Source organism: Bos grunniens, chromosome 12, assembly GCF_055505025.1.
Source record: "Bos grunniens cultivar Pamir isolate PY7600 chromosome 12, Bosgru_T2T1.0, whole genome shotgun sequence".
Taxonomy (NCBI): domain Eukaryota; kingdom Metazoa; phylum Chordata; class Mammalia; order Artiodactyla; family Bovidae; genus Bos; species Bos grunniens.
In genome coordinates, this window is record NC_141176.1 from 31,745,842 (window position 1) to 32,310,464 (window position 564,623).

The 564,623-nt window shown below is 43.3% G+C and overlaps 4 protein-coding genes, 3 long non-coding RNA genes and 1 pseudogene across 53 annotated transcripts; 5 read left to right on the forward strand and 3 right to left on the reverse strand.

Moving 5' to 3' along the window:
* Positions 1–97,322: 97,322 nt before the first annotated feature.
* On the reverse strand, positions 97,323–99,920 carry LOC147361615 (uncharacterized). The gene is made up of 3 exons (XR_015138150.1): positions 99,760–99,920; positions 98,179–98,283; positions 97,323–98,028 (listed from the first exon to the last, which is right to left on the reverse strand). It is a non-coding gene; the product is annotated as an uncharacterized LOC147361615 (long non-coding RNA).
* Positions 99,921–105,265: 5,345 nt separating this feature from the next.
* Positions 105,266–310,953, forward strand: FLT1 (fms related receptor tyrosine kinase 1). Of its 5 annotated transcripts, XM_086329568.1 has the most exons (31): positions 105,266–105,565; positions 105,689–106,038; positions 138,420–138,516; positions 139,159–139,388; positions 168,421–168,545; positions 172,384–172,546; positions 172,651–172,787; positions 176,009–176,183; positions 177,811–177,928; positions 180,212–180,381; positions 180,997–181,156; positions 205,521–205,635; positions 214,816–214,924; positions 222,731–223,039; positions 227,978–228,124; positions 249,974–250,105; positions 265,273–265,379; positions 270,409–270,541; positions 276,723–276,827; positions 280,518–280,631; positions 282,270–282,358; positions 286,518–286,674; positions 287,121–287,218; positions 288,371–288,493; positions 290,202–290,313; positions 292,039–292,138; positions 296,221–296,326; positions 296,812–296,954; positions 301,252–301,336; positions 304,420–304,508; positions 308,211–310,953. In XM_086329568.1, the coding sequence occupies exons 2-31, from the start codon at positions 105,975–105,977 to the stop codon at positions 308,410–308,412; spliced, it is 4,014 nt and encodes a 1,337-aa protein (XP_086185694.1). In that variant the 5' UTR covers positions 105,266–105,565; positions 105,689–105,974; the 3' UTR covers positions 308,413–310,953. The 5 variants fall into 5 exon arrangements, with proteins under 5 accessions (XP_086185694.1, XP_086185693.1, XP_086185697.1 ...); XM_086329567.1 differs by lacking the exon at positions 105,266–105,565 and having other exon boundaries at positions 105,572–106,038; XM_086329571.1 differs by lacking the exons at positions 105,266–105,565; positions 265,273–265,379; positions 270,409–270,541; ... (11 more) ...; positions 304,420–304,508; positions 308,211–310,953 and adding an exon at positions 256,080–256,639.
* Positions 297,558–307,448, reverse strand: LOC147361617 (uncharacterized). Its single transcript, XR_015138160.1, has 3 exons — positions 307,317–307,448; positions 298,096–298,161; positions 297,558–297,676 (listed from the first exon to the last, which is right to left on the reverse strand). It is a non-coding gene; the product is annotated as an uncharacterized LOC147361617 (long non-coding RNA).
* Positions 310,954–316,173: 5,220 nt separating the features above from the next.
* On the reverse strand, positions 316,174–439,671 carry PAN3 (poly(A) specific ribonuclease subunit PAN3). Of its 41 annotated transcripts, none has more exons than XM_086329573.1 (21): positions 438,785–439,671; positions 422,056–422,177; positions 421,259–421,325; positions 419,347–419,417; positions 394,760–394,921; positions 376,793–376,940; positions 347,796–348,043; positions 346,512–346,568; positions 345,196–345,300; positions 344,372–344,429; positions 341,113–341,274; positions 340,259–340,375; positions 340,070–340,171; positions 336,504–336,669; positions 335,017–335,107; positions 330,428–330,567; positions 327,808–327,937; positions 327,061–327,125; positions 321,547–321,685; positions 318,998–319,127; positions 316,174–317,673 (listed from the first exon to the last, which is right to left on the reverse strand). In XM_086329573.1, exons 1-21 carry the CDS (start codon positions 439,230–439,232, stop codon positions 317,537–317,539), a joined length of 2,865 nt encoding a protein of 954 aa, XP_086185699.1. In that variant the 5' UTR covers positions 439,233–439,671; the 3' UTR covers positions 316,174–317,536. The 41 variants fall into 41 exon arrangements, 32 of the variants coding, with proteins under 32 accessions (XP_086185699.1, XP_086185711.1, XP_086185701.1 ...); XM_086329585.1 differs by lacking the exon at positions 438,785–439,671 and adding an exon at positions 436,267–436,630; XR_015138151.1 differs by lacking the exons at positions 316,174–317,673; positions 318,998–319,127 and adding exons at positions 319,194–319,497; positions 329,537–329,617.
* Positions 400,215–408,668, forward strand: LOC147361619 (centromere-associated protein E-like; annotated as a pseudogene).
* A 1,183-nt stretch (positions 439,672–440,854) lies between the features above and the next one.
* LOC147361620 (uncharacterized) lies at positions 440,855–466,668 on the forward strand. Its single transcript, XR_015138161.1, has 2 exons — positions 440,855–441,071; positions 465,897–466,668. It is a non-coding gene; the product is annotated as an uncharacterized LOC147361620 (long non-coding RNA).
* Positions 466,669–471,791: 5,123 nt separating this feature from the next.
* Positions 471,792–541,470, forward strand: FLT3 (fms related receptor tyrosine kinase 3). Of its 3 annotated transcripts, none has more exons than XM_086328492.1 (24): positions 471,792–471,930; positions 488,453–488,571; positions 494,039–494,241; positions 497,900–498,015; positions 502,933–503,062; positions 506,172–506,299; positions 506,984–507,123; positions 507,221–507,374; positions 508,631–508,799; positions 518,655–518,758; positions 519,731–519,839; positions 520,102–520,280; positions 521,775–521,881; positions 521,976–522,108; positions 522,191–522,295; positions 526,644–526,754; positions 528,457–528,610; positions 530,380–530,462; positions 532,043–532,170; positions 535,377–535,499; positions 538,120–538,231; positions 538,541–538,640; positions 539,067–539,172; positions 540,908–541,470. In XM_086328492.1, the coding sequence occupies exons 2-24, from the start codon at positions 488,467–488,469 to the stop codon at positions 541,028–541,030; spliced, it is 2,922 nt and encodes a 973-aa protein (XP_086184618.1). In that variant the 5' UTR covers positions 471,792–471,930; positions 488,453–488,466; the 3' UTR covers positions 541,031–541,470. The 3 variants fall into 3 exon arrangements, with proteins under 3 accessions (XP_086184618.1, XP_086184617.1, XP_086184619.1); XM_086328491.1 differs by lacking the exon at positions 471,792–471,930 and adding an exon at positions 472,627–472,917; XM_086328493.1 differs by lacking the exons at positions 471,792–471,930; positions 532,043–532,170; positions 535,377–535,499; ... (2 more) ...; positions 539,067–539,172; positions 540,908–541,470 and adding exons at positions 472,762–472,917; positions 531,069–531,260.
* Positions 541,471–548,137: 6,667 nt separating this feature from the next.
* URAD (ureidoimidazoline (2-oxo-4-hydroxy-4-carboxy-5-) decarboxylase) lies at positions 548,138–557,378 on the forward strand. Its single transcript, XM_086328494.1, has 2 exons — positions 548,138–548,362; positions 556,666–557,378. Exons 1-2 carry the CDS (start codon positions 548,188–548,190, stop codon positions 557,001–557,003), a joined length of 513 nt encoding a protein of 170 aa, XP_086184620.1. The 5' UTR covers positions 548,138–548,187; the 3' UTR covers positions 557,004–557,378.
* Positions 557,379–564,623: the final 7,245 nt, after the last annotated feature.

The following is a 564,623-nucleotide window of genomic DNA, read 5'->3' on the forward strand; positions in this document are numbered from 1 at the left end:
GAGATTGGATGACATGTTCTCTCCATTTCACAGATGTACAAACTGATGTTCAGTGCAGTCAAGTAGCTGGCTCAAGGTTACATAACTAATGGCAGAGACAAGCTGTGAACCCAGGCGGTAGGGTTCTGAAGTCTTTGCCCCTAACACTGTAAAGGCCCCTCCTCCTGGTCCGTCATGGCAGCAGCTCAGTGTAGGCACAGACTGAAACTTTGACCCCAAGTCCAAGTATTTTCAAATCAGATGACAGCAATGGCCCCTTGTTTTTCTTCTGGCTTGGCATCAATGCAGAAATGAGTGTTTAAGGACCAACTAGAGTGGGAGGAAAGTCTTTTCAAGGAATTCATGTCCCATGAGGCTCCAAAGTGACTGAGTGTGGTGTGCCTCGCTTGGAGGGAGTCTGGGGATGAAAGGAAGTTGTGTCTAATGAGGGAGCGTCTGGAATTTTTCATGAAAAATGGCTGCACAGCCCTGGAAAAACTGTGTCATGCTCTATCTCTCCAAAACACAGATGGGATGCGTGGTACTCCCCCAGGACAAGCTCCGACAGGAATTCTGGTGGCAGGAAGGACAGCAGCACCCACCACAGGGATCAAGAGAGGCCTCCAAAAACAACAGGTAGTGATTCATCTGCTTGCAACGTGAAGGACACTTGAGGATGTTTTGGCTGTTGATGCCTGGCCTCACCATCCAGGACATCCACGGAAACTCATGGGATTGCTGTATGTGGCCTCTCATGCTACTGCAAACCCTCTTCCGAGGACCCATGGAACTTGTTATGATGACCCCTCAAGCCCTGTGAAGGGTGGCATGTTCCCCGAGAAGACCCTTAAAAGGAGCACCATAGACTTTCCCATCTCTCTCTCCTCTCCTCTTAGATTGTCCAAAGAAGAAATCAAAGAGACGGAAGGCAGGAAGTGGCCCTTATCCTATGATCTCACGGCATCCCACTTGGAGCTCGGTGCCCCAAAGGGAGACCTCTTCTCTGAAGTGATAAGATGAGATGCTTTCTGTGAGATCTGAGAGGCCGTTGGGGCTTAGGGCAGTCTTGTCAGCAGGATGCTGGCTGCTTGATCAGGGGCTTAAATCATAATCTCCAGGAGACTCCTGTGGCTAAAACTCTCAAGAGCTGACGTGAGGGCCAAACAATTGAGGAATTCATGCCCCAGATTGGAGGGAAATGAGCTGATGCCTGGAAGATTCTGGGGCCAGTTCACTTACAGCGTCATGAAAGACTTCGACACCAGATTAGATATCCTTCCTGCTCTGTAAGTTATGTTCTGGGTTTTCTGTGAGAACACAGACCTCCTTATCAGGAAAGAGGGATGCAGGAGCACCAGTCCCTCAGAGAAAAGAGAGCCCAGGAAAATACGTCAGGATTAGAACAGCAGGACAAGCATCGTGGTGAAAACAGGAGCAGAGGAGGTTAATTTCATCTGGGCAGGGTGCTTAATAGGCACATAGGGAGGGCGTGCTGGGTGGTTGTTCAGTCTCAGTTGTGTCTGACTCTCTGAGACCCCATGGACTGCAGCATCCAGGCTCCCCTGCCTTTCACTATCTCCTGGAGTTTGCCCAAACTCATGTCTGTTGAGTCAATGATAACATCTAACCATCTCATCTTCTGTCGCCCCCTTCTCCTCCTGCCCTCGATCTTTCCCAGCATCAGGGTTTTTTCCAATGAGTCAGCTCTTTGAATCAGGTAGCTAAAGTATTGGAGCTTCAGCTTCAGCATCAGTCCTTCCAATGAATATTCAGGGTTGTTTTCCTTTAGGATTGACTGGTTTGATCTCCTTGCTGTCCAAGGGACTCTCAAGAATCTTCTACAACACCACAGTTCAAAAGTATTCTTGGTGGAGGAGACAGCATTTCTAAAAACCCTGCAATGAGATACTGCCTCACACCCCGTAGGATGCCTGTTGTCAAAAAGTAGCTGGTGGGGATGTGGAAAAATTGGAACCCTTGTACACTGTTAGTGGGAATGTAAAATGGTGCAGCTGCTATGGAAAACAGTATGGAGGTTCTTCAAAAAAAATTAAAACTAGAACTACCATGTGATACAACAGTACCACTTCTGGGTATATACCTGAAAGAATTAAAAGGAGGAACCAAATGGATATTTGTACATCTTGTTAGTAGTAGCCTTATTCATAATAGTTGAAAGGTGGAAACAACCTAAGCAACCACTGATGGATGAATGGATAAACCAATGTGATCTAGTCATACAATAAAATTTCATCCATTCCCCCAAAGGAAGGAAATCCTCACATATTCCTACAACATGAATAAATCTTGAGGACATTCAGTTCAGTTCAGTCGCTCAGTCGTGTCCGACTCTTTGCAACCCCATGAATTGCAGCACGCCAGGCCTCCCTGGCCATCACCAACTCCCAGAGTTCACCCAGACTCACATCCATCGAGTCAGTGATGCCATCCAGCCATCTCATCCTCTGTCGTCCCCTTCTCCTCCTGCCCCCAATCCCTCCCAGCATCAGAGTCTTTTCCAATGAGTCAACTCTTCGCATGAGGTGGCCAAAGTACTGGAGTTTCAGCTTTAGCATCATTCCTTCCAAAGAAATCCCAGGGCTGGTCTCCTGCAGAATGGACTGGTTGGATCTCCTTGCAGTCCAAGGGACTCTCAAGAGTCTACTCCAACACCACAGTTCAAAAGCATCAATTCTTCGGCACTCAGCCTTCACAGTCCAACTCTCACATCCATACATGACCACTGGAAAAACCATAGTCTTGACTAGACGAACCTTTGTTGGCAAAGTAATGTCTCTGCTTTTGAATATGCTATCTAGGTTGGTCATAACTTTTCTTCCAAGGAGTAAGCGTCTTTTAATTTCATGGCTGCAATCACCATCTGCAATGATTTTGGAGCCCCAAAAAATAAAGTCTGACACTGTTTCCACTGTTTCCCCATCTATTTGCCATGAAGTGATGGGACCAGATGCCATGATCTTCGTCTTCTGAACGCTGAGCTTTAAGCCAACTTTTTCACTCTCCTCTTTCACTTTCATCAACAGGCTTTTGAGTTCCTCTTCACTTTCTGTCATAAGGGTGGTGTCATCTGCATATCTGAGGTTATTGATATTTCTCCCGGCAATCTTGATTCCAGCTTGTGTTTCTTCCAGTCCAGCATTTCTCATGATGTACTCTGCATATAAGTTAAATAAGCAGGGTGACAATATACAGCCTTGACATACTCCTTTTCCTATTTGGAACCAGTCTGTTGTTCCATGTCCAGTTCTAACTGTTGCTTCCTGACCTGCATACAAATTTCTCAAGAGGTAGATCAGGTGGTCTGGTATTCCCATCTCTTTCAGAATTTTCCACAGTTATGCTAAGTGAAAAAGCCAATCACATAAGGACAGATTCTGTATGATTTGACTTATATGAACGAGATCCTTAGACTGGTAAGATTCATAGACACAGAAAGTAGGGTAGTAGTTGTCAGAGGCTTGGGGGGCAAGAACGGAGAGTTTTTGTTTCATGGACACAGAGTTTCAATTTCACAAGATATAAAATAGTTCGTGGTAGACAGTGGTGGCAGTTGCACAACCATATGAGTATACTTAGTGCCACTGAACCATGTGCCTAAAAACTGTTACGATAAGTTTTATGTTATGTGTATTTCACCACCAAAAAAAAAAAAAAAAAACAGGCCCCAAAACTAAAAAAACAAGAGGCAGAGTGAATTTTAAAGGAAAGACAAGTCTGTGAGCAGAGGCCTTAGGAGATGGATCAGCAGATAAAAGCAAGCTAGGTCTGAGCCAGACTAAACCAAATGTCTTGCTTCACGTTGTGTGACAAGGAGAAGGGAGAGGATGGGAAGAAGAAATTCAAAATAAGTGATCTATGGGGAGAAATAGCTATGTCTTGAAAATTACACAATAAACATGTTCATGTTTAGCATAAATAAATTTTATGCTCTTTTGCTGTAAAATATGGTATTTGGAACTCTCCCAAAGTCATTCCTATTATGAAGTTGGAGAGAAACAAAAAGATTCCAAGTTAGAAAGTTCCCATAAAGGCTATGCCCCTTACGCATCACCCAGGCAATCATCTTTCTATTTGTATCAGGTGGGCATCCCAAGAAGCACGTGTGAATTAGGATAATTAGAGGAGGGCTGCATGAAGGGACCCTTTACAAAGATGTGGGCAGGCAATCACAAAGGATGTGACAGTATTCTAAAGCAGTGCTCCCCAGTCTTTTTTGGCACCAGGGAGCAGTCTCTTGAAAGACAATTTTTCCACAGTCTGAGGTGGTGGGGGATGGTTTTGGGATAATTCAAGTGCATTACATTTACTGTGCACTTTATTTCTATTATTGTTACACCAGCTGCACCTCAGATCATCAGGCATTCATTGCCAGAGGTTCTAGAGTAGCAGGAGGAATTGTTATCATCTCTAGACCTGTAGGGTCAGGGGAGTGGGTAGTTACTGGATCAAGAAGGAGTGAGTCGCATGGCTCTGAGGCTGCCTCCTTGAGGTACAGTGACCTTTGGTGCACAGACGAAGCCAGCCCTAGACAATCCCACCAAAAAGGAACCTGAGGGAAAAAATTACCCTTAACTCACTCCTCCTCGTGCCTGGGTCGTCGGGCCAGGGTTTCCCCTAGCCCAGCCCAGCTGGAAGCCAGAGGTTAAGGATCCCATCCAAGGTGACTCTCTAACCTTACGGAACATCAGCATCCCCTGGAAGGCTTGGCAAAACACAGATGGCTGACCCCACCCCAAAGCTTCTGGTCCCCGAAGCAGTAGGTCTAAGGTGGGAGCTGAGATTCTGCATGTTTATTAAGTTCTCAGGTGAAACCAAGGATGTTCATCTAGGGACCACGTTGCTGGTGAGTCCTCACGAGGGGACCTCCCGTAACAATGGAAGGAAGACGGGTAGAGAGTGGATCTGAGAAGACAAACAGCGTGTTGAACGTAAAGGTGTTGCTGGACGTCATGTTAGGTCTGCCAGCTTTGAGGCCTTCATTTTCTGTCCTATGAAGCGAGCGAGGTCTGTGGCCTCCCTTCCAGCGCATTCTGTGACACCCACCCTGGACACCGGGCTGCAGAATCTAATGCCCTGTTCCCCGGGTGACCACAGAGGCTTCATTACAGATGAAGCGGTTCCTCTCGCTGTGGACTATCCAGTGGTGGAGAGTGGCTTGCTGAGGGTGGGGTGAGTTGTCTGGGGGAGTCTTACATATGTTTTCTCATTGTTTTTCCTGTTGGATGTGACACTGTTTGGGAAAGGACATAAACATTTTAACTTTTCCACGTTATTTCCTTGTAGATGAAGAGTTGTTTACCCCATCAGATAAACTGTCTTCCAAAGTCAGGAGGCCCCATTTGATTTGTGTAAAATCAGGCATCATGGTGATCGTTTTAAATATATCAGGAGAATGCACGGAGTGAGCAAAAGTCCATTCGGTTTATACTGATTTTGCCTTTGAAATCACTGTTAGCTGTTTTGCCTGCAAAATACCTTTTTCAAGAGCTCATTTGTTAAAACCAAAAGACACCGATTGTCCCCCTGGTCATTGGTGGTCCTGCATGCGTGAGACACGTATGTGCTCTGAAGATTTACGCGTCTCCTCGAGGGTGTTTGAGTCCAGGATGTTTGCAGTCAGGCAGATGATAGACAGGCATGGCTGGAAGGGGCTGGAACATTCCCATCTGTCCCTCATTCCCCCTTTTGTCTTCATTTGATTTTTCAAAAGACATTTCTTAAATTCTCATGCAATGGCTGGTTAAAAATAGACTGCTTCTCAGCAGTTAAAAACTGCCACGTCCAGGAATCTTCAAACAGCTTTTGAACAATCATTTTGCTTTCTCTTCAGGGTATCTCTGACCCAGAAGTTTAAGTCATTCTGAAATTACCGATTGACATATCGATTCACTCATTTGCATGTGGCTAGAACTTGATCCGTTTGTAAGTCCTGGGGGAAGATGCAGTTGGGAAACTTGTGTCCCAATTCTGACAAATTGAAGTTTCAGGTTTCTTCAGGGTAGATTTTTCACTGGGAGCGTTCAGAGACATGGCCCAGATCTGTCTCTACTGACCCGTATCATTCATTTAACAAATTGTATTGAGCACCTACAGGGTCTGGAAGGCTGGGCTGTTTGGGCTCTTCATGAAACAGACATAGATGTGTCTAAGGTACTTATATAAGGTGAGTTCTCTCCCTGGACTCGAAGGTTCCTGAAGACAGGGACTGAGTTGCTCATTTTATGATTATATCCCCAGTTGCCTAGCACATACTGAGTGCTCAAGAAATATTTGCTGACTGGGTGCAGTAATAGAAAAATAAACCAAGAGCTGTGGAAGCACAGAGAAGGTATTGCTTAGGAGTCCAGGACAAATCCTAGCTCATCAGGAAAAGGGAACAGGGAACCCTCACCCCTGACTTCCTAGGAGACCAGTGAACAGCCATACACTATCTTTTTTTTTTTTTAATTATAACAGATTTTTAATTAAAAATTGATAATCCAATTCTAAAATTTATACAAATATGCAAGTCTAGAATATATGAAACAACCTTTAAATAAAGAACAAATTATTGAACATAGTCTGTGATTTCAAGGCTTAGCATACAAGGATCAAGACAGTGTGATGTTGGTATAAGAAGAAATAAGTAGATCAGTGGAACAGAAGAGAGACAAGAAATAGACCTAAATAAGTTCATTTGTATCATTTTTTTAGATTCCATATACACTATCTTTAAAGGTGCTATTTGTTTTTATGTATCCATGAGTCTGTTTGTGTTTTGTTATACACATTTGTTTGTATTATTTTTCAGCTTCCGTATATAAGTAATATCATATACTGGTTGTCTTTCTCTGACTGTTTCACAAAGCATAATATTCTCTAGGTCCATCCACATTGGTCCAAATGGCACAATTTCATTCTTTTAATGGCCGAGTAATATTCCATTGTGTGTATGTGTGTATATGTACACACACTGAACATTCTGTATCCAGTTGTATATTGACAGACACTTGAGTTGATTCCATATCTTGGTTGTTGTAAGTAAAATAATGCTGCTGTGAACATTGGGGTGTATGTATCTTTTCAAATTAGTGTTTTAATATTCTTTGGATATAAACCCAATAGTGGAATCGTCTGGTAGTTCTGTTTTTAGTTTCCTGAGGAACCTCCATACTGTTTTCCATAGTGACTGCACCAATTTCCATTCCCCCCAACAGAAAAGAAGGGTTCCTTTTTCTTCACATCCTCACCAATGTTTGTTATTTGTGATGATAGCCATTCTGCCAGGAGTAAGGTGGTATCTCTCTGTAGTTTTGATTTTCATTTCTCTGATGATTAGCAATGCTGAGCATCTTTTCATGCACCTGTTGGCCATCTGTATGTCTTCTTTGGACAAATGTCTGTTCAGGCCTTCTGCCCATTTTTTGATTGGGTTGCTTGGTTTTTCATTGTTGAGTTGTAGGAGCTGTTTATTTTAGATGTTAACCCCATATTGGTCATTTCATTTGCAAATGTTTCCTCCCAGTCCCATGGCTATCTTTTTGTTTTTTCATGGTTTCCTTTGCTGTGTAAAAGCTTTAAGTTTAATTCAGTCATTTGTTTATTTTAGCTTTTATGTTTTTTGCCTTAGGAGACAGATCCAAAAAACTATTACTACAATTTATGTCAAACAGTGTTCTGCTTATGTCCTTTTCTAAGAGTTTTATGGCTTCAAGCCTTACGTTTATGTCTTTAATCCATTTTGAGTTTATTTTTGTATATGGTGTGAGGAAATGATCTAATCTCATTCTTTTACACGTAGCTGTCCAGTTTTCCCAGCACCACTTATTGAAGAGACTGTCTTGTCTCCGTTGCGTATTCTTGCCTCCTTTGTTGGAGATTAATTGACTATTGACTGTAGTTGGGTGAGTTTATTTCTGGTCTCTCTAGTTTGTTTCACTGATCTATGTGTCTGTTTTTGTGGAATCTAAAAATAAAGCAAACGATATATATAGCAAAACAAAAACAGACTCACAGATATAAAAACAAGCTAGTGGTTACCAATGGGGAGAGGGAGGTGGGAGGGGCGGGATGGGGTATAGGATTAAGAGATTAAAAACTGCTGTGGATAAACTAGATAAACAACAGGATCTACTGTACAGCACAGAAAACTACAGCCACTACTTTGTAATAATTTTAATGGAGTATAAGCTATACAAATACAGAATCACTATATTGTACACCTGAAATTATTGTAAGTCAACTATTATTTCTTAAAAAAAAAAAAGGTTCTATTTGTTTTGACAAACCAAAGAGACAAAACAAGCAACTTTATTGAGATATAAGTTAAATTCCATACAATTCACCCATTTCAAACGTGCAGGTCAATGTTTTTTGTTTTTTGTTTTTTTTTTAACATATCAGACTTGTGCAGCCATCACCATAATCAATTTTTGAACATGTTGGTCACTCTCAGTGCCCATTAAAGCCAGTTCCATTTCCCCCCAGTCTTCTCTTTCCCATCCTAGCAATAAGCAGCCATCAATTAATTCCCTTTCTTCCTCTATAGATTTATCTGGGCATTTCAAATAAATGACATGTAGGTGGGCTTTTGAGACTGTTTTTTTTGTCCATAACGGTGCTTTCAAGGTTTATCCAAGTAGTACCATGTATCAGTACTTCAGCTCTTTTTATTGCTGGATAATATTTAATTGTGTGGATATACATTTATCCTTTCTTCAGTTGATGGCTAGTTGGGCTATTTCCACTTTTTAGCTCTGAATGCTGCTATGAACACTCATGTACAAGATGTTTTGTGGACATAAGCGTTCCTTTGTCTTGGGTGTATACATGCCTAGAATTGGAATTGCTCAGTTGTTGGATAACTACATTTAACAATTTGAGAAACTGTCGATCTGTTTTCTAAAGAGGCTGCTCTGTTTTGCGTTCTCAGTAGTAATGTATGAGCATTCCACTTTCTCCACATCCTCCCTAACACATCACTGTCTTTTTATTTCAGCCATCCTAGTGGATGTGAAACAGTATCTTATTGTGGTTTTGATTTGCATTTCCCTAATGACTAATGATTTTGAGCATCTTTTGTTGCTCATCTGCCATTTGTGTATCTTCTTTGGAGAAATTTCCATTCATACTTTTTGCCCATTTTAAATAAAATTCTTTTTACTATTGAGTTGTAAGATTTCTGGATTCATGGGACATGTGATTTGCAAGTATTTTCTCCTATCATGCGTGTTGTATTTCTGCTTTCTTGATGTCCTTTTGAATAACAAAAGTTTTAAAATTTTGATGAAGTCCAATTTATTTTTTGTTTTGTTGTTGCACTTTTTATGTTATTACTAAGAAGTTTTGCCTAACTCAGCTCCATAAAGTGTTACCCCTATGTTCCCTTCTAATAAGAGTTTTATAGTTTTAACTCTTACATTTAGATCTCTGATACATTTGGAGTCAAATTTTGTGTGCAGTATAACAAACAGGTCCATCTTCATTATTTTGCATGTGAATGTCCGGTTGTCCTAGCATCATTTGTTGAAAATAATATTCTTTCTGTGTTGAACCCTCTTGGCATGGAATAGATTTTTAGGTATCCTACATTTTCACTCAGTGTTACCCCAATTCCTTTAAACATCTGTTTATTTTCAATAATTTCTGGCCCCATAGCTCAGCACCATGGCCAGACCCTCCCACAAGTGATCCTCTGTAACGTGTACACTAATGTATCTATAACCCAAAGAGAAGCCACTCCTAATCTCCATGTATGTTAGTCAGGGTAGACCACACGGTGTTACCAACATCTCCCTGCATCTCAGTGGCCCAACACGGTAAATGTTTCCTTCCCTCTCTCATCACAGCCAGTGTGAGTTGGTTGGAGGGGAGGGGTCCACACAGTCACTCAGGACCCAGGCTCTTTCCATCTTATGCCTCTGTGCCCCTGTGACCTCTTAATCCTTTTCCAGGTCGGAGGAGCTCGTGGGAATTTTTAAAGGGCTAGGCCTGGAAGTGGCACACATCACTCCTGCCCACTTGCCATTCCCCAAAACTCAGCCACATCACCCAAGGGGCTGCAAGGGAAACTGAGAAATCAGACTTACTGTTTGCTGGGAGGAAAAGGAGACAGACTTCGGTGAATACACACACAGCAGTCTCTTCCATACCGTCTATTTTAAGAATTGTGTGTGCCTCTGTGTTTACTTCTAACTTCTGCTCAGAACCCTTCACTTCCACCCTCCTTCTTCCACATTCCTTGATAGAGGAATGCCTCTCCTCTCTGGAGGCTCACGCTCAAGTCTTTGAGCCCACTGGAGGGAAGTTGTCTGGTTGAAGAAAGACGAAGGTCTCTGTGAGCGGAAATGGGGAGCAGGAATGATGCAGCAGCAGTAGGACCTGCGAATGAAGAGGGTGGAAGCCGATTTCCTAAAACATGAGCTAAAGGAGATCTGAAGCTTACGTGAAGGTAGAGCCTTGGGCACTGGGCGTGCTAAGGTTACATTCTGCCTTTGTGAACTTGGCTCTCGCAAATGTCCATTGATAGACTGTCATAAACTGAGGGATTGCGAACAAATGTAGCATGATGATTCTGCCACTTCAGAGAGAACTCCTGGGAGTTAAATTTTATAGCCCTCTGATCAAACTGTCCTTTGTCTTAATCCTGTGAATCACAGCTTTTTCCTTATCTCGATTGTATTCTGCTGAAACTCAAAACCTTTCTGTGACTTTGCCATTAATGGGAATGGAGAAGAGGCAGTCACACTGCCCCCAAGGGAGTTGTTTAAAGAATGAAGAGAATTTAGGTCTTTCCTAAGCCATCTGCTGTCCACATTATGAGTCCCAACCTCTTTGACTTTGGAATGGCTCCAGGTTCCCTGCCACTCACTCTAAGTTGGGGCCCTAAACTGAACCAGTCCCCATGGAGACATTTTTGTGCTTCTGTAAAGGCTGACACTGTAAAGGCAGTGTCAGCTACCAACTCTCCAGGAGCCTCACCCACGGATGCCACCTGTCTCTTTTTATGGGTCAGTGGTTGATTTTGACTAATGTTGGCTGTGGTTGGGTGTCTCCTTCCCTCTACAGCAAGATCCTCTCTGTCCTTTGAACTCTTTCTCAGGACACACCCTTAACCTGAAACACCCCTTTGTGTCTAGCTCGAAACCCCCCACCTACCACTATTCAAATAATCCCCAAATCAGACTTCTCTCCCAAAGCCTTTCCCAATCAGCCGGACCAAGGAGGTGACTTCCTACGCCACCCCACCCCCTCCAAAACCCATCTTGTCTGGACTTGCCATGTACACAATCACACCGAAAACTCTTGCACCATTTCCTTATTAATCCCATTTCACTAATTAACACATTTGTTATTTATCTTGGGCTGGTTGGCCCAGTCGTAGCTGTTAGTCTGAACCAGTGAGTTCTGTCTGACACTGGAAGATTTACTAGAGATCATTTCATCCTTGATTACAACTGTTAATAATCATGTTCTGCTTTCAGGTCAATAATACTTGATTCAGGTCAAAGATACTTGGTTTGGGTTCAGGTCAAATTCACAAAACATCAGAACTCAAGTGATGCCTTTAGCTCCGAAGTTAACTAAAGGAAGGAAAAGGAAAGTTGAGTGACCCCAACATTTATTTTTATGTCCCCTGCCCTGTGTTTGGTAGTTTAAACATAGCGTCTTAGGGATTTTCACCTGAACCCCATAGGAAATATATCATTGTCCTCATTCTTTAGATGAGGCTCAGAGAGGCTAAGGGCTTCCCAGGAAGCACAGTGTAAAGAATCTACCTACCACTGCAGGAGACACCAGAGACACGGGTTCGATCCCCGTGTCCAGAAGATCCCCTGGAATAGGGGAGGATATAGCAACTCTCCAATATTCTTGCCTGGAGAATCCCATTGACAGAGGAACCTGGCAGGCTACAGTCCATGGTGTCGCAAAGAGTTGGACACGACTGAGCATGCACACGTGCATGAAGAGAGGCTAAACAGTACATCTAAAATCAAACCATACACCCATGGCTGATTCATGTCAATGTATGGCAAAAAGCACTACAATATTGTAAAGTAATTAGCCTCCAATTAAAATTAATTAATTTTTAAAAAACTAAAAAAAATAAAATCAAGCCATAAGTTCTGGAATCAATATGCAAATCCATGTCTGTTTTCTTTTTTAAATTAATTTATTTTGGGCTGCACTGTGTCTTTGTTACTGCACATGGGCTTTCTCTAGTTGTGGCAAGCAGGGGTTACTCTCTAGTTGCAGTGGGTGGTCCATGTCTGTTTGAATTTCTTGGTTCTTATGGCTGCCCTAAGCATCTAGAGCAGGTGTTATTACTCGCCTTACTTACTTAGAAAACATAGCCTCAGACCTCCCTCTAAATGTATATGCTGATCACAGGGGAGAGAGAGAGGGTGGCAGTGAAAATCCATCTCTTATACTAGAAAATTAATTTCAAATAGATAACCTTCTGATGATGAGTGTTATAGTTTTATATAGGTACAAGAAAGATAGCGGGTATAATGAAACATGTATAGACATTGTACTTTTTTTCTATATGATGGTTCAAAGTAGTATTTTCATGGAAAGAAGTCATATGGATCATAAGAACATAATTAGGGCTCAGTTCTTTTCTTTATGATCGCAAGAATGGATTGCTCTGGGGAGAGACATGGGGTATTATGTGTGGACTAGGAAGCCTTTAAAGAGTCCTATCTCTGCACACCACTGGGCTTGACATGTTGTTTTGCAGCCTATAGCAGTGGACCCAGGGAGAGTCCAGGTGTGTGAAAAGAGTTTTAGGAAAGATTCTGTTAAGGCCACAATGCAACGACTTCTGCTTCCTGATTAGCAACTGAGAACACTGTCAGGACATGTATATGGAGTGTATTTTATTTCTGGTGAGGCTATTTCTATCATCCATCATGTCTCTTCCTCCTGCCTCCACTTGCCTCTCAAGCACCTCTTGGGAAAGTGGAGAGATGAGGGGCAGGAGGACATTGAGGGGGAGCAGTAACAACTCTTTTGACCTCTCCTGATGGTTTCACCTTTGGATTTTCAAATTCTTGAAGGTCTAAATTCATTCATGCTGCATGTAAAATTTAATGATCACTTACATATTTTAGCTCATTTTCACTTTAAAATAGCAAATAGATTTGAGAGATAGAGACCCTGAGCAAGAACCACCAGTGAAGCCTTTCCCAAATTCCTGACCGACAACAAGTATGAGATAATAAATGTTCTTTGCTGTTTTAAGTCACTGAACTTGGGATCATTTGCAATACAGCAGTAGGTAACTAATACAATTACCTACTAGACAGTAAAGGATTTGCCTGCAATACTAGAGACTTGGGTTTGATCCCTGGGTCAGGAATATCCCCTGGAGGAAGGCATGGCAACCCAGTCCACTATTCTTGCCTGGAGAATCCTACGGATAGAGGAGCCTGGAGGGCTACAGTCCATGGGGTCTCAAAGAGTTGGACACAACTTAGTGACTAACACTAGTTTTATCTAGAAAAGAGATAAAAAGTCTGAATTCATCTCCATGATATTTTGATTACATAAAATATTTAAATGTATTTGTCTTAGATACCAAATCTATTTTCTTTCCTAAAAGGTGAAATATAATTTGCCTTTTACATAAAGGATAATTGAAATAAAGAATAATCAATTTTTACATCTTGTGTGAAACGTGTCTAGCATCATGAAATGTATGTTCCCTCTAACAAATGAAAGTAACAAATCTTTGGTTTTTATGCAACAAATATTTATTTTTAAAATGTTTTAGAAATTATAGGGAGCTAAGGCATTTAGCTGAACAATGTGTCGATAGGGACTTCTAAATTTTCTTCAAGCAAATCCTGGATATAAATATGGCTGGTGGAGATTCCCCTGGGAATCCCCCTACATCCTACTGTACTTCTTGGTACATGCTGTGCTCTCAGTAAATAGCGTTGTGTCACCGGGGATTGAGGCAGCACAGTGCGGCACTGCTTTCCCTTCCACCTGCCTCTACCCTCTTTTACAGTGTCAGGAGATGCATATACATATATGCAAATGGCCTTCAGAATCATAGCATTACCTAGATATTAAAAACTTTGACTTTCAAATACGCCTCAATTTCCAAATAGTTTCATCTTCTTTACCTGCAACAAGATTCATCTAAGTCATCTGAACTCTTCAAGTACTGTCATAGTTATTAAAACATAGTCTCACCTTGGAGGGCATGTCAATTGCCAACAATAGACTTATTTTGATAGACTTCGTTTGATCGTGTTGTTAATGGTACAACCTCTACCCCTCTTTTATGTTCCTCTGTTTTTAAAAATACTTATTAATTTGTTTGGCTGTGCTGGGTCTTAGTTGTGACATGCTGGATTGTTTAGTTACTTAAACTCTTAGCTGCAGCATGTGTGGGATCTAGTTCCCTGCCCAGGGATCGAACCCAGGCCCCCTGCATTGGGAGCCTGGAGTCGTAGCCCCTGAACTATCAGGGAAGTCCTTCTTTCTTTCTTTTTTTTCTTATGCTTCTTTTTTACTTTTGAGAGAAATCTGCCTTTCATACCTCCAGTATCCTTTTTCCTCTTTTGTAGAGACTTCTAAATCTTGAGAAATTAAAAATCCAGTTAAGATTTTTGTTGCTCAGTAATGGATGAAATGTAACCTTATTTGTCTAATCCCAACTTTAAAGTAGCCATACCTGTGTTTTCTTTGGAAGTTTCTAAAGCTTCATTTTAAGTTTTTTTTTTTTTTTTTTTTCCTGAGCCCTTTGCTTTTGACCTGAAGATACATTTTGCATCTTCAGAGCTGTTTCTCTTTCTCTTTCCCCTGACTTCAGAGAACCTGGGTACTTCAGCTTTGTCCTGTTTTCTTTTGGGGGTGCTTTCTGAGGTTCAGCCATCTCCAGGTCAGAGCCCCAGGGGCTTGTTTTACAAAGCTCTGGATACTTCCTTATTGGATTCTTTGGCTCTGACATAGAACTTTTCTTTTCTTCTGTAACAGAGCTCCCATCCATCCTATTTCACTGGAGAAAGAAATGGCAACCCACTCCAGCATTCTTTCCTGGGAAATCCCATGGACAGAGGAGCCTGGCAGGCTACAGTCCATGGGGTTGCAAAGAATCAGACATGACTTAGTGACTAAACAACAACAATGTCTACTTAAATAGTAAGTAAATAACTCACCAGCTACTCTTAGGACAGGAATGGGCTTCTTGTCACTGTCTAAGGGAATATACCAGGTTTTCTTCTGCTTCCTCAGGTGTTTTGTTAAGAAACTAAAATGGTTCCCAAAAACTTGTTACTATTTATAACACTGGCTAATTTTTTTGTTTTTTGTTTTTCTTTTTAGGATCTAGGCTTACCTAAATAATTTGCTGCTTGTTCTATTGTTTCAAATTCCATAAAAGCAAATCCCACAGGGATCTCCAGTAGACTTATATAAACAACATTGTGACGTTTCCCAAATACTCTTCAATTCAGCTGGGATTCACATATTTTTGGAAAGCAACTCCTTGGATAGATTAGAAGCAGTGTTAAATATGTAAGGACTTAGTGGTCAACTATACTCCTATAAAACTTTTTTTTTAAAGCATGTAAAGAGTAACTTGTAGACTAAGCTTTTCACCAATCCTGTATCTTAGAAGGGCAATAAATTTTAACTTGAATATTAATATATATAATCTACATCTATGCTTATATCTATCTTTATCATATATATACATGCATATCTATACCATAGGCATATACATTCTCCTAACCTGACAAATACTTTTAGTATTTTATTATAAGTTGCAAATGGAGATTAAGAACTCAACTTTTAGAGTCAAATGGAGCTGGAGTTGAATCCTGGTTCCTTCATTTACTAAGGTAACTTCTCTGAGCTCTGGTTGCCTCTCTGTGGAGACAATAATGCAGAGCCTATGAGATTGTTATGGGGATTACGTGTGATAACATCTACAAAGTACTTACCTTTGAAAGTGAAAATGTCAGTCGCTCAGTCGTGTCCAACTCTTTGAGACCCCATGGACAGAGGAGCCCAGTGGGCTTCAGTCCATGGGGATTCTCCAGGCAAGAATACTGGAGTGGGTTGCCATTTCCTTCTCCAGGGGATCTTCCCAACTCAGGGATCGAAACTGGGTCTCCTAAAAAAAAAAAAAAGAAAGAAAAAAAAAAAAGGAACTGGGTCTCCTGCATCACAGGCAGATTCTTCACCTTCTGAGCCACCAGGGAAGCCTTGTACCTATGCTAACCAGTGGTATTGGCTGTTCTCTTCTTTGCTGGTTATTAGGTTTTTTGACTCTTCCACGTGCACTTGTTTTCTGCTAGGAAAGATGCTTTCATAGTAAGAAATATATTTAAGTATTACTCTGATGATTGACTATGTCAAAGCCTTTGACTGTGTGGATCACAATAAACTGTGGAAAATTCTGAAAGAGATGGGAATACCAGACCACCTGACCTGCCTCTTGAGAAATCTGTATGCAGGTCAGGAAGCAACAGTTAGAACTGGACATGGAACAACAAACTGGTTCCAAATAGGAAAAGGAGTATGTCAAGGCTGTATATTGTCACCCTGCTTATTTAACTTCTATGCAGAGTACATCATGAGAAACGTTGGGCTGGAAGAAGCATAAGCTGGAATCAAGATTGTTGGGAGAATTATCAATAACCTCAGATATGCAGATGACACCACCCTTATGACAGAAAGTGAAGAACTTGAAGAGCCCCTTGATGAAAGTGAAAGAGGAGAGTGAAAAAGTTGGCTTAAAGCTCAGCGTTCAGAAGACGAAGATCATGGCATCTGGTCCCATCACTTCATGAGAAATAGATGGGGAAACAGTGGAAACAGTGTCAGACTTTATTTTTTTGGGCTCCAAAATCACTGCAGATAGTGATTGCAGCCATAAAATTAAAAGACGCTTACTCCTTGGAAGGAAAGTTATGACCAACCTAGACAACATGTTAAAAAGCAGACACATTACTTTGTCAACAAAGATCTGCCTAGTTAAGGCTGTGGTTTTTTCAGTAGTCATGTATGGATGTGAGAGTTGGACTGTGAAGAAAGCTGAGTGCCGAAGAATTGATGCTTTTGAACTGTGGTGTTGGAGAAGACTCTTTTTTTTTGTTGTTGTTGTTGTTGTTGTTTGTCCTAAGTTCTGTTATCTTACCTAATTCTAACTTATACTGCTTTTTCATCTTTTATTTTTTTTTCTTTTTTTTTTTTTTGTTTTTTTTTGCTTTTTAAATTTTTTTTTCCACCACAGGTATACATGTGTTCCCCATCCTGAACCCTCCTCCCTCCTCCCTCCCCATACCGTCCCTCTGGGTCGTCCCAGTGCACCAGCCCCAAGCATCCAGCATCGTGCATTGAACCTGGACTGGCATCTCGTTTCATACATGACATTTCACATGTTTCAATGCCATTCTCCCAAATCTTCCCACCCTCTCCCTCTCCCACAGAGTCCATAAGCCTGTTCTATACATCAGTGTCTCTTTTGCTGTCTCGTATACAGGGTTATCGTTACCATCTTTCTAAATTCCATATATATGCGTTAGTATACTGTATTGGTGTTTTTCCTTCTGGCTTACTTCACTCTGTATAATAGGCTCCAGTTTCATCCACGTCATTAGAACTGATTCAAATGTATTCTTTTTAATGGCTGAGTAATACTCCATTGTGTATAGGTACCACAGCTTTCTTATCCATTCATCTGCTGATGGACATCTAGGTTGCTTCCATGTCCTGGCTATTATAAACAGTGCTGCGATGAACACTGGGGTACACGTGTCTCTTTCCCTTCTGGTTTCCTCAGTGTGTATGCCCAGCAGTGGGATTGCTGGATCATAAGGCAGTTCTTTTTTTTTTTTTCTTTTTTTAAATTCTAAGCGGGCGGGCGTCTAGGCCCCCGACCTTCTCCACGCGGGCCGATCGCAGCAACCCCCAGCAAGCACCAGCGGCGTCTCCAGCTCGCAGCTCCATAAGGCAGTTCTATTTCCAGTTTTTTAAGGAATCTCCACACTGTTCTCCATAGTGGCTGTACTAGTTTGCATTCCCACCAACAGTGTAAGAGGGTTCCCTTTTCTCCACACCCTCTCCAGCATTTATTATTTGTAGACTTTTGGATCGCAGCCATTCTGACTGGTGTGAAATGATATCTCATAGTGGTTTTGATTTGCATTTCTCTGATAATGAGTGATGTTGAGCATCTTTTCATGTGTTTGTTAGCCATCTGTATGTCTTCTTTGGAGAAATGTCTATTTAGATCTTTGGCCCATTTTTCGATTGGGTCATTTATTTTTCTGGAGTTGAGCTGTAGGAGTTGCTTGTATATTTTTGAGATTAGTTGTTTGTCGGTTGCTTCAGGCTCTACTACAAAGCCACAGTTATCAAGACAGTATGGTACTGGCACAAAGACAGAAATATAGATCAATGGAACAAAATAGAAAGCCCAGAGATAAATCCACGCACATATGGACACCTTATCTTTGACAAAGGAGGCAAAAATATACAATGGATTAAAGACAATCTCTTTAACAAGTGGTGCTGGGAAATCTGGTCAACCACTTGTAAAAGAATGAAACTAGAACACTTTCTAACACCATGTATAAAAATAAACTCAAAATGGATTAAAGATCTCAACGTAAGACCAGAAACTATAAAACTCCTAGAGGAGAACATAGGCAAAACACTCTCTGACATACATCACAGCAGGATCCTCTATGACCCACCTCCCAGAATATTGGAAATAAAAGCAAAAATAAACAAATGGGACCTAATTAAACTTAAAAGCTTCTGCACATCAAAGGAAACTATTAGTAAGGTGAAAAGACAGCCTTCAGAATGGAGAAGACTCTTGAGAGTCCCTTGGACTGCAAGGAGATCCAACCAGTCCATTCTAAAGGAGATCAGCCCTGGGTATTCATTGGAAGGACTGATGTTGAAGTTGAAACTCCAATACTTTGGCCACCTCATGCGAAGAGCTGACTCATTTGAAAAGACCCTGATGCTGGGAAAGATATGAGGAGAAGAGGACGACAGAGTATGAGATGGTTGGATGGCATCACCGACTCAATGGACATGGGTTTGGGTGGACTCTGGGAGTTGGTGATGGAAGGAAAGCCTGGCGTGCTGTGGTTCATGAGGTCGCAAAGAGTCAGACACAACTGAGCAACTGAACTGAACTGAAGTGATGATCTGATACTAACTTCATGCTCCTGGGTGCTATTACAGCTCTTCATACCTGTAAAATATGCCTCCCACATTGAAATATTTAAGAATTAGAGATTCTTTCATAGAACATAGTCATTAAAAAAATAATCAAGTTTATTCCAGTTGCCAGCTTTACACATCACATGAAATCCAGACTACTTGGAATCCTTGGGCTGGTGGAACTTAATTGCAGACTCAATTTGGCCATATCTTACACGGAGCTTTTTATCATGTGTTCATTCATTCAGGAAACAAAGGAGAGGAACGTCAAGGTAATAAATGGCAAAGAGTGGATATGCCCAACCTGACCCCAGCCCCCATTCTGTCTTCTGTCTACAGGTTTCCCAGATGTTGTCTGATGCCATCTGGATATGGAGAAAATAGCAGGAGAGATGGCCAGGAGTGGTTGTGCCACTTGGGCAGCTGTGTTTACTCCATTTGATATAGAAAGGACCCTGGATTACATGGGTATGTAGGCAGTTCAGTAGCTGTCTGAACATAAGCTTTCTTTAGGAATCTCACCCAGGGTTGCTGTGGTGGAGACTGTGGCTGGGGAGAAGACACGCTTAAGCTGGAGCCTGACCTGCCTGCTGGGGAAGGGCCAGCTGAAGGCTCGTCTGGAGAACCCACGGATGTGTTCCAGGAGGCCTGGCGGGCGGCCCCTGCCACACAAATGGCCAGGCTGTGTGGGAGGGGGCTGCCCTGTCCAGCATGCTCCACCCCTGCCTGGACCCAGCAGGCCAGGTGCAGGGGAGAGGGAGAGGAGGGAGAGTTTGCAGACCATGTCCCATCCCCTTCATTGTACTGCTGCAGGTCGAGGAGGAACACTTTGAGAAGACTATAAGTTACCGTTTTTATTGTTTTAAATTTATTAAATTTTTTTTTGGCCATACCATGAAGCATGTGGGATCTTAGTTCCCCAACCAGAGACTGAACCTCTCCCCTCTCGGTGGAGGCAGAGAATCGTAACCACTGGACTGCAAGGGAAGTCCAAAGGTTAGTATTTGTGTGTGTGTGTCTGGAAAATGTCAGATATAAAGGTAGAACAGAATAGAATAGAGTAGTATCTCCTGTCAACCAGCTTCAATAGCTATAAACTCATAGCCAATCTTATTTCTTCTATACCCTCCAACATCCCCTCCCCAATTATTTTGAAGCAAGCCCCAGCTATTATACTCTGTCACCCAAGAATATTTTAGTATCTATCTCCAGAAGATAAGGGCTTCAAAATAACCACTAGATTCCTGAATGTTCACAAACATTCCCTGATTGTCTCATACATTTTTATGGTTTATGTGAATTGACATCCGAATAACTCCATGCATTGCTGTTGGGTTTTGTCTTTTAAGACTCTTTTAATCTATGGTTTCCTCCTCCTACTACTTTTTCTTTCTCTGTAATTTATTTATTGAAGAAACCATTGTTTTTCCTGTAGAGTTTCCCACAGTCTGGATTTTGCTGATTGCTTCCATGTGACACTGTTTAATATATTCCTGTATTCTCTGTAAACTGAGAGTTAAATCCAGAGGGTTGATTGGATTTAAATTGATTTGATTTTCTGGCAAGACTATTTCATAGGTAATGGTATATTCCTCCTCAGGAGTGGAGTGAAAGTCTCTCAGTCATGTCCGACTCTTTGCAACCCCATGGACTCTAGCCCTCCAGGCTCCTCTGTCCATGGCATTCTCCAGGTCAGAATACTGGAGTGGGTAGCTGTTCCCTTCTCCAGGGGATCTTCCCAACCCAGGGACCTAGCCCAAGTCTCCCGCATTGCAGGCAGATTCTTTATCGTCTGAGCCACCAGGGAAGCCCTCCTCCTCAGGAGGAATGTAATATCCAATTGTCTTTCACTTTTTAAAATTGTGGTTTTAAAAAAAATAAAAGTTGCCATCCTAACCATCTTAAAGTGTACAGTTTAGGAGTGTTAAGTGCATTCACACTGGTGTGCAGCCAATCTGAACCTCATGCAAGCAAAACTGAACCTCATGCTCATTAAATACCAGCCCTCCACCTCCCTCTGCACCCGCCCCTGGCAACCAGCATTCCACTTCCTATCTCTATGAATTCGATTTCTCTAGACACCACATTTTCTTCTTTTAAAAGGCGGAACTCAGATTCCAGAGAGAGATATGTGTGAAGGGTCCTACGGAAGACCAGCTAGGCTGCATGGAAGACATGTGAGCACAGACCGGCAAGACCTAGAGGAGGAGACGTCCAGCTAACCTAGAGCAGCATTTTGGGAATCCAGGGATAAAGCAGAGACCACCGAGTAAACAGGATGCTCTCCGCTTACAGCTGCTGCAACAGTGAGACAGGGAAAGCCAAGGGAGGACTGGGAGAGGAGTAAGAGTCCAGTGCCCCACGCAGAGAAGCACAGGCCAGTGGCTCCTGGGACACCCTTAAGGAGCAGAGAGATGCAGGATGGCTTCGGCAGTGGCTGTAAAAGGCTCAACCGAGAGGGCTCTGTCTCTCCCTTCACAAAGGCCCAGTGATGAAAGAGCAGGTCCAAGTCCAAGACGAATGTGTCTCCCCGTCCTGACTCAGAACGGGATGCGTTGCTGGGGCCTGATGGCCGGGCTCGAGGCAGTCCCTTTGGTTTGGAATATGTGCCCAGTCCTGCTACAGCTGGTGCCCAAGAAGGCGGGGCTGGGTGGCCCTTCCAGAAGAGAGGCTGCATCCAGCTCACTTGGGCCAGTCTTTCAAAGGTTGACGATCTGAAGAGCAGGCGCCAGTTGCTGCAACCAGAGTCTCAGGTTTTGTAGTTCTGGTGCAGTCCCCTGGGAGGCACAGGCTGAGCCCCTTGGTTCCTTCCTTAAGAGCCTGTTGTAGGGGGAGGTGTGAGAGGAGAGTGCGTTTGTTCATTCATTGTACTCATATGGGAATACTAACATATGAATGTTCGCCACCGTGCCAAATGACTAACATTCAGTGTTGCAGACTGGTTTTTCCCTTTTTATTGAAGGATGTTTCCACACAGTATCATCTTGGTACATCATTGTTGTTCGGTCACTCAGTTGTGTCCAACTCTTTGTGGCCCTGTGGACGGTAGCACTCCAGGCTTTCCTGTCCTTCATTATCTCCTGGAGCTTGCTCAAACTCATGTCCATTGAGTCGTTGATGCCATCCAACCATCTCATCCTCTGTTGCCCCTTCTCCTCCTGCCTTCAATCTTTCCCAGCATCAGGGTCTTTTCTAATGAGTTGGCTCTTTGCATCAGGTAGCCACAGTATTGGAGCTTCAGCTTCAGTCCTTCCAGTCAATATTTAGGATTGATTTCCTTTAGGATTAACTGGTGTGATTCAATATTTATATACATTTCAAAATCATCACCATACAGAGTTATTACAATTTTACTACGTTCCCTATGCTACATGTTACATCTCTGTGACTTATGTATTTTACAAGGCTGTTTTTTATTTTCATTTCTAGAGATTTACCCAGTTTCTCATTCTCGTCATGCCACCTACTAGCCACATGGCCATGGATGAGTCACTCGCTGTCTATAAGGAAAGTAAACAATACCTGCACCATAGAATTGTTTTATTAAATGAAATTTTATGTGTGAAGTTAATTTATCCACAATGTATAACCAAAAGTTTAAATTTTATATTTATCATTAAAAAATAAATTTTATCAGATTATCAACAAAGTCCTCCAATGACTGTCCATTGCCTGAGAATAACATTTAACTCCTCACCTGACCTAAGAGTATATGCAATTTGGCCCCCACCTGAGTCTCTGGCCTCGTTCCTTAGCACCCTTTTGCTCACTTTCATACACAGACTCTCACCACTGAACTGATAATCAACTTCTGCTCCTCAGTCATTCCAGAATTGTTCCCACCCCAGGGCCTTTGCATGTGCTCTGCCTCCAGGCTGGAATGCTTCTCCCCTGGCTCAAGCCTTCTCTTGAGTCTGCTCTCAGCTCAAATATAATTTCATCATATATAGCATGACCTGTTGACAGTCTCTGTCACAGTCAACTATTCTATTTTCTTTTTGAAATGATCACTCTCTTATTGAATGATGATTTCATAAGTATATTTTACTTATCATTTATGTTCCCTGCCAAAAGGGACATAAAGACTAGAATTTTGTCTTCTGTATCTCTCATCTAGGGTAATGCCTGGCTCAGAGGAGGATAAGCTAATTATTGTTGAGGAAATTGTTAGACTTTTCAGTAGTCTCATTCTTGGAAGCAAAATACATTTCAAACTTAATAATTTTATATCCCAAAGAATATGATTCTTCAGGCCTATATATGTTTTTTTAATTAAAAACTATATTTGTGCTGAGCAGGTCAATTTGTAATCTGCTTTTTTTTTTAAATCAATGACACTTAAATGTTTCTTTTATAGCATCATTTTTCATGATGATGTGGATATACGATAGTTTATTTAACCAATTCCCTGTGGTACACATATTGAGAAATTCTGGGTTAAAGGGCCATTGATAAATATCTCAAATTTCCCTCCAGAAAGACTGTGGCAATTTACATTTCTACAAATGGTATAAAAGAGATCCATTTATTCTGAACAGTTTCCAATACCAAATTTATCATTAATAAAATAAACAAAATGCTCATTTGATCAGTGAAAACGTATCCCATTGTTGCTTTAGTTTGCATTTATTTAGTTACTGGTGAGTTTAAACTGGTTTCCTTTGCTTTTTATCATGTTATATTTCTTCCCTGATGAATTGTTGCCCTATTTGTGTGTGTGCTGGGAGGGCGGAGTTCATTGCTTTTATTGATTTTCTACTGTGGTGTTCATCTTTTATTGATTTACAAGAGTCATTTTTTTTGACCTGGGAGATTTTTGCAGAAACTATCTCCTGTGGTCAGTGATTTTTATTTTGGCCAGCTAAAAATTATTTCTGTTATTTTACTAACACTCTGCAGGTTATTGCATCCAACAGGTATGCCTGATACACCTGTGAAGTCTTCTCCAGCACTGTGCTTCATTTTCGATTTCTATATCAGAATCAATCACTAAGGTTGGTCTAATATTTACATCATCTGAATCAATTATCTTCTGAAGGACTAACATCTTCTAGTGTGTGTGTGTGTGTGTGTGTGTGTGTGTGTTTAACTCAGACAATCAGAGAAAGTATCTGCACAAAATTTACCAAAAATTTCTTCTTCACTCAAAATTTTTTGATACATCATTTTTGAAAATTTTATGGTAATAAACTTGCGTTTATAATGTATACAAAGTTGGAACAAAAACCTAATGGAGCAAAATGCGAATGATAGCGGCAATCATAAGTTGCATAATAAATCCTTGATCAATTTTAAGCTCTAACAACTTCACATGATGATGTTAATTGTATTACTCTCTAAAAACGCATTGATACTTCTCCAGTGAAAAATGTGTTAAGGCAATTAACCTTTGTCACAAATTGCAAATATTTCCTCGATCTATTGCTTGCCTTCTAGTTTTCATTTTGTTCCTGAGGCCATATAAATCTCTAGTTAGGCTTATGTCCCAGAACCTCAGCCAGCCAGAAGGGAATGTTTACCTCGGTGACACTTAAGTCCCAGTCTAGGAGGCCTGGCTCCCTGGACAACACCAGGTCGGGCCAGGGCATCTGAAGCATCAAAATAATTCAGAACTAAAGTTTCCCAGAACAGGGCTTTGCTGGTGGTCCAAGTAGTTAAGAATCTGCCAGCAAATGCAGGAGACACAGGTTCCATCCTTCCCCCAGTAAGACCCCACATGCCACAGGGCAACTAAGCCCGTGTACCGCAACTACTAAGCCCTTGCTCTGCAGGTACCAAAGCCCACAGGCCTGGAGCCCGGGCTCCATGAAAGAGGCCACAGTGATGAGAATCCTGCAACGCAGAGGAGCCCCTCTGTCCGCAACTAGAGAAAGCCCGGGTGCAGCAACGAAGACCCAGCACAACCAGAAAAAAATTAATTAGTTGATATCTTTTAAAAAAGATTCCCAGGACAATCTAAAAGAACAGGCTCTGTTTACTTACTGACAGGCTTAGGGACTACCCTCTGCCACTGACCCAAGATATTTAAAATTTAAAATAGTAACTCTTAAAGATCCCAAGGAATGAAGGGATAATGATGAAATAACATGCAGTCGAATTTTATTTCAAAAATTATTATTAACTATTTTATCTACTGTTTTCCATAAAGCCATCTTCCTTTGGGTTTTCATAAGGCCAGTGTGCAATAGTGGCCAGATCTATGGAGAGAGGTTCCTGGTGAGGGATGTTCTGGTTTGTGTGTGTGTGTGTGTGTGAGACGGGATAGGAGAGGACATCACCCTCCATCTCCAAATGCTAATTTTTGACAAAATGCTTCTCCAATAAATACAACAGACATGAACGTCCTCACCCTGGTGAGACAGCCTCCCTGTGTAGGATGATTTCTGAAACCCTTTGCCCATCTCTTGTCAAAACCTCCGGCAAGACAGGTAAACCTTTTCTTGGCCCAGTCTAACTCCTCCCAGGATATAAATCTCTCTCTCATCCCCCCGCCGTGGACAGCCCTCCCACTGCCCTGTTTTGAGTCCCCCCTGAGCCATCCCTCTTCTGGACCAAATGACCTTGACCTCCCCCACCTAGCCCAGGGCTTACATCCCAAACCTCTCCCTGGCCTGCTTCCTTTGTAACCTGTATTCATGTTTTCTGGTTCTGCTCTGTGTCTAGAGTGTCACAGAAGAGGCAAAGAGATGAGTTAGAAGGTGCCAGGCGGGAGGAACTCAAGGAAACGAGCTGCCCCGGCCCAGGAGAGAAGCTTTCTGGTAGGATTCTGATGTCCCCAGCTCCCCAAGCTCTCACCAGTGTCTCAGGGAACCCCTGGGCGCTCAGCGGGGGCCTTTCCAGGGCAGAAAACCTGGTGGCATCGGCAAGGTGGGACCTTGTGTGCCGAGGGACTGTGGCCTTTCCAGCTGCGTGAGAACACCTCGGGGGCAGCATCTCAGGCTAAACGTGGTTCCCTTCAGGAGGCATGGAGCAAGAGTCGTCAGTGCTTCATAAACAGGGCGACACGAATGCTCGACATGAATGTTTTATTAAGAACGTGTGCCGTGACGAGGCTGAGGTCTAACACGTGCCAAGAATGGCAGCATGCCTGCATAAATCCTTGTCCTCGCTATGCTGTTAACACGCCTACTACAGCCAGCTATTTTAGGCTTGTTGTCAGATTTGCTGGGGTGCGTCTGCAAAGCAGGACCAGAGCTCCAGAATGCTAGACTTGTCATTAAACGATCTTTCCTCAACCACAAGAGTCATTTAAAAACACAGATAGTACTCACCCTCCACCATCCGTCCCCTCCTCTTACTTGTCATTTCCTATAGAATCCAGCCCATCAGCCCCTGTTTATTAGGTGTAAATGTGTTTCCATCCATGGCCCAATAAAAACCCAATTCCAACACTTCATTGGTATTTGCTGTTTTAGCATCTGTCACTTGTGCCCTGGGGCATAGTGGCTTTTTTTTTTTTTAAAGGTAAAATGAGCTATGCTTTGTCTGCTCATATTTCTCTTTTAGCAGACACGTAGCTGGACATCTGGAAGAGAGACACAGGGACCTGATGGAGTCCCTCCATCACAAAGCTCTTCAGGGACTTCACTTCCCTAGCAGTCCAGAGGCTAAGACTCCGTGTTCCCAATGCAGAGGGGCCTGGGTTCAATCTCTAGTCAGGGAACTTGATCTCGTATGCCACAACTGAAGATCTTGCATGCCACAGTGAGGATGAAAGATCCCGTGTGCTGCAACTAAGACCCAGAGCAGCCAAATAAATATATATATATATATATATATATATATATATTTTTTTTTTTTTAAAGAAACGGCAAAGTTGTTCAGATCCCATGGAGCTGAAGATTTCAGAACCATCTTGAAAGTGAAACTAACCTTGCCCTCAAATGTACAAAATACCATGTCCCATGGCAGGAATCAAACTGAAGCCACCAGCCAGCACACACAAAATCAGTGAAGTCAAAAGTCTTTTATTGAGAAACTACTGTGTGCCGATCATTAGTTGAAATTTCGATTAGCAGAAATTTGGCAAGAAAAGACAACCCTTTTCCATTATTCATCCTTTGTATACGCAGGTCCTACCTTTTTCAAATTCTTTAGAATAAGAAATACCTGATATGGGCTTCCCTGGTGGCTCAGTTGGTAAAGACTCGGGTTCGATCCCTGGGTTGGGAAGATCCCCTGGAGAAGGAAGTGGCAACTCATTCTGGTATTCTTGCTGGAAAAATCCCTTGGACAGAGGAGCCTGGTGGGCTACAGTCCAGGAGGTCGCAAAGAGTCAGACATGACTTAACAACTAAGTCACCACCACCTAAGGGATAGTCCACGAATGTTTCCCCAGCCAGCCTGCCCTGCTTTCCGGATTTCTCAGCAGACTCTCTCATCTTCAGGGTCTGTCCAAACCGGGGGAAAGAAATACTAAGAAGAAGAAGAAACTCAGGCTCCAAATAGCACACTGTGCTGACCAAACCCCATCTGATGCCCCACTTTGCCTATTCTGTCCTCATTTCCTCTGTCCATTTTCCCTTAATCTCTAGCATGTTTTCCTCCTCGCGGCACTTCTAACAATTCCACCCCTCTTCCCTGCCAACAGCGTACTCGGTGTTTACAAGGTTGGCTGGTAATGCCACAAGGAAAATGAAATTATAAGAGTGTCTATCTTGACAAACCAAGAGATTTTGAAACCCTAGCCAACCAGACTGTCATATTAGAAGTAATCTTTGTTATTATGTATTTTATGATCTCTCAGAGTTCACAGGGTTGGGATTTGACTTGTGATTGTCCTGGAATGCGGCATCAGGTTCTGTTTTATATCGTAAATTCCAGAAAATAAGAGACCACAAGATGTGGTTTTGGTGGCCTGCTTTCAAGAGTGACACAGACACTCAGGTGCTAAACGCATGCCGTTTGAGGATTACGGTCCATGGGAAACTGGCTCAGATAGTTTCCAAAGACATCACTTTCCTAACAGATATCTGTACAGTCAAGGCTATGGTTTTTCCAGTAGTGATGCATGATGAGAGAATTGGATCATAAAGAAGGCTGAGCACAAAAGAATTGATGCTTTTGAATCCGAGTGCTAGAGAAGACTCTTGAGAGTCCCTTGGACTGCAAGGAGATCAAACCAGTCAATCCTAAAGGAAATCCATCCTGAATATTCACTGGAAGTACTGATGCTCAAGCTGAAACTCCAATACTTGGACCTCCTGATGCAATGAGCTGACTCATTGGAAAAGTGACTCCTGATGCTAGGAAAGATTGAAGGCATGAGGAGAAGGGGACAACAGAGGATAAGATGGTTGGATGGCATCGCTGACTCAATGGACGTGAGTTTGAGTAAACTCCAGGAGTTGGTGGTGGACAGGGAGGCCTGGCGTGCTGCAGTCCATGGGGTCGCAAGGAGTTGAACGCAACTTAGCGACTGAACAACAACAGCAACAAACCTTTACTCATCCTACTCTTGGTGGGTTAGTATAAGGAACTGTGTAAGGAAAAGTATTTCCATTCATTTCTGAACACATTTAACACGAGCAGGGTTTCATAGTGACATTTAGCACAGAGCAAGCCCTTCAGAGGCTGGGCTGTCCGCTGGGTGTCGACTGACCGGGAGCCTCAGTCCTGTGCCTGAGTGAGGATGGACTCGGGGCCAGGACACCAAGGTGGCAGGCAGAATGTAAACGACAGCAGCAGGAGAGGCCCCGTAAGCTGATTGGGGAGGACCAGTTCTGCGGACGTGGAGGCAGGTCCCGAGCAGCGGGCTGTGAGGAGGTGAACAGAGGAGGCCCAGCGCCACGGAGGCCGAGCCTCGCACTGGAGGCTGGAGGGAGGCCTGTGAGATGACCAGGGACAGGAGCACAGATGGGAGGGCTGACCCAGGACTTGTCTGGGGACCCAATGCAGAACGAGAAGACCAAGGAGACAGCAGGACTCGCTGAACTCAGCTCTCAGGAATAAAAACCATTGCAAGGACCCTTTATTGAATCTTTGATGCACACCAGGCACTTCACCTTCCATACATCAAGTCTACACAAATCGTCCTGCAGCCCCAGGTGCAGGACGCTGAGGCCCCAGCCTCCCTGCTACAACACGTGCAAGCTAGGACTGAGTCCGCCAGGTCTGCCCCAGATTGTGTCTTCCTCACCACCTCCCATTGCCGAGGGACCGTCCACGTGGCAATTTCTGAGCGACGCTGCGCCTATGTTACAGCTGTTTATTCACACGTCCATTCCGTTCATCCTTTTAGGAATTCTCCCCAGCGATTTGGTTTCTGCGATGTTGCTGAGTCTCAGTGTCCCGTTCCTGCAGGTTGCCTGGTGGGCAATCTGAGCCCAGGGCTGCTGCCCCCACGCTGAATCCATGCCGAAGTGAAATGAAAGTGTTAGTCACTCTTTATGACCCCATGGGGTTATAGCCCACCAGGCTCCTCTGTCCATGGGATTCTCCAGGCAAGAACACTGGAGCGGTTTGCCTCGCCCTCCTCCAGGGGATCTTCCCGACCCAGGTATCGAACCCAAATCTCCTGTATTGGCAGGTGGATTCTTTACCATCTGAACCACCAAGAAGTCCACGCTGCTGTTCTCTTAACTGAGAATCCTTGCAGAGCATCAGCCCACACAACACGCTTTCTATCTTTTCCCAAATGAGCTGGGAGGTCTTTCAGTGCCAGGATTCTGCATCGTGGTTCCCACGTCCGCTGAGCTGAGCGCAGGGCATCGGTGAGGCTAGAGCTCTGGCAGCAGGGCCCTGACGAAGGCTCTCTACTGTCCCTTCCGGCTCCCCTTTCTGTCTGCAGAGTGGACAGCCCTCCCAGGGATTCCCGATGGAGCCCCCGCTCAGGCAGGCCTTCTGACGTGGCCAGGCCCTTGCAGCTTGGGCGATGCACGTTTCCTCGGGCCTGGATGGCTCTTCCTCTGTCCTCAGGCAGCGCCTGGCCGACTGCATCTCCTGGACACTGGGATGTACCCCCATCCTTCTATAATCCGGCTCCCCCCAGCACAGGAGCTCCTTAAGGGTTGAACTGTTTCTAATTTAGTTGAAAACCCCAGTCCTGGCACAGGCTTTGGCACTTAGCAGCATTCCGGGTATATTTGCTGGCAAAACAAGCATGGAGTGTTAGGTGAGGTGAGGGGACATACTTGCAGGCTATTTGGATCTGGGCCATGGAACCTTTGGAGGGAGCTCAGGCCCAGGGATGGAGCTTTGCAAACACAAATATTGAGAGAACATCTGAACCGCTGACGGGAAAGCGGGAGAGAAAACAAGACCCAGGACATCCCAGGATGGTACAGAGAGGGGAGCGGACACATAAACATTTCTGATGTTTTAGATTCAGAGGATTCCAAGGAGAGGACAACTTCAGGCCAAGGAGAGGTACTTTTTTTTTTTCCTAGTGAAATTCAGTGAATGTCACACTAGACACATTTGCTAGAGACCTGGAAATACAAAACGAGTTGGAATCCATGTGAGTCAGTGCTGGGGTGAAGGGGAAGTTTTTAAGTTCTTATTTCACCCCCTGACTCTTCCTGTGTCTCCTCATGTCCTCACCCTAACTGGGTGGAGGGACTGGGGGAGGTGACTCTATCATTCTCCTGTTCAAGACAAACAAATTTAGCCTCCAAGAAATTGAACGATTACCCAGCATCATCGAACGTGAAGTCTGGACTTCAAACAGCTCCATCCTCCGCATGTTAATCTCCCATCCGCTTGCTGTCTGCCCATCCCTTTGAGTTGCTGGAGAAATTCCAGCTCCTTTCAGCCCCGGAAAGAGACAGGACTTCAAAGTCCCCTGGGGACATTTCTCCCCTGCTCTTAGGTCAAATGCGTTCTTCCCATTATCAAAGCGATGTCAACTTCTGAGTCCATTTTTTCAGCCCCAGCTGATGACTCTGTCTGATCACAGAGGGTCTGTCCCTGTATTTTCCGGGCTCCATGGGACTCTCAGTTTGCATATCCTGCTTCTTATCTTGTGCTCTGTAACGAGTGGCCTCTTGACCTTTCTCCAGTTCTCTTGCTTCTTGAGGGTGAAGCCATCCAAAAAAAAAAAAAAAAGGCTTACTAATTTGAGGCCATATAAAAACGTCTTAGAGTAAAGTAGGTGCCTTTGATGAGTAGTCATATATTAAAAAGGAATTAATTTTATGGGATAGTAATTGCTGACAAGCTGACCTGGGGGTAACATAAAAATCAGGCCCACACGCCCAAACCACGAGGCTCCGTGGAGAGGGGCAGAAAGCCTGTGGTATCGCAGTCCTGCTCACAGTGTGTAACAGTTTGTCACTAACCAGGGAAGCTCACAGCAGTCTTGGTGTCCTGGGTTCTCACTAGGGGTCAGTCACTTTGACACTTTTGTTACCCGGGTCTTTGGTGTCATCACCAAGAAATCATTGCCAAAACCCATTGTCTAGTAGATTTTTTTTTTTTTTCATTATTTTTGGCTGCACTGCATCTTCGTCTTTGTTAATGAGACCAGGCTTTCTCTAGTTGTGGTTCCCGGGCTTCTCATTGCACTGGCTTCTCTTGTTGTGGAGCACGGGCTTTAGGGTACGTGGTCTTCAGTAATTTTGGCTCCTGGGCTCCAGAGCGCAGGCTTGGTAGTTGGGGCGCTCAGGCTTAGTTGCCTTGAGGCATGTGGGTCTTCCCAGATTAGGGATCAAACCTGTGTCCCCTGAGTTGGCAGGGGGATTGCCACCAGGGAAGTCTGAGAAGCTTTTGATCTGTTTTCCTCTATGAGTTTTAGGTCCTTGATTTGTCTTGAGTTATTGTTTTTTCACCTTGAGTTAATTTTATATATTGAGTTAGAGAAGGCTTCAATTTCATTCTTTTGTATATGGACATCCAGTTCTCCCAGCACCATTTGTTGAAAAGACTGTCCTTTCACCATGAAATGGTCTTGACACCTTGTCCAAAATCATTTGACTATAAATGTGAGAGTTTATATATCAGCTGTCCCTGATTTTTATTTTTGCCTCTACGGATATGGAAATACACCATACTATGTCTAGTTCTTGAGTGGTTCTTGACCTTGAATGTGCACCGTATGTCCAAGAAACCTTCCCAACATACACGATGGGCTCCTTGCCCAGAGTTTCCGACTTAGCAGTTTTGTGGGGGGAGGGACCTGAGAATGTGCATTTGTAATAAAGTTTCCAAATCATGCTGAAGATGCTTTCCCTTCACAGACCCTTGTTTCAGGGCATAGATTTGTTAACCCTGGGGACTCGGGATACCTCTTGAGTTTCTGATGAAAACTCTTAAGCATCTCCCTCCCCAAACTACACTTACCCATACAATTTTACATTCAATTTTGAGACTTTGTAGTCCTTCCACTCCGGAGAAGGCAATGGCACCCCCTCCAGTACTCTTGCCTGGAAAATCCCATGGACAGAGGAGCCTGGTGGGCTGCAGTCCATGGGGTCGCTAAGAGTCGGACACGACTGAGTGACTTCACTTTCACTTTTCACTTTCATGCATTGGAGAAGGAAATGGCAACCCACTCCAGTGTTCTTGCCTGGAGAATCCCAGGGACGGGAAAGCCTGGTGGGCTGCCGTCTAGGGGATCACACAGAGTTAGACTCGACTGAAGTGACTTAGCAGCAGCAGTCCTTTCACTCAACCTAATCCATGGATATCTTGGAATTCTGGTGGACCTCCAGTTAAGATCCTCTCCTTTGGAGGCTGGTTGCATTATCAGGGGAAATGCTGGTATTAAGATGCATGCTCTGCACTCTTAGAATGTTGTGAATAGAGCATGCAACTCTGTCCATTCATTGATTGATGTCAACCCATTCATTCATTGATATAGTCAGTAAATATTTCCTGAGCACTTAGCATGTAGCAAGTACCATGTTAGGCAATGAGGGTAAATCCCAGCCACCACAGTGGGCACACAGGCAGCGAGTAGCAGAAATGTGTGCCCATAGGCAATCACACCCCCTCGTGATCAGTGCAGCCTCAGGAGAGGGACAGGTTAATAAAGGCAGGGTCACAAATGCCTCAAACCCGGGCCCCACAAAGTCCGGGCCACCCATTAAGGGGGATGGCTGATGATCCAGTGCCCAGGCTGTGTGCTCACTGCAGCCCTCATTCTGGGTGGGGTCTTGTGGCTGGCCTTTCTGTGTGAGATTCCTTCTCTGTTTGATCGTGATGTCATGGGGTCAGATAAATAAGGTGCTGGAACAAGAGCCTCATGAGGGACTTCCCTGGCATCCAGGGACTAAGACTCCACGATTCCAATACAGGGGGTGTGGGTTCAATCCCTGGTTGGGGAACTAGCATCCCACATAGCATATGACACAGCCAACAACATAATTAAAAACAAAAAATAAACAACCAAACAAACAAAAAACCAAGTGAGTCGTGGAAAGTTTGTGGCAGAATGGGTAACCAAGACCCCATTGATGAGAATAGTTAAGCCAAGGGACGCGGGGAGGGGGTGAATGTGCTCTGCTCAGTGTGAATGGTGTGTCTGAAGGCCTGTGGGTAAAAGCCAGGCGAAAACATTTGGGTGTTTTTTATTTTTCCCCTAAAGAAATGATGGGAGCCCCTGAAGGATTTTAAGGAGGGGAAGGAAGAGGCACAGCTGAAATCACAGACAGGTGTGCTCAGGACGGATGCACAGGTATGTACTTGGAGGGTTGAGTTTTAATGCTCTGCAGTGACTGCCTGGTAGGCTGCAGTCCATGGGGTCGCTGGGAGTCGGACACGACTGAGTGGCTTTACTTTCACTTTTCACTTTCATGCATTGGAGAAGGAAATGGCAACCTACTCCGTTGTTCTTGCCTGGAGAATCCCAGGGACAGGGGAGCCTCGTGGGCTTCCGTCTATGGGGTCGCACAGAGTCGGCCACGACTGAAGCTACTTAGCAGCATCAGTGACTGTCTGGACATCCTTAAGAACTTTGTCTTTGAATTGGTGTTCTGTGAGTGAGTGAAAGTTGCTCAGTCGTGTTCGACTCTTTGCGACCCCGTGGACTATAGAGTCCATGGAATTCTCCAGGCCAGAATACTGGAGTGAGTAGCCTTTCCCTTCTCCAGGGGATCTTCCCAACCCAGGGATCAAACCCAGGTCTCCCACATTGCAGGCAGATTCTTTACCAGCTGAGCCACCAGTGAAGCCCATTCTATAAGTAAAGTTGAAGGAACTCTGGGTCTGAAGTCTGTGGCTGGTGAATTCCTGCCCTGCCATTTTGTCACAGGCAGAGGTCCTAATGGTGCCTCCGACTGCCTCAGCCTCCCCAAGTCTGACCAAGTTTGCATTGACTGCAGGCACCTGAATGTGACTGCAGGCACCCGAATGTCCTCTGTTGGCCAGATCAAGGATTTCGATTCCCAAAACTGAGTCACGGAGCCTTCTGCAAAGGCTCATGGAAATCATTCCTTTGATCATTTGCTCTCTGGGGCCAGTATCCTGTTCTTTTCCATACTGAGTGCCCTCAGGGTGCACTATTGGGGATGGCAGAATTTTTCCCATTTATTCTCAATTAACATGATTATTCTCAACCCTTGCTTAAGGCCCATATGGTAGAGGCTGTGCTGTGCTCAGATGCCCAGTCATGTCTGTCTCTTTGCAACCCCATGGACTGTGGCCCGCCAGGCTCCTCTCTCTGTGGGACTCTCTAAACAAGAATCCTGGAGTGGGTTGCCATTTCCTCCTCCATGGGATCTTCCCCATCTAGGGGTTGACCCTGCATCTCCGGCCCTGGCAGGGGGATTCTTTTCCACCGCACCACCTGGGAAGTCCTTCGGCTCCCCGCCGCCCTTCCTTACTCTCAGTCCCTCTTCTGAATGTTCCAAACAGGAAATATTTTGTTGGGCCTTATCTCCCATGCATTCAGATCGTTGAGAGCGTGCCCGTGCTGCCTGTGCTTTGAGAGCCACTCTGCCTCCCCCAGATCCATGCCTGTGCCTCCTGGATAGGACGCAGCATCCCTGGTAGGAAGCAGGCCGGGCAACAGGGCATGTGCCGCCATGTCCCCTGCGGGGTTTAATCTGTAGAAGAACCATCAAAAACTTCCTGTTCCCAGGGGAAAGGATTTCACCCAACCTTCTCAATCAAACCTAGTAAGTAGAGGCATGAGTCACGTCATGGAGCACTCTGAAGAAACGGGCAATGAATAGCGAAGCTTTTGTGAGTCATGTGGCCAGATGACAATCACCAAAAAGCAATTTCCACAAAGGCAATCCGGGAGATGCGCCCAGCACTTCCTCTTCCTCTAGAACATGTGTCAGAGGAAGTTCATGGCCCTGGTGTGTGCGACGCGGTGGGGGAACCCTTGTTCCCGGCCCCACTGGGGCACCTTCATCCTGTGGTTCCCTTCACTGTGTGGTCCAGGAGCACACTGGAGCATCCTTTCATTCCTGGATTCTCTCTCGGCCCTGCAATGAGGCCCAGACTTACCCCTGCCACCTCCCCACCCGTGCTTGACACACTGGGGCTTGGTCATTAAATCTGGTTTGGCACCAAAGAGAGGAACCTCGTCATAACAGGGAAGTTTTTTTAAATTAATTTTTATTGGAGTATAGTTGCTTTATAATGTTGTCTTAGTTTCTGCTGTATGGCAAAGTGAATCAGCTCTACATATATTGTTTAGATTTCCTTCCCATTTAGGTTACTGCAGAGCCTGAGGAGAGTTCCCTTGCTATACAATAGGTTCTCACAGTTATCTATTTCACACCTCGTATCAGTAGTGTAGACATGTCAATCCCAGTCTCCCAATTCCTTCCACTACCCCTTCCCCCCAACCCTTTGGTGTCCATATATTTGTCCTCTACATCTGTGTCTATATTTCTGTTTTGCCAATAAGATCATCTGTACCATTTTTCTAGATTCCAAATACGTGTGTTAATATACAATATGTTTTTATCTTTCTGACTTACTTCACTCTGTACAACAGTCCAAAACATGTGTTTTTTTTTTTCTTTCTGATTTAATGTCACTCTGTACCATAGTCTCTACAAATGACCCAGTTTCATTCCTTTTTATGGCTGAGTAGTATTCCATTGTATGTATGTGCCACATCTGCTTTTCCATTCCTCTGGTGATGAGCCTTTAGGTTGCTTCCGTGTCCTGGCTATTTGTAAATAGTACTGCAGTGAACATGGGGGTACATGTGTCTTTTTGAATTACGGCTTAGGGTATATGCCCAGGAGCAGGATTGTTGGGTAATGGGGGAGATTTGAAAGACACATATATATCTGAGGCTAGAACAGCCTTGGATTTGAATCTAGAGAGTGGCTAGGCCACATCTAGAAGGATGAAAATGCTGGAGTCAGAAAGAAAGAGAGCCTGAGAGAGAGGGGCTAAGAGAAGGACATGGCTCAAACAGAAGATGCCAAGGCGAATGGAGCCAGAGCCCAGGAAAGAGCAGCAGCGCTGCAGAGCTGAGGGCGTGGAGTTAGGAGGAGAACGTGGCCAGTGCCTCTCCAAGGTGCGTCTCTATCCGGGTAGGGGCACGGCTGGCTTCATAGGCAAGCGAATTCATTTGCCCCGAGTCCCGCACTTCCAAGGGCCTGCACTTGATTCCATGCTCTGCTGTCATCTCCTTGCAATTTGGAAACAGGGGCCTGTCATGTTTATTTTGCACCAGGTCCCCCAAACAACAGTCAGTCCTGGGTAGGGGCCCTGAGGGTTTTGTCTGTGCAGGGGCAGAACAAGGCACCCTGACTTTCAAAGGGTGAGCTCCCCACCTGTCTGGTGAGCCAGGAAAGGGGAACCCCTCAGTGGTCACCATTCAAGCGCGTCCTGAGGCAACATTTAATTGGTGAAAAGATGCTTAAAAAAGACACCACTTAAAGTGTTACACCATATCAAGGACCTTCTGGGAGTAAAGGATGTCTGTGTTGATGATAGAATCGATCTTCAGTCTAGATTAGAATGAGCTCATTTTTAAGAATTCCAAGGACTTCCCTGGCATCCCAGTGGTTAAGGCTCCGAGCTCCCAGTGCACGGAGCATGGGTTCCAACCCTGGTTGGGGAACTAAGATTCCACGTGCCAACGGCAACTAAGCCAGTGTGCCTCCACTAGAGAGAAAGCCCGTGTGCCACAAGGGAAGATCCCGCTTGCCTCAACTAAGACCCAGTGCAGCCATAAATAAATAAAAACAAGCATTGCTCCTCTTTGGAATAAAATAACTGTATTCTCATAGGAAGTGCCAAATCTTTTCTTCCTTTTTACCTGCCCCAAACGAACTCAATGTAGTAGATTGCAAAAGACAGACAGAGAAAGAGACAGAAAGAGACACAGAGAAAAAGAAGGAGACACAGAGAGGAGTACAGGAAACTGGTGACTGATTTGACTGGAAAATCACATCTGACTTTCACACCCTCAGCAGTGGCTCTGTTCTCTTTTCAAAGGAGGACATGGCCAGGCCTTCATGAATCAAGGAATCAAGGCCGGGAGTGGGGTGGGGGGCCCTCATGGCTGTTTGACCATGCGGTTGGACCCTTGGGCCCAGTCCAGCACATTCCACCCCACCTCAATGGGCTCTGACAGTTGGACCTACATTTTAAATCAGTCTCTGGCTTGTCTTTTATCCTCAAGGTATAAGCTGCCAAGACAAGTCATCCTCTTGGTTTTGAAGGAAATGGCCAGGCCCAGCTGGCAGTCGACCAACCAAGCAGTATTTATGGAACCCTTCTGACATCCAAGGTCTCCCCGTGCAGGGTCAGGGAGGGACACAGATAGAAAGAAGAGGAGCTGGCAACCCGTGGGGCATCACGACGCAGGTAAACCCGGAGCAGGGGGACTGACTAGGAGGAACAGAGTCAGAGGCTCTAGCCTCTGTTGGGGAGGGGCCTATCTTTAGAGACTCATTATCTTTAGAAAGCAGTAAAATTTACTGTGCTGAAGCCCCCATAAAGAAATGGTTCCAGATTTCCACTCGTTCTCGGCTCGGATTTTGCATTTTATCTCAGGAAGTGTCACAGGGTTACTTTCAAATTATCCAAACAAGTAAATGACTTTAATACACAATGTGCGCATGCTAAGTCACTTCAGTCACTTAGACTCTTTGTGACCCCATGGACTATAGCCCACCAGACTCCTGTGTCCATGGGATTCTCCAGGCAAGAATACTGGAATGGATTGCTGTGCCCTCCTCCAGGGGATCTTCCTGACTGGGGATCAAACCTGCACCTCCTATGTCTCCTGCACTGGCAGGCAGATTCTTTACCATTAGTGCTGCCTGGGAAGCCCAATACACAATATGACATGTGTGCATATTTAGTATGTGTGTGTTTACTTTCAAATTATCCCAGCAAGTGAATTACTCTAATACACACTACAACATATACATATACTTTCTGTGTGTGTGTGTGTGTGTGTGTGTGTATGCGCGCGCACGCACCCGTGAGGAAATACCTCTTTACCCCCAACAAGAATATTTTTCTTTGGTTGACATTGTCTCTTAAGACATTAAGAATCTTTACTTTGCAGTTGTTGAACTTTATAATGCATATGTTTATCCACATTTCTCTTGAACGCATACATATGTGTGTGTATGCATAGTGCAGAGCAATCATTACTCAGTCAAGGTATCGGTCATTATTATTATTTTACATTTCATTATTTTAGATTTTCAACCTTTCCACCAGAAGGGGAATGAGTCCTCTTGGGAAAAGGTAATCACTGCCTTATAATCATTGCAGGGGCATTCATGTAGAGTTTAAATGTTATCGCTCTATTTTCTTTCTTTTTGTTTTTTCCATTTCCATCCCTCCCCTCTCCCTGTTCTCAGGTCCTGGACTTTTATCTATCTCATATGGTTCTCTCTCAATTTTCTGTTTAGACCCTTAATGTGAGATGAGAACAGGATGCTGAGAGTATGTGTGTGGAGGGTGGGGTGAGAGGGGGTCTGGGAGGAGGGGACGCCGGGAAAGCTGAACCCTGACTCTGGCCTTGGGAACCTGGCCAGGGGAGCCCAGTGGCTGCTCCAACACTAGCCTCATTGCTGTTCGGTCACTCAGTCGTGTCTCTTTGCAACCCTATGGACTGCAGCATGCCAGGCTTTCTTGTTCTTCACCATCTCCCAGAGCTTGCTTGAACTCATGTCCATTGAGTCGGTGATCCCATCCAACCATCTCATCCTCTGTCGTCCCCTTCTCCTCCTGCCTTCAATCTTTCCCAGCATCAGGGTCTTTTCAAATGAGTTGGCTCTTCGCATCAGGTGGCCAAAGTATTGGAGCTTCAGCTTCATCATCATTTCTTCCAATGAATATTCAGAACTGATTTCCTTTAGGATTGACTGGTTTGATCACCTTTCAGTCCAAGGGACTCTCAAGAGTCTTCTCCAACACCACGGTTCAAAAGCATCAATTCTTTAGCACTCAGCCTTCTTTATGGTCCAACTCTCACATTCATACATGACTACGGGAAGAACCATAGCTTTGACTAGATGGACCTGTGTCAGCAAAATAATGTCTCTGGTTTTTAATACACTGTCTAGGTTGGTCATAGCTTTTCTTCCAAGGAGCAAGTGTCTTTTAATTTCATGGCTACAGTCACCATCTGCAGTGATTTTGGAGCCCAAGAAAGTAAAGTCTGTCACTGTTTCCATTGTTTCTCCATTTATTTGCCATGAAGTGATGGGACCAGATACCATGATCTTTGTTTTTTGAATGTTGAGTTTTAAGCCAGCTTTTTCACTCTCCTCTTTCACTAAAGAGGAACTAAAATGCTCTTTGTTTCCTCTTTGGCTTCTGCCATAAGGGTGGTGTCATCTGTGTATCTGAGGTTATTGATATTTCTCCGGCTATCTTGATTCCATCTTGTGCTTCATCCTCCCCAGCATTTCTCATGATGTGCTCTGCATAGAAGTTAAATAAGCACTGGCCTTAGGGCTCATTTAAGCTCATCTAACCTTCAGTTTTCTTAAGATCACGAGGCATCTTAAGAGCATTACCTGACCATTGAACGGGAGTTTTGATTCATAAAACTCAGAGATACAAAATCTGTATGTATAACTTAAATTTTTTAGACTGCATTTACTTTTGTTTTTGAACCCCTATTCTATGGGTGGCAAAAATATCATCACTCCAGAGTAAGCTGAATCAGGATTTCCTTGACTGATTCAGTTTCCCCCCACCTGCCCATGGACCTGGGATTAGGTCTGAGTGCTAGGGTGCCAATGCCACCCCCTCAAGGAGTCAGACCCTGGTGATCTTCATCTCCCATCCTGGCATCTGCCAAGATGCTCCCTCTTCTTCCAGGTCCCTGGTTGCTGTCATCTCCCAAGGTTGACTTTAGCTAAGATGATCATATTTCTTCTGGTCTGTTGGTCCATATGGGTCATGCTTAGCCCTCACCTGCAGGTTTACTGACTCTTTCAATTATCTCCTCATGCCTCCAGGAAGGAGAGATGGCAAATATTTGGATGCTACATACTGGGGACAGAGGAGGACTCTTGGTGGGGCTGTCTTAAGTCTTCTCCATGCATGTTGGCCAGGCTGCCAGTTTTACCTGAGTTGTATCTCATGCCATCAGCATGAGAGAAGTGAAGTGAAAGTCGCTCAGTCATGTCTGACTCTTTTCGACCCCATGGACTATAGAGTCCCTGGAATTCTCCAGGCCAGAATACTGGAGTGGGTAGCCTTTCCCTTCTCCAGGGGATCTTCCCAACCCAGGGATCAAACCAGGGTCTCCTGCATTGCAGCCAGATTTTTTACCAGCTGAGTCACAGAGGAAGCCCAAGAATGCTGGAGTGGGTAGCCTTTCCCTTCTCCAGTTACTGCATTGCAGGCAGATTCTTTACCAACTGAGCTACCAGGGAAGCAAGAGAGAGCTTCACCCTAAACCTGATATCCTTGATATGGTAGCATATCTGTGTCCACAGTCACCTGACATTCCTAGCAATTCTTTCATCCCCCCTCCCCTCCCCATGATGACGTCTCCCTTGCCCTCCCTGATTGGTCTGCCTGACTCCTGTGGAGTGCAAAAACCCATTCTTATCTGCTCACTCATTCACCTGTGTCACTTAGGGCACAAATGCTATATGCCTAAATCCTTCAAGACCTCGCTCTTTTGAGACTCAAAGAACTTTTATCTCTGCTGTGAGACTCAAGATCTATTTTGAAATCCAAAAGCTGAGTATGGTTTTCTTTGTTCTCTCTATATTTCTGCTTTAACCCCATTGAGTCCAAGGACAGTAAGAACAGAGCCTCTTACTATTGTCTGATCGGATTGGGGGGTGGTCACAGAAAATACCAGAGGAATAAAAGCACAAACAAACCCATTCAACAAAATGACCCCCTTCACACCGTGATGATGTTGAAAGCTGCCTGTTGATGAACGCCTGTTGTTGTTGTTGATGTTCAGTTGCTGAGTTGTGTCCGACTCTTTGTGACCCCAGCAGACCAGGCTTCCCTGGCCTTCACCGTCTCCCAGAGTTTGCTCAGACTCGTTAATCAAAAGGAAACATTTAAATTAGTATATGAAAGATGACCAGTACTTTGAAGCAACCTTTACAGAAAATTCTAGTTTTACTGCTTTGTACTGAATGCTAGGGTTTCCACGTGTGTTTGTTCATTTAATCTCCTTTGATTTCTTTTTTTAAGCTAATATTTTTAGATGAGGAAACTGAAGCCCAAAGAAGTTAAGCGGCCGGCCAGAGGGACCCTGTGATAAGTGACAGAATAAGAACAAGGACCCAGGTGTGGTTTGGCACAGAGCAGCAGAAAACAGAAGTGATATGACATAATCATGTAGTTTAAAGGCTCTCTCATAGCACAAAGTATCTACTTCAAATCTGCATTGTTTTGTTCCACTGTTTTCTCTGGGTTGTATGCATTTCATTCCTTCACACACATCATTTTTATGCATGTTATCTAAAGCATTTTGAGAAATCTGATACATTTTATCTGGTTGGGAAAGTTTATTTTTATTTCGGCTTTTTCGATACAGATATAATTCAACCAAAAAGGACTTTTTTTCACTAGATTGATTTGGTTCAGAAAAAAAAAAAAGGCAAAATCTGGAAATGAGGATAGCTCAGATGTATCTACCAAATTGTGAGTACTTAAAATCATTATTTAAAAAAAAAAAAAAACAGGGACCCAGGAAATGTCCTGGTTCCTATTCTGGAACCCCTCCATGACATGGACAGAGGAGCCAGGTGGGCTACATATAGTCCTTGGGGTCACAAAAAGTCGGACACGACTGAGTGACTTTCACTTTCCCATGAGGTCACACACCCAGAGTGTGTGAAAGAAAAGAGGGATTGAAGTTGAAAGTTATTACTCTGGGGCAGCTTGGCCTCATCAGAGCAGTAGTGAGGATAGAGTGATGTTTTGCATTTTGGCAGTAGGACCACTTGCCTTCACCTGGGTTGTGTGTGACAGCTTTCGTGTAACAATTCCATTTCATGTGCAGAGCTCTGTCTGTAACTGAGCCATGCGTGTGGGTGCTAAGTGCTTCCATCGTGTCCAACTCTTTGTGACCCTATGGACTGTAGCCCGCCAGGCTCCTCTGTGATGCCAAAATGAAGCCTCCTGGATGGAAATGTAGGAGGTTAGAGAAGACAGCGCTGGGAAGCCAGACGCCCAGGAGACAGTCCTGAGGCTGTGACGCCCTCCAGGCGGGCCCTGCTGAAGTCAATCAACCGCATTTGGAAGGCAGGTCCCCTGAGCTGCACGGTTCAGAGGGAAATTCAAGACTTAGTGCAGTCCTGAACTTAACTTCTCTATTGTCTACTAAAATTAGCTGCTTCTGTGATCTTCAGATGAACCCAGAATCCATCCATCTTCTCCCAAGCTCAGCCCAGTCCCAGAGGGTAGTGAGGGGAATGGACAAACCAGATGACTCTTTCTTGGTCAAAGCTGGGTCTGGGCCGAGGCACTGGGGAGATTCTTGGTGTTGCTCTAACTCCACGTTGGTGAAACCCCAAGCCCTTCTGCTGACCCCAGGTTAGCCCTGTGTGCTTAGTTGCTAAATTGTGTCTGCCTTGTGACCCCATGGACTGTAGCCCACCAGGCTTCTCTGTCCATTGGATTCTTCAGGCAAGAATACTGGAGTGGGTAGCCATTCCCTTCTCCAGGGGATCTTCCTGACCTGGGGATTGAACCTGGGTCTCCTGCATTTGCAGGCAGATTCTTTACTGTCGGAGCCGATAGCAGGATGGTGGCTTCTTGGCTAGGATGGGGTGGTTTGTAGGAGGAAGGGAAGGACTTGTTTGTATTTGCCCTGAGGCCAAGGGATTTGATCAAGAAAGCTTTCACCAGGCATGGAGGAAGGAAAAATGCTCTGGAAAACCGGTAGAACCAGTTACTGCAGAGGTGGCAGGAAGGAGGACCCTGCTCCCTAAGGCAGAGGGAGAGTGAGTGTCACCGGGCGGGGGTGGGGGGCGCTCTGGTGTCTCCTGGGGACGAGAACCACACCTGGAACCATAGGGAGGCTCTAACCAATGCCCACAACAAGCAGAAGAAGATGTTTCCAGTCCAGAAGACAGGACAGCAACCACAGTCTCACAGGTATCTAGGGTAGTTGTGGGAGAATCTGGTGGCATGCTGGCAGAATTGCATCCAGTGAAGTGACCCATGGGAGTGGCCAACCACAGAGCATGGCTCCCAGCTCCCATCCTGGGCACCTTAGAACCCACCTGGGCTTCCCTAGTGGCTCAGATGGTAAAGAATATGCCTGCAATGCAGGAGATGCAGGTTCGATCCCAAGGTCAGGAAGATCCCCTGGAGTAGGAAATGGCAACCCACTCCAGTACTCTTGCCTAGAAAACCCCATGGAAAGAGGAGCCTGGCAGGCTACAGCCCATGGGGTTGCAAAGAGTCTGATACAACTGACTACCCTACACTTGTACTTTCTAGAATGCACCTGGCTGCAGTTGACTGCCATCTTCTTCCCGATCTCCTTGGATTCTCTGTCTTGAGGATTGTACCTGCATACCCTCAGTCTCTAAGTCTCCTTTCCCCCAGATCTCCATAGCTGATCAGTCATGACGACCCATGGGCACCTCTTTGAATCTCCATCTGCGTCCTCACAGCCATCTCCCTCCTTTCCAGACCTCATCATTTTTGGCCAGGGCATTGTTCCAGCCTCCCAGCAGGTCCAGTGCTGGGAGCAGCTCGCCACACTCTTGCTGGAGCCATCTTTTCCAAATGTCGAAGGGATCATTTCACTTCCTGCTTCAAACCCTCTGCAAGCCTCCTCTCTGCCTTCAGGGTAAAATACACAAGGTGAAGAAGGAATTCACAGGGCCTGGGCTCCATCTTAGGCCTGTTCATACTGATCATGCTCGGCCACCTTTCCAGTGGACTCTGAACTCTGTGTTTAGTGCCTATGAAAACAACAACAGAAGCATAAGACCCCCTCAAGACAGGGGAACCTTGAAGATCGTATCTAGGTTACTCATCGCCTAAGAGAAAACATACACTAATCACCCCTTCCTCCAGACAGGCCATAAATTGTTCTGTGTCTATCAGAGTGTAACCTCGGGTTTTTTGATTATTGGCTAATTGTTTGACTGTTTGAGCACATGAGCACATAGCACGTGAATGATGGGGTTATTGGGATTGTATTTTCCTTGGTTTATGTAAGTCTCAAGGAATTTGGAGTGGTGGGTTCAGACGCATACACATGGGGTATAAAAGATTTTCACAAATGCTGGTCGGGGTCCTTGGCTAAGAGGAGACTCTGCCTTGGGCCCGCCGGTGTAATAAACTGCACTCCACTATCTGCATTCTCCTTCTGAGTGAGTTTGTTTCCTGGAACGTGTGGCTACAACATTTGGTGCATTGGCTGGGAAACTCCTCACTTTGAGGAGACAGGTCTCATTTGAGGCCACCCCGCGGCTTTGTGGTTTGAATCTCCTAGAGGGGGGAAAGCACCTTGCCCCTCTGGAAGAATTCAGCCTTTTAATGCCCAGTTTCTTCGCTTTGGCAGGTAGCGAGCGGCAGCAAGGGAACCGAGCACTCAGGTGAGGAGGAACCCACCCGGTAGGGTGGAAGAGGGGGCCTGATCACCCCCCTGGGAGGGATTAGAAGGGGCATGGACCCACGGGGGCCTGGAATAGGCAGGCAGCAGCGATTGCTTGGTATACAGGTCGACAAGCGTGCTACGGTTTAGGAAGGAAATTTGTGAAGGTCATTTAGGAGGTGTGTCCACGCCGTCTCAGGGAAAATTATTACCAGCGATCACCAGGGGATTTTTAGGATAGGAAACTGGTCCTTGTATGCTCATATTCTGCCCTCCCCCAGGAGGTGTCCCGTCTGCTGTGAAATTCTTGACTCCCTCGGAATTGCTGGGCTAGAAGGAAGGGGATACATAAGTGAGTATGAATTGGCTTTCCCAGAGATGGCCTGGGACATGGGATATTTAACCCATCTGTGTTTTCATCCGCACCTGATCAAGCCCAGAACGGACTTTAAGGGAGAAACTGCACCTTAAAGTCCGAGAAACAGTCTTGGACCACGTGGTTTCTGGTTTGGCTGTGCTGACCGGCAGGTGAACGCACGCCCATCCCCCTTCTCCCTCTGGGATCTGTCAGGTAAGGCTCTTCTCATCCCAGTTGGGAAGGAGGCAGAATGGCAGTTTAAGTGTCATTGAGTGGAAATATCAGAAGTACATAGGGTACTGAGAACTTTGTAGACAGAACGAAAAGGAAAAGTAGAAGAAGGTCCGAGAAGGTAAGCGAGATGGGAGGAAGTTAATCTAAGGCAACTGTATTGGAGTGCATGATTAAAAATTTTAAGAAGGGATTCAGAGGAGACTATGGGGTGAAGATGAAGCCTAACCGCCTCCACACACTCTGTGAGGTCGAATGGCCCCTCTGGGAGTAGGATGGCCACCAGAAAACACCATGAGCTTACAAATAGTGGAAGCAGTCTATACAGTAGGAGAGCCGGGACACCTGGATCAATATCCATATATGGACTCATGGCTAGGGTTAGCTCAAGACCCTCCTACTTGGACAAGGTTCTGTATCCAGAAGGGAAAGGGGAAAATATTAATGGCACAAAAAGTGACTGTTGATAAAAAAGGAAATTCTACAGGATTTGGACGGGGATGACCTGACTCCTCCCCCATACTGGATAATGATGCTTCTGCCTCCCAATGCTCCACCAGGACCGGAGGCCACCTTAATGCCCAATCCAGGGCTAGGTGAAGTCCTGCAGCAGCCGCTGCTCCTCCACCAGCTCTCCCCAGGGTCGTAGAGCCGCCACCTCGGCAGGCTCCGATCCCGGTGACAGAAGCCTCTGGCTAACACTTCCAGGATCCGGCTCCAGCCGAACTACCCAAGCTATACCCGCCTCTCCTGGTGAGTACTGACAAGAAAGGGAGGGAGACGTGGGAATTAAGCAGAAACTGTGCTCTGCCAGAGAGCCAGAGGGAACGAAAGAGAACAAAGAGATTTGCAATGCTAGCTGCTGCTCTGAGAAAGTCCATCTCGGGCCCTCCTGAAAACCTCCTCTGCCCCACTGACAGGACAGTCCTTCAGCAGGTCCCAACAGAGGCCTCAGGCCCCGTTACAGCCAAACCAGTGTGCCTGGTGCCGAGCTTTTGGCCACTGGAAGAATGAATGCCCTAAGGCAAGGAAGGAAGGGGAAGCTCCCGCAGTTGTGGGGCTTGCTGACCTGGAAATTAAATAGGGCTGCCGGGGCTCAGAGATATCAGGTCCCCGAGAGCCCATGGTAACCTTAAAAGTGGGGGACCAAAACACTGACTTCATGGTGGATACAGGAACAGAACTGTCGGTAGTAAAACCTGTGGCACCACTGTCCAAAAAGACTACCGCTGTAACTGGGGTATCGGGAGAAGAGATGATTAAATCGTTTTGCCAGCCCAGAAAATGTCAGATGGGGGAGCACCAAGTGATTCATGAATTCCTCTACATTCCGGAGTGCCTAGTACCCCTGTTGGGAAGAGACTTGCTCTCCAAACTAGGAGCACAAGTGACTTTCTCCCGATGAGAGGCCCACCTTCCAGGTGGACACTGTGACTTATTTGCTCTCTCTCTCAAGAACCCCCCAAGATGAGTGGAGGTTGCATGAGCCTCCGAAGGCAGAACCGGGTGGGCCGGAAGAGCATGAGAGAGAGCGAACTCAATTATTCCCTGAGCTCTGGGCAGAAGACACCCCCACTCCCCACAGGCTGGCTAAACATCAAGCCACAGTGATACTAGTACTCAAACCAGCACCATCCCGGTTAGAAAGCTCCAGTACCCGCTGCCGATAGAGGCCTGGGCCGGCATACTGCCCCACATCAATAGATTGAAACAAGTGGGCATTCTAGTAGAGTGTCAGTCGGCTTGGAATACGCCGATCCTATCAGTCAGAAAGGAAGGAGGACAGGACTGTAGGCCTGTACAGGATCTCAGGCTAGTCAACCAGGCTACTGTGACTTTACACCCCACTGTTCCAAACCCCTATACCTTCCTTAGCCTCCTCCGGCCAAGGACTAAAGTTTATACTCGCCTAGATCTCAAGGATACCTTCTTATGTGTATGCCTCGCCCCAGAGTCACAGCCCATCTTTGCCTTTGAATGGGAAGATCCATTCGGGGGCACCAAGCAACAGCTCATCTGGACTCCCCTACAAGGGTTTAAGAACTCCCTAGCCATCTTTGGGGAAGCCTTGGCTTCTGACCTGAACTCATTCCATCCGGAAGAGTATGGATGTTGGCTCCTACAATATGGGGATGACCTGCTGCTGGCCGCTGAGACCAAGGAAAAATGCTGAGAAGGGACAAAAGCACTGCTCCAGCTGCTGATGGAAGCAGGTTACCGGGTGTCAAAGAAGAAGGCACAGATCTGCAAGGAGGACGTAAGGTATCTGGGGTTTGTTTTAAAGGACACAAGGTTCCAGACCCTAGTTGGGTCCTATATACTGATGGCACTAGCCTGATAAAACAGGGCAATGGCTGTCAGGTTAGCCAAAGCGGAAGGGGCCATCAAGACTGAAAAGGGATGGTGGGAATTGCCAAGTGGCAAATTATTGGTACCCGAACAGCTGGCACACAATCTGGTAAGCCTAACACACCAAGCGATCCACCTAGGTCATGCTGCCTGCCCACAGGTTAATGCTGCCTCTCGGTGTTCAGACAAAAACCTCTGCGTATTTAGCTGAAAGGCACGCTGCCCTTTGAACATCTGGGAGTGGACTTCACTGAAATGAAACCTCACCGACACTACCATTACCTGCTGGTCATGGTATGTACGTTCTCGGGATGGGTAGAAGCTTTTCCTACCTGGACTGAAAGAGCATCAGAAGTAGCCCGGTGCCTGCTTAGGGAAATAGTTCCCAGATTTGGACTTCCTACCAGCATTGGTTCAGACAATGACCCGGCTTTTGTAGCTGATTTAGTACAACAAGTAAGCAAAACTTTAAACATCAAATGGAAACTGCACAGTGCATATAGGCCCAGAGTTCTGAGATGGTGGAATGAACCAACCGGACATTAAAGAGACTCTCCAAGTGGATCATAGAGACTGACTGCTCCTGGGTGGACTTGCTTCCGACGGCTCTGCTCAGACTCAGGATGACCCCACAGTCCCAAGGCTATTCTCCATATGAAATTGTGTATGGGAGGCCCCCTCCCATAATAAAACAGGTGTCAACAAATTTGCCTCAGGTGAGGGGGAATAGTATTTCACAGCAGATGGAACTGGGTAAGGTAATAAATCGGGTAACTAAGTTTGTACAAGAAAGGGTGCCATTCACCCTTGGGGAACAGATTCATGAGTTTACCCTTGGTGACCAAGTATGGGTCAAAGATTGGAAACATGATTTGCTAGCCCCTTGGTGAAAGGGCCCTTACGTTATTCTAACTACCCCTACTGCAGTTAAAGTTGCAGGTATTGTCCCTTGGATCCATCATACGAGGGTGAAGAGAACATACCACGCAGACCCAAAAAACGCTGAGTGGACTGCACAGAGGGACCTCGCTGACTCTCGAGAGACTAAGACCATCCTTAAGAAGAAGGAAAAGAAGATCCTGGACGAGCCCCTTCAGGATGAAGCCGCACAATCAACTCCTGCTGCTTGGCCTCATCAACGTGATTTTGAATCTAACTTCCGTTTCAACTCAGGACAATGTTTTCATCTCATGGGCACATTCCTACGCAGACTTCCACAACACTTCCAACTGCTGGGTATGTAGGGCTATGCCTCTGTCAGTGATGGATGGACTTCCTTGGTGGGTGTCACCACTCTGCCAAGGAGATTTTAAACCACTCTGCTCTTTTCTGGGATGACAAAAAGAGACTTTCCTCTCTCTTGCCAATCATAACCTCTCCTTGCTCTCTTGGTGTAAGACCTACAGTCAATGGACTCGGGTCATGGGGTTACATTTGATATAAATGCCAGTGTAACAAAAGCCTAACCTACTTGTAAATCTACCCCGGCAGCCCCGGTAAATCTACCTTATTTACATGCTAGGTGGGCAAGATCCGTGTTTCAGTGATATGAGTATACTGCTGCCTTATTCGTATCCTCTATAGAGACAACGGATATCATGATTAAAGTAGAGGCCTTGACTAATTTCACAAAACAGGCCCTCCTAGATAGAACAAAAGCCATCCAAGCCTTAAATGAAGAGCAAATCCAAATAAGAAAAGCGGTAATTCATAATAGAATGGCTTTGGACATACTCACAGCTGCTCAAGGAGGGACCTGTGCCATAATTAAGGTTGAATGTTGTGTATACATTCCTGACTTATCTGGCAATGTATCGACTGCTTTAGATGACATGAAAAACTGGGTAAAAGCAATGTCAAATGAAAACATTCCTTTCTGGACTTCGGTCCTATCTTGGGTGAAGGGCAATTGGTGGAAAACTATATTTACCACTATTATAGTTGCCTTGATAGTTTGGCTTTGTGGACCCTGAATTTTACAATGTATTATGAACTTAGTCACCCGACTTTAATTCTCTTGCCTGGAAAACCCCATGGATGGCGGAGCCTGGTAGGCTGCAGTCCATGGGGTCGCTAAGAGTCAGACATGACTGAGAGACTTCCCCTTCACTTTCCACTTTCATGCACTGGAGAAGGAAATGGCAACCCACTCCAGGGTTCTTGCCTGGAGAATCCCAGGGACGGGGGAGCCTGGTGGGCTTCCTCTATGGGGTCACACAGAGTCGGACATGACTGAAGCAACTTAGCAGCAGCATGAACTTAGTAACCTGAAGGTTGATGTCATTCTCCCAAATTGGTGGTCGGAGAGCCAGGGTGCAATATATCCCTATGAATGATGCTCATAATATGAGTTAAGAGCATCAAGAGGGGGGAATGAAGAAGGAATTCATAGGGCCTGGACTCCATCTTAGGCCTGTTCATGCTGATCATGCTCAGCCACCTTTCCAATGGACTCTGAACTCTGTGTTTAGTGCCTATGAAAACAACAACAGAAGGATAAGACCCCCTCAAGACAGGGGAACCTTGAAGATCATATCTACGTTACTCATCACCTAAGAGAAAACATACACTAATCACCCCTTCCTCCAGACAGGCCATAAATTTTTCTGTATCTATCAGAGTGTAACCTCAGGTTTATTGATTATTGGCTAATTGTTTGACTGTTTGAGCACATGAGCACATAGCACGTGAATGATGGGGTTATTGGGATTGTATTTTCCTTGGTTTATGTAAGTCTCAAGGAATTTGGAGTGGTGGGTTCAGACACATACACATGGGGTATAAAAGATTTTACAAATGCTGGTTGGGATCCTTGGCTAAGAGGAGACTCTGCCTTGGGCCCGCCGGTGTAATAAACTGCACTCCACTATCTGCATTGTCCTTCTGAGTGAGTTTGTTTCCTGGAACGCGTGGCTACAACAAAGGCACTTCCAGATGTTCCAGGCTTTGCAACAATCTGTCCCTGCCTCCCCGTCCAGGCTCACCCCCTACCTCTCTGCTGTGAATGCTCTGTGCTCTGCTCATTCTGGATGGTCTTCCATCCTCTCCTGCCTCTGCATTGGCTCTCACCCTGTGTGGCGTGTCCTACCACCCCCACCCCGCTGCTCAAAGTCTAAAACGCCTGTGGTCCCTCAGTACTCAGCTCATGCACCCTATCCTGCAGTCTAGGTTGGGAACCCCTGCTCCAGGCTCCCCAGCCTCCTGGTTTACTTTTCCAGGTACTCACGTGTTACACGTGAGATTCCTGGCCTTTGGCAATCCTGTGGGTGTGAGGATCTTGGCACTGACGCCTGGTCCTGTGTTTTCAGTGCAGACCCCCAGTACCAACTAAGTTCTACTTGATGACCATCCAGGGAGACAGACCCTTAATCACCCCCAGGTATTACCGTCAGTGCCCACAAGCCCAGCTGTGGCAGAGACCAGGGATGGGGCCAGGCTCCCCGGGAGCCGAGAGGCCACTCAGGCTTCCAGGAGGCCAGTGACTGAGTCAGATTGCCCCTTCGAACAATGCAGACCTTGCCCTCTCTGGGAGGAGAGCTTGGCCTGGAAAATCCACTGCTTGCCCAACCAGGTTTCTCCTTCCAAATCACCGACAATCTAGTTAACCACAAGTTAACTCCTTCCCAGCAATGAGGAGGGGAATGGAGAGAAGTCAAATGGGCCTCTTTCTTCATCTCCTCCCTGGAAAGTGGAGGGCGAAGGCCCTCCCTTCCAGCAAAATGTGAAGAACAGCACTAAGTGTGTCTCCAACCCAGCTGTGGCCCAAACCCTAAAAAATTTGCCGGCCATTTCAGGATCCCTCGGTTTGATCCCTGGGCCAGTAAGGTCCCCTGGAGAAGGAAATGGCAACCCACACAGGTGTTCTTGCCTGGGGAACCCCATGAACAGAGGAGCCTGGCAGGCCACAGCCCATGGGGTTGCAAAGAGTCTGACACAACTGATTACCCAACACTTGCACTTTCTAGATAGAATCTGGGTGCAGTTGACTGCCATTCTCTTCCTGATGTCCTTGGATTCCCTGTCTTGAGGATTGTACCTGCATACCCTCAGTCTCTAAGTCTCCTTTCCCCCAGATCTCCATAGCTGATCAGTCATGATGACCCATGGCACCTCTTTGAATCTCCGTCTGCATCCTCATAGCCATCTCCCTTCTTTCCAGATCTCATAATTTTTTTCCCGGGGTTTGTTCCAGCCTCCCAGCAGGTCCAGTCCTGGAAGCAGCTCACCACACTCTTGCTGGAGCCATCTTGTCCAAATGTCAAAGGGATCATTTCACTTCCTGCTTCAAACCCTCTGCAAGCCTCCTCTCTGCCTTCAGGGTGAAAAACACAAGGCGCTTCCAAGCGTTGCATGACTCTGTCCCTGCCTCCCCGTCCAGGCTCACCCCCTACCTCTCTGCTGTGAATGCTCTGTGCTCTGCTCATTCTGGATGGTCTTCCATCCTCTCCTGCCTGTGCATTGGCTCTCACCCTGTGTGGCATGTCCTACCACCCCTACCCCGCTGCTCAAAGTCTAAAACGCCTATGGTCCTTCAGGACTCAGCTCATGCACCCTATCCCCCAGTTTAGGTTGGGAACCTCTGCTCCGGGCTCCCCAGCCTCCTGGTTTGCCTTTCCAGGTACTCACGTGTTACACACGAGATTCCTGGCAACCCTTGTGGGTATGAGGATGTTGGCACCGATGCCTGGTCCTGTGTTTTCAGTGCAGACCCCCAGTACCAACTAAGTTCTACTTGATGACCATCTAGGGAGACGGACCCTTAATCACCACCAGGTGTTGCTGCCAGTGCCCGAAAGCCCAGCTGCAACAGAGACCAGGCATGGGGCCAGGCTCCCCAGAAGCCGAGAGGCCACTCGGGCTTGCAGGATGGCAGTGACTGAGTCAGATTGCCCCTTGGAACAATGTGGACCTTGCCCTTTCTGGGAGGAGAGCCTGGCCTGGGAAACCCGCTGCTTGCCCAACCAGGTTTCTCCTTCCAAATCACCTGCTGCTGCTGCTGCTAAGTCGCGTCAGTCATGTCCGACTCTGTGTGACCCCATAGATGGCAGCCCACCAGGCTCCCCTATCCCTGGGATTCTCCAGGCAAGAACACTGGAGTGGGTTGCCATTTCCTTCTCCAATGCATGAAAGTGAAAAGTGGAAGTTAAGTCACAAGGTCATGTCCGACTTCACAACCCCATGGACTGTAGCATACCAGGCTCCTCCATCCATGGGATTCTCCAGGCAAGAGTACTGGAGTGGGGTGCTATCGCCTTCTCCATCCAAATCACCTACAATTTGGTAAACTACCTCATGCCACTCCTTCTGAGCAATGGGTAGGGGGATGGAGAGAAGTCAAACAGGCCTCTTCCTTCATCTCCTCCCTGGAAAGTGGAGGGAGAAGGCCCTCCCTTCCGGTGAAATGTGAAGAACAGAACTAAGTGTGTCCTCAACACACCTGTGGCCTGACGGTAAAGAATATTTCAGCCAGTGCAGGAGACCTGGGTTTGATCCCTGGGCCAGTAAGTTCCCATTTAAGGAAATGGCAACCCATGCCAATATTCTTGCCTGGAGAACCCCATGGACAGAGGAGCCTGGCAGGCTACAGCCCATGGGGTTGCAAAGAGTGACACAACTGAGCACCCAACACTTGCACTTTCTAGAATGCACTTGGCTGCAGATGACTTCCACCCTCTTCCCGATGTCCTTGGATTCCCCGTCTTGAGGATTGTACCTGCATACCCTCAGTCTCTAAGTCTCCTTTCCCCCAGATCTCCATAGCTGATCAGTCATGACGACCCATGGGCACCTCTTTGAATCTCCATCTGCGTCCTCACAGCCATCTCCCTTCTTTCCAGACCTCATCATTTTTGGCCAGGGCATTGTTCCAGCCTCCCAGCAGGTCCAGTGCTGGGAGCAGCTCGCCACACTCTTGCTGGAGCCATCTTTTCCAAATGTCGAAGGGATCATTTCACTTCCTGCTTCAAACCCTCTGCAAGCCTCCTCTCTGCCTTCAGGCTGAAAGACACAAGGCACTTCCAGGCGTTCCAGGCTTTGCACGACTCTGTCCCTGCCTCCCCGTCCAGGCTCACTCCCTACCTCTCTGCTGTGAATGCTCTGTGCTCTGGTCATTCTGGATGGTCTTCCATCCTCTCCTGCCTGTGCATTGGCTCTCACCCTGTGTGGCGTGTCCTACCACCCCCACCCCGCTGCTCAAAGTCTAAAACGCCTGTGGTCCTTCAGGACTCAGCTCATGCACCCTATCCCCCAGTCTAGGTTCGGAACCCTGCTTGGGCTCCCCAGCCTCCTGGTTTACCTTTCCAGGTACTCACGTGTTACACACGAGATTTCTGGCCTTTGGCAACCCTTGGGGGTGTGAGGATGTTGGCACTGATGCCTGGTCCTGAAATTTCAGTGCAGATCCTCTAATACAAACTAAGTTCTACTTGATGACCATCCAGGGAGATAGAACCTTAATCACCCCGAGATGTTCTTTCCAGTGCCCAGAAGCCCAGCTGCGGTTGAGATCAGGCATGGGGCCAGGTTCCCCAGGAGCCGAGGGGCCACTCGGGCTTCCAGGAGGGTAGTGACTGAGTCAGATTGCCCCTTTGAACAATGCGGACCTTGCCCTCTCTGGGAGGAGAGCCTGGCCTGGAAAACCCGCTGCTTGCCCAACCAGGTTTCTCCTTCCAAATCACCGACAATCTGATAAACCACCTCCAGCCACTCCTTCCCTGCAATGGGTAGGGGGATGGAGAGAAGTCAAACAGGCCTCTTCCTTCATCTCCTTCCTGGAAAGTGTAGGGGGAAGCCCCTCCCTTCTGGGTAAATGTGAAGAACAGAAATAAGTGTGTCCCCAACACACCTGTGGCCCGACCGTAAAGAATCTGCCGGCCAATGCAGGACACCTGGGTTTGATCCCTGGGCCAGTAAGGTCCCCTGGAGAAGGAAATGGCAACCCACTCCAGTATTCTTGCCTGGAGAACCCCATGGACAGAGGAGCCTGGCAGGCTACAGCCCATGGGGTTGCAAAGAGTCTGGCACGACTGAGCACAGTACATCTGCACACCTAGGTACCAAGCACCTAGATTTTAATCCTCCCCTTATTCTCTGTATACCTGGAAGTCCTCATGGTGCCAAGCATGTAGTCGTTGCTTAATAAATGTTTGCCTGATAGTACAATACACGAAGAGACAGCAACGTGTGGAGTAAAGTGATTGAGAACGTGGAGCTCTGAAATCTGAGTACCTGAGTTCAGAGTCAGACTCCATCACTTACTGTGCAACCCAGAGCAAATTGCTTCACCTGATATGATGACTTTCTTACCTGAAAAATGAATTTAAGAACAGTGCCTATTGTTTTAGGGTGGTGAGAATGAAATTATTTAATACGTGTAAACCAAGTAGACCAGGGCTTGGTGTGTAGTACATACGCACGTGGTGTCAGCTTCCTGTAGATGTGTTGCACACAGGACCTGAGCTGATACCCAAGCCCGGCATTCAGAGAACTCCTCTTAACTCTTCTCAGTTCCTTAGTGAGAATTCTTAGTGAAACTCTTCTCACCTGTGTGGTGAAATCTACATGTAAACATACACACATAAGCAGATATATAGGTATGTGTGTATGTATACACATGTAATCAGATTTTTAATACTCTGATGTTAATGTCCTTTCTACTTTTTTTTTTTTTAATTTGACAGAGTCAGGTCTTAGTTGTGGCACTCAGGATCTTTGTTGAGTCACGAGGAATCTTTTGTGGTGGCTCAAGGGCTTAGTTTCTCTGAGGCACCTTAGTTCCCCAACCAGGGATCAAACCCATTTCCCTGCACTGCAAGGCAGATTGTTTACCACTGGACCACCGGGGAAGTCCCCTCCTGTCTGCTATTTTGATATTAAAATGTCCCATGTTTCAGTAAATGACTCTGATAAGCAATGATCATTGTTGTTTTTACTATCTCGAAAAACCAAACTATACTTGGCTGCCCCAAGTGCACTTTGAGATGTTACTCCTGGTCTGTGAGTACAAAAGCCTGGGAAATACTTTGTCACTGGGGCGAGGGGGTGGGGTGGGGGGGGAGGGGGGGATGGTGGGTGCGGTTTCTCTCCCTCCTGATGTTGCAGACTTGATGACAGTGGTTCCCAACCTTGGCTGCACAATTAGCATCACACTGATCCCTCGGTCTGGCCCCCAGGGTTTCTAACAAAATAGGTCTAGATGCCAGGACTTTACAAGTTGGCCACGGACCGCCAGGTAAGTGAGCTTGGACCAAGAGCCAAACAGTGACCATTTATTTCCTTTTGTTGTTCTCTAATCAAATACCCAAATACTTCAATACTTTGGCTGCCTTATGTGAAGAGTTGATTCATTGGAAAAGACCCTGATGCTGGGAAAGATTGAGGGCAGGAGGAGAAGGGGGTGGCAGAGGATGAGATGGTTGGATGGCATCACCAGCTAACAACTTTTCACTTTAAAAAAGTGAAACAACATGAAAAAGCAAACCTCTCAAAATATTGCCAAAGTGTCTTTGGTATTCCTCTTCATGCCATGATTCTGACATCATACATTTGGGCACCCAGAAATGTCCTTCCTCTCGGCTTTCAAAATGCCTTATATACTAAGATACATTTCTAATTATGTTTCAAATAAGAACCATATGTTTTAAACACTGTACATTGAAATCTCTTCCTGAATCTTGTTTAAAAACTCTTAGGAGTGGGTGGCATTTTTGGCTCACCCTTCCCTCACTCTTTCTGTATATTTCCCAAAGATTTTAACATCCTCAAATATTTTTCCTGGGAATTTGAAAATTTGCCTCTAACAGAAAAGCGTTGACATTAGTTGACTTTTCACAAGGCTGAACTGTGAGCATGAAGAAAAGAAAGCATTAATTTCTCCTTTTGCCACCAAGGTCCGTATAGTCAAAGCTATGGTTTTTCCAGTATTCATGTACAGATGTGAGAGTTGGACAATAAAGAACTTAAGGTTTCAAACTGTGGTGCTGGAGAAGACTCTTGAGAATACCTTGGACAGCAGAGAAATCAAGCCAGTAAATCCTAAAGGAAATCAACCCTGAATATTCATTAACAGGACTGATGCTGAAGCTGAAGCTCCGATACTTTAGCCACCTGATGTGAAGAGCCAGTTCACTGGAAAAGACCCTGATGCTGGGAAAGATTGAGGAGAAGGGGGTGACAGAGGATGAGATGGTTGGATGACATCATTGACTCAATGGACTTGAGTTTGAGCAAACTCTGGGAGATAGTAGAAGACAAGGAAGCCTGGCATGCTGCAGTCCATGAGGTCGCAAAGAGCCAACTTAGCCAATGAACAACAACAAATTTCTCAGGGAGCAGCATCACTAGGGTTCACCCTTCTCAGAACCAGAAAATAGCTTGATGACCGATCCCCCACCTTTCTGCTCTGCAGACCTTGGCTTTCATCTTTCTTGTAAATGGCAGAGGCCGGCTTTGTTTTAACAGTCTCTCTAACTCAGCCTTATCCTGCCTCAAGCATGCACTAGGCTGATGTCACAGGGAAGTGCAAAATAATATGGGAACAATTAGCCTCAGCTTAGAATATGAGTTTCTTTCTCTCTTGGGATCTGGCCAAAACCCTACTGGCTGGAGATCATGTGTTGGTCTAGATCAAGTTCCCATGTCGTGAACTATGTTGAGGCAGAGTGTCTAACCTGCCTGGGTGGCAATGGCTGGGGTCTGAGCATGAAGGGAGCCCAGCTATGGAGAGAAGAATAGAAACAGAGGCTTCAGGTGTTTTCAGAGATCAAGGCCACTGCTGTGTTTCTTAGTTCCAACTGAGGTTGCTGCAGAGGAGACAAGATCAGGCAAAGGGGTGGAGACTGATGGCCCTGACCTCTCTGGTCAGTTACTCTGCCAGAGGCGGCTACTCTGGGAGGCAGTCTGAAGAAGATGCTTTCATGTGGTCTTTTCCTTTATCCATGGGAGCGGCCTACTTAGAAAGGGTTCTGAAGATACACCATTATTCACTCCTCTGACTGGTGTGCAGAGTCAGGGAGGGTTGGGGGCACTGGTCAAGTTCAGCAGTAATTTTCTCCCAGCTGGACCGGTACCAAGTGAAGTATGGCCCTAAGGATATTTTCCATTTTCGTCTTCTGCCTGACTCCCTCTTCTCCCATGTCTTGTCATGGCTGGGATGTTCTGTGATTTCCACCCCAGCACTGGTTCCCAAGGAAATCTAGGGTGACAAGGGAGTTCTGCTCTCATGAGTTGTGATTCTCTGTGTCTGCTTGTGTATCTTTCCACTTTGGGGAGGTTAGCAGTTTCCCTGAGTTCTCACTTCTCCTTCAGATTTAAGAAGAGTGCTTGATTTTTCAGTGTGTTTGGTTTTGTACTTGTTAGGATAGAGTAGGTCTTCTAAGGTTACATGCTGGTGTGATGTTTAGTTGCTAAATCTTGTCTGACTCTTTGTGACCCCGTGGACTGTAGCCCACTAGACTTCCCTGTCCTTCTCTATCTCCTGCAGTTTGCTCAAACCCATGTCCACTGAGTCACTGATGCCATCCCACCATCTCATTCTCAGCCACCCCCTTTTCCTCCTGCCCTCAATCTTTCCCAGCATCAGGGTCTTTTTCCATGAGTCAACTCTGTATCAGGTGGCCAAAATGATGGAGCTTCAACTTCAGCATCAGTCCCTCTAATGAATATTCAGGGTTGATTTCCTTTAGGATTGACTGGTTTGATCTCCTTGCAGTCCAAGAGACTCTTAAGAGTCTTCTCCAGCACTTGGATTCAAAAGCATCAGTTCTTTGGTGCTCAGCCTTCTTTATGGTTCAGCTCTCACATCCATACATGACTACTGGAAAAGCCATAGCTTTGACTATATGGACCTTTGTCAGCAAAGATGTCTCTGCTTTTGAATATGTTGTCTAGGTCTGTCATAGCTTTCCTTCCAAGAAGCAAGCGTCTTTTAATTCACAGCTTCAGTCACCGTTCACAGTCATTCTGGAGCCCAAGAAAATAAAGTCTGTTACTCATTACAGGAGAGCATGCTAAGTCACTTCAGTTGTGTCCAACTCTGCGACCCTGTGGACTGTAGCCCACCAGGCTGCTCTGTCCAGGGCGTTCTCCAGGCAAGAATACTGGAGTGGGTTGCCATGCCCTCCAATTGTCTCCAGTGGAGTTTTCTCCTGCCTATTGTAGCTGCAATTCAGCCTCTGTACCCAGGTACCTAACTGAATCTCAGAGACAGAGTTTGGGGTGAAGTAGAAAAGAATAGCTTAATTGCTTCACCAGGCAAAGGGGGCCACAGTGGGCTAATTCCTTCAAAACTTTTTGTCCCGACAGGAAGAGGGGGTAGTGAAGAATTTTACAGTCCTGGTTTTGAAGAGCAGAGCATGATCAGCTTGTGGATATTCTTCTGGCTGTTTGGTGGTGGGGTAATGGGAGTCACTGGAGAAGCCCCGTTGTCTATGAAGCCTCTTTTGCAAGATGGTGTCTCCTCTTTTCTTTGAACAGGTAAAGTAGACAGAAAACCTAATTGTGGAGAGCTCAACTATTTTTATTCTTGGTTTTCCATTGCCTTCCTTCTGCAAGTATATTAGAGAACCACTGGAGAGAGAAAACTATGAAGCGCTGCTTTTTAGAAATGACTATGAAAGCTTTTATCACTGCTATAACCTTGAGAGCCTAAGCTCTATGCTTTTTGAAATTTTAGGGAAAGTGAGCCTGTGCAGGAAGGGGGACCCCTTCCAGAGCCCAAAACTGGGCTCTTGTCTAACACTCAGAAATAAATTGTCCGAGGAGACACATGTGCTGACAAAGCAAGAGATTTTATTGGGCAAGGGTGCCCGGGTGGAGAGTAGTAGATAACAGCTCTGCCACAAGTCTCAGGTTTTATGGTGATGGGATTAGTTTCTGGATTGTCTTTAGCCAATCATTCTCACTCAGAGTCCTTCCTGGTGGTACATGCCTTGTTCAGACAATATGGATGCCAGCAAGAAGGATTCTGGAAGGTGTTCAGACATGTGGTATCTCCTTTTGACCTTTGCCAAAATCTTCTCGTTGGTGGTGGCCTATTAGTCCCGTGTTCCTTACCAGGACCTCCTGTCATAAAACAGCTCATGCAAATGGTTACTATGGTGCCTGGCCAGGGTGGGCAGTTGCAGTCAGTGTGCTTCCCCTAACAAGCCTGTAATTTCAAGATACGTTAAATAGGAAAATTTGAACCACGTCTTCCAAGTGCCCTTCTTCGTAAATCTATTTGGAACCAAGCTTTAAAATCACCACCAGCAAATCATTTTCATAGCCTATATGGCAACTGAACTTTCTTCTATTTAATTTTTCAGCACTGCTTTATTATAAGACATCGGTTGCAAAACAATAATAAGTTATTTGTATTGTAAGCTGAAAAGAATGAGAATCATAGAGTAGATGTGCAGCAATCTCTTCTGAGGATGGCAAGAAAAATAGGCATTTCAACTGCGCCTTTAGAGTCACAGTCAGGTTGATGGAAACAAATAGCCCCAGGTCATTCACCTTAAAACCTAAATAAAGAAACAAACAATCTGCCCACCAGAGGTATAGAATTTAAAGACTCAAGAGATACTTTTTTATAACAAGTTAACCTGGGGTATCCTCTAATGCACATTGATGAAGTCTCCTTTATGTATCATTGGGAAGGTCCCTTGGAGGAGGAAATAGGTATTTTTGCTTAGAGAATCCCATGGACAGAGGAGCCTGGCGGGCTACAGGCTCAAAAAACTGGACATGACTGAGTGTCTAATACTACTACTAGTGGGAGTAGGCGTCATCAACCTGGTTCCAGCCTGTCTGGGGTCTGCGTGCTTGTGGGCAGCACGCAGTTAACCTTCTTTCACCTCGAGGGAGTTTTAGTATCTGTAAAGCAGCTCAAAGATATTGTTATGTCTATCCCTTGAGGGGGAACCAGGACCCTACCCAAAGGCTACACTATTGTCTTTTGATTGCTCCTCAAAGCCCCTCCCTCCCCTGATTAGCAACTGTTTGAACCCGCCCTTTGGAACCCAGGGAAGGTCACAGAGGTGGAATGAAGCCTATTTCCTGCAATCAAAAAAATTGTGTGGGGGGTGGAGCGCTCTGGGCACAGAAAGACTTTTGTGCCCAGGAGCACTCCAAGGTCCTGCTCAGTTTCCCTACCCACAAAGCACTCTGAATAGATCCGAGAATTTGAATAACTGAAACTTGGTAGTTCACTTCAGATAGTCTTTCTGATCTTCAAGGTTCAGAAGAACTTTCTAGAAAAAGTTAATTGCATGTTTGAAAAGGGACTGAGTCCTCTAGGGGTTTGGGTAGAGATGAGGTCTCAGACAGGGGTGTGGGAAGGCTTACTGGTGGTTGAACCTTCCACTTACACTGACTCATATCCTAATTCCCACTTGGTGTGAGGAGGACACCAATTTGAGAAACTAAGATGTTCCCTTCTATGCCCTAGGCCCTCAAATCCCAAATTCAAGTTCTTCTGGTTTGCCTTTGTTTTTTGGCAACAGCAGCTGTGAGAGTCTCTGAATTTCTTCAAGCTCCACTTTCTTATAGAGTTCAACCTAGAAAATTCCTTCTAGGGTATCTGAGCTTTTAAGAAGTTTTTTTTTTTTTTTTTTTTTTTAATGTACTGGGTTTTTAAAAAAATGCATTGATCTGTAAGATCACATGGAAAAAACCCTAAAGAACTTTTTTGGCCAACCCAATACTTGACTCAGCAGTTTTAGCTGTTATCCATGGTGTTATCCATAGCCTAACCAACCCTGTTCCCGAAAGGGAAGGATATTCTTGGCTATGTCCAGTCTTCATCAAGCCACAGGGGATTCTCTCTAGTGTGTCAAGCAAGCTCCAGAGCACGTGGCCTCAGTAGTTGCCTTCATGGGCTTAGCTGCACCCCTCCCTTCCCCCTGAATTTTGTTGTTCAGTCACTCAGTTGGGTCCGACTCTTTGCAACCCCATGGACTGCAGCACACCAAGCTTCCCTGTCCTTCACTGTCTCCCGGAGTTTGCTCAAACTCATGTCCATTGAGTTGGTGATGCCATCCAACTCTCTCATCCTCTGTCGCCCTCTTCTCTCTCAATCTTTCCCAGCATCAGTCTTTTCCAATGATATGGGATCTTAATTCCCTGACCAAGGCTCGAACCCATGTCCCCTGCATTGGAAGGCAGATTTTTAACCACTGGATCACCAGGGAAGTCCTTTGATTTTCATAGTACAATTTATTCATATGAAAATCTCCCTCCTCACTCTTGCTTATTATCTGATGACTCCAATGAGATTATCCACTCTCTTACATTCTGTCTTGACCCTCAAGGTTTGACAAGTGTTCCTGGCACATGTGGGCATATAATAAATGACTGTGAAAGATGATGATAATGATATTAATAATTACAGTGAAATAACAATAGAAAAGATCTTACACATGAGACACATGCCGTGTCAGCTGACGGCCCTGCACCACTTCAGACCATCTGACACACACTGGGGGATTTGACCTCTGAGAGCATCGTATACCTTCAACTTAAAACTGGTCCGCATCGCCTTTCTCACAGAGACCATATTGCTTAGCCTGGTATCCACACGAGTCTGGCTGTAAACTAGTCTTTATTCTTTCTGCATCCCGTGTTCTTCCCAAGGCAAATCTACTTGGTGTTTCCCAAACATGCCACACATCTTTGTTTTCACTAATTCCTCTGCCTTCGCTGCTCTTCCCACCACCTTTTTGGAGACTGTCACATATATATTGCTATATTTCAAATAGCTAACTGAGACTTCCCTGGTGGTCTAGCGGTTAATGCAGGGAGTGCAGATTTGATCCCTGCTTGGGGATTTAAGATCCCACATGCCCTGGGGCCAAGAAACCAAAAAATAAAACAGAAGCAATATGGTAACAAATTCAATAAGGACTCTAAAAATGATCCACATCAAAAAAGCTTTTAAAAAAATAAAATAGATAACAAGGACTCAGTGTATAGCACAGGGAACTCTGCGCAACACAGTGTAATAACCTAAATGAGAAAAGAATTTGAAAAAGAATAGATAGATGTATGGGGAGCTTCCTGGGTGGTGCTAGTGGTAAAGAGAACCCACCTGCCAAGGCAGGAGGCATAAGAGACACGGGTTCGATCTCTGAGTCAGGAAGACCCCCTGGAGGAGGGCACAGCAACCCTCTCCAGTATTCTTGCCTGGAAAAGCCAGAAGAGCCTGGCAGGTTGCAGTCAATCGGGTTGCAAAGAGTCAGACACGACTGCCTGACTGGGCACGCATGCCTAGATACATGTATATGTATAACTGAATCACTTGGCTGTACCTCTGAAACTAACACCACATTGTTACACTCCAATATCAAACAAAAGTGCTCCTTTCTGTAACTCCCCACACTGTTTGGGGTCTTCCTTATATCTTATCACATGCATCTTGCATTCAGTTCAGTTCAGTTCAGTTCAGTTGCTCAGTCGTGTCCAACTCTTTGTGAGCCCATGAATCGCGGCACGCCGGGCCTCCCAGTCCATCACCAACTCCTGGAGTTCGCTCAGACTCAGGTCCATAGAGTCAGTGATGCCATCCAGCCATCTCATCCTCCGTCGTCCCCTTCTCCTCCTGCACCCAATCCCTCCCAGCATCAGAGTCTTTTCCAATGAGTCAACTCTTCGCATGAGGTGGCCAAAAGTACTGGAGTTTCAGCTTTAGCATCATTCCCTCCAAAGAAATCCCAGGGCTGATCTCCTTCAGAATTAACTGGTTGGATCTCCTTGCAGTCCAAGGGACCCTCAAGAGTCTTCTCCAATACCACAGTTCAAAAGTATCAACTCTTCGGCGCTCAGCCCTCTTCACAGTCCAACTCTCACAACAATACATGACCACTGGAAAAACCATAGCCTTGACTAGATGGACCTTTGCAACTACTTATAATTTATTTACATGGATTCCCCTAAAACATTGATGGTGTAGACAATAAATATAAACAGCAAAATGGATCATCAAAACAAGCTTAGGGACTTCCCTGGTGGTCCAGTGGTTAAGACTGTAGGCTCCCAATGCAGAGGGACTGGGTTCAATCCTTGGTCAGGGAACTAGATCCCATATGCTGCAACTAAGACCCAGTGCAGCCAAAAAAATAATTAAAAACAAAAACAAAAACAGGCTTAGGTTGTAGACCTCAAACACTATCAAAACAAAGGAATCAGTCTACTCCAGACAGAAATACTTTATCTCTCAGGCTGAGATTTCTGAATATGGTCAAGTGGGGTCAGGAAGTCGCTTTATTTAAAATGATTATTCTCTGATGGTTGGACACCTTCTACAGAATGGTTGGGGAACCTGGTTTCCTTTTTTAAAAAAACAAATTCGAAAGCACATGGAGAATTTCATCAGAGGACACTCTGTGGTGAAGGAATGTAAAACTAGAAGTTAATGCTGGTGACACCCACATGAATTGACTCTGACTCAGCAGTTTCTTTCTATCAGCAGTTCCTGTAACTTTCTATTAGCAGTTCCTGTAACCTTGTTGAATTTCTCATTTATACTGTTACTCCACTGAATGCCGTCACCCTGGAAAACAGGAACCCAACATAGCATTTCTCTTGTTTCTCGAGGCTGGGTTTTAAGATGGAAAATTCCAGGTTATAAAATTGAGTGTTTGAAATGCTATCTTCGTCACAATGTGATACTTTTCCCTCTGAAATAGGAGTTGGCAGCTGTGTTACCAATTACACTAGTGCAACAAACAGATTGCATTATCATATTTGGTTGACTACTAAGGGTCTTCGAAGTCCTAGAATTCCCTGGCGGTCTGGTGGTTAAGACTCAGTGCTCTCACAGCTGAAGGCCTGGGTTCAATCCCTGGTCAGGGAACGATACCACAAGCTGCATGGTGCCACCAAAATAACAAAACAAAACTTCTAGGTCCTAGAAAAATACTTGTGATGGATGAATTCCCTCTGGTACTCTTTTAAAGGACATATAGAAACAGCAGGACTACTGCTGTATATATCCCTAATAATACCAGTACGTGATTTTATTCTATTTTATATTTAATTTTATTTTTGGATTTTGGGTTTAATTTACTTTTAATCTATAGTTTAATTTTATTCTAGAGTTTATTTAAAAATGTTGTGTTACTTTCAGGTGTATAGCAAAGTGATTCAGTTATACATGTCAGTTCAGTTCAATTCAGTCGCTCAGTCGTGTCCGACTCTTTGCAACCCCATGAATTGCAGCACGCCAGGCCTCCCCGTCCATCACCAACTCCCGGAGTTCATCCAAACTCATGTGCATCGAGTTGGTGATGCCATCCAGCCAAATCATCCTCTGTTGTCCCCTTCTCCTCCTGCCCCCAATCCTTCCCAGCATCAGAGTCTTTTCCAATGAGTCAACTCTTCACATGAGATGGCCAAAATACTGGAGTTTCAGCTTTAGCATCATTCCTTCCAAAGAACACCCAGATCTCCTTTAGAATGGACTGGTTGGATCTCCTTGCAGTCCAAGGGACTCTCAAGAGTCTTCTCCAACACCACAGTTCAAAAGCATCAATTCTTCGGCGCTCAGCTTTCTTCACAGTCCAACTCTCACATCCATACATGACTACTGGAAAAACCATAGCCTTGACTAGATGGACCTTCGTTGGCAAAGTAATGTCTCTGCTTTTGAATATGCTATCTAGGTTGGTCATAACTTTCCTTCCAAGGAGTAAATGTCTTTTAATTTCATGGCTGCAATCACCATCTGCAGTGATTCTGGAGCCCAAAAAAATAAAGTCTGACGCTGTTTCCCCCTCTATTTCCCATGAAGTGATGGGACCAGATGCCATGATCTTAGTTTTCTGAATGTTGAGTTTTAAGCCAACTTTTTCACTCTCCTCTTTCACCTTCATCAAGAGGCTTTTTAGTTCCTCTTCACTTTCTGCCATAAGGGTGGTATCATCTGCATATCTGAGGTTATTGATATTTCTCCCGGCAATCTTGATTCCAGCTTGTGCTTCTTCCAGCCCAGCATTTCTCATGATGTACTCTGCATAGAAGTTAAATAAACAGGGTGACAATATACAGCCTTGATGTACTCCTTTTCCTATTTGGAACCAGTACATCTATCTATTCTTTTTCAGATTCTTTTGCTATTTAGGTTATTACAGAATACTGAGTATAGTTCCCTGTGCTATCCAGTAGCCCCTTGTTGATTATCTATTTTGTATGCAGCAGTGCGTGTGTGTTCATCCCAATTTCCTAATTTATTCTACCCCCCCCCACTTCCCCTTTGGTAACTGTAGTTTGTTTTCTATGTCTGTGAGTCTATTTCTCTGTTGTAAATAAGTGCATTCGTATCACTTGTCTTTTTAGTGTATTTTTAGAGTCCGCATGTAAGTGATGTCATATGATACTTGTCTCTATCTGACTTACTGTGGTAATCTCTAGGTCCATCTATGCTGCTGCAATTGGCATTATATTGTTCTTTATAGGGCTGAGTACTATTCCATCGTGTATGTGAATCACATTTTTCTTATCCATTCCTCTGTTGATGGACATTTAGGTTGTCTCCATGTCTCAGCTATTGTAAATAGTGTTGCCATGAACATTAGGGTTCATGTATCTTTTCAAATTATGTCTTCCTTTAGATATATGCCCAGGAGCAGGACTGTTAGATCATATGGTAGTTCTATTTTCGTTTTTTTTAAAGGAAACTCCATTACTGTTCTCCCTAGTGATTGTACACATTTACATTCTCACCAACAGTGTAGGAAGGTTCCATCTGGTTATTGTTTTTAAACCTCCCTTTTGTTCAAAAGAACAGTTTGAGGAATCAAACAAAATCCCCTTGGAAGAAGTATGATTTGAGTTAATCTGTCAACTGAGAGAAAAGGAATCCCATCAGAGAAACAGTTTTAACACATCACAAATGGATAGGGTTAGCAGAAGAACACTAAAGAGGAACACAAAAGATATTTGAAGTTAAATTTCAGAAGGAAAAACTCTCTAAGGCAGGAGTGCTGGGCCAAGAAATCTAAACTGTATGCCAGAAACCTGGGCAAGAGCCCCGGAGGTCCAAAGTGAAGGAATTAAGCGCTCCATGAGTGGGGGATGCTGAATGATGCTTGAGAGCCTGTCAGCCTGCTTAGAGGTTAAATCAGGCAACGTCTCAGGGGATCTCAAGTCTGGCATCTTGTTGATGATGTTGGAGGCATACTGGTGTGGAATTTGTTGTACTCAAATGAGGGCACATGTCTCAAATTCATTCTTAACACAGCCACTGCCAGAAACCCAAGGCTCTGCTCACCCAGAAGCACACCCCTGACTGCTCTGTGCCACCCTAGTCAGACCCAATCCCAGCCCCACCTCCCCTCCATCCTTCTACCCCTTCCCCCACTCCAAGGACACTCCACTTTGCCATCGGCAAACCCCGCAGTCCTATCCCATTCCTTCAGGAGCACCCAGCTCACCCCAAGAATGTTCCATGGCTGTCCTGGAAATGGGGGCTGTTTTGCTGTCTCACCTCTGGGAGCTCAGGACAACAAGCCAAAGCTGGGTTTTCCTGGGTCACCATGGCCACGCGCAGACCACATCTCTCCCTCTCTATTGCACAAACCCCCTCCTCCTCCTCCTCCTCCTCCTTCTCCTCCTCCTCCTCCTCCTCCTCCCCGGCTGATGGCGGTCATGTACAGACTTCCAGAGAACCACCCCACCACCCACCACATACACTCACACATTTGCCTCACATCCTGAAGGCTTTAGCTGCCCACTGCTGACATGCTTGGTCACTCAACTCGTGTACCATTTTTGGCCTCTTTCAATGTCAGTGGAGATGACACATTTGCCTCGCTGGCCTCTCAGACTCTGATTCCTCAACATTCTGGGGGGCAGCCGCTCACTCCTGGACCGGATCACCCTGTCCACCCCGGACTGTAACCCCACACCCCTGTCTCCCACTAGCCCTCCCTGCTGCAGCTGTTCCAACACCACTTCTGTTCTGCCAGCACCAGCATCCCCGGGCGTGCGCTTACTTGGCAAGGACTCCATCCTGATGGGAACCTTGTCCCCACTCCCCCACCCCCTATTCTCCCACCCCCATTTCACCTCCCTCGGTTATGCTTCCTTTGTCCTGAAACAACACTCTGTCTCTCTCCTTAGGAGATGGGTTGCCCTGGCTCCTCAGAGCCAGTTATTAAATTTTCAGGTATTTTCAATCGTGTTGACATCACGATTGCATCTTTGACATCGTGTTGGTGGCTTGGAATTGGTCACACACAGAGTATTGTGTCTGTGTGCTCAGTCACTCAGTCGTCACCAGCTCTTTCGCAACGCCATGGACTGCAGCCCGCCAGGCTCCTCTGTCCGTGGGATTCTCCAGGCAAGAATGCTGGACTGGGTTACCATGCCCTCCTCCAGGGGATCTTCCCGATTCGGGGATCAAACCCTTGTCTCAGGCATCTCCTGCACTGGCAGGCAGGTTCTTTACCACTAGCACCACCTGGGAAGCCCAGATAGGGTATTTATACCGAGTGAAGATTTTGGTTTCCAAAGGTGGGGGTTGTTAAGCACTTCCCAGCTCATCACTGGCTTCCCCAGCACCCTCCTACCACCAGTGACATGAGATTCTCTGTTCTCCTCCGGCTTCTGCTCTCCTTTGAGCAAAACTTCTCAAGAAGTACCTCTCACTCACTCACTCCTCACACCCACTCCAACCTCACTTCTGTCCTTGTCAGAGTTGCCGGACTCCTCTTGACTCCCAATCCAGCTGACACTCTCTCTGTTCTCGTCTCACTTTGTCTGTGCATCCATCTTCCCGACCCACATCCTCATCTTCAAGCAGGCTCTTCTCCCAGTTCCTCTGAGGCTGCACTTTCCCGTTTTTCTCCTGCTTCTCTGGCAGTTCTTTTGCAGAATCTATTACAGGCTTCTCCCTCCCCGCTTAGACTCATACACGACTTCTAAAGGTTGGCTTCCAGTGCTGTCCTAGGCTCTGCCCTCTCCTCTGTCCTTTCTCTCCATGTGACCTCCTCTTGTCTTGTGACTTACATACTCTATTGTTGTTGTTCAGCTGCAAAGTCATGTCCGACTCTTTGCGACCCCGTGGACTGCAGGACACCAGGCCTTCCTGTCCCTCACCATCTCCTGGAGTTTGCCCAAGTTCCTGTCCATTAAATTGGTGATGCCATCCAACCGTCTCATCCTCTGTTGTCCCCTTCTCCTCCTGCCCTCAATCTTTCCCAGCATCAGGGTCTTTTCCAAGGAGTCAGCTCTTCACATCAAGTGGCCAAAATATTATATCTTCAGCATCAGTCCTTCCAATGAATGTTCGGGGCTGATTTCCTTTAGGACTGACTGATTTGATCTTGCAGTCCAAGGGACTCTCAAGAGTTTTCTTCAGCAACACGGTTTGAAAGCATTAATTCTTCAGTGCTCTGCCTTCTTTATGGTCCAGCTCTCACATCTGTACATGACTACTGGAAAGACCATAGACTTGACTATATGGATCTTTGTCGACAAGATGATAGTATCTTTGCTTTTTTTAATACACTGTCTAGGTTTGTCCTTCAAACCTCTCCAGCTTCCTGACTCCTCCATCGCCCTGCCTACTTGAGGACCCTGATTGGATGGAGGCTCTGTTTTAAAGGTGACATGTTGTAGGGCAGCTCTGGATTCCTTTGCCCTGGCAAACCAGTGCCTCTCCCAGTTTCCCCATCTTGGTACCTGGTGGTACTGTTTAGCTATCTGCTCAAGCCAGAAACATGGCCACCATCCAGGATTCCCTCATCTCAGCCCCTGCCTCTCTCCGTAACATGTTCTGAGCCACCCCCAAGTCTCGCCTGTATGTGCCCAGTGACCTTCTTACTGGTCTCATTTCCACTGCCACCTGTGCTTAAAATATTCTCCACAGAACAGCCAGAGTAAGACTTGTAAGAAAGAAAATGCTGGTGATTAAAATGCCTTTTAACAGCTTTAGGGATACATGGAAAAACAATTATTTCACTATTGAAACTGTCAGTTGCAAAAAGATTATGGCAAATAAGTTACCCATACAACATTTTCAATTGCAGAGAAATGAACGAGTTTAAATAAGATTTCAAGAAGGAAAGTATAACAGAAAACTTTGATGGAAATTAGTTTGATGGAAATTACTCATCTTTTAAATGGATAGAATTTGCATAGTCACCCTTTTATCTTTCATTTAAAGAATGATTTCTGTTATATTCATTTAGGCTTTGAAATAGTAGCTGTCATTTTAAAAACGGCAATACATGCAAGCAGAATTTCCAAATTCAAAGCTTAATGGTATTTTTGCCAAAGATCACCGAAGCCTTTTGCATATTATCTATCAAAATAAGCCTCCTGAATGTTAAGATCTGCCTGAAATTCTCTAATCAAATAAACATTGTTCAACTAATGTTCGTCTTTCGCCTAGAGTACAAAGAGAAAATTGAAATCTTCGAATGGCTTCATATATCTATGGACTTGGATCAGTTTACTTTTAAAATCAGACCAGCTACTCTCCTTAGCCCTTCCTGTACTAGCCTGGAAATTTAAATAGTTTTTTAAACAAAAATCTAATATTCATTTATTTGGCTGCATCGGGTCTTAGATGTGGCCCAAGATCTTAATTGTGTCACACAGGATTTTTCATTGCAGCATGGGCTTAGTTGTTAGTCCCAGCCAGGGACTGAATCCACATCCCCTGTATTGCAAGGCAGATTCTCAACCACTGGACCACCAGTGTGTGTGTGTGTGTGTGTGTGTGTGTGCGCGCGCGCGCGCGCGCTGAATCACTCAGTCCTGTTTGACTCTTTGTGACCTCATGGACTGTAGCCCACCAAGGAAGTACCTAAATAGGTTTAACAATGTCAAAGATACATGGAAAAGTGCATCTCTTACCCTTGCAGTTGTCAATCATTTTTCTTTTGAACTTGCAGAAGCTTCCCTATTAACACAAGAAATCCCGGAATCAAATAACCTTATAAAAATGGAAAACAGATTGTGTTATCATGATCCCTAAAACCTTCACATTACATCTCAGATAAGATCCATATGCCTTTCCAACGAGGCCCTGTGTGATCTGGGCTTTACTTTCCTCTCAGCTTTACCCCATCCTCCTTTATCTGGGACTCCACAAGCACCAAGCACACTGGCTTCCCTGGGTCTCCGAGGCACTCTGCTTTTCTGGTTAGTGTTGGATGCTTGGGGGGGTTTAGTTTTGCCTCAGGGCCCTTGAACAGTCTCTCTCCTCTGTCCAGGGACAAGTTCTTGTCCATCTTCTGCTGACTGCATCTCATCTTTCAGGGCTTATCCCTGACACACACACCTCTCGTCCTAAAAGAGCCCCGCAAGAAGAGGGTCTAATAGAGTAACATGGGTTGACAGGCAAACAGTCAGCAAATCGTCTCTCTTTAAAAGTAAATCAGGGACCTCCCTGGCAGTCCAGTGGTTAAGACTTCGTCTTCCAATGCAGAGGGTGCAGGTTCGATCCTTAGTCCAGGAGCTAAGACCCCCATATGCCTCTCGGCCAAAAAACCAAGACATAAAACAGACAGTATTGCAATTAATTCAAAAAAGACTTTTAAAATGGTCCATGCCAAAAAAAAAAAAATCTTAAAAAAAAAGGTTAAGCAATATCTTGCATTTCCTGTCTGGTTGATAAAGTAACATTTCTATACTGTCTCTTCATTGATCTCTTGCGAAATGGCTTTGGTTGAGCACCCTGGGGACAGTGGTCATTGGCAGAGACTCTCTGTGCAGACAGCTCACGTTCTTTCAGGGGCCAGGGTCTCGCTGGTGTGTGGGCGGTCTTTCCAAGCTTTCTCCCCTTCACAAGTATCAGTTAAGCCTGAAGTTGTGGGTCTGCTATCTGCAAGCAGAGCTGAGATGGGCATTCTGGTATAAGTGCTGTCTTGGGGGAAGACCCTGGGCAGGGGGAGGTTTAGGGGTGAGGGAAGAGGGGAGGCTAAGAAAAGCTGTGCTTTCAGCTGAAGTCCCCCTCAGCCTCACCCCACTAATGCTCTGAAACTAGAATGCCAGCACAGAATTGTCCTCTTTGAAGCAGGGTAGGTCCAGTCTCCTTTTAAAATGAGATGAATAAAACACAGAACATTAAAAATCATATATCTAATAAGGGGTTAATATCCAGAATGTGGTGCTAGAGAAGACTCTTGAGAGTCCTTTGGACAGCAAGGAGATCAAACCAGTCAATCTTAAAGGAAATCAACCCTGAATATTCACCGGAAGGACTAATGCTGAAGCTGAAGCTCCGATACTTTGGCCAACCGATGTGAAGAACTGACTCACTGGAAAAGACCCTGATCTAAGGAAGATTGAGGGCAGGAGAAGGGGACAACAGAGGATGAGATGGTTGGATGGCATCACCTACTCAATGAGCAAACTCTGGGAGATAGCAAAGGACAGAGAAGCCTGGCATGCTGCACTCCATGGGGTTGCAAAGAGTCGGGCACAACTGAGTGACTGAACACCACCACCCAGAATATATAAAAAACATCTACAAACTCAACAACAAAAACAACCTGATTTAAAAGTGAGCAGAGTGGACTTACCTGGTGGTCCAGTGGTTGTTCTTTAGTGGCTAAGTTGTGTCCAGCTCTTTTGCAACACTATGGACTGTAGCCCACCTCTGTTCATGGGATTTTCCAGGCAAGAATACTGGAGTGGGTTGCCATTTCCTTCTCCAGGTCCGGTGCTTAAGACTTCACAACTAAGATTCAAGATTCTGTGTGCCGCTAGGACCTAGTATAGCCAAGTAAATAAATAAATAAATATTTTTTCTGAAAAAGGATGGACAGGGAAGCTTGGTGTGCTGCAGTCCATGAGGTTGCAAAGATTTGGACACCACTGAGCGACTGAACTGAACTGATGATATTTGTAGAGAAAGTTCAGTTCAGTTCAGTTGCTCAGTCGTGTCCGACTCTTTGCAACCCCATGAATCGCAGCACTCCAGGCCTCCCTGTCCATCATCAACTCTCGGAGTTCACCCAGACTCACGTCCATTGAGTCAGTGATGCCATCCAGCCATCTCATCCTCTGTCGTCCCCTTCTCCTCCTGCCCCCACTCCCAGCATCAGAGTCTTTTCCAATGAGTCAACTCTTCACATGAGGTGGCCAAAGTGCTGGAGTTTCAGCTTTAGCATCATTCCTTCCAAAGAAATCCCAGGGCTGATCTCCTTCAGAATGGACTGGTTGGATCTCCTTGCAGTCCAAGGGACTCTCAAAAGTCTTCTCCAACACCACAGTTCAAAAGCATCAATTCTTCGGCGCTCAGCCTTCTTCACAGTCCAACTCTCACATCCATACATGACCACAGGAAAAACCATAGCCTTGACTAGATGGACCTTTGTTGGCAAAGTAATGTCTCTGCTTTTGAATATGCTATCTAGGTTGGTCATAACTTTCCTTCCAAGGAGTGAGCATCTTTTAATTTCATGGCTGCAGTGACCGTCTGCAGTGATTTTGGAGCCCAAAAAAATAAAGTCTGACACTGTTTCCCCCTCTATTTCCCATGAAGTGATGGGACCAGATGCCATGATCTTCGTCTTCTGAATGTTGAGCTTTAAGCCAAAAAAGGGCTACAAAGTAACTGGTCTAGAAATACAAATGGGCATATTCTCCTATTTTCCTAAAGTCAGCTGTACCCGCACAGTACTTAGTAGTAGTATATTATTAATATTTAAATTAAGGGTTGTTTTATTACCTATTCTGTAATAAATTTTGAAAGACAGTTGCTAGATTAGAAACGTAGAAGGAAATCTCGATCCTTGGGGGTGACACTCGCATTTTTAGAATCCTCTCCTGCCCTGCAATGGGAAGTTCTCCTGTGTGGGGCATGCCCAGCGCAGCCTTGTACACTCGGATCCTCCAAACAACATCTGCTTATTTCAGTACTGGGTGTTTGCCAGATGAATGTTCCAACTCCAGACGAGTAAGACTTCCTCGGAAAGCTGACTTCATCCTCCGGGCACTGCTTCCTCCAGAGGGTTGCAGAGCAGGCAGGTTCCTCAGGCAGAGAGCAGGGCACCAGAGGGAACCAGAGCACCTACTCTTTTCTACTTTCATTTCTGTACAATATACAGTGTAAAACGAAAGTCACTCAGTCGTGTCCGATTCTTTATGACCCCATGGACTATACAGTCCATGGAATTCTCCAGGCCAGAATATTGGAGTGGGTAGCCATGCCCTTCTCCAGGGGATCTTCCCAACCCAGGGATCGAACCCAGGTCTCCTGCATTGCGGGCAGATTCTTTACCAGCTGAGCCACAAGGGAACTGTACAATATAACTTCATCAAAAGGCAGAACTTCCATAGAGACTCATTCATTCATTCAACAAATGTCTACTGAATGCCATCTCCCTGCACTAGCCCCTGCTCATGGCTTAGATGGTGAAGAATCTGCCTGCAATGCAGGAGAACTGGGTTCGTTCCCTGGGTTAGGAAGATCTGCTAGAGAAGGAAATGGCAACCCACTCCAGTATTCTTGCCTGGAAAATCCCATGGACAGAGGAGCCTGGTGGGCTACCATCCATGGAGTCACAAAGAGTTGGATACAAATGAGCCACTAACACTTTTCACACTTTTACTTTCTTTTATCTCCCTGCAAGTCACTTGAAAATAAGTATTAAAAATGAGGACAGAGCTTTTTCTGAGCCCATTTTATTGAGGTATAATTTATATACAATAAAATTTACCTTTCCAGGCGTACAGTTCTATGAGTTGACAAATGTATATTGCATAATCACCACAATCAAGATCCAGGATATTTCTATCATCTCAAAGAGTTGTCTTGTGCCCCTTTGTAGAAAAACCCTCCCCTCACCACCAGGACCTGGCAACCATTAATCTGAATTTTGTCCCTATTTTGTTGTTGTTCATTTGCTAAATTGTGTCTGATTCTTGGTGACCCAGTAGACTGTGGTGCACCAGACTTCCCTGTCCTTCACTAATTCCTGGAGCCTGCACAAATTCATGTTCATTGAGTTGGTGATGCCATTTAACCATCTCATCCTCTGTCGCCCCCTTCTCCTCCTGTCCTCAATCTTTCCCAGCATCAGGTTCTTTTCCAATCAGTTGGCTCTTCACATCAGGTGGCCAAAGTATTGGAGCTTCTGCTTCAGCATCAGTCCTTCCAATGAATAGTCAGGGTTGATTTCCTTTAGGATTGACTGGTTTGATCTCCTTGCTGTCCAAGGGACTCTCGAGAGTCTTCTCCAGCACCACAATTCAAAAGCATCAATTCTTCCATGTTCAGCCTTCTTTATGATCCAACTCCCAGTCCCTTAGTTCAGTTCAGTTCAGTTCAGTCGCTCAGTCGTGTCCAACTCTTTGCGACCCCATGAATCGCAGCACGCCAGGCCTCCCTGTCCATCACCAACTCCCGGAGTCCACTCAGACTCACGTCCATCGAGTCGGTGATGCCATCCAGCCATCTCATCCTCTGTTGTCCCCTTCTCCTCCTGCCCCCAATCCCTCCCAGCATCAGAGTCTTTTCCAATGAGTCAACTCTAGGCACTGCCCAAATTGTATTACATGAGATTTACTACTTTGGAATAAGGACTAGACCTAAAATCCAATTTCAGCTTATAGAGTGAGAAGTTTAAGATATAGTCACACATTACTAATGATATAATGATCGTGAATGTAACAGGTTTGAAGTAATTAAGATGTTGCTATCTGTGAAAAGCTTTATCTGGCCAGCAGGGGCGCAGAACAACTCAAACCTGTGTATATTGCTGGTAGGAATGCAAACAGGTACAGCATTTCAGAAAACAGTGGGGCAGTTTCTTGTTAATTGCTGGTCTCCAAAGGAAATGACAACCCACTCCAGTGTTCTTGCCTGGAGAATCCCAGGGACGGGGGAGCCTGGTGGGCTGCCGTCTATGGGGTCACACAGAGTCGGACTCGACTGAAGCGACTTAGCAGCAGCAGCAGCAGCAGCAAATGACAATCCCACTCCTAAGTATTAATCCAAGAGAAATGAAAATTTATGCCCATACGAAGACCCATATGCAAATGTTTGTAGCAGTTTTTTTTCATAATGCTGAAAGCTGGAACCCACCCAAATGTCCATCACCTAGTGAATGGGTAAATAAGCTGTGATACTTCCAGAAATGGAATACTACTCAGTAATAAAAAGGAATGAATTGCTAAAAAGGGCAACAATATGGATGAATTTCAAAAGCGTTTGCTAAATGAAAGAAGCCAGACACAAAAGCCTCATACTGTGTGATTTACTTGACATTTGGAAAAGGCAGAACGATAGGGTCTTCAATATAAGGACTGATGCTGAATCTGAACCTCCAACACTTTGGCCACCTGATGTGAAGAGCTAACTCATTGGAAAAGATCCCCATACTGTGAAAGATTGAGGGCAGGAAGAGAAGGGGGCAATGGAGGATGAGATGGTTGGATGGCATCACTGACTCTGGACATGAATCTGAGCAAACTCCAGGAGATAGTGGAGGACAGGGAGGCCTGGCATGCTGCAGTCCGTGGGGCTGCAAAGAGTTCGACTTGACTGAACAACAACAAAGAGAATGATGGAAATATGGGTCTGGGGCTGGACTTAAGAGGTTCTGCTTGGGCTGTGGAGACTGGCTATCTAGGTGCTACCTGAGTTTTTGCAGCAAGAAGCCCAGAAGAGGCCCAGTGCCTTAGCACTGACTTTCAGAGGCCCGGACCTGGCTCCCTCACAGAGGACAATAGACTGTTTTGGGTACTCAAATTCCAGGTGGGAGAATGGTAAACCCTTTAGGTGTGTGTTTAAAAAAAAAAAAAAAACTTATTGAATTATTTATTTTATTCTGTCAGAGTAGAGTTGATTTACAATGTTGTATTAGTTTCAGGGGTACAGCAAAGGGCTTCAGTTACATACACATTCAGTTACAATGCATATATATTCACTCTTTTTCAGACTCTTGACCCATATAGATTATTACAGAGTATTGAGGAGAGTTCCCTGTACTGTACAGTAGGCCCTTGTTGGTTACCTGTTTTCATATAGTAGTGTGCATATGCTAATCCCAAGCTCCTAATTTATCCCTTCACCTTTGGTAACTGTAAGTTTGTTTTCCACGTCTGTGAATCTGTCTCTCTTTTGTAAATAAGTTCATTTTTTCATATTTTTAGATTACACATATAAGTGATATTATATGATGTTTGTCTTTCTCTGACTTACTTCACTTAGTATGATAATCTCTCAGTTCAGTTCAGTTCAGTTCAGTCGCTCAGTCATGTCCAACTCTTTGTGAGCCCATGGACTGCAGAACGCCAGGCCTCCCTGTCCATCACCAACTCATGGAGCTTGCTCAGACTCATGTGTATCCAGTCAGTGATGCCATCCAACCATCTCATTCTCTGTCGTCCCCTTCTCCTGCTGCCTTCAATCTTGCCCAGCATCAGGGTCTTTTCAAATGAGTAAGTCCTTCACATCAGGTGGCCAAAGTATTGGAGTTTCAGCTTCAGCATCAGTCCTTCCAATGAATATTCAGGACTGATTTCCTTTGGGATGGATTGGCTGGATCTCCCTGCAATCCAAGGGGCTCTCAAGAGTCTTCTCCAACACCACAGTTCAAAGGCATCAATTCCTTGGTGCTCAGCTTCCTTTATAGTCCAACGCTCACATCCATACATGACTACTGGAAAAACTATAGCCTTGACTAGATGGACATTTGTTGGCAAAGTAATGTCTCTGCTCTTTAATATGGTGTCTAGGTTGGTCATAACTTTTCTTCCAAGGAGCAACTGTCTTTTAATTTCATGGTTGAGGTCACCATTTGCAGTGATTTTGGAGCCCAAAAAAATAAAGTCTGTTACTGTTTCCATTGTTTCCCCATCTAGTTAACATGAAGTGATGGGACCAGATGCCATGATCTTAGTTTTCTGAATGTTGAATTTTAACCCAACTTTTTCACTCTCCTCTTTCACTTTCATCAGGAGGCTCTTTAGTTCTTCTTTGCTTTCTGCCCTAAGGGTGGTGTCATCTGCATATCTGAGGTTATTGATATTTCTTGCAGCAATCTTGATTCCAGCTTGTGCTTCATCCAGTCAGGCATTTCTCATGATGTACTCTGCATATAAGTTAAATAAGCAGGGTGACAATATACAGCCCTGATGTACTCCTTTTCCTATTTGGAACCAGTCTGTCGTTCCAAGTCCAGTTCTAACTGTTGCTTCTTGACCTACATACAGATTTCTCAGGAGGCAGATCAGGTGGTCTGGTATTCCCATCTCTTGAAGAATTTTCCAGTTTGTTGTGATCCACAAGGTTAAAGGCTTTGGCCTAGTCAGTAAAGCAGAAGTAGATGTTTTTCTGGAACTCTCTTGCTTTTTCGATGATCCAACGGATGTTGGCAATTGATCTCTGGTCCCTCTGCCTTTTCTAAATCCAGCTTGAACATCTGGAAGTTCACAGTTCACATACTGTTGAAGCCTGGCTTGGAGAATTCTGAGCATTACTTTGCTAGTGTGTGAGATGAGTGCGATTGTGTGGAAGTTTGAGCATTCTTTGGCATTGCATTTCTTTGGAATTGGAATGAAAATTGACCTTTTCCAGTCCTGTGGCCACTGCTGAGTTTTCCAAACTTGCTGGCATATTGAGTGCAGCACTTTCACAGCATCATCTTTTAGGATTTGAAATAGCTCAACTGGAATTCCATCACCTCCACTAGCTTTGTTCGTAGTGATGCTTTCTAAGGCCCACTTGACTTCACATTCCAGGATGTCTGGCTCTAGGTGAGCAATCACACTGTCGTGGTTATCTGGGTCATGAAGATCTTTTCTGTATAGTTCTGTGTATTCTTGTCACCTCTTCTTAAAATCTTCTGCTTCTGTTAGGTCCATACACTTTCTGTCCTTTATTGTGCCCATCTTTGCATAAAATGTTCCGTTGGTATCTCTAATTTTCTTGAAGAGATCTCTAGTCTTTTCCATTCTATTGTTTTCCTCTATTCCTGTGCACTGATCACTGAGGAAGGCTTTCTTATCTCTCCTTGCTATTCTTTGAAACTCTGCATTCAATGGGTATATCTCTCCTTTTCTCCTGTGCTTTTCACGTCTTTTCTCAGCTATTTGTAAGGCCTCCTCAGACAACTATTTTGCCTTTTCCATTTCTTTTTCTTGGGGATTGTCTTGATCATTGCCTCTTGTACAATGTTACGAACCTGTATCCATAGTTCTTCAGGCACTCTATCAGATCTAATCCCTTGAATCTATTTGTCACTTCCACTGTATAATCGTAAGGGATTTGATTTAGGTCATACTGAATGGTCTAATGGTTTTGCCTACTTTCTTCAATTTAAGTCTGAATTTGGCAATAAGGAGTTCATGATCTGAACCATAGTCAGCTCCTGGTCTTGTTTTTGCTGACTGTGTAGAGCTTCTCCATCTTTGGCTGCAAAGAGTATAATCAGTCTGATTTCAGTATTGATCATCTGGTGATGTCCAGATGATGGTGTAGAGTCTTCTCTTGTGTTGTTGGAAGAGGGTGTTTGCTATGAGCAGTACATTCTCTTGGCAAAACCCTGTTAGCCTTTGACCTGCTTCATTTTAATACTCCAAGACCAAATATGCCTGTTACTCTAATCTCTAGGCCTATCCATGTTGCTGCAAATGGCGTTGTTTCATTCTTTTCATGGCTGAGAAGTATTCCATTGTATATATGTACCACATGTTCTTTATTCACTCGTGTGTTAATAGATATCTAGGTTGCCTCCTTGTCTTGGCATTTGTCAATAGTGCTGCTGTAAACATAGAGCTGCATGTATCTTTCCAGACCATGTTTTTTTCTGGATATATGCCCAGAAGTGCTTTGCAGGTGGTGCAGTGGTAAAGAATACCCCTGCCAATGCGGAGATGCAGGTTGGGAAGATCCCCTGGAGAAGGAAATGGCAACCCACTCCAGTATTCTTGCCTGAAAAATCCCAAGGACAGAGGAGGCTGGCGGGCTACAGTCCACGGAGTCGTAAAGAGTCGGACACCACTGAGCACTCAGGCATACAGGCATATCCAGGAGTGGGATTGCTATAGGTGTGCATTTTTAACAGCCATTTAATTGTACCCACTGAGCGTTTATAATTCTCTGGCCTGGATTTTGTCTCCATGTCAATTTTCCCCCTGTCATATCCTCACCTCTGATTCGGCAAACTGTTTACAAAAAATCAAGATGGAGCCACAGATGCGAGGATGGTTTTGTAGCTGACAGCTCCAATCCTGAGGAGCAAACCTTGGGGAAAAAAAGTCGTTTCCTCAGGAAATTCTTCTTTGGCCTCCTCCTCTAGAAAACCGAGGACATCTCAACCCCTGCTCTAGAAAGATTTCTTACTGTGCCCAGGAAACAGGCTCCTTACCCAGAAAGTGACAATTGCCAATCGGTTTAAAGGACAAAGTGCACCGTGTAGGGTTTATTTTGTTTCCCCCGCCCCACCCCCAGAAGAAACCCCCATCAGGGAGTGCAGGGGGAAGGGCAGTGCATCTGATTCCTCTGTGGCCAAAGCTGGGGGAAACTCTTTTCGTTCTGTTGTTTACTTACTTCTCCCAGAGTTTTTATTCGGCCCCGGGAAGCTGCGACGCGGCTCCTCAGATGTTATTTATCTTTTCCTGAGAGGGACTTGTGACAGTCCAGGGTGTTGTGTATCCTGTGAGATTGTTTATCGCCCAGCCCATGCGGTGGCCGGAGCCGCCTCCTCGCCAGCACTTCACGTCCCCAAACCCCGGGCTACGTGAGCGGGCGAAGGGCGGGGAGGTTACATTTGGGCGCTGGGATGAACCCGCGTCCTTTTGGAGCCTGTAGCAACGTGTCCTCAGGCAGAGGCTCTGACCCCGGGGCGCCCAGGTGAAACTAACCAGACAGTGCGGGCGTCTTCAAGTCACCGCCGCGCCCTCCAGCCGGGGGGGGTGGGGGCCGAGCGGGGGCCACCCAGAGGCGCAGCGCCTGGGGCGCGCCCGGAGCCCGCTGCCAGCGGGTCAGCGCTGCCCAGGGGCTCGGCTCTCCAGGGACATCTTACGTGAGAGTCTGCCCCTCGGCCTGGCCGCCCCCGCTTCGCTCTGCGTGGGATCATCCTAAGCTCAGTTGGCGGGAGGAGCGCGCTTGGCCTGGGGTGGAATTGAGTTGGGAGTTTCGGGTCTGCCTTTGACCCAGGCCTTGGAGGGTTTGAGATGAGCCTGTAGGGTGAGTTTGGGGTGAATCTTGCCTTTTTCCTTCTCCTTTCCTTTCTATCGTTTTTTTCTCTTTTTTTGTGCCCTGGGTGCTTTGGGGGGCTAGGTCTCTCTTGGCATCGTTGGAGACGAAGATAGGACGGAAAAGCGCAGGGCCCATCTCTACCAACCTAAGTATCTTTCTACTGCGCGCGCGCACACACACGCTCTCACACTCGCACTTACAGGGGAAGATCAAACGCGCACGGCGGCCCGAGGTCTGTTTTCTCAGGCGTCCTCCCCCCATCACTACATTGTTAGCGGGACAATGGGCTCCTGTGTCAGTCTTGTTGGCACCAGTTTTGTACGATGCAGGAAACAGCATTTCCTCTCGGCGCTGGAAAATTAACTTGGATCGTGCTTTTCCCTTTTTATTGAGAATCCGCACACACCCCGGGAAACCCGAGCTCCCGGAGAGGGGAAGGAGCGGCCGCAATAGACACCCCACACTCCCGCCCGGTCCGTCCCCTTCCCGCTCGGCTCCCGGCTCGGCTCCGGGCCTCTGCCCAAGGAGGAAACTCCGGCGCGGAACAATGAGATGGGGCTGGATGTCTCAGCAGTGACCCTCCCGCTGGGGCTATCAGGACCCCGAGTGCCAGCTGTTGGCCCTCCTGCTCCCCTTCTGTCTGGAAGGGGCACCTGGAAGAATTCGGTTTGTTTTCCGAGTACCCCGACTCCCTAAGCTCCTAAGCCTGGGCAGTGGGATGCGTCGCCAGGTGGTCTCCAAATGTACAAATCTGAACAGTTGTTAGGCCCACAGAAAGTCTAGTATGCCTCACCCACTCAATACTTCTATTTGGGGGTAGTCCTCTCCCTCTGTACTGAATTGTGCTTCCCAGGTGGCACTAGTGGTAAAGAACCTGTGCAGGAGATGTAAGAGACATGGGTTCGATCCCTGGGTTGGGAAGCTCCCCTGGAGTAAGAAATGGCAACCCACTCCAGTATTCTTGCCTGGAGAATCCCATGGACAGAGGAGCCTGGTGGGCTACAGTAAAAGTGGTGGCATAAGAATTGGACACCACTGATAGGAAAAGGAGTACGTCAAGGCTGTATATTGTCACCCAGCTTATTTAACTTATAAGCAGAGTACATCATGAGAAACGATAGGCTTTAAGAAGCACAAGCTGGAATCAAGATTGCTGGAAGAAATCAATAACCTCAGATATGCAGATGACACCACCCTTATGGCAGAAAGTGAAGAGGAACTCAAAGGCCTCTTGATGAAAGTGAAAGAGGAGAGTGAAAAAGTTGGCTTAAAGCTCAGCATTCAGAAGACGAAGATCATGGCATCTGGTCCCATCACTTCATGGGAAATAGATGGGGAAACAGTGGAAAGTGTCAGACTTTATTATTTTGGGTTCCAAAATCACTGCAGATGGTGACTGCAGCCATGAAATTAAAAGACGCTTACTCCTTGGAAGGAAAGTTATGACCAACGTAGATAGCATATTAAAAAGCATTACTTTGCCAACAAAGGTCATGGTGGCTCAGACGGTAAAGCGTCTGTCTATGATGCGGGAGACTTGGGTTCGATCCCTGGGTCAGGAAGATCCGCTGGCGAAGGAAATGGCAACCCACTCCCGTACTATTGCCTGGAAAATCCCATGGACAGAGGAGCCTGGTAGGCTACAGTCCATGGGGCTGCAAAGAGTCGGACATGACTCACTTGGTTTTTCCAGGGGTCATGTATGGATGTGAGAATTGGACTGTGAAGAAAGCTGAGCACCGAAGAATTGATGCTTTTGAACTGCAGTGTTGGAGAAGACTCTTGAGAGTCCCTTGAACTGCAAGGAGATCCAACCAGTCCATCCTAAAGGAGACCAGTCCTGGACGTTCATTGGAAGGACTGATGCTGAGGCTGAAACTCCAATACTTTGGCCACCTCATGCGAAGAGTTGACTCATTGGAAAAGACCCTGAAGCTGGGAGGGATTAGGGGCAGGCGGAGAAGGGGATTACAGAGGATGAGTTGGCTGGATGGCATCACCAACTCGATGCACATGAGTTTGGGTGGACTCCGGGAGTTGGTGATGAACAGGGAGGCCTGGCGTTCTGCGATTCATGGGGTGGCAAAGAGTCAGACATGACTGAGTGACTGAACTGAACCGAATTTAACTGGCTACCCCTGCTACCGTGTCCCACTGTTTGTAGCCTGGGAATACTAACAGCTGACTATGAATGTACAAATAATTTGCACATACAGGTAATTTACATGCTATTTTATACACATTACACTGTGTACTGCAACACGCATTTAGTAACTGTAGTGCTCTTACCATTCAGCTCTCCACTACCCTCCCTTTGATGACCATCTGTAGAGAAGGAAATGGAAACTCCATTTCAAACCCATGAGAGGTACACCTCTGCCTCTCATTAACCTTCTGCAACAAACTCTTCAAACATTTGATGGGGTTTTTGAAAATGTTATTCCTCGTCAAAATTTAAACTCTCACTTTTCTAAAATAGACTATTTTTAAAATCAGTTTTAGCTTCACAGCAAAACTGAGCAGATGTACAAGATTTCTGGGACTCCTCCGCACCCCCGCCTGGTAACAACAACCCCACCAGCGTGGTACCTTTGTTATGATCAGTGAGCTTACATGGTTGATCATCAACACTAAGGTCCAGAGTTTCCATTAAGGTTCACTCATGGTGCTGTACATTTTACAAGTCTGGTTGAATGTACAATGGCATGTATCTACCACGATAGTATCATTCAGAGTAGCTTGAGTGCCCTAAAAATCCTCTATGGTACCTCTACTCATCCCTTGAACTGCTCAGTTTTTGAATTTATCATCATGCCTTATTGATGTTAAGATTAAAATAGAGAATGTCTGTTTTGTGCTTTGAGGACTTTCTATCCTACATGAGCAGGATATGAATAAGAGTTATTGGACTTATTGATCTACTGTTGGCCCTGCCTTCTAATCCTCCAGGCTTGAATCTGCTCTTTTCCTGACCACCATCCCTTCTTCCTCCTCCAGTTGCAAGAGTTAACGGTCTGTAAAACAGTACTTAAATATTTAAATCCCCTAGGGAAGCACTAAAAGGAGCCCCTGGGACTCTGTAAAGTGAAAATCATCCTCTAATTGCTTTGCTCCTAGTTATTTCAGTTCTTACTGTCCTCTGAGGTGAGCCAGGGCTGAAAGCCAAGGCTGCTTTATGCTTCCTGAATTAACGAATGATGGATCATATATTCTATTCTATTTTTCGTTTACATGTTATTCTATTTATAGGCTTAGAAAAGAGATTTGTAGCTTGTGGTGTCTAGGAATAAATTTAGGGAGAAATAGATGGAGTGATCCCTGAAATGGGTGCTTCCAAATTGCTCAACAGTCTGTAATAATGAAGAAGTTGGCCTGTTCCTATGGCTAGCCAAGATGATGGAGTCCACTTCTTAGTAGGGTCCTCATGGGGGTCCGCGTGGCTTTCCCAAAATGCTCACTGCCCGCTCCCCCTGCCCCCCCGCCGAGAACCATGTTGCTGGGGCTTTTTGACAGTGTGTGCCACTCCGATTTGACCCTACCATAGTGGGGCTTCCCAGGCGGTGCTCGTGGTAAAGCACCCACCTGTCAATGCAGGAGACATCAGAGACTCTGGGTCAGGAAGATCCCCTGGAGGAAGGCATGGCAACCCACTCCAGCATTCTTGCCTGGAGAATCCTATGAACAGAGGAGCCTGGTGGGCTACAGTCCATGGGGTCACAAAGAGTCAGACACGACTGAGCGACTAGGCACAGCAGCAGTTGTTACTTACCTTTATATAGGTGTGTTCCCATTAGACTGAGAGCTTCTTAAAGGATCATCCTGAATCTACAGATCTATTTCTGTTCTCTGCACATGGACACAGATGAATAAATGTCTGACCATGACAATGAGAACAAGATAGTGACTCGAGTGAATCAAATGCAGAGGTCAAAAGTCATTGTGTAGCAAATTAAATGATGTCTAATGCCCTCCAGTGGCAGATGTCCAGTGGCATTCCATGGATGTGCTTCAAGGGACCAGGGAGAAGGAAAGTATCGAGGGACACTTCCTCTAGAGTGCTTTTATATTTGAAGGCCTGCTGCTCAGGACAGTTTTGCCAACATCCCCCTTAGAATGACAGCAGCAGGTAAAAGCAGAACGCCACCCCAAACCTATGAATGGAGGAAATATTTAAGACTGAACTTTCCCCATCACCAACCAAAAGTCCAAAAAAACATGATATTTTTGGATTATGTGCCTCTATATTCTACGAACTAGAAAGAAAAATTTTCAGAAAAGAAATGCTCCAAACTTGGAGAGAGTGAAGAAAGTTTTAATCCTCTATTCTCTTTGATAGAAATAGTTGCTGGCTCTCAGCAGCTCTGATTTACTAGGCTGCACTGATCCCCATGCTATTGGACTGGTGGTGTTCCCACCTCACTTTTTTGCTGTCAGCAGAGAGGCAGGGGGCTCCCCCATCCTCCCTGTGCATCTCATAAAAGAATTAGCCTGAATTTAAACTGAACAAGTCAGGGGCTTCCTGAGTTGTGTGTCATCTTTGATAACCTCCAGTTGGGAGAATTTCAGGGCTCCTTGGCAGCTGGCAGATGCAGATGGTCACATCTCTTTCAATGGGCTGTTCATGGTGGCTTAACTTGTGGAAGTGACTAGAGATGGATCATTTATTTTCTTCATGGATTGCTTAAACAGCCGAGCTGCTCCTTGGCTCCACTAAACGGAGTCTATCTGAAAGAAATTCGTTCAGGTTGCTAACACGAGCCCTCTGGCACTAGTGGTAAAGAATCCACCTGCCAATGCAGGATAAGAGATGTGAACTGGATCCCTGGGTTGGGAAAGATCCTCTGGAGAAGGGCGTGGCAACCCACTCCAGTATTCTTGCCTGGAGAATCCCATGAATAGAGGAACCTGGTGGGCCACAGTCCAAAGAGGGGTCGCAAAGAGCTGGACAGACACAACTGAAGCGACTAAGCACACAGCACTCTCTGGCTCGTTCCAGGACTTCTGATCTGGTCCTTCCTACCCTGGGGTCCCGCCTGTGACCGTCTTCTTCTAGGACGGTTGCCAGTTCCCTTTACCCCAACTTGGGTCCCAATGCTGGGACCTGGCTGAGAGCCCCTTGCCCACTGCTTCCTATGAAATAGGTCCACCCTGACTTCCCCCTGTGGTCCTCTGCTCACATATTCAGGCATTCTTTCCCTTCATCCTAGGCTTCCTCCCTCATTGCTGGCTAATTTCCTGGACTTGGACCAAAGATTACAATAACCTGTGGATGCCCCTCTCATGTGAGCATCCACGGCAGGTCAGCTCTCCTGGCCTCTGTTCCATCCCTTAGAGTGGGGCCTTCCTCCTCTTCACTTACTTCAGTTTATTGCAAACATCTCGCCATTTCTGCACTGGACCCAATGACAGCTCAAAATCTTTCTGAAAGGAGGCAGGTGTAAATTTTTTAATTTTTTTTTATTTTGAGAAAGATCTTTATTTGCTTTACACAGCAATAAAAATTATGTATTGCACATGTGCATAGTCATTGTGTCTGACTCTGTGACCCCATGTAGCCCCACCAAGCTCTTCTGTCCATGCAATTTTCCAGGCAAGAATGCTGGAGTAGGTTACCATTTCCTACTCCATAAAATAATTTTAAAAATGTCTTTACCTATTTATTTTATTTGGATGTGCTGGCTATTAGTTCCAGCATGTGGGATCTAGTTCCCTAACCAGGGATAGAACCTGGCCTGCCTGTATTGAGAGTACAGAGTCTTAACCACTGGACCACCAGGGGAAGTCCCTGTACATTTTTAAAAAATTAATAGAGGGTCAGTGTTATGACACCCGAAAAAACAAGCAATATGAACCGCAACAAGACTTAAAAATACCCATGATGTTTGCAGTCACCTTGCAGGTTTCAGTCTGCAAGCCTGGGTCCCCAGTGTGATGATTTTTCCCCTGGAAATTCTGCCTGCGTCATCAGCAAGCTGCCACCTGGTGAGCAGTGATGACTTCGATTTTCACATGGTTAGATTAGCCCACATTACAGTCAGTGAATCCACAGGAAATGTGGGCTTGACCAAGTCATGCGTATAAAAGAAGATACCTTTAATACGGAAATTCTTAGTGTAGTAAACATTCTTTGAAAATCATAAAGAACAATATATTGACCTCCTAGGCTTCCCAGCTGGTACAGTGGTAAAGAATCAGTCTGCCAATGCCAGAGATGCAAGAGACTCAGGTTTAATCCCTGGGTCAGGAGAATCCCCGAGAGGAGGGAATGCCAACCCACTTCAGTATTCTTGCCTGGAATCCCATGGACAGAGGAGCCTGGTGGGCCACAGTCCATGAGGTGGTAAAGGAGTCGGACACAACTGAGTGACTGAGCACATAGCACACACGTAGGAAATAAGCTTTCGTTTCCAAATGGCTCTACCCTGTCCTAAATAGTTGGGGATCTAGAAGTTAATTTAAACTTATTGTATTACTTTCAGCATGATTTAATTAAATAAAACATCTAGATAAAAGATGGAAATAAATAAAATTCAGTAACTCTGACATCGGTCTTCAGCTGTGTTCAGACCCTGGTCTTATGTATCTCTCTCTCTCAAAGTCGCTTGGTTGTGTCCAACTCTTTGTGATCCCATGGACAGTAGCCCACCAGGCTCCTCCGACTACGGAGTTCTCTTGGTAATAATACTGGAGTGGGTTGCCATCTCCTCCAGGTGATCCTCCCGACTCAGGGATGGAACTCATGTCTCCTACATTGGCAGGCAGATTCTTTACCACTGAGCCACTATACTTTATGTATATGTGAAAAGTGAAAGTGAAGTCACTCAGTTGTGTCCAACTCTTTGTGACCCCCATGGACTGTAGTTTACCAGGCTTCTCTGTCCATAGGATTTTCCAGGCAAGAGTACCGGAGTGGGTTGCCTTTGCCTTCTCCAGGGGATCTTCCTGACCCAGGGATCAAACCCAGTTCTTCTGCATTGCAGGCAGATGCTTTACCCTCTGAGCCACCAGGGAAGCCTCAGCTGAGAACACCTTTTATCTCACCTGAAACCTTTCAGCCCTGTACCTACCTTCCTACCAGCCTCTTCCCTGTGTTCACTCTGGGTTCTAATAACAGCAACGCTGTCCTTCCCCGAGGAAGATTGAACGTTTTATGTAAATGCCTCCTCCCTCTTTGTTTTCCTCTCAAAACCTCTGAATGAAGTAGCAGAAAGGATGAAATGGTACATGCAGGCCAACAGTGTGGATACCATGGTCCTCGTCTTTCTAATCAGAAAAAAAATTTATACAGGGAACTATATTCAGTATCTTGTGATAAACCATAATGGAAAAGAATATAAAAAATAATATATGTCTGTATAACTGAGTCACTTTGCCGTACAGCAGAAATCAACACAACATTGTAAATCAACTAATTTCAATTACAATTTTTTTAAAAAAGAAGAAGAGTTTACATTTTGGCTACATTTCTTAACTAGGCTCTTTGCCACTGGAAGTCTGAGTTCACGCTCAGGCATCAAATATGCCAGTGCACACCTCTGCTCAATGGGCTCAGAGGTCCAGACACACACGCTCGCACACAAGCATGCACACCTGTCCCCTGGCCCAGGGTAAAACCAATCTGCAGGCTTGACTGAGCCAGCAAGACACAAGCTTGACAGTCTAGATCGTGCAGAGATGCAGGCAGAGAAGATCCACACATGAGTCATTTCATCGGGGAAGCCCCGCTGAGCGCGGTCCAGGAGGCTGAATCTGGCATAAAGCATCTCGTTGCCTCTTCGGTGCTAGGGCCTCAGGAGGCAGGCAGTCTCATCCCTGTCTTACAAACGAGGAAACGGGTTCAGAGCAGTTCTGTCATTTGCCAGGATCATGCTGCTGGCCGCTTCAGAGATGACCAGCTTCCTCCATCCCTGGTTGGGCAAGAGAGCAAGAGCCACGCTCCGTTTTCTGAAGCAGACCGTTCAGCGTTTCTTGGACCCTGGAGCTCTCTAGTTCCTGCCACCCTCACTTCCTCCACCTCCCTTTTTTGTTTTAACCTGGTAAGTCATTTTGGTCTCAAAAGCATCTGAAGCCTACTTCACATCTCAGGAACAAAAAAGTATTCTTTTACATTCTCCTAAATTTTACAAAGAAAAACATTAAGCAAATTTAGGAAAGGAGCTGAATGAAAGGAAGGAGGTTCAGAAAATTCCCAAGATGAATGCAAAGGTGAGTAACTGTTCCAAACACAATGGAATTGGTATGAAAAAGAGCATGAATCAGGATTACTTCCGGGTCGCAGTGCGTGTGCTCTGCGCACAGAGCAGCTGTGTCTGTGGTGGGGTTGTCTTCCTCAAGTTGCCAAATTCATCACCACTTTCAGGTTAATGTTTTTCTCTTTTCGTTTGTGTGACTTCCCACGTATGCCCTCTAATTTTTTCCTTTTTTACACGTAATGGCATTTCATGACTTTTAATTATACAACAATAATACCTAGTCGAACCTCTTTGTCAGACACCGGGAAATCTTGAGCAAAATTAGGCCTCAGATTTCTATGAATGCCAAAAATAGTGGAAACTCAATTTTGCAGTACTCACCAATTAGTGAAGCAAGAAGACGAAAATTCACTTTTCAAAAATAAGTTTAAAAACTTTAATAGGGTAAAAACTTTTAATAGGTTTACATTTTTGAACAGGCTTTATTTATTATTTATTTATTTTTAATGGGAAGATAATTGCTTTACAATATTGAGTTGGTTTTTGCCATATATCAACATGTATCAGCCACAGGTATACATAGGTCCCCTCCCTCCTCCCACCTCCCACTCCATCCCACCCCTCTAGGTTGTCATAGAGTGCAGGGTTGAGTCCCCTGCATCATAAGGCAAATTCCCACTGGCTATCTATTTTATGTGGTGGTGTATATGTTTCAATGCTACGCTCTCAATTCATACCACCCTCTCTTTCCCTCCCACTGTGTCCACAAATCTGTTCTCTGTCTGCCTCTCTACTGCTACCCTGAAAATAGTTTAATCAGTACCATCTTTCTAGATTCCACTTATACATATGTTAATATATGATATTTGTTTGTCTCCGACTTACTTCACTCTGTATAATAGGCTCTAGTTTCATCTAGCTCATTAGAACTGACTCAAATGTGTTCCTTTTTATGACTGAGTAATATTCCATTGTGGGCTTCCCTAGTGGCTCAGACGGTAAAGCATCTGCCTGCACTGTGGGAGACCCGGGTTCGATCCCTGGGTTGGAAAGATCCCCTGGAGAAGGAAATGGCAACCCACTCCAGCACTCTTGCCTGGAGAATCCCATGGATGGATATGTACCACAGCTTTTTTATCCATTCGTTTGTTGATGAACATCTAGGTTGCTTCCATGTCCTAGCTATCGTAAAAGGTGCTGCAATGAACATTAATGGGCTTTACTTTTTTTACGAGAAGTTTTAGGTTCACAGCAGAATTGGGTAGAAATTGTAGTGCTCCCACTACCCTGAGCCCCCACTGTGAGCATCCCCCACCAGCAGTACTGCTGTTACAACAGGTGAACCTGTACCAACACATCACCATCACCCGAAGTGCCCGGGTTACATCAGAGTTCATTCTTGATGGGTTCAGACCAATGGGTGATGCCGTGTAGCCACCACTGCAGTGCAGCACCAAGTAGTTCATTGCCCCAGACACCTCCGTCCCCCACTCTTCACCCCTCCCTCCCCAACACCTGGCAACCACGATCTCTTTACCGACTCTATAGCTTGCCTTTTCCAGTATAGCATACAGTTGGAGCCATATGTACGTAGCCTTTGCAGATTGGCTTCTTTCACTTAGTCAAGGTTGACTGTTTTAAAGCAGCAAAGGAGTTTCTTCAAGTCAAGCTTTTTCTCAAAAGTTATGAATAGAATTAAAAACAAGGTATTAGATATACTGTGTCTTTAAAATTACATTAAAAAAATTTTAGGCAGTGTCAATGGACCCCCTGCCGTAAGAGTATCTTACTTCCTGATGCTTTTCTTCCCCTCCTGACTTTTGCTTCCATTCACAACATTTACATCCTACTAAGGAGTGTAATTCTCAGAGTTATGTGAGTGTATGTATACAAATACATGTGTGTGCTCAGTTGTGCCTGGCTCTTTGCGACCCCACAGACTATAGCCCACCAAGTTCCTCTGAATTTTCCAGGCAAGAATACTGGAGTGGGTTGCCATTTCCTTCTCTGGGGGATTGTCCTGACCCAGGGATCGAAACTGAGTCTCCTGTGTCTGCCACATTGGCTGGTGGATTCTTTACCAGCGTGAGAAACGCGTGTGTGTGTACATATGCCTTCAAGTGGCTTTACTGTTTACTTTACATCTTTTTACCATGGTTTCTTCATTCCCAAGTTCTTATATTTGGTTAATTTTTTGATTGGTTGGATTTATTGTCAAGTCATGTGGCTTTCCCATGCAGAGTCATGGCTTTGTGTCCTCCGGATTCTTTCATGTCTGAGAGATGCCTGTCTCTGCCTCCCAACCTCAGCAACGTCCTGGCCTGGCCTAGGATCCTTTCCTTTGAAACTCACTCGTCTTCTCTCACTGAGGGAGAAATGTGTGGCCAGTCTAATTTCTCTCCCTTGCAAGCAATTTGCTTTGCTGCCTGAAAGTGAAAGTGAAGTCGCTCAGTCGTGTCCGACTCTTTCTGCCTGAACACCTGACAAATTCTTTCTTTATCCTTAAAGTTGCATAGTTTAATTAGAAGATATCTCCTCAGTATCATACTGTGTTAAGTTTTCCTGGTATACAATTTGTTCTCTTGATCTGCACAGTCAGGTCTTTCACAGAATTTTTCTTTCATATTTTAATAAATACTCTCTTTAATTTTTAGATTCTTTACTTCAGGGACATCAATCATCTTAAGTTGGAATAACTTAATCTTTTTTCCATTTCTATTAGTATCTCGTTAGTTGTTTTCATATCTTTGTCTTTTTCAGGTATGTTATATCTCAAGACTTTCCTTTATGTCAGTAGTTAGATTCTCAGTGGTATCTGCCTGTTCTTTCTGCTCCTAATTAAAGTGTTCATTATATAATGATGTTGTTTGGAAGTTCCATTAGTTTCCTTATGTCTGCAAACTCTTTAAATTTCATTTTGTTGTTTCAATATATTAGGATGGGCTAGGTTTTGCTATCAGGCTTCCCTGGTGGCTCAGACGGTAAAGCGTCCACCTGCAATGCGGGAGAACTGGGTTCATTCCCTGGGTCAGGGAGATCCCCTGGAGAAGGAAATGGCAACCCACGCCAGTACTTTTGACTAGAAAATCCCACGGGTGGAGGAGCCTGGTAGGTTACAAAGACTCCGACAGGACTGAGCAACTTCACTGGGGAGGTCTAGTACTGGGGAAATTTTGCTACAGTAATTAGTTAATTACAAATTCCCAGTGGATTTTCACATATGGGTTTATTATTTCTTTTCTCATGCAGTGTCAGTTGAGGGCTCACTGAGAATTTCTAGGGTAATTTCTTTCCAAGAGATAATTCAGAGCCCAAGATATTTGCATCTTCTTTTTCCCTCCAGTTATATTGCGATATAATTGACATACAGCACTTCACAAGTTTAAGATGTATGGCGTAATGATCTGACTTAGACACACTGAGAAATGATGGCCACAATAAGTTCAGTGAGCGACCATGCATCGTTTCCTAAAGATACACAGCATTAAAGAAATAGAAAAAATATATTTTTTTGCTTGTGATGAAAACTCAGGGTTCATTCTCCAAGATACTCGCATTTTAAAGATCTACCACAGGCTTCTAAGTTGCCGTGGCAGGAGGAAATGACACTGTAACAAACGCATACCTGCTGACCTGAAATTTTCTGGAACTGGCCAGCAATTGTCACACACTGCTAACATTTATTACTAGAATGTCCACTTTTTGCCCAGAAGTAGTCAGATGGTTAGTATTAATCACAAGGAAGGCAAAGAAATGCAAAATGGCTATATGGGCAGCAACACAAGATTTGTCTTTATTGTTTAATTCACTTTTAGTCAAGTATGTGCTCAGTCAGCAAGTCGTGTCTGACTCATTGTGACCCCATGGACTGTAGCCTACCAGGCTCCTCTGTCCATGGGATTTTACAGACAAGAATACTGGAGTGGGTTGCCATGCTCTCCTCCAGGGGATCTTCCCAACCCAAGGATCGAACCTGCATCTCCTGAGTCTCCTGCATTGTCAGGCATATTTTTTTTTTATCACTGAGCCACCTGGGAAGCCCAAGTATGCTGTTGCTTGCAATCCAAAGTGTGCCTAATTGGCATATTCATTATTTTTGCTTTTCAAACAAGCACTTAAATGCCTAAAAACATCTTTTCAGTTCTCTATAGCATCTAAGGAGAAGGCAATGGCAACCCACTCCAGTACTCTTGCTTGGAAAATCCCATGGACAGAGGAGCCTGGTAGGCTGCAGTCCATGGGGTTGCTAAGAGTCAGATATGACTGAGCGTTTTCACTTTCACTTTTCCCTTTCATGCATTGGAGAAGGAAATGGCAACCCACTCCAGTGTTCTTGCCTGGAGAGTCCCAGGGACGGGGGAGCCTCATGGGCTCCCGTCTATGGGGTCACACAGAGTCGGACACGACTGAAGCGACTTAGCAGCAAAAGCAGCACAGCATCTAAGCAAGAAAGTACAAGAGAAAAATGCAGAACTGTACATTCTTTTGGTGAGCAGGGGAGAGAGGGCTGGCTGACTGGCATGCTTAGGGAGTCTTCAGAGCACCTGTGGCACTTGGACCAGGACGTGCATAGTAGGTGAGAGCTGAACAGGCAGAGGAAGGTGTCAGGTCCCTCTCGGACAGGTGGAAGGTCCCAGCAGGAATGAACGATGCCAAGTCCTTCACGTGCCTTACGGAACAGGATTGCAGCCTGCATTTAAACTCCTACCACTGCTGGGCATACACACCCAGGAAACCAGAATTGAAAGTGACATGTGTGTCCCAGTGTTCACTGCAGCACTGTTTACAATAGCTAGGACATGGAAGCAACCTAGATGTCCACTGGGGGACGAATGGATAGGGAAATTGTGGTACATATACGTGGTGGAATATTACTCAGCTACAAAAAGGAACACATTTGGGTCAGTTCTACTGAGGAGGATGAAACTGGAGCCTATTATACTGAGTGAAGTAAGTCAGAAAGTGAAACACCAATACAGTATATTAACACATACATATGGAATTTAGAAAGACAGTAACGATGATCCTATATGCAAGGTAGCAAAAGAGACACAGATGTAAAGAACAAACTTTTGAACTCTGGGAGAAAGCAAGGGTGGGATGATTTGAGAGAATAGCACTGAAACATGTATATTATCATATGTAAAATAGATGACCAGTGCAAGTTCAATGCATGAAGCACTCAAAGCCGGTGCTCTGAGACAACCCAGAGGGATGGGGTGGGGAGGGAGGTGGGAGGGGCATTCAGGATGGGGGGACATGTGTACCCATGACTGATTCATAACCATCACAATATTGTAAAGTAATTTTTCTCTAATTAAAATAAATTAATTAAAAAAAAGAAAAACTCCTGCCAGAATGTGGCCTGTTCCCCTGATCCCATGGAAAGTCATGCTCTCCATCTTCCAGGAAGCCCTATGGATGGTGGGTAATACATGGATGGTGGGTGATAGATGGATGGTGGATGTTGGATGCTGGATGCTGGATGGTGGTTGGTGGATGGTGGATGGTGGATGGTGGAGCCAGCCCAGGGAGAGGTTTGAGGCTCTGCCATGGAGAAGCACCAAAATAGTTCTTGTTCACACCAACTCTAGGCTTTGAGATGTGGCTTTGCTCTTCACTGGGATCCCTGTCTTCCTACTATATCTTCCTCCTGAGACTGAGATCTTTATCTCCTTTCTTAATTTTGTGTATTCTTTTTTTTAATTTAGTTCTTTTTGGTCCTGCCACATGGCTAGTGGGATCTTAGTTTCCAGAATCGAACTGGAACCAAGCCCGCGCCCCCTGCAGTGGAAGTGCCGAGTCCTAACTACTGGACAGCCAGGGAATTCCATGTCATTAAAAAAAAAATGAATGTATTTTTAAAATTAATTTACGTTTTATTTTATTTTTGGCTGCCTTGGGTCTTCGTTGCTGCTCGATGGCTCCCTCTAGCTGCAGAGAGCAGGGGTCACTCTCTAGTTTTGGCATGTGGGCCTCTCACAGCGGCCGCCTCTCTTGCTACACAGCACTGCTAGGGTGCCCCGGGCTCAGCACTTGTGGGGCAGGGGCCCAGGCGCCCTGTGGCATGTGGGGTGTTCCCGAGCCAGGGACCAAATCAGTGTCCCCCAAATCGTGAGGGGAACTCCCAGCCACTGGACCACCAGGGAAGTCTCTCCCTGGCCATTCTTAATTTTGGTATCAGGGGACCAGGCTGAGGGTCAGGAGATTTTCTTCATAGTCCTAGAGAGTCTCTTAAGCTAATGGCACTCCTGTTGTCCTGTCGTGAATGTCTCAGTTTCCAGGTGTGGTCAGGGTCCTCAAATCACCTAACTCTATCAATGACGGCAGATAACACACACGACAAAACATAAAACCATGTTTGCAGGCATCTGCGAGGCCTGACACCGTGGCTGTGGATGGAAACCCTGACTCTTTCTCTTGTACGCCTGTCCTAGGCTGAGTCCTGTGGCCTTAGCTGGATGCATCACTTAAAACTTTGAGTTTCATTTTCTTCATTTGTACGGACTGAGTCACTGGGGCTTTCCTAAACTGAGTTCATATTTGAAGGGCTTGTTAATTATAACTGATGTTCTTTCTAGATACTGAAATCACCGGATTCCCCCTTTATCCTCCTCTTTACCATTTTTAAAGGGGGATTTACCATTTTTAAGCCTAGAGACCAAATGTGAAAAAAAAAATTATCACTCAATCGTGTCTGAGTCTTTGCAACCCCATGGACTGTAGCCCACCAGGCTCCTCTGTCCAGGCAAGAATACTGGAGTGGGTTGCTATGTCCTTCTCCAGCAGATCTTCCCGACCCAGGGATCAAACCCAGCTCTCCTGCATTGCAGGCAGATTCTTTACTGTCTGAGCCATCAGGGAAGCCCATAGGCAAAGGCAAAAGCAAGCTGCAGTTTGCCCAGTCGAGCAGAAGGAACGGTGGTCACTGGAGGGCCAGGCAGGCCAGCAGCTTTTTTCTAAGTCCCTTCCCTATGATTCTTCCTTGTCCTTGAGCTCAGCCAGGTCACATGGAATATCAGCATGGACAGGAGAACATCCTGTGGGGGGCTCGGGAGGGGGCCACCTCTGCCATCATCTTATCCGATCCCTTCGTGGGGTCCCAATAACACTGACAGCCATTTTCAGCTCAGCTCATGGCAGGTAAGGGACGCTTTTCTCCACACGTGTGGGACACTGCAGGGCACTGTGGGCCCCCAAAGACCAGCTCCATAGTGGTAGTGGAGATTAATGGGAAATTCAGGAAAGGAGATCTTGGGATGAAAGGAGGAAGGAGAAGCTTCACCAAGATGTCTCCCATCACTGCTGACCTTCATGGACCAAGATTTTTGCCTATTAAAGGAGAGGTTTTCTTATATGAAGTTTAGGGTTTTATGCCAAACTTCTGTAGCAGAGGCCCATGGAGAGAGGGGATGGGCAGGCCAACCAGGGCAGGGTGGAGAGGAAAGAAAGCAGTGGAATGTGGTGATATGAGCTGGGCCTAGGAATGGCTATGAAAGGTACCACTTACTCAGTAGGGGACTTTCCTGGCAGTTCAGTGGTTAAGACTCAGCACTTCCAATGCAGGGGGTGTGGGTTCAATCCCTGGTCGGGGAAACTAGGATGCCACAAGCCGAACAGCATGGTAAAAAAAAAAAAAAAACAAGTTTTTTAATTATAAAAAAACAAAACAGCTATCAGCAGACAGGCATATGAGAATCAGGCCAGCAACTTGAGGCCATCAGCATCAGAGGACACTTGAAATCAGACAGGAGACAAGGTCTCAAATGATCCCCTAGGGTCAGACGAAGCAGGTTTGCCCGTTGGGACAAGCCTTGGACGTGTGGCCAGTGTGGTGGACCATTCAAGGCCCAATCCCGTGGGAGACCTGGAACTTAGCAGATGTGTAGTCCACCCCCCGGGGATACGTAGTAGAGGACTAGGGAGAGTGCAGGGGGCATGCCAAACAAACTTTACCCATGTCATAAGAGCTAGCACTTAGTGTTTATTTTGGTCCAGGAACTATTATAAATGCTTAGAAGGATTTCTCTTTTAGTCATCATGACAACCCCATTATATCATCAGCCCTGCTGACATCCCAGGATAAGGGACTGGGGCACAAGGAGGTTAAGTGGTTTTGCTCAAGGTCACGGGCCCAGCCAGAGGCAGAGCACCCCTGGCAGGCTTGCCCAGGAGCTGCCCATTGCCCTGACTAGCAGAAGTGCTGGGCTCTCTGTTTAAGATTGCTTTCTGAGTGCAGGTGACCATCTGCCCAAAGGTGGTGACGCTGACCTGACAGATCCGAGCTGACCTGCAGGCAGGTCCTTCCTAGCATCAGCTGATTCATCAGATCATCTCATGCTCATCCAGGGGATGGAGCAGTGGGTCTTTAGGGACCAGCACTCACCTTCCATCTAATAGACTTGGTATTAAGAGACCAGAAGGGCTGGGGACTGGAGAAGGAGGCGAGGGTGGAGTCTAATCCATAAGCCCAAGGAGGTCCTGCAGATTCAGGTTCACTGTAGGCAAAGCTCATCACCTCTCTGCCTGTTTCCTTAAAGAGAGATCAAGTGTGTGGACATGATCTTCTCTGAGATTCATTTGTACTTTAAAATTTTATGATTCCATGTTTTATCTTCTTCAGTCTTCTGGAATCTTTCTTTTTCCAACCTTTGCAGCTTCTTCACACGTTCTAGAAAAAAATCGGCCAATTGTCTTACAGTATCGTCTTTCTGTTCCTAAATTGCCTAGGATGCTTGCCAAGAAAGCCTGTTTTGTTTTGCATCTGATGCCAGCTTTGCCAGATTTTGTATCTTTGGAAGTTCTAGGGCCATGCTCCTACCTTCTAGCTGACTTCTGGTTCAGATGGTCCCACCGTCCAGGGTAGAGAGTGACTCCTTGACTTCTGCTGCTGCTGACACGCATGAGAAGGACATCTGGGAGGAGTCTGGAAGAGATGCAGGAAGGAAAGGGATGGTCTTCCACGGAAGTGGCCAGCAGACCTGCCCAGAGTCTGTGTCTGGGGAAGGGGAACTTTGGAAGACGTAAGGGCTGAAGGAGGAGAGCTCTGCTGATCACCCAGATGTGGGAATCCAACTCATGGCTTTTAGTAAACTTCCTAGTTACAGCCTGGCCATTGCATAAAACTCAGACATTCTGAGTAAATAAGATTTTGGTCCAGCATTAGGATACAGCAATCGGATGATGAATTTCTACTTCCTTAAAATGTCTGGACCTGAGCCACTGGATCATTTTAAACCCTGTCTTGGCTCAGGCAGGAAAATAAAGTAGGCTGCTTTCAATTGCCCACTCACTTCAACCTGATGGAAACTAACAAGTCTGTCCCTGCTTTTCCCACCCCCGTCCCCGCCCCCATCGCAACAGCTTCCCCTTCCCGGCAATGTTCAGAGATCTTGGAGTCCTCCTTGGAAACTTGGGGTTCTCTAGGCTCCTCTTGGGCTCCTCTGTCCTCCTCACCTCAACCTCGGTGTTAATTTCTCTCTCCATCCCGTCCCTGATCTACTCACCAGAGCCACCTGTCCTCTTGGTTTGTCCTTCCCGTAACTGTTACAGTTCTATCCTATTGTTTCTTTTTAAACTTTATTTTAAATTGAAAGATAATTGCTTTACAATATTGTATTGGTTTCTGCCATATTCCAGTATGCGTCAGTCATAAGTATACATATGGCCCTTCTCTCTTGAATCTCCCTCCCACCTCCTACCCCCTCCCACCCGTCTAGGTTGTCACAGAGCCCCGGCTTGAAAGATGGTACCGATGAACCCATTTGCAGGGCAGCAACGGAGACACAGACATACGGAACAGATCTGTGGACACAGAGGGAAAAGGAGATGGGGAGACGAATTGAGAGTAACATGGAAACATACTCACTGCCTTATGTCAAACAGATAGCCAGTGGGAATTTGCTGTGTGATTCAGGGAACTATTGCCTCTTAATAGCTTGTTTCTTCATAGGTTTATTTAATAGTTTATTCAGTTCATTTCAGTTTTATTTCCCTTTAATCCCCTATATGCTAGTCTAACCATCCTAAACCATCCCTTCCTAGGACTGGCAGGATGGGACACATTTAAATTTACCTATACAACTGACCCGGAGAAGGCAATGGCACCCCACTTCAGTACTCTTGCCGGGCAAATCCCATGGATGGAGGAGCCTGGTAGGCTGCAGTCCATGGGGTCGCTAGGAGTCAGACACAACTGAGCGACTTCACTTTCACTTTTCACTTTCATGCATTGGAGAAGGACATGGCAACCCACTCCAGTGTTCTTGCCTGGAGAATCCCAGGGATGGGAAGCCTAGTGGGCTGCCGTCTATTGGGTCGCACAGAGTCGGACACGACTGAAGCGACTTAGCAGCATACAACTGACCACACACACCGGGTGGTCCAGGTCCCTCAGCCTTACCTGCTGGAGCTTGTCTCCCCATTCCCTGGTCCTCTCCCTCCTCCACTGGCCACCCCTGCCCCACACAGTCCCCCCATCGGAGTTGGGTTTCTTCCCTTTTCTCCTTGTCAGGACGCCTTCCCATCTCTGCCAACACAAATCTGATACTACCATCAAAACCGTTTCCCAGTCCAGTGATCAGTAATTCCTTTTGTGCTCACAACTGTATCTTGTTCTTGCTGTAGAATTGCTTTAATTGCAGTAAATTGTTTCCTAATGTTTCATGAAATCTGGCTGTCTCAAACTGTAAGGCCTTTGAGGGCACTCGTTAAATCTTCTACGCTACTGTTTTCAACAAGACTGGCCCGGGATTGTGTATGGGTGCAAAAAAAAATTTTTTTTTTCTCATTACTGAATGAGAAAATACATTTTCTGGATTATGCACCACAACACAAAACTTTTCCTTCTGATCGGTTGCCAGATCACTGTTGGACTAAGCTGATGCAAGCCTTAGTGAGGCGAGAATATTAACTTGTGTGTGTGTGTGTGTGTGACTGTGTGTGTGTTTGTATATGAAAGCAGCTCGTAGGGAGGAGAGGAATGGATACGGAGTGTCTGTATGTGCTTAACTGACTAAAAAACATTCCAGTGTCAAATTCATTTTGGAATTATTTATAATGGTGAAAGTGAAGTGTCCAGCGGAAGGATAGTATTTCATAGCTATTAAATATAATAATTATGAAGGCTCTATAGAAACACAGAAAAATGCACTCTCTGAGAAAAGATTAACATGAAATATAGCAAGACATCACAGTAGGTTTGCTGAGATGATGGGGTTATGATTCATCCCCCAGCCCTCTCATCTTTGCATTTGTCTAAAATGTTTTATAACTAAGAGTATATTAAAAGTGAAAATCAGTTGTGTCCGACTCTTTGCGACCCCATGGACCATAAAGTCCATGGAATTCTCCAGGCCAGAATACTGGAGTGGGTAGCCTTTCCCTTCTCCAGGGGACCTTCCTAACCCAGGGATCGAACTCATGTCTCCTGCATTCCAGGTGGATTCTTTACCAGCTGAGCCACCAGGGAAGCCCAAGAAAAGTACAGTGGGTAACCTATCCCTTCTCCAGTGGATCTTCCCCACCCAGGAATCAAACCAGGGTCTCCTGCACTGCATGTGGATTCTTTAGCAACTGAGCTATCAGGGAAGCCCTATATTAAAAGTAATGTCATTAAAAAAAATAAGTAAAAATCAGTAGCCGAAAGTTATAAACGGAGATAAAACTAATCTTTGGCAAAAGTTGTTCAATCTACTGAATAGATAACCATTATGCAGGCTTCCTTAGCCAGCTGCTTTTCCTTTAGGTATTTGTTCTTTTTCTGTTTTGCCTTTTCTCCTGCCCCAGTCTTCTCTGATTATATCCTTCTGAGCTTTTTTTTTTTTTTTAACTTTCCTAAAATACCTTGAATAAAACGCACCTGTTTTATTACCTCTTGCAAGGACCATTCCTGAATAATAACATGGTAAATGGTTAAAAGCTAACACACAGCCTCCCATGGTGAAGATGCAGCTGGAGATGCCTGCATGAGTGCTCAGTCTTGTCTGACTCTGCGATCCCATGGACTGCAGCCCACCAGGCTCCTCTGAATTTTCCAGGCAAGAATACTGGAGTGGATTGCCATTTCCTTCTCCAGAAGATCTACCCGATCCAGGATCTCCTGCATTAGCCAGTGGATTCTTTACCATGTGCCACCTGGGAAGCTCACAGCTAGAGAAAATGACACAGAATACTTTGGTTTACTTAACTTCTGCAGACTCTTCCCTCTCTTCATTCATTGAACTTTGCCTCAGGCAGTGATTTTAATGATGAGACAGAAGGCACATTTATCCTATTTTTTGGATAATGTGAAGCAGGACATATAGAAAATGCGCTGAATGGCGGAATTGGAGATCAGAAAGATTTCAACAGGCCAGAAAGATAGACTAAATGAAACAAGAACATTTAAAAAACTGTGTCAAAGTGTCTGCAATATGGGTCATCAAACACTATGACTGGCCCAGTATAACGAGACCACACGGCTCCCGATGAAAAAGCCTCGGGTCTTTTAACCAAGAGCATGTCCTGCAAGCCTCCAGGGTACAAAGTGGCTGACAGAAAGGGCTCGTTTGATCTTAGGCTGCAGTAACAAAAGTATAGTGAGCTGGGAGACACAGGCTCTAAAAGAAGCTGAATGCCTGAATCAGTCAAAATGAGATAAACAGCAGCAGCACCAACCTAGGTGAGGAACAGGTGCGCAGGGATGGAGTGAAGCAGGTGGAGCCAAAAGAAGAGTGGTGGGTAAGTGGAGGTTCCCTAAGAAACTCCATCAGAACTTATCAGCATTGGAGCAGTACCTGCCTGGTGAATTCAGCAGTTTCCCTAAGGAAGATTGTGAGCATGTGCTACTCAGATCTCAGAGGCTGAGCTGTGAAGCAGAGATGTGCTGGGAGATGGGTTTGTTTTTGTGTTTTTTTTTTCATATAACACAGAAGGGTTTTAAAAAGTCATTTGGTTCTTGTAACCAACCACACATAAGTATGCTACGCAGTGTGTAGTGTGGAGCAGTTTTTCTTTGCTCTGAAACCACCTAACCTACGAGGGGATGAAGTCCTGACTGAGCCTTTGTGACTAGAAGCTGATCGGCTCCACACTTGGTCCACTGAAGGAGGACGAGGCCCTGGGTCCCCTCCTGCCTCTCACATGATGCTCCCATATCATTGTTCGGTCTTGAATATTAAAGCTGTTGGTTTTACTAACAGTCTGCCTCTGAATAGGAATCCTCAAGAGAATGTTTGTAGCTGATAACAAGAGAGTGTCTGGTTTTGCAGGAGATGAAATGTTCTTTTGTATCTGAGCAGGAAGCAAGCAGATAGTGTATTTCAATAGCTTTTTATACCCACCAGGCACATTGAAATTGATCTTTTCCATCACTATTATCTATAAAACCCCTTTCCTTCGTGATTTAGTTGGAAGAGCGCTGCAGCCTATTCTCATCCAAAAGTATTATCTGTTTTCAGTGGGGAGGGCTGTGAGCCATACCTTTATTTTCCATCATTTTAGCTTAGCTATTTGTTTTTCTCAATGCTAAAATTTATGAGCTAGAGTGAAATGAGAACAAAACCTTGTGACAACTTGTAGCATCTTGAGTTCTCTGTGAGGAGGCTAATACAAGTAACAAAATAAGAAATAGTAAATAAATTGCTGACTACAATTAATTAAGTCGCTCAGTCGTGTCCAACTCTTTGGGACCCCATGGACTGTAGCCCACCAGGCTCCTCCGTCCATGGGATTCTCCAGGCAAGAATACTGGAGTGGGTTGCTATTTCCTTCTCCAGGGGATCTTCCCTACCCAGGGATGGAACCCAGGTCTCCCGCATTGCAGGCAGACGCTTTAACCTCTGAGCCACCAGGTGGCCATCGACTATAATTAAAAGCCTGCAATTATCAAAAGGATAGTTGGGAAATTTGTGTGAGATAATTCAATGCAGAATGTTTTTGGTATAAATTAAGTTAGAGTCCACTGGGACTCTTTAACCTTAAATCGCTGAGCAATATTCCAGGCTTATATGGGCTTTCAGGTGGCTTATGGGCTTCCAAGGTGGCTCAGTGGTAAAGAATCTGCCTGCCAATCAACTCAGGAGATGGAGGAGATGCTGATTCCATCCCTGGGTGGCGAAGATCCTCTGGAAGAGGGCACAGCAACCCACTCCAGTATTCTTGCCTGGAGAATCCCATGGACAGAGGAGCCTGGCGGGCTACAGTCCATGGATTTGCAGAGTGGGAACACGACTGAGCGACAGAGCATGTACAATATACTAGTATTGTTGATGGACGTCTGAGGTTATGAAATTGTTTCAGCTGTCCATCAAATAACCCTTCTGGCTTCACAAATAAACTCGATGTAGATTCATTTCTGGCAGCAGGCATGTGGAGGGTTGTGTCTCAAATAGCATTTGAAGGGTTGTAATAAACTGTTATAGATTGTCCTATGGACTGCCCCCCCCCCCCCACCCCGCCGCCACCAACACACACAACCCCACCCCGGAGTCAGCTAAGTGTCTTTCCTAAGAAACATTCCTGAGCTCTTGGAAAGACCGCCTCATCTCTGTGCCCATCTTGGACTCAAGCTCCCTCCAGCACTGGCATCCTCGAACTGTCATGTCGTATACTCTTGACGCATCAATCTCCTCTCCAGAACTAAGCCCCTGGGAAGACATCTTCCCATCTCAGCGTTTGGGGCCCTAACACGATGCTCGGCTCCAAGAGGCGCTGTAGAAGGGCGATGCGGAGCCTCTTCTGGGGATAGAGCATGGGACGGACAAGCAGCTCTGAAGTGAGGCAAGGGGGACACCTTGGCTCTGCGGGTGTGTCCCAGACTGTGACCGAGGGTGGAGGGATCAGTCGCAAGAAAGATCAGTTATCAGCCTCTAACCCTGCGATTCGTAATTAACGAAGTGTTCGCGGAATGATACTGCGGTTTTGAAGAAGTCAAGCTTGAGGGAGGAGAAAGAGCCAGGGAGAGGGGAGAGGAGCCCCGGAAAAGCAGCAGAAGTGGAGAAGCCGATAGGCGCGCCCAGGTTCCGCGTGGTCTTTCTCTCCTCGGAGCCGCGTGGGGCTCCGACTCCCGCGCCCCAGCGCTCGGTGCGCTGTTGCCGCGTGGAGCGCCCGCGGCGGGGACCTCTCCTTGCACTGCCATCTTCAGGTGTGGCAACTCCAGGTCTGCCTAACCTTGCCAGGCGGGAGGCCGTCCAGTCCTTCAGGAAGAGTCGCTGGCCCCGGGTTTAGGAGCCTTCACACTCCTTTTATCGTGACTATCTGGCAGTTCCAATAGAAGTATTTTTCAAACCAGCGGTATTTACAGGGGCAAGACTGGGCTGCTCCGTGGAGCCTGGGACCGTATCAGCCTATGAGGTAATGGAGACATAATTGGGGAACAAGGTGGAATTAGTGTCATCCCAAATGATTTAGTGCCTCATGTTAATTTCACTGGGTTTTGTCCGAAGAGCAGTGGAGTCACTCGCCTTGCGGAGCAAGCTGCCGTCAGAAAAGATTCTTTTCGAGCATTTAATCAAGTTCAAGCGCTCGGCCCTTGAACGTTGCAGGAGCAGCTTCACGTTTCGGCCTTTGAAAAGGTATCGTAATGTTATTGCTTGTTTTGCTTCTAGAAGCGGCGGGTTTAGGAAATGACTTGGGCGGGTTCATCTGTGAGGCCGAAGACACTGACGCGCTCCCCAGGGACCCCGGCGGCTTCGCGGTCATCTCGAAGGTGCCAGCCAAGCGTCGGGTCCCGCGGGCGTTCCTGGCGCGGACCCCTGTGCCCAGGGTGTCCGGCGCCGTCCTAGATGTCTGGGGACAGTCGGAGGAGTCGCGGGGGCGGAGGGGGCGGGCGGCGGGACGGCGCGGTAAGAGCATGGAAACGGGGAGGGAGCCTGCCTGCGCCTCGCCCCTCCGTGCCAAGGACACCGTCTCGGAGGCGCGGCTCGCTTCCCAGGGTCGGACTTTCCGCCCCCGGAGCCGGGCAGTGGAGGGCCAGCCCCGTCCCCTTCCCAGCTTCGGGCGGCCCCCAGGGCTGAGTAAGCCGGGCGGAGGGAGACAGCAAGGATTTCCTGAGAGCGAAGGGGAGGAGGAGGGGAGAGGGGCAGGAGCCCGGAGCCAGGACCCTGAACCTGCAGGTCGGTGCCCCCGGGGCGCCGCCGCCCGCGCCTCCCCACGCGCGCTCCCGCCCCCGCCCGCCGCGGCCCCCGCCCACTCCCGAGCCGTAGGGAGTCAGGTCCCGGAGGAAGAGGGTAGGTGGGGAGGCGGATGAGGGGTGGGGGACCCCTTGACGTCACTGGAAGGAGGTGCCGGGGTAGGAAGTGGGCAGGGGAAAGGTTAAAAATCGCCCCCGCCCTCGGCTCCTCTTCATCGAGGTCCGGTGGAGGCTCGGAGCGCGCCGGAGCGACACTCCTCCTGGCTCCTCCCAGGCGGCGGCGGCGGCGGCGGCGGCTCGGAACCGGCCCCGGGGCTGGAACTCAACGGCCAGAGAACGCCGGGCTCCGAGGATTACCGGGGGAAGTGGCTGTCTCTTGCTGGGGCTGCGGAGAGGGGCGCCCGGGGAGCAGGGCCGGCGGCGGCGGCGGAGCGAGAAGGAACCGGCTGCGGTGGGCGCCAGCTAGGAGCGCGGGCACCGGGCGAGCAGGCCGCGTCGCGCTCACCATGGTCAGCTGCTGGGACACCGGGGTCCTGCTGTGCGCGCTGCTTGGCGGTCTGCTGCTCACAGGTGAGGCGCGGCCGGGCACCCCCCGGGCGGGTTGGGGACAGGGCTCCGAGGGGATCGGGACACTAGTTGCGGTTTAGCCGCCTGGGGCCGTAACGTCCTTTCTCCTCCGGCGGGCCGTCGGGGTGGGCGCCCCCGGAGAGCCGCAAATATTTGGGGTCCGCGAGCATCGCCGCGCTCGGCTCCGCGCTGAGGCGGCCCCTTGGCGCCTGGAGACCTCCCGCAAGCCAACTGACCCCCACCCCGGTTCTGGGCTCAGGGAGTGCCGTGAGCTCGGACCTGCCAGACATCCAGAGCCTGTTCCCAGAGGGCCTGGCCGGGTCCGCCGGGGTCCCCCCGGAACAGCGGCTCCGAGGATGCCTGCGAGGCTGCCCGGGGGCTGGGCGATGTTGGGCACTGACGGCGACGTAGCGTCTCCCGAGGGAAGGAGGTGAGCCCTTGGGGAGGGGATCGCGTGCCCGGCGGGAGCACACAGATCCCAGGAGATGGCGACAGCTGGTACCCTTCGAGCCACTCAGGGCTCCCGAGCCCGCGCGTCTCGGGGAACGTTCCCCGGCGTCGACTGTTCGCCGCCGCTCGTTACTCGCGGCGCCTGAGCGCGCTGCGCGCAGCCAACCGGAGTGGAAACTCGGCCAGGGGTCTACTCGCCCAGGTCGCTGACCTGAGTGACCTTGACCGCCGACGGCAGTTGAGGACCCAAATCCAGTTAAGTTTCAGAATTGCAAGTCTAGTTTTTTAAGTTCTGAAAGGAAACGATTTGGAACAAAAGATGCGATTTGAGGAATCGGTGAGGTCCGCGCCTTTGCCCGGTGTTGGGGAAACTGGCGGCGGGACCAGAAGTTTGCCCCCGGGTTAGTGTGGAGGTAGCCCTCAGCGGGGCGCCAAAACTCTAGGGCATTTAGGGGCTCGAACTCGCCGTTTCGGCTCAGTGGCCAAGATCCCTAGTTCAGCCTCGGTGGGCGCAGGGAGCCAGGTTTTGGAGCGCCTGGCTTTTAATCGTCCTGGGGCAAAGATACAGTGTGAACTAAAATGCAGTAACATAAAATAAGTTATTGCAAAGATTCTTGAGAAGGAAAGCGAGAGGGCTGGCATATATATTTTTTAATGTTTGTTAAACTCAAAAGGTAGTAACAGTTAAATATTCTTTCTCAGTGGGAAGACTAGTAATCCTTCAGTTTCTAAATAACAAGTAATGCTTCCAGTTAGATGGATGAAACTGTTAAACCGAGAGGCAAAACGGATTCGTAATTGGAGAGAACGCGCTCTAAACTGGAAGTGTTGCTAAAACAACTATATTGAGTGGAGTACTGCTTTTTTACCTCAAAAATACATTTGGGGGTTTGCAAAGTCACGATATTTTGAAATATAATTGCTTGGAGCGTTTTAATTACATGAAGTCCATCTGTCTATTATGTAAAAGTAAATCTAGGTAAATTACTGTGAATCCAAAACATGGAGGAAAATGTATATGGTTTATTGGATTTTCTGCTTCACACAGATTTATTTTGTTTCAAAAACTAGCAAAGGATAGCTCTGTTCGTGGTTAAAAGCAGCTTAGATCCGTGGAAGCTTTTCTGAACCGCAAGTGAGATTCTCTTATGATTCCTCTTCATTTTACTTAAATGAGGCAGAAATCTTGGAACTCTTTTGTGAATTAAAAAAAACACATTTTTATACATATGTGTTATAGGGAGAAAGCGGGAGAGAAACATTGGCATGGTGAGAATGTCTTCACCTGCGTGTATAGGAAACGTTCTATCAGCTGCTCGGGTTTCTAATTGCTAATGGGGACTTTGCAAACCACACAGGCTTCTCCCCAGGGTGCACAGCTGTCTCCCTGTAAGATAATCAGCTACCTAATTTCTAAACTTCATCAGGGCTTTCAGACTGAGGAAGGGGCTCCTGTCTAGGGAACGGTGTCTAGATAGGGGCCAAGTTTCTGTTCTGTGGATTTTTCAGGTTCCAGCTCTGCTCACTGTTGGGTGCTATGTAATTTTATGAGGTATTAATAGTGTGTGGGTGTGCACTGAGATATAAAATAATCAGAGGTTCTTTAATACAGAAGAGAACGGCCTTCCCCTGCAAAAAATATATTTACCTTCTTCCAGATATCCTGGGAAATAAAAACATATCAATAATTCAGATACTTCCAGGTCCTCTTTATTGCAAATTCTTCCTCTAAAAAGGATACTAGTCTTCATTTCTCCAGCTCACAATCTCATTTTCATATTTTAAGGCACCACACCTTTGCGAAAGCCACAGACCCTTTTGGTCAACTCCCCATTTTTCTTGCATTTTTGAGCAGCTAACATGTACAACTTGCTACAACTAATTGGAAATACCTCACTCGCAAATTTCCTGAGGGGAGCTAATGATATAAAATCAAAATGTACATGACAAAAATTCTCATTTCCAAAATGAATGTAACCTTTCAAAAGCCAACTAATTTGCATAGCAATTTTTCTTGTTTTCACCAAAGTTTATGAAGCCACACTCTCTTGGTTTTGTTTTCCCAGAATTGCACGTTTGGAATGTTAATTACAGAGTACCTTTGGTGTTCCAAATGATGGATCACATTGCAGATAAATTGTAGGTGGTCGCCTACTCTAGTTCCTGAATACTTTGCCCTTGTTCATTTACTATTTTAAGTTTTTTCTTTCCCTATTAAATTCTGTGATAGGCTATCCAGTTGCTTTTCCACTGTCAACTACAAATTGGCACTTGCCCTGGGTGCTCAACACCTACCTCCACAAGGATTAAATCATGTGCTAATGCAGCTGCTGACCTTCAACATCCCCTGGAGGAGCTCAGGGTGGGAGAGCATGAGTGAGGCACCCTGTGCTGGGGGAGAGACCAGCAGGACAGGTCTTCAGGTAGTTAGATATTCTCAGGAGCCGATTTTATGAGCCCAATTCTTGTATCTCTCCATATCTAGGCAATTACTAAAATCCTGCATGCTGATGACTGTTCCTCGTGACCAGCAACAGCTTCGTGAGACTAGTCGAAACCTTCTGGAAGAATATGTGGCTGGTTTCATGTACTCCCCTGTCACCAAAATTTCATATATACTGACCTTCCGCCCTGCTTCTTGGGAGCAGTTTCTCAGAGCTGTCTGAGGTGCTTGCTGTCTCCCGGGCTGCAGTCCTCACTTTGTCCCAAGTTAAACTGGCAACTCGCATGTTGTGCATTTTTTAAGTCGACATTGGCAATAAGTCAGTTTTGTGTTTTCCTATGTAAAATTCAGATGTTAGGATAGGTGATTACTTCTAGGGAAACTTCGCCAACTCTCAAAAATCAATGAATGATTCCAGGAAATAGACCGAACAGTGTTTCTTTTTCTCCCTCCCTTAACTGCATTGCCTGTAGAATGGGTGATAAGCCCTGCAATGCCAGAGCTGGGGCTGAAAGGACGATCGGACTTTACCCTGCTGTTAGTAATCATGTTGGATTTGCTTAGTCACTAGTGAAACACACCTGATTCCAGCCGATTAGCTTTCTCTTTGCTGCTGCTGCTGCTGCTGCTGCTAAGTCGCTTCAGTCGTGTCCGACTCTGTGCGACCCCATAGACGGCAGCCCATCAGGCTCCCCCGTCCCTGGGATTTTCCAGGCAAGAGTACTGGAGTGGGGTGCCATTGCCTTCTCCGAGCTTTCTCTTTATCAGGATTCAAAGAACTGAGCTGTTTAGAGGATGCCCAAGGCCAGTACTGATCATGATCTTGGGTTTTTGTTTTTTTTCGACACTAACAGAATCTTAATGAAATAGAGTCTGATTCATAAGTGTAGTTCCATGATCTCTTCTAAGGAGACCAGTCATTTAAAAACCCATATATGTTTCTTGGCTTTTTAATTAATCCTATTTGCTCCCCAAATAACTTAAAAAGAGTTTCTGATTTTAACAAGGATGCTAAACTTATTTAAGCGTGAACCTATTTTATATGACTTTTTAGAACAGACCAAAGAATCGCTTGGTTTTTAATCAAGGAGATAGTCTAAATCTCCTTTGAATGTATACAGTATAGAAATTCAAAATGATATTGCCCCCAAAACAGTTTTATATCAACAAATGGTGTCCTTGAGGAAGGCTACCCAGTTGATCACAAAGTTTTAACCGATGATTACTCTGGCTTGGGAATCCTGCACAGCAAGAACAAATAACAGTGTAAGTAGCTTCTGTAGAGCTTTAAATTGAGATGTACATGCGAGTGAGTGTGAGAATAGAATGAAGGAAACTGTCTTGGCACCTGGGTGTTAAATGCAGAGCTGGCTGGCATTAGTCTGGTCTTGGTTCAATTGCACAGTCAGGAGTTGGATATCAGGTAAATATCATGATTTTTCATTGTGGCTAGGGGAAGAAGAACATTTGAAATAACACCGGGCTTAATTTTTGTTAAGTAAAAATGTGTCATCAGGAATGGTTAAAAACATCTGTTGGGGTTGGTTTAAAGGACCTCGTGGAACAGTCCATTCTGTTCTGTTGGCCTCAGTCTTCTGGGGCGGCTTGCAAGGAATGACAAGATCTCCTGCCAGATGCTTTCCAGGTTCATTGTTGATTCCTCACACACTTGGGTGCCTTGGAAATTGCATGCTGCTGATGAAAGGACTGGATTTTTATACCAGATTGAGAGAGGGGAAGGAAATGGGAGGAATGGGGTGATGGAGGGAGGGCTTGAAAAGAAAGCCTCTGGCTTAGTATCTGGGACTGCAGGGGGGTTTCATTAAGGAAATGGTCCCATTGAGTCTGCTGAAGATAGTGGACTAGATTTCCTGCATTGCTGCTGGGCGGATGTGGGGGGATGTCAAGAATTCCTGGGGATTTCCCATCAGTCTTGGTAAAGCTGGCTGCCGGAGAGCCATGTCTGATTATTGCTCCTTCGCTTGATTTTGAGCTCCTTGAGACATCTGCTCTCACTTCACAAATGCATGCACTGTGAGTGCTCGGTGGGACCTCACGGGTCCATATACTCTTTCAGAGATGAGCAGTTTAATGGGTTTTTTTCCAAGGTCAACAGCTGGCTGGTGGTACACCCAGGAATAGAACCTGGTGTTCAACTGACATATAACATTTCTTCATTTTTGTATTTCCTCTACCCCAAACAAAGTAGAGATGTTCAAATATGTGTGTGCTAAGATTTCTTTTTAAACGTTGGCATCTTTTTTAAAAACCTTATTTTTTTCTCATTTTATCAAATGTGTTTAAGTCTTCTTTCCTATCATCAATACATGAATACATATTTTTACTCACATAAAATTAGGATCATATGAACATATTGTAGTGGTAGATGTGTGTTTATATGCTCCCCAGTGGGGAAAAAAATCTATTTAAATTGCCTTTTAAACTTAAAACATCATTCATATTTTAGCGCATCACCATTAATACTTTACAGTAGTAGTTTTAATGACTGTAGCGTTTCATGGTATGGCTGTGCTGTAATTTATTAAACTAAGCTAGCATCTTTTTTTTAATATGAGAAAACTTTAAAGTCCCTAAGGAGTTTAATTAAGAATATCAACATGATGGCTGCTTATAGTAAACTGAAATATTTGGTGAGAAGACTAATGTTTCTTGTGAGCAGTTGGAATCCCCCTTTTGAACTGCTGCGGCTTGAATAATTGTGGCTATGGCACTGGCTTCATCTCTTACCACTTCCCTCCACACACCCCGTGCCCCAGCCACACAAACTACCCTCATCAAAGAACTAACTCACCGTTCTTTAGATGGGCTTTCCACTTTTCGTGCTGTTTGCCTGCAAGACCCTTTTTTCTCTCTGCATCTTTTCTTCCCCTGCCTTCAAAATTCAGCTGAGAAATTCCTGGCCCAATGAGCTCCTTCCTGTAGCCCCAGACTGAAGAACTGGTTTCTTCTACTGTGTGTGGTCTCTTCTTATAGCCCCTGTGTAAGCCCCTCCTCCTGTTCTCATCTTGCTTGGTTAGAGTTCTGTTCATGTGTCTGCCCTCGCTCTTTGGAGTGGAGAGCCCATGTCCTAGCTCTCCTTAGATCCCTGGTGCCTAGTTTCATGCCTGGCATGGATGTGCTTAGTAAATGTTGGAAAAAAGGAATGAATGATGTAGCCACAATATCATTTCAAAGAAGAAATTTCTCTGGCCAGCTATGAATTTATTCCGGGTCATCAGTACCCCTGCCTTTCGTGGAGCTCAGTTAACAGTGGATTCCTTGAAGAAGTTGTTTCTCAATAGACAATATTTGTCTTCTGTTGTGAGTAGCTAAGATCTGGGAAATGAGTTGGGATGTTGAACTCTGAGATGCCTGTGTCCTGTGAGCTCACCGGTTCGGTCACGATGCTTCCCTGAGGCTTCTGGGCCAGCAAGGCTGGGTGGGGGGGTCCGTGCAGCCCTTCTGTCCCAGCCTCTACGAGAGGCCAAGCCCTCCTTTGTCTTTACCCCACAGTGCTCTATGCCGTTTTTACTGTACTATAAGCCACAACTATTTATTGCTTTAACTTACTTGTTCTTGGATAGACTCAAACCTGAGTCACTGGGTGCTGCACCCTGTTGCAGATCTGAATGACAAAGACACACTCAGAATCAAGCCTCTGTTTGGAAGGAGCCTCGATGCTAGTTGCCTAGCTTCCTCTTTGCTTAGAATAGGTCTTCCTCAACCATTGACGCACATGGGTTCCTGGCAGGATCAGCCTACTAGGCGTGAAACGTGTTCTGAAAAAATCCGGAATGCCCTGATCCAGCCTTAAGCTGGTGCCTCCCTTCCCCAGCTCCCATTCCCAACTCCATCCTCTGCACATGCCCACAACATGCTTCTCAGAGTGTGGTCCATGGCCCAGCATCCCCTAGGAACCTAGTGAATCAGAGCCTGCGTGTTAATAAGGTCCCCAGATGTGGTTTTGCACATTAGAAATGGAGAAACACTGATTTTAGCAAAGGGTTCTTAGCTCTGATGTCAGAGTCTCACTCTTCTTCACCAACATCTTAGTGATGACCTTGACCTGTGTGACCAAGGGACGAGACCCGGGCCTACCAGGAGCCTCTTCCAGGTCCCATGCCGTTCTTGGGCCCTGTCTTCTGTTGGGACACCTGTGACCTACTTCAAGACTTCCCTCCCGCCACAAACTCTTAGATTTAGCTTAGACCTGTCATCAGAGCAAACAGGAATACCTTCACCAGACCCTGGGTCTTAGAAAGTAAGGGCCTGGTGAAAAATACTATATAATACAATTTTTAAAAGGCATTAAATAGCTTTTGACCACAAATAAAAGTTTTACAAGGCCTTTGCTTCTGAAACAAAGTCACTCGGTATAAAAAGCTGGGACGGTGGGCATCGCTCTCTGTAAGCTGTTGTCAAGGGCACGTCACCAGCTCATCATGCTGTCCTGCAGAAGATAATACACCTGTGTGCGTCCTACTGGCTTGAAATGCCAGACACTTGCCTCCTTCCTCGGCTCATTTATTGCAGATCTTGGCAAATGCTTTTGCCTTCTCACAGGTTACCACTGTTGCTTACAGGTCCTTTTCTTAGCCAGGCTGTCTGTCCTTCTATTTAACCAGTGTGAATGTGTTTCCTTTCAAACCACAGACCAACCACCCATGTGGTCAACACAAGCAAAGTGTAACAGTGATCAGGTCCTTTTGTGAAAAAGAGGCCTGAAGTGAACCTTGTACAAATGAAAAGCCTTGGCTTCCATTATATGCAGATGTGAAATCCCTTGAACTCAAGGCCTCCTTTGGCAGGCCTTGATCAGTAATTAGGCTTCTAGCAGAGTTTTGTGGAAACCCTTTTCTCTAGGGTCCTCAGCCTAGACTCAACATTAGAATCATATGGGGAGCTTAATTTTTAGAATCCTCTCGTCGTGGCTGCGCTTCTGACCAATCCAGTTGATCACGAGTTTTTGAGTGGGACCCAGGCATCAGTCATGGCAAAGCTCCCAGGTGATTCCAGTGGGCGGCGAGGTTAAGGGCATCGTACTATCATGATTCAAATCACCTGGAGAGCTCGAAGGGCAGTGCTGGGCCCAGATTCAGTAGGTCGGGGTGGGGCCCAGTATCTGCACTTCTAACTAGATCCCCGGTGGTGCTGAGGCCTGAGGCAGAGACCATGCTTTGAAAGTCTGTCTTTTCTGATCAACTTGACTCTATAACAGGCTGTAGGTTCATCCGCCTCACTGCAACTGAATATAGCCGATATTAACATGTGATTGTGGAATCTAGAAAAATGGTATTAACCTATTTGCAGGGAAGGAATGGAGACACAGATGTAGAGAGCAGACTTGTGGACGCAGAGAGGGAAGAAGAGAGTGGGACGAATTGAGAGAGTAGCGATGACATATATACACTCCCATGTGTGAAATAGCTAGCTTGTAGGAAGCTGCCTGTACAGTACAGGGAGCCCAGCCTGGTGCTCACTGATGACCTAGAGGGGTGGGAGGGGAGGAAAGCTCAAGAGGGAGGAGACATATATATATGTATATATATATATATGTATAATGACAGATTTGCATTGTTGTACAGCAGAAACCAACACAACATTGTAAAGCAATTTTCCTCCAATTAAAAATTTAAAAACTACCCCCCCCTAGGGGTCAGGTGAGAGGCCTGGCCACCTTGGAGGTACCTGCTCCAGGGCCAGTCTGGAAAAGGCACTAAATTAAATCATTACTGGACATCTAGCAGGGCTTCCCAGGTGACGCAGTGGTAAAGAATCCACCTGTCAATACAGGAGATACAAGAGATAGATGCAGGTTCGATCCCTAGGTGGGGAAGATCCCCTGGAGGAGGAAAGAGCAACCCACTCCAGTATTCTTGCCCGGAGAATCCCATGGACGGAGGAGCCTGGGGGGCTACAGTCCATAGGGGACTCACAAGAGTCAGACACAACTATTACTAGACACCTAACACAAGGTGAGGAAACTGTATCTATGAGGGAGAGTACATGTTAGCAGAGGAATTCTGGAATAAAGTGCTTGGAGTGAGCAGGTCTGTTTTGCAGAGCATCGTATGTGAGTTAGGAGCTAGGACTGAATTGCTGGTCTAGACAGTGAGGTTACCATAGTCTTCCTTCTCTGACTCACACCATGGGACACTCAGCCTGTCCTCCACAGAAATGTGGGTGCATGCCTACAGAGTTCTTGGAAAGATACCATGCTATTGACCTGACCTCCACCCACACGCCGTGGTCCAGCCCTGCTTCCCTCTAAGAAACCCTGCACGAGATTGGCAGAAGCCTGGCAATGCTTTGTGTGTCTGACCGAGCCCCTGTGTCTGAATTCCTCTGCTGGGACCAGCGTCCCCCTTTGGGTGGCTGAATGGTTCCCTGTTGGAGCAGTATGCTCTGCTGACTTTGGGACATGCCAGGGGTCTGTTCCCAGGGGTGAGCAAAGTCGCTGCCCTGTTGCAGACAGAGCTGCCCTCATGCCAGGCAGAACCATGGGTGCAGGGACCCTTCTTGTGAAACTCAAGAGGGTAAGCTGCTGCTCCTCCCCCAGGGCATCTCGGGCCACCTATAGGGCATTTATAACCCAGTGTTGTGTGAACTCTGGACACTTTTGGATACGGAAAGAGCATACCCCTTCCCCGTGGGTGAATCACTGCTTCTCGGGCTTGAGTCATGATAGCATTTGTATCTGTCATGTCTTGCCACATAGCAAGCTGCCCCCAAACATTACAGTGGGCTACAACAAGAATCCGTTGTCTCATGAGTGCGTGGGTTAGAAATCTGGGTGTGGCTCAGCTGGGTCATTCATGCAGTCATGGTCCCCTGGCTTTGCAGCTGGCCCCAAGGCCCTGGCTGTCATGGGGCCTCCTTCCTGCACGCAGCCTTTGCTACCCAGTCATCTAGCCCGGCCTCCTTCCTGGGGGTGGAAGCCATCTGAACTGGTGACACAGCCTTGGAACCCCTACGGTGCCATTCCTGCCACACTGGGATGGTCAGAGCCGTCCTAGGTCAGAGGGGTGGGGAATTTGATTCTCTCTGGACGGGAGTTGGTGCTGAGGCTGTGGGCGCAGTCCTCAAGGAGACAAAGGACAAGAAGCTGCTGCTCTACTTCAGGCGACTGATGAATGAAAATGTGGATTAAGCAAGAACTGTTTAAACAGTGTAAATTTGGAAACCTTCTTTGTAGGTTGGAAAAATCTCAAGTATATCCTGTATCCCTCCTTACAGTGAGGTCTCATGTCCACATCTTCCCAAGCCCGTGAAATATTTTTATATCTTTCATAAATCTAGTTCATTAACTTAAGGTATATAGAACCTGAAATGATGATAACTTGGATTGAAAGATTAGTTATGTGCCTGGAGTTGATAAAATTATATCAATGAAGAAGGGGAAAGTGCTGTTTAGTGCTTAGCCCTTCTTTTCAGTCTGCTAAGTCGCTTCAGTTGTCTCCAACTCTTTGTGACCCCATGGACTGTAGCCTGCCAGGCTCTCCTGTCCATGAGATTTCCCGGGCAAGAATACTGGAGTGGGTTGCCATTTCCAATGAGAAAACTGAGGCTTAGGTAAATTAAGTACTTTTCCTAAGATCACAGAGTGCCTAAGAATTAATACTTAAATAAAGTAAAGATGGGCCTCCCTGGTGACTCGGTGGTAAAGAATCCACCTGCGAGTGCAGGAGCTGCAGGAGACATGGGTTCGCTCCCTGCGGTCGGGAAGATCCCCTGAAAAAGGAAAGGACAACCCACTCCAGTATTCTTGCCTGGAGAATCCCATGGACTGAGGAGCCTGGCAGGCTACAGCCCATGGGGTCACAAAGAGTCAAGCATGACTTAGTGAAATTAAATACTTCCCCTGAATTGGAATCATTTCAGTCTGGTTCTGTCAGACCCCAAACCCCCCTCCTCTTAGCATGCCTTACAGCCTAAAGAAAAGGGGAGAAGGGAAAGAGCATGGCTGAGACTGTGCTAGTCTTTCTCCTCCTTCCAAACCATTCTCTCCTTGGAGCTTTGCCAGCTCCAAAGAATGTGAGACTCCACTGCGACTGTGGCCTGTGGTGGCCCTGGGAGGTTCTACTGCTGTGTGCAGCAGACTCCATTAAAGGCTCCTTTAAGACAGAATTTCCGTCATCTGGGTTTTCTTATCATGGGCTATTCAAGGCCCTTCCAAAAAATTCAAGTCGGAGAAGGATCTCCAAAGCCATTAAGAACATGACTGTCCATAGGCTCCCAAAGTCCTCCCACATGGAGCTCTAAGTGACCTGAGCCTGCACAGGGGGATGGCTGAGGCCGGCGGTGCTTTGATTCCTTCGCATCAGGTTGGTCCCCGGACAGGCCGGGCTGCCCTCTGCCGGGTTGTTTCTGGGAATGTCTGCTTTTTGCATTTTAGATCCCAGAAACCACAGAGACCTAGAGCTTTTTCTTAATGAAGCTGCAGTCAAGGGGAGGACCCTGATGCTTCATGAGCTGGGGCTGGGGAGAAGTCTATCTTTGGGGGCGGAATGTGCATGTCACCATGAATCTCTTGAGAAACGTCCATCCGTTTGCACACTTTTAACTTTGTTTTATGAATGGAAACCACGGATGTTACATTCAGATGGAGTGTCCGGGCCAGGAAACCTAGATCTTTCTGATTTTGAAATCAGTACTCTCACCACCAGCAATTATCTGGAAGATCTTGAATGATGAAATCTAGGAATTAAGGAAAAGCAAGGAGTTTGGTTTTCAGTGTTTAGAATAAAAAGTTATTGTTTCCCTGTGGCTCTGTCAGTAAAGAATCCACCAGCAATGCCGGACACCTGGGTTCTATCCCTGGGTCGGGAATATCCTTTGGAGAAGGAAATGGTTACCCACTCTGGTATTCTTGGTGTTCTGTGTTAAGATTAAAAAGCTGTTATGGGGCTTCCTTTGTGGCTCTGCTGGTAAAGAATCCACCTGCAATGCGGGAGACCTGGGTTTATCCCTGGGTCAGGAGGATGCCCTGGAGAAGGAAATGGCTACCCATTCCAGTATTTTTGGTGTTCACCATTAAGAGTAAAAAAAATTGTTATGGCCCGTGAGAAAAAGACCACTGTCCAAGGGCATTGTGCTAGAGCGAGCACCCATTAGTCTGGGATGGCCATGACCGCAGCTCTGCAGTCCCTGTTTGATTGACAGTCCTTGTCCGGTTAGCAAAATGGTAGTGTTTAAGGCCTGAGTCTCTTCCTTAGATCATTTCTTTCAGACATTCAGACCTGCAAGAAGGTAAGGAAAAGAAAAGCACATTTTACTTCTTTTTGATCTTTACTTAGGGATACTGACACGACTGAGCAACTGATCTGATCTGATCTGATACTTGATTTACAACGTTGTGTTAATTTCTGCTGTAGAACAAAATGATTCAGTTATACATATGTGTACATTCTTTTTCATATTCTTTTCCACTATGGCTTATCCCAGGATATTGAATATAGTTCCCTATGCTATACAATAGGGCCTTGTTGTTTATCTATCCTATATATATAATAGTTTGCTTCTGCTAACTCCAAACTCTGATCCTTTTCTCCCTCCAACCCACTCCCCTTTGGCAGCCACAAATCTGTTCTCTCTGTCTGTAAGTTGGTTTCTGTTTTTTTTAGATAAGTTCATTTGTAGCATATTTTAGATTCCACATATAAGTAATATTTCTCTTCCTGACTTAACTTCACTTAGTGTGATAATCTCTAGTTCCATCCATGTTGCTGCAAGTGGCTTTTTTTCTTTTAATGCTGAGTAGTATTCCATTGTGTATGTGTACCACATCTTCTTTTTCTATTCATCTGTTGATGGCCATTTAGATTATTTCTGTGTCTTGACTATTGTAGATAGTGCTGCTATGAACATAAGGGTGTGTGTATAATAATAATTAAGTGAAAGTGTTAGTTACTCGGTCATGTCTGACTCTTTGCGACCCCATGGACTATAGCCCACCAGGCTCCTCTGTCCATGGAATTCTCCAGGCAAGAATACTGGAGTGGCTAGCTATTCCCTTCTCCAGGGGATCTTCCTGACCCAGGGATCAAACCCAGGTCTCTTGCATGGCAGGCAGATTCTTTACTGTCTGAGTCACTACAGTGCTGCATTGAACATAGAGGCACATATCTTTTCAAATGATAGTTTTCTCTGAATATGTGCCCAGGAGTGGGATTGTTGGGTCATATGGCAACTCTGTTTTTAGTTTTTGAGGAACCCCGACACTGTTTTCCTCAGTGGCTGTACCAACTCACCTTCCCACCAAGTAGTTAGGAGAATTCCCTTTCTCCACACTGAGAGGGATATATTTTGATACCAGAATATGAGCATGTTTACTCGAATCTGAGGGAAAAAAAAAAAAATCCCATTCTGCCACCTAGAGAGAAGTTTTATCTGTTGTTCCAAGGAGACAGTAGAAAGTGTGATCAAAAGACTGCATGGCTTGGATGAAAGTTGTAAGGAGGGGGACTTATATACTGTTGGATTTTTAAGATGGTTTTCTTTTTCTAAGTTGGCATTAGAGAAACTGAAAATACATGTAAACAGGCAGAGAGGCAGCCATATATTGGAGGGGATTGCAAACCATCTTAAAAGGCAATGTAAACCTGTGTTACAGCATTTCATCTGTGCTTAATGGTATTGTTTTCTTTCTGGAAAACTCCAACTCTCTTTTCCACTTATGGTCTCCTGCTGGATCAGATTTTTGTTCTCTGTTGTTATTTGGAAAGTTTTATAGCTTTGAAATCTTCTCCATAGGGAATTCTGCTAGAACTAGAGAAGGGGAGGGGGGAAGTATAGGAGTTGAGTAATTGTATCGCCCTAGAATGGAATTTGTGTACCTACAACTTTTTGCAGTGAAGGAATATTTGACACATATTGTTGGTGTATAGATTAGACCTGGTTCTACCACTCACTTCCCTACCCCATTTCCTGTTCTCAAAGCTGGTAAGTGAAAAATACATTAAGTCCAGCATTTGCCACACAAAGCCACTTTGAAATACAGGAAACTCCTATGCAAGCTAGTTTTCAAGAATTTCTACTTTAGTCCTTTTGGCCTGGATGTTAAATGTAGTGGTTCTATATCCATGTAGAGAGGAGTAGTAAAATTCTAACGAGTAGAAACAGAGTTGTTGATTTTTAGTGTGCTTTATGGCAAGCAGATGGCACGGGATCGCTTAGCTGGACTAATTCACTCACCATTTTGGAAGAGTAAGTCCAAACTTGGGAGGGAAAATTTCTTTAAAGAAACATGTTTTCTGACAGTGTCTTGGAACACTATCTCTTCTGCTCTAGTTTCACAAGGGAAAGCACGGACCATATTGAATTGAATTCTCCTGATGTCTGTTTCACCGCCAGTCATCATCTGAGGTCCATGTCAACCTCCAGCGTGAATTTGGCGTGCGTGGAGGACTCTTTTATTTTAGAGCACTTTTAACATACTCACTTAAAATCTGCCCAAGCGACTATCGTCGACTAACCCATCACGTTTTATTTGAAGATGGGAACATGGTTGTATTTATTGTGCTGTGTGTTGGCCCTTGAGTAAGTGTGTCATTTTGTGATGTGAACTGAATTTTGCTGAAATGACTCACTTGTGTTAGTGAAGAATTCGTGACTGTCTGTACTCAAAACATGTCCTTTAAAAACAAAGGGCACCTAGCTTTGAGATGATCTCTTTGTTGACTTAGGTAATCTTGAACACGTGGTGGTGTTCACCTAATCCATTTCTCAGTGACTCATGTCCTAAGGGGCCACTCAGCGCTGAAAGCCCTTCAAGAAGAACAGCTGGTTTCTGCTTCATCTTCACAGCTGTGAATCTTAGCTGGTCAGGCTTCCCAAATAGCACAGAAGACAGTTGATCGGGAACCTTAATTTGTAGGTACATCAGATCAGATCAGTCGCTCAGTCGTGTCCGACTCTTTGCGACCCCATGAATCGCAGCACGCCAGGCCTCCCTGTCCATCACCAACTCCTGGAGTTCACTCAGACTCACGTCCATCAAGTCAGTGATGCCATCCAGCCATCTCATCCTCTGTCGTCCCCTTCTTCTCCTGCCCCCAATCCCTCCCAGCATCAGAGTCTTTTCCAATGAGTCAACTCTTCGCATGAGGTGGCCAAAGTATTGGAGTTTCAGCTTTAGCATCACTCCTTCCAAAGAAATCCCAGGGCTGATCTCCTTCAGAATGGACTGGTTGGATCTCCTTGCAGTCCAAGGGACTCTCAGGAGTCTTCTCCAACACCACAGTTCAAAAGCATCAATTCTTTGGCGCTCAGCTTTCTTCACAGTCCAACTCTCACATCCATACATGACCACAGGAAAACCCATAGCCTTGACTAGATGAACCTTTGTTGGCAAAGTAATGTCTCTGCTTTTGAATATGCCATCTAACTTTCCTTCCAAGGAGTAAGCGTCTTTTAATTTCCTGGCTGCAGTCACATCAGTGCAGTGTAAACATAAAGGTGATGCTATGATTGCTGCCGTTGTTTTCGCCATCTTGGATAAGAACATTTATGTTGAAAACCATTTCCCCATGGCTCTGGATCATCCATGGTGTAGGCTAGGAAAAGAGATGAGGAGGGACGAGTTAAGTCCTGGCCAAACTGATCCAGGAGGAGAAGCGGGTGGCAGAGGATGAGATGGTTGGATGGCATCACTGATTCAATGGATGTGAGTCTGAGCAGACTCCTGGAGATAGTGAAGGACAGGGAAGCCTGACGTGCTGCAGGCTGTGGAGTCACAGAGTTAGACACGACTGAGCAACTGAACAACAACAAACTGGCCCTATCCAGTCATTTTCTTTTATTCCCCTTGTTGAGCGTCCATCCCATGTCTCTTCCATGATTCCAAAACGCACAGTGTGACCTAGGCATGTCTTCCAGTGAGTGTCCACTTGTGCCTTTCTTTCCGCAGTAGCGAATGAAGTCAAGTAGACCCCAGACTTTAAAAAAAAAAGCCTAAACCAGGGCATTGGGAAGAGACAATAGGGTTCTCTCTTCTCAGCAAAGAGGTCAAGGAAAGCAGAGCTTTAGAAGCAAGAGAATTAAGAGTGGTTGATAAAAGAGAACAATTGTATGCAAAGTAAAGATGGGTTTCAGAGGGTTTGCAGATTGGGAGGAGAGAGACCCTGGTGTTTCCTTCAGCAAATACACACTAATTCTTCTGGTCTTAGCTTCAACATCATTCTTCTGAGAGAGTCCTTCACTCCCAGGACTCGATGCCTTCCCCTGACTCTGGTACACTTCCCTCTAATCATCCACTAAGATAATGTAATTTTACATTTGTAAAAAGCTGTAAGTACAAAATTTTATGCATCCATATATACTTAGTTATCTGTTATCCATCCTAAGTTATAAACCCTTTAAAGAAGTGATCTTGTTCTTATTTTTTATTGTATCCTTCTCTTAGGGTATGTTGCTGTTGTTCAGTCTCTCAGTTGTGTCTGACTCTTTGCAACCCCATGGACTACAGCATGCCAGGCTTCCCTGTCCTTCACTATCTCCCAGAGCTTGCTCAAACTCATGTGCATTGAGCTGGTGATCCCATCCAACCATCTCGTCCTCTGTCATCCCCTTCTTCTCCTGCCTTCGATCTTTCTCAGCATCAGGGTCTTTTCTAATAAGTCGGCTTTTTGCATCAAGTGGCCAAAGTATTGAAGCTTCAACTTCAGCATTAGTCCTCCCAATGAATATTCAGGGTTAACTTCCTTTAGGATTGACTGGTTTGATCTCCTTGTTGTCCAAGGGACTCTCAAGAGTCTTCTCCAACACCAGTTTGTAAGCATCAATTCTTCAGTGCTCAGCCTTCTTTATGGTTCAAATCTCATACCCATACATGACTGCTGGAAAAACCATAACTTTGACTATACAGATCTTTGATGACAAAGTAATGTCTCTGCTTTTTAACTTGCTAGGTTTGCCATAGCTTTTCTTCCAAGGAGCAAGCGTCTTTTAATTTCGTGGCAGCAGTCACTGTCTGCAGTGATTTTGGAGCCCAGGAAAATTAAAGTCTGCCACTGTTTCCATTGTTTCCTCATCCATTTGCCATGAAGTGATGGGACCAGATGCCATGATCTTAGTTTTTTGAATGTTGAATTCTATGAAGATGTATAAGACCTTCTAGAACTAAATTCAAAAAAGATGCCTTTTCATCATAGGGGACTGGAGTGCAAGTAGAATATGTGAGAAATATTCAATGGAAGAATAAACGCTGAGGTGGTAGAGCAGAGAGAGCCTCAAGCTGCTGGGGTGAGAGGAAGGGGGTGTTTGGGGATAGAAGTAGGGGGAAAAAACAAGGTTGGCTGACTGTAAAAGGGATGAGAAGAGGACATGAATGAGGGTGATGCATCGCCAGCTTCCTGGAATCGTGGATGGGAGTCTGACCCTTAACTTGCTCAATCAGTTTCATGTCCCAGCCGGTGGTTTCACTTTGTGGGGGCAGCTCCAGTTTTGGGGACCTTACTCCCTCTCTTCAGAGTTCTCCCCCTGGTTTCATGTAACTTCTGCTTCTTGGTTTTGGTCTTGTCCTTCAGAATGAGCTGATTCATAAGTTATTGTAAAGCCTGTTGGCACAGTGGCAAAGAACCCACCTGCCAATGCAGGAGACGCAAGAGATGAGGGTTCAGTCCCTGGGTTGGGAAGATCCCCTGGAGGAGGGCATGGCAACCCGCTCCAGTATTCTTGCCTGGAGAATGTCATGGACAGAGGAGCCTGGTGGGCTCCAGTTCATGAGATTGCAGAGAGCTGGACACACTGAGCACCAACGCATATGCACTTAAAGCCTGTTAGGCCAATGGCCAACGGATGATAGAAATTGGTGTTTGGTTTTATTTTTTTCCTCCATCAGGTGTGTGATATCTTGGATGATCGTAAAGATGCAGATTCTATACCAACTAGTGCAATTGTATGAGTGAAAATGCCCCAGGAATGAAAACCAATTTTCTTCAGGTTTTGGATGCAAATGACTTTAAAATCTTTCATGGATATTTGTAAGGAAGACTCTAATATCACATATTGGAGTGAAAAGCCTTCAGTCAATTATTTCTTTTAAAATCGAGATACTTCCAGTGGCAGCATACTGCTTTTAATTGGTTCCTTTTCCTTCCAGAAGCTTGGCTATCAGCAAAACTTGTATAACACTAATTCCATCTGAGATAAAGAATTTTTTTGAAGTTTGTAAAATCTTAGGAAGGCCAGCTGTTACCTATACTTACTACGTAAATTGAGTCATAAGAAAACATGAAAATTAAAGCAAAGCAGAATTGAAAAGAACTGTTCAGTCAATGCACCCATCACATTGTCTACGTAGGATTAATCTTCAAAATATGTGTAATGAAAGGCAATTGTATTCCAAATTGTTTAATTTAGAAGGAAACTGATTTTGACAACAAACACAATGGTCAAGGACAGTGTTTAATGAGCCTTAGAAAGTATGCTAACAGCTTTCCAAACCTCCATTCCCCTGTGATGGATAACTTTATTGCACACTCTTGGCCATTTAAATCTCAAGGGTCAGAGGGTTTGTATATGTTATTGGTAACAAAGACAGAGATCTCTCAACTTTTCTCTTAGTGAATTTATAAAACACCTCCTTTATAGACAGTCCAAAGAACTCCAGAAAAAAATGTGTTTTGTGTAGTTTAGACTTGAGAAATAATCAGAATAAGCTTGAAATTAACATCAAGACTTTATCACACTCAGCCTTCCAATCTCATTTTATTTCTCCCCTGTTTTTATATGAAAAACAAGTGGTGGTGTGTCATTATTTGTAAGAAAGTAGAAAGTCAGTGTATAAAAAGCATGGACCAAACTTTGAGTTAGGGATAACAGCATTTTCTGCTTTTTCAGCTCGAGTTTAAGGTGTACACTTGCCTGCCTTCCTTCATTTTATGATGTAGTTTTTTAAAAATTATTCGGCTGCACCAGGTCTTGGTTGGGGTTCACAGGGTCTTTGTTGTAGCACGTGGGCTCTTTCAGTTACCACACTCCCATTCCTAGTTGTGGGATGTGAGGTCTAGTTCCCTGACCAGGGGTCAAGCCCAGGCCCCCTGCACTGGGACACAGAGTCTCAGCCTCTGGACCACCAGGGGAGTCCGTGTGACACAAAAATGTTAAGGCATCATTTTGGATTTGAAATTAAAACTTCAGCATGGTATATATATTTTTTATAGTTAGTAGCATTCTTGGGCTTCCCTGGTAGCTCAGCTGGTAAAGAATCCACCTGCCATGTGGGAGACTCCGGTTCAGTTCCTGGATTTGGAAGATCCCCTGGAGAAGGGATAGGCTACCGACTCCAGTATTCTTAGACTTCCCCGGTGACTCAGCTGGTAAAGAATCCGCCCGCAATGTGGGAGACCTGGGACCAATCCCCGGGTCGAGAAGATCCCCTAGAGGAGGGCATGACAACCCACTCCAGTATTCTGGCCTGGAGAATCCCCATGGACAGAGGAGCCTGGCAGGCTGCAGTCCATGGGGTCGCAAAGAGTCAGACACGACTGAGTGACTAAGCAGCAGCAGCATTCCGTGATATGTTCTATTTTTTCCAGAAAGACCTGTGTATGAACCTGAGGATTATAGTGTTACATAATAGGTTATACACAGTGGCTCAACTAAAATTTAAAGTTCTAATTCCTGTCCTTAAACTTTAGCCATTCTATGGCAAACTCCTGCATTGAATCAGTAAAACATTTCCCAGATCTTCTCTGTGATGCTTTCCTTTCTAAAGGAACCCAGAGGGATCCATGTAAATAATATGCCCTTGAATTCAGGGACCCTGCGGCCATTGCCTCCATAGATGCCCGGAACTTTGGCTCCAGACAGTAATGCACACAGAGTATTTGGTAAAACGTTTGGTGGTAGACCAAAGCATAGTCCTAATTCCACATGGAATAGGGAAGACTCTAGATCTTACATTGTGGGTTGCGTGCATATTGTCCCGTGCTCCCAGACTAGTAATCTTTTGTTTAAAAAGAATAATATGGAGGATACCTTTAGCTGGCCTGAAACTTGTAATCCTAAGCCATTCAGAGGTTAGAAGGCTAATATTAGGGCCTTTTATTAAAATGATAGCTATGCCTAATGATGCAACTTGCTCCCTGTGCTCCAGGATCCACCAACTGATGAAAGATAAACAACAACAGGAAAATCTTGGTTGTTTCCAGTAAGCCAAGTATTTGTACATTACATGAATGTTTATTGAATTATGGTCCATATATAATGGAATATTACTCAGCCATAAAGAAGAACACATTTGAGTCAGTTTGAATGAGGTGGATGAACCTAGAGCGTATTGTACACAGTAGAGTAAGTCAGAGAAAAACAAATACCATGTATTAACACGTGTGTATGGAATCTAGAAAGATGGTGCTGATGAACCCCGTTTGCAGGGCAGCAGTGGAGATGCAGTGGAGATGCAGACAGAACAGACTTGTGGACACAGAGGGGAAGGAGAGGGCGGGATGAATGGAGAGAGTAGCGTGGAAACATATGCACCGTATGCAAAACAGCCGATGAGAATATGCTGTATGACAGTTCAGACAGGTGCTCTGTGACAACCTAGATGGGTGGGATGGGATGGGAGGGAGGTTCAAAAGGCAGAGGACATATGTATACCTATGGCTGATTCATGTTGATGAATGGCAGAAACCAACTCAATATGGTAAAGCAGTTATCCTCCAATTAAAAATTAATACATCAAAAAAAAAAAAGAAATTGCACCTCTACTGAGCCTTCTGTTTTTCAGGTGTTTATAACCTGAAAATTGATATAGTCTGGCCTGAAATAACTTGTAAATCGACATGAATGATAGCATAATATGACTGGTGCTTGTAAGCACCTTTTGTGAGATGTATCATCGCCAGTTTTCCCACAGTCTCTGAACAGCGACATTGGGTAAGAGCAGAGGCTGCCAGGCTGTCTGCTTTACATGCGTTTCCAGCTGCTGGTAGAGCGACAGCTGTGCTGAGCCCTCCCCCTAAACCTTCCTCTCTGCATGTTCAGGGTGTTAAGAGCATTGGTTCTGTTCGTCTCCTTCTGTGTAAGCAGAGGAAAGCCCACCATCTTCCCTGAGTGCTTTGCGAGCTGTGTCTTGTGCCCGGTCCACCAGATCTTGACCCTTGCTCCAGGCCTCTCAGATAACTCCCATGACATCGAATGGTAACTGAAAGTGACATCTCGTTAGATAACCCTGGGGAGGCAGTGTGTGGGCTCCCTTGATGAAAGGACATCAGTGTGGGAGAGCGTTTCAGGGGAAGAAAGGTAACTCCTCGGCCGGCAGGAGATTTCTCACTAACCAACCTTCATTAACTCTGATGTCACATGAAAAGGAGCTTGGCCTGGGTACAGGTCACGGGGAGGGTAGACTCCTGATGGTAGCCGGTGACAGGCCCTATGATAAATGAACGCGCCCTGTTAAACCATGACCCTCCGAGAAGCCAGTGTCAAGTAAAAAGCTCAGAGAGGTACCCCCAAAGACGTGCCCCTCGTAAATGCTGACGGTAGGAATGTCCATGTCAGTAGAGGACTTTGGGTAAACGTCTAAAACCAGGCAGAATTTTTTTCTTTTCAGTAACGTGTATAGAGTTTAAGGAAAATGAGTAAAGTCCATCAGCTGTGCGTGGATGGAATGAAGACCTTGGCTACCCCAGGGGCTAATACTATGGGGTGCTTTGTGCCTTGGGCTGGAAGGCTATTTATGGGTTTTGTTGACTGACAATTAAAAACCTAAATTGTAAGACAGCTTTAAAACAAATTATTCAAATAAACATCTGTATAAGGTTGTGTCAGTGGTCACTACTGAAATGAAATTATTTTTTTCACTTGTCTTTTTTTTACACTTGAATTCAAGACGTATAACCTCAGATACGCAGATGACACCACCCTTATGGCAGAAAGTGAAGAGGAACTAAAAAGCCTCTTGATGAAAGTGAAAGTGGAGAGTGAAAAAGTTGGCTTAAAGCTCAGCATTCAGAAAACAAAGATCATGGCATCCAGTCCCATCACTTCATGGGAAATAGATGGGGAAACAGTGTCAGACTTTATTTTTGGAGGCTCCAAAATCATTGCAGATGGTGGCTGCAGCCATGAAATTAAAAGACGCTTACTCCTTGGAAGAAAAGTTATGACCAACCTAGATAGCATATTCAAAAGCAGAGACATTACTTTGCCAACAAAGGTCTGTCTAGTCAAGGCTATGGTTTTTCCATTGGTCATGTATGGATGTGAGAGTTGGACTGTGAAGAAAGCTGAGTGCTGAAGAATTGATGCTTTTGAACTGTGGTGTTGGAGAAGACTCTTGAGAGTCCCTTGGACTGCAAGGAGATCCAACCAGTCCATTCTGAAGGAAATCAGCCCTGGGATTTCTTTGGAAGGACTGATGCTAAAGCTGAAACTCCAGTACTTTGGCCACCTCATGCGAAGAGTTGACTCATTGGAAAAGACTCTGATGCTGGGAGGGCTTGGGGGCAGGAGGAGAAGGGGACGACAGAGGATGAGATGGCTGGATGGCATCACTGACTGGATGGACGTGAGTCTGAGTGAATTCCAGGAGTTGGTGATAGACAGGGAGGCCTGGAGTGCTGCGATTCATGGGGTCGCAAAGAGTCGGATACGACTGAGCAACTGAACTGAACTGAATGCTATAGAAATGACTCTTAGATTTTCTATTAAGGCATGGAGATCAGATCATTTGTATTTCAAATCTGATGATCTAGGGATAACATTGGGTAGCAGAAACTCTAAAGCAAGAAGCCAGTGATTTCTTTTTTGTGGGTCTCTGTGATAAAATAGTTTCATGTAAAGATGAAAAAGAAAATAATCTCTGGGATTACCAACTTTCTACAAATTAGGTGTATCATTGCTGGAAGCAGCTCCCTAACCCAGAAGATCAATAACGCAGTTACTGTAATCTAAAATATCCTGTATTTGTCCATCTAAAAGTCACAGTCTTATCTCTGCCAGGGGTTAGTCAGCAGTGAGTCAGAGCTTTGGCTGTTGCTGAGCACATGTCGGTTTCTGACTCCTGGCATGAAAGGAGTTCTATGTGCCTAAGACTGAAGGTTCAGTAGCTACACACACCATGACCCCTCTCATTTTTACACTAACCTCCCACCGCACCTAACACAAACTTCCCAGAGAGAGACGCGTGTGCATATGCGCAGATGGCTCTGTGTGTGTGCACACACTTTCATAAACATCCTTTCATTTCTTTAGATCCTTCCTTGATTTAAGGCCAGTTGATTTGGGGAGAAAAATAACATTTAAGAAACCAATATTGCTTCTCACTGTGGGACTCACTTGAGTTATGCTGCTGTTGTACAAATTCCCATGCCATTCCCATTTTGATATAGTCTCTAGGTAGATAGAACAGAAGCCCTCTGGTCTTTCCCCATCATGCTAGAGGTGACAGAAAGTGTACTTTATGATGGCCTCCGGTAGCGTGTGTGCCTGTCTGCTACCCCGGTGGTGTAATCTTTAAGAGTCATTCTAACTAGTGTGATCAGTTATAAAGGAGTCCTCATATTATCTGGCAAATACTTTAATAGAGGCAAGACACAGAAATTAAGACCAAGAGTTAACTTTTTTAATAATTATTAGAGCCCTGTAGGCATTAGCATCTCAAACAAAAGTTTTGGAAGTTTCTGGAAATTTTGGTTCATTTGCAACTGCATTCTTCACCTTTTTCCCACCCCTGCCACCAACCAAAAAGATTCTGAGATTTAGTCTATGAGACTTAAGCTTTTAATAAGCTACATCTTGAGGAAAGAAAGTCTTCTTTTACTATGAATTATGTTTAATTAACCTCATACAACCTTGGTAAAGGCTCATGATCTTAACATCAAATTTTAGAAACATGATACTTGGGCATTCATATTTAGATAAAGAGGTCATTTATCATGTAGGATTATGTACTATTGAAAACATGGTATGCAGAATCAAAGACAGATGCATCTCATTTGAAATGAACTTGATATACGAAGCTTTGCATTAAAAACAAATACATTAGAAATCAGTCATTTTACTATAAAAGGAAATACCAGTAGATTTCTTCCAAGAGCTCTAGCGACATAATTTTCTGTGTGACTCAATTTGTTAAAATTACAGTTTAAATAGTTAAAATTCCATATGCAATCTGAAGCAATTTTAAACTAAAGAATTGCAATTTGGGGAAACAATGTTTTTTGCTGTATGTTTGTAAATCTTCTAATACATAAGTAATGATGTTACTGAACAAGAAGGAAAATTGTTTTTCTAAAATTAGCCTTCTGAAGCTATAAATTGGAGAAACAAAAGTTCAAAATTTAACACTGATGAGGTTATATGTAGCAAAAATTTTCAGAATAGCGCAATGGTCAGCATAACTCTGATTATTTCAGTCATAAGTTTTTTTTGTTGTTGTTGTTGTCATTTATTTGCTGTCATGTCTGCCTCTTTGTGACCCCATGAACTGCAGCATGCCAGGCTTCCCTGTCCTTCACTGTCTTCTGGAGTTTGCTTAGATTCGTGTCCACTGAATCAGTGGTGCTAACCATCTCATCCTCTGCTCCTCTCTTCTTTTGCCTTCAGTCTTTCCCAGCATCAGGGTCTTTTCCAGTGAGTCGGGTCTTCACATCAGGTGGCCAAAGTATTGGAGCTTCATCTTCAGCATCAGTCCTTCCAATGAACATTCAGGGTTGATTTCCTTTAGGATTGACTCGTTTGATCTTGCAGTCCAAGAGACTCTCAAGAGTCTTCTCTAGCACCACAGTTATTCCAAAGCAGCTTTAGTGAGATAAAATTCACATACCATAAAACAAACCATTGTACATTGTAAGTCAGTGATTTTTAATATATTCACAGAGTTGAACGACCATTACCACTATCTAATATTAGAATGTTTTCACCCCAAAAAGAAGTTCCCATATTAGTCACTCCTGTTCCCTTCTCCCCCAGCCCGACACCTGCCTTCTGTCTTTATGGATTTGCCTGTTCTGGACATGTGATGTACATGGAGTCAAACAATATATGGGCATTCATAACGGGCTTCTTTTACTTGGTATAGTGGTTTTGGTTTTTAAACAAGAGGATTGATTTTCTCATGGTTCTGGAAGCTGGAAGTCTAACCTCAAGGTGTCATCAGTTTTGGTTTCTCCTGAGACCTCTCTGCATGCCTTGTAGATGGCCGCCTTCTCACTGCGTCCCCACCAGGCCTTTGCTCTGTGTGAACCAGCTCCGCGTTTTCTAGGGTCATGTATGTTGTAGCATGTCTCTGTACTTTATTTCTTTTTATTGCCAAATAAGGTTTCGTTGTATGGATTGACTGCATTTTGTTTATCTATCCATCATTGGGGTTGTTTCCACTTTTTTGGATATTAGAAGTAATGCTGCTATGGACATCTGTTTACAAGTTTTTATGTGGACATATGTTTTTAGTTCTTGGGTAGATACCTAAGAGTGGAATTGCTGGGTCATAGGTTTAACTTATGTTTAACCTTTTAAGGAACTGCTGTCTGTTTTCCAACATGATTGCATCACTTTATAATTCTACCAGCAATATACAAGGGCTCTTATTCCTCCATATCTTGATCAACACTTCTTACTATTTTTTTTTTTCTAATTGAAGCATCCAAGTGGGTGTGAAATTGGTACTTCACTGTGGTTTTGATTTGCATTTTCCTCATGGATTCCAGCATCTTTTCATCTGCTAACTGGTACATGACATGTCTATTCAGATCCTTAATCTATTTTTAAAATGGGTTATTTGTTTTTCCAGAGGTTATGTTTTAAAATGTGGTTTCTAACTTGTACATTGCTATTAATTACTGTGGATATAAAAATCACTGGCTTTTTAGGCCGGAAGGGGCTGTCAGAATCGTAACTCCAGCCTCCTCTGTGAGCTGATGAAGAATCTGAGGCTTAAGGTGACTTGCTCTTGGCCGCAACAGAGCTAGCTAGTAGTAGAGCTGGGGGGATTCATGTTCTCAATCAATAATGGAAAAACATAGCTGTTTCATGATTCCTGTTTGAAAAAGGCCCCTTTCTTACAGAGAACAACCCTTTGATTTCAGTATAGTAGGGGTAAGGGGGTGTCTGGAAGGAAGAGGGGCTAAAGAGCTTGTCTAGAAGTTGCATTTAACCCATCAGAGTACTGTTATTACTTAGATAAATAAAAAGAGTGGTGTTCTAAAGATACTTTTCGGCCACTTTTTATGTAAGAACCGTCTCCCAGTCTTAACAGTGATGGGCAAGGCTGTCTGGTTCATGATGACCCGAGGTCGCTGTTCCCTCTTTCAGTGTCCATCATGGTAACTTTGAAGAGTTTTGAAGAAAGAGTCTCCGTCATCTGGGCTTTGATTTGGTTGCAAAATAAAGCCTTTTTATTTACTTGGAATTTTATTCACTCTTCCCACTGAGATCAAAGAAAGCATCCCGTCTTGCCAGTGAAGTACAGGTGGGAAAGAGGCAGCATCCTAGGACCGTCCATGCATGGGCTTCCTCCCAGAGGTCATCGTGTGGGGAACGAAGGGGTGTTCGTTTAAGGGCCATAAAGGTCTCTTCTCTTTCTGTCTACCCAATAACACAGAACAGACGAACAATGAGGGAAACTATTCAAACAAGGACAATACAAAGTGTCAGTGGTCACATAAGAGCATATATACATATCAGCTTTTTAATGCTATTTGCCCACTCTGCTTGACCTTACTAGTTTTTCCTGATAATGAAGCCTGTGACAAAAGTCCATTTCCACAGTCTGCATTTAGTTTGTTTTTGTTTTGATTTTTTTTTGGATTCCACATGTGAGATCATACCATATTTGTCTTTCTCTGACTTATTTCATTTAGCGTAATGGCCTCAAGGTCCATCCGCATGGAATCAAATGACAAGATTGCATTCTTTTTATGGCTGAGTAGTATTCCAAAGAGTATATAGACCCATCCATCTTCTTTTTTCATCCATCAGTGGATGCTCAGGTTGCTTCCATGCCTTGGCTATTATAAATAATGCTGCAGTTAACATGTGAATGCATGTCTTTCCGTGTTTTCATTTCCTTCAGATAAATATTTAGAAGTGGAATTGCTGGACCATATGATAGCTCGCACCCCACTCCAGTACTCTTGCCTGGAAAATCCCATGGACGGAGGAGCCTGATAGGCTGCAGTCCATGGGGTCGCTAAGAGTCGGACATGACTGAGCGACTTCACTTTCATTTTTCACTTCCATGCATTGAAGAAGGAAATGGCAACCCACTCCAGTGTTCTTGCCTGGAGAATCCCAGGGAGGGGGAAGCCTTGTGGGCTGCTGTCTCTGGGGTCGCACAGAGTCAGACATGACTGAAGCGACTTAGCAGCAGCAGCAGCATGAGAGTTCTATTTTTAACTTTTTGAGAAAAATTCTTTCTGTTCTCTGTAGTGGCTGCACAGTTTACATTCCCATCAACAGTGCACAAGGGTTCCCTTTTCTCCACCCTCTCAGCAATTCTTACTATTTCGTGTCCTTTTGATAATAGTCATTCTGTGTGTGAGGTGAGATCTCACTGTGGTTTTGATTTGCATTTCCCTGATGATCCATGATGTTGAGCATCTTTGTGTGTTGATCATCTGTCTTTGGGGAAAATATTCAGATCCTCTGCAATGGCACCCCACTCTAGTACTCTTGCCTGGAAAATCCCACGGACAGAGGAGCCTGGTAGGCTGCAGTCCATGGGGTCACTAAGAGTCGGACACAACTGAGCGACTTCACTTTCCCTTTTCACTTTCATGCATTGGAGAAGAGAATGGCAACCCACTCCATTGTTCTTGCCTGGAGAATCCCAGGAACGGGGGAGCCTGGTAGGCTGCCGTCTTTGGGGTCGCACAGAGTCAGACACGACTAAAGTGACTTAGCAGCAGCAGCAGCTGCCCATTTGTAAAATTGGTTTGGTTTTCTCCTATTGAGTTGTGTGTGGGTTTTTTAAATATACATTTTGGATATTAACCCCTTAGCAGATATATGATTTGCAAATGTTTTCCCCCAGTCAGCAGAGTGCCTTTTCATGTTGTTGACTGCATTTTTTGTTTGAGTTTTCTGTTTGGTTTTATTTAAATAGTTATTTTCCTGATATAAGGAGATCCCTCGGACCCCCATGATTCTACTGTCGTTAACTTTGATGAAAACAATAGTTCACAGACCACCTAGTTCTCTGAGGGGACAATAACTTTTAAACCAGGCTTCTAGGCTACCTTGGCAAACAGTGAAAAGTCCTGATCCCCATCTGAGCCTCACAGTGGGGGACCATTGTAAAGTCATAGCACTCCACCCTTTGAAATGAAGTATCCTGTCGATTTATTTCTAAATGAACAATGTGACTCTGACCTACTCATGAGCAGAGCAAACAGAGTCGTCCTTGGTGGGATGATGTGGGATCTTGGAATATATGCATATTCACGTCCTTATACACATCACGATCGAGTTGGGAAAAATGTCTGACGTGCCAGAGATACTCAGAAAACATTAGTTAAATATTTCATTACACAAGTAGGTGTAAGGGCATTAAACTGCTTCAAAGAAATGTTTTAAAGCCTATTGAAATTTCAGAACAGTTGAGGAATAAGTGTCTCACTTTTCCCTTGTCGGTTTCCCTTTTGAACTGTAGTTTTGGCATCTCTGTTCATCTTTATGAGATTCTAGTTTCCTATTAACTGAAGAATGTGATGTCCCAAAGTGTCCAGTTACTTCAAAATACCATTTCCTTATACCTCTCCTTTCCTTTCTTTCAATCACCTACTTTTTTCTAGCTTCCTCGTTCCAAGTACAAAATTCATTATGTCGGTGGAAACAAATTCTATAGCAAAATATTTCTATCAACATTTCTCTCCCCACAAACTTTCCCCTAATGCTGTTTTTCTCTCAGTGTCTTAGCTAATCACTCAGGTTGGTTGTTTTGTGTTGTTTTTTGGTTGGAGGCTGAAGTGGGAGAAGCAGAGAGGGACGTGCAGAGGGCATATTTTTTAAGGGATCTTCTCTGCGTGATGCTTCTCTCTGCTGGAATTTGGGTGGTTCTTTAAGGCTTACGGCTCTCTCTGACAAGGGTCAGGAGTGCTGGTGTTCTAGGCGCTCACAGAGCAAAGAGTCACACAATTTGGAAACCAAAATAGCAACTGAAAAAAAAGGAAGGCTCACCTCCTGCCAGGAGAAGGAAGGCATCTTCCCCTTGGCTGCTCCTGGATGGGAAAGCTTACTATGTGCACACAAACCACAGAGACACCTACCACTTATTGCCCAGAATTTTCCACAGGAAGCTTGGGTGGACCTGCTGCAACCCACGAACAATTGCTCAATGAAACCCTCAACATTCCATGCCCTGGCCTGGGTGTTTTTCAGGGCAGGCATTATCAGTTGCTGGCTGTGGCTTTAGAAAGACCTAGTGTTCTTCTGGGTCACAGATTTTGAGCTACTTGTTGCCTCAGGAAACTCAAAGGTGAGGAAAGGACAAAATTTTTCTTTAGGTACCTGAATCCGTTGGCCTGTTCTGTGAGGTTATTTAATAGACCAATTGGATCTCAATGGTACAGTCATTTGAACTTAAGTCTAGTCAATGGCACCCCACTCCAGTACTCTTGCCTGGAAGATCCCATGGACGGAGGAGCCTTGTAGGCTGCAGTCCATGGGGTCGCCGAGTCGGACACGACTGAGTGACTTGACTTTCCCTTTTCACTTTCATGCATTGGAGAAGGAAATGGCAACCCACTCCAGTATTCTTGCCTGGAGAATCCCAGGGACAGAGGAGCCTAGTGGGCTGCCGTCTATGGGGTCGCACAGAGTCAGACACGACTGAAGTGACTTAGCAGCAGCAGTAGCAGCTAGTCAGTACTGAACCATTTGTTCCCGTTGTAATTCGATACCAGGGCCTGTTGTATATAAAAGTGACTTTGGGGACTTCTGTAGAGGTCCAGTAGTTAAGACTTCGCCTTCCAATGCAGGGGGTACAGGTTCAATCCCTGGTCAGGGAGCTAAGATTCCACATGCCTCTATGCCAAAAAACCAAAACACAAAATAGAAGCAATATTGTAACAAATAAAGACTGAAAAATGGTCCACACCAAAAAATAATCTTTTTTTAAAAAGTGACTTTAAAAATATTTAATAAAGCAGCAACACCAGGAAAGCAGATAATGTTAACATCTTTGTTGGAGTTACATACCCAGCAAAACATTCTCTGATGGGAGTGGGGCAGGGGCGTGATTCTGCCAGGTATCAGTGACAAGGGTATCTATCTGTCACATGCCAGGCAGCATGCCTGCCACTCAGGTGACAGAGAACCAAGTCCCCAGGCTGTGCCTGGCAGCTTTCCGATTCACTCGTGAGGATACCAAGAAACGGCCTGCTCAGGACTGCCGAGGGCGTGCCTTCAGGACATGGCGACGTGAGGCTTCCCGTGCAGGTGTGCCACCGAGTCTCGTTTTCTTTGCACTATTAGAACCTGAGAGCAACACCAGGGAGCATTGCTAGAGTTCCCCGTGGAACCTGACGTGTGCAGGTCTGTGGTCCAAGATCCCATTTTCTGCTTTGGAGTCCACTTCAGAAGCCTTTTTTTTTTTTGCATTATTTATTTTATTGTTTTGATTTATTTTTTAGTTGGAGGAAAATTGCTTTACAATGTTGTGTTGGTTTCTGTCATACAACATTGCACATCAGCCATAATTGTACATATATCACCTCCTGCCTGAGCCTCCCTCGCCTCCCCCATCCCACCCCTTTAGGTCATCACAGAGCTCCAAGCTGAGCTCCCTGTGTTTTAGAGCTGGAAACTGATTTTTTATGTGAAAATATTCCCTAAGATCAGCTCCACATATGTAACTTGGCTCCCTCTGAGTTTATCTTTTCTCCTTCCCCCGACCATTTTTTTAAAATTAATTTTTTTGAAGTAAAGTGACTTTACAGTGTTGTTTTGGTTTCTACTGCACAGCAAAGTGGATCGGTTCTGTGTATACATATATCCCTTCTTTTCTGGATTTCCTTCCCATCTAAGTCACCACAGAGCACTGAGTAGAGTTCCCTGTGCTATACAGCAGGACCTTATTAGTTTATCTATTTTATACACAGCATCAATAGTGTATATTTGTTAGTCTCAATCTCCCAATTCGTTCGTCACCTTCCTTTCCCCCTCTTGGTGTCCATATGTATGTTCTCTACATCTGTATCTCTATTTCCATTTTGCAAATAAGATCATCTATACCATTTTTCTAGATTCTACCTACCCTCCCCCAACCTTTATCCCTGCTAATCCTGAGCCCCAAACTCCTGCTTTTACCAGGAAAAAGCTGGTAAAAAAAAAAAGGGCGAAGAGGAGGGAGAGAATAGGGGAGGAGGCGAGAGCTCTTGATTGAGGTGTCTCCTGATAAATCAACAAGAGCTTCAGCAGAATTTCAACTTCTATGGCACCAGTGGCTCAAAGAATCCTGGCTCTGGGGATGGCGGAAATGGACAGAGACCCAGAGTCATCCAGTCCAGTCTCCTGCCTTTCAGATAAGAGAACTGAGATCTGGAGAGAAGTGACTTGGCCAGGGTCTCACAGCAGATCCCATGGATGGATATTGTGTTGTATAGAGATGTTGTGTTGTAAAGGGACATCATGTTGTGAAGGGATATTGTGTTGTATGGGGATACCGTGTTGTATGGAGATGTTGACTTCAATGCACTTTTTCATAGCTGATCTCATGGTCTCACAACGATTCCCACAAAATATACTTGTCAAGTGTCACGTAGGAATGGACAGTTCCCTCTTCTCTGTTCCACTAAAGAGGAAACTTGGAGATTATGTAAGATAAACAAAGTGGCTTCTAAAACTGATTTTGATTCTATAATTAGTTTTCCACATGAGGAAACCGGTTCAGAAAGAGAAATGACTTGCCCAAAATACCATGACTCAATTAATGAGTGAACTATGTCTAGAATCCAGGAAAAGTATTCAGAAAAAAGATCAGACAGGCCTGTATAACCAAATGACTCATGTTGGTTCAATATTAGAAATATACTTTGGATGACATTGATATTTAATCCTGAATATTTTAATAAGTTACGATATAGTCTTAATATGGTTGTTTTTTGAACCATAAATTGAACTTATTAATGTTCTAAGTTAATGGGATTTTGAATATTTTTAGGTCATTTGGCATAGTAGGATATATAATACTTGTTAGCAAGTCTTAGATTACAAAAATTTTGTGAAATAAAATATATTTGTATTAGATGTACTTTTTTGCATATGGAATTTATAGCTTTCCATAAAAGGAATTTAAAGGAATTAACTTAAAAGAGAAAAAAGAAAAAGACGAGAGGGCAGTTTTCAAAAAACACATTTCAAGGGACTTCCCTGGTGGGCCAGTGGCTAAGACTTCATGATGTAAATTTAGGAGACCTGGGTTCAGTCCCTTGTCAGGGAACTAGATCCCACAAGTTGAAACTCTAGAGTTCACAACTAAGACCTGGAACAGTCAAATGTTTTTTTGAAAAATAAATAATACACTTCAACTTTTATTTTCCAGGATCTAGTTCAGGTTCAATATTAAGACATCCTGAACTGAGTTTAAAAGGCACCCGGCACGTGATGCAAGCTGGCCAGATGCTGAATCTCAAATGCAGGTGAGTGACTGTATTGGTTTGGGGACCATCTGCTTGTCCTTCCTAAGGCAAAACCCTTCCCCAGGGGAGTAGAAAGGTGGCCTCCCAGAGCAGACAGGTAGATGGCCATGGTTTCCTGCCATCTGCTGAGTGCAAACCACATGCATCCAGCCTCCCATGGAGGGTGATTCATTCGTCTACAGGAGAGATGAATTACTCACTCACAAGGAATCAGAGGAAGGGATGCCCTGAACATTTTGAGTTGTTTAAAAGTTTTTCTAAATGTGTTACTTTTCTGTAAAGCAGATGACTGGACTTAGACCTCTCTCTCTCTCTGTCTCTCTCTCTCTATATATATATATATATAGTATTTATATAAAAATCAGATGTCTCCAACTCTTTGTGATCCCATGGACTGTAGCCCACCAGCCTCCTCTGTCCATGAGATTCTCCAGGCAAGAATACTGGAGTGGGTTTTCCTTCGCCAGGGGATCTTCCCAATCCAGGGATTGAACCCAGGTCTCCTGCATTGCAGGCGGATTCTTTTACCGTCTGAGCCGCTAGGGAAGCCCAAGACCTCAGGATAGTGCTTTGTAATGAAATGAATGCTTTGGCACTGGCCCTAACCCTGACGGTGTTTTGTTTTCTCCTCTATGATTGCAGAGGAGGAGCTGCCCATGCCTGGTATCTGCCTGAAGCTGTGAACAGGGAAAACCAAAGCGGGAAGCTTAACATCACTAAGTCTGCCTGTGGAAAGAACCTCAAGAAATTCTGCAGCACTTTGACCTTGAACGCGGCTCAGGCCAACCACACTGGCTTCTATAGCTGCAGATATCTCTCTGCACCTGCTTCCAAGAACAAAGCAGAATCTACCATCTACATATTTATTAATGGTAAGAGCTTCATTTTCCACATTGTCTTTTCTGTAGCTGTGCAGCAGGTCATCAATCCACCTGGTCCATAGAAAGGGCGCTTTTCTCATGAGTATGAATGAAATGGGCCAGGAAGGAGCTTCTACCTAGCTGTCAAAACTTGTGGAGTGCATTTTAATATGTTTCTTGAGTGTCAGTTTCAACCAGAATTTTCAAGGACCAGTTGGTCAACTGCATGCTCCATGACGGGAGTGACTCTTGTCTGTTTTGTTCACCACTGTATCTGTGTCTCCTAGAATACTGTCTGGCACATCACGGTATGAATAAGTGAATGGCAAGATTTTAGTTCTATTTCTTAATTGAGAAGCCCAAAGTAGAATACAAGATATTTTGTCCTTTCACACAACTGTGTTCTCTGATATGCTAGCAACTTGTAAAACATTGTTCGTTACTAAATTCGTAAGTATAGTGTTGCTAATGTTGCTTGAAGGTTACAAAATTAATTCCATTCATGATACAGTATTATTTCACGTTCACAAACGAGTATTGTAATGATATAAGAGCTGGCACATGTCACTGCAAAGGGCAAAAGACAAAATTGAATCATTTTCTGGTTATGATTTTTGTAGTATTTTTTTAAGCTTGTCCCTCCTTGGCGAATGAAGAAATGAAACAATGTTCAGAGGGAAGAAATGTAAAATCCTCAAAGAAATATAAAGTGACAGGAGAAATGGATCCCTGGAAAGAATCAGGAAGATGACTTGTCCCTTTGTTCTTACTTGTTTCATTCCAGCCAGTTTCCAAAACTTGTACAAGACTCTAGCCTTCGAGCGAGAGCTCTAAGAGTGCATAAGTCAAAATTAGTAGGCACTTCAAGACACACACGCGGGTTAAAAAAGGAAACAACCAATTGTCAGTGTCAATAGCATCGTGGATCTTCCTCCTAGTGAGTTAAAGAACTGCATCTTTGCATTGAAGGCAGCACCTACATAGACTTAGGCTTTGGTGGGAATCTTCTTTTTAAAATAAGGCAACTAGACAGTGTTTTACTGGAGCCTAGTGTGTAATTTTCCAGAGGCAGGGTTACTCTTACAGACAGTAGAACAGTAAGTAGTATGATATTAGCAGTAGTATCTTTGCTCTCATCAGCTTGATTTTTTTTTTTTTTTGAAGATTAATTGCTTTACAATGTTGTGTTAGTTTCTGCTGTACAACAGAAGTGAATCAGCCATGTGTATACATATACCCCCCTTTGACTGAGCCACTCTTCTGTTCTGCTCCACCAAACTCACTGTTTGTACATTTTGCACTTTTCTGGGTGGATGGAGAACTGGAGGAGACACCAGCTTCCTAGCTAATCCCCACCATAGGAATGCAACCAGCCCACTTAAAAATAAGAGGAGGAAGGAGGCCAGAGAGCTCTGCTTGGGGAAGGCAGAACCACCTTCCCCAGGATGGAAGAGAGGATGGTGGGCGGGACAGGAGGGCAGGATTAGGAGAAGACACACGAAGTGTGCCAGCGGCAGTGGACCGTGTCACGTGCTCAGCCATCTGATCGCTTTTCCTAGCTCCACATAGTAGGTTATGTATGTTCTTTCTGCCCCTTGCAGAGGAAAGAAAACACTTCTGTTCCTGTCTCTCTAGTGGAAGTGGAGGCAAAATTCATTCATTCTAAAATTCTCATGAACCTTTCTCCTGTGGCTTTATTGGATCCACAGTAGAAATGGATCCCTGGAAGGAATAAGGAAGATGACTTGTCACTTTGTTCTTCCTCATAAAACATGACTTGTAAATCAAATACTTAAAATGAGTGAAAGAAGACCATCTCTTTTTTTTCCCCCTAAGAAATAACACTCAGTTATTACCCAGCTGCTACATTCCTTGGTAGATCTCATGATTTATGGAGCCAGTAGATAGGGGTGCAGAAACTGTCAGCTTCGATCCCCTTTGAAAATAGAAGAGACACTTAGCTGTTTAGAACTATCTCCACTTCCACTGTACAACAGAGCAGATCTGGCAAATAACCATCACTCTGAGTGTCAAATCAGTTGTCAGTGTGAGCCCTGTGAGGGCAAAGCCCATGTCTGCCTTAATTACTTGTATCCACAATCTGCCTCCCAGGTACAGTGCCCGGCTCGTAGCAAGAGCCCAGTAATATTTGTCAAATGAATACACACAGCAGTTAACAGGGCTGTGTGGAATACTCTGTTGAAATTGACATTGAAGATGAATTCTAGGCCAAGTAGGAAAGAGCACCATCACTAACTGGTGTGAGGCTGGGGGTGTGAGTACTGGTTGTCATTTTATGTGTGTATTACGTCTGCTTTCTGGTAGAAGTCCACAAATATTAGCATAAAGTTACAAGTCCCAGGATCTCAAAGCTCCCACACAGTTTGGTTGGACAGAAGGAAATTCTCTATCCCAAAGACCATATTCTTGGATAGGGACGGGCTGCAAAATGTACTGTTTGTGTTTCACAGGACATTACTCTGGAATATCACGAGTATTTTGTGTGTTCATTGGGAAAATCTTGGAGTCATTATTTTTAAATAACACTAGTAAGAAAAATTATATTTGAGTCAATAGTAGTAACCATAGGAGAGCCTCTGAATCTTTGTTTGTTAATCAATTTGATGAGCAGATATTTAGGAAACACTTGCTGGGTGTCTGTAACTACACCACTCTGAATAGTAACATGGATTTTGTTGTCTGTTTCCTGGTAGAACAATTTTGGTCTCACTTTACTAAAATCCAAGTTAGTGAAGTGAAGTGAGTTAAAATCACTCAGTTGTATCCAACTCTTTGCAATCCCGTGGACTATATAGTCCATGAAATTCTCCAGGCCTGTCCCTTCTCCTCGGAGAAGGCAGTGGCACCCCACTCCAGTACTCTTGCCTGGAAAATCCCATGGACAGAGGAGCCTGGTAGGCTGCAGTCCATGGGGTCACTAAGAGTCGGACACGACTGAGCGACTTCACTTCCATGCATTGAAGAAGGAAATGGCAACCCACTCCAGTGTTCTTGCGTGGAGAATCCCAGGGACAGGGAAGCCTTGTGGGCTGCTGTCTATAGGGTCGCACAGAGTCGGACACGACTAAAGTGACTTAGCAGCATGCCTTCTCCAGTGGATCTTCCTGACCCAGGGATCAAACTGGGTTCTCCCTCATTGCAGGCAGATTCTTTACCAACTGAGCTATCAGGGAAGCACAAACCCAAGTTAGCTGTTATGTAATTCATTAAGCAGTTGTAACTTTTCCAAGTACCCTAACATTTTATGCATTTCCTACTTGCATTCTCTTACTCATTTTATTTCTGAGAAAATTTGGCCTTAGGCTTCCATTTTTATTGATATTTACAACATTACAGGTTTAATTTTGTTCAGGGGCACAAAACTTGTCTCTGGAGACTCAGGATTGTCCCTGGGACTAGTAACTCAAATTGGTTCCTAACACACAACTGTGATTACTTACTAGATATCAATGGGTTATAACTTATTTGTTGTTGAATATTTATTCTAGAACATGTGATTGCACGATTTTTGCCCCCGGTAAGCATCTGCAGATGTGTTAGCATTTTGTTTTGGTTTTCTATAACGATGAGAAACACTATTGGACACATCTTTTGAAAAGGTATAGATTTGTGGTCTAATAGAGTTCTGTGAGAGGAAAAATCAGGACTGCATAGCTTTTTCTACATAATGTCAAGTGCCATATATGTATTATAAGCAAAACTATTATTTAGATGCTTCCCACTTAAGCACTGATTTGGCCATAACATCTGATATTGTATGTGTAATGTGAGGAAAATCAATATCACCACTTTAACATTATAGCTTGTATAAATCCATCATACCTCTGATATAATGCATTAAAATCAACTTAATTACTTGAGTAATTTTAGTTAGCTAATTTATTAATTACTGATAAATTTAAATTCCCCTTAATATATCTTCTTGGAGGAAAAGTTATGACCAACCCAGATAGCATATTCAAAAGCAGAGACATTACTTTGCCAACAAAGGTGCATCTAGTCAAGGCTATGGTTTTTCCTGTGGTCATGTATGGATGTGAGAGTTGGACTGTGAGGAAAGCTGAGCGGTGAAGAATTGATGCTTTTGAACTGTGGTGTTGGAGAAGACTCTTGAGAGTCCCTTGGACTGCAAGGAGATCCAACCAGTCCATTCTGAAGGAGATCAGCCCTGGGATTTCTTTGGAAGGACTGATGCTGAGGCTGAAACTCCAATACTTTGGCCACCTCATGCGAAGAGTTGACTCATTGGAAAAGACTCTGATGCTGGGAGGGATTGGGGGCAGGAGGAGAAGGGGACGACAAAGGATGAGATGGCTGGATGGCATCACTGACTCGATGGACGTGAGTCTGAGTGAGCTCCGGGAGTTGGTGATGGACAGGGAGGCCTGGCGGGCTGCGATTCATGGGGTCGCAAAGAGTCGGACATGACTGAGCGACTGAACTGAACTAATATATCTTCTTACATTTGTGGTTTCACTTTATTTAAACAGATGGTTTTATTTCCATTATACTGTCTAATTCTTACAATAATCCTATGAGGTTTTCTTATCGTGATTTTATTATACAAGCAAAGGGCCTAAAATCCACTTCACGTGAGGCTACATGGGGAGTGATGGAAAAGTGTTAGCAGCAGAGTAAGGTGGTCAGGTTCTCAGTGGTAGGAGGAGATCAGAGAGGGCAACATAAGATAGGAACAGCAGGCAGGGGCTGGGGCCAAGGTCACTGTCATCATACTGTGGGAAAGGATAGAATGTGATGGACTGGGGGGATTCAGTCCACCTTGGTGAGCTGGTGGGTTGTGGTGGAAGGGAGGAGAGATGGTGACCCTTGAAATCTGTAGAGGCACTGGGGCAAGTGGCCCTGGTCCCACAGCCAAGGAGAGCTTTTTCTCACTACTTTACACTGATGCTAATTGACATCCTCTCCCGTTACACCCTTGGGTTGATCCTAACAGATGACTATTGAATGAGAGTAGCTGAAAAATGCTATATATGTATTTTCAAAAAATTGCTTTTGAGAAAATGAATGGAACCCCCCAGCAATTATAGCTACAAAAATCTGGGTCATAAAGAAAATCTAAAGTACTCCTCACTGTTTTGCTGAAAAAAAAAAAAAAAAAAGATGTTAGCTGAATGGTCATGCCAGGATTGGGCTTCCCAAGTGGCTTAGTGGTGAAAAAAAAAAAAATCTGTCTGCCAGTGCAGGAGACACAGGTTCGATCCCTGGGTCAGAAGATCCCCCTGGAGAAGGAAATGGCAACCCACTCCAGTATTCTTGCCTGGAGAATCCCATGGACGGGGGAGCCTGGTGAGCTACAGTGTGTGGGGTCACAAAGAGTCAGATATGACTGAGCATGCACACGTGTGTGTGCATACACATACACACACATATGCTAGAATTACTTGTACATGCATGCACGTGCACACATACACATACAGCAGGGCTACTTAGGTGGTTGGTGGTCATCCCCCTGGTAGAGAAAAACGAACATATTTGCATTTCTTTTATAACTCTGGTACGCACAAGAAATTGGCTCCAGATCAGCCTTTTCTACGTTCAAGGATTTCATTGCAATTAGTATTGGAATATATGAGTTGTGACTGTAAAATAAGGAAACTGACCAGAAGAGATTTTAATGGCATCTCCAAAGTATTTAATACTTCGTCAGTGTCTCCAATTTGGTTAGAAAACCTTGAACTTAGCATATTGAGTTCCCCATGCTTTGAAATCAGCCTGAACCCCTCCCCTCTCCAGGCATAAGATTTTCAGGGCTCTTGAAGTATATCATCTTCTCTTGAAGAATTATAGTTGAAAAGGCAAAGAGGAATGGGGACCCATGTGCTGTGGTTGAGTGGATATCTTCTCGTTCTTCCCTGTAAAAGAAACTCACCTCTTTCTTCTGCTTCTCTCCACTTGATTGTTTTTCTCTCTGTGTCTAGTAAAGCAAATGGTTTGGAGCATTTTCACAACAGATTTTCCTGTCTTTGGTTCTTCTTTATGTATCAAATGAATGAGATTTACATAGCAGCTTCATTTCAGGTGGAAAAATGATCAGATGCACTGGGTATACAACTGAAAGGTGGTCAGTTCAGTTGCTCAGTCGTGTCCAACTCTTTGCGACCCCATGAACCATAGTGCACCAGGCCTCCCTGTCCATCACCAACTCCCAGAATCCACCCAAACCCATGTCCGTTGAATCAGTGATCTGTCGTCCCCTTCTCCTCCTGCACTCAATCTTTCCCAGCATCAGGGTCTTTTCAGATGAGTCAGCTCTTTGCATCAGGTGACCAAAGTGTTGGAGTTTCAGCTTCAACATCAGTCCTTCCAATGAACACGCAGGACTGATCTCCTTTAGGATGGACTGGTTGGATCTCCTTGCAGTCCAAGGGACTCTCAAGAATCTTCTCCAACACCACAGTTCAAAAGCATCAATTCTTTGGCACTCAGCTTTCTTTATAGTCTAACTCTCACATCCATACATGACCACTGGAAAAACCATAGCCTTGACTAGATGGACCTTTGTTGACAAAGTAATGTCTCTGCTTTTGAATATACTATCTAGGTTGGTCATAACTTTCCTTCCAAGGAGTAAACGTCTTTTAATTTCTTGGCTGCAGTCACCATCTGCAGTGATTTTGGAGCCCAGAAAAAGAAAGTTAGCCACTGTTTCTACTGTTTCCCCATCTATTTGCCATGAAGTGATGGAACTCTAATTCCCAAGTATCCAGGGGGAAAATGATCGATGTGCCTTCACATAAATGTATTTAGTGGGAAAAAGCTCTGCATGGCTATGGACCCTCAAACAAATATGAATATTCAACACTAAAGGTACAGACACTCTAAGACAGATTCAACGTAATCGCTTATACAGCACTTCCAGTTTCCCTTAAGAGCTTTTGCATAACTCTGAGATAAATCACATTGGTGTTATTCTTCCATTTTATGTATGAGAAAACAGCTGCTGTGATCCGCTCAAGACGGAGGGAATGAAATGACTAGCCAGGAAGAGGATCTAGGTCAGACCCCAAGGTTAAGGCTGTTTCCACTACACTGGGAGATTCAGTTATCGACTTCAAACTGTAGACCAGCGGTTGCTTTGTCTTTGGGAATAGAGATTATACAGTTACTACGTTCTATTAAATTTCAAAGTCAGTGTTTTTCCCTTGAGGAATGATAGGTTACACTGGTTTCAGGCTGTTTTTCTGAGTGATTGGCCTTAGAGAACCAGACCCCAGTCTCGGAGAGCTTTGGGTTGTTACCTGATGGAGTCAGAACCTGTGGTCACTGTCCACACACACAGTCACCACTGCATTCCAGCTCACACCACAAGGTGAAGAGACGTTTCTATGTACTAAGATGAGCAGGGCTCTTAAAAACCCCAACTGTTAATGGGCTGTGGAATCAAATTAATGGGTTGTGGGACTTCCCTGGCAGTCCAGTGGTTAAGCCTCCACACTTCCACTGCAGGGAGCGTGGGTTCGCTTCCTGGTCAGGGAACTAAGATCCTGCATGCTATGCAGCATGGCAAAAAAAAAAAAAGTGAGTTGTTATCAGCATTTAAAAAAATAAAGCAGAGTAAATGGAAACTATCTAAGTTTATTGCAAAAAGCAAGGGTAAGTATGATTTAGTGAAACTTTCTAAAAAATAGAACTTGTTTCCCAAACACACGCACACATATACACAATACCACATAAATGTAAAATACGTGTGAGTGTGTGTGGTTTTGGGGTCTAATGTGGAAAGTGCTTCTTATTGTGGAACTCAGCACAATAATTTTAAAAGTTTCAGTCTGATTAAGGTAAACTTATTAAAATTTTCACAGGTGTGGAAGGGTCCTTTCTATGCTTTGTATTTGAGAAAACAACTCCCATTTTGAGCACCGTGGTGGTTTTGGCTCATCACTCCTGAGCCAGAGAACGTGGTGATGAAAATAACACCTCTCCTCTAGTTAACGTGGCTCCCACCCTGGTGGGTGCCTGTGTGCAACACACACTCATCACGTTCCTGAGATAAAGCGGATGTGACCCAGGAGGTGCGGTCAGCAGGTGGCGTTCGTCTGTGGACGTGGATCACACACCTGCAAGACCCTGTTCGTTCTGGGGGAGGCACGAGCAAAGTTCTGGCATCTTAGGGTTTTGGAGGCCCCTGGTCCCTCTCTAGGACTACGACTTCTATACATTAGTGAGGCTTTTAAAATGCACGGGTTTAACTTTGTGAGATAATGGCTGTTGTCCAAAAACGAGGCTTTCCAGGGAGTGAAGAGGATGCCTCCAAGAGTCCTGACTGAGCCTCCCACCCCCGGTAGAACTTACTGAAGTTCTGTGGATGGTTCTGCCCCGACACCGTCTCCCCTGGACTCCTGCCTGGTCTGGCGCACTGCGAAGCACGCACAGGGTGCCAGGGCGACACTGCGTAGCCGGAGGACGGCTGAGCACTGGGAGTTTGTTGCCCAGCTGGCCATAGTGCATGGCGATTCCAGGCAGCATGACCGTGAAACAAGCGGGAAAAAAACCAAGCAGGGATGTTAGTGAAAGAGTAGCAGTCTGCAGACTTACTCAGAGTCTGCTTCCACTTTCTTTTCTAGATTTACTCAGAGTTCACTTCACTTTTCTCCAGATTTATTCCACTTCCACTTTTTCCTGGCTGGTGATGACATTTCTAAACTGGGGGTGCAGCAGGGGTGTCAGCCCTCCAGCCCACACCAGAAGATCCCTCACAGTGCTTAAAATAGTTGACATCTTGTAGCAAGAAAAAAAAAATTTAAGAAATCAACTTACAAAAAAAAAAAAAAAAAACACTTAACTACAGGTCAGCTGAGTTCTCTAGGTCTGGATTGCTTTACCAAATTTATGACGTTATCTGTTATTGCTTGGTTACTGTCCAGGGTCTTGTCTGGTTTTCACAGTCAGTTTTCAGCAGGTACACATCACCCCTCCTGCTGCCTGCCCAAAGAGCCGCTCGTGTCGTCCCCCTTACTCACTCCATGTCTGTCCTCACTCAATGAATGGCTTCTTCCACTTACTTTCCGAAACCTCTGTCTATTCTAGCATGAATGCTCCCATAAGAAGTTCCCAAAGCTTCCGTCTCGGGGGCTAAGACTGATGGTGCTTGAGCCCACAGGTATTGAGAAGAAAGTGTACCAGACACCTTGTGCCCCAGGAAGCAGCCAGTGCAAACAGCTCAGGTGATGGCTCGTGTTTGCCATCCTTCTCACATCGTTGCCTGATGTATTTGCCCAGGAGATGGAGGAATATGTTGGGGTGAACAGAGTTCGGACTCAGCCTCTGGATTACTCATCTGGAAACCCCCAGCAGGTTTCCTAAAATGGCAGCAGCCTGAGGCTGACCTGCGTTAGCAGAATTCTACTCCAAACTATCCTCTGTACAGAATTCCTAGAGGGAACTTCCCTGGCAGTCCAGGGGTTAGGACTTCTCCTTCCAATGCAGGGGATGCAGGTTCGATCCCTGGCTGGGGAGCTAAGATCCCATATGCCTCACAGCTGAAAAAAAAAAAAAAAAACACATAAAAAGCAGAAGCAATACTGTAACAAATTCAATAAAAAGTCCACATTAAAAAAAAAAATCTTAAAAAAAATTCTTAGGTATTTCCTGGCTTGCCTTTGCATATAGCTTCACCAAAAATCTAGAACAAGGTCAGGTTTTCCTGGATTTTTTTTTTTTCCCGCTCATTTTGATGAAGTGGTGAAAAAGAAGAAACAGACCAGGCTAGGATTTTAAATAGACTCTGATGACATTGCTGGTTGGAGTTTTCCCTGGGGACCAGACCCCTGTCTCTACAGCCTGGCGCTGGGCTCCCTGTAAGGCTGAGGCTTGAAGGAGATTATCTGTTCGATCCATCACAGGGGACAGCTGATTAGGACCACATGGTGAGAGTTTAGAGTAACTTAACTCTTATCCACTCTCCTTCCAGCTACGTGAAAAGTTGATGGAAGACATTCTTGATCTCATTAAGTCCTGCCATTTCACATTTCCCTTCTAGAGACACTTGTTATTAGATGCCACGGGGCTTTGACTCGGGGAAACACTGACAAACGGTTGGGACAGAAGCCACTTGTGGATTTGTTGGAAGTCAGGGGTGTCACATCTTCTTTCCGGAGCCCTTGCCCTGAGCCCTGTGTTCATCCAGCATGTTCCTAGGAATTTCATTTTTAGCTCTTGGTACGTGTGTGCTCGGTCATGTCTGACTTTTTGCGACCCTTTGAACTGTAGCCCACCAGTTCATGTCCATGGAATTCTCCATGCAGGAATACTGGAGTGGGTGGCCATTCCCTACTCCAGGGGACCTTCCCGACCTGGGTCACCTGCATTGGCAGGCAGACTCTTTACTGCTGAGCCACCAGAGAAGGCCTAGCTCTTGGTGGTATCTGTCAATTAAAAGTTTGGTCCTTCCTTCAGAGGAAGAGCATTTCCTGACACTCGCTAGGCTCCACACCAGAAAAATGGGGCAGGCCAGGTCTTAGGAAGCACATAGCTAATCTTTGCTCACAATAACCATTGTGTGTCACCAGGCATTGAGTAGAACTACATAAATGCTTAAAAGTAATCAGAATGAGCATTCTCTTGACTGAGCCACTTGGAAAAATTAGTGATTGAGGTGGAATTATGAAATCTCAAGATGGCAGTGAAGTCTAAATGAAAATCCCATAAAATTGACCATATCCTCTCATGTGTCCCCTACAAACAAGAAGGGTGGAAAACAGTCCATCAAAACCTTAAGGTTTTGAAGGATTTGAAAAATGTCCATCATGTAATTTCATTAAGAAAAGTGAGCAAGGGACTTTCCAAGAGAAATCCCCTCAAGCTGAAAAGGCTTTAAGTTTCTGAGATTTCATAACTTTCTTTAACAATGGCAATGAAATGCCACCCCACCTGGAGACAAGGAGGTACCCTGTTATGATCTTGGTGGTCCTTGCAGTTCAGACACTACTCAGTTTTCCTTTACTGTTTGAAATATCCATTTTTTTGTCGTCTGAGGCATTTGGGCCGGGTTGCGTTGGCGGTTGTCATGGCTGACTGTGCTGTTACTAATGCAATCAGTGCACTGTCCTTCCTTCCTTCATCAAATACCAATTAACATACTGTATTCATTTTTTATCTTATTTGATATTGGAGCATAGTTGATTTACAATGTTCATTTCAGGTGTACAGATGAATGATTCATTCATACATATTCATATATTTTTTCTTAAAAAAATTTTTATTGATGTGCAGTTGATTTACAATGTTGTGCCCATCTCTCCTGTACAGCAGAGTGACTCAGTTATACACATACCTATATATTTTTTAAAATATTATTTTCTATTATGGTTTATTCCAGGAGACTGGATATAGTTCCTGCACTATGCAGGAGGACTTTGTTGTTCATCCATTCTAAACGTAATAGTTTGCATCTACCAACCCCAAACTTGCAGTCCATCCCTCTCCCTTCCCCTCTCACCCTTGGCAACCACCAGTCAGTCCTCTATGTCTGAAGTCTCTTTCTGTTTTGTAGATAGGTTCATTTGTGCTCTGCATTACATTTTGCATATAAGTGCTGTCACTTATATAGCACAAATACCAGTATTTGTCTTTCTATTTCTGACTTACTTCACTTAGTATGATAATCTCTAGTTGCATCCACGTTGCTGCAAATTTTATTTTATTTTATTCTTTTTTATGGATGAGCAGTAAGTCCGTTGTATGTATGTACCATGTCTTCTTTATCCATTCACCTGTTGATGGACATGTAGGTTGCTTCCATGTCTTGGCTATTGTGAATAGTGCTGCGATGGACATGGGGGTGCGTGTATCTTTTTGAATTAGGGTTTTATATGGGTATATGCCTAGGAATAGGATTGAGGTGTGTGCGGGCTCAGTCACCTAGGTGTGTCCGACTCTTTGTGACCCCAAGGATTGCTGTATCACTTGGTAATTGTATTTTTAGTTTTCTGAGGAACTATTTTTTTTTCCAAATTCTTTTCCCATTTAGATTATTACAGAATATTTAGTAGAGTTCCTTGTGCTATACAGTTGATTCTTGTTGATTGTCTATTTTAGAGTGAAAGATTATCTATAGAGTGAAAGTGAAAAAAAGTGAAAGTGAATGTCGCCGAGTCATGTCCAACTCTTTGCGACCCCATGGACTATACAGTCCATGGGATTCTCCAGGCCAGAATACTGGAGTGGGTAGTTGTTCCCTTCTCCAGGGCATCTTCCCAACCCAGGGATCAAACCCAGGTCTCCTGCATTGCAGGCGGATTCTTTACCAACTGAGCCACCAGGGAAGCCCTTATATAGAGTATTATATATATGAGGCTTCCCAGGTAGCACTAGAGGTAAAGAAAGTGAGAGTGTTAGCCACTCAGTCATGTCCGACTCTTTGCAACCCCGTGAACTGTAGCCCACCATGCTCTTCTGTCCATGGGGATTCTCCAGGCAAGAATACTGGAGTGGGTTGCCATGCCCTCCTCCAAGGGATCTTCCTGACCCCGGGATTAAACCTGGGTCTACTGCATTGCAGGAAGTTTCTTATCACCTGAGCCACCAGGTACAGAACCCTCCTGCCAGAGTAGGAGATGCAAGAGACCCAGGTTCAATCCCTGGGTAGGGAAGATCCCCTGGAGTAGTGTATATCTAAATTATATTTGAAACATGATCCAGGGTTCAAACTGGATTCAGTCCCCACTCTGATATGTGCAAAGTCTCTGTGCAGATTCCTTAATAAGAATAGCGGTTCATACTTAGGTCTCACCGTGTTTTGGACGCCACTCTAGGCACCTGTATTGGTTAGGGATTTCATTCTCATAACTTCCTAATCCTAGGAAGCAGCGCTATCATTTTCACCTTCTCTTCAAGGGAAGGTTAAGTAACTGCCCATATAACTAATCTGCAGTGGAGAAGGCAGCACGGTTCTTGTCCTTAATCCTTGCTCCCATCAGGAGTTCACACACATAAAATGCTTAGTTTTAGGGTCTGGTGTATAGTACACACTTCTCATGTGTTTGCTGTTAACTGCTGCTACTGTTACGTCTTCCCAGCCTTGGTTTCCTTTTCTGTAAAATGGGAAGAGTTAGCACTTTGTGTGGCTGTTGGGAGATTCAGTGGGAGGCTGTACACAAACTCTGTGCCTACACTTAGGAGGACTGTGCTGTGCTTAGTTGGCCAGGTGTGTCTGACTTTGTGACCCCATGGACTGCAGCCCACCAGGCTCCTCTGTCCATTGGATTCTCCAGGCAAGAATACTGGAATGGGTTCCCATGCCCTCTTCCAGGGGATCTTCCCAACCCAGGGATTGAAACCAGGTCTCCTGCATTGCCAGTGGATTCTTTACCATCTGAGCCATAATCAGTTGTAATTGCTGTGGTGAAAGGCAGTGAGCTGGGCAGAATAGAAACTACAAAGATAATCCCCTCAGTTTTCAAGGGCAGCAATTAGTGATGCAAATAAAACAGGTTACAACCAAGCCTATTGCAAAGCCCTATGGGAAGAGAGCAATAAGAGGGGTGTGGAGGAGCGATGCTCCACCAGAGATGGAACCAGTCTTCTTGTACTCATCTTTTAGGTCTCCAGTTCAACATCACCCATCCTGGGAAGCTCCCCAGGCTCCCCCAAACTAGGTTTGCCCTCCCCTCACGTAGGACTCATCTCACCAGCTCAGTGAGGACCAGGAGTGACTGTCTTGCTCACTCTGATGGCTCCAGCCGGGGTGTGCCAGGGAGGAGGTACTCAGAGATGTTTGCTAAATGAAAGAAACATGGAGTTTTAAAATTGATATTGGTCTCACTGGTCCTCCTGGGCATTGATGAGGAAATTCAGGGCATACAGAACAAAAGAGCCACAATGAGGGCAAAAACACACACGTCACATGACAGAATCACCATCCCCAAAATATCCAACTGACCAAACTGTGACGTGGGATTAACCAAATGAGATCTGACAGGAATAAGTGTAAAGGACTGTATTTGGCTGGCAAAGCCAGCTGACCGCCCTAGGACTATGGGGAAGAAAGCAGCTGAGACAGCATATGTGAGAAAGATTCAGGCTTTTAGTTAACTCTGTTTAGCCAAGAACCCAACCTTGAACACCATTAACAGGTGGATGGGGTTCGGGATGCAGGTGGTGCCAAGTCTTGTTCAATCACTCAGTTGTGTCCAACTCTTTGCGACCTCATGGACTGCAGCACGCCAGGCTCCCCTGTCCTTCACCATCTCCGGAGTTTGCTCAAACTCATGCTCGTTGAGTTGGTGATACCATCCAGTCATCTCATCCTCTGTTGCCCCCTTCTCCTTCTGCCTTCAGTCTTTTCCAGCATCATCATCTTTTCTGGCTCTTTGCATCAGGTGGCCAAAGTATTGGAGCTTCAGCATCAGTCCTTCCAGCGAATGTTCAGGACTGATTTCCTTTAGGATTCTCTGGTTTGGTCTCCTTGCTGCCCAAGGGACTCTCAAGAGTCTTCTCCAACACCACAATTCAAGCATCAGTTCTTTGGCGCTCAGCCTTTTTTATGGTCCAACTCTCACATCTGTACATGACTACTGGAAAAACCATGGTGGTGGTGATTTAGTCGCTAAGTGTGTCCAACTCCTGCAACCCCATGGACTGTGTAGCCTACCAGGCTCCTCTGTCCATGGGATTCTCCAGGCAAGAACACTGGAGTGGGTTGCTATTTCCTTCTCCAGGGTATTTCCCAACCCAGGGATCAAACCTGGGTCTCTTGCATTGCAGGCAGATTCTTTACTAACTGAGCCAGAAGGGAAGCCCATGGCAATATTTAGGGCATAGTTATACTTAAAGAGTTTTATTTATACTTATTTGTTGTTTATCTAAAATTCAAATTTGAAGGAATGTCATGCTTTTATGGGCTTCCAAGGTGGCGCTAGTGGTAAAGAATCTGTATGGATGTACTGGAAAAACCATGACTTTGACTATACGGCCCTTTGTTGGCAAAGTGATCTCTCTGCTTTTTAATACCTTCTCTAGGTTTGTCAAACGTTTGCCAGGTCTTACCATTTAATTTACATTTCAAGAGGAACAGGAATTACAAGTACATTCTATGATCCTGCCCCCATACTTCATTTTCCTCATCTGTCAAATGGGTACCTGCCCCACCGGGTTGTGAGCATTAAGTAATCTGACGGTTTTGTTATTGTTCACTGGCAAAGAACAACAAAAGGAACATAAATGTTTTGAAAAGTAAAGAACTGGGTGGAAAAATATCTCCTTCAAAGTTTTTCTCTGAGGCAAAGAGATCAAACTTCATCTTTATAACCCCTGACAGTACAGCTACTATTTAAGAATGAAAGAAGTCAAGACAGGAAGATTTCATCTTGATATAAGCAAACACTCTGTAACATCTAAAGCTCTCTGGCAGTGGAATGACCTGTCTTGGGAGGTGGTGAGTTCCCTGTGTGTCCAGGTATTCAAACACAGCACAGGTGCTCATTTGGTGGGGCTGGACAAGACGCCCCGGCGCCTTCCTACTGTTGACACCTGAGCAGTACCGAGTGTGCCTTTCTATCCTTTATTGATATCTGGCTGAGGTTCATTACCATAAATCATATTTCATCCTTGAAATCCAATGGGATGAATTCCATTGTCAGTCTCCTTGGACAGGAAAGTTGGAGAAATTTAATACTGTGTTGAGGGTCACATACTGCATGTAAGTCCCAAGTCAAACTTGGGACCCAGATCTGATAGACTCAAGGCCCTGCTCTTGCCAGTATGTTCTTGCTGGGCTTCCCCTCAATCCCCTTGGAGGTTTGTGTGCAGGACAGAACAGAGTGGGGTGGGGGCTGGGGGGCAGTACAAACTTGCAGGCCAGGAAGTGTTCGGGCCAAATGCCGCTGATATACGTTTTGACTGGCAGGCGCAGTGCTTTTGGCTGCCAATGTTTAATAATTGGAGGAGTTCACATAAAAATCTGATTTCCTACTTATCTGGAAAAACGAACTCTAGCTGTGCTGGCCTGTATTCCCACTTGACAACAATGGCTGCAGTGACCAAGGACTGGCCTGCTCCAGACCTGGCCCCATGCTCTCAACTGCCACCACCCCTGTGGCCTTGCATCCGGTTCCCTCCTCCTCACCCAGCAACCCCCTAGGAGGTGTCAGGGTGCTACTCCCTGCGTGAACATTTCACATGCATGCATAACACGTCATAGGTTTGGGGACAGGAAAATGCCTGTCATATATTCTAGAGGGAACTAAGCCTCAGAGAGTCACAGGGCAGCTGTGCCCGACCTAAGCAGGACCCTGGCCTCCAATGCCAACAGTACAAGACCCTGGAGGGGACATTCTCCTGAGAGGGTAGCTGCCCTCAGGGAGGACCCATGTCCCAGAGACCAAACATCCCTTGCACTGGAGGATGACTGTCCCCTGGAAGGACTTTGATCTTTAGGCTCCATAAGATAGAGCTTTATCTGGTTGGACAGCTCTTGGCCCTGAGGTGGTAATGACAGAGACCCCAAAACGTCCCCAGCATCTTATAGCAGAGAGAGCTAAGCAGGGGGTCCATTGACTCGAGCTTGATGTTCACAGTAAGAATTTCTTATCAGTCTATCCTTTCATATTTCTGATCTCCTGCCAGAAGACCCCATGTCCCTGGGCCGTCTTTCCTTCCCTCCACCCTTCCTTCCTTCCGTCCCATCTGTGGGGTATTTGAAGGTGTAATTGTCACCCCTAAGTCATTCTGAGAGTCTGGGCTAGATTTTGGTTGATGCAGAGAGGATGGTCTAGGACCAGGATGCCTGGATTCAGGTCTGGCTCAACCATTTGTGCCATTCCTGTGCCTGTGGGAAGGTCTTTCCTCATCTCTGGGACTCAGCTTCTGCTTCTGTAACGTGAGAGGCTGTGTTAGGGTATCACACAAGTCGCCTAACAGTTTTATAATCTTCCGATTCAGAGGCAGAGCTGGGAATAGTAGGATTTGGGACACGGCCCCAAATCTTGGCAGTAGAAGAAGGAATGGTTGTTGCCCATCAGAGCTGCTTGCTTCCTTCTTCCCTTTCTCCTTTATTCCTGTTTCATTCCTTTCCTTCCTTCCATCTTTCCTTTCATCATCCATCTGTCATCCCTCTATATGTCTGTCCGTCCTTCTCCCCCCACTTCCTTCTTAGCTTTTCTCTTTTTCTTTCTTTTCTTTTGAGATGTTTTAACTGATCAAGATGAAGATCTGACTTTGTGAACATAGAAATCAACTAAGCATCTTGTGTGAACACCCAGTGAGCAAGGTCCTAGGCAGCCCGAGAAACTGCGCCCTTGTCTGCCTTTCTGGTCTAGTCAGGTGTACCATCCCCCTGGCACTCCACTCTTACTTAGATCTTCAGCTAACTTACTTAGGTCTTAGCTGTAAATTAAAGAGAAATTATTCTCCTTCAAGGCAGAATTTAGTATCTACTTTTTCCTCTAATCAAAAGGAAAGTTTCTGAGCCGGGGGGAGAGGTATGTGTGAGGTCCATACAGCTAGAACTGGAGTCCATGGAGCTGCTGTGTGCACAGGACCATAATGCGTCCTGATTTCACCTTGTTTCTTGCTTCATCTGGTATCTTCTCAATAAACATCAGTTGGCCATGCACCATGTGCCCAGCCTCTGCTGGACACTGGGTTGAAATGATTGATTACCCCAATTGCCTGGCTGCTAGATATGCACATTTCAAGGAGCAAATTCACAGAAGATGCAGGAAGAAGGCGAGGGGCTGAACCACTCTTCCTGTCCTCCTCTCTCCTAAGTCTTGGTCTTTTGTCTTCTCCTAATTCATGGGGTCGCAGAGAGTCGGACACGACTGAGTGACTGAACTGAACTGAATGTCCAACTTGCCGTTATAAGTGAACAAATGGGACTTCCAAATGAGATAAGGCAAAACTGTGTGCTTCTCTTTTGAAGGAAGGTAGGCAGTCAGGAAAGAGCTTTTTTGATTTTGTATCACACAAATAATATATTCATGTTTAATTTTAGGATAGCATCTTGAGTCTGAAATACGGTGCCCTCTCTCTGCTTACCTTGCTGTAATAGAAACATTTGTGTACGGTCTCATGTAGATGGCAGAGCCTGGCACTGATATTCCTAGGTCAGCCATAGAGGGGATTATCTCACTTCTGAATCTGGGTGGGTAGCGAATTATAGCTGAGGTTTTACTTGTTCACTTGGATAACCAGCATGACTCACTAAGAAATACTGTGTAGACTTGGATAGATACATCGGTCAAGGAACCTCCCGGCTGAAGGAAGACAGAGATGTCTCACTATGTTCCCCACAGACCTGGGACTGCTAAGTGGGAACTAAACTAGGTATTTACAATCAGGATGGTTTTGTCATGGGAGAAAATTTTTTGTGAGTGGCTTCCTCAAATGCAAAGAGGAGTGGGAGAGAAAGGTTGGAGGGACTCTATAAGATAAGGTAGTCGGCACTGAATGATCTTCAGTTACAATTCCAGCTTAGGAAACAGGGGGTCACCATTCCTGAGATAGACCCCAGAGTTCTGTTCTCTTTCAAAATAAGTGTTTTGAGATATTCATATACTGTATAATTCACCCATTTAAATTGTATAATTTAATGGAAAAGATGCTGATGCTGAGAAAGATTGAGAGCAGGAGGAGAAAGGGGCAACACAGGATGAGATGGTTGGATGGCATCAGTGACTCCATGGACATGAGTTTGAGCAAGCTCTGGGAGATAATGAAGGACAGCGAAGCCTGGCATGCTGCAGTCCATGGGGATTGCAAAGAGCAGGACATGATGGAGCAACTGAACAACAAAAATGGTCTTTCGCACATAGGCAGACATATGCAACCATCACTACAGACAATTTCAGAACCCTTCATTATCTCAGAAAGAACCTCTGTACCTTTTAGCTGTCACCCTTTACTCTTCTATACCTCCCCGCCCTAAGCAAACACTAATCTACTTTCAGTCCCTGTAGATTTGCTTATTCTGAGTATTTCATATAAACAGAATAATAAAATATGTGGCATTTTATTATTAAATATATAAGTATGTGCTGTCTTCTTGCACTCAGCATAATATGTCAGGATTCATTCATGTTGTACTAAGTATAAGCACTTCATTTCTTTTTATTGCCAAATAATATTCCATTGTATTGTATGGGTCTCCCACGTTTTAGCCATCCATTTGCCAGTAGATGGACATAATGCTGCAGTGAACAGTCATATGCTAGTTCTTTTGCGGAACAAGTTTTCATCCTCTAGGGTACATACCTAAGGGAGGAAGTACCAGGTCATATGTAAGCATAACTATATGTTTTAACCATTTGAAGAACTGCCAGACTATGTCCCAAAGTGGCTATCTTATGTTCCCATGAGCAGCATATGAGAGTTTCAGTTTCTCCAAGTTCTTGCCAGTCCTTGTTACCCTGTCTTTTCATCACTGTCCCAGTGGATTTGAGGCAGTATCTCATTGTGGATTTGGTGTGCATTTCTCTGATGGCTCATGATGCTGAGCATCTTTGCATGTGCTTATTGATTATTTGTACCTCTTCTTTGAAGAAATGTCTTTTTAGATCTCTTTTCCATTTTTAAATTGGATTATTTGTTACCAAGTTGTAAGAGTTCTTCAATTTTTTAATTAGATTATATATTAATATATTTTATGTAGTTACATATTCTAAATATGTATTATAAAAATATTTTTATGTTCTAGACATAAAATTTAGAGGTATCAATATTAAGATGTGCTGTGCTTAATTGCTTAGTCCTGTCTGACTCTTTGCTACTCATTGGACTATAGCAACCTAGGCTCCTTTGTCCATGTGATTCTTCAGGCAAGAATACTAGAATGGGTGTCATTTCCTTCCATAGGGGATCTTCCACACTCAGGGATCAAACTTGAGTCTCCTGTGTCTCCTGCATCGCAGGCAGCTTCTGTATATCTAGATTTTAACATATTCTAGATATATCAATATTTCTGTATTCTAGATACAAATCCTTTATCAGATAAATACTTTGCGGATATTTTCTCTCATTCTGTGCATTCTTTTTTCACTTGCTTGATAGTATTCTTTGAAGCACAAAAGTTTTAACTTTTGAGGAAGTCCAGTTGATCTACTTTTTTCTTTTGTTGCTGATATCATGTATAAGAATCCAGTGTCAAATCTGAGATCATGCAGATTTACCTCTCTGTTTTCTTCTAAAAGTTGTATAGTTTTTGCTCTTAAATTTAGGCCTTTGATACATTTTGAGTTCATATTTATGTATGGTTTGATGTAAAGGTCCTCTATTCTTTTGTGTGTAGAGTTGTTCCAGCATTTGTTGAAAAGACTGATCTTTCCCCATTGAATGGTCTTGGCAGCCCGGTTGAAAACCAACAGACCATGGACTCAAGGGCTTATTTATGAACTCTTAGTTCTACTTCACCGATCTGCTTGTCTGTCCTTATGCCAGTACTACACTGTCTTAATCATGGTTGTTTACAGTTTTAGTAGTAACTTTTGAAATTGAAAAGTGTGAGTCCTCTTTCTCAAGGTTGTTTTGGCTCTTCTGGGTCCCATTCAATTGTAAATTTTAGCATCAGCCTGTCAGTTTCTACTAAGAAGTTATCCAGCATTCTGATAGGGATTGCAATGAATCCATAGATCAATTTGAGGAGCACTGCTATCTTAACAATATTAAGTCTTCCAATTCATGAACATAGGTAGTATTACCATTTATTTACTTCATTTCTTTCCACAGTATTTTTGCGGTTTGCAAAATATAAGCTTCACACTTCTTTTGTTAAATATATTCCTGAGTGTTTTATTCTGTTTTGATGCTGTTATAAATAAAACTTTTATTTCATTTTCAGATTGTTCATTGAAAGTACATAGAAGTATATAATACTTTTGCATATTGATCTTGAATCCTGAAATCTTGCTGAACTCATTTACTAGTTCCAATTAATAGGTTTTTTTTTTGTTTTTTTTTTTAGTGGACTCCTTAGGATTTTCTATATACAAGATCATGTCATTTGAAAACAGAGAAAATTTCTTCCTTTGAAATCTGGATGCCTTTTATTTCTTTTTCTTGCTGAATTGCTCTAGCTGGAATGTTTATTGTAACATTATTCATAATAACCATTGAAGCCCTAGTACAGTGCTGAACAGAAGTGGTAAGACTGGACAACCTTGTCTTGTTCCTAATCTTAGGGGGAAAGCATCCAGCATTTTACTATTAACAGTGTTGTTAGCTGTTATGTTTTTTTTGTATATCAGAATGAGGAAATGCCCTTCTGTTCCTAGTTTTTTGAGAGAGTGTGTGTGTGTGTGTGTGTGTGTTTTGTTGTGAAAGGGGTTTGGATTTTTTTAATTTATTTTTTTTAATTAAAAGGTAATTGCTTTACAGAATTTTTTTTCCTGTCAAGCCTCAACATGAATCAGCCACAGCTATGCATATGTCCTCTCCCTCTTGAACCTCCCTCCCATCTCCCTCCCCATCCCACCCCTCTAGGTTGGTACAAAGACCCTGTTTGAGTTCCCTGAGACATATAGCAAATTCCCATTGGCCATCTATTTTCCATATGGTGATGTAAGTTTCCATGTTACTCTTTCCACATATCGCACCATCTCCTTCCTTCTCCCCATGTCCAAAAGTCTATTCTCTATGTCTGTTTCTCCATTGCTGCCCTGCAAATAAAATAAATTATTTGGTACTATCTTTCTAGATTCCATATATATATGCATTCGTATACGATATTTATCTTTCTCTTTTTGACTTACTTTACTCTGTATAATGGCTCTAGGTTCATCTACCTCTTTAGAACGGACTCAAATGTGTTCCCTTTTATGGCTGAGTAATAGTCCATTGTGTATATGTACCACAGCTTCTTTATCCATTCATCTATCAATGGACATCTAGGTTGCTTCCATGTTGTAGATATTGTAAATAGTGCTGCAATGAACACTGGGGTACACGTGTCTTTTTCACTTATGGTTTCCTCAGGCTATATGCCTAGGAGTGGGATTGCTGGGTCATATGGTGGTTTTATTCCTAGCTTTTTAAGGAATCTCCATACCGTCTTCCATAAGGATTTGGATTTTGTCAAATGCTTTTCCTGTACCTAATGAAAGGATCATGAGATTTTTGTTTCTTATTCCATTTATATTGTATATTAATGACATTGACTGGTTGTTGGATGTTAAAGCGATCTTGCATTCCTGGAACACCCACTCTGGCAGGTGCATACTTCTTTTATAGGTATTGGGTTTGCTGGAAATTGAGCTCTTTTTGCATCCACATTCATAAAAAGTATTGACCTGTTTTCCCTTTGTGATGTCTTTGGTTTTGGTATCCGGGTAGCACTGGCTTCATAGAATGAATTGGAAAGTTTTGCCTTTTGTTCTTTTAGAAAAATTTGTGAAGAATTGGTGTTCATTCTCTAGATATCTGATAGAATTCCCTTGTCTTCTGGGCCTGAGTTTCTCTTTGTGGGCAGTATTTTGGTGACTGATTCAATCTCTTTTCTTATAGGTGTATTCAGTTTGTCTGTTTCTTTTGAGTTACTTTCAGTAGTTTATGTCTTTCTAGGAACCTATTTATTTCATCTGTTATCTAATTTATTGGCATACAGTTATATTATTCCTTTACAATTCTTTTTATTTTAGTAGTGTCAATAGTAATATCTACTGTTTCTCTTCTGGTCATATTAATTTGTCTTTCCTCTTTTCTTGGCTTGTCTGTCAAAAGGTTTGTCCGTTGTGTTTATTTTTTCAAAGAACTAGCTTTTGGATTCATGAATTTTTTTCTACTGGTTTTTTGGACATGACTTAGTGACTGAACAACAAGTTTCCTTCACTTACTGGTTTCTAATTTCATTCCACTGTGGTCAAAGAACATACTTTGTCTTATTTCTATCCTTTTAATTTAATTGAAGTTTGTTTTATGGCCTAGTGTATAGTTTATCCTGGGGAATGTTCTATGTGCATTTGAGAAGAGTGTGTATTCTGCTGTGATGGATTCTGTTTATGTCTGTTAAGTCCTGTTGGCTATCTGCATTGTTCAAGTTCTTTATTTCCTTTTTAGCCATCTCTCTCGTTATGTCCATTATTGAAAGTAAGGTATTGAAATCTTCGTCTATTATTGTTGAATTTTCTATTCTTCAGTCCTGTCAGTTTTTCCTTCCTGTATTTTGGTGCTCTGTTGCTAGTTGCCTACATATTTATAATTATTATATCTTCCTGCTAAACACTATCATTATTACAAAACACCCTCTTTATCTCTAGTAATGTTTTTTGTTTTAGTCTATTTTATCTAATATTTAGCAACCGAACAACAATAGCTATTTATCTAATATTACTATAGCTATTTCAGCTTTCTTGTGGTTGCTCCAAAGCTCTGTTTTGAATTCTCAAAAGCTTTGGTGGGCAACTAAAGTCAAAAGTGCGATGTGAAAACTCTCATTTCTAGATAGGATCCTTTTCATGGTGTTGGTTAATTACCTTCTTATCCTCTTCACTTCATCCTCAGTAAATTAAAATCACATCCTCCTTAAAAATAATTAGGAGTCCTCATGACCAGGACTTAAGAGTTAAGGTAAATGAAATTAAAGGAAAAGGAAATCAAGAAAAAGTTTATGAAAATCACGGGGATGAACAAGTACTCGGAAATAAGATATTTACTATTGAACTCTTCTTCAGTCTGAAAAACCCCCTAAAATCCTTGGGCCATTCACTTGCTCCACACTCCATAGAAGAGTTCCTAGGTGATGCCCTTGGGAAATAGAGTGGCATGAAGCCTGCCATGCTGGGACCTCTATGTCTGTGTGCCCTGATATGCCAGAGTGATTACAGATTTCAAAAGGAAAAAACACATTGAAAAAGTAGATATAATACCACTCTGAGCAAGGGTCCCTGTTCGATCTTCCCCTGCGCCCAAGTCTGCCCGCTGTCCTGAAGGATGACAGCCCAGCTACTCCTGCTGGATGAGAAAACCTCATTCTGTGCCAGCTTCCTGTCGCTGCTTTGAGTTCTAAGAGTCCAGAGAGGGGAGGTGGTGTGACCTCCCTGCCTCTGGGTGTGGCCTGAGTCCCTGGTGACAGAGTGTCTGCACCATGGGTACACCGGCGGTCTCCGGAGCAGCTCTTCCTCACTCTTTCAACAGCCAGCCACTTCGGTCTCAGGAAATCACTTCACGGCGCTGGCTGTGTTTAGAAGTCGTTTTTAATTTTGTGACGAAGACAAATGCGTCCTATGGGAATAGTAAGTGGTTTTACTGGTGATATTAATGGAACCGTGACCTCTTCTGTATCTGTGGTCATACAAAACAAAAAATGTTTGTATTATAATATGTCAGGCAAGTTCATTCTTAGCCCTTCCTTGAAGCAAATTGCAGAGGAAATATACTATTAATAAGCCTGGAGAATAGAGTGTGTGTATCTGTAGGCATAAGTTCATTTGTAAACATAGTGGATTTATAATGCCACTATTAACTGTGCTACAAATGGTGTGTTTTGAATTATGCTGGGACGGACACCAATCACTGAAATTCTGATATTTTTTGAACAGTGGGCCCAGTGCTAAAATTGGCATTGACTTATGAAATTCAAGTGTTGGAAGGATCCAGAATGAACAAGGGCTAGATGAAGTTCAAAGGCATGTCGCATTAGCTGCTTTTGTTTTCTTTTGGGACTGGCATTCCTTAGACTAAAAATGACTACACCAAGGTTTACTGTTTCCTCAGGAACATTTTATGCCAGTGTCCTTTGTTGAAAATGGTTGCTTAAGGAGACAGTAAATTAAATGTGAAGGATTTACAATTTAGTTACATGAATTAAACCATTTCCTGGTGTTTGTGTTTACCTTGGGACTCACAAAGGAGATAAAAATATAGACTCACAGGAGGAAGGAAAGGAATTGATCGAATCCCAGTAGTCCTGCCTGGATGTCCAGCTCAGCAGTTTTATTCAGGGGAGGAATTTTGTGCTGATAAGTGAATCTTTGTCTCCGTATAATTAACTCTTCCTCTCTACAGATGCTACTACACTCACTGAGCCTTCCTAATAGACATACAACTATTAATGTGATAGTTAATGTCTCCTAGTATACTGGACAAAACTGATGTAAATCACATGAAATTTATAGTTTTCCTCAAGTAAAAATGGTTTAGACATTGAGACTTACATGCAATGATTTAAAATGTTATTGTAAAATCATACATGCTTATTCTAGAAAATCTCACAAAAACAGAAGGGCTTTTCTGGTGACTCAATGGTAAAGAATCTGCCTGCAATGCAGGAAACACAGGAGACTCGGATTCGATCCCTGGGTTGGGAAGATCCCCTGGAGGTGGAAATGGCAACCCACTCCAGTATTCTTGCCTGGGAAACCCCATGGACAGAGGAGCCTGGCAGGCTACAGTCCATGGGGTCACAAAGAAAATAATAACAACTCATAATACTCAAAGGGAATCATGGCTAACATTTTAGTGTATTTGTTTTGTCTTTTTTTATGCCATTATATGAATATAAATTTGTACTTTCTGTAGTTTAGATCTTGAGTATAATTTATGATTTTCATATAGCCTAACCCCCCTTTCTCAAGTTCAAATTTCTCATAATGAGAAAATTAATAGCTAACACGTACACATCTACCAGGTACCATTCTAAACATTTTATATGTGTGAATTATGTCACCCTTGAGATAAGTATTACAGATGAGGGATGGAATTGGCGAAATGCTTTGGCTACATGGCTCAGATGGTAAAGCATCTGTCTACAATGTGAGAGACCTGGGTTTGATCCCTGGGTTGGGGAGATTCCCTGGAGAAGGAAATGGCAACCCACTCCAGTACTCTTGCCTTGAAAATCCCACGGACGGAGGAGCTGGGTGTAGGCTACTATCCATGGGGTTGCAAAGAGTCAGGTATGACTGAGCATCTTCACTTTCTTCACTTTCTTTCACTGCTAGTAAGGGGCAGAGCTAGGATTTGAACCCTGGTTGTGAAGTGCATGCTTTTTTTTTTTGTGGTCATGCTGCTCATCTTTCCTGGACCAGGATTTGAACTTACGCCCTCAGCAGCAATGAAAGTACGAGTCCTAACCACTTAAGGGAAGTGAAAGTCACTCAGTCGTGTCTGACTCTTTGAGACCCCATGGACTGTCCAGTCCATGTAATTCTCCAGGCCGGAATACTGGATTGGGTAGCTGTTCCCTTCTCCAGTGGATCTTCCCAACCCAGGGATCAAACCCAGGTCTCCTGCATTGCAGGCAGATTCTTTACCAGCTGAGTCACAAGGGAAGCCCAAGAATGCTGGAGTGGGTCACTGGTCAGCCCTAAATTCTCCTAACATGTACGGTCTTAACCACAATCTGTTGTCCCCCTCACTCCCCCAGCTCTGAGCCTTGTCCTGAGGCTGTCCCAAAGGCACCTCCACCCTTCCCTGCCCCTCAGTGAGCATCCTCGTCTGGGAATTCCTCCAACACTAGACCGTGTGACATCGCACACACTTGCCCCAGAGAACTGTGACAATCAGCCTGTCTCTGAAAAACAATTGCCAACAACAGGGCTTCCTATGACGAGGGAGCGAGCTCTGATGAGGGGAGGTGGGGCAGGGAAGGATCCTTGGACTGGAGCTCAGGAGAAGAAACTGACCTCTGGGGTTTCTGTTCACAGCAAGACAACTCTCTGCACCTGTTCACGCCTCTCTCTCCTCATCTGTAAAATGACAGGGTTGGAGAGTAGTTCATTCACTGGCTCATTCATTCATTTCATATGAGGCAGAGATGAATACCGTCTGTCTCCTCTCCTAAGAAGTCATCATCCCACGTGTACCCAGGGAAGTTGTGCGTTAGGTGCTATAACAGGAGAGTTCTGGGGCTGCTGGCAAAGCCCCTGAGGTGGGCTGGGATGGGAAGCAGGAAGGGCTGGCCCAGGAAGGCTTCCCAGGAGACCAGGAGGAATCATTCAAGGGTTTCTGATCATCCAAGATGGGCTGTATTAATTGGGTCCCTCTAGGGCCTCCTCTGGTGTATGTCACACACCGCCACCTTCAGCAGGCTACAGCAAGGTCCCTTTTTTCGTGGTGGTGGAGTGGTTGTGTGTATGTGTATGTGTGTATGTTAAAAACTACAGAACTTTATCATTTCACATTCTAGACACTCGAGGTGGCAGCAGGGCCGTGCCCCACTGAAGCCTGTAGGGAGCCCCTGTTTGCCTCTCCTTACCTTCTGAGGGGGGCTGGCGACCCTCGGTGGCCCTGACCTCCAACTGCATTGCTCCATCTCTGCTTTGTCTCCATATGTGTTCTCCCTGGATGTCTCTCCTCACATGGCCATCATCTTATATGGACGCCAGGCCTATTGGACTAGGGCCCCACCCTACTTGACTGAAGTAACTCTATTGGCAGTGACTCTATTTGACCCTAGTGAGGTCACACTCTGCAGTGCTGGGGTTAGAACATATCATTTGTGTGGGGGAGGGGCAGGGGGAGACACAGTTCATAACAATGTCTGCAGCCCCCAGTCAGTCCGGGCAGCCATGGCCCCCATCATGCCCATGTTTTTTCTCCCTTTATTCTCTGTTTGGCATCCAGGATTATTCTGAACGGCGAGCAGGTGAGGGCCCAGGGGAGAGTCTGCACAGGGCTTCTTTCCATCTGGGCAGGGAGGGTTGGGTCCAAGGGGAGAAGTTAAGAGCAGTGTTTCCTGAAGAGATCACTGTCAGGGGATTCCAAAGGCGAGGTGGACTACGAGAGTGTTTCTGAAAGAATGTTCAGTCCTGTCCCTACAGGAACTGCAGGGAAGCCCAGCAAGTGGTTTGAGTCCTTCTGACCTCTGAGGTGGACAAAATGCTGTCGACTGGGGAAAAAAAAAATCATAATGTGAGAGTTGTGAGTTAAGTTTTATTGGGGGCGAAATAAGGACTATAGCTTGGAAGACAGCATCTCAGATATCTCTGAGAAACTGCTCCAAAGAGGCAGGAGGGGGGTGGGGAAGGTCAACATATATGTGATTTTGATGAACGGTAAGTATGTGCAATCAAGCATGTATTATTTTTTTGCAGAAGATTTCTGCTTGTCTTGAGGAGCAGATGTCACCAGGAGGGATTTTAGTGCTTTTTTAGATATGAGGAGATGCAAGAATTGGGCTCATATAATCATCTCCTGAGACTATCTAACTAGCTGAAGACTGACTGCCCATTTTCCCCAGAGCGCCTCATTCCTGCTGTCCACCCTGAACTCCCTCCAGAGGGTGTTGAGGGTCAGCCCTGCAGAGGCACCTGATTTAATCCTCATAGAGGTAAAAGGCAAGGCCAATTTGTAGCTGACAGTGCCATGCTTTTAAAGGTGATCTCTTGGTGATTAGGCAAAGCCCTTTCCAGGTCTCTTCGCGTACACTCGCGCGTGCTTTACTGTTCGTAGTCGTGCAGTGCGGGCTAAAGAACTGGACACACGTGCTTGTGAAATAAATGCCGTGTTCACCGTGCTTCTCCTGCCTTCACCCTACCCCCTCTCCTGAAGTAGTTCAGACCGTCTCGTTTTACTTGTCGGCCTTTAAGCTGCAGAAAGCGGTGGAGGCGTGTTTCTGTCATTCAAATGGAAATACTCTCTCCAGCCTGACACCTTGGTCCCCACTCTCCGCTCTCGTTGGTGCTCCTAAGACTGTGGACCTGTGCACCCACCTCCTCTGACTTCTGACAAAGGCTCAGGAGGGCGCTTCCTGAGGCCCTTTGCAAAGCTGTGGGAAGGTGTTTATGCAGAATATTCACCTTACTCTCACTCTGCACTTTTATGGCTTTTTCTCTGAATGATCTAAACACTCCTCATCCCATCCCCCAGGTCACAATTTGCAAAGTAGGGACTGGGCCCCGGGGTCTGCTGATTGAAGGCCGAGACCTGAATAAGGAATTTGGTTTCCTTAGAGAAGCTTTCTGTATCTGGGCAGAAACACGGAAGGCCGGGTGAGAGAGAAGAATACGGATGTATGGGGGTCACATGAATGGGAAGGTGTATGGTGGCCCCACGTTGCCGCGCCAGCTTCAGTGTCTGGGTGTTCATCGTACAGTCATTTATGTTTGTGTGTTTTCATTTTCTTCTCATTCAGATACAGGTAGACCTTTCGTAGACATGCGCAGTGAAATCCCTAAGGTTATAAATATGACCGAAGGGAAGAAGGTGGTCATCCCCTGCCGGGTCTCGTCTCCCAGCATCAGTGTTACTTTAAAAAAGGTAAAACTTCTCTCACCTGCTCTTCACCGCAAGTGAGCAGAATGTATTGTTATTTTCTGTCTCTGGAATAGTTTGCTTACATACTTTTCTATAATAGCTTTTTACTCAGAAGTCTGAGTGCTAGATGTTATACCCATGTGTGTATTTAAATGGAATAAGAGGATAATGTTCTGGGCATAAATCTATGTGAATCACAGAAGAACCAAAATCATGAAAATTTTTATGCATTGCCATAAATTCAAACATCTGTAAATGTCAGAAAAACCAATTCTATGGGGTATACAAATTAATTATCCAGATTTTGGCTGAAGGCAGAACTGCCAGGCAGGATACCTGACTCTCCAGGCATCTGAGAACTGTTGCTTTGGTCTGAGTTGGGAATTCCCTGATAACAAAAGGCTTATCTTTTGCCGAGCATCTAAACTTAACCTCATAGGGGAAATAAAAAACTATAAGTGAGGGTTTTCTTCATATTATGTTGTAAATTGTGCATGAAGAGAAGGAAAATGATTTCAAGTAAAATCTAATAAAGACAAAATCCCTAAAATGTGCCAAGCCAGGTATTTCAGCTGGTTACTTTAGGGGTAGTGCTAAGTCTGAGAATTAGATAAAAACTCCCCAAATGGAAAACTGCAGTAAATCCTGGGTGCTTAGAGCTTAGGAGAAATGAACACTGTCTAAAGCATCTCCTGGCACTGCCCATCACATAGAAGTTGGGACTCAGGTGGTGACGGTAGTCAAATTGGAAGAATCCAGAGTGATTTTCAGTATCACCGATTGACCCTGAATCCTGAAATGTGATGAGGTATCTCCCTGTCTTCATACCTTGCATTCAGTCCCCTACATTGTGGAGTTACATCTTCAGTATCACACTGGGTACCATTGCCAGGAAATATAAAATCGTGGTAGACGAGGTAGAAACCCCAGAGGAGTCAAACTCAGTTGGTAGAAGAAAAAACTGAGGTTTCCAGGGAGTGAGGGGCTTTGGGGGCCACACGGAACATTTTAGCCCACGTTCTGTCTTCTGCTCCCGTGCTCCTTCATCCTTTGCTGATGGTTTTGTTTGCACAGGAGGAGGACCAGAGTGGTTCAGAGCAGAGGCTGGGATCATACAGCCTGGGTTCTTCCTCCCCTCACTGTCCACTTACCTGCCAGAGAGATGGGCAAGTTGTGAGACCTCCCTCCACAACAGTGTCCTCACTGGAGAGATGGGAGAGTTACAGGAGTACCCCTTCACCTGTCAGGAAGGCTACGCGAGGTGCTTGGAAGACACTTAGGACCTCGCCTGGCATAGGCAAGCCCATTCACAGCTTACTATCCATGTTACATACCTAACAGTTTAATGCCCAGTAATCAATGTATTATCAAGCGATGTTTTCAAGAGCCTGGCATTACTCCACTTAGTCCAAGACGATAATTGCTCTGTGATGAATATGGAGCAAACCATGGGGATATGAAACTTCTTGTTTCATGTAAGCCCCTTGCCTTCTGGCCCTAATGCAGGTTGCTTGTCTGTCTGAGGAATTTTCCCAAATTCTCACCTGCAAGCATTTTGGGAAGGAAAGCTTATTTTCTCTGTTTTCCCACCCAGCTCTATGATACAAAAGAAAAGCAAGTGAGAGAAGCATAAAATTCTAACAAGGATTTTGGTATATCATATATATGTTTCGAAAATGTTCTAACCTATTACATATATATGCTGACATGACATTATCATGAGGTCTTTCCCTTCCTCTTCTCTTCCCATCCCTCTTTTCCTAACTTGCTGCCCCTTCCCTCTCCTTTTTCCCCTGCCTACTTCAGTAGAACCCTGGTCAGCTGGTGACAGCTCCCTGGGGCCTACTCTCTTGCAAGGCTGCCCATCTTCCTGCCTCTTTAGGACACATACAGCGATTGCCACAGCTGATGAGCTTTGTAGCCTTTTGCTGTTTTAGCTCTTGTCAGCTAGACATAAAGTGGCTTTGTCAGTGGACTACAACTACTGGCAGTCGTGGATAGACGAGAGTAAGAGACACACTTCAGAGGAAAACTGAATGTGTTTTTTGGTGGCGCAGAGAAAGTCCATCAGCCAACCTTTCCCTTAGATTCAGCACATACTTGTTTTCTTGTGTTTTTAAAGCATTTCTCATGTTTTCAAGCATTGACAGATTTCAATCCCAGTTATAAATTTTTCTGAGACCTTCCTTTTAATAGTTTGCACCAAGTTAGAAAAGAAGGTTCTTTCTCCTCCCCACCCTCCCAACCCCCCTGCCAGGGAATGCAGAGCATTCCCAAGTTTACAAGTAGCCTCCTAATGTACTAAAGCATGAAATGCATCCTTTAATTGCTTTCAGTTCTTCATAAACAGGATGCAGTTCATCTCAAACCCACGTAAGGCTCTGGGGACGTGCACCAGGGTGGACATACACTCACTGGGAGAGGCAGCTAGTGCTTTTGAAACAGAAATCTCTGCCATCAGGTCACACATCCCAGTCCGATTCGCTCCTTCCACAAGCAGTATACTTGTGGATCGACAGATAGAGCGGTGGAAGGTGGTGTGTACTTTTAAAAAGAAGACAGAGAAGACTTGAGCTTCTTTATGGCAGTTAATGCTATGAATCTTTATAATCTGTTGTGAGAAGGTGATCTGATCCCCCCCCCCAACCTTTTCCAACTGGGGATAAATAATAGTAGTCATCAGACCATTGCCTCTGAAATTGGCTGACAATCTGGCATCAGGGAATTTGGCTCTGCTGCTCTGTGGAGCTGGAGAAGGAAGGCAATGGCACCCCACTCCAGTACTCTTGCCTGAAAACCCCATGGACGGAGGAGCCTGGTAGGCTGCAGTCCGTGGGGTCTCTAGGAGTAGAACACGACTGAGCTACTTCACTTTCACTTTTTACTTTCATGCATTGGAGAAGGAAATGGCAACCCACTCCAGTATTCTTGCCTGGAGAGTCCCAGGGATGGGGAAGCCTGGTGGGCTGCCGTCTATGGGGTCACACAGAGTCAGACATGACCGAAGCGACTTAGCAGCAGCAGCAGCTCTGTGAAACAGTGACCCTTTACTCAAAGTAGAGGCTTTAGATTAACTCTCTGGTGTGCAGGAAAAGGCATTAGGGGAGAATCAAATGGTGGGTTCTTTTCTTCCGTTTGGACTCGCTGTTTAGCAGTACTTCTAGGAATTCGCAAGCACATCATTCCTGACTGTCTTTGGCCTCACATCCTTTTTCAGATCTCTTTGCTCTCAGGAGCTGCAGCATCTGAGAGTTGCCCTCCCTGGTGCAGAGTCAGTACCATCAGTTTCCCCAGAGTGATAATAACCCCAGTGAGTGCCAAGTTAATGCTGTGAATCCTGGCGGACCACCAATGATGCACAGTCCTTTTAAGATAGCCAACTCCTTAACGAATCACGCAAAATGAGATGACAAGGTTTGGCTTGTTAAGAGCTCCCGGTGATGAGACCAAGAAGATAACCAGGCAGCCCTAGTGGAAAAAAATTCCTAATTCATTTTCCTATTGAGCATCAGGCCAGTTTGTTACAGAGACTCCCAGAAGCTTGAAGAGACACAGGGTCCTGCTAGAATTCTGACAAACGACAACTAGGTATGCCCTAGGTGGGTGCAGCTTGCTGCTAAGACTAATAACAAATTATGTTGTTGACAATAATTTATCATGGTTAACGTATCATGTGTTACATGCAAAGAAAACTAAAGAACCAATTATGACAACCTGGAGTTTCTACCTGCACTATTCTCATTTGAGATAAAATTTGTATTTCAACAATTACAAACTATGAGTGAAGCTCTCACCATAGCACTAATATGATTTTGTGAACACACATTTCTTCCTTTTCCAGTTTCCATCTGGTACTCTGATCCCCAATGGAAAAAGAATAATCTGGGACAGTAGGAGGGGTTTTATAATACATAAAGCATCCTACAGAGAAGTGGGGCTTTTGACCTGCGAGACAACAGTCAACGGACATTTGTACAAGTCAAACTATCTCATAATTCGGCAAAGTAAGTGATGTTCCGGAAGCGTGAACGTACGCCGGGGCGCTCAAGGGTTAATCTACTTAATGAAACGTTGATTTTTTTTTTAACGTGACTCCTTATGCTTACAGCCAACACAATCACAGACGTCTGGATAAGCACACCAGGCCCAGTCAGACAACTGAGAGGCCATACTCTCACCCTCAACTGCACGGCTACCACCCCATTGAACACAAGAGTTGAGATGACCTGGAGTTACCCTGGAGGAGTGAGTGACCTCCTTTTCTATTTCTTCTATAGGACAGTATTTAGTTTTTGCAAGTGAGATGCTAAACTGAGTTTTTGAAGTAAGGGAGAAAAAGCAGAATATTCTGATGCCGCTGGCAGAGTCAATAAAGGAGCTTTGGGTTTGGTTCGGGTGCTTCTCTTCCCTGACGTGTTGTGAGTATGATCTGCAGAGATACCGTCTTTTGATGTCTGGAGGTTTTGTTTGGAAGTGTATAGCTGGTATTTCTATTGCATGATTCTGGGTGGAAAAGGGGATTGTTTTATCCTTGGAAACGAGTCTCTAGGATTTAGAGATGAGAAAGAAAGTTATCACAACATGCCAGGCAGGGGCTATCTTTTGTAACAACAACAGCAAAAAGTTGTTGTCGGTGCATTAATTGAAGAGACCGGCAGACAGGCAGGCACCTGATTGGAGCATGTTTGGGAAAGATAGTACAACCCAGCCACCGAATATTCTGTTTGTTAAGGGACAAAGGAGTGATTCTGTCTTTCAGAAAAATGGAAAGAATGAAGCCTGAGTTGGGTTCCCTTGTTCAAATTAAACATCCTCGCAAACAATCTTTGTTTTAAATATGTATACAGGGGGAATCTCTGATAAACTGTTGAGAATCGTCCGACAGTGAGTCCAGCGCCGTTTCTTATGTGTCTGTATGATTTATGGTTCAGATCCCAGGTAAAACATTGGTTACATCATTCAGGTGGCCCAGTCACAAAGTTAGCTTATGATTAAATTATGTATACATTACATAGCATGTATTAGATGGCATATGTAGAATTAGGATGAGTGCCGCAGTCCCCAGCCACTGTTTTATTTAATTGAAGTACAACTGAGTTACAATGTTAGTTTAGCTTCAGGTATGCAACATAGTGATACAGACTTTTTACAGATTATGCTCTCTTGACAGTTATTACAAAATACTGGGCTATATTCCCTGTGCTGTACAGTATACATACTTCTTGCTAGGAAAACAGAATAAACTGGCAACAAAAGGTATCACAAAGACCCCATAGGGACATATTAAAGACTCATCAGTCATAAGGTATTTTCTAGAAAATGGTTGAAATAAGATTGCTACAACTTGTGGCAATATGTTCTGGGTTTTGCTAGAAGCCATATATTCTTAATACATGGAAGGAGGGAAGAAATTTTTATCCTTTTAGTGTTGCTGCTGTGAGAGTATGGTGATACATCTGTTGAATGTCCATAACTTTGAAAGTGGCCCTGTTCAATAGACCTTTCTGTGATGGAAGTGGTCTAGTACATTACACGTCACAACATATGCCTAACAGCCTGGGGAATGCGGTCTGTGGGACTAAAGATCTAAGTTGTTAACTGGGTTTCATTTTGACTTAGATAGCCTGTGGCTGCTGACAAGACTGTTGTAAAACCCAGAGGCAGTTTTAGGATACCAAGGCAGAAACAATGAAGATGTTACCAAACTGGGGAAGAAGAGCAGCAACAAGCACAAAATTTCTGATCTAGCATCGTATCCTGCCATTTGGATGTCCTATCTCTTTAGTCTTCTTTTAATCTGGACTAGTCCCTCAGTGTTTTTATCTCTCTTGTTGTGTTGATTTTAACAGACCCCTTCCCTCTCTTCCTCTCTTCCTGGAAGTGAAGTTGCTCAGTCGTATCTGACTCTTTGTGACCCCGTGGACTGTAGTCCACCAGGCTCCTCTGTCCTTGGGATTTTCCAGGCAAGAATATTAGAGTGGGTTGCCATTTCCTTCTCCAGGGGATCTTCCTGACCCAGGGATCAAACCTGAGTTTCTTGCACTGCAGGCAGACTCTTTACCATCTGAGCCACCAGGAAAGCCCTCCCTTGAAATACAGCAGTTATTTTGTAGAATACCTGTTATGTTTGGGTTTTCTGGTCTTTCTTCTAATTATTAGACTCAGGCCATGCACTTTGGGCAGGTGCGCGATAGAAGTGCTGTTGTGTCCTTCTCAATGTCATATCTGGAGGTACATGATGCTATCTTGGTCCCATGGTTAAGGTGGTATTTGCCATATTTCTTCATGGTAAAGTAGGAAAATTTTTTGAGACTGTAAAAACATCCCATTTTTAATCATATTTTTACCACCCATTGATGCTAAAGGGAGAAGGGAGAAGTAATATCAACACAAATAGAATTGCTGAAGTTCCCCCAGTCTGGCATGTAGGGACCAATTCTCTTATTTTTGATGGCAATGACTGACATCTTCTTTGTGGTTGCTGTCAAGAAGGGAGAAAATTGTTTAACACATCTGTGCCAACAGGTAGGTAGAATTTATCCAACATGGCACAGAGGGAGAGCTAAGGTCAAGACCCAGAGACTAGTCTGGCCAACTTCCAGAGTCTTTTTCCATGCCTCCTCATGGGGACAAAACGAGAGGAGGAAATAACATATTATGTGTTATAAAATGTAATGCTTGAAAAAAAAAGTAAGAAAAAGAAAGGAGCGAACAATGAAAGGAAAAGACACTGTGACCTCATCTTCGCAAAACCAGGAGTGGATCATTGTGGCCAGGGTACAGTGCTGAGCCTGAGGCCTGCAAACATGGGATCAACCCCAGCCCTAGATTGTTGGCTAAAACTTGCCAAGGGCTTTGCAGGTCCCCAGGCCCATTTCGTGAGGTTTAGCAGAAATTGGCAAGCCTTGTTCAAATAGTGAAATAATGAAACATGGATCATTAAACCCTAATAGGTGTAGCCAGGATTCATCATCTTTCATTTCTAGAAGGAAGCAAAAAAAAAACCCAAAAAACTCACATGGGGATTTATTAGGAGAAAGCCTGCCATGAATCCACATACTGAAGACAGTCCTTGCCTGAGTTTGTGTCTGATATTGCTGCCTTGAGAACAGGTTACTGCTTAGAGAGGGGCTAGAGGGAAGAATCAGATTTGTACTCAGAAGACCCAAGTTCCCAGGCTACTCTGGTCAGTGTTTTGATGCTTTGATTTCTTCATCCACAAAAAGGCAATTAGCCCACCAATCTCACTGGCTTGTTGCGAGGAACTGTTAAAATAGTGTACATGTGACAGTCCATCTGAAGAACCTGAAGTGCTGAATCAGGGCGCTATGGCACATGTTGGAAACATGTCCAGACAGAGCTGTGGTTCTGGGCAGCTTGCTCTGAGTGGGTTTGCCTCTTAGCAGAAAATTACAGATTGTAGGAATCATTTTAGAAATGCTATAACTCATACATTTTCTTTCTAGGTAAATAAGAGAGCCAGTATAAGGCAACGCATTGACCAACGCAATCCCCACAATAATGTATTCTACAGTATCCTTGTTATTGACAAAGTGCAGAAGGAAGACCAAGGGCTTTACACTTGTCATGTGAAAAGCGGGCAAACGCTCAAGTCTGTTAACACCTCGGTGCATATATATGGTGAGCAACCCTTCCCTGCTTTCCAGTCACTGCAGATTTGGGGCGGGGGGGAGGTGGTGCAGTTCTATAAATCATGTAAATTTTCTTTGGGACAGGAGTTAGCCTGTCATGAAAAAAAATTTGTCTCCCTTCACCCCCTGCCCAAGTGCAAATCACATTAAGTGTTCTTCAACTGTAATACTTTTGCACTGAGTCAAGTATCTTTCCCTTACAAATTTATTGTGGATAATAAGTCAGTTAGATCATATTAGAATCTATACAAAGTTATTTGTTTAGTGTTGCATTGGGCTTCCCTGGTGGCTCAGGCAGTAAAGAATCTGCCTGCAATGCAGGAGACCCAAGTTCAATCCCTGGGTCAGGAAGATCACCTGGAGAAGGGAATAGCAACCCTTTCCAGTATTCTTGCCTGGAGAATCCCATGGAAAGAGAAGCCTGGCGGGCTGCAGTCCATGTATTGCAGTCCATGGGGTTGCAAAGAGCTGGACACAACTGAGCAACTTTCACTTCAGTTTACATGAACAAAACAGAAATATACAGTTTTACCTTTAACTTCTAGAAGACATTTCTGAGATCATACTGATTTAGAGAAAGATATGCTGTGATAAATTACTTAGAATTGATGTTCTTTTATCCCTGATTTTATTCCCATGAAATCCTAATATTACTGTTTAATTCCAATAGGCAAATTCTGTCAAGAAAATACTTTAACCTTTTCAGAAGTCTTAAAAACCTAATTTTATTGCTGCCGTTGAAAAGATAACCTTGTAAGGAGCAGAAACTGGAGGACAGTTCTACCAATGCCTTTGATATTCTTTTGACTTGCTCCAGTTGATGTTTTATATCAAATTAGTTGTTTTAGAGCACATGGAACAACTTTCTCCCACGGCACGCATATTGGCCAGGTTGTTTTTTTTTTTTTTAGAAGATTCTTTATATGTTTTTGTTATAATATAGATGTTTAAGGTGTTTCTGTTGCCCTGCCACTGGGCTTTTATGTCCCAGGGACCATTTGATTTTGCAAATATTTCACTTGTTTGGGTACTTCTAAATGGTTTTATTCACTGATCAGTACTTGAGCATGTGTGTTAGTTGCTCAGTCGTGTCTGACTCTTTGTGACCCCATGGACTGTAGCCCACCAGGCTCCTCTGTCCATGGGATTTCCCAGGCAAGAATACTGGAGTAGTTTGCCATTTCTTTCTCCAGAGATCTTCCCAATTCAGGGATCAAACCCAGGTCTCCCACATAGTAGGCAGATTCTTTACCATCTGCTGCTGCTGAGTCGCTTCAGTTGTGTCCAACTCTGTGCGACCCCATAGACGGCAGCCCACCAGGCTCCCCCATCCCTGGGATTCTCCAGGCAAGAACACTGGAGTGGGTTGCCATTTCCTCCTCTAAATGCATGAAAGTGAAAAGTGAAAGTGAAGTCGCTCAGTCGTGTCCGACTCTTCGAGACCCCATGGACTGCATCCTACCAGGCTTCTCCGTCCATGGGATTTTCCAGGCAAGAGTACAGCCCCCAGTAATTCAGTTCCATTTACTCCCTGGCTGCACCCTCCTTGAATGGGGTTTTGGTTCGGTTTTGTTTACATGTAATCTTTTCTAATGGATTTCTCCCTTCTTTCGTAGACAAGGGATTCATCACTATGAGGCCTCAACAGCAGCAGGCGTTTGAGGCTGTAGCTGGCAAGCGGTCTTACCGGCTCTCCATGAGAGTGAAGGCGTTCCCCACTCCAGAAGTTGTCTGGTAGGATCACAGTCATGTACCTTGCAGCTTAAGACATGCTTTGTCAGTAGGAAGATGCAGGAGCCTTGAGAGACTTGAATTCCTGAAAAGAAACAATATACGTTTCCCAGACAACAGTGGGAGACTAGGGTCTGGGCTGATTTCTAGGCTCGGAGCGGAGTGAGTGGGAAGGGCTGAGAGGGAGGACAAGTAACGACACAGGACCGAGCAAGGGTTAGGGTGTTTTGAGTGCTCATGCGGTTTAGTCATTCACTCCCTGCGACTAAATTTCTGCCTCTCTAAACCTTCCTATGATGTCAACTTCCTCTGAATGGAGTATGTTGAGCAACGATTAGGAAGCATCTTGAGTATGTAACATGCTCTATTAACCCTGAAGAAGTGGGCCCTTGTGATGAGGATAATAATTCTCTTATAATCGGAAAATAATTCTTTTAGGTACAGCTGGGCTGAAAGTTCCAGTCTTCTTTTAAAAATAAACATTAATAGAGACCAGACTGATTTGGTGGCAGGGGTGCACCCATGGCCCGACTTGAACTAATTACAAGGTTTTCTGGCTGGAAGTTTGCATATTCAGAAACGCTTTAAGCAACTGTTTTTTTATTTTAATGCAAGCCCAACACCTGATGTAAAACAATGTAATCTGTTGATAATCTGCAATCATTTTGTGAAATCATTTCTAAATGCCAGGATCTTTGGCCCAAGCCATTGCATTCCAAAGAGTATACTACACAACTGATTAGGAAAACAACCCACACAATATAGAATCTCAACCAGAGCTTGTTTTGCTTTCGATATTAAATGGGTGTAGCATTTTAGTTTTCCTCTAAATCATTAATAGGGCATTAAAGAGAAAATGAGACTTTGTGCTCTGTCCCTTCTTGTCCTTGCAGTAGAAGAGAGGTTTTGTTTCATAATATCTAAAAAGTTTAATAGTAAATTTCCTATGAATGTATGTTATTCCAATAGAAATATACACTCCACTCTAGGAAGTACATAGCCCTCTGTTCAACACTGCTAATTTCTCCAGTAGCTAAGTAGCAAAGACCTAAAACAAACAAAAAAAACCCAATTTTGAAAGTAATGACTTGTTCATAAGAAATAATTTAAAGTAATACTAAAATGGGATTTATAATCACAGCAAAATGCGTGGTTTAAAATCACACATTTTGCTGCTTTGGAGATGAGACCTACTAGGAATTAGAATTTGTTTGCTTGCCTATGAACTAATGCCATTGCTAACATTACAGCTTTATGCAGAACACAATAAATTCCTACTTGTTTAGTCGCTCAGTCATATCTGACTCTGTGACCCCATGGAATGTAGCCCACCAGCTTCCTCTGTCCATGGGATTCCCCAGGCAAGAATACTGGAGTGGGTTGCTATTTCCTTCTCCAGGGGATCTTCCCGACCCAGGGATCAAACCTGCATCTCCTGCACTGACAGGCAGATTCTTTACCCCTGAGCCACCAGGGAAGCCTATGAAAAATGCCTGTTGAAAGAACTGTGCCATTTAATGAAATCACAGAGTTTTACAGTTAAGAGATCTTTGAGAAACTTGGAGAAACTGAGAAATCAATGACTTAGTCAAGTTCACGGCATACAGTGGCAGAGCCAGGGTGAGCCTTCTCGCCTGACTCTTGGTTCTGTATGTAATTGAGTGATATCTAGGCGTTGAGTCTGTCTCTAAAGTTTAAAAAAAATTATTTTTAAGTTTATACCTTTTGTTTGTGAGTTTTGTGCCTTAATCTTTCCCAGAGGAAAGAACCTTGATAATCTTGATTTCACTATAGCTTATGAAAGGGACAACTGGTGTGACCATTTATATAACTAATAAGAACTCCACATGAGGCCACAATGGGAAAGTCTATTTTTGTTTTTATCTGGAGAAGTGATCTAGTTGATCTGACTTACAATGACCCTTGTATTGCGATGGAGCCTCATGGAGAACTCTGAAAAAACATCTCAGATGGAATCAGCCCGTGCTTCTGGGTTAATACTTAAGTCACAGTAGCAAGCAGCATCCATGTGGGTACATTAAATCATCACTTGTCTTCCTTCCCTCAGCTTGCTTCTTCCTCTTTGCCGATCAACAAAGCAGTGTTTCCCAATCTAAAATTCCCCCACTGGGCTTTACTAAGTCAGTGTCTAAATGTTTTAAGTGGCTGTTGAGGAATCCAGGGCTCTAGATGTCTAAACTGGAGCACACATCCGTACGTGGCAATGTTAACGTGTTATCTAAGAGGTGATATGAAATAACTTACTAATCATGCACTTAACCACAGGTTAAAAGACGGGTCACTGGCCACTGAGAAGTCTGCCCGCTATCTGATTCGTGGCTATTCATTGATTATCAAAGATGTGACTCCCGAAGATGCAGGGGACTACACAGTCTTGCTGGGCATAAAGCAGGCAAATGTGTTCAAAAACTTCACTGTCACTCTGATTGTCAATGGTGAGTTCACCGTTCAGACTTTTCAAACGTTCTTTTGGTTCTGGTGGAGGTGACATTAGTGACCATTTGTGTCAAAAGCCAGTAAATAAAATAGATAATGGATGAGAACCTGCTGTCTGTAATAGGGAACCCTATTTGGTGCTCTGTGCTGACCTAAATGGGCAGGAAATCCAGAAAAGGGGGGATATATATATACCTATAGCTGATTCACTTTGCTGTACAGTAAAAACTAACACAACATTGTAAAGCAACTGTACTGTAATAAAAATTGATTTTTAAAGTCAGTATAACAAAGAAAATTAAAATTTTTTCAATTGTTTTAAAAACCATTATGCCCCCATCCCAACTATTTCATGGTTGCTTCTTATCTCCCATAGCAATGTGATTTTTTTTTTTATCATTGTGATCAGAACGTACGTACCATGGAATCAAGTTTTTACATGCTCTCAAAACATACCTATTGCTTTTCAATTGACATTATGATGACAGTTACACAGGTTTGGTTTTCATCCACGTTTGTCTCCTTGACATCAGAACCAGTGAGAATGTGGTCCTTGGTGTTGTGGTCCAGTCATTGGACCAGTTCTCAACCTCTGTCCTGTTCTCTCCTTTCAGTGAAACCCCAGATTTACGAAAGGGCTGTATCATCATTCCCGGATCCGATCTTGTACCCACTGGGCAGCAGACAGATCCTGACCTGCACCATTTATGGAGTCCCCACACCTGCTATCACGTGGTTCTGGCACCCCTGTAACCATAATCACTCCAATGCAAGGTAGGCACAGTTTGTTTCTCAAATAACTTTCGAATGCTCTTCAACATCTGGACTCCAGGGTCTTTCACGGCCACAGATGGGAGTTGGCACTTGGGACGTGTGGTCCACAGCAGGCGAGGCTTCCCCTGCCCTGGGAAAAGGTAGGCAGTCTACCTACACTTCTTCCTTACCATGGCTAACCTTGTCATAATTCCAATAGTTCTAGACTAGGAGCACAGGGACAGAATGAGGGTCCCCCTCTGAGCCACTCTTTGGAACTCGGGTTGGAACTCCCGTCTCTTGTTTTCCAGCCGGGCACCCCCAGACTTCGGCTCCATTACTACATCAGTTACTGGTCCCCCCATTTAGCACTCCAAAAGCATTGAGCATGACATCAGATCTTCCCACCACTGGTGATCATTGCCTTGCCTGCGCTCTGTGTGTGCTCTTACACTCGTTGGACATGACCTTCCACATGCTTTCTCCCCCCTAAGAGGTCCATCTTTATCTTCCCAAGCTCATCAGTGGGGTTACCTTCTCCACGAACCTTCCTGACTTTCTCAGACTCTCTTCTCCCTCCTCAGCATGAACAGCCCTTTGCTGACAGCTCTGTCGCATCACAAGGTGTGGGTACACTCGTCTTCTCTGAGCTATGAGCTGATTCAGCATCCTGTCTGAATACACAGATGCTCGGGGTGTATTTGCCCTCTCTCAGCCGTGCAGTGTTTCCTTGCTTCCTGTTGATGACCGAGCCCTGTTTGCTGTTTTCCATTACTGTTTAGTCTGGAGGATTGACACATGATCGTTCATAGGAGCGAGTTTGAAGGTACACAGATAGAATTGATGGGTGCAGTAGTCAAGATAGTAGTGAGACTGCGCAACAATTAGCTTAAGGCCAGAATGTTTTCTTTATTGCTTTTCGTCCCACTTGTAGAGTGCTTGGGAGAGTTGCTATTATTTTTTTTAATTAGCTTGATAAAAAAATAAACACAGTATAATTCTAGCATGAAAAGAAGAGGCTACTTGGTTTTCTATATACTTCCTGCAATTTCAGCCTGTCTTCATCTCGTGTTTTAATCTTTTAAGGCATATTATCCTGATTGTGAAAGTTCCTGGGTGACTGTGTAATTCCTGAGAAGTGACTGTTTTCACACATCTGATTTCTCATATGAGTGAATCCTTTGCTAAGAATAGAAATATGAGAACTCACAGATCTGGAATACCTTCTCTACCACTGTGATTATTCAACCCCAAAGAAAGTAAAATATACTGAGATTTTATTATTTTGCTGATTTGGAAATAGACATCCATATTTATGGACTCTTTAAGGCCTGGATGTTTGTGCTAACCTAAATTACAACTGGGGCTTCCCAGGTAGCTTAGTAGTAAAGAATCCGCCTGCCGGTGCAGATGTCTCAGGTTTGATCCCTGGGTCGGGAAGATCCCCTGGAGAAGGAAATGGCAACCCACTCAGGTATTTTTACCTGGGAAATCCCATGCACAGAGGAGCCTGGGGGGCTACAGTCCATAGAATTGCCAAGAGTTGGACACAACTTAGCAACTAAACAATAATTACTTGCAAATGCATTTAGAATAACTAACTTAAGCTTTTAGGTTTGGATAAAGGTATAGAGTTGAATTTTTATAGAATAACATAGCCTTTTAAGAATATTCTTATTGTGATTTGGCAATAGAGAATCTAAAATTTCATTTCTATTCAGGATTAGAGCTAATGGCTATGTTAGAAAATAAGAATTGAGTGACAGAACACAGTATTATAAAGTTAAGTTTGAATAATGCTAATAAAATGTGGTTTGGGGAATTAGGTCAGCTGAAGTGAAACTTTATAAACATTACCTTTTTTCCTGATTTCTCTGTGGTAAGGAGGATCCTTCTCCCATTTTACGAAGTATGCTTGCCAAGGCCTAGAAAGATATCTTATTCCTCTTGGAACTCTCTCAAAGATTGAGAGAAGTACCTTAAATCTTCTGTAAATGTTTGTTGGCCGTCTGACGTATTCTCTTAATGCTAAAGGCTTTCTTTTGTTTCTTTGTTCCTATCACAAGACAGATCACAAATGAAAGTTTTCACTCTTTCAGTGATGATTCACTTACAAATAAATTGTTGCTTGAAATGCAGAAGATGTGTGTGTCCTTAAGAGTTTCTCATTTTTTAAGTCAGTAGACTGAGTAGCTTACCTGTGTCAGGTCCAACTTTGATGCTTGATGGTTGAATCAGTACATTTAATGTAGAGATATTTCAGAAAGATACATGGGACCTTTGTACACTAGAGAGCAAATAGAAAAACTTGATTTCACCCTGCAGAGAGATCAGAGCTCACACTGACAGACAAGCCCTCTTTTACTACTAAAATTTTTCAAATATGACTTTCTATGAACTATTTTTATATACTTAGATTCACTGGCAGGCAGGAATTTTAGATAGTGACGTTTGAATAATGGATGTTCTAGTGCATGGATTGTAAAAATCTTACTTATTCTGGGTTACACAGTACATATTTGCAGAATGTTGTCTGTGCATCTTTGTCAAAAGAGGTTACGTGATTAATATATACATATTACTCTTGAATATGTAGAATAATTCTTGGTATTTAATTTTTAGGTTCTAGTTAAGAGATATATCTATCTATGGACCACACCAAAGCATTAGTTTTGAGGTTAGAATGTGTTTAAGTAGCTCAAAACTATTCATTGGTTTAAAGTGGCCAACTGGTTAATGAGTCTAAAGTAAAGAGATTCAGACTTACTGTATAGTTTCCTGGAGTCCAATAAATATATTTTTAAAAATGATCAGAACTGTTCAAGTAGTTCATCTTTGTGAATACTAAGAGCCTTAAATAAATTTAACAAAAATTGCCTCCTTTAAAAACAATGTGCTAAGCTGCTAAGCTATGCTCAAACTGAATGACATTGTGGTTGTTGATTCACCTAGAATTTGTCCTAAGACATTAAGGATAGGGGAAAGGTAGTTACTTTTAAGCTCACATACATAATGAGCTGAGGGAAAATACAGTAGAATCTTCCCCACCTTTTAATTCTCTGCATATCTTGATAGTAAAGTAGTAGAAGCAGCAGACTGTTTTGAATTTTTAAAAACATTGTTGTTATTGTGTGTGTGTTTAGTCGCTAAATTGTGTCTGACTCTTTGCAACCCAGTGGACTGTAATCCCCAGGCTCCCTGGTCCATGGAATTTTCCAGGCAAGAATACTAGAGTGGTTAGCCATTTCCTTCTCCAGGGGATCTTCCCAACCCAGGGATCGAACCCATGGCTCAGGCCACATCTCCTTCATTGCAGGCAGATTTTTCTACTATAATATCAAATGAGGTGGAATGTGGGATTTCTTTCACCTCCAGCAACTGGCAGAGACTTCTAAATCAATTGTCCTAACTTGCCCCATGTCGGCCTAAGCATTAACCAGGGAGCACACAGAAGGGTGGTGAGCTTATAGTGCTTTTCACATGTGTAGTTTACAGCTTCTGTTCGTATGAAATAGGGGTGATTACATACACTTCATAGGGAGTATATAAGGCTCAGATAAGGCAGTGTGTTTGAGAAAGGTACAGAGTGCCATGGAATCTTGCAAGGTTGTAATTATTGCTTACATTAGGGTAAATGTCTCCATGTAAGGCTCCAAAACTTTCAAGGAACTTGGAAAACATTGTTCTCCCCACTGCAAAGCTAGTTTCACAACTGTGAGAACTTTTACCTAATATTTCTGAGAAACGAGCGCTAAGACTATGGAAAGTAAAATGTCATTTTGCCGTGCTTTAGAAATGGAGATCTAGTAGGGCTGGGTTGTGGAATCAAGGAAAACAGAATTTATGATTTTTCAGAAGCAGGGAAGAAGAAGAAGGCAAGATAGATGAGCTAGGCAAAAGTAAGAATGAACGCAAGTGTATAACGGGGGAGCTGGGGCCAGCCCCATTCATTGTTTCCAGTCATGGGAGGAAGTGGTTCTGACTTGCACGTTGGCTGAAGCTGGGGTGGGGTACACTGGAATGTAAGAGAGCTGACTCCTGCCAGATTTTTAGAACTTCACCCCCACACACACCCTCCAACCTGGGTTGTGAAGAACTAAGTAGAACTATGAACTACCCACGAGGTGAGCTGGTTGCAATCTCATGGTCCTTGGTGAGCTCTGTCACAGTGCTGGTCCAGTCTCATAGAAAAATTGCTCAGGTAAGGTCGCCTGCTCCATGGAGGATGCTCTGTAAAGGAACAATATGGGGCTGTTTGGAAGGGGCCCCTCTTTGGGGAATGGGGAGGATGAATTTGAGGAAGCCAGGAGAAATTGGGGAAGGGCAATCTGGTTCTTTTCAGTCTTGGGTGTTCATTGGAAGGACTGATGCTGAAACTCCAATACCTGGGCCACCTCATGCGAAGAGTTGACTCATTGGAAAAGACTCTGATGCTGGGAAGGATCGCGGGCAGGAGGAGAAGGGGACGACAGAGGATGGGATGGCTGGATGGCATCACCGACTCGATGGACGTGAGTTTGAGTAAACTCTTGGAGTCGGTGATGGACAGGGAGGCCTGGCGTGCTGTGATTCATGGGATCGCAGAGTCAGACACGACTGAGCGACTGAACTGAATCTGGTTCTTTAATGTAAGGAGGTTCAAGGCTAGCAGCCTTTAAGGATGGCGGTTTGGGTTTTAGAACACACATTCTTTAGACAAGAGGCTACTGTAATTCTCCCCTTCTCAGCATCACAAATTATCATCAACAACACTAATAGATTACAACAGAGTTGCAACACATCTGTGTCATCATGCTTTGATGGAAAATGTTAGGTATATTGGGTTCTTGCGAAAGTCTCGTTTCCTTCACCAGCTATCTGTGACCCATAAAAATCTGTAGAGAGAAATCTGATACACTGTGTTGACATTGCCTATATCTTACAATACATTGTGCACATGGTCCGTATTCAGCCTAAATAGCCTTACTGCATCTACTGATTGAGCAAAACAAAGATACATACATTTTGTGTTTAGAATTTAATGATGTAAAGTCAAACCCACTGGGTGAGTATGTATCCTCTCTATATACGTACCTGCAGCATCTCTTTTCCACAGTCTTGGGCATGGAGACCTGGGAATGAAGGAAGTGGGTTCTATTCTTGGCCCTGTCCCTGACTTCTGTGTGACCTTGGCCAGTTATTTAATCTGGGCTCCAGTTTCCCCTTCTGTGAATGGTAACTGTCCTGCTTCCCCTTTCCTATAATACCCAGTGAGTTAACGAGTGAAATGAGACAACCACTTAAAATGACGTTTTCTTCTTTCTGAAGAGCTTGAAATAATTTCCTAGTGGTTGCACACTATTTCCCTTCCACTTCTTACAAATTATAAAGCCCCTGGACCTCAGGATTAACTCTGAAGGTCAGGGCCAAATGAACAACAACAACAACAAAAAAAAAAAACATAGGAATGCAGAGCGGTTGTTAAGAGAAGTCTTACATGTAATGGTGTATGCTGTGGTGCAGAACTGACTTTAATTATAATGTCGATAATCACTCATTAAGGAAGAAAATGTAGCAGCTCCTCCACTGCTGCTGTTTTCCCCTGCAGCCCCGTCCAGCCCATTCAGACCGGCATTCTTTGCCCGGTTAGTCCTAAAACCGTGCTTGCTCCGTGTGGTCTTCTGCCAGCGCAGTCTTTCAGAACACATGCAGTGTAACTGGATTCTCACCTCGTGGAAGGTGATATGGGTGGAGTACTCTTTATTGCTTTCTTAGTTAAAATGATGGATTTGCTAAGAAAACCTAATAGACATCCATGGAATCTCAAGGAACTACTTCCAAAGGTTTAAAGCAAATCAGATTTGGAGTCTCAAATAATTCTGTGTTTAGGTGTTTGATAGAAAATATTGGGTTGGCCAAAAAGTTTGCTTGGGTCTTCCATAAGATATTATGGAAAAATCTAAACTTTTAAAAAATTTATTTTAAAATTGGAGGATAATTACTTTACAATACTGTGCTGGTTTCCACCATACGTGAGTATGAATCAACCATAGGTATATATGTGTCCCCACCATCCTGAATCCCCCTCCCACCTCCCTCCCCACCCTACCCATCCAGGTCCAAACAAACATTTTGCCCAGCCTAAAAATGTTCCCTGTAACACAGCATTGTTCAGATGGCAAAGAATCTGCCTGAAATGAGGGAGCCCCGGGTTTGATCCCTGGGTTGGGAAGATCCCCTGAAGAAGGGCATGGCAACCCACTCCAATATTCTTGCCTGGAAAATCCTATGGACAGAGGAGCCTGGTGGGCTACAGTCCATGGGGGTCGCAAAGTGTTGGACACAACTGAACAATTGACACACACGACATTGTAAATCAACTCTACTTGAATTTTTCAAAAAAGAAAGGGAATTATATTCCCTGCTACACGGTTTGACATTCCATTTCTGAAACACTCTTGCAGGGACAGTGGGGGGGAGTGTTTTGTGGGGGAGGGGAGACGGGGTTGGCCTACAAAATACGGAGGCAGAGGCCTCTAGGAACTCTGAGAAGTTGCCTAATTGCATTTCTCTATTGTTTACATCACCAAATTGGCAGAGAAAGGAAGGCCTGAATCATTAAGGATGTCTTAGGTCTAGATCATTTGGGAGAAGCAGTTTTGTGCACCAGTGGGGTATGTAAAATTAACAGGGCAAAAACAAAACAATCATTAATGGTAGTTAATGAGAAATATATTCAAGGACCCAAATTTAATTGACTACCAGCATGGCTGTCTATTCTTTTTATGCTGAAACAATTTTATGTCCCGTATCTGATTTTTCTAGCTAGAAAATACAAGTTTTACCAGTTTAAGCACTGCAAAAGCCAACCTCTCCTACGGCTAGATGTAGGTCAATGTCAGAGAGAAGCTGTAATTTAAGATGACCTCGTCTTTTGGAAATTTGATCACATACTTCACGCTTTAATATTTATCACACTGCTTCTAAGTATACAATTTGTACCCACGTCTCTTGTGGGTATACCTAGGCAGACTCAAATCAGACAGGCTCCAGAGAATTTTAACTTGGCACACGCAAAACCTCAAATGAATACAAAGACTTAAAAGATGACCACTTCACCCAAGCCCACCTGAATAGGACTTTGAGCTTTAACAACAGCAGCGTAAATCTGGCCGCCCCCAAGAAGCTTTCATCACAAACCAGAAGTGGCTGCTCACTTGGGAAACGTCTTGCTTCTGTTATATAATGATGGGATAAGGAAGTCCTCGCCGCCTGTGTGAGTCTTCCAACAACAGCCCTTATTAATATTTCATGCAGAGATCTCAACAGAGCGAGCTCATTCGCCAATGCCTTTTTGCCGCTTTCCTACGCTTTGTGAGATTTTCCTCATTCCCCACTCTTCCTAGGAATACGGGGAGTCCAATGAATAATTGTTGCTAATGAATTAACTGTCTCCTGTAATTCCTATCAAACGTTCCATTGTGTGTTTAAATTGAACCAAAAGGCTGAGTCACAGGAAGTCTTGCTGGGTGATTTTGAGAGGGATCTTTTGAGCAAAGTTCAATGTTAGCTTCCCTGGAGTAGGAAGACCAAAAGGTGGCAACCTGCAATTTGGGGAGATTCCTCCAGAACGTTGGCAGAACCGCCCAATTGTCTTTAGCCCATGTTCACAGTTGTTTTTTTTTAATTGAATGGGCATTTTCATGACCAAATCTAGAAACTCCTATCCTGACACAAGATCCTGAGATAACATGTAAACAAATCCCTTGTAAAACATACACCTTTCCTTGGAAAGGCACATCTTAGTTATGTATCCATGGGCTGGAGAGACTGTATCTTGAAACATGGGCCTTGGTCTGCGGTTCTCATGTATTGGGTTAGGCCAATACATCTTTCCATAAGATATTATGGAAAAAGCCTGATGAACCTTTTGGCCAACCTGATAAACTTCACTGCCCTTTTAAGTGAAAAAGCAGAACCTGGTGGCCTGGACTAGAAGGAAGCGTGTGATCGATTTAGACTGGGGTCCAGGTGGTACTTCCTAATGAGCTTCAATAGTCACTTCATACCGTCTCTAGAATACTCATGGGATGTTTTGTCACCTTGAATGCAGTTGACTACTTCATGATGATAGCTGTAAGAGACTGAACCAATGATCCTTTCTAGGGCCAAAGTTGTGTGCGTTCCATTCCATACACTACCCCTAATCTGTGCAACAATTCTACATGATGGCCACAATTTCCCCATAAGGAAACTGAAGCTCAGAATTTTCTCTCTCAGGTGTTTTCAGATCTGGGATAGAAGAGGCTACGTAGGTTGGCATTTCAGAAGGTTACTGTTAGTGAGCCACGGTGGATCACTGTGGGTTCCTAGAGGAAGGAGCAGAAGTCCTCGAGGGGACAGGTTTGGGAGAGCATTGGCCTCACTTTTTGGGTTTACTCTTGTCACCAGCGATCTCAGATTCCACTGGTTGGGTTAAAGTTGAACTGGGGTTGGGGAGGAAAGAAGAAAGAACTTAGCAGCTGTTGGGGGAATCTGACTCCAATCTCACAATCTCTTTGGGAACCAAGGATGATGTGAATGAAGCTGGTTCAGGCCCCAAACCTGCAGAGGGAGTAGATAGACCCTTTGAGGGGGTAGAGACCCCACGGGGACAAGCGAGCCTGTATAGGACCAACCTCAGGAGGACAGTGAATCAAACAGTGGACTGATGCTCCACGAATAGTGCTGCCATCTCTGTGGCTTTCCCACCACGCAGGCCTGTTTCCTCTCCTACAGGGAAGTCCCATTCCCTCCCATTCGTGGTTCGGGATTCATTTTCTGGGTCAGGATTCAGCAAACACTCAACCCTCAGCCCGCCTCACGAAGCTCATGGAAGATTGATAAAAGGAGATGAAGGAGAATGCATAAGGGTTTACAGCTGATGGAAGGGGACATGGAGGTGCGGGCCTCAGCCTCGACACGCCTGGGTCTAGTCACTGTGAGTGATTCATTCACGTAGAATTTAAGACATTCTAAATATCATATGATATTGTGGACTCTTAAAAAATGGTATAAATGAACTTATTTACAAAACAGAAATAGAGTCACAGATGTAGAAAACAAACCTATGGTTACCAGTGGGGAAAGGACAGAGGAGGGATAAATTGGGAGATTGAGACTTACGTATAAACATTAGTGTATATAAAATAGATAATGACCTGCTGTATAGCACAGGGAACTCTACTCAATACTCTAATGAACTATGTGGGAAAAGAATCTAAAAAAGAGTGGATATGTGTATATGTATAGCCGATTCACTTTGCTGTACAGCAGAAACTAACACACTGTAAATCAACTATCCTTCAAAAAAAATTTTAAGAACTTAAGATATTTTAGAGATTAAAGAGAGCTTGTTTTATAGATGAGAAACTGAAGCTCACAGATAATTATTCTTCCCCTCATAGCTAGATGATGGCAAGCCCAGGACTAGACCCAAGTCTCAAATTTCTGTCTGCTTGTTATTCCGGTTTATTCTTTTTTAGATTATGAAAGTATGGTAGCACATTTACAGGAGACTTGGAAAATACAGAACAAAGTTAAATACATTACGATTATTTTTTAGGTAGATAAGATTGTAGTTTCAATATCAGACTCTCAAAAATTAATAGACAGAAAAGCAAAGGATACAGTAGACCTGAGAAGCACTATGAACCAATTCAACATAATTAAGATTTATATAATTTTAACACAACAGCAGGATACAAGTTCTATTCAAGTTCCCATAGGTATAAAACAGGAGACACTGGTGCATATTCAGGGACATAAATCAAGGTGCAGAAATGTCATGGTCTGAAGGTATTGAAATCATACAGAGTCTGTTCTCTTATCCCTGTGGAATTGTTAGAAATCACTATCAAAAGATGTTTGAAAGTAACCCACGTATTTTCAAGTGCAATGTGACATTTACCAAGAGAGATTCTTTGACTTAGCCATTGAAAGCCTCGATAAAATTAAAAGACTGAAAAAAACACTGCAGGTGATTGCAGAAAAGAAAGCATTTAAATGAGAAATTAATATCAAAGATACTTCAAAAACCCCATGTATTTGGAAATGAACTGTCCACTTTTAAATGATGAGTGTATCTAAGAAGCCATAACAAGGAAAATTAGAAAGTATTTGCAATTCCTGTTATTCTTATTTTCACTACAACATTGTATTGCATCCTGCTGAAAGGTGTTTATCATGCCCAGTCGTGTCTGACTCTGTGTGACCCCATGGACTGTAGCCCGCCATGCTCCTCTGTCCATGGGATTTCCCAGGCAGAAATCCTGGAGTGAGGTGCCATTTCCTCCTCCAGGGAGGTGCTTCCACTCTGGTTGACTAAACAAACCCACGTGGTTTCAATGGACGGCAGTTAAGAGGGAGCACCATGGTGAGGCAGGGGAGGAGATCTGGGTCCTAAGGTGATGGGAAGTCCTGGGGAGATCAGATGGGAAGGGAGAGGACAGATCTGATAGAGGGACTCAGGGGAATGACAGGGAGGGGTTGAAGAGGAGATGCTTAGAGAGTCATTGGCTGGCTTACCAGGACGAGGTAAAATGAAAACCAAATCTGGGAAGGGAGGTTTGGACCCAACCTAGGACTTCTTGAATGGAGGCTAAAAACTTTGCCAGCCAGTCATTCTGCTCCAGCTCGCCTTCCCTGGCCACCACCCAGGCGTCCTGCTCTCTGGTTACCCCCCACCCCCATGGCACTTACAGAATGATGGGCTTGTACAGACTCAGTGTGGGGGTGGGAGGGTGTCTTACTCCCGTCCTTAGCCCATGTTATGCGCGTTATGGCTCCAAAGCTCGCCTTCCATGTCTGAAGATCAAAGTCTTAGGTTTGCACTCAGGCCTTTTAAAAAGTTGTGTGGCTGCTTATTATCCCTTTTTCTTAGGCCTTTCATGTTCTACATGCCTTGTCCTCTTCACTGAAAACATGTGAGATAATCAGAGATTGTTACCTCATTGAGAAATCCTCTTTTTGTGAGTGTGAAAAAGTTACTGGATAAGTGAGGTGAGGAAAAGAGAAATGGTATTTAGACTCTACTTACAGCCAAATGAAAGATTATGGCCAGTAGACTGTATGGCCTGGGTTTGTTTTTTTTTTTTTCCTTATTATTGAAACTTATTAAGCACCTAACTTTGGCCACCTGATGTGAAGAGCTGACTCATTGGAAAAGACCCTGATGCTGGGAAAGATTGAGGACAGGAGGAGAAGGGAGCAGCAGAGGATGAGATGGTTGGATGGCGTCACCGAGTCAATGGACATGAATCTGAGCAAGCTCCAGGAGATAGTGAAGGACAGGGAGGCCTGGCGTGCTGCAGTCCATAGGGTCGCAAAGAGTCAGACACAACTTAGCAACTGAAAAGCAAAGGATAAGTGCTTTATATGTACTGGCTCTCATTTAACTTTTACAGAACTTCTATGAGACAAGGACTGTAGTTACTACCATTTCAGAGATGAGGCCCAGAGTGTTCCACGGATCTCGTTGGGAAGCCAGTCCTGGCTGATATGCCAGAGACTGCAGACGAGTGGCCTTCTAGCACATCACCATCCATGCACTTCATCTGTCATTATGCACAACCATGTAGACATTAAATATTTTTTGCTCAAAAACTCATGATCCAGAAAGCAAGTATGTTTTGAAAAGCCTGTGTTATGACATCAGGAACAACCTTAAAAGGCATGAGAAGGCAGAAAGGCAGTGTAGCCCAGAGGTGAAGGTCATGGGCTCTGGAGTCTACATCCTGGCTCCTATTACCTGCTGGCTGTGTGATTCTGGGCGAAGTAAACCACCTCTCTGGGTCCAAGTTTCCTGACATCCTAAGGTTGTTTAGGGGGATTAAATGAGATAAAATGCATAAAAGTACTTAGCCCAGTAGTGGGGCTTCCCAGGTGGCGCTAGTGGTAAAGAACCTGCCTGCCGATGAAGGAGATGTAAGAGATACAGGTTTGATCCCTGGGTCGGGAAGATCCCCTGGACAACCCACTCCAGTATTCTTGCCTGGAGAATCCCATGGACAGAGGAGCCAGGCAGGCTATGGTCCATAGGGTCGCAAAGAGTTGGACATGACTGAAGCAATTTAGCATGCATGCACAGTCCAGTAGTACTTAGCCCAAATACTTAGCTCAAATCTGTTTGCTTATAGTTGTTTTTGGTTGCTCTGGGGCCGCCCACTGCAAAGCTACTTCCCTAACATCAGATACACACAAATGTCCAGTGAATGCTGACAATCTGACAAAACAGTCCCTGACGTTGGGTTCATGTCCCCCCCCAAAACATGCTTGCACCTTTGGACAGGTCTTCTAACCATGGTGATTTACTCCAAAGAAATTAATTTGTAAGATGCTCGGTGCAATGCCTGGTACACAGCAGACAGGTCGTTCATGTTAGCGGTGATTATCTGACCAGACTGAGGGCTACTTAAGAGCAGGGACTAGGTCTTACTCATCATCATAACCTCAGGGCTTAGCCCAGCTACCTGGGGACCAGCAGAAGAGCACAGTGTCTCTCACTGAGTGATGGCCCAACAAGAAGAGCCAGTCTTCTTGGCCCACCAAGAACAGCGGACTAGACATGGACTCAATCTCACATGGGTGCCAACTCAGCCATCCATCACTCACCTCACACATATTGAGAAAGGGGCACTGCTGACCCTCCAGTGACCTCACACGTCCCCCTCAACCCAGTGCCGTGTTACCACCATCAGGGCTGTCCACTCCCAAGGAGGAGCATTAATGACCCAGGATGGACTCATCATGTTGGGATCCACATCTGACAAGTAAATAGTATCGGAGAATTTCTACCCAAGCAATGGTGCTGACATGTGCAGAAGCACCTTCTAGGCTAATAGAAAATAACTTAACCAGCAGCTAATAACTACTAGCACCATTTGATTCAATAAAAACTAATTTGTTCACACATACTCCATTTAAGGCAATGGCACCCCACTCCAGTACTCTTGCCTGGAAAGTCCCATGGACGGAGGAGCCTGGTGGGCTGCAGTCCATGGGGGCACTAGGAGTCAGATGTGACTGAGCAGCTTCACTTTCACTTTTCACTTTCATGCATTGGAGAAGGAAATGGCACCCCACTCCAGTGTTCTTGCCTGGAGAATCCCAGGGATGGGGGAGCCTGGTGGGCTGCCGTCTATGGGGTCACACAGAGTCGACACGACTGAAGTGACTTAGCAGCAGCAGCAGTCCATTTAAGAAGTAGAATCATGTCCTCCGAAAGAAGTACAAGATTTAGTTCCTTCTGTTATTAAGGATATGGTTATTGAAAAGTCAAACACGTGGAAAAGTATCAGAAGACAACTGAACACAAGCCAGTAAATGTCCAGAGCCCACGTGCCATGGTAGGCTGGACAGGATGTGGGGCAATGAGGGTTTGAAGAGCTGAGGCAGAATTCACCAGTGCAGCCAGGTCTAGCATATTACAACTCCTCTAGTCAGTTCAGTCACTCAGTCGTGTCTAACTCTTTGCAACCCCATGGACTGTATCAAGCCAAGCTTCCCTGTCCACCACCAACTCTTGTAGCTTGCTCAAATCCATGTCCATCCAACCATCTCATTCTCTGTTGCCCCCTTCTCTTCCTAACTTCAATCTTTCCCAGCATCAGGGGCTTTTCTAATGAGTCAGTTCTTTGCATCAGATGGCCAAAGTATTGGAGTTTCAGCTTCATCATCAGTCCTTCCAATGAATATTCTGCACTAATTTCCTTTAGGATGGACTGGGTTGATCTCCTTGCAGTCCAAGGGACTCTCAAGAGTCTTCTCCAACATCACAGTTAAGAAGCATCAATTCTTCAGCACTCAGCTTTCTTTATAGTCCAACTCTCACATCCATACATGACCACTAGAAAAACCATAGCTTTGACTAGACAGACCTTTGTCAGCAAAATAATGTCTCTGCTTTTTAATATGCTGTCTATGTTGGTCATAGCTTTTCTTCCAAGGAGCAAGTGAAAATCACTGCATCCAAAATCACTGCAGATGGTGACTGCAGCCATGAAATTAAAAGACACAAGGCACTTGCTCCTTGGAAGCAAAGCTATGACCAACCTAGACAACAACTCTAACTTCCTGAATAATCTGAAGATTTTACCATTTTCCACCCCATCTTAACATTGCCAACAAAGGAAGCAGCCCCATGTTACCATGTCTTAGTAGTTTTCTTACAGGGATTAAAAAACAGAAAGGAAATAATTCAGAGAAGGTCCGTTTGCGTTGGCAGACATGAGGGTGATACTGAGTTAAGAACACATCCATGCCCAAAGAATTCGAGGTGGTTCGTGAAGAGTGCAATTCATTATTTAGCAAATCTGGATGAAGATGGGGTAAGACAGAGATATGGCCCACATGCTTTACTTGCTAGCTGTCAAAGAAAGACATAAAATAGACATTTGCAAGAAGAAGGGGCCCATGAGATAAAGGCAAAACAAGAGAAATACAATTTTTCAGGGAACTGAGATCTGAGAAAAGTGATTTCTTTTCTCCTCCTCTGTGGGCTGTAGGCAACGAATTCCTCAACCACATTTCCACTCCAGACAGTGAGTGACACAGTGCTGGTCATTACCACTTCCTCCGTGGTCACTGGTGGCATGACACCAATCCCGAATTTATTAAGAGTAATTCCTTGGGCTGACGTGACCCAGCGATTTCAAAAGTACTCAAGGAATTAGAAAGACCAGTCAAGGCCTCTGATCCATTTCCTATGACATGATTCTCCCCACCTTGTCATCCTGCCTCCCATGACCAGAAGGTTGCAAAACCATGATCCAGACTCAGGTCTGACTTGGTCTAGAATTTCTACTTAATGTGATTCCCCACCATTTAGCCCTGAAGGCCACCTGGATGTTTCCATGTTGACTGTGATATAGTAATCTGCTCTCCTTATGCAAACGATACATAGCCATAGCTTGACATATGCTTCCTTGAGCAACTGGAGTCAATACCTTAAGACTCCTTGAATCTTCTGGAATTAAAGGAGGTTATTGTAGTCACTCCTGCTGTTGCTGCTGCTAAGTTGCTTCAGTTGTGTCTGACTCTTTGCAGTCCCATGGACTATAACCCGCCAGGCTCCTCTGTCCATGGGATTCTCCAGGCACAAATACTGGAATGGGGTACCATTTCCTTCTCCAGGGGATCGTCCCAACCCAGGGATCGAACCTCCGTCTCTTATGTCTTCTGCATTGGCATGCGAGTTCTTTACTACCCCAAACATTTCCCTAAAGACTTTTTAAATAAAATTTCTCCAATACCCTTCCTCCACTGACCAGCCTTTTACTAGGAAGAAAAGTGAATGAAGAAAACGGATGACTTCTCTAAGGCTCCTATCGGGGTGTAGCTGAGGAGGTGACCCCCTCCCAGCTCCATGGTCACCCCAATGTAGGGCTGTCAGTCAGGACACCCTGGCCCCTATTCCCTAAAAGAGAGAGAGAGTGAGACCCAGAGTCGGGGGGGGCGGGGGCGGATCCCAGGGGCCCCTCGGTGGAGGCGAGCTGGGGTGAGAGGAGGAAGGAAGACAGAGGCTGGGAGGACAGGCCTTGCTCCGAGTGTGAATGGACTGTGGGGCCTCGAGAGCAGGAAGCGCCACGGGCCAAGACGCTCACGGAAAAGCTCTTATCTCAGCAGAGCTGGCCAGCCCCCTGGACGCCCCCTGCCATTGTCCCTGGCGCTGACCGCAGCCTCCAGTCCTCAAAAATCCTTCTCCACTCCCCTCCCTGCGCCGTTCAGACAAGAAGTAGTTTTCACTGTGGGCTCCAAGGCGGTACGAGGTCCTCTGGCCGTGTCAGAAAGGCTCCCCGACGCCCGCCCCCGCCCCAGAATCCCCCCAGCCTGACCCTGTGACCAGCACGGAGGCCCAGGCCCTTTTCCTGGAGCAGAAGGAGCAGGAACCGTTCTGTCTAAACACTCCTGCCTGCGGTCCGCCGCCCGCCTTCTGCCGGCATCCTCTCCTCTGTATTGTTTTATTTGTTTTAAGAGAATGTGAGAGAAGGGGAAAAGATAGTGTTTGCAGATTCTGTTAATCTGATGGCTCAGACACACGCGCACCAGCATTTGACACGACACCCGCAGCAGCGCAGGGAAGTTTACACGAGGCCCTTCTGCAGGAGGGCGGGCGGCGATGGGGAGCCGCCCCTGGTCCTGTCCTTTGGCAGGGATCCAGGTGGTCCTTTTTTTTTTTTTTTCTTCCCCTTTCCACTTTTTAAAAAGACATTTTATAGCCTCGATTGCTCTTTACTACTGCCCTCCTCCTTTGTTTCCTCACTTGAAATGGTTCACTGTTCTTCACAAACAGATTCTAATCACAGTGAGCATGGGCAGTCAGACCCCAAACAAAGACACAGACTTTGCACAAGAAGCCCTCAGCTTCCATCATCCGGAAGAGATTAAAAGGGAGGGAGATTAACCTGCATCTTGGGGCTCTGTAGAGCTTTTAGAGCCTTCTCACCCCAAAATGAAAGGTGCTTTCATTGTACATTAATATATACCATCTTCCTAAGCGTGGCTCAGGCTCAAATAAGGCAGCCACTGGATGTTGGGGTGCTCAGCTCACCGCCGTGTATCCCCCAGCCCACCCCAGAGGTCCCTTCTAAATCAGTTGCCTGCCATAAGTGTACTGGTGTTCCTAATAAAAGACTAGCTTCATCCCAGAACGTATTTAGGACTCGTGCAGACAACAGTTTTAAGTTACCAAGGGGAAAAAAAAGATTGCCATGAAAGTGGGGTCTTTCTTTTGCTGCAAGATTTTTTTCTAATGATGAACTTCATCAGCCAGCAGAAGGCCAAGATTTCCTATAATTTTAGCATTTTAGTGATGAAAACTAACCAACTAAAAACTGTAATTATAAACTATTCCTCTGCTCCTTCCCCACCCCTCACCAAAGGACTCGGGGCTAATATCTCCCTTCTGAAAGCTAAGATTTCGCTTCTCCCTGTGTCTGACTTTGTACCAGTTGGCCTCAGAGGACCCCCAGAGTTTCCTAACATGACTCTGAAGCATGGTGGTAAAGTTTGGGGTGGGGGGGGATTCCCTTGGGAGCAGAATTCATCTCGTGGGATGGACTGAGTTCTGGTGTGGTGGAAAGAGTTAGGAATATCTGGGTTCTAACTCCAGATTTGTCTGCCACTTTCTCTATGAATCTGAGCAAGACATTGGATTTTCCTGAGTCTCAGTTGTCTTATTTACTGGTAAAAGGAATCGTGAAGTGGAGATCGTAACACCCACTTCACTGGTGACCGCTAGAGTTAGTTCAGCTTAAATGTGTGCAAGGGCTGCCTCAGACCTGGTGCAATAACAGCAGCCCACTAGAAACTGGTTCCCTTCAGCCCAATCAAGAGCCCGACTTAGCAGAACAGAGATTTTTAAAAGAAAGGTCAGCTTAATGTCATTTATCACAGGATGAAAGGGGATCCTAAAAAGACAACAACGAAAACCAACTATCTTAAGAAAGATTCAGGCTGTAGAGCAGACCTTCTAGTATTGGGCTGGTGATTAAGTTTGCTAGAAATCATTTACAAAATGAGACTGCTTAGGTAACTATAGGAGTCTTAGGTACCATTACAGGCACTAAAACGAGCAGTTTCTCAAAGGGCTAAATCACCTCACCTGGTTCTTCAGAGAGTCGAAAACACAGACACTAACCCTCATTGGGCTAAAGCTCATCTCTCCCCTCTGATTCCACCAGTTGCAACAACCATCCTTTAGAGAAAGAGCCAGCTCTGCATTTGGGGTGGCGGGGGAGGGGAGAGAAAGGCAGGAGGACTGCAGAAAGTCTGACAATCAGGACTGTTCAAAGCCAGCTCCTTAGGGAAAGCACAGGCAAGCATAAGCAGGCGCACACACTGCACTGAATTTCCTGTGATGGATCTGTAAAGGTGAACAGACCTGAGAGCAGAAATCAGGGGATGCCTAACGGAATGTAGACTGTCATTGCAGACCACGTGCACGGTGGGCACGCAGTACATTTCGGTTGTGTATCACGAGAGCTGTTTGTCAAATCTTGGGAAAAGCAGTTGACTGAGTTATTAATACCAAAAGGGCTGAAAAAAAAAAAAAAGACATCCAGTCCCCAACACAGTAATGGTGTATGTGTAGTGATTATTTGAGAAGTCTTTTCCTCCCGGGATACAAAGAAACACTAAAGTATAACAGTTTCTTTTTAGATGATGATAGAACATGGACATGTTACATGTAGCACACAGGTTAAATGCATTGATTCTGGAGTAAGAACCGATTACAAAGTCCGCCTCTGCCGCTTACCAGCTCTTTGTGCATGCATGCTAAGTTGCTTCAGTCTTGTCTGACTCTTTGCGACCCTATGGACTGTACCCACCAGGCTCCTCCGTCCATGGGATTCTCCAGGCAAGAATACTGGAGTGGGTTGCCATGCCCTTCTCCAGGGGATCTTCCCAGCCCAGGGATAGAACCTGAATCTTATGTCTCCTGCATTGGCAGGCTGATTCTTTACCACTAGCGCCACCTGGGAAGCCCTACTAGCTCTTTAGTAGGTAATTTAGTGGGTAATTTACTTAACCTCTTTAATCCTCAATTTCTTCATCCATTCAACGGGGGGATAAGAGTTCCTACTTTTCAGGATGTTGTGGAGATCAGTGCAATAGTGTATATGAATCACTTAGCACAGTAGAAATTACTTAGCATGTAGAAAATATAATCCTTATTAGAGTAGACTATGATACTGCATAGGATCTATGGTAATTATAACAGCCCATAGTGTGCCTGTAGGGACCAGCAGTCAAAATTGCCAGTGTTGCAGGTTGGATCCCAGCATTGGCTTTGCCTTTCTCTGTGAGAAAGGTGGCTTCTGTCTTTGGTCACAAAGGAGCCAAATGCTTCTGAGTGTGCAGGAAGAATCTGTCAGCACCACAGGAACAAACCCAGAGCATGTAGGTCAGTAAGGTCATCTGCGTAGGTGTAGGTGGTGTTTCCCTACTCTGCGTCAAGCAAAGCCGCCTGCTCACTTGGACCAGACCAGAGAGCCCTACAGGCCTCTCCTCCTTGGGAGGCAAAGAGACAGACGTGCCCCATGGAAGGTCCCTGCTCCATGTGTTGGATCCATAATTGGCTGCTTTCTTTTAATTTATTTACATCAGTCTCTAGTCCAAAACTAATTTGTTTCAGCTCCAGGGCAATCGACATGGAGTACACTCTTACCCCGGAAATTTTTTTTTTCCTGTGGATGGTTATAAATACCTCCACGCTATTGTACTTGGCATGCTGTATGCAAATAGAGGTCGGAGTCCTGAAGCTCATTAGGAAAGGGACAAGGGGCTTGGGGCTCGGGGAGGACAGCGTGGAGCTGGAGCTGATAACGGTGGCCTTGTCCAGAATGTGCCTGGGAGCTTTCTTATCTCCCTTTGGCAGGAGGTGCGGAGGGCTTCCTGTGCGAAATCAGGAGCGAACGCCGCTTTCCTCTTGTTGTTCGGCTTCCTCCCCCCTCAAGACGGTTCCCAGCACAGCAATTATCTTTGCATCTTCAAACATGGCACAATCTACTTCCTTAAGAGCTTGATGTATTCTTAAGGCTCAGGCAGACCCCCCCCTCCCCCCGACCTCTCGTTTCAAGTGCTGTGTTACACAGTCAGCCTCAGAAAGACATTCTATTTTTAAGGTTCCAGTGACAAAGAGGAAAAAAATCACAGTCCCCAGTATGGAAAATAGCCACAGAATCTGCCCTTTTTTCATCTGGAGACCTTGCAGCAAGTCTAGCCTGTCATTTCCATGCCAGGGCTGTGCTGACGGGCACTGTCCTAGAGGAGTGGGGTGGGTGGGGTGGAGGGAGGGTGGGTGGGTGGGGAGGAGCCAGGCAGCCCCAGTGAGCCCCTGAGGCCAATTGTGCTTCCCTTGGGGAAATGCCTCCTCTTGCTTTACCCTAATGTATTTCTTTACATTTCCCGACGATCGACTGAGAGTATGAAATTAAGACCTCTAAGGCCTCCTTTATCTTTTTTACTTCTTTGAGGAGAAAAGAATGAAATCATAGGTTTCTCTCTCAGATGCAAGAAAACTTCAGCTCTTCAATGTCACAGCATCAAGTACATACACACGTGTCTAATACAGGCATACATATGACAACCCCCCATATCCATGTTACATACACACACACATTATATAAACCCGTATATGTACCCTGTGTTTGTGAAAGATCTGAGAGCAAACAGTAGTTCAAGGTAGCTGCTGCTGCTAAGTCGCTTCAGTCGTGTCCGACTCTGTGCGACCCCATAGACAGCAGCCCACCAGGCTCCCCCATCCCTGGGATTCTCCAGGCAAGAATACCGGAGGGGGTTGCCATTTCCTTCTCCAATGCATGAAAGTGAAAAGTCAAAGTGAAGTCGCTTAGTCGTGTCCACCTCTTAGCGACTCCAGGGACTGCAGCCTACTAGGCTCCTCCGTCCATGGGATTTTCCAGGCAAGAGTACTGGAGTGGGGTGCCACTGCCTTCTCCAGTTCAAGGTAAACATGTTATAAAAAATAGGGCAAAATGATACATGGCTTTGAAACTTTATCATTAGCATATGTCAAGTAAAGGAGAAGGTATAAAATTTTCAGTTTCCTCCGCTAGTCAATAAGTTAAAATGTTCACTTATTTTACCTGATAATAAGGAACAGTTAGTCAAAAATCACAGAAATGATACAAATGAATGTATTTACAAAACAGATACAGAGTCACAGACTTAGAGAACAAACTTATGATTGCTGGGGGGAAGGATGAGGGAAGGGATAATTAGGGAGTTTGGGATGGGCATGTACACACAGCTATATTTAAAATGGATAAGCAGCAAGGACCTAGTGTATAGCACATGGAATTCTGCTCAATGTTATGTGGGAGCCTGGATGGGAGTGGAGTTTAGGGGAGAATGGGTGTGACTGAGTCCCTTCCCTATCCACCTGAAATGGTCACAACATTGTTAATCAGCTATACTCCAAAACAAAACATATTTTAAAATCGCAGAAGTTCCTTAAGGAATAGTCAGTCCTTATGAATTCTTTTTTATTTTAAATCTTATACTCTAACTATAAAAAACAGTCATTTGAAAAACATTTGGAGAAATCTGATACTTGGGCCTGGTACAAACAACACCATGGAATTACTAATTCTATTAGACAGGATCACCGTGTTGTTGTTATATTGGGAAAGGTGCATAATTTTTAGACAGGCACTAAAAAGTGTGGGGCTCACATGACATGCTGTCTGGGATTCACTCTACAATATCTCTCAAAAGGAAAAATAAAAAGAAATAAGGGGACAAATGAGACAACTGTGGCAAACTTGGATAATCATTAAGTGTGGGTGATGGGTGTATGGGGGGTTATTATATTGACACTATGGCTCTACTCATCTATATGATTGGAGATAATAAACACTTAAAACCAACAAGAACTCTTACTACAAGCCACACATCAGTGCCTCATGCCAAATGTTTACAGAGGCTTGTGGGGTGCCAGTTACATGCGTGGCCCTGGTGTAACTATGGAGACAGGGCAATCACACCGAGGTGGTCCGTGTCCCTTGCAGCTGCCCGAAGCACTGAATGCACACTTGGAAAGTGATGGGTGCTTTTGGGGATGGGCGGGGGAGAGAACATTAAGGGGCAGCATGCCCCCCAGGAGGGGAGACCACCCTGGAAAACGCACCAGTTTCACATACTAGAGTTCTTTCTCAGCTCCAGCACCAGAGAGAAATAATTACAGAACTTTTTCATCACAATTCCTTCTCTCTCACCCTTTCTCTCACTGGTTTCATCCTCTTTCTTCTCACATAAGTAGCCAAGGGCAGCAATGACTTAAAACCAACCATTCATTCTTTCTGGAAATGGGGCTTTACACTCCCTCCTGGTTTGAGAATCTCCTGAATCTGCCCAATCCATGAACAGAGTGTGCTCACCACAGATTCGAAGCCAGAAGGAAGGAATATGACATGTTTCCCTGGAAAGTTCACAGTGCAAGTAATCATAACAATAACCACTTCCTTGCCTCACTCATTAGGCTGGGAGATAGGAGGAAAGACTGCATTCAGGAGAGGGATGAAGAAATGAACAGCTTCAATTCATAAGGCCACCAGGAAGCAGCCGAGGTGGCGCGGGGGCTGCAGGCACGCATGCCAGTTCCTACCCACACTCGACTCCTAAGCTCCCCAGGCTGGCAGAGAAACACACCTCAGGAGCCGACAGATTATTTATTTATTTTGAGGCACAGAAAATACCTCTTTGTATATTTGCATCATGTCCCCAATAAAATCCATATTTAAATCTCAAAAGGCTACTATAAAGGAGATGGTGTTCATTTTGTCATAAGTGGTAGAAAGCAGGTCACCTGCAGTGTCCACTTAGCACCTACACTCATCAGACGGGGCAGTGCCATGCTGGGCTCTGGGCAGGACGTGCAGATAGAAGTCACAGCACAAAGTAAGGTGGTCCATCCTCAGGCTCACCCAGGGGTTCTGGTCGCGAGTGCCCATGGAGGTCAGAAACAGCCGCTTGGAGGAGATCGGGTTGTGGGTGGTGAGGGGGCGTCGAGGCCCTGGTAACTGGTGAGTGAAGATGAAGGAGTCAGGCGTGTACACCCCGAGACAGGAAGATTAGTTCCCAGGTTTTCTAGGTGGCTTTCATTGACAAAACCTCCCCAAGTAATTTAAGTCATTTAACGTTTGTATGATCCCATGAGATTAATGGGGCAGATATAATTGTATTCTTATTTTTCAGTAGGAGAAAACGGTCGTAGAGCTAGGGGAAGTTAGGGCAAGTAGAGGACTCAGGTGTTCTTTGAAGGAGCTGAACCAAACCGTGGTTTGCCCGGGAGGAGGGGGTCTGCAGGGGTAAGGTCAGAAAGGCAGGTAGGGAGTGGACTTTGGGTGGCCTTGGTTGTCAATTATAGAAACCTGGGCTTTCTGCAGTACAGCTGTTGAAGCTTTTGAAGCAACGAAGATCCCACTAAAACCCAAAGTGCTCAGGGGTCTGGTCTGGCAGCGACTCTGTGGGTGTTGGCTTGGGGACAGGCAGGTTGAAACGCTGCTGCACTGCCTGGGTCAGAGTGGACATAAGGGTCTTTTTTGGTTGTTTGGATTTTTTTATTCATGGAGAACCTACAATACATGAAACATACTAAATGATCCAAGTGACAACGAAAACACCATGGTCCAAAAGCAGTGGGATGGAGCAAAAGCAGCTCTAAGAGGAGAGTTTATAGCAATACAATCTTAGCTCAGGAAAACAAGAAAAATCGCAAACAACCTAACCTTACTCTTAAAGCAACTAGAGAAAGAAAAACAAACAAAACCTTAAATTAGTAGAAGAGACATCACAGAGATCATGAAATAGAGACAAAGAAACATAATGAATAATTAGTAGATATTTACACTGATGATTTGGATAGTAAACTGATAGAAGCCTACTGATAATAAGGTGTTTGAAAGAACATGCTTACTTTCAGGTGAAGGTTGGAATCTCATCAAACTACCTGGTACTCTACTAGCTGGGCTTCCCATGTGGCACAGTGGGAAAGAATCCGCCTGCCAATGCAGAAGACTCGAGATGTGGGTTGGATCCCTGGGTCAGGAAGATCCCCTGGAGAAGGAAATGGCAACTCACTCCAATATTATTGCCTGGACAATCCCATGGACAAGGAGCCTGGTGGGCTACAGTCCACAGGGTCGCAAAGAGTGGGACACGACTGAGAGATTGAGCATATACTCCACCAGCTAGTTTAAGTATTAAGAGAGAGATTTCATGCACTTTTAGAAGCCAAAAAGATCTTAAAAATCTTTAACACACGTATTTTATAATTAAACACTTGAGGCCTGAGAGGTTCAAGAACTTGCCATGATACTCCCAAACTTGAAAAGACATAGACTGAAATTAATAACTGCTCCATGATGTGTGTTTCCATATACACTTAATTAGCCCTGGAAAAAATTAGCTGTGTAACAGAATATTCTCATTAAATGCCAGCCTTTTATAGATGTGAAATACTGTTATTTCCTTAAGGTTTCCATTCATTAACATAACTTTTTTCTCCTGTGTTTGCAAGTTTTCTCCACTAGGAACTAATTAAAATCTAGATATTAGATTGTTGAACTTACGCATTTTTATTTAGTATTTAACATTTAGAACAGGAAGTATGTATGAAGACACATTGGTGGTCTTTTTTTTTTTTTTAGAGATAAGGCAAAATCTATCTGCTATTTTAAGTTTTGAGGATGGATGCTGGTGGGGATGGGGGGTGGAATCTAAGGAAAGTAAGAAAATGTGTGATTTTATTATCTGAGGGCTTAATGGTTTTCACATCACCAGCCACCATGGGCTGGACCAGGTTGCAAAGCAATATAGTGATGACTTCCTTTTTTTTTAAAAACAGGTATAACTCTTGCTCCACTAATGAAGAGGCCTTTATCCTGGATCCTGACAGCACTGTAGGAAACAGAATTGAGAGCCTCACTCAGCGCACGGCAATCATAGAAGGAAAGAATAAGGTACTGTTTATCAGAATAAGCGTGGGGATATTTATTCTAAAAGCTCACACTCATTTCCTAGTTATGGGTTTATTAGAGTCAGAAGGAATTCAAATGCTCACGCAAAACTTCTGAGAGAAGAAAGGCATATGTCTTCATGGAGAGATGCACTGAGGTGACTCAAACTGCTGCATCCGCCCAAACGACCACCAGTCCCAAGGGAACAAGTCCTTGTCCTGATGCCTCTTGAACAGGAGACTGGCCCCCATCCATGGTTCTGGACCCTGGGTGCATAGTAGTCTATTATTACACTATATAATATACATAGTATATATTATCCTGCTCCACCAATTACTATTCCATGTGAATCTTCAGCATGGAGCCCAGGATGCACAAAAGTTCCCGGAGAGATGCTAGCTTAACCAACATGGAGAGTCTCTGACATAACTGGAGTGGGATGTCAGTAAGCAAAAGCCAGTACCAAACTTAGGCTAAGATGGAATGTTTCCCTTTCACAAAATATCTTGTTTTTCCCCTCCATTTCTGCACTAGCTAAGCCTCAGTTGGGATATACAAACCCACAGTCAATCAGATATCCTGACCTAAGAAATGCAAGTCAAAACCACTGTGAGATATTTATCACCTCACACCTGTCAGAAAGGCTGTTGTCAAAAGATTAGAAATATATGAAACTGTAAAGCAATTATACGCCAATAAAAAATAAATAAAATCACACATAGAATAAAAAAAAACAAGAAATAAAAAATGTTGGTGAGGCTGTTCAGAACCCCTTATGCATTGCTGGTGGGACTACAATTGGTACAGCCGCTATGGAAAGCAGTCTTGGGGTTCCTTAAAAAATTAAAAATATAACTACCCTATGATCTAGCAATTCCGGTTCTGGGTACTTGTCTAAAGAAGACAAAAACACTAACTCAAAAGATATGTGTAGCCACACATTCACTACAGCGTTATTTACAGTAGCTAAGACACTGAAGCAACCTAAATGTCCATCGACAGATGAATGGATAAAGATAATGCAGTACACATACACAGTGGGATATGACTTGGTCATAAAAAGAAGAATGAAATCTTGCCATTTGTGACAACATGGCCAGACTTTGAGGGCATATGCTAGATGAAGTAAGTAAGAGAAAGACAAATACCATATAATCTCACATGTGAACAAATAAAAAAAAAAAGCTCATAAATCGGAATTGTGTACCTTTTGATTCCTTTTATCCATTTGCCCACACCCTACCTCCTGCCTCTGGCAACCACCAATTTGTAAAATAAATAAATAGCCACTGGGCTATCACGTACAGATAGCACTGTGACAGTAGTTAATACTACTGAATTGTATACTTAAAAGTTGCTGAGAGAATACCTCTCAAAATTTCTCAGCTCAAGAAAAACAACTTTTTACCTGTGCATTTGATAGATGTTAACTAGACTTAATGTAGTGATGATTTTGCAATATATACAGATATTGAATTGTTACGTCATACACATGGAGCTAGTATTTTGTCAATATACTTCCATTAAAAAAGAAGTTTCTCTAACCCAGTCAGGCTCTATAAACCATCTTTTCTGCTCTTGCACATGCGTTCTTCATTCTTCTAAACTCCGTTAGCCTGAGAACTAGCTGACACCTCGTGAACTAGGCAAAACTCAGTGCATCTCAAGCCTGGTGACTTTTTTCTCCTGAATTAGTGAACAATACACTTAAAAATCCACTATTCTTGGGCACAGAGGTAGTGATGCTTTACAAAGAGAGGAAAACATATCACATCACCCTTTGCTGGAATATCTACTCCTACATGCATATTCAGAGTGTCTGTTAACACGGATGTCATCTGCTCACATGCTACTGCTGTCTGTCCAGCTATATTCTTTGCATTTCAAAGCAGCAAAGTAGATGGCATCATCGTCCCTGCAGGACTTCAAAATAACAAATAACGTCTGAATTCTTCATTATGGAAAACTTTTTGACATACGCTCATGTCAACATCACTCTTTGGCAGGTCCAAGTGGTTATCTCCATTTTGAAGATAAGAAAAACTGAGGCGATACGATGATTAACTCAAAGTCGCAGCATAATAGTAGCTTATGAGAAACTCAAACCGAAGTCTTCCTTTGCCAAGACCCAGGGCTCTGACAATTAAACCAATACAGAAATTTGTTAAGATGCTGATGGCTTGCACAATAACATCTGCAGTCACTTGTCAAGGACTCAGGAAGAGTTGTTCTAACCACTGCAGTAGCTGTAGGTGGTTTACACGTCTTTTTCTTGAATACAAATGAACTATAGTTTAAAACATTCCATGATGTGTAGCGATTGATGACAGAGCCATTTAATGAAATACTTAGAAGAAAGGAAATTCTTTGAACTGGAAAATTTAACTCAAGTGACACTACTTTTTTTAAACAGGAAATTGCCTCAGAATGGAAAGCAAGTTAGTTGTCACAAAGTACTAGAAAATTCCAAGATGCCATTGAGGGTGTTGAATCATTTTGCCTCTTCTTGACCCTATCAGGTGCTTGTACTGTGAACCACTGGTTATTAAAGCACGAATTACGATCTTAATTTCAAAGGAACTTCTAGTCTGGTTTTGGTGTTCTATCCACAAAATACATGTGATAGAAAATGAAAAAGCCAGGTCAGGTTTCTGATTAGGCTGAAACCATGAAGTATCCACCTGCCTCCATACAGAATGCCTGTGAAAAAGGATGGAGGTGGAGGAGCAAAATCTGGGTGAGATAGTCTTCCCTGATTTCTTCCATGTGTGCTCTAAACAAATGCATTGTCTTATAATTCTGTAGTTATCAGTTCAGTTCAGTTGCACAGTTGTGTCTGACTCTTTGCGGCCCCATGGACTGCAGCACGCCAGGCTTCTCTGTCCATCACCAGCTCCCGTAGCTTGCTCAAACTCATGTCCATCAAGTCGGTGATGCCATCGAACCATCTTATCCTCTGTCACCCCCTTCTCCTCCTGCCTTCAATCTTTCATCAGGGTCTTTTCCAGTGAGACAGCTCTTTGCATCCGGTGGCCAAAGTATTGGAGTTTCAGCTTCAGCAGCAGACCTTCCAATGAATATTCAGGACTGATTTCCTTTAGGATTGACTGGTTTCATCTCCTTGCAGTCCAAGCGAGTATAGTTATACTGAGGCTTTAAATAGAGACCACCAGACACAGTTAGCTCTGGAGTCATCCAACCTGGGGGCAGGATTCATGGTTAAGCTCTGCTCTTTCTATTATATATAACCAACTGCAAATCAGTTCACCTCTCTGAACCTGAGTTCTCCCCACCAGGAAAAAACAGAGCTCCTAACATCTGGCCTATCTCATTTGGCCATTATCAAAACGATTGTCATATGTGCCCTAGTGCAATCCCCCAGATACTGAACATATGCTATCAAGACTATTGGGCTTCTCAGGTGGCTCATCAGTAAGGAACCCACCTGCCATTGCAGGAGATCCTGGTTCAATCCCTGGGTCAGGAAGATCCCCAGAGGAGGAAATGGCCGAACATGACTTAGCAACTAAACAACAACAGCAAATGAAGCCTGCTGCTGCTGCTAAGTTGCTCAGTCGTGTCCAACTCTGTGCAACCCCGTGGACTGTAGCCCACCAGGCCCCTCTGTCCATGGGATTCTCCAGACAAGAATACTGGAGTGGGTTACCATGCCCTCCTCTAGGGGGTCTTCCTGACCCAGGGATTGAACCCGTGTCTCTCACGTCTCCTGCATTGTCAGGTGGGTTCTTTACCACTAGCGCCACCTGGGAAGCCCAGATGAAGACTATTTGTTAAAACAGTTTGCATTGAAAACAAATTTTATACTCCTTCTTAACAAAGTATACACACACACAAAACCCACACACATCCTATTAGTAACAGTAACACATTAGATTTTAAGGGAGTTATTAATTTCACATCTTACCTTTAGAAGAATTTCCTAATTTGGCTTTTAGCATCTATTGATGTATCCTTGTGTGTCTGTGAAAAACATCAACCTTTCAGATGACAGATGGAAGTTTTGCTGTCTCAGAATTCTTTGCAGTCTTTCTTTTACAATTAAAACTGCCTTTCTTTTCTGTACATGTTAAGAAAGCAAATGAAAGTCCCAGCTTAGAACATACCAATACGTTTCCCCACAGTCATGTAGTCAGCATGTCCAGGACCCCACTTGAGCCATCAGTGAATGAGGTCCTATTCGAGCACCTGCCGGATTTCAAGGACTTGCTTTTTTCCCCTTTCTGTTGTGTTTTTTGTTTTGTTTAACCCAAGGAAGGGTGCACAAGACAATAAAATTCAGTTTCCTTATGGCCGAGTTTTGGCCCAGATTTATGAAAAGTGAGTCATCAATTGGAGTTGCTAATGGCACACGAGGAGCTTTGGTATTGTTTCCCCAGAGTTGCCAGACTGTTGGTTTGTAGAGTTGGAGCAGGAAGTAGAAGGAACCTGGTGTTAGGGAACAACAGACAGGAAATGCGTTTTACAGCATTGATTCTCTGAGGCTGGAGGATTGTGACAACTTGTCTTAGCAACATTTCCATTGAAATCATTTTGAGATTTCATTGAGAAATGTGTGTGCCATATGAGACACATCCATGACGGAAGCCCGAATGCCTCATCTCAGAATCACAGTGTGGGCTCCACCCCCTGCACACTCCCCAGCTTTGTCTAATTATCACATTCTATTTTCCCATCAGTTGGCTCAGATGTGCCACCCTAGGATAATTTTAGATTCTTCCCTGACCTTTACATATCTCCTTTTATTTCTCTCTGAAACACTTTAAAGGAAACTGTATTAGAAACATCCCGAGATTAAAATCACTGTTCCATATATAGATTTTTTTTTTTTTATAAAGCAAGTGCTGGAAATTAGACTGATTTACACATTGTCCCTTCCATTCTGTTCCGTGAGGTTCAAACGCATTGAAGTAGTGAATCACTAATGCTTAGTGGAAGGGAAGGAAGGAAGGAGTATGAATAAATTCCAAATTGACAGAGCCTGACGACAATCCTCAGCAGTGTTCCTGGGTCACACAGAAGAATCCAGAGAATGGACTTTAAGAGCATGTTTCAAATATCTTAATCCTATGGTCCTCCAAGAGCAAATAGAGGCAAAGTGTGGGTTCAGAGCTCAAAAAGCTGTGACAAATGGAAACTAATTCTAGAACAAAGGGAAGCAGACAGCCTTGAGAATTTCTTTTGGTGTACCTTATGTAATATGATCATTTCAAATAGATGCTACGACTCAAATTCTTGAGTTTGAAATACTTCCTCTTTTTAACTACAAAGTTGATATTTGCTAATGTATAACTTAAAAATATACTCTAGAAAAATAGGTCCTCTAGAAATCAGATAATTTTGAATAAAGTTACTCACATGATATAAGTTGTATCTTATTTTAAAATTTTCTTCTAAGGACTCCTCTGGTGGTCCAGTGGCTAAGATGCCAGGCTCCCAATACAGGGGGCCCAGGTTTGATCCCTGGTCAGGGAAACTAGATCCTTTGTAACTAAGATCCCATGTGCCGCAACTAAGACCCAGTGCAGCCGAATAAGTAAATATTTTTAAATAAATAAGTAAATTTTTCTTATAATTTGTCCATTATAAATCATATTTTCAAACCATATAACGCTTTATCCATTGGAAAAATAGCTTGCAACTTGTATAAAATGCTAAAAGAAACTGGTATTTCTGTACCGAGTAGTATTGAGCTTGTGCTGCTGCTGCTGCTAAGTCACTTCAGTCGTGTCCGACTCTGTGTGACCCCATAGACGGCAGCCCACCAGGCTCTCCGTCCCTGGGATTCTCCAGGCAAGAACACTAGAGTGGGTTGCCATTTCCTTCTCCAGTGCATGAAAGTGAAAAGTGAAAGTGAAGTCGCTCAGTCGTGTCCGACTCTAGCGACCCCATGGACTGCAGCCTACCAGGCTCCTCCGTCCATGGGATTTTCCAGGCAAAAGTACTGGAGTGGGGTGCCATTGCCTTCTCCAGTTGAGCTTGTAGGGACCCATATTTGCTTATTAAAGGAGGTATTTTCCAGGGGAAACCCAATTCAAAGAGTAGACAACTCTACCACCAGATCTGTGCTGTGAAATTTAAAGAGTTTTAGTCCAGGAAGCGGTTTTGTGTAGATTAAGAGCTTAGGCACTGGAGTCTGACAAACCTGGGCATAACTTGAGCAAATCGCTTAACCTCTGTAAGCTCAGTTGCCCCTTCTATAGATCAGGTAATACACCCATGTCCTTGAGCTACAGGGAGGGTTAAATAAGATAAATGCCTCCCACACTGTCTGGCACACAGCAAGGGCTACATAAAGCTACCCAGAAACAAAGAAATAATGTAAACTCCATCGATGTCATTTTCTAGATCAATTTTCATAGGCACTTGGGAGAGGTGAGTTCTGGGACAGGCTTGACTGTGGGTGAGGAGTCTGTTTTGGAAGAGGTTATTTAGGCAAAATGAGAGGCTCAAATGGACCCCTTATCTCCAGGGTACTTGGTGTGACCTGAATTCATTCATTTCCCATCTATGGACCTCAGTTTTACGCTCTGGTTATACAGAAGTTCTGAGCTACTGGGAGTCTTGTAAAATAGCCACAGCTATCCCAGGTTCCCACCCAGGCCTTAAACAGGGCAGGTGCACACATCTGAACTGACATGCCCTTGCCATGTACCCCAGGTTCTCAGCTGGCCTGAGTTCAGAGAAATCAGAGTAATTTTAATAGAAACCCAAATGCAACTCTCAGATTCAGGTAATCGCTGTTTATAATTTCAAAGCTTCCAGCCAAACAGCAATGAGGTGTTCACTTATTTATGGACCAGCAATACATTTGAGAATCCAAACAAGATTGTATTGAGGCTCATTCGGATCAACACTGGAGCCCTAACTTCACCAGGAAGGCTGTGCTTGGGCCTAGAGACAAACAGCAGAGGGGCTGTGAGGGCTCTGAGCCTATTCTTCATCTGCCTCTGCCCCAAGCACGTGAGCGCGTCTCCTAAGAAGATTACGGCAATCAGACTCTTACTCAGTGCTCTCTCTGGTCCTTCTACCTGTCATCTACAAGCTCCTCTTCCAGCTGCTTTTTCCTCTGTGACTCTGAAGTGGTGGGTGCAACAACTATAAAGAAATCGCTATCCAGAATTTTATGTCCCACCTCTTAGAATGATAATCAAATAGAGAAAGAGACATTTGAGCTCTCATTCTCTCTCCACTGGTTATTTGCCTTCATGCGAGTGTTTCTCTATGAAAGAGAGAATAGTATAATATATATACTTGATCTTCAAGTAGGGACATTCTTCTCTATTACCTTCAAGTAGTCCTTCAAGTTAAGAATAAGGGTCATGTTCTTTTTCCCCTCTGTCTCCCTTACAACATTTGGGCAGTGCCTTAAATAATCAGTTATCAGGAAGATCCCCTGGAGGAGCGCATGGCAACCTACTCCAGTATTCTCGCCTGCAGAATCCCACAGACAGAGGAGCCTGGCAGACTGCAGTCTATAAGGTTGCAGAGTTGGACATGGCTGAGTGACTTAACACATATATACACATATGCTAAATTGATGAACATGCCACAAATTGCAAACATTTTCATTTCCCAGAATCTCAGCAATACACAGAGGACATATGAATAGATGTAATTAAACAGATCCAACAGACAGACGATGAAATCATCATGAAATATTGACTGTGCCACAGTGACAATTGCAAGGGATTTGGAGCAATAGACTTGCTGGCTAAAAAAAACGAGGAAAAGAGTTTTTAGTCTTCCTGACCTGTAGATGAAAGATAGACATACTTTATTGGAAGGAATATGAGAACACGGGTAAAATGCCTACTATGTGACTGAACAACTTATAAAATTGTTAAGACCCTTTGTAGACTTTGTGTGACCATCTTAGAAAGCCCAATGTCAATTCACTTTGCTGTACAGCAGAAACTAACACAGCATTATAAGGCAATTATACTCCAATAATATTTTATTTTAATTATTAGAATAAAAAGTCTACTGTCACAGTTCAGCCTTTATATCCCTTTAGCCTGTGAATGACTGGATCATTTTACTCCAGCCAGGACACCCCATTAGTCTGAAAGCACCAGCTCTGTCTACAATGTCAGAGCCTGTGACCAGACCTTTGTGCCCTAGAGATAGGCTGCAGTGATCAATAAGCAACTGGATCAAACTTTTTTGTAATTTTAAATATGAAAACCTTACTAGCTGTCTCATTGTTTCACGTATAGTATGCATTACTTTTTTGCAAGGTCGGGTTAAATTTTTAAATTCTCAATAATGCATTTAATACTACTAATTTTTATCCTGAAGACAGCAGTGCAAATCCTTAAGCCATGTAAGCTGGTGTTTCACTACTTTTTTTTTGAGGCATGACTTTTTGTGACGTCACAGTTTGGAAAGTGCTTTCAAGTCTACCCACTTTTGACTCGTGTTTCTTTAGGGGCGCACTCACCAAACAGCAGCGCTAAAATCAGTGAAATGATACTGTGGTATGCATTCATCACTTATATCTTCATTTTCTAGAATAGGAATGAACAGACTGAGAAATTAAGTATTGGGTTGGCCAAAAATTTCATTTGGGTTTTCCATACCATCAGGAAAAACCCAAATGAACTTTCTGGCCAACCCAATAATTTACAAACACATGCAAGGGTCTTAGGAAGCGTCCACTCTTCCTCCTGGGGCATCGGGGCTGCAACACCACGTTCCAGAAAAGCAGTGGTTCAGCCAGACTTTCTCCTCTGTCCTTGCTCACTTAGCACTCCCGTGTGAGGAAGGCTCCTGTTAGCAAGCCGTGTTCGTGATCACAAGTCATCCAGACAAAAGAGACGGGCCAGGCTCCCCTCTGGCCAGCGTGGCGCTGACCACCTCTTAGGGTAGGACGTGCCGTGCCGCATATGGGCTTCAGGTCTGTAATTGTTAGGCCAGCAGCGCGAGGTAAATAAGCCTGAAGCCCTCATACAAGTCGGATGTCATAGCCCCCGGTCTCCTGAGGACCTGTTTTCCTGTTGTTTTTCCACCCTTTCTGGGCTGCAGAGATCCTGGTAACCAGCACGCGTGCAGTCCCATTTGTGTCGAGGCCACGGGGTGGCCGAATCACGTGCCCCTCAGAAGCATCTCGGGGGTGTCCGAGGGTTCTCTGTCCCGTCGCTAAAACTGCCTCTCCTTTTGCAGACGTCTAGTACCTTGGTTGTGGCTGACGCTAGAATTTCTGGAATCTACACTTGCATGGCTACCAATAAAGTCGGGACTGTGGAAAGAAACATGAACTTTTACATCACAGGTAAGACACACGCCCTGCACTTAGGAAGACAGCCCAGTGACCTCAGTCTCTCTTCTAACCTTGTCTGCTTTTAATGTACTTGAGTGATTTTTATTTAAAAAAAAATTCCATAGAATTGTTCAACTCTTGAGTACCTTCATCCTTGCTCTCAGGAATCGTCTTCTACAACATCGTTGGGTCTCTTGAAGAGTTACTTCCCTGAATTCTCTTTTAGAGCTATTTGTGGACATCTTCCCAGGCTGGATTGTGAATCTGGGATCTTATCTTTTTTTTTTTTTAACGTGGACTTTTTTTTTTTACGTCTTCATTGAATTTGTTACAATATTGCTTCTGTTGTTTTAAATTTTGGTTTTTTGGCTGTGAGGCATATGGGATCTTAGTTCCCTGACTGGGGATCAAACCCTCACCCCCTGTATTGAAAGTACAGAGTCTTAACCACTGGATTCCCAGGGAAGTCCCTTGTCATGTTCATTTTTGAACATCCCACAGTCCCCAGCACAGGGCCTGGCACACAGCAGTGGTGCAGGAAAAGTCAAGGAAACCATTTACGCTATGTGCGATGACATTTTTGTCACCCAAGAGGTGAATTGTTTCACAGCATTTTTTAAACTGAAGGATCATTGATTTGCAATACTGTGTTAATTTCTGCTATACAGCAAACATCTCACAACGGAATTTCAACTTTTTGAGAAATGAGGCTCTCCCAAAGACATCTGAAACTGAGCTTGGCTGAAGGTTATTCGTGTGCTATTTTTCAGTAGCATTTCAGAATTTTTAACTTGAAATATGATGGCGTCTGCAAATCTTCAAACTTGCAAGACACACAAGTAGCACTCCCTGTGCCCCAGCATGGCACAGGAAGGAAGTCAGCAGCCCAAAGTATAAAACAATTGCCTGGCTCCACGCTCCCCCAGTTTTCTGAGGAAGCCTGGGCAGTTGGCCAGTTCCCTGGAAACTTCACGCTATCTGGGGCAGGCTGCTGCCATTACTTTGAGTTCTCCTGAAAGAAATAGGTAGGTAGGTCCGATTTCATGAAAAGTAGGTGCTACCGGAGCACAGGGAGCCGTCAGGCAAGTTAGCCAACAAAACGGTGCCATGGGAGACATCCCTTGGTGGGTTCCCACAGGCTGTCAGAGCCAGAAGAGACCCTTGGGGCTATTTGGTATGATAACCCCGTGTTTTCTAGATGAGCAAGTGGGATTTAGAGAGGTGGAGAGGCACCCAGCAGAGCCTCTGAAAACTAAGCCAGTCCCTATCCAGTCAGTATTGCAGAAATGGAGACAAAATCATCTTTGCATTCATTCCAAGTAGGGAAAGGCCTTTATTTAGAGGATTCGGATAGCTGTTTTGCACATACTGATTCTCAAAGCAATCTCAGATGATCTGAACTAATGAAGCTCAAAGGTTTGTATTGTCCTTTTTATTTCGGGAGAAACAAGCTAACCCATCTGGAGGAGGAAACGGCAACCCACTCCAGGATTCTTGCCTGGAAAATTCCATAGACAAGAGGAGCCTGGTGGGCTACAGTCCATGGGGTTGCAGAGTCAGACACGACTCTGTCCACGTGGGCTCCAAGTCCACGGCCACTATCTCTGTGATTTAGAGTACAAAAGATCGACCCATTCCTTTTCTGTGCTGAATATTCAATACGTTTGTTCAAGTTTAATGAGCAGCAGCTGTTAAACAGTACAGGTCAGCTCTGTGTTGAGCACTCCAAGGGACAGCAAGGAGGCCCTGTCTTATTAGGAAGACAGGCTGAACACCACAGACACAAAGAAGAAATGTTGTCTGTATTCTGGTATCAAAAGGAATGAGCAGGGCTTCCCTGGTGGCCCAGTGGTAAAGAATTCACCGACCAATGCAGGGGCACAGGTTCGATCCCGGATCTGGGAAGATTCCATGTGTCATGGGGCAAGTAAGCCCATGCACCACAACTACAGAACCTGCGCTCTAGAGCCCAGGGGCCGCAACTGCTGACCCCCACGTGCCCTCGAGTCTGTGTTCCACGAGAGAAGCACCACAGCGAGGTTGCACCGCAACTCTGAAGCAGCCCCCGCTCGCTGAAACTAGAGAAGAGTCCGACCAGCAGCAAAGACCCAGCACAGCCAAAAATAAAGACATTAAATTCTTTTTTATAAAAGATGAATGAGCAGAATTAACATGACCAATGAATTTACCAATGGTAAGTCAGTGCTACCAACAGAAATATAAAAGTCACATGTGTGATTTCACATTTTCTAGTAACCATTTTTTGAAGTAAAAAGAAAAAAGTGCATTTTATTAAACCCAACAGATCCCAAATCTATCATTTTAACATGTCTTCAGTATTTTTTAAAATATTACACTGCTTTGGTTTTTAAAATTGGAATTGAAATAAAATCGAATGAATTCAGTCCAGTCCCACTGGCCACATTTTCAAGGCTTGGAAGCCACAGGTGGTCCTGTATTGTACAGGGTTGCTCCAAGCCCCTGAGAAGGAAGCAGAACTTGGGGTGATCCTGGACCTAAGGGGGCATCCTGAGGGGCCTAGAATTTGAATCAGTCGAAAGAAGAGAACATTCTGGCCTTGGCATCTTCAGAATCAAGGCAAGAGGACCGACAAAGAGGCCCACAAACTATACATCTAACCACTTGCAAGTTCTAAATCATGCAAATAAGCTGGTAGATATATTTTAGCCTCTGGTGGACAAATATACTTTCATGATGACCTGAAAGTCAGGTGCAAATCGAGAATTCCAGGTCTGCTAGGAGGGGCGTGTGGTAGTGCTGGAGGCGCAGGAGGAGCCAGCCAGCATTACTTGGCTCTGTCCCCACCGCAAGGGGCCGTGGACCCTGGGGATGGTCTCCCCAGCCACACCTCCAAACTCTGTTTTGCCTCCCCCATACAGTCTCTCTGAGCCCCCCAAGTGTGCAGACCGCTCAGCAGTCTGATGTCAGGAAGGGGAGGAGGCCTGAGACCGTCTGAAAGCAGCCTTGGGATCATCTTCCAGGGAATTCCAGGACCCCACTTGGCCCCTCCATTGTGGGGAAGGGTAGATTCAGAACAGAGAGCCCTCTGCCTGGGTCCACAGGCAGTACTGGGAGAGGATGCCCTGACCGAGAGGAGCTCCTCTCATTCCCTCATTGATCAGTGTCCCCAGGGAAGGTTCATCCGTGCTCAACATCCAGCATCAACATCTAGCCCACACATCCCCCTGAGTTCTCCATGGCTCCAGCTTACATCTGTGCCCGGCACTGCTGCTGAAAGGACCCCAGCTGACAGAGCGGACCCCCTCCTGAACCCAGACAGAACTCACCCTTCACCTTCTCCCTACCACGTGATCCACTTTATAACCATGGAGCACTTGAAACCTTTTCTAGATCCCAAGGCTTATCCATGGAAAGGATCGATGGGGATTCTATTCCAATATACCTGACTGAAAGCTCACGATGTCTTTCCTCTACAAGTTTAAGAGCTTTAATCTTAAAACTGAGCACAAATTCATTCTGATCAAGTCCCCATTGTTTGGCATATCATTCTCCTAAATTCTTTGCTCCCAGTTTTGAAAAGTTATAGTTTTGACTGGTAATTGTACATTACTGATGTTCACTATTTCTAAAACAATTCTCTCTTACTCAAATCTCTGTCATGAGATTTAGTCTCACTGCGTGGTTTAGTTGCTAAGTCGTCAACTCCTGCAACCCCATGGTCTGTAGCCCACCAGGCTCCTCTGTCCATGGGATTTTCCGGGCAAGAATACTGGAGTGGGTTGCCATTTCCTTCTCCAGGGGATCTTCCCAACCCAGGGATCAAACCCGGGTCTCCTGCATTGCAGGCATATTCTTTACCGACTGAGCTATGAGGAAAGCCTAGAGATGAGACTAAATATTCTTAGGAATGTTGCACCTTCCATGACTATTTCCTGAAAAATGAGTGCATATTTGTCCAATGTTTATATTTACCTAGTGCAGCTCATGCTTTAAAAAAGCTGTCTAAAATTTAACTGCTTGAAATCAAAAGACCTAGATCTGGATCTTTACAGATCCTCATTTCAATCAAGGTTGGCCCCTCCTTAAAATACAACAACAGAGTTGCCTTCCAAACTAATGAAAACTGGTTCTGTGGCCATTAACATCCTTCATGGCTTCTCCACATTTTTGCCATTCACTCCAGTGTTCTTGCCTGGAGAGTCCCAGGGATGGGGCAGTCTGGTGGGCTGCCGTCTATGGGGTCGCACAGAGTCGGACACGACTGAAGCGACTTAGCAGCAGCAGCAGCAGCAGCAGCAGCAGCAGCAGCAGCAGCAGCAGAGGGATGAGATGGGGGAGGGGTTGGGAAGGAGGTCCAAGAGGGAGGGGATATATGTATACCTATAGCTGATTCACTTCGTTGTACAGCAGAAACACAATACTGCAAAGCAACCATGCCCCAATTAAAAATAAAATCAGAACCTTTCAGCACTCTATAAACAAAAAACACCATAGTATCTAATTAAAACAAGCAGAACTTTCTAGTCACCACTCATTATCTAGAGAATGCTATTTCTGTTCTCCAGTTGAAGTCAAGTCTTCTTTATTGCCACCTGCAAAAGGAGAAGACACCTTTCATCCTTCTAACTTCTATACTTGTCTCTTGTCATGAACGTCATTCATTGGTTTGATCCAATCAAGTCGAAATGGCCAGCCCCAAGCGTGTACCTTTGTAAATACAGTCCTCTATCATCTAACCCTGGGTAGAATGTCTGTTATGAGCGAGGGTGAGTTTTCTCCACGCCACCTCCTAAGACGCCGTGGATGTGATCACGCGTCAGATGCGTGAGTATGAGTTGGTTCTGCTGCTGACTGGACTGATTCCACTACAGATCCTTAAGTGTGGGAAGATTGCTTGTTTTCACTTTGAGAGTCAGAAGGCAGACCTGCTTTCTTAGGTCTGTTTTTGTACTCAGGCTGAAAAAAAAAATTGACATGAATTAAGGGGAGAAATCCCTCTGGATTCATTAACTAGTTTAGGACATCTTATTTACCATCTCCCATGTGTCAAAAAAGAACAGCAGAGGGGCTGTCCTGAGAAATAGATCATTTCTAAGCGCTGTCTGACAACATAAACCAAACCAGCTTCTCAACAGGGTCTCTCTCCTGAGAAACAGACCTGAAAACTGCCTTGGTGCTTTTCTCTTCCTCTGTGTGTGTTTTTGCTGTTTTGCTGGCACTCAGCATGACTGTGGGTGTGTTAGCAATTACTGAGGCTCAAACAGGAACAGCCCGGCCTTATCTCCCTGGCTTCCCAATGTCACTAAATGCATTTTATTTTGAGATTCCTGGTGGTGCTTGGCAAAGATAAACAAAATCTTCCATCAGGAAACCTGTGAGCTATTTCCACAGGAAGTTTCAAATCACTAAAGTAAATAGAAACTCTCGACATGATCTCAATGGTGTTACTTCGGCCCTCTTGGGTCCTAACCACAAGGATGAGGCTTGGTAAATGGACGCCCGCTGTCTTTTGAGAAATGAGTGGATCGCAACCAGGGCATGAGACTTCTGCCCTAGTATATGTGTAAAAGTTGATGGCTGACGGTTTACTCCTCATGCTGGGAAAGTGTCCCAAATATAAAAAGATGCTGAATTCGAGGGGCTATTTCTGATACCTTATTGTTATGGTTAAAAAAAAAAAAAAAAAAAAAAAGGACTGTCAGCTGCTTCTGCCTCTTCTGGCAAATTCTTAGGTTTTTTAATTTTAAAAGCAGACAAACCCATGGTGCCTCCTCTCTCTCCCTTCATTGATGGCTTCATAAACCACTGCTACCCCCACCCTGGCTCCCAGGTTTCAGATGAATACTTTGGCATTTCTTCAGTCGTGACACTTTATAATAAAGCCAAAGCCCAGAAAAATCAGAAAAACAAGCAAAGTGAGATTTAGGAAAGAGTTGATATGATATCTAATTTTGGACTATTGTCCCCTTAAGGTTTAAAGGTTTCTTTATAGCTTTGTGTGCAAAGGATAATAATAATAATAGCATAACATAGTGCTTTTCATCTTCAAAGTTCTTTGTGAAATGTTGGCGACAATTCTTTGCTCAAGTGCAGATATGCTGCTAGTCACAAGCAATGGAAAGGTTTTGAGAGCAGGCCAGTTCAGGGCCAGGAACCAAGGATTTTCTAAAGTTGTCTGGTGAGATGGTCCAAAAGGAGATGAAGGAACTGTCAGCATAGATGCCAAATGATGGTCCAGGTTAAGAAAGCTGAGGAGGGAAGCTGTGAGGTGTGGTTAGAGGGGACAAGAGGATGGAAATGAAGGTTCGCTGGGAATCCACATTGGAGAAATGCCTTTTAATGATGTAGTCCCTTTAGGAAACTGTGTAATGTTGTTTTCTTTTTTTAAGTGGATATATTGTCTGTGTATTTGGTTCAAGACTTTTTTTTTTTTTTTGACCACACCTTGGCATGCAGGATCTTAGCTCTCCTACTAGGGATCCAGCCCATGCCCCCTGCAGTGGAAGTGCAGAGTCTTAACCACTGGACCACCAGTGTGTGTGTTAATTGCTCATTCGTGCCCGACTCTTTGCAACCCCATGGGCTGAAGCTCGTGAGGTTCCTCTGTCCATGGGATTCTCCAGGCAAGAACACTGGAGTGGGTTGCCATTCCCTTCTCCAGGGGATCTTCCTGTCCCAGGGATCGAACACGCATCCCCTTGTGTTGCAGGCAGTCTGAGCCACTGGGGAAGCCAAAGAAGTCCCTTAATATGTTTTTGAGAGCAAATCTGATTTAGAAACCATCCTCCCCCAACTCTGTGCACTCTGGCAACTTTCCCAAATTAGTTGTCCGCATTTTCAGAAGAACTCTTGCTCTTTTATTTTAAGTAGAAGTGAAGTGATGACCAAAGTGAAGTGAAAGTTGCTCAGTCATGTCAGACTCTTTGTGACCCCATGGACTATACAGTCCATGCAATTCTCCAGGCCAGAATATTGGAGTGGGTAGCCTTTCCCTTCTCCAGGGGATCTTCCCAATGCAGGGATCAAATCCAGGTCTCCCACATTGCAGGGAGATTCTTTACTAGCTGAGCCATCAGGGAAGCCCAAGAATACTGGAGTGGGTAGTCTATCCCTTCTCCAGTGGATCTTCCCGACCCAGGAATCAAACCAGGGTCTTCTGCATTGCAGGTGGATTCTTTACCAACTGAGCTATCAGGGAAGCCCCTAAGTTAAGTAGAACAATCACCATAAATGGGTACCTGAGCAGGATAGCTGGCTCCCTTTGGCCCCTCAGTACCAGCAAAGAGTAGAGGAATGATGGGCCAGCAGCTAGGGAAGGATGCTGTCAGTCCAAAGTGTAGAATTAAAGTGTTGACTGGAGTCTCCTAGCTCCAGCCTGGGACTTCCTGTCTCCTTCACAACTTGGTTAAGTAAATTTGCCTATCAAATTTACCTGTGGTTTCTTTTCTAGCACAAACTCCTCTTAGATCCCTTCACTATCTTCCCCATTTGCCAGGAGGAGTTCTGTACATGATAGAGCAATGGGTTATCATCCCAAGTTATAATAAAGCATTCCACCGAGCAATGTTTGGTAAATAAACATACCCTCCTAAGAACATCCTATTTTGCATTTCCTGCCTCACTTTGATGGAGCAAATTGAGTTGGTTCCTACCTGCCACATCCAATCAGTTCCCTTAAAAAAAAGAAAAGATAAATACCATCCTTGTAATGCTGATGCTGAGACCATTTGTGCAGGGACAGTTCTTAAGATCCTTGACTATCTTGTGATGGGATACGGTCTCAGGTTGAGACACTGATTTTCTGATGAACTCAAGTCCTTTGTTCTTATTTTCCAGATGTGCCCCATGGATTTCATGTGACCTTGGATAAAATGCCTGCGGAAGGAGAGGACCTGAAGCTGTCTTGCACAGTGAGCAAGTTTTTGTACAAAGACATTACCTGGATTTTGCTGCGGACAGTGAACAACCAGACCACGCAACAGAGCATCAGCAAGCAAAAGACACCTGTCACGAAAGAGCACTCCATGACGTTCAACCTCGTCATCAAGAACGCCTCCCTGGAAGACTCGGGCACCTATGCCTGCCGAGCTAGGAACATATACACAGGGGAAGAAATCCTCCAGAAGAAAGAAGTGATCATTAGAGGTGAGCACTGCAACAAAAAGGCTGTTTTCTCTCGGATCTCCAAATTTAAAAGCACGAGGAATGATTGTACCGCACAAAATAATGTAAAACATTAAAGGACTCATTACCAAGTAACAGTTGTCTCATATCATCTTGATTTATTGTCACTGTTGCTCATTTTCCGGCTCAGAGGAGAAGCTCCTCCCAAAATGAGTTTGGCGATGATAGGAGTAACAATGAGCCCGCCTGGGGCCCCCAGCTTGGGGTGCCCCGTTTGGGCCAAAGGGGTCCGCTCTCTGGGGCCGACCCAGTGCACGTTTGGATTTGGAGGTTCTGTTGCGTTTTGCTCTTTGCTGTCTTCTCCTGCCTGATAAACGACAACTGGGGACTGACCCTTTCCTTCCACTTTAATGCCCGCCCCTTTTTATGTTCATGTTTCCAAGCTGCCAACCTGAATAATTTAAACAGATGCTGGTGTCTACCAAAGATGGACATGGATTGGTTCACTGGCCAGCCCAGAACTAGGGACACTTGAACTGGAGACTCTGTCGGACCTCTGCCGGATTTTATTTCCTGCTATTGCCTCTGCTCTTTGATTTGTAAATAGCACCTGGATGATAGCAAGTTATAATGCTTATTTATTTGAAGATGCTTTTTTTTTATATGTTAAGCACATTAATTTTAAACTGGAGCGTCTAAGATGGGCCCCAAAGGTGCAAGGTGTTGGGATAATTCAGAGGTCTTGAAGCTTTATGACAGTGTGAATTACAAAAGTCCACTCAGGCCAAGCCCAGTTCTCTCCTGTGATCCCAGTAGCTAGTCAACTAGTCCAGTGGGCTGCCTCCTCACTGCCCCTGAGTGGACCGCATAGCCATTGACAGCACCTGAACAAAAAGTGGATCACACCTTCGTTTTCAATATTCTTGTTCCTGGTTAAAGAACTTCACCCTGTTCAATGGATGCCATTCAACGGTGTACCATAATCAATTTATCAAGGAAATAAAGGCTATTGTGACCAGAGGTTTAATGCATTTTCTTAAACGTCAATCTCAAATTTGTCCATCAAAAAAAAAAAGTCCACTTCCCTGATATGCAAATGTTAATAGGGTTTTTTTTCCCCTGGGGATTAATGGCAAACTTACAGAAGCAGGACTCAAAGAGTCATTTTAAAATGTATCCCATTTTCTAATCCAGAGAGATTTGTAATCTCTTGTTTTCAGCTTGCATTTGAGGGGAAAGTGACTTTTTCACCAATTTCATATGCATTGTTCTGTTTTCATTTATGATTGATCATTGCCTGTGACTTGCCTGAACTACTGGAAAGCAAATTCTAATGACCAAAATAGCCAAGGCTGAGAGCAGCGGTGGCTGGACTGGGTAGTAAGTGGGAGGTGTCAGCATGACAGCTCCCGAGGCTTGGGAACTCACCAGACTGTTTCCTCCTTTAGGTAGCAGGCTCTGTCCCACGGCTAAACTTGTCTTTCACGTGGGAATTGCTTTTGTCAGATGTGAAGGAGTAAACAATAGCTTTTCCCCAGATTGCCACTTTCATAGAGCCCCAAATGCTTTGAAAACAATTAGCAACCTGGAAGTTGTCAGCCCAAAGGAAAAGAATAATCAATTGTATCTGGAAATTGTACCTATGGCTCTTTAGCCTGGCGAATTGTTCATTATAAGTCAGTGTGTTCCTCCAGGAAAAGAGTGCCTTAATGCCGTAGGACTTGGGGGAGGGCGGGCGCTCAGTTTTTGTTTTTTTTTTAATAAAGCTGAAAAAGCAAATGAAAAAACAAGGTGAATTGGACATGCAGAAGCGATCATTTCCCGAGTAGGGGAAGGACATAGTATTTTACAAAGGATGATGTCAAGAATCCCTTAGAGTAATGAATCCTTCCAGGGAGTTTCAAAAAGAAAAAATACGATTGGGTGGGTTTTGACTTTTGTCCATTTGTCTTCTGGGTGTGGCATAAGGGTAGGGGAGGAGAACAAGAAAGAACAAGGAGCCTGCTATGGAGAATGACTGAGATGGGGTAGAGGGTGTGAGGCTGGTTCCTCAGGCCCATTTCCAGATGGAGAAGAGAAACCACTTATTTATGGGACCCAGCAGATCTCTGGGGCACAGATGCTGAGAAGGAAAAGGACCTGGTGGGGTGCTATCTTTGACTACTGATAACCAGCAGAAATATTCTTTTCATCCTGGTTTTCTCCATTTGAAGGGATCTTCTCCCTTTCATTAAATTTTGGAAAGCAGCTATCTATTTCCATCAAATAACTCAGGTTTAAAAATATGGGTGCAATGTACCTTTTCTCTATTTAAAAATGCTGAAGTAGATGACTGTAAAGTGGGAATTGATTAAAAAAAAAAAAGATTCCTTGGTTGATTTAGGCCATTTAGAAACTTGCCAAAAATGAGACTTTGCACCTAGGAGAACTTTTTTTTTTCAAACATGGGTACAGAGGAAAAAATCCTCATACTGTATGTTTCAGACATGTTGATATGAACTCTGTATTTAACTGACATTCCTCTGTTCATTCTTCAGTCCTTGTGCTACTTCTCGTCTGATGTTCGTGTAGTTGAAAGAGGGCTTTGGGGAGCTGTGCGTGACGTTTATGTTAAAATGTTCTCTTTCATATAAGCATTGTTTTCAAACACACCTGTCAGGGAAGCCAAATGCTGTCTGTGCTGTTGATGGTTCCAGTTTGTAGCCATGAAAATAAGCTGGGTGTGACGGGCCGTGTATTCAGGCTTCCTTTTTATAATAAGACCTATGGGCAATGATGGATTACTTTTTCATATTTAGTGCCTGGGAAATAGTAAATGTGCTAGAGGGAGCCACTACAAGTGTAACCCAGTGAACTGGGTCTGTTCTGGGTGTCAGAGATGTGTCACACTTGGCTGTAAAATATGTGAAATAGTAATATGATGCTGTTCTTTATTATCTTGTCATGTTTCACTGATATGTCTGGGGTCCTGACTGTAAAAATGTCAAAATTGTAATGATCGAGCATGTAAAAGTTATCAAAGTGGAAGAGTTTGATACATGGCTGCGTTTTCAGTTAGGAAAAGGTACTTGACAGAGCAGACAGAATGTAAACCCAGAAATATTAAAATGAGTCTGCACAGCAGACTAGGGGAACTACACTAAAACAGGTCAAAGGATGGTTGCTGTTATGCATTTCACACTCTATTTGAAGAGTCGATACATTAGCACTCCTTCAGTTCTTTTTGCCTTCAGATTTCATTTTGTATAAAATGAGAAAAGACTAATGATAAGCTATGGAAATCCAAACTGAATGAGAAATCTGTTTCTTCTAACAGACAGCCACCCTGCCACGTCATGCTATGTCAACATGTTATCAGAGTCATATAGTAACATACTTTTTAACCTGAGGTTTCTCAACTGCTCTAACGAATGCTCATACAGAGAGTCTCCCTGCAGGAATAAAAACAGAAAGGAGTGGGGACTCAGCAGAGTCCTGCAGGGACATGGAATCAAAGCCATTCATTGCAAGGTGTTATCTCTCAGAACGTGGTGGGTCAGGAAGATCCGCTGGAGAAGGGATAGGCTACCTACTCCAGTATTCTTGGGCTTCTCTGGTGGCTCAGACAGTAAGGAATCTGCCTACAATTCGGGAGACCTTCAAATCCCTGGGTCGGGAAGATCCCCTGGAGGAGGGCATGGCAACCCACTCCAGTATTCTAGCCTGGAGAATTCCGTGGACAGAGGAGCCTGGCAGGCTACAGTCCATAGGGTTGCAGAGGGTCGGACATGACTGAGCGACTAAGCGCACACACATACAAGCTGCTTTCACAGTGTTAGTTCAGTGAGAGGAGGACATCAGAAATGGGCAGAGTCAGCTCAGAAACCAGTCACACAGAATGTGTGAGTGATGCCAGAACTCTTTTGATTTATCTTCCCAGATGGGCAACGAGTGGTGGGGAGGATGGTTTGAGAGAGTGGGAAAGATTATAGGAGCCAATTTTATCCTTCTATCTTGCAAGCTTGACTTACCAATCCAGCACCTGTCCAACTAGAATGTATACACATCAGCAGGACTGACTCCATTAAAATAGAGACGCTGTACTCATGGGGCCTTGGGGTACTGCTGTTTCTGTGTGGGATTTTAGTGTCGTGATGTATTGCCTCCTAATGTATTAAATTCATTTTGTTGTACTATATTGGTTGGCATTTTATTAAAATAAATTGTATTGTATCATATTTGTATGTTTTAAGAGAAAGTAATATAAAATACATTATTTGTGCTATTATATAGTACAAAAACTACGCATCTGTGCCTCTGTCTCTTGAATTAATCCTCTGGTCGTTTGCATTGGGGAAGGGATTGGAGGAAGGAAACACTCCTAATAAAAAGTTTTCAAAGTTCAAGAAATTCTCCTGTTTGGTCTGCTACCTCACAGTTTAGGTTACTGACTGCTGAGAGACACAAGCATGCCCTCCCGTGTTAGTAAGATGCAAAAATGCAAAGTTAGATTAGCTTATCACTATCGTGTGAATAAAACACAAAAAATCAAAATTCGGTTAGCTCATCACTGTACCTCCCTGCATCTATGTAAAAATTCATTACCAGCCATATCCAAAATCATGTCTGTTTCCTTTTTAGTTCCTAAAATATCATGCAAAAATCTGTAAATTTTAGAAAAAAAGCTTCTCTCAAAGAAAGGAAGGAAACTAGCTGGCCAGGCAAAAACCTTGATGCTGAAATCTAAAAATACAGAACTGAGTTCTTGATTTTCCTCGGTGTTCTAACAGATTTCGGTTTATTGCAGTAACTTAAGAGGAGGCGGTAGGCTAACCACAGAGGAAAAATGGAGGGAACAAAATATGAATGAACACTTACAGTTGAGTTTTGCTGCTTTTCTATTTTCACAGTGTCGATATGCATATGTAATGAAAGAATGAGTCCTACAAGTAATAACAATTCCCTTTCTTTATCCACTAGATCAGGAAGCACCCTACCTCCTGCGAAACCTCAGTGACCTCACGGTAGCCATCAGCAGTTCGACGACTCTAGATTGTCATGCTAATGGTGTCCCAGAGCCTCAGATAACCTGGTTTAAAAACAACCACAAAATACAGCAAGAACCTGGTAAGAGACTTTTTTCGTTGACTTTCCTCTTTCTCCTCAGCCTCTTAAAATCCCTATAACTTTCTTCCAGGAAGTCTAAAACTGCTGATAGAACTGCAAAAATCATATTTGAGCCCCGATTCATGGTTAAGCCGCTTCCAGGGAAGGACACTGAAGTCAGTTCTTATACAGACCATAATATTTGAGCTCCGATTCATGGTTAAGCCGCTTCCAGGGAAGGACACTGAAGTCAGTTCTTATACAGACCATAATATTTGAGCTCCGATTCATGGTTAAGCCGCTTCCAGGGAAGGACACTGAAGTCAGTTCTTATACAGACCATATTACTAAGCCCACAGAAAGAGCCTTCCAGAGTCTGCTTTAAATCAGGCATTCAGGGGATTACCTGGTGGTCGAGTGGTTAGGACTCAGCTTTCACTGCCTGGGGGCCTGGGTTTGATCCCTGGTCTGGGAGCTAAGATCCCACAAGCTGCCAAAAACAATAAAAATAAAAAATTGTGCATTCAGAAAATAGTAAGAGCCACTCAGAAAATGTTTCAGTTCATCTGGACAACAGGGAAAAGTGAGGAGTTAGTTCCTCCAGTTTGAGGTAAAACAGAGCTTTGAATGCCTGGCATAGTTTAAGTTCAGAGTAGATTTATAATCTCCTTAGTTCACTGATACTGATTTCAATGATTTGGTTTAAAAAATATTTAAAATTATATTTTGGAATACTGATAAAAAAAAAACAAACCATTTAAACTGATGGTCATTTGTTGATCTTTTTTTTTTTTAGTTCTACCAGTTTATTGCTACCAACCCGTGACCCTCCACCCTCATGCACACATGCTCAGTCATGTAACCCCATGGACTGCAGCCTGCCAGGCTCCTCTGTCCATGGACTTTTCCAGGCAAGAATACTGGAGTGGGTTGCCATTTCCTTCTCCATGTTGATCTTCTTTCAACAAAAAAAAACTAGACTTAAATTCACAAGTATAAACATTATCTGTTGTATGTCTCGTGATTCCCTAGTTAAATAAGATTTGTAAAGACTTTTTTATGTGGACCATTTTTTTTGTCTTTATTGAATTTGTTATAATGTTCCTTCTGTTTCTTTTTTTGTTTGTTTTGGTTTTTTGGCCACAAGTCCTGTGTGATCTTAGCTTTCCAGCCAGGGCTCGAACCAATACCCTGGCATTGGAAGTACAGAGTCTTAACCACTGGACTGCCAGGGAAATCCCTTAAATAAAATTAAAATGAACTTATTCTAATTTTGACTAGTAATTACATTTATAGTAAAGATAAATTTGCCATTTATTTGCAACATCCCAACAACCTAATTCAAATATTGGCAATGTGGAATCCTCCTTCCATGTGAATCCTCTACTCAAAATGAAATATGTTTGTGTTTGATGCACAGAAAAAGGTTCTGGTAGAATGTCACCGATTTTAAGATATCTACAAATATCGTAGAGAGGCCAGACACCAAGCAGGTCCAGAACTGATCACATCACGTGATTCTTCTCCTCTTGTATAGACACCACGTATCCATCATCCACACCAAAGGTGGTCCACCTTCTTCCCCCTCTTCCTCTGATCCATCAGGCTGAGCAGGTTGTACAAAATATGAACTGTTTCTGCTTCCCTCTTGTCAGTCTCCTGATTCAGGTGCTCACTATCTACTCCTTGGACATTTGCAGGCGTCTCCTAACTGGTCTCCCTACCTCTCTTCTCTCTTTGCATCTTTTTGCCACCCAGTTGCCTAAAATGTCACATCTCTGTTCCAAGTCCTCCACTGGCTCTCCATCGCAAGACCAAGTTCAAGCATCTGACAAGGAAGGCCCTCCACAGTGGTCCCTGCCTGCTCCATACATCTGTATGCTCCCCTGCCTTGAACTCTACGTTCTAGCAATTGTCACGCTCTTGTAGATCACGGCATGTGTTACGCTGCTTCAAACTCTATGCTTTGTTTGCTCCTGTGTCCCCTCTGCCTGGTGTGTCTTCATGGAAGACTGACCCATCCCTTCTTTATTATCCAGGAGTATTTCTGTTCTCTTACTGAGCCATTTTGCCGTCATCAGTTCACGTGAGTCTGTATTATCCACGCATATTGCTACTGTCCGCTTCCTGAACTGTATCATGCTGTCTTCCTCTATGTGTATCATATCATGCCCTCATCCTGAAGACAGTGTCTTTCATGTTATTTGTATCTTGTCTTTTTGTCCTCCAAACCTGTCGCAGTGGTTGGCAATCCATAAATATTCCATGAATGAATGAATGGAGTGGTTTTCAACAAATCTCATTCTATCCTTAGGAAGCTCACTTGGTAGCACAAATGCCTAGACTTTGGGTGGTCGGGAGAGAGGCTTTATCATAGAATTTTTAAAGCTAAAGGGACTTTCGGACTGTCTTGAGTTCCATTTGGAGAATAGAAAATGTAGGTGCAAAGAGGCAAAGTGACGTGCTACTGAGAAGGATAGTTTCACATTTACATTACCATGTGTAAAACTAGATTAACCAGTGGGAATTTGCTGTATGACACAGTGAGCTCAAATCTGGTGCTCTGTGACAACCTGGAGGGGTGGGATGGGCTGGGAGGTGGGAGGGAAGTTTAAGAGGGAAGGGACATACATGTACCTATGACTGATACATGTTGATAGAGGGCAGAAACCAACACAATATTGTAAAGCAATTATCCTCCAATTAAAAAGAAATTAAAAAAAAAAAAAGAAAAAGGATAGTTTCAGAAAAAATTCATCCCTTGCAGTATTCTAACAAAATAAAAGGATGAATAAATATGTGAATAAGCAAGCAACTTGAGAAGCAATGTCTGTATAGGTTCTCCTTAGAGATTCGGAGTTCACATTAGTATTTTATTAAGGACCCAAAGAAGTCCTATACTGAAGAAATCTGGTAGCATTGTGGTTTCAAGTTCTGTGTTCCCCAAAGTGACTTGATCACAAAATATATTCCATATTTTATGAAATGTTATGAGATGTTGGATGATTCTTTGAAAGTAGTGAATTTGACTTAAATTCAGTTTTCGTATTTTGGATGTGGGTTAAAGAATTAGAGTTGAACCAATTTGAAAGCCCACAACCATTCTGGGATTAGAGAAGAGACAAGAAATTATTACAAACAGAAAATATTAAGAGGTGTTGAGAGGGTTTGAACCTCCTGGGTCAGAGAATTTGGGAAACTAACTCACTTATACTTACTCTTTGAGCCTTTCTTTCCTTATTTATAAAATTGAGATAATACCAACCACATAGGAATGTAGTATGGTTTAAATGAGTTAATATAACTTAGTTGACCCACATCACGGCTTAGTAAATACTACCTTCCCACACATCTCATTTATACAGAAATTGGCCCATGAGTTGTCAGAATTTCTTGAATGGTATCAGAGGGTTAATTAATGTCATCTCCAAAGTCAAATAACTTAACAAAAATATATTCCTCACAACTGTTTCTAATCTTCTGAGGGCCAAAAGAAGAAGGTCTATTAGTATAAACAGTCTTACATAAATTATATGAAATCTTTCCTAAATATCATTCTAATATGCTATTGGAGTGGTGGGTTAGTCACTCAGTCATGTCTGACTCTTTGTGACTCCATGGACTATAGCCTGCCAGGCTCCTCTGTCCATGGGATTCTCCAGGCAAGAGTACTGGAGTGGGTTGCTATGCCCTCCTCCAAGGGATCTTCCCAACCTGGGGGTCAAACCCATGTTTCCTGCATTATAGATGGTCTCCTGCATTGCAGGCAAATGCTTTGGTGCAGAGTCACCAGGGAAGCCCAATATGCTATTATTAGCATTTATTGAGTTCGGCTACACTACGTTGTCGATTTTCTCTCTCTCTTCCTTTTATTCACGCTTTAAAACTACTATAGCTTTTTGGAGAGGAATTTCTTAACTTTTCTGGGGATAATCTCTTGCTTACATGTATATGGTGTTTGTAAAGTTTCATATGTAAGATTTCCATTTGAGACAGCAAATTCAACAGCCAGTGCAACACACTCTTATGACTGTGACCCTTTTGTCCATGTGTATAGATAAGTGAAGATCACTGATAACCAGAGTGAACATCCTTGACTCACTGTTTGTTCGAAAGCTGATATCGAAAAACATCAAGATCACAGGCTGAAAAAGACTTGAGAACTAGTCCATCATATCCTAAGCCTTTGAAAGCTCAACTGAGTTTTAGTAACCTGAGAATAAACTGTATTTCCGTTAGACACTTGAGATGCCTCTTTTTATACCAAGCCTGGCAACTCAAAAAGAACTCATATACCGAGAGCATTTCGGTGACTTTGAATCACTAACAGGATCCAGCCCATTATCACTGTTTTTTGTTCAATGACAACTTACTCGATTCCAAAAACAACAGAGAGTTAAGGCTCTAGACAAGTGGGGATGAAATAGCTGGTGAGAGAATTTAGGGGAGGGTAACTTCTTCCCTAAGCAGACAGCCCAGGGAAGTGTGTTTTCAGGGGGCAGGAGGCCCTCTCCCTGGGGTGCCCACGGGGCGGGCTTCCCACTACCAGCTGCACAACCCAGCACAATCACAGGCTTTGCGGGGCCTCAACAGCACGAGCCAGCCTGCTAACTTCCATCTACCCCCACAGCCCCCGACGGCCGACCCCGGCTCCCTAGCCTAGAAGACTGCCCCGGCCTCTGGCCACGAGCCCCCCTTCACATCCTGGGGCACACAGCATGCTGCTTTCTCTCTGAAGTCCGAGTTTATTCACAACCCATGCCACGTCGTAGAGTGCGTCACTCAGCTGTTCTCTGGTTTCATGTGTGATGGTTAAAACCTTTGAAGATATGCTATCTTTATAGGCCTTCCTTATCAAAAATAATAATAAAAATGTACTGAGTGCTCACCAGATACCCAAGGAGCTGTTAAGAGTTTACAAAAGTCTCATTTACCCTCCACGGCTGTCGACCGGCATCTGAGGCAGGTGCCGTTATCAGCCGCATTTCCAGATCTGTTTTGACTTGCCACCCTCTTGTTAGGCGCCCGGTCCTCGTTGAAGCCCCTTACTAATATTGCTTTGCTTACTCCTCCCACCAGTTCTATGGGGTTTGCTAAATTATCATGCCTGTTTGATGAGCTAAGGGATGAGGAAGCAGAAACATGGGAGAAATGACTAAGTGGTAGGGTTAGTGGGTAGCAGACCAAGCGTTAAACCAGAAGAGCAACTCTGACACCCAGACCCTGGATACAGATATACCACGTGGAGCTAAACGCTAGTTCCCATCACTCAGAAGAGAATAGACAGACACTAGTTTTAAATGATCTTGTGGGCATAAATCAGCATTGAAAACAAGGAAGATTTTCTCATTTCCAACTCTTAAAGTTTAGGCTTCCTAAAAACCTCACTGGGGGGAAAAAAAAAAAAAACCTCACTGAATTTTTAAAATTTATTTTTAATGCAAAGCATATTAAAACCATTTAAAGCATTTTTTTTAAGTGGACGTGTCATATATAAAATTAAAAATTATTTTGAACCAAAATCCAGTTACTTTTAAATCTCAAAAGGTCCACAATTTATTCTGTATCAGCCTTATTGTCTTTTTACTCATGTAATAAACATCATTAAGGCACTGCTTTGTGTCTGGTGCTCTGCTAAGCTCTGTGAATACAGAGCTGAATGAGAACATGAAAATCGGAATAAGCACACATCGGACATAATAGTGTGTGTGTTTGAGTGACTACAACTCCTTCAAGCAGCAACCGTGTGTGCCCTAACTCACTATCATAGGTCGATAGGCACCAGAGTTAATGAGTCTAAAAACTGGAATAAGGTAAACTATTAAATGAAATGAGTAGAAAATGTGACTCCATCACAGGATTAAAAGATCTTTAATATGTTAGATAACTAGAAAAAAAATATATCCTTTGTGCTTTTAATTAAAATATTTTCATTTTAATTCCTAATGCTGAGCAAACAGCAGGTTCTCAATCATCCATTTTTAGTGGAATACATAGAATGGAAGAGAGATAAAGAGGAAATAAGAGAAAATATGTGATAAAGGTTGGAGAACCTCCGAACTAGACCCAAGTCAGGAAGCAGCTGGGAACAGTTAGGAGGGATGGTAGGGTACACAGTGTTGAAAGCAGGTGATTTGAGACATATTTCCTTTGAAGGGACAGGTGACCAAAGAATGGAGCTGCTAAAGTGAGTATAATATAAAGGACCAAACATGAAAGAAAAATGTCCTGAGACAGGACCAGCACCAGAACATCACCAAGAGACCTCGAGGCTGGAGACATGTTCTCGTTGGCAGTGGTTCGATTCTTAGCAGTCTACAGACAGGGAAGCTCCTTTAAGAAACATTCTTTCTGCTAGGCCCACCATATTTAGAGTTTGTGCCCAGACTTGGAACGTTACGAAGTCACCTTGGAGAACTCCTGGTTCCCCAAGAGTGTCCTAGTGACCCCTCCACCTGCCTGCTGATGGGACTGGCAGTTACCCCAAATGATCAGAAAGTCCCCTTTCTAGCTCACACTCTTCCCAGATTCTCCAGTGAGGTTCTAAGATGTTTCATGCTGTGACAGCCAAGTAAGCACAAGAAGAGGGGCTGCTGGCCTGGGGCTTCGGAGTGACACAGTGAGGAATCAAGGTTGGTTTGCAAAGCAGAGGTGGCAGGAGGCAGGCCCAGCTTAGGGCTACACCGGTGTAAGCAAGAACCACCTCCCAAATGGGGGTGCAGAGAAAGTGGGGTTCCTGACAAGAGCCATGAACTGCTGACAAAAGTACTCTTCTCTAAAAATATTTCAGAGAACAGAAGGTGATAGTAACCTGTGATGCTGTTAGTAAAGCCTGAGAAACCATCATCAAAATCTCTAGGACGGCAAGGCATTTTCAGAGTATTTTAAGATTAAAGAAGTAGGGTTCGAACCACAAAGAGTTTCAGTTCAGTTCAGTCGCTCAGTCATGTCCCACTCTTTGTGACCCCATTGACTGCAGCATGCCAGACTTCCCCGTCCATCACCAACTCAAACTCATGTCCATTGAGTCGGTGATGCCATCCAACCATCTCATCCTCTGTCGTCCTCTTCTCCTCCCACCTTCAATCTTTCGCATCATCAGGATCTTTTCAAATGAGTCAGTTCTTCACATCAGGTGTCAAAGTATTAGAGCTTCAGCTTCAGCATCAGTCCTTGCAATGAATATTGAGGACTGATTTCCTTTAAGATGGACTGGTTGGATCTCCTTGCAGTCCAAGGGACTCTCAAGAGTCTTCTCCAACACCACAGTTCAAAAGCATCAATTCTTCTATTCTCAGCTTTCTTTATAGTCCAGCTCTCACATCCATACATGACTACTGGAAAGACGATAGCTTTGACTAGACGGACCTTTGTTACTAAGAGTTTAGGGAGAATAAATTCCATCTTGAATGGACAGAGGCTGGAAGAGGAATCACTGATCAACATTCCTTCCTAAGTGAGATCTTGGTCACTAGAGTTATTTATCTAATCATCTATCATCACTATGTCACTGATGCAAATCTCTGTACCGGTAAGCGATTATTCAAATCAAGGTGACCGACTTAGTCCTAGTACCTAGGGGGCAGAATTACACCTGAAGCATAAAGTGGTTTTCATGGATCTGGGAGAGATGCTGAGGAAAAGTAGAGGAGAAAGGTGAACAAGGATGCTGATGCCGGGGGATGATAAACTGTCACTCTCAAGCTATTTTTGCTTGATTTCCTAGAACAATAAAATTCAGAAATGTCTATTAACCTTCCACAAAACTTACAGAGTAATTGCCTTTTCTTCCTCGTGGATACGTACCCTTATGGTGCAAAATAGGTTAAGAAACACTGCAGGAAAGAAATGAGGCCACGCTGCCCAGGCACACGGAAGGCAGTGAGTGGGGAGTGAGTAGGCTCTGTCACCCGACCTGAGCTAATCAGTCAGTTCACGTGATCAGTGAAGCAGCCGTTTATGTCATCCCTTCCTCTTCCATCAGTGTCTCTAAGGTAAGGGGATCCAGGTACCCAGACAGAGAAGGGCCAAGCCCTATTAGCAGACACCCCAGTAGCTCTTCTCTGAGAAGAACTCTTCTGCCAGAATCTTCTCAGGGTTTGGTTTATTTGTATCTCTGACAACAGTATAAGCTTAAAGGACATCCCTAAGATTGCCAGGAGAAATATCAATAACTTCAGATATGCAGATGACACCACCCTTATGGCAGAAAGTGAAGAGGAACTAAAAAGCCTCTTGATGAAAGTGAAAGAGGAGAGTGAAAAAGTTGGCTTAAAGCTCAACATTCAGAAAACTAAGATCATGGCATCCGGTCCCATCACTTCATGGGAAATAGATGGGGAAACAGTGGAAACAGTGTCAGACTTAATTTTGGGGGCTCCAAAATTACTGCAGATGGTGATTGCAGCCATAAAATTAAAAGATGCTTACTCCTTGGAAGGAAAGTTATGACCAACCTAGATAGCATATTCAAAAGCAGAGATATTACTTTGCCAACAAAGGTCCATCTAGTCAAAGCTATGGTTTTTCCAGTAGTCATGTATGGATGTGAGAGTTGGACTGTGAAGAAAGCTGAGCGCCAAAGAATTGATACTTTTGAACTGTGGTGTTGGAGAAGACTCTTGAGAGTCCCTTGGACTGCACGGAGATCCAACCAGTCCATCCTAAAGGAGAGCAGTCCTAGGTGTTCATTGGAAGGACTGATGCTGAGGCTGAAACTCCAATACTTTGGCCACCTCATGCGAAGAGTTGACTCATTGGAAAAGACTCTGATGCTGGGAGGGATTGGGGGCAGGAGGAGAAGGGGACGACAGAGGATGAGATGGCTGGATGCCATCACCGACTCGATACACATGAGTTTGGGTGAACTCCGGGAGTTGGTGATGGACAGGGAGGCCTGGCGTGCTGCCATTCATGGGGTCGCAAAGAGTTGGACACGACTGAGCGACTGAACTGAACTGAACATGGCAGAGAACTAAGGCTCAGCTCTTTCCTAAGGATAAACTGGCATTTAGAAGGTGAAAGGAGTAGAGTTGGGGGTAACAGCAGAGAAGACGGTTGGCTGGCACTGCCAGAGTCCAGAGCCAGAACTGAAAACCCTAGAGAAGAGAGGATGCCCAACTCCAACCACAGCTCTAAGCTGATGAAAAAGTGGAGAACACTTCCTGCTAATTATTAGCTAACATTCGGCTGCTTCAGTGAGACTGACACATGTATGGCAGTGGAGCTGTAGGGTTTACATCAAGAAAAGTAACATGACCTGTGAGTAGAGTCCCATTTTGAACTGGAAATCAACAGGAGTTATTATGGAGACTCAGTCCTGACACCCTCAAATCTCTCTCTTTATCCTCGAGTTCCACCGTATTTAGCTCTTTCTCGTATATACCTAGCATCGTGTCATATCCTAATGCTTGGCCCAAGAAAGATGACTTGGATGCCTCTTCTAGCCCATATCCTCAGCCCCATTCAGACCAGTAAAGCCTCCTGACAGCGCTCGGCCACAGCAAGACCCAGTGGAGCACTCACACACGAGCCGGCACAGACTCACTCATGTGAACCAGAAGCCCCTGCTAGCTGTTTACCTTTGGTTGGGTGCCTCTTTTCAAGCCCTCTTGAATGTTCAAGTGAAAAATTTGCAATGTAAGAAATGGGAAAAAACTTGCAAATGTGAGCATCACTTTAGAACAACCTCTCCCTTTAAAAAAAAAATGTGGTGAAATACATGCAACAAAAATTTTACTTTTTCCTTTAAAAGTGCCAAGTTCAGTGGCAGTAAGTATATTCACAAGCTTGTACAACCATCACTGTCTCATTTCAGAGCTTCTGCAGCACCTCAAACGGAAACCTCATACCATTAAAGCTCTTCCCTTCCCACTGTGAATTAACCTCCTCTTTTGATTCTTTCTGTGACCTCTTGGGACACAAGGAACTGTACTTTGAGCATGGCCACAACCGGCAGCTTGTTTTGTCTGAAGAGCAGGCGATGTTTGAGAGACCAGTAGCAGAGAAAAAGGAAGGGGGAGTAAGAAAAACAAAGAAGAGAGAAAGAAAGATGGATGGGGGTGGAGGAGGACAGATTCTCCCAGAGACCGGGAGGGGGCTGAACCTTGTCCAGGGTCACTAACTCTAAAACTAAGAGCTGTGGTCTGAGCTCCTGGAGTAGAAGGGGGTCTCCTTCCCCAATCCACATTTTCCCGCTTACGCGGAAGCCTAGGTGATTATATAGGAAAACTCAGACACTACCTGCCTTAAGTTTACTCCTCCAGCTCTTGGCAAACTAATGAGATGAGGCTTTTCTACCTCACAAGTCCAGTATTTGCATGGAAACGCCTCCTTCCCCCAAGGAGGAACTTGAAACAGCTTACCCAGGATCTAAAGTGACACCCGGCGATGCAGTGGGGGTCACCACTCTACCCAGTACAATTAAGGAAAATATGCCAACAGATACATTCTCAGATAATCTAATCTGTGAGCTCAGCAGGATGAAATCACTGCTGAAAACGCCAAATCAAGGAAGTTCATTCCTCCTCCACCCACACTCAATCAAAACTTGATTTTTGCGTAATCTGCTACTAAGACATCTTACACAATAAGATTGTATATTAGTATAAGTAGCCTTCTCATTCAACTCAGTCATAATTCAACTATCATGAAAACTCACACACAGAAAACATACTATAAGTCATGCCCCAACCCTAACACACACACACACACACACCCCTTCTCTCTCTCTCTCCCCTGCCCTCCATAGGGACCAGTCTCCTGATGGAATAAATTTTGGTTGTCCTTTTATTGCTTTAATCCAAATTTGTAAATTTTGGGGACTTCCCTTGTGATCCAGTGGTTAAGACTCTGGACTTCCACTATAGGGGACGCCAGGTCAATCCCTGGCTGGGGAACTAAGATCCCATAGGCCGTGCAGCCTGGCCAAAAAAATTTTTTTTAATTGTAAGCTGTAGGGAAGCATAAATCTGCTTTACTTGCTTCAAAAATATTTCATTATCCTATCCATAGTCAGTATCATAAAGTTTTGCAAATGTACAAGTATTTGGATCTATATAGCTTTTAAACTTTCATTCAGTGGTTCTTTGCTGATAATAAAGAGACCTATACCATTTCATTTTTGTAATAAAAAATTACTGTTATTTAACTAAATAAGTAGTACATGAATACTTTTAAATTGTAAATGATCACATAATACCAAAATAGAATACACTATAAAATTGTCTCTTGGGGGAATTAACCCATGATAACTGTTTGATGTGTATTTTGTCAGATTTTTCCTTTTCTTTACTTATATATGTGCCTTTATGCAAATATGTATGCGTGGGTGCTAAGTCGCTTTAGTTGTGTCCGACTCTTTGTGACCCCATGGACTGTAGCCTGCCAGGCTCCTGTATCCATAGGATTCTTCAGGCAAGAATACTGGAGTGGGTTGACATGCCCTCCTCCAGGGGATCTTCCCGACCCAGGGGTCAAACCTGCATCTCTTATGTCTCCTGCATTGGCAGGCGGGTTCTTTACCACTGAGCCACCAGGGAAGCCCATGCAAATATGGGGCATAGATATTCATGGGGGAAAAGATAGCTGGGATTCATTCATAGTATACACTGAGAGCCAGCCCTGTACCAGGAATACAGTAGGTGCTGCAAACAAAACAGGGACCTTGAATTTATATTCAAATGAGAAAGTACAGGTAATAAATCTAACAAAACTATAAGCACATAGCATGCAATCAGATGGTAGTGACTGCTGTGGTGAACAAAATAAGGTAATGGGTTATAGTAGGGTGATCTGGGAAAAGCCAACATCTCTAAGATAAATCTGAGTTGAGCTCACACTCTGTGTTTTGTTTTATGACTTGCTTTTATCACAATTTATTCTGGATATCTCTCTATGTACATATCATCTGCCTAATGTTTTAAGCAGTCATGCCCTATAATATGGTATGTGTTCCCATAAGTTATTTAGCTATTCTACTGATGGAAAAATACCTTCTTGCCGTTAACCCCTTGTGCAATGCAATACTATTTCCTGCCTGAAAATGGTCATAGAACTATACTATACTATCCACAGAAAGGCCACTTTAGTTGACTGTATCCTACGGTATAAATTCCTCCAACCACATGGAAGGGGCTATGGCAAATCTGGACACACCATAAGAATTTGTTGGGGCAGGGACAGGGTGTGTGTGTGTTACATGTGTGAGCACACAAGTGTCTGTGTTTATAATTTATAGACATACATAGTGAGTAGCTAAGGTTTTACAGCTCATAACCACAGAGTTAGCACCACTTGACACCTTTTTTTATGTGCCCAAAGCATCTTGAAATACTTCATTGGAACAATAGTAAAATTCAGTGAAAGAGCGGGAAAAAAAAGTGCTTTTCACTTTAACATGTTTAGAAATACATGTGTTTTAGGCACAGTTTCAAGGTGCTCACTTCAACCATAACCCCTTCAATGCATCTGGTTTACAATTTCTTAAGAGCTTTTAAAAAGTATTCTGTTATCATAACCCACTTCGGAAAGTCAAACTAGTGAAGCAATAGCCATTATCCCAAATGAAAGAACCTTTGTGGATGGCTTTTCCCTTATTCAGTGGTTGCATGGAGAAGAATATTATACAGCTTTTTTTTTTTCCCCATCACTGTCCTTAATCTAATTCTTTTCTGAAAGCTTCTCATCTTTATCTTTTTCAAGGCTATAGAGCAAAGAGTCTCACCATGGATCACATTGCCCATCGGATTGCCTTTAGACTATATGTTTTCAACATTTCACAACTCTCTTCCCACTTAGCACATTATTATAAGGCTGCCTTTCACTGTGTCTTAGATTATTCCGTATTTCACCAACATTTTTTTTCTTACATCTATAAAGGCTTTGCCACAAGGCTTGATCTTAGAGTCAAATTTTCAATTAAGGAAGAAGCCGCATGGTGAACATTTGAAAACATTGGAATCATTCATCTTTTTAGTGCTACTTAATGAGCCATCATCCTTCATGTCTGAATTTTGTCAGCCTTTGAAGTTTACTAAACTTGAATTTCTCTTCCCCAGATATAATTTTCCAAACCCCAGAAGTTTGACTAGATATATAGTGTCTCCTTTGTGGTATTTGTGGGAAATCAATCGGACATCTAGTTTTCTTGGGCCACCTTTAACCATCCTGAATCTATATTTTTGCTCTTCTGATCCTTAATTCAGATACAGCTCTTAGTTAATGAATTCCTATGAAATTGAAAGTCGCTAAATTGTGTCCGACTCTTTGTGGGTCACTATATACAGTCCATGGAATTCTCCAGGACAGAATACTGGAGTGGGTAGCCTTTCCCTTCTCCAAGGGATCTTCCCAACTCAGGGATTGAATCCAGGTCTCCCACATTGCAGGTGGATACTTTGCCAGCTAAGCCACAAGGGAAGCCTAAGAATACTGGAGTAGGTAGCCTATCCCTTCTCCAGCGGATCTTCTGGACCCAGGAATCAAACCGGAGTCTTCTGCATTGCAGGCGGACTCTTTGCCAACTGAGCTATCAGGGAAGCCCATGAATTCCTTTAAGAATGGACAATCGAAAAAAAAAAAAAGAATGGACAATCTAAAGGTGTGATTATTTACTAGGTACCTAGAATTAGATACATCATCATCCTAGCTACCATTTATGGAAAATTTATCATATGCCTACCTCAAAACATTTATCATTAAGTTGGCAAGCCAAGACCATCATAACAAAAATTACTTTTTATTTTATTAAGTGTAACTTTCATTCCCTACCATCAGTCAGACATTTGTTATATCCTAGAGAAAAGGAAAATGAGTAAAACTTATTCCTTACCTTTGAAAAACACACACATAATAGGTACAAAGTCAATTCAAAAATATGCAACATGAAGGGCATAAAATTCCATCAGATACAAATCAGCACCTCTGACAGGTAATCACAGGACACTTCATGGAGGAAATGTCATTTGAGTCGAACTTTGATGGATGAAGAAGAGAGTTTTGACAATGATAAATTGTAAGTTTCCACGGGAATTATCATGATTTTTGTGGTTGGACTTTAGGTAAGCAATCCTTCTAGAAAGAAGCAGGCCTACAATTGAATTATCTCAGGAAAACATAGTACAGCCTCATGTTTCTGAGTTCTACTTGTTCATTCTAATAATGAACACCCAAAGGGGAAAGAGAATATTCAGATAAAGTGATCTGTCAAAGATCCCAATGCCATTTTGCATAATAACAAAAATTATAACTTTATCTAGGAAAATATAACTGAAAAGCAATATATTTAAAGAGAAGATCCTAAAGCTATCAAATGACGTAAAAGAAGACCTAAGTAACACAGAGATATTTGGTATTCTTAGAAGGGGACATATATTAGTAAGTTGAACCACTTGTGAGCCATTTTTATAGGTCAAAATATTGACAGTTTCATTTGTTTCAACCTAAAAATAAATAGGACAATTTCTCCCAATGTACTGAATTACATAAATTCAGAGAAATTCCCATCAACATTCCAACAGTGCTTTTTACAGAATTTGACAAGCTAAACCTGAAATCTGTATTGTTGAAAACAGCATCAGCTCATACCAAATATTAGGAAGTGTTATCAAGCAATCCTAAATTAATCATGGATTCACTTGTGTAGGATAGATAGGCCATTGTGGAGCCTAAAAACAGAACAACAAATATGTGGAAACTTAGTATCTGACAAAACTCGCTTCACAATTCAGTGAGAAAAGAACAGATTATTCTGTAAGCCTTGCTGTCATAATTGGCTACAGTAAAAATACAGTAAAAATTAGGTCCCTATCTCACACAATATACATACTCCCTTCAAAAGGAAATCTCGATGTATTAAAGACCTAAATGAGGAAAAGCAAACTGTTTAAACAGATTTTGAGGGGAGGAAAGTATATAAGGGAAATGATTTATGGTATCGGAATAGGAAATATTTCTTTAACAAGTAACAAAAAGCACAAAGGATAATGGAAAGATTGATGCATTTGACTGCCTTAGGATTTTAAGTCTTTATATTAAAAATCCACCATAAACAAAGTTTAGAAGACTGCTCATAGAATGGAGAAGACTTTAACAGATTGAACCAACAAGGGCTCAGTATCTAAAACATGTAGAGAACCCTAAAGTCATTGAGAACAAGACAAATAGGGTAAGAGGAACATGTGCAAAGGACGTGAACTGGTAATTCGCAGGAAAAGAAGCCCAAATGGCCAGCCAAACTGAAAAAAGATATTCCACCCAATAAGTAATCAGGGGGATACAGATTAAACCCATATCGAGATGTTTACACCCCAAATATTGCCGATTAAAGACACCTGAAAACACCAAGTATTGGTAAGTAAGTGGGAAAGGGGAGTGCTTGCTCACTGCTGGTTAAAGTGTAAATTGGTATATTTTCAAAAGACAATTTTGTAATAATTGATAGAGTCGAAAATGGGTATACTCTACAACCCAGGACAAGGAGATAAAGTATAACAATGCACACATAGGTATGTCATCTGTGCATTTTGGCCTTCTTGGTAAAGATCAAAAGAGTGAAAACTATCCCACAGTAGAGAAGTGAATTTTAAAAAAATCTGTGGCTTTTTTATACGAGGGAATATTATATACATCAGTTAAAAATTAACTGCATCTGCATGTATCAACAAAGATAAATATTAACACATTGTAGAATAGAAAAATATCCAAGTTAAAAAAGGATATGTACTATATCATATAATTTATTTGGAATTTTTAAAACCACAAAACAATATTATAGTCTATAGAGATAGATGTTTATGTGGACAAGGCACCAAAACCTGTGTGAAACCAAGATGCACCAACTTTAGGATAGTGGTACCTCTGGAGAGAGGGGAAAAGCATCTATAAACTTCATTTATATAAAACAAAGGTGGGAAAATGTTGACATCTGGTTATCTTAATGGTGAGCACAGGGGTTGTGTTTTTCCTGCACTTTTAAAATCTCTGAAATTAATCAAAATTTAAACTAAAAGGGGAGCCCTCCTTAAAAGGTGAGCTCCACAGCAGAACAGAGCCTGTATCACAGAGAATAGGTTGTATAAAGGTAGTAACAGGTTAAGGCGTTAAAGAAACTAGGAAAGACAACCATAGTCAAGTATGGGCAGAAGATTGGAGGAATGGGGGAAAAGAATGAGGGGAGTAACTGGCCTGTTTTTGTGAGAAGGGAAATAAGCGAGAACAGAGGAGGAGAACAGTGCGATGAGGCTTCGGAGCCTGATGGTCACACATCCAGGTCTCTGCCTTTGCTGTCATGCAGCGTGCGGCCAAGCCAGAAAGAGGAGCTGTGCTTGTTGACTTTGGACACTGTCTCGCCCCTTCTCTCCTCCACGTGGTGGGAAGAGGGACCCGGGCCAGATGATGTCAGCTCATCAGCATCTCTGGCTTCATCCTCTCACCTCTCCAATTACACATCTGCCTCCTTGGGTGCAGTCCAAGTCCTCTAGCTTTATTTGATCATGCCCTGAGCCTTAATTTGGGATCAGAGTGATAGGAACTTGGTTGAGATGCAGGTCAGCTGCAGTGGAGACAATCGTGGGTAACCGGCTCGCTGCTCTTCCTGACGTCCTTTCCCCCGACCACCCACCATCCAGCCATGCTTTCTCTTTCTGGGATCATCCCTTACACCATACCTTACTTTTCAAAGCTTTCACTTAAATTATTTCTACTGATTCTCATAGCAAATACCATGGAGTATGTACAACAGAGGGTTTTTCTGTTTGTTTGTTTCACAGATGGGGAAATGGCCCCAAAGGGATTCAGTGATCTAGCCAAGGTTACAGGGGAAAGCTCTGTTTTTTTTTCCAGAAGCACCTTGGACTCATCCCTGGTCTATTCCTGGATCCAGTAAAGCACCAATCCCTGTGGCTTGTTTCTGCAAAGTGTCTGCTTCCATTTCTTCCCCTCCACTTCCTTTCCCACCATCCAGACTCGGAGCCTCATCGTTCCTTGCCTGAATGACCACTTGGTGAGCTGGACTTCCAGATACCACTTTTTCCTCATTCCAGTCCATCCTGCATTCTCCTTCTAGACTAAACTTCCTTAAACACAGCTCTCATGTCATTTCCCTCAAAAGCCTTTGTGACCCTCTCCTTCTCCAATGAATGAGAACTCCTCAGCCAGGATTTCAAAGCTCTCCTTCATCTGAACTCACCTTCCCAGTCAACGACTCAAAACAGGTGCTTTGAAAATAAAAATGGCTAAGGAACACATGAAAGAATGTTCCAAAACACACACACACAGAGATTAAGACAACTTATTTTTTCTCTATCAAACCAACAAAGTTTTGTGTTTTGTATTATTTAGATGTTTCTGCTCAGTCCTGGCAGGAAAGTGATAAAATTGTCTCTCACCCTCTGCTGGCCCAAGTGTTAACTGGAATAATGTTTTGGGAAGGCAGCTTGATTATGTGAATGAAGAGCCTTTGACCTAATAGATCTGTTTCTGAAAAATCTAGCCTAAGGAAATAATCTGAAATTAAAAAAAAAAAAAACCTTTATGCTTAAAAATGTCCTTGCACTATTGTTTATAGTCATGAGTGATTAGATGTAACCTAATACCAACCAATAAGATACATGCACAGAGGGGTCAGTGTTTAAAGCTGTATACGCATTAGGAAAACCTTAACAGCATTTCACAACTGGATTTGTTTTCTTTCTCTGCCAGCATCCTATTTCACACCTTCTTCTCTTGCTTCAAACTTCCAAAATTCCTTCCTCCTCCTCAATTTCAACCGATGAGTACCTCTTGTTTACTGAGAAAATGTATCACCAAATTGTCGGATCTACCTGTCCCATCCTGAGCTCTCCGGATTCCTGCCCAAGGTCAGTTTGGCCGCTGAGTTCCATTCCCTCTCACTTCTCCTGGTATTGTTCCTTCTGTGTCCTCTCTCTTCCTCTCTCCTCTTTCTCCCTCAGTATCTTTTCCTCCCTCCTTTCTTCCCTCCCAGATTATTCCTATCAGCACATGAACATGCTATAAAATTTCACATTTCAAACAAGAATTCACTCCTTGACCTCATGTAGGTCTCTGGCACACTCCCTGAAAAGTTAACCTGCACCCCCATCTCTCCTCCATCACCTCCTATTCTCTAAGTCATCACGCTTCTGCCAAACGTCACTGAAGCAGCTCATTGTCAAATCCAGCAGTTCGTTATCTCCCATCTCTATCTTCCTAGTTTCTCAGCTGCTCTGAATGCAGCAGATCCCTGTTCTCCTCTGTGAGCTCTCTCCTCGGATCTAGGACTTAGGCTCTCCTCTTTTCTTGCAACCTCCCGGGCGACTTCTTCTAAGCCTCTGCTGCTTCCTCTTCCTCTAATTTCCTGGGGCTCCAGCTTCAGAGCGGCCGGACTCACTTCCCATGAGCTTTGTTTCCATCCCCCTGGCTGTCCCTGCTTCCCAAATGTTGATTCCACTTAGCCGGCTGTAACCTGACCTCCCTGGTGCTGGGAAAGACTGAAGGCAGGAGGAGAAGGGGGCGACAGAGGATGAGATGGTTGGATGGCCTCACCGACTCAATGGACATGAATCTGAGCAAACCCCGGGAGATAGTGAAGAACAGGGAAGCCTGGCGTGCTGCAGTCGGTAGCAGAGTCAGACACAACTGAGCGACTGAACAACCAACTCTGACCTCTTCCCTGGGCCCCAGTGAAACCTCCTTTGGGATGTGCTGTGGGCCTCTCACAAGACAGGACTCTCGATTTTTCTTCCTCAAACCTGCTCCCCCCCAGGATAGGTACCACTATCCTCACAGTTGTTCAAACCATCAGCCTTGAAGTCACACATTTATGACTTGGCATTTCAAGTACCACATGCTAACCCATTAGCAAGCCTTCACAAAGATCCCTGATACCACCAGTTCCTACCACTTCCAACAAACACAGTTGCTCCAGGCATTTCCCCTGGTGGTACAGTGGGTACGAATCTGCCTGCCAGTGCAGGGTACCTGGGTTCGATACCTGGTCTGGGAAGATCCCACAGGCTGTGGAGCAACTAAGCCTGTGTACCACAGCTACTGAAGCCTGAGCACCCTAGGGCCCGTGCTCTGAAACAAGAGAAACCAGCACAGTGAGAAGTCCGCACACTGCGACTAGAGAGTAGCCCCCGCTCCTGCAACTAGAGAAAGCCTGCATATGGCGACGAAGAGCCAGGGCAACCCAAATAATCACTTAAAATTAAACGTTACTTAAATTAAAAATTAAATTGCTTAATTGTAAAAACAACCACAATCGCTCCAGAACAAAGCCACCGTGTCTTTCCCTAAACAAGCTCCTTCCTGCCCCCACGGGCTTTCAATTTCCTGTCCCTGAAATGCCCTTTTCCATGTCTTCACCTGGTTCACGCTAGCCCACCTCCCTGGTCTCTGCTCAAACAGCCCGCCTAAGATAGCTTCCTCACCCTCCTTAACCTGTGGCCCTCCTTAACCTGGCTCATTTTCTTCACAAACTTCATGGCCACTTGAAATGACATTCTTTGTTTGTGCTTCTCCCGAAGTGTAACTGAAGCCCCGCGCAGGCAAGGACTGATTTGCCGCTTATCCTTGTACTGCCAGCGTGTGGACTAGTGTGTAGCACCTGTTCTTTAGATGCTGAGTTGTGTCTGATTCTTTGGTGACTCCACCGACTGGCCCTGTAGCCCGCCAGGCTCCTCTGTCCATAGAGTTTTCCAGGCAAGAATACTGGAATGGGTTGCAATTTCCTAAACCCGGGGATCCTCCCCACCCAGGGATTGAACCCATGTCTCTTGCATCTCCTGCATTGGCAGGTGGGTTCTTTACCACTAGTGCCATCTGGGAAGCTCAAGCTTAAAATATGATGTCAATAAACAAGCTGTGTAAAAAGGCCACTTGAAAAAGACTAAAGGGGGACTTCCTGGTGATCCAGTGGTTGAGACTCTGTGCTCCCAATGCAGGGGGCACAGGTTCAATCCCTGGTTGGGAAATAAAGATCCCACATACTGCTTGGTATGGCAAAAAAAAAATAAAAGGACAATTGACTGGGAGTGAGACCATAGGTTTGTTTGTATTTTTATATTCTTTATGCTTTCCAATATATTTCTCAAGTTTTCTGTATCGAATGTTATTCTTTATAATCAGGAGAATACAAACTATTTCAGCTAACAAAATACAGCCTCTGGTCTGGTCAGGCCCAATTTATTCCAGAACCAGCACTCAGCACATGTTCATTCCAGGGTCCTGCTTCTTCTCAATGCCCCCTCTTTTTCCCATCACCTCTGATAATGGTTTAGACCTTAACCCAAAGCCCACCGCCTCCGTGCTGCCTCTGACTTCCCTGTTCTTAATGAGCTCCTCCCTGCCCAGACTTTGCGTTTAATTGGCTCTGCTATGCTACATGTATTGATTCTCACTCAAACATTTTCTGTTTGCTGGTGTGTGTGTGTGTGTCTGAGAGAGTGTGTGTGAATGTGTGTTGTGCCTGGTATGAGTTAACTGTCCCTCAGCAGATGCCACCCCTTAGTCTGCCCCTTCCCACCATCCAGTCTCAGCCTCAGACTAAGCATCAGTACTCAAACACAGGGTGACAGGACTTGGTACTGAAGCAACTGGGTCTGGAAGCTGGATCCCCCTCCTTCACACCCGCTCCACAGTAACACTTCAACTTGCATTTACCGAGCACCTACTGTGTGCTGGGCACTTGCTATCCATTTTTCCATTATCGAGTAGGAGCTGTTTTCACTGTCACCTTAAGGCGAAGGACACGGAAACAGAAAGGTGAAGTAACTGGCCTAAAGGGACAAGCTGCAGGTGGTGAAGCCTCGTTCAAAGCCCAGCCCACGCTCTTCACCACCGTGACCATGAAATAGGCCTGGCTGTGACCCCTGAGCCACAGGTGTGCCTTCCGTCCGACTGCACGCTCTCAGTTGAGTTCCTTAACCTCCCTGAAGCTCAGCTTACCGCATTTGTAAGAAGGAGACAATAACCCCTTACAGGATGATTGCCAAGACAGCAATGGGGACTGGGAGGGAGGCCCCAAAGGGAGGGGATACATGTATACTTAGAGCTGATTCACACTGATGCATAGCAGAAACCAGCACAACACTGTAAAGCAATTACCCTCCAATGTAAAAAAAGACAGGAATGGGGTCTCAGTCTTGCCTGGCACACAGCAGACATTGAGGAAATGGTTGTTGTTATCAGTCAAAAGGAGAAAAAGGTGGCAGAGGATGAGATAGCATCACCGACTCAATGGATATGAATTTGAGCAAACTCTAGGAGTTGTGGAAGACAGAGGAGCCTGGCTTGCTGCAGTTCATGGGGTCGCAAAGAGTCAGACATGACTGAGCAACTGAACAACAATTGCTATTATTATTATTCGATATACTCCTTCTTTGGGGCTTCCCAGGTGGCACTAGTAGTAAAGAATCCGCCTGCAATGCGGGAGCCCTGGGTTCAATCGCTAGATCGGGAAGATCCCCTGGAGGAGGATATGGCAACCCATTCCAGTATTCTTGCCTGGGAAATCCCATGGACAGAGGAGTCTGGTGGGCCACAGTCTATAGGGTTGCAAAGAGTCGGACACGACTGAGCAAGTAACACACACACACACTTCCTTGACATGTGCTCTTCCAAGGTTCAGGCAGCTGCCCCATCTTTCTCTCTGGCCTGGGTCAGACCTGCATCTCCAAAGTAGGGGCTCAGAGCTCCAGAAGGTGCCACGAGACAGCCTGGACAAGACCAAATAAGCAGCGCTGGCCCAGGTGAAGCAGAGCTTGGATTTCCTCATCCGAAGGCATAAAGATAGGAAGAGGGTTGTGTCACACACGTGGCTGTTTTCTCTGTCATCCAGGCCCACTAATGTAAACATCTCTCACTCCCCAGGAATTATTTTAGGACCGGGAAGCAGCACACTGTTTATCGAGAGAGTCACGGAAGAGGATGCAGGCGTGTATCACTGCAAAGCCAGCAACCTGAAGGGCTCGGCAGAGAGCTCGGCCCACCTCACTGTGCAAGGTAAACAGCTGCCCAGACACCTGCTTCCCCGTTTGGTGAACTTGCCAACTCCCAATCCCCCGCTGTCCCTCCAGTATGTTCCTTTCCCCGACTTCCTTCTCCCATCCCCGTCCCACTGGGCTAGCCTGTCTGGTCCCTCCCTGCAAGGCCAAGGAGGAGGACACAGGCCGGCCACCCTGGAAAGAGGCCGCCGTCAGAACACAGGCTCCGGGAGAAAGTAGACCCTGGAAGATGGGAGAGCTTGTCAATGCCAGAGCCATGACAGAGAATGGCCAGAGTGGCCACGCCTGTGAGAAAGAAATCCAAGAAGACAGAAGCCAGGCATAGAGAGAGAGAGGAAAAAAAATCACACATGCTGGAAATTATTCATTCTTTTCCCACTCCCATTCAGTTACACATACACTGGCTCTTCCCCGTGTTGTCATAAGCCTGTTTTTAACATGAAATAGGCTGCACACTGGGTGTCCCAGGCGGTGCAGTGGTAAAGAACCCCACTGCAATGCAAGAGACCCAGGTTCGATCCCTGGGTTAGGATGATCCCCTGGAGAAGGGCATGGCAACCCACTCCAGTAGTCTTGCCTGGAAAATCCCATGGACAGAGGAGCCTGGTGGGCTACAGTCCATGGTGTCGCAAAGAGTCAGACACGACTTGAGCACAGCACAGGCTGCAAAATATGATCAGAGAGAAGCCACACATGGTAAACAGACCACGATGAAGAAAAGTATTCCACAGGCTTCCTCAAACAGCTCTGTTGAGCAGCAAAACCCAAAAAGGCCACATCCTAGCCTGGGCTTTGGCCACGTGGCTTCCATTCAGAAAAGAGATTAGACCTCGATTTTAATTCTCCACTGCCAAGAATCGCCCAAAAACATGACATTTACAGCATCATAAAGTCTTCAAATTGGCACCTCTAGGGTGTACACATCTATGACTCACTGAGGTTTCACATGTCGTTCAGCAGCCTATTTCGCAAATGCTCCCAAGGAGACTTCAGAGTATATAAGAATTTCCTAAGGAGGAACTAAGGGAGAAGGCAAAATTCATCAACTTTTCTGCCCTGGAAACTACACTACTTAAAGATGGTAACTGAGAATTTATCATCCCCATTCTTTTTTCTTTTTTTTGGCTGCACCTTGAGGCTTTCCATATCTCAGTTCCCTGACCAGGGACTGAACCCAGGCCATGGCCGTTTAAAACACTGAATCCTAACCCTAGACCACCAGGGAACCCATTAGTCCCAGTCTCTTACAAGGAAATGATCCTGGAGAGTCTCCTGAAAAATCTGAAACTACCAATTTACAGTTTCAGAAAAAAGTCGAGGGTAGCATTTCCCAAACCCTTTAAGTTATGGTCCTATTTGTCTCCCCAATCATCCTGGTTTTAAAGTATCAACTCATTTGCTTACACATGGAGATAATGCATCAAGGGTACCTCTCTCTTTAATACCTCCTTCTGTAAAGGACTGTTCATTGATACTTTAACAAGGACCCCAGACTGCATCAGGGAGGGTGGGGTGGAGATCTGAGAAGGGGGTGCCTCCAGAGAGTGAGGGGGTCTCCCTGATCCTCAATCCTGGGCTCTGATGGGTTGGGAGAAGCCCTTGCCTGAAGCAGAGATATTTACGCAAGTTCGTAGACGACCACTTCCTGACCCTTCCCCTCTTCTGCCAGGCTGCTCTGAGTTTCCTAGAAGCCCCACTGCTTCTTGACATCGCTGACTCTGTCCCACCCACTGGCCGTGACCACCACTCTTCTAGCTGCCTCAGTCTGCTGGCACCCCTTCTGCAGCTGTGGCCAGAGCAGGGGCACTGTGGAGCCCCAGGTCGGATCGGGGGCTGATGAGCCAGGGTTCTGGCCATCAGTCAGCCTGACTCACAGCAGAAGGCTAGGCATGGCCTGGGTTAACTGAGTTAATGCAGCCTGGAATGCCTTCTCTCCAGGCGCCTCCCTGTTTCAGGCGAATCCTCCTTATTCTCTAGGGCCAGTTTAGATGCTTTCTGCTCTGTTACATCCTCCGGGATGAAAGCTGAGTCAGATATACGTCCTTTTCTCCCCTCACCCACACCATTTTTCTTCAATGAAGAAACTTGAATCAGAACTTACTCTAGTCTTCCTTTCATGAATAGTTAGGAATCGATATGCTTCTCTTTGGGGGCTTGCCTGGTGGCTCAGGGGTAAAGAATACACCTGCCGGTGCAGGACATGCAAGTTCAATGCCGGGTCGGGAAGATCCCCTGAAGGAGGGCATGGCAACCCACTCCAGTATTCCTGCCTGGAGAATCCCATGGACAGAGGGTCAGATACTGACTGAGCACATGCGTCTCTTTGCTACTGAATCACAAGCTTTTTGAGGCAGGAGCTGTGTCAACCAATTGTCTGCATTCCCTCCCCAGCACTTAGTAGCAGACTGGTATTTACTTAGCACTTTTATTTAGTACCTTTATGTGCAGGCACCAGGCGAGACACTTGACAAACTGAATCCCACGAACTTCACGAGAATCCAAAGAAGGAGTATTATGCTCGGTCTAAAGATAAGAAGATGGAGACTTGAAGAGATTAAATTGCTGGTCCAAAGTTGTACCATGAACATGCAGCATGGCCAGGACTTACTTGAGTCTAGGTCTTTGCAAACTGCAGAAGGAAGGTTTCCATTCTCCCGAAGCACCCCAGGAGCTTGTCTGCAAGGCCTTAGGGTGAAACTGAGCCCATGGACTTCTCCAGCCCCACCCTGCTCCTTCTTGTCCTGTCTCCCCACTTCTAGATGGCTTCCCCCGATTCCTCCTCCCACGAATGTCATGCTTTTCAGCAAAGTCAGGCAATGTGGTCATCTCCAAGTTTCTATCAACCTGGATCATTCGCTGTTGAGGAAACGGGAAGTGATTTTTGTTGAATGGCCCACGGCTGCCATTCAGCTGAACTGACCCTGTCGTCTGTGCACATCATCCCTTCCCTCTCGGACAGCATTCCTCCTTCTTCTTTCGCCCTCCTCCAATCCATGCCCAAGTCTAGAGTCATCTTTTTACAGGACTCATCTTTGTAAAAAAATTTTTTATTAGAGTATAGTTGATTACAAGTGCGTTAGTTTTAGATGTACAGCTGAGTGAATCAGTTACACATACTCACTCTTAGATTCTATTCCCAGACAAGCCATTATAGAGTATGGAGCAGAGTTCCCCATGCCATACAGCAGGTCCTTATTGGTTATCTACTTTATACAGAGAAGTGTTAAATGACTGATCTTTGACATGTTTCTCCCCTGCTTCAGATCCTGCAGGGGTTTCTGGTCACCATTCTCCTCATCCCTGTGCATCAGGTCCTCCTCCAGTCTCAGCTCTCATCACCCTCCCCACGCCCCAGCCCCTCAGCTGGACTAAACCAGAACACACCCCCTCGCCCCTGGTCCTCTGCCCTTACACATCGTTCTCCTTCGGTCTGAACAGCCTCCCTTCCCCGCTTGTTCTCCTCCAGACAATCCTACTCTCACCTTTTATTCTTCATTTTTATTGCTGTCCACTCAATTCACAACATTGTGTTAGTTTCAAGTAAACAGCAAACTGATTCAGTTCTCTCTCTATATATATATTCTTTTTCAGATTCTTTTCCATGACAGGTTATTATAAGATACTGAGAATAGATCCCTGTGCTACACAGTGGGTCCTTGGTGTGTATGTAGTAATTTTATATATAGTAATTTTATATATATTTTATATATAGTAATTTTATATATAGTAATCCTAGTGAAGTAAAAGTTGCTCAGCATGTCTGACTCTTTTGCAACCCCATGGACTATAGCCCGGCAGGCTATAGAAATACATCACTATACTGTTAAGGGCAACAGAGAGGAGCCAAATTAAATTAGCTGTTAACTCAACAGCTTATCTATTTGCTCAGGACTGTGCAGGATATGGGGGGCTTCCTTGGTAGCTCAAACAGTAAAGAATCTGCCTGCAATGCGGAAGACCTGGTTCAATCCCTGGTCGGGAAGATCCCCTGGAGAAGGGAACAGCTACCCACTCCAGTATTTTTGCCTGGAGAATCCCGTGGACAGAGGGGCCTGGCGGGCTACAGTCCAGGGGGTCACAAAGTGTTGGACACTACTGAGTGACTAACACTTTCACTTTCATGCAGGATATGGGCTTTTGAGAAATGCTCACTAAGCTCCATGTGCTTTGAAAACCTCATTGAAAGGCAATTAAGGGGGACATGAAACCAGGAGAACCAGATCAATAGACATTTTGAGCTCCTCCTACAGGTAAAATAGAAACACTAATCAGTAGTAAACATACTACACAATGCCGCTGATAAGGGCTAACGGACTTCATAGAGGCTGCAAGTGATAGGGACAGTGACTTGACCTCTGAACGAAGCCTTGCAGGATGTTGGATTAGCCAAGTGAATGAGGCAGGAAAGAAGGCAGTGAGTTATGAGTAATTCTGGACCTCCCACATCCATATTACCCTTGGCAATGACAAAGTCTAAATAATTCTCAACAGTTCCTATTGACTAGTCCATTGACTTCTGTGAGAAACTGGTTACTTTTTAAAACATTTTATTCTGTTGAAGTACAGTTGATTTACAATATTATGTTAATTCCTACTATACGGCAAAGTAATTCAGTTATACATAGACACACATTCTTTTTCACATTCTTTCCATTATGCTTTATCACAGAATATTAAATATATTTCCCTGTGCTATACAGTAGGACCGTGTTGTTTATCCATTCTACATGTAATAGTTTGCATCTGCTAATCCCATCTGCTTATAGCCACGTAGTATTATTTTTGTTTATGCAGTCAGTTCTCATTTAGAGGTAGGTAACTTTACTTTTACCCTGAGGGGGGTTGCTTTCTGGCATGCCAGGCTTCAGTTCAGTTCAGTCGCTCAGTCATGTCCGACTCTTTGCGACCCCATGAATCGCAGCATGCCAGGCCTCCCTGTCCATCACCAACTCCCGGAGTTCACTCCGACTCACGTCCATCGAGTCAGTGATGCCATCCAGCCATCTCATCCTCCGTTGTCCCCTTCCCCTCCTGCCCCCAATCCCTCCCAGCATCAGAGTCTTTTCCAATGAGTCAACTCTTTGCATGAGGTGGCCAAAGTACTGAAGTTTCAGCTTTAGCATCATTCCTTCCAAAGAAATCCCAGGGCTGATCTCCTTCAGAATGGACTGGTTGGATCTCCTTGCAGTCCAAGGGACTCTCAAGAGTCTTCTCCAGCACCACAGTTCAAAAGCATCAATTCTTTGGCACTCAGCCTTCTTCACAGTCCAACTCTCACATCCATACATGACCACAGGAAAAACCATAGCCTTGACTATACAGACCTTTGTTGGCAAAGTAATGTCTCTGCTTTTGAATATGCTATCTAGGTTGGTCATAACTTTCCTTCTAAGGAGTAAGCGTCTTTTAATTTCATGGCTGCAGTCACCATCTGCAGTGATTTTCCACGAGATATCCCTCCCCTGTGAGGACCCTGAGTTTCGTTTCCAGTCCCCCACACTCTGGGAAGCCATGAAAACTGAATCTGCTATTTATAAGGGTCTGTAAAAACCCTCAGAGTATAAATGCCTTCCCAATCTTCCTCAGCCCTACTTCATTCCCACTTTCATGCATAGTTTGGCCTGTTACGTCAGATTGCTTTAAACTTTTATGAAGATTTTTTAAAATATCCAGTTGTTTTAGATAATTTCAGGGGGAGAGTTGATGCAAATCATTTATCCTTTTGGTGGGGTCAGAACTGATTCCTCCCATACCAGGAGGAATTGGTCCTTTTGATTCATGACCTCTTTTTCCTCATGAGGCATCAGTCTTCAATATCACTTAGAGAAATGGTGTAATTTGCAAGGTAGCTGCAGCTACTTTGTACATGGCTCCTTACTTTCACCCTAATTGCCCCCAACAGCCATGCTTTTTTGAGTCCTTATGTTTGCTTTTTATAGTTCTCTTTCCTCCTCCTTTGCTCTCTTTTGCAGCTTTTTTCCTGCTCTCAGAGTGACTGCTGTATCTAGCCTCTCTGCTGAAAAATCATGGTTAGCTGAGAAATTACCTGATCAGCCATCATCAAACCACACCTGAAATATCCATACCCATTTCTAAGAGAAGCATAAACAGATGAAGCCATATCCTTATAATGATAAGACAGCACAAGGAAAGGAGGATGTTTAGTCTAAAAATGAGTCAACTTGGAGAGAGGGGGTGACACGACTGTTTTCTGCAAATATTTAAGGCATTATCAGACAGAGGAGACACTGGCCTTACCCTTTAACACTCCAGAAAAGAGAAGCAGAACCAAGAGAGGGAGATGGTGGCAACGTTTCAAGGAGGCAGGTTTCAGCTCCCTAGAAGAAGATAATCTTGAATAGGAAGAATTTCTGAAAGTTGATATTATGTGGACCTTACAAATTAGATGCAATATCTTGACTAGAAGTACTCTGGGCTCATGGAATAAAAATCTGATCCTTGAAAAAAAATTTTTTTTGATCCTTGGATGCTGTTCAGAACAATTAAAGGCGGTACCTGCTTAGTAATTTCATCAGTGAAATGAGATTCTTGCGTCTGGAGTCTAAATCACTGCTTCTCTCTCTGGTGGCTATGAATTAGGTGCATCAAGCTACAGACTTGGCTTCCTAATATATGCAACCTAGACCCTCCCCCTGACCTGTATCTTGTCAGGTTGAGTTTAGGAAGTGAAGCCGGGCAAATAAGTTGTGTCTGTGGCTATGTTTAACAGATTGAAAGAGGTTCACGCATTAGCCAGGAAGGAAACTGTCTGCTCTTTTTATTTCCTTTGAAAAAGGATTCTTATACTCCTAGATAAAACAATGTGTTATTTTTGTATCTGAAAAGGATGAGTGGACTGGGGAATCAAAGTGGCTTCTTTAAATAATCACAGGTCTTGTTTGGTTTGGACTGCCCAGAAGCACATGTGGAGAGCTCAAAGGGGAAGTGCTAATATTAAAAACAACAGCAAAAAAACTGTTACTAACCAGAATAGTTTCTGAAATTAACAGCCCTCCATAGTCCATGGAACTCAAGGGGACTGTTACAATGCAAGGGGGACACATTTTCATCTGAGGATTTAAAATAAACTGTATTTTATTACTCTAAGTAATAACCACTATATCGATATACATATATGTATGTGTATATGTGTTGGGTTGGCCAAAAAAATTCATTCAGGTTCTTATACAGTGTCACTGAAAAACTTGAACTTTTTGGCCAACCCAATATACATATACACACATTCTTCTAACACATTTAGGCTTTGCTATTGAAATAATAGCAAAGCATAATAATAGCATTTGTAATTATGCAAGAGAAAACAACTTGAAGAATAGCTACCATTTTTAACATTTGTTAAAAGCTTATTTATTTTGGGGGCTTGTGTCAGGTCTTCTTTGCAGCACAGGGAGCTCAGTACTTGCTCTAGAGCATGTGGGATCTTAGTTCCCTGACGAGTAATCAAACCCACATCCCCCGCCTCGCAAGGTGGATTCTTAACCACTGGACCACCAGGGAAGCCCCTGTAACATTTTTTGAGGATGACTGATGGATGCAAACAGGTGTGGTTTGTGAATTTTGTGCCACAATAACCCCTCAGTGACACATTTCAGGAAAGGACACACACGGCAGGAAGGATACGCTACATTCCTTAACAAAGTCCCAAACGTAAAGAGAAGGAAAAGGTTGGAACAGACTCGTCTTAGGGACTAGCCTCTCCCCTCTATCCTTCTCCCCCCGCCCCCATCCTTCTGAGCCTCCTCTGACACAGCTCTCTGCCCTGGCTCTCCTGGCACTAGGAAGGGTGTGATAAACTAATTCACACGGAGATATTGGTGACTGGTGTCACTCCTCTCATGGGTTTCCCCAGGAGAGGAGGGAGACAGTTGAGCTGGCAGCTCCCCGATTTCACCCTGGAGGGCTGGGGGCAGGCTGTGCATGCCTTTGTACTGAAACCTAAACAATGACAGAAAGCTGGCCTTGATCGAGAATGCAAAAAATGGTGCTGGAATTCAGTGAGAACATCTCACACTTGTTGACCGTGCAGTGCACCATTTTAAGCACGTAATATGCATCAGTCTTCTTCGCGTTTGTAACAATCCAAGGAGGGTTTTCTTTTCTACTTACAAGTGAGAATCTGAGGCCCCAAGAGGGTGAGGACTCTGTCCAGGGTTACAAAGCTGGGAAGTGGCGGCACTGAGAACTGGGTCCCTATTTAACCATTCCACTCGCCCGCCCCTCCACCTGGTGGGGAAGAGGCCCCGTTCTGAAGTCAGGTGTGTCCCTGCCCACGAGCCATGCAACCCTGGACAGATGATTTCCCTCCTGGAGCCTCAGTTTGCTCATCTGCAAAATGGGTGTGAATTATGGCATGCCAACCATACAGGGTTGCTGGAAGGATTAACAAACTTAACAGTGCATATGGCATATGATAAAAGCTTCTCAAATATATGAGGAGAATGGCAGGCTACAGTCCAGAGGGTCACACAGAGTTGGACACAACTGAAGCAACTTAGCATGCACACCTTATTTGTTAATATGATACATTGAATTTCATTTCAACAAAACTTGCTGTATTATACTTTTTCTAGACTTAGCCAGTAAGTCACACAAATGGTGTTCCAGGCCACAAAATTGCTATTTGACCTAAGGCTTTAACTTACTGTGATAAAAATGTGTTATAGAACTGATAGAATTGCAATTTTAAGTATCTTTACCTAAAGTTCCTCTTGAAATGTACTTCAAATTTAATCCAAATACAGTATGTCCATACCTCACTTCCCAAGTTGGTGTCTGTATACCAAATTATGTAGTATACATATGCTGCTGCTAAGTCGCTTCAGTCGTGTCCAACTCTGTGCAACCCTGTAGACAGCAGCCCACCAGGCTCCCCCATCCCTGGGATTCTCCAGGCAAGAACACTGGAGTGGGTTGCCATTTCCTCCTCCAATGCATGAAAGTGAAAAGTGAAAGTGAAGTCGCTCAGTCGTGTCCAACTCTTAGTGACCCCATGGACTGCAGCCTACCAGGCTCCTCCATCCATGGGATTTTCCAGGCAAGAGTAATGGAGTGGGGTGCCATTGCCTTCTCCAAGTATACATATAAGGCTTCACAATTCGTATGTATACCTAAAAGTAAGTGTGTGTATGTGTGTGTGCTCAGTCACTTCAGTCATGTCTAACTCTGTGCGACCCCATGGACTGAAGCCCACCAGGCTCCTCTGTCCATGGAATTCTCCAGGCAAGAGTACAGGAGTGGGTTGCCATGCCCTCCTCCAGGGGATCTTCCCAACCCAGGGGTCGAACCCACATCTCCTGCTTCTCCTGCTATTGGCAGGAAACACACCCTTCTCTTGATGTCCCAATAGCATAATGGGCAATAAACCAACATGAATGGTTCCCTCAAATTAAAACAACACCAGAACCAGAGAATAACTCCTAAGCCATGCTGAATGTTAGGCCAGTTTCTCAGGGAAAGTAACTCAGTGGTTTACAGAAAATGGTCAGTACTTGGGTCAAAGTCTGATTAGTTTTAGAAGGAAAAGCAAATTGTGTTTTACATAATATATTTGGATGAAAAAAAATTATGTTGCACTTGAAGTACAAAAAGTAATAAGAGGAGGACTTCCCTGGTGGTCCAGTGGTTAAGACTCTGTGCTCCCAACGCAGGGGGCATGGGTTCGATGCCTGGTCAGGGAACTAACGTTCTGCATGCTGTGTGTGTGTGTGTGTGTTAGTCGTTCAGTCGTGTTTGACTCTTTGTGACCCCATGGACTATACAGCCCACCAGACTCCTCTGTCACGGAATTCTCAAGGCAAGAATACTGGAGTGGGTAGCCATTCTCTTTTCCAGGGAATCTTCTCCACCCCGGGATGAAACCTGTGTCTCCCGCATTACAGGCGGATTCTTTACCGTCTGAGCCACCAGGGAAGTCCACATGCCACATAGCATGGCCAAAAAGAAAATAAAAAATAAATAAAAACAAGAAGTAATAAGAGGATATTTTAAAAGGAAAAGAGAGTGAAGCCTCCAAAATAACACCTAGTTTTATCCATCTCCCCTGTGAGGTGGGGTGCTGTTGGCACGTCCACACTTTAGGGACGGGGCTGGTGCACAGAGTCCCCGGCACTCACAGCTGTGTGCAGGGTCAGGGAAAGACTTCCTTCTCTGGAGTCAAGGCAGGCCTGGGGCTGGGGCCCTGGCCGCTTGCTGGGGAGTTGCCCTCACTTCTTAGGAGGCACCACCCGGCTACACCGCATAAGTTGAGCTACCCAGTTCGGCTGCCCGTTCACTCAGGTGGTCTGGGGCCACAAAGAGCCATGTGTCCCGGCCGGGATGATGCTGCCATGTCACACAGCCTGAGTCCCATGCAGACAGCGCTGCCCACCACCGTCAGAAAGGCTCAGGGCAGGACGGCAGGACACAGCCCAGCTCTGCAGACTCTAGAAAGACACGCCACCTTCAGAACTCAGCCCTTCCCCTGCCTGCCCATCCTACCCCAGCAGGGACGGGCCAAAGCCCGGGAGGGTAACTGACATGGCACGTTCTGGGCAGCCCGGTCCGCAATCTGAAATAAGAGGTACAAATACCTGACCTCTTTGAATCAGCCACCTTCTTGTCTTTATCCCATATAAAAACATCCTCATGCCACGTCCATGCGGCGCTCTAACACCCACCAGACATGAGGGACAGCCCTGAGATCCAGCGCTAAGTCCTGTTATTGTCAAATCCACCCATGTTCCCCTGCCTCCTACGCCCGCCATGTACAGCTGGGCTGTTTCATGCACCATGTTCATGAGCTGACACCAGCGAGGTGAAGCTGGGTCCAGGGCAGGCCAGTGTGTGGATGTCTGACCCCTGAAAACACAGCCGACAGTGGATGGGAAGAGATGCTGCTGACTTAGGTCAACCTACAGCGGATGATCCTCATGGTTACTTTCCAAGCGAAGATGAAAATCAAGTTACCGGACGAGACAGAGGCAGAGCCTGGATACCAGGTCTCACAAAATGAGTTCAGTTTTCAAAAAACAGTAACAGTATTAAATAGACCTTTCCCTTCTAACCAGTGTTCATCGAAGATGTTTTTAATGAGCTGATTCCTTAAATGCCTAAGTGCACCCGGACACATTCAGTCCCACTGCAAGGAATCTGCCTGAGTAAGGACTGTGGAATTACTTCGGGGGTCAACTTCCTGCCCCTGGGAATGCAGTGGGAAAGTTCCCACCGTGAGCGGGGTCTCTCGAGGTCAGTCCTTGCAGAGACTGTATGCAGACTGTGCTCAGTCCCAAGATGTTCTCGGCTCCTCCAGCAGCCAAAGGCCACTGTGTCCCAAGCAGGTCCCAGTCTGGTTTTTGGTTACATAAAACATATCTGCAGCATAAGCAAAGACACGTGTGTGTGTGTGAGAATACTGAGAGGAAACATTAAATCTCTCACCTCAGGGGCTCATAAATGCTCAGTTGTTCAGTCTTGTCCAACTCTTTGTGACCCCCTGGACTGCAGCCCACCAGACTCCTCTGTCCATGGGATTCTCCAGGCAAGAATACTGGAGTGGGTTGCCATTTCCTCCTCTAGGAGATCTTCCCGACCCAGGGATTGAACCTGCATCTCTGCATCTCCAGCATTGCAGGTGGATTCTTTACCACTAGTGCCACCTGGGAAACCCAAGGAAACCCAAACTCATTAACTTGCATTTATTGTCTTCCCATCGAGAGGACCCGTACTGAGAGAAGAGGGGGTCATGCCTGGAAATTTCTCAGTTTATCTCATGAGATCCAGGGAAGAATAACCACAAGCTGCCAGAGCAGCAAATGAAGCCAAGTCCACTCATTCATTCAACCAACACTTTCAGGATGCCTGCCTACCGCATGCCAGGCACTGTCCTCTGCACCAGAGGCATGACTGTGAACCAGAGAACCGCCTACTGCTGCTTCACTCAGAGCTCTGAACACACCTGTCCGTTCATACCTGAACACCAGACCATGAGCTCCTTTCCGTGCCCCTTCATTTACCACCACATTCCAGCCCCCAGGGCAGAGCCTGGCACTTGGGTGATGTTCTATATGCTTATTGGGTGAATATACGAGAATGGGAATTTGGCCTGAACCCTTTGAAAGCTTCATGAAACTCTCTAGAGACAAATCAAAGTATGACTTATCCACTCAGTTGGTGAGTGGGGACAACGAGTAAGGTGTGACCTCACCCCTGGGAAGTTGATATCCTGGTAGAGAAACAGTGAAGGCAGAAGCACAGAGTTGGAAGGGCTGGTCTATTTATGAAACTACAAGTATTTTGAAGTAGAGCATGTGGGGGGATGGTTGGGCAGCAGGAGATGAAGAAACAGGTGAGGTTGGGCAGACAGGATGTAAGAGCTTGGGTTTCTCTCCTGACAGTGCCGGGAGTAGGCAGCAATGATGGAATTTAAGGAGCCCCATCACTTTGTTGATAAAGGTCCATACAGTCAAAGCTGTGGTTTTTCCAGTAGTCATGTACAGATGTAAGAGTTGGACCATAAAGAAGGCTGAGCACTCAAGAATTAATATTTTCGAATTGTGGTGTTGGAGAGGACTCTTGAGAGTCCCTTAGACAGCAAGGAGTTCAAACCAGTCAATGCTAAAGGAAATCAGTCCTGAATATTCATTGGAAACACTGATGCTGAAGCTGAAGCTCCAATACTTTGGCCACCTGATGCGAAGAACTGACTCACTGGAAAAGACCCTGATGCTGGGAAAGACTGAGGGCAGGAGGAGAAGGGGGCGGCTGAGGATGAGATGGTTGGGTGATATCACCAACTCAATGGACATGATTTTGAGCAAACTCTGGGAGATGATGAAGGACAGGGAAGCCTGGCATGCTGCAGTCCATAGGGTTGCAAAGAGTCAGACATGACTGAGTGACTGAACAGCAGGATGGAATCTGTGATTCGGCAAGATCTCGTGGGCTTGAGCAGAGAAGAGACTGGGGGCTCGAGGCTGGCTAGGAAGCTGCTGCGGTCATTCAGGGGTACTGCAGGGGCCTTGACTTAGGTGGTGATCCTGCGGTAGGACAGGAGGAGAGGATTTCATGAGCCATGGAAGCAGAATGAACAGGAACTGGGGGTGGGCTGAAAAGAGAGGAAATGCCAGAGTCCCCTCCGGATGAGAAGACACACCGTGGCGGGGACTGTGGCCCACAGGGACTCTTTGTACATGGGAGCTGAATGGAGAAGAGGAAAGAGGCTCCAGTTTTTAGCTTGTGTACTTGCTCCTGTTCCGGGCAGAGAAGCTGCAGTGGCTCCAGCTGCCCGAGGCACTGAGTTGAGACCACAGGGATGCTCAGAATTCTTTCCCTGCCTCTTGTCCCACCTCCATCAGAGCCCTACCATTTCCCAGTTCTGGGTCATCACTCACACCTTCCCTCTGCCTATAGTGCCTTCCCCTGCCTTCACCCCTGCAGGTCAAGATCCATTTCAAGTGTCACCTCTCCCTCAACCTCCAAACTTTCTGCACCTCATTTCTTTCCATTTGCCTTAAGCCTCCTGGTTGGGTTGTAAGTGAGCTCCTGATAGCAACAGCTTTCCCTGAGTTACCCACCCATCTCCTTGCCTGGAGTCGGATTCAGTACATCTTCACTGAATTAAAACAAAGAGCCCAGGGACTTCCCTGGTGGTCCTGTGGCTCACTCTGTGCTCAAAAAATGCAGGGGCCCCCGGTTCGATCCCTGGTCAGGGAACAAGATCCCACACACCACAAGGAAGATCAAAGGTCCCGGATGCTGCAAATAAAACTCAGCACAGTCAAATAATTAAGTTAAAATAAACCAAGAGCTCCCCCGCCTACCGCCAATGAAGCCTTTATCCATGAAATGGGGATATTTCTTGCTCCCCTGCTTCATAGGCAGGTGTGAGGACTTGATGCATAGTAAGTGCTCAATAAAAAATACCATCATCCACATCACCATGTCTTGGGGGTTGCGGGGGGCGGTGCGGTGCAGGGCAGGAGGTGCCATGGAACATAGCATGCAGGATTTTAGTTCCCCAACCAGGGATCGAACCACTGGCCCACCAGGAAATTGCCTCACAATTTCTAAAGGGAATAAGTTTCACTTGATCTTGGCCTCACTTGATACTAAGTCTCTGTCTCCCTTGAATGGGCTTCCCTCATAGCTCAGTCGGTAAAAAAATCCACCTGCAATGCAGGAGACCCAGGTTCGATTCCTGGGTCGGGAAGACCCCCTGGAGAAGGAAATGGAAACCCACTCGAGTATTCTTGCCTGGAAAATCTCATGGACTGAGGAGCCTGGTGGGCTACAGTCCATGGGGTCGCAAGAGTCGGATACGACTTAGTGACTAAACTACTACCCATGAAGGTCAAGGACAAGGGCATCCCTTTAGAGCTCCCAGGACACTCCCCTGGCATCGAGAAGCAGGGAACCTCGGTCCTGGCTCACTGGGGCATTCCTTTAAATCCCAAGGAAGATCCTCTCTGGAAGCTTCTCTTGGATACCTTGGGTCTTTTCTTTCTGGTCGTGGAGAAACAGTGCTCAGCTTTCATCGCCAATTCTGAGGAACAATGTGATGGGGAAGAATCAGCTCCAGCAGGTCCCTTGGCTCAGCTCCGCCTGAGGAGGAGCCTCGGACATGAGAGATCCAGACATGAGTGGTCAGACCCAGAGGGTTGGCCTGTCTGTTCCAAGAGGAGTGAGTGGGTGATTGTGACAGTCCTGGAGCTTTATTTTTATTTTTAAAGTCTACTTTGAAGAAGTTTGTGATTCCCCAAGGAGACTTTTTATGTTCTTTTTTTTTTTTTTCTTTTTCTTTAGAATTTCCTCTCAAACCCATTAGGGAGATTTCACATCGTCCAGATTTAGCACTTTAATGAGGTCTTGTTCCTGCCTTAATCTTTTTTCCCATTTTTAATTTCTCCTCTGGCTTTTAACTCACTATTTCTGGAGTTGTTGGCAAACTCCACAGCAACATTTCTGGAAAGTCTTTTCATTTCCATGTGAGTTTATGACGATAATAGCGTGAACCCTGCCTGACCCAGAAGGTGAGAGGCTCTGTGCTGGGAGCCAATTGTGTTCGCCCTGATGAAGCACTTGGGGGCCACTGACCTTTTTCTGTCAAATCACAGACCCAGGGGTTGTGAGCTGCTGTTTAGCAGCCTCTTGGTGTTTTTCTCTCTCCAGGGACCTCGGACAAGTCCAACCTGGAGCTCATCACTCTGACGTGCACCTGTGTGGCTGCAACCCTCTTCTGGCTCCTGTTAACGCTTTTTATCCGAAAACTGAAAAGGGTAAGAATATTTCAGATGAAATTCTATGCTCCTTTTGGCAAAAATCTGCCACAAGGCCCAGTGGCACTCCTGCTGTAGCAGCATCATGCTCGATTTCCCCCAAAAATGCCTGCTCCCCCAAATGCCTGATGTCCAGAGCAGGCCCTGAACAGGTGAACATGCCAGATGAATCATTAAACCGTCTCTCAGGACTTCCTTCCCTGTTTGTCCAGCAGTTAAGACTCCACGCTTCCACTGCAGGGGGCAAGGGTTCAATCCCTGGCCAGGGAATGAAGATCCCGCATGCCTGATGGCCAAAAAAAAAAGAAAATCCAAAAAACAAACTTCTCACCCTAACGTGGGGTTTTCAAAAAATAAAAAGCTAGAACAATGAACAGATGACTGTGTCCCACACATAGAAGGAACATCTTCAGTGTAAAAGGAAGTCTGTAAAGTCCACACGAGATCTGAGAAATATTCATTTTCTTAATCTCACTCTCTGCTGAGAGACAAAAAGGAAAAGGCAAAATAAAGACCCACCTCTGTCTTATCTCTGTCTGCTGTTCCATACTCTGAGCCCCATGTTAAAATTAAGTTCTTCAGCGTGTGAGGCTCAGGTTGGAATTCAAGACATCAGATTCCTATCGTTAGGCCTGTTAGCATAACCTGTGCTTCTCTGAAGTTTATTGGGTGGGGAGGGAGGGGGCAACGAGCCAACACTCATTCGTTCATTCATGCCTTAAATACTTCCCAGGCGCCCGTTCAGGGCAGAGGCCAGGCCCTGTGTAGGGCTCTCTGGTGACAGAGCAGAGGAGAGGCTGCTGTGTGTAGTCTGGGGAGAGACTGACTGTAGCTCAGGCAGACGTCAAGCGGTGACCGGAGTCAGCCGACTACATAGCATGTAAGGGAGGCGAAGTCTGCAGGCAGAGGAGATGCGGTGAGGAGGACAGACTGACCCGGGCAGAGGTGGGGACGACGGACAGGGGAGGCAGGAGAGGAGAGGCTGTCCAGGCCAGCCCTGTAGGCCGCGGGAAGCAATTTCCTTTGTGTTTTAGAAGAGGAAGCCTTGGTGGGGGGTGGGGGGGTGGTGGTTAAGCAAAGGTAGGTGATTTTAAGTGTGAGAGACCTATGTCTAGAAAGACGATTTCAGGCTGTATGAGGAGAAAGATCCAGAGAGGACAAGAGTGAATAGAGAAGAACCCAGTGAACAGAAGAATGCAGTCTAAGTCAGAAATGACGGTCGCTTAGTCCAAAGGATTAGACTTGAAGGGATATTTAGGAGATACAATCAACAGGACTTGTAAAGTACCAAGGAGAGACCTCCTCAATTTCTAGAGCTGTATTAGTCCTTATTAACATGCAAGTCTTTTTTTTTTTTAAGAATGATTATACTATTTTTATTTAAATTTTTTAATTTATAAAGGCTAGTTTTGGTTGCTGTTAAAAGATAATATATTAAAATAAAATATATAGAAGAAAAATATATCAAAAAAACAGTTATCTTTAAGTAGTTCTGAATTAGAAAATCATTACATAACATAATAAGCTTCTCATCTCTTATGCTTTAATTATTTTTTTTAAAATCACTTTAAATCACTTTCACCATTTTATGTCTTGAGTGTTTGTGGCACATTTGGGGAGCTCTTTATGTCATATCTCAGTCCTTTACAAAACACAAAGATATAAATATATTATTATTCCCATTTTAAGGAGAGGGAAACAGGCTCAAAGAGGTAAAGTAACCCGCCTAGAGTCACTCAGCTAGTTAGAGTCGCAGCTGAGTTTTGAATTCAGGTTGTGTGACCTTAGACTTGCTGTTCGAAACCAGGAAGGTTATACTTTCCAGGGTTGGTATGTCGACTGGCAGCCCCTCCTGTGTGGTGAATAAATAACCTAAGGCTTTTGCTGCGTGGAGCAACTGGCTTTAAGACAAGGAAAGCCACTGCTTTCGAAGGAAGCAAAAGTTAAACAACGGGATTTGGAAAGGGGAGGTACATCATATAGGAAAACACATCTAACAACAGCGGGACCTGCCAAATCTGCAAGGGCGGTACAAAGACTGCAGAGTTCAAAGGAAGAGAGGGCAGAGAGACTTCAGAGAGCTCCGTTTAGAGACTGACTTTGAAGGTTGCGGCTGGAAGGAAAGCAGTAGGAAAACAGCCCACCCTTACTCTGGCCCACTCCCCAGGTTAGGGACAACGTCTGGGTACTTTGCATATGGGAGCTTAGTGGAAATAACACTGGAAAGGCACTCTGGGACTCAATCGAAGAGGTCCCCTGTATGTCTAAAAAGTTAGAAAATTTGAATGTCAATTAGAAAGGATGAAGGCAAGAAATGACCATCTCAATGACAGAATGCCTTTAGGATTTGAGAAGTAATTGGTTTGGGAAGGCGAAGAGGAACAAGGCATCAAAAACATATCTCCAACTGATTTCTCTAACCGCTGTGTAAATTCCTCACTGATAAGGACTGTATTTTCTCTTTTCATCCTCACCCTGCACAGGCCAACTAAAGCTAATATTTATTCATGCTTGCTATACACTAGGCCCCTCAAATAGCTTTTCATAGACTATTTTGCATGATTTTCACAGCAACTCTATGAGATAAGTACCACCACTGACACTGCCTTACTGATAAGGAAACTAGGCTTAATAAAGCTAAGTAACTTGCCCAAGGTAATATGTAGGTTCTGATTCAACCCAGGCCTCCACGTCTGGGCTCTGAAGCGCCTGACCAAGCAATTTCCATGCCTAGCACCCAGTGGGTGCTCCATGATTTTGTCAGTTGAAAGAATAAGCATTGGTCAACCAAGATTCTACCAGCAGGCTCGTCTCAAAGCCCTTCCTGAAGGTCTGTTGGGTATCTCCTCTCATCTGCCTTAAGACAAACCATAGGACTCCTCAGGTGCCATGTAGGCAGACTGTCTTCCGTGGGCTGCTCCCCTGGCTCGGTCACTACCCCTGCCCACCTCTCTCAGCTCCCACAGGACCAAAAGCTGTCCCTGGCTGGGCTGCAGCTCTTCCTCTGCTCTTGGAAGACTGGAGATCGTGTCTCATGGCCTTGGCTATTGCACACGCTGAGAACTGGAGTCATCAAAGCTCCCATCCATGCCACTCATGAGCACCCAGGACCCTGGTGTGGGAAACAACACTACTGTCCAGCCCTGCAGCCTCACACTAGTGTCTTTAAGTGCCCCCACACACAGTCTACCATGCTGGCAAACGCAGCTCATGACAAACGTGCTCCCTATCTGTCTCCATTTTCCACTCTTTGTGGAGGCCAGGCAATCTTCCTGCCCTGAGCTATCTGTCACACATTTCAGTGATAATTTTTGTGAGAAAGAGGCAGATTGCGAGTGATGGATGAGGTGAGCTGTGACAGTCCAGGACGGGGTGAGTCAGGGCCAAAGAATGTGGGCGGGTGTGAAGTGGAATGGATGGGGAGGTTTGTCTTCTCTGCTCAACTCTGATCCTGTTTAGGGAAATGCGCAGAAAGGAAGGGCCCTAAATGCATTGAAATGAAGTGTAAGTAACTTCTAGACAAGAGTTATCAAAACCCAGCCTCTATGGGCAAGCATACTTCTTTTCTGTCCTGCCTGCGGAAATGCAGCCAATTCTACAATCAATTAATATGAACAGGGTACATTAACCATGAATGTGAACCCAACACACCAAATGTAAATCCGGTTACATATGATCTGAAATAAAGGGTATGTTCTGGGCTTCATTTGCATCACCAACATAAAACAAGCACTAGAAGGTAGGTGCCACCTCATTTATTTGACATCTTATTATACCAGTAGCCAAAAGAGCTTGGAATATAGCTGTGTATAAGTCTCACCCCTTTGCCTTTGAAATAATCAACTTCTATTTTTTTTTAATTTTGTTTATAGCAAATATTTACTATTTCTTAACTTTGATTTCTCACTGAAGACAAATCTATTTTCTTTTTGTACATTTTTCATCTTTTTCCTGCCTGTGAGTCACAGCTATGTATGCTAAATATATAAACTTGCAATGTGCTGAATAACCTTGCATTTTACATGAATTTTAATGTAAATACTCAAACAGTTCAAATGAATCCAGTCCATCTGAATAGGGACTCACAAAATTTCGGTCACCAGGAAACTTGTGGAGCCTACTTGCTGGTGGATTCCTTTATATTATTCTTTCAGAGGGCTGACTGACTGGTGTTTAAGTTCTGAGCTCAGAACCCTTTTTCTGTAACTCCTCCAGGTAAATCCTATTCTAATCTCACTCTAGCCTTTTCAGGTTGCTGCGGCAACCAAGGGGCCTTCTGCGTGTCTTTAACCACTTCACGTGAAATGTGCTTCTCCACTGTCCCAGGGACCCTGGGTTTACTTGGCCACTTTAGCCTTTCTTACAAATGCAGAAAAGCCACAACCCACTGCTGACCCATCTGCCACTCATATTCCTGGAGAATGACCATGGAAAGTTATTTATAGTCATTGTTTGGAATGATTTTATTAAAATACTTTGCATTTTTTCAGAGAAGAATTATGTGATCACTGCTTGGTGGTGGTTTAGTCGCTAAGTCCTGTCCGACTCTTTGTGACCCCATGGACCATAGCCCACCAGGTTCCTCTATTCATGGAATTTCCCAGGCGAGGATACTGGAATGGGCCACCCTTCCCTTCTCCAGGAGATCTTCCCCACCCAGGGATCAACCCACCTCTCCTGCATTGGCAGCTGGATTCTCTACCACTGAGCCACCTGAGAGTTTCTGATCACTGTTTAAGAAAAAGCATTAAGGTCACTGCAGAATCTGGGTGCATTTTGTCAGAGACAGGACAGTGGAGGGGTACCAGAGAAACACACTGTGAAAAGAGTAAGGAGTGGCTTGATGGAAATCACATGCTCGCGTGTGATGCATCTACATGCATGCAGAGGGCACATGCTGCTCCCGACCATGTGGTTTCAATCCAACGAACCAAAATAGGAGCTGATGATGCCAAGTATTGTTTTACATTACATATTTGGGTTTAAGTTGTTCCCTAGTTGGTGACTCTGAGATCTCTTTATTCCTTAGTCGTCTTCTGAGATTAAAGCTGACTACCTGTCGATTATCATGGACCCGGATGAAGTTCCCCTGGATGAGCAGTGCGATCGGCTCCCTTATGATGCCAGCAAGTGGGAGTTTGCCCGGGAGAGACTTAAACTGGGTAATGTATTTGTTCCCTGGATTCCTAAACCTGCACCAAGCACCCACGGCCCACAAAACACAGTGCTCTGAGGGAAGCAGAAGTAACTAGATGCAGGATTCTACCCTCTAGTTGCTCAAAAACTAGCAAGGGAGATAAAGAGATAAAGAATTCTCTGGAATGGTGAGACAAGTCAAAGGGACAAGGCAGCGCCTGTCCCTTCTTTCAACAGTCATTAGGCATCTTCACCAAGCAGCTGACACCCATCTCAGTGGTAGGGATGCAAAGGTGCTTGAGTCCATCCCCTCGAAGGGAGGACACAGACATGAGAGCAGATAAAGTGAAGGGGAAGGGAGCAATTAGTTTCAGCAGTGTCTTATAGGCACTGTTAAATAACAAAACTTCTGTGAATGATAAAATGGTGAACATGTGCCCCAGTGTTCATTGCAGCACTATTTACAATAGCCAAGACATGGGAGCAACCTAGAGGTCCATTGACAGATGAATGGATAAAGAAGTTGTGGTACATACATACAATGGGATATTACTGAGCCATTAAAAGGAATGAATGAGTCAGTTCTAGTGAAGTGGATGAAACAAGAGCCTATTACACAGAGTGAAGTAAGTCAAAAAGAGAAAAACAAGTATCATATATGCTAAGTCACTTCAGTTTTGTCCAACTCTTTGCAACCCTGTGGACTGTAGCCCTCCAGGCTCCTCTGTCCATGAGATTCTCCAGGCAAGAATTTTGGAGTGGGTTGCCACGTCCTCCTCCAGGGGATCTTCCTCACCTGGGAATGAAACCACATCTTTTACATCTCCTATATTGGCAGCTGGGTTCTTTACCCCTAGCCCTACCTGGGAAGCCCCGATCCCATGGACTTTAGTCTGCCAGACTCCTCTGTCCATGGGATTTCCCAGGCAAGAATACTGGAGTGGATAGCCGTTCCCTTCTCCAAGGGATCTTCCCAACCCAGGGAGCAAACCCGTGTCTCTTGCACTGAGGGCAGAGTCTTAGCCATCTGAGTCAGGGAAACCCAAATATCATGTATTAACACATATGTATGGAATCTAGAAAGATGGTACTGATGAGCCTGTTCACAGGGCAGCGATGGAGTTGCAGACACAGAGACTTGTGGACACAGCAGGGGAAGGAAAGGGCGGGACAAATTGAGAGTAGCTGGAAATCCATATATGACCATGTATAAAATAGACAACTAGTGGGAATTTACCATAGGACACAGGGAGCTCAACCTGGTGCTCTGTGACAACCTAGAGGAGCAGGATGGGGTAGGGGCTCGGAGGGAGGTTCAAGAAGGAGGGGACACGGGTACATCTATGGCTGCTTCATGTTGATGTATGGCAGAAACCAACACAACATTGTAAAGTGATTATTCTCCAATTAAAAATAAATAAAATGTTTTAAAAATTAGAAAGTGGTGACCTGGAACACAATTCAGAATGGGGAGGTGCAGGGAAACCGAGTATTTGGTGAAAAAGCTGGTGCTTGGCACAACTGCGGATCAAAAAGCCCCGTTGCACGAATCTATAAGTTACATACTTTGAATTTCCCTGGGTGTCTGAAATGGCCAACACAGAGAAGAAAGCCTTTCTCTTTCATGTTTATGCTCCACGACAGAAAGGGAAGATTGTTGTTTCCTAGGTAACAGGGATGCTGTCAACACCAGGTAATGTGCTTTCCCTCCAGCTCAGCCCCCAAGTCCCTCCAGCTCAGAGGTCACAATGCACATTACTCTTCAGCCCAGGAGCTACAGAACAACAGGAGCCGCCAAGACTCCAGATACTCAGACAGTGGCTTCTGAGGAATCATTAGTATTTGGAACTAGGGAGAGAGATCGTGGAGCCAGTGGCGCTTGTTACTCAGTGCAGAGCTCTTGTTACAAATGCAGTCGCAAAGCCGCCCCTCCCCGACACGCAGACTGTATGGGGGGAGGGGAGAGGACAGAGGGATTTTCTCGTTGTTCTCTTGGGCTGCGATTCATGGGGTCACAAAGAGTCGGACACGACTGAGCAACTGAACTGAACTGCACTGAACTGGGCTTGATTCCACCTTTATTTCTCCCTATATGAGAAAGAAGACTTTGTTGGCCCCAAGAATGTGTGCTGTTTGGCTTGGGGGAGAAAATTGGAAATCAGTAAAAAAAATGCTGGAAAGACAGGCGAAACCCAGCAATGGCTGCTGATGGGGACAGTGGCGGGGTCAACTAAATTTAGAGTAGTTTGGGGCAGGTGGTATACCAGATGAGTTCCTTCTGTAAATCTAAATTACATGGCAGCTGGCCCAGACGCTCCCCCCCCCCCAGCCCCCAGTGACCTTGGCAGGAACATGGGATAATTTCCCCACAACTGTAAGCCATTCTCAGGCCACACTGCTTTCCAAAGGTATTAGTCACAAGCAGACACACTTCTTCTGTACAGGATGCAAGAGCTTTCTGTCCCATTCCTTCATCCCTTGGCCTAGGACCACTATGACCCTTGATGGCCCATCGAGGTAGACTGTGAACCAGAATTCCCCCCAGGGCTCTGTGGGTTTAGATAAGCCCATTTCAGAAGATGCTCCTTGCTAGAGATCTTATAGTTCTCTTCCCTCCCAGAGTTGCCAGATGCAATGATTCAGCTGATAGGCATGAGAGTGTCTCTGACGGGTGAGAGTAAGTGTGTCAGACAAACCAGCTTGGCCTTTCAGTGCCGAGTATGGCTCCAAGGGCCAGGGGAAGCCTCGCCCCACTTCTATGGGAGCAGAGAGGGCCAAGATGTGTTTCTTAAGCCAAGTAGATAACAGAACAATCTGAAGTCACGTCTGACAAGTGAAAGTAACCAAAATGATGTCTGGATGGATGAAGAGGAAAAGTTGGTTTGATGCGAGAGTAATAATGGGTTACAAATATAGAGAAACACACAGACCAAATGGCTTCTGATTTCAGCTGTGTCTTCCCTCTGGGTTACAACCCGCAGCCCTGGTGAGAGAAGCTGGAATTGATAGCATCTGAGAGACAGACAGGGCTGGGGTTGGGTCCAGAGTATTGCTACCACTGAAATTCCTGGAATCTAGAACTAAAGAAACTTGTTTTATTAGTGATTCCTCACCAAAGCTGGCTGGGAGAAAATTCAACTCCTGTATATTTATCACAGAAGTTGAGATCATGTCAAACAGGGGATCTTCCCATTGGAAGATAAAGTCAGAATTACCTACCATGGGAAAGCACACAGGATGTCTGAAATCTGGTGAGTGGCTTGAGCCTGGGCTGCTTCTGCCTCCTGGAAAACCAGCCTGGATGCCAAGAAGGGCTCAGCTCCAGGCTGCTCTGCTCTCCCCAACCACCCTCCATGTCCAGGGACCCTAACCAGTCCCTCTCAGAGGAGATCCCGGTAGTATTCCATTCCATAACAATGACCCAGCACTTTTCCAAGCTAGCTAGTGGCATCCAGGTAGCACCAAGGAGGATTAAGGGAAAAGAAGGACAAAGCGAGGTCAAGTCCAGCGTGGCAGGGCTCCCCTGACACTGGAATTGTGGGTCCGCCAGAAGACCGCAATGTATCAGACGATTAAAGAGCCTGTAAGAGCTTCAGGCTGTTTTACGAGGCGACAGTCAACTTCCAAGAGAATAAATGAAAAATCTGAAGGAGGTCAAGTGAGAACAGGCTCGTTCTCACCGGTCAGGGCAAAGTCCTCAACCCACAGAAGTTGACGTCATGTCCGACAGGGCACCTTCCCATTGGAAGACGGGAAGTGTTTTGTGCTGACAAGGAAGGGAATGCGTGGGGGCTGGAGATGTGGGGATGAAAAAGACGCGGCCTGCCCCAGACAAACAGGAGTCTGTGGACAGGCACCCAAGACAGAGATGCTCTTTACCTGTTTCAGGCTCAGGACAATTTTCACAGGAGACAATAGAAGGTGATGCAGAAAAAAAGGTGTTCTTTTACCCTATGAAAGCAAGGATTAAGCCTCTAATCAGAAAACACCAATTTTTACAAATCTGGGGAAGGCATCTGCCAGCGTGCTTCCCGTATCCCATTTCAGGGTCCACTTGACACTCTTGTATGTAAGAGAGAAGCCCTGATTTCGCTATTTATTGGACACTTTGATCTGAAGAAGGAAGCAGAGACTGTATCCTGGCCCACGAGCATGCCTTGGGAGGAGGATCTCTGTCAGCACGACAGGTACCCCTCTGACCCGGGGAGGCGTGTCATCTTACCAGCGTCCCCGTGAGACCCAGGCAGGGAGACGCCTCTGATGACATGTGACAGAGCTCTTCCCACGTCCTTACTGGATGCTGGGGGGTGGGCAGTGGAAGACTCTAAGTTGAGGCAGGTGAGGACACTTTGATACAGAGGAGTTGTGCATGCAAGTATAAAGGTTCCAGTGGGATGAGGACAAGGAGAGCTTCATAACAAACTTTCCAAGAATCTTAACAAATAACAAACTGTGTCCTTTGGGAAGGAAGGGAGGGGGAGAGGAAAGTTAGCTCACTGAAAACACATTATCAGAACAGACCGAGAAAGAAGTGGGGCCAGAGGTGCTGTGTTAAATTAACACTGACTACCAAAAACATTACTTTGCCAACAAAGGTCCATCTAGTCAAGGCTATGGTTTTTCCAGTAGTCATGTATGGATGTGAGAGTTGGACTACAAAGAAGGCTGAGCACAGAAGAATTGATGCTTTTGAAGTGTGGTATTAGAGAAGACTCTTGAGAGTCCCTTGGACTGCAAGGAGATCCAACCAGTCCATCCTAAACGAGATCAGTCCTGAATATTCATTGGAAGGACTGATGTTGAAGCTGAAACTCCAATACTTTGGCCACCTGATGTGAAGAGCTGACTCATTTGAAAAGACCCTGATGCTGGGAAAGATTGAAGGCAGGAGGAGAAGGGGACGACAGAGGATGAGATGGTTGGATGGCATCACTGACTCGATGGACATGAGTTTGAGTAAACTCTGGGAATTGGTGATGGACAGGAAGGCCTGGCATGCTGCAGTCCATGGGGTAGCAAAGAGTCGGACACGACTGAGCGACTGAACTGAACTGAACAGAACCAGGATTTAATTTTCATCAGAAGCATTTTGTTGGCTTCCCCTACTCCACAGCTCTGCCCCCAAAGAACAAAAGGGGACTTCTTTGGCTCACTCTTTCTTCTGCCATACCATGACTGAGGGGTACTGGTTTCCTACTGGACAGGTTGGAGTCAGCTACCTGTGTCCTGGAGATGCAGAAGGAAGCACTGATCAAAAAAGGGGGGAGATGCCTCCTCACAGAGCACTGTTCAGCTGTGTATCCCACGGGCCCCTCCAGTTAACTTAGGACTGTAAGAGACTTGGTTTGAGCATCTCACAAACTCCCCAATGCACCTCTCCCTTCTGTACTAATGCACAGGGACCCTGATGCCCCATGCACCAAGTTCTGGGAAGATTCAGGCATGGTCCTTGCCCCTTTGAGTCTAGTGGTTTCGTTCAAGGGTGAAGGAAACAAACAAATGTGGTAGCAGTCATTAGAACATAACATACCACGGGAACCACGAAGGAAACCTCAAACTTTGTTATTGCACTTGGCAACCACCTCTCTGTGGTGAAACTAATTGCTACCCAGGGTTGAGGGGCGCATGTTTTGAACCACAAAGATTTGTAATCATCATGTAAAGACACATTAAAAATATTCTGCCTGGCAAGGAAGTCTGAGAAATGCCTTAAGTGATTTTTCGGTAGCTCTGACGCATCATTATAGCCAACAGCAGTAACCACCCTTGTCGGTTTGTTCCCTTTGCTGAAACACGGGTCAGAAGAAATAAGCTTAAGTGGCAAGAAAAGGGGTTTAGTTTAAACATAGGGGAATTTTTGTGGTAATGATGTTATCAGACAATGGAAAAAACCAACTGCAGATTCTGTAGCCTCTCCCCCAGGAGAGGGACTGTGCAAAAGAAAACGGGCCATACAGCTGCCCCCAAATGTCCTGGAAGGTCCTAGCCTTGCTGTACAGGGCACGGGCCACATGGCCGTGCAGTAAAGAGTTGGAAGGAAACTACCACATAAATGTGTCCCTAACCCATTTGGGGTCTGTTCATTGGAGATTCCCTTCAAAGCTACATGCCACACATACACACATAGGGAAAAGACCCTTTCTTCCTGAAAAAGACTTCAACCGATACTGCTGCCTTGGCAAACAAACCGTCTTCTTTCCATCGTAGGCAAGTCACTCGGAAGAGGGGCTTTCGGAAAAGTGGTGCAAGCATCGGCGTTCGGCATCAAGAAATCACCCACCTGCCGGACTGTGGCTGTAAAGATGCTGAAAGGTATGGATGCTCTAACTGGGCTTTCAACTTCCCCATTACGTTCCCTGGGTGTTGGTACTCGTGGAATGTGGCCTAGCAGCAGACAGAGGCCGTGTCTGCTCTGGCCACATAACTTTCTTCTGCTGGAAGACCCTTGACCTCTGGAGCTTTCCATGAGGCCACCAAGAGCTCAAAATAAACCTTGTAAGTGAAACAGTCCAGCAGTATCCATGGGAAAATGATTTCCGTCAAAGACGTTTTTCCTACCACGTCTCAAACTCTTCTAGGCTACCAGGGACCTAAGCTCACAGTAACCACAGGTATGAATTTTTGGAGCAGTCCGCTATGACATTACAATGGAAACTTGGCTGTATGTCTAATCTCAAAGGCTCAGCTGGGGCTTGAGCTCACCATAAAGACAATGAAGCTAGAACAATTGAGTTGATCAGAACGTCAAGCTATTTTATAGGATCAGGTCCTGTCCATAAAACATTTCCTCTTTAGAGATTTAAAAACAAATAAACAAATTATCTTTCTACGTTGACAATACTATCACTCTGTGAAGCACTGGGAGGTGGTCAAATGACAAAGCGATTTACGACCACCACCCTAAGACAGAGTGAAAATGAAAACCACTGAAAATCTCATAAACCAAACATCTCCAAGACACACAGCTCCCGACTGCAGGGGTCCCCAACCTCCAGAATCTACCGTCTGATGATCTGAGGTGGAGCCGATGTAGTAATAACACAAATAAAGTGCATAATGAATGTGATGCACATGAATCATCCTGAAACCATCTCCTCCCCTTGCCCCCAGTCCATGGAAAAATTATCCACAAAACTGGCCCCTGGTGCCAAAAAGGTTGGGGACCTCTGCTTTAAAGTAAACACTTCTTCATCGTGATGAAATGGTCATGTTACTTCGATGCATTTTAAGGTTCCCAAACCGAAAGAAACAGGACTGAAAGCCCACAGGGCAGTTTTCAGCTTTCCAACATTGCTGACACATTGCCAGGGGGTTTTCAGGCACAGGAAGCTCTGAGCTCAGCCAAGCAGGTAGCTGGCAAAGAGTCCAGCTGAGAGACCCACTCGCTGGAGTGGGGCGGGGGGGGAGGGGGGGGCGGGAACGGCAAAGCCTTCACCTTCATCCAGCGCTGACACCGTCACTGCAGAAAGCCCCGTGTGGTGATATTTTCCACTTCAAAAGCCTGTCGAGTGACGGCTCTGATAAAGCTCTACAAAGAGCCTGAAGGTAGCCAGGAGAAAGGACTTTTGCATCCATGAAACAGGAGGATTTGTTCAAGGGGAACTACCCAGATGATCACAGGCATTTCTGAGATCATCCTGCATTCCAGCACCCTACCCTGGACAGCCCCAATCCCAGGGTCTAAAGAGAAAAGGCATCAACACATCTTCTATGCTAGAAAGCACCAGACAAGGTATTGGGTTATGGAAAAACCCAAACGAAACTTCTGGCCAACCCTATATACTTTAATATGGTAGCTTGAATTGCATGAAATTGTCACTTTTCTTATTTTTCTCTCTAGAGCTTCTGTGAGGTAGATTTTATTATCTCAGTTTGCAGAAAAAGAACCAACACCCAGAAAGGTTAAGTAGCCTCTGCAAGGCCACACAACTCAGCCATGCAAAAGTAAGAGTTCGGGTACAACGCTCATCCCCCTGACCACACACACACCTCAGTGCTACAGAAGGGCTGCCTTCTAGAAATGATCCATTGCTCCAAAATCCTGAAAATGATTCTGGTCTGTGTTTTGGAGGCAAGCTGGTATCCAGCCTTGAGATAAGCTGACACTAAATCTGAAAGCATCTTATTCCTTAGCTAGTTTTGCCTCCCTGCTTATGATCACACACAGGGAGACAAAACTAGCTGAGGAATAAGATGCTAGAAGGGGCAAATCAGCTGCCCATGCTTGTCTATTATATACCCAAGATAAAAGCCATAGCCCTGCCTATAAATGGAAAAATCTGAGCCAAAGAACCTGGTTTTCCCTCTGTGCCAAAGGGGCATCAGGGCGTGGAAGCATGAATTTGAGGGGGAAATTCTGACTTGAGATTTTCTTTAAAGGCCCAGAGAATCTGTTCTATGCAATACAAAAATAGTGTGTATAATATCTTAATAAAGGCTTATCATTTTTTTAAGCCAGCAGCCTTGACTGAGAGAGATTGCCAAATCACCCACTATATAACATCACTAAAACACTATTTTCATTCAAGCTTTCTTGTTTAAGTTGGTTGGCCATCTGTTTCTAGGAGACACTGGAAAGGCAGAAGGTCAAACAAAGGCCATGACTCAGAAGCTCTTTCAAAGTGCCCTTGAGCAAAACCTTTAACCTTTCTGGGCCTTAAGCCCATGTCTGAGATGAGAAGAGTAATTATGTTGTTTATTTGTCTAACGAATATTTGTTGAGCATCTACTCTGAGCCAATCCCAACTCCACTGGGAGGCTTCTAGTGTTTATCTGGTTATTATTAAAAAATGACTTGTGCTTATGAAATTCCATTCCAATATCCACCACAATGTGAAACGCACAGCCTTCCACTCACTTCTAGGACCGTCCTACAGAAACGCACACGGGCACAAAGATCACAGGCTGTTTATTAAAGAATATTTGTAACGGCAAAAACAAAACACAACTGTAGACCATCTAAATGTCAGGAATGCCATTAATCAACTTAAAAGAATGAGAAAAGTCCATCACATTTAAAAGGGGGGAAAGCAAATTATATACATCAAATTTGCTTTTATATTTTAATATATGATCCCATTTATGTAAACAAACAAAAAAGACTTTTGATTGGCTACATATATTTATAAATGCATAGAAAACGGTCTAAAACTCCAAGTGATTAACAGTGGTTACTTCTAAAAAGGTAATTGGGTTTTTTTTTTTTAAAAAAAAAGGTAACTTGGGTTGGGATGGGATGACTTTCACTTTTTACTCCATAAACATCATACTGTTGAAATATTTTAAAGCAAGCCAATATGACTTATTTTAAACTTCTAAACATAATTTGAAAGTTTTTATGCTTTGTAAGTTAAGCAATAAGAACAGACAGACAGGACAAAGTTAATCTAGGCCTTAGACTCTGCTAATTCTTAGACTGACGTTGTTTATCTCTGAGAATGAAGCTGAAGTCAGATGCTTACGGACCCTCCTGACTTGAGATAACCTTGAGGAATCCAGGGAGGAAGAGGTTACAGGGAAAACATAACACACAGCAGAGATGTTTACAGAAGGGGCCTCTCTGCCCTTGCAGGCCCCTCTGTGCTTCTCCTTTGTAATTCTCAAAGTGGGTAAAGTGAGAAAAAGAGATGTGGGCACATCTCTGCCTGGAAGCTTCTAGCTGGGCCTGGTTCTGACAGAAAGAAGCCTTGGGAGGGCGCTCCCACAGGGCGCTCCCACCAGGTGCCCAGCTCCAAGTCAGCACCTGACCCTCCGGGACCCGGTCCACCCAGAGCGATGTCCAGTAACTGACCCCACACCACTCCAGCCTCACTGTAGCCCAGAGGATGCTGGCTCAAGAGGGTGGAGGAGTGAAAACAGGCTGGAGACCGGCCTTTCTGTAGAGCGTGGGGAAGTCGGTGCAGTGAGAGCTGAGCGCCGCTCACCTCCGAGGGGAGGCGGGCTGCCCTCGAGGAGAGAGCCCCACTGTCCCGTCGTCCTAACTCTCCCTTACCCCTCACACAGAGGGGGCCACGGCCAGCGAGTACAAGGCTCTGATGACCGAGCTCAAGATCCTGACCCACATCGGCCACCATCTGAACGTCGTCAACTTGCTGGGAGCCTGCACCAAGCAAGGAGGTAGGTGGGAGGGGGGGCTGCTCTTCTCCGGGTTCACACGCCAGGGCAGCTTCTCTGTCCCTCTACCCTTCCCTCCACCCCCTGGAAGACGGCCTGCTGTGGTCCGGAGCAGTCTGTCCCAGGATGGAAGGGGCTCCCATACTGGAAATGCCTTCCCTGGATGCTTACCTTAAAGGTTCCGAACAGAAGGACTCCCTTTGAGACCCGTCTGGTTCTGATGAACCAGACCCAGAAGGACACCCATGATGGGAGCCGAGGTAAACTCGCAGAAGGTGGGCATTCCGGAAGCTTCCTCCAAGGGAAGGGATGGCTCCAGGCAGGATCCCAAGAGAAGGAGGGGCCAGCCATGGCCTTCAGACAGGCCTCACCCACCCGGGCCAAGTGCAGGGACTGGGCTGTGTCAGGACCGAGACTCCCACAGGCCTTTCCAACCTCCCCCAGGGCAGGGCCCGCAGCCGGGAGCCCCTCTGGGACCACGTCTTCTTTGATCCAGAACCTGATGCTGTTCTTCCCCAAGGCCTTGAGCCTGGTTGGATGAGTGGTGGGGAGGACCGAGGGGCCTGGGGGAAGACTTCAGGGCATCCAGGGACCCGCAGTGCAGCTCTGGGGTCTCCTCCCTTCCCAACCCTCTTGCTTCTTTTGACCAGAAGTTGGCAAACCACGGTTGGTCAGCCTGTGGGCTTCATTTGACTGTTTGAAATAGCTGGGGGATTGGAGGGGGGGGTGGTGCGGGGCAGGCAAAAGAAGTATATTTTGTGACATGGGATAATGTTATGAAATTGAAATCCCTGCATTCGTAAAGTTGAAACACAGTCACTCAAGGGTGTCATCCAAGGCGTTCTCAGGCTACAGAGGCAGACTTGAATAGAAGTGTGGCCTGCTGCTTAGTCACTCCAGTCGTGTCCGACTCTTGGCAACCCCATGGACTGTAGCTCGCCAGGCTCCTCTGTCCATGGGATTTTCCAGGCAAGGATACTGGAGTGGGTTGCCATTCCCTTCTCCTGGGTTGTGTGGCCTACTGAGCCTCAAATATTTATCTTCTCTTCCTTTATAAATTGGCTGATCCCCACTTTCGATCTTGAAAGCCCCAAGGCAGTCTCCATGCAGACGCCCCTGGGGAGGGGAGGGGAGGGGGAGAGCAGAGAAGTCAGGCCAGACAGGACCTGGGAGAAGGGGCTGATGTCCCGAGGCTGGGGGCAGGGAGGGTGGTGCCAGTCACAGGCAGAGCCCTGACCTTGCCCCAACTCCCCTCCTCAAAGTTCTCTCTCTTCTACTAGTCTTCTTTTTTTCTGCTTCTTCCCCATACTCCTCCCCCATGTCTACTCTTGTATTTTTAAACTCTTTCTCAGGTTCAATTGAAAAAGAAATCTCACTCCTAAGCATCTCCCAGAAAATGTTAGTCACCAAATCATGTCTGACTCCTTCGTGACCCTATGAACTGTATCCCATCAGGCTCCTCTGTCCATGGGATTCTCCAGGCAAGAGTACTGGAGTGGGTAGCCATTCCCTTCTCCAAGGGGTCTTCCCAACCCAGGGATTCCCCCAGAACTTGCTAACAGAAAAACAAGCCGGTTTGAGACCTCCAGGCCTACCGAAGCTGGCAGACGACTGGCTGAGCTTGTGTCGCTTTGGTTGCAGGGCCCCTAATGGTGATTGTTGAATACTGCAAATATGGAAATCTCTCCAACTATCTCAAGAGCAAACGGGCCTTATTCTTTCTCAACAAGGTAAGGAACTTCTGGGTTGGGGATTTTTCAACAAAGAATTGAGTTTCCATTCAGGCTATAGCAGCATAGTCATGTCTAGTAGTCATGTACGGATGTGAGAGTTGGATCATAGAGAAGGCTGAGCACCAAAGAACTGATGCTTTCAAATTATGGTGTTGGAGAAGACTCTTGAGAGTCCCTTAGTCTGCAAGGAGATCAAACTAGTCAATCCTAAAGGAAATCAACCCTGAATATTCATGAGGAGGACTGATGCTGAAGCTAAAGCTCTAATACTCTGGCCACCTAATGGGAAGAACTGATTCATTGGAAAAGACCCTGATGCTGGGAAAGATTGAAGGCAAGAGGAGAAGGGGGTGACAGAAGATGAGATGGTTGGATGGCATCTCCGACTTGATGGACATGAGTTTGAGCAAACTATAGGAGATGGTGAAGAACAGGGAAGCCTGATGTGCTGCAGTCCATGCAGTTGCAAAGAGCTAGACACAACCAGAGCAACTGAACAACAAAAATAATAGCATAAAACAAGAAAATGTATTTTTCCGTTGCCAACTAAAGAAATGTTGCTAGCTTCCCATCTGGCTCTACAAGGACTGAGTCATTAGCCACTGCAGCCACTCACCTTTGTTCTCAGCTGCTTGGTCGTGTCTGACTCTTTGCATCTCCATGGATGGTAGCCCACCAGGTTCCTCTGTCCATGGAATTTTCCAGGCAAGAAAACTGGAGTGGGTTGCCATTTCCTCCTCCAGAGGATCTTTTGCTGACCTTTAGAACACTCTGAAAGGAGTTCAGGTGGAGATTAGAAATAAGGCAATCTGTGCCCTGGGAAAACTAGCAGAACAGGCCTTCAGATAGTCACATATTTTCACAGGAGAAATTTTTTAGGAACCCGTATTTTTTTCTCTCTCCTAGTCAGAAAAGCCCTGAAACCATTAACTAAGGTATCTGTTCCCTGGGACTAGCAGCAGCCTTCCACCTGTGTATGTTCTGGGTTGCACGCACTGTCTTGACCAGAATCACGTGTAAACTGACCTCCCCTACCACCTCAGAGCTCTCTGCAAGGCTACTCCCAGACCACAGTCCTCAGAAAGACACTGAATAAACCTGACTCACAGTTTTGAGGTTGTGCTTTTCCTCAGTCAACACCGTTAATGACTAAGCTTAAAACACAGTCTCTGCTTTTTCCTTTAAAAGAAGTTTTTTTTTCCAGAAATTGATTTAACATTGTAAAGCAATGACACTCCCATAAAGCAGAGAGACAACAAGGAAGCAAAAAAAAAAACCTCTTTCTTTCTGTGCTAATATATCACACTCTTTTTGTGGCAAGCACAGAGACTATTTGATCCACTGTGTGCAGTGATAGACATTAAATCTACTAGCCATCTATCTAAATGTCAAGTCATCTTGATAAATTTCTCTCTCCCCATCTCTCTCTCTCCCCCTCCCCCCGCCTCCATACACACCCAGACATGCACAAATCACTTAGTCTCTCGTATCTTAAAAGATGATGGCAAGGCAGATTCTTTACTGTCTGAGCCACCAGGGAAGCCCAAACCCAGATGGCATATTAAAGGGCAAAGACATCACTTTGCTGACAAAGGTCCGTCTAGTCAAATCTATGGTTTTTCCAGTAGTCATGTACAGATGTGAGAGTTGGACCATAAAGAGGGCTGAGCGCTGAAGAATTGATACTTTTGAATTGTGGTGCTGGAGAAGACTCTTGAGAATCCCTCGGACTGCAAGGAGATCGTTAATCCTATAGGAAATCAACCCTGAATATTCATTGGAAGGACTGATGCTGAAACTGAAGCTCCAATACTTTGGCCATCTGATGGGAAGAACTGACTCATTGGAAAAGACCCTGATGCTGGGAAAGACTGAGGGCGGGAGGAGAAGGGGACGACAGAGGATGAGATGGTTGGATGGCATCACCGACTCAATGGACATGGGTTTGAGCAAAGTCTGGGAGACTGAAGGACAGGGAAGCCTGGCGTGCTGCAGTCCATGGAGTTGCAAAGAGTTGGGCACGACTTAGCAACTGAAAAATAACATGATAAGAATCTTAAAGCCGAAAGGGATCTTTGTGATCAGCTAGTCCACACTCACATCACAGACGTGCCTAGAAAGTCCAGCAATTGCCTTAAGGACATGAACTTGGCAAAAGATAAAGTCAAGGAGAAAGAACCCAGCTCTTCTAATGTCCCTTCAATACTTTTTCCATGCACTGTCCTGGGTAAGAAGAGGGGGAAAAAAACATAAGAAAAAGTGGAGAATGGTACCCTGGGCTGAGAGTTGTACAACTTCTCTTCAGTCCTGAAATCCTGGGCTGGCTTCAGGAAGAACTAAGCCAGCAAGAATACCCCAGGGACCTGGGCAGGATGGAACGTTTGCGTTCGTACGTCCTTTGTTTGAAGAGCCTGCTTCCTTCTCAGGCTATATTTAATGATTCACCTCCCTGTTGGTGGGGCTCAGTGTTTTCGTGGAAAACACACAGCTGTATTTCACATTTGGAACCTAAAGACATATACAGAGAAGGTGAAGGAAAAACCGAAAGGCTGAATCGAAATGGGATATTTCATTTTCCAAATAAATTCACTAGGATCTTTAAATATTATTTGTAATAAATCCAATGGATTCTGTCAGAGTCCCAAAAGTTCAGTAAATCAACCTTTATTTACCAGAAACAGTTACCAATGAGCAGAGCTAAATATACCATTTACCGGGAGTGGGGAAGCAGGGGTGGGGTGGGGGAGTCTGAGTTACGGTCCCTGGAGCTTCGCCAAAGAGTCAAGAACTTTTCACCCCAGCACCTTCCCCTGCCCACTTCTGTCCTGGAAAGGATCTTGTGGGAAATAAAATTTCAGTCCCCAACTGAGCAGAATCAAATCTAACTGCCTCAGGGCCAGACAGTAACCAGAGTTAACATTCTTTACCTGCTCTCAGGTAGGTCACCTGGATGGCAGCGGGGGTTCACTCTGAGGATTAACTCCCTTCTGCGGCAGGCACAAGAGGGTCTCTTTCTAGGGGCAGGAGCCTAGAGACCCTCTGTGCTTCCAAGGTTTTGGGGGCTGAAGCTGACGTGTCTGTCCTCTGCTTGCTCCCACTACGCCCTCTAGTGGACGGACCACTCCCACGTAGTGATGCTTCCAGGAAAAACCAAGGAAGGATGGGGAGCCAGCCCGGCCACAAAGCCAGGTGGTTCAGGGGACGCCTTTGAACCCCAGTCCCCCTACAGCCACCCCTGCCTGAGCCAGGTACACGGTGGACTCACGAAGCCACTGAGAGTGCTGTTTCTAGAGTCACAGCAATTAGATGAATTACTAAAGATGATACCCATCTTTTCTGGTTCCACCCAAAACCAACAACTCCTGTGAGTCCATACATAAGATGATAGAGCTTTTCAGATGTGGAAAAGGAAGTCCCAGAAAAGCAAGGTGGTTCGCTGCTCAAGATCACACACTTAATGAAAGAGTTGGATACACTCCAGGGCTCAGATGCCCAGTTCAGAATGAAAGGCATTTTCTGCCTTTGTTAGGATCAGGCTACATCTTTGAATGGAGGGGAGAAGAAGAAATGGTCACGTTCCCTCCTTCTCCAAGGAAACCAGACACATTGGTAACTGCAGCCTTCTCTTATTACTCCCACTGGGGATTATAAAGCGTGGTCTCAGGTTGACTGGGAACCCTTTTCCATCATTCCGTATCTTTCCCAAGATGGCGCACGGGATGGAAAAGTGCTTACGGGCACAGAATGGAGTTGGCTAGACCTGGGTTCAAGCTTTGCCATCTATCAGCCGCATGTGACTTTGATTATTTGACTTCTCTGAATGTATTCCTTCATGTATTGTAAGAGCTACTTTGTAAAACTGTTGGAAAGATTAAATGAGAAAGTGTACCTAAGACCCTCAGTGTGCTGCCTCGCAGAGTAAGTGCTCAGTGAACAGCAGCTGCTGTGCATATTCCTTTATCCCACCTGAGATGCTACCCAGAAGCCCAGGCAAGAGTGCAAGACTTCCCACCCCCAGGGGGCAGCCGGGCTACTAGTTTACTAGCCCTCCTCTCAGAGGACATCCTCCCAACACAGGCAATTGCTGGCCTGAGGGCCCAGTCGCCCTTCTGCTGTTCCATCCCTTTCATCACTGTCTTCCTTGGTCTCTTAAAAGGATGCAGCCTTACACGTGGAGCCTAAGAAAGAAAAAATGGAGCCAGACCTGGAGCAGGGCGAGAAACAAAGACTAGACAGCGTTACCAGCAGCGAGAGCTTCGCGAGCTCCGGGTTTCAGGAAGATAAAAGTCTCAGTGATGTTGAGGAAGAGGAGGGTAGGTATTAATTCCTTCCTGTCCTCCAGTCTGAGATATTTTTACAACACACTGTGCATCTCTGAAATTTTTTTCTTCTTTATCACCCTAATAAACATCCGTGAGAGACTCAAAGGCTAATGTCCTGGGGAGATAAGATTTGAATTTAGATTATTTCCAGAGTTACTAATTTTGACAGGGAACTGTACAACTGTCTTACCCCCAGGCCTTTCTGTCTTAATGGATCATCCTCCTGCCCCCTGTCCCCACCCCCCAACACTTGGGCAAACCGGGCTAGAGGCCTGGAAAAATGTTGGATATTCATGTGGAGACTGAAATGCTCTCAAAGATGAACTCTGATCTGTTTGTTGGTTTGTTTTATGTTTTGCTAATGCTGTTCCAATAAACTGGGATTTGGTGGCCTGACAAGAGCCTTTACAAACAGCTTCGGTTTTAATACTTTCCAGATTTTGACGACTTCTACAAGCAGCCCATCACTATGGAAGATCTGATTTCTTACAGTTTTCAAGTGGCCAGAGGCATGGAGTTTTTGTCCTCCAGAAAGGTCAGCTCTCACTCTTCACTGTTTTGCTTCTTTGCTCAGCCTGGATGTGTGGATATACACACGGGCAAGCACAAACCTTTGCTATAAGTTCACTTTTCCTCATATTTGCTAGTATGTAGGCCCTTAAATGGGCTTCCCTGGTGGCTCATTGGTAAAGAATCCGCCTGCCACTCAAGAAGACGTGGGTTCAATTCCTGGGTCAGAAGATCCCCTGAAGGAAAAAATGGCAAGCCACTCCAGCATCCGTGCCTGGAAAATCCTGGACAGAGGAGCCTGCCAGGCTACCATCCGTAGGGTCACAAAAGAGTGAGATACAACTTAGTAACTAAACAACAACAGGTCCTTAAACGTAGAGTGAACTTCACAACACACTCCTTAGTCTGTCCTGATGTGAGTGAGGAGGTTTGAGAAATGACTCTTGGGTACCAGTGAAAGTGTTAGTGCTAAGTCATGTCCTACTCTTTGCAACCTCTATGGACTGTAACCCACCAGACTCCTCTGTCCATGGGATTCTCCAGGCAAGAACACTGGAGTGGGTTGCCATTCCCTTCTCCAGGGGATCTTCCTGACCCAGGACTCCTGCATGGCAGGTGGATTCTTTACTGTCTGAGCCACCAGGGAAGCCTTGTGGGTAGGGTACCAGTGGGTAGATCTTAATTCTAGGGGAAGAGCTTGCTGGGTTTCAGACTAGATGATCCCAGCATCCATGCTCCATGTTTTCCCCTAGCATGCCTCCAGAACTGGTCAGAATCTCAGAGTACACGGCTCCACATCTGTTAGCTCATCCCAGGGGAGTCCTCCTAGGAAACTCCAGCTGGGTGGTGATCTGGTCTCAGCAGCTCAGGATAAAAGGCTATGGGGAAGTTGAGCTCCCTGGGAGAATGGACGGCCAGCTCTGTTTACCTGATGCCATCCTGCAGCACCGGGGCAGAGAGGATTCGGGGCACTCCTTGACTTGGGGGCCTCCAAGGGGTCTGAATTTGTAGAGAGAAATGCTTCATGTTTGGGGCGACGCCATGTGCACAGAGAGTTGGTCCCTTCGTGTAAAGGAAGCATGTGACATGAGTCCCCGAGTTAAGAACAGCGAGAAGGCTCAGGAAATTCCTGGATGAGATTAAGACAGCATCGATAATGACACTGTTTTTACTCTAGTGCATTCATCGGGACCTGGCCGCACGAAACATACTTTTGTCTGAGAACAACGTGGTGAAGATTTGTGACTTTGGCCTTGCCCGGGATATTTATAAGAACCCCGACTATGTGAGAAAAGGAGATGTAAGTCCAAAGTTTGATGTTTGTTTGACTCATTGGGGCCCTATCATTCCTAAACCATAGACCAAAGCCCTTGGTAAATATTTACATTTCCTCAGCAGAGGTCCCCAAACAACAGACTGTGCAGACAGGCTGGCCCCACGGCCTCTGGACCCGAGGGTCCTCGCACGGGGCCCAGAGAGGCCCTGCTCTCCTCCTCCGGTCCTTCCCTTGGCCCCAGCCCAGCTCCTGTCCCTTGGACCCTTGACCGCTGGTCAGTAGCCCTGCCGAGCCCATGTCAGCCCCTCCTCTGCCCCCCCGGAGGGAGTTCCCCAGGCAGCTGGGAGAACAGCCTGGACTCTTCCCCTCAGATAAAGCTGGGTGATGGATTCGGCAGGTGTACACGTCTCAGGAAAGGGTGGGGGTGGCCGTCCACATGACCTCACTGGGGAGGAAATCACGTCCCCTTCGGGTCCGCCCTCCTGCCCAGCATCTCTGCTGGCTCACACTGGCTTCTCCTCCTTCCCGTCTCTGGCGATAAGTGTTATTTCCACTTTTAGAGCTGACCTCCCGTGTCCTCTCCCCTCTGGCCTTTACCCTGAAGGCTTCATTATGTCTGGGTCTGGGCCCAGACAACTACTCTCTGCTCCTGGCTCTCAGAGCGAGCACACAGGTCATCCAGAGAGCTTGTTAAACTGATTCCAAAGTCTTGAGTGGGGCCTGAGAAGGTGCCTCTCTCTAACAACTCTTCAGGTGTGGCGGACTCAGCCAGTCCCAGGATTCTACTCTGAGAACCACGCTCGCCTGTCTCTCTTCTTTCTCTCTTTCTTTGACCTCACTTCCAGGCATGCAGGATCTTAGTTCCCTGACCAGGGATGGAACACACATCCCCTGCATCGGAAACCTGGAGTCTTAACCACTGGACCCCGCTGGGGGAGTCCCCCCCAGTTTCTTTAAAAGGAAAACAACAACAGGCTTTCCTCGAGAGCCCTGACTTACAAAGATGGCAACTACCTGGGTGGGTGTCTGTGCTCTCTCCTGTGCATCATTCAGCCTCTCCCCAGCCCTCCCCGCTCTATTTTTCTCTGTCCCCGACTCATCCCAGGGTCCCTGTCAATCTCCATCCCTATAAAGCCATAGGGCCGGACCCACTGGGACTCCCATTCCAAAACCAGTCACACGGGGCCCTAAACACTATCACCTTCCTTCTTTTCCATACCTTTGCCCACACCTCCAGTCAATGACTTAAAATCCTGTGTTTTATATCGTAATGCCTTTCAAAACTCCTCCTTGTTAAGAAAAATTCCTGGAAATGATCGATTTCCCAGATACCTTCTATCGGGTTGGTCAAAAAGTCTGTTTGGATTTTTCCATTAGATGTTACAGAAAAACCCCAAGGAACATTTTGGCCAACTGCGTAATTCGCAGGGCTCTTTCCCAGGTCCACGTGGAGTGCGGGCTGTTTGAGGAAGGAGGCTTTCTTACAGAGTCGGGTGCTCTGGGCACAGAGGAAGGGCTTACTAAACAGTTACTGCCCGTCATAGGGATGAACACAGCACACTTTCAGGGCCACACTTTAGGCTGACGTGCACTCTCCATCCTAGGAAACCCTGCTGCTCCGGGAAATGATTTAAGGCCAAGCGTTATCTGGGAGGTGACCCCCGGGTGCTCGGGACAAATGTGCTTTGTTTGCATGCCCTCCTGCTCAAGGCGTCCCTTCGCCCTTTTCCAGACACGACTTCCTCTGAAGTGGATGGCTCCCGAGTCCATCTTTGACAAGATCTATAGCACCAAGAGCGACGTGTGGTCTTACGGAGTGCTGCTGTGGGAGATCTTCTCCTTAGGTGAGTCTAGGGGCAGGAGGAGAGGGGACAGCTGCCCAGAGCTGAGCGTCCGCCTCCTCTAGGGAATCACCTGGGCTGAAGCAGCCACTAAAACCCATGCGGGGGCTCAGAGTGGTGTGCCCATACGTGCCTGGACCACAAAAAAAACACACAGGGGCCTGCAAGAGAGGTCTGACTAGAATACAATCTCCAGTCCCACTTACCTCCAGCCAATCTGGCTACCCCTTCCCTGTCTTCCTAATTCCCTTCCCTTGTCCTAAATTCCTCAAACACCCAGAATCTTTAATACCCACACCTCTCTGCTCCCTGCATCCTTCCACCCAAAACCCTGCAGAATTTCCCAGGAAAGACCCAACAAGCTCAGCTCACCCCCTGCCTCTGTTCAGCATGGCTGGCCCCAGAAGCCGGTTCACACAGGATGAACGGCAGAAATGTTGGTTGTGTGCGGGTGCACTCAGCTTCCACCAACATGCACTGCGGTGGCTAAAAACCTGGTCCCAGGCCCGCGCTGCCAGATGCGTCCGGCGCCCACATCTGGCTGCAGACGCACAGCTGATGCTCCGAGGCCTCCCTCGAACGGCCGGGTCTAGCCAAGAGTCTTTCTAGACTTTGCCAAAAACTTGCCTCTCAGAGCAAATAAAAGTCACCCAGTAACATCCCTGGCTTCCTGTAATGTGGGAAAACCATTCCCCTGCTTTCGATGACAGGCACCTGTTGCCTGCAATCTTTGAAAGTGGCTTGGCGGCTGCAGTGGCCCCGCGGGGACACAGCGCCAGCGCCGCACGCACCCAGCTGCTTCCTCCCAGCTGCGGTCACTCCAAGGTACAGACAAACAAACGCTGAGAGAGACTAGCTGCCAGGTCTGGGCTGGGGCCGATACGGAGGCCTGCTCACCCCCAGCCACAAATCCCTCCAAGAAGGGTTGTTCCCTGCGATCCTGGCCAGAAAATTTGGCAAAAGGGCAAAGTCCCGGTTCCTCTGGCCCTCCAGGCCCGTGGGCAGCCCCTCAACCTTCACATCAGCCCGCCCAGTCCCGGCTCCCAACCCTCCTCCCCCAGACCCATCACAGCAACTGCCCCTCCCCCTGCTCAATGCTGTATGAGGTTTACAGGAAAGTAGGGAGTTAAATGGAGAAGGCAATGGCACCCCACTCCAGTACTCTTGCCTGGAAAATCCCATGGAGGGAGGAGCCTGGAAGGCTGCAGTCCATGGGGTCGCTGAGGGTCAGACACGACTGAGCGACTTCACTTTCACTTTTCACTTTCACGCACTGGAGAAGGAAATGGCAACCCACTCCAGTGTTCTTGCCTGGAGAATCCCAGGGACGGGGGAGCCTGGTGGGCTGCCGTCTATGGGGTCGCACAGAGTCAGACACGACTGAAGTGACTTAGCAGCAGCAGGGAGTTAAAATCCCAACGAATGAGTCTCTAAAGGATGGGATTTGTCTAGAGTTTCTTCTCCGGGTTGGGGGGGGTGGGGGGCCCTCAGACACCAGCCTTTCTCCTGACCAGACAGGAGCAGCCCTGGGAACCAGGCAGGGGGCATCAGACACCCAGCACCATGGGGCCAACCCAGCTGCTCTGTGGCCGTGCTGTGTGCCAAGGGCCCTTCCCGTCCCTGGGAATTTGCCACCAACCATCACCTCGGAGGAGGAGACAGACACTGAACTGGCCCGCACGTGCCCAAGGCCGTAACACGCCCTGTGCTCTCTCGTCCCTGCTGCAGGTGGGTCCCCCTACCCGGGGGTGCAGATGGACGAGGACTTCTGTAGCCGCCTGAAGGACGGGATGAGGATGCGGGCACCCGAGTACGCCACGCCTGAAATGTGAGCCTCCCCCACAGCCCCTCTACTCCCACCCGGACCCCCATGCCCCACGGTTCCCCCCAACACCAGGCCTCCTCAGGAAGGGGACGCTCTGTTGAGTTTCAGAATCCCCCATCCTGGGAGATACAGGCCAACCCTTGTCTCCAGGGATGCCCCTGAGTACCCCCGTGGGGACCCAGCATCTTCCAGAAGTGGGACTTCAGGTCCTGAACCATCCCTACCCGGGTCCTCCCTCCACCCCGACACAACATCCAGGTGTGAGCCTGGGAAACCCTGAACAGACCACCCAGGAGCTGGGGCCCAGACCTTGGGGGTGGCTCAGACTGGGAACCAGTGGGCTTGGCAGGCAGCCGGGGTGGAGGCCAGCAGGGGAGCAGTGCTGACCCCTGTCCACAGCAGGGATCTGTAGGGGCTGGTCTGGAATGCAGGGGAGACGGGAGGGAAAGAGGCCTCCTATTAGGACCTGGCTGGACCTGTGAGCCCAGGGCCTTCCTGACAGCTCTCCCCAGTGGACAAGTGCTCACTCGCCCTGCAAACACTTTTCCCTGAAGCTCTGGGCCTGTTTTGCACGCTGAGGCCTGGGCAGGAATGTGATGACCCCAGCAGTTTTGTGTCCAGCTGCCATCAAGGACTCAGGGGAGCCCCACCACCACCACGTCCCCCCGCCCCACAGCAGCACCGCCTTTCCTGCAGGGCCCTCCCATCCCACCCACACGGCGGGGGCCTGCTGGGAGCCCTGCGATGGCCTTCAGGAGGAGCTAGAGGGAACGAAGGAAGTGGGGCTTGGCCAGAGTGCAAGGCCGCTCTCTTTCCTTCACGGTCCAGAGACGAGCTAGGTCAGACCTAGGACGAGGCCGCCCGAGGACTCCGGCCACAAGGGCAGGGCTGGGAGCAGCCCAAGCGTAGAGGGAGAAGGGGCCCGGGCTCGTCAGGTGTGTGTGGTGCTTTGGCCAGGAAAGCACAAGGCCCTTCTGGGAGCTGGGGAGACAGCCAGGTGAGCCCCAGGCCCGGCCGGGCTGCAGAGAGAGAAAGGCAGGAGGGCTTTCTCTCATTTAAAATGAGAGGACTCTGCACTTTGCGATTTAAGTATTTCCCCTGCTACAATCTTACTGGAAGACCCCAGACGGCGTTGGGGGCAGGTGGGCGGGAATCGCCATCTGAACTGAATGAGCGATGGAGCTAGCCTCTAAGAAGTGTCGTGACTAGTTAGCTACGTACAGAGGAGACAGACAGAAAGGTGGTCCTCCAGACTCCCTAGACCACAGGACTGTCAAGTTAGGAACATACCCCATGGTCCTTAGAAGAAATATCTCTGACATGTTCACTCATGCTTTGAATTAAATATTTCTGCCCACTTTCCATATAATCTGAAAGTCACAAGAGCAAATTCCTAGTGACTAACAGTAATAATTGTTGGTGTGCAGTTGCTAAGTCATATCCAATTCTTTGCGACCCCATGGACTGCAGCACGCCAGGCTTCCCTGTCCTTCACCATCTCCCAGAGCTTGCTCAAACTCATGTCCATTAAGTTGGTGATGCCATCCAACCATCTCATCCTGCCGCCCCCCTTCTCTTTTCAACTTCAACAATAATGACAATTGCAGTCATTAACAGGTTTATTATTTATTAGTTACTTAGTGCTTATGAAGAGTCAGGCACTATCTTAAACACTTTAACATATACCCATTTACCTCATTCTCATAACAGCCTATGCAGTGGGTGCTATTATTATCCCCGTTGTACAGATGAGAAAACCAAGGCACAGAACACAGAAGTGGTTTGCCACTTTGCTAATTAGTTATGCAAACCAAGTCTGAGTCCAGAGCCCCCAGCACCACACTGCACACCTGCAGGGTGTGTTTCCAGTTCTTACACTTATTCTGGTCCAAAACAACTCACATCAACTTTGGGCCCCACATGGCCTTGGACTTTATGAAAGCTTCAAATCTTTATATATGAAGAGCACTTGTACCCCAGCTTAGAGCTAGAGAGAATTCCTCAATTCTAGGGAGTTTCTTATAGAAATTATAAAAAGCAGCCGCTTTGGGAAATGTTTGTTAAGTCCAGAATTCAAGAACGGACACAAGTATTCGTATGGCTGAGTTCCTTCACTGTTCACCTGAAACAGCCACAGCATTGTTACTTGGCTACGCATGCAAGGTTGTTTCAGTCATGTGTGACTCTTTGCCACCCCGTGAACTGTAGCCTGCCAGGCTCAGGTCCATGGAATACTCCAGGCAAGAATACTGGAGTGGGTTGCCCTTGGCTATACCCCAATATAAAATGTTTTCGGTGTTTAAAATTTTCTTTTAATTAAAAAAAGAAGTCCAAAATTCAAACCTTAAGCATTTGAAAGCTGATGGAGCCATTTCCACATTGCTTGTACCAATAGTGGGAAGACATGGGTAAGGATAATGTGCACTCTCAGAACTTGGGTCCTGTGACCTGAACTTGACCTAAATTGATGTGCACTTGGGAGCCTGGGTGATAGCTTGGACAGGAAGCTCCCTCCACAGGCCCCCTCACCCCTAGCTTGCTTTGCGAAGGCCTGTGGGGTTGGGTGTAACTGGTATCTCTTTTTCTTATTAAACCTATTTACTTAGTGATGTAAAACGGTTTAATGTTGACTCATTGGTTCCTCGCCCACAGCCTGTTTGATCAGATGTCTTTCAATGAGGAGGAGAAGTAATGAATGTTTTGATTTTTTTCTTTTCCTTTGGTGTTTGCAGAGATGATTCGCATTGAATTTTAGGCAAAAGGATTGGAAATCAGAAACCAGGGATCAAAATAAAAAACAGCAATAGTTGTAGGTGGTCCCTTTGGCTGGTTTCAGCAGAGAGGAACTTGGGAGCACCCTGCTCACAGCTCTTGCATTTCCTCCACCTCCGCCTTTCAGCGGTGAAGCGATGCTAGTTGAGATAAGCCTGCAGCCTCTTCTTGCCCAAATGCTGCCAACTCTCAGACCCACCTCCCTTTTTTTGCCCGGTTCAAGCCTTTCTTGCTTTGGCTACTTTTCAATAGAACATCTATGTATCTTTTCTGGGTGTCCCTGGTGGCTCAGTGGTAGAGAACCCACCTGCCAATGCAGGAGACGCAGGTTCAATCCCTGGGTCAGGAAGATCCCTGGATAAGGAAATGGCAACCCACTCCTGGAGTTGCCTGGAGAATATTCTTGCCTGGAGAATCCCATGGACAGAGGAGCCTGATGGGCTACAGTCCATGGAGTTGCAAAGAGTTGCATATGACTGAGCAACTAAACAACAACAAATGTATATACAACTGTGTGTGTGTGTGTGTGTGTGTGTATAACTGCTCTCCCAATAGCCTCTGAGAGTCTGTTTCTTGCTAGAGACCAGGGAGCCTTAGACAAGATAAGGCAGATTCAGGCCAGCCTCTGCCTCAGCCCTTATACCAGAGCTGAGGATCCAAGACTCGAGTCTGTGACCACCTGCCTCTGCAGAATTTCTGCACCTGTCTCAACAGATTAGTTGGATGGTATCACCGACTCAACGGACATGAGTTTGAGCAAACCCCAGGAGATGGTGAAGGACAGGGGAGCCTGACGTGCTGTGGTCCATGGGGTCGCAGAGAGTCAGACATGACTTAGCTACTGAACCACCACCTTAATGTGAGATCCACATGGGACTGTCTTATGTTCCTCTAGGCCATTGGCCACTGGCAGGCTGGCCCAGGTTCCCTGGGTGGGGCACGTGCCTGGAGCCCCCACTCTAAGGCATGGAGAGGTCAGGGAGGTCTCTCAGGTCAGGGAGAGTGAAGGAACCTTGAGCACGGCAGCCCCCATCCTGTGTGCCCAGGGAGCAGGGGCAACACCCCAGAGTTATAGTCCCTTCCTCACTCCCAGCTTCCTCCATGTCTATAAGTTCCACTCCAAGCAAGACCTGGCCCAAGCAGCCTTTTACGTATCACACTGTGTACCCACAATCTAAACAGAGTGAACACTACATACTGCAAAAAGCATCATCTTTATACGCATGACAACGCCCACCCCGCTGCTGACATGTATGGTAACCCATGTACCCACTACCGCCTCCAGCCGTCTCTATTTTCCTCTCACCCAACAGCTACCAGATCATGTTGGACTGCTGGCACAAAGACCCAAAAGAAAGGCCAAGATTTGTGGAGCTTGTGGAAAAACTAGGTGACCTGCTTCAAGCCAATGTACAACAGGTAAATTTATATAGACTATCAGAAGGCCAGATGCCTCTGATGTTAGTCAAGGGGTGTCTTCCTTGTCTCTCGTTATTTAGTGGCTATTAATAGCTGAGATCGGGCTTCCCTGGTGGCTCAGTGGTAAAGAATCCAGCTGCCAATGCAGAAGACATGGGTTCTACCCCTGAGTCTGGAAGATCCCCTGGAGGAGGGAATGGCAACCCACTCCAGTATTCTTTCCTAGAGAATTCCATGGACAGAGGACTCTGGTAGGCTACACTCCATGGGGTTGCCAGAGTCGGACACAACTTAGTGACTAAACAACAGCAACAATAGCTGAGATCACCAGCAAAAACACAAACAAAAAAGTGCATATATGCAGAAGTATCATCTCAAAACACAACCAAGATTATGGAAATGACATAGTTGAAGTGAGACAGTGCTGCAGAGAAATAGGCTGGAGTAGAACGCGTGTGATCAGAGCTCCACCTTTGCTGTTTCAGGATGGTAAAGACTACATTCCGCTCAACGCCATCCTGACAGGCAACACTGCGTTTACGTACTCGACACCTGCCTTCTCCGAGGACTTCTTCCAGGAAGATATTTCTGCTCCAAAGTTTAATTCAGGGAGTTCTGATAATGTCAGGTAAGATCTTTTCTTCTCCAACTTCATTTGATAAGATTTTCAAACTTTAAAAAAAAAAAGTTCACCTCCTAAACTCAACTGTAACATGTTGCCTTAGTCTGTCTGTGGGCTTTGCCAGTGGCTCAGTGGGTAAAGAATCCACCTGCCAATGCAGGAGACAAGAAGTCACAGGTTCAGTCCCTGGGTCGAGAAGATCCTCTGGAGGAGGAAATGGCAACCTACACCAGTATTCTTGCCTGAAAAATCCCACGGACAGAGGAGCCTATATTCTGTGTGTGTGTGTGTGTATGAAAGAGGACATACACCATTGTAATGCTTTGCCTCTAAACACTTTGGTATACATCTTGTATGGAGAAGGAAATGGTAACCCACTCCAGTATTCTGGCCTGGAGAATCCCACGGACAGAGGAGCCTGCTGGGCTACAGTCCATGGGGACAGAGAGAGTCAGACTTGACTGAAGCAACTTAGCATGCACATATATCTTGTAAGGGGTGTTCTCCTGTGCCAGCACACCAAAATTATCGCAAAGAAACTGATAATCTCTTCCTCTTATTAAGTTTTCAAGTTCCCATTATTGTCCCCAAATGTCTTCTGCACCTTTTTTAAAAGCACCATCCGATCAAGAAGACCTTGCATTTCCTTCCATTTCTTTGGTCTGTCTTCCTCCCGAAGAGCTCTTCCATCTTTTCCTCCTCGATGACCTTGACTTTTTTCATGATACCTTCAATACAGTGAAAACAAACTGGATTTGTTTTCTCACCTGACAAACTACAGTATCTCTTGTTAGCTCAAAGGACACCGGAGAAGGGGTGAGGGGAGGCAGATACACCAAGTGGCCACGCTGGATAAGGTTAGCACCTTCGTGCCAGTGGTGACGCGTATGTTCCACTCACTATAGTAAGTCCCCTACATACAGACGAGTTCCATTCCAAGAGTGTCCAGTTTATTAGTAAGTCCAACAAAGTTAGCCTAGGTACCCAACCGACACGATTGGCCACGTAGTACTGTAGTGTAATACAGTCATACTGTATTACTAGAAACCTATTACAGTAATACTTGACTGTAATAGGTTTATAATACTTTTCCCACAAATAATATATAACAAACACAAAAAGGAAAACATTTTGAATCTTACGGTACCTAGTGCAGTAGAACAGCTGGCACATAGGGGCTGGCATCAAGTGAACAGGCAAGAAGAGTTCCTGGCTGGAGAAGGGAGAAGAGGTGGGAGATGGTAGAGCTGAAGGGTCATCAGCAGTAGGAGATGGAGGGCCAGCTGCGATGTCACACTGATGGCAGCTTCTGATTCCTTGCTGGATTCAATTCTATCTACCCTCTTGCTTCTGGACATCCTGGGCTTGATATAAGGATAGTGTACTACTGTGCTCTACCGATGGAGAAGGCAATGGCTCCCCACTCCAGTACTCTTGCCTGGAAAATCCCATGGACGGAGGGGCCTGGTGGGCTGCAGTCCATGGGGTCGCTAGAGTCAGACACGACTGAGCAACTTCAGTTTCACTTTCCACTTTCATGCACTGGAGAAGGAAATGGCAACCCACTCCAGTGTTCTTGCCTAGAGAATCCCAGGGATGGCAGAGCCTGGTGGGCTGCCGTCTATGGGGTCGCACAGAGTCGGACATAATTGAAGCAACTCAGCAGCAGCGGCAGCAGCGCTCTACTGAACAGTAGTGTTTAAAGCACACAAAAGCACAGCCACTTGTAGAGGAGGCATGCACACAGCAACGTACGCTAGACAGGTAAACTAACTTAGACCACTGGACATGCGAACACACATTCGTTATCTTTGAAAACTCATAACTTCGCATGCAGGGGACTTACTGTACAGCAAGACATATGCTTTGTGGTCTGGTACGGCACTGGGCTCTTTGCATACATCACCTCCTCAAGACAGTCCTAGGAAGGAGGTACTATTCCTATGACACAGATGGAGACATTAAAGCTCTACAGAGGACAGCTTGCCACAACCATGCGGTCGGAAAGCGGCAGAACAGAGTTTCTAACCCAGGTGTTCTGATGCTCTGTCACTGTCCTTTGCAATCAGTCAGAACCAGAATTAGGACTTTCAGGCTATTCTATGGGCCTCCTAGCAATTTTATCTGCAGTGAGCTTCCCAGGTGGCGCTAGTGAAGCGACTTAGGATGGATGGACGGAGGTATCCTCCTAGACCACCAACCTCAGTTCAGCCACGCGTGGCAGGCCAGGGAAGAACTGGGAGGATTGACGGTCTGGGACAGGCCTGGAAGAAATCCAATGGCCAGTGCAGATTTGTGGGGTTGGGTCACAGGTCAGCGACCGATTCATACTTCACAGACCAGCCCAGATGAGTCATCCATTGTTTTAAAGAGGAGACAAGTAAGCCTGGATTGAATAATAAATTAGCAGAGGCAGATCAGGTCAGACATGGGGGAGGGAAGTATTAAACTGACACGGGCCCTTCCAGCCTCTTGCTTAGCCTTTGCCAGACAGGGTGCTTGCCTAAGAGATGGGCCCTGTCGGTGGTGACAGGGTCTCAGGTGAGTGTGTGTACAGTGGGCCACCAAACTCAGCAGACAGTCACAAGGACGTCATCCAGTTACTACTGCTTCCTCCCGATCTGTAATCGTAGGGCTGGATACACCAGACAGCACCGGTGCTTGGATATACACCACTGAATCGGCCGTGCGGCCCTCACGGGTCATGGCCTTTCAGAAGCAGCAGCTGTACACTGATGAAGCCGCATCACCTCTCTGGGCATCGTCTCCTCCCTCCGTCACATTCAGACCAGATGACAACTCAGGGCTCTTCTCGGCCTGACGTCATCTGGCTCCCTGAGGGACCAGAGGCCTGGCCACTGCTGAGTCCCTCAAGGGTCCCTGTGGGGTTTTGTTCACAACAGTGCAGTGAGGGCCATATGAGTGATTAGAAACCACTTGCTGGGATTCCCGGGGCACGCAGCCAGGAACCTGCAGCTTCAAAAGGTGTGAGGTCACTCCTCTGGCATTCGGGTTCATCTTAGCTGGGATGGGGTGCCTGTGATCTCCTGACTAATCAAAACTGAAGGCGTTATCCTGACCTGATTATTCTTTTTTTTTTTAATCAGCATTTTTAAATTTTTTATTCATTTTTTAAAATTTATTTAATTGGAGGCTAATTACTTTACAATATTGTAGTGGTTTTTGCCATCATTGACATGAATCAGCCACAGGTGTACATGTGTTCCCCACCCTGAACCTCGCTCCCACCTCCCTCCCCATCCCATCTCTCTGGGTCATCCCAGTGCACCAGCCCTGAGCACCCTGTCTCATGCATTGAACCTGGACTGGCGATCTGTTTCACATATGATAATATACATGTTTTAATGCTATTCTCTCAAATCATCCCACCCTGGCATTCTCCCACAGAGTCCAAAAGACTGTTCTATACATCTGTGTCTCTCTTGCTGTCTTGCATATAGGGTTATCGTTACCATCTTTCTAAATTCCATATATGTGCGTTAGTATACTGTATTGGTGTTTTTCTTTCTGGCTTACTTCACTCTGTATAATAGGCTCCAGTTTCATCCACCTCATTAGAACCGATTCAAATGTATTCTTTTTAATGGCTGAGTAATACTCCATTGTGTATATGTACCACAGCTTTCTTATCCATTCGTCTGCTGATGGACATCTAGGTTGCTTCCATGTCCTGGCTATTATAAATAGTGCTGCGATGAACATTGGGGTACATGTGTCTCTTTCAATTCTAGTTTCCTCAGTGTGTATGCTCAGCAGTGGGATTGCTGGGTCATATGGCAGTTCTATTTCCAGTTTTTTAAGGAATCTCCACAGTTTTTTAAGGTTCTCCATAGTGGCTGTACTAGTTTGCATTCCCACCAACAGTGTAAAAGGGTTCCCTTTTCTCCATACCCTCTTCAGCATTTATTGCTTGTAGACTTTTGGATAGCAGCCATTCTGACCGGCGTGAAATGGTACCTCATTGTGGTTTTGATTTGCATTTCTCTGATAATGAGTGATGTTGAGCATCTTTTCATGTGTTTGTTAGCCATCTGTATGTCTTCTTTGGAGAAGTGTCTGTTTAATTCTTTGGCCCATTTTTTGACTAGGTCATTTATTTTTCTGGAATTGAGCTGCAGGAGTTGCTTGTATATTTTTGAGATTAATTCTTTGTCAGTTGCTTCGTTTGCTATTATTTTCTCCCATTCTGAAGGCTGTCTTTTCACCTTGCTTATAGTTTCTTTCGTTGTGCAAAAGCTTTTAAGTTTAATTACTGACCTGATTATCCTTTCTGCTTCTTTAGATATGTCAATGCTTTCAATTTCATCAGCCTGGAAAAACTCAAAACCTTTGAAGAATTCTCACCGAATGGCACCTCCCTGCTTGATGTAAGTAACAGAATTAACCTCCTCAGCACACCCCGGGCAGCCCCCCATGCAAACACAAACCCCAACTGTCTGGTTGCTCTAGGTCACCAGGGGCCAGTCATCAGTGGTGGCTGAAATGACACTTCCAGGGGAATGGCAACAAGACATGGGACATACAGAGCTAATCTGAAAGTAGTTCTGTAGTCTGAAGATGACCCAGAGCTCACCCCAGGGCCCAAGTCCTTGGCTGGGCATAACCTTAGGGTGTTTCTAAGCATCTTGGCTGTCAGGGGTGGAAGCCTGCTATCCCAGCATCAAAGCAACTCAAAACTGTGCGAGGGGCGGGGCCTCCCCTCTGAGATCCTGGCACAATCTCCGAGACCTCTTGCTCCTTCCCACAAAGTTTCCAGAGCTGAGCAGCCAGGCTCCCACCCAGCCACACAGAGAGAAGCAATCCACACAGCCCTGGCAAACAAGAGGCCTCAACTCACCTGTCCCTTTAAAGGTTTGGATAAGGGGCTGAGAGATTAAGGGGAGGAGACAGAGAGCTGGACCAGAGCGTGGTCTCCAGACACAGTCACTGGATCCAGGACCACCCATGCTCACAGAGCCATGACCCAAAAAAGGCCTGGAAAGCCTACTGTGGTGAGAAGGTGGTGACCTCAAATGCTGTGGTCACCGCTGGAAAATGCCCAAACCCTTCAAATACACCAGATAGAGAGAAAAAGATGACGTGAACATTAAACAAACAAAAAAAATTACAAATAAGCTGTGACTACAAAGACAAAGTGCTGGAAATGTTGCTTTGCTGCTTAGAATGCTGGTTTTAAGTCCAAGGAAATGGCACTGAATACAACATGCAAGGTTTCTTTGACCCTTAGCCCTCCCGACCCTGATGCACTGGGCCCTAGGGCAGTATCCTTGCTTAGGTTCCTCCCTGATAGTCAAGGACACACGCAGAGACACATAAGAGACCCAAAGGGTGGCAGGAACTACGTGTGGGGTCCACTCACTGGAAACACCATTTTGACAGTATAAGGAAGGCCCTGCGTAAAACTCAGTGCTAAATATGACCCAGTGAGTAAACGGAATTGCTGGAAACTGTAACTCAGTTCAGTTCCATCGCTCAGTCGTGCCTGACTCTTTGCAACCCCATGGACTACAGCACACCAGGCCTCCCTGTCCATCACCAACTCCCAGAATTTACTCAAACTCATGTCCATTGAGTCAGTGATGCCATCCAACCATCTCATCCTCTGTTGTTCCCTTCTCCTGCCTTCAATCTTTCCCAGCATCAGATCTTTTCAAATGGGTCAGCACTTCGCATCAGGTGGCCAAAGTATTGGTGTTTCAGCTTCAGCATCAGTCTTTCCAATGAACACCCAGGACTGATCTCCTTTAGGATGGACTGGTTGGATCTCCTTGCAGTCCAAGGGACTCTCAAGAGTCTTCTCCAACACCACAGTTCAAAAGCATCAATTCTTCGGCGCTCAGCTTTCTTTATAGTCCAACTCTCACATCCATACATGACTACTGGAAAAACCATAGCCTTGACTAGATGGACCTTTGTTGGCAAAGTAATGTCTCTGCTTTTTAATATCCTTTCTATGTTGGTCATAACATTTCTTCCAAGGAGTGTGTTTTTATTTCTGACAAAATGTGGTCCACTGGAGTAGGGAATGGCAAACCACTTCAGTATTCCTGTCTCAAGAACCCCATGAACAGTATGAAAAGGCAAAAGGATAGGACACTGAAAGATGAACTCCCCAGGTCAGTAGGTGCCCAATATGCTACTGGAGATCAGTGGAGAAATAACTCCAGAAAGAATGAAGGGATGGAGCCAGAGCAAAAACAACACACAGCTACAGATGTGACTGGTGATAGAAGCAAGGTCTGATGCTGTAAAGAGCAATATTGCATAGGAACCTGGAATGTTAGGTCCATGAATCAAGGCAAATTGGAAGTGATCAAACAGGAGATGGCAAGAGTGAACATTGACATTTTAGGAATCAGCAAACTAAAGTGGACTGGAATGGATGAATTTAACTCAGATGACCATTATATCTACTACTGTGGGCAAGAATCCCTTAGAAGAAATGGAGTAGCCATCATAGTCAACAAAAGAGTCCAAATTGCAGTACTTGGATGTAGTCTCAAATACGACAGAATGATCTCTGTTCGTCTCCAAGGCAAACCATTCAATACCACGGTAACTCAGGAGGGTCTCAAACCTCCATACAATCTTCAAGAAAGAAAATTAAACCTGTCTTTATTATTTCTCACTCAGTTGTGTCCAACTCTTTGTGACCCCATGGAGTGTAGCCCACCAGGCTCCTCTGTCCATGGGGATGCTCCAGGCAAGAATACTGGAGTGGGCTGCATTCTGTTTTCCAGGGGATCTTCCCGACCCGGGGATCAAGCCTGGGTCTCCTGCATTGCAGGCAGATTCTTTATCACCTGAGCCACCAGGGAATCTTTACATATCACTGCCAAGTCAGCTGCCCAATTAGCTTTAACATATTTACGCAATAGTTTGCATAAAATACCATAAAAGTTAACTACGAAAAATGCTCACCTGTTACCTGCAATTTCCCATTTTGATTATATTTGCTTTCTTCACCTGCAGGAAGAAGGGTCTCTGAGTCACTGGACATAGTGGCCTCTTGTAATTGACAAGGTTTAGACTGTCCAGTTGGAGAAGGCAATGGCAACCCACTCCAGTTCTCTTGCCTGGAAAATCCCATGAACGGAGGAGTCTGGTGGGCTGCAGTCCATAGCGTCGTGAAGAGTCAGACACGACTGAGCAACTTCGCTTTCACTTTTCACTTTCATGCATTGGAGAAGGAAATGGCAACCCACTCCAGTGTTCTTGCCTGGAGGATCCCAGGGATGGGGGAGCCTGGTGGGCTGCCGTCTATGGCGTCGCACAGAGTCAGACTCGACTGAAACGACTTAGCAGCAGCAGCAGACTGGCCAGTATGGAGAGAGTGCTCTGTCTACACAGGGAGGGAGGCCAGATGCTGGAGTGACCTCAGACATGCATCCCAACGTCACGAACCCCTCTGGCTCAAGCAGGAGCTGTAACTCTTCGTTCTTCCCTGCAGGACTACCAGCTGGATAGTGGCACCCTGCTGGCCTCCCCCTTGCTGAAGCGCTTCACCTGGGCAGAGAGCAAACCCAAGGCCCCACTGAAGTGAGTAAGGAAGCCGGGGGTGGGGGGCTTTTCTCACTTTCTGGAGGGGCAAGAGGGACGATGCCCGGGAGGAGGGTTTCATGGCCATACTTGAGCGCTGCCTGCCCTCCTAAACTGCAGTGTCCAGGCTGTGCAGAAAGCTCTTTTCCCTGGAAGGAAAGTAAAGAGGGCATAAAACCAGACATATGGACACGGCTGGGGCAGGGGGAGGAAGGAGAGAGTGGGAGGCATGGAGAGAGTAATGTGGAAACATACATTGCCATATATAAAATAAAGAGCCAATGGGAATTTGCTGTATGACTCAGGGAAGTCACACCGGGGCCCTGTGACAACCCAGAGAGGTAGGATGGGGAGGGAGGTGGGAGGGATGTTCAAGTGGGAGGGGACATGAGTAAACCTATGGCGATTCATGTTGATGTTCGGTAGAAACCAACACAATCCTGTAAAGCAATTATCCTTCCATTAAAAATAAATGAATTTTAAAAAATCATTAAAAAAAAAAAAAAAACAAACAAACAGAAAAAAGCAGACACTTGAGCACCATGCTCTGGAAAGGAAGAGTGGGATTTGAGAGAAGACAGAACACTCCAGCAAAGAGAAGCATAGTCTTTCAGCGGAAAGGAGCTGGACGTCCTCAACTGTGAACAGTGTACAGTCCGGACCAGAGACCTGTCCGAGGGGGCGGGGAGAGAACGCACACCCGTTACCCGCTGGGGGCCTGCAATGAGGGGACAAGAAGGGCCCCGGGACAGTCGTCTAGTCCTAAGACGCGCCATCCTGAGACCCCAACTCTTCCAAATGAAGGCTCGTTTCCTGTTAGAGCCCGCTCTCCTGCCTCCACCGGGCAGCCAGTGACAACACTGTCAGAACTACCAGGGCTCTCGCTGCACTCTGCACGGCCGGCTCCTCTCCGTGCTCCTCTCTGCCCAGCGACATCGCTGGGCAGGGCAAGGCCCACCAGATTTGCCTTCCTTTCCTGGTTCAAACATCTGCCCTGGACCCTCCCCCCGATGTGGAACCGTTCTGCCCCTCTTTTATCTCAATCAGGGATCTGCAAACTTCCCCCACCCCTTAAACAGAGTTCCCAAAACACTTGGGAGAAGTTGGGCCGCCTTCGGTAAGCAAAGGACCCGAAAACAAGATTTAAAAAGTGAACAAAGTCTTCAGTTCCTCCACAACACAGGTGGAGTGCTCCCTTCTCTTTTCCTCAAATTCTCAAGCACCCTATGTTTTCCATACAGTTGAAGAGCTAGGAGAACAAGAGTACTTTGGGGGTGGACTTGTTTAAAAAGGGAACCGTGCCTAGGGAAGTCAGGTGACTTTTTACATCTTTCATGATCAATACTTTTGGTGGAGTTGAAATGCTGTTTTAATTCTGCATTTGTGTAGTTTGGTGCTGTGTTCAGAGTTAAGTGTTTTCAGAAAAGTATGTTCTGCATATGTTTTTTTACAGTCTAAATTCTGACTGCCGACAAGTTTCTATTGTACGAAACTTCACTTAGATGGTTTTTCTACTGAATGCAGACCCATTCGTAAGAGGCCAGTGGTAACTGCTCAACTCTGCCACTTATAAAAGCAGCTGATAGACGAGCAATAAAATGCAGCTGTGTCCAGTCAACCATACTCACAAGAGCCGGTGACCTTGGCCAGGGAACACGTGAAAATGAGCTTCACCTCATCAGATATCAGGGCAAATGCAAATCACATGAGCCACCTCTTCACCCCCACCAGGATGGTTTGAACCAGGGACGTGGTTCTAGAACTCTGGTCCTCACTAACCAGAGTCAGTGTTGATGAGGACGTGGAGGAATTAGAACTCTGGATGCTTGCTGGTGGGAACATGAGATTACTGCAGCCACTTTGGAAAACAATCTAGCAGTTTACAGAGGAAAGCAGTCCTCAGAAGGTTAAACAGAGTTACTCTGAGCCAGCAATGCAACTCTGTAGGTATACATATACCCCACAGAAACGTATATGCGAATATTCATAAGAATCAAAAGTAGAAACAACTCTCCTGTCTATCAGTTGGTGAACCGATAAATAAAATGCATATATCCGTACAAGAGAATATTTGTCAATCAAAAGTACGAGGTACTGATAGGCGGCTACAACATAGATGAACCTTGAATTAAGTGAGAGGAGCCAGTTGTATGATTTCATTTATATGAAATGCCCAGAGTACACTTTAAATAGGTATATTGTACAATATGCAAACATGTCAATAAAACTATTGTTTTAAAAAACAACAACAAACCAAACAGGTGGCCAGCTCACAGGCTAGTTTGCAGACCCTGATGTAAACCAAAGGGTGTCCGCAGACACCTCTGAGCAGTGGGGCCCCAGCTCATCAACTACAGAGGACTGGAGGGCTGTGAACGCTCCCCGACGGACACCTGGGCACCTGCATCCTCTCCACGGGCACCCAGGGACCCCAAGCCCAGTCCTGGGCAGGTCACAGGACACGGAGTGAGGAGGAGAAATGGGGCCCACATGTTCTTGTTTCCTGCCTTGAAACACTTCCAGACCTTTGTGGGAAAAAAATGGTCCACTCCGAAACCAACATACAGAACATGGTTCAAAGGCTGGGTGCGCCAATCTCGAGCCAAACGGCCAGTGGCACGCAGGGTTCTCACTCCCACCGGTGTTGCTGAAACTATCAAATACGGAGGACCAGACCAGCTCCCCGCCCCACCTGCACCCAACCCAAAAGCCAGTCTTTTCGCCCTGGCCAGCGACACACTGCCCGGAACCGAACCAAACCGAATGCTTCTCTCCTCCGGAGCACAAACTTGAGAGGGAGAAACTTACCAAGTTTCTGTAGCATGTCCTAGGCATTGCTCCAGGCGGCCGCAAGAACTTTGCATGAAGTCGGTGGCTCAGAACGGGAGAAATGGATCCTCTTGCAGTTCCGGAGGCCGGACGCCCCAGAACAAGGTGTCGAGGTGTCAGCAGGGCTGCATCCCAACATGAGGCCCCCTCTCCCACAGGACATCCTGGCCAGCGCCTCCTCCAGCCCTGACGCCCCCGGCACTCCTCCTCTATGGCCGTGGCCCCGCTCTTCCTGCGAGCGCTGTGATGCCCCTGCCCGGACACGTGGGATTGCACTCAGGGCCCACCTGGTTGATGCAGGAGGCGCCTCCTCTCAAGATCCTCTATTTTAATCGCAGCTCTCCCCTTAGAAGATGTTGTTCACAGATTTAGCATCTTTCAGCCAATCCCAGGTGCTAACGGACCCACGGAGGGGAGTGCTGGACCCAAGCCTGGGAGCTGTTTTCCACCAGGAATTCTGGATTTGTTAACTAATCCCACCCTCCGTCCCCGGCGAGTGGAGGAGAGGCCATGGGCAGCTCTAGACACCCCAGCCTAGTTCGAGGTAGGACTCAACAGACTCACTCTGGATGGGTTTGAACAAGTGTTAATCCTCCAGTCGACTCCAACTCTTTGCGATCCCATGGGCTGTAGCCCACCAGGCTCCTGTGTCCATGGGATTTTCCAGGCAAGAATACTGGAGTGGGCTGCCATTTCCTTCTCCAGGGAGTCTTCATGCCTCAGGGATTGAACTCGGGCCTCCCAGCAGGCAGATTCTTTACTGACCAGGGAAGCCGCTGGGCTTGAACAAAGCGCCCACTCAAGAGTGGACTTCAGTGTTTCCAACAAATCCATTTTGTACAATTGATTTTTTTCTTTCTTTTCTGTCTTTAGCTTGAGAGTAACCAGTAAGAGTAAGGAGTCAGGCCTTTCTGACCTCAGCAGACCCACGTTTTGCCACGCCAGCTGTGGGCACCTGGGCGCGGGCCACCGCAGGTTCACCTATGATCACTCGGAGCTGGAGAGGAAGATTTCCTGCTGCTCACCTCCGCCCGACTACAACTCTGTGGTCCTGTACTCCACCCCACCAGTCTAAAGCCCGATTCTGCACAGCCTTCTTTCTAGAACCACGTGTGTATTTATAAACCCCAGAAAACTAGCTTTTGCCAGTATTATGCATATAGAAATCGACACCTTTTCCTTTCCACAGGAGCCGGCTGCTTTTGTGTGTGTGTTTTTTTTTAATAGTGCTTTTGTCTCTCTTGACTAACAAGAATGTAACCCCACATAGAGGAATAGTGACAGAGCGCCACTGCCGACCCTTGCAGGACTCAGCGGGGAGGAGAAATCCTGACCCCGGAGACCCCACAGCCTCCGGGCTCCAGGTGGCTCAGGACACACGCTGTCACCTGTCACTGCGGCTCGGACTCTTTGGGCCAGCAAGGCCTGTGCTGTCAGAGGCATGGTTCTGGGGTCTCCAGCAGGCTGTGTGTGTGGGGGGAGGGAGAAGACAGGGAGAGCACACAGGGCAGGGGAGGGGGACTGGAGCTGCACCTCGTGGGGCGGGAGTGAGTAGAGGACAGTGCCACTGGGTCCACCTTGGAGAATCCATCCAGGGAGCAGACAGGACGGAGGGGTGATGCGGTTTAAAAAAAAAAAGCCAAACATAATTTTTGGAACTATCAAGCAGATTGTAAAACCTTAGGTGGGCTCACCCCAGTGAGTCTGGTCTGTCACGTCACCTCTTAGGCTTAAAGCCACGTTTTCACAGATAACGTCTGCTTCTATTTTGAGTATTCATATATAGTCCACTTAATTCACTTCTTTGTTCTAACATGTTTCAATTAGTAATCAAAGGAAGCTGAGGAGAAGGGCAACAGTCTTGTGGAGGTTTTCTCTAGACCCAAACTAGGATAGATGGAGAAAAAGGGAAGGTGGGAGTGAAAACCCCCTCTCTGCACCAGACCAACTGCCTGAGACCGAGGGGACTGAAGGACAGGAAGGCAGCCACGTGTCCTTCTTATTCAGTGGGGACCCCAACTCTCTCACGCTTGTCTCCTGGACACAAGAGCAGTAACCAATGTCTATGAAGCACTTTATGCTCCTTGAGGAAAAAGGTGGTGTGTGATTTATGCAAGATGTTTCTAGAACTGGGACTCAGGATATTAGTTAATGAGCCGTCAGTAAGAGAAAAGCCTCTTTTCACCTACTTTGGGCCCTGCCTCGGGTCTGAGTTGTGACCGAAATAGGGACAGGGTACAAAAGGGCGCCCACTTCTTGGGGCCGAGAGGCCCTGGGTCCGCCACCATCTCTGCGTGATTCTGTGTATTTAGGGTGTGTGTGCACCTTCTGGGGCCAGTCAGGGCCAGGCAGGCCACCAGGAATCACTGCTCCTGGTGGAGAGGAGGATGCTTACCTTGACGCAGGTGATGTAACCCTAGAACCTGAGACAAAGGTGATAGATAGGCCTGGACATCCTGCCCTGGCCAGAGGGCAGGGGACTGGTGGAGGCGGGGGTGGTCACAGTCTCGTTTCAAGGTTCTTGGTGTGAAGAGACGGGAGAGTTGGCTTGTCCCCAGCCAGAGAGCTGCTCCCGGGGTGGTGGTGGGAGGGGACCTCTGCTGGAGGAGCCTCCAGCCAGTCTCCACCAGGAGCCGAGTCCAGACAGCACGGGACCAGGGACCAAAGGCGGGGAGAGCCTTGCTCTTCCTCTTTACAGGCACAAGAGCACCTGTGACCACTGGCAAGAGTAGCAATCAGGTAACCGGGAGGAGGTTAAGCAGGCAAAATATAAGAAGCTTGAAACTGAGTCTCTGGTTTTTTCAAGTCAGTTAAGGATCCAGCAATTAGGGAAAACAAAGAAAAACCTTAGCTATATGTATATGTCTTGATTTCAGCAATCCGTTCTTTAAGAGGCCTTAGTAATACCATTTTTCCAAAAGACAAAGAACCCTTTAGACTGTGTTAATCTGGCTTCCTCAGAGACTCAATGGAATCAGAGACTCTGTCCAGAAGTCCAGCTCCATCTGAGGTCTCAACATAGAACAAAAACTGGAAACCGGGAGGAAAGACGCTCTCCAGTGGGAAAGGGCTTGTCACAGGTAGGTGCCCTGAAGCAGCACAGAAAATTAAATCACTAATGAATTGATGGCATTATTAGACCCATTTGTCAATTTTGACAAAAATGGTTGGCATGAACAATTAGGGGGCAAGGACCCCCTTTCCAGGACTTGTGAGATCACGTAACCCGAGTATGGTGGGTGGGAGGGGACTGAAACCACGCACAAGCTTGTCTCTAGTTGTTCTCAGAATGACGCTCAGACCCGAGGAGCAAGTGTGTTCAAAATCCTGATAAGGTTACTTTTGGATGTCAAACGGGAAAAAAACACTTGTTGGCCTCTTGTAACTGATTAAAGGAGCGCGCCTTTGACTGACAGTGGTGGTAACTATATGTATATTTGTGTGTGTGTGTTGTGCAGAACTATTTAAGGAAACTGGAATTTTAAAGTTACTTTTATACAAACCAAGAGTATATGCTGCAAATTATAAGTGAGACAGAATTTTGTCCTACATCTCTAGTCACTATGAATGTATTTTGTATGTTATCTTCATATAATAAAATTAACTTACAAAAACATCCATATATTTTCAATTCTGTGTGAAAATGAAAAAAGGGGTCTTGGTTTTCTTGGGGCTGTTGAGGGGGGACAAGCATAAAAATGCTCATGAAATATTAACTGCTAAACCAGCACAAGAAATAGACAGCAAATACAGCTCAAGACAGGCATGGATCATCCATCAGCCCAGAGTGGCTGTATTAACAATCAAGACACGCGAACAGTGTAACAAAAGCTAGAAAAATGGTCCAGATGAAGTGGTTTGCAAAACAGAAATAAGAGACACAAACATAGGGAAGAAATGTATGGACACCAAGGGGGGGGAAGGAGCGGTGGGGATGAACTGGGTGACTGGGATTGACATATACACACCACTGATACTCCGTGTAAGAGAACTAATGAGAACCCAGTGTAGAGCACAGGGAACTCTGTTCAGCACTCTGTGATGACCTAAATGGGAAGGAAATCCTAAGACAGATACGTGTGTGCTGTGTCACTCAGTCGTGTCTGACTCTTTGTGACCCCATGGACTGTATCCCACCAGGCTCCTCTGTCCGTGGGATTCTCCAGGCAAGAATTACTGGAGTGGGTTGCCATGCCCTATCCAGAGGAAAAAGAGATATATGTACATATATATAGCTGATTCACTTTGTTGTAGAGCAGAAACAGGACACTATAAAGCAACTATACTGCAAAAAAAATTTTTTTTAAATCTAAGATGAACATGATCACAAGTAAAATGTACAGACTAAGGGTGAGTGCTGGCTACAGATCAAAGTCCCCTCAATTAAAAATGAGGCAGGCTTTCCCAAACAGTAGTATTACCATAATGAAGAATGTATGTGTTTGTAAAAGATGCTTGCTCCTTGGAAGAAAAGTTATGACCAACATAGACAACATGTTAAAAAGCAGAGACATTACTTTGCCAACAAAGGTCCGTCTAGTCAAACTATGGTTTTTCCAGTAGTCACGTATGGATTTGAGAGTTGGACAATAAACAAAGCTGAGTGCCAAAGAATTGATGCTTTTGAACTGTGGTGTTGGAGAAGACTCTTGAGAGTCCCTTAGACTGCAAGGAGATCAAACCAGTCCATCCTAAAGGACATCAATCCTAAATATTCATTGGAAGGACTGATGCTGAAGCTAAAACTTCAATACTTTGGCACCTAACGCGAAGAACTGACTCATTTGAAAAGACTCTGATCTGGGAAAGATTGAAGGCGGGAGGGGACGACAGAGGGAGAGATGGTTGGATGGCATCACCAACTCAATGGACATGAGTTTGAGTAAACTCCAAGAGTTGGTGATGGGCAGGGAGCCCTAGTGTGTTGCAGTCCATGGGGTCGCAGAGTCGGACACGACTGAGCAACTGAACTGAATAGAACTGTGTGTGTGTATTAGAGGTTGTGTGCAGGAAAGCATACAAAATAATCAGGCAAAATCCAGAGACAAGAATTTCTGTAAGAAAAGGACACTAGCTAAGTACTCAACTTTGTTTTGTGGGTTACATCCTAGAAAGAGAAAACAATTAGAGAATCACTAATAGACACAGAATAAGCAACCACCAGGTTGTCTTAGAAAGCGCTCACACCGTCACCTTCCTAATAACACCATGAGCAAACCAGATTGGAGAAACATTTTCCGAGAAAACAAGCCTACTTCCTTTGGGATAAAAGCAAGAAAAGGGGATGTGACTAATCTCAATTAGCTGAAGACGGCAAGAAGCATTATGAGAATCTGAAATCCTTTTAAAATATTACTGGTTTTCTTGACTCAGAAGTCACTCATTTAGGCAAACAATGTGAAAAATGCTCGAGGAATTGGTGTCATGTCATAGTTTAGACGTTTTCTCATGACTTTAGAAATTTACAGTACATTTGGGAATAGTTTTTTTTTTTTTTTTCTTTACTCCAGCAGAAGGATGGCCCAGTAAGGTTTATTGAACCCTTCAGTGTTAAACATGTTATCAGACTTTTGGGTTCCAAAGGCCAGAAAATACTTCAAAAATCTCCTGGGTTCCAACACAGGAATGACTAGCCTTCTGTTTTTTTGAACTCAAGACATCTAAGAGAAAACAAAACAAACCAATCAGATGCCATAAAGAAGGTTCTATTTCTTGATCTGGGTGGGGTAGTAGGTGCATTCATTTTGTGCTCACTCACTGAGCTGTCCACTTACTTGCAAACCTGTGTTTGTATTCTTCGATAAAAGATATGCAAAAGGAAAAAAAAGATTAACTACCACAACTTTTCACAGAAGAAAAACCCATTTTAAAAAGAGTAAGGGCTTAGGCTCAGACTCTAACACAGCAAGTGAATTTTCTGTGCCAGCAACTATTCCAAGTGCTGAAAAAAAATAAGGAAAAACCATTTAATTTTCAGAACAACCCAACATGATAGGTACCATCAGTTTTACCCTTCACATTAATGGGAAAACTGAAGGAATCATGAGAACTTAAAAATCCCCTGGTCACATTTTCCTACCTACCAGCATCTGCACCCACACACGGACTCAAAACACCCGCTGGTGCACTCAGCCCCCAACCAAACTCAACCCAAGGGCACTGTGCCAGCACCTCACCACCCCCACCCCCGCCCACTCCCCACTTTCCCACTGGATATGATGAACACGCTAGTACCTCTCTCATCCTGCAAAACCAAACACCCTAACCCTAACCATCCCTACTTTCCCCTCCAGCTACCACTCCATCTCTCTACTCCTCTTCACAACAAAATTCCTTGCAAGAGAGCTTATACTTGTTGTTTCTGGTCCCTTTCCTCCCACTTGAGCCAAGCTTTCCCTCTCACTGAATGGAGCTGCTCTTGACAAGATTATCCACAATGCCATGTTGCTAAACTCAATGGCCCTTTTTAGTCTCAATCTTCCCCATCAACACCTTGATTTCTGGACTTGCCAGATGCCCCCCGCCCCTCCACCACCACAGGTCATTTCTGTCTTGCATTGGTTTTGTCTGATCTGTGGGTAGTGTTCCAGGGAACCCAGGGCACTGCCCCAGACCTTTGGTCTTCTAAGCCCATACGAATTCTCTTCATAATCTCAACCAACCTCAAGACTTGCAATGACATCTATGGGATAATGACATGCAAATGACACATATTGACCAGATCTCCCCCCAAACTGTCATGCGAATGCTAAATTCACATGTGCTCTTGACACTGTGGCCAATCCAAAAGATAGCCTCAACCCTCTCCCATCCCCTGTGAACCTCAGCAGTGTTCCTGCCATTCCCCCACCCAGTTCCCTCCCCTTCAATCAGGCTGGCTCTGCCAATTCTCCTTAAGCAACAGCATGTGGCACAAGTGACACTGCATGACTGAGGCTAACTTGGTGTTCTTTGTTTTAATTTGCTCAGCTTGGCAACCCGATCCACACCCTTTATGTTACTTAATCACTCCTGTGTTATTTAATCACATAATCACTATTACCTCTTAACTACTATATGGCTGTTTCCCTGGTGGCTGCAATGCAGGAGACCAGGGTTCCATCCCTGTGTCAGGAAGATCCCCTGGAGAAGGAAATGGCAACCCACTCCAGTATTCTTGCCTGGAGAATCCCGTGGACAGAGGAGCCTGGCGGGCTAGTCCATGGGGTCACAAAGAATCGGACATAACTGAGCAACAAGAGCACAAATACTTTTTGTGGTCAGGATTCTAATGGTTCCTAGAGCAATGTCTGGCATTAACTCTTTACTGACTGGGGGCTTTTTGCAGAAACTAACAGCTGTGGCAGACAATTTTTATTCTGACCGGGCCCAAAATTCATTCTGTTATTTCATTAACACTTTGCAGGTAATTGCATTCAATATATGAACACCTGACACACCTGTAAAGTCTTCTAATCTTCGTGGAACAGTCTTCAAACTACTCTTCAGTAGAGGCAAAGGAAAATGCATCCCCCAGCACCAGTGAGTCTCATGTCCACTTTCCATATCAGAATCAATCACTAAGGTTTTTTGTCTTTTTATTGCTCTAATGTTCACATCATCTGAATCAGAACTATATTCTGAAGACACTAGTATATATATCGCTCAGCCTATCAGAGAAAGTGTCTGTATAAAGTTCACCAAAAAGCTTTTCACTCAAAATTTCTTCATGCACCGTTTTTAAGAAGTTTCTGTTTATGATATACACAAGACTGGAATAAAAACCTAATGCAGCAACATGTGAATGATAACAATCCTAAGTAGTACAACGAATCCTGGATCAAACTTCATTGTACAACTATGTAACAGTGTTAACTGCATCACTCTCTTCAAAAAAAAAGTATTGATACGTTTCTGGTCAATAATGTCTGAGCAACAAAAGACATATTAATACATCTTTAGTTAATAATGTGATAACAGGCATTCAACAAAATACAGACAGGCCTCACAGTTACTGTGCTTTCTACAAACTTGAAGTTTGTGTGGCAACTTTGCATCAAATTAAGTCTAAAGGCACCGTTTTTCAACAGCAGTTGCTCACTTCATGGCTTGTGTTGGTAATTCTCTTAGCACTTCAAACTTTTTCATTCTTACTCTATTTGTTATAGTGATCAGGAATCTCTGCTGTTACTACTGCAAAAAGACAACTTGCTGAAGGCTCAGATGATGTCTAGCAAGATTTTTAAATCAAGGTATATACATTTTTTTAGACATAAAGCTATTGATAGTGTAAATATAACTTTTATATGCAAGGGGAAACCAAAAAAATCATGCAACTCACTTTATTGCATTATTGCAGAGGTCTGAACCCACAGTCTCTCTGAAGTATGCTTATATTTAGTGAACAAGTATCCAGTTTCGATGAGTATTAACATTTTGCCGTATTTTCATTCTCTACCCTTATATGATGTTTCTGGAGGATGTGGGGGGAAGGGCACCTGCACCTACACAGTAGACTGAGTCTGAATCAATAATGAGCTAGGTGTCATTCCTTTCACAGAAGCAGGTCCTCTCCCTTTCACAGAAGCATGTGCCATGTACTATTTAGAAACATTTGGGTGTAACTATACATTCTGTAAATAACAAATACTCATATCTGCATTTTTAGTGTCTAGAACAGGTCCAAGTTAAGCATTTAACAGATACTTGGTAAATAAATCTGCCAACATTTTATCCAAAGACCAAAAATTCCTCCAAAACACATATGAAATATTCAGCCTTTTAAGTCCTGATCATAAGACAAACATCATCTTGTTAAATGCACTGGTACCAAAAAGGGAAAAAAAAAAGGACAATCTTCTCTCTGTAATTCTTTATTAAAAATACTGCTGTACACATAGAGACTGAAAACAGGATTAAAGATGAAATAACCCAGACCGGGGTCATGACATTAGAACTTAACACATTGGTGCTTTTCAGGGAAGTTGCTGACATCCAAATCACAGAACCAAGGTTGAAGGCAAAAACACAAAGGTGCCCTCAAAAATATTTACAATGAAGTAAACGCACTGACAGAATTTAAAATAGGTACAAAAAGCTGAAATGACCAATGTTACATGATTTCAAGGGTTGTCCTTTCTGTGCTTTTATATCTGTCATAACAGGAAGGTGTGGGAAGTTTACATCCTTAATTTGAGTACTCTCAGATATTAAAATCTTCCTATGAATTAAAAAGACTAACTTTTAGACAACCTCTTAAGTGGAATTACACTATGGAAAAGAGGGCTCCCCCAAAAAACACCTAAGCAGAACTAATAAGAGTGCTATTGAAAACCATTCCCAATAAAAACTAAATGAAAAATAAATATAAAACAAAGCTTAAAAAAAAAAAAGTTTACCTGACACCAGCTGTTTCTGGCTGACAATATTTTACTCGTGAAAACATATCAGTTGTCTACCTTTTATATTCAAACCAAGTCCTGAGGTTACTAGGGGCTGAAGCAAACTAGCGTTTTATGACGCCAACACTCTTGGGTGTGTGATTTGAGCCTGCCTTGCAGAGGGAAGTTTGCTGGTCTGTACAGAATGAGAAAATCAAGCCCTATTTTACCCCTGCCCTTCCTTAGCTTTCACATAACATTGGTCCACAAATTAAATTTTCAAAAAGTTCCCAGACCCCGAAACTAAAATAGATGATCCCCTTTCATTTTCAAAGAAAACAATATTGGAAAAAATCTCCAGCCCGCTTATAAATTAAGCATTTCATATTTCTTCTAGAATACAAGTAGTTCTTTTTTGTACAAAAGAATTACAATATGATTTGTCAAAAAACATATAAAAAGACAGCTGCTCTTCCTCAAATACATGAGCTAATAATGATAAAAGACCTTTGCATGTTAATGTCTCCAAGTTCTTGTTCCTTTTACATAAAAAAAGAACATTATGGTGGCAAATGTTAATTATCCTTTGAATAGTGAACATTATGTTCTTTTTAAAATCCATCCTGATCAAATGCAATAATTGATTTCCTTTTTAACTCAACAACTGATGCTACCAAACGTGGACTCAAACACACTTGTTAAAACATGTAAAGCATGTCTCTAGTCTTCAAAGCTTTTGGGTGAAGAGGTGCTTTTTCTTGATGCAAATCTCAAGGCAGAGAAAATCATTTTAAAGCTTATAAAAAGTGGACAGAGAAATATTAAAAACTTCTCTGAAAACTACAAATAGGAATAGTTATTAAAATTGAAGACTGTCACATCAGTTGCAAGTGCCTGAAGTCCCTCCCGACCTTCTGAGTTTCCACATTTCTTCATCGTTGTGTGGTGAGCACCCAGTGCTAGTAAAACATTCAGTGCTGGGAAAGGAGATAAGAGTCTTCATTACTGGTTTTTATGAAAGAAAATTCCTATGTATTTGGCAGTCTTCAGTATCTAAGTACAGGTATTTCATTGACTAGAAATTCCATGAATACCCAAGTTTGGCGACAACTGCACGTCCAAATGTTAAGAAAGTTAAGAGGAGGAAAATTCCAAACTTTTGAGATTGACTGACTCAGGAATACCCCACAAAGTTATTATTATCAAAAGCACTATGACTTTGGGCTAAGCAGTGACTGCAAAGGCACAGCAGACTGTGATCCTTCCAGATCCAGGCTGTAAGACTTCAGAAAGCTCTCGACGCCAGACCACTGCTGTGTGCAGTTTGTCTTCTGAACAGTGTCTCTGCATCTGTGTCCAGTGTAAAGTACCATAGTAAAGCTGTGGTTCAAAGAACAGAACTTTATACAAAAAAAAGCAAACTGGAAAGAACCTAAAGCAACAGACTCCTGACCTTCAGGCCTTTAACACAATTTCTTAATGTTCTTTTTCTATTTAAAAAAAATGGCATAAATGTATCTGATTAGCAGGGGAACACTTTTTTTTTTAAAGGCTCTGGTTTAATCTGGAGCGAAGAGTTCTATATGCTCCTTCAGTGTCTGTCTATCCTCATTCAGAAAGGATTTAAATCAGCTGAGAGGGGAATTCATGCCCAATAATTCACTGATATTTTTCTGTGTTCTTAAAAACAAAACAAAACACACCAAAAAACTCTCAATCTGAACAAACAGTGGATGGCATACAGAGCTTGCATACAATACTCTTACAAGAACTATGCACTATACTGTACTTCCATGAAATCACTGACCTGGTCCGTTATGTTATTCAGGGCAACCCTCCCCAAAAGAGCAAATTCTGCACCCCTCAGTGAACAAAAATGTTGCCCAGCATGGTTTCCCAAAAGTGTCCTTGCAAATAGTTTCCCTTAATAAGTATACAACATGGCAAAAGTTCAAAGATCAGAAAAAAGTCTTTAAAAAATTAAAATTAGTGCATATACAAGTGGGGAAAAAAAACAAAAGCTGGAACATCATTCACCTAATGGTGCTCCTTGATCTAAAATAAATTCTTCACAGGTGTGGCCCCACCGGCAGCCACAGCTCGGGGCTGAGGGAGACATTCTTTCTTTCAAGTAACAGCGCACCTGACCCAAGTGCAAGCAGCTCTGCTCATCTTCTGCGTGCTTCCCCAACGTGAGATGAGACGCTGACAACAGTTCAGCTGTAGTGCAATTTGCTATTGGTTAAGCTCCTTGGCCATATCCCGCCTATTTTTTTTTTTTAAGCAAATACTACAACTGACCATTCGCAGCTGCAATCAGTTCTTGAAAAGTATTTTCAAAGCATCGCTTTAAGTCACTGTAAGTCACCACAAGTACACTCTTCTCGTCTCTGGAAATGAGGCTTATTTTTTCTGGCACACCAGCATCTAACTGAAACAGACAGACACACAACATGTGAAGTGCAAGCCTATTTTAGGACAACACGTGCAACAGTAATATATGAAAAATTTTTTTAATTGTGTCACATCCCCCTCTAGATAATCATAAATGTTTTAACATCACTAGTCAGTGTGCACACACTTTTCAACTCAGGTGTGTTTTTTAAAAATGTTGCCCTGTGTTGCTGCCTGTCTGTCTGTCACGCTTAACACTTGGGTGCAATACTTTCCATCCAGCTGATACTCCATAAAATGCAGACTTCAATTATTCCCCCAATATCTTCCAGTCTTTTGGCATCATGAATTACAGTGCAATGAACATATTTGGCTACTTAATTTTTTTCTTCTGTAGAATTACTTCCCTAGGAGAGATGGAATCAAGAAGTCTGAGGAATTTTATAGCTTAATACATACAGCCAAAATGATTTCCAAAGGACATCAAACAGCACAAATTTATGATCTGTACCAATGTACCAGTAACACCACATCAAATGAGTGCCTTGCTATTTTAATTTACCTTTTTTAATGGTTTTTTTTTTTTTTTTTTTACCTTTTTAACTAATGTTACCAAATGTTTTCATACGTTTACTTGTGTTATTTCCACTTGTGTGAATGCCAGTATGTGATCATTATCAAATCCCTATCTATCAGGATCTGGCAATAATATTTTAATGAGGCCTTTATAAAGCGTTAGTAAGAATCCTGAGTTCACCAAATAACTTCTGTTAGGATTTTCACTTTACTTTTGTTAGTTTTCAATGTACATTTTTCCTTTCATTTTCATTAATTCATCAAAATGTTTAACACTAATTCTGAAGACAATAGCCTTTCAAATCATTTTACCATCTAATTTCTGTCATTTCCACCAAAATAATCTATGTAAAATTTAATTTTTGTATCACCAAAATGACCATCCATCCCTTTTAATTTATTACACTTTTTCTAAACAAAAAATTGTCACATTTTCAGATTTAGGATAAACTTATTTACTCCTCTTTTATTTACCCTGAGTTATTTATTTACTCCCAGTTATTTTATGAAATGAAACAGAATTTTCTCCAAAGCTTCAGTTATCCTAAGACTCAATAAGTAACCTTCATCTACAATGTCTGTTCGTGGCTTATTCCACAGACTCTCCCTGTCAGTATTTATTCCAATTTTACGTATTTTTACCCGCTGGTGCTTTGATACTATAGACTCTTGTTTTCTAAAATCTGGTGGCCTTATTCTCCACTTGGTGCTTAAGAAAAAATGTTTTCTCCGAAAGAAAAAGGACAAATGAATATATAAATCGTACCAGATTAGCTAAATTATACATACAGTCTTGTTCTGTCTTAATGTAGGTTACTGACAATACTCTCTAAAGAGTTTTAAGGAAATTCAAACATGGCAAAGTATGCTTAAAAATAAAACCCATTTTATCTGGGGATGAGCATACTGTAGCCAACAGATCTAAATCATGGGCCACAGTGGCTAGTTTCTGCTCTAATTGTTGCAACTTAGGGACAGCTTAGACCAGGGGTCAGCAGAAAAGGGCTGGACAGTAAATGCTTTCAATTTCAGGGCCATATACAAGCCTCTGTTTCATATTGTTCGTTGTAGTTTTTACAATCTTTTTAAAATGTGAGAAAAAATTCTTAGCTTGCAGGTTGTCTAAAAACAGGCAAAGGATTTGGTCCACAGGCCACAGGTGGCCAACCCCTGTTTCACATACAAACCTAAACAAAGGCGAGGGTTTACCTCTGGAGACCCATTTCTCTCCATGATTACAAGTAGTTCACAAGGAAAATGCATTCCTCCCTTCCTCTGTAAATCCCATCCCTCCTAGCCCTCTCTAAAACACAAAGCTCGCCTCTTAAATAAACTTATGACATGCCTCTACCAACATGGTTCATCTAACCACCTACCCCCCATTTATCACAGCGGGCTCTGCTGGCATGCCCTGCACTGGGCTCTCAGTTTTAACACTTGAATGACACCCTGAGCTGAGAGCACTCAATGTGACTCATGGCTGCAAAGAAAGGAATTCAACTTTTAAAGATATTTAAACACAAAAGTATTTTTGTCTTTCCCACTCATGGCCTCATATGTTGAAACAAACTACAGCTGGTAAATAAAAGACAGTGGGGGTGGGTTGGGGGAGAAGAGGCAGTCATTTTGTAACATTTGATCATAACAAAAAGGACCACCATGAAAAATTCTGAAATTATTCATGCAGGTTTTAAAAAATACTCCCATCCTAGAAACTGCTACTTAAGTGGGAGCAGCTAATAATTATGAATAACATGCCCTGTATACTACAGCAGAGTACAGAGATGTAATTCCTTACGTCTCTCAGTATTTGTACAAGATGCAGCTCTATAAACTGGAGATTATAGCATCATAATCTTCAAACTTCAGACCCAGATTACCTTGTTAAGACAAGAAATGATATGACTGAGGTCAATCCAAGGAGCACCCGCTTCTGTCACCTGATGAAAAAGATGATCCCTAAAGAGCTTCAACAGGTACCGGTCTCCCGTCTCCGACCAGGTAGGATCCTTCTGAAACCTGAGGGAAGGGAATATTAACCTCAATAACTCATGCTTACACCACAAAGCTGTATGTTTATACTTCAGACTCAAAACCAGTTTTACTGTTGTCTACAATCAACCAGAAAGTAGGGTCTGTGTGTAGCTGTTTTAAATCAAATTTTATGTCCAGAGTGCCCATAGATTTTAAAAAGTAATCTCACTGAACATGGAAGTACATGACTACCATTTTCTACTTCTCAAAGCAATCACCCCCTTACATACTCCTACTTCACAATCCCTTCCTCACTTAGGCCCCTACCCTTAGATAAAATGGGGAAGAAAGCAAATGACCTCTTTATATAGGGTAGAGAGAGATGTCAGACATGTCTTCTGCTTTTCTGGGGGCATAAAACAGGGAAATGTCTAGGGCTGAACCAAATGGGGTAGATACTGGTTTCCTACCAACATGTGATGATGTGAAAGTGAGTGGCAAAGAGCTGGAAAACTGTCCAGATGGTCACTGTTAGTTTTCAGTGACCTATGAAACATACAGGTTACAGAAAGCTGCAATTGGATATGGAGAGAATGCTATTTAAAAACAGGGACACAGTATAGACCAGAAACAAGAATTCACCTGGGAAGCCAAGGAAGGCTTTCCAGAGAGGGAATGGGTGCTCTCCCCAAGGAAGCATGCCTCCTGGTCAGAGGCCTCAGTATGTGCAAGGGATAGAGAAAGGAGCACCTAAACAAGAAAAGACAAGTGAGGCTGGATGGCGCTGGGGGAGAAAAGAGGATCAGAGTGCAGGACCTGAGTGAGGACAAGGAGGGGTACAAGAAAAGACAGGCAGACAGCACAAGAGGCAAGGAGGAAATTAAAAGGGAAAAAAGGCAGATCTGAAGCAAGGATGAAAAGGGAGAGGTCAGGCCATGCAGCCTCAGATCACATGTAAAAATGAGGTCTGCATTCTGAGAACAAAGAGGGAAGCCCCCACAGTCATGTGTCTGCTTTATTAAGATTACTCCAGGGTTTTTCAATTAAAAGCTGATTAAACACACCCATTTATCTCTGTTCCTTTTCAAAATCCCAGCCAACTGACAGTGTCTAAAAAAGTGTATAGACAGACAAGGACAAAGGGATCAGAAACAATAGGAGACAAAAAATAGTCACAAAAATTAAAAAGGTGAAAAGCAGACAGGTAAGCAGCATGACTTAGCAGATCCGAAAAAACCAAACAAACAAACAAAAAAAACTGAGCTCTAATGCTTTGTGGGGTGCTTGAAGGTGAAGTCACTAGTGGGATTTCCTGTGAGATACTTCAGGGGACAAAATAAAAGTTAAATAAAAAATTTAAAAACCCACTGAGTAAAAATCTACAATTGACAGCCTCAGAGAAAAATGAATTAAATGCTGTAAGACAGAAATATTCAGAAAGCAGAAAGTTGTTGGAAATTTAAAATATCGCAGAAATTCAAAAAATTTAAAGGATTAGGGGAAAAACTCTTTAATTTTAGACCAAGTAAGTTGAGATTATTGCCTAGAAAGTACAAATTTAAAGCATTAGGAAAAAACGCTTTAACTTCAGACAAAATAAGTTGAGATTTTTGGCTACAAAGCACAACACTAAGACACAATATGGAAAACAGAAGAGAATATTAGAAAATCAATTGCAAAGGTCTAACATCTAAGCAGCGTGAATGCCAGAAAGAGGTCTGCAAAGAAACAGTAAGACAACTTCCAAGAACTAAAAGATATAAATTCCCAAGGTTAAAAGGCCCATCTGTTGATTCATCAGAATGAATCAAAAACTCACCACCACAGCACATCATTGTGAATTTCTGCACATCAATGATTTAAAAAAAGAGCGGGGGGTTGTCCTAAAAGCACAGGGATGAAGAAAAACTTGGAAAGAAAATGGCTTTGAGTCTGTCTATAAGTTAAAAGACAATAAATGGAGCAGTGCTTCAAATTCTGAAAGAAACTATCATTACTATTACTGAACTATGCATCAGAGGTACTAACACAGTCACTCAAGAGACATCAAAAGTACAAAAATGAGAAGGGAGGAAATATGACTATCATTATATGAAGACACGACTGAGAAACCCAGAAGAATCTACTGAAAAACTACCCAAACACTAGAAGTCCCATGCTACAAAATTGATAGAAATCAATCGTTTTCATATATACTGGATAACAAAGAATCTAAGAAGACAGAATGGAGGAAATTCCCATTGATAACAGCAACAAGAAAAAACACCTAAGAATAAACTTAGTGTATTGTAACTAAATGAAGAACATCGTAAACTGTGAAGGATACTAAAGCAGACATCAGCAAATACAGTGACATGCCATTATCCTGGTGAAGGTAACTCCACATCTAAAAAACACAACTGCTCCTTAAGCTTACTAATAAATTTAATAAAAGAGATAAGAAAGAGCTAACACTAGTAGATTTTAAATGTCACTCATTAACATAGTGTGAAAGAGCTGCTGCCTTAATAAACCAGTGGGAAAAGCTAGACTATGCAATAAATAGCTTTTGGACCTCTGTGGGTGGTGGGGGTGGTGGTGAATTCACACCTTACATCCTATATAAATTCCAAATATATAAAAAATTTTAATATGAAAAAAAATGAAACCTTCAGTATTCTAGAAAATTCTTGACGATCCCTTCATAAGATCTTAAGAGTAGAAATGCTAACTTTCTGACCGTGACTCAAAATCCAGAAGCAAAAAGTAAATTTGATCAATTCGACTACTATAAAAATGTCTGTATTGGAAAAAACTGAGCAGAGTCAAAAGAAAGATGACAAACTTAAAAGAAAGGATCACAAAGGTCAGATCCCTCTGGCTCCTACACAGCAAAAAGACAAAGTGCAGCTGGAAATAAAGATGCGCAAAGGATTAGACAGATAGGAAAGGAAACAGAATTGAATCAGAAAGACAGGCAACGTGCTCATTGTGAGTAAATACCAAAAAACCTGTACTGAGATTCCATTTTTCATCTATCAGGTTGTCAAAAACCCAGAAGTTCGCAAAAAGTATTGCTAGTGAAAGACTCTCACGCACTGTACACTGGCAAATCCTTCTAACAGCTGCCAAATTCCAGTCACAAATTCCAGCAGGTACTGACTTCATAATCAGAGTTGGACCTATACTTGTACACACACAAAATTAAGTATGCTTAAGTCAGTCCCTGCAGAACTGCTTACACTAGCAAAAAGGCTGAGAACAACTCAAAAGGCCATTGATAAGGAACTGGAGAGACAAATTACAGAGCACCCACATGATGGACTATTACACGGCCACTGACCACGGCTCTGTGGTTAAGACAGCACAGACTCTGGAACCACATGTTGTCTGGACTCGAGTCCTGACTTTATGCGTGACCCCAGAGGCTTTTAACCTATGCTTCAATTTCTCTATTAACAGGGAATACTGAAGTATCTGCACTACGGGCTGTTACTAGGATTCAGTTAGGTCATGTTTGTTAACTACTGAGAAGACTGCTGTGCGTACACTAAACATTATCTGTACAAAGATTTCCAAAACACACTGTTATGAGAAAACACACTGTCGTGCAATATACAGACCCCTGTACGTAACTTACAGTTAGTACATATTTTAAAGTAGAGGGGTGATAAGAATATACAGCTGTTAACTCAGGGAACATGCACAAGAGACTAATAAAGGCTGGTAGGAGGAGTGGAGAGACTGGGGGTGTCATGTATGAAAGGTTTTTCACTGCAAACCTTTTCTACTTTTAAAGAAACTGGTCCATACGCACTATACTCAAAAGATTCCATTAATAAAAAGAATTTTCTGAGGGCATATACCCAATCGTATTATCAATAAAGTATGAAAGCAGAATAAAGATATTTTTAGACTTCCAAACACTGGGGAAAACTCCCCTTTCTCAGGAAGCTACAGAAGGATGTGATTTATTAAAGCAGAAGAGTAAACCAATGCAAAAAGCAAGAAACAGGGTGTGCAACACAGAGAGGGGACAACAAGAGGGAGAGCTCCCAGGGCAAGAGTGCAGGGAAGCCCGGGGTCTCAGCTGAGGGCGTGAGCAGGCTGGAAGGCAACCAGCCACGAGCGGGGCAGAGGGCAGAGGCCCTGGGGTAATTTTTCTAATGCGGAGGAAAAAGGGAACTGAGAGGTTATTACTCATTTGAGGCCATATGGAAGAATATTTTATATCCGGCAGGGAGTTTAGAATGAACTGGTGGTAAATATTTTTCACTTGCTTATTATTCTACATAAGACAAGTATTCACACCAGGAAAACAAAAAACAAAATACAAAACAAAGGAAATGTAGTCATGATTTACTGTGTGGTGAAGCTACAAACAGTATTTACCTTGCTCTAATAATGTCAACACTGAATACTCATCTCAAAATTCAGGGGTTAAGTGGTACAGTGTGTGTATGTGTCTTTAGTTAAAGGAAGGGTGTACGAGAAATACAGCCTCACCTGCCACAGGACAGTCATTAGCTGAGCTATATACACTGAAGAAAAACTGAAACACTGAAGAAAAATCAAGAAACAGCACTTAAGCACATATTTTTAAATAAAGAGATAAATGCCAGAAGAAGCAATTAAAAACTTTTAAAATGGTTCAACATATGACCACATTTTATTTAGAAAAATCGCTAGGGAAAATGCTAACTGAATCTTTTAACTTTGAAGAAAGGTATGTGAATTTAAATTTTGTCATCAAAAAAACTCCCTCAAGCAATGGTATTTATCTACCACCTATCTCTATGAACAGCAGTTAACAATCCTGAAGGGTAACTTCTACCACAGTCACCACAGCTACTGTTTCACCTTGTCTTTGGGACAGGTATGAAGCATAAACATCAACCTTGCTTCTTTGTTGAACATATAAATAACTTTAACTCACAAACAAGGCAGAACTAAACAAATGTAAGATGGTGATGCCTCCTTTCCAGTGTCACTCATGTGACAGCTGTAACAATGCACTTTAATAGAAGATAAGAGGCATGAAACCATCAGAAATATCAAAAAGATCCAATCTGACCATGGTAAAAGGAACAGGCTTCAAAAAGCACAGAGGCAGTACTGACAGGCAGAAAATGTTCCCTTATAGGCAAACCACAACAGAGGTTTTTAACACAGTGTAGTGTGTGTGTGTGTGTGTGTGTGTGTGTGTGTGTGTGTGTCTCTCTCTCTCTGTGTGTGCATGTGTAATCCCTAAGGACAACCACAACCAGGGCTGTGGTTAAAAACACCACCCTAATGGCTAACAACAGGCTTAAAAGGTCACTTCACATGAGAATTCTTCTCTTTTCCCAAATAAAATCAGTAACAATAAGGTATACTCATTCTGGTTATGCAAAACAGTGCCCTTGATTGAAAACATGATGTAAAATACTGTAAATCCTTACTCCGGCCTCTCATTGATTGTTCCCAATTTTGCTAGAAGCCTAAACAGTCTTCCATTTTGAACCTCCTATAAAACATTTTAAAAAGAGAGAGAATATTAATGTTCCAGCTAACTGAATATAAAAGCAAAAGTTTATAAAACTGGTATCCTGTACCAATATTTGCTTTAAACCATAAACCCTAATATCCCCACCTTTTGGTTACACTTTTGAATATAACATGTTCTTTTTACATACTGTAATACTCAAGAAGATTATGCAATTGTCCCTTTTATTGGATTATAGTTTTTGTGTTACTTTCAGTGTATAGCAAAGTGATTCAGTTACACATATACATGTATTCCTTCTTTTTTCAGATTTTCCTCATATAGGTTATCACAGACGAGTTTCCTGTGCTATACAGTAGGACCCTGTTGGTTATCTGTCTTATATACAGTAGGGTGGATGTAGTAATCACAAGCCTGTGATGTATTCTTCCCCCACTGTAGCTGTCTACTACTAAGACTGCATATTAAAAAAAAAAAAAATCAAGATTGTATCTCAAGACTGTAGCAAAACCATGAACGAAAAAAAATAAGACAAATGCCCAGAGGACCTGAGAAATCAAAATACTGAACACTAAGTTTGGACAAAAATATCTGCAGTCTTAGCCAGCTGCGTACTATATCCAGCACAGTAATTACTCTGTTTTACATCTACTGATACACACAGATGCAGGTGCGTACACACTCCTTTAACTACACACTTTACCTTTGCAAGGTCTTCCTCTATGACATCATTTCTCATTTGAGCAGCATCCAATTGAGTATAAAATCGAGCACCAATCATGGGCATGATGTCATTTACACTTCGCATCCTGTTTTGGTCAGTCAACAAATATCTAACCAAAATAGAGAAGGATCACTTGAATGCCAAACACGCAGTTTACAGAACAACACAACCCACAAGCACACAGGGACTGCTGCCACCAGCATGTTAGTGTGCGCAATTTCAAATTTTTTTTTCATGCAAGTCGAGTTCATTTTTAAAGCTTAATGATTGTATTTCTTTTCTCTGGAAAACTTTAAGAGCCAATGGAAAAAACTGTAAAAACGTCTCTTTCTCTCAATCTTTTACTACTATGAAAATGAGAAAGGAAAGCTGGGTATAGAGTTACACTTACCATATTTCCATTCTCAAACCCTTCTTTACAATAGTGGGAGATGAAAAGATCCAAAGGTTTTGGGAGGGGTGGTTGTAGGTGGGGAAATTTTTCCATTGGTCTTCAAAAATAGTTTTTAAACTAAAACTCAGACTTTTATTTTGGTAAGGGAAACAAGCTTCAGTGTTTTAGGAAGCTGTCTCCTGCTCTGTGACTTCATTTACCAGCTGTCATGGTATTTTTATTTCTGAGAAATCTCCATGCACTAACACACATCAGGAAAAAGAACAGTTTCTTCTATCATCATAACTAAGGCAGAAAAATACTACACGTCTCAAACGGCTACCTGTCAGAACACAATGATTATTGATCATTTAGTTTTAGTATTCTGACAGGTCAACCGTGTCCTAACCATTCCTAACAAAGCAGCTTCTAACTCTTCTGTGCTCTGCTTATAATTATACCTATTTTCTCCATAGGACTTATCTCTGTCCTGCAAACATGTTACTTGTTGATGAGTTTATTAACTCCTCCCCAGTATAATGGGGGAAGCTCCAGAAGATGGGGGATTCTGCTCATCTTATATAAAGTAGCTTCAGCATCTGACACAGAGTTAGGCATTCTTTTGTTGAATAAATGAACAGTTATAAATTCATGTGGACAATCTACGTCTTAGCCATTCATCTGTAATTACTGACATTTATATCTAACTACTCACACTTAAAGTTATTGTAAGCTATGTCACTTTGGCAAGTTATTTTATATCTCCCAGCCTCAGTTTTGACATCTTTAAAATGGAGCTAGTTATGGTACCTAATTTAAAGGGTTATTGGGAGAATTAGGTGAATTAATTCATAATTCACATCAATCAGCTCAAAAGTACATGATACATAGTTTACTGCTCTGTAAATTTTGATTACTGATTAGTATGAAAGTATGACTTTCTTGTTTATTCATTTTTTATTAAGGAAAATTTCAAACATTTATAGAAGGAGAGAGAAGAGTATGATGAATCTTCATGTACCCATTACCCAGTTTCAGTAATTATTAACTTATGGCCAATTTATTACACTTATATCCTTTACTCTCACTTTTATAAAAAGGGAAAATTATAACTTGAGATTACTTAAAACACCCTAGGTGTTGCAAGCTATGGCTAGAAATCACTGCTGTGATAGTATATGAAACAAATATTTTTATTTAAGAGAAATCATCTTAGTTGATCATCAAAGGAACCAGGTAACCACTGGCTCCAGTGCTCTGTCACAAGCAGGACACTTAGGCCAGTGTAACAAAGCACAGGTGGGCAGCCCCATCCTCCGTCCCTCAGTTCCATACCACAGGGCTAGTCCAAAAAGAAACTGGATCATCCAGGGTTACACAGAAAGATCAGAAGGAACAGCTGGAAGCTAAAAGAGACTGAAAAGGATCAATAAGCTCTAATTGCTTCTAGAACATCATAGAAAAAAAATTTCAAAGGAGACTTTCTAGCATCTATTCTCCTGAATCATTTAAAATAAGAGTTCTGGTTGTCCCCCCTCCAGAATCCCCGATGTCAGACGCATCTTATAGACCATCGTGACAGCAGTCCACAGTGGACTGGGCTTCTCTTAAGCCCCAGTCATTTTAGACTTACAATCAAGGATTTCCTGGAGTATAAAGACACTGGGGGAGAAGCACAGGGACCCTGACACACATACTCTCTGAAACAGGGGTGTGGGCCACACACCACACAACTGGGCTGCAGATGGGGTTATTTCTGACAGTTCTTACAAAGATACTGACCACTCTGGAGAGTAGCACTGTCTAATGGACTTTCTGAGATGATGCAAATGTTCCACGTCCACACTGTCCACTATATGAGCCAGAAGGTACATGCAGCTTCTAAGCTCTTAAGATGTACATGGTGCTACTGAGGAACTGAATCGTTTCAATTTTATTTAACTGTAATTCATTTAAATGTAAAAGGTCATATGTAGCTCGCAGATACCAATGCAGCTCTAGGGGGTCTACCCTTTGGCCAAATGTTTAAAACATCAATAACTAAACACACTGGTTTATGAACTTATTTCAAGAAATACATACTTAGCAATAAAAATAAATTAAAATTTGTTTAATTATGTTTTGCCTGATTTTAAATAGTGGAAACTAAAAATCAATAGAATCACTGTTAAAAGACTCTCATGAAAAATCTGTCTTATCTCATAAGATCATTATATTAAAACTTACAAAATCAGATTCTTCAGGTCAGAGGAGTAGTTGATTGTCACCAGTTCCATGGCTTTCTGTAAATTCTCTCGCTGAATTCCTGCCAAAGAGTTGCAAGCCAAAGCCAACACAACTTTTCCTAATGATATCAGATCTGCTTGCTGACATGAAAGAATAAATATAACTTTTAATTTTTCTTTCATAGATACAAATTTAATACACTGACACTATTGCCTGCATGGAAAAAGCATCTTTACAAAGAAGCTGAAGAACTAGGTACATGGTTCCTAGATATTGGTGTTCATCAGAATTACCTGGGAGCTTCATTAAAAAGACTCTTTCTGAGCAGCTCCATCCCAGATTCTCAGTAGGTCTGGGAACAGGCCCAACATTTTTAAAGTACCTAGGTAATTCTAATGAAAGTAGTTCTAGGGGCTACTTTAAGAAACATTCAAAACAATTCATATGCCACCTACAGAACTGCTGCTTTACTGTCCTTTTTTTTCCCCTAAATGTTTATACTTAAATAAAGCTCATATTCTTACTATGGCAGGACATTTGAGGCTGGTTACCAAACAGCTGCTTCACAGTGATCATTACATTGACGACAGGCACTTTCTTCATTCTCCATGATGCACAAAAGTGAGAGTGTATTTGAAAAGGAAGTAATTCCCTTATTCCAAACACAATGTCCGCAATACCTGATTTCAGAGCACATTCTCTAGACATCAACAATGCTGCAAACCTCCATGACAGTCCATCTGCCCTTGTTTCCAAGCAGACAGGTTTTTACACTATAGTCGATCTCTGAGCTCTGTAACCACCTCACTTCCTACCTGTTTTGTTTCTTTGTTTTAAAGATTTCTCCCTTTGAGGCCTTTCTTCCAAAAGAATGTTTAAAAGACAGCTGACTGAATAATAATAACTCCTAGAAACAGAATGGTCACCTAAGTGGCCCTGCTTGGCAGGTTAACTATCAGTAATCATGTACCTCCAAGACAATGGAACAGTTTAGAGTTCAAGGAAATCATTTTAAGTAATTTCTACAGAAAATTCACATAAATCTTCACAATCTGAGATCTCATCTGAATTACTGGATACATGTTTATTTATGGAATAAATAAATATTCCATAGAGCTTTCAAACTTAGCTTTACAATAAAATTCACCTGAGAAGCTAAAAAAAAAAAGAAAATCACCCGGTGGCTATCCTTCCATCCTATTTTGGTGTTGTTAGTCTATAAGATCTACATATTGGTATTTTTCAAAACTTTGTAAGAGATTCAGATATGCAGCCAGGGTTGAGAGCCACTGGTTTTGTAAAAGTTTATAAATGGTGTTATTTGCAAATCAGGTTGAGTATTTCATGGCAATTGCTAGGAAACTTTAGGACTACATAGCTATCCTTAACAACATCCTTCCCAAAGAGTAAAAAATAAAAAGAAATCAAACTCAATGACTAAAATAACATTAAACAGTTCAAATCTAGCATTGGTGAATCTGATACTCTGAACCTAAGATCCTATAATATAATCAGTGGAAAAATTAATTTTAAGACAACTCTGAATCAATCAGGAAGAGATGCCAAGGATTCATGTCAGAGAAACTGTGTAAAACTCCGTCAGTGGCCGAGTTCGGAGATCAGGCTGGGAAGGCAGGTGCCACAGGAAGGGGCATGAATGCTGTGGCATCGTCCTTGCTCTCTGGACCCACAGCCATGACTGAACTCAGGCAGGACTCCTCTCAGTCTCTCTCCAGATCAACAAAACATTCCAAGTTAGATAAAGGAAATCATAAACATGCTGATTGAGAGAAATCAGTACATGGAAAAGAAAATTGTAAAAGTCCACAAGTGCTTCAATTCAGTGTCATCAGCAAAGCAAACTTAAGCTTGTTATTGTTTATTAAGTATTTCAGCAGCATGTAGCAACACATAACATCCCCACCCTCAAACAGCAAAATCTTCAGTTTAGCTCCACCCTGAATCAATGCTATAACTAAATCTCCCCCCTAGAGGATCCCCTATTACAAGACAGGAAAACAGGAAAACAAAAGCACAAAATAGCTGAAGGACCATATGGGTTTAGGAAGTCAGTCCATCTGATTCTGAGTACATCTGCCACCTTTATGAAGCTGACTCAAGGTGGGAATACCCACCTAGAAATGAAGTATACACATCACATAATCCAGACTAAATCAGAACTGATTTTTTCAAATAAAAGAGGTTAATGAAGTCCTGCTGGACAGAGACACTGTAATGTCATTAAGCGCTCAGTAACTCTCCTTTCCTTATTCTCAGCTAAATAGTGTTCCATTTGTTATTTTTGCTTCTTACCTCCATCTGGCTTTTCCCCCCATTTGTTGAATTCTGGAGGCTTTCCCCCCAACTCATTTTCAGTTTCTTCCTGATTCTTGACTTCTTGATTTTTCTCTGATTCTATCTATGGCTCTACTTATGTCCATTTTACTGAAAGTCAGTCTCTATTCACGTGTCTGAAACAGACTATGAAAAATAGACTACAAGAAACAATACACTCCTTTCTCATGTACCCTCTTCTCTGTAAAATCATAACCCCCCCCACTAGAAACTACCATTAATTCTCTCCTTTACCTTACTTATATAAGCTCTATGGAAAATCCATATATACACCCACTCCAAAAAAAAAGAAAGGAAACCTGATACAATCTTTGCCTTTGAAAAATAAAGGGAGGCTGACAATTGGTTGAAAGTAGCCCAAGTTTATGAATGGGGGCAGCTCCTAACCTACCAATCAGTTGGCCCAAATGCTTACTTTACAGTTGTTTGTTTTGAAACTCTGGAATTGTTTTTTCTTATGAAGTGTGGTTTTTCAAGGTAACTAACAATATAATCCAAAACATAAATAAAGGACATTCGAAAATAAATGGAAAACACCCCTGCTGTGATACTTACAGAAAAACAAAATCAAACTAGTCTTATCTTTCACTAGAAATTAAAAAGAAAAAGGAACTACTCAGAATAGAGAGGAGTGAAGAGGTACCATGAGGCTGCACATAAACAACACAACACCAGTTCTGTGGACAGAGGGTTTCCTAATACTTGCAATAGAGGCTGATGGCACTGATTCTAAATAATGTCTAATTTCTCTCCCAAAGTTTAGTATTATTTTCTTGAATATATAAAGATCACTAGTATTTTAACAGTCAATAATCAGTCACTTTCAGAAGCTCAAAGAATATGAAGGAAAATTTTCAGAGCCAATTAGTTAGGCACTAAGTGTAAGACAGATGATAAGCAGGAAAGTAGCTAAGAAAAACCAACCAGGATAAGAAAGAGGGAGCAAATTGCCCTCTGCAGAAGAAAGCTGCTAGCGGTGGGGGCTGGGTGAGGATTGGGGGACTGGAGGGTAGCCAGATTCTTCCACATAGAGCCCACTAGATGGCACTACCAACCAGAACAGCTTGGCAGCTGCTGGGGTAGGGGGGCCAGAGCAGAGGGGAAGGAAGCTATGAAGAGCCTGCAAACAACTGAACACGACAAGAGGAGTCGCTCTAAGTCTGGGTACCATGCTGTCCACTGTCCAGCAGCAAAGGAAGAGGTTTAAGCATGAACTAACCAGAATATCACACACTACTTACACTTTAATTCTCATCCTGGACTTTCCTTTTTGTTCTAAATTTGTCTCAATTTTAATAAAGCAAACTAAAATCTTTCAAAGATTTATTAAAGAAAAGAAAATGAAATGAGAAGGGCAATGGGAAGGTAAGGTATTTTCCTTGTTTCTCCATGTAAATAAGGGATTTTGCCTTACATCAAATCTCCCTAAGTTAATAAATGTTCAGAAACACCAAAAACTCCTTACATGAAAACAAACAAACAAATACTGTCTTAAAATGACAACTGCACATCCTCCAAAAAATATGAATACAAACAGAATGACATGAAATACTGACTTTAAATAGCTATATCACTTGCACAGAGTAAAAAGGCAAAAGCAGTCACACTGCAAGCTCCTTGCAGAGGTGGATTCTTACCTATGCCTTTCATTAATCAAGAAGTATGAATGAAATAGCTAAGAACACAATGCAACCTCAGTCCACAATATTACGATAAAGTCAGACTATAACTGAATTCTACTAATGTACAAGAAGTGAGTGATAGGTTTTGATTAAGGAAAAGAAAATGAATCCTTTAGAAAATAGCTATACAACACCTTTCCTTTGAAAATAAAGGTTTTGGAGTGACAGTGGGACAACTGTAAAAGTAAATACAACAGGTGTGATTTTAACATACTAAAAGTGAAAACTAAGTAAAATGTCATATACTGTATTTCATTCAGCTAGTTAGGGCTCTAATCTATGCTGAGGAGAAATTTCCTAGTCATATAAATGTATTGTCATTTGAACAACTAGTCTCTGACACTGTCACTAATTCTGTATATTACAACTTCTAAGGGCGCTACACTGAACACACCATAGTGATTAAGAAATGCACGTTCCAAGTCTGCATAGAGACCACCCCCAGAATAAACTGAAATCTACATTTAAAACTCTGAAATGCTTTTAAAATAAAAAAATTTATCTTAAAAAAATTCAAGCCATAAGTTATTAAATATGTTAATTCTTACTCACCTGGTATTGAGCCATTAATGCCAATGGATTATTATTCTGACTGTTATCAAATGTTAAAACATCAAAAACTCCAACACAATTTACTCGCAACCTTTAAAGATCAGAAAATTTAGAGAGAATAATTAAAATGAGACTTTTGAAAACTTACATACTAGTGGAAACTGAACATTTCTTATGATACTGGGAAGGATCTCAGCATCCTGGCCAGTCCCTCAACCTGCCCTACCCCCATGTAACCCCTGCCAGTCACCACGTTAGAGATAACGTCACAGACTTCAAGTGACAGGCCTTTGGTTGTGAAAGCCAGGGATGGATAAAGCCAGGACTGCAACTTGCACTTTTTGAGTACCAGGTCACTGCTTCTTTTCCCAAAACCTAGCTGCTTCTTTACTAGTTACACGTGAAAAGAGAACCAGTTAGCTTCTTAACAGGTGATGAAGATATGCTAGGCACATTCAAAGTATTTTACATGTATTAATTAATTTGGTCCTCTCAATAATCTTATGAGGCAGGTACCTTACAAATATGGAAAATGGAGATAACAATAGCACCTGTCTCATAGACTGCTGAACACACAAGTAACTTGCTGTTAGTTAAGTAACCAGCAGAGCCAGGACATGAAACCAGGTAACCTGGTACTAAGACCTTGAGCTCCTGATGCTATGCTGCCCAAGACAAGTCTCAAAATTTCAACAACTCAAATCAAACACTGATAAAGTTAAGGTCTCTGTAAAATCACTGATTCTCAAAGCATGAAACCCAATCAGCAGCAACAGCATCAATCGCCTGCTAGTTAGAAATGCAAACTCCCAGGCCTCGCTCCAGACTTCATGAATGGGAACTCTGGGGGTGTAGCCCAACAGGCTGTGCTGAATAAGCCTCTCGAGATTATGGGGACTCATGTCAAAATCTGAGACTGACAGTTCTACATATGAAACTTGTACTGACACTGCCTGATATACCCACCAACCCTAACCATACACAGAGAAGGCAATGGCACTCCACTCCAGTACTCTTGCCTAGAAAATCCCCTGGATGGAGGAGCCTGGTAGGCTGCAGTCCATGGGGTCACTAAGAGTTGGACACGACTGAGCGACTTCATTTTCACTTTTCACTTTCATGCACTGGAGAAGGAAATGGCAACCCACTCCAGTGTTCTTGCCTGGAGAATCCCAGGGATGGGGGAGCCTGGTGGGCTGCCTTCTATGCACTCGCACAGAGTTGGACACCACTGAAGTGACTTAGCAGCAGCTAACCATACATACCTCCCAAACCCCTACAAGATCTTGGTTAATAACAAGGCATTTTATTACAAACTCAGCATGTAAAAAAAAAAAAAAAAACTTACAAATGAACTCAAAGTCACAGTAGTTCTTCTGGATGGAATATATGAAAAGGCAGAATTACAACAAATAGTCATGCTATGTTTACTAAGCTGTTACAGGTTAGATGATTGATAAAGAAGCCAGAGTTCAAAACGCCAGTACCTTGTTTTGCCAGTTATCAGAATCTTTGTTGGGTCCATAACTCGACATGCCAAACCTGCTGTATGAATGGTACGCAGTGCAGAACTCAGCTGGACAATATATGCCCAAATAAGAGATTCTGGCAACAATCCAGCATGCTGTCTGGGCAACGGGCCATCATGTTGACCTATAAACACACAAAAAATGGCACCTTCATGTAATTAACTAAAAGACTAAAACATGCAGATCAAAAAGAATTCAAGAAACAAACCCAGATTTTCTTATGTATGATATTACACCTCAGTACTCTACTGCCAGCAGTAGCAGCGCTCTCACTGAGCTTCTCTTTTCTGTGACCACTATAATTATTGCACAACAGACAAAAATTATTAAAGTAAGAACTTCTTCTTAATTGTGAACCAAGTTCTAATTAAAAACAGGAACCGAAGGGATTATTTTTCTTAAACTGTGGTTAAACCTTGTCTCTATTACTGCTCAGGTGTGTGGGAACTATTCTTTCCATGGCTTGAGGGAAACAAAAGTTGCCACCAACATCTCTGTGGAGTGTTTTCTTATTGTCCTTACGCTGCCCAGCCTCTACTATTACAACCACATCCAATTAACAGAAAACATAAATGTAAAATACTGAACGTCACTTATGCCACTTATGGGTAGTAATGCTGAAACATAAAAATAATCCAGTCTACCATGAAAAGTAATCCTTTTGATTCTATCAACCTTGTAAGGGCTTCTTGATACAATTGTCTGGGTCACTGTTAATCAAGAGAAAAGGGGCCTCATAAATGTAATCTAGATTCTGTAGTTATTTCAGGGAACATGACCTTATAAATCCAAGTATTCAAATGGTTGTAAACAAACTTTTTCTGAATCAGTTACAAAAACAACAAAGTTAAATGGTTAACTGTGATGCTAATAAACAGCTCTTATGTCTTGAGACAAAATTTCCAGGGAAGAACACAATACAAAATTCAAAAACTGCTAGCCCTCAGATTTAGACAGAATTGAAGATAATACCATCTGGAAAACCATGTTAAATGACTCAAAAAGTAGCTCTAGTAATATATGTCAAGACAATGTCAAAGACAACCAGGAAGCAGTTAAATAAAGCTATTTACTAAGTGTGGTTTTTTGGGTTCCAAAATCACTGCAGATGGTGATTGCAGCCATGAAATTAAAAGACGTTTACTCCTTGGAAGGAAAAGTTATGACCAACCTAGATAGCATATTAAAAAGCAGAAACATTACTTTGTCAACAAAGGTCCATCTAGTCACAGCTATGGTTTTTCCAGTAATCATGTATGGATGTAAGAGTTGGACTATAAAGAAGGCTGAGCACCAAAGAAATGATGCTTTTGAACTGTGGTGTTGCAGAGACTCTTGAGAGTCCCTTGGACTGCAAGGAGATCCAACCAGTCCATCCTAAACGAGATCAGTCCTGGGTGTTCACTGGAAGGACTGATGTTGAAGCTGAAACTCCAATACTTTGGCTACCTGATGCGAAGAGCTGACTCAGCGGAAAAGACCCTGATGCTGGGAAAGACTGAGGGCAGGAGGAGAAGGGGACAACAGAGGATGAGATGGCTGGATGGCATCACCGACTCAATGGACATGGGTTTGGGTAGACTCTGGGAGTTGGTGATGGACAGGGAGGCCTGGTGTGCTGTGGTTCATGGAATCGCAAAGAGTCAGATACGACTGAGCAACTGAACTGAACTGAATAGGGGAAAAAATATTTGTAGCAAATACACTGCATACTTTATGCCAGATTCAATCTAGTTACTTTACCCACATTATGTCATTTTAAACCTTTTACCACAATCCCTATAAGGTATGCTATTATTATTCCCACTCTCTTATTAGTATTACTAATCTCTTTTAACATGCTATCTTTTATTTTGTTTTAAATTAACAAATTACATAGTATAAGAAAGCATTATACTTCCATCTATGTCTCTACAAGTTTATACAAACATTGGCTCTTTTTTCCTTCATTTTCAATATTCATACTGGGAAAACAGAGAGTATAAATTGCTACAAATTAAAGTATATATGGTACATTTAAAGGAGTTAATACCATCAAACAATACTTTCAAATACTAGAAAATGAACTGATTTCTAAGAAAATGTAAACATACCAAATAATCAAACACCAAAAGCAGAATTAAGATTAAAAAAAAGAAAAAACTAAAAAGGAGTGCTATAAATCAGTGGTTCTCAACAGGGGTCAATTTTGCCACCTCAGAGACATTTGGCAGTGTCTGAAGATATTTTTGGTGTCACAAAGGGAGGAGGGGGTTGCTACTGGTATCTAGCGGGTACACGGTAGGGATGCTGCTAAACACTCAGCAAGGCAGAGAATGTCCCTACAAAAATAATTAATCCAGCCCCAAATGTCAACAGTGCTGAGGCTGAGAAACCCAGCTATAAATTAAAGCCAACAGTCATTTCACAGCTGTTGTTACTAAAATAAACGAACAACTACAGCTATATTTCTCTATAGGAAAAGTTATACCACATCCCTTTCAACAAAATTATGTGTGTGCTACAGATGACATGGCAAAAGGAAAAAAATGACCACACTCTGAGACCAGATTTTTAATGCAAAACAGCCATGTAACCACAGCTTGCTTCTTTCAACTGTCAGAAAGCAAAGTTACAAGCAAACAGAAATAATATATTTTATCTATAATGCCAGGCAGACTCCAGTCTTCTCTCTCCTTGCTTTCTCTCAGGATACATTCAGGAAAATCTTTAACAAAAACCTCAGCATAAAGGGTAACACTTTCCTGCCCCCAAACAAGAAAATGATACATACATTTTCCTTCCCCCAAAACAAACTAATTAATAGACATCGCAAAATGAATTTACTTTAACTCTGAAATGATTTACCCTTCAATAAGCATTTGTTAGAATGTAATTACAATGTTTTAGTTCTTTGCAATATATGAACAATAAAACAATTCTTTAAATACTAAACAAAGAAAATAGTCCCCATTTAAGTAAAAGTTACCTGAAAATTTATTTTGAAGTCCCTTTAGTAACACAGAATCCTACCTTAAAGCAAAATATTTGTTCAGGGAAATAATTACATAAATAACAGAGAGTCACACTGGACTATGTAAGAGAGACAAAACAAACCAAAACAAAAAACCAAGACAAGAAAGAAATGCCAAGAGACTCATAATGATGATGCTTTGGGTGGTGAAGTTACAGGAATTATTTTTCAATTTAATGCATTTTCCAAACCATTTTACTCAGAAAGCATTACATTTTTTAAAGAAAAAACAAGAGGAAAAAAACTTTTATCATATTCTCAGCTACTTACATTTCAGATATTTACATCAGTCTTTCGTAACCCATCTTCATCTCCATCTACAGGTAACACATTATTTCCTAACTTGTTACACACTGACTCCATTTCTTTAAAGTATTTCTTTTTAAAATGCAATATGGTCTTTAAACTGAATGATTATAGGGCTAAACTTACAAGTACTTTAAAACACAAAAGTACTCTTTCACAGAGCAAAGGCTTTGTCAAACCCAGCTTTCTTGCATCGTCTCCTTACCCCACTTTCTCTTTGTGAAATAGGCATCCGCGTTGGGGTCATTGAAGTGTCTGCTCATCATGGTCTCTCCTCCAGCATGGAAATCATATGCAAACACAAGAGCTTGAAATAAAACACAAATGCTCATTACTGTAACCTGGCTTCCAACAATGAAGCCCACCAGCAGAGAGACAATTACAAGTCACTCACAAGGCTCTGAGAAAGCTTTAGTGGTAAACACTTCACGCAAGGTTACAATATTTGAGTGCTGAATTTTTTTCCACATATCGACTAATACCATGCACTTTGTGTTAACAAGACGGAAACCTGAAAAAGAGAACATTTTCTGCTTAACAGGAAATGACATCTCCCCCTTATTTCCCCAAAATGTGCCAAAAGAGCCATGTTATACATCCCTTGTTGTTGTTTAGTTGCTAAATCATGTCCAACTCTTTTGGGACCCCATGGACTACAGCCAATCAGGCTCCTCTGTCCATTGAATTCTCCCAGCAAGACTGCTGGAATGGGTTGCCATTTCCTTCTCCAGAGGATCTTTCCAACCCAAGGATCAAACCCAAGCCTCCTGCACTGACAGGCAGATTCTTTACCACTGAGCCACCTGGGAAGCCCAATATATCCCTTGCTGCTGCAGCTGCTGCTAAGTCGCTTCAGTCGTGTCCAACTCTGTGCAACCCCATAGACAGCAGCCCACCAGGCTCCCTGTCCCTGGGATTCTCCAGGCAAGAACACTGGAGTGGGCTGCCATTTCCTTCTCCAATGCAGGAAAGTGAAAAGTGAAAGTGAAGTCACTCAGTCGTGTCCGACTCTTAGCGACCCCATGGACTGCAGCCTTCCAGGCTCCTCCATCCATGGGATTTGCCAGACAAGAGTACTGGAGTGGGGTACTGAATATATCCCTTATGAGATACTAATTTCCAAATGAAACGATAAATGTATTTATTATCCTTTAAATTCATGTTAATTAAAAAAACTCATTCAGGAATATCTGAATAATCTCAGCCTCAATAATATGCTCCTAAAAGAGGATAAATTATCTTCCTTACCATGTATCCTCCGAAGGCAATAAGGCAGATCATCTTTGCTATTTACAGCTTTGTAGCAGGATGTAATGTATCCAAAATTACTTGATTTCTGTATCCGGTTGGGTGGTGGCAGTGGTTCTAGAGGAAACAGGCTATGGTAGCTGTCAACTTCTGTTGGGACTGCTAGAGTAATTCATAAGAAGATGACTTTAGCTTGCAGACACTCATAAATCTCTCAGATCTCAAAGAAATAAAGAAGAAACCAAATTCACAAACGACTGATATCAAACACTCTGTATTCTAGAAGAGTGTCAAGATTCATAGTGTGTCCATTCTATAGGGCACACCAGTCTCACAATCAATAAAAATAGACATAACACAACAAAAGAACTAGATTTCATGAACTCAAAAATATTTATCTTTGGTAACAGCACAACTCTTGTTTCTCAGCTCTTAGAAACAATTTGGATTATCACTTATAAATATTAAACTTTCCAATGGTATCTTATTTGTCTTTCCCTAATCATCAGTGATGTTCAACGTTTCTTCATAATTTTTGGTTGTATAAATTTCCACTTTCTTGAAATGCCTATTCCTATTTTTGGCCACTTTTCAGTTTTGTTTTTAAGGCTCTTACTAATTTGTGGCTTTAATTTTCTTTTCTTTGTCAAACATGTAAACATCTTCTAAGCTTTTTCTCTACTATAGATATCTTTGGGTTTTTTTTAACTTTAATTCAATAAAATTTATCAGTATTTGAAGAGTCAACAAACTTTGCCTCCAGTATAGGAAATCTTTCCCTACTGAAACATTAAATTTATTCATATATATTTCATAGCATGAGTTTTAAAGCTTTGTATTATCATTTAGAGATATTACACATTTTGTTTTAGACATCTTAATCTATCTGGAGTCAGTTTTTGCATGTGGTTTGAGATGATACAACTGTAATAATACAATCTTCTACCATAAAGAAAACCATTTTTCCCAGTGCTTTCCAGCCATCTGTGTCACTTCTCCCTAGCCTGTTCCAGTAGTTAATCTGTCTAGCCCAGTGCCATTACCACACCACTGCAGGGACTACAGACTCAAGCCAAGCCTGCCCTCCCCACACACCAGAACCCTAATCACAATCTTCAGAGTGTTGCAGGGAGTCTTCGACCTTCACTTTCTGATAAATTCTATCATATACTATGAAAAGCTCTGTTATGTTCAATATAATTTTAAAAAAAGAAAGACACAAAGACCAAACCTTGATTAGAAGTGGAACTTTCAGCCAATCTCCCAACCTTCCAGGGATGGGAGAGAAGCTGAAGACTGAATTAACTGCCAAGAGCCAAAGATGTAACCAACATGCCCCGACAACAAAACATCCATAAAGACTCCTCAGCAGCGGGATTCAGAGAGCTCACAGTTGGTGGGCACGATGCGGCACTGAGAGGGTGGCACACTGGGGAGGGCAAGGAGGTCCCCACCCCCATACCCAGCCCCCACATGTCTCTTGCATGTGGCTGTTCCCTGAGTTGTACCCTTTATAATAAGCCAGTAATAGTTCATACAGTGTCTTCCCGAGTTCTGTGAGTCATCCCAGCTTATTACCAAACCTGAGGGCATCCAGTAGAAACCCCTAAATTTGTAGTTGCCCAGACAGAAGTTTGAGTAGCTTAGGTACCCCATTTCAGCTGACCCCTGAGGCAGGTGTGGTCTTATGGGATTGAACCCTTCCTTAACAATTAAACTCTTGGAACATGAAGCAGGTGTTAGTACTGTGAGTAAAAATAACTCATGTGCTTTGACTAAAATTGTCCTGAATCTACAGATTACAAAAATTGATGATCATTATGTCTTCCTATTCATGAGTATAGTATTTCACTCTATATATTTACCCTCACTTTCATGCATTATCTTGCCTGGAGAATCCCAGCAACGGGGGAGCCTGGTAGGCTGCCGTCTATGGGGCTGCACAGAGTCGGACACGACTGAAGCAACTTAGCAGCAGTAGCAGCAGCAGCAGTAAATCTCCCTCACTGAGATGTTACATATCTTTTATTGTATTTATTTCTAGGTATTTATTCTCTGAAACTACTGTAAATAGCATCTTCATTTTATTTATTTTTTATTTTTTACCCTGACTAGGGCCTCAAAGACAATGCTTGATAATAAGGAAAATTCTATATGAACATTTCAAAGGCCATGACAGAAAAGTTTCCTGCCCATCTAAAGGGGAAAAGATCAGTCTTGAAACATAACAACCAGACATACTCCTTTGAATTCTTTAGCAGTCAAGAAGATACACAGGTGACTGTGCTGAGTCCTTGATTACAACCAGGTATACTGAGATTCAGAGAAGGCAATGGCACCCCACTCCAGTACTCTTGCATGGAAAATGCCATGGACGGAGGAGCCTGGATGGCTGCAGTCCATGGGGTCGCTGAGGGTCAGACATGACTTCACTTTCACTTTTCACTTTCATGCATTGGAGAAGGAAATGGCAACCCACTGCAGTGTTCTTGCCTGGAGAATCCCAGGGACGGGGGAGCCTGGTAGGTTGCCATCTATGGGGTCGTACAGAGTCGGACACGATTGAAACGACTTAGCAGCAGCAGCAGCATACTGAGGCTACTGCTACAGTAAATGTATTCCTGCTGTATTATTTATAAAGTTTTGCTAAAATAAACCACATTTAATCTTGCCTTTACAGAATAAGCTAGGGAAAGAGATTTTAATGCTCTCTGAGAAACACTACAATTCAGCCAAAAAGAATATAGGTTTAAACCCTGATTTGGTCAGACAATTACTAGTCACTGACCTTAGAGGCAAGCTACTTAACCCGGCTGTTACCTTCAGTTTCCTCACAAGCGAAATAGAGGTGATAATATTAGCAAGTACACCACAGGAGCTTTGCAAAGAAAAAACTTACACACAGAAAGCCTTAGTACAGGGGCATGCCACAGTCTCAATAATAACTACAACAATCACTCCTACTTAAGTACCTATACTTTGTCAGGTTTCAAAAGATAACATTCTAGTACACAGTGAGATAAATCACAGTGGAAATTCTAAAACTGCCTATTTTTTGGATAAACTAGAATCTTGTCACATGTAGAATTATTTGAAAAACTCTAGATGACCAATGGCATCTTGGAATTCTTAACTAGATTTCAAACAAATATATTCATTAAAGAGTAATTAATTAGCTGGCTTAAAGCATAAAAACTGTGGGACTACGTAAGGATTATACTCTCCTTTAAAAGGAAGGATCAATCAACTTGCATTTTACCTGGCATATCAGCTTGATCAATTTGAGCCATTGTTATTAAATGTCTGTTTATCAGCTCCTAAGAAAAGAAAATAAGTTCATTTACATCTAAACACAGCTTCTGAAATATGGACTTTTTATTGTAACTGACTACCATAACCATTAATAGTTTTGGCATGTGCACTTTTCAATACTAATATAATGAAATAACATTTCCAATACTGGTAAAATGTCTAAATTCCAGTCCCAGGTAGACCTGCCCATAACTCTAGCTGGTTTCAAGTAGCAGTGTCACATCCCAGAGCCTACAGCTAGATCTGTGGTCAATAGTTCACTCCACAAACAATATTCTGAAATAAAAACATTTCTGAGGATTTAAGAGTAAAATAAAATCCTACATATCAAATAATACCTGTTAACAACAACAAAATTAAATTATTTTATAAAATCTACTTTGTAGAAAATTTTGAGCTTTCTTAAAATGTTCTTTTCTAGGCCAAATTATTTATTAGCTAACAACTACAGATATTAGCAAAAATCTGTTTAGAGATCAGAAATCATTTAAATTATTTTACACACTTCAGAGGCTTTTCAATGCACAGGATGTGAGGTGCAAAATGGTGGTCCATTTAAATAGCTATTCTATGTTTTGTATTACCTGCAATTGTCTTGAAAAACACGTTTCCTTAAATAAATACATCAATTAGAATTCATAAACTCTACCTGCTTCAGTACAGCATATCTAATTAAATAATACGATTTGAAAGGAGCTCTGTTGTTTCTCCAGTTCTTTGCTAAAGAATGACAGACATCAAGTGTTTCCACTCTGAACTCTGAAAGCATACCTGTCGCAGTTCATCAGCCATGAAGAAGGAAGGTGCATTCGCTTTTGGCTGCATATAAGCAACGTGAGGTGCAGTTGGAGGATAGATGTGGTAGTTAGGAAATACCTAAGAGATAGGGAAGGGGAAAATAGAATGATCAATTTTTCTCAACTGATAAGCTTTATCATTACTGTGATAAAGTTCTAATCTTTAAATGACAATGATAAATTGATACTTTTAATCTTTATATGACAGTGAATTAAAGAGAATTCACTCAGAGAATAGCTATTATCAGCACACTTTCTAAATGAATTCAGTTTTAAAATCTTTATTGGAATAATCTATTTTTTAAACTCTAATAAGAAAGGAGACATTTCTTCAGATATGGTAAAATTTTACCTCCAATGAGAGGCACAAGTAGTTTTTTGGAAGTATTTTTAAACGGTAATTGGAAGAGAGGAAGAAAGTAGATACTAAAGGTGCTTGGGAACAGTCAGAGCATGGAGTAACTCTGCCCTGGCCGCCCAGAGAACTGCCCTCTGGAAGGGTCTCCTGCAGCCAAACTGAACAAAGTTGTTATCTAGATGCTTGTTAACACCTCAGACTAGAACAGGAAAGAGGACCAGCATCCTCTGGGTCAGCAGTGGAGGTGAACAGAAGGATGCGACAGAGTATGTACCTTCCAATCGAACTACAACAAAGCCACTAAACTCTACTGCCAGCCTCATGTCTTTGATCCTTTCATCTGGGCTCTTCCCACCACCCTGCTTTCTTCCCATCTTCCTCTGCCTCTCCTTCCCTCCACTGGTCCACAGCACAAAATCAAAGTACACCCTAAAATATCTTCTATTTTATCCTTTCATATTTAAAGCTGAAACAAACCCTTTTTTTCTCTTTTAAAAATGAATTCAGCTGATTTCCGCTGCCCTCAGATGATTGTTCTGCTCTGGATCTCAAGCAGGAAGTGGTTTTGCAATACTTGAAAGGTTTTCTTTAACTACACCTGCAAGGAGAACAGCGCCTCCTTTCCCTGGCCGTGGTTTCCTTACATCAGGTAGTACAGTTGGGCTGAACTACCTCAGGTTTACCAAGAGTGTATTTTTAAGAGCTGTGTGAAGGGTAAAAACATTGTGAAAATGTGCCATGTACAATATCCACAGAAACAGCTGAGACAGTTTTGTTACAAAAGGATCTCTTTATAGGTTAAACTGAACTTTTTTCTACAAATGTGATAAAATAAAAATGTATGTAATTACAAAATATAATAACCCCCTCCCCAAAAGCAAAACATTGATGGAATTCTTACTTGAAAGAACCAAGGAAAGTCTCTACTCTACCTCAATTATTTGACCTTCTGCTCGGCAAGCTGTTCTGTGATAATTTTTGAAAGATCTCTGACCAAAAACAAAAACAGAACAAAAAACTATTAGCCGCTTAATTATTTTTTAGAAAGCATTTCACATGATTCACAAGTATTTCCATAAATGTTTTCACATTTATTTCTCAGACGGTGGTCACTTACAGTTGGGGGATCAGTCTCAGAGACACTAAGATTCAAGAGTCACAACACGAAGGCAGAACTAGGACTCTTAAAAGAGGAAAAATAAAAATCTGTTCTCTTTCCACTCAAACTGTCTTTCAGTAAAATATGAAATGTAATCAACCAAAAATAAATCATTAATTTAATTTACGGGATCAAAATCTGCTTGCTTACTAAAATCCAAATACACTTTTCATATAAGCCTATCAGCTGTGATTTTGTCCAATGTTTACGGTATAGACCATCTTTCATCTTTTAATGGAATCTGGCATTCTTATTCATGAGAGCTTCATCTACTACTTACTTTTCTATGGGTAAATAATTTCTGAACATGGACAAAATTACAAAACTGCAAAGGTACACCTTATGGAACATGACCTTCCCTCTCTGCCCGCTCCCCCCTTCTCACTGCAGTCCTTGGTGGCCCTTTGCCTACCTCTAACCAGGGCTCCCGGAACTCCTCCTTCGACCAGTGAGTGACCCACATTGGAGGCCTCCTATTGCCATGTGCTCCATCACCCAGAGTTCCAGCTATTAAATCACTGCCTCACCTGGCAAGTGTTGACCATCAGTTTGCTTTCAGTCACTACTGTTAAGAAACCATCGACTTCTCTAACTTCTCACCAGAGGTGAGTCTACCTACACTTACAAACAAGTGTCAGCAAATGGCAATCACAGCCGGCACAAGTACTAGGGGATCCCTACAGCAAGACGTGCTGTAAAGTATTAAACTAGAGTGTGAATATACAACCAGATTTGTCCAAACCTAGAGTTATTATTGGGATTCCCTGGGGGGCTCAGATGGTAAAGAATCTGCCTACAGTGCAGGAGACCTGGGTTTAATCCCTAGGTCAGGAAGATCCCCTGGAGAAGGGAATGCAAACCCAAGAGGTTTTATTACTGTAGAAACAGATTACTTTGAAGAAATAAGAGGAGATTAGAATTATCATCTGAGTTAGAAATGAGTTACCTTTCCACATCACAGTAAAAAGATACAAGAGGGGGTAACCTCCTTGTCTCTCTCATTAATAAGGAGCTGCTCTAAGGGCCCTCTCTTCTCCCTTGTTTAAAGCACACGCACCATTCCACTCAAAGGTGCTGGAGTCGTGTCTGTATAAAAGTACGTCGTCCCACCAACGGTTTCCTTTTGGATCACTTGACCAGAAGATGGTGTCTGAGAAACAGGATTATTCCCGGGCGTAGAGGCACTAGAAGGCACCATATAATTTGCTGGATTTGGAGTGTGGCTTCTTCTTCTGGGGGCAGGAGAAGTATGTGGAGTGATCTTGGGGGAATGAAGAGGAGAGGATCCAGCAGACAATGACATTCCTAAAGTAGACGGAAGAGTGAAAATTGGCTTTAGAGAAAAAAATCTGAAAACTAAAATGCAAATACTCATTTGGAAGAAAACATATTTAGCAAAATTCTTTAAGTGCAAGGAAAAAGACAATTTTATCTTGTCCTAGAGAAAGCTCTGATTAATGCAAATATAAAGAATTTCTTTTTTTCAAAAACAGTCAATTCCAAATAAATTAGGAAATTTACTGTAAGAATAAGTCTCCTCCATATCAAGGTTTACATGAGAAACAATAAAAATTATTAACTTAATAAATGAATTTAATTGAAAAATGAGAAATAACTGTGGCTATAAAATTATGCCTTTTATGAAAGTCTTTCTTTTATAAAAGGCAAAATTCCTTTTTTTGTAAAGAATCATTTAAAACTGTGGTTATTAACAATACAATTACCACATTTCCTAAAACATGATTTACTATCAAAAAATCAAACTACTTAATGAAATTTATTAGATTTCTTTGGGCCAAATACATTTAACAAAATGGTTTGCAAAAGCAAAAGAAAACTTAGTCCTAGTTGAAATACATGGCAGCTTAAATACTGTATTTTTTTAAATCAAGAAGTATACTATTTTGATGCCTTTTGTCTTTAAATAGGCATACACTATAGTAGACAAATAAAATTTCTGCAGATGCATACTTAGGCCAACTGGTATTACTCTGTTCTTGAAAGTTTTACCTAAACACAACTAGTAAGAAAGCAATGTATGCACAGTATCCTCTATCAGGAATTTACGGTGAAGAAAGGGGAAGGACAACTGTCTTCACCCTTGAGGAAACTCCAGGCTAGCTGAGGAAGCAAGACCAGGTCACATGAGGAAGACACAAAATGACTCACAGAAACACTCAATATAAACCAATATACCGCAAACTACATGCATAAATGCAGATGGAATGCAAATTAAGTAAAACCAGGTAGAGTTCATCAAAGGCTTAATGGAGGTGATCAGTTCTGAGCAGACTGAAAATAGTTTCTAGAGCTACAGTTACACTTTCTGGTGGAAAAAAAAAAAGTTTATCCAGAAATGATTTTCTGGCTATTTGGGGAATGATTGAAAACCTTCTTCACCTTTGGGATAATAGGCCATCTCATAATTCAAGAAAAAAGTTACCAAAATGCCTCTGGTCACAAAAATATGACTCATTAAGCAGGAGTATGAATTTAAAATACCAAGAATTCATAAAACATCAACACTGTTCTTTGAAAAGATGTAGGTAAACAAAAATAAAGTGAAAACTGAGATAATATTTATCTTTATTCTAGATAGCCCTCTGTACTTCCTATACAGTCCTGACATAATTATGTCACCTGCTTTTCTGAGCAACTAAGTGAGGTACGTCAGGTCACAAGCACCACAGCAGAGATTAGAATTTAGACATAGGGGGCTTTTTACCTGACCAAGGACAAATGTACATAGCCAATAGCGAAGCCAGGCCTCAAACCCAAGTCTCCACACTTTCAACTTAACTCTTTCTGCTGTTAACACAATGTCTACTGTACTGACATTATAACTGGTCAAGAATTTGCAAATATGTCTTAACGTCTAAAACCCTTAAAAACGTATTTATAAGGAAACCAAGGTATTAAGATACAGGCTTAATTTAGGAGGAAAAAAAAAAAAACTGTTCCAGAGTTTTGCGTTTTCTTCTAACTCTGTATATTATACATTTAACTGTAGGTTAATCCATACTGTAAAAATTGGGAGGATTATTTTCAAAAGATAACTACTCCCCAATTATCGAGTATGAAACACATCTAGATAGGTTTCCTAAAGCTAATCTCTAAGCCTTTCCTAGATAATAAAGCTGGCCAAGTCACCAAAGAGTAAATTTGTTTACTACCTTTGAATTAAATAAACAGCAACAAATACAGCTACCAATTCTTAAGCACTTTTCTTGTGTCAGGCACTAAACAAAGTGCTTCACAAATACCAGCCTATTTAATCCTCACAAAGGTCCTGTGAGGTAGGTATATCATAGTCACCTCACAGAGGAAGAAAATAACTTTTAAAAATTTATTGTAAAGGCAAATATAGATTATTAAACAAAAGAATTAAGGTTCAACCTCAGGTCGATCTGATTCCAAAGCTGAACTCTTAGCCAATATCCAATACAGGTGCCCAACACCTAAGTCTTATATAGGGGTACAAGTGAAACAAAAGGTAGACTCTCTCTTTAAGGCTAAATACGTGGAAAAAGATTACCAAAAACAAACTAGTAGAATTTACCAGTTGTAAGCAACAAGCTTTCTCTTAATCTTGTGGCTTTCTACTACAAAGTTTCAGCTCTGAAATTTGAGTTCATGTATCTGACCAGAAGCTGACTGGAATTATTTAAACACACACAAAACACAACATGCACAAATAGTAACAAGTATCACAGCCCATAAGCAGAACAAGATAACTAAATTGTATGGGAAGCGAGAAATGAAATTTAACTTCTAAACTACAGAAACATCAAATCTAGTCGCAAAGGGCAAAGCTTTGTGGCACCAAAGTGTTTTACCAACATGTTACAGAACTGAGTAAAATATGCATATTATCTGCTTGATGAGAGTTTTTCTGTCTGGTATTGTGAAGACAATAACCACAACACAATATTAACTACCCACATACAGGACTGTGAAAGAAAAGTGAAGTCGTTCAGTTGTGTCTGACTCTTTGAGACCCCCATGGACTGCAGCCTGCAAGGCTCCTCCATCTATGGGATTTTCCAGGCAAGAATACTGGAGTGGGTTGCATTTCGTTCTCCAATACAACACTATAGATGGCACAATGCAACAGAACATTACTACAGAAATGAGCAGTTAAAAATAGAGGTGAAACGAACAGATTTCATCTCTCACATGTCAATGTTCCTTTGTAAGTTCCATCTATCCTTATACGGCGGGGTAGAGGCAGGGTGCTACTTGTGGCTATTACAAGTCTGCTAATAATTAGTACTCAGTCACTGGAACACTTAGGCAAATACAGCAAAAGAGTGAGGATACCATGAGAGACAATCCGAAAGAATGAAAATCTTGATTTAAAACAATAAGCTAATTAAAAAATATTTCATTTGTGTATTTATTTTTTGCATTACTTTTGTAATTCACTCCTAAAATGATATTTTGGTGACATTATATATAATAATTACACTATAATTTCTTATTAAGTGAATATACAAACTTAGATATTTAAGTTATGCTATGATAAGCTAACTGCTTTAGAACATTTGAAAAAAATCCTTCTTAAAAGTACCGAATTCAAATAAAAGTAAGAAACAAAACAGAAATGCTCACTGGATGGATTAACTAGAGCAATTAACAAAACAAAGGGAGATATAAAAAGTTCAAGCATAACTTATGAAGGTAAAAGTATCAGTGTTTCTGGAGGACATTATTCTATACCTGAAAATTCAAAAAAAAACAAAAAGACTTTTGTAAATAATGACAGAATGCATTAAGTAAATGGCTCCAATATTAATATATACCAAACGAATATTTGGTCTTAAATACATCCATTTAAGATAATGCTAAAATAAGCATTATCTTTCCTCAACCCCAACCAAAATTATGAACACACAATATTGTGAGATAAAATATAATATCCACATTTTAAAACACAGCTGAAATAAAAAGAATAAAAACAGTAACTCCAAGAGCAAAAGATTAAGGCAAAATTATGAACTACAGGTTGTATCGTGGGAACTCTGGAAAATCACATCCTAGGCCAGATCCAGACTCTACAAGTTGAGGCTTTAATGTTCACAATGGCATATGAAACATGGCCTTCAGCACATAAAACGTGGAGAACGAAATTCAAATTCCAGTGTAAAGCTAGGAGTCTGGAAAAGCTGTACCATCAGTCCTGCTGGAGGAGAAAACGTCTACCCACCTGCCCACAGAGGCAAAAGGTAGTCTTGTCTGAGGAGAAGGCTGGGGTGGTGTCAAGAGAAATGAAAACCCAATCCCTGCACCCTGCACTGGGGCAGGAGAGAAAATTCCCAGGAGATTTCATGTTGGGGATCCTGGTGAGGGATGAGTATAAAATTTAAATTGCACTGGCAATGTACACCTGGATAAAGCACACACCAACTATTTCAAAAAACACATCTACAGTGCGTAACACACAGAGATCGATCGATCTCTGGAAAATAACTCCACGTGAAGGAACTCCAAGAATCACGTGTGTACAATACTTGATCAACGCACTGAGAATCAGAACACACAGAACAATGAATCCCAGATAACAGAAACCTATAAAGGAGATTTTTTTAAATCTACAGCTAAAATGACTAAGGTCATGAAAAAAGTGACAAACATCTCACTCACAGACACATACACACACACACACATCCCTGTTATTTGTTGTTCTTAAACAGAACTAGACTCGATAAGAGCAAAAAACATAACTATTAAAGGGAGAAAAAAAATTTAAGATGAGTTAAATAGAAAAGTAGACATAATCAAAGACAAGAAAAGTAAACCAGACAAGAATCTAGAAATAAAGGTTAGAAAATATAGAAGACTGGTTAAGATACACAAAAGGTAGAATGAGTTGGTGAGTTTCCAGGACAAAAAAGACCAAGAATACTGAAGAAGCAACATTCAAAGAAAAGCTTTGGGATTTTCAAGAACTAAGAAATCCTCACTCAAGAAGTACTCAACAAGAGTTCTGAACAGAATAAGTAAAGACAAACCTCTTGCAACCAATCAGGTGGAACTGTTGCATGCAAAAGACAGAGAAAAAACCCTAAAAATTATAAAACTTTGTGGAAAAAAGTGAAAGTCACTCAGTGGTGCCCAACTCTTTGCAACCCCAAGGACTATACAGTCCATGGAATTCTCTAGGCCAGAATACTGGAGTGGGTAGCCGTTCCCTTCTCCAGGGATCTTCCCAACCCAGGGACTGAACCTAGGTGTCTTGCACTGCAGGTGGATTATTTACCAGCTGAGGGTATTTTAAAAGGCCTGCAAAAAAGAACTGGAGAGAGCGCCCATGGTCATGGATAGAAAGACTATACTGAAATCTTAACGACCCTCTTCGATTCACCTAAAGATTCAATACAACTTCCCTGAAGGTGCTTCACGGATCCACAGTCTTCAAGGCTTTCCCCTCCTCTGGTACCCTCATCAACATCACTCCTTGTCATCGATGAGTTCTCTAGACCCCATCCTCACAGCAAGTTCTAGGTCAACTTTCTGAAAAATTTTCTTACTCTATAAAAATTCTCTGGATGCTCGTATTTAAAAATTATTCCCAGCATTTTGTACTTTATCTTTCGCTGCCAGGAGCACACAATTCAAACTGTCTCTGTGTAAGGAAGAACTGTGCCTCAATCCTCTCTGCATTCCCAACTACACCCTCAATGGCACAGTGTTGGCACATAATACATTTGTCAAAAAGAAAGAAAGAGGTGAAAGTTTCATCTTCTTGGTACAGTGATAGCTATGACCAGGAAATGAAGAGTGCCACCACCAGAATTATCCGAGCGTGACAAGAAGTCGGGAGGAGAAAGCAAGAGTTCATGCTGTCAAGTGGCATACATGCCAGTCGTCCCTATTTAAAAGTAAACATCAAAAACGCAAATGCAAAAGAGAAAGAAGAATTTGAAAGAATTTGAGATGAAGGGCATTCTTCTGACGCAGCTGTCTGAGTATCTTCACACTACTCTTTGCAGATCTATGCAGCCTGGGTAAATCCAGATTACACTAGCATTTTAACTAAAATTGTAGATGCCGTTGTAACTCAAGTTGTTAACTTTATCAAAGTTCCAATAACCAAACTAAATCCTCAGCAATAAATTGTCATGTGTGGCTACACAAAGGAGAATGGTTTAGATTAGAAATCACCAAACTATATCTCCTATTGAACAGATGAATGAATTAAAGACAGAGGAAGCATCATCTTCTTAACAAGAGGGCCAACTCTAACCCCAAACAGGGCCTCATTTAAGAGAAAATCAGAATAAGGAATTTACAAGATCATAACCAGGAATATAAAAACCAAAGCAACTACTAAAGATATAATTCTTACTTAATGGATTTTTTTAAACCTAAGTCCCCAATCACACCCCCTCCCAAATAAGACAATGCACAGTGACAGCTCAAATAACAGACATTAAGTTTATATTCTAACAGGACCTTAAACATGCAACAAGTTAATAAATCCTTTTCCTTGATATTGCTTATGATGACTTAAAAGATGGGTATAAAAGGTCAACTCCAAAATTGAGCTCAGGGCGCTTTTTGCCCCTCCTGCCCCGACTTGCTCTTCAGTGATTTAGAAACAAGCTTTACTTCTTAGTCCATTTCTATCACTAGCTGCTCTTAGTAGAAGGAGAAAGTGAGTTTAAAATAAGTGTTTAATTGTAATTATTGACAGTAAAAAGTCTGGAGTTATCTGCAATTCATACACCCTGTCAAACCTCCAGGATACTCTAGGTAGCTATACTATATGCGGGACAGATTTCTACTGACTATTTCAGTAGGATATTTCTATTCTACTGAATAGAACTTCTAAAATAAAATGTTAAAAAGCTATAGAATAATGTCAGAAATGCGCTAAATTCTCCACGTGATGTCAACGACGATTGCATAAATAAACTGGTCTAAAATGTAATCCCTACAGTTTCTAAGTAAATTCAGAACAAAGTTTCTTGACTGGGGATCAGTAAGACCACGCCCATGTTCAGAAACAGATTGAAACTGCAAAGACTCGGCACAGAGTTGCGCTCACGACCATGACTGACCACAGCAGCATGTGCATGTCCAGATCACAAGAGAACAGGGTCTAGGGGGGTTACCAGGGGCTTCCTTACACGTTCTTCTTCATGAGGCGTCACTCTTCCTCCAGGAACACACATGCAATGATCTACTCAGGGAGGGCCACCAGAGACTCCAAGGTCCACCAGGCAACCAATGTCCTCATAGGTGACTGGTCACCCAAACACCCTCTGCCTAGCACCCACCAGAATCCCACATGCCCGGAAGGAAAGCGCATGTGTAGCACAAACCACAGTGTTTGCACAAAGGATCTAGGCACAGGAAACCACCCTAATCAGTTAGGGAACAGCAGGAACACGCCAACTCCAAGGTCCCAGACGTCAGCCTAGGGCCAACCTTGCAGGCAGGCTGTGTTAAGGACAGCAGTCTTCAGCCTGCTATGTTACCTCACTTCTGCACAGATACCCTGAGTTGTCTACCACAGTACAGTCACCACTTTTCTGTGGTAAACACTGTTATAGAGAAATATCAGGGAAAATGTGTTTCTCACATCTGAACATATGCCTCAAGGAAAAACAAGTAAGCTTTAAGTTAGGGCAATGGACTTATATTGATTCCACTATGTATGGCTCATACATACTGAGAGAAATTATATAACTAGCGATGTACACTCATGGCTAGGAAATACAGCAAAGAAAAATTAAATTTAGCTCATATAAAAAGGAGCTGAACCTATGTGTTTTATCAGCTCTTTTCTTCAGTACCTGAACTATCTAAACATACAGAGTAAAAGAAAACATGTATGTTGTGGCTTATAATGAGACTTCAGCTACTAATAAATAGAAAAGGTTGCATGATATCATTAGTTGGCACATTTGTCTAGTACACTAAAATTATAGAAGCAATTCAAAAGTTTACTTATTTAAAAATTAGAGGTATATGAAACAAAACTTTATTCTCAGTAAATAACTGCTGGACTTCTAGAGTAACCCTGGGTACCACCCAGACCATGGTTTGGTGCACACATTAAAAAAACAGCTGCTTTCAACAAAAACTACACACAGCTTTTGCCCCAAAAATTCTAGTTCTGGAAAGCAGCCTAAAGAAATAGTCTTAAATCCTGAAAGATATTTATAGCTACAATAAATGTATATATACACAGAGCACATACATATATAATGACCATTAAATGGTAACACTGTAATTCAACATCTTAATAGATAAGTTTCTAAAAATTGAATGGCAATTTGAAGGTCAGAGAAAACACTATCAATCAATTGAAGTTTATTAAGGTGATAAGAGTGATTTTAGGGGAAAACAGCTCTTTAAAAGTGAAGTTCTCTGATACACACTAAATTTTCCCCATGACACAGTATTTAATTAAGAAACAAAGAAAAGCTGTTTGAGTACTTAATAACTTTACCTTAAAAAGCTTCTTTTAACTTTATGTTTTGAATAACCTTGAGCATGTTTATTTACATCAATATTAAAGTTATTGTTTTCATTGCCTTATAAATAAAAAATACATCATTAAAAATCCTAAACTCAAAAATCCTTAGTATTTTTGCTTAATGATAATCACTCCATTAAGTCACACTTAAACAACTATTTAAATTAAAGATAAAAAGGAATCTACTTCATAAACTGCCAGTGGTTTGAGGAGAATGTTTTACAATTTCCAATTTTTAAGCCAGAAGTAGACCAAGCTTTTCCCCTCTTTCTACAAACTAAATAACTGGTGCCTGACAGAGCTTGGGCACATAAACTCAGAGAAGGTAGAAATGAAGCTAGACTCTAGGTCCCTTGAACACTATTACAACCCACTGTAGCACTCTACACTGTTGAGTTTAACCCAAATTTAAATCCCTAAAAGTCATTAAAAAAATAATACACCTAGAAGAAAAAGTTATGAGGAGGAAATGTGATTCAAGGCAGAAGAACTGCCAAATATCAGAACACATAAAATATTAAAGAAGAGGAGGATGGTACACCAGGTTTAAAGCATTCATCTGTGCAAAGCTTCTGGATTCCTAGGGTAAGCCTCTAAATTCTACCATCAATCCTAAAGAGTTAGGTACTGTAAGAAGAAACAAGTCATACGAAGCTGTGCAGAACTGCTGGGGACAAGGGTGACTCAGAAAACCTCTGAGTTTAAAGACAATTAGAATTAAAGACCTGATTAGTGTTTTGGAAGAATCCTAGCAATACAGAAGTTTAAATTTTTTTTCTTTATTAAAGTTTTTTAAAATTTCTAATGATACAAATTTCTCTTCCCTTCCCTCAAAAGGCTATTATTACACTGACAGGGTGCATTTTATGAGACATGGCATCTAAGAATCCAGAGACTACCTGGCAATAAATAATCCTTCAAGATGTTGCCAGTAAGTTCTTAAAAAGTAAATATTGCTAAATTCTGTTTTGGGAACATTTTACCATCAATTTTAAGTTACAAACTCAGGTAAGAAAACTTTAAAAGTGGACCTAAGTAAATATTTAACCAAGACAACCATCACCTAGGCATGTCTGTATGTTAAATATGGATCTAATCCTCCAACAGACTGTACAAAATACAACAAACCCCACTATCCAAAAAGCAACAGGATTAGGACATGAAAGCCAAGATAATAATAGTCTGTACAGTCTTTACTTCTTTCCCCATAAAAACTCCATCATTCAGTCAAATTCAGCTTTGCAGATAATTATCAAAACTGATTAAAAATTTTATTAATCCAAAGTACCAGACTTAAGGTAGTAATACTCATGCAACTAATGAACCTAAAGCTAAAATGTGTGAAAGCTCACTTAGCTAAAGCCCAATTTTTCACTCAGACATGATCAATGATCACTTGCATTTCTGCCCTAAACAATGAAAGATATTTTACAATCAATTTAAATACTAAGTAATATGCCTCTTATTTCAAATCAAACTATCAAATGATTAAAATAAAATTAACATTTATAATCTTTTAACTCTCAAACCACAGAAGTTATTTGTTACCACATGGATCATACACCTCTGGTTGAAGTATTTCCTTTATCATGCCACACCCTGTTTTTAAAAGCCTCCCAAAAGACAATTTGCAGTATTCCTGTGTAATTCATAAGGGCCCAGAATATTAGGATATGAGAAATTTCTTCTCTGTAATGTTACATTAAAACATTAAAACTTTCATGTTTCATTAAAAAAAAAAAAAAAACCATTTAATTCAACATTATAATTATTCTCATTTCCTTGAAGATTGAGACTAAAAAATAACAATAACCTTTTAAGGTTAAACATTGCTAATTATCAAGATCACATTACAATATTAGCCATGAGCCACAATAAAAATTATTAACTAATCTAATAAAACAGATGCTAATCAAATTAAGTTCAATTTAATCCTCAGAGTTTCAAGCCACAAATGCAAACTACCTTTGCAAAGATCAAACAACCCAAATGCCAAAAGGTTTAAAGGCAAGAAATGTGTATGAACCCCACAATAAGGATAACTTGAATTCATAAACAGATTGCAAAGGCCCTCTGTGGACCACTCAGGGGCATACTAATTCTTGATGGCAACAAATAGCAGTAAAATTTCTACACTTTTAAAGAATTGTTTCATTAAGTGTGGTGATAAAACGAAAACAAAGTCAAAAAGAATACTGACGTTAACTGCCAGAACTGATTCCTTCAGAAACCCTGTTTTCACAACAGCAACCCCTCATGATTAGGGGAATTAAAAGTTGCTGAACTCAACAATCCCTTCAGTTAAACAAACAGACCCCTCAGAGCTGTCCAACGCTGCCCAAACTATCCATCCTTTAGTCGAATCAGTCAGTTTCATGAATTGTAGGATTTATCTTCAAGTCCAGTGCTGACTCAGAGGGTAGCTTGTTCCCTAGAGAAAACAACCAACAACAATCAGAACAGCTACTGCTCATAAGCTCTTTCAACAACCAAGTGGAAAGGACAACTTAATGGGTCCAAAAAAACAGTTCAACTTCCTTTCAGCTACAAGAGTAGCTGATAAACTGAAGGCATCTATATGCCATAGGCAGTTCTTGGTTAAAGCATTAACTTGGTTACAATAAGAAACGTTAAAACTAGAAAGCTTACCAGAAGAGCTACCACTCATATCAGAGGATTTCTCACCCAACAAGAAATTTGCAGGGACTGTAGGTGGAAAGTATTTCAAGGGCCAAAGCTATTACTGTGTTTTATTTAAACTTTGAAAAGCTGCCTTCAGTATGCATGTATGCACGTGTGTGTTTGTGTGCATGTGTGTATGTGAGTGGGGGGATTAAATACATCCACCCAGAAGTCGTCTATATGTCTAGGGCAGCTTTGCTTACAGCCATACATAAAAAGCTAGTGAAATGTTACTTAATTCCCTAACACAAGGTCCTCATATTCACAGGTCAGAGAAAATATTCTGAATTAAAAGAAAAAGAGTAACATGTTCTGTCAAGACCTGCAAAGGTGAACTGCCTTCCCTATTACTTCTAAAATCAAAACTCAATATGTACAACCTGTGAACCTCAAAATATACCACAACAAAGCTAGGGGGCTTTTCCACTTCATGAGTTAGGGGGTTCTGTTTACAATAATTATGTTGTAACGCAGAAGAGAGGGAAAAACCCTCTGTAAGGCTGTAAGAAAGACAACCAAAGAACTCAAGCTACCTTCAGAAACATCATTTTGTCCTTTCACATGAATTAGGTTAAAAGCTTTTCATAAAACAAACACATAACTCAAGACTGACTCCAGAGGAGGCATGAAGATGGCCACTGCACACTGTCTTGAAAACTGTATTCCTTCTTGAATACATGCATTTGACAGGTGGTGGTGGTGGGGGGGGGGTTTTGGTTTGGTCTTAAACCTTCCTCATTCCTCAATTCCCCAGCCTTTCTCAGAGAAAGCAGAGCTAAGTCCTAAGACACCCACTGTATGTAATGCTACTTGTCACATAGTATCCTTGGGAGAATTCACCAGATAGCAACTCAAATCATTCCTCTGTTCTGTGGTTCAGGTGAGAAGGGCAACCCTTCCAGCTTTCCTATCTTGAGTACCAGCAGACTGCTTCCCGTCAAGAAGCAGACCTTTGTGCCAGTGGTTTTCAAACTGCATTAAGCAGAACCCTAAGCTTCCAAAATTGCTCAGGGCTCTGTGAATTCTTGATTTGAATTTCATCTATTTTTTTTTTTTTTTACTTTTAGTAAATCAACAATAAAATCACAAAAGCAGGTCCAAACTAGCATACATTCATTTTTCAAAACACTAGAGATCATCACTGACATACTTGTGCTGCGTTAAAGTATTTTCATGGAGACTCTACAAAATAGAGACCCTCTCTCCTGTCACTCCTGTGTATATACATGGATCTTTGGTTAAGAAGGTAGTAACTGCAATAAACTTTATTTGAATGCACATGCACTCAGAAAAAGATTGAAAAAATGGGTGCACAACTTATTCATGCAAGTCATGATTTTTTTTTGTTACTATATGATAGAAAACACACAAAAGGAGACTGAGAAATGTTTAAGACTAATTACTGTCCTTTCCCCACCAGTTTCAACTTACTATGTTCACCAAAATACCAGACTTTCTCTTCTCACTGAGTAAGTTCACGAGTAAGTTTAATAAACCTGATCTCTTTTTTTTTTTAATTTAACTTTTTTTTGGGGGGACCACATGGCAAGAGGGATCTTAGTTCCTTGACCAGGGATCAAACCTGTGTCCCCTGCACTGAAAGTGCAGTCCCAACCACTGAACCACCAGAGAAGTCTGATCTTGTAAATGCCAGTTTTATCTGCTTTACATAATTTTAGGTTTGGGGACTATATACAGACTTCACGAGTTCTGCTGCTTTAAAACAAAAAAAGTTTGAAAGCCACTGTTCTAAGCTCTAATTAAGTTCTGGTATTCTTGGCTCATGGGTCCTCTAGGGGCAGAAATGGTAATTAAGTCTTAGGTTTCTGACGCCTGCTAAGCTCCAGGTGCCTGCTATCGGACGTGCTCCGAACCACCTGTCCAGTCCTGTCTCCTCTCCCCACATCCTGACAGCCCTCAAGAAACAATGTGCCAACCTTGGGGGTGCTAATGGAAAATAAAATTGGTAACGATTTTAAGAGAGAAGTACCAGGTACCTCAAAGACATGACGTGTTATCTCAGTGCCATTTTTCATTCATTTTCCCAAGTTCCTGCCCAATCTAACCTTTTTCGAACCTTGCCCAGTAATTTTAACTTTAAAACAAAATTCCATTCCTCTGATATTTTAGAGATAGCTGGCTCTCCACATCACACAAATGGCAAACTTCAAAAATACTTGAAAAAGATAAATGAAAAAGAAACTCCCCATAACAAAAGCAGTGACTGAGAGCCAAAGGTACAGAAATGGAACTACCCATGTGAGCTAATTAATGACAGTAGTTTCAACTCTCACGAGGAATCACTGCACATGAACACCAAGAGTTTGTTTAAAAAAAAAAAAGTGCCAGGCTGCAAAAGATCTACCCCATCCTAGTCCCTCCAAGAGGTCTTGGAGTGCTCCCCCACAGTCAGCACTGGAGGGTGACACCTCTTCCAGCAGGAGCCTGCTCCAAGCCTACAGCTCAGCACCACACCTGAGGTTTTTTTACATTTTTTTTTACATTTTACACTTTTTTACATTTGTTCAGTTTTTACCTAACTCAGGTGGAATTACTTTTTGAAAGTTCATTGAGTGAAAAAATTCTCTATTATGGTAATAAACTGGTTAAAACAAATAGGAAACAAAAAATAAACTTCACAGGTTCTCAACTGCCTGTGTTACAAATGTTTAAAGAAATCCTATCTATCCTTTAAAACCCACCTTTTGGGTGTTTCATGAACCTTCATTCTGGATACCCTCATTCAAATCAGATAAAATCTCACCTTCCTTCAAATTTTCTGGAATTTTGAACTTTTATTTTCCTCTCAAAGTAAAGGGTAGATGTCAGAATCTCCTGTGAAATTTGTAAACATGCAGGCAACGGCAGTGCTCCAAAAATGGAGTTTCTGACCCTGCAGGTCTTCAGTGGGGAAACAGGAAGCTATACATTTAAAGCTCCACAGGCTAATCTGTGACTACTGATACATACGAAAGCTTACTGGAACCACTGCATGAGGTCAGGCACTGAGCAAGGTTCCAGGAATTCAGGAAATAAGATTCAGTTCTGATTGAGTGAAGTTCGTACTATACACGTAAAGCCACTACAGTGCCGAAAACTCTTCAGTTTCAGTGTTTACTCTAGCTCTCCATGTGCGATCACAATAGTGAATAAAGTGACAGAAATGCCTCCAGAAGCATTTAACTTTGGTGAAGGAAATAAATACGTATAAAACATACAGACAGAAATTTAAAAACATTAAGAGATATTGAAAACATAGAAGCACAGAGATAGAAGACAGTAATGACGACTAGCAAAACAGAAATGGCTTTGATGGGGGCAGGGGAAAAAGAAAAAAAAAAAAAGAGGCATTTGATCTAATCAATGAAAACTAGGAAAAATCTCAAGAAATGGAAGGGCCATCTAAGTAGAAGAAAGCTTAGAGATGGGGGGAAAGCTGGCCATTTTCAAATACATAATCTCAACAGGATACATATTTTATATCAGAGGAGGTCCTCCACTTAGAAAAGAAAGCTGGTGGCCATTTAATAGTCATTTTCAATTATTTCCATTCTAAAAATATTTAATAAGCTTCTAGACACAGTTCCTTCCACAAGGCAGCTTATATCCCAGTGGGCATGAAGAAGATCGTTCATTCTAATATAAAGAAGAACACAAGTTCAAACTGTGCTAAATTCTAAAAAGGAAACAAACAGAACACAATGAAAGATAACGATGGGAAATTTTCCTTCTCATTAGTCAAAGGTCTTTTTCTCTGTGACACTTTAAGTCATTCTGTAAGTGACGCCTAAGAGAAGGCAAGGAACCATCCATGGAAAGAACAAAGTGAAACAATGTACACAAAGAACATGAGCCAAAAAGAAGCTGGACATATGTGAGGAAGACCAGTATGGCTGGACCTGAGCACACAATGGAAAGAGAGAAAAGATGAGATGTAAGACACAAATTATACACCACAGGAAGGCGCTTGGATTTTATTCCAATGACAATTAGTAAGCCATAAACCGATGACTTCTGCTTTTAACATGGAAAAAGAAACGCAGGGTAGGATCAATCAGACAAAACAAGTATATAAAAGAAGCAATGATGGGTTGGTCTAAGATGGAGGCAATATATATTTGAGATATATAAATAATATGAAAGTTGAATTGACAGGATTACTAACAGACTAGCTGTAAAGATGAAGGAAAATGAGCAAAGATGAGTCTTAAATTTCTTGCTCAAGCATCTTTCTAAGCATTACAGGAGGTTTACTCAACTTCGTAAAAGCTCAGACAAGGAAAAAACCTTAACCCAGCATGTGAAATGCAGAAGAATAATTAACAAATTCTGAAATGAACTGACATACCAACTGAAGTTAGGACATATTCTTCTAAAGTAATTAGGAAATTTTCATATGGCTTAGCCAGCTTAGAGGGAACTGAAGCTGGGAAAATGAATTACATAGTTTAGGATCCTGGAGAAGGCAATGGCACCCCACTCCAGTACTCTTGCCTGGAAAATCCCATGGATGGAGGAGCCTGGTAGGCTGCAGTCCATGGGGTCGCGAAGAGTCGGACACAACTGAGCAACTTGACTCTCACTTTTCACTTTCATGCATTGGAGAAGGCAATGGCAACCCGCTCCAGTGTTCTTGCCTGGAGAATCCCGGGGACGGGGGAGCCTGGTGGGCTGCCGTCTATGGGGTCGCACAGAGTCGGACACGACTGAAGCAACTTAGCAGCAGCAGCAGCAGTTTAGGATCCTTGATATCTATAATTTTTTTTACTAATGTAGAAACTATACATTCTTGTGCACACAGACAATAGCTCCGTAATAATCATACCAAAACTCAAAAAAAATGAAACCTTTTAAGACAACATATGAGCATTTTCTTTTAATTATAAACATTTGGAATGGAAAGTTACTGGAGGAGGGGAGGGGACTCCTCTTTCACTTCACTGTAACAAGACCAGTGCTTCTCCACTGCCCCAAACATTCTAAAACACTGGTTCTTAACCAGAAATGGACATCAGAATTACCAGAAAGGCTTTCTCAAACAGCTCTCTGCAGAACTCTTCCCTTTTGAGGGAAAAGGAAAGAAGGATCTGAGTGAGAAATTGGAATGGCAGGTTTAGGATGGGCCCTGGTGAGAAAGACATACATTTTAAGAGCACCCTGAGAAATGCTGGTACATATCTTTCGTTCATCTTTAAAAGGTTAACACCGAACCAAGATAATTTGCAAATTTTAATTAGTAGTTTTTTTTAAGCACTAATATTTCAAGCCATGAGATAAATCTGTTACGGTTAGAAACATTTCATGAATGTAAGCAATAGTACATTATCTTATTATACATTAGTGCTTAAAGTCAAAATTATGAAAGCAAAAAAAAAAAGATTACACAATTATGTTTCTTACAACATTTCTTTTTTTAGGGGGTGGGTCATATTCTCCACTGATTTTCATTTAAATACAGTATTACTTAAATGATAAAACTAAGTCTAAGTATCTGTTTAAAAGCTTCTCTGAACATTTCCCACATGAGGCACTAATGTTATTGCCCGCAAATATTAAGTGTACACAAAATTATTTCCAGGAGTTAAGTACCAGAAACAAAACCCCTCAATAAAACAGATATGTGCAGAACTGGAGGGAAAAGGAAGGATCTGAGTGAGAAATTGGAATGGCAGGTTTAGGATAGGTCCTGGTCAGAAACACATATATTTTAAAAGTATTCAGGGAAATGTTGGTACAGACCCTTTGCCATCCTTCAATGTGTACCTTAAACCCTGTTAGTATATTAGCGAGTAGAAGAAACTTGATTCTTGTTTTTAAAGCCCCTATCAAAAGAAAAAATTGAACTAAAAATTACTTGAATAGGACCATGAAGATATCACAAATATTCTTTCTCATTCTTCTAAGAAGCATAAAGAATCAGCATATTTTTAATTTTAGGAAAATATAAAGTAAAAAATGTTCACTGATTTACAGTAACATTTCAATTATTAAAAACTGTATTTGATTAGAGTACAAATATTCTCTATTACATAACAAAAACGGCAAGTTTCAATATACTCCAAAATATTTTTTTAAAAACATACTCTTTTTAAAAAAAAGCTATGTGGACCTAACCTATATAAATGCAACTCAGTTTCCATCTCTGATTTCCCATCAATATCTAAAGAATTTCAGCAACTGACAATGTAATCATACTTCATTTTAGTTGAATACCTATCTGTGATAAAAAGGTATTTAGACTACCTGGATATTAGAAACACTGTAGGCATTAATAAAACTATCAAGTGCCCTAAAGCTTCCTCACAAAGTTTATTTAATCTCGTTGACCAAATTTAAGCAAATATTCTGAGTTCATGAATTTAACCTGAGTTTTATCAATCACATGCTGCTGCTGCTGCTGCTAAGTCGCTTCAGTCATGTCCCACTCTGTGCGACCCCATAGAACCCATAGACGGCAGCCCACCAGGCTCCCCCGTCCCTGGGATTCTCCAGGCAAGAACACTGGAGCGGGTTGCCATTGCCTTCTCCAATGCATGAAAGTGAAAAGTGAAAGTGCAGTCGCTCAGTCGTGTCTGACTCTTCGTGATCCCACGGACTGCAGCCTACCAGGCTCCTCCATCCATGGGATTTTCCAGGCAAGAGTACTGGAGTGGGTTGCCATTGCCTTGTCCGATCAATCACATACTCTTACATAATATCTGATAGAGACTACAGCCTGCACAACTATTTGGCTTTCCAGGTCTACACACAGTCATCTTTCATTTGGCCAACTTCAACCTTACCTTCAAGAGCCTCATTTGCATATGAGTTTTCAACAAGTAATTCAATAAATATTAGATGTGTAAACTACAGTGCCTAAATTCTAAAAATGTGAATAACTTCTCCAGATTTCTGCCTTGAAAACAACTGAATTACAATTTTCAGAATTATACCCTCTGGCCTGCACACTGGGTAATTTACCTGGATCACTGAAATATTTGAAAACACAGAAAAGTGGCTTGCTTGCTCCCAAACTTGATAAAATTACCTGATAAAATTAACAGATAATTTAATTCAGATAAATTAGCCTCTGCAATGGCGGCGAGCTTTTAAATCCAAATACTTATATTATTTAAACAGAGCAGAAGAAAATGGGAGGTTAGTGACGAAGTTAGCAACTAAACATAACTCATCTGGATCAAGAGAACCGTTTTTCCTTTTCAAGTGACCGTGACTGTTTATGACTAAATGGCATGCTTCATTCATAATGATAAATTATCTTGTACTGTTTATGAACAATAAACTTACTCCAAGATGACCGTGTCTGATTATAAAAAATTATGTTCACAAAAAATAAGATTAATATTAGTTAACAATGTAATTTTAACTTTAAATTTCTTTCCAATGAATAAAAACCAGTACCAGATTAAAAAGAAAAATTAAAGTCTGACTTCAAGACTGCTGCTATTGAATCAATAAACACTTATTTCTTTAACATTAATAATTTAGTTGATCTTTACATATTAAAATATAACATGCAAATAGAAGATATTTGACTACTAGTTCTAGATCCAAAGGGTTTAAAATTTTAAACAGCCACAGTACTTGTGCTATTCATTTTTCAGGTATTCTGAATAATTAATTTGCATTAGTTGTGCCCATTAGCATTACTAAGGTAGAAGAACTCCCTGTTGCCTGCTTTTACTTAGATGGTATTTGTGATCTTGGCTGAGCTTCAGGAACCCCTGTAACAATTAATTCAGCAGTTACTTATCTGATAACTTCAGTTACTCACAACACAAGACTTGATCCAGAAAAGTAAAGTTAACCTCAGCTAAAGAATAACTTAGAGCCCCATGTACCTTATTCACAGGCAACAATTCAAGTCCTGGACTCAAAGTCTTTTTCTTATTTAAAGAAAGCAGAAGGTCAGGAGAAGAAAAGGGTTGTAAGAAGAAAGCGGATGGAAAGTAGCTCAGAGCGTAAAGTAGAGCTGCTAACTTGCTTCAGTCGTGTCCAACTCTGTGCGACCCCATAGATGGCAGCCCACCAGGCTCCCCCATCCCTGGGATTCTCCAGGCAAGAATACTGGAGTGGGTTGCCATTTCCTTCTCCAATGCATGAAAGTGAAATGTGAAAGTGAAGTTGCTCAGTTGTGTCCGACTCCTAGAGACCCCATGGACTGCAGCCTACCAGGCTCCTCTGTCCATGGGATTTTCCAGGCAAGAGTACTGGAGTGGGTTGCCATTGCCCTCTCCGTAAAGTGGAGCAGTGGTTCTCCAAGTGGTGTTCCCGGAAAAGTAATCAGCATCACCTGCAAACAACTCCCTGGCTCACTGAGACCAACCGATGGACTCAGCAGCTCTGGGGGCCGGACCCAGGGAGCACTGGGTTTTAACGGGTACTCCAGGTGATTCTGATGTGACTTCCTGGTGGCTCAGACAGTAAAGCGTCTGTCTACAATGTGGGAGACCTGGGTTCGATCCCTGGGTCAGGAAGTTCCCTGGAGAAGGAAATGGCAACCCACTCCAGTACTCTTGCCTGGAAAATCCCATGGACAGAGGAGCCTTGTGTCCATGGGGTCGCAAAGAGTCAGACACGACTGAGTGGCTTCACTTTCACTTTCTTTTCTTTCCTAGATGATTCTGGTGTGACTCAAGGACCACTGTCCTAGAGAGAAGAATACTAACAGCACAGCAGAGGCTTCAGTAAAAAGCCAGTAAGACCGTACTAAAATGGCTCAAATAAACTTGTGTCTGAGTCTGTCCAGGCACTCTAAAAGATTTGGAGAGCAGGAGAAATTACCTCCAAGGAGTCAGAGGCTAACTAGGCAGGAGGACAATGGAATGGGTGAAAAACCCAAGTACTATGTACCACTGCAACAAACTGCTCTTCACACTCTAATACACCTAAAGGGTAGCAAATGTATTCAGGTTCAGTACAACCAGTTGAGGCCCATCAAGTTGAGTATCAGTCACAACAGAAAAGGTAGCTGTGTTTGAAGAAACAGAAACTACAAGTTTTGGAAATCTTTCTTTGAAAAATTCCTGAGAATATAGTGTTTTGACAGCAAGAGCCATAAAGCTTCTTATATTCAAAAATCCAAGTATGATGGAAAGCTTTATTTCCCATGATGCAAGATAAGCCAGTTACTGCAGCTGTTTTGGTGATTTCTCTAAAGTAGATACAAATGATGCAAATAAGATAATCCCCCAAAATGTGTTTATATGAGATAACCAGAATCAACTTAAAATTCTGCATCCAAATTAGACTGGTGAATGAGTCTTCTCCAGAGAAGAAGGAAGGCCAGCTACTTTAAAAAAAAAAAAAAAAAAAGAAAAGTCTGGATTTTGGTGGACAGTCACAATGGAGATAGTTTTTGGATAATTTCCAGGTTTGTCTGTAACAACTTCCCACTCAGGCTTCTCCATACTTTCCCACTTTCAGCTGACTGAAGACCAGATGCCTAAAAGCCACTTGACCTGGGTCCTTATCTACATGGAGGAGGGCACCCCACAAAACCTGAACCATCTGTCCCAGACTGTTATAAAATCAAGAAATAATTTTTGTCATGTGAAGTCATTACATTTTGGATCACCATGTTTCAGCAGTTTACCTACCACATCACAACAGTAGGCAATAAGATTATGGCCCAGAGTAACTATGGCTGAGGGAGCATTCTGGTGACATTTTTATTAATATCCTACTCATCTGTGCTGTGCTTAGTCATTGAATTGTGTCCAACCCTTTGGACTACAGCCCGCCAAATTCCTCTGTCCATGGGATTTTTCAGGCAAGAATACTTGGAGTGGGTTGCTATTTCCTTCTCTAGGGGATCTTCCTGATCCACGGATTGAACCCGTTTCCTGTGTCTTCTGTATTGCAGGCAGATTCTTTACCCACTGAGCCATCGGGAACTGTTTTCTAAAAGGTACACCCTGCCAAGGGACTGTTAGTTACTAGTTATCATTTATAGAATTATCAGTCTAAAATCTGGACAATTACATCTCAAATATGGGAAGATGTTTATGAAATCATAAGAAAACGCCTCATTTTAGACATATCCAAGTGTACAAGATTCATGGCTGAAAAATCCAGGAGTAAACATGACCACCATCAACACATACTCCATACTTGAGTTTCTGCTAGTACTCACAGCTAGATTTTACACGCCTGTGTGCACGGGGGTTTAAAGGGATACACCACTGATTCCTCTCCTTTTACTTAGACCTTGCCCACGTGCCCTACTCTAGGGTAACTGCACATCCAAAAGGCAAAAAGAGTTCAGAAAAAAGATGACTTTACTCGTGAATATGATCAGTCAGGCTGAGAAGAATCGGGGAAAATTCAATCAAAGTGGCTGCCACCATTCCACTCCTTCCTAAAGAACGGAGGACTGCTCTTATCTGTACACGTTACACACAGCACAGTACTTCTGTCCACACTCCCACTCTCTCTTCACTGAGTGTCTATAGTGCACCATTAAGCCAAACGGTTAGACTTCCACAAGACCGGGGAAATAGAAAAAATGATCCCTGAAGCTCCCAACCTATTTGACTCAAAGGAAATCAAAAGACTGGCTTCCAACTCCCCACCTCCAGCTGAGAACCAGCAATGTTTCTGGGCAGCTAGTGACACACCCTCTCTTCCCACCTCTCAGTTCATTTCAAACCTCTACAACACTTGATTCACCCCAGACCCTAACCTTTCACTGCTGAAACAAACCCTTCCCTCCACCTTGCTCCATTTGTGAGACACAGGATTTTCTATTTACACCTACTACATCAAGGAAATCCACATGCCTCTAAGAGTCCTTTGAAGTCTAGCACAAAAATCAAACGCTTCTCTCCCTTTTGCTACCTCTCATCACTGTCTTCATTTCTGTCTCTCTTTTAGTGTACCTGTCTATCTCCCAGTGATCAACATGTCACAAAACAATAACAGAATTTTAGATTAGAAAGACTTTTTAAATTATATAATATTATCTTCTTATAGAAAGGAAGATGCTAAGGGTCAAACAATATGCTGAAAGCTACACAGCTACTTTGGTAGAAGATTTGGTACCATGTTCCAAAGACAATCGAGTCCCAGTCCAACGAAAACACCCTCCCCACCACTCCCCCCAAAATAAAAAAACAGCAGGAGACGCTGCTGCAGTTGCAGATCACTGAGCCTACAGCTGACGGGAAGCCCTACCCACTCCCATTCCAGCCTTACCTCTCAGAGTTAAGGAACACATTAGTCAATACATAAGATGAAAATAGGAGGTCCACAATAAGAAACTCTCAAAGCTAACGGGGCACATGAACCAGGGATTCTCCAAGCAGTAGAGCAGTATCTACTGGCAGCTATTTTCAGCCTTACCTGACAGGTCTCCAAGCCAGCTGCAGCAGCCACATCCCCCTCTGCGCCATTAACGTCTTGCCTCAGTTTCCTGAAATTCCCAACTGGGAAGGAAATAGAGCCAGCAGGCACTCCCCACCCAGTTACGGTTCTACAGTTCTACTGTTAGTCATCGTCCCTGGGACATCACCATCTGTACCCACACACATGCACACGCAGGGCAGCCCCCACTCAGGACGGGCTCAACAGTACAGGGCAATGGACAGGCCTTTCCCAAAAAAACCTTAGGGACCCCCGACTTTTAATGGTAAACTTTTATTTTTTTAATGTAGAACACAATCCCCATTAGAAAACATGGACAGGTTTGAGTGATTCTGCTGAATAGACCTGAAAAACAAAGTAGTTACAAAAAAATGGAAACATGCAATTTAAAAATAATACAAATATTTTAACTGGTTTTTAAAATGTTTTAGCACCTCAAAACACACGGAGACTCTAGCTCTAATCAAGTTAAACGTTCAACAAACATACTCTGTTGTTCATGAGACTGTTCACCTACACTATCATGAACATATGCAGGATTTAGGAGTTCTTCAAAGACATTTACGGAATCATTAAAATTCACTGTCATTAAGAGATACCCACTGATTAAAAAATTTTTTTCTGAGATAAAAATGAAGCTTAGTTAAATAAGCATTTATTAGGCACCATCTTTAGGCTGAAATTTGTGCCAGATAAGAAATGGCAGAGTCTTCTTAAGGAATATTGTAATATGCTTAGAAAATCAAGATTGATATTTAAAACTGGTTAGAAGAATATTTTAATGGTAAACTACCTCTAATGCTATTAAGTATAAAAATAATTTTAAAAAAATCAATTCAGATGGATATATCAAAACAAACTCATGGTAGGATTATTTGACTGTCCCACAAAAATTCATTAATGAAAAATAATTACAAGGAAAATCTGTTTAGTTACATCATACAAAATATGGCAATGTTTTAGAATTACTTAAGTATTTTGTACAATTTGTATTGTCAAGTTATACTACTTAGTAAAACATAGTCTAACACAATAATAGATTTTATGCATTATGTGATTTTAATGTAGAGCTTAAAATCCACAGTGAAATTTGAAATAATGAACTTAAGATATTTACCATCTGCAAAACCATAGCTTCAATCTATTAACAACCTATTTTCCCAATGGTACATATCCTCCCCCTAGGTGAATATCAGACAGTACAACAGGTAGGTAGACAGATCTACAGATTTAATTTACTCACACTACGTTACAGCATTATGACTTATAAGAAGTTCATGACTTTTGACCTAGACAATTTATTAATTTTAACAGGGTTTCCCCAGTTTCTCTCTTGTTGAGTCACATGAACAGATCAGTGTATGGATACACACATACAACTAGTCTAAAAAAATAACAGAAAGGGCTATAATGGAGGAAAGATTTTAAGTTATTCCATTCAACAAAAGTGAAAGACCTAGGACTAGCGGATAAAATAAGACAGAGTTTAGCTCAGCAAAAGATCTAATTGTCTTTGTTAATCAAACTATTAAAATATATACTGGGCTGCCTTGGTTAGCTAATTAAGTCCTTATTATTCTAAGCGAAAAAGCAGAAGCTAGATGATAATCTCTCATGAATGCCACCTCTAAACTGGCACAAGGCTGAAACATGTAAACCCCAGAAGTTCCACCTAAACCAATGATCAAAGTCATATTATGGCATAAGTCAACTATTAATACTATGTAACTGAAATGAATTAAGACTCCATCTATTATGATATAAAACATTATAAAGTTAATGAATCACAGAACTTTATTGTAGCATAGAACTTTAAAACTAAAAAACGGAAAAAAAGATTCCCTTTTGACATTATAATTATACATTATATATATTAAAAATTTAATATTTTTGAACAAGAATGATGGATATTTATTTCCCCTTGTCTTTTCCATTCCTCTTTTCCCGATACCTTGCCCAAACCAAGTAATAAGGAATATTAGCCAATTTTATCTATCAATTTGGCGCTCTTAGGAATATATAAGACACAATTAAGTATTTCAAAACACTGGATCTAAAAATATACTTTAAAATTTTTCTAAAATAATACAACTGAATTTTAATAAAGGAATACAATTATTTAATAATGATAGCTCTAGTATAATTAAATGCTTCTCCTAAAGTCAATCACCCACGATTCATCATAATTTACAATAAAATACATTCACAGTCCAAAAACCTGTACCATTCTCATCTTGAAGGGATGAATATTTTAAAACGCTACAAAGTCACTTATATCTCTCTTTCTCATTTCTAAATCAATAATGGCATTTTCAAATTCAAGAATTTCCTCTACCTCTCCCAAGTGTCCACACACAATTAAGCAGAACAAGAGATGCTCAACTGTGCATTAAACCACCCCATGATATATTACAGAACACTACCCAGAAATATATATACATTCCTGTCAATACCTCTATTAAAATCACCTTCAAACAAACTGTGACCAAGACTGAGGTAACTAAGTTTAAAGTCTACTATCAACTTGAAATACTCAAAGGGAAAAATCTGACAGAAATCATTCAGCAATTAGTTCACATAATAAAAATTCTTTTTCATGGCACAAAAAATTAAAGTATAAACTGTCTTCAATATAGTCATATTTTCATTTCTAAAAGCTATTCTAAAAATGGATTGCCTAAAGCTAGTGCTCAGTGGCTCAGACCTGTCCGACTCTTTGTGACCCTATGGACCACAGCCTGTCAGGTTCTTCCGTCTATGGGATTTTCCAGGCAAGAATACTGGAGTGGGTTGCCATTTCCTCCTCCAGGGGATCTTCCCGACCCAGGGATGGAACCGGTGTCTCCTGCATCTCCTGCACTGCAGGCAGATTCTTTACCACTGAGCCATTGGGGAAGCCTCAAGCTAAACCTATTAGAAAAATTTATCTTTAAACATTACTTTAGAAGTATTCTTACTGTATTGTACTTGAGAAATAAAATTTTGCCAAGGATGTGTTAAACCAGTGATTCTTAACTTTAGAAGGCTGTGAACCTCCAGGAGGACAATAAAAGCTGTGAACAGAGAAAATCACATATTTACAAATAAAAAATATGTATTTAATTGTTGTTCAGTCACTAAGTTGTGTCCAACTCTTTGCAGCATACCAAGCTTTCTTGTCCTTCACTATCTCCTGGAGTTTGCTCAAACTCATGTCCATTGTGTCACTGATGCCATCCAACTATCTCATCCCCTGTCAACCCCTTCTCCTCTTGCCCTCAATCTTTCCCAGCATCAGGCTTTTCCAATGAGTTGGCTTTTCCCATCAGGTGGCCAAAGTATTGGAGCTTCAGTGCCAATATAACTTGAAGAAGTTCTCGAAGACAATAAGTCAAGTGCCATATCCCAAATATTCTTATGATTACCTTTGTAGAAGATACTTAGAAATGTAGCGAATGTTCTCAGGTTATATGTGCAGAAAACAACTAAACCTATAGCTCCTTCATTTCTTAAAATAAAATGTATATACAAGTCAATGGAAACTTAACATGTGCTGCATATTTTGAACACTTTTAAATACATTTAAATTTAATTCAATTTTAATTTAAACCTATTTTAAATTTTAAATTAAAATTAATTTATTGTAAATAACAAATCTATTTTAATTCAAATAACTTTTGTATAAAGTTTTACTTCTTGCATTAAAACTTTTTAAAAATACAAATTATGTTTTTAAAGTGATCAAAACAAGCTTTAAAAGAACTCAATTCACTCAGGATCTTTTACTTTGTTCCAGGCATTATGTTTTTTGTTCCTTACAATATGCGGAAATACAAAATCTTAACATCTACTCAACTTTGCTCAAATATTTTTACATTTTTTGGTCAAAAAAAGTATTTAAATATGTATTTTTTCATACAATAAAAATGATATTGCTCTAGCTTATGTCTGAGTGCCAAAATATTTAAGGTTTCATATTTTTTAGTAAAACAGTAATTTGACATATTTTCAAGGATAATTTCTGGAATAGAAATTGAAGAAAAGAGAAAATGAAACTTTATAACTGAAAATTATCACTAAGACGAGGAGGATTAAAGATCAATTAAATCACCACTAACACAGGTAAATGAATTCCTACGACCTTTCTTACTGTACAACCTAAAAGTGAAAATTCCAAGAAACTTTCTTAGACCTTGAAAAAAAATAGTATTTATGAGTAAGAAGTAACAGAAAACACTGAAGGGATAAAATGTTTTGCAGAAAGTACACATTTTTTTTCCTTTGTTCATCTTCACAGTGTTACGCCATTAACTAAAAAGAGAAAATATGAAGAAATAGTAAATGTAAAACCATCATCACTCCAGTATTTCGGGGAAATATTTTAGTCTAGTTGAATGTCATCTGAATAAAGGACAATTTTTATATAGTCAGTATAAAGAATTCAGGAATACCTTTAATAAAACATACTGACCTATTCCCAGTGGTTTCGGACAGTAATTATCAATCCTTTCTTAAAAGAAGCAGAATGACTATTTTAATGTTAGAGCTATGCAGAAGAGTTTTAAATTCATTTCATCCTAAACTGTGAAACCCAACTGGGACCAATGAAACACCTACCTACACACAAATTAATACCAACTGGAAAGCTTAAACAAGTATCACAGTACTGTAATTAAATGTTTTCAATATCTAAAATTCCCTTTGACATTTTACATTCATCCAATATTTTAAAAACGTAACTTTTAGCTTAAATTAGCCTGATCAAAGATGTGAACAAAATGTTTACTTATTAAACAAGGGAAGAGGTGCTGTTAGGTCAAAATAAATTGGAACTTAATTAAGAAAGCCAAAGTTTTCTGAGTGGCATATGGATTCCATTACCGTGGGTGTTTTATAAACACTGCACAGATGTCTGGAGAATCTCTAAGAAATTTTAGCTGACATGCAGCCTATGCTCATGTAAACAATGCAAACACATCTCAATGGGAGACAAATCACAGTAGCATATTACTTACAAGTAAAACTTTAAGGCTACCAGGGATATTCAATTCTGACACTGCTCTCTAAGGAAAAAGGGAAAAGGTTTACAATTTTACCTGAATCTGAAAAGAGCCAAAGTAGAAGAAAAGGGTAAAAAGGCATAAGCAAGGAGGAAGGAGTTGCAAGGTGTATCTCAAAGACCTGCACACAAAACTACCTTAAAAGTCTCACCAGAGAGGGATACAATTCTTAGCTTACATTTAGTTAATAAAATGATCAAATGCTCATTGCGGGGGAAAAAAAGATGAGTAGGAAATGCGTGGGAAGGGAGGGAGGGAGAAACAGAGGGAAAGAGGGGAAGGTGAGGGGAAGGAGGTATTGACAAAATCCTTGGCAACACAAGGTTACTAAGCCTCTGAATACACTTGATGTGTAACACACTAAACCTGTTCCATAAAGTTATCGTTATTTTCTTTCATTCTTATTCCAAAAACGGTCCTTGATTTCAGTATCAGTATCAAAGCCAATCATTTAGCACCACTACTGATTAGATTAAGACCTGGAGACAGGACTAGTTCCAAGCTAATCCTGATGGATCTTTTGGCTTCATTTAGCGTGTAGTATTTCACTTTGTTTCTGGTTTTGCTTTTTAACATTCAAGAATCAACAGATGATTATCCGTTAAAGGTTCTAGAAACATCATCTGGGTGGGCAGCTCAACCATTGAACAGACTTAAGATAACCCACTCAGCACTTACTATGAATTCAATATAATTCTCATACCTTACTTTTCTAATTAAGGTTCACAGCAATAGGAATGGGTAATGCTAATTATCTAAGAAAATTTCCATATTTTTATAGGACTGTTTATGCTAGGAAGCAGAATGCAAAATGTGCATGAATTTTTAGATAAAAGAGAGGACCTTCTAAGAAAATAGGGCTACTCTGAACTATGCCTCAGGACCCCTGATGTACAAGTGCACTTCTTCAAATTCCTCCGCTGCCATTTGGGGTAAACTTGGAAGAAAGTGTTGAGATGACCCCTAACCCTTCACACTGCTTTCCTGCCACTGTTTATAACACTTTACTACTACTACAGATTTATAATCAAACACCCAAAAGGCAATACATCTAAACTTTAATTTAGAATGATACAAATTATTCTTCTAGAAATTTATTTCAAAAGCAGGACCTTGTAGCACATCAATATTCAAGTTTTGATGCTCTTATTCAAGTTTCTGAGTGAAACAGCATTAGCATGCTAATAAAAAACAAGGAAATATTATGATCTGGATATTTTTTCCTCAATAACCATTTTCTCCTTTAAATTTTGTCCTTTTAAACACAAAGTTATATTTCACTTTTATTCATTAAATTTAAATTCTGCTTTAAAATTTTTAACTACACACTTGGTCTATGGTACCAAAACCTAGAACATAAAACTCATAATGTGCTCAGATATGAACCGCTGAAGAATACAATTTCAGGTCTGGTAAACTAACAGCAAATGGTGCTTAGAGATTTGCTACCTGGGACTCACTGGAAACAGGTATTCAACTTACCTGGTGCTAATCCAGCAGCAGCAGGAGTCCCCATGGACGGGTGAGAGAACACTTGAGAGAAGGCAGACGCGTGTGACTGGGACGTGTTACTCAGCCTGGAGGTTGATCCTCCTTTGGGAATAAACTCACTTGCAGTAGGATTTGGTGTCTATTTGAAAATCAAATATAGTAAGTTAACACATTTTAAGCCCAAAAAAGACACTGAATTTACTAGGTATTATTCCACAGTACTCTATTTACCAAGTAAAATATTTTACTGAAAGGATTTACAGTGCTTTTTAGTTTCCACATTTTGGAGTGGGATAATTAAATTTCTGGAAGAAAAATTTTCCATCAAATTTGAAGGTTTTAATCATTTCACTTGGGGAATTTAACTTTGAAACAAGAAAATCTGCCTTTACTGTCAAAATACATCATTATCCAACCATCCTAATACTATATTTTAGAGAACTGGGAAGTTAAAACTACCTCAAAACTGAGCAAAAAGTTTCAAATTTAATATCTTTAAACCACTTCTACCAGGATAAAGGTCAAAACTGCCTTTATTCCAAAATTAATCACCTCCTCCTTTATAAGCACTTAAGACATCTCCCCAATAATATGGTGCCACTATTTAAATAACAGTAAAGATGAGAAAAACACTTAAATGTAAGGCAAACGTGAGAGGAATCAAGATATAAGAAAAATATAATAGAGTCCCCAATGTCTGCAAGGTATGGCATGTAACTTCTGCTTTATTAAAAATATTTTACAATGAGATTACATGAGAAAACCTTCCTCCCAGTTGTACGAAGGCACATTTTACCTAGTTAAGTGGCATGGTGCCTTTGGCATTAAGAACTACTAGCACATTATGAAACTGTAACTCAAATCCATAAATGGACTATATTTCATCCATCTGAAACAAATGTATATCCTAAATATTTTTCAGAAATAGTGATCCACATGTTTAAGTATAATGAAGATTCAATGACCATCGACATTGATATTTGAATTCAACTTCCAAAAGGGTTAGCCAAAGAGATAATTTAATATGTTCATACTTCAGCCCACATTTTCAGTATGTATGTGTACACACATACACACACATATATACAAACTAAATTTAAAATACACTGAACCACAATGAAAAAAATTAATCACTTAAAGTATTTCAGAACTGATCATTAGAATGGAAAAACACATTTCCATAGAAGGCATAAAATAAAAAGATGGGACTAATCACTGTACAATCCAAGGACAACTTCCTTATTTAAAATGAATGACATTTAAAATTGCCAAGTTAGAGTTCAAAATACGAGATTTGGAAAACAGCAAGTCTACAGGCTAATAACTCCATTGTAAACTCTAAAGCAAATGATATTTTACTAGTTATGTTCCAGCAAAAATTAAATACAAAGTGACAAAGTACAGAAAAAATGCTAATTTTTTATTAAAATATACTAGACAGAACCGGACACGACTGAAGCAACTTAGCAGCAGCAGCAGATAAACAGAGAACTTCTTTTACTGCCATATCTAAAATGTGAAATTCTGAAGAAAAAAAAGAATCCGAACTAAATCAAAATATATTTTCCAAAGGAAAAAAAAGTTCTCTCCTGTCAGTTATGTCTATTTTAAAATCTTCCAAATGCTCAAGTTTTCAAAAACACTGTCATCTTCTTTAAAAGTGTGGCCAATGAGCCCATGCATTTTATTGACGTAGTAATCCCTAGATATAAATGGTTATCAACAGGATCACTTCAGAGCTAAACCAGTGTGCACCAGTGAGTGCTAAAACTATTTTAGAAGAAGAAAGTCAAAAAAAATCAATCAGGTCACTTGGTTACAAGAGCTCAGAATGCCTAGGAGAGATGAGGACTTCAGGATTACAAGACTACTAGGAAACAGTAAATTTAGACAAAGAAATTTAAAGCTAATCTAATCCTGACACACAGAGATTATCTAGTTTCCATTTCATTTATACCTTACATTTACCATGAACAGGAGACTAATTACAAAGCTGAGTTTCTCTAAATCAAATCTATTTTAAATTCATCTTAAAGAGTATTTTTAAGGGATCCTATAAAGGAGAAAAAGGAGGGGAGTCTGTTTTACTTTCTCCAAATAAATTATATATAAAATGTCATTATAACAAATTATAGAGGGCCTTCAAATGTATTACAATAGAGATTATTAAAATTAACTATGAAAATTTATACTAAACTATAACTTTCAGGGATTCAACAACCAAAGATCCAAAAAACTCACCTGCAGTGAATTTTACTTAAAAAGTAAAAAGAAGGACCTAAAGACCTCCCTCCTTTTTTCCCTGATTTAAGATGGCGAGGCCTTTATTTCTCTTGGGTAGGTAGTTTGCAAGTTTATTTCAGATGAGTTTATTTGAGATGTGAGAAAAGGCTAAAGGATTTAAATGGCAGAAAAAAGAATTACACAGTATATAACACACACACACACACAAAAACAAAATCTAGGAATAAGAGAGCAGACTACTATTATTAACAGATAATACAAAGTCCTCTAGCCAGATGAGAGAACTATCAAAAATACTTAATGAGAAATTACTGTAGAAAGGAGAATACTTTTTCATGATAAAATTAGTTAAAATAATAAGTGCAATAAAAAGATGTATTCTTAAAACCACTTTAATATAACTGGTTTATAACAGAAATAAGTTTTATAAAATAACAAAATAGCATAGGCACACACCTTTAACACATTAAAAAGAATATTTTTTTAGAGCTAAAGCAAAACTGGTAACTAAAACTAGTATCTTGTTAAAATGTAATCTCTGTTAACCAGAAAATAAGCAATTTATTTCAGCTTTAGGAAGTGAAGGTTATGTAAAAGAAGACTCAAGGATTTGGGTTATATAAATTTGTCTAACTTCAACAACACTAAAGAGAATGGAATAAATGAGAAGCGTAATAGTAGGGGAAAAATCAAGGTTTTATTATTCCTGCCTGATGATTCAGACAAGCCTGTCATAACTCTCCAAACGTGCTCCTATTATATTAAACTTGTGGGTTTTCTAACATACATATTATTTCCATTCATAATTTATCATTTCTATTCATATTTTAAATCCTAATTTTCATTCATATCTTACACAGCTCTAAGTAAGTGTACATTTGAGGGGGGAAAAAAATCAATGTTTATATAAGTCAAATAGCAAACATTCGTGCAGTAAGAATTTATCAATAGAGTTTTGGGTTCTCACACACTTAAATTCACACTGCAACTCTCACACCCAAAACAACCAAGTGCATTTAGTGAGTTCTTCAAACTGGGACCACCCCCAACATCTGGATATGACCCCTGCCTATACTCTTCAGACAGAAGTATACGAAGAGGCCTGACCTTTAGCTTGAAAAGCAATGTTGCAGTTATTAGCATTATATATATTTTAAATGAAATAATAATGCTTCAATTCACAGATCCCAACCAAAATGATAGAATATGTCCTATTTTACAAATGATGGATAAAGTTATTTTTGTTTTTTAACAAATGAAGCAATTCTTTTTTTAATTTGGCTGTACCAGGCAGGTCCTAGTTGTGGAATGTGAACTCTGGGTTGCAGCATGCGAACCCTAGGGTGCGGCATACAAACTCTTGGTTGCAGCATGTGGGATCTAGTTCCCTGACCAGAGATTAACCCAGGCCCCCTGCATTGGGAGCTCAGAATCTTAACCACTGGACCACCAGGGAAGTCCCACAAATGAAGTAATTTTTTGATGATGTTTCTAGTTTATAACTTTATGCTTTCCTACTATCATATTATTTCATGGAAACTGTTCCTTTTAAAGTATAATTCAGTATTTAATAGTCTGTTGCATTCCACTACAAACAAGAGTACTTACCAAGAACACAATAAATTAGTCCCATGAACTAAGAGACTAATTTAATAAATAGTGAAACAATAAAAAGTTCAGCCATTAATTTTTTTTATTAGAATGACAGGAAGAGGTTTATACTGAATAAAAACACAACATAAAATATTACTTAATATTTCACTGCAAACCTACCAAAAGATCTGTTGAATAAAGAAAGTTGTCTTAAGGTGATGTGATGAATGATTGAGAAATCACCACTATTTCTGAATACTGGTCAGGCTTTTTAAAAACACAATAAACTCATAAAACTGTAAAATGCCTTCCACAATGCTGCTCCTTGTAATGAACTCCATTTGCTTTACCACTTATTGGCTTCACAAGCTCCTCTCAGTAATCTTTCTACTCTCCGAATGAAATATAAATGAACTGGTAAAAGTTTCTCAACAGCTTTATTTAAATATAATGGACAGAGGATAAATCACACATATTTCAGGGTAAACTCTGTTAACTCTTGACATCGGTGGACCACCGTTACCCAAATCGAGGAGGACTGCATCCATCACGCCCAAAAAAGCTCCCGTATGTCTGTATGAAACCCATCCCTCCTGTTCCTCTCTGCTCCGCTGCTCTCAACTCCAGGCAACCTCTGATAAGCTTTTTGTCACTAAAGACTAGTCTGGATGTTCTAGAATTTAGTATGAATGAATCTTACATATGTAGATATGTACATATGTACTCAGTTTTTACTACCTTCTTTCACTTCACATCATTAAGATTCATCCTTTCTATGCTTTCTTTGGATTTAATTTGTTCTTCTCTTTCCAGTTTCTTAAGCTGAGTTCACTCTTTCGAGAACCTTTCCAACACAGGCATTTAGTGCTATAAATTTCCCTCCCATTACCGCTTCAGTGACACCCACACCAGTTGGCATGTTTTTATTTTCATTCAATTCAAAACACTTTAAAATTTCCCTTCCTAATTCTTCTTTGACACATGTCAAAGAAGTGTGTTATTCAGTCTCTGGATACTTGAAGATTCTCCAAAGATCTGTTGGTGGTGGTGGTAGTTTAGTCACTAAATACTATCTAACTCTTGGGACCCCATGGACGGTAGGCCACCAGGCTCCTCTGTCCATGAGATTCTCCAGGCAAGAATACTGGAGTGGGTTGCCATTTCCTTCTTCAGGGGATCTTCCCGACCCAGGAAATGAACCCAGGTCTCCTGCATTGCAGGCAGATTCTTTCCCAACTGAGCTATAAGGAAAGCCCCCAAAGATCTGTAACTGGCTTCTAATTTAATTCTACTGTGGTCAGAGAACACATTAGCATGACCTGAACCCTTTTAAATTTACTGAGATTTGTTCCAATTGGTTGTTCTATCTTGGTCAATATTCTGTGGTCACTTGAAAAGAATATTCATTATGCTGTTGCTGGACACAGCGTCCTACAAATAAACTGATAAGAGTTGTTAAGGTCTCCCATCTTCTTACTGATTTTCTTTCTCTTCCATTATTGACAGAGAACTGAAGCCTCTACCATTATGTATTACAGATTTGACAGTACAAATACGTAACCTACCACTGCCTATCTTAGTCCGCTAGGCCCACAACAGAACAGCACACACTGAGCGGCCTGAACAACAGAAACTTATCTTCTCACAGTTCTAGAAAACGAGAGTCCAAGATGAAGGAGCCAAGAGGGTCAGTTTCTCCTGAGGTCACTCTCCTTGGTTTTCAGAAAGCCATCCTTTCACAGTGTCCTCACTGAGACAAGTGTTTCCTGTGTGTGTGAAAGCCTGGTATTTCTGCATCTACTTACAAGAACACCAATCATACTAGATTGCGGCCCATCCCTACAACCACATTTAACCTTACTTAAATCTTTAAAAGCCCATTTCCAAATACTGTCACATTAAGGGAACTTAAAAAAAAAAAAAAACAGCGAGGGCTTAAACATGAGAATTTGGGGAAGACGTGATTCGGTATATAACAACTACTTAATACTTTTGAGTTTTAAACTACTTCAGATATAGTATAACATGGTAACAATATTAAACTTCCATTTCTCCGCTCCCAGACTCTGCTATAATCATCATATATTTTACTTCTACATATACCATAAACCCTACAGTACACTATTACCATTTTTGCTTTCAATGGTCAATTATCTTTCAAAGAAACTTACAGAATAAGGGGGAAGTTCCTTACGTTTACTTATGTAGTTACTATTTCCAGTTTTCTTCATTTCTTTGTACAGATCCAGATTGCTCAGAGTATTTTCTTCCTTCTATCTGAAGTACTGGGTTGGAGAATAAAGTCATTTGAGATGTTCCATAAAAGGAAAAACTGAATGAACTTTTTGGCCAACCCAATACTTTAACGTCTATTAAAGTACACATCTATTGCTGATGAATCTTTTCAAGTCTTGCATGTTTAAAAAGGTACTTATTTTGCTTTTTAAGAAATTGTAATTTTGAAGTAATTCCATCTTTCCCCAAAGATATCATCCTACATAACCAGAGTATATTTTCAAAATCATAAAATTAACAACATGTAACTGTGGAAAGTGTAACTAAGCTGCACATTTTATTCAAAATTTCACATCTTTAAATGCACTCATGGGATTGCATTCTCATATTTTTCCCAGGAATAGAATTCTAAGTTGACATTTTTTTATCTTCCTGTATTTTAATTGCTCCACTGTCTTATGGCTCACATTGTTTCCAACAGGAAATATGCTGTTATTTATATCTTTCTTCCTAAAAAGTGAGTATCTTTTCCCCGCTGGCTGCTCATATGGTGTGCCTTAGTGCAGGGTGCACTTTCCCCTGTCTCCCCTGTTTGTTTTGTGCCTGTGTTCACTGAGCTCATGGATCCGTAGGCTTACCATTTTCATCCAATTTGGATGATATCTGTCTTTTTTTTTGGCCCACTATTTCTCAAAGTATCTTTTCTGTGTGCCCTATGCTGCTTCAGGGAGTAAAACAGTGTGTCAGCTTCATGTTCTCCCATGGCTCATTTTTTCTCTGTTTTTTGGACAGTTTCTAGCACTATGTCTTTCAGTTCACTAATCTTTTTCTATACAATATCCAATCTGTCACTGCTGCTGCTGCTAAGTCAACTTCAGTCATGTCTGACTCTGTGTAACCCCATAGACGGCAGCCCACCAGGCACCCCCGTCCCTGGGATTCTCCAGGCAAGAACACTGGAGTGGCTTGCCATTGCCTTCTCCAAGGCATGAAAGTGAAAGTGAAGTCGCCCAGTCGTGTCCGACTCTTAGCGACCCCATGGACTGCAGCCTACCAGGCTCCTCCGTCCATGGGATTTTCCAGGCAAGAGTACTGGAGTGGGGTGCCATTGCCTTCTCTGAATCTGTCACTAATTACATCAAATACATTTTTCATTTCAGACACTGTAGTTTTAAATTTTAGAAGTATGATTTTAATTTTTTAAAATGTTTTTCATGTCTGTACTAACATGTTTAATCTTTTCCCCAGTTTCCTGAACACATGAAATATAGTTATAAACTATTTATGTATTATGATTTTGATTTCTCAAATTTTGTTGTGCTTTCTACTAAACAGATAAATTATTTCACAACCATCCTTTTGATAATGGCAGGTATCTTTGAAGCATCAAGTCATAGAGTCTATTCTACATCCTAAATATTTCTCAAATTCAACTACAGCCCCCCATGTCACTGTCAGTACCCCAGTCTAGGCCACCATCATTCCAATGAACCAACTTGACTCCAGTCTTACTCAATTCCAATTCATTTTCTACTTTTAGCCAGGATAAAAGAAGTATAGAAAAGCAGAAAAAGAAAAGAAGAAGAGGGGGAAAAGGAAGGAAAAATGGGAAGAAAGAAAGAGAAGGAACGGTTTTATTAATAACTTAACTGCTGAAATCCAATCAGGCTGATCAGATAAAGTCTCCACAATCTTTGACTGAATTAAATCATTAAAAGAGAAACTGAGCTAAAATGCTGATATTAATCTCAGCCATATCTACTTTTCTCAAAAACCTATGAAACTCCAGGAGATAGTGAAGGACAGGGAAGCCTGGCGTACTGCAGTCCATAGGGTCAGAAAGAGTCGGACACAACTTGGTAACTGAACATCGTCATGATTCCAATCGCCCATCTTTACTATTCTTCCCTCCTTAGCGTGACAAAGGGGCCCAGGTGGAACTAATTCAAAAGATTAAAGCCTAAGGTAGAAGAGAGTGTATGTGTGTGTTGCAGGACACAGAAAAATGAATTAGGTGGAAAAGTAGAAGAGGGGATACTGATAAAGAGAGCAAAAGGCAAAAATAGGCAAGAATTTTGCCTTGATAAAATTATCTAAAAGGTATAAAAAGATGAGACCTATAGACATAAAGAGAAGCACTATTCAGAGTTATTTTTACCTGTCTTCAGTGTTCATAAATAACACAGAAGAAAGAGGAACAGGGTGAGACAGAAAGGAGAAGTCAATGGCTAACCAGAACCTCCATGTTCACATTTCCACAAGTTGTTTTTTTTTTTTTTTTTTGCCTTAATGGGTTATTTCTCCATATTTCAAGCATATCCAAATATGGTCAATTTAAAATTTATCAAAATAAACTCAACTTCTGGGTGATTCAGAAACTGATCTATTTAAGAGCCAAGTTGCATCTTTAAAGTTAGAAGTTAACATATAACACTACTACTATTGTGAAAAATAGTCTAGATTCACAATTTACAAATTTCCTGAAGCAAACTGGGCCTTCTGATAAAAGACCTCAATAGAGGACATATGATCTTCTAAATAAGTCAGATTCAAATTGGTGGGGACAGCGAAGGACAGTTGGTTACTAGTGCCTCCAAGAGATTCATGCCATTCTTCTTTTAAGTATAAGTTCTCCTACTAATAATTTGACTATCTTAAGGGGAAAGTTGGTAAAGAATCTGCCTGCAATTCAGGAGACCTGGGTTAGATTCCTGGGTTGGGAAGATTCTCTGGAGAAAGAAACGGCAACCCACTCCAGTATTCCTGACTGGAGAATTCCATGGACAGAGAAGCCTGGCAGACTACAGTCCATGGGGTTGCAAAGAGTAAGACACGACTTAGCGACTAAACCACCACCACCACCACCAAGGGGAAAGTAGCAGGTGTATGTCAGAACCTCAACTAGTAATAAGCCTTACGTATGAGGCAGTTAAATTAAAAAATTTCCATGAATCAGCTTACAGTCATTCTCCCTATATAAGAGTGTGAAACTACAGGCACATAGATTTCCAAAGGGGCTCACTAGTTCATCTTTCACAACCTCTGTCAGAAATGGTTAACACTGTTCTTGAGAATAGTTTGATACTATGAATCAAAATAAAACACAAACAGGAAAAAAAATCACACAAGCAGAAAAGATTCCAGTTAGCACATTTTTAAAAATGATTTTTAAAAAGGGGTGGGGGGAGGTATAACTAAAATATCTCTCAAAAAAGATCTAATTATGTACATTATGATACATACAGATTATGGTACGCATGTGTGCAGCCATTAGAAGTCATGGGAAATGATACATTTTTATTTACCATGAAAAGAAGCCCATACCACTATTGAGAAAAGATAAAATAAAATTAGGCTACAATACAGCAATTATGCTAAGTTGCTGTTTGTAACATGGTATGCATATGCCTAAAAGAAAGGGCGGGGGAGGGAGCAGGAAGGGAGGATGTTTCTATGTGCAGGGGCACAGGTGTGTAAAAGGATTCTAACAATACATGCTCACTAAAATGACAAAAGAGATTGTATCTCTAGGTGGTGAGGAAACTTGGGACATTTTTGCTTCCTCCTTTGTACCTCTCTGTAGTATCTGAAGTTTTTTCAATAAGCATATATAATTTTTACAAAAACGTTTTAAGAAAGTTTAAGTTATAAATTATGAAGCCACATATACCATTTCCTTTTCTTTACGTATCATCATCTCTGAATCTTCAGAATTCACAGAGAATATGCAATATTCAAATTGAGACCAGGAGAACCAATGGATATAAAAAAGCAAAATCTTCATCCGGAGGACAGAAGGCATTTAAAGACAAAAATGAATGAAACGTTCCTCTTCCATTAAGTCATTTACTCGTCAAAGTTCTCCAATGACAGTAATCATTAACCACCATAGAGGCATTCTCAATATTCTATACCTAGTTAATTCTTAATACTACTCTTCCTGTTTGTCAATTATCTCAATAAAGTTGGAAAAAAAATAGCATTCTCCCTAAAAGAGCCAAAAATGTCCACTTAGGTCAGTTAATGAATAGTCCAGAAGAGAGTGAGATCATCGCCACATTCCATGGAGGCAGTAATTACTCTACACAGCTATAACCATCTTGTGCACTTACGTACATCTTCTATCCAGGACTAGGTAAAAGGAAAATCTGTCACATTTCATAGTAAGATTTACTTAGAGGCATTCTCTCTAACCAAGAATCCTGCCATATTTAATAACAAAATTTAACATATATTAAGACTTTTCAAAGATTTTTCCATAATAGTATTTTATGTCATGAAACTATATATTTATCTCACCAGATAATCTTTAATTCAGGTTAATTTATTCAGTTAGCTGAATAATAAAAAACACTCGACACTGTGCTGGGCACTGTACGAGGCACTGTAGAGAACAAAATACCTGAAACACAGGCTCTATGTTCTAGAAGTTCACAGGCTGGCATTCCACAGGTACAGAATGTACCAGAACCCAACATTCACAAGAGGTCAGAACATCCATGTATCTAAAAAGATAGTAAGTACCTACACAATGCCATTCACTGCTAGCCTGTAAGTTATACATACACTAATGACCACGATGTGAAGTGCTATGGAAAAGAGCACAAATGCTTCATGCTGTCTAATTAGGTCCTAAGACCATACGTTTGAATCGAATCCTAAAAGACAAGTTTGCTGAGTCAAGACAGATAGAGGGCACTCACAGCAAGCAGAGAGCATGTTCGAAGGCAGAGGTAGGAAGCGCATGCTTCTCTCCATGGCACCGCAACCAGTTCAGGAGGTCTGCAGTGGTGACCTACCTTTCTGAGAGATTCTGATCGGACAAGAAACAAGACCAGATAGTCACCCAGGTAGTGCTTTGAAAGAAAAGAAATCGGGAATCAGGAATCAGGAAACCAGGTAAGAGATTACAACAGTAACAGTCCAGGTAACAGGTGAAAGTGAGCCTAAACTGTACCGTGCCAACACTAACAGGGAAGAGAATGTCAAGGCAGCACAATCAACAGACCTTAGTGGCCAAAGAGTGGGAGCTATGAAGACAGAAGAATCAAGGAGAGCTCACAAATTAGACAACTGGGTGAAATCAACAATCAAGACAGAGCAGACAGTGTGTACACGTGTGTGAGTGCAAGAATAGATGTGAAGTAAAAGATTAAAAAGTATTCAATTTAGACTCAGTGACTGTTCAGTGTTACGCCATAGAGATGAGGATGTTCAGAAGCAGCTAATATTCACAGTAAGTGCGGAGGACTGAGAGGATACACACACACACAAGTCAGGTGTGACGGAGGCACTGGAGATCGCCATGTGCAGAGAAAGGAAGAGGGTCAAGAAAAGAAAGACAGAACCAGGGAGAGCTCCTGAGGGCATGGCAAAGGACACGAGGTCCCTGGAAGACACTAATAAAGGATAGTTTCAGAGTGGAGACAACGACAGTTGCAAAGAAAGAGAATGAATGACAATGTCAGATGTGACAGAGGTCAAGTAAGTGCTGTGACTTCTGGTCACTATATACACTTACCAAAAAAAGAGTCTCAACAGTGATAAAAGGGAAAGATAAAACACTGAGAATTAAGGGATGAATGCCAGGTGAAAAAGTAACAGCAATAAGTAGGAAGCAGCTCTCAAACTCTATCACACAGTTTCCCAAACGTACTGACAACAGAATATTTCCTCATGTAGCATTCCTTGGTCCTGGAAGACCAAGCTGGGAAGAAATCAATGTCAAGAAATCACTGTCCAAAACTGAAGAGGGATAAATAATGAAATAAACTGCTTAAGGGGGCTAAAGACAGGTTCTGAAGGAGACAGTCAAGGAACACTTCTTTCTCTACAATAGAAGGAAAAATTGTAAGAAAGGGTATAAGTGAAAGTGTTTTCCATAGGTAGAAAGCCAACATACGAAGCAATTCACTCTCAATGACCTCTTTTTTCCCTTCTCTGAAGAACACAAGTCATTTATTCAAAAGTGATAGAGAGGATGAATGGGTGTGAGGTGAATGATAAAGGTTTAGAATAGCAGCTGAAGAGAAGAAGAGGAAAAAAGAAGAGGATCTGGGATGGGCTGTGGGTCAGAAAGCAGAACACATACTGTCATGTCATTTCAGCTATCTCACAGTTCTATAACTTTTCAAAGTCCTGAGGAATCCTGATTAGATAGACTGAAGCCTCACTCATAAATCTCAATCCACTCCATCTAAAGCCCAAAGAATCCCATTTCCTGGGCATGAGACTAGAAATCTCCTGAAATAACACCAAACTCAGTAACTAAAGATTGAAGCACATGCAGTAAGTTACCAAACCTCCCTGGGTTGTAAAAGCATCAGTAACAAGCAACTAGAGTTCACAGCAGAACTTGAAGGCCAAGAGATTTTAATGTAAGCATTCTTACAAACTAAACACAAGAAATAAATACCATTCAATCCGACCACAAGGGAAAAAACACCATCAAAAGAGACATTGACAAGTATGAATCTACTAATATACCCAACAGTCCCACAGCTTTCATTCATTTCCATCACTTCAGGGGTAAGGCTAAAATAACAATAATATTAATAATTTTTGATTCATAACCCCACTATTTCCAAAAGTCAAAGACAAAATGAGTATGACTTTATGTAACACATCGTTACTTTTAGGTAAATCTTAGCATGCAATACCCTGAGAAATTTATAAAATCACACCTTTCCCATCCTTTCATTCAAGTTGACATCTAATAATATGAAGGCTGGGAACACACTGTTACCCTTCAAAAAAGCATTTTTAAAGGAATTACTTTAACTATTCAAGTGTATCAGCATCAAAATAACTCTTAAAAGACACAATATCACAGCCTCTTTCCATATATACCATAAGGCCATGCATATCTGAATATAAACGACAAATACCACCATAAATAAATAGAAACAAACACCAAATTTAGAAGTGATGAGGTCAAACTGGAGGAATGAACACTTATTTAATATCTACTATACAAACCATAGATTCAAATAGAAATTTGAATCCTCACAACAATTCTATAAGGTAGGTGATAAAATATTTCAATCCTGAACAATGGCCTTTGAACTGTGTAATCATAGTGCAAATGAAAAAAATCTCAATTTCACATACAGATTGGTCAGGCAGAGGAATGGGCAATCAACCTGGACAGAGACTAAGGAAAGATGAAAGTGAACTTGGACTTCAGTGAAATAAACAACTGCTGATGCCGAGTCTCGGTTGACCCTCCGTCTACAACACCTGTTTGGTGTTCAAGCTGAGGCCATAAGAAAAACACAGAGTTTTGTCAACAACGTTGTCAAGAAATAAGACCACTACCAGGTTGAAAGACTGAAAACTATCAAGAATATACCAATAATGTTAAATTTTTAATTAAAAAAATAAAAGATCCTCTAAGATAGTAAAAGAAATCACCACCCTATGTTCTAAATCAATTATGATAATTAAATAATAGTAACATACAGTGGCTATAAATCCCAGACAACCGATGATCAATTTTTCAAAACACATAAAATTCTCAAACTACTACAAATTTCACATATTGCCTAAGAAAGGAAAATTAAACGTGACACTTAGAATCAAGCAGAATACCTTAAGGGTACAAAAATAAACATATGCCTAATCACACATACTTATAATTCAGTTGGAAAAGACAAACAGATGAAGAAGTTTAAAACAGAACGAAATAGCAGTTAAATAACATCAAGTACTGTGAAAACAGTAAAAAAAACAAAACAAAACAAAAAAAAACCACTTTTTTTTTTTTTTAACGTGTTTGAGCAAGTATTTACAGAAAAGGTAGCATACTTTAAAAGGAAAAGGGAGGAAAGTTTTTTTAGGCTCAACTAACGGCAATACAGAGATAAAAAGGAACTGAGAACTGGCTGTGTATTTTGTATTATATGAGGTATGAAAGATTTCATATGATTAGAATTTTAGTGTATGTGGACAGTAAAGAGAGACAGCCCAGAAAGACAGAATAGATCCTGAAGGGATTTAAAAAAATTATCCAGAAAATAGACTGAGGGTATTAAACTATGTTAGCTGTGTTAAAGTAAAAGTAAAAAAAAAAAAAAAAAAAGGCAAGGAAGAAAAAGATACTGTGGAATTTTAAGGAATGGGGATTACAGGCAGACAACATAGCAGGAAAATATCAGGAGTTAAAATTTAATAGATCTGGGCAAGAATCCCAAGTGTTATCACTTACAGTAAGAACAATAAGCCTTTTCTAAGTTGCAATTTACATATTTTTTAAATGGGGGATAATATGTCATTATTGTGGTAAAGCCTTAATATGATGGCAAACGTAAATTGTCCAATGTATCATCTTTCAATTAATGGGTAGTCAAACCCCAGAGGAGTCTCCTCATTATAAATGGTAGAAATGGGAAATGACAGGGTAGAAATGAAGCTATGTACTCTCAATGACTGGGATGATGATAAAGTCACTGACTCAAGAAGGAATATAAAAAGAATATAAAGCAGCAGTATATGTGAAGAAGAAAAAAACACACTTGGTTTTAGGCAGGCCGAATCTTCAGTGACAAAGGGGTACACCTCTACATGCAAAGATACCAGAAGGCACCAAGATGTGGGTCTTGAACTGAGAAGTCCAGTTATAATACAAATAAAAATTTAAGAATCTTAAATACAGGGCAGAGCAGAGAACAAGTGAGCCGAGAACAGGAGCTCATAAAGAGCAAGGATGAAAGAGAGTCAAGCATGCACAAGGGAAAGAGACTGAAATGAAAAGGTGGCCTGCAGTACAAAGTACTGGGTGAGACCGCTGGGGGTGGTGACTAAGGAGACCTCTGAAACTTTGAGGGTGTCTTGATGCCTTCTGGTATCTTTGCATGTAGATGTGTATCCCTCTGTCACTGAAGATTTGGCCTGCCTACAACCAAGTGTTTTTCTCTTCTCCACATATAAAAATTTCTGGCAAAATTTTGATCCACCAAACTACAAGCATGGAAGGGATAAATGGGTTTCAAAGAAATCAGAGAAAAGACTAGACTCTATTTCAACCCCACAGAAGCAGTAGTGGAGATCAGATAGATATTATCAATATTTCAAACAGCCATGTGAAAAATAAATATAGCCTCCACCATAGCTCCGTATTAGCTACCTCCACAGTATACGAAATTTTCAGTTTCTTTGATCCTCTAGTTAGTATAATCTGTATTTTAGAAGAATCACTGTTTAACAAATGTTGTGTGTTCAGTAGAGTCTTTAATATCACAAGATTCTGGGTAGAAAATAAAATATATAAGTAGCAAAAGGCTGGAAAATCACAGGACTCGAATTGGAGAACAAATGCAATTATGAATGATCCAGGTAGAAACTTTCAGAGGAAGTTTTCGTTGTCACTTTAGGTTTTTGTTTAGTTTGGGGTTTGGTTTGGTTTTTTGTTTTGTTTTCAGAAGTAAAAAAACTTCTTTTTCCAAAATCTGTCTTCCAAAAAGATGTTGGGTCAAGATTAAGGAAATGTAAAGAAATATCTAAAGTTCCAGAAAGAAAGGCAGTGAAGTTAACTGTCACCGAGAAAAAAAGAGATGAATCATGAGGGAAAAAAGACGAACCTTACAAATACGGTGGAGTCACACATAAGCTACATTCCGTGCCTACACGCAGTAGAGCTAGAACTATGTTACACATATGTGAAGAGATTCTGAAGCCTGACACACATGGCTTCAAATTTCTGCTTCTCCACTGACCATTGTTTAACCTTAACATTACTTAGCTTCTCTAAAAATATTTAACTTAACAATAACAACTGTCCAATAAGAGACCAAAAGAGACAAAATACATAAAGAGCTTAGTGCAGTGTCTGGCACAAGGTAACCATTTAAAAAACACAACTATAATTCTAAAATAAAATACAAATAAATATTTTTCTGACCTTAGGATTGGAAGACTTAAGCTTTGAAAGAAAGGAAACAAATGAAACAGGAAAGATGAATATATCTATAAAGATTTTTATATGTGAAAAATCTAAACTACCTAAAAGTAAACAAACATACAAAATTAAAAAGAATCCATATAGAACTGATTTATGTAAGCTACTTTTCTTATAGAACAAAAAAAGATAAAGACTCCAATGGAAAAGAAAACTTCACTGACATACTCTTTGCTCTCTGAATAAACAGTACCAGGTACTCAATCTAGGAATCCACAAAGACAGTAATAGACACCACATGACTAATACTGTAAGGTACCACTGTCCCTCCAACATCAGACTAAGCTAATAAGGCATTCCTCATGTCCCTTAAAAGTGGGAAAAAAAAGAAAAAGAACTATTTTAACTATTTGAAGCACAAAGTACTATTAGTATTTGAAGTATTAGATTCAGATAACATCAATTCAGTCTTTAACACACTGAATGCAAATCTATAACTGTGTGTTAGTTGCTCAGTCATGTCTGATTCTTCGAAACCCCATCGGGTGTTGCCCACCAGGCTCCTCCATCCATATGATTCTCCAAGCAAGAATACTGGAGTGGGTTGCCATTTCCTTCTCCAAAATCTATCACCAGCTTTTTAAATTAAAAATAAAGCATAACTCTAGCTAGCACATATTCTTATACTAACCTAATGATTTTTCAAGCTATGCTAAAAAGAGGTACCTCAAAACTACCACTGAGATAAGGGGGAAGGACAGCCGTGGGCAGATGGGGCAGTCAAGTGGCCGTGCCTCTGCATTACCCATGTGTCCCCTGAAACCAACATAAATTGGGACCCAATTTATTTTCAGGCTTTCTTTTTAAAACTGAAGACTAATTCTAACACTAACCACATCAAATCCTCTCCTGATCTCAAAAACAAAAATTCAGTAAACTATATTCTTATTCACAATTGACATATCCCAAACTTTCCACTGAAGATTTTAAGTATTTGATTATGTGGACCCCCCTGCCACTTTCCTATTTTTCCTTATATTTAGAAAAAACACTACCAAAGTATCAGTGACATGTGCAGTATTTTCAGGATAACTTTTATTTCTGTGCCCAAGGCAGTACAGACACTGATATGGTATTAACATTAAACAGACCAAAGTACTATGAAACCTCTTCATAATACAAAGCTGGTGACAGAAATAAAACCAAGTTGTTAACTTTGTAATACCCTTTCTGAGTGTGATGTGTATATGTGGAGTTACAGACTTTGGCTAGCAATATATGAAAAACAATACACTTACTCAGGGAGTTTGGGATGAAAGATATTCTACTTCCAGCCAAACTGAAATTTTGATTAGTAGAGCTATCCATTTTATACAATTACCAACGTCTTTAAATGAGACTATAATCCAAATTAAAATGGAATATGATCCAAGCTATTCAGCGGGTACTTCAGATTCACTCATATGAGACCTAGCCTGTGAGTTATAAAAATTCATTTTCATTAGCACAGAAAATGCAAAGACTGAAATGCATCTATGACAACATACTGTTGAAGTTGGTTTCAGAGCCAACACTTGACAAGCTTGTGTAGACACAATTTTTAATCTAGTTAAAAATGTACAAAAAGACAACACATAGAGCTTTCTGTTATTCGGATTCCAAATAAATGAGATTTTCTGTAATCAGTTTTATAATATGACTTTTTAATGTAGTACCCTGAACAACTTTGTGTATTAAAAATAAACTGCATTGTTAACAAAATCCAACAGGAAAAACTAAATTTAATAAAAGAATAGGAACATAAAAGCAGAGAAAGTGCAAAAAAGCCACAAAACAAAATCATAGTTAATGGGCCACTAATTTTACTTCAGTCAAAAAAAAAACCTAAGTACATCAGCTAAGCCATCCAATCTCATACCCACCACCCCACACAGACACAGAAAGCAGCCAAAATATTCACTTTCAAAAATGTCTAAAAAAAGTATTTTTACCTGTAAATTGTTTTCTGTGACTCTGTTCCACCAAACCATATTGATGGGTACTCCTGATTTACACCTGTCAGCAAGGCAGCCAATAGGGTTCTTTGCTTTTCGTGCCTTTGATCCCATCGGAACTAGCCTCTCCTCCAGCATCCCCAGGCGATACTTCCTTGGCTAGGAAAAAGAAGGAAAGAAACCAAGCCACTCCTAACAACCCCCACACTAATCTAAGCTAGTAACTAACACACAGAAGGTATCAGGAATGGTGGACTAGGAAACAAGTACAATTACTGAGACACTCCCTCTAACATCCTTAAAAGCCCCACCCACCATTCCCCATCCCCACCCCAGAATACACACATCTCCAAAAGAACCCACAGTCCTAACAACAATATTACAGAAAACAACAGATGTTTTAGTGAAATCCATTATAATCTGAGTTTATTAAGACTTTAATGAACAGAAATTAACTTATCAGCAAAGTAAATGCTTTCCAAATTTTTTCCACTGGCACTTACCTATGCTCAATGCAATATGAAGAAATGGCTTCAAGGGCACAAAATACAGTTAAAAAAGTTCTTCATGCTGTATCTTTTTCTGCTCCCCATCTCACTACCTTATTTCCTACTGAGAATCACTCACTTAAAAGAAGCAGCCAATTTCTAAGGAATGGACTTTTTGGGTTTTTTTTAATTTTTAAAAATAAAACTAGGGCAGAGTACCAATTGATCTGTTATAAGGCGTTCTTCAACTTGTACTCAATGAAAAGAAATAATCTCAGACCTTAAAAAAATACACAAATTTCAGTGGTCTTATAAATCTCAGTAATTTGAACAGATTGATACTAAATAAACCATCTAATAAGGGCAAGAGTCATTGGATAATATTATAATAAAGGTAGTAAATAATTTTAATAGTGGTTGGCAGGGTTTTTTATATAGTTAATAACGGTTTCCACCATCTTCCCTCTTTTAATTATAGCAGATCTATACTAAATTGCATCTTAAAGAGAAACTGCCATTTTTTTTCCTTTAAGGAAAAAAACATATTTTCTTGGGAAGGTATCTAATTTAAAACTTAAAATCTGTCTTTACTCATTGTTCTGTCTCAAGACTGCAGAAGTAAATAGTTAAAATTAATTTTCTTCAAAAATTAAACTTAGAAAAGCAACTAGACTACCCATCTACCCAATAATTACAGCAGTGGGTAAAGTTTCATGAAGCCACAATAATTCCACCTCTGTGCAATCTTGAGCCAATTCAATTACTCTCTGTGTTGACATCACAGACAACTTTTGTGAATGAGAATAGAAATATACTCTTCAGAACCAAATTACAAATGAAAGAATTTTAAAGCAAGTTACTTCTAATAACATCGCTCACAACAAATAAGGCTTTGACATACAGCAAAAATAATACAGCCTTAATTAAGCCTTCTAAATTAAGCCACTAATTTAAAATTTGTATTTTAGAAATTGGGCTAAAAAGTACCTGATCAAAAAAGTTCAACATATCAAAGAATATTTATTTAAACAAAATCACAACCTGTCAAGCAGGATCTATATAAGGACACCCAAATTCCAGTCACACATTTGAAAGCAAGAGAATTATTGCTTTATATGTTCTTTTGTTATTTAGATCCTTCATAAATCCAGACTTGTTTTTGATCCAGTTACTACTTTAGTGAAATTTATTCTTACGGTAGTTCATTAAGCAATATAGAAAAAAGGTTTAAATGAATCCGATGTATGATTCTCCCTCCCCAACAGCTCTCATATGTTTATTTTTCCAAAGAGGAATTCATTATTCCTCTCCCTCCATCCCATCACGCCCAAAACTTTTAATTAGCCCAAGGCCTTTTCTCTTGGGTAGAAGAAATCACCAAACTTGTGTCATTACAGATTTAAGTTCTTCCATAAATAGCCAGGGATTAAAGGGCTTCCCTGGCTCAGAGGTTAAAGCAGTCTGCCCGCAATGCGGGAGACCAGGGTTCAATCCCTGGGTCCGGAAGATCCCCTGGAGAAGGAAATGGCAACCCACTCCAGTATTCTTGCCTGGAGAATCCCGTGGACGGAGGAGCCTGGTAGGCTACGGTCCATGGGGTCACAAAGAGACGGACATGACTGAGTGACTTCACATACAAAGTCTAATTCAAAAGTAAACTTTCCATGTGATACTGAATGAAAAGATCTAGGGTACTGATACCATTTAAATACCATTATAAGCAACAAAAGACACCTGAAAGAGATGGCAGCAATACAAAGCACAAAGTCAAGAAACACAATACAAAAGCAGTAACATTACAGACAGAAGTCCCATCACAGATAACATAAATTATGGTAAAGTCCCATCTATTTCCAAAGTATCTGAACTATTACTTATCCCTTGAAGGAAAATGTATTTTCAACAAAGCATGTTGAGAGCCTACTTTGTATCAAGAACTATTCCAAGTACTTGGAATACAAGGATGACTACAACACACACCTTTCCCTCCAAAAGAGGACATAACCTAGTAGGTAACAAAGTTGTGCAAACTGAACACTCACTGTGATATTAAAAATGCACATGTAATCAAGGTACCAAAAGAAGAGAGACAAAGAAGCCGTCACAGAGAGGATGAATGCCTGAGCAGTGTTGGAGGAGGAGTGTGTCTAGATAGGAAAAAAAAAAACAAAACAAAACAAAACAGAGTGAGCTAGGGAAAAAGATGTATTATAGGCTGGGAAAAATGCACTTGAGGAAGCATATAGGAACTGTGTTGTTAATTAAGAGAAAACTACAAGTTTTCAATCTATCATTAATAAAGGGCCAACCATGAGAGCAAAAGATGAGGCTTGAAAGCAATTTTTAAAACAATTATGAATTGTTTTCTATCACTTGCCAAGGAGTTTGGACTTCATTCCATGGGGGAACTCTTGAAAGCTTGTGAATGAGAATTAAAAAGGCACAGACAAATTCATGGACTCCGGCTATAATCCAGGTTAGGGTTTCCCAAACTCAGCAATACAGACTTTGGGTAATTTTCTGCTGGGGAGGGCTGTCCTGGACCACTGTAGGCCTTTTACCAGCATCTACCCTAGTCGTGACCAAAAATATCTCAGATGTTCCATAGGAGCAGGGGGACAAAACTGTCCACATCTGAGGACCACTGATGTAGGACCACGGGAGCTAAAGGAAACTGCAATGGAAACAGAGGTGAAGGGTTGGCTGGGGAAAGGGCTGCTAGCTTAAAAGCAACTATAGGGATTAAATGAAAGTTAAGGGGCTACGGGAAATAGAAAAGACTAATGGAAGATGAGGAAATAAAGGCCAAACACAATTTTATGGGAAACATTATTTTGCCGCTTGAGTGTCCTACAAGATCCAAACCCCTCCCCCAGAGCAAACAGAAGCACAACTCCCCTTCTCTTTCCCTTAGGTTCCAGTAATCCTTTCCAAAACCAATCTTGAGAACGTGATGGTCAAATAAAAAGGTATGCTTCCTGGTTGATCTCCACTCTTGACAGCCTCCTGCCAGTCCAGTCTGCTAGTTACTATGAAAGGGAAGCACTCTGAAATGTCATGTGCTATTGTTAAGTAAGTAGCTCTGCTGCTTTACCTCCTAGTAGGTCAGCATTTGGAGAAGGGAAAGGCTACCCACTCCAGTATTCTTGCCTGGAGAATCCCCATGGACAGAAGTGCTTGGTGGACTTCAGTCCACGGGGTAGCAAAGAGTCGGACATGACTGAGCCACTAAGCACAGGTCAACATTTAAACATCAAAATTCCCAATCTCTTTTTGTTCCTATGATAAAATATCCTGTAGAACATACACCTTGTCTCTTTCTCTAATACATACAATTTTTACTTTTAAGTCTCAAGATTCACTACAAGTGACTGATTTTTGTCATTCTTCACAAAATCTGAATAAACAGCACAATAAGATAGTTGAAAATAGTTTTACCCTATTTTATTGGGCACTTAAAAAATAACTTAGGGCTTGAACAAAAGTTTTCAAGAAGAAAAAGTTGGAGTTTCAAGAAGAAAAAGTTGGAGACTAGCACTCCTCAACTGTCATGAACACACAGAACATTCTGAAAGTGAAAGTTGCTCAGTCATGTCCTACTTTTTGTGATCCCTTGGACTATACGTTTCATGGAATTCTCCAGGCCAGAATGGACTGGGTAGCCATTCCCTTCTCCAGGGGATCTTCCCAACCCAGGGGTGGAACCCAAGACTCCTGCATTGCAGGTGGATTCTTTACCAGCTGAGCCACCAGGGAAGGAATATTCTGGGGATCTTGTTAGAATGAAGATTCTAACTCAGAAGGCCTGGAATGAAGCATGAGACTCCGCATTTCTAAAAAGCTCCTGGGACTCCTAGTACTGCTACTAGTGTGGTGACCACCCTTCCAATAATAAAGTTCTGGAGAATGTCAGGGAAAGATTTGGATAAGTAACAGCTCATAGTAAAAAAGAAATCCAGGTCCCCCCACCCCACCCAAAAAACAATAGGAGTTCAAGTAGTTAATTAACATCCCAACTCCTACCTTGTCCTAAATACTCAGAGCCTTCAAGGCCATTACTGATAACCCACAAAGCCCTGGCCCTTCAAAACTTCTGGTCCTGGTCCAGTGGTTTAGGACTAAAGGAAGTCCACTCTTATTCTTAATAAAAAAGTCTCCAGACTACATCAAAAGAAACAACAATAAAAGCTAATTTTTAGAACTGTTTTATTTCAAAAACTTAAATGCACACGCACCTTTTTTTAGTTCATTCACTTAACATTGCAGCATAAATATTTTTGCCCTCCCTAGAAACACAATGATAAGATCTATTCTCCCCTCCTAAAAATTTTACAGTCTAGCAAAAGAAAAATCTATAAATACCACTGCTTGTATAGAAAATGTGTTTACAGACCAATTTTCAGAGCACAATTCTTTAGGTAAAACTGCAAAACAGCATCATCTCTATGACACTTTACAGGTCTTATTATTATATATCATAATCTATATTATGTATCACCATCTAATTGCTAGAGAAACAAATTAAATAATAATAAACTAGAGAAATCAATGCTATCCTAGGACAAAGTTTCCAACACTCTGAATTTTAAGAATCTCAAAAACAGAATAACTGTGCTTTCACTATTTATACTCGGAAATAATGAAGGATGATTTACCTAAAGTTATGATGAATGACCCTTTTCAACAATTTACATTTTATTACTCAGAACATGTTTACATACTTTGAAAACAGTAGTACACATGTATGAAATATTATCTCCCTTCAGACAATATTTAATGAACTATTAGCTCATTGACTTTTGCATGCAGTAACAACTCAGCAACCTACCTTGTGCCACTCCTAAGAGTCTGAGGTCCACTAACAAAAACCTCTGGTCTAGAATTTACTGTGCCTTTACTTGAAAACCAACTTTCATTTCTCTTTTAAAACCTCTTCTCTATTCCCTGGGATCCAACCAGGCAGGATGGCTAAGGAAGGAGCCGTAGCTGTCTGCATGCAGGTTCGACTGCTCAATAGCAGAGAAGCAGCGCTTGGAAAAGATACTCAAGTTTACTGGAAAACTGACAATAATACAATTTATCAAGTTGATGGGAGTAAATCCTTTAATTTTGATTGTCTTTCATAGTAATGGAACAACTAAAAATGTGTATGAAGAAAATTGTGCTGTTAATCATAGATTCTGCCATCCAAGGCTAAAATGGTACTATATTTGCCTATGGGCAGACTGCTTCAGGAAAAACATATACTACGATGGGTTCACAAGAGTATTTGGGAGTAACACTCAGGGCAATTCATGACACTTTCCAGAAAATTAAGAAGTTTCCTGTAGGGAATTTCTCTTATGTGTCTCACATGGAGATATACAATGAAATCATTACAGACTTACATTGTGATACTCAAAAAATGAAGCCTTTAATAATTCGGGAAGACTTCAACAGGAATGTGTATGTGGATGACCTCATAGAAGTTGTTTATACATTAGAAATGGCTTTGAAGTGGATCACAAAAGGAGAAAAGAACAGGCATTATGGAATTACAAAACTGAATCAAAGAAGTAGTCTGTTCTCACACCATTTTTAGAATGATTTTGGAAAGCAGAGAGAAAGGTGAACCTTCTAATTCTGAAGGATCTGTCAAAGTGTCCCATTTGAATTTGGTTGATCTTGCAGGCAGTGAAAGGGCTGCTCAAACAGTGCTGAAGGTCTGTGACTCAAAGAAGGCTATAATATAAATCAAAGCTTATTTATTTTGGGACAAGTGATCAAGAAACTTAGCGATGGACAAGTTGATGGTTTCATAAATTATCGAGACAGCAAATTAACATGAATTCTCCAGAATTCCTTGGGAGGAAATGCAAAAACACATACAATCTGCACGATTACGCTTGTGTCTTTTGATGAAACCCTTATTACTCTCCAGTTTGCCAGCACTGCCAAATATATAAAGAATAATCCTTATGTTAACAAGGTATCAAGTGATGAAGCTCTCTTGAAAAGATATAGAAAAGAAATAATGGATCTTAAAAAGCAAATTAGAGGAGGTTTCTTTAGAGACTTGAGCCCAGGCAAAGGAAAAAGACCAACTGGCCCAACTCTTGGAAGAAGACAACCTACTTCAAAAAGTCCACATTGAGAAAATTCAAAACCTAACAAGGATGCTGGTGACCTCTTCTTCCTTAGTATCACAAGAATTAAAGGCTAAAAAAACCCAAAAAGTCCCTTGGTGCGTTGGGAAAGTTAACAAAATGAAGGACTCAAACTACATAAATAAATTTAATATGCCAATGAGCATGACAACAAAAACACAAAAGGCTGCTGTAAGTTTAGAAGAAACTGATGAATCTCTCTGTTCAGTCTGATATTTTCAGTAACACTCTTGATACATTAACTGAGATAGAATGGAATCCAGCAACAAAGCTACTAAGTCAAGAAAACTTAAGAAAGTAAATTCACTTCGTGCTAACTACGATGACCTGGTATTAGACTATGAACAATTAAGAAGAGAAAATGAAGAAATGGAATTGAAATTAAGAGAAAAGAATGATTTGGATGAATTTGAAGCTCTAGAAAGAAAAGCAGAGAAAGATCAAGAGAACGAACTAAGTTCAAAAGTAGAGCTGCTTAAAGGAAGACCAGATTAAGATGCTACAGGAATATACAGACTCTCAGAAGTCAGAACCGTATGAAAATGGACTTGTCATACTCATTGGAAAACATTGAAGATCTACAACAATGAAACAAATGAAACACACTCTGCTTGATGTCAAAACTCTTGATGCCAAGAGAATCAGCATTCCTTAGAAGTGAAAATCTAAAGCTGAAAGAGAAAATATAAGAATTTGCTAGTACATGCAAGCAGATGGAAAATCATATGCAGTTGTATCAAAGTCAGCTGGAGGTGAAAAAGAAAATCCAAGTTGATCTGGAGAATGAATTACAATCTTCTCTTAGTGAAATAACAAAACTCACCTCCCTTATAGATGGTTTCAGTGAAATAACAAAACTCACCTCCCTTATAGATGGCAAAATTCAAAAGATTTGCTCTCTAATATAGAATTGGAAAGAAAAATAACCAATCTGCAGAAAGAACTGAATAAAGCAGTTGAAGAAAATGAAGCTTTGCATAATGAAGTTAATTTGCTGTCAGAACTGAAATCCTGACCTTCAGAAATAGAAATGCTAAGGAAAAAGATACATGATAAATCTGAAGAGCTCTATACAGTAACATTAGAAAAAGACAAATTGTCTTCTGAAGTAGTTGATAAGGAAAGTAGAATTCAAGGTTTACTTGAAGAAATTGGGAACACTAAAAATGACCTACTAACTTCCCAGTTGAGTTGCGAAAGCACTGTTCAGGAATTCCAAGATGTTAAAAATCATCCTATTGAATCTGAGCAAAAGTATAATAAGAAGGTCCTTGAAGAGAATACAAAACTGAATCAAGAAATAGGAAATCTCTCTAAAGAAGCTCAAGAACTTGGTTTAGATTTGGAGGCTTTGAAGACAGACCTCTCTCACAGAATCCAAGAACTTCAGCAAAAAACAACTGAGAATCAAGAAAGATTAAAGGAAGTGGAAGAGCTGAAGGAACAATTAGAAAGTAGAGATTCTAGGCTGCACACTGTAGAAAAGGAAAAAACACTGATTACTGAGAAACTTCAACAAACCTTAGAAGTAAAAACCTTAACCCAAGAAAAAGATGATCAAAAATAACTCCAAGAGAGCCTACAAATTGAGAGGGACCAACTCAAAACTGACATTCAGGGTATTATAAACATGAATATAGACATCCAGGAACAACTACGAAATGCTCCTGAGTCTTAGAAACAACACCAAGAAACAATTAACATGCTAAAAATGAAAATTTCTGAGGAAACTTGCAAGAATTTGCATATAGAGGAAAACTTAGGAGAAACTAGGAATGAATTTCAGGAAAAGATGGTTGGCATAGATAAAAGCCAAAATTTGGAAACCAAAAAAACCCAAGCTCTGATTGTAGATGCTGAGGATAATGAGCTAACTGAGCAACAGAGAACGATGAACTGCAACAAATGTTAGAGTATTACAGCAGAAAAGGAAAAACTGAAGACTTGACCTAAGAGAAAATGTTGAAATGACCATTGAAAACCAGGAAGAATTAAGAATTCTTGGAAACGAACTTAAAAAACAACAGGATATTGTTGCACAAGAAAAGAACCATACCATTAAGAAAGAAGAGCTTTCTAGGACCTGTGAAAAACTAGCAGAAGTTCAAGAAAAGCTAAAGGAAAAGATCCAAGCATCTCAAGACAAACAAGAACAGTCCTTCAATATGAAAGAAAAAGACAGTGAGACTAAGAAAATAATGAATGAGATGGAGCAATTGAAGGAGTAATTCAAAGTCAAAGACTCAACACTACTAAAGCTAGAAATGGAAAAGCTCGAACTGTCTGAAAGACTTCAAGAAAGTCATGATCAAGTGAAAACTGTGGCTAAGGAGAGACAGCTGACCTGCAGAGGCTACAAGAGTTTCTTCAATCTGAAAAGAACCAACTCCAAGAGAAATTGCAGCTAATAATTAGAAACTGAGTTGCTCACTGTCACCTGAAAGAACAAGAGGAAATTATTGGTAAACTGAGAGTGGATCTATCAGAAAGAGAAACTAAAATATCACGCATTCAACAGGAATTAGAAACAGCAAATGAATTACAGAAAAAGATGCAAGAGCTTTATGAGAAACAGTTTATTACCATCAAAGCAATCAGTGAGATTCTGGAAAAAAGGAGTGAACTGGAACAGTTAAAGGAACAGCTCAAAGCCAAAGATTCATCACTACAAAGAATAGAAAGCAAGAGGCTCAAGTTGACTGAAAAACTTCAGGCAAGTCAAGAAGAATTAAAAACCGTAATTAAGGAAAGAGATGGACTGGAAAGGGTACAGGAGGCCCTTCAAAAGTAAAGACACCAACTCAAAGAAAACACTAAAGAAACTGTAGCTGAAGAACTGAAAATCAAAGCAGAAAGCTACTTACATGCTTCTGAAGGAGTGCCAAGAAACCATTAATGCAAGGAATAGTTCAGAGAAGACAGATCAAGGAACAAATATCCAGAGAGTCTTAGGGAATTCAGATGCGGACTTACAGGCAAAGATTCAAGAATTTCGGGAAGAAGAACATCAATGTCTTGAGATGAAAGATGTCAGTGAGATTTGGGAAAAAATATGTGAAATGGAAAACTGGAAGCCACTTGAGGCCCAAAAGTCAACTCTAGAAAATACAGAATGGGAAAACATAAAGTTAACTCAGAGACTCCATGAAAATCTTACAGAAATAAGATCTGTTACAAAAGAAAGAGATGACCTTAGGAATACGGAGGAGACTCTCAAAGTAGAGATAGACCAGCTCAAGGAAAACCTAAGAGAAACAAGTAGAGACCTGGAAAAATGAGAGGAGCTAAGAATTGCCCAAATGAATATAAACGAGCACCAAAAAACTATAGATAAACTCAGAGGAATTGTTTCAGAGAAGATAGATGATATATCAAATATCCAAATGAAATGAGAAAACATAAATACTGCCTTAAAAGCACAGATCCAAGAACTTTAGGAGAAAAAACATCAACTTCTTAAGGTAAAAAATGATCTCAGGGAAAATATGTATCAAACAGAGCAACTGAAGAAGCAATTAGAGACCCAGAATTCAGTCCTGGAAAGCACAGAAATAGAGAACTTAAAGTTGATTCAGAAACTTGATGAAAATGTTGGAGAAATAAAATCTGTTACTAAGGAAAGAGATGACCTAAGAAGAATGGAGGGAACCCTCAAAACGGAGTGAGATCAACTCAGGGAAAGCCTCAGAGAAACAAAAGCTAAAGACCCAGAAAAACAAGAGGAACTAAGAACAGCTCAGGTGCATCTGAAGGAGCACCAGGAAATTACTGATAAACTCAATGGGATAGTCTCTGAGAAGACAGAAGAAATATCAAATATACAAGTGGATTTAGAAAACTCAAATGCTAAATTACAAGAAAAGGTCCAAGAACTGAAAGCAAATGAACAGCGACTTTCTAAGTTAAAAGAAGAAATTAGTGAAACACAGAAAAAAATGTGTGACATTGAGCAACTGAAGAAAGAATTTAAGGTCCAGAGCTTAACCATGAATAAAATAGAAATGGAGAACTTAAATTTGGCTCAGAAGCTTCATGAAAACCTTGAAGAAATGAAATCTGTAATGAAAGAAAGGGAGAACCTCTATATGCAGGTCAGGAAGCAACAGTTAGAACTGGACATGGAACAACAGACTGGTTCCAAATAGGAAAAGGAGTTTGTCAAGGCTGTATACGGTCACCCTGCTTATTTAACTTATATGCAGAGTACATCATGAGAAACGCTGGGCTGGAAGAAGCACAAGCTGGAATCAAGATTTCCAGGAGAAATATCAATAACCTCAGATATGCAGATGATACCACCCTTATGGCAGAAAGTGAAGAGGAACTAAAAACCCTCTTGATGAAAGTGAAAGAGGAGAGTGAAAAAGTTGGCTTAAAGCTCAACATTTAGAAGACGAAGATCATGGCATCTGGTCCCATCACTTCATGGGAAATAGATGGGGAAACAGTGGAAACAGTGTCAGACTTTATTTTGGGGGGCTCCAAAATCACTGCAGATGGTGATGCAGCCATGAAATTAAAAGACACTTACTCCTTGGAAGGAAAGTTATGACCAACCTAGATAGCATATTAAAAAGCAGAGATTATTACTTTGCCAACAAAGGTCCGTCTAGTCCAGGCTATGGTTTTTCCAGTGGTCATGTATGGATGTGAGAGTTGGACTGTGAAGAAAGCTGAGCACCAAAGAATTGATGCTTTTGAACTGTGGTGTTGGAGAAGACTCTTGAGAGTCTCTTGGACTGCAAGGAGATCCAACCAGTCCATTCTGAAGGAGATAAGCCCTGGGTGTTCTTTGGAAGGAATGATGCTAAAGCTGAAACTCCAGTACTTTGGCCACCTCATGCGAAGAGTTGACTCAATGGAAAAGACCCTGATGCTTCGAGGGATTGGGGGCAGGAGGAGAAGGGGACAACAGAGGATGAGATGGCTGGATGGCATCACAGACTTGATAGACGTGAGTTTGAGTGAACTCCGGGAGTTGGTGATGGACAGGGAGGCCTGGTGTGCTGCGATTCATGGGGTTGCAAAGACTGAGCGACTGAACTGAACTGAACTGAAGGAGAGTGGAAGAGACTCTCAAACTGGAGAGACCTACTCAAGGCAGACTTGCAAGGAACCATAGTTAGAGAACTGGAAACACACACAACTAAAAATTGTTCATATGCATTTGAAAGAACACCAAGAAATTATTGATAAATTCAGAGAGAGTTTCAGAAAAATATCTCAGATTTCAAATATGCAAAAAGATTTAAATAAATCAAAAGATGAATTACAGAAAAAGGATCAACAGAACCACAAAGAGGTAAAATATGAAAAAAATATGTGATGGAAACCAACACCTTACAGGAAACCTAAGAGAAAAGTGCTTTAGGATAAAAGAGCTTCTGAAGAGATACTCAGAGATGAATAATCACTATGAATGTTTAAATAGATTGTCTCTTGACTTATAAGAATGAAATTGAAACCCAAAAAGAGCTTTCAATTAGAGTAAAAGCGAACTTCTCACATCCATATCCACAAACCCAACAAATCCAGAAACTTCTTACTGTAAACCAGAGGTGTTCCATGGAATTTCATACAGTCGTGATGAAGCTTCAGTATGTGCTAAGCTATATTGCAAGGACAAGGGAAGAAAAACATGAATCCATCAATAAATTTGAAATGGCTTTTATTGATGAAATGGAAAAGTAAAATGAACTGCTAATGGAAATATAGCGCCTTCAACAAGATTATGGCATTATCACCTGGAGAATCAAGGGACCTCAAATTGAGCCAGATCATGGATCTACATATCGAAGAAATTCTCAAGGATTTCTCAGAAAGTGATTTCCATAGCATAAAGACTGAATTTCAGCAAGTACTAAGTAACAGAAAAGAAATGACTCAGTTTTTGGAAGAGTCGCTGAAATGCTCATTTTGATATAGAAAAGTTTAAAAATGTCATCCGGAAAGAAAATGATAGTATTTGCCAAGTGAATAACGTCTATCATAACAAAATAACTGCTATAATGAATGAATTAACAGAGTCTGAAGAAAGAAATGCTACCATAGCCAAAGAATGGGAGCATGATCTGAAATCAATGAAAGAGAACAATGAAAAACTATTTAAAAGCTACTAAACTTTGAAGCTCTCCCTGATCTCTGGTGCCCCTGTTAATCCTACACAAGACAGGCAACCTCAAGTCACATCAAGAGCTACACAGCAAGCCACAAGGAAGATTCAAGAGCTGGAAACATCACTCCAGGAAGCTAAAGAAAGTACTCTGCATATGGAGGGCAAGATGATGATGATGCAGAAAGAACTCGAGATGACTGATGACATAATAGCAAAACTTCAACGGCAAGTTAATGAATCAAATGAATGCCTTGGAAAAAACAAAAGATCCAAGTACTTCAGGACAAAGCTGCTTTTTAAGAGCTAAGCCTTATAAAGAAGAAACTGAAGATCTCAAAATGAAGCTGGTGAAAATAAGACCTGGAGAAGATGAAAAATGTCAAGGAGTTTGAAAAGGAAATTGCTTCAACAAAAGCCACTGTAAAATATCAAAGAGAACTTATAAGGCTATGGAGAGAAAATCTTAGAAGACATCAACAGGCCCAAGGTACCTCAATGGAATCAGAACATATTGATACTCAGCCTTCAAATAAACCCTTAACCTGTGGAGGTGGCAGTGGCATTGTACAAAGCACTAAAGCTCTTATTCTGAAAAGTGAATACATACAGCTAGAAAAGGAAGTTTCTAAGTTAAAGCAGCAAAATGAACAGCTAGTAAAGCAAAAGAATGAACTGTTAAGTGAGGTCAAGACATGGAAGGAGAGCAGTTAAGAGAGAGGTTCACAAAGAAGTAACTTGATCCAAAGTCTCCTAAAGTGACTGGGACACTCTCTAAAAAGAGACACTGTATATTTCTCAATGCAAGGAACCAAATGTCCAAGATCCTGTACCAAAGGAGTCACCGAAATCTTGGTTTTTTCATTACTGATCAAAGTCTTTGCCTGGAGAAGGAAATGGCAACACACTCCAGTATTCTTGCCTGGAGAATCCCATGGACAGAGGAGCCTGGTGGGCTACAGTCCTTGGGGTCGCAAAGAGTCGGACATGACTAAGCAACATGGCAGTCTTTGCCAGTACCTCCTCCAGTTCGCTATTTTGGTAACTCAGGTTTAGGCCTTTGTACAGAAGAACAAATTTCTGAAGCGGAGACCATGGATGCCCAGCCAGGTCCTTGGCACATGTCAGGAAAAGATGTGCCTGAGTGCAGGACTCAGTAGACTCTGCCACTTTTCTGGTGGCCCAGCATTCCATGTTTGGAAGTGTCTGTGTTTATATCTTTATGTGTCTATCCCTTGCAGTCATGTCACAAACCAACTTAATTTCAGTTCAGTTTCCACTCTGCCACTACAACTGGAAGATGAAGGAATGGAACGAATTCCCATAATCTAGAATGGTGATAGCAATAGACCTTCTTCTTAAATGTGGTAATTCTTTAGAAGTCGAACAGTTTTATTTATTTACATGCTTTAAAGTTACTGAAGGGAAAAAAAAAACCTCTCTGATTCACAAAGGTCTTCCCTCAATTAATTAAATATCCTGGTGGCTTAGCATATTTGTTATTATGAGAACTAAATATATGATTACATTTACATTAACCATCAGTGGTTAATCTAAACCCACTGGAAAAAAATAGACTAACTGATTAAAACCATTTGAATATTTAAAATCAAATATTTAAAATTAGCTAATTTCCGTATAGACAAAGGGAACTACTTCTACTTAACTTATTAATCAGGTGTGTTAACACACCTGGACTTCAAAGGCTTCTACACCTAATTAATTTAGAACAGTAAATCTAAAACTACAAATGATTATAAATTGGACTCCAATCAATTTTCTCCATGAGTAAAAGATTTAAAAATCAAAAGCAAAACCAAGTCAACCTCAAAGATCATGTTGCATTTTATCCTGCCTTCATTATCAGTACCTGTAGGCTTTTCACAGTAATATATTAGGTCCCTTCCATTTTCATTGCTTAAATAAAGCCAGTTATATATAGGATGGAATGGTGACTAGGTCTATAGAAAGTGGGTCTATGGAAAAACAGTCAGTCATTATTAAAGACTCATGGGCAGGTAAACATCTGTAAATGAAAAAGACCTTTTAACTTGTGCAGTCAATACAGAAATCATACATAGGTTGAGAAGATGAAAATAGAGGACACTGCTGGGTAAAAAGTAATCCAAATCATATCAAATGTAGCACAGCAGGAGTTATACAGACACACAGAAACATATTTTTAAGCTCTACTGAGTAAGATCTTAGGAGTAGTCTGAAATATTATTTACCCAAATTTAAGAAAGCTTAATGGAGAAGGCAATGGCACCACACTCCAGTATTCTTGCCTGGAAAATCCCATGGACAGAGGAGCCTGGTAGGCCGCAGTCCATGAGGTCGCTAGGAGTCAGACACGACTGAGCGACTTCACTTTCACTTTTCACTTTCACGCACTGGAGAAGGAAATGGCAACCCACTCCAGTGTTCTTGCCTGGAGAATCCCAGGGACCAGGGAGCCTGGTGGGCTGCCGTCTCTAGAGTCGCACAGAGTCAGACACGACTGAAGCGACTTAGCAGCAGCAGCAGCAAGAAAGCTTAAAAGCAGTCATTACTTCTGTTTTTAAAATTCAATGTTAAAATGTAGTTTTATGCCACCAAAAATGAGATCAGTTGTTAAGACCACATTCAATCTCTAAAGATCTGGGAACACCAAACTACAACTTCTTTTATTCTTTTGCTTTAGAATAGAACCAGAAAACAAGATGTAGAGAAATAAAATACCATGCCAATGTTGTTAAAACTTTTAAGTGTGAGTAATGTTGTTTTAAAGTTATTTCTACAATAAACTATCACCTGTAATGACCATAAAAATTTTTATAACAACTTTAGTCTCTTATCAAAAGCAATCATCATCCTAAAATGCCTATTTGCTTATGAGCAAAAGGTTCCCTTTTGATTTATGTGTCCCCTTACTTAAATTCAATCTTGAAATGAAGCAGAACATCTTTAGCAAGGCCCTTTACCATGACTGAACTTTAAGTAGTGGTTAATCAAAAGTAATCCAACACTGAGAAACAGATAAACAGATGTTTCTAAACTGCAAGACTATAAGCAGCATAGACTAAAACAACTACCATCTGATAAGCACAATGCTCTGTGGTAAGCACTTCACAGCGTTAATATTATGTAATATTCAAAATCCTGTGAGATAGGCACTATTATAATACCAACTTTAGAGATGAGAAGGAGGGTTTAGAAGAGGCTAAAATAATTTGCCTATAATCTCAAAACTAACATAAGGTCCTAAGGTCAAGCTGCAGAGCTTGTACTCAACTATGGTATTCTGCCTCAATCCAAAAAAACTTATTCTACATTCTATAATATTCCTTAACATTATAACATAATGTAAACATTACAATATTAACATTATTCTAGCTACTCCTAAAATGACCAAATTCCTAAATTAATCTTTCTTTGAATCTAATTGGCATGGATGGGGATTTTGAGTTGCAGAGACTTTATTAAGCCACTCTACCTTCCCCACTTTCAAAACACAAGGAAAACAAATCTTGAGAATTAAGTAGAGTTACATAAAGTAAACTTACATAGTTTTGGTTAAATTCAGCTTTAAAATTAGGCTAGCATGTTTGTGCATGAGAATTCTAAACTGATCTTTACTCATTTATTCCTGACCCCTACTTCCTAAGAAAACAGGGATGAACCATCAGTAGTGCCAAGCTCTTAGCATCAGCTACAATGCTTCGTAAATACAATGCCCAGAGTAGAGTGTCAAGAAGCCAACTAGAATATCTCAGAATGATCCACTAGTTTCCAAATGCAGTAGCAAATGCAGCATGGTTTTACTAAACTGTCATTATTAGGTAAGAATCAACTCAAAATCCCAAAAGCTAAAGCTAAATAATGATTATCATCAAAAACATCGGACATGAGTTTGAGCAAACTCCGGGAGATGGTGAAGGACAGGGAAGCCTGCAGTCCATGGGGTCCCAAAGAGTTGGACACAACTTAGCACCTGAGCAGCAGCAACAACAGCATTAAATACTGCATACAAAAGCCATGCTGCTTCAGTGTTTAAATACAGTAGTAAGATAAACACCAACCAACCAGACACATCTTACAAAAAAAAAAGCCTCCAAAACAAAAACTCACGTAAGATTTTTTTAAAAATCAATAGAACAAAATTCCCTTGAAATCATCAATTTTGAAAACTCTTAACAAAAGCAAGCTGTCACTGTACAGAAGCATTAATTAAAATAAAGTTCAGAAAATATGTGGCTGAACTCCTAGCTTGCTACAACCAATTTATTCTGCTTTATCCAAGGCATACCTCTATCTAAACACAATTCTAGAAGTTTATCCTGGATGACTCTTGATTTATGAGGGAAAGAAAGTTAACTCAAAGTTGAGTCATTTTCGACAGGAACTATCATATTTATAAACAAGTTTCTAATCCAATCCATCATTTTAAGAAAGAATAGACTAATTGGGGTTAAACAATAGGATGAATGGCACATATAAGTCTGAGGATTCATATGCAGGTAAGACAGAAAATGTAACTGTTTGCTAAGGGAAGCTGAATACTATAGGTCTTTAGCAATAAAAATGTTAGTGGATTCACATTCCATAAAAACAATGACAATCCTTTCAATATTCATCAGACAGGTTTTATTTTAACAAAAATGAGCTTAAGGTTTCATTCTTTTTTAATGTACTTAATAACATTAAGTATGACATTTCAGAACTAAGAGCATAAATGCTTAAGTACCTAATAAAGAGTTTACAACAAATTTAAGAAGGACAGCCCAACAGAAAAGCAAGTTGAAAATGAAAAGTGAAAGTGAAGTCGCTCAGTCCTGTCCAACTCTTTGCAACCCCATGGACTGTAGCCTACCAGGCTCTTCCATCCATGGGATTTTCCATGTGAGAATACTGGAGTCAGTTGCCATTTCCTCCTCCAGGAGATCTTCCCGACCCAGGGATTGAACCCAGATCTATCACATTGTAGGCAGACACTTTACCGTGTGAGCCACGGGGGGAGTCCAAAATAAGCAAAGGACACACACACAAAAATCCAAGGTCAAAAAGCATAAAGGAGAAGCTCAACAGTTAATCAATCAATGCAATCAAATGTTAACAGTGAGGGGCTTTTGACTATAAAATGACAATGAAAGATTTCTACATCTGTTTTCAAGGCTACTGAAAAATCAGCACCCATGAGTAGAAATACAAATTTGTGCAGCATTTCTGAAAAGTTATCTATCAATTATTAAAAGCTTGATTTTGTATTATTCCCTAGAAATACAAAAAACTGTAAAAAACTGACACTGAGATAATCACGTAAATCAAAAAATAGACAGGTATAGGTCAATCAATGTTATAATATCCTCCTCTGCGTGTTACCAGTGGTCTCTCTCCACTACTTCATTTTTCCTTATAGAAGACTCAGTGCTTATTTTGCCCTAAAGAGATTTTTGTTTTTCTCTGAATGTAACTAAATATTATCTATAGTAGTCCAAGTAAATTACCTGATTTCTCTAAATCTCCCATTTTCCAATCTGTGAAATGGAAAAAACAATGTCTCTCAAAGAACTGCTGGGGTGACTAAATGAGATAATGAAATTATAAAACATTTAATTTTATAAAAGAATTACCATATTACCTGAAACAGATATAGAAAACCACTGTCAACATAAATAAAATTAAGTTTCTGTCTGCCAAGGATTCACTGAGAAACTCCCAGATGTACTTTCACCAAATTTGACAGATATGTTTGAGAAGCTAACGGTTATGTGAGGAGTCAAAAATTCAAATGTTGGAGGAGGAGGGATCTGAATATTTTAAAGATGAATGTTCTCAGAGCAACTATAAGAGAAGGCCTTTCCAAAGGGTAACTAACACAGTCTGATCTAGCGTGAGCAGCGACTCATTTAATAACAGTAAACAATTCCCAAACAAGACTAGAAAGGTTTGGCTAACATCAAGTTTTACCAATAATAGCTACCGTTTATGGGGCATTTCTCATTTAGTCCTCATAACAACTCAACAAACCAGGTATTAAGTATAATATTTTTCTCATTTTGCAAATGAAGACACAAAAAGGTTTAAGTAAGTTTAAAGACCCAATCAGTGTAGATTAGGGGATTCAATTCAAACTGCCCGGCATACAACTTCCATTAAACCTTGACCATTGTTCAACGCTACTGAATTATTACTATTTCTAACAGTTTGCTCTTAGAGAAAAATAAAAACTCACCATGAGCTCTGAGCAAGCTACAAACAGGAACCAGGATGCTCCTCTGAACTCCAACAAGTATACCATACATATCCCTAAGTCTAAAACTTGAGCACATTTCCACAGGATAGCAAGAGGAGGTGAACAGAGGATCAGTCGACTCCATAACAGAATAGCTCAGAGTGTTAATTTGGAATTCTGAACACAATTTTCCATAGGAACATTCCTGTACAACATTCATGGGGAAAAGATCCCGATATGGCTCACCTGGAAATCTAAATACTAAGTAAAACAACATCTGAGAATATATTAAATGCTTAAAAATGGTTTCACAGGTGATGCTTTGTATTGTGATACCCATTAAGATTTATTTTTTGATGTCTTCTCCATTTTCTCCTCATCCTCCCCCCTAACCCGCCCCGCCCAAGACCAATACTCGGTTTTGTGTTCAATGAGTCTAACCATCTGAAGGATTAAGGAAGGATTTACATCCCAGATTGTCTATGCCACAATCCTATAGATTTCTCCAAATTCATTTTAGCTCTTGCCAGTTTGTTAGTCCTGTTCGGTTCCCTATGTAAAAGTATGCAACATAAAAGTCACCTTTTGAAGAACATTAGAACAGAAATGTACACAAAAACTTTTAAACGTCAAAGTAATCAGAAATCATAAAATACACATCTCAGAAAACTTTGTAACAGAGATGATGAACAGAGGGAAAGATGCTCTTGAAATTGAGAACAGTGGGGAGGAGGCTCCACACTGAGATCGGGGGAATCATCCGGAGCAAGGCCAACCCCAGCCTAGGCCCAACCCAGCCTCCTCTCCTCACAAATAAGCCAGGAGCAGATACCCAGGCCTCCTCTGATCCTGCCTCCCTCATCCTAACAAAGAGCTTTACAATCAGGAACAGAAGAAATAAACATGATATTCACAAGTCTCTGTCCCACAGAATTTAACTTGGTGTTAAAATCTAAAAAACTTAAAAAGTGCAACTGTTATCCCACTACTAGAAATGTCAATAAAATACAAATGCCCAGGTAAAAGCTGCACATTGACTGAAATGTCGTACTAAAGTACAATTAAAACAAAAGAAATGTAAATGACAAGCACCAGAGCCTTTTTGCTTTAATTTGGGAAGGGAAGAAAGCTAAATACAAAAATGACTAGATGACTAAAAAAGAGGGCAAAGTACCATGAGTGTTATACAGCAGGAAGCCAAAATTGCCAGACACAAATTCTGCAGGAACTTTTATCTCAATCATCGGTGGTCACACGGCTTAGCAAGAATAGTCAGCAGATGTCATCACGTCATTTACAAATATCTGTATTCTTTACATCAAACTTTATTTTAAAGAGACTGTCCCTGAGGATTTCTGACAGAAAATTTTACTGCTGTCCAGATCACATTTGTGATTCACAGTGGTTCTCAGGTCCTTTTCTATCATACCAATTCTCAGCTTGATCTATCTACCTTGTTGTTACAGTTTCCTCATGCACTGATGTCTAATATATTACCTCCCATTTTCAACAAAATTCCAGCTCGTGTTTTGGGGGGTTATCTCTCCCACTGAGCATACACCCATAATTCAATTTCTTCTGCCATCACTCCTGGCCAATAATAACTGTATACATTTTCAAGTAATGGTACTTTTCGTATTTATATGTTCATAATGTAGAAAATTAAAAAAAAAAAAAAATCAGTGCTTCTCAAATATCAGTTGTGAAGGATCATGTTTTTAAAATTTCCTCGGAGAAGGCAATGGCAACCCACTCTAGTACTCTTGCCTGGAAAATCCCATGGACGGAGGAGCCTGGTAGGTTGCAGTCCATGGGGTCGAGAAGAGTCAGACAGGACTGAGCAATTTCACTTTCACTTTTCACTTTCATGCATTGGAGAAGAAAATGGCAACCCACTCCAGTATTCTTGCCTGGAGAATCCCAGGGACGGGGGAGCCTGGTGGGCTGCCGTCTATGGGGTCGCAGAAAGTCAAACACGACTGACGTGACTTAGCAGCAGCAACAGTCGCTGACATGGGGGCAAGGTCTGCTCTGAGCCCTCAGGAGGGAGCTGGCACAGGGTCCTTGGAGTGTTAGAGGGGAAGGGGGCTCTGTGGGGGCACCTAGAGGTGTGACAGGAGGCCCTCACTCTGAGCTGGGGCAGGGAGGGGGACACATTCTAGGCAGCTAAGCCAATACTCTGGGCCCTTAGCAGAGAAGGGCCAGTTAAAGGACTCTGTTGGCCACTCCTGTCCGGTGGTAGCCCAAGGCATGACTTCCTGATAACCCATCTCAGCTGCTTTTTCTCCAAAGCAGACCACCTTCCCCCACTGACGGCCTGCCCCTCAGCAGCAAGTCAGCCACGTGGACAGCTGCCTCCTGCCATATCCACACCTTCCATGATGATAGAAGCTGACGTGTATTAAGCACACAGTAGGAGCCTACTATCAGCTCAAGAACCGTGTGCTGGCTGCTGCACTCAGCACTTCCAAAGATTGGCACAGGGGACTGCACACTTCAACCCACAAGCCAAATCCTGTTTTTGCCTGTGACCTAAGAGTGATTTTGGTGTTTTGTTTTTTTTTTAATACTGTTAAAAATATCAAAAGAAGGACCGTTTGTGACATGAAAACTATATGCAATTCAAATTTCAGTGTCCATAATAAAGTTTTATTGGAACATGAAAAAAAAAAAAAAAACTAAAATTTCCTATGCATCATGGTCCTATACATTATTCATAAAATACACGTAAACTACTAGAAAATGATGACATATTTGGATGTTGTGGTATTATCAAACTGTTACAGAAGTTTCTAAACATTTACTTTCAATGTTTTAACTTATCTTCCTAGCTGCGGTCACTTGACACACCATGAGCAGCAGTGCCCTAAGGCATATATTCTTAGCATACAGCTCTTCTTCATGTATCTAACAACAATAAACCACCCAAACAAAGGTATTTACCCAGCTATGAATCTCTGTACTGTTTTTTCACAGCACACATTTTACTTCAACAAGTCCTTACAGAGACAAGGCCCTCAGCCATAGTCTCTTAGTTCACCTGTGATAGAAGAGAAATTTTTAAATTTCCTGAAGATACCAACTCTCTACTTGCAATAAAACGATACCTTCTGCTTAGCCTCTTTGCTTCTCCATATTCCTCATCTTCAAAAACCACAACTCAAACATCTTTTCTCCACAAACTCTTCTGGATCTAGAGAAATCTCTGCTATGTAGCAATCACCTCACATTTAAATTTGTAATGATTAATACATTGCTTTGTAAATTTTTTCTAGTAGATTCATGCACTGCCTCTTGAATTAGATTTGAGGAAAGCAGAAAAAAACATCAGTTGATTCTTCTTATATGTTCCATATAGCCCACAGTAAGACTGCTCACAATAAAAATACCTGACTGACCTGATCCAAAGAATTCACATATTCCAGAGGCAAAAATTAGCATTTGCAGCCCAGGGATTGGCCCAACTGAGATTTTCAGAAAAGTATTTATCTAACTATGAAATAGTAGTAAGTATGGCCCAAACACCTGTTTTCCAATCTCATTATGAAATAAAATGTCACTGAGTAATCATGATAGCCTGCTTAGATCACCTGGAATTATGGTTAAATATTTACAAAAATGTGAGTTACTTCCCCTAAACTACGTCATTAAACAGACATTATAAATTACAACAAAAGAACAGTCAGTCTCCATGTGTGTTTACTTCACAGCATGCAACAGTCTCATACCAACAGTTTTTCTAATACAAAGGAATCTTAAGCCCTCTCAACTATTAACGATTTAAAAACATATGCAACGTGTACCCATAGACTGCTAAGTATATAGTCCACTACTGGGGAAAAAAACTAAACAAACCTCTATGTCTCTACATATTATTTCAAATATAAATGGCAATAAAATATGGTCCTTCAAAGGTATAACATATGAATCCTGAGTTTCTAAGTAGATGTTGACACGTAGGTCCTTTCAGTTCACCCAGTCATTGAACTTTAGACATGGAAGACACCACAGCAATTATTCAGGCCATGCTCATCATTTCACAGATGTGAATATTACAGCGTAGGAAGCTGGCCCAAGGTCACAAAGCTAGAGATTCAGGATCTCAAAAATTACAACCAATGCTCCCTTCACTAGACTAATCTGCTTCCATCTGGATACATTTTAATATCTCTCCACATACAGATTTCACCTCTCTAGTAACATTTCCTTCCATTATTTCCCTTTACTAAAATAAATTTTAGGAGAATGGGTATTATAACCTCCTTTTTTTCAATCTCCAGGGATTTTTACTGCTTTTCTCAAAAATTAATGTCAGCAGCTCTAAATCATGTATTTTAACTTTAAGATGCAGTCCACCAAACCCTCATATTAGGAACACTTAAGGATTTATTTGCCATTCTACTTTTACTTTTTATTCATTCATCGGAAATGCTACTCACCACAGTTAACTGATTATTATTTTTAAAAACGTAAAAAGGCCACTGGGGGGACCCTTAAAACTACTTAGGGGCTTTTTAATTTTCCCAACACTAAGAAGCTCCAGGTAACTTGACGTCTAGGTTGTACCTGCTACCTAGCCCGTTCCTATCTCCTGCTACAGTGACAGGCTTTATCTACTGTCACTTCTCACCATCACCAATGAGTCTGCTTGTGTTCAATGTTTCTTAAAAGCATGTTGTAATTACATACTTATTCTCATCTGTTTCAAAATGGAGATAATAATAGGTACATGAGGATACTGATGTAATTTATACCTGACCCCATATTTTTTTGGTCTAGAGAACATTTTCTTGAAATTCATTGAATTTATCTAGTCTTCTTGAAATTCATTTAATTCTACCTTTTGAACAGATACTTCCTAAAAAGCACCTTAAGCTTATACCAGTTTTCTAAAATTAACATTCTTTTCTTTTTAATCTTTCTCCCATTACTTAGGAAACTGAATTAGTTGTAATTTCATAGTAATTTCCACCAAAATTTACAATCTCCTGAATATTTAGCTGCTATTCCTAACCAAAAGTACCACCTCCTCTAGATTATTATTACTATTAACATAATGATTCTCATTAAGACTCAAAGGCACCAAACTATAATAAACTAATAGAGGTACTTCAAAATCTATTCAACCTCAATTTCAAATAAAATTAAATTTCTAATATGAAGAGATTTTAAACTGTTTTTAAACAGTTGGGCCAGTTATGAAAAGCTAAAGATTAAGTGTGCCTTTTAATGAGAAATTTAGATTAGGGGAGAAATCTTTGAAATTTAGACAAAGCAGTCAGAAAATAAAATAAAAAGATGATTAACATGTCTACAATGGGTCACAGAACAGCAACTACAACATTAAATGTTTATCTTACAAAGAGAATGCATTAAGATTTTTTTAAATGAGCAAAAATAAGTAGAAGAATTTCATTCCTTCACATAGAAAGTCTCTATATCATACACAGAGAGCAAACAAAATTCTACTTTAAGAGATATACAACAAGGGAAAAGGTTAACAAAAGGCAAGAAGAACATTCCAGTCCTCCCCTACTTAAGAGAACACTGACCACTATGTCGGCAACACCCCCGTGTCACCCCTATGTTCCATTTAGTTTCATATAAGTGTCCATTGCACCTACCTTTCTTCTCTGAGAGATGTTGAGGGCACCAAAGTCATTAAACAAGGATGAAGCAGGTGAAGTTAGAGGATCTGGAAGGTAAGTTACATAAGTTTCCACACAGGCAACTCAGGACACCTACAAATCTAATAGACATTTAACCCAAATGCTTATAAATAATAATAAAAATCATATTCCACAATATCAAACTCAATGCTCACACACAGAAGATGTTCAAATATTTTCTGAGGGAAGGAAACACAAACTGGAGGATACTTGATTCAGCCAATATTCAGTGCACATTTATTCAGCAACTATACAGATAAGGATGTAACTATTTGCTCAGAACCAAAAGAAAAATAAAATAGAAAAAAAAAAATAATCTTAACCATGTTATTAGAAATGTGTTTATTAAGGAAGTCTACCTGTAGCCTGTGTTCCTGAGACCACGTCATAAGAAATACAAAAGGGGGAGGGGGGCGGGGAAGGTAGTCAAACAGTCAAACATAACTGAGAGATAGGGCTTGGACTTTAACAATCAAGGCCTTAAAAACCATCTACCCTGCAGAGTAGTCCATAAAGTTAAGTATATCACCACATTTTTGACAGTCATACTAAAAGGATAAGGCAAATTAAGTTTTTAAAGATGGGGCTATTAAATGTTTCAAAATACTAACACGAAATTCAAAGACTTTAAAGGTTCAAAGTTCCATTACTCTGTGGCCGGAAGTTATAAACAAAAGTGTATCTCTAAATTGTTTCTCACTTAACAAATCAAAATGAGTTTCTGAAAAGGAATTTATGATATGCACCCAAACATTTTTATATTCATTTCTGAGCTTTAGTTATTCTTTATGTTTCTCATTAAACTATCTGTGAAATCCTTAAAAAATACAGTAAATTTTCTCATTTAAAGGAGACTTAAATCTCTTTATAATGCAATACATAAAACTGCTGCTATATTTCTCCAGCTTCTTGTGTCTGGATTTTCATGGTTTAGTCCTTCATTAGAATTAACACTAATTTAATATAATTAATAATGCAAAGAGAAAGAAGTTAATAAAATCCTAAGACACTAGATTTTTATGTAATTATACATTTAAACTCTTTAAAAATAGGTATTATTCGTCTTTTATGCTACCTTTGATAGTATAAAGGACCAAGTCAGCATATAAACTCTATGGAAACACCAAAAATACTACAATGCTACACATCAGTTTCTAATAATTCAATATTAAAATATTGCTACTTTTTCCTACAGTGAAAGAAAGCTGAAATTTCCAAGTAGTGAGAGGCTTGATACACATACATAAAATATCTATCTCAAGAAACAATCAACATGCAAATTCTTCTTCTCATTATTATAAATAACTGCTTGCACCAATACTCAATTGTAACATACTTTTTAAAAAAACATTCCTGAATGTATTTTTAAAATAGGATACAGAAAGATAAAGAAGAAATGTTTATTTTTGAATTAGGATACAAAAAGGAAATCCCGTATCAAAAGTCTTAAAAACGTCCATAATCTTAAAACAGTAATTTCATGTATAACAGTGTTTCCAAAAGAAATAACTCAAAATATGAACACAGATTCATACACACAGTCCAATATTGGAGTGTAATCTTTAAAAAAAACAGAAGCAAAGTAAATTATGAGAATAAACAATAGGATTCAATTTACAATGATTGAGAAACATTCACGCTATAATTTAAAAGTATATTTAATGTGATCTTAAGTATTATTATGTATATACTTAAGTCTATTTTATGTGCGTTTATCTCCAAATTTTGTTACCTCTTAGTGTGAAGATAATAGATCATTTCTACTTTATTCCTTATATCTATAATTTTCAAAATCTCTACTGTGGACATATTGTTTTTAGAGTCAGAAATACACATACCTATGAGAGAAAAAGGGATGGAGTCTTACCGTGGCCTGCGTATGGCTTGGCACTGTCATTTAGAAGGCTTGGGGAGCTGCTACTATTGGTCATTCTCTGAAAATTAAAATATATATACATAATATCACTGAAGAATGCAGAATTAAGAATAGTCAACCGATTAGGTTTAGACTGACCCTCTTTGCGTCTACCCCTCCAACCCATTGTTCACGTCAGTGACACTCTCACCTTCCTATAATGCTGCTGCATGGATTACAATCACGTAGGCAGAAACTTATTTTACTCATTAGCCAGGTATTTAAAACCAAAGTCACAGAACCATTTTGAACTGCACTTCCATAACTTACTAGCCTGAGCAAGACACATAACTACTCAGTTTCCTTCTTCGTAAGTATCCATCTGGGGGATGTGAATGACAGAGTCGATAACTACTATCTCTCAATACGTATTATCCTTCATACACCTGATAGAGGCTATGAAATTACGCTTGTCTCCGTTCTCTGACCATGTCCCACCCTTCCTTAACACACTCCACAGCCTCTATGGTCTCACAATCCTGAAAGGACTTCATCCCATAATCACAACACACACAGGAGGGAAACTAGCCTGTTTCTAACCATCCTCTACACACTTCAACTCCATCCTTGAAAGCTCACCTGACTTCCAACTTACAGGAGGTGGCTTATCTGTATCCTCTCTGACCTCATCACCTCCTAAAAGTCCACCTCCTACTCACCAAACGTGAGGACAAAGGAAGACTCTAGAGGTCTCCATCCCCAAAACACACCTCAGTGTCCAGGGCCATGAGAATTCACACCAACAATACCTGCATCACAGGATACTTCGTCTCCACAGGGCTTCCAAATCCATTGACTCCAATAAAGCTGGTGCTGAAATAGGAATCTGTGAGACTCGTATCAGTTAAAGCACCTCCATCCATTCCAGGAACTGAAAGAAAAGGAAAATTCAAGTATTTAAATTATTTAAAAGCATAAAAGGTTGATGTAGTTTCTCTGTTCCCAAATAAGTTTTGGGAACTTACAATAAAGTCTCAAATCTCTGTCACACTTGTTTTTATTTACTTGTTCATAACTTGAATCAAACAAAACTGGCTCAACTCTAAAAACTTGTTAAACAATGCTCAAGTTGAATAACTTCTTCCACAGAGACAGTTATTTTTATATTGCTACCTGAGAGCCACTAAGCACATGAAGAAAACAAACCACACTTGCATTTATTCCTACTTTTCTCATCAAGTTTTCTTTCTTTAACTTGCAAGAACAGGAGAATGGAAACTACTGCAATTTCTTCTGTGAATCTTCATATACTCAACAGGACAAGTTTCCCAGGACTGTTTCTCATAACATATCTTATGGAACAGACCAGCAGTTTCACATTAACTTATTCAGGAAACCAACTCAACAGTGGTTTCAATGGGACAGAGCTGAAGACAACAGACAAGCTGCCTGTCAATTCTAAGGTGGAATAATATGGAATCACTGTAACTACTAAAATAAGCCACCACATATCAACAAAGTGATGAACAATACATTTTAGATCCTATTTCTTGGTAAGTACAGTTGACCACTGAACCACACAGGTTTGAACTGCCTGGGCCCAATTATGAAAGTGAAAGTCGCTCAGTTGCATCCAACTCTTTGCGACCCCATGGACTATACAGTACATGCAATTCTCTAGGCCAGAATACTGGAGTGGATAGCTGTTGCCTTCTCCAGGGGATATTCCCAACCCAGGGACCAAACTCAAGTCTCCTGCATTACAGGCGGATTCTTTACCAGCTGAGCCACAAGGGAAGTCCAAGAATACTGGAATGCTTATCCCTTCTCCAGAGGATCTTCCCCATCCAGGAATCAAACCGGGGTCTCCTGCATTGAAGGCGGATTCTTTACCAACTGAGCGATCAGAGAATACACAGACTTTTTTTCGATAAATATATTGTAAAAATGTTTGGAGATTTATGACAATTTAGAAAATCTGCAGGTGAACCACACAGACTAAAGATACAAAAGAAAATGAAAATAAGGCATGTCATGAATGCATAGATTATATGCAGATATAGATATTAGTCTATCCTTACATAAAGTAAGTGATACTTAATATAAAATTAACAATGTTTTGTTTTCTCACTTTTATAACTTTACTTTCAAAGAATTACAGTACCATACAGTATGCCTCTCTCCTAATTGGAGAAGTTATTATAGGTGACACATCAAACTATCATCTGATGTTTTTCTTTAAATGTAACATTTCTAACACTACAGTGAACATGACTATACAAAATTTGAAATGCTGCACAAACTTTACAACAACTCATTAATTAGTGCACAGGCTAGGCTACTATGAAGCAATCATATCCCTGACACTAAGCCACTGGAAAGCAATCCCATTGCTGCCACTTCACACCTGTAAATAACTATAAATTCCTTTTGCACATTATCTTTTCATTTTGATGTCCAGGGTTAGCAAAACAGATGATACCTACAGATTTTGTATCCTATTAAGACAGCAGTGATAAAGGTACAGACAGAAAATGACTCATCTTGTAAACATACAATGCAAACTTCCTATGTCCATCAGTACAGTACAGAACTGAAAATGTATTTGCTCTTCTTTATGATTCTCTTAATAGTGTTTTATCTTCTCTTAGCTTACTTTTTAGTGAAGAGGAACTAGAAAGCCTCTTGATAAAAGTGAAAGAGGAGAGTGGAAAAGTTGGCTTAAAGCTCAACATTCAGAAGACGAAGATCATGGCATCTGGTTACATTACTTCATGGGAAATAGATGGGGAAACAGTGGAAACAGTGTCAGATTTTATTTTGGGGGGCTCCAAAATCACTGCAGATGGTGACTGCAGCCATGAAATTAAAAGACACTTACTCCTTGGAAGGAAAGTTATGACCAACCTAGATAGCATATTCAAAAGCAGAGACATTACTTTGCCAACAAAGGTCTGTCTAGTCAAGGCTATGGTTTTTCCAGTGGTCACGTAGGGATGTGAGAGTTGGACTGTGAAGAAAGCTGAGTGCCGGAGAATTGATGCTTTTGAACTGTGGTGTTGGAGAAGACTCTTGAGAGTCCCTTAGACTGCAAGGAGATCCAACCAGTCCATTCTAAAGGAGATCAGTCCTGGGTGTTCTTTGGAAGGAATGACGCTAAAGCTGAAACTCCAGTACTTTGGCCACCTCACGCAAAGAGTTGACTCATTGGAAAAGACTCTGATGCTGGGAGGGATCAGGGGCAGGAGGAAAAGGGGACGACGGAGGATAAGATGGCTGGATGGGATCACCGACTCGACGGACATGAGTTTGAGTGAACTCCAGGAGTTGGTGATGGACAGGGAGGACTGGCGTGCTGCAATTAAGGGGTAAAAAAATAAAGCAAATGTTCTTCTGGAACTCTCTTGCTTTTTCAATGATCCAGCGGATGTTGGCAATTTGATCTCTGGTTCCTCTGCCTTTTCTAAAACCAGTTTGAACATCTGGAAGCTCACAGTTTACGTACCATTGAAGCCTGGCTTGGAGAATTTTGAGCATTTCTTTGCTAGCATATGAGATGAGTGCAATCGTGCAGTAGTTTGAACATTCTTTGGCATTGCCTTTCTTTGAGATTGGAATGAAAACAGATCTTTTCCAGTCCTGTGGCCACTGCTGAGTTTTCCAAATTTGCTGGCATATTGAGTGCAGCACTTCCACAGCATCATCTTTTAGGATTTGAAATAGCTCAACTGGAACTCCATCACCTCCACTAGCTTTGTTCATAGTGATGCTTCCTAAGGCCCACTTGTCTTTGCATTCCAGGATGGCTCTAGGTGAGTGATCACACCATCGTGGTTATCTGGGTCATGAAGATCTTTTTTGTATCGTTCTTCTGTGTATTCTTGCCACCTCTTCTTAATATCTTCTTCTTCTTTTAGGTCCATACCATTTTCTGTCGGTTATTGAGCCCACATTTACAGGAAATGTTCCCTTGGTATCTCTAATTTTCTTGAAGAGATCTCTAGTCTTTCCCACTCTATTGTTTTCCTCTATTTCTTTGCATTGATCACTGAGGAACGCTTTCTTATCTCTTCTTGCTATTCTTTGGAACTCTGCATTCAAATGGGTATATCTTTCCTTTTCTCCTTTGCCTTTAGCTTCTTTTCTCAGCTCTTCTTTTCTCAGCTACTTCTAAGGCCTCATCAGACAACCATTTTGCCTTTTTGCATTTATTTTTCTTGGAGATGGTCTTGATCACTGTCTCCTGTACAATGTCACGAACCTCCATCCACAGTTCTTCAGATTATCAGATCTAGCCCCTTGAATCTATTTCTCACTTCCACTATATAATCATAAGAGATTTGATTTAAGTCATACCTGAATGGTCTAGTGGTTTTCCCTACTTTCTTCAATGAAGTCCGAATTTGGCAAAAAGGAATTCATGATCTGAGCCGCAGTCAGCTCCTGGTCTTGTTTTTGCTGACTGTATACAGCTTCTCCATCTTTGGCTGCAAAGAATACTCGATCTGATTTCAGTATTGACCATCTGGTGATGTCCGTGTGTAGAGTCTTTTCTTGTGTTGTTGGAAGAGGCTGTTTACTATGACCAGTGTGTTCTCTTGGCAAAACTCTGTTAGCCTTTGCCCTGCTTCATTTTGTACTCCAACGCCAAATTTGCCTGTTAATCCAGGTATCTCTTGACTTCCTACTTTTGCATTCCAATCCCCTATAAGGAAGAGGACATCTTTTTGGGGTGTTAGTTCTAGAAGGTCTTGTAGGTCTTCATAGAACCATTCAACTTCAGCTTTTTCAGCGTTACTGGTCGGGGCACAGAGTTGGATTACTGTGCTACTGAATGGTTTGCCTTGGAAACGAACAGAGATCATCCTGTTCTTTTTGAGACTGCATCCAAGTACTGCATTTTGAACTCTTATTGACTATGATGGCTACTCCATTTCTTCTAAGTGATTCTTGCCCATAGTGGTAGATATAATCTGAGTTAAATTCACCCATTCCAGTCCATTTTAGTTCACTGATTCCTAAAATGTCAACATTCCCACTTGCCACCTCCTGTGTGACCACTCCCAATTTGCCTTGATTCATGGACCTAACATTCCAGGTTCCTATGCAATATTGCTCTATACAACATAGGAATTTACTTCCACCACCCGTCACATCCACAATTGGCTGTTGTTTTTGCTTTGGCTCTATCCCTTCATTCTTTCTGGAGCTATTTCTGCATTCTTCTCCAGTAGCATCACTCACTCACTTAAGTCACTCGGTCGTGTCCGACTCTTTGCAACCTCACGGACTGTAGCCTACAAGGCTCCTCCATCCGTGGGATTTTCCAGGCAAGAATACTGGAGTGGGTTGCCATTTCCTTCTCCAGGAAATCTTCCCAACCCAGGGACTGAACCTGGGTCTCCAGCATTGTAGGCAGATGCTTTACTGACCTGGGGAGTTCATCTTTCAGTGTCATACCTTTTTGCCTTTCCATACTGTTCACGGGGTTCTCAAGGCAAGAATACTGAAGTGGTTTGCCAGTCCCTTCTCCAGTGGACGTTTTGTCAGAACTCTCCGCCATGACCTTTCTGTCTTGGGAGGCCCTACACAGTATGGTTCATAGTTTCATTGAGCTACACAAGCTCAATGCGGTCATGTGATCAAATTGGTTACTTTTCTGTGATTGAGGTTGTCATTCTGTCTGCCCTCTGATGGAGAAGGCTAAGAAGCTTATGGAAGCTTCCTGAAGGGAGAGACTGACTGAGGGGGAAACTGGGTCTTGTTCTGATGGGTGGGGACATGTTCAATAAATCCTTAATCCAATTTTCTGTTAATGGGCAGGGCTGTGTTCCCTCCCTGTTGCTTGACCTGGGGCCAAACTATGGTGGAGGCAATGAAGATAATGGCGACCTCCTTCAAAAGGTCCCTGCATACACTGCTGCCCTCATGCCCCCAAACCTGCAGCAAGCCACTGCTGACCCACGTCTCCACCAGAGACTCGTGGACACTCACAGGCAAGTCTGGGTCAGTCCCTTGGGGGGGTCACTGCTCCTTTCTCCTGCGTCCTGGTGCACACAGGGTTTTTGTCTGTGGCCTCCAAGAGTCTGTTTCCTCAGTCCTGTGTAAGTTCTGGTGGTTCTATGGTGGGGATAATGGCGACCTGCAAAGGGCTTATGCCATACCCAGGTTTGCTACACCCAGAGCTCCTGCGGCAGGCCACTGCTCACCCACACCTCCACAGGAGACACTCAGACATGTTTCTGGTTCAGTGTCTGTAAGTTGGGCGTGCGTTTTGTGCCGTTCCCAGGTCTGAGCAGCTCAGGCAACCAGGTGCTTGCCGAGCGCACTGTCCCAGGTGGGCTGTGCATCTTAATCACCTCCCGGGTCCAGACTACTCAGTTTCCTGGGTGTGCTGCGTGTCTCCTCTGGAGAGCTACTCTCAACCTGCAACCCGTCTGGCAGATGTTATCCACCCAGGATCTCAGGAGGACATGGTTAGCAGCTGGAAGCCTGCTCACTGTTGGTGGAAGATGCTGTCTCTGGGGCTGAAATGGTAGCAGCCCCTTGCCTTCCGGCTCTAGATGTTGCAAGCCTGCCTCTCTGCCTCTGGGCGGGGAGGGGCCGGTATGTAGCTCTCCTTTGGTACTCCTTTGGTATGCAACTCAATCCTTTGTTCTGTGAGAGGGCCAGGCTGTGGACAATTCTTAAAAAGATGGGAATATGAACACCTGACCTGCCTCCTGAGAAATCTGTAGAAGGTAAAGAAGCAACAGTTAGAACTGGACATGGAACAACAGGAGTACGTCAAGGCTGTGTACTGTCACCCTGCTTATTTAATTTATATGCAGAGTACATCATGTGAAATGCCAGACTGGATGACTCACAAGCTGGAATCAAGATTGCTGGGAGAAATATCAGTAACCTCAGATATGCAGATAACACCACCCTTGTGGCAGAAAGTGAAGAGGAACTCAAAAGCCTCTTGATGAAAGTGAAAGAGGAGAATGGAAAAGTTGGCTTAATGCTCAACATTCAGAAAACTAAGATCATGGCATGTAGTCCCATCACTTCATGGGAAATAGATGGGGCAACAGTGGAAACAGTGAGAGACTATTTTGGGGGGCTCCGAAAATCACTGCAGATGGTGACTGCAGCCATGAAATTAAAAGACACTTGGTCCTTGGAAGAAAAGCTATGACCAACATCAGTCAGTCAGTTCAGTCGTTCAGTCATGTCCGACTCTTTGCGACCCCATGGACTGCAGCACGCCAGGCCTCCCTGTCCATCACCAACTTCCGGAGTTTACTCAAACGCGTGTCCATTGAGTTGGTGATGCCATCCAACTATCTCATCCTCTGTCGTCTCCTTCTCCTCCCACCCTCAATCTTTCCCAGCATCAGGGTCTTTTCTAATGAGTCAGCTCTTCGCATCAGGTGGCCAAAGTGCTGGAGTTTCAGCTTCAACATCAGTCCTTCCAATGAATATTCAGGACCGATTTCCTTTAGGATGGACTGGTCGGATCTCCTTGCAGTCCAAGAGACTCTCAAGAGTCTTCTCCAACAACACAGTTCAAAAGCATCAATTCTTTGGTGCTCAGCTTTCTTAATAGTTCAAATCTCATGTCCATACATGACTATTGGAAAAACCACAGCCTTGACTAGACGGACCTTTGTTGGAAGAGTAATGTCTCTGCTTTTTAATATGCTATCTGGGTTGGTCATAACTTTCCTTCCAAGGAGCAAGTGTCTTTGAATTTCATAGTTGCAGTCACCATCTGCAGTGATTTTGGAGCCCACAGAACAAGTCTGGCTTTCCATAGAACAAGTTTTAAAGACAAAAAAAGAGTCCAGCTGAAAATACTGAGTGGTTCTCCTCTGCCAACAAGGACATCACAGACAGGTGCTGGCAATCCTTATCCCAAGGGATGAAATCCAAACTTCTTAGTCAACATTAAAAAGCCCTCAACATTCCGTTCTCAACCTATCATTATAGTATTTCCTAAAAGTTCTGGGTCTGAATTTCAGTTCTGCCACTTACTAGCCACAATGTCTCGGGCAAAATGCTTATAAAGTGGAGATTATACCATGACTTGTAAAATGAGACACGTACCATCTACCTGGCAAACTTTAATGAAACGTTACAGAAAAAAATGAAAAGTATATTTAAAAACATGAAAAGTATCTTAAAAGTTCTTGTAAAACTCCTGATGGCTGCAACTCTATAAATCTACTAAGAAAAAATGAATTGTACATTTACAATGGGTGAATTTACAGTAGGTAAATTATATTTTGACAAACCTCCTTTTTAAAACCCATGGAGAAAACTGGGATTATTCAATCAATGGATTTAAGACAACTGTGTATCCATCAGGGAAACAACACATATATTTCCAAAATATCAAAGATTATAATGCAAAAGTATACATTCTACTATAAAAAGATCTTACAGTAACTAACACTACTGAACTCTCTCCTCCAGTCAAACCAATAAACTCATTATATTTTGAAGGTCTATAGTTAGGACCAACTTAGACAGCATATTAAAAAGCGAAGACAACAAAGGGTGTTACTTTGCCAACAAAGGTCCGTCTAGTCAAGGCTATGGTTTTTCCAGTGGTCACGTAGGGATGTGAGAGTTGGACTGTGAAGAAAGCTGAGCGCCGGAGAATTGATGCTTTTGAACTGTGGTGTTGGAGAAGACTCTTGAGAGTCCCTTGGACTGCAAGGAGATCCAACCAGTCCATTCTGAAGGAGATCAGTCCTGGGTGTTCTTTGGAAGGAATGATGCTAAAGCTGAAACTCCAGTACTTTGGCCACCTCACGCAAAGAGTTGACTCATTGGAAAAGACTCTGATGCTGGGAGGGATCAGGGGCAGGAGGAGAAGGGGACGACGGAGGATGAGATGGCTGGATGGCATCACGGACTCAATGGACGTGAGTCTGAATGAACTCCGGGAGTTGGTGATGGACAGGGAGGGCTGGCGTGCTGCAATTCATGGGGTCGCAAGGAGTTGGACACGACTGAGCGACTGAACTGAACTGATAGTTCGCAACTGGGCTGCCCATGTGGCACTAGTGGTAAAGAATCCACTTGCACTGTAGGAGATGTAAGAGACATGGGTTCGACCCTTGGGTTGGGAAGATCCCCTGGAGGAGGGCAAGGCAACCCACTCCAGTATTCTTGCCTGGGAAATCCCATGGACAGAGGAGCCTGGTGGGCTACAGCCCACAGGACTGCAAAGAGTCAGAGACAACTGAAGTGACTTGGCACGCACAGTCCACAACAAGGAGTACCATCAATTCCAGCACACACACAGCTCAAGCCGTAGAATCCTCAAGACCCAGGTACAATGGAAAAAACAAAATACTTGAAGTTAGTCACTGTGTTCTAATCCAAGTTTTAACACTCACTAGCTGAATGACCTTAAGCAAAACCCACTAAAATTCATTTCTTCATCTGAAAGAAAAGCAATCACATCTCACTCACAGGGCTGTGAAAGGCCCTCAAGTGAAGCAGAGTGCCTAGCACCCTACTTCAAAAGTAATCATAAATGTTATTTTCCTCCTTCCTCATCTCTAGAATGCATTGCCCTATTATTCCAAACTGTTTTCTTAAAAACTCCACCTTTTAAGATACTGTTTATATCACTCATGTGACCAAAAAAAAGAAATCCTTTGATCCTTCATTGCTGTCTTCAACCACTAAAACATTTAATTATTCTGTAAACTGAGATTAGGAACTATTCCTGATATTTTTCTGGCATTCCCTACTCTACTAGCACATTTACATAAACATTCATATACAAGTAAGCCCTTCTTAAAAGTAGGTATTCAAATAGCTGATAAACAATACAACAGATTTTCACAGCCAAGTTCTATTAAACAACCCCATGCAAATAGTATTACTGCCTCCATTTTTCTGATGGGGCAGTGCGACCTAGAGACACCAGATGACAGCACAGTGGATGCAGGCCCAGTAAACAGGGGCTCCTCCGGCCACTCAGCAAACAGTCACACCATCCTTTGCCCTACCGCACCGTGGAATGAGCACAGACTAAGCAAACGCAGCTGCCCATGAGCTCTGTTGCAGCCAGCTGCCAATTACTCATCCTTGAAAGTTTATTTAACCTAAGTCTTAGTTTCCTCCTCTTGTAAAACAGAAATGGTTAATGTCTACTTTCCAGGGTTTTATGAGAATAAAAGACCTGAAGTTTGTCTCTCTTGACTACCTTCCCCTACCCCCCAGGGACCCCTGCCTCTGGCAACCACTAATCACTTCTTCATTGTTATCTATGCGTTTGGGTTGTTTTATTGTTGTTGTTTTTTTAAGATTCCACATGGAAGTGAGATCCTACTACATTTGCCTACTTATTTTTTTTAATGTAACAAGTTTGAACAAGCTTACCGGAGATTCTATAGGTTCCTTAAATATGCATATGTTATACTTTGTGTTAATTTATGTATAAGTTGGCCACCTCATGCGAAGAGTTGACTCATTGGAAAAGACTCTGATGCTGGGAGGGATTGGGAGCAGGAGGAGAAGGGGACGACAGGATGAGATGGCTGGATGGCATCACTGACTCAATGGACTTGAGTCTCAGTGAACTCCGGGAGTTGGTGATGGACAGGGAGGCCTGGCGTGCTGCGATTTATGGGGTCGCAAAGAGTCCGACACAAATGAGAGACTGAACTGAACTGATACATAGTATATTAAGATGTAACAGCTTAGTACCATTACTTGTAAAAGACCATAAACAATCTAAATAGCCACTGAAAAGGACAGTACAATCACACAAGAGAATTATTACACAGTCACTATAAAAAGTAAAGTATATTTCTATGTGTAGACATGAAATAAACTAGAAGATAAGCAGTTTGGTGAAAAAACTCAAAGTGCACTAGCCTTCCATGTGTGAGCAGTATGTACTAAGGGAAATACAAACATGAGTGATCTACAAAGAACATCTCTGAAAAGGTACATAATAAATTGAAAAGAGTGACTGTCTTTTGGAGAGGGATCAGGGAGCTAAGGAAGAAGGGAGACTATTTTTCACTGTGCATCCTCTTGCACTATTAACCTGTGTGCGTGCCTGTGACTCTTCATGACCAAATGGGCTGAAGCCCACCAGGCTTTCCCACTCATGCAGCACATTTTTAATTTCCAAAGCAAGATATTGTTCCTAGATTTTAAAAGCTGCCATTTTTTATGTTAAAAATACAATTAAAAGCTAGTTTTAGAAAAACGATACAAATATCTTTAATTTTTTAAAGAAAAAGATACCAAAGGACATCAAAAAAGGAAGTTTTACCAGAAGAGGGCCATTATCCACAAGCCAATTAACTCAGCCAAGATAAGAGAACATGTCCTTCCCTATGCTGAAGCTGCTGAGAGGTCAAAGATTTTTAAAGCTATTGGGAAGGAAAGAGGATGAATTCTAAAAATTGATCATAAAATAATTTGTTTCCTAGAACATAAACATTTAGAAAAACACAAACATTTTATACCTGAAGGAATTTTAAACATCATGTACTCCATACCCCATTCTCATATTCTACAGACAAAGAAATATATTCCCACATGGACTAAATTACTAGCCTAAGATCAAAGTTACTTTAAGACAGAGTACTAAAAAAAGAGAAAAAACTAGTTCTCAGGACCCCCCAGTCCAACAGTAATTCCTATACAATGAAAGGAAGAGAAAATACTGTATGTATGAATTTGTTGACAACTATATGACAACAAGCTTCCCACATGGCTCAATGGTAAAGAATCCACCTGACAATGCAGGAGACATGCATTCGATCCCTGAGTCAAAAAGATCCCCCAGAGGAGGAAATGGCAATCCACTCCAGTATTCTTGCCTGGAAAATCCCAGGGACAGACGACCCTGGTGGGCTACAGTCCATGAGTCATGAAGAGTCAGACATGACTGAGCAATTGAGCACACACTGATCGCAAATGACAACAGGGCATAAAACAAGAATTTTATCACATTCCTTTGTATAACTTCAGGTCATAAACTACTTTATAAAAACAGAATATAAAGTTAATATGGAAAAACAAATGTAAGAAATACTGCTACAAAACTTGAGTGTATATACGTATGCCCATGCTATATACTTAACTGTCTCCCCCTAAATTCTCATACTGAAACCTTAACCCTCAATGTGAGTGCATGTGGAGATACGGCCCTTACGAGTAGTTAAGGTTACACACAAAACTATTAATAATGATTAACCCTGGGCAATGAGATCAGTTTAACTTTATACACTGCTGTTTCAGTGAAAATTTTTACCAAAAAAGTTTATTAAAAACTAAATAAATTCAACCCTAAAATAAATAAATTTTTAAAATACTTCTAGGTACCATAAACATTCATACCTTTGTACACAAAAGCAGATATGCCTACAGAAGAGTAAACAACAACAAAAAGACGTGGCAGTGGAAGCACGGAATCCTAACCACTGGGCAACCAGGGAATTCCCTATAGCACATTCCCAAAATGACAAAATTATAGAAATGGAGGGCAAATTAGTGGTTGCCAGGGATTTGAAGGAAGGTGACAAAAAGGCCTTTTGAGGGTGACAGAGCTGCTCCATGTCCTGACTGTGCTGGCAGGTGTAAAAACATACACACAATAAAACTCCACAGAACTAAATTATACACATGTGTACACACACGCACAAATAAGACTCAGAAGATCTTGAAAAGGTTAAGTGGATTGTTCCAATCAGCGTGGCTGTGACCCTGCACTGCAGTTCCACAAGGTGTTGCCGCCGGGGAAATGGGGATGGGACAGCAGGCTTTCTGTGTTATTTCTTACAACTGCGTGTGACTCTACAATTATCTCAAAATAGAAAGTTAATTTAAAAAGAGAAAAATCCTATAAAAGGACAAAAATAGATGTTTTGGCCATCGTTTAGCTTCTTAGAGTCATTTCAAATGCACTTTCATGGAAAGAAGTGTTTACTCACTAACTGAATCTTACTGAGACATTAGTACAACCCTCTCTGAGTACTCCTCATAAAGCTTTAAGCTTTCCTCGTAAAACTTCTCAAGATCTAATTTTATCTTATACATTTACCTGTATTCCCCACTAGAATGTAACCTCCACAAGACAGACTTTTGTTTCATTCAATGTTGTATTCCTATCACCCTGATCAAAACATGCCACTTTGCAAGCACCATATTAAAGGAGTGAAATCAATGGTATTACAAAGTCTCTTGTTATCTACTTTGTGTACAGTCGAATAAAAATGTGTTAATCTATACGAGCTCTCCTAATGGCAAATTCCCAGTACTCACTCCTCTGTGAGCTGATTCAGGTTTGTGGGGTGAAAAGTATAATTCTGGCTTAAACAAAAACAGTCTCCAAAGTTTGCATATGAACTTCAAGTTATTCCCTGCTTTTTGCCTTTTGGACAGACAGCCACGGTTCAATCATCTGTAGCTATTTTACTGGTCTTGAAAATATACTCTCAAAAACTAGGAGGTAAAGAAATATACAGGCTAACTGTAGACTTATTACTAATATTCAACTAACAACAGCAACTAACCCTGACCCCTCACTATGTGCCAGATAATGCTCTGACAGGGTTATATTCAAGCCTGTCACAACTCTGAACTAGGTACTAATATTACCTCCATGTTTAAAAATGAGAAAAACAGAGGCTTAAAAGTTAAAAACTCAAGATCACAAAGTAGACAGGAGAGCCAGGTCCATCTTAGATGTGCCTTATTCCAGAGCCTTCACTACTAATTAAATTAGCAGAACTGAAAATAAGTCTGTTTTGGTAAAATAAATCTACTGGGTTTCAAATAAAGTAACATATATAAAATACAAATACTGAGCTGCTAAAAACTGAGCATCTTGAAGATGAAAAGTCTAGCTGGCTGAGAATATTAGAATCACATCATTAAAAGGTCAAGAATCAGCAACTCAATTAAACCACCAAATCAAACCACACTGAACCTTCAGAAGATTCGAATTCCAAAAGAAATACGAAATCTCTAACACTTTAAAAAAGAATAATAAACAAACTGCTATTTTCCCAATAATCCTGAATGCCAGAATACGTTCACTACCATACCGCCTGGTCAACCAAAGAGCTAGAAGTGTAATACTTCTGTACAGATAAAAAGTAGGCAACAAAGGAAAGTACAGTTCCTTTACGAGACTGAAACACCACTGCAACCAAGCATACTAAAAATAAAGCCTTTCTGCTTCAGTTTTCCAAAGCTTGCAAAGTAAGGATAAAATCTCCTCTTGCATTTACCTTTCAAGTTTTCACACAATCTGAAACACTACCAAAACAATTCAAGTACTGAAAGCAAGAGTCAAAAACTCAAAGGCCAAGAGGAGCCAGGCTTGTAAGTTACCTAGTCAGTAGTAAGGCAAAAATGGAGTCTTGCCCAGCCAACACACCTAATTCTAATATAGAAAAGAGCTGCCCTTCAAAGAAAGTCAGAAATCTGTAGTTTACTGTTAAACCTGATTTTTTAAATGTTGTCAACTAATTCAGTTACAATCCAACACATGCAAATTAAAAACATCAAATTATATCATAAATTTTAGGCACCAAAAAGGCTAAAATTATAAGATGGCTAATATCAAGTGCTGGGGAGAACGTGAAGCAACTTGAAATAACTTGAACTCTCATACTCTGCTAGACTGAATGTAAATGTGATACAATCTTTTCAGAAAACTGTCTGAAATCATCTACTTAATTCCACTCCTAACATAAATTCATAGACTTGAACCAAAAAACATGTTCAAGAATGTTCAAAAGAGTGCTCTTAATAAACAAAAATTGGAAACGTACCATCGGCCACTAACAGCAAAATGAGAATATAAAATAAGGTACATTCATATGATGTGTAACACCAGGCAAGAATGAGACTAAGAGGTTGCTCCCACATAACTGATCTTACAAATATGCTTAAAGAAAAGAGGCCCACAATGTTCTTATAGAGCTCAAAAAAAAGAATGAAAAAGTGAAAAATGAATCGACAACGTAGTTCATGAAGTCAGTGGTTACCTCTGGGAAAGGAGTGACTGCAAAGGGTAGGAAGAACAGAACTTCTGCAGGTCCTGATTGAGTTCTATTTCCTGATCTGAGTACTGTTATGAGCTGTTTTCATCTCGTGAAAATTCCAAATTTTATGGTCTATATACTGTTCTGTAGGTGTGTACACTTCAACAAAAACTTTAAAACACACACGCACAGCTCCAAGATACCCAAGGAGCCCAAAGGATTTCTACATGTGGACCCAGCTTATCAGAGCAGATATGTCTGACATCCCAGCTCAAAAAATAGTCCACATTCTTACACCTAAAGAAGAGCAAAGGAAACAAAGTAAAAGCAATATAAAACTGTATCAGAAGTAAAAAAAAAAAAAAAACTGTATCAGTGACTCTACCTGATCAACAACTAACAAAATTTAAATTTCTCCTAATAACAACACCTCTCAGAATGTCCTCCCTTTTAATTGCCTCATACATTTCCCAAATCAAGTGTCTCATAAAATAGAGTATAATACAGTGAAACATAGAAACTAGATCAAAAATTAAATAATGAAGTGTAAAAAATTCAATGCAAGCATTAAATCACCAACACAATCCTGTTCCCTGATTCCTGAACAACCTAACTTGACTGGCCACTCACTGATAGGAGACAATTTTATCTCACCCAAAGGAGTCACAACCTAGACCACCCGCGAGTTACCAAGAAGCCTACAGCAGACAAGAGGAGCCTCGGGCTTCACCCAGTTGAGTTAAAACAAGTCCCACAGAATCCAACTACATAATGCAGCTACTTAATCAAGTAACTGTTAAATGACTAAACGTTGACTTCAAAATGCCTTCACAGCACTGACTGCCTGTCCTCTCAAGAACCTACCTCCCAAACACGTTTGGTTCCTGAGATATGAAATGGTCCCCACCTTTGAGTCATTGCTAGTATTTCTCCTCCATCTCCAACCTCACTTGTTTACAGCCTGTCCTAACTTTCATGTCCCAAATGTATCACATCTGTGTATTACAAAATCCTAGAAATACCACATATTCAATTGAATACCTCCATTTTTTTAACATGCCTCTTTCTGTAGGTAACAAAACCACTGTTCAGTTTCTCTGCTTACTCATCAAACATAACGAATTAATCTGAGCCACAACTCAATACATCCAGCAAACTTACCTAGAAAATGCAAAGTGCTGCTCCAACGTGATAAAATTCCACCAATAAAGTAACCATTCTGACAAAACATTTTAAGTTACAAATTAATTCTTCTTAGCATTTCACCGTCACCAAATAACATCCGCACTTAAGTCAGACCCATCAGAGCAAAAGAAACAATCTTTAAAACACACACTAACACATACACCCATCTCTAGAAAGACACTTAATAATCCTCCCAGAACAAATAACTGCTAAAGCATCAAGCCAAATACTTAAGACCATTTATAGTTTAAAAAAAAAAGTTCTGACATCCAAGTTAAGCAGCCTATCAAATGAGTTTCAAATCTAGTAACTTTTTAGAATTCCCAAGGAAGTAGGATTTTCCCACTTGGTTTAGAAATGCTCAATACACTCAGAAACAAACAAGGAAAAACTCGACACACCTCTACTTCTCAAGGGCAACCTTTTGTAAACCAGATTACACTTTTAGGCTTATTATTAGAACTGCAAACTCCACTCACTATCGACGAACAAGTTACAAGGTAACAGATGACAAGTGAAGAAAGGCCCGCTGCCCTAAGAGAGCCGAATTCGAGGGCTCAGTCGCACACAAATGTGCGCGGCTCATGGCGTGGCACGTTTCCGAGGCTGCGAGCTGAGGGTTCGCTGGATACAAAGTAGTAGAAGACAAGCGAAGTAGAAGACACCTCCGGACACCCTGCAGACTCCCGCCAGCTTTCAAGAAAACTGCGGAAATGCAAGTTTGGGTGAAATCCCGACTCAGACCAAGCACGCGAGAGACGGCTGTTTGTCGGTTCGCTCCCGATTCCTTAGAAAGCATTTCCTGCCTGGAAAACCTCTCTCCCAGAAGCCTTGCACACACACACACAGAAAAAAGAAAAAAGAAGAAAAAAAAACTTTTTCCGCTCTTCCAATCCACTCCTGGAAGCCGCGGAGCCCGCCCCGACCGGCACACACCCACCGGGGGACCCCTCCGCTCGGCCCGGGGCGCGCGCGCACACACACTCACAGGTGCCGGCAAACCCGGCCCCTTTCCACACCCCCCGGAAGCTACACCCCCATCTCCCGCACGCCGCGGCCCATCCCCCGTCCTCCCCGCCCCCACCCACACCCCCGCCCCCCCAAAACTCCATCGCCCCCCGTTCCCGGGGAGCCGGCCGGCCCTCGCCGCCCGGGCGGGCCAAGAGCTGTGGGGAGGGGAGGCAGGAAGACGGAAGGAGGCCCCAGGCCCCGGGCGTAGGCCTCTCGGAGCGCTTAGGAAGGCGAAAGCTGAAGGGAGAGGGGGACCCCGCGGGCCAGGCTTCGGCGCCCCCTGCCCCCGCTGCACCGAAGCCCCCCGCCCCCGGGCCACACTCACTTGCCAGCCGCGGCCCGTCGAGGACGCCACTGTTGCCACCTCCGCCTCCGCCGGCTCCGGGCCCGGGGCCCCCCAGGTCCGGCTTCTTGGGCCCCGCGGGCGGCCCGGCTCCTCCAGCCGGGACCGCTCCGGGCGGGAAGCCGGCCGCGGGCGCGCCCGCCAGAGCCAGGGGGACGCTGTTGCTATGGAGGCCGAGGCCCGGCGCGGCCCCGGCGGCCGGGTCCTCATGCAGGAACTGACACTCCTCCCCGTAGAAGCACGTCTTATCCTTGGCGTAGTAGCGGCAGTACTTCAGCTTCACCCCCGCCGCTGCCGCCGCCGCCGCCCCACCGGGGACGCCCCCGACCCCCGGCGGGGCCACCGCCACTACCGCCGCGGCCGCCGCCAGCGAGGAGGACGCGGAGGAGGCGGCGGCCGAGGGGGGCGGGAGGCCGCCGCCACTGTTCATGGCAACGCCGCAGCCTCGTCTTCCGCCGCCGCCACCATAGACTGGGGAGGGAGGGACGGCGCTGCCGGGGGGCCGGAGAAAAGCCCGGGCGGGCGGGTCTGTCCCGCTGCGGGAGCCGGAGCCGCCCGGGGAGGGGGGGAGGGGAGGGGAGAGGGGAGGGAGGAGGGGGCAGGAGGGAGGGGCGGGGAGGGGGAGAGTCGGGAGTCTCTCTCACTCACTCTCGCCTTCTCTTTTCTTAAAGGGGCCGCGCGCGGGACGACGGGGTGGGCGCGCGGGCCCTCTGACAGGGACTTCGAGGGCGCGGGCTCGGGTAGTAGGGGGAGGGGAAGGGGGCGGCGGCTGCAGCGAACGGGCGGGGAAGACGGAGGGGCCGGTTTATTTTTAAATTCTGCCTCCACTCGCTCTCTCGCGCTGTGGTTCCTCCGAGTTGTTTATTCCCTTTTCCTCTTCCTGAGACGGCCGTCGCCGCTGCGCCTGCGCGCCGGGGGCGCGGGGCCTTGTGGGTAGCGGGAGCGCCAGCGGGGGAGGGGGACTCCTGGCCGGGCGTCGGTTGGACGGGCGGGCGGTGGGCGGTCGGCTGCGGCGCTTCTCCGACGCCGAGCTGGCTGGGGGAGCGTTCTCACGAGGCGACAGGCCTTCCCGCTTTCGTTTGTCCTCTTACTTGTAAAGCCAGAGCGTCATTTCTTAATTGAAACGACGAAATTTACGGAATATGATGGTCATTTCTTAGGTGGGGGGGCGCACCTGACGCCGGAGCCCAAGCCCTGCCTCTGCTGGGAGAGGAGCTCCTCCGTCCGTTCGTCGCACTTCCGCGCCTTCACTTTTTCCCCACCCTCCACTTCCCCCCCCCCCGCCCCATCCCCGCGTTCCCGCTGAGGGTGAGGAGAGCTACAGAAATGATTGCCTAAAACTCCTGGGCCTTTTATCAAAAAAAAAAAAAAAAAACTGGAAGCAGAGGAGGTTGACTCAGGCAAACCCCCAGCTGAGTACAGCACCTGTTTTCTCTATTTATATTACTGAAAGCCTCCAGTAAAATATTATGAAAAAAAATAAGATGCCACCTGGGGACAGCGCTGCAGAGGCAGCCCCTGAACGTTTCAGTTCTACCTGCGCCCGGGGTTCTTTTCTCCAGTCTAGTCTTGATTCGAAATTCATTTTCAAAGGATAGGGTTTTTCGCGCATCCGTTGCTAATGTTATGCTCCGCTGTATTTAAAAAAAAAGTTTGCAAGAGTTTTTAAAGAGTTGCTATGAAGGGAAAGTAGTATTTTAGTTTTTCTCCTCTGCAGTCGATTTTCTCAAAAGGCAGTTGGAAGGGAGGGGAGACGTTGGCGGTATTTGCGGCAAACAGAAGAGGTCACAGAAGAACGAAGAGAAGCCAGTGTACCACACTGCAGAAGGAGCGGGGGTGGGGGAGTGCATTTCATAACCCACAAACGGGTAAACCTGGTGATGTTCCTTAGCTAAACTAGAATTAACATTGTATTACGTCTCCCTGTTTAAAAACATTTTCACATGTATGTCTGTTCAACAAATGGTTATTAATGCCTGTTACGTGTACCAGGAACTGAGCTCAGAGCTGGGGAAGCAGAAGTAAACAAGAGGCATTCTTTTCTGAGTTTCAGATGGCTTGTTTATCCTCTGGTTGGAGAGACACATGGTACACAGGCGATTACAAACCTGTGTGTTAAGTACTAACCTTATCATATTAGCTATTAGAGTGTGGGCTTTCTGGAAAAAAGTTGATACCTTATTAGCAGGAGAGGAGAACATATGCTTTGAATTGGGACATATCTGAGTTTGTAATCCAGTGCCTACACTTAACAGCTGTGTTACTTGAGGTAAGTTGCTTCACTTCTCTGTGCCTTGTCTATAAACCAGTTAAGAATGGTTAGTTGGTCACTTGGTAAGGGATAAACTAATAGTGTATATAAAGTATCCAGTGCTTAGTAAGGATTGAGTAGATTGTAGCTATTTCTCTTGGTACAATAGTGTCACTGCTACTAGTAACCAATGTGTAAGTGCAGAAAGGAGCTTTGCAGGCAAAGGGAACAGCTTGAGATAAAGGCCTTGAGGTAAAAAAGAGCTTAGGTTGTTAGAATGGTGATAGTGGAGAATTGAGTGGGGGTGGGATCATAGAATCCTTCGAAGGCACAGTAAAGGACTAGACATTTTTCTTGAGGACAATAGAAAGTTATTCAGTTCAGTTCAGTTGTTCAGTCATATCCGACTCTTTGCGACCCCGTGAATTGCAGCATGCCAGGCCTCCCTGTCCATCACCAACTCCCTGAGTTCACTCAAACTCATGTCCATCGAGTCGGTGATGCCATCCAGCCATCTCATCCTCTGTCGTCCCCTTCTCCTCCTGCCCCCAATCCCTCCCAGCATCAGAGTCTTACAGGGTTTTAAAAAGTCAAGTAATGGCATAATCAGATTTCCCTTTAGAAAAAAAATTGACTCGTAAGAACTATATGATGAAAGTAAAGAAGATGAAAGTCAGGTCGCTCAGTTGTGTCCAACTCTTTGCGACCCCATGGACTGTAGCCCACCAGGCTTCTCGGTCCATGGGATTTTCCAGGCAGGAATACTGGAGTGGGTTGCCATCTCCTTCTCCAGGGGATCTTCCCTACCCAGGAATTGAACCTGGGTCTCCCACATTGGGGGCAGATACTACCATCTGAGCCACCAGGGAAGCCCAAAGAAGATGAGTTACCACCATTTTATTGATGAACAAACTGAAGGTCTAGAGTTACATGACGTTACCAGCTTGTAAGGTGCTTCCCTGGTGGCTCAGTGGTAGAGAACCCGCCTGCCAATACAGGAGATAGGGGTTCAATCCCTGGCTTGGGAAGATCCCCTAGAGAAGGAAGTGGCAACCCACTCCAGTATTTTTGCCTGGAGAATCCTGTGGACAGAGGAGCCTAGCAGGCTACAAGAGTTGAACACGAGTAGCAGCTAAACAACAGCCACAAACAGCTAGTAAATTGCAAAGCCAGGACTTGTGTTCACGCCTTCTAATTACAAAAGATGTGCCCTTTCCACTACACATTTGACTATTTCTAAGTGAGTGTGTGTGTCTATGGATGGCTAGGAAAGAGAAGTGTCAATGGAGAGACAACAGAGATTCATTAAATTCATACCATATCAAGCATATCTTTCAGACAAGCCTCTGTTGAGAATCTACTGTATACAATGTACCACGCAGGTTCTGTGCTAGGCGCTGACACACAGAGGTGTATAGGATACATCCTTTGTCCTCAAGAGTTACTGGGGCCATGAGAGAAATGTCAAAGGTAGAGCAAGTCACCCCTCAATACCATGTTTGACAGTTTCCTATATCAAATCCCTGTGAACAAGATGGAGGAAAGTAGGCTGCAATGCTATGGTTAGGAGACTTCAGTGCTCTTTGATTAGTCAAAATGTTGAAAAAGCTGGCTTTGGAGTTCATTGAACAATATCCAGAAAGTATTGATAAGTTGACCATGTATCAACATGGTCTTTACTGACCTCCTTTGAACTCTGTTTTTAACCTATTTTATGAAAAAAACGTTATCAACCGCCTAGATGAAGAAATACATGGCAAATTTAGGAGATCTGCAATGTGTTGGGAGACCAGTGGAAATGAGATCCGTTCCATCGTTCAGTCATATCCAACTCTTTGCAACTCCATGGACTGCAGCACACCAGGCTTCCCTGTCCATCACCAACTCCCAGAGTTCACTCAAACTCACATCCATCAAGTCGGTGATGCCATCCAACCATCTCATCCTCTGTCGTCCCTTTCTCCTGCCTTCAATCTTTCCCAGCATCAGGGGCTTTTCAAATGAGTCAGCTCTTTGCATCAGGTGGCCAAAGGATTGGAGTTTCAGCTTCAACATCAGTCATTCCAATGAATATTCAGGACTGATTTCCTTTAGGATGGACTGGTTGGATCTCCTTGCAGTTGAAGAGACTCAAGAGTCTTCTCCAACACCACAGTTCAAAAGCATCAATTCTTCGGTGCTCAGCTTTCTTTATAGTCCAGCTCTCACATCCATACATGATTACTGGAAAAGCCATAACCTTGACTAGATGGACCTTTGTTGGCAAAGTAATGTCTCTGCTTTTTAATATGCTGTCTATGTTGCTCATAACTTCTCCCAAGGAGTAGGCATCTTTTAATTTCATGGCTGCAGTCACCATCTGCAGTGATTTTGGAGCCCAAGAAAATATAAAGTCTGTCACTGTTTCCACTGTTTCCCCATCTATTTGCCATGAAGTGATGGGACCAGATGCCATGATCTTAGTTTTCTGAATGTTGAGCTTTAAGCCAACTTTTTCATTTTCTTTCACTTTCTTCAAGAGGTTCTTTAGTTCTTCTTCGCTTTCTGCCACAAGGGTGGTGTCATCTGCATATCTGAGGTTATTGATATTTCTCCCAGCAATCTTGATTCCAGCTTGTGCTTCCTCCAGCCCAGCATTTCTCATGATGAACTCTGCATAGAAGTTAAATAAGCAGGGTGACAATATACAGCCTTGATGTACTTCTTTACCTATTTGGAACCAGTCTGTTGTTCCTTGTCCAGTTCTAACTGTTGCTTCCTGACCTGCATACAGGTTTCTCAGGAGGCAGGTCAGGTGGTCTGGTATTCCCATCTCTTTAAGAATTTTCCACAGTTTGTAATGATCCACACAGTCAACAGCTTTGGCATAGTCAGTAAAGCAGAAATAGATATTTTTCTGGAACTTTTTTGCATTTTCAATGATCCAGTAGACGTTGGCAATTTGATCTCTGGTTCCTCTGCCTTTTCTAAAACCAGTTTGAACATCTGAAAGTTCATGGTTCACATACTGTTGAAGCCTGGCTTGGAGAATTTTGAGCATTACTTTACTAGCATGTGAGATGAGTGCAATTGTGCAGTAGTTTGAGCATTCTTTGGCATTGCCTTTCTTTGGGATTGGAATGAAAATGGACCTTTTCCAGTCCTGTGGCCACTGCTGAGTTTTCCAAATTTGCTGCCATATTGAGTGCAGCACTTTCACAGCATCATCTTTTAGAATTTGAAATAGCTCAACTGGAATTCCATCACCTCCACTAGCTTTGTTCGTAGTGCTGCTTCCTAAGGCCCACTTGACTTCACATTCCAGGATATCTAACTAGGTGAGTGATCATACCATTGTGATTATCTGGATTGTGAGGATCTTTTTTGTATAGTTCTTCTGTGTATTCTTGTCAATACACAATGCGATCAATGACAGATTAGGATTTGTAAATCTCCATCAACTGAAAAAAGTTCAGTAGTGCTAACAAGATGAAACCTCAAATAAATTGAGGAAAACAGAACAAACACTCTTTAATAAAGCATTGATAATACAGCATCACCCACTTCCCCCTACCCTGCATCCTCAAAGCAAGTTAACAGTGTTTTTTTAGAAGTCTTTAAAATGTACATCATTCTTATTCTACTTTGCAAATAAATCCTAAGAAGGTAACTCTAAATAACAAGTTTTATGCTACAGTGTGCTCATTGAAATATAGCATATGAAAGCCAAAAAAGAAAAGATGCAAACAATCTAAATTCTAGAACCAAGGGGAATGTTAAACAGTGGACTATTCACAAAGAATATTATGCAGCCATTAAAAAACCATGAACTGTGCAACAGTGCTTATGATAGTGTGAGTATTTAACATGATGCAAAACTGCATTTGTTGTTTTATTGTAATGATGTAAACAATAAAAAGTGTAATAGAAATAAAGATTAAAGTAACTACCTAAAAATATTAATGGTGGTTTTACTGAGGTGATAAGACAACAGAGAAGGTTCTTCCTATTTTTCCTCCACTTCCCAAATCTGTGTCATGAACAGACATTGTTTCTATAATAGAAAAATAAGTGTTAAAACTTTATTGTAGTTTAATCTTAACCTTTTAATTCTAAGGAGTGAGTATATGGGCTTTTGTTAAATTGTTCTCTGTATTTCTTATTTCAGTTTGTTTTCAAATAAATTAATTTTGTGAAAACATACTGGACACTTGGCAGTTCCTTCGAAACTTTCACTAGTCTGGTATTTCTCAGGACTTCCCTTGGTGGCTCAGATGGTAAAGAATCTGCCTGCGAGGCAGGAGACCCAGATTCGATCCCAGGGTCAGGAAGATCCCCTGGAGAAGGGAATGGCTGCCCACTCCAGTATACTTGCCTGTAGAATCCCATGGACAGAGGAGCCTGATGGGCTACTGTTCATGGGGCCGCAAAGAGTTGGTTTCCACTGAGCAACTAACACTTTCAAAGCATATTTCATAGAAGATTAGTTTAACAGTATGTTAACTGATACAAAGCAAAAGGTTATGTTATTGACAAAATTTGGGAAACTGAGTTAAACAACTTCTAAGTCTTTTTCAGAGCCTTTAATATGTTGATATATTATTAATATGCAGAATTTACCAATATTTTTACAACTTTTCCTTTGAGAAACATTATCCTTGTCATCTGCTTTCTCATTTTTCCTATATTTTAACATTTGTCCACATTCTTCAGTTCCCCCTTTCCCAGCCCTGCTAGCTTGCTTTCTATTCTGTTCAGCCATGAAAAGGAGACTCCGCCTCATCTCAACAGAACAGGGGCCCTCCTTCCATCCAGGACCTTGCACTCGTGCTCTGAACCTCCCCTAGCATTTCCTCCGGTATATAGTCATTCTCCATCAGTGTCTTCTTTTTTCTGACCTTCTTCTTAGTATGCAAATATGTAAACTGAAATAATTTTTAAGTCATTTATTCCTTCCCATTGTGAACATCTTGTGAGCAGAAAAAATAACATTTTTCTCCTTTTTTTTACAAGGCCCGTAAACAGTCACTCCTGCTAAGAGGGCTAGCTGACACGGCTATGTAGGGGGACAATTTGGCAGTATCTATGAAATTTTTAAATATTCATACCCTATGGCTTAACAGTGCCACTCATGGTATCTCCCCTAGAAAAGTACTGTTGTGTTCAAGGAGACATACATACGATGCTCCCTTGAGGCATTGTTGATAATAGTAGAATTGGAAGTAACCTAAGTCTTCATAAATGGATTGTGTATACCATTTTTGTGTAAGACCTATCACTGAAAAAGGCATAATACAGATACATATGTGGAATACAGCACCTTTTATGTAAGATCATTAAAACATATTCCTTATAAGGCTATATATAATTCTATACAGAAAAGAGTGGAAGGATAAACATTAAATTGCTAACAGGAAGGGATTGGGAGGAGTGATGAAAGAGGCCTTTAGCTTTATTTGTATCACTTCAGTTTACAAGAAGAATATATGCCTGCTTATGTAATGAAGAATTTATTTTTAAAATTCTCATTCAGTTCAGTTCAGTCACTCAGTTGTGTCCGACTGAATCGTGACCCCATGAATCGCAGCACGCCAGGCCTCCCTGTCCATCACCAACTCCCAGAGTTCACTCAAACTCACGTCCATCGAGTCAGTGATGCCATCCAGCCATTTCATCCTCTGTCATCCCCTTCTCCTCCTGCCCCCAATCCCTCCCAGAATCAGGGTCTTTTCCAATGAGTCAACTCTTCACATGAGGTGACCAAAGTATTGGAGTTTCAGCTTCAGCATCATTCCTTCCAATGAACACCCAGGACTGATATCCTTTAGGATGGACAGGTTGTATCTCCTTGCAGTCCAAGGGACTCACAAGAGTCTTCTCCAACACCACAGTTTAAAAGCATCCATTCTTCAGTGCTCAGCTTTCTTCACAGTCCAATTCTCACATCCATACATGACCACTCCTTTTTTTGCCCTAACTTCTCTTCACAGGCAATTTATTTGAATCATCCATACATAACGATTATCTTCATCTCCTGTTCATCTCTTAATCAAGATTAATCTGATGTTTGTCCTTGCTGTGTTAATTTTTTTCCCCCAGAGCCACCACTGGTATTAGCAGATTTATTAGTGCTTTTCTTCAGCTGTTTTATATTTCCTCTAGAATATTGAGCAGTGTTAACCATTTTCTCAGCACTCCTCTTTCTTGGGGTCCAGTCACCAGTGTTTCTTCCACCTCTGCCATTCAGTGAAGCCTGCATGGTAGCATTGCAGAAGTATTTGTGAAATACATTTCAAGTAATTCATTTATTACAATTCAAGACAACGGATAGGAGGATATCCCCTGAGCTTTAAGCTCGCTTTTGTGAGCACAAAATGTAATGTTAATGAAACAAAAAGATACACCAGATTTGGAATTAAAATAACTGGTTTGAAACCTGGTTTTTACTACCTATACCTGTGCAGCTTTTAAGAAATCCCTTAACATCGTTCAGCTTCAGTTTCTTAATTTTTAAAATGGAACTAGTCCCTGCTTTATGGAGCTGTCCTAAGGACTGAATGATAAAATGAGAACTTCATGGCAAAAATAATCTCTCTGCCAGTAAGTAAAAATTTTTATTTGCAAAGTAATTTTAACCACCTTTCTGTATAAAATAGATCCCACTTCTGACAATTTTTATTACCTTCAATATTACTTCTTTTAGCACTCTCACGCATCTCTTATATGATGATGATGTTGGCAATTACTGTAATGATGCCTCAAATTCCGTAGTGTTTCACAGCCTGCAAAAGCATCCAGGCTTGCTCATCCCTTCTCCCAACAATCCTGTGAAACAGTTAAAATGAAGATGTTGTGTTAATATTGGGATTCTGAGACTTTGAAAAGATCTGTAAAATTTTGTTATGTGCCCCAAAATAAATCAGCTGAGACTCTTGAGGGTCCCGAGTTCTACGATCTTTCTCCTGAACTGCAGCCATCTCATTAGAGCTTGTGTCCCCCCATTCTGGATTTTCTTACTGTTATCTTCCTCTCACCTCAGAATTAAATATATTTCTTCCTCATCCTTCATTGAAATGCATCAAATCCATATTTTGTTCCCTTAGATTCTTTTTGGTATTCCTCACGCAAGTCCAGGATTTTGAAACCCATAATTGCACACTAATAGGGAAAGAGAGTAACTTGCAAAATTTTGTGTTCTCTGGCACTAATATACACAAATGCAGCAATATTCCTATCTTTGGATGGAAGAAATGGAAGTATGTAATAATGAGATTTTTTTCTCTCTTTCAACTGATACTCTAAATGAATATTTCTTTCCAAGTAGTCACCTTGGCAAAAACTAGACAACTCTAAATTATAATGTGTTTTTGAGATTTGCTTAAGTACTCTAATCACATTTCTAAAAATATCTTCATAGTAGCAAATCTTCAATCTTAAGGGAAGATTTAATTTTTGGAAATGACTCAAAGTTATCAGAGCCAGTTATGGGAAATAAAAATTACTGAGCCAAGCCATGTTATTTGTGATTAAAGATAATGATGTCAATAGAAATAAAGCCAATATTCTGGTGAGGATCAAGAGCTGATGCTGAGAATAATTTCATAAAAAACAATGGGAGCATTATTAGAATATATAATCTTCCCATATAGTTATAAGTGTTCTGAAAGGAAAGGATTTGATTATATATTCATGATTGCTTTTTAAAAATTTTCTGAGTCTTATTTTTCACACATTTCATATCCCCTAAAAATACATTTTGTAGACAACTACCTACTCACATAGTAAGGCTGCTGCTGCTGCTGCTAAGTCGCTTCAGTCGTGTCCGACTCTGTGCGACCCCAGAGACGGCAGCCCACCAGGCTCCCCCGTCCCTGGGATTCTCCAGGCAAGAACACTGGAGTGGGTTGCCATTTCCTTCTCTAAGGCGTGAAAGTGAAAAGTGAAAGTGAAGTCGCTCAATCTTGTCCGACTGTTCGCAACCCCATGGACTGCAGCCTACCAGGCTCCTCCATCCATGGGATTTTCCAGGCAAGAGTACTGGAGTGGGATGCCATTGCCTTCTCCACAGTAAGGCTAAAGAACCCTTTTTTAGGAAGGGTTCATTCTTGAGCATTGATTACTAGTAAAAAGTCTTTGGTCAACACTAAGTCATTTTCATGCTAATAAAGACTACATCCAAAATGATATACAATCCATCAATTATATTTGCTCTGGGATATACTGTGAGAATTACATTTTGTGCAGATGGCCTCCAGGGACATTCCCCCAGCAGCAGACTTCTAGAAGCTAGTGTTAATTTGTTGTTGTTGTTGTTCAGTTGCTAAGTCGTGTCTGACCTGCACGACCCATGAACTGCAGCATGCCAGGCTTCCCTCTCCTTCACTATCTCCCAGGGATTGCTCAAACTCACGTCCATTGAGTTGGTGATGCCATCCAGCCCTCTCATCCTCTGTTGCCTGCTTCTCTCCCTTAAGTACCAATAATGCACGGGGTGGGGGTGAAATGTCATACTTTGTGAATAGTTAGGGATTGTATTAGTGACAGCAGCCCAAGTTTAAAAATTCTCCCTCAAGACATTCTGGACTGGGAACTACATGAGGGTTCAGTTCAGTTCAGTTCAGTCGCTGAGTTGTGTCCAACTTTTTGCGACCCCCATGGACTGTAGCACGCCAGGCTCCCTGTCCATCGCCAATACTGGAGTTTACTCAAACTCATGTCCATTGAGTCAATGATGCCATCCAGCCATCTCATCCTGTGTCGTCCTCTTCTCCTCCTGCCTTCAATCTTTCCCAGCATCAGGGTCCTTTCAAATGAGTCACTTCTTCACATCAGGTGGCCAAAGTTTTAGAGTTTCAGCTTCAGCATCAGTCCTTCCAATGAACACCCAGGACTGATCTCCTTCAGAATGGACTGGTTGGATCTCCTTGCAGTCCAAGGGACTCTCAAGAGTCTTCTCCAACACCACAGTTCAAAAGCATCAATTCTTCAGTGCTCAGCTTTCTTTATAGTCCAACTCTGGCATCCACACATAACTACTGGAAAAACCATAGCTTTGACTAGACGGAACTTTGTTGGTAAAGTAATGTCTCTGCTTTTTAATATGCTGTCTAGGTTGGTCATAACTTTTCTTCCCAGGAGCAGGCATCTTTACATGTGGGTAAATTAGAGCTATTTTTGAATCCCAGAATGAAATGTACTGCCTTTATATCTATCTGTAAATTGTATATCATCTTATGCTATAACTTTTGCTCCATAGTTCTATACAAGGTTATTAGCAACTTCCTAGTACTAATCTTGTCTTAACAAATTTTTGGTGCACTAAAAACAAAAGCCTTCCCCTTTGTGGCAATTACCAGTAACTACTATGTTGTAAGATTTTTTTTAGCATGTCCATTATCCTCAACCAGAAGAGAGAGCCTTTCATTGCTGTATGGACTTAAAAAAATAGTCACAACCTAAAAGTTGAGAGTTATGTTTTATTCAGTGGGAATTTTTAGGACTCCAAGCCCTGGAGGCAGCATCTCAAGTGACCCTGAGAGAATTGCTCCAAGGAGGTGGGGGGAGGAGTTGGGTTATACAGAAGTTTGCAACAAAGGACGTGTTAAGTTTGAACAACAAACATGTAAAGTTACTTCAGTTGTGTCTAACTCTTTGTGACCCCCTGGTTTTCAGCTCACCAGGCTCCTCTGTCTATGGGATTTTCCAGGCAAGAATACTGAAGCAGGTTGCCATTTCCTTTTTCCAGGGGACCTTCCAGAGGATGGAACTTGTATCTCTTATGTCTTCTGCATTGGCAGGCAGGTTCTTTACCACTAATGCCACCTGGGAAGCCCAAAGAGTATTGTTAATTAAGGAAAACCCAATATCTCAGGTATGAAGGACAGGGAAGCCTAGCGTGCTGCAGTCCATTGGGTCGCAAAGAGTTGGACAAGACTGAGCCACTGAACAACAACAACAAAAAGATATCTCAAGTTAAGGAATTTAGAACTTTTGTATGTGTGGGAAGATGCAAGAGGCTGGGCTCTCTGAAATCATTCCTTTCATATGAATCTCAGCTCTCTGGGGCTGGCATCCTGTGTTTTTCACATCCTCCTCCTCCAGCTCCTCAGTGCTCACCATTGGGAGTGGCTACAGCCTAGTGGCTGCCAGATAGCAGGTATTGTTCTCCTTTCTGGGCTCACTCCAGGTTCAAAAATTCACACTGGGAGAGCTGGAATCACTGATGGCTGTGACATCTTTGTTTGTTGATATGGCAGGAAATATTCCATTTCTCAACTGTCATCATACTTATATACTTGTCCGTGTCGTATAGATTTTTGAGTCTTTGTAGTAGTAAAAGCAATTTGCCACTTTTACAAGTTTTCAAGGAACTTACAGACATTAATTCTTATTGTATTCCTGTGCAATACATTAAAATCAAATACAACTTTAACATTAATTGTACCTTGGAAATAACCCCAATAATCAAGTGTACCTTTGTTAACATCTCATACAGCTCCCACCAGCCTTGCCAAAGTTCCTTCGACTTAGCTAAGCCCACTGCACCATTTCTGTTGGTTAGGTAAGCACCCCTACTCTAGAAAACCACTTTAAGATTTCTACAATTCATAATAAGTCCATTATTGGCATTTTAGAGCTGATAGTTCTGTATTAATAATTGATTTTACTGTTTCAGAGATTAGATATTTGTTTCAGTATAGATTTTTTGTTTGTTTATACTCTTTGATGAAAAACTTCAAATTAGGAGACTTGCTGGAAAAGTATATGTATGCAAGCCAGACTCTTAATGAGATATGCCATTAGTAAAATAAAATGAAACTCCTGAAAGCAAGAAACTTTATCTTTTGCACAGACTGCTAACCTCCTCACCTCACATTACCTAGCACACAGCAGGGATCTGGAGACAACTGTTTATTTAGGATTTCTGATGTTTGCCTAAAGGCAAACAAACAAAAAACAAGAAGGAGAATATTAATATCAACCATAGAAAAATTAAAGCCAAAACACTGTGAAAAAGAATATTATGTAAAGATAAAGGTGGTAAACTCCACGAACTAGTAATGATAATCATGACAAACTTTTACGCACCAAATAAATATTGAATACCAAAGTCCAAAAGCACTTAACAGTGCAAGAACTTGGTTGGAAACACATGCACATGCACACACAATTATAATAGAGTTTCATAAACCTCTTTCAGAATTTAATAGATATGTGGACAAAAAAAAATCAAAGATATTAATATATTAATAATGTAATCAACTGGCTTGGTCTTTAGCCAAACACAGAACTTTGCACACTAGCACCAAAGTATGTATTCTTTTCATGAAACCATGGAAGATTTACAAAAATCAAGCATATATTTTGCCATAATCAGGAATCCAAAAAATGAAAGTAAAAGGATGGTAAAATGTATATAACACAAACACAGTCAAGAAAAACTTCCAGATATAAAGAAGGACACTTCATATTTCAAATTTAAAGTCATCAATAAGATTTAACAATTCCAGGGAATTCCCTGGCAGTCCAGTGGTTAGATTTCTGCACTTTTACTATGGAGGGCCCAGGTTCAATCCCTGGTCAAGGAACTAAGATAACTACAAGCTGCAGGCATGGCCGAGAAAAAAAAAGTTAACAATTCCAAATTTGTAGACACACAATATATACTCAAAATGTGCAATGAAAATTGTCAGAACTAAAGGGAGAAAATAGACATGTCCTCAATCAAAATGGGAAAATTTAAACATGTATCTCAATGACAGATAAAGCAGACAAAATCAATAGGGAAAATACAAATATTATGAGCAAACTTGACCTGTTAGGCACTTACAGAACATTTACAAAACTGACCATATGCTGAGGTATAAAGCAAGTCTCACTGAATTTCAAAGTACTAAAATCATTATAGTCTCTAAGGACAATGGAACTAAACTAGAAACTAATGACATCAAAATATAGTTAAACACATAATTAAAGGGGAAAATATAACCTTAAATACATATATTAGAAAAGAGGCTGAAAATAATGATTTAAACAACCATTTCAAAAAGTTAGGAAAAAATTCTTATCAAATTAAGCCCAAAGAAAGTAGAAAAAAAATAAATAGAAACATATACATAATAGACTCAATTGTCAAGAAAGACTAATTAAATTAATAAACCCTTTACCTATACTGATCAAGAAAATGTGAAGGCACTGATATTGGGTATGAAAGAGAGTATTTTACTACAGACATAAACAGATAAAATATTGTAAAAAGTTAATTAACAGAAGCTTTAATTAAATAGAGTCAGGAGACCAGAAGGGGGAGCTTTCACACCCTGCAACAATAGCAGAGCCCAACAGGAAGAAGAAAGACTGCTTTTCTTTCTTGGCTAAGACTCACCAATGAAAAGCTATGGATTCTTTGTTTACTAAAGCCATCCCAACCTCCTTTCCTGGCTTGCACCATCTTAGTTCCCCGACCAGGGATTGAATCCAGGTCCTTGGCAGTAAAAATGTGGAGTCTTAACCGCTGGACTGCCAGAGAATTCCAAAAAATAATGCTTTCATCACTGGTTAGAATTATCATCTCTTTCCACTCAGACTTCCCCTTGTGTCGAAGCATGTTGGAGATGTTCAGTTGGAGACAGAGAGATTGATTTATCTATTGCTATGTTGGCACCAACCAAAATTTCTTAAATTTTTGTTGAACTATAGTTGAATTAGAATGTTGTTTTAATTACATTTAAGTACAGCAAAGTGACTCAGTTATACAAATACATATATATATATTCTTTTTCATATTATTTTCCATTATGGTTTATCACAGGATATTGATATTTATGTCAGTACCAATATCCTGTGGCTTTCCTGGTGGCTCAGACAGTAAAGATTCCGCCCGCAATGCAGGAGACCTGATCCCTGGGTCAAGACGATCCCCTGGAGAAGGGAATGATAACCCATTCCAGTATTCTTGCCTGGAGATTTCCATGGACAGGAGCCTGGCAGACTACAGTCCATGGGGTAGCAAAGAGTTGAATGTGACTGAGAGAATAACACTTTGACTTTCACAGGGTATTGAATACTGTGCTATACAGTAAGACCTGTTGATTATGGATTGGGCAGATACTTGTGTGGTTTGGGTTTAGTGGAATATGTTTATGGGACTCACAGTCACTTCCATGTATAATTAAGTCATTGATAATCATCCAGAGTATAGGAATGGCTTCTAAGAGGATTCCTACCTATCCATGCCAACTCACCATGAACCATGACACCAGGATCTAGGACCAGAGTTCATATTACAATATAAAGCATGCAGTATCTAGAGAACAGAGGAGAGACAAGGTTGAAAACATGCAAAGCTAGAGCCTAGTCTGTAGAAAAGTCTTCCAGCCATCGAACATGTGACATTGTAACCTGGAGGCTTTGCTTCTCATCAGCACCTGGTCAGAATGGAAGTCCTCTCCTGTCAGGAATGTGTTCAGTGTAGGGTTTCCCAAGTGGCTCAGCGATAAAGAATCTGCCTGCAATGCAGGAGAGCTGGGTTTGATCCCCGGGTGGGGAAGATCCTTGAAGAAGGAAATGGCCATCCACTCCAGGATTCTTGCCTGGGAAATCCCATGGACAGAAAAGCCTGGAGGGCTACAGCCCATGGGGGTCCCAAGAGTTGAACACGACTTAGTGACTAAACCACCATCACCAGCGCAACAGGTACAAGCATAAACAAACCATTCACTATTTTAAAAAGTGCGAGTTGGCATAAAATAGAATTTGTCGAAATTCCCATATGTGTCGGACAAAACCTAGAGCAGTTACAAACACAAGCACGGCTTGTGTGAAGTAACACGTTTTCCGCTTCTATTATTGGACTGATTCTTAATATATCTAACACATCTTTTTCATACAAACTCTGGTGGTTCTAAACTAGACAACATGTGACACTGGCACCAATGCAGTGAAATGATGCTGAAATCTTACTGCTTACATATGAAAAGAATTTCATTAACATTTTCCCAAATTTGACAATGGTTCTAAAAATTCACATGGCAAAACAATCATGAGTTGTAATGCGGAAATTCCAAACTATTAATAATTTTTTTAATTGGCTATGTTTATTAAAAAAAAACTCTGGGAATTTAGATTTATATTTTTTTAAAGAAAAATATTCTCTCTGCTTATTTAGTTTGAACCCCTAACCCATAAATGTACAAACATTTTTCTCAGAAAGTAAAAAATTTACCTGAAAGCTGAGAAAATTTATCTATCTGGCTAAACATAATCAAAATGCCAAAGATGAAAAATGCACGAGAATTTATGACTAGGGGAGTGGATGGGATTTTTTGTCATTGAGAGGGAAAGTTTGGAGCTAGTAATCATATGATGACATATATGTGTGTGTTGTGTGTGTGTGTGTATCTACCCTCAACTTTCATGGCCAGCTCAACTCTAGATGGTTGGTTTTTTAATTTCAGAAAGGAGAAAACAAACAAACAGAAGAAAATAAAAGAAGAGGAATGGAGAAAAGAGAAAAGAAGAGAGAAGGGAAAGGGTGGGCAGAGAGAGCAAAGATTCACTCTATCTTCTAAGCCTTTTAAGCTTCTGCTTTGATTCAGAAACTCAGCCTAGGCTGGTTAAAGTTCTCTTAATACTTGTGCAGTCTCCTTCACCTATAACCAGAAGGACACAAATAGCTTTAGCTTTAGGAAAGTAACTTAACTATTAAGATGACCATTTAGTACACCCTTGCTGTACCCCTCTGCTGTGTATATGCATGTGTGCTCAGTCGTGTCCAACTCTTTACAACCCCATGGACTGTAGCCCTCCAGGTTCTTCTGTCCATGGAATTCTCCAAGCAAGAATACTGGAGTGAGTTGCCATTTCCTACTCCAGGGCATCCTCCAACCCAGGGATCAAACCTGTGACTCTTGCCTTTATTGCATTGGCAGGTGGATTTTTACCACTGTGCCACCCAGGAAGACTGCACCTTTCTGTTAAGTATCCAGAAATAGCCTGTGTGTACTATTAGTCCAATCTATTAATAAAATGTAAACTTCTGATTTATGTCACTGACACCACAAAAGGTGGAATGTATGGGCGGGGGGAAAGGGGTGGGAACTATATGGCTCAGAAATATGTATAATCAATGTAATCATTTTTTTTGATAGAAAGGTAATATTAGTTTAAATGTTGTTAAAAGTCACTTGCCATTTTAACTCTTAAAATGACTTCATAATTCATTAGTCACATTGGTTTTCATTCCTAGTGGAGAATTTTAAATCCCCCAATTTTTACAAGAGACAAAAATACAAGTACATGAATGTCATCAAGGAATTTTAACATTTCAGAGGGACTCTCTGATGACTCAGAGTTCAAATTCCACTGTGCAGAGAATGCTGTCAGTCTTTAGGTTATTAATATAAGTAAAACACATGAAACTGAAAATATTCTGATTGTTACAAACTGATAGCTATGACTAACAATTGTGTTTTCTGGAAGAAATTTCAGGCAGTTTTTTGGTTTATCTCACAGCTAATTTTTTTTTTTTTTTGGCTGCAGGGCTTTCGGGGTTTTAGTTCCCTGACCAGGGATGAACCTGGGCCCAAGCAGTGAAAGCACTGAGTCCTAATCACTGGACTGCCAGGGAATTCCCTCCTGGCTAATTTGTGTGTGAGAGAGTGTGTGTGTGTGTGTGTGTGTATGTGTGTGTATGCGTGTGCTCCATTGTGTTTGACTCTTTGTGACCCTATAGACTGAAGCCCAGCAGGTACCTCTGTCCATGGGATTTCCCAGGCAAGAAAGCTGGAGTGGGTAGCCATTTCTTCCTCCAGGGGACCCTTCGTGACTCTAGGATCAAATTTTCATTTCCTGCCTTGGCAGGTGGATTCTTTACCACTGCGCCACCCCACTCCTTCCTTTAAAAGTTGGCTGAAGCTCACTTTCCAGACTAACCCCAAATCACACAAATCTAATCAGATGTGAATTAAGGTGCAGCCCAGGAAAGGATTAGAAGCTGCTATTAAACTGATGTAATGAAATGTAAGACTTCAAAGGTAGAGGGCTGTCGAGGTACGACCATGAAAAAGTACCAGTCAATTTCAAAGTTGTTGGCAGCGATGGTGTTCTTTGAAGGTAGAAGGTTGGATGGGGATACATCGCCATGATTGCAGTTGGATGGAGAGGTGCAAAGAAATTAAAAGGGGACTTCCCTGACGGTCCAGTGGTTAGGACTCTTCCAGTTTAGGAAACGCGGATCTGATCCCTGGCTGGGGAACTAAAATGCCCAGGCAGGATGTGAGGCACAGCCAAAAGATAAAAGAAAAGAAAAGAAAAGGGATGAAGAGAGTCACTAGATGAGGGTACAGCTGGGTTTAGGAAATGAAAAGTTGTGTAAGAAGTTACAGTTAGAAAAGGGGAGCAGTAATCAAGAGGAATACAAAATGTACTAGATTTTAATTTAAACCCCCAAACCAAAAACATGATTTGAAGAAGTGATCAGCCAAATAAAGACTGGCCTGCGTGAATTATTCTGGAAGGTACCTCCAGGTTCACATCTCCTGACACCAAGCCAATAACCTGTGATCCTAAGTACCTATGACAGCTAGCCTGAGCTTCTCTTAGCCTGATAAGTAAACTTGCAACTCTGAGAAAGTATACAGATAAGCTTTTAGATGGTTAAAAAAAACACGATGGCAAATTAGAGTATTCATATTTTTGAATAGGTATTGTCATAAATTTTGTAATCATTGTTATAGTTTCTATGTTTTGTTCATGATTTGAGGTATTTGATATGTTTTAGAGAATCTGACAGATTTATGTCTTTAAGTGACATACTTAGAAATATTTAACTAATTAAATTTATAACACAGTTTAAGTATTTAAGGGAACCTGATTGTTAAAATCTACAAGTTTTGCCTTATTTTTCATGTAAATACTCCTTAAATGCTGAGGAAGTTTGATTGGATTTTATTAGGCATTTGAGGTGTTAAAAAGAAATAAACTCACTAAATGTGTGACTTATGGTTTGAAATGTCTAAGAGAATTTGATAAAACTGTTAAATATTTAGAGAGATTTAATAATAAATTATAGTTAATAATTCAATTTATAAGATAATTATTAACCAATAAAAAGTAAAAACTGTTTTAAATTTTAAAACAAACTATATTAGATTTATAAATAAAATAAGATTTGTAAGTTGAGCTCAAAAGCCTCAAAAACTTAAGGAGGGTTCAGGATGGGGAACACATGTATGCCTGTGGCGGATTCATTTCGATATATGGCAGAACCAATACAATATTGTAAAGTTTAAAAATAAAATAAAATTAAGAAAGTTAAAAAAAAAACTTAAGTCCCCAAATTTGCAAACATAACTAAATATTAGTTAAAATAAAAATAGCTGTAAAATATCCCAAAACATTGATTGATTACAGGAACTATGATTCATGCATGTGATGGAATTTCTATTAAAAAAAATTTTGTAGAAAAAATCAACATGGATAGCATTTGATTTTTTTAAAAAAACAAGCTGTAAAAGAGTATCATAAGATGATCCTATTTTCAAAAAATATTAATTTTTAAAGTCTATGTATACATACATGCTGGAGATGGAAATGGCAACCCACTCCAGTATTCTTGCCTGGGAAATCCAGGCAAGAGGAGCCTGGCGGCTACAGTCCACGGGGGTCACAAAAGAGTCAGACACAACTTAGTGACCAAACAACAGCAACATACATGCACAGAGAAAAATTTGGATGGACAAACATCAAATTGTTAGTAGTTACTAGTTGACACTTAACAGATATTTGTGTATATGTGTGCCCATTCCAATTTTTCTGGTATCAAACATATATACTTTTGCTGGAAAAAGAATGTTCTTTTTAAAAGAGAAAAAAATGGAGGTAATAGTGCGGAAGTAGCAACGAAGAACTAGAAGAAAGTGGTAGTCCAGGCTCCATTACACCATCATCCCTCCACATCCTTGGGGATTGGTTTCAAGACCCTCGAAGATACCAAATTTCAAGGATGCTCAAGTTTCCTACATAAAATGGCTTGGCATTTGCATATAACCTACATGCATTCCCCTCCTGTGCACTTTAAATCACCTCCAGATTACTTATAATCCTAATACAGATGGGCTTCCCAGGTGGTGCTAGTGGTAAAGAACCTGCCTGCCAATGCAGGAGATACGATAGATGTGGGTTCAATCCCTGGGTCGAGAAGATCCCCTAGAGGAGGACATGGCAACCCACTCCAATATTCTTGCCTGGAGAATCCCATGGACAGAGGAGCCTTGCGGGCTATGGTCCATGGAGTAGCAAAGATTCAGATACAACTGAGCGTGCACATGCATACTTATAGAACTCAGTTGGTGTGAGGCGGGGCTGCCAGAGTGGGCAGTCCAGGGCAAATCTAGATGGAGAGAAAGGGTTTGGCAGACTGGAAGTGACAAGGGAAATGATGAGAAGGGGAGACGGTTCACTCTGGACAGAAACAGCATCAAGCATTGGTTGTGGACACCAGGTAGAACATAATGGTCTAGTTTACTATGACCGTTACTCTGGCTTATATGGAAGAGTGGTGGGAATAAAAACAGGGTATAGGCAAGGCTGTTGTTACCAAGAGACTCCCAGATACAGTGGATTAAATACATCAAAGTTCATTTCTCTCCTCAGCCTTGTAGAGTGACATATGTCACCCAGGCTTTCTGGGTTCCCTTCTGAATCCTAAATACCTTCCATATGTGGCTCCACATCCCTAGGATGCCATTTTTTTAAAAAAAGATTTATTTAGTTTGACTGTGGGGCGGTCTTTGTTGCTGTGCAGGCTCTTCTCCAGCTGGGGTGAGCAGGGGCCGCTGCCTTGTTGCAGCACGTGGATTCTCATTGTGGTGGCTCCTCTTGTTGCAGAGCACAGGCTCTAGGGTGTGGAGGCATTGGTAGTCATGGCTCGTGGGCTCCAGAGAACTGCTGTAGTTGTGGTGCTCCGGTTTAGCCACCCTGCAGCATGTGGAATTTTCCTGGAACAGGGTTCGAACCCGTGTCCCCTGCATTGGCAGGTAGATTCTTATTCACTTACCCAACAGTGATGTCCCAATGCCATCTTTATCTGCACCACCAAAATGCAATTAGTGTCCTGCCCATCCATGTTGCAGGTCAGAGGCAAGAAAAAGCACGTAGAGAATGCAAGAAATTTCCTTTAAAAAAATGTTTATTTTGAAATAATTCCCAATTTACAGAAAATTTTTCGGGATAGTAAAAACAATTCCCATATCTTCTTCACCAAGATTCTCCAGTAAATTTTTTTTTTTTGCATTTATTCTGTTGTATTCATGCTCTCTTTATAGACCCAGATGGACTAGTCCCTGAACACCCTGGTTTGTATTTCCCCCAAAGCACACCAAGGAATTGTTCAAACAACTAAAGAGCCTAAAGAAATATAACAGTGAAATGCAACATGTATTCCTGAATAGGACCCTGGACCAGAAAGGAAAAGAGACATTGTGGTAGATAAACTCTGAAAGATATCTGTGAAAGCTCGGCAGTGTTTGTACTAATGCTGGTTTCCTGATTTGGAGGTTTTGTATCCTTGTTTATATAGGAAGATGTCTGCTTTGGGGGAAATACAAAACAGGGTGTTTAGGGACTAGTCTCTATATGTGTTTATATGATTCATTCTTGGAAGGAACGCCACAGAAATGACTGTGTTCTTCTCAGTGCAGGCATCAAAAGACACTCATTCCATGTTGATCCATTGCTGTAGGTGATATTAACCTTGATCACCTGGTCAAGTTGGTGTCTGCTAGTTTTCTCTGCTATGGAGTCACCACTCTGTAATTGACTGGTATTTTGTAGGGAGGTATTCTGTCTGTAACATCCTTCTATTCCTCATCAGATACCTACCTCCTGCTTTAGCATACACTGATGACTTCTGTCTGAATCCACCATCTCTACAAAGGCTGCCAAGTAGTAATACATTGTAACACAAAATGTGGCACCATAATCCTTGGCTTTATGGAAACAAAGTTTTAGAGAGGCCATTGTGATCCTAGTAGGAAGGAGACAGGGTTGATGGTAGTGGGGTGACTATAACAATCTGGGTAAGACAGTTGTAAAAACGATCAGCAACTCAGGGTAGAATGGAGGGAGGGAACATAGTGAAAACATGTTTAGGACCCAGCTCCTAATCTATCAATAGATATGATGACGAACTGAATGTGAAAATTTAAGAGAAGTTACTATGAGAGTGACAGGTGACACTGGCAGCACGTCTCAGGAATAGCACATTTTGGTTATTCTGAAAATGGGTGAGGCAGGTATAAACTACAGATTGTTGCTGTTCAGTTGCTCAGTCACATCCGACTCTGCGGCCCCAGGGAATGCAGCACACCAAGCTTCCCTGACCTTCACCAACTCCCAGAGTTTGCTCAAGCTCATGTCCATTGAGCCATCCAACCACCTCATCCTCTGTTATCCCCTTCTCCTCCTGCCTTCAATCTTTCCCAGGATCAGAGTCTTTTCCAATGAGGTGGCCAACGTATTGGAGTTTCAGTTTCAGCATCAGTCCTTCCAGTGAATAATCAGAGTTGATTTCCTTTAGGATTGACTGGTTGGATCTCCTTGCAATCCAAGGCACTCTCAGGAGTCTTCTCCAACACCATAGTTCAAAAGCATCAATTCTTGGGTGCTCAGCTTTCTTTATGGTCCAACTCTCACATCCATACATGACCACTGGAAAAACCAAAGCTTTGACTAGATGGACCTTTGTTGGCAAAGTACTGTCTCTGCTTTTTATTACGCTGTCTCGCATATTACCTAACTACAGATAACCTGAATCTTTGGTGTCAAGACGGTGCTGGAAATAGATGAGATGACCAGGAAGGCAGAATGGAGACAGAAGGATTTAACACAGTGGAACACCAGCATTTCACGAGAGGAAGAAGGTAGGGGAGGAGGAGCTGGCAAAGAGGGTTAAGAAGGTTTTATCTGAGAGGTAAGACAATTCAAAGAAAGTGGCTGTAGTTAATCAGACATTAGTAGATTAACTGGCTACCACCTAAGAGAAGTCTGAAGGAATAGAAACTAACAGATTTCACCTGGGAGTTGAGAAGAGTGGAGAAAGAGAAATCCCGAAGAGCCCCAGGTAGGCAGGGAGCAGCACAAAGACCCCAGGTGAACAGGTTTGTGTAGGAAGAGTGAGAAACGCAAAACTAATTAGCATCCCCCTCTCCTCCGTCAACTTCTTGGTACTGAGCAGGGGCCACTCTTTATTCCTCCACAAAACAGTGTTTCCTTTCTTCCAGCATTACCTATCTGACATCCCCTCTCACCACCCAGACCCACAGAGGAAGAGAAAACACCACGAGCTTTACTGTTACTAGACTTGCTACCAAACACATTTTAATAGCTTTAAATATTTTACCTCGAGAAACTACTAGAGAAATAAAAACAAAGCAAAAAGTGAGTGGAATAGAGGGACAGAACTCTGCAAAAGCAGCAGTAAAGCAGTGTATTAGTGACTGTCCTCCTTGAGATATAAATCAGTCCAGGACAGCTCTCGCTCAGCCCCCTCCTCTGAGGATCTATGAGATGCCTGGGGAAGTTTCCTTACTTGGGTTGGGTCCTGAATCAAATGATTCCTTTTTTAAACCCAAGGTTACTTCTGCTGCTGACTCTTGCATGCAATTCTCAGTTTCTTTCTTCCTTTTTTTTTTTTGTTGTTGTTAAAAAAAAAAAATGTATTTCCTGAGATAAAATTCCCATACCTTCCAAGCCACTCACTTAAAATGGACGATTCAGTGGTTACAGTATATTCCCAGAGCTGTGCAGTCATCACCATCACCTAAGTTAAGAAATGTTATCACCCCCAAAAAGAAACCTCAGATTCTGTTAGCAGTCATTGTTCATCTATAATGACACCCCCACGGCACCAGTGCTAGGAAACCACTAATCTACTTTCAGTCTCTACTGATTTGCCTATTCTGGACAACTCATATTAACGGAATCACATCATTTGTGGCATTTTATGACTATTTTCTTTCACTCAGCTTACTATTTTTAAGGCTCGCCATGTTGTAGCATCTGTCTTTCCTTTTATCTGGCCAAATAATATTCCATTGCATCAATACACCAAAATTTTGTTTTCCCACTCATCAGGTGATGGGCATTTGGGTTGTTTCCACTTTTTCACTATGTTCTCGTTGCCAAGAACATTCATGCACAAGTGTTTGTAAGGATACACATGTTCATTTCTCTTGGGTGTGTACTTAGGAATGGAACTGCCATGCTAAGTTGCTTCAGTTGTATCCAGCTCTTTCAGACCCTATGGACTGTAGCTCACCAGGCCTCACTGTCCATGGGATTCTTCAGGCAAGAATACTGGAATGGGTTGCCATTCTTTCTCCAGGGGATCTTTCCTGACCCAGGGATTAAACCTGTGTCTCTTAAGTTTCCTGTGTTGGGAGGTGGGTTCTTTACCACTAGCATTAACTCTGTGTTTAACCTTATGAGAAACTGCCAGCCTGCTTCCCAAAGCAGCTGCACCATTTCCCAACCCACCAGCAGTGTAGGAGAGTCCTGATTTCTCTACATCCTCACCAGCACTTGTTAACTGTCTTTTTGATTCTCAGTTTCTTCTTATCAGAACCTTCTGCTTTTCTGTCTAGATGGGAGTGTAGGACCCAGCAAAACTGCCAACTCTGTTACTCCTGAGCCTTGTGGACAAGAAAAGCAAGTCCTTTTTGGGAATTCCCTGGTGGTCCAGTAATTAGGACTCAGCATGTTCACTGCCACAGCCAGGGTTCAGTCCCTGGTTGGGGAGCCAAGAACCACATAGAGCCCTATACCAAGGTCACAAGTTTGGAGCCTTATACCAAGGTCAGAGGACAAAAATTTCCAGAATTAACCAAGCTCCATAGCAACAGTTGCCATGAGCCTCCTGATCTAAACCAGCCAGTCTCCTGATGTCATATTAGGTAAAATATCCACTCTACCACCCAACGTATACCATCCTAACCAATTACCTACTACCACCCTTCCAATAGGAATTTTCTCTGTCTTCAGGCTATAAAAATCAGCTGTGAGTGTGTGTGTGAGTCGCTCAGTTGTGTCCGACTCTTTGCGACCCCATGGACTGTGTAGCCCGTCAGGCTCCTCTGTCCACGAGATTCTCCAGGCAAGAATACTGCAGTGGGCTGCCATTTCCTTCTTCAGGAAAAATTGGCTACTAGCCCGCAAAAGGTGTCAGCTCTCCCTCAAGCCGGCTCGCTGTTCTAACAGCGTCTCCCACTCTAATAAACTGTTCTCTCTTTCTGCCTCATATCTGGAAATTCTTTCCCAACCCTCACTAAGACCATGACAAACCCTGCACGCCACGTGGGGCAGCCAAAACAAAATTAATTAATTAAATTAATTAATTTTTAAAAAGAAAGAAAAACAAGTCCTTTTTTAATATCTGAAAATTCCACTGCTAGGCTTTGTGCCAGCCTACACTGACCAGCCTGGAGGAGGGCATGGCAACCCACTCCAGTATTCTTGCCTGGAGAATCCCACAGACAGGGGAGCCTAGCGGGCTACAGCCCCTGGGGTTGCAGAGTCGCAGAGTCGGACATGACTGAAGCAACTTAGCATACAGGCACACTGACTGGGCCTCCCTGTCTTCACCCTCCCTGAGGTCCTCTTTCTCTGGCTCCCTAGGGGGAGGGGCTAGGGTGCTATCCTGTCCTCCCCGACCAATTAGTCCCCTTATTTTCCTTGCCCCTGCAGGGTTGTGGCTCCTCCAAATCCTCTCCTCTCGGCTGTGACAATAGAGCCACTTTTGGTCTCCCCTGATACGTAAATGGATCTAAGTTCCCTCTCTCATAATCTGCTTCCCATAGGTCCACTGCTGTCTATTCCATTTGTCTGATGTATGTTAATTAGTTGAGTGTTAAGACTTTCTTGGTTTGCTAAAACTCTACCCCTTTCCTTCAATTTTGTTTTTATTTTCATTATATATTTATTTTAGCCTAAAACGGGTCATAGTATATAGTTTTGTATCCTTCTTACCTTAAACTCTTTGAAAGCACAATTTTTAAAAGTTGAAGTATAGTTTATTTGGGCTTCCCCTGTGGCTCAGTGGTAAAAAGAATCTGCCTGAAATACAGGAACCACAGGAAATGCAGGTTCGAGCCCTGGGTCAGGAAGATCCCCTGGAGAAGGAAATGGCAAACTGCTCTAGTATTCTTGCCTGGAGAATCCCATGGACAGAGGAGCCTGGCGGGCTAGTCATAGAGTTGCAAAGAGTCGGATATGTCGGAAGCAACTGAGGACGCATGCACACATAGTTGATTTCAGATCAGATCAGTCGCTCAGTCGTGTCCAACTCTTTGCGACCCCATGAATTGCAGCACGCCAGGCCTCCCTGGCCATCACCAACTCGCGGAGTTCACTGAGACTCATGTCCATCGAGTCAGTGATGCCATCCAGCCATCTCATCTTCTGTTGTCCCCTTCTCCTCCTGTCCCCAATCCCTCCCAGCATCAGAGTCTTTTCCAATGAGTCAACTCTTCGCATGAGGTGGAATGTGTTAATTTCTGCTGTAGTATAAAGTGATTCAGTTATATATATATATGCACATTTAATATATGTACATTTTATATATACATACATCTTGTATATACATTCTTTTTCATTACGGTCTATTATAGGATATAGAGTCTAGTTCCCTGTGCTTTACACTAGGATATGGTTTTTATGCAAGCATAATTTTTAATTGCTCCCATTTTTGTGTTAACTTCCAAGTTATCCGGATTGTATCTCCTTGCAAAACAAAATATCAATTTGAAATCTATTTAACACAGCAGTTAACAACTAATCTGTAAAGGAATCATATGCATTAATTTCTAGGCATTGATTTCAAAGGAGACCAAACCAATCAATCCTGAAGGAAATCAACCCTGAATATTCATTGGAAGGACTGATGCTGAAGCTGAAGCTCCAGTACTTTGGCCACCTGATGCAAAGAGAAGACTCATTTGAAAAGACCCTGATGCTGGGAAAGATTGAGGGCGAGAGGAGAAGGGGATGACAGAGGATGGGATGATTGGATGGCATCACTAACTCAATAGGCATGAGTTTGGGCAAGTTCCAGAAGATGTTGAAGGACAGGAAAGCCTGGTGTGCTGCAGTCCATGGGGTCACAGAATTGGACATGACTGAGTGACTGAACAACATTTGATTTCAAAATATATCTCTTGTGCATTAAATTGCATCCTCCCTCCCCTGACCCCAAAATATTTTGGAGTTCTAACCCCCTATATCTCAGAGTGTGACCTCATATGGAAGTAAGTTCTTTATGGAGGTAATCAAGTTACAATGAGGTCATTCGGGTGGATTCTAATCCAGGATGACTGGTGTCCTCATAAAAACGGGAAATTTGAACACAGAGACTGACACACACAGGAAGAAGTGAAGATGGGAAGATGAAGACAAAGAGCAAGGTGGTGCAGGAAAAGCCGAGAAATGCCAAAGATTGCCACTAAAGCCTCAGAAGCTAGGAGCACGAGGCATGGAACAGATTCCCCCATACAGCTCTTGGAAGGCAACCTACCCCCCATCTTCATCTCAAATCTCTTGCCTCCAGAACCATGAGACAATAAATATCTGTTGTTTAAGCCATTCAGTTTGTGGTACTTTGTTACAGCAGCCTTAACAAGCGAATATATTATCTGTTGTCAACAACTATAAGATGATTATTTATATCATCTTAGACCTAAACAGCTATCACAAAATTCTGCCATCAGGGTTTTGCAGTTCCCCTGTTTGCATCTCAGAAACAGTTCCAAGGGTTATGTTCTAGGTCATCTCATTCAGGTGGGTCAGTAACATGACAGTAAAGAGTAGCTGATGACATCTAAGGAAGAATAGTTATCTTCTGCACATTCAGGATGACTTCACTGATCCATGGTTTCAAAGTCTTCCCCGCTCTCCCAAATCTTTATAGAAAATTTCTAAAAGGAGTATAACGAGTTTACTTAACTATCAGGCTTGATGTTAGTCTCGCATGGTCAGTTTGATTCCTCCACTCAAATTCCCCACATCAAATTACTTTGAAGAAAATCTCAGACTTTATATCATTTTAAAGCAGCTTTCTTGAGAACTAATTGACATGTCCTATAGTTTGCCTACTTAGTGCATAAGTCGATGGTTTTTAGTACATTTACAGCATTGTGCAACCATTGCCATAATCTGATTTTAGAACAATTTCATCACCCCAAAAAGAAACCCTGTATTCATTGGCTGTCATTTTCTATTCTTCCCTCAATATCTCCATTTTATGTCATTTTATCCATAAATATTTCATAGACACTTATACAAAGATAGGAACTATTTTAAAAATACATACAATATCATTTAGCACACAGTAAAATTTTAAATAATGATTATTTAATATCGAAGATAAAATCTATTGTCACATTTATTTGATTATTCTCTACATGTGGTTTCACTTTGCTTAACTCAGAAGCCAAATAAAATCTTCACATTGCACACTTCAGTTGCTTGATATTCTGTTTGTTTTCTTTTAAACTGTAGGTCATGCCTCCAACTCTCTCTTTCTCTTTTTTCTTACAAATTTTTGTTGATGAAACCAGGTTGTTTTATAAAATTTACTAAGGTCTAGAATTTTCTGACTATATCCTTGTGTCATTGTTTACTATGTTCCATTGTCCCAAGCGTTTCCTATAAAGTGGTAGTTGAATTTTAATGGGGTTTTAAATCCTTAAAATGATATTTGTTTCTTTAGATAAGATTTTTTCATAGGTGGAAATGTGTCAAACTGCCACCTTTGATGAGTTTTCTTTTACTATGAAATATATTATTCACTGCTATAGTGAATAAAAATTATATTTTAAGGAAGAAAATGAATATCCAGCATCCATCACAAAAGGTAAAAAGCAATAGAGTATTGCCAGTAACTAATGAAATCTCTTTTCACCCCATTCTAGGGGTAAGCATTATTTTGACTTTTTTTATTTTTGGCCACACTGGGTCTTCGATGGTAAGTGGACTTTTCTCTAGTTACGGTGAGCAGAGCTACTCTTTGTTGAGATGCGAGGATTTCTCACTGCGGTGGCTTTCCTTGTTGGTGAGCACAGGTTCTAGGAGCTCCAGCTTCATCAGTTGTGGCCCTTTGTTGTCCAGAAACATGTGGGATTTTCCCGGACCAGGAATCAAACCTGGTTCCCTGCATTGACAGACAGATTCTTATTCACTGTACCACCAGGGAAGTCCAATCCTGAAAGTTATTCTTTCACTTTCTTTATACCCCTTATGAGTATATTCCTAAAGAGAATATAGCTTTGTTTGCCTTTATTACTCTATGACCTGCTTTCTCTCCCTCTCAACATGATGCTTTTGAGATTGATCCATGCCATTTCTTGTAACCGTAGTTCATTCATTTTCACTGATATATGGTTAGTACGTTGGATGAATAAACTCCACTTTATCTTTTCGTTAGAGGACATTTGGATTGTCTCCAACTTCTTGACATTAGAAATGATAATGCTATGAACATTCTTGTCATACCTCCCAGTGCGTGTGTACAAACTTTCTCTAAAGTGTATGTATGTCCAGGGGTGGAACTTCAGTGTAAGATGTGCAGATGCTCAACATCAGCAATCGATGGCTAACTATTGTCCAAAGTGTTTATACCAATTTAGACTCCCACTAGCAGTGGACAAGAGTTATCCATTGATTCAAATTCTTGCTAATGTTTGGTATTGGCAGATTTTGCCAATTGGTGTTCTCTATTGATAAAAGACGAGTAACCCTGTACTATATGTAGTTGATATTTCAACAGAATTCACAGGAATCCTATTCCAACATTCCTTCTGCTTGTCCCTTATTTTCAGGAAACCACAGCACTTTGTATTTTTTAAGTGTCATTAAGGCATTTCACCTACAGTCATTGAAAATATGTCACAGTTTTTGAGGAGGGAGAGAGATTTGTGCAATGTAAGAGCTGGAAAGACACTCATGAGATGAAGGACTACTATGCAGCATAGCTCTGTGTAGCTAAGCATTACAGTGGTAAGAATCCTGATAAAATAGATCCTTTGTAGGGCCAGTGTGGGCTTCTCTGGTGGCTCAGTGGTAAAGAATCCACCTGCCAAGCAGAAGACGTGAGTTTGATCCCTGGCTCTGTAAGATCCCCTGGAGAAGGAAACAGTAATCCACTCCAGCATTCTTGCTTGGGAAATCCCATGGACAGAGGAGCCTGGTGGGCTATAGTCCACCGGGTTGAGAAGAGTCAGACATGACTTTGTAACTAAACAACAACAAAGGGCCCATGCAACACCCTCCATTCAGCCCATAAACAAGCTCACTCTTCTCCCATTTCTCCCTTCATCTCATTCCTCCTGGTTGCTTCAGGTCACAGGCTCTGGAACCAAAATTTTATACAACAGTGTGCATGACTAATTGTGCAATCTAGGACTCCAATGGCACCCCACTCCAGTACTCTTGCCTGGAAAATCCCATGGATGGAGGAGCCTGGTAGGCTGCAGTCCATGGGGTCTCTAAGGGTCAGATACGACTGAGAGACTTCACTTTCACTCATTGGAGAAGGAAATGGCAACCCACTCCAGTGTTTTTGCCTGGAGAATCCCAGGGATGGGGGAGCCTGGTGGGCTGCCGTCTATGGGGTCACACAGAGTCGGACACGACCGAAGTGACTTAGCAGCAGCAGCAGCAGGACTCCAGATAATGTTGGACTAGCTTCCTTGAGTGTCACTGTGACAAATAAATTAGGTATCATACTAGACAGAACTCTGGGTACACTTCTGGAAATGATCGACTGGCATCACCTCACCTTCTACATGTTAGCCTAGGGGGAGGGGGAAGGAGGAGGGGAGGATTGGGAGGTTGGGATTACCGGGTGCAAACCACTATATGCAGAAGAGATAAACAACAATATAGTTCCCTGGGCTATCCTATTGTGTAGCCCAGGGAACTATATTCCACATCCTGTGATAAGTCATAATGGAAAAGAATAAAAGAAGAATGTATACATATATATGTGTGTATAGGGGCTTCCATCGTAGGTCAGTTGGTAAAGAATCTGCCTGCAACGCAGGAGACCTGGGTTGGGAAGATCCCCCTGGAGAAGGAAATGGCAACCCACTCTAGTATTCTTGCCTGGAGAATCCCATGGACAGAGGAGACTGGCAGGCTACAGTCCATGGGGTCACAAGAGTCAGACACAATTTAGTGACTAAACCACCACCACCATATGTATGTATACCTGAACCACTCTGCTGTACAGCAGAAATTAAAACAACACTGCAAATCAACTACACGTCAGTAAAATAAATTTTAAAAAATAAATTAAAAATTAAAAAAATTTAAAATGTTAGACTATACCTCATACTCCAAGATTTTCAGTGTATAAAATTTGCTCTTTCTAGAATTATTTTTCTCCAACAATTTCCAGGGAGAATCAGGAGTGCAAAGAAGTCATTCATGTTTCTCCCACTTCCATTCTCACAGTTTTCTGCAGTGTACCTAAGATTCTTTGACAAAGCAGCACTATTGATTTGATTTCCTGTCCTTGAACAGTGCTCCACCCAAGCTGATCTGTTGCAAACTTGTAACCATCAGTTTCCTTGAAAGCAGTGATCAAGCTATAAATAAAGGTAATGCCTTGGATCTTGGCAATTGGAAGGCTTGCTAGCCCACTCTTCTTCCCATCACCAGCCTGCTTCACCACTTTTATTCATGTCTCACTGAACTTAATGTCTCTTTCTCTAGTTCTGTCTGACTGAAGACAGATGCTTTAAAAAAAAGTTTTTTTAACTTTCAATTGTGGTAAAATGCACATAACATAAAAGTTACTATCTTAAACATTTCTATGTGTACAATTGTGTTAAATACATGCACACTATTGTGCAACCAATCTCCAGAACTCTCTTCATCTTGCAAAACTGAAACTCTGTCCCCACCACACAACAACTCTCCATTCCCATCTCCATTCCGCATCTCCCCAGCCCCCATCCCAACCCAACCATTCTTCCTGCCTCGAGAATTTGACTACTTTAGGGAACTCATATGGATAGAACCTGTGTCTGTTTTTTTGTCGCTGGCTTATTGCACTTAACATGCCCTCAAGGTTCATCCACGTTGTAGCATGTGTCAGAATGTCTTTCCTAAAAAAAAAAAAAAAAAAAGCATGTCTTTCCTTTCTAAAGCTGAATAAGATCCTAGCTGTATTATGTTGTTGTTCGGTCGCTAACTATTGTTGTTGTTCGTGTCTGACTATTTACCACCTCATAAACTGTAGCATGCCAGGTTCCATGGGACTTTCCAGGCAAGAATACTGGAGTGGGTTGCCATTTTCTTCTTCAGGGGAATCTTCCCAGACCAGGGATCAAACTCATGTCTCCTGCATTGGCAGGTGGATTCTTTGCCGCTGAGCCACCAGGGACGCCCCAATTGTATGTATATACCATTTTTATCCATTCACTGGATTTTGTTTATCCATTAATCTATGATGGACGTGTGGGTTGCTTTCATCTTTTGGGTTTTGTTAAAAATGTTCCTAGAATATGGTTGTACAGACCATCTTTTCATCACCCTGCTTTCTGTTCCTTTGGGTATACACCCAACATTGCAATTGCTGGATCATATGGTAATTCTATTTTTAATTTTTGGAGAAACTGTCACGCTGTTTTCCACAGTGGCTGCACCACATTTCAAGTTTCTGTCATGCTCTAGGAGAGAAAATTTTCCTACTCTAGGCTACAGCTGAGGAAAAGGACTGTCTGGCCAAGAATGCACGTCAATTATCACGCTAGATTACAGCAAGATTGAAATAATGAAAAGCATGGAATCGCTAGAACTTGGAGACATTATAAGCCGCGTGGTCCATTCCACTCCATTACTGGTGAGCAAGGGGTGGGCGGGGGTGGGGGGGCGGTAAGGGGGAACTCTCAGAGGATGGATGAGTGGCTTTGTGAAGGTCAAGGGCTGGTTAAGGGAAGACTCAGAGCCAACATCCTGGGCTTTCCAATCTTCAACTTATTGCAAAGGAAATAATTTCAAGTAGAAATATTATGCAATGAAGAACAAGAATTACGAGTGCAGAAATCAAAGCCCGAGATGACCTGTGTTTTGCTTTTGTTTCTATGGCTGATGTTAGCTTCCCTGATTGCCTTGGTTGACACTGAAACCGAGCCTGTTTTTCTTGCTGCCGCTGTGGACTGCATCCTGGGCATCCTAGGAGATGGAGCAGGGCGGGGGGGACAAAGAACGTGGGTCCGCAGTTAGGATCCACCCAGCGTGGACCGCGACCCTCGGCTTGCCCGCGCGCCAGCCTGGGGCGGCCGCGTGCCGCGGGGCTGTAGCGCTCACCCTGCGGCCTCAAAGCCTCTCGCGCGCGAGGTGGACGGTGGCTGGCTTCAGCTGTCCCCACGCTCATCGAGAGGGTTCCGGGACTCCCGGCGGGGCGGGGGGTGGAGGGAGCAGGCAGCTCTGGCCATGCCTCCTCCCCGGCCGGGGGCCGCCGAGCCCCTGCGACCTCCCCGGCGGAACCGCGCCCAGTCTCCCCCTCACAGTCGGGGAGCCCCGGGCGCGGCGGAGCGCGGGCTGCGGACCACGGCGGGCACGTGGGCTCGGCCGCAGCGCTGCGCCAGGCACCGGCGCCCCGGCACAGCCCCTGCGGGTGGGGAGAGGGATGCTCCCCCCCTTTCCACTTTGCACCAGTCCGAGGGAATTTGCGGTCGGTGACGCGCATCCTTAAGCGAGCCACCTGCAGCGCGGGGCGCGCCGCGGAGGGCGGCATCGCAGGGCTGGGCCGGTGCGGCCTGGGGACCCCGGGCTCCGGAGGCCATGCCGGCGTTGGCGCGCCTGGGCGGCCGGCTGCCGCTGCTCGGTAAGGCCCCGCTCGCCCGCTCGAGCCCCCGCGGCCCCCGGCCCCCACCCAGCGCGGGCACCGGGTGCGCGCCTCCTCCGTCCCCGCCGCCGCGCGCCTCCCCGCCCCGCTCCGTCTCTCGCTCCCGCGCCCCTCCCCTCTTCCGCGCCCTCCCGACTCGCCCTGAAGTCACCCGCGGCCCCGGCCGGGCCCACCCCGCGTTCTCCTCCCGCTGGTCTCGCGTCGCCGCTCGGGCTCGGGGCCGCGGTCCCCACCGGCCGCCCCGACCCCGCGGGCGGCCTCGCCGAATCGGTGCCTGCGGGGCCCGGGCCGCCCCGCCCGTCCGCCCGCCCGGCGCGCCCGGGTTCTGGGCCAGCCGCCCGAGTCTGCGGCCCCGAGCTGGGCGCCGGGGGACCCGGACCTTGCGTGCGCCGACCCCGGTACCGCAGACTCCTGGGTGGCGTCTCCAACTCTTCTTTTGAGGTTTTGATGTCGGGAGTGAACTCTGATGGGAAAAGGCGCCCGGGTTCTCCCCAAAGCGAGTCATCTCGGGTAACGACCCCCCACCCCGCCGAATGTCGACTGGATCAATGAATAGATACTTTGGAAAATATTATGCAAACGGGATTTACATCTTAAAATACCCGCTGCCCCCTCCTCTTGTACTCGATTTTTATCCTGGCGTTAAACCCCAAGAGGCTTTTCAAGGACTCAGCTGACTGTTCCCAAATAATCTGGATAGCATAATTGTTACCGGGAAAAAAAAAATCCTCTTTAGATCCAGTTCATCTGTTTGGAAAGAGGAGAGGGTTGATTTGCGTTTAGGGTGAAGGAGGCAGAGTTTGGGGGGCCAGGAAGCCTCGGATCGTGTCCTAGTTCTGCAGCCTTGGGGGATAATCACTCACTGCCCCTGGCGGGCCTGTCGTGCTCTGTCCACGGAGGGAGTCTGGCTGTGTCTTCTCCAGCTTCCAGACCCTAGCAGTCTGTCTTGCATCTTCCGTGGTCCATGGAGAAAATACTTGCAGTATAGACGTGCAGGAATTATTTCCAGTAGCTTTTGTTTCAAATAATTCAGAATTATAGAGTTAAAACATAAGGGGGAAAAGAGTAGAAAAGCATCTTGCATTTCCTAAACATCTCTGTTAATTGGTAAATATGTACATTTTAAATGTACAGTACAATATGTTTTTCAGAGTCTATTACAAGAAGTTAGCTTTCTGTTAATGTATAACCTGAAGTGGTAAGTGGGTTTTTCAGTCACATACAAAGGCTTTGGGAAAGTATAAACATCAGTACATGCAAGTGTATATAAGCTGCATTGAATTCTTTTATATTTCAGGACAATCTCAGAAATTCCTACATCTCTCTCCAGATTTTTCTAAATGAGGCATAATTCACAGATAGAAAATATGCACACATCTTAATAGTACAACTCCATTAAGTTTTATATACACAGTGAGTGAAATGAAAGTCACTCAGTCGTGTCCGACTCTTTGCAACCCCATGGACTATACAGTCCATGGAATTCTCCAGGCCAGAATACTGGAGTGGGTAACCTTTCCTTTCTCCAAGGGATCTTCCCAGCCCAGGGATGGAACCCAGGTCTCCGGCATTGCAGGCAGATTCTTGACCAGCTGAACCACCAGGGAAGCCCTTTATATACACAGGTACCTGCCTAATCATTATTTCGTGAAGATAAAGAGCAATTCGAACTCCACCCCCTCCCCCAAGGTAGCCACTATTCTGACTTTTTTTAGAGAGGAAAAAAAGTGGTTTGAATTTTATTAGAATCACACTGGTTTAGTCACATTTACTATTCTGACCTCTGATTCCATGGTTTTTCCTGTTTTTTTGAACTACATGTAAACCAAACCATTATTATGTTTCTTTTTTTAATGTCCAGTTTCTTTCACTCAGCATTGTGATTATGAGATTCAACTTTGTTCTTAATAACTGTGGTTTTTTGTTTTTGTTTTTGTTTTCAATTGCTAGGTGCTATTTCCTTAGTATGACTAGACTATGCAATCTATCCATTCTATTGTTGAAGAACACTTTGTGTGTCTCCAATTTTGTGTAGTGAAGAGTATAAGACTGCTGTGAGTACTCTTTTACATGGTTGGGGACAGAAATACTCATTTCTCTTTGGATGATACCCTCAAATCAAATTCCTAGATTGTAGAGAAAGGCACATGTCAGTTTTGGTAGATATTGTCCAGCAGTTTTCTGAAGTGGTTGCACCAGTTTGCCTTCCCGCTAACAGCGTATGGAGCTCCTTGTCACATCTTTGCCAAGACTTGCCATTACAGACTTCCTTGAATGAAGCAACATAAAGTGAGAGGCTAAAAAACAAGGACTTTAAATGTTAAAAAAAAGCTCTAACTACATTGAATTATCAGATGCCATTCCCATTTCCCTTATACTGTAAGGTCTACCTTTCAAGAAGAATGATTAGGTTTTCTAAGTAGTGCTTAAAGAGTGGACACAGACTCTTCATGGCCCTAATTGCATTCTGTACTGATCATAGCTAGGAGCAAGATTTCAGGATCTCAGTAACTGTGATAACTGTTTCTGTCATTAGTGTCAGGAAATTCATATTCAGAGCTTTGACCTCCACATTTAGTTGACATCCTTTGATCTTGATGCTTATCTTACTTTGTTTGCTTGTGACCTGGTAGCCTAAGGGGAACCAACTCAGAAGGAGGTAGACAGAAGGGATGCCCAGTAAAGTTTGGATTGGATGGGGACACCAGACCTGGTGACCTGGTGTTAAGATACCCTTTCATCCTAAAAGCCTCATTCTAATCCATGCTATCCTTCAAGTTTAGACTGGCTGTTCATTTCTTCTTGGTTACTTCGAATGGATCTATAGTAAATTATCCTCTTAGGTTTCATTATTAACTACTTGGCTCCACTTTTTATAACTAAGGCACTTTCATTAACCCTTTAGTTATCAGTAAAGATTTCGTTCTTGTTGAAGTTTCCTGTTGCTTAACTGAAGAACAGTTAGGTAATGAGATCTTAAGTATGGGAGAGGAAGACATTTATATTCCAGGGGGGTAAAAAGATGAAGAGGGAGCCTCCATGAGGAAGAAAAAGAAATTTATTTGACAAACTTTTATTGAACACCTATTTCAGTGCTAGGCACCGTGAGGGTACAAAGATGAAAAAGATGGGAACGGGGGAACTTACATATAAATAGTTAATTCAATTCTATTTTAAAAATGCATGGTCATTGCCTTTCTCCAAGAAAACATTTCAGCACAAAGTTTGCTTTCAGTTGTTTAAACCTTCCAATACAGTTGTCATGATCCATAGATATCTGTAGGAGAAAAATAGCGTGAATCCCAAGATTTTCGTTGCCTGCTGCTGCTGCTGCTAAGTCACTTCAGTCGTGTCTGACTCTTTGTGACCCCACAGATGGCAGCCCACTAGGCTCCCGTCCCTGGGATTCTCCAGGCAAGAACACTGGAGTGGGTTGCCATCTCCTTCTCCAATGCATGAAAGTGAAAAGTGAAAGTGAAGTCGCTCAGTTGTGTCCGACTCTTAGCGACCCCATGGACTGCAGCCCACCAGGCTCCTCCGTCCATGGGATTTTCCTGGCAAGAGTACTGGAGTGGGGTGCCATCGGCTTCTCCATTTTGTAGCCTAAGACTACTTAAACATGGATATTACTGGATTTAATGGTTGTGAGGATGAAAAGACTCTTCCATTTGAAATTTTTAAAATGGACTGTTCCAGAATGAAATATGGCCATTTATTTTTTTAAGATTCTAGGAAGAAGCAATTTTCCAAATGGTTCTTTGAACAAATTTGTTGGCTGCATTTTCCTCCCCAGAGAGCATCCCGGCTCAATTGAGAAGCCCACAGGATGGCTCAGCTTCATGACTTTCTCTGCAATTCCTTTTATTCCCCTCATCTTTTTCATCCTCTAATGAAACTCAGGAAGCGATGTGACAAGAGCCCTTGTCAGTGTTCAAGATTGTGATCTCTCTGAATCTTCAAATAGCCACCAGATATTGCCTTAATCTTTGGGTCAAGATTCTGATTTGGTTTAAAAAAAATAATAATCTCAAAAGTATTGTATTTTATCATTGTTCTTGATTTTGAAAAGGACCTTGAAGAGGAGAGGAATAAGAACTTGGGGGAGGGAAATCGAGGGGCTGGAAACTAGCTTGGCCTCATTTTTAATTTGCTTAGCTTGTTCTTGCCACGATGCTGTACCCTTTGCTATTCACTCCAAAATAGCAAAGTCTTGTGAATCTCACAAGACTGAATAAAGCTTTTGGTTTTCATCAAGATGATTTTGTGATCTTATTATTTTTCAAATATTGATTTCCAAAAATGTCTTAGCTTTATCTTAGGTGGCCATAGTTCTATGGCTGAGGGTTTTTCTGTTGTTTGGGGGTCTGTGAGATTTATGTATATGTGATTGAATTACCTCTATGGCTAGATCATCCTTAAGTCTTCAAGTGATAATAGCTTTTGTAGAACCCTCTGATGATCGTTAGTTGGAATCACGCAATTCTGTTCAATGGGTCCCATCACATGTAGAGGAAATTTAAAAATAATATAAAGTACACACACACTGTTCTTTTGTGGCTAGAGGAATTGCATAAGATCCAAAAGAGGAACTATTATTATTTTTTTAGGTTAAACAGTAAAAGTATTTTTTCACTGCTGTCATTGTAAGTCCATTGGTAGCCAAGAATCTGCCATAAAATTATTTGCAGCCTACTTTAAAACAGGATATTGTCATTATTTCTTTAAACCATTATGTTTTTTAAAACTTTGATTTATTTTTTTTGGCTGTGCTGGATCTTCCTTGCTGCTCGGGCTTTTTTTCTTGAGTTGCAGCTATGCTCTAGTTGTGGCTGCACGGGCTTCTCATCACCATGGCTTCTTTTGCTCTAAAGCTCGGACTCTAGGCGCTTGAGTTCAGTACTCGTGGCAGTGGGCTCAGTGGTTGTGGCTCCCGGGCTCTAGAATACTGACTCAGTAGTTGCAGAGCAGGGTCTTAGCTGCTCCTCCACACGTGGGTCCTTCCCAGATTAAGGATTGAACCCGTGTCTCCTGCAGATTCTTGACCACCAAGTTACCAGAGAAGCCCGAAACCAGTGTGTTTTGATTGTTACATACCCATTGAATTCAGTCTTCCCTGCTTTGCTATTTGAGTTACAATGTTCCTAATATTAGGGGTTCTGTTCTTGGAGATGATGCAGTTGAATATGTTAGGGTGAGCAACACAGTCAGAAAACCTGAGTTCTTTATTCTGGCCAGAAATGTCTCTGCACTTAAGCTCCTCATTTGTGGAAGGGAGATAAGCAATATCTTACCGCTTCATCAGATAATACCTGTAGAGTGCAGCTTCATCCCCTGTCAGACAGGTGCTTTGCAGAAAGAGAGATGCCTCAAGTTGGAAGGAATCGTCAGGATTTAGTTACATGGTTTCTCTCCTTGCCTTCTTGGACCCTTGGGAGCACCATGTGGGCCAGCCAGGTGCCACATAGTTCAGATTCCTGCTCACAGTCTAATGTTGGGGGTGTTGGTGGCACAGGGTAAGCATGTAAAAGGAAAACTGCGGTGTAATTTTAGAAATAAGGACCGAGGTTGAGCCTCCAACACAGACTGAGAAAAGCAGGCAAGGCTTCCCAGAAGAGGTGATGTCAAGTCTTGATTAGAAAGTTAAGACTTAGGTGCCTCCCTAGTGGTCCAGTGACTGAGGTTTAGTGCTCCCAATGCAGAGGCCCCAGGTTTAATCCCGGGTTGGGGAACTAGATCCTACATGCCACGACCAACTGTTCACATGCCCCAACTAAGATCCAGCACAGCCAAGTAAATAAATAAAAGAAAGGTAAGGCTTGACAGGCGAAGGGGAGAATAAGGACTTTCCAGGCAAACAGGACAGTGAAGAGAACAGTAGAGAAGTCAGAATCACGGAGCAGACGGACTCCATAATTCGTCCTGAGTTGCTGAGGCACAATGTAAAAGGCCCCCAGGATCAGGGAATTCTCATCTACGAAGGTGTCAACTCAGAAAATGAAGCCTGTTCAATGGGTAGCTTCCAGAGGCTCAGATGTGTGTGATGTGTAAGGAGTGTTTTAGTGGTGTGATAAAGGACCTGGATGTTCTCCTGTGGCCCAAGAGTCTCTGGAGGGAATTCAGGGGATCCATTGTGTCCTTTGGGGTGTGTGTGTATTGTGTGTATATGTGTGTGTATGTGTTTGTATATTGTGTGTGTGTGTGTATGTCTCTGTGTGTATTGTGTGTATGTGTGTATATATTGTGTTTGTGTGTATATGTGTGTTTGTGTGTATGTGTATGTATTGTGTGTGTATTGTGTTCATGTGTGTATTGGTGTGTTATGTGTATGAATGTATGTGTATATATTGTGTGTGTTTGTGTATGTGTGTGTATTGTGTGTGTATGTGTGTGTATATCGTGTGTGTGTATTGTATGTGTTTGTGTGTGTGTATTGGTGTGTTATGTGTATGAATGTATGTGTATATTGTGTGTGTGTGTGTGTATAGTGTGTGTGTGTTTGTGTGTGTGTGAGGGTTAATTGCTTTCATCAGATTTTTCAGTGTGGTCTGTGTCTCAAGAAGGGTAAGGACCAGTGCTGTAGGCTGTTTAGGGTTTGAAGGCAAGGAGTGACAGCATGTCGGAGCACTGACATGTACTCCAGAAGGACAGTTTTGGGGTCTGTGTCGAGGATGGATGTCAGGCAGACAAGACATGGCAGAGAGGACAGCGAGGAAGCAGTTGGCAGTCGGCCAGGCCAGACGCGACAAGGACTGGAGTTGGGGCAGTGGTGGAAGAGAGGCAGGGCCATGCAGAGATGTGGGGATTATCCGGAGGTCAAAATGTCATGGCTTGGCAGCTGCCTGGATGATGGGAAGTGGGGGAGAGGGAGCAGTTGAAAGTGACTTCTGGCTTTGGGGACAGTGGGTGTGCTGGCACTAACAGAGGAGGGGGTGGGGGGGGGAGAAAGGGGGGAGTTCAGTCTGACTGTAAGGTTCCTGGGGGCCACCCAGATATATAGCCGTACACATAGGAGGTATGGATTTGAAACTCCTGAGCAAATGGACTGTCGTTTATTAAAATCATGAGAAAGAGCAGAGACTGGCGAGATGACAGCGATGAGAGTGTCCCAGGTGCAAAGAAGAGCACACAAGTCTCCTTCCCTGGACTCACACTGACCACTCCTGGCTCCGCTGGCCTCCATGTATATGGGATGGGAGAGTTCCCCACACCAAGCAGTTCTTGGGAACCAATTGGATGTCCTACAGTTTAACTCAATTCTGACACTCTCTCCCCGGAGATAGCATCAGATCCCACAGGTTAAGGGCTCAGATGTCAGTGTCAAGTCCAGGTTGCCACCAGCACAGGCTGTAAGTCAGAGGTTCCCAGGACCCCCTCCTTGACTTTGATGACTTTGCTGGAACAGCTCACAGAATTCAGAAAAACAATTTGCTTGCTAGATTACCGTTTTATGATGAAAGGATATAACTCCAGGATAGCCAGGTGGAAGAGATACAGAGGGCAAGGCAAGCGGTGTGGGGAGGGCTCGGAATGTCATCCAGTTCACCAATCCGGAAGCTCACTGGATCTCTCAGTTCAAGAATTGTTATAGAGTTTAATTAGCACACTTCCCTCCCTGTTTGCCCACGGGTCAGCTTTCAGCCTCACCCCTCCAACCTCTGGATCTTTCTTGGGACAACCCCCTGGCTCCTGGGGCTGCAGAGGCACCCCGCCCTAAGTCACCTTGTTAGCATAAACTCTGGAGTGCCCAGAAGGGGCTCATTGTGAGTAACAACAGACACCCCTGTTGCTCAGGAAGTTCTAAGTATTTTAGGAGCTTTGTGCCAGGAAAGAGTGCTTCCTAGGTGGTGCAGTGGTAAAGAACCCACCTGCCAACGCAGGTTCAATCCCTGGGTTGGGAAGATCCCCCAGAGGTGGAAATGGCAACTCACTCCAGTATTCTTGCCTGGAGAATCCTATGGACAGAGGATCCCCGGGGGCTACAGTCTATGGGGTAACAAAGAATCAGACACGACTGAGCATGCATGCATGGTCTGGGAAAGACCAAATACATTTTGATCTAAAGCCAAGTATATTTATTATACCTCATGGGTCTACTGCCCTCTTTTACCAAATGAGAAAAGTGAGACCCAAAGAGGTCAAATGACTTGCTGAAGTTCGGGGTTATCACAGCAGGTAACTGACTCCTAAAACACCTGGCTCTGAAAGCCAATGGGACTTGTGTCCAAGAGACCCTAGCAAACAAAGAAACAGTTTGTAAAGGGTTTGCAAAGACTCCTTGTGACTATACCCGCAGGCTCAGTGCTGAGGCAACAGACAGAAACAGCCTTCTCCCAGTCTTTTCCTTAAACAGGCCTATTTAAAAACAAACAAAAAAAAACTTTTATTGAAGTATAGTTGGTTTACAATGCTGTAGCAGTTTCTAGTGAACAGCAAAGCAATTCAGTTATACATACGTGTATATACATATTCTTTTTCAGATTTTTTCCACTATAGGTTATTATAAGACAATGAATATAGTTCCCTCTACTATACAATACAGCCTTGTTGTTTTTCTCCTTTATATATAGCAGTGTGTATCTGTTAATCCCAAGCTCCTAATTTATCCCTAGCCCAGCCTTCATCTTTGGTAACAATACTTTGTTTTCTGTGTCTGAGTCTGTTTGTTTTGTAAATGAGTTCATTTGTACCATTTTTTGGATTCCACATGTAAGTGATGCCATGTGATATTTGTCTCCCACCGTCTCATACTTCACTTAATATGATAATCACTGGGTCCATCCATGTTGCTGCAAATGGCATTATTTCATTCTTTTTTATGGCTAAGTAATGTTCCATTGTATATGTATACCTCATCTTTATCTGTTTCTCTGTCGATGGGCATTTAGGTTGCTTATGTGTCTTGGCTATTGTAAATAGTGCTCCTATGAACATTAGGCTGAATGTATCTTTTTGAATGATCATTTTGTCCGGATATATGCCCAGGAGTAGGATTGCGGGATCATACGATCACTCTGGTTTTTGTTTTTGGCCATTCCATGCAGCTTGCAGAATCTCAGTCCTCCAACCAGGCATCAAACCCAGGCTCCTGACAGTGGAAGCATGGAGTCCTAACCCTGGACCACCGGAGCATTCCCTCTATTTTTATTTTTTTAACTAACCTCCATACTGTTCTCCATGGTGGCTGTACCAATTTATATTCCCACCAACAGTATAGAGGGGTCCCCTTTTCTCCATACCCGCTCCAGCATTTATTATTTGTAGACTTTTTGATGATGGCCATTCTGATGGGTGTGAGATGATACTTCAGTGAAGTTTTGATTCACATTTCTCTAATAATTAGCGATGTTGAGCATCTTTTCATGTGCCTATTGACCATCTCTACATTCTCTTTGAACAAATGCCTATTTAGGTCTTCTGCCCATTTTTGATGCTTTTTCAAGAGGTCCGTTTTCAACCTAATTTAACATACATCTAGGAACTGACTGCAATTCTCCCTGAGCCTGAGGAGGCTGGATGCACCATTTACACATTTGCCCTCTGGTATCTCTCTGAAAGGAGCTTATACATGTGTCTAAAACCATGGCCTTTGTGACTGCCACCCAGAGGACACATTCCTTGATCTGGTGGCCAGCAGGACTTGCATTTGTGGGTCCCACTGGTCTGTAGTGAACAAAGAAACAGTTATTAACTGACTATCCTTTAGGGCTCAGTGCAGAGAAAGCAGACAAACACTAGCTCCCATTCTTTCCCTGAAAGAGGTCTGCTTGTGTATTTTAAAAGCCACTGCCTGAGAGTTCAGCTTCACTGTGCATCTAGGTACTAACTGAAATCTTCCCTTTGTTGTTGTTGTTTTTCAGTCGCTAAGTTGTGTCTGACTCTGAGACCCCTTGGACTATAGCACACCAGGCTTTCCTGTCCTTCACTATTTCCAGAGTTTACTCACACTCATGTCCGTTGACGCAGTGATGCCATCCAACCGTCTCGTCCTGTCAGCCCCTTCTCCTCCTGCCCTCAGTCTTTCCCAGCATCAGGGTCTTTTCTAGTGAGTTCTTCTCATCAGGTGGCCAAAGTACTGGATCTTCAGCTTCAGCATCCGTCCTTCCAATGAATAGTCAGGGTTGATTTCCTTTAGGATGGACTGGTTTGATCTCCCTGTGGTCCAAGGGACTCTCAAGAGTCTTTGCCAGCACCACAATTCAAAAACATCAGTTCTTCAGCACTCAGCCTTTTTTATGCTCCAGCTTTCGCATCCATACATGACTACTGGAAAAACCATGGCTTTGACTATATGGACCTCTGTCAGCAAAATGATGTCTCTGCTTTTTAATATGCTGTCTAGATTTGTCATAGCATCCAAGGAGCTATCGCCTTTTAATTTTGTAGCTGCAGTCACTGTTCCCAGTGATTTTGGAGCCCAAGAAAATAAAGTCTCCTCCCCTTTAGGACACGGGCAAATCATGACACATCCTTACTACTGGGAGCCAATAAGCACAAAAAAGGTAATTTAAGAAACTACCAAGAACTCCTTATTGCCAAATTCAGCCTGAAATTGAAGAAAGTAGGGATAACCACTAGACCATTCAGATATGACCTAAATGAAATCCCTTATACAGTGGAAGTGAGAAATAGATTTAAGGGACTAGATCTGATAGATAGAGTGCCTGATGAACTATGGACTGAGGTTTGTGACATTGTACAGGAGACAGGGATCAAGACCATTCCCATGGAAAAGAAATGCAAAAAAGCAAAATGGCTGTCTGAGGAGGCCTTACAAATAGCTGTGAAAAGAAGAGAAGTGAAAAGCAAAGGAGAAAAGGAAAGATGTAAGCATCTGAATGCAGAGTTCCAAAGAATAGCAAGGAGAGATAAGAAAGCCTTCCTCAGCAATCAATGCAAAGAAATAGAGGAAAACAACAGAATGGGAAAGACTAGAAATCTCTTCAAGAAAATTAGAGATCCCAAGGGAACATTTCATGCAACGATGGGTTCGATAAAGGACATAAATGGTATGACCTAACAGAAGCAGAAGATATTAAGAAGAGGTGTCAAGAATACACAGAAGAACTGTACAAAAAAGATCTTCACCACCCAGATAATCACGATGGTGTGATCACTCACCTAGAGCCAGACATCCTCCAGTGTGAAGTCAAGTGGGCCTTAGAAAGCATCATTATGAACAAAGCTAGTGGAGGTGATGGAATTCCAGTTGAGCTATTTCAAATCCTGAAAGATGATGCTGTGAAAGTGCTGCACTCAATATGCCAGCAAATTTGGAAAACTCAGCAGTGGCCACAGGACTGGAAAAGGTCCATTTTCATTCCAATCCCAAAGAAAGGCAATGCCAAAGAATGCTCAAACTACCGCACAATTGCACTCATCTCACATGCTAGTAAAGTATTGCTCAAAATTCTCCAAGTCAGACTTCAGCAGTACATGAAACATGAACTTCCAGATGTTCAAGATGGTTTTAGAAAAGGCAGAGGAACCAGAGATCAAATTGCCAACATCCACTGGATCATCAAAAAAGCAAGAGAGTTCCAGAAAAACATCTATTTCTGCTTTATTGACTATGCCAAAGCCTTTGACTGTGTGGATCACAATAAACTGTGGAAAATTCTGAAAGAGATGGGAATACCAGACTACCTGACCTGCCTTTTGAGAAACCCATATACAGGTCAGGAAGCAACAGTTAGAACTGGACATGGAACAACAGACTGGTTCCAAATAGGAAAAGGAGTACTTCAAGGCTGTATATTGTCACCCTGCTTATTTAACTTCTATGCAGAGTACATCATGAGAAACACTGGGCTGGAAGAAGCACAAGCTGGAATCAAGATTGCCGGGAGAAATATCAGGAACCTCAGATATGCAGATGACACCACCCTTATGGCAGAAAGTGAAGAGGAAGTAAAATACCTCTTGATGAAAGTGAAAGAGGAGAGGGAAAAAGTTGGCTTAAAGCTCAACATTCAGAAAACAAAGATCATGGCATCCGGTCCCATCACTTCATGGCAAATAGATGGGGAAACAGTGGAAACAGTGTCAGACTATTTTTCTGGGCTCCAAAATCACTGCAGATGGTGATTGCAACCATGGAATTAAAAGACGCTTACTCCTTGGAAGGAAAGTTATGACCAACCTAGATAGCATATTCAAAAGCAGAGACATTACTTTGCCAACAAAGGTCTGTCCAGTCAAGGCTATGGTTTTTCCAGTGGTCATGTGAGAGTTGGACTGTGAAGAAGGCTGAGTGCCGAAGAATTGATGCTTTTGAACTGTGGTGTTGGAGGAGACTCTTGAGAGTCCCTTGGACTGCAAGGAGATCCAACCAGTCCATTCTAAAGGAGATCAGTCCTGGGTGTTCTTTAGAAGGACTGATGCTGAAGCTGAAACTCCAGTACTTTGGCCACCTCATGTGAAGAGTTGACTCATTGGAAAAGACCCTGATGCTGGGAGGGATTGGGGGCAGGAGGAGAAGGGGATGACAAAGGATGAGATAGCTGGATGGCATCACAGACTCGATGGACATGAGTTTGGGTGAACTCCGGGAGTTAGTGATGGACAGGGAGGCCTGGCATGCTGCAGTTCATGGGGTTGCAAAGAGTCGGACATGACTGAATGACTGAACTGAACTGAACTGAACCAAGAACTAAGCCTGGGTGGACGGATAAGATTTCTTCTACAAGAGGCTATTCTGTGAAGACTGGGATAATATGGCTTTTTATCTAATCCACAGAAACCAACATAGATAATCAAAGATGATGAAGAAAGAAAGGAGCGTGTTTCAAACAAAAGAATAAGATAAAACTCCAGAAACAAACCTTAGTGAAATGGAGATAAGTGATTTACCTGTAAAAAGTTCAAAATAGGACTTCCCTGGTGGTCCACTGGTTAAGAATCCCCTTGCCAAAGCAGAAGGTGTGGGTTCCATTCCTGGTTCGGGAAGATTCCACGTGCTGTAAGGCAACTGAGCCCATGTGTCACAACCACTACTGAGCCCGCACTCTAGAGCCTGCATGATCCAACAAGAGAAGCCACTGCAATGAGAAGTTTGATAACCATGACTGGAGAGTAGCCTCCACTCTCTGCAACAAGACAAAGCCCACAGGCAGCGAAGAAGACCCAGCGCAGCCAAAAATAAATAAATAAATAGTTGTTTTTTAGAAAAGAGTTCAAACTAACAGTCATAAACATGCTCACTGATGCTCCCTGAGAACAATACATGAATAAAGTGAGAATTTCCACAGAGAGAGAAAGCTTAAGAAGAATGCTGCTGCTACTGCTGCTAAGTCACTTCAGTCATGTCCGACTCTTAGCGACCCCACAGACTGCAGCCTACCAGGCTCCTCCGTCCATGGGATTTTCCAAGCAAGATTACTGGAGTAGGGTGCCATTGCCTTCTCCGTAAGAAGAATACAATAACTGAAAAATTCAGAAAAGGAGTTCACCAACCAACTAGATGTGGTGGAAGAATTACTGAGATCAAAGACAGAGCAGTGGAATTGATCCAATCAGAGGAGCAATAAGGGAAAAAAGAAAAGAGTGAAGACAGTTTAAGGAACTTAAGAGATACCATCACACTAAACTAATAGTCATTATAGGGGTCCCAAAAGATGAAGAGAAAGAGAAAGAGCACAATAATTATTCAAAGAGATAATGGCTGAAAAATCCCCTCATCTGGGCATAAGCAACAGACATCCAGGTCCAAGAAGTCCAGAGACTTCCAGATAAGATGAATGTGAAGAGACCTACTGAGACACGTTATAGATACTGTCAGAAACTAAAGACAAGGAGAAGATCTTAAAGGCAGCAAGAAGGAAAACAGCGGAGCCTCTGTAGTACTATCAGCAGATTTTTCAGCAGAGACTTTGTAGGCCAGAAAGGAATGGCATTACATATGTGAAATGCTAAAAGAAAAAAAACAGCTACCAAGAATACCTGGGAGGAGGGTTCAGGATGGGGAACACAGGTATACCTGTGGCGGATTCATTTTGATATTTGGCAAAACTAATACAATATTGTAAAGTTTAAAAATAAAATAAAATTTAAAAATTAAATAAATAAAATAAAGAAGTAAAAGCTCAAAAAAATAAATAAAAATAAAAATACTTATTGATTTTATTTATTTGGCTGTGTTGGGTCTTAGTTGAAGCATGCAGGATCTTTTCCATTGCAGTGCATGGATTCTCTGATTGTAGTGTGTGGGCTCAGTAGTTGTGGTACGTGGACTCCAGAGTGCACTGGCTTCCGTGGAGGGGCTAGCAGGCTTAGCTGCTCCAAGGCACGTGGGATCTGCCCAAACCAGAAATCAAACCTGTGTCCCCTGTATTGGCTGGTGGATTCTTAACCGCTGGGCCACCTGGGAAGTTCCTAATCAGTTTTAAAGACACACGCAGACTAAAAGTAAAGGGATGGAAAAAGATACTGCATGCTCATGGAAACCAAAAGTAGAGATATCTATACTTACCTCAGACGAAATAGACTTTAGCCAAAGACTGTCATAAGAGGTAAAAATGGTCACCCAATAGAGAATATGACATGTATAAATATTTATGCACCTGCCATAGGAGCACCTAAAGAAATTAAGCAAATGCTAACAGACCTGAAGGGAGAAATAACAATGCAACAACACAAAGGGACCTCAGTACCCCAGTTTCAACAAAGGATAGATCATCTAGACATAAAATCAGTAAGGAAACATCGGACTTAAACTACGTGTTAGACTAGGTGGACCTAGCAGACATTTACAGAACATGCCATCTAACAGCAGTGAATATACAGTCTTCTCAAGCTCACTCGGAACATTCTCCAGGATATTTCTGATCACAGTGGTGTGAAACCAGAACTCAGCTACAAGAAGAAAACTGGGAAATTCAAAATTATGTGATGATAAAACAGCATTTGCACGTTTTGTATCTCTATGTCACGTTTTGGTAATTCTCACAATATTTCAAATGTTTTCACTATTATTATAGTTGTTTTGGTGATCTTTGATCAGTGATCTTTGATGTTAGAACTACAATTCACTGAAGGCTCAGATGATGGTTAGCATTTTTTAGCAAGAAAGTATGTTTTAGTTAAGGTATACACATTGTATTCTTGGGTATAATGCTGTTATAAGCTTAAAAGGCTACACTGTACCATAAATGTAACTTGTATATGCACCAGGAAACCATAAAGAAGAAAAAAATGGCTGGTATACAAATAACCAGTCTTCAGTTGCACTAGCCTCACTTCAAATGCTTAATGCTAAATGCAGCTAAGGACCACCCTGTTGAACTGCACAGATAAGGAATATTTCCATCACCCAAGAATGTTCCCTTGGAAAACACTGCTCTAAGGACCTCTGCTCAAGATTGATAGTAAGACTTGCCTTTTGTGAAATTATACTTCCTGCATGCTTTCCTGTTGGCCACTTTCCCTTGATTACATTTTGTTTAATTGTAAGATGAATACATATTTTCTTTTTAAGGTGTGCATGTATCAACATCACTGCCTTTGTTTGCTTTCACAGTTGTTTTTTCCACAATGATATTCCAGACTATTACAAATCAAGATCTGCCTGAGATCAAGTGTGTTTTAATCAACCATGGAAACAATGATTCATCAGTGAGGACATCATCAAATCCCATGGTAAAGTAATAGTAAAATTTTAGCTATTTTCTCTGGAGACCATACTTTGTAAGCTATTGAGACTTGCTATGGCTTATGAGCTTTTCTTTTTATATATTTAAGTAACTATGCATTCATGTGGGGTATTGATGAGCATCTCTACTCATTGTTACCTGGGACTCCATCCCAACAAGAGTCACATTGTCTTTGGGCTTAGATTCTGGAAGGACAGTGATACTCAGAATGAATAAGAAACAAAGATTTCCTTTTCTCCTTAAAATAAAGCCAGGCTTCTCTCTCACACCCCGAATCTCTAAATTTCCAACTGCCTCCTGGGTTTACATAAATAGATTTTTTCCATTTGCTCATTAAGACCCACCTATATAATTTACTTCATTTCTATTTCCCCAAACATCTTGTTTTAATGGATTTCTGTTTACAGCCCCATCTAGATCCTAAGCTTGAAAGCTCAGCCTCACTTTGGACTGCTTCCTTTCTCTGCCCTCACATTTGGTCAGTTACCAAGTCTTATCAATTTCTTTTCTTTCCTAGTTCTCATTTAACCACCTCATATTCTCCAGTCTCCCTGCCACTTCCCTAATTCCAGCCCTCATAGTCACAATAATATTGTAAGTGCCTTCTTCCTTCTACAGTTCAGCTCGGATAGGGCTGCCGAACTTTTCTTTTCTTTTCTTTTCTTTTTCTCAATTAATTTTGGGCTGCACCGAGTCTCTGTTGCTTTGCGTGGGCTTTCTCTGGTTGCAGAGGTCTGGGGCTGTTCTAGATGCTGTGCCCGGGCTTCCCTTGTTGTTGAGCACAGGCTCTAGGGCGCGCGGGCTCCAGCAGTTGCGGCACACAGACTTAGTTGTCCCATGGCATGTGGGATCTTCCCCACCCAGGGATCGAACCCGTGTCCCCTGCTTTGGTAGGTGGTCTGTACCCCTGAGCCACCAGGGAGGCCTCAGACTATTCTTCTTGAGGCATAGCTACATCCTTTACAGCCTGGCTTGGTCTTCTCATGACTTCAGTCGACGTGCATATCACTCCATAGACTGGCTCTGACTCCTTCAAGTTCCACCCTTGTTTTCCATTACTCTTCTTAATACTATTCAGCTAACATAGCCTAGGTGTTTACTCAAATGAAGGAAGCTTAAACGATCAAGAAACTGAAAATATTAGAAGTCTATATACAATAAAAAGTGACCATAAATTAACCAATTCTATGTTGGAGAAGACTCTTGAGAGTCCCTTGGACTGCAAGGAGATCCAACCAGTCCATTCTAAAGATCAGCCCTGGGTGTTCTTTGGAAGGAATGATGCTAAAGCTGAAACTCCAGTACTTTGGCCACCTCATGCGAAGAGTTGAGTCATTGGAAAAGACTCTGATGCTAGGAGGGATTGGGGGCAGGAGGAGAAGGGGACGACTGAGGATGAGATGGCTGGATGGCATCACCAACTCGATGGACGTGAGTTTGAGTGAACTCCGGGAGATGGTGATGGACAGGGAGGCCTGGCGTGCTGCGATTCATGGGGTCGCAAAGAGTCGGACACGACTGAGTGACTGATCTGATCTGATCTGATGGTTTTTATCCAGTTAAGGATTCATACAAAGCTATAGTTACTCTGTTTTCTTTTATAGAGTACACATAGCACAAAAGTATAGTTTGTTTGTTTATTTACTTATTTATTTGGGTTTAAATTTTTAACAGATATTGGTGTCATTAACACATTGGCTTGTTAATAACTAAGACATTTGGTGTACATGATTATTTTAGTGCAGACAAGAAAAAATTTTACTATTATTTGCTGTGATGTTTTAAACTTTTAGTGTCTTTTCAATGTGAGAAAATAGCTGCACACATTTAAGTGCTTTCTTATAAATCACAATCTTTTTAAAAAAATCCAAGATAATTGGTCTTGGTTTCTAGTATTAAGCTCTGTATTATCTTTTTTATGTAGAATAAATTGTACTCTTATGCAATATTCAGGATTGTATTAGGACCTAGTAGTTCCTAAACCACATCAAGCAACCATCCTAACTGTGGAAAAACTGAACTTTCGCCTTCCTGAAGCTGAAGGCGCTCCTTCTGGGTATTTTCCTGCTTCGATGTGAGATGGATTATCAGGGTGTCAGTGGCTTTTCTCAAAAGCAGTCTTGATTTCTTCCTTAGTTCACGGTTCTCAGATGAGACATCTTTCTAAAACTCTTATAGTTCAGAGGTTTTTTGAAGAACCAAGCACTCTTTAGTTGACAAAGCTGACCAAGGCAGCTCTAATAAATAAGCAACTCCATCCTGAGCTGTATCACAGTATAGCCTGGGATCAAAATAGGATTATTTTACTGTTTCCACAATTCACTTAATTGTTTCAAATCTGAGATTTCCCATCATTATCATTTCTGTTTGAAGATTAAGGTGGTGTGTCCTGAGTTTCTCCCCTACAAGGCTACTATTTTTCCTTTGTAGTTAAAAAGGATTGGGGGGAGATACAAATATTCTGTTTCTCCTCCGTTTTTCACCCCACTGATTTTAGCGTCCACTGGTGGATCTTGCCTATAACCATTATTACTGTGATGTTTTCCTGATGATGAGCTTCTTTGCCCCTTGTTCCCTAACTGGAATTAGGGAGCAACTCCCTAACTTGTTCCTAACTGGAATCTTTCTGCGAGGAAGAGCTGTCTCTTCTCTCCATGTTATTTATTTAATCAGTCTAGACTTATAGATACTTATTTTATTGCATGGATTATAGCCCCAAACTAACACTTTATTTGGGGGCTCAGATGTTTCCAGCTTTGGTCATTGGGAGCTACTTCAGCTTGGTTCCTGTGTCTTTTCAACATGTCCGCATAATTTTTGAAGCACACCCTTACTTTTTGGCACTACAGCATAGTTCAGGCTCATCTTGTATTTTTCCTGTGTTGGCGCTGGAACTAACCACTTCTCCAAGAAGCATTGGTTTCATGGAGAATAGTATTTAGAAACCAAGATCTGAGAGCTGAGTGTGCTTATTGCTCCTGAGCATTGTTGCTTCTAGGTTTTCTTGGCAGACACAGGTAGGATATACATGCTTGTATACTACCTGCCGCCCCCATCCATACACACTATATTTATCTCTTTATCATCTCTATCTATCTATGTATCACCATGAGTTCATGCTGATAACTGTGATTCAATTCAGCACCAAAGGGTTCATTCTACCTTTCTCTCTTTCCTCAGTTGTACTTCTCTCTCTGACAGTAAGACCCCTGGCTTTCATTATCTAAAATAATTTACTTTATTATCATTCAATAATAATATTCATTTCTGGTGTAAATGGCAGCCCACTCTAGTATTCTTGCCTGGAGAATCCCATGGACAGAGTCTGTAGCCTGGTGGACTACAGTCCGTGGGGTCGCAAAGAGTCGGTCATGACTGAGGCGACTTAGCATGCACATGCTGGTGTGTCAGAGTTGCTTACCCAGATCCCAGTGAGAAAAAGATTTAGCAACTAGAATACAGTGCGTGTGTGCTAAGTCTCTTCAGTCGTGTCCAACTCTTAGCGACGCTATGGACTGTAGCCCTCCAGGCTTCTCTGTCCATGGGATGCCCCTAGGCAAGAATATTGGAGTGGGTTGCCATGCTCTTTTCCAGGGGATCTTCCTGACCTGGGGATTGAACCCATGTCTCTAACATCTCCTGCATTGGCAGGAAGGTTCTTTACCACTAGAGCCACCCTGGGAAGCCCCTGGGAATACAGTACTTGTGTGCAATTCTTTTTGTCTTTAACCTCATACCATCCAAAGCATTCTTTTCCCAAGTTACTTAAGTTTGTTCCTTTCTTTCCCAATCCCTTCACTCTGATTATGTTAGTTATTTGTGATGCAGTTAAGTTCACTTGGTTTGCATTCCATTTTTAGTTCCCCCATATCCTGGTTGATGTTAATGATTTATTTTGTGAGTATCTGAAACAAGATTCTGGTCCTGAAAGCTAAAGCTATGTGATAAAAGACATACTCATAGAAATGTCATGCCTTCTTCATCCCTACTTCCAAGTTCCCTCCTTTCCCCATCTATCTCCTGTAGTGAGCCAGTCCCTTAAGGTTTTTATATTAGTCCTGTATTTCTTGTGCACAAATGAGCAGATACATGTGTATTGTCTTAGTCGCCTTCCTTGTTACCCAAAGGATAGCGTAACTGAAAGTAGAAACATTTTGAACCCAGCTTTCTTCACTTAGCATCTGCCTAGGAAATCACTGCAAATCAGTTCATGGAGCTTGTCCTCATCCTTCTCTATAACTGCATGTCCTCGATTGTGTGGATGGGCCATAATTTATTCCGTCACTCTGCTGTGTATGAGCACTTAAGTGCTTTCCTATGTGCAAGCACTTAGGTAGTTTCTAATATTTTGCAATTATAAATGATGTTCAGTCAATTGTTGGACATATAGTCCTCAAAATGGGATTGCTGGCTGAGAGGGTGAAGTGCATAATAGTTCTATTAGGTGTTGGTGAATTCCAAACCTGCCCTAGAAGGGTGCACCAGTTTGCCTTCCTCCAGCAATGTATGAGAGTGGATATTTCCTTATAGCCTCACCAACAAAATTTTGCTAGTGTGATAGATAAGTGCTATCTCAATGTTGTTTTTTTCTGATCATATGTGTATTTGAACATTTTCTCATGTGCCTAAGAGCCATTCTTTATAACGTTTTTGTGAATTGTCTATTTATTTCTTTTTCCCTTTTCTCTATCGTGTTTTTGCTTCTGTGTCTCTCAATGTTTAAAAAAATTCTTTACATACTAAGGGTATTAGCACTTTATTTCCTTTATTTGTCATACGCATAGCAAATATTTTCTTCTGGCATGTCAGGATTTTGTTGTTGTTGTTCTTGGTTTACTTTATTCTGTGTTCATCTTTTAAGATCCAGCTCAGTTGCTGCACTCCACTGGAGCATCTCCACCCCCACTGTCCCCGCCTGGAAGTCACTTCTCCCTGCTCCGAAGGTCCAGAGCACTTAAATGCACCGTCCAAAGTAGTGGACTTCTGTTTATCAAGCACATCACATTTCACTTTGTTTTGTTATTTCTTCCTGTTGTTGCTCAGTTGCTCAGTTGTGTCTAACTCTTTGTGACCCCATGGACTGCAGCACACCAGGCTCCCCTATCCTTCATCATCTCCTGGAGTATGGTCAAACTCATGTTCATTGAGTCGGTGATGCTATCCAAACATCTCATCTTCTGCCGCCCTTTTCTGAATTTGGGGGTAGCACAATTCAACCTATAACAGTCTATAAAGCATTTTTAGAAATGCAGCCTAAAATTATCTGTCTTTTCCTTAGAGAATTATAACTAATATAAATTTTAGTCAGTGATATGTCCTCCATGGGTTATGATGCGCTTGGGTGTTGTATGCAGTATTTCAACATGTATGTATTTGGTAAAGTTTCCAGCTAAAAGGAAGAGTTATTAAACCTGCCCTTGTAGTAAATTCACGTTGTTTCATCGATGACGTAGGCATCAGAATCCCGGGAAGACCTGGCATGTGCGTTGAGGCCCGAGGGCACAGAGACCATCTATGAAGCGGCCACGGTGCAGGTGGACGTGGCTGCGTCCATCACACTGCAAGTACTGGTCTCCGCCCCAGGGAACACTTCCTGTCTCTGGGTCTTTAAACACAGCTACCTAAACTGCCAGCCACACTTGGATTTACAAAACAGGTAAGCGGGAGCCAGGGCGGCAATGTGTAACCACAAGGATTTTTGGAGGAATACTTTCTTCCCATTAAAAAGAAAAAAAGGCATTCTTGCTTCATTTGGAGTTTCTTTTCAGACTGCTGTAAGACGTCCATTGTAACTCTTATCTCCAGTGAAATAAAGTGAACCAAAAAATTAGTTAGGGCATGGATTCATGACATTTTATAGCAGTCAAAATGCACAGGGTAAACAACACCAAAAGTGAGTCCTAATGTAAACTATGGACTTGAGTTAATATCAGTATTGGTTTATCACTTGTAGCAAATACACCACACGTATGCAAGATGTTAGTAATAGGAAAACTGGGGGTGGTGGGGGGGATGGGGAAGGGTGTGTTCGGGATCTCTGTGTTTATGCTGTTTTCCCATAAATGTAAAATTGTACTAAAAAATAAAGTCTATTAATTTAAAAAGTTATATAGACATATATGGTATATTTAGGGCCTAAATCCCATGGATGGTGGAGCCTGGTAGGCTGCAGTCCATGAGTTTGCACAGAGTCAGACACGATTGAGCGACTTCATTTTCACTTTTCACTTTCATGCAATGGAGAAGGAAATGGCAACCCACTCCAGTGTTCTTGCCTGGAGAATCCCAGGGACAGGGGAGCCTGGTGAGCTGACGTCTATGCGGTCACACAGAGTTGGACATGACTGAAGCGACTTAGCAGCAGCAACAGCAGAAGAAGAAGGGCTTCCCAGGTGGTACTAGTAAAGGTACCAGGTAAAGAATCCACCTGCCAATGCAGGAGACATAGGAGATGCAGGTTTGATCCCTGGGTTGGAAAGATCCCTTGGAGGAGGAAATCGCAAGCCACTCCAGTATTCTTCCCTGGGAAATCCCATGGACAGAGGAACCTGGCAGGCCACAGTCCATGGGGTTGGACATGATTGAGAGACTGAGCAGCCGGGGCCTAAGAACGTAGTGATAGCTGACAAAATGTAAAACAAATAGTGAAAAGATTGTTTGAGATTTTAAAGGTGGCTTGTTTTTCAAAAATTTTATTTACTTATTTTATTTTTGGCTCCATGGATCTTCATGGCTATGCATGGACTTTCTCTAGTTGCAGCGAGCGGGGGCTTCTCTCTCACTGTAGCGCAAGGGCCTCTCGTTGCGGTGGCTTCTCTTGCTGGATCACACAGGCTCTGGAGTGCGGGCTCAGTGGTTGTGGCGCATGGGCTCGGTTGCCTTACAGGATGTAGATTCTTCCCAGACCAGGGGTCAAACCCAAATCCCCTGCATCGGCAGGCAGATTATAAACCATTGGACCGCCAGGGAATTCCAATGGCTTGTGTTTTCATTGTATTTTGTCTTAAAGATAAAAAATTAGAAAATTTCTCTTCCATTCTGGTTAAAGTAGCAAAGAGCTGACTAGTTAAAGTAGTGAGAAGCTTCTTTCTGGGAATTGCTTACCTGTTTTGTTTCCTAGTATGATGAGCAGAATTGCAATGTATAATATTATGAAACATTAGAAATTGACCTCTGTGTGGTGAGCATTGGTGTCAGGGTCCAGAAACATGTCTTAGATTGACAGCAAAGCCCTGACTCTAACCCTGTGTCGACTGCAGCCCGCTGCTGTCCACGACCAAGGAGGGTAGGAAGCAGGCGGCACGGGCCATTTGAATGCCCACTTACTAATTCTACACTGCTTTATTCTCTAATTCTTGGGTTGCTCTGGCATCCCAAAACTAGCAGAGGCATTGTCTTTCTAGAAGCAATGCAGAAAACGGCCCCTCAATGACCCAAAGAGAGCTCCATGCCACCTGCCTGGGACACGGGAGAACACCCATGATTGGCTTGTACCAAGGATTCTAATTTGTTTCTATAAGGTCAGACCAACATTGAAGTAGTTTTCAGGCCAGTAGCTATAATTCTGAAGTCTGGTTCTAAACCTTAGAGCACATTCATTTTCCTTTCCTCTTTTGAGGCCATATTACTCACTTCTCTTTTTTTGCTTACGTTTACCTTGGGGTTAAAGTAAAGCACTCTGTTATTAAGCATTTTGCCTTAAAGAAATGTTCCAGTAATTTTATTAAAATCTAATACCACATGATGTTATCACTCTGTGTGTGCTACAAAGCATGTAAATGATCATTTTTCCCACACACCACAGAATTCCCGTAAAACAAAATGAAATCTCTTCTTAGAGACTAATATATATACATATATATTATAGATAGATAGATAGGTATATAGATATATAGATATGCATATATGAAATGCCACAACAGCTCTTAGCTTGAGACCAAAAGAAAAATAAAAAATTAGGGTTCTTTTTACTCTTCTGAAAGAGTGCCTTTTTTTGTTATAGGTCAGGCAGCCAAAGTCATAGGTCTTTTGTGGGTTAGTTAACCTAGTACTAAGACATTTTTAGCAACTTCTCCATAGCAAAGAGTTACAGAAATTAAGGGCTTCCCAGGCGGTACAGTGGTAAAGAATCGGCCTGCCAATACAGGAGACACAAGAGACACGGGTTCGATCCCTGGGTTGGGAAGATCCCCTGGAGAAGGCAATGGCAACCCACTCCAGTATTCTTTCCTGGAGAATCTCATGAACAAAGGAGCCTGGTGGCTACAGTCCGGGGGGTCACAGAGTCAAGACACAACTGAGCACACACGCGCGTGCACACACACACTCACACAGAAATTAAATCTGCTCTCAGACTCATAACCAGACAGATCTGATAACCATCTCAGAGTTTTGTATGAGATACCCAAGAGTTCACACATGGTACTAGGAATGTGAAGAGTTCAGAGAAAGAAAGCAAGCGTGTCAAAACACCTGCATGAGCAAAAAATACATATTTGTTGTTGTTTGGTCGCTAAGTTGTGTCTGACTCTTTGTGACCCTATGGACTGTAGCCCGCCAGGCTCCTCTGTCCATGGGGATTCTCCAGACAAGAATACTGGAGTGGGTTGTCATGCCCTCCTCCAGGGGATCTTCCTGACCCAGGGATTGAACCCACATCTCTTACATCCTCTGCATTGGCAGGCAGGTTCTTGACCACTAGTGCCACCTGGGAAACGAAGGCCCCTAGGCAGATTGATCTTTACCAAGTATCTGAAAACTTAGAAATACTCACATTGAGACATCTCTCTCCTTACATCCATGTGATGTATCAGTGTAATTATTATCTCATAGGAAAATGCTTTGTGTCTGATTTTACTTGAATTCTTTCCTCTGGACGGATAGGGCACAAAACGGACTATTCTTAGTCTCAGCACATCTTGCTTGTTCCATCATGTGGTTCTGCAAACGGGGCACCAAGGCATGTGACCAGGTGACTGGCAGACAAGCCTATGGAGGATGCTTTGTCGTTGGCAGGAATGCTGCCCTGCTACTAAGGAAGGCATCCCACCAAGTCTGTATGGTTTTGGCAGGAGTTTTTCCTCCAAGGGGCTTGGGTAGCATGAGGTGAAGGCGCTCACTCCCCAGGGAGGGACCGGATCAAGGTCAAGGTCAAACTAACAAGGCCCAAGCTGAGTGTCGGGCGCAGGATAGGAGCTTTGTTCTCCACGGAGATGAACCAGAGCTGCCCAACTGCCTTCTGACTCAGTGTGAAATTTGATGGTTTTTGTTTCACACGTTTTCCAGATTAACCAGTTCTCTTTCTTGTGTTTCAGAGGAGTTTTTTCCATGGTCATTTTGAAAATGACAGAAACCCAAGCTGGAGAATACCGACTTTTGATTCAGAGTGCAGCTACCAATTACACAGTATTGTTTACAGTGAGTCTAAGAAGTAAGTGCCATTTGCTCCTAGGTTTTCTCAATATTCTAAAGGGGTGGTTGGAATCTAAGAGCTCTTACCAGGTGCCCCAGACAGTTTTACCAGGTTTCCCTCGACATGTGGCTGAATTAATTGAACTCACTTCAACCTCCCCCATCGCCTATTGAGACTCTGCTGTGACCCACAGACTGAGGGTGAGCGCTCTTCAGAACCTCTATTTTGGGGCTCCCCATTTTTTTTCACTGACGGACAGATGACAAGGAAGAAGTGAAAAGCATTTTGACCTTAGAGTCAGAAGACCTGAGTCCTTAGTTTGGATCTGATGTGACTGCTTTGGGCGGGTCACGGCATCTTCTCTGAGCCTCAGTGTTCTGATCTGTAAAATGGGGTTACACAGACATATCTCACAGGATTGCACAAGCTTAGGCAATGAGAATGTCTGTGTCTGCTCTGTCCAGCAAGGTAGCCACTGGCCACAGGTGGCTGGTGAACATTTGAAATATAGCCAGTGTGACTGGGCACCAAAGTTGTCACTTTATTTCATCTTAATTGATTGAAAGTTGAATTTAAATAACCATACGGAGCTGGCAGCTGCTGTGTTCATTGCAATGCTCCCATTGCTATGCAGACCATCAGGAGCAAGGCAGAGTTTCTCACCCGGGGTGTTGGGGGGCCAGGGGAGGACGGGGACACAGCTGTGCAGTTGGCAAAACCACCTCTGGCATATCTTCTGGCTTCTCCTTCTCTCCACCAAGTTCTGCCAGGCCTGGAGGTTGTGCAGACTCAGCCTTGTACCGCCCCCCCACCATGGTTTACCCCACATGACAAACGGGGCTAGAAGTGGTGCGTTCACATGGGTCCCGCTGCCTTTAGGGGCCAGGGCAGCACTCCAGAAGCTCTGGTTCATCCACTGTAAATCAGGCTCCCTGGCTGCACTTTGGTGTGACTTGCAGGGTGCAGTGCCTGTGTGTCCCGGCCCATAGCGGTGCGGGGCTCAACGACCGGAGGCTGAGCCTGGCCAGGTCTGCACTCCCAGCCTCCCTGCCCTGCGTCTTGCAGTCAGAGCTGCAAAGAGCAGAGCCATTTAGATTCCCACAAGGCTCATCTGAACGGGGCTGGGGACACGGTGTTAGGCTCCAAAGTCAGCCTGTCAGGCAAAAGCCAGGCAAAGTCAAAATCTGTCAACGTTTGTTTTGAAAAGCCCGGCAATTACTCTGATATGTAAAGAGCCAGAGCCCTAGAAGATCAAAAGTCAAGAGGTACCTCTCATTGCTCTTTGATTTTAGTCTTGTTCCTGACCCCTCCCTAGTCCTGCACCCCACTCTGTGAGACAGGAAGCCCTCAGGTTGGAAGAGAATGAGAGATTTTTTCCTCTCTCTTTCTTTCCCTCTGTTTTTTGCCAAGTGTTGAATTTGTATAAAGTAAATGTGTGTCTGCTGTCTTTATTATACTTAGGGCAACTTTTTTTCACTTAAGATTTACAATGTACAAATGAAAAGAAAAAGATTTACAATATAAAAATAGCACAACAATCATTCAAGTAAGTTGCAACTGTTTTTAACGGTGCTGCTGGGTGGTGGGATTCAAAAAAATCAGGTGGAGTAGACTTGGCAGCAGTCAACACGAAAAAGAGGAAAGGGTTTAGTGAACCACAAGTTCAGTATTAACCAACAGTATGTTATGGTTGCTAAAAAAGGAAATCTGAACCTTGGCAGCATTCACAAAAATGTAATGTCTGGGTTAAGAAAATTCATGGAAAATTACTATTTACAGTTCTACATTTTTGCAGATGAACAGTGACAAAACAGAGCCACCAGGATAGTGAAAATCTTGGAATTTCTTACGTTAGGAGAAGCTAAGGGAATTAAGAATGTTTAGCAAAGAAAAGGAAATATTTTGAGGAAAGCAGAAGATTGATTGCAGTGTAACGTAAAGGAAATTCTTCTGATGTGCATCAGGAAACCTGGGCTAACTAGTTAAAAACATCTTCAATGGCAGTGGTCTTCCTTAACCTCAGGATGGTTTTAAATATTGGAAAGATTTTCCCATGGAAGCAAAGCTTCACTTAAAAAAAAAATTGCTCTAGAAGGTAGACTTGGGACCACTGGTCAGAAGCTACAGGAAGAGATAGTAAAAACTATGATACAATAGGAAAAGATGTTTGTAATTTACATAATCAACAAAGATTGAATAGTCATAATATGTAAAGAACTTCTATAAATCAATAAGAAAAAAAACTAGTAGAAAAGTAAAAGACACGAGTAGATATTTCACTATATAGTAAACATATTAAATTAATAGCTGAGACATGCAAATTAAGACCACAATGAAGGGCTTCCCTGGTGGCTCAGTGGATAAGAATCCACTAGCCAAGGCAGGAGACGTAGGTTCGGTCCCTGATCCAAGACGATGCCACATGCCTTGGGGCAGCTAAGCCTGTGCACCGCAACTAGTGAGCCTATGCCCTAGAGCTGAGGAGCCACAACAGCTGAAGCCTGTATGTTCTAGAGCCTGTGCTCTGCAACAAGAACAGCCACCGCAAGGAGAAGCCCATGCACCGGGAATGGACAGAAGGCCCCACTCGCTGAAACTAGAGAAAAGCCTGCTCAGCAACCAAGATCCAGCACAGCCAAAAATAAATAATAAAATAAATAAATTTTAAATTATCTTAAAAAAGACCACAATGAGATATGATTTTATACCCACCGGATGGTTGGAAACAAATCGTCATTATGCGTGGATCCACACCGTAGGGATCAGAAGTTGCACTCCGAGGTCTATTGTTAAAGGAATGTACACACCTGCCTTGGTAGAAATGCACAGGATGTTCATAGGACCACTGTTGGTGATTCAAACTACAAGAAACACCCAAATGTCCCCTACAAGAAAATGGAACAGTAGACTGTGATATATCCACCAGTGGACCACAAGGTAGTGGTAGCAAAATGAATTAAGCAGCAGTTCAGTTCAGTTCAGTCACTCAGGCATGTCTGATTCTGTGACTCCATGGACTGCAGCACACCAGGCTTCCCGGCCCATCACCAGCTCCCGGAGCTTACTCAAACTCGTGTCCATTGAGTCGGTGATGCCATCCAACCATCTCATCCTCTGTCGTCCCCTTCTCCTCCCGCTTTCAGTCTTTCCCAGCATCAGGGTCTTTTCAAATGAGTCAGTTCTTCGCATCAGGTGGCCAAAGTTTTGGAATTTCAGCTTCAGCATCAGTCCTTCCAATGAATATTTAAGACTGATTTCCTTTAGGATGGACTGGTTGGATCTCCTGCAGTCCAAGGGACTCTCAAGAGTCTTCTCCAACACCACAGTTCAAAAGCATCAATTCTTTGGCGCTCAGCTTTCTTTATAGTCCAGCTCTCACATCCATACATGACTACTGGAAAAGCCAAAGCTTTGACTAGATGGACCTTTGTTGGCAAAGGAAATGTCTCTGCTTTTTAATATGCTGTCTAGGTTGGTCATAGCTTTTCTTCCAAGGAGCAAGCATCTTTGAATTTCATGGTTGCAGTCACCATCTGCAGTGATTTTGGAGCCCCCAAAATAAAGTCTGTCACTTTATTTTGTTTATTTGTCACGGTTTCCCCATCCATTTGCCATGAAGTGATGGGACCAGATTCCATGATCTTAGTTTTCTGAATGTTGAGTTTTAAGCCAATTTTTTCACTCTCCTCTTTCCCTTTCATCAAGAGTTTTGAATTAAGCATAGCTACATGCATGCATAACCATGGATGAGTCTTAAAAATAAGTTTGGATAAACAACTGAAATTGTGAAGGACTGCATATTGAGTGATTGCACATGTTGAAGCCCAGAAACAAGCAAACAAACCAATATACTGTCTGGGGCCACCCATCTATGTGATACAGACATTTTTTAAAGTTTGAAAATGACAAACACAAAATTCAGGATAAAATTAACCTAGGGTTGAGACAGGGAGAGAAACACAAAAGTAGATTCAAAGGTATTTATGATTATTGCAATTATTAAGTAGAGCATGGATCCATAGATCTTCATTTTTATTTATTATGCTTCAAAATTTACTCTTTGTATATCTTTGATATGCATATATATACATATATAAAGTATTATAGTATTTTAAAAGAATTGATTATAAGGAAGAAGATTGAAATTTAGCGTTCTTTAAAAAAAAAAAAATGGTTCCAAACTGGAAGGATCTACTCTGGGAGGTCATGAACTCCTGTCGCTAAGGGTTCCAAGCAGAAGTAGAGATGATATGATAAGCACCGTGGGGAGACGGAGGGGAAAATAGGAGGAAGGAGGAGGGGGGAGGTTCAATGTGAATAAGAGGCTAAAATAAACCTCTTAATTCTGTTTCAATTCTATCTCTGTTCGACTATATTTCTGCCTAGTTCTAGATAAAATTGTGGGCAGAAAGTGTTACTTGCTCAGTCGTGTCCGACTCTTTGTGACCCCATGGACTGTAGCCCGCCAGGTTCCTCTGTCTATGGGGATTCTCCAGGCAAGAATACTGGAGTGGGTTGCCATGCCCTTCTCCATGTGGGCAGAAAGCTGAGCCTCAAAACTAGATAAGTATGTGTTATAAACTTTATGTTATTTCTGCTCTTCTTTTTCCCATGCATATTGATATTTGTTTTTTTACCTGGCTTCCCTCTGCTAAACTTTAGTTGTCTTTGGATTCATGAAATAGCCAAAGACATTAGCTAAGAGAATAAATGCCAGTCAGCATTTCAGCCTGAGTTGAGTTTAATATATTAGTGAGGAGGGGCTATGTTATTATATATATTTGGAATGGAGTGGAAGATACTGCTAGAGTATAAGAGATTAACTTTTCTTGATGTAGAATTCTTCTTTTGAGGAGACTAAGTTATTGTTTTTTTTAATGTTTTTCATATGAAACATTTTTAATATTAAAACATGAATAATTTATAATGCTTTAGATACACTGCTTTACACATTAAGAAAACCTTACTTTAGAAAAATGGAAAATCAGGACGCCTTGGTCTGCATCTCAGAGAGTGTTCCAGAACCGACGGTGGAATGGGTGTTCTGCGATTCACAGAGTGACAGGTATGACGTGAGAACGGCTCTTGTGACTTTCTCTAATATAGTTGACATCATACTGTATGTACAAGTTATCACCATGTTAACAAGAAACATGCCCTTTTAAAGCATGATTGGTGTGGACTTCCCAGGGGGGAAGTGGGGGGCGTGTCTTAGTGAGGGGGCCTTTGGAGCTCCCATTGGTCATGTCACTGACCTGTAGGACCCTCCCTGCATATCACAGGACATGAATTAGCACCCTTTAAGTTCAGGGTTGTTGACTCTCTAACTTAAAGTTACAGGGTTGTTGACTCTGTCGGGGGTGAAAGAAAGGTCCAGGGCTTCCCTGGTGGCCCAGTAGTAAAGAACCATCTGCCAATGTGGAAGAAATGGGTTCGATCCCTAATCAAGTAAGGTGGCTCAGGCACCACAATATTGACCTGTGCTCTAGGGCTTGGGCACCACAACTACTGAGCCCACATGCAGCAACTGGCAGAAGCCCGCATGCCCTAGAGCCCATGCTCCGCAACACGAGAACCACCGCAATGAGAAGCTGGCGTACCCCAATTAGAGAGTAGCCCCCACTCACCACAACTACAGAGAACGCCCACACAGCAGCACAGATCCAGCACAGTCAAATTAATAAATAAAGTTATAACTGTTGTGTTTTTTTAAAAAAAAGGTCCAGACTTTAAAGTTTTTTACTTTTTACTTTTATCTTATTTGGCTGCACTGGGTCTTAGTTGGGGCATTTGGGATCTACTTCCCTGACCAGGGATGGATCCCTGGCCCCCTGAGTTGGATGCATGGAGTCTTAGTCACTGGGCCCCCAGGGAAGTCCCAGGTCCAGGTTTTAGTGTATAATCCCCTCTAGATAAAAAAAATCCCCTGTGAATGAATGTTTAATTTGTACTTATTCCATGTATTCTGGAAGAGCAGATATGATTGTTTGAAGATGTAGAATCTACCTGGGTCTGAACCCTTCTGTGCTTATACCTGTGTGGCCTTGAGTTACTTAACCCCTTGCCAGCTCATTAGAAGCGTGGGGCTGGTAGCGGTCTGTGAGGAAATGAATCGGTCGGTCTGTGAGGAAATGAATCGGTACACGTGAAACGCACAGAACAATTCCTGGTAGATAGTCAGTACCTTGTAAATGTGTTATACCTAAGTGTTCACAAAGTAAGGATTCATGCTGTTTGAACTAATTAAAATGTACTAAACAACTTTAATTGAAAAATGGGACTAAAGAGAAGGCGAAAAAAAAAATCAGGTTGCCAAATGATAAAACTGGGATTCCACATTTTGAAGGAAAAAGAGATTACCTATAGATATAAATGTAATGTGTGAACAGAGAAGAAAAAGATTAGGAAGCTACACACAGCAAAATAGTAACAGTTGGTCATCTCATGGTGGTAGGAATATGGGCAAATTAAAATTCTTTCCTTTGGGTTTTTCTGGATTTTCCAAAATTTCTACAATAAACAATTATTGTTGTCTTAAAGATTAATTATTATTGGGACTTCCCTGACAGTCCAGTGGTTTAGACTCTGATCTTCCAATGTAGGGGACTCAGGTTCCATCCTGGTCAGGGGACTAAGATTTCCCTTACCACTTGGCCAAACAAAATAAATTATTGTAATTTAAAAAGAATTATTGTTGCCATTTTTAAAACTCAAGGAATAATACGTAAACAACAAAGAATATATTTGACTAAAGTGATAAAGAGGAGAAAAGTGATTGTACACAGAAGCTGTATATAGTCACAGAAAGCTGTGACTATTCCAAAAGCTGTACCTGCTTTGGGAAAGGTGATAGTTAGGGAGGTGGGAGAGGGCAGGGAGAAGTCCCTTCAGTCCCTGTGCGTGTGTGCTAAGTTGCTTCAGTCGTGACTCTTTGCGACCCCATGGACTGCAGCCCGACAGGCTCCTCTGTCCTTGGGGATTCTCCAGGCAAGGATACTGGAGTGGGTTCCCGTGCCCTCCAGGGGATTTTATCAAACCTGAGTGACCTGCACTGCAGGCAGATTCTTTAGCACTGAGCCACTGGGGAAGCCCAGATCCCCAGGTGGGGCTGGCTCGTCTCAGGTGACACCACCCTTTCCTCTGTGAGCTGTGGGGACCCTGGGCACTTCTGCAGCCCTGGCCTCTCTCCCTCTCACGGCTTGTCCTCTTCAGAGCTTCAAAGACCCTACACCTTGTTGCTGTATTAAAACCTAATTGTGCTTTTCCTTTTCTCCATTTTCTTCCCCACCCCTTTTCTGTCTTTTCTCGGTTCCTCCATTCGTTTTTTCTGTTTAACAACAACCAAGAGGCCACCAGACACGAAATCTTTTTTTAAATAAATTTTTATTGGAGTATAGTTGCTTTACTGTGTTGTACTAGTTTCTAGTGTGCAGCAAAGTGAATCTGACATACATGTACAAGTACCCCCTCACTTATGGATTTCAGGTCACCTCTGAGCATTAAGTAGAGTTCCCTGAGCTATGCAATATGTTCTCATTTGTTGTTGTTCAGTCGCTAAGTTGTGTTCAACTCTTTTGGGACCCCCATGGACTGTAGCCCGCCCGGCTACAGTCCTCTGTCTGTGGGATTTCCGGGCGAGAATACTGGAGTGGGTCGCCATTCCCTTCTCCAGGGGATCTTCCCGAGCCAGAGACTGAACCCTTGTCTCCTGCACTTTCGGGCAGATTCTTTACCTCTGAGCCACCAGGGAAGCCCATGTTCTCATTAGTTATCTGTTTTATACATGCTGTTACCTATTTTATACATGCTGTTTTCTATTTTATACATACTATCAATAGTGTGTGTATGTCAATCCCAATCTTCCAGTTCCTCCCACCCCCCTTTCCCCTTTAGTATCCGTACTTTTCTCAAAACCTTTGGCACTCTTTTATTATGATTCTCTCCAGCATTATTCTAATTAGGTGAGGTAATGAATAACTAACTAGTTCCCTTAAGAATTCCGTGGGTGGTGCGCACACCCTCAGTATGAATTGGTTTGCCTTGTGACCTGCTCCTATCTTTATTTTCTTATCAGGCTCTTAAACTCTACAACCTTTTATCTGGCTCTTCTCCTGAATACTCGCTTGTCATTTTAAAAGGTGTTTAGTCAACTGACATTTCTTTTTTAATTGCAGCTGTAAAGGAGAGAGTCCAGCTGTTGTCACGAAGGAGGAGAGCGTCCTCCATGAGTTATTTGGAACAGATATCAGGTGCTGTGCAAGAAACGAGCTGGGCAGGGAATGTACCAAGCTCTTCACTATAGGTAAGACCGTCATATCCTGTCCTTCTGTTTTCTGTGACTGTTTCTTGGAGACAGTCTGGGACTAATCATCACCCCTTAGGTCCTCACTCAATTTCAAAAATGCTATAGTTCCTTCAGGCCATTTTCAGTGTAATATTATGGATTCTTTCTGTGCTTATTTCTTCATAAGAGACTACTTAATCTCTAAAATATCCTTTTATTTTGGGATAGTTTGTAACATTTAAGATGCCACTAAAATCTTTTTTTTTAATTTATTTATTTTATTTTTGGCTGTGCTGGGTCTTTGTTGGTGCACGGGCTTTTCTCTAGTTGTGGCAAATGGGGGGCTACTCTCTAGTTGGGGTGCAAGGACCTCTCATTGTGGTAGCTTCTCTTGTTATGTAGCACAGGCTCTAGGGCCTGTGGGCTTCAGTAGTTGCTGCACGTGGGCTCAGTAGTTGCGGCTCCCAGGCTCTAGAGCAGAAGCTCAGTAGTTGTGACCCATGGACTTAGTTGCTCCACAGCGTGTGGGATCTTCCTGGACCAGGGATGGAACCTGTGTCTCAGGCGGATTCTTTACCACTGAGCCCCCAGGGAAGCCCTGAGATACCATTAAAACCTTTATTCTGCAGAATGTTCAGGATATATTGTATGGTGCAGGGGGGAATCACTTTTCTTCTTACCCGGGATTTTTTCATCTTCTAGATCTAAACCAGACTCCTCAGACCACACCGCCACAATTATTTCTTAAAGTAGGGGAACCCTTGTGGATAAGGTGCAAAGCCATTCACGTAAACCACGGATTCGGGCTCAGCTGGGAATTAGAGAATAAAGCACTGGAAGAGGTGAGAGGATGAGCTGGTGTTCTGAAATGCAGAAAAATGAACCAAGAATCCAGGTGGAAATCACTCCATTCAAACTCTGTTTTATATTAAAATCTAGGGCAGCTACTTTGAGATGAGTACCTATTCCACAAACAGAACTATGATACGGATTCTGTTTGCTTTTGTATCATCAGTGGGAAGAAACGACACTGGCTATTACACTTGTTCCTCTTCAGAGCATCCCAGTAAATCAGCTTTGGTCACCATCCTAGGTAATGCAGCTGCGCACATAATCTGTACTCGTGTTTTTAGTTGTTTTAGTGTGGAGTGTAAGGCAGGTGCTGCAAATTCTGCTTTCAGTATAAGGTTAGTATCAAAAAGCTGAGAGAGAAATTGAATTAGGATAGCTTTGTGAAATCAATACAAGCTGCCCCTCCCTTCCTTTTCCGGTTAAACCGAGCCTGAATGCCACTGTTTTTGCTCTCATCACATTGTAATGTGACCCTCTATTTGTGGATTTTTGTCTTCCAATAGGCTGGAAGGTTCCTAAAGACAGGAATAATCCCTTCTATCCTTGTAGTCCCAGACGTGGCTGAGAGCCAGACGCAGAATGCACCATTAATAAGCACTTGTTCTAAGAACTACCTGAGCACTGCCCCTCAAGGGCAGAGAGCAGTGGTTGAGAAAACCCAACAAATACTTGTTGTTTAGTCACTTGGTTGTGTCCAACTCTTTTGGGACCCCATGGATTGTAGTCTGCCAGGCTCTTCTGTCCATGGGATTCTCCAGGCAAGAATACTGGAGTGGGCAGCCACTTCCTTTTCCACGGGATATTCCTGACCCAGGGATTGAACCCGTGTCTCCTGCATTGGCAGGTGGATTCTTTACCACTGAACCTTGAGGAAATGGAAATTTGGGTGGGCTGTGTAGGATCTGACAATAACCCTGCTTTAAGTAATCTCAGAGACAGCAATAAATTTTTTTTTAAGTGATCTCAAAAAAAAAAAGTGATCTCAGAGTAGGTGGCAGCCTTTAGCCACCTACATTGAAAATGCTGAGAAATAAAAAGATTCTCTTATCAAACTAACAAGGAAGTATTCCCCAGGGAAACCTTGTGCATATCACTGGCTAGACTGTTCTTTTATTTGTGCCCTGAGATTATTTTATGTGGCATAAGTCACGAGGAGGCCGTTCTGACTGAGGGATTGTCGGTGGGTCCCTCTGTGTCCATGGTTCACCAGGCTGGAGGAATCCTCCAACCCCTTGAAGTTGTATGCAAAATCAATAGATGTCTTTATACATTTCTCTGGGAAGAGCATCAATTATTCACATCTAATTCTGAGCGAAATCAGAAGGTGATATGCTCAGGCTTCTAACTGGGGACAGGACTCATGTGTTTCTTGTTGGGCTATCAAATCTCAGTTTTCTTGCTTAAAACTGATGAATAAAAATTTATCTTCTCAATATATTTCCATATGAATCTCATTATCTAATTTAGAAATGCATTCTTTTTTTTTTTTTTTTACAGAAAAGGGATTTATAAACGTTTCCAAATCAAATGAAGATTATGAAATTGACCAGTATGAAGAATTTTGTTTTTCTGTCAGGTTTAAAGCATACCCACAAATCAGATGTACATGGACCTTCTCTCGAAAATCATTTCCTTGTGAGCAAAGTGGCCTGGATGATGGGTACAGGTGAGTCCAGGAGGCATCGTCATTCTTGGCCAGACCCTTCTGGTTACCCTTGAGTGAATGTGCTATCATGCTGATATGGAGGACGAGGAAGCAAGCAGCAGACTTGAGGGCACAATGACAACTCTTTAATCAGTTCAAAGAGTGTAACCTACTCACGAAAAACAGAAAGAACCATTATCAGTTTGAGTCCGGCATTTTCTGAGTCACCCGATAGTTACTTCCTATTTGAGGCTATGTGCTCCTGGCACACGAAGTCTCTCTCAGCCCCTTGGCAGATGACTGAGGAAGTAAAACCCCTGAAAAACAGAAAACGCTACCTATAGGTATATTGATTTGAGTTTTCAAAAAACAAACACAGACATAGCCCAAGGATAAATGCTGAAGGAAAATCTCATTTTCCTGAGGGTTTGTCCAACAGCACTCAGGTTTCTCTTAGGGGAGAAATTCTTCAGCCCCTCTTTGGAAAATAAAAATCAACATGTTTTTAAAGTTGAAGGATAGTTAATTTGCAATATTATGTTAGTTTCAGGTGTATAGCACAGTGATTCATTTATACACATATTTTTTGTTGTTGCGTAGTCACTAAGTCATGTCTGACTCTTTGGCAACCCATAGTTGCCAAAAGAGACTATGTCTATAGACCTATATAGTCTATGGCAACCCATAGACTGTAGCCCGCCAGGCTCCTCTGCCCATGGGATTCTCCAGGCAAGAATACTGGAGTGGGTTGCCATTTCCTTCTCCAGGGGATCTTCCCGACCCAGGGACTGAACCTGAGTCTCCTTCATTAGCAGGCGGATTCTTTACCACTGGGAAGCCACCAGGGAAGCCTCTGATACATGCATATATATTCTCTTTCAGCCTTTTTCCCTTTATAGATTATTACAAGATATTGAGTGCGGTTCCCTGTGCTATACAGTAGGTCCTGTTGTTAACCTATTTTACGTATAGTAGTGGGTATATGTTAATCCCAAACTCCGAATTTATCTCTCTTTCTCCTTCCAAAAAACAGCTCTTCCTTGTATATCCTAAGGCTCTGATGCTTCTTATCTCTTAAAACTAATCCCTGGTAACAATGGTTTCAGGATAGACTATGAGCTGAGAGGCATCTGTCATGTCTTAAGCGAGTCAATGGGTTTATGGTAAACCACTGATTCTCAACGTGAGTCCTTATACCAACTGTATAGTAATCATCTGGGTGGATATTAAAAAATGTGGATTCCTTGCTCCCATTTCAGACACGATGAACCAAAATTGGGGCACAATGCCCCAAGGCTACATTTTTTAAAAGAATACTGCACGGTTGATTCTTGGTCCAATTTTTATCACAATATACTGATTCTGCAGTGGTTTTCCCCATCAAAATATATTTTTCTTGACATTACAGCTGACTTGCAGGACACTTGGAGCACAGCTGAACGTTTTTTCAAGGTGCCGTGTCAGGGCTTGGATTAATCTCCTTTGCTAGTTGCTAGCTGTTGACTTTAGATGCTGAAAGTTCAGTCACCAAAGAAACTACAGTCAGAAGTTGGTTCTCTGGGGTGCACCTGTTACCTTTGCTCCTTAATAACTACACTTGAGTAATCTCAGAGGCATATTGCATCCAGAGTCTATGTGTTTAATGAGAACCTCTGGTGACTCCTGTCACAGGTCTGGTCCTGGACTGTACAGTACGGGTCTATCAGCCACACGTGGCTGTTGAGAGCTTGACATTTGGTGCCAGTGGAGATGCACTGTGACGGTAACATGCACAGCAGGTTTTTAGGACTTAGTGTGAGAAATAGGCGGTAAAATATCTCAATAATTTTATCTTGATTATATGTTAAGATGCTAGTATTTTAGATATATTAAGTTCAATAAATCTATCATTACTGTGTACTCCTTTTCACTTTTTTAGGTAGCTAACTGGAAACTTTAATATTATGCATGTGGCTTGCATTATATTCCTGTTGGATGGCACAGGTCTAGGAGACGAGTCAGAGCTGAGCTCTTTTCATCTTTTTAAAAAGTGTTTTATTTATTTAATTTTGGCTGTGCTGGGTCTTTGTTGCTGTTCACCGGCTTTCTCCAGTTGCAGAGAGTGGTGGCTACTCTTGGTTGAGGTGCTCAGGCTTCCTATTGAGGTGGCGTCTCTCGTTGAAGAGCCGTGGGCTCTAGGGCATGCCGAATCAGTTGCCCCACGCATGTGGAGTCTTTCCCAGATCAGGGATTGAACCCATGTCCCCTTCATTGGCAGGAGGATTCTTAACCACTAGATCACCAGGGAAATTCAAGCTCTTTTCATCTTGATTCTTCTCTGTTTCCTGATAACCATGCTATTCTATACCCCAAAGTGATTTGTAGCTGATCCTTGTTTGCTTTTTTATTTTTTAAAAAGAACTTTTGGTTTAGAAGTCAGTTAATTTTTAAAATATTTTACTTATTTCTTTATTCACCTGTGCCAGGTGTTAGTTGAGGCATGTGGGATCCAGTTCCATGACCAGGGATTGAACCCAGGCCCCCTGCATTGGGAGTGTGGAGTCAGCCACTGGGCCACCAGGAAATTCCCTTGTGTGTGTTTTAAAAAGCACTCTATAATGCAGAGTTTGCATGGAACTGTCTATCCTCTCTTGCCCAAACCTCCTAACGTTCAAAGCATTCATTTTTAAAGTAATTAAGAAGGCAGCCTTTGGATGGACTCACAGTCCCCTAACTCAGGGCTTCTCAACAACAGACTGTTGACATCTTGGGCTGGGTAATTCTCCACTCAGGGTGCTGGGGGTGGTGGCGGTGGAGTCTTTCTTCTGTGTGGTAGGATATTCTGCCGAGTCCCAGGTCTCCACCCCATGGATGTCAGTAGCACCACTAACCCCACTTGTGACAACCTAAAATATCTGTGGACATTGCTGGATGTCCCCTGGTGAGAAAAAGTTCCTGTGGTTGAGAACCACTGCCTTGGAGGGGGGCGTCACCCCATTGTCATACGTCCGTATTCTCAACCATCAAACTTTTGAAAGTAGAAGGCAGAGGGCCAGTCCTTCCCCTGCTAGCTGAGTTGACTACTTGCGTTTAGGATGTCCGTGCTGTCCCTTTCCCTGTTCTTTGTGTTGTCACCCAGTGTCAGAGAAGCTCTTAGTCCTACAGGATTCTCTTGCAACATTGATTCAAAGAGATAGATGATCAGTGCAATTTAGTTCAACAAATATTCCTTTAATACCTTCTCAATGGGCTCAGTGCCTTCAGGGGCTACAAGCGTGAACAAGGTGATGTCTCCCCCTCAACTCCCTCAAGTTATGCAGGCACATTTAAGGGCCAGGGGCCACCTGGGAGGTCGCTGCTATTTGTGCTGGTGACACCTGGCACCATTCTTAAGATCTGACAGACTCACTGATTAGAGGACCGTGTCTCTGATATATATGGATCTCGGGCCAATCTAGTTAATCTGGTTTCATTCCATGATTACAACCTGCATCCCTGACCCCAAGTAGTTATCTTCAAGAGGCAGCTAAATGGATAAATGAGGGAAGATCCTGACACCTATAGTGCTTGTGCCTTTCACCCCTAGTTCCCGGGTGATACAGTGAGCCTCTTGTGTGCTGAACCCCACTGTGGGGATGGGCCCTGGCATTTTCCTGTCTTTTTAGAAAGGCGTTGTACAATGCCTTGTGCTATTGTACAAGGCAACAGCTACTTAGTAAATAGTCAGCAGCTATTTAGTAAATGAATGAATTCATCATCACCTCCCAGAAATCAACTCAAAATGCACACTCACCACTATACTTGCTGCTGCTGCTAAGTCGCTTCAGTCGTGTCTGACTCTGTGCAACCCCATAGACGGCAGCCCACCAGGCTCCCCCGTCCCTGGGATTCTCCAGGCAAGAACACTGGAGTGGGTTAGCCATTTCCTTCTCCAATGCATGAAAGTGAAAAGTGAAAGTGAAGTCGCTCAGTCGTGTCCAACTCTTAGCGACCCCATGGACTGCAACCTACCAGGCTCCTCCGTCCATGGGATTTTCCAGGCAAGAGTACTGGAGTGGGGTGCCATTGCCTTCTCCACACCACTACACTTAACTCAGTATTTATTTTACTTAAAAAGTTCTTGAAGAGCTACAATATTAATTGATGAAAATGATGCAGTGAGTGTGATGGCCCACTTGATTCACAATGCCAGGTGAGACAGAGCCTCCTTCATCATGAAAAAGACACTCAAAATATTGAATAAAAGATGAACGACCAAAAAAACTGAGCACAAGTGCTCTCAACGTCTTCTGCTCTCTGCATGAGGCTCTGTGTTGTAATTGGGGGTGCAGACTAAATTCTGAGTTCTTTTCCATTTTTTATTATAAAAAGTTCCCAATTTACTAGTGAACTCAGAGGATAATACAGTAAGCGTCCTTTACCCACCACTCAGTTTCAACTATTTAGTCAAACTGAATTTTGCTGGTGAAGTACAGAATTTTCATCATGTGGCAGGAGAGGACTTTAGAAGCAAAGTGCCACCAGTTTTTCTGTGTAACCGAAAGGTCTCGTAATAACAGTACTCCTGAAAAAGCTTTGGTGTGGTCGTGTGTGTGCCAGAAATCTAGCAGCTTCCCCCACCTTCACAGCTTCGTTTCTCCAATTTACTTCCTCAAATATTGCACAGAGTTTATTAGGGTTTGCCTTTATGTTTACGTTTTATGAAATTGTAACTTTCCAGCAGCCCTGATAACCAGGTCCTGGGAAAAAGTTCTAGGATATTTCGTCTGTTCGTTTGCTTAATTTCCTATCTCTGTAGACTTATAAACAAATCTGCCTTAGCTTTTCCTAATTTTATGGTTAAACACACACACACACACACACCCCCCAAAACAACTTATTAGGATGTTATAATTATTTAAATAGTCTCTTCTAAGAGACTCTCCTTAGGCATGACAGATTCCTGTATTTTCTTTTTTCCTGAAATATATAATTTTCCAATTCTACCAGTCTGAGTTCTGCCCACAACAGGCATTAACTGAGAGCTTCCTGGTATCAGCGGTATGGTAGAGTGTGGGTTCTGGGTGATGAGCCACAGTCCTTCTCGGGACAAACAGAAAAGCCAGCTCTCAAGTCAATAAATGATATGTGATTGCAGGACTGCATTGAGCTTTTTTGGAAGGACTGTTTTGGTTCCCTGAAGGAGATGAGCCCTGAGTGTAACAAACACGAGGAGATGTTTGCTTGTAGTGAACAGTGGGAATTTCCAAATCCTGCCCACTCAGTTGTAAGGTATTGACCAGGTCATGAAGCCTCACTGAGAACAAAAGAAACGTCTTTGAGCCCTTGCGATGTGCCAGTGTGCAAAGTCCTTTATACAGATCATCTCATTTGATCATTATTCCATTTTATGAAATATGGAAACAGGTTATGTTACTTACCCCAGACCTAGGGCAAAGTCAGTCCCTTTCATTCACTCTTATTTTCTGAAATTGTCTTAAAAAGAGAAAGGATATAACACCCACAATTCCACCACCAGAGTTTATATTTCAGACTTTTTCTATGTAACTGCCATGATAGAAACAGAAGTATAGGTTTTTGTATAAACATGAAATTAATTGTGTCATTTTTTTTAATTGTGCCATTTGTCACCCAATTTTTCCCTTTAAAATATCATCTTTTGCTTTGTTAATAAGTGTACTATTATTTACGTGATCACTTTTATGGCTACATGGCATTCCACTTTTCAGAAGACTTTATTTTGACTAACTCCTTGATGGGCATTTACTTAAGTTTTTTTTTTCTTTGCGTCTTTGTTTTAATGTGACTTTCTGACAAGGTATACCCTAGAATAAAGCTTCTAAATATCTTTTTTATTCAAAATGATTTCCAGACTTAATAAGCCTCATAGTAATGATGATCTAACGCATTTATCATGTTTACTATGTGCTAGGCATAATAATCGGAGAAAGTGATGGCACCCCACTCCTGTACTCTTGCCTGGAAAATCCCATGGACGGAGGAGCCTGGTAGGCTGCAGTCCATGGGGTCGAGAACAGTTGGACATGACTAGCAACTTCACTTTCACTTTTCACTTTCATGCATTGGAGAGGGAAATGGCAACCCACTCCAGTGTTCTTGCCTGGAGAATCCCAGGGACGGTGGAGCCTGGTGGGCTGCTGTCTGTGGGGTTGCACAGAGTCGGACACAACTGAAGCGACACAGCAGCAGCAGCAGCAGCAAGCATAATCATTGGAGAAAGAAATGGTAACCCATTCCAGTATTCTTGCCTGGAAAATCCCACGGACAGAGGAGCCTGGTGGACTACAGTCCATGAGGTTGCAAAGAGGCAGACACAACTTAGCGACTGAACAACAACTAGGCACTATTATAAGCAGTTTATGCAAAACTGCTTTAATAAAAATTTAACAAAAACTACTCTAACAACCATATAAGGTAGATACTACCTTCATTTTGCAGATAAGGAAATCAGAACAGAGAGTTTCAGTGACTTGTCCAAAGTCACACCACTGGATAATAGCGGTGTGCATTAGTCACTCAGTCACACTCGACCCTTTGTGACCCCATGGATTAGAGCCCACCAGGCTCCTCTGTCCATGGGATTTTCCAGGCAGGAATACTGGAGTGGGGTTGCCATTCCCTTCTCCAGAGAATCTTCCCGACCCAGGGATGGAACCTGGGTCTCCTGCATTTCAGGCAGATCCTTTACTGGCGGAGCCACCAGGGAAGCCCGGGTGATAGCAGAGTCAAAGCCTGTGTTTGTAACCATCACTCTGGTACTGCCTCTGGACACCAGTTCATTTCAAATGTTCAAGATTCTCACACCCAGTGTGTGAGAGAACAAACATACAGGTGTGTGCTTTGCTTATTTAGAAATAAAAGTGTGCCTCCTTTTGAAGTTTGCCATGCTTCACTATTGGGGATTTTTCTTGATTTAAAATGTTTTGAAATTTTTCTTTTATTATATTTTGGCCATGAGGCATGTGTCATCTTAGGTTCCCCACCCAGGGATCGAACCCACGCCCCCTGCATTGGAAGCATGGAGTTTTCACCACTGGACTGCCAGGGAAGTGCCCACTATTGGGTTTTTAATGATTATATTTCCCCAGGATTCTGGGCTGCCCTGAAATAAAAGCGAGCTTAGTATTATGTAGAGTGACATAAAATCAGCAGCATCTCTCCCACCCCTGTGTCTGACCCTGGACAGAAACATGTGTGGACCAGGTTCAATTTCAGCCAGACTGTGCCCACTCCACACCCCGCTGTCTGAGTGGGCAGAGTCTCCTGATGGGGCCTCCCTCAGTGCCACGTGGAGTCCCTCAGTCTTGCCAGCCCCCGACTCTCCGGTTTCAGAAGCTCTCAGCTTCCCCAACCTGCGCTTTATTATTCCTTGTCCTCCAGTTTGTCTTTCATCATCCCTTGCTCTTTGAACAAAGCCTTCTTTCTAGTGAAATTACTCCCTGCGCTGCTGGAAATACTTGTGACTTCTCAACTCCTCCCCTCTGGCTGCTAAATGAAAACTGAAAATCACCTGCATTTTGCTCATAACAGAGGAGAAATCCCTTCTCATTTATACTGAGAATACATCTTAATCACCAAAGGTGTTTCACCATGAACTCGTTTCCTGATCTCCCATCTCCTGCCTGCTGGCCATTTTCAGAAAAGTCCCAGGGAAAGAGGAAGTTTTGAAACTCCCTGGTCCAAACTGGTTAGTCCTCCTGGAGTTTCCAGGGGAGGGTCAGCACTGCAGTCGTTGCCCTTAAAGGGGTCAACGGCCATAAATAGGACAAGTGGACAAGCGGTTGAGGAGGACCTGAATATTCAATTTTTTGTCCGGGCTGTTTCTGTGACCAGTTTCCTGCCTGGAAGAGCGAGAACGTTTCAGATACTATCTCATCTGTCCATGGCAAGTCAGGCTCCATTCAGACAGCACAAGAGACTTAGGAGGGAAACCATTCAAAAAAAAGATTTCTGAGACTTCCCTGGCAGTCCAGTGGTTAAGACTCTGCACTTCCAATGTTTGATCCCTGGTCGGGGAACTAGGATCCCACATGCCAAGTGGTGCAGCCGAAGAAAAAATAAAAACAATGCAGTCTCCACTTAAAAAAAAAAAAAGACAAACCAGATTGCTTTGGTCTATGCAATTATCAATTGTTGTACTGGTCATTTCTTTATCAAATTGAATGATGCTTTTAGCATGGTCCCTGGCCAGCCAGTCTGGCTTCTTTTTAAATCTCTTGTTCCTTTTCAGAGTCTTTGGCTATTATCCAGTGAGACTTACATTTTCCCTTGTGGACATACATCTTTCTCTTAAACCCTGCCTTCCTAAAGTCTGGGAGTGCATGTAGTGTTGCTTACTTTTCTCCCTTAAAGTTATAATTTGGCTTTCCCCCCATCTTTCTGTCATTTTCTACTGCAGCAACCATTTCCTTCTCGTTGTCCCGAAGTAGGTCAAGATAAGAAAGTCCCCTTTCTGCCTCTTCAGCCTTCTTTTTAACGAGGCAAACAAAAAGCATGTTAGATGCTCACTTGGTAGGAAATGGAATCTCCCATCACTGTCCACAGTCAGAATTACCTTTGAGCTTCCAAGTTAAGGTTGCAGAACGTTGGCGTCAGGTAAACTGGTGCTCAGAAGCTGCTCTGTCGGTTGCTAGGCGGGTGGTTCGACTCAGGAATCAGCTGGGATTCTGGTCTCTCCTTCGTCTTCACATCTGGTCCAGCACCTGCTGCCCCTCGTGGTCCTGGTGCCTCTTGGGTTGGCTGTTTCCGCTCCCTCCCCGTTTTCCCTGCCTTCGACAACACTCCTCTTTTCACACTCTGAGCTCTCAAGTCTGACCTTTTACTTGTCTCCCACGACTTGCCACATTGCACTGTAGCTGCACATTTACCTGTCTGCCTTTGAACACTTCGTTCTGTGAGAACAGAAATCTGATTTTTCTGACTGACTGTTGTATTCTGAATTCCTCCCACAAACAGCCTGTGCCATTGATGGGAGAATGAATGAGTGAATCCATGAATGAATGAAGGACTTGCTGCGTATTTGAACAACTACTTCCAGACTTCCCTCCCATACACTTTCCTGCTGCATTTCCCTCTCAACTGAAATACTGTTCATCACTTTCCTCTCCTGCTTAGGAGTCCACAGCATCCTCTCCCTGCTTTCTCCATCAGGTCTAAATAATTAGGTTGTTTTCCAGGGTCCCTGATCAGTTGGCCTAACTTGATCCCCTGTACGATGTACCTGGTAGGTATAACGGGTAATCCCCAATACCAGATACCTGGTAGGTAAGATGGATGAGCACTCCAAGAAGATACTAGAGCCTGCTGAGACCACCCAGAGATTTCTGGACAAACTCAGTGGATCTGAGCCCTCGTCACTGTTAATTGCTATGGGAGTCAAGGGCTGGTCATAGGTCCTGCCGTGGACCAACTTCAGAGAGCTGTCCTTTCAGAAGGTTGAGGGGTCATGGGCTCTGCCACCCGCCAAGGTTTTTCCATGTTTCTGGGAAGTCAGACTAGTCTGGAATGGATGTAACCGTAGTGGCTGGAACCTTCTTGTCTCTCTTAGGAGCCCCAGCCTGGATCAGTGCTTCTCAACCTTTAAAGTGCATGTGAATCACAAGGAAATCATCTTAAAATGCAGACTCTCAGTAGGTGTGTGTGTGGGGGTGGAGGGGGATTGGGACTTTGTATTTCTAACAAATTCCCAGATAATATCGAGGCTGATGCTGCCTGTTTATGGACCACGCTTTGAGTAGCAAGTGAAGACACCTCCTGTCCACTGAGCTTGAGAAACTGAAGTGTCTCCAGGGAGACTCTTCCCAAGCACACCATCGCTCATTTCAGCATCTCCTCAAAGAATCTGGCTAAGTCTGTCTTTAACTCTTTTTCCAACAGCATATCTAAGTTTTGCAACCATAAACACCAGCCAGGACAGTATATCTTCCATGCAGAAAATGATGACGCCCAGTTCACAAAAGAGTTCACACTGAATATAAGAAGTAAGTGAAGAGGGTGGGGTGAATGGAGAGAGTAGCATGGAGGCATACATTACCATATTAAATTAGATGGCCAGGGGGACTTGCTATATAAGGCAGGGAGCTCAAATCGGGGCTCTGTGACCACCTACAGGGATGGGACGGGGTGGGAGACGCGAGGAGGGTCAAGGGGAAGGGGATGTACATATACCTATGGCTGATTCATGCTGATGTATGGCAGAAACCAATGCAATATTGTGAAGCAATTATCCTCCGGTTAAAAATAAATCAATCAAAATTAAAAAAGAAGTGAAGTAGTCAAGAAATTTTATTTCACTCTTGTGACTCCTTAATCATGTATTAACTCGGACCAGAAAGAGCTAAGCAATGGCTTAGGGAAGGAGTGTGATGAAACTGTGTTGACCTGTGGAAGTGTTCTGAAATTGTACTTTCATATCTCCTGGCTCTGTTGACACACAGACCTCTTTCTGGGCTCATCCTTTTAAGTTAAGATGCTGAGTCCATGTCCTTTCTGAAGGGGCTTTAGTGTGTCACTTTATTGGTTTTAGTACTTTGAAAGATCATGTTAAGAAAAGGCCAAAAGTCATACTACCTGCCATTTAGTTGTTTTAATAGTTTTTGTTCCTTTGGTCTATGAAAAGAGGAGAGTACCTTTCGTTGGACTTTTTCTGCAGATGCTTCTCCTGAAGCTAAGACTCATTTTAGGGTGAGCAAGTAGATAGAGTCTACACCTGCGTTCTCTCCAGGAAGGGTCTAGTGTTGGCCAGGGGGTGCTCCCCAGAGAGGTGGCAGGGCTGCCTGCACCAAAGGTGACGTGACAAGGGGAAAGGACACCCTCTTTGAGTCCTGCCTGAGACACCCTCCAAGAAGCACAACTGCTTACAGTGCACGGGCAGCCTCTATAAACCTGACTTGGAAAGCCTTTCTGAAAAGTGCATTACTCCATGAGCTTGTTTTTCCTCTTGTTTTCTACAGGGAAACCTCAAGTGCTGGCTGAGGCATCTGCAAGTCAGGCTTCTTGCTCCTCTGATGGGTACCCTATACCATCTTGGACCTGGAAGAAGTGCTCAGACAAGTCCCCCAAGTAATGAGGACCTTGGCCTCTCCTGTGTTAGAAGAACATGAAACTCTCTCTGACATACTGACGCTTTCTCGTGAATTCAGTTTAAGAAGAAACGCTAGAGCATTTCAAATGCTTACCTTCCTAGTCGACCATAATTCTCAATGATCAGATTGTTTCTGATAACCTATAATAGATGTGTCTCTTACAGACCCCATTAGAGAAACCCTCACTTCTAATCTGATGACAGCCATGCCCCTCTGACTTCTCTGCCATTTCTTTTCAGCTGCACAGAAGAAATCACAGAAGGAATTTGGAATAAAAAGGCCAACAGGAAAGTGTTTGGACAGTGGATATCGAGCAGCACGCTGAACATGAGTGAGGCTGTCAAAGGGTTCCTGGTGAAGTGTTGTGCCTATAACGCCCTCGGCACGTCCTGTGAGACAATCCTTCTGAGCTCACCAGGTAGACAGCAATCACTATTGAAACATGCCACCTTCAGGAATTCCCCACTAGAAGTTAAGCCCTGTCTTTGGCTTTTATTTGGGGGAGTTTTACAAGAGTGTGCAGATTCAGTGTGTGAGATGAGAAGGCTTTTTGAGTCAGGCAGGAATCCCCAGTGAATATACATGTTCTGTAGTTTAAGGGCAGAGTGACTTCTACTGATGTTACTGTAACTCATGAATTCAGGTAATGTGGGTAGAACCCCAAACTCCTGGTATAGTGGGCATCTACCCTGACAACCCTCGTGGCTCAGTGGTAAGGAATCTGCCTGCCAAGCAGGAGTCTCAAATTTGATCCCTGGATCAGAAAGATCCCCTGGAGAAGGAAATGGCAAACCTCCAGGTTCTTGCCTGGAGAATCCCATGGACAGAGGAGCCTGGTGGGTTACAGTCCCTGAGGTCGCAAAGAGTCGGACGCAACTTAGCGACTGAACAACAGCAACAACAAACAGAGATCCAGATCCAGGGAGACAGATGTAGTAATTTGGAATCTTTACCTCTTTCCCTTTCAGTTAATCTCCTTATTTGCCTTTTAGCCTGCTGTTTTATCATTTTTGGTTTGATATTTAGAGCCCTCTGAAATTAAGCAATTCTGAAACCTGGCCGCCTACACTAATGGTTTAGAATCACCAGCATCCCCAAACTAACTTCCCCACATTCATATGACAGCTTCATTGTGGGAACACAAGTTTCTTTTTTTTTTCAAATTGAGGTATAGTTGATTTACAATGTTGTTGTGTTAGTCTTGGGTGTACAGCAAAGTGATGCAGTTTTATATGTGTATTCTTTTTCAAATTCTTTTCCATTATAGTTTATTACAAAATACAGAATATGTTGATAGTTCCCTTTGCTGTATAGTGGGACTGTGTTGTTTGTCTACTTTATGTATAGTAGAAAAACATTCTTGATTCAGTCACACGTGTGACTTTGCAGATTCTTTTCCATTATAGTTTATTACAAGGTATTAAATATAGTCCCCTGTGCTATATACTAGGACTGTGTTGTTTATCTATTTTATATATGGTAGACAGACTTCTTCTTTTTTTTTTTTTTCTAATCTGGCTTGACTATCCTGTGGGTTTAAATAGGTGTAATCCTTAAAACCCCTAGTAAATGATTTTTTACACTGGGCTCAGAGGGACTCCCCTGACCAACCAGTGGTTAAGACTCTGTGCATCAATGCAGGGGGCATGGGTTCCAACCCTGGTCAGGGGACTAAGATCCCACATGCCAGAGGGTGTGGCCAAATAAATAAAATGGGTTCAGAATCATCTAAAATTTTCTGGGAGGGAAGTGTTCTTTATATGAACATGGCCTGATTTTTCTGTGGGCTTCTGTGCATAGAGGGCTTGTAAGCATCACAAATAACAGCCCCTCAGACAGGATGTGAGAGGTTGCAGCGAGCCTGCGATCTCCGGGTTCTCACCCACTGCTCCGGGATGCTCTTCTGTTGCAGGGCCCTTCCCTTCCATCCAGGACAACATCTCATTCTATGCGACAATTGGCCTCTGTCTTCCCTTCATTGCCGTTTTAACCATGCTGATTTGTCACAAGTACAAAAAGGTAAAAGCAAAGGTTTAAAAAAAAAAAGCTGTCACTGTGTCCCATATCTAAAGAATGCCCTGTGGCTAACTGACTCATTATTTCCTCTCGGAAGCAATTTCGTTACGAAAGCCAGCTGCAGATGGTGCAGGTGACCGGCTCTCTGGATAACGAGTACTTGTACATTGACTTCAGAGAATATGAGTATGATCTCAAATGGGAGTTTCCAAGAGAAAACTTAGAATTTGGTAAGAATCAGATGTTTCACCTGTTTCCTTCCTGTGGGAAAATCCTCAGCGAACGCTCACTCACTCACCACGTGTCTTGCAGGGAAGGTCCTGGGGTCGGGTGCTTTTGGAAAAGTGATGAATGCGACCGCCTACGGAATTAGTAAGACAGGGGTCTCCATCCAGGTTGCAGTCAAGATGCTGAAAGGTACAGAGACGCGCCAAGAGGGGAGGTGCCGCCTGCCACCTCCTCTTTTCCATCATGGTTATGGGTACTGCTTGCCCGGCTTCAAAGCTTAAAAGGGAGTGAGTTGGGGTTGGTGTCCACTAAGTCATGAATATAGAACTCAAGTCCACCTCTTCTTCCTCTCCTCTGTCTGCTTAGGTGCTTTTCAGCTTTGGGGTTACCGTTGCTACAGGCAGCTGTGTGTCTTACATGGTGACATGGGCGCCGGGTAGAAGAGGGAATCGGTGCCTTCTGTATCCCCACTCGTTTCTCACCCCTCCCTCCCAACAGCCTCTGTGAGCATCATTCACTTAGCAAGAGCGCCCCCAGCTGGCTCTAAGTGATCATGAGCCCACCCTCCATTGCCTCCACCATGAACTAAGTCTAATGAGCATTTTTCTGTCCTCATGTTGCTTGAATTTTCAGCACCAGTTGGCACGATCGACGGTTCCCTCCACCTTTATGTGCTCTCTTCCTTCAGTTTCCATGGCGCTGTATTCTTCTGGTTTCCTCCCACCCTCTGACTGCTGCACTGTCCTTGGCTGCTCCCTCATCTTCTCATCCATCTCTCACGTGGAGTTCCTGAAGGCTTACTCCGGGTCCCACTTTCCTTTCCACTCCTCATACTCAAGGGCTGTCTCAGCTCGCCCATGACCTCATCCCGTGTACCAATGGTTCTCACGATTGCATCTCCCTGCTAAGCTTCGGGTTATGTCCACATGCCTGAATGTCTCCAGGGTCCCTCAAAGACAGCCTATCCAAAGTGGACTCTTCCAACCCTGGCCCTTGGTTGATAATCCCTCTCTCACCGGTTGGTTATAAGTACCAGTGACTGGCCACAGGCCACCCAGTTGGGCCAACCAGGGACCTGGGACTGACTCATCCTAGAAACCATCCTCATTGTAACTATTCCTATCAGGCTTCCTGCAGGTGCCTCTTGAGTCCATCCTCTTTTCTCTTAACCCCTGTTACTGCCTATCTCTTCTGAATGGATGCACCAACCTTCAAAGAAGCTACTCTATATGCACTCTAACCTCCTTCTGGATTCTGAAGCCCAAGTGATGCTTCTGAAATGCAAAGCTGGTCACATAATTTTCCTACTTAACCTTCCCAGTTGCTTTCATCTTGCACAGTCCACACAGCCCAGCACGACGTGGCTGCAGCTTGCCTCTGCCCTCGCAGCTCTCAGTTCCTCTGGAGTGACGTGCTCTTCCCGCCTCAGGGCCTTTGCACATCCATCCTTCCCCTTCCCCTTTCACGGCGTCACCGCCTGCTCCTCCTGTAGATCTCAGCTCAGATACCACTTCCTCTGGGAAGCCGTTCTCACGCCCCAGATGAGCTCAAGTTCCTTGCTAGATGCTATAGCCTAGCTCCCTCTGGGCTTTTCCCTCCCATAAAATTGATCACAACTATAATTACATGGCTGTTTAGTTATTTAACTAGTGTGTTAGCTGCCCCCGTAGTCTGCAAGCCTCATAAGGGCAGATCTGTATATTTTGGATGCTGTCCTCTATCTCTTTCTTTTTCTTTTTTTAAATTTCATTGGAGTGTAGTTGCTTTGAGGTTTCCTGGGGTAAAAAATCCATCTGCCAATGCAGGAGACGCAAGAGACGTGGGTTTGATCCCTGGGTTGGGAAGATACCCTGGAGTATAGGAAATGGCAACCTGCTCCAGTATTCTTACCTGGAGAATTTCATGGACAGAAGGAGCTGGTGGGCTACAGTCCATGAGGTTGCAAAAAAGTCAGACACAACTGAGCGCACACTCACACGTAGTTGCTTTGCAATGCTGTGTTAGTTTCTGCTGTACAGCAAAGTGAGTCAGTTACACATATACGTATATTTCCTCTTTTTTAGATTTCCTTCCCATTTAGGTCACCATAGAGAATTATGTCGAGTTCCCTGTGCTCTACAGTAGGTTCTCATTAGTTATCTATTTTATACATAGTATCAACAGTGTATATATTTCAATCCCAGTCTCTCAGTTCATCCTACTCCTCCACCCCTTGGTATCTATAAGCTTGTTCTCTGTGTCTGCTTTGCAAATAAATTCACCTGTACCGTTTTCCTAGGTTTCACATATAAGTGATATTGTATGGTATTTGTTTTTCTCTTTGTGACTTACTTCACTGTTTGACTGTCTCTAGATCTGTCCGTGTCTCTGCAAACAACACAGTCTCATGCCTTTTCATGGCCGAGTAATATTCCATTGTACCTCATCTTTTTTCTCCATTCCTCTGTTGATGGACATTTAGGTTGCTTCCATGTGGTCCTCTTTCTTGATCTTGGCCCATCCAGTGACTTCAGGACTTCTTCCTCATCCTTCCCACTCTGAGTTCACTTGGTTAACTCCTGTTTTCCCTCAGGTCTCAGCATAAACATTTAGTATCCCCTTCCCCACCCTTCCCAAGTCTGAGTTAGGTGTCCCTCTTGTGTGGGGCAGCATGCTACATTCATTTTCCACGTGGCATTTGTTTTTTATTTTTATTGAAGTATAATTTATACTGAAGTATGATTTATAGTGCTGTATTAGTTTCTGCTATACAGCAAAGTGACTCAGTTGTACATATGTGTACATTATTTTTTATATTCTTCTTCGTGATGGTTTATCATAGGATATTGAATTTAGTTCCCTCTGCTATACAGTAGGACCTTGTTGCTTGTCCATCCTATAGATAATAATTTGCATCTGCTAACCTCAAACTCCCAGTCCACCTCTCCCCCCACACCCCTCCTCCTTGGCAACCACAAGTCTGTTCTTTATGTCTGTGAGTCTGCTTCTGTTTCATCAATAGATTCGCTCGTCCCATATGGCATTTAATGACACTATGTTCATTTACTTGTCTCCCCTTTCAGGGGGGCTCTGAGCTCCAGGAAGACAGGGGCTGTGTCTTTCTACTATTTATTCCCCCCAAGTCCTGGCACATTGCCTCCTACCCAATAGGCATTCAATAAATACTTGTTGAATGAATGAATGAAAGTCAGGTAGTGGTATATGAAAGTGCTTTGAAAAAGTTAGGGTCGTTGTAAAGTATGTCCTTTGGGTCATGAGGAAGGACATGGACACCCGAAAGGCACGAATCCTTGTACAACATGAGGCAGCAGGAGATGGGATGCAGAGTGGGTCCCGATGTCACTCCTAGGCCAAGGAGCTGGAAATCCAGATGCTCCTGAGAGCTCACACAAGTCAAAGTAGATGTACTGAAGCTCTGGAAAAGCCGCACAAAGGCTAGCATCTTCCAGGATGAAACAATGACACCCAGAAATAACCAATCAAATCTCCATTGAATGTAAAGAAACAGAGGGGTGGGTGCCTGGAGGGCAAGATCCTGAGACCCTGCCCTGGCCTCTAGGGCTCCAGCAGCCTCCTGGCAGCGCAGGTGTCCTGACTACCTTGGCACATTGGCCTCAATAACAGGAGATCTTTAAATTCACCAATAAGTACCTCCATGCCACATTTCTAAGCAAGATGCCAAGTAAAATTTGCTAAACTATCTAGCCTTACTCCAGGGGAAGTAGTAGATACATTCTAGCCTAGTCAGCAGTGATGGTCCTCATTATCAAGTAAGGAGTTTCTTGAGAACTTGGTCGGTGAGAATTGGTCCTCCCTGACCTTCTCACCAGGCTTCCCAGGTAGCTCAGCAGTAAAGAATCTGCCTGCCAATGCAGGAGACGTGGGTTGGCGGGTTCAATCCCTGGGTGGGGAAAACCCCCAAAGAAGGAAATAGCAACCCACTCCAATATCCTTGGCTGGAAAATCCCATGGACAGAGTAACCTGGAGGGCTACAGTCCATAGAGTCACAAAGAGTCAGAGCCACCTTAGCAACTGAGCACTCAGGCAGCTTGCATGACCTCCTGACCATTGGATTCCTGACAAATTTAAGGTTCTAGATCTGAGGATCACAGGCTGGAACCCTCACTAACATTCCCATCTTGTCACTCTATGACTTCAACAAACCAAGAGTCAAAAAAAAAAAAAAAAGCATGCTTCTCCCTTCAGCATATTCATTAACTTCTACTGTGGAGGAAAGTCATGTGTTATTATTTTTTTTCTTTTCTTGTTTAAGGGTCAATTCTAAAGGTTTTTATGTTGCATGCAGAGTAAAGTCCAGTAGAAAAAGCACATTATTTGATTCAACTTTCATGCTGCAATCTTTGAAATTCTGCCTTAAAACATAGTGCATTACTATTCAAAATGTTTGTATTATTGAATGTATTTTAAAACTCTTATGCAAATCTTCTCTGAACAGAGGAAGATTTTAATTTATCAAATAATCTAAAATACCTATTTTACTTCCATTTTTCATTTGTGATGCCCTGCCATTGACAGAAAAAGCAGACAGCTCGGAGAGAGAGGCTCTCATGTCTGAACTCAAAATGATGACCCACCTGGGCAGCCACGAGAATATCGTGAATCTCCTGGGGGCGTGCACCCTGTCAGGTAACCGGTTCCCACTCAGATCACCTAGAAGATTTTAGCCTGGAGACAAAGATGGTGTTTGTTGTCCTGTTTCTCTCCTTTTCTCAGTCACAGTGTGGGCCCCCAAACCCAAGTGGGATTAGACATACAGTGCTTCAGGGTTAAATGCATCAGTGTAGACAATGCCAGTCTTCACTGGGCAATGTCATGGAATTCTAACTTACTTAAAAGGAATTCCCTGGCTATCTAGTGATCAGGGGCCTTCCCTGGTGGCTCAGCGGTAAAGAATCCGCCTGCAGTGGAGGAGACACGGGTTCTATCCCTGGGTCAAGAAGATCCCCTGGAACAGGAAATGGCAACCCGCTCCAGTATTCCTGCCTGGTGAATCCCATGGACAGAGAAGCCTGGCGGGCTACAGTCCATGGGGTCGCAAAGAGTCGGACATGACTTAGGCACTGAACCATCACCACCACCAGTGGTTAGGACATGGCATGTTCACTGCCGTGTCCAGGGTTCAATTCCTGGTCAGGGAACTAAGACTCTGCAAGCCTCGTGGCGTGACATGGCAAAAAAGTTAAATTAAAAAAAATAATAATAACAACATCGCAAGCACATTTTGTGTTTCTCTACCTGCCCAGGAGGTGCTTCTCCCTGGCTGCAGAGCTTGGCCACTGCCCCAATTGGGCTGCTTTAAATAAGTACAGCCATGGAGGGCCTTCAAACTCTATTCTCCGAGAATCCAGTGGAGCCCACGCTCTGATTCTCTCCCTTCTGCCTGGAATTGCCCGAACCCTGTGCCCAAACGTCACTCCTTTGGGGTCAGCCAGCCAGAAATAAGGAGAAAATGGATTTAAGAGGTGCATGCGTGCTAAGTCACTTTAGTCAGGTCTGACTCTTTGCAACCCCATGCACTGCAGCCCGCCAGGCTCCTCTGTCCATGGGATCTCTGGGCAAGAATTACTGGAGTGGGTTGCTGTGCCATCCTCCAGGGGATCTTCCCGACCCAGGGATCAAACCTGCATCTCTTGCTGTCTCCTGCATTAGCAGGCAGATTCTTTACCACTAGCAGCACCTCGGAAGCCCTTTAAGAGGTGACTAGGGATATATTCGGAGAAGGCAATGGCACCCCACTCCAGTACTTTTGCCTAGAAAATCCCATAGACGGAGGAGGCTGGTAGGCTGTAGTCCATGGGGTCGCTAGAGTCGGATACGACTGAGCGACTTCACTTTCACTTTTCACTTTCATGCATTGGTGAAGGAAATGGCAACCCACTCCAGTGTTCTTGCCTGGAGAATCCCAGGGACGGGAAGTCTGGTGGGCTGCCCTTTATGGGGTCGCACAGAGTTGGACACAACTGAAGCAATGCAGCAACAGCAGCAGCAGGGATATATTTCTCCCTCCTCAGGCAAACCACAAATCAGCATATATTTACCAAGTGGTCCCAGTGCAGGCAGCATATTATTATCCATTGTAAACTGGAGAATCCTGGGGGCCAGTGGTTATTGGCTGAGCCAAAGTGGAAGGCAAGAAGAGACAGCTTTCCAAAGAGTCTGGACAAAAAACTGAAATTGACTTTAAAGTCCAAGATGAGATAGGTTCGGAGAGAATTGTCCTCCCACTTCTCCCCACCAAGTTCTCATAGAGTGAGGTTTCTGCTACACAGATGTCTAAAAAAACTATGTGGTGTCTGTATACCTGGAATTAAAACCGTCACTATTTCAGGACCAATTTACTTGATTTTTGAATACTGTTGCTACGGCGACCTTCTCAACTATCTAAGAAGTAAAAGAGAAAAATTTCACAGGACGTGGACGGAGATTTTCAAGGAACATAATTTCAGTTTTTATCCCACTTTCCAATCACACCCTAATTCCAGGTAAGAGACTTAAAATAATACATTACAGAGCAGACAAAGTATGATGGTTAAATGCATCCCACCAGCCAGTTTCTAAGGGCCACTGTCCAGCACAGTGTGGTCTGTGTGTTTGAAGACCTAGGAGGGTCATTTATCTTTGCCATAGTTTCCCTGCTGATATGAACAATGAGGTTTCCCCTGTCCTACAGTACAGACACTGTAGCTGAACCAGTGATTTCAGCCCACTTGCACAATCACATCCTAGACATATATTCAGTTTTAGGAAAGGTGAGTAATTCAATCTGTCAGGCCTCCTGATTGACATATGGATATTGGTAGGAAGAGAGAGCGCCTTTCCCAAAGTCCCTGTTATATTCCTAGAAAGTAGTGCAGGTCCTGGGAGTATTGCACAAAAGAGCTCTAAAGTCATAAAATGGATCTTGAAAAATTAGGGTGGATTGATTGGCATAACGATGGGAGCAAAATAAAGTCGGGGTGATGTTCATCTCTGTGCTCTGCCATCCATTGGGCTCCTGAGTGGTTCGTGGTCCCCACAGGCTGTATGTAGGTTTGGCAGAATGCTCATCCTCATCCTTGGAAATTTCTTGCTGATTACTTGAACGTTGTAGCTCAGTAACACCCTTCTCAGAGTGAATTCACAGGCGCTCTGATAGAATGGTCCTCAATCCCTAGTGCATTTCTATTTCCCTCCTACACGAAAGCTGTCCCTTTTTCTAGAGGTGGACTTGTTAAAGACTTTTAACTTTATGGGGGGATGTATGGAGGGTGCGTTAGAGATTCCTTGGTTCCTTGGCATGTATGTTTCAGCACATGCCTCTGGCCTTCTAGTGCTGAGACAGACTAACATCCTGAAGCCGGGGACCCCATGGAGACCCCAGGTGTGTCTTTGTGCAGCTGTCCTTGACGATTCACACCAATCTTCCCTTCTGTGTTCCTTTCTCAGTTCATATTCTCAGACCAAGAGGATTCTGTAATGTCATCTGTGTTCTAGAACAGAGTCATGTGTGACCAACACTCTGGTTAGTGACAACTGTGGTGGTCAACTCAGCACCTTCAATTCATTCCAGTCACTGGATATTAAAAACACAAAGCAATTACTTTTGGAATATTTGTGGTCTGAAATCATTAAACCATTTTGTAAAGATATGGATATTGTAATTAGAGTAAACTCTTATGCTGGAAAAAATGGAATCATTGTATATCATGCATACAGAATTCCTCAGTGAAGAGTTCTATGTTATACATAACAGAGATTCTCAGTGTTACTACTTGTTAATTTCACAGGGAAAGGAAATGAGCTTTACAAAGGCCATCTTGGAAAAAAAAAAAAAAAACCATGATGAAACACTTAAAGTTCTCTATAGAAGATTTGCATGGCATGGACTTTTTATAGGGAAAGTCACACTCCTTATTAGCTTCGTGATTTCAGCAAATCATATTTATCTCATCCAGCCTAATTTCTCTTTTATGAAATGTGGCTTTGACACCCAGCTTGTAGGCTTGTGGGAAGAACTGAATGAGGTCCTCTTTGAACCAGAAGATTCCAAACAGAGAATGGGAATCACTCTTAACCTAGTTTGATGGACAAGCTCAATTACACAGATGTTTTTAATGTCCACACACAAGAAAAGGACAGGTTGATGCTATGCTTTTAATTTAAAACCCCACTTGTAATTGGAATTCATTTCTTTGATGAATTGTATATTTTAAAATAAAATCTCTACTCAAAAGAACATAAATAATGATGTAACTTTTCTTTTTTTAAATAGTATGCCAGGTTCAAGAGAAGTTCAAATACACCCGGACTCAGATCCTATCTCAGGGTTCAATGGGAATTCATTTCAGTCTGAAGGTAATATTTTATTCTAAACAGCGCTTCCAAATAGAAACAGATGCAAAAGTTCTGTGTTTATTATTATATTTTTTAAAGGTGTGTAAATGCGAAAGCATGTTTTTCTTTGCTAACATCATCTATAGACTTCATTAATGCATGTTTGCCCTAAAGGTAGTAAAAAACCGTCAATGTATGTATTATGAATTTTATGTCAATGTTTCAGCTAATAAACATGAAGGGCTATTTTATTTGATCAGTCAGGTTAGTCTTTTTAAAAGTCATAAATTTATTAGAGCCACTTATTACCTAGTAAGTGGAAGTAATGATGAGTTCTGGAGTCAGATGGAAGTCAGGTTAACCCCCGGGTTCCCCCAATTTCTGGCGGGATGACTTTGAACAGCTGAGCCACAGTTTTCTCATGTGTAAAAGGGGGCTAATCAAACTTTCCTCATTGGACTCTTAGAAGGATTGACCGGAAGAACATTAAATGCACAAACAGTTCATAATATGTGGTAGATAACTGGTCGTTCTTTTCCCGACATGGCAGAACTACCTAGTGCAAAAGAAGGGCATCTGGGACTTCCCTGGCGGTCCAGAGGGTAAGACTTTGTGCTTCCAATGCAGGGGGCCTGAGTTCGATCCCTGGTCGGAGAACTAAGATCCCCCAAGCCATGTGGCGCCGCCAAAAAAAAAAAAAGAAGAGCACCTGAGACCTCTGATTCATCACCCAAGAGCTGGAGAATTCACTCCTCTAATCAAAGAGACTCTTTAGGTGACTCTGCCTAGGCTGCATGTATGCGGATGCGTGCATGCTCAGTCGTGTCGGACTCTCTGCGACCCCATGGACTCTAGCCCCCTAGGCTCTTCTGTCCACAGAATTATCCTGCCAAGAATACTGGAATGGGTTGCCACTTGTCTTCCAGGAGATCTGGAAGTCCCAGATGCTTTTCTTTTGCACTAGGTATTTTTGCCATGTAGGGAAAAGAAAGACCAATTATCTACTACATTTTATGAACTGTCTGTGCCTTTAATGTTCTTCCAGTCAATCCTTCTAAGAGTCCAATGAGGAAAGTTTGATTAGCCCCCTTTTACACATGAGAAAACTGTGGCTCAGCTGTTCAAAGTCATTCAGCCAAAAAGTGGGGATCAAACCGATGTCTCCTGTATTGGCAGGAGGATTCTTCACCACTGAGCTGCCTGGGAAGCCTCCTAGGCTTCACAGTATTCTGCATAAATAAGTTAATCCTGGGGCCACCAGAAAGATGATGTAACAGCTCCATTTGTACAGGAGGTGCTCACAGAGATTTATAAAGTAACTTTTTTTTTAAGTATGGCTAATGTACAATATTATATAAGTTACAATATATATTGTACAGATGTACAACATGGTGCTTCACAATTTTTAAAGGTTCTGCTCCATGTATATTCATTATAGACTATCAGCTATATTTCTTGTGTTGTGCAATTTATCCTTGTAGCTTATTTTATACATAATAGTTTGTACTTCTAAATCCCCTCCCCTTATCTCGCCCTTCCCCCCTTCCATAAGGCAGCTTCTTTGCATTTTGGCAAAAATGAGCACCAGTTCTATTTTACAGATGAAATTGAATACGAAAACCAAAAAAGGCTGGAGGAAGAAGAAGACCTGAATGTACTGACCTTTGAAGATCTCCTTTGCTTTGCATATCAAGTGGCCAAAGGAATGGAATTTCTGGAATTTAAGTCGGTAAGCTCCTTTTTAAAGGCAAAACTCACAACAACAACAAAAAGATAATTTGGAAGAAGAGGTGCTGGTTGGGTTTTTTTTTTTTTTTCTTGTTTATTTTAACTTGCAGCCCTTCAAGTCTGTCTTTCCCTCCTGTGCACTGTTGGAGTCACCTAAGATGTTACTGGGGCTCTTGGCTAATTGTAGTATAAAGGTCCAGGATCCCTTATTCCATGATGGCTATCCCAGCCCTTTCAGGCTGCCCAAAGTCCCCGAAACTTCCAGACAGGAGGTCCTCAGGAATCCCACCTCAATGCCACGTATAGTCGTATAGTTGTGGATAAGACAGTCACTTCAGGTTGTTCAGCCTGTGTCCTGCATTTGACCCAGGGGATGGGTGGAGGTTCAGATCCTGGGGGCACTGTTGGCCAGGCCGGCCACCCTGGCCACCTGTGTCTGCTATGAGAGCCTACTAATCCACTGGGGCTGCTACACAGACACCTCAGAGCCTCCTCATTCCAGGGACTCTACCCTAATTTTGCATTCTTTCTGTAATACTCTTTCAGTCCTGCCCTTTCTCTGACGCGTCACATGTCTGCTGCCTGTAAGCCGACTTCAGCCACTTGTCTGGCTGCTTCCTCTCCTGTTTTCTTACCATCTTACTTTCTCTTTATTTCCCCAATTTCTTCCTCCCCCACTACCTTTTCCTTTAGTGTCTCCTAGTCTCTCCCTCCCTCTCCTCCATGCCCCTTTGCACTCTCCCCTTTTCTCCCTGAATTTGAAGAGAATAATTTCAACTTTTTTCTTTCTTTTTTTAATAATGTGCTCTCTCAGGGACTTCCCTGGTGGCCCAGTGGTTAAGACTCCACACTTCCACCACAGGGGATTCACGTTTGATCCCTGGTTGGGGAACTAATCCCACATGCCAGGTGGAGTGGCCAAAAAATTTCATAAATAAATAAATGAAAAATTTTTAAATGTGCTGTCTCTAATATAATGTATTACGTCGACTATATCCCAGGTTTAAGAAAAAGATGAACCTGGAATAAATCAGTAGCTTTGAAGGACCGGAAAAATTTCTGTTCACAAGAACAACCAAACTATGAAACAGGTTGAGATAAACAAGAAACATGTAAGATCTACATGAAGAAACCTGTGAAACTTGGTTAAAGGGCAAAAAGGGAGACCTGAATAATGAGTTCTATTTTGTTCATAGAGGAGAGATTCTATGTTTAAAAGTCAGTTCTCTCCAGATTAATTCCAGTTAACCCCAATTAGAATCCCAATTTTTTTTTTTTCTTTTGTGGATGTTGGGTTGGCCCAAAAGTTCGTTCGGGTTTTTTCCATAGGACGTAAAGGAAAAATCCAAATAGACATTTTGGCCAACCCAATCAATATGTTGATGTCTCTGCTTTGCTTTTCCAACGTTGGGCATCCCTGCTCTATAGTTAAAAGAATGCTGTCTCCTAATCCTTCCCCACCCCTCATCCCGGGACATATTCCTCTCCTGTCTTCACAGCTTGCTGCTGAGTCAGTCCCTTTCTCACCTCTGCATCTGCAATAGCGCTTTCACCAGTTTCTTTACACACGCTGATGGCATCTCCCTAGATGGTCCAGCCCGGTTGCTGGACCTGTTGTGGGACCCGGTTGCCTGTTGTTAGGTAAATATTCAAACTACTCACCATTGGAGGTCAAGGGGCACTGCCTTTTACCGCCCCCCCCCCCACCTCCCCGGGCTTGTTTTAATAAGAGTGTTCGCAGCACATCTGCTTTTTTGGAACTCTCTCCCCTGTTTTCCCTCCAGGCAGGTCCCTCTGAGTCACCGTCACTCTCTTCCCTTTGTTTCCTCCCTACTTCTCTGGCTGCCCCTGGGTTTCCTCCGCGGCTGCGTGAATCCATCCTGCATTGCCTGCTGACCGGTGCCAGGCACCATGACAGGTGCCAAGATACAGAGGCAGGTCTTATCTCTGATGGGGAGAAAAAGAAAAGCAGAGATGCTACTAGACTGAGATGAATGCTATGCTCAGTTAAGTTCTGGGAACCCAGGGGAGAAACAGGCACGTCAGACCCAAGGGTGGAGAGGCCGTGTAGAAAAGATTTTCTGAACAGAGTTCGTGCTGGGGCTGGCAGAGATTTTATTTTGTAATATTTTGGAGGAAAAAAAGTTTCTTTTTTAGTAGTTGTGGCTCCCAGGCTCTAGAGTACAGGCTCAATAGTTGTGACACAGGGGCTTAGTTGCTCCCAGATCAGGGATCGAACCTGTGTCCCCTGCATTGGCAGGTGGATTCTGTTTTTTTTTTTTTTTACTTATTTGGGTGTGTCAGCTCTTGGTTGTGATAAGCCGCATCTTTGATACAGCATGCAAGATATTTAGTTGCAGCACGTGGGATCTAGTTCCCTGACCAGGGATCGAACTTGGGCCCCCTGCATTGGGAGCATGGAGTTTTAGCCACTGGACAACCAGGAAAGTCCTGGCAGGCAGATTCTTTACCATTGAGCCACCAGGGAAGCCCAGGGCTGCTTCTCATTCCAGTTCAGTCAACCTTTCCAAACTTCTAGTATTTTTCCCGAATTTTTAAAAATATATTATGCCATTTTATTGTCAAAGCTATTTTCCATTCCAGTCAGGAGAAACATGCTTGTCTCTGCCAGAAGCTCCTGCACTCTTTTTGGAGCCCAGCAGAGGCTGGGCTGCTGTGTCTCTCATTTACAGCCAGACACGCACCTGGTTTGCTTGACCTGCTTTCTCAGAACCTGGCCCCTTGGCCTCTGGGAATGTTCCCCAAGGAGCACCAGTAGCTGCAGCCACAACAGCTGACTTGTGCAAACACCGTGTTACCCATTGTGATGATTGCTCAGGACTCAGTAAAGAGAAGATGTCTCTATGATCTGCCCTGCCATCATCTGTAACTCCTGTGGGCTTAGTTGCTCAGTCGTGTCCGACTCTTTGCTACCCCGTGGACTGCAGCCCACCAGGCTTCTCTGTCCATGGGATTGTCCAGGCAAGAATACTGGAGTGGGTTGCCATTTCCTCCTCCAGGGGATCTTCCCAACCCGCAGATCGAACCCACGTCTCCTGCAGCTCTTGCATTGCAGGCAGATTCTTTACCATCTGAGCCACCAGCGAAGCCCTCTGTAACTCCTACTGAACTTGAAACGATAGGAAAGATTGTCCTCTGTGAAAACATACAACCGGGTAAATCACACTCCCATCTCGTTCTTTCTAGTGTCTTCACAGAGACCTGGCAGCCAGGAATGTCCTGGTGACCCACGGGAAAGTGGCGAAGATCGCTGATTTTGGGCTGGCTCGGGATATTATGAGTGATTCCAACTACGTCATCAGGGGAAATGTGAGATTCCTGTTTCTTATGTAGTTTTATCCTGTTTGGGGGGGAGTTTTATTTTACTTAATATAATTTTATTTTTTTTATTGAAATATGATGGAAAAGAATATGAAAAAGAATGTATATATACACATATGTATGTGCATAACTGAACCACTTTGCTGTACAGCAGTAACACAACATTACAGTTATTGAAATATAGTAGAATTATAATGTGTTACTGCTATACAGCAAAGTGACTCAGTTATGCATATATATATGTATATAAATGCATTCTTTTTCATATTCTTTTCCATCATGATTTATCACAAGTATAGTTCCCTGTGCTCTACATTTTGTTTTGTCATTGCTAATCTAAATATCTGCACTCACAGTAGTGCATTTGTGATTTATGATAACTTCAGAAAACTTCCTCCCAGCAGTCTACTTCCTTATGCTTCCAAGGTTTTTCTGCAGCATCAGGGACTATTCCATCTGTAACAAAAGTTGAACAAAATAGCATCACACCTATCAATTAGGGCCTTGGAGTGCAGTCCACACTTAAAAAAAAAAATCTTGTTACTTGTGCTCATTTCATTTCCTTTAGCTATTAAGTGACTACTGTGTTATACTTTCGATCATGAGAATAGGTAATCATTACAAGACAGCATTTACAATACAACATATAAATTAAACATTAAATATACATTTTTAAAAGGCATAGTATTTAAATCAAATGTTAGTTGCCGAATATTTGTCATCTTGTTACTATTATGCAAGGAGACCTAAAACATCAGTGATGTTTAAGTTTGTGTCTGATTTGCGACCCCCATGAAATGAGGCCCACCAGGCTCTTCTGTCCATTGGGATTTTCCAGGCAAGGAAACTGGAGTGGGTTCCCATTTCCTCTTCCAGGGGATCTTCCCAACGCAGGGACTGAACCCTCAGGCGGTTCAATTCTCCTGCAGGCAGGTTCTTTACCACAGACTCACCTGGGAAGCTATAACATTACTGAATCTGCTTGTTTAAAAAAAAACTGAGGATATGTGTGTTACTTATAAGAGAACTCCTAAAAGTACTCCTAAAAGATGATAAAATGGTATATAGCTGAACGAATATGGTTTTTAAGAGTTACAATACCTGGATTTCAGCTCCTCTTCTTTCTGGCTATTCATTTTTATGATTTCTATCTGCTTTATTGTCCCTACTCTTGAAGTAAGAATAATAACAACAAATGCTGGTATTGTGGTTACCGGGTGCTAAGTGCTATTCTAAGTATTCCAGGTATTGACTCAGTCCTCAAAGTACCCGTCTGTGGTTGAGAAACGTCACCTGCTGAATATTGCACCGCACACGGGTTAGATCGTGAATGGTCTAAGCCACACAGTCTGTGCACAACCACAGTGATTCAGTGTTTCCCATGAGGATTACTCACTACCTCGTAGTGCTGTGGGAATAAACTAACAAAACCAGCAGGGAAGAAAGCGTCTGTGGAGGGGAAACATACAATAAAGGTTACAAATCAAATTAAACTGTGTTCCCACTAGAATCAGACACTCAGCTGAGTTTGGATCTCTGCCTCCCTTATTGTAGCTGCAGTCATAAATAGGATGAACTAATGGCTTTAAAGTCCTCAACCTCCTAGCTGGTGGTTTCTTAAGCAGGAAAGCCAATTCCATTTGGAACCACAATTAATTCCTTTAATGAGTCAAAAGAACCAGACTGGCCAGCTTGATTCTCCCAGCTCATCCTTTTGAAAAGAATTTAAAACAGGGTTTCTTTCTCGAGCTTTGCTTTTACTTGGCAGATTAAACGTGCTCAGTGAAGGGTTCTCAATCCATGAAATGGAGAATGCTTCAAAACTCTCAGCCCCAGGAACCTATCTGTCCCTGTGTCTTGATTCTAATCTGAGGCTACACGCATTTGAAACTCTGCTTTCAAGCCACTGGGAGTGACTAAAGCTGCAGACGCCAACTGGTGTCATTTCTGCAAGCCCCGTGTCATGTGTGCTCTCACCGCATTCCTGTGGATGAGATTTCCACTAAGATTCTTCCAAGAAATGCTTTGACAAAATATTCCACTAATTCACCGGCATCCACTTACCTATGGGGAAGTGACTGGCTGCTCCTCACTGGGGGGAGGGAAGGGAGGGAGGCGGGGATCGGGGAGGGAAAGTCTACTGGAAACCTACCAACCCCAAATGCAAGCTTGAGTTTTAAAGAAATCAAAAGTTTTTTTGTCTAAGGCTAATGTGTTACAGTATTAATCTGACAGTGAGAAACGTCCCCTTGGGAAATAAGATTTTCTCAGGGAAGCAGTAAGAGTGCCCTTAGGGAGAGAATGGACTTCCCTGGTGGCTCAGACTGTAAAGAATCGCCTGCAATGCTGGAGATGTAGGTTCGATCTCTGGATCAGGAAGATCCCCTGGAGGCAGGCATGGCGAAACCCATTCCAGTATTCTTGCCTGGAGAGTGCCATGGACAGAGGAGCCTGGCGGGCTACAGTCCATGGGGTTGCAAAGAGTCAGACTGGCCAGAGCGACTAACACTAGGGAGAAAACAAAGGTGATCATCTCACTAACTGGAGGAAAGAAGGGATGTTTATTCGTGGAAAATTCACCACCAACCTCTGCTTGGGTTTTATTCAGGCCCGTCTGCCTGTGAAGTGGATGGCCCCTGAAAGCTTGTTTGAGGGCATCTACACAATTAAAAGCGATGTCTGGTCGTACGGAATATTACTCTGGGAAATATTCTCGCTTGGTAAGACTTGCAGTTCCCTGGGCTTCTGCATTCTGTGCCCTCTGCACCCCTCCCCCACTCCTATTTCAAAGGGTGGAGGAAACGCCCCTTCCCAGAGCTCCCCCCAGTCTTAACTTCTGTTGCAGCCTGAGCCCCTTTATGTTTATCGCTGGTGTCTGTCTGTCTGTCCTATAACCTGCTCTCAAGCAGGACCATGGCTTCTGCCAGGAGCCCAGCACCTCGCAGTGCTGGTCCAGGAAGCGAGGATCTGTGTGTCTGCTGATTGAATAAATGATAAAGAAATGGTCATACGCCCTCCTGTTTTTCCAGGTGTCAATCCTTACCCTGGGATTCCCGCTGATGCTAACTTCTACAAACTCATCCAGAGTGGGTTCAAGATGGACCAACCATTTTATGCCACGGAAGAAATGTAAGTACAGGTTAGGCTGAGAAGTGGCTGAAATTGGAAATGTACAGTCTGTCTAGCCCCCAGCCCATGAGAAAAAAAGTAAAACTCCTTAGCATGAAGTTCCCATGGTTCCTCTTAAGAAAAGAAAAAGAAATTCTTCCTTTTGGTTTCAGGAATTTCTGAACACAACTGAACCTTTTCCTGGGTTTCAGTTTTTACTTGAGGGACCCTTCTCCTGAATTCTGGTCCACACTGTATTTGTCCAAAGGCATCATCTAACTTGTCCTTTCTGATATGAGTTCTGAGTCTAGGACACTACTTGCCTCAGGACAAACACGCCATAAATAAGTCGGTCCGCAGTAATAAATGGTGCTTTGTTAAGTGGAAAGTCACCCATTTTGCTTCATTCAGATTTCCTGTCTTGCTCCTGTTCTGTTGTCTTTGCAGATACTTTATAATGCAATCCTGCTGGGCTTTTGACTCCAGGAAACGACCATCCTTCCCTAACCTGACTTCATTTTTAGGGTGTCAGCTGGCAGATGCAGAAGAAGCGGTAGGTAGCAGTACAGTATTTCATAAAGAACTCCGTCACTCAGAACTCTCATGGCTGATTTGCTAATCACTGAATTTAGTTACCAAGCTGCCTTCCTCATCGCAATTGGTCTTGATCACTCCTTAGAAGTTATATGGGGTTAGATATACTTATGGACAAGTGTTTTAAGGGGAAAAAATTTTAAAATGGCTTTTCCTGAAAATGTCAATCAGTTGATTAAGAAGTTAAGTGCTTTTACGTGACCAGTGCAGAGGACAAGACCAGAAAATAGAACGTAATCCCTATCTTCAGAAGGTACTGAGCTTTCCTAACTCGACAGCAAGTCTTCACATGGAATAATGTACAACTCAATCAGGTAAGAAAGAGCACAGGCCTGGAGTTCTGGGAGCCCGGGCCTCCCAGATGGTTCAGTGGTAAAGAATCTGCCTGCCAATGCAGGAGACACAGGTTCCAGCCCCGAGTCAGGAAGATCACCTAGAGCAGGAAACGGCAACCCACTGCAGTATTCTTGCCTGGGAAATCCCATGGACAGAGGAGCCTGGTGGGCTACAGTCCATGGAGTCGCAAAAGAGTCAGACATGACTTAGCAACTAAACAACAATTTATCCCAAAGACAGACAAGGTCATGTGTGCACTTTTCCGTTGGTCGGCGATGACCAGTTCATCAAAAGCTTAATTATGGTACATGAGTACTGTGAAACCCTAGGCTGCCATTAAAAAGATGAGAAGTGCCCATGTGTAGTAAATAATGAAAAGATGTAACACATGTAACATAGGAAGGACATATTAGTAGTTCTTAACAAGGATCTACAACAGACTCTGCTGTCCGAGCCTCCTGAGACAAAATTGTGTTTGAACAGCTATCTACTGTAACGGTGATTTCAGCTTTTTTTTTTTTTGTCCATGTATCTGTCTATATTGCTTAGGAGGCCAAAGGAGAAAGGGGTGGCAGAGAATGAGATGGTTAGATAGCATCACCGACTCAATGGACATGAGTCTAAGCAAACTTGTAGAGATAGTGAAGGACAGGGAAGCCTGGTATGCTGCAGTCCATGGGTTCACAAAGAGTCAGACACAACTTAGCGACTGGCCAACGATTGCTTAGTTTATCTATATGAATGTGTATTAATGTTACAGAGAGACAAAAAAGTGGAGCTGTTTTCATTTGGACAAAAATTTTAAAGTCACTAAACTCCCAAGTGAAAACCAAGAAATCTGTTCTCTGTATTTATTGTATAAAGAACAGATCTCTTTGGGGGACTTTCTCTTTTTTTTTAATTTATTTTATTTGAAATATAGCTGATTTACAATGCTGGGTTAATTTCTGCTGTACAGCAAAGTGATTGAGGTATACACATATATGCATTCTTCTTCGTTTTCTTTTCCATTATGGCTTAATCATAGGATGTTGAATACAGGGCCCCGTGCTGTACAAGTAGGACCTTGTTGCTTTACACAAATGGCCTTTCTGTTTTATGGTTTTTCTGCATGGCGTTAGCATTTCTAGATTGAGATTCTATATCTAAGAGAAGAAGCAATAATGAAATAAAATATTTGACTATGACTTGATTTCTCCCTTAATAAAAGGACCGCATTTGCTTTGTCCATTAATATATAGACTATCCTCTATGATCTATATGTAATAAAAGCAAGTAACAATTTGCACTGTAGACGTGTGACTCGGCAGTCTTAGTCATTAGGTGGTGATGTGTGTCCATCTCTTTCCCACACACAGATGTATCAGAACATGGATGGCCGTGTTTCAGAGCGTCCTTCTGTTTACCAAAACAGGCGACCTTACAGCAGAGAGGTGGACTTGGGGCTACCCTCTCCTCAGGTTCACAGTGAAGATTCCTAGAGAAACGATTTAGTCTTAAGGACCTCATCCCCCCTGCCTACCTTAAACAGGCTGTGTAGATTACCAAAATAAGATTAATTTCATCACTAAGTGAAAATATATTCTCAACTGCTGCTTTGCTGGACTTTTCTCTAGAAGCTCTCTGTATTTACTCTTGTTTCCAAAGGGACTTTTGTAAAATCCAGTCATCCTTTGCACAAGGCAAGAAGAGCTGATAACGTTACCGAAGCATCTACCTTCATCCAAAGGCCTTCCCAGGCTGGCTTGAGTGAAAATTGTCTACCTGAAGTATAGTATACTCTTGTAAATACAGAAGACAAAAGCATTTTGCTAAGGAAAAGCTAATATGATTTTTTAAATCTGTTTTAAAATAATATGTAACTTTTTCAGCTATTTAGTGATATATTTTATGAATGGAAATAAAATTTCTACTATAGAAATGTTCATTATTGAGTTGTTTACATGGCAGATTTAGAGTGAGAGTTAATGGGAGTCCTGAACCTCTGAAACCCTGTGAGATATGTTGCTTGTGCCTGTGTGTATTTTCCTTTGAAGAAGGCTGATTCCTTCATCAGATTTTTGAAAGGCTCCATGACTCCTGCCCCTAGACTGGGTGAAGAACAGCTGATGGTCATGAGCTTTACAAAAAAAGGTGTCATACACTGTAGACTTCCAGAGCCTACTTCCTTTTAGAAACAAGAACACAAAACAACATAATGCTGAGATTCACTCATGATGTTACACGGAGTTGTGATTATACAATTAACACTATTTACTCATTTTCACATGATGACATTTGAAGTTTTTAGGGCTTGGGTGGGGTCATGGCTTCACAGATAAAAAATTCCTCATGCTATTATCCTTAATAACATAACTTTTGTATGTACCAACTATGATATTGAAAAGGCAATCTTTTCTTAGGGAGGATGGCATTTATTTTATCTTTTAACCTTATTTTGTTGAAGTATAGTGATGAGAAGGTGATGGCACCCAACTGCAGTACTCTTGTCTGGAAAATCCCATGGATGGAGGAACCTGGTAGGCTACAGTCCATGGGGTCACAAAGAGTCGGACACGACTGAGTGACTTCACTTTCACTTTTCACTTTCAATGCATTGGAGGAGGAAATGGCAACCCACTCCAGTGTTCTTGCCTGGAGAATCCCAGGGACGGGGGAGCCTGGTGGGCTGCTGTGTATGGGGTCGCACAGAGTCGGACACGACTGAAGCGACTTAGCAGTAGCAGCATAGTTGATTTGCAATGCACTGTTAATTTCTGCCGTACAGCAAAATGATTCAGTTAATTATTTACTTATTCTTTTTCATTGTGGTTTATCACAGTTTCCTGTGTTCTACAGCTAGACCTTGTTTATCCATATTCTCTACGTAATAGTTTGCATCTGCTAATCCCAAACTCCTAATCCAAGGAAGGATGGCATTTCAAAACCTTTTAGGAGAGGGGGTGGGGGAGGGAAGGACTGGGAGTTTGGGATTAGCAGATGCAAACCAGTATAACAGGATGGATAAGCCACAAGATCCTGCTGTATAGCACAGAGCACTATATTCAACATCCTGGGATAAACCGTAATAGAAAAGAATATGAAAAATAATATATGTGTGTATGACTTTTCACTTGGCTCTACAACAGAAATTAACACAATATTTTAAATCAAGTAGACTTCAATAAAATTTTAAAAATAAATAACCTCTTAAGGGAAAATGAAATTAGATTCTTTTTAAACCCAGCTCTTAGCACAAAGTCAGCTTTCGTTTGGGTCAAGTTTTGTCCCGGACATGACTACACATTTTAAAAAGTGTCAGAATACAACTAATGATTCCCGGAGTTTGCGGCCGGGGTGTCGCTCCCTCCTGGTCAGCCCCTGCCTCCCAGCCCTTGTAGGAGTCTTGCCAGTAGGTGGCACCCTGGCACTACTCTTTTCATCACCGCAGCCTGGCCGCCAGGACTCCAGGCCTGCCTCCAGAAGAGCAAATTTTAAGAAGCAGAATTAAAGAAAAAGCCAACCCGTTGATTAGAGGGAAGAATAACCCTCTATGCAGATGACTTTGTTTATTCCCCTCTGTGGGAATGACGGTCCATTTTATGTGCATTATTTGCACTGGTAGTGGGGCAGCCTGGGGTCGGGCTGTCTCCTGGGACCTGAAATTTACCACTGCCTTCTACACCTTGCGTTCATCTGCCCCAGAATGTACTTCTGACCATATTCTTGGAGCACCTGCTCTGCTTCATGCTGTCTGAGCCTGGACTGGCTTCCTGTCCTGAAAACAAAGGCTCTGTTTCTTAGAGATTTCCAGGAGGAAGAAAAGCACCCTGAGGGGCTAGTCTATAGCAAGAAGATGCCTAGGTGACCTCACTACCACCTCAGCGCTCCTCCCACCCCTTGAGTTCCTTCCTGATCTTGCTTCTCACTCTTCAGCTCTTCATGAAGGACCACCGGCTCCATAGCGTTTGTCTGAACTCACCTGCCATGCCCACTATCCTTTCCATCAAAATAAGTGACTTGTCAGAATTAACATTTGTTTTCCCAGATGGCTCAGTGGTAAAGAACCCACCTGTCAAAGCAGGTGACATAGAAGACGCAGGTTCTGATCCCTGGGTCGGGAAGACACACGGGAGGAGGAAATGGCAGCCCACTCCAGTACTCTTGCCTGGAGAGTCCCATGGACAGAGGAGCCTGGCGGGCTACGGCCCAGGAAGTCACAAAGAGGCAAACACATCTTAGCGACTAGACAACAACTGTCTGTACCACCCTCAGCAACTGGAAAAAAAAAAAAAAGAGGGGCAGTTATCACCTGGAAAAGCATATTTTTTTTAGCTCCTGGAGACCCAACATGTATTAAAATTCCAATTATCTTAAAGAAGCAGAAAAGTCTCTGCTGATCTTTTTCTGCAGTAAAATATACATAATATAAAATTTACCACTTGAGCCACCTTTTAAACTGATGTATAGTTGATTTACAATGCCTTATTTTCAGGTGCAAGAAAGTGATTCAGTTACATACATGTGTATATGTATATGTATTCTTTTTTCAGTTTATTTTTTCTTTTATATTAGAGTATGGTTGATTAGCAATGTTGTATTAATTTGAGGTGTACAGCAAAGTGACTTAGCTACAGATATGATATTCTTCGGATTCTTTTCTATCATAGGTTATTACAAAATATTAAATATAGTTCCCAGTGCTATAAGTAGGTCCTGATTTCTTTATTTTATATATAGTAGTGTATATACCTTTTAGCCGTCTTTTAGTGTACAGCGGAGTGGTATTAATTACATTCACATTGCTGAGCAACCATTCTCACCATCATTTTCAGAACTTTTTCATCTTCTCAGACCAAAGCTGTCCCCCTTAGACACTGACTCCCTATTCTCTGTGTGCCCCCCCCACCAGCCCCTGGCTCTTGTCCTCTTTTCTGCTCTTCTGAATTTGGCTACTCTGGGAACTTCATGTAAGTGGCATCATGCAGTATATGTCTTTTTGTAACATAATGTCCTCAAGGTTCACTCTGATAAATTCTGTATATTATACTGATTTGTCCATAACACTATTCCAGAGCTGTGCTGAAGGTGTCACATGGATTTTCTCATTTAATAAACTGGCTGGTAGGAGCTTGTTCCGTGACAGTTTAACACTGAAACCAAAGCTTAAGCTCGAGAAGGTTAAGTCACTTAGTTGGCTCCACCAAGATACTAACTGCAGACCTGACCCATCCTGGATGCCTGCCGCTTCCTCAGGCCTCAGCGACCACTCTGGGCTCCTTCAGCCAGAACTTCACGTTGCTTCGGCTCAGCCAATGGAAGGAGTCTGGTGAGAGGAGGATCACAGGAGCTCCAACTCCCAATTTGTCTCAAATTTTAAAAGTAGGTTCAGGAAAGCAATTTGCCTTCCTGGTGTATCCTATTGAGAAAACGTCTGCCTATCCAAAAAAAAAAAAAATTATCTCCCTAAGCTCTGCTCAAGGAAACATAAGCGTTGTCACTGAAGGGAACAGACACTTGAAACAGTTCAACTGAAAAAAAAAAAAGAAATAAAAATTTGACTGTTTAAGAATTTTCTCCATGGACTGCTAAAAGTCTCTTACCTTAAAAGAAAAATTATAATAAACTCAGATACAATAATACATTCAGCCCAGGACATAAGAATCATATCTTACAGGTTAAATGGAAATTATGAAGCTACATCTCTCTATAAATTAACTTTAGAAAATAACAGCTTTGGAATGCTCCTGATGGTTCAGTGGTTAAGACTTTGCCTGCCAATGCAGGGGTTGCCGGTTTAATTCCTGGTTGGGGAGCTAAGATCCTACATGTCTTGAGGCCAAAAAAACCAAATCATAAAACAGAAGAAATACTGTGACAAATTTAATAAAGTGTTTAAAAATGGTCCATATTTTTAAAAATCTTAAAAAATAAATCAATAAAGTAAAATTTAAAAAGAAAATAATTGCTTTATCGATATATAATTGAAATACCATACAATTCTCTTACATATACTATACAGTTCAGTAACTTAACTTTTTGCTAGGGTGAGAATGCCCTGACCTCTGACCACTTTGCTGCTGCTGCTAAGTCGCTTAAGTCGTGTCTGACTCTGTGCGACCCCATAGACGGCAGCCCACCAGGCTTCCCCGTCCCTGGGATTCTCCAGGCAAGAACACTGGAGTTGGTTGCCATTTCCTTCTCCAACGCATTAAAGTGAAAAGTGAAAGTGAAGGCGCTCAGTCGTGTCCGACTCTTCTCGACCCCATGGACTGCAGCCTACCAGGCTCCTCCGTCCATGGGATTTTCCAGGCAAGAGTACTGGAGTGGGGTGCCATTGCCTTTACATTTCTTCAATTTGACTGGAGGAGTCAGACAACATTAACTGAGCCCAGGGTCCTTTGGTGGCCTAGCTGGCCAAGTTCCATATCAGGAATTTGGTTGGATTTTGGTGGGTTTTGTGATCAGTCGTGCCCAGTTCTTTGTGACCCCATGGACCTGCCAGGCTCCTATGTTCATTGGATTCCCCAGGCAAGGATACTGGAGTGGGTTGCCATGCCCTCCTCCAGGGGATCTCGTGTGTCCTACATCTCCTGCATTGGCAGGTGGATTCTTTACCACTGCACCACCTGGGAAGTCAGTTGCTTCAGTGTCCAGGACTGTTTAATACCTTAACCCTAAGGCTTCCTCGGAGAAGGCAATGGCACCCCACTCCAGTACTCTTCCCTGGAAAAGTGACAGCAGAGCATAAGGCTTCCTATTTTAGTAGGCTGTTTGGAGTTCCATTGTTATACAACAGATAACACCAAATAAAAGGTTAGGCTCCTGGTCTCTGCCCCAAATGCAAGGCCCTTCCCACTGTGCATATCAGCATTTCCCTGAGCTAAGAAGTTTCCACTTGCAAATTCAGATGTCTATCTCTCCCACTGCTTCAGAGGAGCTGAGAGCCGCCAGGCTCCAGGCCCAGGCTGCCAGTGCCTGGGGCTTGGTGGGTAAGAAGGACCCTTTGTGTGCAGAATAACAGGCGGAGGAAGGTAAGGGTCATGCACAAGGAGGGGAACCCTTTTCCCCTTGCCTTCTGCTCTGTCTTCAGTTCCCCACTCCTTTGCTCACTCCGGGGACCAGGAGGGGAGTAAGACTTGCAAGGGTTGCGAGGGGCTGGGGGTGCAGTTGCTGGACAGACCTCACCCTCCCTTCCCGACAGTCAGCTTTGAGGGTGCTGGGGGAGGGAGATGGGAAAGAAATTCACACTGGCTGTTATCCTGTCTGCAGGGAACCTGCGGGGACAGGAAAGAGCTGTGTTGGCTCTGGTGGCAGAAAGGACAGCAGAGGATGTTCTGTGGCTGGTCCTCTGCAGACTTCCTGCAGTCAACATTGTATCAGCCGACACCTCTGCAGTGCGATGTTAACAGGAGCACTCTGCTAAGCTAACTTGCTTTATCTTTGCAAAAATCCCATCAGGCAAGTACTTGTATTATCCCCACTTTACAGACAAAGAAACTGAGGTTCAGAAAAGTTTAATAACTTGATGAATGCCAACTAGCAGGGGGCAGAGCCTGGATCCAAGCTCTCCTGGGACCAGGCCCTCCACACTGGGCTGCCTGCCTAAAACTTCACACATGATACAGCATCCAGTGTGTGTTCACATATCTATGCAACATATACGACAGGCAATACATATCAGCTCCCCTAGTGGTTCAGTGGTAGAGAACCCGCTTGCCAATGCAGGAGACATGGGTTCAATTCCTGGGTCAGGAAGATCCTGGAGAAGGAGTTGGCAACCCACTCGAGCAAGGGAAATCTCATGGAGCCTGGCAGGCTACAGTCCACGGGGTCGCAAAGAGGTGAACACAACTTAACCACCCCATCACACACACACACACACACACACACACACACACGCATATGATTGTTGTTTAGTCACTAAGTCACCTTTGACTCTTTGCGACCCCATGGACCATAGCCTGTCAGGCTCCTCTGTCCATGGGATTCTCCAGGCAAGAATACCGGAGTGGGTTGCCATTTCCATATCCAGGGGAGCTTCCCAACCCAAGGATTGAACCTGGGTCTCTTACATTGCAGGCGATCTCCTGTATCATTGTAGGTTGATTCTGTACCAACTGAGCTATCAGGGAAGCCCTGCGTGTGCATGTGTGTGTATGGGTGTGCCTATACATATTTATCTTCCTCCGTATTCGAAGACATGGCCTGTAATTATGGTACTTCTGGCACCAGACTTACCCTCTTTGAAAAGCAAAGTTCCTTGACTTCTTTGCTGTCAGTCCTTCAGTCATGAAACAAATACAGTAAGCAGGCAGGCTAAAATGTTAATGGCACCAGAAGGCTAACTGGCTTGAATGCTGAGGCTGAATATGGCCTCTGCCTGCTTGGATGGTGGGAAGAGTTTGGCTGGACACGTTTCCCCCTCTGCAAGATCTCTGCTCCCTGGATTAGACCTTAAGCCCGTGTTGGTTGATTGCACAAGAACTCTGGATCTCTGCTTTTCCCAGAGGCATTTAAAACATGCCAAGCTGGTGTTGCAAAAAAACAAAACAAACCAAGCCTGTGCATTCAGCAAATATAACTCGACGAGCAGAAACGTGTCAGTCACTCACCCAGAGGGGAGCCCAGTCTTGCCACCGCCACTGGAGCACAAGCCATGGACATTGAGAAGGTCAACTCCATGGACTTTGGAGAATTTGTGGATGTGTTCGGAAATGTCATCGAGAGGTGTCCTCTGATCGCAGCCGCGGTTTGGTCCAAGCGCCCGTTCTCTGGCTTGGGAGATTTAGAGAAGCACTTTTTTGCCTTTATTGATGGTCTTCCACTGTCAGGTAAGGTTTTGGGTTGGACGCTGACAGAGGGATTTCAGATGTGCTTATCAAAAAGATAGGGGAGGCAATTCCCTGATGGTCCAGTGGTTAAGACTCAGGTTTCACTGCCAAGAGCCTGGGTTTGAACCCTGATTGGGGAGCTAAGATCCCACAAGCCATCAGTTCAGTTCACTCAGTCATGTCTGACTCTTTGAGACCCCATGGACTGCAGCATACCAGGCTTCCCTGTTCATCACCAACTCATGGAGCTTACTCAAACTCATGTCCCAAAAGCCATAGTGTGGCCAAAAAAGATTTCTTTTAAAATGGGGGGAGGGGAGGTCTTGTGGCTGTTTTTATTTTTAAACACAATTTTTAAAGGTTACTTTCCATTTAGTTATTACAAAATATTGGCTGTATTCTCCGTCTTGTATGATATATTCCAGAGCGGATCTTAGACCCAATCGTCTCCACCTCCCCTCCCCCATCCATAATGCCCCTCCCGCCCACCCCACCCCCCACTGGTAACCTCTAGTTTTCTCATCTGTGAGTCTACTTCTTCTTTGTTATCAAACTGTTTTGAAATATTTGAGCCTAGTTGTTTATCCCTGGTATACACATTTACTTATTTTTGCTGTAAGGCTTGGTGAGTTTCTTCAGACTTCTGCAAAAGAGAGTCAAGTCCTTGCAGTGTTAAGCAGACAGTAGAGTAAAAGAAGGTTCCTTGGCTCAGGTAAACTGGCTGTTAAATATTAAAGCTCTGGGGTTACCAGGAAAGAGGAGGCAACCGCCTCCTCTGGCCTCAAAGCTGCTCAGGGACCAAAGGTCACGCTAGTGCCCGCCCCCCCACCCCACCCCAGCCCTGCGTTGGCTTTGGGAATGTCCCGTATGCTGGAGAGGAGACTGCTCCCTATCGGACTATCTGAGGAGCCTGGGGGGAAAGAGAGAATGGCAGATGTTTTACCAGAAAGGGCCGGTTTGGACTAGGCGGCTAAGGGAAGTAGAGTCCCTCAGGTCAGCAGCTCCCTGTGGGTGTGAGGTGGAGGGGGAAAGACAGAAGTCTCAAGAAATCCCTCTGGAGAAAGAGGTAGAAAATGCCAATTTCCTTTGGGTGGAGAGAGAAAAGGAGGCCCTTGGGGGTGTAGGGTGGGGAGAGGAGGGAAGTTTGGGGCCAGGCCAATCCCAGGTGAGTCAGAAGGACACACGGCCTCCCAGGGGTTCACAGGCCAAAGGTCAGCGGCTGAGGCTGCCTCCCGGGCTGTCCTCAAGGTCCCTGGAGAAGCCTGGACTGGCTGAGGGACCTCGAGGGGACAGGCTGTCTTCAGAGGGGCTTCCACAGGGAGCTGGGCTGTAGGCGCGGTGCTCTTCTGCACAAGTCCTGGCCTGTGAGCCCAGGGCTCTGACACCCGGCCCCAGCGAGGTTTCCAGAGGTCAGAGGGAGCCTCCCAAACAAGGGGCTCCTTTATTTCATTTTAGGTACATTCAGGAAGAGGGGAGGATGGGGGATTAAACCAAGCTGACAGGAATGTGGAGGCCCTGACTTCCCTGTGGTCCATTGGTGAAGACTCCGAGCTCCCAGTGTAGGGGATGGGCTCGGGTTTGATCCCTGGTCAGGGAACTAGATCCCACACCTGCCGCAAGTAGGAATGTGGGGCCCTGTTGACCCTCACGCACTGCCTGTCCAAAGCTGATCCTGCAGCCCCCCTACCCCCACCCCAACCCCTCAACCCCCTGCCACAGGCCAGCTGGCTGCAAACACGAGGGACCCACCGTATCTGGGCCAGTGTGAGAATCCCATCCCACCCCGTGGACAGAACACTGGAACATGATCGAAGTTTGCCAAGGGAATGAATGAAATCGTTCCTAAGGGGATGTTGAAAGATGGTGGAGCCTGGCATTACCCTTCCCCACACACTTTAACTGGGGTGACTTTCCAAGCGGTCACTGGGACAAAACCTCTGGAGGGAGTTGGAGCCACCTGGGCGTTTGCTTGCTTCTGCACTCCAGGCAGTTCTTTGAGGGACCTCTCTGCTGGTAGAGCTTGCTTTTCAGCCCTGTGCTGGTGGCCACACTTGCCTGGGGCAGCTGGGAGTGCAGCCCTCTCTAATCACTTTCCTCCTATCTAATCATCTTCATGGCATTAAGCAAGCAGAGTTAGTGGTGGAAATAATGATGACAACCCCTAAAATGCATTTTCCCCTTACTATTGCTGTCTTTTAAGCACCTTTCCCAACACTTGGCATTTACTAACTCCCTTAATCCTCACAATAATCCTATAAAATAAGGATTATCATTAGTATCCCCATTTTACAGATAAGAAAACTGAGACAAACCCTGATAATCAACCCAACAGCTTTTGAAGAATTTTCTGGAAATTCAAAGGCAAAATCTAGAAACAGTTTCTAGGGACTTCATCTATTCATTCACTGATTTATTCAATAATGTTAATGCTTGATGTACCAGATATTTGGGGTTTTATTTTTATTATTATTATTTTTATCTTTTTTTTTTCTTGGCTACATTTCTTGACTTGCAGGATCTCAATTCCCAGATCAGGGATTGAACCCCGGGCAGCAGCAGTGAAAATCCCATCAGGGAATCCCACCAGGGAATTGCTGGGTTTTATTTTTTTAAGTTTTTTTTTTTTTTTTTTTAATGTGGACCATTTTAAAAGTCTTTATTGAATTTGTTACTATATTGCCTCTGTTGTTTGTGTTCTGGCTTTTTGGCCAAGAGGCATACGGGATCCTAGCTCCCCAACCAGGGATCAAACCCACACCCCATGCATTGGAAGGTGAAGTCCCCACCATTGACTGCCAGGGAAGTCCCCTCCCCTACTAATTTATTTTAAATTAGTTTTTAAAATAATCAAGTAAAAGTCTAGCTTTTCTTCTTGGATGTTTGCTCACAACCCCATAGACTATAGCCCCCCAAGCTCCTCTGTCCGTGAAATTCCCCAGGCAAGAATACTAGAGTGGGTTGCCATTCCCTGCTCCAGGGGATCTTCCTGACCCAGAGACTGAACACATTTCTTCCTGCATTGAAGGCAGATTCTTTCCACTGAGCCATTGGGGACGACTTACTCCTTAGATAGTAAACAACAAACTGGGTGTAACAGAGTCTTTGAATCCTAAAACTAAAAGGGACCTTATAGAGATGTTCAGGTTATGATGATCTATCTGGTCAAAGATTTGTTTTAGATGGTCTAAGAAAACACTCTACCATTTAAAGAAAACGGAAAATTCTGTTTCAAGAGTAAGCCAAGATTGACTATTCATTTCGGAGACACTATGGTGATTACTGACCAGTAGGTGGCAGTATAGGACTAATATTTAGCTCCAAAACTAATTGGCAAAATACCTTTTCAAGCCAATCAGTTCCTGATTCCCAAGCCAGAGGAATGACAACAATAAAGGGAAGAAGGTTCACATGCGCGCGCACACACACACCCACACCCACACCCCCCCCCACACACACACGGCCAATAATGAACAAATTCAATAGTGATTTGTATTAAACATCAAAGAGCAATAAAAATGTCATAACAGTTAATCATGCATCTTTCTGTGGTATTTCAGAATAGCAATAATGCCATGATTCATTACTTAATATTTATTTCAGAAGATAGTTGTTGAAAGCATCAAAGACTTGGATACCGATAACTTCCTTCAATGCAGGCTATAAGGTATTTATATGAGGCTATTAAGATGTGTTCATTCAGTCAAATATACTGCACTTTCTCCCCAGAGTGTCAGTCAATAAACACTTGCTAAGTGCCTACTCTTCCCTGGGGAATTGTCCCCGGCCCTGGAGATAGAGCCATGAACAAGACAAGTCCCTGCCTTCAATGAGCTGACATTTCAGTGAAGAGATGCAGGATTAACATACATAAAAAGGATCATTTCAATTCTAGAAACTAGGAGAACATTTGTATTAGGATAGAACACATGTAATAAAAGAGGTCTTTCTTAAGAAGTGACAAGAAAGACCAAGGCAGTTGGAGAATGGTGGAGAGTGGAGAGATGGGAGGAAAGGGGTCAGGTGGAGGGCCTGCTGCTGCTAAGTCGCTTCAGTCGTGTCCGACTCTGTGCGACTCCAGAGACGGCAACCCACCAGGCTCCCCCGTCCCTGGGATTCTCCAGGCAAGAACACTGGAGTGGGTTGTCATTTCCTTCTCCAATGCATGAGAGTGAAAAATGTAAGTGAAGTCGCTCAGTCGTGTCCGACTCTTAGCGACCCCATGGACTGCAGCCTACCAGGCTCTTCCGTCCATAGGAGGGCCTGCAGTAGCAGTAAAATCGAGAGGTGATGGTCAGGTGGACTAGGGTTGGAGCAGGAGAGATGAAGAGATGTGGCTGGATTTTCAGGAAGAATTTTAGAGTTAGAACCAATAGGTGTTTTTGATAGATTTGTGGCAGGAAGGCAGGTCAGAAACAAAGAGAAATGAAGGATTGTTGTGTTGTTTAAGTTGTGTCTGACTCTGTGACCAGACGGACTGTAGCCCGCCGGGCTCCTCTGTCCATGGGATTCTCCAGCCAAGAAGACTGGAGAGGTTGCTATTTCCTTCTCCAGGGGATCTTTCCAACCCAGGGATCAAACTTGCGTCTCCTGTGGCTCCAGCATTGGCAGGCAGATTCTTTACCACCGAGTCACCTGGGAAGCCCGAAATGAAGGATAACACCTGTATTTTTTATATGAGCAACTGAGTGGGTGGTGGTCTGTTTTCTGCAACGAGGAAGAGTTCAGCACTGAGAAGACAGGATGGAGAATGGGAGCTTGGCAAGGCTGAGATGCCAAATAACCATCCAGGGGACAATATTGAGTGTTCAGGTGGCTCATAACAAAGGAACTCAGGGGAAAGCTGAGGACTAGACTAGACCCAGGTGTCATGAAATAATCCATGGCATTTGAAGCTAGGGGGCTAGATGAGAACACTTAGGGCATCCATGTGAATCAGAAGGGAGAAGGTGTGAGGACTGAGTCCGGGAGCACTTGTGTCGCTGATCTGGACCAGTGATGAGAATAAGTGATGATGGGAATCTTCCAAGGAGAGGGCCAACCACATGACATGCTGCCAAGAGGCTGAGAGAGAAGAGGCCAGAGCACTGGCCATTGGCTTGAGCAAGCTGTCTGTCGCCTGTGACCCGAGGAGTGCAGCCTGGCAGGCCGGTGGGGCTGGAAGTGTGATGGGGTGAGACTGGGAGGTGGGGAGAGGAAGTGGGGATGCCGAGGAGACAATCCCCTGGAACAGCTGTGCTGTGAGGAGGAGCAGAGAGGCAGGGAGGAACTAGAGGACCACAGGCAATCAAGAGAGGGCGCTCCTTTTGTTTAGGGGTTGAGTGCTTCTAGGGCCGGTTTGTGTGTTGATGAAGTGGCAGTGATGGTGGGCAGGCCGGGGCGGGGGGGGGGGTGGAGGGGAGGGGGGGTGGGGGGGTGGATTGATGGTTGAAATTGTAGCCTTTGACATGGAAGGAGGCGCTGGCTCCCAGAACACAAGTGGAGAGAGAGGTTGGCCCAGGCCATGCACCGGACAGGAGGGAGGGTACACCAGCTGGGACAGTGTGGGGACACTGGAGGACGTTGATGGGCTTCCAGGCCGACCCCCTGCTCTTCAGCGGCCACCACTGTCTGGTAATAAAATGAGGACTGTCGGCTCCGTGCCAGGAACTCTTCAAGGGGCAGAGATTCTTGGTCTGTGGTCGCAGCAAACAGTGTCTGTCCACACCTGCATCTCCAGACCGTGCCATGCCAATGGCAGAGGCGGTGCTGTCTCAGATTTTAGGAGCGATTGAAGGACAGACAGTACTGAAAGGCCTGAAGTGAGACACCCAGCCAGGTTTGGGCAGTCCAGGCAGGGGGACTGCAGGGCTGAGGTGGGGAGGTGGGGAGTACCCAGGCGTGGTCTCCAGCCTCCTACTGGGGCTTAAGGCCACTGGGGATGCAGCACTGGAAGGGGCAGAGAGCTGTCCGGCAGGAAGGATTGGAAGGGGCGTATCAGTGGTTTGGGGCAATAAAGATGGAGTCCTTGGGTCAATGGGCTCAGGTTCTATTTCTCCAGAGCTACCATTCCCTACCTGCCTCCCCTGCTTCCCTGCACCATCTTCCTTTACCTACATTTGACTGCTCTGTGTGTGTGTGTGTGTAAATCCTCTTTTCTGATCTCTTTTCTTCTCTTTGCTCTGCTCTTCTCTCATCCCCCTTGTCTCCTGCCACCAGCGGAAAACACGCTCAGTCCTGGGCAAACATTAACCCCAGGTGATGTTTTCAAGAGAGGGAAGAGCCCAACGGAGTGAGAAGCCAGGTGTCAGGGCCAGAAAGAAGAAGCAGGTCTGGGATGCGGGCGGCCACCCACAGGACCAGGGTTCTGCTTGGGGCCACCGGGGGACAAACCCAACCCCCGGCCAGGTCCTCCTAGCAAAAACCTCCTTCCCTGCACTGGAGCCAGGCCTCTGCAGAGTAAGAAATGGGGGGAGGGTGGGGTGGGGAGACGCTGAGTTCAGTGAGAAGGCGGGGTCCCAGCCCCCTTACCTCCTCACCCCTTTGAAAATCTGAATAAACAAGGATGGGGTGCAGGGCAGGCGGTCAGGGCCAGTGAGCCTCCCAGACCCCCGCCGCCCACGCCCATTTGGGGGGATCCAGACTGGGTGGGTATGGAGCGGATTCAGGGGGCGCCCAGCCTCAGGCTTGGGCAGCCTCCACAGCACAGCCACCCTCCAGCCCAGGGCTGGGGGCGCCCAGGTAGGGACTTTATCACCTACGTTTTTCGCATCACCCGGCTGCGCTGGACACGGGGACCAAGCCCCCCAGTTTTGCAAGGCCCAGGAGAGGTATTCTAAAATGGGGGGTATTGCCAAAATGGGATTACTGGTGACCTGAGTTTCATTTTAAACTACCTTTAATCTTGAAGGGGCAGTCAGTGCTCCAAAACCAGTGGTTTGGAGTCCAGGAGCCCCACGCAAGCAGCTTCCTGGCTCAGTGACCTTGGGCAGGTCAGCTACTCCTTTCTGAGCCTCTGATGAAGCCTCTCTTCAGTGCAGAAGTTCCCCCCACCCCAGTTCTCCCACTTCTCAGGACACAGGTCCACAAGCCAACAATCCCAGTCGTCCTTTAATTGGGCAGAAACTATAAGATTTAAGCAGGGAGAGTTTATACCCTAATTAAAGGAAGAGTCAATCAGTGATCCCCTCCTTTCCAGAGGAGCCCCGCACCTGTCCTCAGCCCCAGGGACAGAAGCTTCCAGCCGCAGGGCAGCCCAGTTACACTGAGTTTACTAGGGCAGGTAATATGGCTATTTATTGAAAAACTGCTAGCATCAGGTGCTGTGTGGGTAAGTGAATTGTTTCCAATCCTTGCCACTCCTCAGCAAGCTAGGTGTCATCAGCCCCATTGTTCGCATCGGGTTCCCTGTTTAGCATATCTGAAGTCTTGCCCAGCCCCACGGATTCTAAATCTCCCTTTAGAGAACTAAGTAAAATGATTGGCTAGGGCTCAGGAAAACCCCCCTGGATTAGGACTTGAAATCGCAGGACTCACACCACGGGTGGCCAATTTCAGGCCAGTGTTCGGAGATGAGGAGAAGCTGCCTTCCCAGGAAAGGTTGTTCTCCAAGAATTGTTTTGAGATCTACCGTGGGAGAAGGGAAACGAGCCTCAGTCACGGTGGGTGGTGAGTGGTGCTGTTTTCCTAAAAGGAGGAAGCCACTTTCGTTCAAAGGGCCGTAGGATTCGGCTGGAAATGGGTTTCTTTGCAGTTAATCATCTGCAAAGCTCTTTGCACGCCTGATTTCCAGAAGCTCAGAGCTCACACTTAGGGTCACAAAACCCTGGGCATTTATTTGCCAAGCTCCAAGGATGTTATCCCTGTGGATCCTCCCCGCCCGTCTCCTTTCCAGAGCGAAACCCATTCCGTGGCTTTTGCAGGAAGTCTTCAGGCCCTTGTGTCCGGCCCTCTCCGACATCAAAGCCCCCCTGAGAGCAAAGGACTTTGAAAAGATACGAAACGCTCGGGTTCCCTTATCGCGTCCCCGCTCCCTCCCGAGCAAGTCGTAAATTCCGAGCCTCCGCGGCCGCTCCCCGCCGCTCTGCTGGCCCCAAGGTCTCAAAGGACAGACTTGTCACTTCCCGCCCCGCCCCGCCCCCGGGGCCCCGGCCGAGGCCGAGTGAAGCGGGGTTGGAGGGGCGCAGGGTTCAGGACGAGCTGGAGGGGGCGGGTGCACTGGGCGCCCCGAGGTGCCCCTCATCACGTTCCGGGACCCTGCTTTTCTCCGAAGCCCTTCGGGGCGCGATAACACCCTCCCACCGCCGTATGTCTGTGCTTCTCCGCAGGCCAGGAAGGCGTCCTGCGCTGCCACCCGGAGCTGGCGGGCCGCCAGCTGCCGTGGGGTCGGCTCACCGCCGAGTCGCAGCGGGAGCAGAGCGCCGCGGGCCTGCAGAACCTGGGCGCGGCCGAGCGGCTCCGGTTCACCGAGCTCACCGCGCAGTACCGCACGCGCTTCGGCTTCCCCTTCGTGCTCGCCGTGCGCCTCAGCGACCCAGCGGCGGCGCCCCGCGAGCTGGCGCGCCGGCTGCGCTGCCCGCCGGCGCAGGAGCTGCGCACCGCCTTGGGCGAGGTGAAGAAGATCTGCCACCTGCGTCTCGCCGACCTGCTCGGGGAGCAGCCGTAGCGGCCGCGCCAGCAGAGGACCCCAGGACGCACGTCGGGACGCACCAGGGCCGCGGGCGCGCGCGATGCGCTTGGAACGAAGTCCACCCCCGCGCACGGAGGCCGGGGCGAATCGAGACAGTCGCACGAATAACGAGCCCTTCTGTCACCCTCCCCACACGCGCACCCTTTGCCAAAATATCTGTTGATGGTTTCGGGCTTTGCCACCGATGTATCCAGCTCACTGCTCCAATTCTTCACTCCCGTTGCGGCCCGTTGACACCACCTGCCTATGCGGATTCCAAAGCGCTTATCCAGCTCGTTTTGGCCCCGCACCCTCTCCTGCTATACCCCCAGCCGCAAAACAAAACGGACAAAAAAGGAATCTTATTCTCCAGTGGTTTGTCTGTTTTTGTTTTTTTTTCTTCTTCTTCTTCTTCTCCCACCTTAGTTGCTGCGCCGACACTTCCATGAGAGTGGAAGGAGTCTCTCTGAAACTTGGACAAACACCGCGGAGCTTGAGCTGGGACTGACAAAGCGGCCTGCGGGGATGGAGGGCGGGAGAGCGCCCCACGGGGGCCGGCGTTGCGGAGGCACCCGGTGGGGGCCGGCAGAAAAGGCTAGGAGTGGGGCTTCTCCAAGCTGGATGGCCCTGAAGGTCCGGGGCCCTATAGAACTGATAAAGCGGGGAACGGAGGAAAATCGGTTCTGGCCAGAAGAGGCCGGACCCGGGGTTCCAGAGCCCCAGAGAACTGGTGTCTAGTGTGTCTGCTCACACAGCAGGAGCCCACCACCTTTCTCTCTCTCCCAGTCACACCCACCAGAAGGTCCAACAAACCCCAACAAGCGCTCCTTAGGCTTCTGTTGGCAGAGGAGAAACAAGCCATGCCATTCTCCTCACCGCAGAGGGAGTAAGACATGAAGGCAGAACTGGCCCTTCTGAAGACACGAACCTCCGTTAGTGACCAGCCGGGGTCTGCAGGGCAACAGGAGCAATAAAATCTTTCCATAAAAAGCAGGACAGCAGCACCTTTGGTTGGGGGCTAAATTCCACGGAGAGAAGCCACCATGGTAGCACGGGAATTTTAATCCAGGAACCCTGCTCCCCTTTGCCAACTTACAGGTGTTGCCTGCTAGTGGTGAGGGTGAAGGCCGGAGGCTGGGGACAGCAGTAGGTGGGGAAGCCAGGAGGTGAGCTGAGGCCCCACCGTCGCTGTTGACCAGGATCTCCCCTGCCATGGGCTGGCAGCAGGGCCAGGGGAGTCCCCAGAGCCTTCTCTGGATGGGGGAACACCAGGTGTCTATTACAAGGGACCTGGGTGCAAAGGTGGGGCCCCTGGGCCTGGGGATAGACGCCTGCCTCCCTCTTGCGGGGGTAACCTGGGGGCTTTCCTGACACAAGCAAGAAACCTGCTATTTGACAAAGAAGATTTTCTGGCCCTGGATACAAGGACCAAGGGCTGGGCCTGAGACTGAGAATAATAAACTATATTGAAGGGACCCTGCCCAACCCTAGGGTGAGCCCACCTCTTAGAGGGACCCCCATATAAATATGCTCAGGCTAGGACAAGCGGGAATCCCCAGGGCCGGATCCAAAGCCCTATTTTTAGAGGTGAGGAGCTGCATTTTGCTGGGCTCAGGCACCATCTGGTGTCTACTATTACACTGTTAACATTTTGAGGGCTTAAAGCTTGTTTGCAAAATTGTTTGTTTCTTCAGGAGGGCATACGGGGTGGGGGAACGTGCTGAACCCGCCCCTTCAAAGGAGCTGGGGGTGAAAGGGGAGAGTCTCTACCTAAGCCCCAAGCTCTGGCAGAGGACGGGTTGCGGGGGCACGGGGAAGACCCTGGACACCCCACATCCACCTCCGTCCTGCGGGCGGCTCTCCAGAGGCTGCCAAGGTCTGGCAGGGCAGTTTTCTTCTGCCACATCTTGGCTCAGATAGTGGTGTCCTGGGCTTGGGCATGCTTTCTGGTTTCTGTGTTCCCAGTGCGCAGGATGCGGGAAACGAACCAAACGGACAGCGGAGGCATGCGGACTCGGACTCGGGCCTCAGCAAAGCCACCAGCCAGGACTGCTGGGTGGCCGGGAGATGTCGGGGAAGAGGGTGCAAAAGTGGTGGTGCAGTTTCCGGGGTGAATAGTTAATACCCGTACTTAACTAATTCATTAAAAAAAAAAAAAAAAAGCACGACGGCAACTCTAAGAAAAGTCGGAGAGCAAAGAGCTGATTTCAGTTTCAGTAACTCTTCAACCCCTCCACACACACTGCCTTCCGAGATGGTGCTGCTTCACCCACTGTCACTCCCCCTTGAAATGTTCAAGACCAACCGGCAAGCGTTGCCGCAAGCCCCAGGAGAATGCTCCCGCTGGGAACTGCCGAGCCCAGGTCCCACTCACCTATGTGATGGGAAACTGAATGGGTGGCCTTTTCCCGCCACCCATACAAGTACGACCCTCTGGGGCCGTGTGTCCAAAAAAGGTGCAGGGACACTGCTGGGGAAGTAGAGGACGGTGAGAAAGATAAGCTGATTTCTTTGCATTCCCTTTACTCATTTTGAATTTGACACATTTCCAGGGGTCAGCCACAGGATGTGGGTTCCCTTTCAAAAAATAAAGATGAGCTCTTTTACAGAAAGTAATTTACTGTGGGATAGATGGATACTTTTGTTGGCAACTGAAGAAACATCTGGATGGAGTTCAATTCAATAAACTTATACACTGCAATTAGCAGGTGCCCCTGAAAGGGAGAAATATAATAAATAGGACTTGGAAAGCAGAATTGTCACAACAGCTCAACCTGATTGTTTTCAAACTATTTGGTGCGTGGGGTGGGGATGGGGAGTTTGGCTTCCCCTCTCCCGCATGACGCCAGTCAGTTTGGGGTTGGGGAGGCGGTTTCCAGGGTGGCACCCGAAGCCTTAGTAATTATTAACATTTGCACAGAGTGCTCCTGGTTACAAAGAATGCACCTGTATATAGCTCATTTAATGTTAGTGACCGGAACAGCTAGCTGTGTGACCTTGGGAATGTCACCCAACCTCTCTGGGCCTCAGAGTGCTCCTTTGTAAAATGCAAAGGCTACAGACATGAACTCCTTTGTCCCACCCCCACCCCCACAACCCCGCACCAAAGTTCCCTGGTGGCTCAGACGGTAAAGCGTCTGCCTACAATGCGGGAGACCCAGGTTCAATCCCTAGGTTGGGAAAATCTCCTGGAGAAGGAAATGGCAGCCCACTCCAGTATTCTTGCCTGAAAAATCCCATGGACAGAGGAGCCTAGTAGGCTACAGTCCATGGGGTCGCAAAGAGTCGGACACAACTGAGCGACTTCACTTTCGACTTTCCTCTTGAGAGAGTAGCTTCCAATGGGCCCGGTAACCCAAGGAGAGCTGCACCCTTACCTGAGCCCCTTCTCTCTGCCACGTACAGCCTGCTGTGTAGGGCTTCCCGGGAACATATTTTCATATGACAAACAAAGGTCATCACTTTAGGCATGAGACATCGGTAAGGGAACAAGCGGTAACTCCGCGCCAAAGCCATGTGATAGCATTTAGGTGTTGCTGGCCTGGGGGCTGGGTATTCTCCACAGTGAGCACTCCCTCTCAGGCTTTCAATTCTTGCTCTGTGCTCATGCATCACACAGAATTAGACCAAGTCATACAACATCCACAAACTGATTCTAGCAGGGTGGGTTGGGAGGGTGGGGGGAAGAAAATGGGCAACCACCATTTATTCCCATAATTTGCAGCCAGTGGGCAAAACCAGATTTCTGCACCCAAATATCAGCCCTTCGTCTGAGGCTTTTTATTTTCCTAGCTCTCCTTGAGCGGAGGGGGGAAAAAAATTATTTCTTGCCCTGGATGAGAAAGCTCACTGTTTTATCCACTCTCCTGCACTCTGAGTGTTAAACATCTAGCCCACCGATGACCTCCCACAATTTCAGAAACTCTCCCGCAGGTAGGCAGGACCAGAGACTCAGTTTGCTTGGGGGGAACATTCTTGACTCCCTTGGGTGGGGACGAGTCTGTGAATGAAGCCGGGCAGCTGTGGGCAGCTGCAGCCCCTCCCTGCTGTTCAGGATGAACACGTTGTGCTCCTTTGTGGCCTGATGGAACTGAGCAGGCGGCGGACTCTGGGGAGACCCTACAGAGAGGACACTGTGACTGATCTCCCTCCCAGAGATGTTAGCAGAGCTGCAGGGCAGGATTTCTTGGGGGGTCAAACCACCCCTTATAGAGGCTTCCTTTATGTGAGGGGATTGCTGACTTCGTGCCGTTGTTGGCCCCAAAACTCTCCAACTCCAAACTACACAGCGACCGAGTAGTTTTTCCCACAGCAGTGTAGACTGCCAAGCTGAATGGTTTTATCAGACAACACTCTCTTCCTTGTTGCTCTTCCTTATTTCTCCTGGGAATTCAGGTCAGTGCAGGTTGAAAGCTTCCTGTGCAGGGCAAGAGAGGGAGTTTGCAAGGGCAGCGCTCTTTGGATCATTTCCTTGATCTGAAAGGGTTTCAGAAAGTAGGTTCGCTTGCTAAGGTGGAACAGACAGCCTGCCCTACCTAGGTGTCAAGGGTCACAGGTGCCCCAGTTCCAGGAGCCACAAATACGGGGGAAAGCAGAGTTCCCCCCCAGGCTGGAGCAAACACTGGGGACCTTTGAGCAGAGAGGCAGCCCTGTCAATGATCTGTGGATTCAAGGAGTGTCTCATCTCCCTGGAAGAATGGCCCGCCCCTTCCGGTGCCTCCTGCTCCCCACCCGGCTCAGTGCCCCTGCCCTTGCCAGCAGCCAGGATTCTGGAAGCCCGGACCCTCTCGGAGGAATGTGGAGTGGCCCTGACGCTGTCAGTAACAAAGAGACGTCCCTTTGATAACCTAAGTGGAGCCTGCCCCGGAGTCTTCTGGACCCTTTTATTTACCTGGTTTCTTTCTTCCCACCCTGTCCTGCCCTAAGCAGCCTACTCAAGCTCCATGGGGTCACAGCCTCAGGCCCAGCCCCACCCCAGCCCCAAACTTCCCTATGACTTGGAGACCCAGGTACTGGTAGGCTGGGCTAGAGCCTTGAAGAGTGAAGGCTGGGGACAACCATTGAGGGTGATTCTCAGCTCAAGCCAAGAGGCTCTAAGAAATGCACCAGGCACCTTGGTCTCTGCTGGAGGCCTGTCCCACGTGGCACCTGCACTCCCCCAGGGTCACACACCTGCACCCAGAGGCCCGGAGGAGCTGCCTCCCCTCCCCCACCCAGAGCAGGTTTCCAGGGGTCAGGAACCCGACAAAGGGCTCTCAGAGGCTAAGCCATGGTGATGAAAAGACACCAGGCTCTCTTCCCATCAGCCACCTTGCACCCCTCCCTGATTGCTCCCAACAGCCTGCCCCTGCAGGAACCCAGATGGGCCCCCTCTTGGCTGAGGGAGCAACCCAGACATGAGGGGATATTTCTACTCCAAGGAGCTTGTCCAAGGACATCATTATTGCCTCCTTTCTCCTCACCCCCAGCCCAGGGCCCAGAACCATGGAGGGACAATGCTACTGCCATGAGGGCCCATTTCTTCATGAAGGACACCAGCCAGTGTCCTCTCTCCAGGCGTCACACCCCACACGCCAAGTGAGCATGGGCCTCTCTGAGATCTGGTGTGACCCCTGGGGCCAGATCAACCCAGGCCGCTCCCAAAGCATTTGGGCAGGCAGGCCAGGGCCCTTTCTCCAGGGCAGAGCGGAGACACAGCTGGAAAACCGGGACAATTAGCCAGCGGCCGGCGGCCATAAAAACGCAGGAAGCGGCCACCGCAGGGTGGAGGGGGCTGGCTGTCCCCAATAAAGCGATTGTCCCAAAGAATGCCCACATTCCGAAGACTTGGGCGCAAGCCTGGGCCTCAGCTTCCAGAGCTGGAGGCTTGGGAGGGGGCTGCGGGGGTGGCGGGGCGGGGGTGGGGGGAGGTGGAGGCGGAAAGAGGGATTGTGTCTCCCAGGAAGAGGAGGAAGATGTTTGCTAGATCAAACGTCTGCAATGCTCCCACCACTTAACCTCCCACATCCCGGCCTCATCCAGGTCCACAGACTTCCCACCCCCCCAACCCCGTGATCCCCCTCCCAACTCAGTGACTTGGATTCTGTAACAGGCTTTGTAATTTGTTTCCTATTTTATTTCTCAAGAGGTCCCATGACACTCAGTTATCCGGGCCAGGCCCGGGGAGATCCACAAGGATGATCTGCCACAGCCTTCACCAGTTGATTGCCCAGTTTGTTACCACCCGCCCTCCTCCATTGTAACCTCTTTCCTTAGGAAACACAGAGGACAGGAGGGACCAGCAAGGAGGAGATCCGAAGCCCTGATCCTGCTGGGGCCTGGCCTCTCGGAACTCTGCGGCCAGCCGGCTGTCCTCTGTAAAGTGGAGAAGATGACAAGACCCGCTCTATTCCCGATCTGGGGAGATGTGAAGATCTAGGAGATAAAGGACACTGGATGGAGCTCCAGAGATCACACGAGGAAGTGACAAACACCAGAGACTGCTCGGCGGCGAGAACCGACAAGGGTGGATCTGCAGGAGAGCCACTGCGCCCCGCTGGTTCCCGGAGCGCTCAAAGCCACCCAGTCCGCCTGCGCAGCCCACTGCCCGGGCCGATCCTCAGATCCCAGGCTGGCAGCGCCGTCTGGACTCGGAGCAGACAGAGGTAGACTGGCAGCCGCAGGCCCCACTCCCCGCGGTCGCTGAACTGAGATGGGCACCTGCCCGAGCGAATCTGGTCGCCCTGAGCTCCTGTCCTCCGACTTGTCCTGGCGGGTCCCAAGCCAGGCCATGCAGTACAGGTCCCCAGGGCCGCCACTTCCAGCCCGAGACACAGTGCTTCCAAATCCAAGACCCTTCCCCACTTGGGGCTTTTCAGAAACAATCATCAGTGATGGCTCGGGGGTCTCTTCCCATCCCCTGGAGATGAAAAACTATTTTCTCTGGAGAAATGTTTTACTTTGCAAATGAGAATGGTTTTAAGCCATTGGTACGTTGTATGACATATATATACCTAGGTAGACATTAGCAGAAATCCTGGAGTCCCTTTTCCTGATTTTAAACCACGTATTTAAGTATATAAACATATAAGTGTAATTTGCTTAGTTTTCACAGGCAACAAACACACCAGGACCCAGCTCAAGAAACACCAGAACTCTAGCGAACCCTCCTGCTCCCCTCCGTTACTGCCCTCCCAGCAGCCTGACTACTACCACTCTCTTCTTGGTTTGCAGTCAAGATTTCTGAATTTGGAGTGTAAATGCTTTTTCAAAAAAATTAATAGCTTTAATTTGAGTCCCAAATGTGAGATGAACTCGGAGATATGACTTTCAACTAGGGTCTTAATTTATCTCTTGTGGAGGGCCAGCTGTTTCCCTAGGGAAGAAAACAAATGATCAGCGGTGACAGTTGTTTGAGGGGCACAGTCAGCCTGGCCAGGGGCACAGAGGGGAAAGGAACAGGCTTATTTCTCCCGGCTCCACCCGTCACCTCCCAGGCTGGCCAGAAACTCTGTCATCAAAGCAATGGCTTCCCTTTTTCTCTTTGGGATGGAAGGAGCTTCTTCTAGACACCCCCTCCCTTCCCTGCAAATGCAAAAACACAACTCCTCGGTTCCTAAACCCCGATTCCCACCAAGA

Bases quoted from the DNA above. Each gene is read 5' to 3' on its own strand.
- URAD (XM_086328494.1), top strand. From the start codon at position 548,188: ATGGACATTGAGAAGGTCAACTCCATGGACTTTGGAGAATTTGTGGAT. The intron at 548,363-556,665 runs GTAAGGTTTTGG...GCTTCTCCGCAG, and splicing joins TGATGGTCTTCCACTGTCAG to GCCAGGAAGGCGTCCTGCGC.
- FLT1 (XM_086329567.1), top strand. From the start codon at position 105,582: ATGAGGGGTGGGGGACCCCTTGACGTCACTGGAAGGAGGTGCCGGGGT. The intron at 205,636-214,815 runs GTACTGTTTATC...CTCCTTTTGCAG, and splicing joins TCATAGAAGGAAAGAATAAG to ACGTCTAGTACCTTGGTTGT. The intron at 280,632-282,269 runs GTAGGTGGGAGG...CTTTGGTTGCAG, and splicing joins AGCCTGCACCAAGCAAGGAG to GGCCCCTAATGGTGATTGTT.
- PAN3 (XM_086329573.1), bottom strand. From the start codon at position 439,232: ATGAACAGTGGCGGCGGCCTCCCGCCCCCCTCGGCCGCCGCCTCCTCC. The intron at 421,326-422,055 runs GTATTGTTGGTG...TTTAATTTTCAG, and splicing joins CGAAGTATCCTGTGATGCAG to AGAATGACCAATAGTAGCAG. The intron at 327,126-327,807 runs GTAAAGTGTGTA...AATGTTTTATAG, and splicing joins TAGAGGAAGACCTTGCAAAG to GAGGTTCAAAATGGAAGACT.
- FLT3 (XM_086328491.1), top strand. From the start codon at position 472,875: ATGCCGGCGTTGGCGCGCCTGGGCGGCCGGCTGCCGCTGCTCG. The intron at 494,242-497,899 runs GTAAGCGGGAGC...CTTGTGTTTCAG, and splicing joins CACTTGGATTTACAAAACAG to AGGAGTTTTTTCCATGGTCA. The intron at 503,063-506,171 runs GTATGACGTGAG...TTTTAATTGCAG, and splicing joins TGCGATTCACAGAGTGACAG to CTGTAAAGGAGAGAGTCCAG.